Source organism: Haliotis cracherodii, unplaced genomic scaffold (genome assembly GCF_022045235.1).
Source record: "Haliotis cracherodii isolate W230 unplaced genomic scaffold, xgHalCrac1.p SCAF_2, whole genome shotgun sequence".
NCBI classification, from domain to species: Eukaryota; Metazoa; Mollusca; class Gastropoda; order Lepetellida; family Haliotidae; genus Haliotis; species Haliotis cracherodii.
In genome coordinates, this window is record NW_027266275.1 from 47776811 (window position 1) to 48298737 (window position 521927).

At 39.9% G+C, this 521927-nt stretch overlaps 2 protein-coding genes, 1 long non-coding RNA gene and 6 pseudogenes across 7 annotated transcripts; 4 read left to right on the forward strand and 5 right to left on the reverse strand.

Annotated features, from left to right (window-relative positions):
* Positions 1-12874: 12874 nt before the first annotated feature.
* On the reverse strand, positions 12875-13789 carry LOC139467633 (uncharacterized; annotated as a pseudogene).
* Positions 13790-26831: 13042 nt separating this feature from the next.
* On the forward strand, positions 26832-373625 carry LOC139468155 (RNA polymerase I-specific transcription initiation factor RRN3-like). The gene is made up of 17 exons (XM_071249934.1): positions 26832-26905; positions 48131-48192; positions 70606-70684; positions 92143-92199; positions 107987-108076; positions 133024-133153; positions 133766-133868; positions 190682-190850; positions 202569-202643; positions 241711-241834; positions 271372-271502; positions 292936-293066; positions 324238-324413; positions 333823-333931; positions 334780-334926; positions 340978-341059; positions 370841-373625. The coding sequence occupies exons 3-17, from the start codon at positions 70634-70636 to the stop codon at positions 370991-370993; spliced, it is 1728 nt and encodes a 575-aa protein (XP_071106035.1). The 5' UTR covers positions 26832-26905; positions 48131-48192; positions 70606-70633; the 3' UTR covers positions 370994-373625.
* Positions 353734-354788, forward strand: LOC139469039 (uncharacterized; annotated as a pseudogene).
* LOC139469041 (uncharacterized) lies at positions 368152-369588 on the forward strand (annotated as a pseudogene).
* Positions 373626-390404: 16779 nt separating the features above from the next.
* Positions 390405-400581, forward strand: LOC139468157 (uncharacterized; annotated as a pseudogene).
* A 5972-nt stretch (positions 400582-406553) lies between these two features.
* Positions 406554-438108, reverse strand: LOC139469191 (uncharacterized). Of its 5 annotated transcripts, none has more exons than XR_011653717.1 (5): positions 438024-438108; positions 413678-413763; positions 413213-413305; positions 408436-408570; positions 406554-406754 (listed from the first exon to the last, which is right to left on the reverse strand). It is a non-coding gene; the product is annotated as an uncharacterized lncRNA (long non-coding RNA). The 5 variants fall into 5 exon arrangements; XR_011653718.1 differs by lacking the exon at positions 438024-438108 and adding an exon at positions 414258-414680 and having other exon boundaries at positions 413678-413760; XR_011653719.1 differs by lacking the exon at positions 438024-438108 and adding an exon at positions 414258-414680 and having other exon boundaries at positions 413213-413302.
* A 35308-nt stretch (positions 438109-473416) lies between these two features.
* Positions 473417-474404, reverse strand: LOC139468145 (uncharacterized; annotated as a pseudogene).
* An 18207-nt stretch (positions 474405-492611) lies between these two features.
* Positions 492612-493598, reverse strand: LOC139468602 (uncharacterized). Its single transcript, XM_071250722.1, has one exon. The coding sequence runs from the start codon at positions 493596-493598 to the stop codon at positions 492612-492614; it is 987 nt and encodes a 328-aa protein (XP_071106823.1).
* A 26440-nt stretch (positions 493599-520038) lies between these two features.
* Positions 520039-520648, reverse strand: LOC139468813 (uncharacterized; annotated as a pseudogene).
* Positions 520649-521927: the final 1279 nt, after the last annotated feature.

Genomic DNA, 521927 nt, shown 5'->3' on the forward strand with positions numbered 1-521927 from the left:
CTGCACAGATTCATGGTTATACATCTATCATATCATTTGTCTAAATGCAAATCACATCTCCACTGGTAAGTCATGGTTGTCATTGCTATTTATAGATTAGTTGATACGTTATAGGCCATAGCTTATGTGTAGCTAAAAATAGACAACAGTCAGTCTGACATAACTTAACAGCCAGTCAGCGCTATTTATAGATTAGCAGTCAAAGTGACATGGCTGATAGATCATGGTTTATGCCTAGTTATTGTATAACCTAAAATAGCCACACCAGTCAATCCCAAAGCTATAAATGCTATCTCTCTGATTTTTTGTTCCTCTGATGGTGTTTAAAACTGACTTATTGTTGGTCTCTGTATTGGGTCAAGTTTCTTTCCATAAACGAGTAAGTATTCATGCATGGCAGATTCAACATCCTTAAATGTTTGAATTGAATGTCCTTGCTTACGCAGTTTACGCTCCTCTTCAACTTCTTTAGCGTTTGATTCCCTCAGAGTAGAAAATAAATAAGTACTCCCCGAAAAAGCTAGAGCATTAACAATAGCTCCACCGACCATCATCGCAATTGTTGCCATACTAGATAATATAAAATATTCAAATGTTTAAATACTTCATTATGTCTTCTCGGATAAGCCCTTGTTTGATGAACATAACTTTTGTAGCCATTGCTAATCCAATATCAAGAATTACCATACCGATATCATAACCATTAAAATCTAGCTTGGGTGGTGTGGCTTTAGTAATCATTTTAGCTATATGGGCACAGCCAATGGCCAAGCCGCTGACCGACGCTGAATTATACGTTGCATTTACCAACATTTTACCGTCTGTAACTGGAGTAGTCATGCTTCTTATAGCATTATATGGGGGCTAACCTCTAATTGAACTTGTTGTTGTGATTGTACAATCGGGGGTGACATTTTCTCTTCTCCGGTCTTATAAAACAACCATACCACCGCTATAGCAACAACTCCTAGAGCATAGGGAGCCCAAGTTTTAATCGGACGACTATGTTCAATATTTGAATTATGTATTAGCTTTCTAGCCTTCCTCGCTAGGCCACCCTTCCTACCAGCAGCGATTTTTCTGGGGTTCTTAGTAACTCTGGCTTGTGATTTCGCAATCGCTGGTATTTCCTCATTCACAATCTGTTGTGATTGTGCAATTGCTGGTATTTCCTCGTTCACTTGTTGTTGCGTCTTCACAATCTCTTGTGGTGTCACTTGAGTCTCCATTATTATTAAGTGGGCCTTTATGTTTAAATTGACAATACCCAGCCGTTATTAAAGCTGTGGTCACCGGAGCTATGAACATTCCGTATCTATGATAAAACTCACAGCTTACTGCGCTTATAGTGTGTTCGATGAATGGGTCTTTCTTGAGAGATTCGCATGTCGAGCCATAATGCGTACTTCGTGGTGAGGTATTCACCCATCGATACATCCCCGAGAGACAGATCTTTCGCGACCACGTTAACTTCTGGGCTTCGTTTTATAGAAGGGAGTTTTTTAATCTCATCCCATTGTTGATACGCTAGCATTCCTTGAATATATAGTTGATTAGGAACGCCCTCGATAGTCAATTCTACTTTTGTAATCTTGGGATTGTAGAACTTCTCGGTATTTCCTTAAAATGCATTGGAGGGGTCCTCAAACAACATTAAAATACCCTTCAATGATCTCGTGGGGACGTTTAGATTGATATTCCACGTCGTATCTTTTTTGCTCCTTATGATCTTTCGGTGTCGAAGCACGCGATCGTATAAAATAGCTAAACTTCCGGTATACTGGTTACTAATTCAGGATCTGTTATCATATCAAACTCCAGTGAGATATTTTTAATAGAATAGCTAGCATCTTCAGCAGCTCTGATTACTCTACCATAGTCATTGAAAGTGAGTTCGTATTCCAACCTATCGCCAAGGGATGCTTCATAAAAGGGCATGTGACTATCTAGTAATTCAAAGTCTAGTGGAATATAGAATCGGTTACCTAATGCGCCGGCAACAGTGAGATCTTTTACGACGGTATTATCACCATTATCAGCACCCACACGCAGTCTCAAGGTGTTCCGATTACAAATACCTCGGTACTGTACGTTTTACCGCTAATGAGGTTTTGAGTATTGACGATAGTGTTGTATACTATTGTTACATGGATCTCGGAGAACGGATAAAGATACCGTTATTTTTAATTGCGATTTTCTTAACGATAGCACGACCTATGTTCTGAACAGCCTCCCTGTTAACGTCGGTAGAAGTCAAACTAATCATAAATGCTAGTCGGACAGTTCCCGGAACTAACACATCGTGTGCGCCGAGATTAGGAAAGCGAACCAGAAGCGTTTGATTCTGATCAATGGTACTCGGGCTATTAGTTATAGTTACAGACTGACGAATTGCTTTGACCCCTAATGGATCCCGAAGTCTACGTTGTGGGTTTAACTTGCGTCCGTATTGTTATATTGAAATTATGTAACCTTATGTTTAATATAAAAATGGATGATTTTAATCTAGATAACATAACTGATACTAGTACAATCGAAGAGGGTACTGATGAAACCAGCTTTGGTGGCATGAATCTTAGCGATGAACTTTTACAACCAACCGTTAAAGATTATTACGATACCTTTTAAGATGTTAGCCCAATTGGTCGTGACTATTCAAAGTTTGAATTAGATGGTAAAGGAATATTGCGACTGAGTGGCTCTCCAGATATTGATCTTATGAATTCTTGTACTCGTAAGCCCCTAGCCTTGTCTACGATAGCCAGTAAACATGGCATCAACATTGTTCGTGATGAATAAGGTTTTGTGGACTACTCACGAGAAAAACTTTCCAGCGAGAAGACTAAGATTCGTTGGACTGTGCGTACTGAACTCGGTACCATAGATAAAGATAATTTGGAAAAAAGCTTGAAGCTGGCCTCGGACAGGCTCTGAGAAATCTTGGATACCTACTGCAATAATTCCACAGTCAGTGTATCACCATATTCAGAGTTCAGTATTAGGGAATTACGAGGTCGTGGGAGTATAGGGAGTATTGTTTCCTGGCTATTGAATTTATTAGCTAAAACCACCACTTGGCTTAGTCAAAACTTGTGGGCACTGATCGTAGCAATTGCAGGGCTGTCGTACGTATCCGCTAAAGACTATTTAACCAAATCAGTTCATTAAGAACTATTTAACCAAATCATGAGTAAACCAGCCGCGACTCCACCTACTATAAGCGCTGTTTTTTCATCGATATATTGTTAATTTTTAACTACAATATGTGGTGGCACTTGTGGTTGTGCGTCAGTAGATGTGTTAGTAGAAGCGTCAGTAGATATCTGCGGCTTGACTATTCCCGTTTCGCCTGTGTTTGTTTGTGTTATTAATTTGGTATTAATATCTGCATTTATACCTGGTTTTTGTTGATCAGAAGCAATAACAATTTTATTATTATAACCGATCTCTTTACCGATCTTAAGTTCCTTATTATTCGGAGACATGTATAGTCCCGGCGCATAAACGTAGTCTACTTTGGATTGAGCATACTGTAATACATCTTGATAACGTTTTATAGCAGATGGTATGTCAACTGGTGAATTAATAGCATTCTCTACGTTTGCGACAAACTGTTTTTGTGCATCGAACGCCATCCCACACACCGATTATTCCCGTTCGAGTTTGCGATTGTGCACCAAGAATTGCCCATACTTAAGTTCTTATTGATTCATTAACTCTTACAACTCCTGGGTTAGTAAATTTATTTTCTGTTTTATCATTAAGAAATTCATTCCAAGCATTTCCAGGTGGTTGCTCAACCTTTTGGACGGTGAAAGCAACACCACCCTTAAAGTTCATACGATCATCTCTCCACTCGTTACTCGAGAGAGCAAAGCTCGGAAGAAGCCGACCCCTTTTCAGTAAATCATCGCTGACTTCTTTAACAGAGTGTGCACCAGCATACAGAATACATAGACCATGGTTAAAGTATAGTCTAATCTGATAGTACACGTGAAATGATAAAACAGACTTATTTAGTTCAAATCCTGGGGCATAAAGAGATACACTACATCCTGTTGTGGCACACCATATGACAAAGTTTAACTGGTTCTGCCAAAATTGCATTGGATTGTGGAACCAACCGCGCACCATTTTATCGCTAGTTGCCGTGACCCTGTATTTTTCAAAGATATCAGGGAATTTAACAAAAACATTAGCACCAGAGGCACTTACTAAAATCGACTGATTAGTAATGTAAGTTGATTTCATATTTAAGTTATGATATAGTATCTTTGTATATTTAATATGTATGTTACACTCCCAGGAATAACAAATGGTCAGTCTATTCAACTGCTTCATACTATCGATAACTCGGATGGACAACTTGAAGTCGCTCTATTCGATGTATCGAAAGGGGTGCTGATTTTAAGTGCTGAAGTAAAGGAAATATTTCTTGAAAAGAACTTAGCAATTACCCTTGGATTTAGAAGAGAAATAACATTAGTCAAGACAACATTTGGGGGATATGAATTACCCTATTTAGTTCCCTATAAAGAGTTGTGCATCCATCTTGATCAAATAAGCACGACGGATAATATTCAACTAGAAAGTCCTTCAACTCTACTCAGAGCTGTCCCAGTCTAAGATGAAAAATACAATAGCTGTAGAATGGAATCTTTCTCATCATTACAATATCAAAAATTAAAGCGGGGTATTATTTCAGACCTCAAAATTTCTGTATTAGATGTAAAACATCAACCTGTACATATAGGATACTTGAGTGTAACACTCCATATTATAAATAATGGTTGATTCATCAGGCCCTGGAACACTCAGACAATGTAATACAATTCGGCTTTCCAATCTCGAAGACACAGAAGGATTCGGTAAACCCAGTGCCGATGGTAAGTTATCAGGTTTACACTTACAAGATAATGTATACAAGCAGAAAGAAGTTACATTCACAGGTAATCTAGGAGATTTAAGCGATGTCGACGTAAGTAGACTCAATAAAAAAAACTTCGTATAATCTTACTCGCAACGATGATAATAAATGGATTATGATCGAAGCAAAAATCGATTGGCTACTGAATATCGTCATTACCCCACCTTATGTGATGACGGGTAAGCCACATCATTAAACTAAGATGATAAATAGTGGGGTCGTACTCAGGGCTTATATCCCATCAAAACGAAAAAGTGTGTTAGTCACCCCCCTGCCAGAAAACCTAGGTTATATGTTATTGAGTCGTCTGGCATAAAAAAATGTTAGTTTAAATTTGGTTACTGAATTCAATGATATTAAAGATAACTTGAGTGCAATACCTGATCTTTCTACACTTATTATTGAAGTCTTATTCAGAGATGCACCAGAAGATGCCTTCAAAATATTACCAGGTCTATCAATTAAATGGCCAAAGAAACACCAAAGTCAACGTTGCAGTATTATTTATATGGGAGTATCACCCGTTGCAACCCTTGAGGGGGTCCAAAGTTTTAAAAGTGACAGCATTTCTCTTACTAAGATAATCATGCCGTATAATAAACATTTAATAAGGTTGTATACTCTCAAAACATTTAAGCAAGACCAATTAAAGACTATTATATGATATAATAATATACACTATGAGTTTATATCCGGCGCTCGATGAGGCATCTGAAAAGATTGACACTGTTGATGGATTTTGATTACATCAAATAGGTGACATAAAACATAGAATAGAGAAGGAGAGGGAGTTGAGACTTGGATTGTATAAAAAGTATCGCAGAGCCGTGAATGCTCTGGACGGAGTTGACACCGCGCTTGTAGCGGCTAGCATGGGACTCGGTCTAGCCGGTGCTAGTTTATTATCAACTATCATCGCGACGCCTATCGTACTTGGCATGCAAATAGCCGCCGGAGTCTCCGGACTGGCAGGAATAGCGATAAAATTTATTTCTCGTAGGTTGCAAAAGAAAGCATTAAAACATGATAATATTTGGATACTCGCCGAAGCAAAGTTGAACAGCATGGAGGATCATATTAACAGCAATGGCTGATTGTAAAAAATCCGAGGATGAGTTTCGTTTAGTGTTGTCAGAACTCACCAAATACAACGTAATGAAGCAGGAGATTCGATCAAATTCTCGTAAAACCACTGGTATTAGCGAAGACCAGGAAAAAAAGTTCATAGAACAAGGGAGACAACAAGCGTGTCAATTATTCCGTGCCAAAACCAAAGAACTTGTTGAAGATTAAAAATAGATTGCTTAGTATCGTTGGATCGCACCACATAAAAAATCATACATTCATTTAGAAGAATGCTTACATAAATATATAATAATGGAGAATTACAAACCAACAAAGGAAGAACTCGAAAAAGCTATCGAAACATTTATGCTCAGGGACAAAATTATCAAATGGAGAGAATTACCTCAAGGTATATATTATATCAGTGATGTAAAACCAACCAAATACGGTCATCAATTGTTTCTTTCCAATTACCAAGAAGCGTATATAGTCTGGTCTCCTAGTAAAATGACCGAAGAACTTAGTAAAAATGCTGAGTATCACTTTGTTAAAAATAATGGTATACGTATGAGTTAAAATAATAGAGAATATTTTCATTACAATTTAGTTTAATCTCATGACGATCGTTGAATCGCATTAGCGTTTACAATTCCCCCTGTAGTGGTGGTATAGGTATATAAATCTGGTCCAGTGGAAGTGGTCCAGAATCCCCATTGCCTATGCTACTAGAGGACTGCTAGTGCTGTCTTGAACTGAATTTCGAGTTTAAGGTTGGCTGATTTTACCAAGTTCAGGTAACTATCGTCGATAGACAGCGGTTCTAGATTGAAGATGAATAGTGGGTTGGCAAACTGAAACTTCGAATAAAATTGCCCTTGCTATCAAGATAACATAACAAATTAAGTCGATTACATCGAATAAGGTGGCACAAGCTTCGATGTCGTCTGCCTCCAAAGGGCGTCCTGGGACACTGACACCATCCAGATACAACCCCACTGTTTTAATGTTGGATCCTTGGAAGTTGAACGGGTTTTTGGTATATGACCCATGCACACCTTCACCATTGACAAATCCAACAACAAGACGGGATGGGCATTGGTCCAAAAACAAGTTGTCAAAGGTGTAAGTCATCTGCGATGCACTGATACTGGCTTGATGAATGTCAGTTTTCATGTAAGGATACAGGGCATTGGCGTGCGCAAGAACAAGTGCGTTATTCATTTTCAGCTTACATACTTTCAGGTAAACGTCTTGCAGTTCAATTTTGTACTCTGTTCCAGTAGCTCCAGACATAAGGGCAAATTGTGGAATGGATCTGAAGAGTTTGATGCTGACATCGACTCCACTGACTAAGTGACGATAGAGATTAAACACTTCTTCCAACAGTGGACCCGACATGGTTATAGTTTTGCTTCCATCTATGAATTGTGCTCGATTGATAAGGCCATCATTTCCTCCACTCAATGGATCTGTAGAATCAGTCAGCAGTAGTCTCACCGGTATATTTGTAAAACAGTTGCGATTGGAGTTGACTGTCTTTGGCTTCAGGACCGTATCCAAGCAAAGTTTGGATGAACGCTTTGTAGGGATAGCCACCATTGTTAGAACTGACTAACTGACCTTGCAGATACACAGCCACTTGAGACCAGAGAGATTGCATGAACAGGTTGACAGGTTTTGCGATGTTTCAGCCCTGTGAACTACATCCTGGGTTTGCGACATCACTTCTATCTTTGAAGGTTTAGCTGTCTCCTTTGATGTGGACTGTTTCGCTACTATAGGTATCATGTAAGATTCGAGTTTGGAATGTCTTTCTTGTTCGATTTTCAAAATACTGGATGAACTTTTTAGGGTCGGGAATGTATAATTTTCGTTCCATTGTTGTCAGTCTAGGAATGGATAGTGGCATAAGAGCAGTGTCATGTTCGTCCTCTCCGTGAGAAATGAGTGAACAGTACCTTCACCACACTTGATATAGATTTCTATATTACTAACGTCTTTCAGAATCACCAGAACGTACCACAATGGATTGAATTGAAAGTTAGGACCATCTCAAAAGTCAGCACGTCTCAGTAGTGGCATGAAATTACCTCCAACATGGGAACTATCACAGATTGCAAATCACATCAATGTCAGTATTATTAATATCTGTTAGGTTAACTTCACCAAATCTCAGCTCGACTAGGGCTACTAGCCACACACCATCTAAAGGCAGACGTTGAGATAACTTCACGTGGAAGGCATAGGGGGTGTTATTTGGAAAATATGCTTTAGAATCTGAACTGTTGAAGATTATGTACTTAACCATATTTCTTTTTCTTCCCAACTCCTAAACGTTTTGCACCTGACTTATTTTAATCCACAATTCAAAACTGGATTGCCACCCCACCCATCAAACAAAGTAATACTCTTTTCCCTTTTCTCGCTTTTTCTTCAACACCTTTTCAATATTCCATGTGTGATCTAAATCTTTGTTTACTTTTTGAAGCTCCTGCTCGTAAAAGCGTCCCTTTAGGACCTTGTCATTGAAATCTTTCAGTGTATAAATGGGGGGGGGGTTTGGTCGACGTGTTCGTGCTGCAAACTTAAACAGTTCCTCAGTCCAGCGCAAGTTGTGTTCCTTACTGAATGGTTGCTTCACATAACTAATTCTGACCAGATCCGTCCCTTTAAAGAGAAATTTGTGAAAGTTCTGTTTGCTATTAAGCATAGCAAGAGCGGGCTTCATGTACAAATGGGAACAAATCCGAATCTGATAAGTTTTTGTAACATCTGCTGGGGCCCATTTCCCCAGACTTCTATGAAGAGTGTGATTATAAATATTCACCAAATCTGTTAACACATCTATGTACTTGTTCGTGTTATTGTGTGAGATGTATGTAGTCATGAGTGATCTCATTGTGCAAATAACTCTCTGCATAATTAGCTTTAACGTCTTCATTTTGAGTAACTATCAATTTAATAGCTTTCTCTTTAACATAATCTTTGAAAACACCCTCGAACCCCTTACCTTTGTCTACCCTGATCTTTTTCGGCAGTCGCTCTACTACTCTACTACTGACACAGGCTTTTTGTTCTTTAGGGGAACTATCCACAGATATCGAGACAATATGTCTATCCCTATCAGTAAATAATGAACCCCATTGTTTGCGCTTGAATAGCGACTGACATCGGCTGAGTAAATATCCAACATTTTGTCTAACTTATTCACACGTACACGCAGTCTGGGAATACGGCATTCCACTGTTTGTGCAGAGTATAAGCATCATTTCGTTCGAGAAAATCTTTCACTTCCCGCAAATTGTAATTCTCACCTCGCTTTTTCAAAGAAGACAGAAATTTTGAATGACCATAATATGCACCACTTTTTGGGGGTTTAAAATAATAATCTTCCAACATTTTTTGTAATGTTTTCTGTTGCTAGACATGATTGCAAATGACAAAGACAACGTTAGATCTATGCTTTTTATTTGACTAAATCTTGATTATGACAGTTCAATCAAATCGTGATTGCAAATACAGCAGTCGGACAATTTGCTTCTTCAATTTGTCTTTCCACTCTTCCGTCTTGAGTTGAGCATTCAGTAAGTCTTCACACTTGATATTGACATATAACAAAGCCACTCCTGTCTCTCATGCTCGGGTCTGCTTCAATAAGTTCACCCACTGTGAAATCACCTGATCCTCATTCAGCTGCTGCCAGGCAATGTCAATATACCGCGTTAGCATTTCTTCTTTTGTTAAAGTGTTACAGGTATGTGGAGTTTCGACGTTATCAAACAAACATCCTATACATAATTCAGCTGTCTAGTTTTTGACGTGTTTGACGAGATGCATATCATATATCATAACATAGAGTTAACATGTTTTTAAGACTACTATTTCGAGTTTCCACATCAATTTCGTCAACCGTGACGTGGGCAATCTTTTGCATAATTACCCGTTTAGTGCTTCCAGGAGGGTCAGTAAACGAACTCTTTACATCCCTGACGCATGTATCTCTGTCTTTAAACCATTCAGTGGAGCGATGAACAACTGTTTCTGCTAAACCTGTGCAGATGACATACTTCCACATATAGAAGCTCATCTTTGACATGGACTCTAAAAGACATTTTAAACCATGTTAATTTCGCGTATCATACACTCTCTGAATTTAGCTTACCTAACATTTTTTCCACAATTTCTAAACTTACTGTCCCAACACAATCTGATAGCTATTAATAACACGTTGTTGTTGTTGTTGGGTTGTTGTTTTTTCGGATAGAAAATGTTGACTGAGTGGAGTGCTTTTCGATTAGAAATACATACATGTTATCGATAGTTCGCGTTCGCATAGTTAAAGAAGGTAAATACTCACAGGTTATGAAGTCAAAAGAAATTCAAGCCTGCTCCAAACAATTTAAAAAATGATAATGATGACTCAGCTTGATGAATGCGATTACAAACTGTTTGGACATAGCATGGATGAAGACATGTTTATTAACAACTAAAAGGTACACATTCCAGACATTCTACAACATTCCATAAAAGACCAGACGTGGTATAACATTCCAGACATGCTAATACCCATTCTCAACATACATTCCATAATCGAGCAGACGTACCATACGATTCCAGACATTCAACAACATCCCAGACATGCCAATACCCATTCTCAACATTCCATAACAGAACAGACTTGCCATACCATTCCAGACATTCTGCAACATTCCAGACATTCCATAACAGACCAGATGTGCCATACCATTCCCCACATTCCAGACTTTCCTATTACCACAAAGGGAGGTTTTGGGCATTGTTCTCACCATTTACTAGTTTCCTTACTACTGCTATTGCATGCTATTTATTGTTCAACACGATTTAATACAAGGCTTCTATAAAGTGATGACTTTCAATAAACAGCACATTTAAAAAAACGGGTTTGATAAGAGAAATTTGTAATTAGTTGTCTTCACACTAATGGTGCTTGCTGTGCAAAGTTGAGCACAGTACTGTTTCAAGTAGTTCACAGTACGTACAGTAAACTACGGTTATAACGAACTCAAATGGACCACTAATTTTAGTTGGTTATAACCGTAGTTCGTTGTAAGCATACATACAACATCTATACAGCAAATGGCGGGGACCAAAAATTAAGTTCGTAATATCCGTCAGTTCGTTATAAGCGTGTTCGTTATAAACGTATTTTACTGTAATGTGTGATTCATGCCGTTTCATGCGGCGGTTTATGGTTCTGCATGGTTAATTGTTTTGGCATTTTTTTTTAACTTCCGGCAAAGATTATACACCCGTTTATGTTTTGGATACATATGAAATCAACAGGTTGGTCTGTAGTTTGCCATTATTTTCATAAAAAATAATACGGTTGCGTGATACATTTACGATGTTTGGGTTGAACATACATAAAAATAGAAACGCATAACAGAATAATCAGTGTTTCATTGCATGTTTAATGAAATAGGATTACACAATAGTTAATGATGATACAACAACCAAAATTTACACAGGATGAGGCACATGTTTCTTACACTACAAACAGTCTTTTAATGTTCTAAGGGACGTCTGTGTCTGTGATGGCACTGTGCACCAAAGTCAGTACCGTGTATTATCACCACGAGCATCGATCACAGCTCTGCACCACCTGGGCATGGACAGTAGGTGACTTGCGATCACCTTAGTGCTACGATCATGTTGTGGAACGGACGCCTGAATTCTAAAGGTGAATCGACATGCACAGACATGAACGTGATATATAGTCTATGTGATGTATTTCGTGTCTCCATGCAAACATGGTGCCACGCGTGACTACAAACAGACATTTATCCATATGATGATGTCGTTGTCACACGTTCATCCACGCCGAGAAGTTGGCACTCATGTATGTTTACATGAGTACTGTCACGCGTGTCCTCATGCACACGTGATGTACTTCATGTCTTCAAACACACATGGTGTACTACGTGTCTCCATGCAAATGTGATACACATGCGTGACATTTGCAAACGTGATGTACTTCGTGTCTCCATGTCATGCGTGTCTTCAAACACACGTTTATCAATATGATTATTTATCATATTTATATTTATAAGGATAGAGAGAGATTGATAGATATACGTGATGTTTGATTCGTGTCTCCATGAAAACGTGATGCCACTCGTGTACACATACATACATACATACATACATACATACATACATACGTACATACGAGACGTGGTGTCACTCGTAGGGGTGTGCCTCCAAGAGGACTTGGTGGAGGGTGTGGGTTCTTTTGGATTGTTGTTTGTGTTGGCAAAGCAAGCAGGGTGGGTGTCGATTCGTCTGAACACCATGTGGACTCCATGACGTCTTGCATGTCACTGACAATGTGATAAGACTCTATCCTGTGTACTGGGATGACTGACACCAGGCAGCTGATCTTTCAAGCATGGCCTTTCTCTTTTATGTATTCTTTACTTTTTTCTTAACTTTTACAATGAGCATGTGCACAAACATGACAGACAGACAGACAATGTAGACGACATCTCAACTCAGCCTCTATCCTCGGTTCGGCACCCTATTGGAGTTAAGATCAATCAAGACACAAAGAGTCAGTTCAGTTTATCCCTGTTTAATGATGACACCTAACACACTTCAACTTAGATACAGGGCAAACAATGCGAAACAATGCGAACAATGCGGACAATATGAAAAAGTGGAGGACAACCTTCATCATCGTTATCACACAGGTAGCCTGCTCAATGTTGCAACGAGTGCTGCTGTTGCTGCTGCTTCTGTTGGTGAGTGTGTTTTTGCTGTGGCTGCTACTGCCGCTCTGTATATTGCTGAGATGAGTTCTGGTGCTGCTGCTGCTGGTGAGGGTGTTGTTGCTGCTGCGGCTGCTTATGCTGCTGCGTGGAGTGTGTTGAAGAGTTCTGTTAGTGAGGCTGTTGCTGCCGCCCAGGATAGTGCTGAGGCGAATTTTTCTGTTGCTGCTGCTTCTCGGGGTGTCCCCTTCGATGCCCTCACACCCGCCGCGCATTGCGTCATCTGTACTGCATAGATGAATACTTTTAGTGAGGGTGTTGTTGCTGCGTCTGCAGCTGCATCTTCTTCTGCCTGTGTGGTGGCTGCTTCTGCTGCTGCTACGGGTGTTGTTGTTGGTGTTGTCTGCGACGAGTACTGCTGCAGCAATGGTGCATGTGAGGTTACTGTTTCAACGAGTGCTGCTTCTGCTGCTTCAAATGCTGCAGGTGTTGCTGCGGTGGCTGCTAGTATCGCTGTCAATACTGCTGAGTCGAGTTGTTGTGCTGCTATCACTGCTTCTGAGGGTGTTGTTGTTAGTATGGTTGCTGCTTCTGCCGCTGCTGATGCTGTGATGAGTGCTGAGAGGAGTACGTCTGTTCCTTATAATGTTCCCTCTGTTACCACTGCGGTGAGTGTTGCGATGTGTGGTGCTGCTGCTTTTTTTGCTGCTGCTTTTTTTGCTACTTTGAGTATGGATGCTGTGAGTGCTGCTGCTTCAGGTGTTGGCTTTTCCACGTAAAATTCCATGCTGGGGATGCAGATGCCATACCCCGGAGGAACGACGCTCTTTAACTTCTCATGCATGCGGTCATGGGAAGCTTTGTACAAGGCACTCGTTCTCATCAACTCCCAATGTAGAACTAACCGCTCCTCCAGGATGTCAGCCATTGCACGACGGAAATGCTCGCCATTGAGAACGTCCTCGTACTTGTCCCCCTTCTCCTTCTTCTTCTGTTTGACGGTGATGCGGTAGTAGCCGTTGTTGTCATACGGTGGTAGTAGCTTGAACATGATGGTGTTGTTGCTTGGACCATTCAGTGAAAAGTGATGGCCAGGGAACGTTGGTCGTATTTAAAGGCACTGACATCCTGCTTCCTGATTGGTGGAAAATCCGACCTTCTCATTGGCTGGTTTCTGTCCCACACGCCACCCACCAGTGTGGTACGCCCGTTGTGTTTCTTTTCAAAAGGAAATTGTATGGGTCATGGCAGAGAAAGCACAACCTCGGTTCGACCAATCAGAGGGCCACCCAGAGCAAAGGCGGCTCTGATGGGTCCAAAACTCAAGTCTATGATTGGTCAGATGTCGATCCGTTTTTCTTCTTCTGTAGGTGTGCATGTCGATTCACTTTCGATCCGGTGTGACACCCCAATGATATGAAATAAAAATGATCTAGTCGTCTCTGTACCCAAAGGGGAGCATGTATACAGGCAGCCCTGAGCTTTCGTCGTAGATGAGGCGTCGCTTGTCGTACATGGTGCGGTAGTCTTTTCGAGTGGGTCACAAGAGCGGTCCCGTGCCGAGGTCCTTTACGAATGATTTGATGAGGGTAATCCAAGCTGATTTTCTCCCCCTCCTTCCCAGGCTGTTGTCCCAGTATCAGTCCTTTCATGGTGTCAAAGTTAAGGTGTTGTCAAAGTTAAGGTGTTGTTGGTTTCTGTAATTCAAGGTGAACCCTTGCACTTTGCAGGCGTTCCATCGGGTCTGGCATTCATTAACTCATAGCCATAGTTTTTGGGGCCTCCTGACACAAACGTCTTGATGGTGTTTCCATCCAGTTCGTCTGTAAACTCACCCAACGAATGGCCCAGCTCTGGATTCGTGTCGTGGTGTCGATGAATGTAAATGACGCTGTCCATGTCAAAGTACTAGACCCTGCGACCCACCAGGGCGAGGGTCTCGTACAGCTTGAGACGTGATTGTGCGGTGACCCAAGCAGCTATGGCTACATTGAAATGAGAATGAGGGGTTTGGAATTTAAGTTACACTCGTTATGCACAGCTCCCCGATAATTACCCGTGACGTGACAATGATCTCTTACGGAATCCCCATTCAGCGGTTTATTACAAATATGACAAATCGTTGACTTATCATAGGCCCTCCAATCACCCCTCATGATGGGTTTCTTATGCCATAATTTTACCCTGATTATTCTCTCTTCTTTTTGTAGGTATTCTAGGAACTTTCCCGCTGCATCGGTGCCTCTATAAATCACGGGCGGGTTTGTTTTCCCATCATACTATATATCCAAACCCACAAGGAATATGTTCTTGAGTTTTGTACGTAAAACTACATTCTGTATTGCGTTCGGTATTTTCTATAGGTTTGATAAGTGCTTCGAAGTCAGCGTAAATTATGTACGGTACTGGCATTTGATTACAATAATGTTCAAATTTTAATATATTTTCTCCCTCTTTAGGCATATCGATCCTGATAGCAGTCTGTCCAACACCTCTACAGTCTTCTTTATGCGCTTCTAATAGATCTTGTCTGCTGTACCCATGCAGGCATCTTTCACAGAAATATTTCTTTTCCTTATGGGTTGTTTGATCGTATAATAGTCTGCTTAAACTCTTTATCCATGTATAATGATATTTACAATCTTTTTCGATTAGAAATGAATTGATTCTGGGAATATGTTCTGGGGCGGAGCTTATCCTGTGTACAACAATTCCTTTAGAAGAATGTCCGAAAACATTTATAGCTAAATTATTTTGCTTTTCTGCCTTATCATAATACGGGGGTAAATCTATATAAGATCCACCTTTGAAAGGCATATAATTTGCCATATTTAAATATAAACATATATTTTATCCACACCCCAACCCGAACCTCTATTAGTCCAGCATTCTAAAGTTTCTTGTTTCTTGTATTGTTAATGCCCTAGCTTTTTCGGGGAGTAATTATTTATTTTCTACTCTGAGGAAATCAAATGCTAAAAAGTTGAAGAGGAGTGTAAACGACATAATAAAGCATTAGAACAACTCGAATCAGCCCAGTCACAATGGGCCAGTCGCAGAATGGAGAGATTAGATTTTATTAATGATGAACTGCGTAAAGAGGGGCATTCAATTCAAATGTTTAAGGATATTGAATCTGCCATGCACAAATACTTCCACGTTTATGGAGAGACACTTGACCCAATGCCGAGGCCAATGCTCTCACAGTTTTATACACCATCAGAGGCTCAGAAAGACCGTGAGATAGCATTTATAGTGTTTGGATTGACTGCAGTTGCTATTTATAGCTACACAGTTATGCATAAGCCATGACCTATCAACACACCATGTCAAGCTGAGTTATATCAGCTAGCTATATCGCGCTGACTGGCCAAGCTATAAATAGATCTGGCTGGTTGAGAGACTCGATATGTGCTTTTCATTTAGACAGATGATATGATAGGTGTATAATCATGAATCTGTGCAGATATACACTCATGGGGAAGCCAATTCAATGTCAGAAACCATGCGTTGGTATATATTGTGGTACTCACGCTTTTTACATCAGACAAGGAAATGTAAATTATATGTGTTCTGTATGTGGGATAGGTGTCAAATGTCGTTATTGTTTATATAAGAAACACGGTGCTGATAGGGTAAGGAAGTAGATTATATATGCTAGGATGAGAGATTACATCAATGAGAGGAATAGGTTGGGGCGAATAAGATATATGGAAATATAACCATTTAGACAAAATGTCAATATAGTTATTTAGTAGTTTATGCAACAATAACATTCCTACTGCATCTATACTTTCGTATTTGCCATATTATCTTTCTTACTTTCAACCACATGTGTCACATAGAGTTACGTCCCTTCTTTACCCCATTCCGTCGGGTACTAAACTTACTTGTTTGTTTATACATTGCAGCTAGAGTTTCTTTTTTATTTACCTTCATGCCACATGCATCATGTACATTACAATTCACTATGGCCTAATATTTCTTGTATTCCTGTCTCTATTAATAAATTCTTACACTGGAACATTGTCCCATAATGCACAGCATTTCCGCCCAGCCTCGTCTTCACATTCCATTGTTGTTTCACATCGCCATCTTGTCTATACGTACGCTGCTAACACTTGAAAACCCACCCACCTCCCTTACAACTTTACACTTTTTCTACACATGGCTCATGTACCAGACGCCGACAGCATTCAAACCTTACAACTCTCATTTTCCCACTATGCATCTACTACTTGCCATCCTCCTCCATCCTAATTTCAACTATTTAATTTGGGCACTCATGGCAGCAGCCAGCACCATCATCTTATTGATTACTCATTTCACATTTTCTTGTAACTACCTCTTACTTCGGGACTGTATGCAGATATGGGCCTCAAAACATTCTCCCCTGGAGAAACTGTTTTGGCCCCCCAAAAAATTCACAAGTACCTGGCGCGCTACAGGGTAACCCTAGGACACAGTCCGGCGCGTTACCACTTGGCCCCAGGGTACCATCTCACTTTTCCTGCATACAACCCCCCATGTATGCCAAACTTGTATATATGTACATCTTAATAAATCATAATTTATTTTACATCTTGTTGTGTTATTGTTGCATAAATGTCATATTTTGTATATACCACAATGGTTTTTGTCAGAGAGTTGAAAGCTTTGGCAAAACAACGTGGTCTACATGGTTATTCTCGAATGAGAAAAGCTGAATTGATTGATTTACTCGGTTTGGAATACAACAAACCCCAGACTGCTAGAAAACTCAAAGCTCGACTGAAAATAAGTGGGCTTAGGGCTGTATTGATCGCTTTACTAGATAAAAATCAACCAGATGATGTTGATAAAAAACAACCAGATGATGTTGATAAAAATCAACCAGATGATGAGTTAAGATTTGTACCCACAGATGCTGTTGATGGATATTAATTCCAACATGGATGTTAAGCCCATCATATTGAGCAAAATTAATGGAGTTAGATGATTTAAATAGTATAGAATACCAGCTAATGGTTAAAATATCATTGAGTAAAAATGACACCGAATATACCGAACCTTATTTGAGGAGCAATAAAGAAGTTATAACTGAATCCGATACTATAAACACATCATTAGATGCATCAATTCAACGGAAGCAAGAAACTTTAGAATGCTGGACTAATAGTGGTTCGGGTTGGGGTGTGGATAAAATAGATAGTTTATATTTAAATATGGCAAATTATATGCCTTTCAAAGGTGGATCTTATATAGATTTACCCCCATATTATAAGAAGAAAAAAAGCTACAGTTAATGTAAAACATAAAGGCGATGGCTGTTTAAGAATTAAGATAAGATCTGCATTGTTCCCTGAAGACAAACATCCAGATAGACCTTCAAGCTATCACCAAATGATGGACTCAACTTTGATGGTATAGACGAACCTACACCAATTTCACAATTGATAAGGCAGAAAAGCAAAATAATTTAGCTATAAATGTTTTCGGACATTCTTCTAAAGGAATTGTTGTACACAGGATAAGCTCCGCCCCAGAACATATTCCCAGAATCAATTCATTTCTAATCGAAAAAGATTGTAAATATCATTATACATGGATAAAGAGTTTAAGCAGACTATTATACGATCAAACAACCCATAAGGAAAAGAAATATTTCTGCGAAAGATGCCTACATGGGTACAGCAGACAAGATCTATTAGAAGCGCATAAAGAAGACTGTAGAGGTGTTGGACAGACTGCTATCAGGATCGATATGCCTAAAGAGGGAGAAAATATATTAAAATTTGAACATTATTGTAATCAAATGCCAGTACCGTACATAATTTACGCTGACTTCGAAGCACTTATCAAACCTATAGAAAATACCGAACGCAATACAGAATGTAGTTTTACGTACAAAACTCAAGAACATATTCCTTGTGGGTTTGGATATATAGTATGATGGGAAAACAAACCCGCCCGTGATTTATAGAGGCACCGATGCAGCGGGAAAGTTCCTAGAATACCTACAAAAAGAAGAGAGAATAATCAGGGTAAAATTATGGCATAAGAAACCCATCATGAGGGGTGATTGGAGGGCCTATGATAAGTCAACGATTTGTCATATTTGTAATAAACCGCTGAATGGGGATTCCGTAAGAGATCATTGTCACGTCACGGGTAATTATCGGGGAGCTGTGCATAACGAGTGTAACTTAAATTCCAAACCCCTCATTCTCATTTCAATGTAGCCATAGCTGCTTGGGTCACCGCACAATCACGTCTCAAGCTGTACGAGACCCTCGCCCTGGTGGGTCGCAGGGTCTAGTACTTTGACATGGACAGCGTCATTTACATTCATCGACACCACGACTCGAATCCAGAGCTGGGCCATTCGTTGGGTGAGTTTACAGACGAACTGGATGGAAACACCATCAAGACGTTTGTGTCAGGAGGCCCCAAAAACTATGGCTATGAGTTAATGAATGCCAGACCCGATGGAACGCCTGCAAAGTGCAAACATGTCAGTCATCCCAGTACAAAGGATAGAGTCTTATCACATTGTCAGTGACATGCAAGACGTCATGGAGTCCACATGGTGTTCAGACGAATCGACACCCACCCTGCTTGCTTTGCCAACACAAACAACAATCCAAAAGAACCCACACCCTCCCCCAAGTCCTCTTGGAGGCACACCCCTACGAGTGACACCACGTCTCGTATGTACGTATGTACGTATGTATGTATGTATGTATGTATGTATGTATGTATGTATGTATGTGTACACGAGTGGCATCACGTTTTCATGGAGACACGAATCAAACATCACGTATATCTATCAATCTCTCTCTATCCTTATAAATATAAATATGATAAATAATCATATTGATAAACGTGTGTTTGAAGACACGCATGACATGGAGACACGAAGTACATCGCGTTTGCAAACGTCACGCATGTGTATCACATTTGCATGGAGACACGTAGTACACCATGTGTGTTTGAAGACATGAAGTACATCACGTGTGCATGAGGACACGCGTGACAGTACTCATGTAAACATACATGAGTGCCAACTTCTCGGCGTGGATGAACGACATCATCATATGGATAAATGTCTGTTTGTAGTCACGCGTGGCACCATGTTTGCATGGAGACACGAAATACATCACATAGACTATATATCACGTTCATGTCTGTGCATGTCGATTCACCTTTAGAATTCAGGCGTCCGTTCCACAACATGATCGTAGCACTAAGGTGATCGCAAGTCACCTACTGTCCATGCCCAGGTGGTGCAGAGCTGTGATCAATGCTCGTGGTGATAACACACGGTACTGACTTTGGTGCACAGTGCCATCACAGACACAGACGTCCCTTAGAACATTAAAAGACTGTTTGTAGTGTAAGAAATATGTGCCTCATCCTGTGTAAATTTTGGTTGTTGTATCATCATTAACTATTGTGTAATCCTATTTCATTAAACATGCAATGAAACACTGATTATTCTGTTATGCGTTTCTATTTTTATGTATGTTCAACCCAAACATCGTAAATGTATCACGCAACCGTATTATTTTTTATGAAAATAATGGCAAACTACAGACCAACCTGTTGATTTCATATGTATCCAAAACATAAACGGGTGTATAATCTTTGCCGGAAATTAAAAAAAAATGCCAAAACAATTAACCATGCAGAACCATAAACCGCCGCATGAAACGGCATGAATCACACATTACAGTAAAATACGTTTATAACGAACACGCTTATAACGAACTGACGGATATTACGAACTTAATTTTTGGTCCCCGCCATTTGCTGTATAGATGTTGTATGTATGCTTACAACGAACTACGGTTATAACCAACTAAAATTAGTGGTCCATTTGAGTTCGTTATAACCGTAGTTTACTGTACATACAGTGAACTACTTGAAACAGTACTGTGCTCAACTTTGCACAGCAAGCACCATTAGTGTGAAGACAACTAATTACAAATTTCTCTTATCAAACCCGTTTTTTTAAATGTGCTGTTTATTGAAAGTCATCACTTTATAGAAGCCTTGTATTAAATCGTGTTGAACAATAAATAGCATGCAATAGCAGTAGTAAGGAAACTAGTAAATGGTGAGAACAATGCCCAAAACCTCCCTTTGTGGTAATAGGAAAGTCTGGAATGTGGGGAATGGTATGGCACATCTGGTCTGTTATGGAATGTCTGGAATGTTGCAGAATGTCTGGAATGGTATGGCAAGTCTGTTCTGTTATGGAATGTTGAGAATGGGTATTGGCATGTCTGGGATGTTGTTGAATGTCTGGAATCGTATGGTACGTCTGCTCAATTATGGAATGTATGTTTAGAATGGGTATTGGCATGTCTGGAATGTTATACCACGTCTGGTCTTTTATAGAATGTTGTAGAATGTCTGGAATGTGTACCTTTTAGTTGTTAATAAACATGACTTCATCCATGCTATGTCCAAACAGTTTGTAATCGCATTCATCAAGCTGAGTCGTCATTATCATTTTTTAAATTGTTTGGAGCAGGCTTGAATTCTCTTGACTTCATAACCTGTGAGTATTTACCTTCTTTAACTATGCGAACGCGAACTATCGATAACATGTATGTATTTCTAATCGAAAAGCACTCCACTCAGTCAACATTTTCTATCCGAAAAAACAACAACCCAACATCAACAACAACGTGTTATTAATAGCTATCAGATTGTGTTGGGACAGTAAGTTTAGAAATTGTGGAAAAAATGTTAGGTAAGCTAAATTCAAAGAGTGTATGATACGCGAAATTAACATGGTTTAAAATGTCTTTTAGAGTCCATGTCAAAGATGAGCTTCTATATGTGGAAGTATGTCATCTGCACAGGTTTAGCAGAAACAGTTGTTCATCGCTCCACTGAATGGTTTAAAGACAGAGATACATGCGTCAGGGATGTAAAGAGTTCGTTTACTGACCCTCCTGGAAGCACTAAACGGGTAATTATGCAAAAGATTGCCCACGTCACGGTTGACGAAATTGATGTGGAAACTCGAAATAGTAGTCTTAAAAACATGTTAACTCTATGTTATGATATATGATATGCATCTCGTCAAACACGTCAAAAACTAGACAGCTGAATTATGTATAGGATGTTTGTTTGATAACGTCGAAACTCCACATACCTGTAACACTTTAACAAAAGAAGAAATGCTAACGCGGTATATTGACATTGCCTGGCAGCAGCTGAATGAGGATCAGGTGATTTCACAGTGGGTGAACTTATTGAAGCAGACCCGAGCATGAGAGACAGGAGTGGCTTTGTTATATGTCAATATCAAGTGTGAAGACTTACTGAATGCTCAACTCAAGACGGAAGAGTGGAAAGACAAATTGAAGAAGCAAATTGTCCGACTGCTGTATTTGCAATCACGATTTGATTGAACTGTCATAATCAAGATTTAGTCAAATAAAAAGCATAGATCTAACGTTGTCTTTGTCATTTGCAATCATGTCTAGCAACAGAAAACATTACAAAAAATGTTGGAAGATTATTATTTTAAACCCCCCCAAAGTGGTGCATATTATGGTCATTCAAAATTTCTGTCTTCTTTGAAAAAGCGAGGTGAGAATTACAATTTGCGGGAAGTGAAAGATTTTCTCGAACGAAATGATGCTTATACTCTGCACAAACAGTGGAATGCCGTATTCCCAGACTGCGTGTACGTGTGAATAAGTTAGACAAAATGTTGGATATTGACTCAGCCGATGTCAGTCGCTATTCAAGCGCAAACAATGGGGTTCATTATTTACTGATAGGGATAGACATATTGTCTCGATATCTGTGGATAGTTCCCCTAAAGAACAAAAAGCCTGTGTCAGTAGTAGAGTAGTAGAGCGACTGCCGAAAAAGATCAGGGTAGACAAAGGTAAGGGGTTCGAGGGTGTTTTCAAAGATTATGTTAAAGAGAAAGCTATTAAATTGATAGTTGCTCAAAATGAAGACGTTAAAGCTAATTATGGAGAGAGTTATTCGCACAATGAGATCACTCATGACTAGATACATCTCACACAATAAAACGAACAAGTACATAGATGTGTTAACAGATTTGGTGAATATTTATAATCACACTCTTCATAGAAGTCTGGGGAAATGGGCCCCAGCAGATGTTACAAAAACTTATCAGATTCGGATTTGTTCCCATTTGTACATGAAGCCCGCTCTTGCTATGCTTAATAGCAAACAGAACTTTCACAAATTTCTCTTTAAAGGGACGGATCTGGTCAGAATTAGTTATGTGAAGCAACCATTCAGTAAGGAACACAACTTGCGCTGGACTGAGGAACTGTTTAAGTTTGCAGCACGAACACGTCGACCAAACCCCCCATTTATACACTGAAAGATTTCAATGACAAGGTCCTAAAGGGACGCTTTTACAAGCAGGAGCTTCAAAAAATAAACAAAGATTTAGATCACATATGGAATATTGAAAAGGTGTTGAAGAAAAAGCGAGAAAAGGGAAAAGAGTATTACTTTGTTTGATGGGTGGGGTGGCAATCCAGTTTTGAATTGTGGATTAAAATAAGTCAGGTGCAAAACGTTTAGGAGTTGGGAAGAAAAAGAAATATGGTTAAGTACATAATCTTCAACAGTTCAGATTCTAAAGCATATTTTCCAAATAACACCCCCTATGCCTTCCACGTGAAGGTATCTCAACGTCTGCCTTTAGATGGTGTGTGGCTAGTAGCCCTAGTCGAGCTGAGATTTGGTGAAGTTAACCTAACATATATTAATAATACTGACATTGATGTGATTTGCAATCTGTGTGATAGTTTCCATGTTGGAGGTAATTTCATGCCACTACTGAGACGTGTTGACTTTTGAGATGGTCCTAACTTTCAATTCAATCCATTGTGGTACATTCTGGTGATTCTGAAAGACGTTAGTAATATAGAAATCTATATCAAGTGTGGTGAAGGTACTGTTCACTCATTTTTCACGGAGAGGACAAACATGACACTGCTCTTATGCCACTATCCATTCCTAGACTGACAACAATGGAACGAAAATTATACATTCCCGACCCTAAAAAGTTCATCCAGTATTTTGAAAATCGAACAAGAAAGACATTCCAAACTCGAATCTTACATGATACCTATAGTAGCGAAACAGTCCACATCAAAGGAGACAGCTAAACCTTCAAAGATAGAAGTGATGTCGCAAACCCAGGATGTAGTTCATAGGACTGAAACATCGCAAAAAAGAACCAAAGCTATTAAAAGGAAAGCGGCTTACAAAATTGTCACGTCGCGCCAGCAAGACGAACACAGCAACTCTCTAGTTCAAATACACACCCGCTGTTGAAAAGAAAGACATATTCATCGACTAACCATGTCAGTATTGACAGAAAAGAACTTGACAGAGGCGTTGCCATCAAGTTTAGACCTATTCGAAATGCCACCTTATCAAACGAGCATCAGTCAACATTACTATGTGAATGTACGCCCCCTTACAACTATCACTGACTAGGATTTGAATGAAATTTGCATGATGTCACAGTCTGACGTCACAGTCTGACTTAAGGATTTCATAATGCGCATGCTCTAAATTAGATGGTTCACAGGTTCTCCACGCCAAGGGATTTGCCCTCACTCCGCTCGACCAAATCACTTGGTGTCTCGAACCCGTGAACCATCCATTACTTATTCGTCAAGACCAGTAAACTACAAAGTATGAAATTATAAGAATTGAACGTCAGATTGGATGGGTTCATTGAAGTGTGAACGATTTAAAGCGCTGGTTAAACTGTGTGAACCTCCGAACCATCCAAACTGACGTTCAGTTCTTATTTGTGACCGACCTCTTGTCCAATGGAAAGGCCGTATATCGTGTAAACTTCAAATTCAAGTATAGTAAAATAAACCTCAATTTTTTAAACAGAATTCTAGCTTTTTCGATAAAGCATTAAATGGCTGTTTTGCTATTTCAATAATGTCTTTGAATTTATGGAAAATAAGATAGGGTAATTGTTTGTATAATTAATTATACATCAATATTAGATAAATCAAGTACGCTAAAACGAAAATAGGCGAAAGTACCAGAATTAATTTTAAACTCCAAAAGGAAGAGCATACATGTTGCAGTTTTAAACATTCACAATTTATCATCAATCGGTAGAAAATATAGCATTTGACATGACATTTGTTTATTTCTCACGTAAACAAGTTCAAACAGGCATATGACGCACTATTTAAATTTCACACATAAAGAACAATCAAACAAAAAATCTCCTTGAAACCAATTGTATGGATCGATGTTCATGATGTCAGTCACTGGATTGTCTGGTCCAGACTCGATTATTTACAGACCGCCGTTATATAGCTGGAATATTGTTGAGTGCGGCGTTAAACAACAAACAAATAAACAAAAATAAATTATGTAAGTTTCAAGTCATATGTGGCTTATGGTATGATATTGGACAGTAAGATTTCCACAGTGTGGCGTATTGCACGAATTTTTTTAATATAATAGATGCAAATACTAGATCACTATTTAAAACTGTAAACAGATGGATAGAATGATTATCATGATTATGTGTACTTAAACACACGACCTTCAACTTAAAACAAAATAACAAGAATGTATAACAATGTTGACATATATAGCAAACTAAAAAAGCAGTGACCTTTCACAAAATGGCGTGGCAACTGACAGGACGTTCAGACGATAAGTTCAGGAATCGTACACACATAAACAAATAATGTTTTTAGAATAGGTCTGACAATCTGCATTATGTTATTTGTGTTATTGGGTGATTTTCGCATTGTAATGCGAAACAAATCATGTTATTAGAATAGGTCTGACAATCTGCATCATGTTATTTGTGTTATTGGGTGATTTCCGCATTGTAAACGAAGGTGTCACGTGCCTGGAAGGAGCTTGGACTGTAACCAAGCTCCTTCCCAGCGTGTGAGACCTTCGTTACACTCTAGGAAACATGGCGATAGTATAGAGAGCTCTGCGAACGGGATATCGCTGTGAGAAGCTTGCCACGAACGAGCAATCGCTGTGGGGAGCTGGGGGCTCAAGCTTCTTCCCAGCGCGTGACACCTTCGTTACACTCTCGGTAACATCGCGATAGTATAGAGAGATCCGCGAACGGGCTATCGCTGTGAGCAGCTTGGCTTCTTCCCTGCGCTTGACAGCTTCGTTACACTCTCTAGGGGCTGATAAAGAAGGTGTCACGCGCTGGGAAGGATCTTGTGTAACCAAGCTCCTCGCAGTGATTGCCCGTTCGCGGAGTTGTCATAGGTGGCCCCAACCATGATTTTCCGTTAGTCTGCAATCTCCAACCAACCTGATTATACAAACAACAAAGTAAATTCATCTGGAAAACATCGTCAGTCATAAACCTTTTCAAATAATCAGTAATTTGCCTTCTCCAAAATGAATGTACACAACAGTTTACGAGTTATATTAGAAAAGATGAAGATGATACGCATTTATAGGCTATGGTATATTTTCTCTCAAATCATTTCCCTATTACACATCATAGTGTGAAAGAACGGTATTTGGGCCATTACAAGAATCTTGAAATTTGCCCTCTAACCCCAAATGTAGTAACGTTGATACTTTTGTTTATATCTTTGGGAATGCCATCATAGTGAAATTTGAAAAGGTTTACGACTGACGCATGTTTTCAAGATGAATTTACTTTGTTGTTTTAATAATCAGATTGGTTCGAGATTGCAGACTAACGAGAAATCAACCAACTTCTCCCTTACATTATTACTATATCAATAACACGATAGTTTTAATGTAACAGAAATTCAAATTGAAAAACGAAGAAAGTATTTTAGCAGCGATAAGTGTATTCGGCGTCAAGACAGTCGTCACTTGTTTGTAAACAACGGCCATTCGGTTGCGAGTTCAACTCCAAGCATGGTTGGGGTTACCTATCACAGTGGGGAGTTTTGACTGGTGGCAGCGATACTATAGAGAGCTCCGCGAATGGGCTGTCGCTGTGAGGAGCTTGTGTTGTAACTAAGCTCCTCACAGCGATAGTCCGTTCGCGGAGCTCTCTATATACTATTAACGAAAGTGTAACGAAGGTGTCACGCGCTGGGAAGGAGCTTTGTGTGTAACCAGCAAAGGGAGGTAACTCTCAACATTTCAGAAGCGGGTAGACGACTATATTGTACTTGTGAGCACTTTGGTTTATCTGCTGTCTCTAACAATTAGCACTACTGCTAATACTAATACCTATTGGCACACAATATTGGGTTTTACTTTTTTCATTGTAAACAGTAGACAGGGGGGAAATGCAGATACAGTCATGGCATCGCATGGATCAGTAACTTGGACCATTTCTGTTGAATTTATCAAATCAGAGTAATTTATTAATTCCAATTCCCTAATTCTTGCAACGTTAATCTTCCAATGCCTATTCTCAATAATGTGAGCCAAAGAGTACCACGAAAAGACGAATTGATCTGTCGAAATTGCTACACAGTTGTTTTTTCCTTTGTTTAAAAAGTACGTTTTTATGAGCATTCCTCATTTTCACCCCTTTTGCTTTGCTTGATTTCATAAAGAACACTTATATATTCGTGACATAGACAGGTTGTCTTTTGATTCTAAAATATGTGAGGTATTCAGGGATGTAGATTTCTATGTGTTGCAGCTGAGTATGAAATTGTTGTGATGGAATCAAGGTAGTAGGCAGGAGTCTCATCACCAGCATGCACAAACTGTGACTTTGTAAACACTGTCCAATATGGGGAGAAGTTCACTGTGATGTTTGTGTTTGTGTTTTTTTAACAAACATACTAAAGATTTCCATGGTTTGTAGCGTTGTTTCAGAAAGATTATCAGTTTCTCGATGAATCACAGATACCCATGAGAACTAATGTGATATTTTTTGTAGTTATGTTTCAGAAGAAATATCTGTTATTTAGATTTCAATACGTACATGACATAACACACTGTATTGTGATTTTGTAAATGTGAAGAATAGTGACATTTACAATGTAGCTGGTTTTCAGATGTCATTTAAATATCGTTTGCTTTGCCTAAAATGACTGGGGATGTTTCCAAGCTTTTATTACCACTTTTATATAAATCCGCAGATTGACCCTCTGACCACGTCTCTGTGGCAGCCTTTATGTCCTCGTCATCCTGGAAGCGTCTTCAACGTAGGGTAGATTTCATTTGCCGGAACAGGAAATAGTCACTGTGGGCTAAGTCTGGGCTGTAGGGTGGGTGATTTAACTGTTCAATTCCAAATTCACATATGGCGGCCTGTGCAATTCTCGACTTGTGAACCAGAGCCTCATCATGCAAAAGTAGAATACCACGTGTTAACATCCCACAGTGTTTCTGGCGAATAGATTTTTGGAATTCTTTCATTACATTAGCACAATACTGTCCATTGATTGTAGTTTTTGGTGGCATGTAATCAATAAGTAATAGATCTCTTGCATTCCAAAATATGGTGGCCATTGCCTTGCCAGCCGATGGTTGAGTGCGAAATTTCCTCGGAGGTGGAGAATTGGTGTGCTTCCGTTGCATGGATTCCAATTTAGTTTCTGGGTCCCAGTGGTGGATTCATGTTTCATCACCTGTCACTAGACGAGAAAGAAATCCGGCTTCATCGGCAGTATAGAGATCCAGGAGGTCTCGACAACTTGTAGTTCTCTGATGGCGATCTTGAGCTCTGAGGTTTCTAGGTGTTGTGTTACGTTGACACTACTCCTTTGAGTACGATATTTATTGACCGGAGTTACATGTGACAGCCAGCATGGCGTCCACTCGAGTCCCCACACAATTCATGATGTCACCTGATGACTTCACGTACACATAGGGGATCTAACTCTAACTAACCTAGACTGGGTTTTTACCCTGAGCAGTGATAACGCTACATCCCCCTTTCCTTTGAGAACTTTCATTAATTAAAGTTCAGTGTCACCTTTAAAGTCAATTTGGCACAACGCAAATTAGAATTAAACATTTACGATTTAACTTTGGCACACTTGAATATGTCGATGATAGAAGTTTCTCTTCTGGACTGATTTGCTTTGCTTTGCTTTGCTGCTCTTTGTCCCTAAGTAGACAAGGGTCGGGGTAGCTTAGGATTCAATAATTCTGGTAGCACTAGAACTGTTGTTCTAAGGCGTCCTAGTTATCATGGTTAACATTTATACTAAGTTATCCTACAATAATTAGATCCACATCAAGTGCTTTTATGAGTTACCATGGTGTAATATTTACATATCATTTCATATAATAGTTTAGCAAGTAATACTTATCATCAGGTAAAATGCACATATAAAATATCAGTAGTTTCCGTTATAGCTTTTTAGACAGATGCTAGCCTAAGGTAATGGGAGCGCATCTCCTAGACATACTATTCAATAAAACAAGGGTTACGTCTACATAGTTTGATCGAATAGTATGTCTAGGAGATGCGCTCCCATTACCTTAGGCTAGCATCTGTCTAAAAAGCTATAAATGAAACTACTGATATTTTATATGTGCATTTTACCTGATGATAAGTATTACTTGCTAAACTATTATATGAAATGATGTGTAAATATTACACCATGGTAACTCATAAAAGAACTTGATAACGTTGCTTTGGGGAAATGTAGGGTTACTTGTGACGTGGTCGAAACCAAACTTTCTTGAAAAGTCTTGGAATGTGGAACCAGAGAATTGTGATTCATTGTCTGACATCACTGTCTCAGGGATACTGTGTCTTGGGAAGATGGACTTTAAGTGGTTGAGGACATCCACGCTTGTAGTTTGTGATTGCTTCGCTATTTCAATGAATCTGGAAAAGTAGTCTATGACTAGCAGATAGTTGGTACTCTGTAACATGGACAAATCCATTCCTATTTTTGCCATGGACGGTCAGGTGGAATGGAAGGGATAAGAGGCTCAGGAGGATTCACTCTTTCACATTGACGTGGGAATAACTAGTCTATTCCCTCTGAGCAAAAGTCCATTCTCTTGGCTAAGTTCATCCCTGAAAGCGTAGTATGGCTTTATGGCTGAATTCAGTCTTAGTCTGTCAGGCCATCCTTCTTGGCAAAGTCTTTTAAGTTCTCTGCATACTTCGTCCTGTTCGAGTTCAGTGCGAAGTTCATCCAGACGTTTTTCTGACGCTGGCATATTTTGTATGACACTGTCGACATACATATCTGTCTCTTGTCCCATTTCCTGTTCTGACTGCAAGACTTCAGATGTGATAGGTGCACAGGAGAGGGTGTCTGCGACTACAAGACTCTGTCCAGGAACATAGCTGACGGAGTAGTGGTGTCTCATTAATCTTATGCGAAATCTCTGAACTCTGGGAGGGAGCAAGTCAAGTTCTTTGGATCCAAGCAAAGACACTAATGGCTTATGGTCAGTCTCTATGGTGAACTGTAGTCCAATCAGATATGTTGAAAATTTCTCACATGCCCATGTCGTCGCTAAGGCTTCCTTATCGATCTGTGCATACCTCTGTTCCGTTGTGGTCAGTGATCTAGATGCATAAGCAACTGGTCTCAAGTTTTTTCCATGTAGTTGAAAGAGTACTGCCCCCAGCCCCTAAGAAGATGCATCCACTGAAACTGTAGTAGCTTTGGATGTATCGTAGTGAGGTAGCACCTGTGTAGAGCTTATCTCTTTCTTCATATCTCTGAATGCGTCCTGTTGGGGTTTATCCCAACCCCATGCTGAATCTACTCTGAGAAGATTTTTCTAATTGGCTTGGACTCCTCTGCTAAATTTAGTGAGAATTTGCTCAGGATGTTGACCATTCCGAAGAAGCGTCGGACTGCCAAGATAGAGGTTGGTTCTGGCATGTTCCGTATGGCTTGGACCTTTTCTGGGTCGGCTCTGATTCCTGATTCATCAATGATGAAACAAAGGAACTTGATGCATGTTTGTGCAAATACACATTTGTCCAAGTTTATTGTCACTCCTGCTTTCTGTACCTTTTCTGGTACGTCTTTGAGTCAAGCATCATGCTCCTAAATTGTTTTGCCAGCAACTAATATGTCATCCATCTGACATGGCACACCTTCTATTCCATCTAGGATTAGGGTCATTTGTCTTTGAAATAACTCTGGAGCCGATGATATTCCAAATGGAAGCCTGTTGAAACAATAGCGTCCGAAGGGTGTAATGAAGGTGGTTAGATGAAAAGATTCTTTAGCGAGGGGTATCTGGTAGAATCCAAAGCTTTGTAAAGTACTTTGCTCCTGCAAGTTGTCCCAGTGTCTGCTCGATTGACGGCAAGGGGTGATTCTCTCGGCGAACATTCTCGTTCAGTTTTGGAAGGTTTACACAAATCCTAACCTTATTTCCAGGCTTAGGTATGACAACCATTCCTGCGCATTACTCTGTAGGCTCTGTAACTGGTGATATAACACCAAGACATTCCATTCTAGCAAGCTCCTCTTGGATCTACTTCCTAAGAGGCAGTCCAATTTTCCTTTGAGTAGACAATGCAAGTGTATTCAATTGGATCTTATATGTGCGCAGAGTATTTCCCAATCAACTGAAAAGTTTTGGATACTGTTCCTTGTAAACATTCTGTTTCTTCAAGGAGACTGCATCAAGTCTAGCATCCTTAGTGATGATTTCCATGGCTTCTATTGCAGGCTTTCCAAGCAGGGGTACATGTAGTTCCGAGTCCTCAACTATGTAAACTTTTTGTGTGATCTGTTTGCCCTGCCATTTTAATGTGGTCATAAACTGTCCTCAAACCTTTGTTTGTACTCGCCAACTCCTGAGAGCTTTCTATCAGGCGATTCATACTCAATGTCAGAATTACTTGCAATTTCTGCAAAGTTTTTCTCTGGTATCAAGGTCACATCAGCGCCTGCGTCAATCTTGAATTTCACATAATGATTTTCATGTGCTGGTTGTGTGGTTTTCCTCTGCGGTTTTCCCCCTTCCTATAGTGTGGAAGTTAATTTAAGGTACCGACGTTTACTTCAATATCTGAAAAACTATTGGACCTACTCCAGTCAAAGTTGGTATGAGATTATTTAACAGTCATACATAACTGGATATTACATTTAAAGACAATCGGTGCATGAATAAAAAATCTGTCTATTTAGCTATCACTATATTTCATCAACAACCAGACCTGTTTGTCACGGGTGGAACGAGCAGTCATTGTAACAGCCATCTGCATAATGCTACCCCTTCGTCACAGGGCCATATGACACAGTTGAACCAATCAACTCAACTCGAAAGGTTGCATGGTAATCACGCACGCACGAATACGGTGTTAGCGTTGGGCGTCTCAAGCAGTTATTTAATGATATTTATCCAATTATTTTTGCATTCTTTTTCAGGTCAGTGTTATTGACTTGAATGTATCATTGATAACATGTTGGACACAGTTCAAATAAGAGGGCGGGGGTCTGTTCTGAAGAACCAGTTGGTAGTAGTCAGTTTTTTTGGCTTTCGTGGGCCGAGCAATGCGGTTGTTGTCCAAGCACTGACATATCTCAAGTTGGTAGAATTTGAGGTTGGACAATGGTTAATAGGATCTCGACAACTGTGATAGGGAGCATTGTCCATAACCACCAAGGATTTATCAGCCACTGCTGGAGCTGCTCCTCAACATACGCAGTGAAAACCTGACTATTCATCTCGGTATGGTAGTCTCTGCCATCTGTAGATCTGGATCTGAACACTAGATCACCCCCAGGGAGTAAACCTCTGTGGGAGCCTGCATGGAGGACAATCAGGCGCTCCCCTTTACCAGGGGGGAACTTGCGCTGTGGCTCTGGTATATGGGTGAGACCATTGGTAAGCCGCTGTGTGGCAGGCGTTAATCCGGATTTCGTCCAAATAGACAGGCTCATAGCCTTCTTCTCGTTTCTTTTAATAGTGCGCAAATAATTGATACGCAAACGTGAGTGAGTGAGTGAGTTTGGTTTAACGCCGCTTTTAACAGTATTCCAGTTATATCGCGGCGTGTCAGCTTAATGTGGGAGGAAAGCCCGAAGTGATGCAGGTCTCAGACGTTTACCACTTCGGTGAAACCCACGAGCACGGGTATGGTGCTGACAAACCTAGAAACATAATCGGGGCGAACCGGGATTCGAACCCACAATCATAGGTTTCTGGCGTGCCCAAGGGACGCAACTCTGCACAGAGAATCGCGGCGCCTTAGACGACTGGGCCACAAACGAATGATGTCTGGTCGTTCACACATTGCTAGTTTCGACCCTTTCGTCTTTTTGTACTGATATCCAAATTTGGAAAGGAGTTAACAAATGGTCCATTTGGAAATATCAAAGTCTTGCTCTGTAAGGAGAATTTGTTTTAGTTTTCGTGTTGAAATAAATTCATTTTCTTGTGTTAACTGCCGAATCACGTCCCTGACAACTTTCTTATCAAAGGAATCTAACTTTAATTTCCTATCCTGTTTTGAGATGCCCCTAAGGGATGTTCAGGGGAGCATGTGTTTTTATGAGAGTTCAAAATCTTAACTATGGTTTGTTATGCATGAATTGTTCTTTTCGTGTACTTTAAAATATCAAAGAAGGGCGAACGTCTTTCACTTTCACAACGAAACCTTTCGCATCAGTGGAAAGATGCTTGCGCTGAGACATCAGGAAATCTAATGCTAACACCGTATTTGTGCGTGCGTGATTCCCATGCAACCTTTCGAGTTGAGTTGATTGGTTCAACTGTGTCATATGGCCCTGTGACACAGGGGTAGCATTATGCAGATGGCTGTTACAATGACTGCTCGTTCCACCGTGACAAACAGGTCTGGTTGTTGATGAAATATAGTGATAGCTAAGTAGACAGATTTTTTATTCATGCACCGATTGTCTTTAAATGTAATATCCAGTTATGTATGACTGTTTAATAATCTCATACCAACTTTGACTGGAGTAGGTCAGTTTTTCAGATGTTGTAGTAAACGTCGGTACCTTAAATTAACTTCCAGACTTTAGTTAGGTCTTTGGTTTCCTTTCTGAAAACGCAATGAATGGGTTGGTCTCTGGTTGGAGAACTTGCCCTTTTGGACAACTGAATTAGCTTTCCCTTCTGTGTTAGGATTTTGAAAGTTGTTTCACATGGCCTCCGGTTGTTTGTATACAGTTGGCGAGCCTGTGTGATTGCTTAATCCAGGGTGAGTGTGGAATCTAACTGCAACTTGGTTGAATGTTAAAATATCACGTAGTCCTACAACTAGCCTGTCTCTGATCATTTCTTCTTTCACATTCTGGTAATTGCAGTGTTCAGCAAGTCCATAAAGTGCAGTGATAAAAGAATCAACTGATTCCCCCACATCTTTTTTGCAACTGTTAAATTTGGCTCTTTCAAATATAACATTCCGTTTCACAATGAAGAATCGATCAAACTTGCCCCAAACCGCATCATACTTTTTGGCATCATCATTTGACAAACAAAATGACATAAGTATTTCCTCTGCTTCAGATCCCATCGTATACACAAGTGTATTAATTTGCAGTTTCTCATCATCTGCGCTTAGTTTTGAAGAAATTCTGAATCTTTCAAAGCGTTTTCTCCACTGTTCCCACTTTCCTGGGTTACGAAAGTCAAACTGCTCAGGTGGTTGAATTTGGAATAATGCCATGCTTGTTCCGTAAGAAAATAAAGTTAAAAATTCTGTGTATACTGGTTTGAGTCTTCAGTTAAGCATTGCACCGCTGTTCACTCACCGATACTGTTTCTGTACTTCAGAATTACTCACTGTCTTTTCCCGTGGTTTCGAGGCACACATTCTTGTTTCCGTTTAGAATTCACAGGAGAAATCCCACCTATTTTGATCCCCGCTCATTGCGCTCACAAAGTTTCATGTCGAGAATGTAGTTAGACACTTCTGACACCTTGTTGTGTTATGTTGACACTAAGACTATGGTTCGTTTGAGTACGATTTATTGACCGGAGTTACATGTGACATCCAGCATGGCGTCCACTCGAGTCCCCACACAATTCATGATGTCACCTGATGACGTAATACGTACACATAGGGGATCTAACTAACCTAAACTGGGTTTTTACCCTGAACAGCGACAATGCTACACTAGGTACCCATCTTGCAGATACCTTGGACAAAGCAAGATGCTCAAGAAAAATGGTAACAACAGTTCCAACTGATATTTGGAATTCCCTAGAAAGTTCAGATACTTTCGCTCATCGGTCAGACAAAATTCTTCTTTCAATAGCAGCAATGGTTTCCGGTTGGGTGGCATCTGAAGGCCTGCCAGTAGTATAGGTAATGGGGATTCTGGCTCACTTCCACTTACTTATTTATATACCTATACCACTACTACAGAGGGAATTTTTTATGCATCGATCGTCATGAAATTTAACTAAATTGTAATGAAAACATTCTCTTCATACGTATACCATTATTTTGAACAAAGAGATATTTAACATTTTTACTAAGTTCTTCGGTCATTTTACTAGGAGACCAGACTATATACTCTTCTTGGTAATTGGAAAGAAACAATTGATGTCTGTATTTGGCTGGTTTGACATCACTAATATTATATTTACCCTGTGGTAATTCTCTCCATTTGATAATTTTGTCCCTGAGCATAAATGCTTCGATTGCATTTTCGAGTTCTTCCTTTGTTGGTTTGTAATTCTCCATTATTATATACTTATGTAAGCATTCGTTTAAATGTGATCCAACGATAGTAAGCAATCTATTTTTAATCTCCAACAAGTTCTTTGGTTTTGGCACGGAATAATTGACGTGCTTGTTGTCTCCCCTGTTCTATGAACTTTTTCTCGTCTTCGCTAATACCAGTGGTTTTACGAGAATTTGATCGAATCTCCTGCTTCATTATTTGTTGAGTTCTGGCAACACTAAACGAAACTCCTCCTCAGATATCTCACAATCAGCCATTGCTGTTGAAATATGATCCTCAATGCTGTTCAACTTTGCTTCGGCGAGTATCCGAATATTATCATATTTTAATGCTTTCTTTTGCAACCTACGAGAAATAAATTTTATCGCTATTCCTGCCAGTCCTGAGACTCCAGCGGCTATTTCCATGCCAAGTACGAAAGGCATGGCGATTATAGTTGATAGTAAACCAACACCGGCTACACCGAGTTCCATGCCAGCTGTTACAAGTGCGGTGTCAATTCCGTCGAGAGCATTCACAGCTCTGCGGTACTTTTTATACAATCCAAGTCTTAACTCCCTCTCCTTCTCTATTCGATGTTTTATGTCGCTTATTTGATGTAATCAAAATCCATCAACAGTATCCATCTTTTCAGATGCCTCATCGAGCGCCGGATATAAACCCATAATGTATATTATTGTATCATATAATAGTCTTTAATTGGTCTTGCTTAAATGTTTTGAGAGTATACGTCAGCCTTATTAAATGTATATTATACGGCATGAATATCTTAGTAAGAGAAATGCTGTCACTTTTAATAATTTGGACCCCCTCAAGGGTTGCAACGGGTGATGCTCCCATATAAATAATACTGCAACGTTGACGTTGGTGTTCTTAAGCCATTTAATTGATAGACCTGGTAATATTTCGAAGGCATCTACCGGTGCATCCCCAAACAAGACTTCAATGATAATTGTAGAAAGATCAGGTATGGCATTCAAGTTCTGTTTTATATATCATTGAATTCAGTAACCAAATTTAAACTAACATTTTTTTATGCCGGACGACTCAATAACATATGACCTGGGTTTTCTGCCAGGGGAGCGACTAACACACTTTTTTGTTTTGATGGGATCTAAGCCCTGAGTACGATCCAACTATTAATTATCTTAGTTAAATTATGTGCCTTACTTATCATCACATACGGTCTGATCATGATGGATGCACAACTCTTTATAGGGAACTAAATCGGGTTATTTAATTCAATGCAATGTTTTGTTGGTTGGTATTAATATTACTCTTCCTCCTACGTAGTTTACAAGTCCAAGTGTATATGCTAAGCTCAATCTAATAACTACTTCCTTTTCTCCAGCGTTAAAAATCAGCATCCCATTCGAGTCATTATGTGTGATAATAACTCCCAAAGGCTTAAAAATTTCATCATTGAGTGGGCATACGCTGTAATACCCATCAGGTATAATAATGGGAGTGTTTTTTCTATTGTCATTATCAATTAGTATTACCGTATTCGACGTAATAAGCGCCCCGCTCTAATAATCGCCCACGTCGACATTTGCTAAGATGACCGGGAAGGCGAACGTAATTTCTAACTCTGAGGGATTGATTTTCGCCTTCCTGGGCCATAACCGCTAAGATATTGGCTAGTGAACAATCCCAATCAGCACCCCTTCCGATTGATCAATGTACACAAGACTTATTTATTCGCGTAAAATACACACTCGTGTGTTATATGCACCCTTAATTATGGGCATTTAATTCTGGAAAAATATGCTTGTCGTGCATAAACATTTCAGGCCGTCAGCATAAACCACGAAATTTATCTTTCAACTGTTTTTTTTCAACAAAATAACATTCTAATAAGAGCCCCCTATTTCTAATTTTGAGACCGCCCTGGGCGCTTATTACGTCGAATACGGTATATCATTATTATCTTTCGCACTACTTATATTGGTCCACCGTGGGTAATACGCTACATCGCATAGGGCAACTTCAAGTTCACCAGCCGAGTTATCGATAGTATGAAGCAGTTGAATAGACTGGCCTTTTGTTATTCCTGGGAGTGTAACATACATATTAAATATACAAAGATACTATATCAGAACTTAAATATGCATGTCACAATATTCCTTTACTATTTATCGTAAACTTTGAATAGTCACGACCTATTGGGCTTTCTTTTAAGGCATCATAATAATCATTTACGGTTGATTGTAAAAGTTCATCGTTAAGATTCATAAAGCTGGTTTCATCAGTACCCTCTTTGATTATACTAGTATCAGTTAAGTTATCTAGATTGAAATCATCCATTTTTATATTAAACATAAGGTTACATAATTTCAATATAACAATGTCTTCGCAATACGGACGCAAGTTAAACCCTCAACGTAGACTTCGGGATCAATTAGGGGTCAAAGCAATTCGTCAGTCTGTAACTATAACTAATAACCCAAGTACCATTGATCAGAATCAAACACTTCTGGTTCGCTTTCCTAATCTCGGCACACACGATGTGTTAGTTCCGGGAACTGCACGACTATCATTTACAATTACTTTGAATTCTACCGACGCTAGCAGAGAGCTCGTTCAGAACATAGGTCGTGCGATTGTTAAGAAAATCGCGATTAAAATTAGTGGCAATGAAGTTTTGAGTATTGACGACAGTGATGTAAATTTCTGTTACATGGATCTCTGGAGAACGGCTAAAGAACGGGAAAACTTACAGTACCAAGGTATTTGTAATCAGAACACATTGAGACTGCGTGTGGGTGCTGATAGTGGCGATAATACCGTCGTAGGAGATAAAGCTGTTGCTGATGCATTAGTTAACCGATTCTATATTCCGCTAGACTTTGAATTACTAGATAGAATACAAACTCACTTTTAATGACTACAGCAGAGTAATCAAAGCTACTGAAGATCCTAGTAGCTATTCTATTGACAATATCTCACTGGAGTATGATATGATAACAGATCCTGAATTAGCCAGACAAATTCGTAACCAGTATACCGGAAGTTTAGCCATTTTGTACGATCGCGTGCTTCGACACTGAAAGATCACCAGGAACTAAAGAGATACAACGTTGAATATCAATCTAAACGTCCCCGCTAGATCGTTGAAGGGTATTTTAATGTTGTTCGAGGACCCTTCTGAAGCATTTGCAAGAGATGCGGAGAAGTTCTACAATCCCAAGATTACAAAAGTAGAATTGACTATCAAGGACATGCCTAATCAACTATATAGTCAAGGCATGCAAGCAAATCAACAGTGGGATGAGATTAAAAAACTCCCTTCCATAAAACGAAGCCCAGAAGTTAACGCGGTCGTGAAAGATCTGTCTCTCGGGAATGTGTTCCATGAATTCCACGAAGTATGCCCTATGGCTCGACATGCGAACCACAGACGATGACCAACTACACGGCAGTGGGCGGAGAATAGAAAATGCTAGCGAGGGTGTTACTATACAGATAACGAAGCTCCAGGAAGCGGCTGGTAAATTAAACACATATTTGTACGTGATTATGGACACGCAACTTAATATACAGAATGGACGATTCGTGCAAGCAATCTGTTAATAATCTGTTACCTAAAGAACCGCACTGCGCTATTATCTGCAGGCAAACATGTTGAGGAAAAACAGCTTTTATTCTAGATATATTACAAAGTCATTATCGTGATGTTTTCATCCATATTATTATTCTGTGCCCGACTATAAGCGTTAATAAAAGATACCTATCGAGAGATTGGGTAATGAATGATCCCGGAGTTGATCCGGGTGATCGTTTACAAGACTGTTTACGAGTATGTCATGAAAAATACAAAGGAGAATCAACCCTTTTCATAATAGACGACTGCAGTGCGAGTAAAGAATTTACCAAAAAGAAAGATATGCTTTCATATTTAGCATTCTCCGGTCGACATACTCAGCATAGCATTTGGGTACTTACTCAAAAATACAATTCTGTCCTGAAAGATCTGAGAGAGCAGACCAAATGGGTAGCCCTGTTTCATTGCAAAGACCGAGATTCATTTGAGGAATTGTCTACACGAAAATAGCAAAAATATAGCATAAATAGCAACTGCTGAGCAAAAATATAGCAAATATGGCAAAATATAAAGCAAAAATATAGCCAAAATAGCAACTGCTAAGCAAATTTATAGCCAAAATAGCAACTGCTAAGGAAAATTATAGCAAATATTGGAAAAATATAGCAAAAATAGCTAAAATACGATAAATTGAACATTAGCGGTTATTATGTAATAATGTGGTTTGAAATCCTCATTCTTTCGCAACAGTTTATTATTTCGGGCTGTATTGGTTATGCCATATTTTATTATGTTAGACTTAAATATCTCCTTAGGTATTACATTATGGAATGCAATGAACTCATCGAACAAATGCTCAAAGAACCTGATAATACAGATAAATCTTTAGATAAACATAGAGAAAGACTCGCGGTAGCAGGTGCAAAATGTTCCCAATATTTTGGGGAAAATTATACCATCGAAAAAACTGATAACATGACCGACGAAGAGATTAAAAAACTGTACGCGCGTTACGAGTCTAGACTGGGATCTACCATGACTAAAACAATAGGTTCGGCTATGTTACAACTATACACAGTTCTAGCTAGTACGTTTCTTCCTATCCCGGCAGAACATCGCCCATATTTATGCAAATCTCTCGAGAAAGACCCATTCATCGAACACAAGTTTTATCATAGATCCGGAATGTTCTTAGCTCTGGTAACCACTGATTTAATAACAGCTAGGTATTGTCAATTTAAACATAAGTGCCCACTTACTAATAATGGAGACTCAAGTGACACCACAAATTGTGGAAACACAATCACAGCAAGTGAATGAGGAAATACCAGCGATTGCGAAATCACAAGCCAGAGTGACTAAGAATCCTTTGAAAATCGCAGCTGGGAGGAATGGTGCGCTAGCATATACATAATTCAAATATTGAACATAGTCGTCCGATTAAAAATTGGGCTCCCTATGCACTAGGAGTTGTTGCTATAGCGGTGGTATGGTTGTTTTATAAGACTGGAGAAGAGAAAACGTCATCCCCAATTACACAACAACAAGTTCAATTAGAGGTAAGCCCTCATAAAATGTTATAATGACTACTCCAGTTACAGATGGTAAAATGTTGGTAAATGCAACGTATCATTCAGCGGTGGTCAGCGGCTTGGCAATTGGCTATGCTCGTATGGCTAAAATGATTACTAAAGCCACACCACCTAAGCTAGATTTTAATGGTTATGATATCAGTATGATGATTCTTGATATTGGATTGGCAATGGCAACAAAAGATATGCTCATCAAACAAGGGCTTATCCCAGAAGACATAATGAAGCAATTAAACATTTGAATATTTTATATTATTGAACATTTGAATATTTTATATTCATATAAAACACTTGAATATGGCAACAATTGCGATGATGGTCGGTGGAGCTATTGGTAATGCTTTAGCTTTTTCGGGGAGTAATTTTTTATTTTCTGGTATGAGAGGAGAGGAGCAGAAAAGACATAATAAAGCATTAGAACAACTTGAAGCAGCCCAGTCACAATGGGCCAGGCGCAGAATATTAAGATTAGATTTTATTAATGTGGAACTGCGTAAGCAAGGACATTCAATTCAAACGTTTAAGGATGTTGAATCTGCCATGCACGAATACTTCCTTGTTTATAGAAAGAAACTTGACCCAATACCGAGACCAACAATAAGAGATAGTATTTATAATGTTTGGGTTATCAATCATTGCTATTTTTAGCTACACAATGACTACGCATAAACCATGATCTATGTCAGGCAGAGTCTTATCAGCTATTGTAAACCTATAGAAAGTGTGTTCTGTGTTGTGATTGGCTAATTTGGGTCACATGACCAAATGTCAAAGGGTGAAAATATGATTTGCATTCCCTGAAGCAAGCGACCGAATCACTGTGCATTTTTTGTATACTAATTAACAATGGACGCAAATTGAAATACGAAATTAACATTCATAACAAATATTTTGATTTTCTCTATTCATGGGAAATATTGGGATTTTTAATTTTTAATTAAAAAAAATTAGAATGAAATAATTACCAAAATCACAATCACCATAGCGACTAACGCGCACCTGGCCAATCCTCAGATATCACTGTTCTGTATATCAAACGGCATAAAAAAAATTCCAAGACCAAGCCAATTCTTCAAGAAATGTGTGCATATAATTTAACGAAAAATAATATCTATTTTGGTTAAGGTTTATCGTCAGTTTTAGTTATAAAATAAATGAAACGGCTATTCATGGACACTATTTATATGAACTTATAATATTGACTATTACACTCCCTAGAAATACATACAAGATTAAATGTAAATGTACCTGTCACATGTACACTTGTTCAAATTAAAGAAATATCGTATACGACAGTAAAAACTTATCAATTTCATTTGTGAACATTGTTCAAACAAACAGGAGATTATCAAACGTTCATATATGTTGTGGCTTATATCTCCGTATGATATCATATTGAACATTGATTTAATATCCAAAGTGAAATAAATTGTGTGAAAAAAATGTACAAAAGATATGCAAGATCTACATCATGAAACAGTAAAAAGCAGTTAACAATGATCGTGTGTACTTTCATTCAAGGACCTTCACCTCAGAGAAATTACCAAATATGTACAACAAATATGTTGAAGTTTGACATCACTACCAGTGACCAAATTTTACAAAATGGGTTGTTGACAGTCAACAGTGCGCGGTTTTTACGAGGGGACTTTACGTGGATTCAGGGTTTGTATATACATAAATGTGACATGTTAGTAATCAGAATCATTCTGACAATCTGTGCACTGTTTTTTGTTGTTGTATTTCTCATTGAAACCAACGTAAATAGTCAGAAATTCTGATAAATACTGTTTTCTTTGTGCGTGATTTTGCGTCAGTTATGGCGTCACACAGGACGGGAACTTTGACAAGTTCTGTTGAAAATATCAAATTATTGCAATGTATATATGTTTAATTCCCTAATTCTTCCCGTGTATATTCTGAAAATGCAGATCTCGAGCCAGTGTACTCAATGAATAGACAAATGGCTTTGTTTACGTTTCCAACGTGCAGTTTTTTCAGCGTTCGTTTTCACACCTCATTTATTTTGCTTCATTACATCTAGACACTTTGTATTGGTGACAAAGACCATTTGGCATTTGATTCTAAAATGTATGAGGAATTCAAGGATGTAGGTATCGCAGCTGAATTACATGTGATGGTATTTGCGTCTCATTACCGGTGTACGTTAATTACCAAAATCACAATCACCATAGCAACAACAGAACGTTCGATGTTGACGGCTCACAACCGAGTAAGTACGAGGTGTTAAAGAGTGAGCATGTTTTTTTCTAAATAAAACAATAGGTTTACAATATCGATAAATAATATGTGTGTGTCTATTTCCGGGATTTTATCGAGTATTTGCATCTTGGAAATTTTGGTACTAGAAGTGTATATTTATCACAATGGCGAGAAGCACATCAAGATGTAAATTCATACGCATTGGCCAATCACAAATTTGTGGAAAGAGCTGTATGTCGGATTTTTGTGGAATCCATTCCATTGCAATTAGAAAAGGGCATATTAATTATTCGTGTTCTGTATGTGGGATTGGGGTCAAAGGTAGTTACTGTTTATGAAAGAAACACGGTGCTGACAAGAAACAATTTCAAATTATTTATGAGAGGAAAAAGGCTTACCGAAATGAGATAAATAGATTGGGTAGAATTCAAACCAATCAGAGATTAGTTCACATTTATTTATATATCACAATGACTTATGTTGTCAGAGAGCTGAAAGCTTTGGCAAAGCAACATGGTCTACGTGGATATTCTCGAATGAGAAAAGCTGAATCGATTGATTTACTTGGTTTGGAATACAAAAAAACCCAGACTGTTAGAAAACTCAAAGCTCAGTGGGCTGAGAGGTTATTCTCTAATGAGAAAAGCTGAATTGATCGATTTACTGGATAATAATCAACCCGATGATGTTGATAAAAATAATCAACCAGTTGATGAGTCAAAATTTGTACCCACAACCGGCGTTGGTTAATATCTAAGAGGTTGGAAGATGGATATTAATTCCAACATGAATGTTAATGATGTTAAGCCCATCGTATTGAGCAAAATTAACGAGGAATTAGATGATTTAAATAGTATAAAATACAAGCTGACGGTTAAAATGTCATTGAGTAAAAGTAACGCAGACGATAGCATTGAATATACCGAACCTTACTTCAGGGGCAACCAGGAAGTTATAACCAAATCTTAGTCTATAAGCACATCATTAGATGCATCAATTCAGCGGATACAAGAAACTTCAGAACGCTGGACTAATAGAGGTTCGGGTTGGGGTGTGGATAAAATAGATAGTTTATATTTAGATATAGCAAATTATATGCCTTTCAAAGGTGGATCTTATATAGATTTACCCCCGTATTATAAAAAGAAAAAAGCCATGATTAATGTAAAAAATAAAGGTTATGACTGTTTCAGAATAATGATAAGATCTTCATTGTTCCCTGTAGACAAAAATCCGGATAGATCTTCCAGCTATCCCCAAAATGATGGACTCAACTTTGATGTTATAGACGAACCTACACCAATCTCACAAACTGATAAGGCGGAAAAGCAAAATGATTTAGCTGTAAATGTTTTCGGACATTCTTCTAAAGGAATTGTTGTACACAGGATAAGCTCCGCCCCAGAACATATTCCCAGAATCAGTTCATTTCTGATCGAAAAAGATGGAAAATATCATTATACATGGATAAAGAGTTTAAACAGGCTATTATACGATCAAACAAAACATGCTAGAAAGAAATATTTATGCGAAAGATGCCTACATGGGTACAGCAGACAAGATCTATTAGAAGCGCATAAAGAAGACTGTAGAGGTGTTGGACAGACTGCTATCAGGATTGATATGCCTAAAGAGGGGAAAAATGTATTAAAATTTGAACATTATTGTAATCAAATGCCTCTACCGTACGTAATTTACGCCGACTTTGAAGCACTTATCAAACCTATAGAAAATACGGAACACAATACTGATAGTAATTTTATGAACAAAACTCAAGAACATATTCCTTGTGGGTTTGGATATATAGTTGTAAGGTATGATGTGAAAACAAACCCGCCCATGATTTACACAGGTCCCGATGCAGCAGGAAAGTTCCTAGAATATCTACAAAATGAAGAGAGAATAATCAGGGAAAATTTATCGTGTAAGAAACCAATGTGTATGACGAGGAATGATTGGAGGGCCTATAAGAAGTCAACCAGTTGTCATGTTTGTAATAAACCTCTGAATGGGGATTCTGTAAGAGATCATTGCCACGTCAAGGGTAATTATCGGGGAGCCACGCATGACGAGTGTAACTTGAAACTAAAAATGAATTCTCAAACAATACCTATCCCCGTTGTGTTTCACAACTTTAGAGGATATGATTCACATCTCATTATGCAATGTAAGAATTTAGGCGATTATCACGATCTGTACTTAAAAACTGATGTACTGTTACTCGCCGATATATTCGAGATATTTAGAAAGACATGTTTAAAACAATACGGCTTGGATCCGGCATGGTACTATTCTAGTCCCGGACTATCGTGGGATGCATTGTTGAAGAAGACCAGTGTAGAAGTAAAATTACTCACATTACGATATGCACTTGTTTATTAAGAAAGGATTAAGAGGTGGTATATCAATGGTAGCAAAAAGGTATTCTAAGGCTAATAATAAATTAGTGGAAGGATATGATCCGAGTAAACCCGACACTCACATATTATATCTTGACGCCAACAATTTGTACGGATGGGCTATGAGTCAACCTTTACCCACGGGCGGGTTTGAGTGGGTTGATGTGAATGGTATCGATGTGGATGATATCCCCACAGATTCCGATAAAGGGTACATACTAGAATGTGACTTGGAATATCCAAATTCGTTACATAAAGACCATAACAGTTATCCGCTAGCTCCTGAAAGATTAATGGTGAATAAAGATTGGATGTCGGAATATCAACACTACTTGGATGGGTAATACTAGGTTAGCTAACGTAGAAAAACTCATACCAAATTTGATGGATAAGACAAAATATATAGCTCACTACAGAAATCTCCAGTTATATCTATCGTTAGGTATGAAACTAAAGAAAATACGAAGAGTTCTAAAGTTTGATCAAAGCCCTTTGGTGGAGCCCTACATAAGGCTGAACACAGATTTAAGAAAGATAGCTACCAGCGATTTCAAAAAGAATCTATATAAGCTCATGAATAACTCAGTATTTGGTAAAACTATGGAGAATCTAAGGAAGCGTTTAGATCTCGTAGTAGCTGGCATGGGACTCGGTGTAGCTGGTGTCGGTTTACTATCAACTATAATCGCCGCGCCTCTCGTGCTTGGCATGGAAATAACCACCGGAGTCTCAGGACTGGCAGGAATAGCGATAAAATTCATTTCTCGTAGGTTACAAAAGAAAGCATTAAAACACGATAGTATTCGGATACTTGCCGAAGCAAAGTTGAACAGCATTGAGGATCATATTTCGACAGCAATGGTCGATTGTAAGATATCCGAGGATGAGTTTCGTTTAGTGTTGTCAGAACTCACCAAATACAATGAAATGAAGCAGGAGATTCGATCAAAATCTCGTAAGACCACTGGTATTAGCGAAGACGAGAAAAAAAAATTCATAGAACATGGGAGGCAACAAGCGCGTCAATTATTCCGTGCCAAAACCAAAGAACTGGTTGGAGATTAAAAATAAATTGCTTACTATCGTTTGATCACATTTAGACAAATGCTTACATAAATATATATAATAATGGAAAAAACTATTAAATGGAGAGAATTACCACAAGGTTTTTATAATATCAGTGATGTCAAACCAACCAAATACGGTAATCAATTGTTTCTTATCAATTTACAAGAAGAGTGTAGTTATATAGTCTGGTCTCCTAGTAAAATGAACGAAGAACTTAATAAAAATGTTGAATATCGCTTTATTGATAAAAATAATGAAGAATATTTTTATTACCATTTAGGCTCATCTAAAGCAATGATTGGCCCCAGGTATTGGTGAGCTAGAGCCAAACTCATGACTATCGTTGAATCGCATCATCATTTTGGCATAAAAAAATGCCACCTATAGTAGCAGTATAGGTATATAAATCCGGCTCCAGTGGAAGTGAGCCAGAACCATCATTACCTATAAAAATTTATATCATAGACTCCAGGTGGTGGTGAGCTGGAGTCAATTTAGTTTAATCTCATGACTATCGTTGAATCGCATAACCATTTTGGCATAAAAAATGCCACCTGTAGTAGCAGTATAGGTATATGAATCCAGCTCCAGTGGAAGTGAGCCAGAACCATCATTACCTATACTACTATACCTTTCCAATATCCTCGTGGGCTATAGTAAATTTTATTCATTATTAATTAATATTGATGTTTCTTTTGATACGACTCATGACGATCGTTGAATCGCATCATCAAATCCCTCTGTAGTAGTGGTATAGGTATATAAATATGTCTCCAGTGTAAGTGAGCTAGAATCCCCATTACCTATACTACTCTGCCTGACCTTGGTCACCGTCTGTGGACTCACTACCCTTTTAAACTGTAGAGACAAAAGGCAAACTGTGGAATAGTCAGAAGCATCCTTACCCATCACTTTACACATGAGATCATGGATTTCCTTTGCTTTGCATCCCAATTTGTTACGGAACTTTATTACAGCGCATTGTTTGTGACCACCCTGAGGTGAATGAAGCCACCACATCTAACTTATTGTTGTGTCTGTGGAACTTTTGTTATGACACGTGTCAACCTGATGTTATGACACGTGTCTGTCTGTCTCTCTGTCTGTCTGTCTGTCTGTCGGTCATTGCTGACCGTAGACTATCTATAGTCTGTTTTAGATTATGTACATAGAGAATAGGAGATTACTCCACGAACAGGCCCTGAAGTCCTTTAGCATTAACTTGGCCAACATGTTGTTTACAATAGCAGTGTCACTTGAAGCGAAATTCAAATGGGATTAGGGCTGATTATGTATCAAACTGTGCAATTGATACGTATGATGATATCTTGCTCCCGATCCGATATGTATCACAATACTTGCATGAGCTCTTATCTGTGTTGCGTAAGCCCTCTTTTTTATAGGCAGGCCTGCCAAGTACCTGGCACTATGACGATTTACAGGTGGCAGTGTCAAGCATGGAGCAAAGGAAGAAAACATTTACTTTTTGGTGTAACAGTTATTAAAGTGATGCAAGAATTAATATTTTTAACTTAGTTTGCAACTGTGATCGATACTTGTATCAAGAAGTAAAACATCAAGATGCACTGATACATTGGTGTATCTTACCAGTAGCCTCTGTTTGTGTATCAAATTTGTTGTTTAGTTGCTCATGTAGCTTAAAGTCGACTGAACACAGTCACTGAGGTTTTTTCAGTGTACTGAGTTGTGATCTTGAATTAAAATTACAGGGTGCTTACTACAAATTACTTAAAATTTATCAGATTTGTTTTTCTATTTATTTTCAGTTACTTATAGATTAAATACATATCTCTGTGTAAAATTTGGAAATTATCATCATTAAAGACATAGTTATTTAGATTAGTTTGTAAACATGGTCAGACTGGAGCCGTGCAGCCGTGGTGACATGGCCATATAGTCAAGAAATAGTTTACACTCACTCCACTCTCATCTCTTCAGCTCAAGCAGCCTGTACTGATCCCCTTTCCAGCCCAAGCCTTGAACTTGTTATCGCAACAGAGGTATGTATGTAATCTATAAGTAACTAAAATTATACATGCATGTGCTTTGTTAAGCGTATGTTTGTAGGCTAATGTTTTTGTTTGGATACGAAAATCGCCAATGAATTGTGACACATGAGTACTTCAAATGACTGTTAGCATAGTTGGGATGGCTTTTGTTGGTGAGACATTTTCTGTCCTGTATATGTAAATCTTGCATCCTTCATTTGTAAGGGGATAGGCATTTATATTTTACCTTTTCCTGACTCATACTAATTGTTTACCTTGTCTCATTTCAAAAAAGTTAGTAGAAACTTCCGATGCTGTGTTCCAGGAGAACAGAAAGCCAACTGCACCCCTGAGCCGTGCAGAGGCACCAGAAGCACGTGACCAAGCTGGTACCTCTTCACTTTGTCATTTTCAACAGAGTAGTTGGGAAAAAAATTCTGTTCTCTGTAAACCAAGCCATCCTATCAAAATTGTCCGATTTTTTAACTTATCCTGCATTACTTCTTGACAGAAAGAATAGCTCTTGCTGAAGAAGAAGTTGTTCCAACTGGTTGTGTGGCTAATCCCATCAAGTGACCACGAAGTGATGATGTCACATATCATCACATTACTGCTGTCACTCAGAGAGAACAATCACCTTTTTTGAGCTCTCAGCTTTATCAATTACAATCTTTTCCGTGTTGTTATTACACTATTGTTTTATGTGAACTGTATCCTTCCTATGGTTTGTGTCTTTATATATTACATATATATTTTACTTATCCTGCTTTACTCCTTAATACATTTACTGCTTGTTCTTGACAGAGAGAAAGAGTTGTGTGAAGATCCTGCTTGAAGAAGTTGTTTCAACTAGCTGAGAGGCCAATCCGATCACACAGCTCCCACGTGACCAAGGAAGTGTAACGTCATGGCTCTTCACATTACTGCTGTCACTGACAGAAGGAAGACCTGTTTTTGATCTGAGTCATAAAACTTGTGCAGGTCGCCCTGACATCGATCGGTTCGCCACCAGCCAGACCTTCATATCGCTGGTACTGGATCCCCTGGCTTGGGCGTGTCGATGCCTTCAGCACCCCCTAGGAAGGATTAATGACATATGCCTTTCCACCTCCTGTACTACTTCCCAGTGTACTCCAAAAGATCAGGACGTCCATCTACAGAGAGTGTTAAACGCAAAGGGTTACTCGACCAGAGCGGCAAAGGCCATCACAATGGCACATTGTCTGTCCACCAGGAGCCTGTATGATGACAAGTGGCTGTCTTCTGAGTGTTTTTGCAAGGAAAATCATCAAGATCCGGCCACTTTGGATGCAAATTCTTTTGCAATTCATGTGGCAGTAGCCCATGGAGCAGTTGTATCCTGCTCCCACGCCTACACCTATGTTTCAGACACCTGCTTCAGTTACATCTACTGCACAGATTTTACCATCTATGCTGGCGAATAACATATATAATCAATACCCATTGTGCATCACAATACAGCATATTCATCGTTGAGTAGTACCAGTACACATGCGCATACTTGGACATCGACGCATGACTCCTATTCACCAGGCAGTTCATCTAAGCCGTCGGTCAGAGGTAGTTCTACACGTTGGAATAGAAGTCGCTCACCATCTAGACATACACGTCAACATCGTTCTGATTCGTCGGACTATTCTAATGGTGAAGAGGGAGCTTCCTCGACAGAATGGAATACTCATTCGGTCTGGCACAAGTTCTTGATTGGGTAGCGCCTCATTTCAGTACCTTCCCCGGGTAACAGGGTGGATAAAAAAGATACTATATGGACACATCCTATGTCGATTCTGGTCGACCCTATGATGACCGAAATGATAAGATCTTTGGATGAGGACTTTTCCAGGCTGACACTTACACCGTCATTTAAGCCACTCAAGTTTAGGAAGGATGAATTTCCTATCCATGGTTTTGAGGCAGCAGACCAGGCACATAGTTTGGATCAGGATATACAGAGAATGGCAGGCCCGCAAGGCCTACTACTCTTAAGGTTCAGGATACCAGAGTTGCGTTTATTGAAAAGGAAATTCGAAGGGTATTAAAACCTAAAACCGGGAGAGCAGGATCTGTCAGAGGATAACCCTAACCTACTAGATCATCTCCAAACTATACTTGATTTTCAACAGCGTCAGATTGACCACATGAGAAATCACTCTAAAGCTGCGTTGGCAGAATAACTGTCACAGAGAGGCTTGGCTATTTATCCCTATCTTCTTTGGATTCAGAGTTTAAGTGCAGGTTGTTATGTCAACCTTGGTCCTCCGCGTCTCTGTTTAATTAACAGATTAAGGACACGCATGCCAAAGTTTCCAGTTGTGCTAGGGATGAGACGTCACTAAAGGCTTTGGAGCACGTTTCTCACAGTTTATCCCAGCAATCAGGCAAGTCAGGCACTTACAGGCCTTGACGTGAGTCTATCAAGGAAGGCCAGGCGCAGGATCCCTTTCGTGGGAAAGGGTGTGGCAGAGGGAAACCTCAAGGTTCTTATCAATCCTGGTGTGGTACATACCACAGTAGGGGAAGTGATAAGAGGGGTAAACACTGAGGTGTTGGACAGTCACGACTGGGATCTCCCGCCCCCAGTTGTCCCAATTGTCGATACCCCCGTAGGTGGGAGACTGGATCGATTTTGGAAGAACTTGAGCATCCTTGAGGACGATTACGTTCTCAAGGTACTATGTCACGGTTACCTTCTGTACACAGAGGTGGTTCAACAGTTGACCATGGCTCCTCTTCCTTGGAATTATCCAAGGAGGCAAAATCTGCTATCAAAGGCCAATAAAGACATTCTGTTGGTAAAGAGAGCTGTAGAGATTGTACACACCGGGTTTTTATTCCCACATCTTCCTGGTACCCAATAAGGGCTCAGACAAGATGAGAATGATACACAATCTCTCTGTTTTCAACAAACATTACCTGAAGCGTCCACCCTGTTTCCACCTCACCGCGTTGAGACTACTCAGAACCAGCATAAAGGTATTTGATTCCTTGATCTCGATCTGCGGGATGCACATCTGCATATACCAATCCATCCCTCCCACTGCAGGTTCCTCAGATTCCTGTTCAATGGGGTTCACTACCAGTTGGCTGTGCTCCCATTTGGCATTTCAGTGGCCCCGTGGCTATTTACACGAGTAATGAAGCCCATAACTGCGTTTCTACACCTGAGGAACATTTGGTTTGAGTCGTATGTAGCGACTGTGTCCTGAGTCATCAACACATGCAGACGTTAGTACGCCACCAGGATTTCTCCAGAAGGCTACTATATCAACTGGGATGGATTATCAACGAGGCCAAGTCGGAGTTAACTCCATCCTATCGACTTCAGTACATAGGAGGCCTGTTCCAAACAGACCAGGATCTCCTATCCGTTACGATGAACAGATGGTGCAAGATTTTACCCCTACTGTCAACTGCTCTTTATCAACCATGCACACTTCACCAATGGCAAGTGTTGTTAGGGTTACTCACCTCAGCCGAGGATCAAACCAACAGAGGCTGATTACAATTACACCCAATTCAACATTTCCTGATTCCTTACATCAGGCATCAGGATCAGCTCAAGGCCATCATTCTACTAAGGCCTTACCTCATTTTGTGGACGGTAGAGTCAAATGTCGTAGGAGGAGTCTATTTATCCGGGTTATCCCAGAATCTACACCTGTTTGTAGATGCCTCCCTTCAGGGGTGGGGTGCTCACCTGCAAGGCCAGACAGCCTCAGGGCTATGGTCAGGCGCTCATCGAAAGAGGCACACAACAACTTGGAGTTGGAAGCACATTGGCAGAATCAACTACAGTCACCCCAACTCGAAGACAGATTTTTTCATCTTGTGGATTGCCTGCAACTACAGTTCATAGTTCAGCACATCCCCGGATGTCAAAACATTCTGGCTGATGCTTTATCACATCCAGACAGGGTGGCTCCCTCTGAGTGGTAACTTCACACAGAAGCATTCCAGTTACTGCTTCAGAAGTTCGGGCAACCAAACATCAACCTGTTTGCAACTTGCCAAAATTACCAACTCACGACATATGTCTCCCTGTTGCCGGATGCGCCGTACACTTTTCCGCCACTAGTTTTACTTCCCTGGGTAATACAAAAGATCAAGAAGACAAGGAGACGTGCTCTGACTTTGGTGGCCGGCGAGTGGGTGGTTCATCGAGCTCAGAAATTTAGCAGAAGACGATCCACTTCCCCTCCCACAGTGGTCCAACCTACTTATCCACCCTCACAGCAAATTGCCTCATCCAACACCAGACAGGTTTTGTCTGCACGGATGGTTTGTCTTAAAAAGGTGTTAAGTGCAAAGGTCTATTTGGCATGGGCAGCAAAAGCTATAATGTTAGCTCATCGTCCTTCTACCAGAGGTCTATACGATGATAAGTGAGGATCGTTTGAAATGTTTTGCAAGGCAAAAAGTCAAGACCCTACAACTGTGTCCCCACAGTTCTTAGCTGAATACCTCCTACATCTGCGTACCCAAAGATACTTGAAAGGTAGCACCATAACTACGTACTTGGTTGCACTTAATTCAGTTTTGGCCGCAAGATGACTAAGGTCACGGAACTACAGGCCCTATTACGCTCATTCAGGCTTTAGGATCAGAAGGCCAAGTTCCACTTGAACGTGGTACTTCACGATTTGCGAGGATCCCCCCTTCAAGCCCCTCTATGCATCCTCATTTTATGACCTCACCAAGAAAACAGTATTTCTCTTGGCAGTAGCCGCGGTGGCATGGGTGAGCGAACTACATGCGATTGACATCGCCCTGGTTCGTTTGGAGAATGGGACACACGGAGCTGTGCATCTCCGGTTGTGCTTGGACTTTATTGCAAAGAATCAGTTACCAAAGAATCGTTCCTTCGCCATTCCACCAATATCGACTATTGTGGGAAGTGAAGATGAGGGTGAACTTCTATTATGTCAGGTACGGGCACTGCAAATTTTCATCCCCCGTTCTTAGGCGTGGTTCGAGGAAGCGGTTATTTATACCCGTGTCTACTACGTCCACGACTGAAATTAGTCGCAACACCATATCTCTATGGTTACGTGTAATCATCCTTCGGGCTTATTGGATCACCAGTCTGGATCCGCTGAGAGTGAATAATCCTCATGAGATCAGGGCGTTAACCTCTAACATGGCTTTACACAGCAATTGTACTATTAAGACAATCATGGAAGGATGTTTTTGGAGGTCCGACAAAGTTTTCTCCAGTCATTATCTTCACAATGTGAGTCTCGGGGACGTCAAAGGTGTACAAAGTTTTGGGCTGTTGGTTTTGGCCCAACAGGTTATCATCCAAGGCACATAATGAACTAGTCCTATACAGAGCCATTTCAATTTCCGGTGCAGTCACTCAGATTTCGCTAGTGGAATAATATTAGACAATTGATTGTCTGCAAGGCTCTATGTTGTAGTAGTAGGTACAGATTTAACTGATGAGCTAGTTGTCTTTATTACTGAGATGTATAGGGAGCTACTCTTTTAATTCCTATGTTCAATTGTTTTCACATCGAAATAACCTGACTGTAATGGCGTTTTTCTGACCTTTTCCGCTTCATGGTTTATCGACCAACTGGTGTCGTACCTTCAGGGTTTGAATTATTGAGGTTTCTGTATTTTGAGCGTTTCCCACCTCCAAACCATCCGATACAGATGCATTAAGGAGTAATGCAGGATAAGTAAAACATTTGATAAAATCTAAATATTTTTTACATTTGTATACTTATCCTGCATTACGATGTTTAGGCCCAACCGTCGCAGACTTTGGCTTCAGAAACCTCAAAAGTATGGTATGTCTTCCTTAAGCATGGGTGACAGGCAGTGATGTGAAGAGGTGACCTAAGGTCACAGAGGTCACAGAACAGTGGCGATGGTCGTGAAAAGTGGGACTATGAACAGTTTATTAATTCTTCATCCAGGACCATTGCTGTTATGCTGCCCCGTTTTTTTTGTCCCAAGCCTTTTTTCCTCTTATTTTCCGCTGTATATGCTTGTACTGTACTATGTATCTTGTACATATAGAACAACCATTGGAAGGTTGTGTTTCCAGAATGTACCCAGTGGAGGGTTAAGTAATGGTCTTCAACATCGAAGTCGCATGATGGCGGGGCTGTTTCAACGGTTTCCCGTTACTTTATTCCGCTCTGCCTTGTGTATTTGTTTTGTCGGGTACTGATTCAAAGATCTTCTTCTGGATATCGTTGATCATTTCTTTTCTTGTCTTGGCATGCTTCAATGTCTCGGTTGTGATTTATCATGTTCTGAATAAAGGGGATAGTTTAGCAAGGTAGAACAAGAGACGATTACTATAATTTACACAGATTTATTTACATAAACATCACATATATAAGTAGCTAACAAATATTTACAATAAAGGCGACCAAACAATAGACCTACCAGGAACCGAGGATGTTCCTAGGAAGCTAAGAGCAAGTCTGTAGAAACTGTTGTTGTTGTTGTTGCTTAAAGTTGTTAAGAGGTCACCTTCTGCCTCAGCAATTTCAGCTGAACTTTCCCTCTTTTGGACTCATGTGTATGAGTAGGGTACACATATGTGTTACGAATTTTAGTACTCATAGAATTTCTGGTTTTGTATTGATATGATTTATATTTTCGTATATTGATATGATTTCATTTTTATCTTTAGCTGCTCTGTTTATATGCGTTCAAGTAGCTGTCCATCTCTCAGAAATAGAGTTAGTTTGGCCTGCAATTCTTGTTTTAACCGAGTCCGGGCTAGGGCAGAGTCTTGACATTCCAGTAACAAGTGAGCAATGGATTCAGCCTGATTGCAAGATGAACAAACCTTGTCATAGTTCTTTTTGTGACCGAGTCTGAGGTGTGAGATGGCTATCTCAACTTTCCTTTCATTTGAGTATGAGTATGGCTTTTGGTTGATCTTGGGTTGAATTTTGTAGTACCATCTGCGGATCTTACTTGTGTCTCGCTGGGCTATGGAGGCTTTGATTTTGCTTTCTATATCTAGTTTACTAAAGGGAATAGGCTGTATCTCCACTTTGTCTGGAGGTAGGTTCACCATTGAGTCTGCTTTTTCATTCCCATGAATATCTATGTGAGAGGGGATTCAACACAGCTCCACCTGTTGCCCTTGGTCCGATAGTTTTGTATAGTAGTATAGGTAATGGAGCCAATCATTAGTTCAGATGAGCCTAAATGGTAATGAAAATATTCTTTATTATTTTTATCAATAAAGCGATATTCAACATTTTTATTAAGTTCTTCGTTCATTTTACTAGGAGACCAGACTATATAACTACACTCTTCTTGGAAATTGATAAAAAACAATTGATAACCGTATTTGGTTGGTTTGACATCACTGATATAATAAAAATCTTGTGGTAATTCTCTCCATTTAATAGCTTTTTCGGTTGTTGGGTTGTAATTCTCCATTATTATATATTTATGTAAGCATTTGTCTAAATGTGATCTAACGATAGTAAGCAATCTATTTTTAATCTCCAACCAGTTCTTTGGTTTTGGCACGGAATAATTGACGCGCTTGTTGCCTCCCCTGTTCTATGAACTTTTTTTTCTCGTCTTCGCTAATACTACTGGTCTTACGAGAATTGGATCGAATCTCCTGCTTCATTGCATTGTATTTGGTGAGTTCCGACAGCACTAAACGAAACTCATCCTCGGATATCTTACAATCGACCATTGCTGTCGAAATATGATCCTCAATGCTGTTCAACTTTGCTTCGGCGAGTATCCGAATCTTATCGTGTTTTAAAGCTTTCTTTTACGAGAAATGAATTTTATCGTTATTCCTGCCAGTCCCGAGACTCCAGCCGCTATTTCCATGCCGAGCACGATAGGCGCGGCGATTATAGTTGATAATAAACTAACACCTGCTACACCGAGTCCCATGCCAGCTGCTACAAGCACAGTGTCAACTCCGTCCAGAGCATTCACGGCTCTGCAATACTTTTTATACAATCCAAGTCTCAACTCCCTATCCTTCTCTATTCGATGTTTTATGTTGCTTATTTGATGTAATCGAAATCCATCAACAGTATCCATCTTTTCAAATGCCTCATCGAGCGCCGGATATAAACTCATAGTGTATATTACGATCATACAATAGTCTTTAATTGGTCTTGCTTAAATGTTTTGAGAGTATACATCAACCTTATGAAATGTATATTATACGGCAAGAATATCTTAGTAAGAGAAATACTACCACTTTTAATAATTTGGACCCCCTCGAGGGTTGCAACGGGTGATGCTCCGATATGAATAATACTGCAACGTCGACGCTCGTGTTTCTTGAGCCATTTAACCGATAGACCTGGTTATATTTCGAAGGCATCTTCCAGTGCATCTCCGAACAAGACTTCAATAATAAGCGTAGAAATATTAGGTATTGCACTCAAGAAACTTTATTATCATCAAATTCAGTAACCAAATTTAAACTAACATTTTTTAAGGCCGGATGACCTGGGTCTTCTGGTAGGGGAGAGACTAACACACTTTTTCGTTTTGACGGGATGTAAGCCGCGAGTACGATGCAACTATTTATTATCTTAGTTAAATTATGTCCCTTACCCATCATCACATAAGGTGGGGTAATGACGATATTCAGTAGCCACTCGATGTTTGCTTCGACCATAGTCCATTTATTCTCGCCGTTGAGAATAATATTGTACGAAGTGTTTTTAATGAGTCTACTAACGTCCACACATCGTTTAAATCTTCTAGATAACCCGTGACTGTAACTTCGTTCCGCTTGTATACATTATCGTGTAAGTGTAAAGCGTATAACTTACCATTGGTATCGGGTTTATCAAATCCTTCTGTGTCTTCGTGATCGGAAAGCGCAATTGTATTACATTGTCTGAGCGTTCCAGGGCCTGATGCATCAACCATTATTTATAATATGGAGTGTTACACTTAAGTATCCTATATGTACAGGTTGGTGTTTTACATCTAATACAGAAATTTGAGGTCTGAAATAATACCCCGCTTTAATTTTTTATATTGTAATGATGAGAAAGATTCCGTTCTACCCCTATTGTATTTTTCATTTTTCACTGGAATAGATCTGAGCAGGGTTGAAGGACTTTCTAGTTGAATATTATCCGTCGTGCTCATTTGATCAAGATGGATGCACAACTCTTTATAGGGAACTAAATCGGGCAACATATATACATTCACTGTTTTGTTGGGTGGTAATAACACTGACTGTCCAGTTCCATGTGTAATTGCTAAGTTCTCATCAATAACTACACCTTTTTCTCCAGTGTATATTTTCACTGTCCCATTCGACTCATTTTGTGTGATACTAATTCCATTAGGCTTAAAAATTTCATCATTGAGTGAGCATACACTGTAATACCCATCAGGTATAATGAGTTCTTTATCAATACCACTGTTTTCACCTAATATAGACATCACATTATTTCTTTTCACAGCATTTATATTGGTCCACCTCGGGTAATACGTTACATCAAACAGAGCGACTTCGAGTTGTCCATCCGAGTTATCGATAGTATGAAGCAGTTCAATAGACTGACCATTTGTTATTCCTGGGAGTGTAACATACATATTAAATATACAATGATACTATATCATAACTTAAATATGAAATCGAGATACATTACTAATCAATCGATTATAGTAACTGCCTCTGGTGCTGAGTTTATCGTTAAATTCGATGATATCTTTGAAAAGTACAGAGTCACGGCAACTAGAGATAAAATGGTGCACGATTGGTTTCACAATCCGATGCAATTTTGGCAGAATCAGTTAAACTTTGCCATATGGTGTGCCACAACGGAATGTGGCGTATCTCTTGAATCCCCAGGATTTGAACTGAATAAGTCTGTTGTATCATTTCACGTATACTATCAGATTAGACATATACTTAAAGAAATTAATGCTCCATTACCGCAGGATGGAGCGTGGAATTCCACAAATAATCCGTATAATTGGTGGGCATTCAAACGTATTTGTCAGGAATTTAATATTTCTATGAGTAAAGATTGGCGTATTAAAGGAGCAAACCATGGTCTAGGTGTTCCTTACACAGAGGAAATAACCGTCAAAGAAGAAAGCGATGATTTAGTTAAAGAAGTTAATAAAAAGGGTCCATTTAATGCGTTTATGTTGTTGCATACCAGCAAACTTTACTCAAGAATGTTTGATTATTTTTAAAAAAAACCATCATTGGTATCATGGCTGGGAACTTTCGAGTAACGATTGGAGAGGGGATATTATGAGTTTTAAGAGTGGTTTAATTCATATCATTACAAAACTTGTACAAATGAACGATACCGCAAACGCTTGGAATGAATTTCTTAATGATAAAACGGAAAATAATTTTACTAACCCAGGATTTGTAAGAGTTAATGAATCGAAAAGAACTTATGTATGGGCAATTCTCGGTGCACAATCGCAAACACGAACGTCCATTATCGGTTCTGGGACGGCGCTCGATGCGCAAAAACAGTTTGTCACAAACGTGGAGGACGCCATTAATTCACCAGTTGACATACCATCGTCTATAAAACGTTTTCAAGATGTATTACAGTACGCTCAATCCAAAGTGGACTACGTTTATGCGCCAGGACTATACATGTCTCTGAGTAATATGGAACTTAAGATCGGTCAAGTGATCGGTTATAATAATAAAATTGTTATCGCTACTTATCAACAAAAACCAGGTATAAATTCAGATATTAACGTCGAATTAATAACGCAAACAATCACAGGCGAAACGGGAATAGTCAAGCCACAGTCACCACATGTTTCACAAACATCTACTGACGCACAAGTGCCACCGCATATTGCGGCTAAAAATCAACAACATATCGATGAAAAAACAGCACTTGTATTAGGCGGAGTCGCGGCTTGTTTACTCATGATTTGGTTAGCGAACTGATTTGGATAAATAGTTCTTAGCGGATACGTACAACAGCTCTGCAATTGCTATGATCAGTGCCCACAAGTTTTGACTAAGCCAAGTGGTGGTCTTAGCTAATAAATTCAATAGCCAGGAAACAACACTCCCTATTATACCGGGAAGTGAGGCCGCGGCTTTCTCAGCGAGCTTTCCCAGTGCTGAACCTAATGCTTTTAAATGCTTTTTTATCCACTCTTTTATATAATCCGACGTAGGCGGTGATCCGCCACCACCTGTACCCCCTGTACCAATGGTTAACGCGAGAGTCAAAGTCGATATAATAAATCCCAACACGGTTAAAATACTGGCAATTGTTATTCCCTGTTCTCTGAACAATGTTTTAATTTTATCGGCCAGTGTAGTGTCATCGTTGAGGACTAGATCTCGTCGGTAGTAGTCCACAAAATTTAATTCATTACGAACGGCTGTTTAAAATTAGCGGTAATGAGGTTTTGAGTATCGACGATAGCGATGTATACTATTGTTACATGGATCTCTGGAGAATGGATAAAGAGCGGGAAAACTTACACTACCAAGGTATGTGTAATCGGAACACATTGAGACTGCGCGTAGATGCTTCTAGTGGTGATGGTACCGTAGTAAAAGATCAGGCCGTTGCCGACGCATTAGGTAACCGATTCTATATTCCCCTAGACTTTGAATTACTAGATTCCCACATGCCTTTTTATCAAGCATCCCTAGGCGATAGGTTAGAATATGAACTCACTTTTAATGACTACGGTAGAGTAATCAAAACTGGTGGTGAAGATGCTAGCTATTCCATTGACAATATCTCGCTGGAGTACGATATGATAACAGATCCCGAATTAGCCAGACAAATTCGTAACCAGTATACAGGAAGTTAAGCCATTTTGAACGATCGCGATCACGAGGGACAAAAAAAATATGATGTGGAATATCAATCTAAACGTCCCCACGAGGTCGTTGAAGGGTATTTTAATGTTGTTCGAGGACCCCTCCAATGAGTTTAAAAGAAATACCGAGAAGTTCTACAATCCCAAGATTACAAAAGTAGATTTGACTATCAAGGGCGTCCCCAATCAACTATATAGCCAAGGAATGCTAGCGTATCACCAGTGGGATGAAATTAAAACACTTCCTTCTATAAAACGAAGCCCGGAAGTTAACGCGGTCGTGAAAGATCTGTCTCTCGGGAGTGTATCGATGGGTGAATACCTCACCACGAAGTACGCGCTATGGCTCGACATGCGAACAACGGACGATGACCAACTACACGGTAGTGGGAGGAGAATAGAAAATGCTAGCGAGGGTGTCACTATACAGATAACAAAGCTCCAGGAAATGGCTGGTAAATTAAACATATATTTGTATGTGATTATGGATGTGCAACTTAATATACAAAATGGACGATTCATGCAAGGAATCTATTAATAATCTTTTACCTGAAGATCCGCACTGCGCTATCTTATGCGGGCAAACGGGTTGTGGAAAAACAGCTTTTATTCTAGATATTTTACAAAGTCATTATCGGGACGTTTTCGATCATATTATTATTCTGTGCCAGACTATAAGCGTTAATAAAACATACCTAATGAGAGATTGGGTAATGAATGACGACGGGGTACACAGAGTCGATCCGGGCGATCGTTTACAAGACTGTTTATGAGTATGTCACGAAAAATACAAAGGAGAATCAACTCTTTTCGTAATAGACGACTGCAGCGCGAGTAAAGACTGTTAGAGAACTCAAAGCTCAAGCGAAAAAAAGTGGGCTGAGAGGTTATTCTCGAATGAGAAGAGCTGAATTGATCGCTTTACTAGATAATAATGATGTTGAACATAATGATATTGATAATGATGTTGAGAATAAACAAAAAGAATTAATATTTGTACCCACATCCACCGGCGTTGGTAAATATCTAAGAGGTTGGAAGATGGATATTAATTCCAACATGGATGTTAACAATGTAAAGCCCATCATATTGAGTAAAATTAACGAGGAGTTAGATGATTTACATAGTATAAAATACCAGCTGACGATTAAAATGTTATTGAGTAAAAGTAGCGCAGACGATAGCACCGAATATACCGAACCATATTTCCGTAGCAATCAAGAAGTTATAACCGAATCCGATACTATAAAAGCATCATTAGATATATCAATTCAGAGGATACAGGAAACTTTAGAATGCTGGACTAATAGAGGTTCTGGTTGGGGTGTGGATAAAATCGATAGTTTATATTTAGATATAGCAAATTATATGCCCTTCAAAGATGGATCTTATATAGATTTACCCCCGTTTTATAAGAAGAAAAAAGCCATAATTAATGTAAAAAATAAATCCGATGACTGTTTAAGAATGATGATAAGATCTTCATTGTTCCCCGTAGACTCTAAAATTGCAAATAGACCTTCTAGCTATCCTCAAAACGATGGACTCAACTTCGATGGTATAGACAAACCTACACCAATATCACAAATTGATAAGGTGGAAAAGCAAAATAATTTAGCTATAAATGTTTTCGGACATTCTAAAGGAATTGTTGTACACAGGATAAGCTCTGCTCCGGAACATATCCCCAAAATCAATTTATTTCTGATCGAAAAAGATGGTAAATATCATTATACGTGGATAAAGAGTTTAAACAGGCTATTATACGATCAAACAAAACATAAGGAAAAGAAATATTTCTGCGAAAGATGCCTACATGGGTACAGCAGACAGGATCTATTAGAAGCGCATAAAGAAGACTGCAGAGGTGTTGGACAGGATTGATATGCCTAAAGAGGGAAAAAATATATTAAAATTTGATGCCAGTACCGTACGTAATTTATGCTGACTTCGAAGCGCTTATCAAACCCATAGAAAATACCAACCGTAGCAATCAAGATAATAAAGATAGTTTTACGTACAAAACTCAAGAACATATTCCTTGTGGGTTTGGATATATAGTTTTAAGGTATGATGGGAAAACAAACCAGCCCATGATTTACAGAGGTCCCGATGCAGCAGGAAAGTTCCTAGAATATTTCCAAAATGAAGAGAGAATAATCAGGGAAAAATTATCGTGTAAGAAACCCAAGTGTATGACGAGGGATAATTGGAGGGCCTATAAGAAGTCAACCAGTTGTCAATGTTTGTAACTAACCCCTGAATGGGGATTCCGTAAGAGATCATTGCCACGTCACGGGTAATTATCGGGGATCCACTCATAACGAGTGTAACTTGAAACTAAAAATGGATTCTCAAACAATACCCATCCCCGTTGTGTTTCATAACCTTAGGGGTTACGATTCACATCTCATTATGCAAGCTATATCAAAGACCGACGGCGGTTTAACGTGCATTCCTAACAATATGGAAAAAAACGTATCGGTCTCGTTGACTAAACCTATACATTATAGGGACAAGGATGGAAAATCTAGAATAAAGCAAAGTAATGGGCTTGGATTCATAGACTCCGTACAGTTTCTGTTATCTTCCCTGGACAATTTAGCTAATGCGAACAATCCCGATGACTTTGCGATAACAAATCAATATACCTATAAGATAACTCGTCATTTGTTGCTGAGAAAAGGTGTATATCCTTACGAATATATGGATGATTGGTCTAGATTCGAAGAAACTGAATTACCACCCCTTGAATCATTCTATAATAACTTAACAGAATCTAAAATAACAGATGCCGATTATGAACACGCTCTGACGGTCTGGGATAAATTAGGTTGTAAGAATTTAGGCGATTATCACGATCTGTACTTAAAAACCGATGTACTGTTACTTGCCGATATATTCGAGATATTTAGAAAGACCCGGCATGGTACTATTCCAGTGCCGGATTATCGTGGGATGCATTGTTGAAGAACACCGGCGTAGAACTAAAACTACTCACAGATTACGATATTCACTTGTTTATTGAGAAAGGATTAAGAGGTGGTATATCGATGGCGGCGAAAAGGTATTCTAAGGCTAATAATTAATTAGTGGAAGGATACGATCCGAGTAAACCCGATATGCACATATCATATCTCGACGCTAACAATTTGTACGGATGGGCTATGAGTCAACCTTTCGGGTGGTTTTGAGTGGGTTGATGATGTTGATGTGAATAATAATGATGCGAATAAAGGGTACATACTAGAAGTTGACTTGGAATATCCAAGTTCGTTACATAAAGATCATAACAGTTATCCCCTAGCTCCCGAAAGATTAATGGTTAATAAAGATTGGATGTCGGAATATCAACGCTCCTTGATGGGTAATAGTAGGTTAGCTAACGTAGAAAAATTCATACCAAATTTGATGGATAAGACAAAATATATAGTTCACTGCAGAAATCTCCAGTTGTATCTATCGTTAGGTATGAAACTTAAGAAAATACACAGAGTTCTAAACTTTGATCAAAGCCCTTGGATGGAGCCCTACATAAGGTTGAACACAGATCTAAGAAAGATAGCTACCAGCGATTTCAAAAAGAATCTATATAAGCTCATGAAAAACTCAGTATTTGGTAAAACTATGGAGAATCTAAGGAAGCGTGTTGATGTTAAATTAGTCAGATCTAATGAGGAAGAAAGACTCAGGAAACTTATAGCCAGTCCGGCTTTTAACAGAAGCAAGATATTCGATAACGACTTAGCCGCGTCGCATATGCAGAAAAGTAATATAAAATTCAACAGACCGGTGTACGTCGGTATGAGTATTCTCGACTTGTCAAAACACTTAATGTATGACTTTTATTACAACGAACTTAAGAGGCAATACGGCGATAGATGCGAGGTGTTATATACCGACACAGATTCTTTGTTGATGGAAATACAAACCGAGGATGTGTATAAAGATATGGCAGAAAAAATAGATATGTACGACACGAGCGATTACCCAAAAGATAATCCACTGCACAGCGTAGTAAATAAAAAGGTGTTAGGTAAGATGAAGGATGAATGTGCTGGGACTCCTATAGCGGAGTATGTAGGATTAAGACCTAAGATGTATTCTATAAAAAAGTCTGATAATGGAGAGATAAGAAAAGCTGAGGGCGTTAAGAAGTATGTGGTAAAAAGCATATCAAACACGAACAGTATAAAGAATCATTATTCAATGGTAGAACGTTCAAACACGAGATGAACTCTTTAAGAAGTTACAATCATAGGATGTATGGTTTAAGAATGAACAAGACATCATTATCCCCCTTAGATACAAAGAGATGGATTGATAAGGATGGTGTAGCTACCTATGCTTATGGTTATGGTGGTAAAACTGTACCGTTGGGAACTATGAACAACTCTTCTCTTACAAATGCCCTACCTGGTCCATCTTGAAGATAATAAAGAATAGGCTCTCCTTCTTTCATAACCAATCGACTAATGTTATATGTCTTAAGGGACCAAATCGGATCTGTTGCGCGACGTAGGCCTCCTTCGAGTTCACCGGGCTGGTATAAATATCTTACCCTTACTCTATCCGGAAGTTTTTGTTCTTTGCCTCTCCTCGGTGCTGAAGATTCGGAAGTCACGGATTTCATTTTAATCGCATCGGATGGTTTCTTCCCGATTAATCTCGTTACTTCATTATTCAGCGCTGATACAACAGCTGATAATCATGTCACCGATTCGGTTGATCTTAATCGCTCGGATTTCATTTTGATCCCATACTGATAGCCAAACAAACATTTCGGTAATGTCCTGTTAAATCTTTCGATGATAGTTTGACTACGGTGGGCCTCTCTTTCACCACGCCTGATTTCGACATCGTGCTTTGTTAACAGTTTAGTTACCGATCCCATAAACTCGCGACCGGGATCTACTTGAAATAGCTTAGGCCATTTTAGTGGTCCGCGTTCATATATGCGGCTCAGTGCATTAGCTACTTCTGTTGAATCTTTCGAGGTTAATGGTTCAGCTTCTTTGTATCGACTAGCCACATCCACTACTGTTAAAGCGTATTTATACGTTTTGCGTTTTACCTTATCGTGAGGAAGAAACAATAGGTCAGCCTGATGAACTTCATTTGTTGTAAAAATATTAAACTTCTTCCTCGGTATATAACGCGGTGCCGGTAAGTATATTTGCCACTCGCTTGTTTCTTTAACCAATCCTTGGCCACATCTTTAGATACCTTAGCCGCGGTGGCTAATTTTTTTATTGCTCCTACACCTTTCCAATATCCTTGTGGGCTATAGTAAATATTTATTCATTATTAATTAATATTGATGTTTCTTTCAATACGACTTATGACTATCGTTGAATCGCATCAGCGTTTTTACTTTAAAAATTCCCTCTGTAGTGGTGGTATAGGTATATAAATCCGGCTCCAGTGGAGTTGCGGCAGAACCCCTATTACCTATAAAAATTTATATCATAGAAGCATTGATTGACTCCAGGTGGTGGTGAGCTAGAGTCAATTTAACTTAATCTTATGACTATCGTTGAATCGCATCATCATTTTTGCATAAAAAATTCCCCCTGTAGTGGTGGTATAGGTATATAAATCCGGCTCCAGTGGAGTTGCGGCAGAACCCCCATTACCTATACTACTTGTATATTCATATAGAATATTATTGACTATGTTTGGCCCGGAGTTTCTGCAGCTGATAGCTTGAAGTGCACTTAGCAAGTCTTGGTTTTGGAGCTGTGGATATGGATCCCGTAACCAGCACTGTTGTATATAGGATTCTTGGATCCATCAGTGTATATATGGGCCCAGCTGTCCCAGGTAGTTTGAATTTTAGTGATAGCTACTGATCATAGTAGGGCAGGGTTCTCTTTTTTAGTGACTTCTGATGTTAAAGCAGTGTCAACTTTTAGAGTTTTTAAAGTCCAGGGAGGGTGTAACCCTTTGCAGTGACTTTCTGGTGGCTGAATGTCATCACAATTGTGACTTCCTATAAGTTCTTATACTAATATACCAGAAGACTTTAGTGAGGGATTTTTCCGAGCTAGGGCTTCATCTCGGTTGTTTTTGTCTTGCTGTATCTTTTTCACCAAAGAGTTTGATGTCGTCTCCAGAATGGTAATATTGCCCGCTCTCTTCTTAGTTTCAATGTGAGTTCTTCTATTTCTCCTTGCATTGCTTCTAATGAAGTGCCTGTTGCTGCACCTGTGGCCAGTATTAGGGCTTTGTATTGTATTCTGTCCAGGCGTCTCAAGACAGTATTTGATGCTGAGTGAAAGGCTTCACAGTCATAGTCTATTTTTGATTAGATAAGTGATTTGTAGTGATTTATTGTACCATTGATCTACTCTGTCCAGGGCTGACTGGATTTTTTTTCGGATTTGTGAAATATCTCTGTTTATATAATGATGCCTTGTGGTATGCCATTGTCCAGGGACAAAGGATCAGATTGATTGTTCCCTATTTTAACTGATAGCGACCTGTCTTGCAGGAAGCTGTCTATGAAGTTTGCTATGTTCCCTTCTACTTCATTTTGTGCTAGTTTTGTGAGGAGTCCGTTGTGCCATACTGTGTCCAAGGCTTTGCTGAAATCCAAAAATACTGTGGCTAGGTATTGCCTGTTTAATTGAGCTTTTTTAAGGTCTGCTGTGACTCTTTTTAGAATCATCTGTGAGCTGTCACTTCTATGACACTTAGTTAGTTAGTTAATTGGGAAATTAAGTGCGCTTTCAGACATCAAGCATATTTCGCACACAGGTTTGCACTATATTATTGGGGAAAAAAAAGTTTACCTAAAGAGAACCTAAAAAAATGTGAAGTAAACTTTTAACAGGACTTCAAAAAATAAAGAGACTAAGATTGTGTGGGTTTGGGGTGGTTGGGGAGAGGTTTTTAAATAAATAATATTAGATAATAGGTGGAAAGATTGGGCTTGGATGGGGTAGGGGTCAGGGGTTAGAAGGTACGGTTTGGCAGGCTACTTGGTAACTACTGGATTTTCTTGGAGGTGGTCGAGACCATGGAAACACGTGGAGATGGGTTGAGCAGCTGCGTTGGCGATGAAATTGGAGGTGAAGTCAGTCTTTTCCATCTGGCAGTTGTCGAGGAAGTCGTTTAGAGTTCTTCATACAAGTTTAGCTTGTTTTCAAACCTTTGGTCTCTCATGTACTGAAACATGACCATGGTATAGGCGGCCGCTTGGCTCCATGTTGGTGCATGGGTTGGGCAGTTTCCTGCAGGATCCTGTTAGATAGCTGTATCAAGTCTTCATATGCCTCCCATTCCTTGATTTTGCCTATGCTGAACTCCTTGACTGGTGTGGTTTGAGGCTTTGGCCGAGGGGATGTCTCTCCTTTTCCTCTTCTTCTTCCAGTGGCCTGTTCCCTCAGGTTAGCGGAAGGGCTCCTCCCTTCTGGATTTGAGAGAAGCGAGTTCCTTGGCTACCACTTGGGGCTGGGGGCTGGGCGGGAGGGCTTCCTCTATCTCTTTGGTGGAGACATATGGAGGCTTACCATACTCTGGATGGATGGAGATTGTCGACGTTTTCTCGTGGCATGACAAGCGCTTGGTGGGTCACATCAGGTTCAGTGTCCAAGCCCTGTTGTGGTGAGGTGACACTTGTTGTCACTTTAAGTCTTTAAGAGGTCGCCTTCTGCCTTAGTAATTTCAACTGCCCTGTCCCTCTTTTGGACTCGTGTGTGAGTAGGATACACATATCTATTGTGAGGTTTGGTATTCATAAAAAAATTTTTTTTTGTGTTGATATGATTTCTATTTTCGTATATTGATATAATTTCATTTTTATCTTTGGCTGCTCTGTTTATATACATATATATGTTGACACTTGTGGCAAGTGATATTAGGACTACTCATCTCTGCCCAAGAGTTGACAGTAAGAGGCAGACTGCAACTTTGTTCCTAAAACAGTTCCTAGATCTTCCATATATCAGACTTCGACTACCACCTGATCTTTTGAAATACCTTCATTGGTGGACAATCAAGTCAAATGTCTGTGGAGGAACCTTTTTGAAATGCCAGATTACAATCAGCATCTATTAGTAGACACCTCCCTACAAGGATAGAGCGCTCACTTCAACTCAGAAGTAACTTCAGGGCTATGGTCAGTGTTATTTACCTTTATGGCCCTTTCCACTGTTGGCCCTGGTTAGTCCTTCTCTCACTCAACACACCACTGACAGTTCATGTCAAATCCCAGCCATTCATAAACACGCTGCTTCCTAACCAATTTTCCCATCTCCCCCTCAGCTTCCGCTAACGCATGCGCACACGTAGTCAAGTTCAGAGGTCACTTCCAGTACACTCGAATGTAAATATACCACACAGTGTGGTTAGGACTCACATGTTATCAGTCAGCAGAAAAGAAGCTCTTCCAAATCAACCACCTAGACTTCGAGGCAGTCATCCAAGCTGTAAAACATTGGGCACCATACCTAAAAGACATATCTTATGATAAGAACAGACAATTTAACAGTCGCCTTCCACGTAAATCTCCCGGGTACAACAAGGTCAGCAACCCTTTGCAGATTAACATTTAAACTGTACAAACTCACAGGCAGTCTCAACTTAAGAATAAAGGCAAGACACATCCCAGGAGTGTCAAATGCAGGTCAGCCAAACCATCACCAACAAAATGGATGCTTCATCCGGAAGCATTCCAACTGGCGATAAGAGACCATGCAATCCAAGAACCTACTACTACTACTTGGTTCCCAGAGCTCGTCGCATTAGCAGGGTATCTAATCCTTAAGCTCCCAAACTGGCCAAATCTTCTGCATTCTCACACACAGCAAGTTCATCCCAGATTAGATCTCTACTAACTTCATGTATGGAACATATTACATTCAACCTTGTCGAGAGAGGATATTCAACCACAGCAACCAAGGCTTCCATGAGAAGCCTCTAAATGGTAGAGTTGTTACCTGTTTGCGAGATCAAAGGGATTTTCAGCAGCTGAGGCCACTTCACAACAAGTAGCAGAGTTATTACACCACCTGCAAAGCACAAGAAGCCTTAAAAGTTCAACACTAGGCACCTATTTAGCTATCAGCTCCGTTTCAACCGTGGGTAACAGAATCAAATCACAATGTTTATTGAGATCGTATAGACTGGAAGATCAACAAAAGAAATTCAAAGCCCCAGCCTGGTATCTGAACATACTGCTCAAGCATCTTAACAGCAATGCTTATGAACCTTGACAACAATTAAACATCAAACAACTGACTCAGAAGACCTTATATCTTCTTGCTTTAGCCACGGCAGCCAGGATGTCATAGATACATGCAATTGATTTCATCTTAACAAGATTTGACAGCTACAATATTGCATCGGCTCATCTTGGCTTGAGATGGGATTTCTTCGCCAAGAATCAATTGCCTGGACAACCAGACAGGCAGTTTCATCTCATCCATTCTGGGATCAGAGGAATTCAAAGATTTATCATTATACCCAGTGTGAGCCTCACCCATATAGTTGCAAAGGACAAGTTCCAAAAGATGAAGATTAAAAAACTGTTTATTACTTTATCAAGGAATGCATTAGCAGACATCTTCCGAACAACCATATCCTTCTGGATGAGAGCCTCAAGGCAGCAGGGCTGGATAGATCTACCATCAACATCCAACCCACACGAAGTCAGAGTTATAGCATCTACCCCAGCACTTCTTCATGGCAACTGCTCCCTCCCGACGATTATGGAAGATTGTTTCTGGAGATCAGACACTGTTTTCACCAATCACTATCTCAGAGATTTTTCCACATAAGATGTTGCTGGAATTAACCAATTTTGACCTTTAGTAATCACACAACTATCTTACAGTGCCAACCAGAAAACATATTTCTACACTTTCCCATGATCACATAGAATTGTTGATGTCAGGTTTCTGTCCCATAACTACTGACTGAGAGTCCCCTGTTTTACTTCGTAATTCAGAACATGAGTGGCAAAGATTGTGTGAAGTTTATGACCTTCTCTAACACTATAATCGTTTTAAAAGTAAGATGGAAAATCTTTTTTCAATGCACTCTTTATTAAATCCACAGAATCAGTTTTTCACTCCTTATTTTCACCAATAAGTAGGTGTTACACCACTAGATGTAAGAAGATCAGGATGTTTTCATGTTCCCATGTGGTTATTCAACAGATAGTGGTCTTAATCAAGCACATAGGTGGAACCCAACACCTTCTGTTGGATTCAAGCAATTATTGTGAGTCAGGATAAGGTAAATATGTATCTTTTAGAGTGAAAGTATCCTTTTTCTTATCCTGACTCGTACGCTAAAGCTCCCACCCAAGCCGTTCCCGCTTTGTTTCTGTTCTCCGAGAACACAGCACAGGAAGTTTCCACTATCATTCCGAAATGAGATGAGATAAGCGGATATGAGTTTTGATAAGTATCAATGATATTTTACACTAAAAAATACAATTTATTTCTGACTTTGTATATATCTTCTAAGGTAAGCTTCAGGTTTTCTCTTTTCAGCTGTGTAACAGTTATGTGACGAGGTCTTTATTTATTAGTACAGATCAGTTGATCATCTACAATAAACATACTGCGAAATTTGATTGCAGTCTTTCTGTTGCAGACTTCAATATTTCACAAACTTACATGAAATGACTCCTGAAGTGCATAATGTGAATTTAGTCCTGCATCACTGGACACAGGTATGTATAGTTTTACTCACATGAACTGAATTTCAAATACTCTTATATCATACCAGAGTTGCTTCCTAGCCTCTCTATTTTGACATAAACTAAAAAACAAAACCCAAGCCATCATGGGCACAAGTCAAATATAGTTTTAAAATGGCTGTGTCAAAAGACTGACTATGGTAACCAAACAGTTTCTTTATTTATTACCCACGTGGTGAAGATACAGGTGGTAAGATACTAAATCCGTACGTCACACGTGTGTCGTACAAGGTTGACCTTGTTTTATTCGTTTTGATTGGATAACCGTGACCTCTGTCACACCGGGACTACTTTTTTCATTCATAAAAAATCGCGAGACGTCATTCATTTTGCGATTACAAGGCAGAACTGAAGAAATTCATGAGAACGAGAGATATTTACAAACACTTTATTAAACCAAACAAGATAGTCACACGCATCAAATTCGGTTTGCATTCAATATAAATTATGCATAGAGCTCCTACAGACGTATAATCGAGCTAGATCTATAAATCGATTTACAATGTACAACTGCCGATCGAGCGCGTCCCTTGAGCCTGACGCACCCGACCATTTTCGCAACTTTCAATTTGATTTAACGTAAAAGGATAAGCGTGGTGAAATGAAGTCTGTTTAAACTATCTGGACAGATATCTAGACTTACTTGGGATGATCCGGTTGTGCCATCGGTGTCCCCTTTGAAGCGTATTTTGTGGCGCTGTTTCGGTAGGTGTTGTTTGATGGCGCTAATGTGACATTTCAAATTTTCTTATTGGTGTCCTGCGTACTTACAACATGGCGCTTGAATTACCATAAGTTGAAGACTTTCTTCCAAAAGGATCTTGAGCGTCGGTGCTGGTTTGTTTGCAAACAGAACAGCAGGCGCATGTTGTTAATGCGTATGCATAAACATGTCAACAATGCCCATATTTGGTCATATATCAATATTCATGCGCAACCAGATTTTGCAACCGGTTTCAGTTTGGTCTGTCAACGAACGAAAGTTGTTATGTATTTACACTTAAATATATATTTAATGGGTAATAAATAAAATACCACACTCATTCTCGTTAGAAAGAAAGTCCACTCGTTTCGTAAAAATGGTATCTAACGAGAATGAGTGTAGTATTCTCTATTTATCTCCTTCCTATCTGGTATTTTGTTAAATAAAACTATGAGCCAAAATAATTTCTTTCTTAAAAAATACATTGGAACAATGTAATTTTTGTGGCAGACAATTTCTTTTTTCTTACAACAGTATGAAGCATAATTATTATTTTTTTTAAATTTCAGGGACAACTTATTTTTTTCAATAAAATCCCTGGTCACCCCCTTTAAATATCAAATAGTCGGCCCCTTATCTTCAATATCCATAGCACAGAGTGGTAACACCTCCCACAAATACAAGTGGAAGTAGGTCACCCATTCAAAGTTCGCTGCCCTTAACCCTCTGGATGCTGAGGGTTTTTTTTCTGACGCACAATTTCCTAAGATCAGAAAAGTGAAGGTTTTGCGCTAAATTTCCTATTTGATGGTTTAAATTTAACTGCAAATATTAAACCCGTTTAAAAAACAACAACTACCAAGTGTTTTCCGAGAATGTATTTGCTGTTGAAAAACAGTAAATTTCTCCGCTTTTATCGTACACCAATAAAAGTACTGTGCGACGATTTTTTTTATTTAGAAGCTTTACGGAAACTGAGAGCGAACTAAATACTGCCTAATATCTGAACGACATAACTACATATCAAATGGAGCTATATGCGTATGTATACTGGTATAATGACATACATTCAATGCAAAAAATAGCATGCCGTAAATGACGAAAACTGATTTTTCTCTATGACGTCAAAGGGCGACAGAGAGGTTACACACGTACAAAGAAAAGGGGGCATAACTCTGCTGTGCTTAGCACTAGTTTATTGTAACTCAGGTCACTTGGTGAGAATTAGCTGTGGGTAAGGACAATATATGTTTGTGGTGTTTTGTTCACGAGGAACCAAACTATTCCAGCGCAAATATCGATATTGAAACTGTATACGTTTAGTAATAAAAACCCTCCCTAAGAATTGAGGAAATCGTATTTCATAAAAAAGAGGTAATAGAGAAATGGATGGCCCTATATAACCTATAACTTAGTCCTTAGATTCCAACATTCTCCTGATTGTGTAAGTGTAACTTGACTAATGTTGCATCAATATTAATGGAGCACTACCCTTATCATCAAATGAAATACCAAAAAAATAACACCATTCCTTTTCACGTCATGGCTGGTTTTATGTCTTTGATAACGTAGGAGAAAGAAGACACTGGTATTTTGATTAATATATATCTCCCCTATTTTTCGTTCATGGTATGGAAAATCTTGATGTGTAAAACAGAATTTGACGCTTTTTCAACAAAACATAATATGACTGCTTTCACCAAGTAAATAATGTCTTGAATATATAAACAAATAGATAGTTTATCGTGTATCTTAATTGTGCAAGACACGCACCTGACAGAATTCCTTGGTATAGAATTATCAGAATAATCGTATACGGTTGAACCACCGGGGTACCTGGCATTGGTTTTATTTTTGTACATTTTACAATTCCTGGAGAAATAAAGTAAACAGTTTAATATCCTGTGATCCCAATATTGTAAAAAGAATGAACCCATTGATTATATAATTCAAAACGAGAGGAATAAATCGGAAATTGTTTGTGACTAACGAGCACCTGGCGAATCGTTAGATATCACTGTTCTGTGTATCAAACGACATAAAAAACACTTCCAAGACCAAGACAATTCTTTCAGAAATGTGTGCATATATTTTACCGAAAAATATTATCCATTTTGTTTAAGTAATATATTCAGTTTTAGTTATAAAATAAAATGAAACGGCTATTCATGGACATTGGTTATATGAACTTATGATATTAACTATTACACATCCCAAGAAATACGTACATGCTGCAGTTACATTTACGCTTCATCTTGTAACACTTGTCCAAAGGAAAGAAATGTCGTATTCGGCACTAAAAACCTATCAATTGTTATGTAAACAATGTTTAAACAAACAGGGGCCCGTTTCACAAAGCGATCGTAGCGCTACGACTACCATGGCTCCTATACTTTAACATAGACTTACAACCGTCTTAGCGCTACAATCTCTTTGTGAAACGAGCCCCAGGAGATTATCAAAGGTTTGTTCATACATGTTGTGGCCTATATTTACGTATGATATCATTTTGAACATTGACAAATATCCAAAGTGAAATTAATTGTGTGGAAAAATGTATAAAAGAATTGCAAAATCTGCATCATAACAGAAACTGTAAACAGCATGATACAATGATCGTGTGCACTCTCATTCAAGGACCTTCACCTCAAAGAAATTACCAAATATGTACAACAATGTTGACATATGACATCACTACCTGTGTTCGACTACATGTATTACAAAATGGCGTGATCAATGTCAACAGTACGCGGGGTTTTATGTGGGGACTTTCGTTGATTCAGGGATCGTATATACATAAATGTGACATGTAAGTAATCAGAAACATTATGACAATCTGTGTACTGTTATTTGTTGTTATAAGTTTCATTGAAACAAACGGAAATAGTCAGAAATTCCGATAAATACTGTTGTCGTTGTGCGTGATTATGCGTCAGTCATGGCGTCACACAGGACGGTAACTTTGACAATTTCTGTTGAAAATATCAAATCATTGCATGTCTCTACCTATGTGTCCCTGTGGCATCCAGGGAGTTAATCTTACTCTTGCATTGAATTGCCATGTTGTTCGGATGTGGCATCATTGAGCCCTGAAATAGCCATCATAACTTTGTGGTGTGCATTGTTACTGTTAAGGGGGACAACAGTCTTTTTGTCCTGTTCCTACAGTCTGATGCATATTATTAACTAACTTTACATCTTATTTTTCTGTAATTTGTTCTTATTTGTACGTTATAAAGTGGTCATGCTTATTTACTGGTAGCTTTGTCCAGTTTTGTACGGTCAATCGTTTAGTTCTCTACTTTTGTTGCATTCTTTTGTGGGTGTTTAAATTTTACATGTTTGGTATTTTACCTTAAAACAGAATTCCTTGCCGTGTGGCAGTTTGTTGTTTGTGGTACCATGTTGTCTTTGTTCTCTGTTACCGTTCACGAATAGCAGACTTTGAGCTGCCATTTTGAATCAAGAATTTCTCCTACAGTCCTTTAAATTTCAAGCGCTCTTTACAAAACCCCAAGGGATGCTGCTTCCATCCTCTCTTCCCTTGGACTTGAATTTTTCCAAAATCGGTATTGGTTCTCTCTCTTTCCACCATGTGTTGTTGTTATTAGTCTTATGGCTGCAGTTCTCCACCTCACCTTGTCGCCCTTGTCCAAGGCTTTGTCAGTTTTTTCAGCTCTGTTCAACCACTATCAAGACTCATTTCCAAGTTCAAGGAGTTGATATTAGCTCTTAACAACACTGTTTCTCTTCAGATTCATACCATGTACGTCATATTCAGTCACAGTCATAAGAGGCTAGAGCACATGGAATATTCAGCGTGTGTTTCAACCTTCCTCATGTAGTCAGTCAACTTTTAGCATTTTTTTTGCTAGTTTGTCTCCATATCACCTATCATCCAACACATTTATCAAGGCAAACTGCATGCTTGAAGAGGTAAGGGTTGCTGGCAATCACTGGGGTCGCTTTGGTTACTGAGATTATGTTCCTGCCAGTCTCCCAGTACCTTCAATTTAAAATATGGCAGTGATGGGGCCATGTTCCTGTGTGACTGGCACCTGCTACTACCAGCCAACCCCCCAAGTACACTGAGGGGATCAGCTTCGATTCTTACTTTGTTAACTGCTTTTCATCTCAACTAAGCTGGCAATCCTGCTTCTTGATGTCAATCTTTCCATCATCTCATGGAACAGCTGTGTTTTAAGATGGAGGAGGGAAAGTCTCAGCAGTTCCTGTAGTTCATAAGGGGCAGTTTCACACAGCCTTGAATCTCCTCTTGTTTCCTGAAGACAGGTTGTTATTGATTCAGCCGCTGGCATCTTTTCTTTGGCCATATCTGGAGACATGTTGGTGAAGGACATTACCAGATTTTATTGACTCGCCTCTTGAGATTTTGTTTTCAAACCTTGCATAGAATGTGATTAGATTGGACTCTATGTCCTCATTGTCAGTGTTGGAACACTGAGTAGACTGTCTTCAATAACATCCTTTTGTGCCCCCTCATTACCCTTTTCTGGATGCCAAGGGTTAGGAACACTTCTAGCTGACAGTGGTGGTTGAGTTGGTGTGCAACCTCAAGGCTTGACACAGCAACTGCCTGAAATTCCTTCCCATCATTCACGCCATTTAAAGGTAGCATACTACATTACCAAGATGGAGCCTATGCATTCCTGACTTTTCCTGGAGGTAACATGCCAGTTCCAGTGTTTCCTATCTCTCAGTGTTAAAACTTTGTTCACTCAACTCTAAGATCATCTTCCCAAGGCAAGGAAGTTAACTGACTTTAAAAGTCCAGTTTCCACCCTTGCCGAACTACAGGTAGGCTGAAATTCCTGGGCTCGATCGTTGCGACACCAGTGGCTATTACCAATTATGTCCCTTCTAAGCCTCTCCTATGGACCAATCAGATTCCAACTCTCGTATCACTTGAGTTTGCTTCACACAAAATGGTGGCGCCCGGTCAGGACGATCTGATCGATAATCAAGATCTATATTGTGATAAAACGGGTCTTCCATCGCGAAATGCATCAAATCATGTGAGCACCTTGATTAAAAACATGAAAGGATTTTGAAAATATCTGCTGACAACGAATTGGCGATGCACATGCTTTGCAAATCCTGCAATCGATTGAAATCTGCACGACAGTTTACGAACCGAATTTTGATTTCGGTGCTCGATTTTGATTGGACTATGCATAGACTCGTTAGTCCAGCCAAAATGTAAATCCATAATACCAGCCTAGTTCGGCAAGGGTGGAAACTGGACTTTTACAGTCAGTTAACTCTTTTGCCTCGGGAAGATGCTCTAAGATCAGTCCGTGTATCTCTTCCACACAGAAAGGAAGTCCCAGTTTTCTAAAAATAAGCTCGACTGAACCTGTTTCGTACTATGCTGGCCGCATAAAACTCTAGGTAAAAGAGTGAACCACGTGTACTGCAAGCTCCTGCCCATCGTGTGATACCTTCGTTTTGTAACATCACGGTAGTATAGAGAGCTCCGCAGTATGGGCTGTTGCTGTGAGGAACTTATGTGTACTGCGGTAATAATGGCAGGCAAGCAAGGGAGTGACATTGTCTTCATTCTTCCGGGGCAAAAACAGTACTCTCAGGGTCGGAGGGTCTCAATTGCCTTTTAAGTGTAAGAAAATTGACTCAGAGACTGACAAAGAGGGTGACAAAGATATGGGCACTAATGATTGTAGTCAGCAACCTCAAAAACGTAAACTTGATTCATTGTCTGAGACAGGGGCCAGATACGTCAACTGTCAGTTGTCAAAAGGCCAGCCAAACTAGAATTTGGAAATTTAATTCTGAATGGTTACAGGAATTCAAATGGTTACTATATGAAGAGGAATATGGTAGAATTATGATGTACTGCAAGATATGTGAGGCAGCTTGTAAACAAAATAGTTTTACAAAAAGGTTGCATTAATATGAGCAGCATTGAAAGAGCATCGCAATAGCTTGGCACATCACCATGCTGTTACCACGATGTATCAAAGAACTTCCGTGAATGCAGCAATGGAAAGAACTGATGAAAAATTGACTGTGATGATGAGAACTGTACTGTTCATGGCACAAGATGGATGTACCAGTTTAAGTGGTGGGGTATACCGTATATGGCTGTGTATAAGGTGAGTTTTTTGTACCTCGAATTAGGGGGCTTTCATGGGGGATCGTCTTATACACAGGGTGGAAGAGTTTTGATGTTTTTCCCCCCAACACAGACATAACTGTGAGCACGTAACACCAGAAATACCATGTTAACAAATCCTTACTGAAGTACGCAAACTAATCATGTAATTTTAATTATATTCAAAATTTCATTCAATATTGTTTATTTTCATTTTGGCAAAATGGTATGTGAAGTGATCGGAAGATCGCACAACTCACATTTATTTACAGCAACCATGGTCATATTACCGCTATTGACACCTTGAAACAAACTTTAGTGGATAGAGAATGGATATATATATATCATGAATGCCATACTTTGACATTTATTGTAGTTTTACTATAATTTGTCAACATAAAGTTTTCACTATCGCGAGCATGGAAGCATCGGCAGTGATTGGTCAGATTGTTCCATACGAAAAAAATATCTCGCAAAAGGCATCAGCTGTACCAAAGTTCTACACTTATGGTTATTAATTTATTTCAAATATATAAAGTAAAATACTACTAAATAACATGATATTGGAATAAATTAAATTATTCTGAATAAAATAATAGTTTCAGATTCAATCCTTTCAATTATTGTATCAAAATTCTTCAAAGTTATATTATTGGGTAATTATTAACCAAGTCACCGGTAGATTCCGAGAAACATGTGTACAGCTGATTGCTACTTCTGGCTTAGTTTATGAGAAAATACACACGGTGATTTATTCTCTGCATTTAAAACAATGCCTATCCGAACAGGAAATACAATTTAATAGGTAAATGATCATGTCTATTTTTTTTATCTCAACTTTTAAATTTGTATTGACCAAGTTTAATTGTTATGATCTGTTCGTTTCCCTGATCGCTGAAGGGAAACTATGTAATTTTTTTCTGCAGAAGACAAACACGTTTTTATTGCAAATGTAGGGATTGTGTATGCACTGGTGACGTGCTTCATTCCGATTTGCTTTATAGACTGGGTATATAAATAAGCATCAATTTTAAAGGCTTGTACAGGGGGGTAGTCTCATACGTGGAGTCGCTTTATAGACGGCGATATACGGTATATGCATTCTGATTCAGTGGAAGAAATGGAACATGCATAAGTTGAATGCACTATTGAGGATCTAACAGAAAAAATATAGGAAAGCAGGTTCTTCGGTTTAATCATCGATGAAACAGTAAATGTTATTGTGAAAAGAAAACTGATTATGTTCATCAGAGTAGGGCTTAATGGAAAACCTGAGACAATATTTCTGGGAATTTTACAGTACAAGTGGGACAGCCGAGTATGTCACAGAGAAAGTGAAAGAAGTGTTACTACAGTGGAACATTCCTGTCAAAATTGTCTTCTGTTAGGATCTGATGGCCAAAGTGTGATGACTGGATGGCAAAGTGGGGATGGTGTTTGACTGCAACAAGGCGGCAGCCCTTTCATGATTCAAGTTCATTGTTTCGCCCAAAGGGTGGCTTCAGCATCCCCTCATGCAACCAATGTATCCAAGACCATAACTGATTATAGAGAAACACTGAGTAACTTTTACAAACTGTATGAATATTCAGCGACAAGATATGCCAGATTAGATGAACTCTGTAAGGTTCTTACTTATTCTGATTTTTCAAGTGTGAAACAGCCGTGCAGTGTGGGTTGGCTCTCTGTTGGGAGGGCTGTTAAGGGCTAAAAGATAACGGAATAACTGAACAGCGCTTGTCATGGAAACAGAAGAGGAAGCGGCAGAGCAAAATAATGGTGCAGCAGTCAACAGCCAGACAACCTATATGCTATCGGATGTGTTATTTCAAATGGACAAACTCGGTACAATATTTCAGAAAGACAATCTGAATTTCGGCATGTTAATGCCAATTTTGAACTCAACCTGTGACTCATTGCAAAGCTTGCTAGAAACACCTGAAGAAAATGAGCAATCTTTTATTGACAACATGCAAAAATGATCTAACCTGTCTTTTTATTCAACAATTATTAAATGGATAGAATCTTTTATTGTAAACATACCACAGTTTGTGACTATATGGTATCAAATCATCTGTAGCCTTCACATCTATGGGAGCCCATCAAGGTTGAGTGCTCTCTTCTGGTTATTATATCTGATGCACAAATGACTGTATCAGTAATTGTGTAACCGAAAAGTTTGCAGATGACTCAGTGCTGGCTGGATTAATATTTTTAGCAGTCTGATATTGATTGTCGCCCACAAATTTCAGAATTTGTCGAATGGTGCAAGATAAATTTTCTTACTCTAAATGTTATTAAGACAAAGGAAAGGATTTTAGAAAAAAGAGAACTGAAAGTCTGTCTGTTGTTTATGTTCAGACTACCTTAGAAGGAAAGATTAACAATCAATGATGTTTTGTGGGATATAATGGGCAGAGTGTGGATGATGCAGGCGGAGGTGATAAGCAAGGTCCTATAAGAGGTGAAATCGCTAACAGCTGGACGCGTTGTGTTGTTAGGATGACATGACAGTTGGGGAGTTAAAGTAGTGACGTCATGAGACCAAGGTTAGTGACGTCATGGGAAAAATGACGTATGTTTGCCATGGGGAGTATCTTTGGGGGGTATTGTGAGAGGAGAATGTTTGTAAACATATGGTGGAAAATGGTAAATGGAATAGTTACTAGTATTTATTATGCGGAGCTAAATAATGCTAAATCATATTATTGGTTGAGTGGGATCAGTATCTTGGCACCATTATTGATTCAAAACACACTTGGAATTTCAATACGGAGCATGTTTTTTAAAAAAGGCCATAAGCGATTGTTATTCTTACGGCATCTGAGGTATTTTTAAGGTTGATGGTACACTATACTCTCTGTTTTATAGAACATTTATTCAAGGCATTTTGGTTTTTAATGTTCATTGCTGGTATGGGATCCTGTCAGTTCAAAATATATCCTAAATATCTAAAATTGTAAATACAGCAAGCAAAAGTTCAGGAACCATATTTCAACACATCGGTGATGTGGAGATCAGTTTTCCAGCTCTACTGATCCCACATCAAATCATGATTGAGCCCCCTACATAACATTCATGTTCGGCTACGTTGAAATTCTGGAATTTTTGCCTTGTCTAAACCACACTTTTAGGTCAAGACAGGATCTTGATTTATCAGTGAAAAGTACTGAAGCCCAGCCCTGGTCTGTCCAATTGATGTGATCTTCAGCCTCATCCAAACGTGAAAGCATGTGATGTCAGGTCAGTGGAATGTGAATGCATACCATCTTTGACCAGAGTCCAGCCTCATGAACATGTCTTTCCACTGTGTGGTGGTATGCTGTTGACCACCTGCATGTTGCTTGGTAGCTGATCCAAACATCTGGTGTGGATTCCATGCCCTGCTGATCACACTTTGACTTTGACGTTATGTTGACCCAGTTTCAAGCATGTCTATACATCTGCCTAATTCTTTGGTCATCAAATGACAGTTTTGATGCTGAGGGGTCATATGTGCATTCATTTGTTACAATCCTCAGTAGCAAATGTTGTTTTGCTCTCTGATAATGATGTGCAATAAGGATTCTGTCACAATAAATTCAAACACGTTTTCAAGCACCCCGTGGCTATCATGCCCATGACTGCATGCCTCTATCTGTTCATCATGAAATTAGGGTCATATAGGGGTTACCCGATCATTGTGTACAGGGATATTTAGGGCTCCAAGACTGAAAGGCTGTAGAGCCCTATTGTAATTGTTGTGTTTCTTCTTATTATTATTATTCCTCCGTTTTTTGTTCCAATCCTACATCAGCAAGCAGTTACCACAAAAATCCCAGTGCCATTGGCTCAATGGCTAAGGGTAGACAACTCATCAAAGTTTCAACTTCAGCAGCAATAATCTTCGAAACCAATTGTCCAATGACTTCCACATTTGTCATGCTGCAGCGCAATCAGATGCCCATCATTTTGTACTGTAGGACCATGGTAGCTACAAGGCACAGTTTGGCAGCCACATTGGATTGAAGGTTTTCCCCATGCTTTTTAACAGTTTTCTCACTACTTGGCTGCCAAACTCTTCTTCTCTCACAATATCACAGCAAAAGCTTCAAAACTTCTCGGACTTTGTCTCTATGCATGATACCCCAGCACACTTAAGTCGCTTTTTGCGATTTGTTTTCGATGGCCGCAATATTGAATGCTACTTCCGGTCGGAAGTTGTCACAAACATTTTTGCGTGATTTCTTTATAAATGATGATTTTACATCAAATCTTATCATGCAAAGTAGTTGCAGCAACTGCTTCCTATGTTGCTATTGGCCACTGAACATTTTTTAATGCAAACCTCTTGTCCTTTGACAGATAGTCCTGACAAATCCAGAACACTAAACCTTTCGACTGTAGCTCAGCTGACAAAAAAGTTACAGCCTGTTAAAGAAGGAACTCTCTCTTCTCCCTGACTACTTGACCCCCTGCAATTAACTTGACATATAGCAGACCTCTAAACACTTGTGTCTCGGTTAATACTGGTCCAATGTCAACCTAATTTCGTATGTGTATTTGGACAGGGCTTGTGGATAATCCTGGCTAATTGATGCTACATAGCTCCGACCACTACGGAGTGAAAAATGAAACATGATTCATGTATAACAACATCTTTTAACCTATTGTTCCTCACCATATCATCCAATAACTGTCAGACTAGGTACACTTTAGTATTCACATATGCAAATCGATATTGAAAGGCATTCACAAATCCCAAGTCCTACCTACACCAAACTGTGATCTGACATGTTTTGAAAATGTCATTTTGGGGGAAACAAAGATATTATATGACACTTTAAACTATTCCAGTAAAGACACTGAAATAAGCGTTTGGTCCATATAGCCATGAACAGTATTGTTGGTAGACCTGTGGTAGAGGTTTAGGGATTAAATAAACTAGTATGTGAGCATTGTATATAGTTTTCTGCGAACAGCTTTTGTGTTTTTCCGCTATGATCAGTTGTCAGTGTCAGTGACATACACTGTGCATACTGCTGGTGGACAACGCAAGCAGAAATGGACTATAGAAATATATTTAAGAATCAGTGAAAGAAGCCGCAGTAAAAGGTTGGAATAAGCCCTGTTCACTGTATATCAATCTACCGAAGAATTATGATGAATATTATCGGAATTAAGGCCTTCTCCAATAGGCATATTTATTTCTTGAATTAATAGTGATCCCATGATGTTGTGCCCTGTTACCTGGTGAACTGCACCTGTGTTCTATCGCTATGGTTTACCGAATTCAGAGTGACTTACTGCATAATGCCAGTAATAATTGTCCGCAGAAACGGACTATAGAAATCACATGAGCGCAACATGTCAACATGCTGATTCGGTTATGTCTAAAAGTTGTATTCTTGGCACCAATGCAAGGTTGTGCACTGACTGTCTGACCACATTTGCCAATACAAACATTGAAGATATAGTGTACAGTGATCCCTTGGTACAACGCTACCTTCGGGGTCCAAATAATTGACGAGCATTATAGATGATCAGCGGTTTAATCGAGGTGGAGTCGTAGGTGGTGGAAGACCAACAAAACACTATACATGCTCTGCATACCTAACACCATCTATGTTGCATGTTTCAGAGTTAAAAAAAGATTAGAATAGAAGTTGTTTATGATTCATAGTGTTAAAAAAAGTTTATCGACTATTAATATGCTCATTAAAAAACACACATAATATCCCTTCAGCGAATTCAGGTGAATAAACAGCTTTTACAAACTTGGTCAATAAATGTATGAAATTTGATATAAAACATCACTAAACATGATCATTTACGTTTTAAAATGAATTAACTACTCTCCAAGTTATTGTTTCAGATATATGCAGAGATTAAGATTACCGTGTGTATTTTCTTGTAAACTAAGCCGGAAATAGCAGTCAGCTGTGCACACATTTCCTCCCAGTCTACTGGTGATTCAGTTAAAAAGTATTCAATGATACAACTTCAAAGAATGGAACAATTTGACCTGTCATCGTAGGGACTTCCCATGATACATGTATTTCCATTTCGAAAACGTTATGTTGACATGTCAAACTGCCTCAAGACCCATGAAGATCCGGGTTAGAATAAGTCTTCAGCAACCCATGCTTGCCGAAAAACGCGACTATGCTGGTCGTAAGAGGCGACTAACAGGATCGGATGGTCAGGCTCGCTGACTTGGTTTGATGCATGTCATCGTATCCCAGTAGCATGGATTGATGCTCATGATGTAAATCACTGAATTGTCTGGTCCAGACTCATTATTTACAAACCACCGTCATATAGCTGGAATATTGCTGAGTGCGGCATTAAACAACAAACAATCAAACTGTCTCAAATATGACTTTTAGCGAGTCATTGTATGGCATTTATGATATGTGTATCCATTCTCTTGCAACTAAAGTTTGTTTCAATGCATCAACAGCGGTGATCCGTGGTTGCTGTAAATAACGGCGAGTTGTGCGATCTACCGATCAATTTGCATACGATATGGACGAAATTATTGTAAACATTATTATAATTATTGAATGAAATTTTGAAAATAATTAATAAAATATATTGCAAACATTTGTCCAGATAAACAATGAACAGTTTGTTCATTACCAGATATCATAATAATAGGATTAAATTGAGTACTTCAGTTCGGACTGTTGACTGGTATTTCCGGTGTTATGTGATCGCAGTGACCAGTTGATAATGTTTTCTGAGATGGGGGAAAACATTGGAAAACTTCAGTTTATGTTAGTAAATTTTGGGAGCCATGCTTTACCGCGTGCTATAACCGAGTTAGCGCTATATTGAAGAGCGCAATAGCGAGAACACACTGTATCTGCTTCACTAATGCCAATGGGGATGAGTCCTGGTAACATTATAAGGAGACAGCAGTAGCGCTATAGGGCGTAAACTGGCACCAGGCGATACGCTCAGTAAACTGTATTGTTTGTGTATGTCGACTGTGGATAATCCTGGCTAATAGGAGCCACATAGCTCCGACAAGTACGGAGAGACAAATGAAACATAATTCATATATAACAACATCTTTTTACCTATTGTTCCTCAACATATCATCCAATAACTGTCAGACTAGGCACTCTTTAGTATTTACATATGCAAATCGTTATTGAAATGCATTCACAAATCCCAAGTCCTACATGCACGAAACTGTAGATCTGACATGTTTTGAAAATGTCATGTTGTGGTGAGACATAGAGGTTTTACAACACTTCAAACTTGTTCAGTAAAGATACTGAGAGAAGCATCTCATCTGTATGCGTTTAACTCCCATTTGGGGCCTTTCTCTTGATGCTATAGCCATGAACAGTATCGCTGTAGACCTGTGGTATAGGTTTATGGATTTACTATGTTAGCTTTGTGTTCAGTTTTCGGAAAACTGCATTTGTGTTTATCAATTATGGACTACCAAGAACAGTTGTCAGGGTCAGTGAGATACAGTGTACATACTGCTGGTGGACAAGGCAAGCAGAAACGGACTATAGAAATATATTTACGTTTTCTTGTATCTACAATGGTTCTGCATAGAAAACATTGCAATTTGGTAATATTTATCAACATCGTATTTTTGTGAAAACTAAAGTGGCTTCGTGTTTCTATGTGTCACACCTATACATTGAGTAAACATACTGAAAGAAGCGGCAGTAAAGGGACAAATAAGCTCCGTTCACTGCATTTCAATCGATGCAAGAATCATGATGAAAGGCCTTCTCAAATTATATATTCTTAACTTATTACTGGACAACGTGAGGTTTGTGATGTGATTCTGTGTCCTGTTCTATGGTGAACTGCCACTTTTTTACCGCTAGGGTTTACCAATTTTAGTAATGGCAGTGAGAAATCATCTTTCCGAGGCAAGAGAGTTAACTGACTTTAAAAGTCCAGTTTCCACCCTTGCAGAACTAGGCTGGAATAGCTGGGCTCGATCGTAGCGCCACCAGTGGCTATTACCAATTATGTCCCTTCTAAGCCTCTCCTAAGGACCAATCAGAATCCACCTCTCGTATCACTTGCGTTTGCTTCACACAAAATGGTTGCGCCCGGTCAGGACGATCTAATCGATAATCAATATCTATATTGTGATAAAACGGGTCTTACATCGCGAAATGCATCAAATCACGTGAGCACCTTGATTAAAAACATGAGAAGATTTTGAAAATATCTGCTGACAACGAGTTGGTGGTGCACATGCTTTGCAAATCCTGCAATCGACCGATGCATAACCACCTAAATACTAATTGCTTCAACGGACACTGAGGATAGATGTGATGTATGAGAGTTCTCCCAGGTGAATGACTCAAGGTGATTGTCTCGTGTGTGATAGATGTGATGTCATATCTGCCTTGCAGGAATTGGCGGGAATTCATATTACATAATGTCAGTAGGTATGCAGCCAAGACCAAATACTCCAGTGATCTATGCACTTGGGATACAATGACATGTATCAACCAAGTCAGCGAGCCTGACCCATCGATCCCGTTAGTCGCCTCTTACGACAAGCATAGTCGCCTCTTATGTCAAGCAAGCGAATACGCTTGTCGTAAGAGGCGACTAATGTGGCCAGAGACTTTATCAGCCAGCGCTCTATCATTGGACCAGAGCGCCATCACATGTAATCCGTGCTCATTTAATGGGCCATAAGCACCCCAGACGCATACGCAATTCAGTAAATAGCGAATGAGGTCGTCCCACGAATCCGGTTTCTTTGATATGCCGACAGATATCCTGCATGTTGTGATTCACATGTGTTTCCTTGATGTACAAACTATAGTCTGTGTGATATCACCCCGGATATATACATTTCTATCATATAATGGGTAGGTATCTCTGCAGGATAAAGCCAACGGATAAAAACAATATCCATTGGGGTCATATACGGATAGAGATTCAAATGTCAAAGGTCAAGTAGGGACTACTTTCACTGTTTACAAACAAACATATCGTCGCCCTTGTCATTCGGCGATCGAGTCAGAATTAACCATCGAGAATCTGGAGAAACTAGTGGAATAATTGCTATCATTATCCAAAGAATAGTCTAATATACTGAAAATCAGTGTCTGGGGAGTAGCTAAGGCATTTTGCAAGTTTGGGCTACACTGGAGACATAATTGCCAAACAATTCTGCGAGAGCACTAGTCCTAACCAAGCGGGATCACTTTCCATATCTGTGCTTGTAGACCTCTGTGAATTGTTTGAAATTGTTACCTTGTTTCTTTTTGTCTGACTGCACTTTGAAACGTTATGACTGGACAGACTGTCAACAACATCTGACCGTGGTGTGACGTCTCAGAGACTAGGGTTAGAGTAGCTTCCCTTTGACAAAGGGCAGTCTAGCGGACAGACTGATGGATACCCACGAAAGGCAAGTAAAAACAATCCGTGTAGGCAATTATTGTTTTGCGTGTATGTTGTTTCACCACTGTATAAGAAACATGTTTCAGTTGGAACTATATTGGCTACTGTCACTGTCCGACTGACACATCACTTACCCTGTGACATAATATATATTAATGCTCACATTCCAGGAAAACTTGCAATGTTTCTGTAATGTTTGTGAGAGAAGGGAAGAGATTTTCAAGCACAGAATTATACATGACATTATACGATAAAGAGGTTATCATGCTTGTGTGTCGTCAAGGCTCTCTAAATACAATGTTTATTCCTAATACAGGATATTTACCATACCCAAACACACTCGCGTGATAACCTCTATATACATGTATACATCAATACAAACTCTTGACATGATATACATGCATACATATATATACATCAATACAAATTATTATAATTATTTCATTAATTCATTAAGATTACTACCAAGTTAGATGTGAGACGGCAGCAAGGTATTCGACAGTACAATTCTCCCCTGCAAGAAATTGTCTTTTGTAACGGCCAATATATTTTTCCAGGTGTCAGTATTTCTTTTGCTTCACAAGCTGAAAAGCAGAAACTACAACAAGAGACTGTTATGTCGTTATGAAGTCTAGAATCTTGAATGGGTTTGGTTTGGAGACTGAATCTTTTGTTTCACCCCTCAACATGAATAGTTGTGCGTGGCCCGACTATACCGAAGTGGTTCCAAGTCTTGCGACCATGGTTGCCTTCTCCCTCCCCATTCATTTTTCTAACGAAACCAGACCCGCCAATGTTGTCCATCAAAGTGAAAAGCTTATGGTGATACGAAACATGCTTAACGGATTGCTCGAATCGTATTACCCTATTTTGATTATTGGAAACACTGTGAAAAGATAAGAATTTATGGCCAACCCAATCCCTAACCAGGGTAAGTTGAAGGATCGAAAAGGATTTTTTCATCGTAAAGACGTGTCAGTTTCCTTTAGACCCTAAAGCAGTTTGGATCAGAAAGGTTTGTCAGCTTCCCTAAGACCCATGGGGATGGGTAAGTCGGATGCATTAGAGCGTTAGCTTGTCACGAAATGGGGAGAGCTTAGAACGATCGGGATTCGACTCAGTCGACTGCAAACTGCACTCTCCTCTCCTCCTATCCTAATGTTGAAGGTATCATTTAAGAGTGTTCAGGCCTGGCCTGTTTTTGTCACATGTCCTCATAGATCATTTCTATTGGTTAAGAACAATATCAGACCATGAACTCATCTTTGTGTCATGATCAGCAAATTACCGGAACCTACTAACCGATTAAAGATGTCTATTGATTAATTGGCGACAACACCACCGAAGCTATCCCGAAATATCCTGTCTCTGCCATCGCGCCCTATTGATTTCTTGCTTGTTTGCCCCAACACAACATGGCTTTCTGTCTCCATTACTTTTATAGCTTAAACTATCAATTTGAAGGTTGACTTTGTCATTATTATCCCCCGCCCCAACGAAGTTGACGGGGGATATAGAAATTGGTTCCGTCCATGTGTGCGTGCTTGTGTGCGTGCGCGCGTCCCCAAATCGTTTCCGGAGCATAACTCAGAAACCGTTAAATATTTCTCTACGAAACTTTGCATGTCTATGAGTTTTATGCTGAACTGGTGCCTTTTGCTATTTAGGAATTTTATAAATTTTTATTTTTTACGTTTCCATGGCAACAACTTGGACTTAGGTTCTATAAGGGTACTGTTCGTTTCCGGAGCGTAACTCAAAAACTGTTAAATAATTTCTTACAAAACTTTGCATGTTTACCAGACACATACTGAACTGGTGCCTTTTGCTATTTAGGAGTTTTATAAATTTTTATTTTTTACGTTTCCATTGCAACAAGTTGGACTTAGGTTCTATAAGGGTGGTGTTCGTCTCCGGAGCGTAACTCAAAAACCATTAAATACTTTCTTACAAAACTTTGCATGTCTACTAGGCACATACTGAACTGATGCCTTTTGCTATTTAGGAATTTTATAAATTTTTATTTTTTACGTTTCCATTGCAACACATGGACTGAGGTTCTATAGCGTATAGTTTGTTTCCGGAGCATAACTCAAAACCCATTCAATACTTTCCAACAAAAACTGTGCATGTTTACCAGACACATACCGGACTGGTGCCTCTTGCTATTTAGGATTTTTAGAAATTTTTATTTTTCACGTTTCCATGGCAATAAGTTGGACTTAGGTTCTACAGGGGTGGTGTTCGTTTGCAGAGTGTAACTCAAAAAACGTTAAATACTTTCTTACAAAACTTTGAATGTCTACCAGGCACATACTGAACTGGTGCCTTTTGATATATAGCACTTTTAGAAATTTTTATTGTTTATGTTTCCATGACAACAAGTTGGATTTAAGTTTTAATATAGGATTGGTTTACTTAAGTAGTATAACAAATAAACTGTTAAATATTTCCTTGCCAAACATTGTATGTCTATATATAAAGCGCATAGAGAAATGTTGGGTCAGTTACCTGGTTTGGGACCATAACATGTTAAAATGGGCGGGGGATATAGATGACTTTGTCAACTATATGCTTGTTTTCTAAGGTTTTGGGGATGCATTTTTACCTGATAACAATAGTGAGACATCGGTCACGCTATATAGCTCAGTTATTGAGCTGCTGGTAGACATCTGTGTCTGGTACTTTGCCTTGTTTACCATTTGGTGCATAACCACACAACACTTAATGCTTACTATTAGCAAACAGCGTTCTCTGCTACAGCTGTTGATCCTAGCGGTCATAGTGGCAGGTAATGGGTTCTCCAATTGCCTGGCGGGCAAATAAGGTTACCTTCCTTAATAATGCCAAACTGGGCCAGTGTTAAAACGGCCATTTTTTTTCTCAGTCAAAACGAACCAGTGAAATATCACATAGTTAATAAAGACCATATTATAATCATGTACAGTAGTGCACATATCTCTCCTGATACAGGAAGTGATTCATGAGTCAACAGGAACTTACTCCTTAATAGTAATCACCTAGGGCCTTTAAAAATTTGGTTTCAATGTATTAGCTGTCTGTATAACCAAAGTGAGATATTGTGAAATGGACTTCCATGATTGTAAACCAGGATTGGTAACAAAAGTTCAGTAACGCTCGGGGCCTGCATCGTTGCTTGCAACTATATGTCAATCTTTGTTTGTTGGATGATTTCAAACTTGATCCTTAGTTATCTTGGTGCCCCAGAGCGCCCAGCCTAGCCCTAGCTAAGCTAAGGGTAAAGGGTAAGACCTTTCTCTCCCTCTTTCTCCCTCTGGACCAAGGCTTACATAGCTAAGGTCACCTGACATTTAGTAAGTCATAATTAAATGTAAACAATAATTTATCAGTGACATACTTGCACATCTTGTTCAGGATGGCAGACGGTCAATGTACAAAAAAATGGGGATTAACAATTAGGATTATTTCTTATAAATAACGTCAATTACGTGTTTCAAGGTATATAGATGTCATGGCTCCAGGGTAATTAAGGTCAATTACACAGGTAGTTACTAGAGGCTGATCCCACCAGGTCCCCCTGGTATATTCTGGCAAAGATGTAATAGAGGTAGAGGATTCACAAGAATTATTGATCAATAGGTAATAATTCTAAGAATACTACTGTATATCGCTGTCTATAAAGCGACTCCACGTATAAGGTGCCCCCCCTGTACAAGCCTTTAAAATCGATGCTGATTTATATACCCCATCTATAAAGCGAATCTGAATGAAGCACGTCACCAGCGCATACACAATCGCTACACGTGCAATAAAAACATGTTTGTCTTCTGCAGAAAAAAATTAAATCGTTTCCCTTCAGCAATCAGGGAAACAAACAGATCATAACAATTAAACTTGGTCAATACAAATTTAAAAGTCGAGATAAAAAACCCCAACTAGACATGATCATTTACCGATAAAATTGTATTTCCTGTTCTGATAGGCTTTGTTTTATATGCAGAGATTAAGATAACATTGTGTATTTTCTCGTAAACTAAGCCAGAAGTAGCAATCAGCTGTACACACGTTTCTCAGAATCTACTGGTGATTACCCAATAATATAACTTTAAAGAATTTTGATACAATAATCGAAAGAATTGAATCTGAAACTATTATTTTATCAGAAAAATTTATTCCAATATCATGTTATTTAGTAGTATTTTACTATATATATTTGAAATTAATAACCATAAGCATAGCACTTTGGTACAGCTGATTGCTATTTTTTGGGGGGGGCAAATTCACCCATCACCACCAATGCCTCTGCGCTCGCGAAAGTGAAAACTTTATGTTGACAAATGATCGTCAAACTACAACAAATATGTCTTTAAGCAATTCAATGTATGGCATTTATGATAGATAGATCCATTCACTATCCATCAAAGTTTGTTTCAAGGCGTCAATAGCGGTAATATGACCGTGGTTACTGTAAATAAAGGTGAGTTGTACGATCTTCCGATCAATACACCTACCATTTTACCAAAATGAAAATAAACTATATTGAATTAAATTTTGAATAAAATTAATAAATAAGATAACAAAGGTAAGTCCAGATACGTAATTAACTGTTTTTATAACCAGACAGTGTAATTACATGATTAGTTTGCGTACTTCAGTAAGGATTTGTTGACATGGTATGTCCAGTGTTATGTGCTCACAGTTATGTCTGTGTTTGGGGGAAAAACATCAAAACTCTTCAACCCTGTTTATAAGATGACCTCCCCCCTGAAGGACCCCTAATTTGAGGTAGGAAAAACTTGCCTTATACACAGCCATATACAGTACATCTATTACATCAGGAGTACTCCCACCCACCTCCCCGATACATCTACCTCTAGTGGTTAGATGTTGGAAAGTAGCGAGGTTTGTCGCCGTTACGCACGTCATAGCTTAGGTTGCTGTAGTGCTATTCGGGAACAACTAATTGTGTGTAATTGACAGTGAAGAGGACATCTGTTGAACATCTGATAATTTAGTTAGTGACACTGAAGCCAAAATACAGGATTTATGGCACAGATGTAATAGTGGTAGTATTCTTAGAATTATTAACTATGATAACTATTGTTCGATGTTTGAACATAATGTCTATAAGAAGATCAACGTTTGTTCAAGGCATGACTAAATTTTGCACCCAACATCGTTGCAACAATGTTGTAAAAGTAATGTGAGCTATTGCGTTTGTCTTTCCAGGGTGATACCAGACTGTATGACACGCTATTAGAGGTTCTCAACGATCCAGGACTTCAGGTAACACAAACCATTTACACACTATTTATTTTCAGTAATCCGTAATCATTTAAAGCTCTCAATGCTAATGTTGAACTCATTTGACAGAGTGTGTCACCAGCCGTACATCCTATGTTGAACCCATTCGACAGGGGAATAGCATAAAGTCACCCCCAAACAAAACTCACAATATCTATTATTTTTTAAATCATCCTGCATTACTCCTTAATGCACTTACTGCTTGTTCCTGACAGAGAAAGAACCGTGTGAGGTCATGCTGAAGAAGAAGTTGTTTCAACTAGCTGAGTGACTAACCCTATCACACAGCTCCCACGGGACCACGGAAGGGGTGACAACACAGATTTTGCCACCTGTTTGAGATGTCAGCTTGATCTATTTGAATCCTTTGTGTGTTTTTGCAACCCTATTATTCATTGTGATTGTTACTGTGCTTATGGTTTGTGTCTACACATCTTTCATATGATTTCTACCACAGCAATAATATTTAATGCCTGGTGGTGGTGTTTGCCATGGAAAATATCAGGTGTATTGTTGTTCCAATTAGCCATTTTGAATTCATTGCGTGTGCGATATTATGGTTATTGAAGTGGTGTTTTTTCTCGTTCCTTGCGTAAACTTGTTCTTTATAAACCAACGATTTAATGGCAAAAAAAAAACAGTTGCCAGGACAACCTGATCGTTCTCTCTCAATCCCACCATTATCATCCATTGTGGGAGTGGAAGATAAGGATGAACTTTTATTATGCCTGGTGCGTGCACAACAGGTTTTCATCCTCTATGCCAAGACTAGGCGTGGTACGCGGAAACAATTGTTCATCCCTGTTTCTGAGACATCCATGACTGAGATAAGCTGCAATACCATTTCCTTAAGGATGCGAGCTATCATGTTTACGAGATTTCTAATCTCGAACTATCGAGAGCTATTAACCCCTATGAGATTCAGGCAGTTGCCTCCACAATGGCTCTACACAGTAATTGTTCTATGAGATCCATCATAGAAGGATGTTTATAAAGGTCGGACTCAGTGTTTGCCATTCACTACCTGTGGGATGTGGCTTTAGAAGATGCCAAGTTATGCACAGGTTTAGACCGCTTTGTAGCAAAGCAGGTTAACAATCCGTGACGCCATTAAAAACAATTGAATCTTGTCCAGAGCCAGCCTTATCCTACTCGTGCAGTTTCATTACTTGCTAGATTTTACTGCGTCTACGCAAACATGGCTTGGTAACCCAGTTTCTGGACCCTAGCGCATGCTTGTACTGTTTGTTTACCCGGATGTACTTATACTCCTTGGACAGGATAGGCTGATCAATTCCTGCTCTGCGCAGAAGATTTGCACCTTACGGCTGACAGGAATTTTTGTCGGTTTTACTTATTGAGAACACATCGGCATGTATTCCCGCCACCATATCGTCGGATACAGAAACTTTAAGGATAATTTTTAAAATCTGGTAAAGTCCAGATATTTTTTATACCGTATGTTACTGTGTATAAGGAGAGTTTTTCGTACGTAGAATTAGGGGATTTTTGTCGGTTTTACTTATTGAGAACACATCGGCATGTATTCCCGCCACCATATCATCGGATACAGAAACTTTAAGGATAATTTTTAAAATCTGGTAAAGCCCAGATATTTTTTATACCGTATGTTACTGTGTATAAGGAGAGTTTTTCGTACGTAGAACTAGGGGACTTTCAAAGTGGGGTTTTCAAAGGGTTGAAGAGTTTTTATGTTTTTTCCCCCTAACACAAAGACGAACTGTGTCAACAAATCCAGACTGAAGTACGCTAATTAATCATGTAATTACACTGTCTGGTTATAAAAAGTGTACATTGTAGATCTGGACTTACGTTTGTAATCTATTTTATTTATTTTATTCAAAATTTCATTCAATATTGTTTACATTAATTTTGGTGATCAGTCAATCGCACGACTCACCATTATTTAAAGCAACCACTGTCAGATTACTGCTATTGATACCTTGAAACAACTAAAATAACATGATATTGGAACACATTTTTCCTGATAAAATATCAGATTTAGAAATAATTCTTCAGATCATTGTATCAAAATTCTTTAAAGTTATATTATTGGGGGATTTTTATCCGAATTACCGGTAGATTCTGAGAAAATGTGTGTACAGCTAATGGCTGCTTCCGGCTTAGTTTACAATACACACGGTAATCCCAATCTCTGCATAGAAAACAATGCCTAGCAGAACATGAAATACAAGTTAATCTGTAAATCATCATGTCAAGTGATGTTTTATCTCAAATTTCAAATATTTATTGACAAAATTTAATTGTTAGGATCTGTTTGTTTCCCTTAATTCGCTGAAGGGATACGATGTAATGTTTTTCTGTGGAAGACAAACCAGTTTTTATTGCAAATGTAGGGATTTTGTATGCAATGGTGATGTGTTTCATATGATTCGCTTCATAGACAGGGTATATAAATAAGCATAAATTTTAACGGCTTATAATGGGGGTCGCTTTAGCGATGCACAGTATTTGTATACTTATCCTGCATTGGTTGATCTAAAATTATATACAGACCATGAAAGGAAATATTAAAATAATCCACAAAAAGTGATCCATCAATTGAATCATTTAAAACTCTTGATAAACTGTTGATCTTAATTCTGAAAAATATGACACACTAAATACTGCCTTGTGGGACAGCCTTATCCTAATTATTATGAGCAGACGGGTAGAGCCCATACAGACTTGAAATTGCCTGCCTGTTAAAAACTTGGATACAAACTGAGGCAAATGACCTTGCAATCCAGATTTAATCTTTTAAAATACCGTGTTTCCATGTAGTGCCATATGCTTTTTCAAGATCGAAGAAGATAGACACTGCATGTTGTTTGTTTATTATGGCATTTGTTACAAATGATTCTAATCATACTAAATGATGGATAGAACTTCTGTTTTTATGGAAACCAAATTGTATATTTGTCATGAGATTATTTATCATGCATTCCATGGTTTTGCAAACACACCTTGTCAATGAAATTGGTCGATAATTTGCATCACTATTGCATCACATTAAGAAGGTGGAAATCTTCCTATATGTTTAGTTCATCAGAGAAAACGATGAGGATTTAATTTGCTTGTACAGAGTAACTCGAACAAAGGACAGTTAGCTTTTGTAAAGTTCCATCTTGATGATGGGGGGAACTTCAGTTGGAGTTATTGTTTGGAGAATAGTCTGGAAATGGTCATTTCCATAGAGGTCATCGTGGACTGACCATTAAAATTCAGTAAGTTTGTAAGAGATAAATCAAGAGAAGAATATGTGCCTGTACCAGGATGTAAATAGATTTTAGAGTTATCATTAAAAATGCATAAACCGTTGTCAGAAATGAAATCTTATATCTCTGCCCTGTACAGCTTGAATCAGCACTACCCAAAAATGGATTATGCCAATTTAAATCGTCTATAATGACACAGGGCTTGGGACGCTGGTCATAGAGCGCCTTAAGATCAGTTTGTTTAGGGCTCAGTCACACATTCAGGATTTTTACTGCCGTTGATAGGACCATTCCCGATTAAAATTTGTCAGAAGTCTGATCAAGATCCTGTGATTCACAAACAATCAAATATTTTTCAGGAAGCTTCCCGATTCAGACATTTCCAGTCAAATTCGTCCCCATTCTCCCGTTCTCAATCCGAATCTGATCCGATTTGTATCTCCCACATGATAAAAAACGACACAATCTGTCCCAACAGCATCCTGATTCTCATGAATGTGATCAGACCGTGACCGGACAGTGAACCGACAAAGACGGTTTGCATTCAGCAAGATCTGGACTCAATCAACAAGAAACGGCAATGAACGGCAGCTCTAAATAAGCCCCCTCAAGCCACAGAAACATAAGACATGCCCCGGATAAAATATCTCCTTTGCAATACTTCGAAGCATCCCTCAAGTATCTCAGAGAAATGGTATAAAAAAATGGAACACAGCTGCCTCAAGTGATGCATGACATAGGCTATTGCATCAAGATTGCTACTCTGGGTCAGTCATTTACCTGGCAGAGCGTACTACAGTATGATAAAGCTCAGTGCAATACCCAAACTAGGTTGGACTTGGTCAACCAAAGAGTCAAAATCAACCCACACTCAAACATACCAATATGCATCAAATGGAACTCGAGGGGCGGTTGTCCCTACACACCATGCCGTTTCTCACATGTTTGCAGCATATGTTTTGCATCCAGTCACAAGTTGATAGAGCATCCCTCAGTACCAGCGATACAGTCTCATTCTGGGAACTACACTAGTCAGCAGGGCAGTAAGCAGGATACTATGGGCATGCCACAACGTTTTTTCTGTAGGGCCGTGCCAGACTTACCCCTGTCTCAGCTTGCGGTCAACCTCTATTCATGAGATTTAATGTAATAAGGGGACAGTGAGAGTGAATGGATATTAAACGGGTTATGCGAAGGTTTTGATATCGTCAACAGGGAAGAAATCCCTTCAATTGTACCAACGGAAGTAAACAATCATATGTCATGTTTTACAGCGGATAACTGCCCGAAGGTGGAGAAGAGGATTCACGAAGAATTGGAACTGGGGCATTATGAGAAAGTATTATATAAGCCCCTCATTGTGAGTGCTCTTAGTGCTGTCCCAAAGGATAACACAGACATCTGTTTGAATCATGATTTCAGCTTACCCAAAGGAGGTTCAGTGAGTGATTTTGCGACTAAGGAGTCCTTCTCTTACCAGACAATTCATGATGTGCTGAACGAGCATCTGCCAGGCACTTATATGGCTAAAGTTGACCTTAAAGCAGCTTATAGGAGTGTGGCGACACCAAACTAAGCGTGTACGGGTCTAAAGTGGACTTTTACAGGGGATACCGTACCCACATATATGACTGATAAGCGCTTACCGTTTGGTGCCAGACAGAGTCCTTTCATATTCAACCACATTACCCAAGCCATCAACCGATATTTTGCAAGTTTGAATCTGTGTGCAGTCGTGACATACTCAGACAACTTTTGGATTGTAGCCATTTCTTTGGAGAATTGTGAACTTGCCTTTTTGTGCTTGATTAGACTTTTACGCCAACTGGTCCTTGAAATAAACTGGAACAAGGTTGAAGGGCCTGCCTCCAAAATCACTTTCCTGGGCATTGACATTGACTCGGTGAATGGTGTTCACATGCGGCCGGAGCCTTCCATGAGTGTGATTGGGTCCACGTGGACTGGGAGCTAGACAAACCTGATCTTAAAGAATACCATATTAACTTGAACAAACTTTCAATAGTGTGCATAGCAGCTGAGACGTTGTGTACTAAATGGTCGAATAGACGTTTTGTGTGTGATGTCTGATACGGGTAATCAGGCTACGGTTGGAATGATTAACCATGGTACCTCAGGTTGTTATACGGTGATGCATTGTCTCAGGGAACAGCTATAAAGTACAATTTTACTATTTTTGCTGAGTACCTGCCAGGCTCAGAGACTGTGATAGCTGAGGCTATGTCAAAGTTATGTATGTCTTCACAGTTCAAACGCTTCCTTCGTGCTATGGTGTCTTGGTGTGAACCGCAGAGCCCGCCACTTGGTTACTGGTTGCCCTATCACATGTCTCCTAAAACCTTGCTTTCCATATCCTTGCAGGTTCGAGAGTGGATGACCTCACAGGCAACCTGACCAAAGAAATTACAAGAATGTTTTGCTCCTACCACAAGATCAACATACCGTTGTCATGCGAGGATGCACCTAACTTTCTGTGTTCTTACAGGATGTGTTCCCGTACCAGCTACACCTCAGACAATATGTCGCTATGCTGCATATTTAGGATGCACCCATGCTTGTAGTTTGATTCCCCAGTTCTTGAACATAACTTGCATATTGCATCAGATGTTCGGGTTCACTAACCCCTCGACTGCTAATTTTCTCTATTACATTAAGTAAAAAGTTACCACTGTTATACCAAGGGTGTTGTCTCCCACAACTGCTGCTATAGCGAAATCTACCACAGAGATCTCAATTACCTCATGCAGCACGTGCGTAGCCACCAAGCTGCCATGTGACACCCTTCACTCTTGTCTCCTTTGCTTGCTCTAGCAAGACGTGTTTATTAAGACTGCTGAAGCGTTCCTGTTTCCTTGACCATTCGGTGATATTTATTATTGTTTATTCTCACTAATAAACTGTGCTTTTACGGGGCGTTTGCGGCAGTTACGCTTGGATATAATTTTCATGCCAAACGAAAAAAATTTCCCCGCCCTTTTTTCTATATACTTGCGGGGTTCTCGTATGCACGTTGTATCTTACATTCCCCTATTCTAGTATGCTTTGGGGGTTAACATCACTTATTTCTCTATATGTTATATGTGTATGTTCTATATTCACATTGCTCGTTTATTTTCTTGTGAAAATGCTCGTTTGTGAATAATTGTGGTGCCTGTGTTGTAACCATGTTTTGCTCTTTGTTCATAGTACAAAAATGTCTGACATGGATGTGTCGCCATTATCCACCCCCTCTACCCCTGCAACTCGGAGTTGAGGGGTGTGCCGCAAGTTCTTATTGTCTCGGGATCCACGGCTCTGTGGGTTCCTCCGAGGTATACGATGAGTCTTCCAACAAGGCTTTCCCCGCATCAACCTTGCTGCGCAGGATCAAGCCTTCCTTGGAGAACGCCTTCGCAGCAGCCTCCGGTCGGGGTCTCCCGTTGCCTCCACGTTCGTGGAGAAAGGGTTCATTCCTGGTACATGACCTTGCCTTTCCCGAGGCTGGTCCTACCGCGGAGGCCCATGTTGAGCCGTTGGGTTTCCGTGCCCCACAGGCTGCTACGGTAACGCAAGCTACCTTGCAGCAGCTGGACACCCTTTCTCGGCACTCCATGCTTGCCATGTCTCGCAGCCTTGGTCTGCGCGGACCCTTTTCAATAATAAGATCCCTGGGGTTCTGAAGGAACAACAGGCTGCTGTGTCTGCCGAGGCCTCTCGGCACACACTTGATCTTATTGGGTCCCTGCATAGGCGCCTGGGTGCCGCTCCTAAGCGGAGCGCGCCCCAGGATGCTGCGGCCGGTAGGTCTAAGGGGTCGGGTTCTTCTTCCTCCGTGAAGAAGCCCCGCCCTGTGGGCTCCGGTAAGGGCAATCAGCAGCCCTTTTGCGGGAAGAAGGGGAACTGGGGGAAGCCCAAATTGTCTAAGGACGACAAGGGCCCCTCCAGGTGACTCTCATTGGAGAGGTTTGTATGCCGATCAGCGCCTGCCGCAGCCTGTCAGGCCCCCCTCTCTTTCCCCAGTGGGAGCCAGACTCCAGACTTACTGGGAGAATTGGGAACAAGTGTTCGACGACCCGTGGGTGGTCAACATGATCCGTTACGGCTGTCAGCTAGATCTCAAAGCGAATCCGCCGCTCACCGTTGCCCCGTTGGCAGGTTTCTATTCGGAATCCGATCTTTCCATTCTCGCTGATGCCATCAGCAGGTTGGTGGAGAAGAGGGCAGTACGGGAGTTAGCTCTACCAGAAATAACACCGGGGTTTTACTCCAGGATATTTCTCGTTCCCAAGAAGGACAGTACTGAACTCAGAATGATTCACAATCTGAAATCGTTCAACAAGTTTTACCTTCACAAGCCACCCAAGTTCAGAATGTTGACCTTGGCGGACCTGAAAGCTCTGATCATGCCGGCCGACTGGCTCGCTTCGATCGATCTGAAGGATGCTTATCTGCATGTTCAGATTCAATCGGACCATCACAAGTATCTCAGGTTTGTCTTTCAAGGCAGGCACTACGAATGGGTTGTACTCCCATTCGGTTTTTCGTCCGCTCCCTGGCTGTTTATCCGGTTAACCACCCCCATAGTGGGGTTCCTCCACAGGAGGGGTGTCAGGTACTTCGCGTACCTTGACGTCTCGCGTTTAGCAAATCGAATGACGGACATGCTGTCTCGTCAGCTCGATTTCGCACTTTAGCTTTTGGAGCAATTGGGGTGGATTGTCAATCTCCCCAAAATCGAGTTAACCCCCTCACAGAACTTGAAGTTCATCGGAGGTCGGTTCGACACGGTGACCCATCGCCTCTTTGTCCCCCCAGACAGGTGGCACAAGATTCAGGCGATGATTGCCAAAGTCTTAGCAGTGCAACAGACTGTTCACTTTTGGGAACAGCTGTTAGGGCTACTTGTGTCAGCCCAGGACTGCACTGAACGGGGTCGTCTCCAACTCCGCCCGCTGCAACGGTTTTTAATCCAGTTGTTGGCACAGGAGGAGAACAGTGCGACCGTCACCCTCCAAGATCGGCTCCGACCGCATCTGGAGTGGTGGACGGTCCCTTACAACGTCTCTATGTGGCCCTACTGGGCCACGTTGAACCTGTATACAGATGTGAGGGGAGGTGAGCTCGGGGCTGTGGTGCGTAGACGAACTAGGTCTTCACATCAATTGTCTCGAGTTCAAGGCAGTGATCAACGCAGTCAATCACTGGAAGCATCGTCTCGTCGACGCCCAGGTCATGCTGGCGATCGACAACACGACGGTAGTGTCCTATGTGAACAAACTCGGGGGAACCCACAGTCACTCGCTACTCGATCTCACTTTCGATTTTTACGCTCTGGTGGACAGTGTCCCGTGACAGATACGCACCCGTCACATCCCAGGTGTGCGGAATGTACTGGCTGACGCACTCAACCCAGTAGTGTTCAGTGGCTGTGCGAATGTTTGGGTTGTCCGATGGTCAACCTGTTCACAACCATGTTCAACAATCACCAGTCCCGGACCCAGGGGCCATCGATCACAATGCTCTCGCGTTAGACTGGACGGGCATGGACGCTTATTCTTACCCACCGACGTTGTTGATACCACTCATTCTAAGCCGGCTCCGAGGAGTTAGCTGTCGAATGTTACTGATCGCGCCCATATGGCCGAACAGATCGTGATACCCCGACTTGCTGACCCAGGTCACGCAGTCGCCACTTCCACTGCCTGTGAGACCGGATCTCCTGATCCACCCTCACACCCGTCAGCTTCATCTAAAGGCAGGGCAGTTCAATCTGCACGTGTGGATGTTGTCAGCCAGTGTCTGAGGAGTAAAGGTTTTTCTCGCTAGTATGCATCGTGATTCTACCCAGAAGGTGTATAATGCACGTTGGGTTATTTTCACGAAGTGGTGTTGTAAACATCATATTCATTCGCCAGATAAGGTGTCTGTGCAGGATATCGCTCGTTTCATGTCTCACTTACGAGAGACCCGGAAACTCTCCGGGGGTTCCATTGCCAACTATGTCTCTTCCGTTGCTACGTTGCTACGTTGCTACGTTGTCTTTCAAAAGAGCCGATGATTCGGGGTATTATCTAAGGGTTTCAAACAGCATGATCTCAAGAAGGGCCACCTTCGGACACCGGCCTGGGATCTTTCCCTAGTGTTGAAATCACTTACGGAAGCTCCGTATAAACTCCGTGACTTGGAAAACAGCATTTCTCCTCTCCTTTGCCACGGCGGCACGAGTGTCCGAGATTCATGCACTCGATGTCGCTAAAGTACGATTCGATAGGGGCGACGAAGGAGTGGTCCACCTGGGCCTGCTCATGGGCTTTGTTGCCAAGAATCAGAAATTTGGTCAAACGAAGAGAGAATTCACTGTAAGATCACTCAAGGAAATCTTACATCCTGCTGATACTGAGGACAGATCGCTGTGTCCGGTTAGGGCCCTTAAGTATTATCTTAAGGCTTCGAAAGAACGCAGACAAGGGCGTGACCGTCTGTTCATATCGTGTAACCCTAATCGCACTGCTGACATAACTCGCCACTCGATTGCATTATGGCTTCGTTCTGTTATCGATCTGGCGTACAGGTCTCGGGGGTTACCGGTAGTGGGGTCACGAGATCAGGGCGCTAGCAGCAACATTTGCCCTACACTCTAATATCTTTGTTCACAGAATATTAAGAGGTTGTTACTGGCGTTCTGACTCGGTATTTGCCAATCATTACATCAGACAGGTCTCTGATGAAGATGTGGAGGGTGTGCACCGTCTTGGGTCGCTCATCGCGGCACAAGCGGTCATCTAAGGGGTGTGCCCAGCGCAATTCCAAACTCCTCAGGCTTCAGACCTTGCACGGTGGAGTGGGGGTCCCGCAAACCAGGGCGCTCACACCACAGGTGAGGGCGGCTTTTTGTGTGTTTTGTCCTTATTTGTATTTTGACAATCATGTATTTATTTGTCTGTCATGTATCCCAACCTTGTAATGCATGCTTACAAATACTGGAATTAGGTCACTTGCCTAATGCATACTTTAAGTAGGCTTGCTCTGGGATATACAGTCCATATGAAATTAATTTCCCTCTTTTCGACTGTTTTAACCTGATCTAAGATTTAGCTCACACAGATACTGTGTTCTCATCCGCTGCGGCGATAAAATACCTATCCAGTGGGGCCGTTTTGAGTCACTAATCGTTTGGCAATGACGATTGAGCCTTACGGTATGCGCTTGACAGTGCTTTGGTATTCCTATAGGGTAACGCCTAGCTAGGAGCATGCGCATCGAGTGCTTCCACCTTGTTGTTTACTTCCGCTGGTCGGAAGGAACACGAGCAGTCAGGTTCGGGTTGTAGGTGCTCCCCACCGCCTACTGTGGTAGTCAGCCTCGGTATAACAGTGGTAACGCAAGAGACAAGAGTGAAGGGTGTCACATGGCAGCTGGGTGGCTATGCATGTGCTGCATGAGGTAATTGAGATCTCTGTGGTAGATTTCGCTATAGCAGCAGTTGTGGGAGACAACACCCTTGGTATAACAGTGGTAACGTATTACTTATAGAATATTCCGAGTAGGAAAATTCTACAAAACTTGGATGTTGAAGGGCATCAAGGAGACCAAAGGATCAGCCCCTAACTACAAATCGCCTTTTACTCCAAACATGATACTGCTACTGCTAAGTTCAATGAACTGTTTCCCAAACCAAGCCAGATGATGTGTGTTTTCTTGCGGTTTTGCTTGTGTGCTTCTTTAGACTATTGATACCCAGCAATGTTACTGTGGGATCTGTATCTGCAAAATATGCTAAGTCAGTGTCCTGATGAGATGTGAGATTTGCTAAAAAGGGGGCGGTTTTGTGCGTGCGATCCTCAAAAACCATACACTTCAACAACAGATGCCATTATGTGACGCTACCCATGTATCCAGGGCATCCCCTGTGTCCAACCACGGCACTTGTTCGTTTCTTTCAGGTTGCTGGCTCAGTACCCCACAGCTCCAACTTTCACTGAGTCGGCAAAGATACAATTGACTACGTACAGTGAACAGTTTTCGCTCATGTCTGTGACGTGCCTTAACCGCACAAGGACTCTCTGTGTACGATTGTAGTGCTCATAGCCTTCGCCGAGGGAGTGCGACGAGGTTGCTTCTGCATGGAGTGCCAATTGAGACTATCAAGGACCTTGGTGATTGGCGATCAGACTCTGTGTTTGCTTATCTCAAAATGCCAGCTGAGGGACAATATAATCTTTTGCACTGTTCCTATACCATCCATAACCTATAACATGTTAAATTGTTAACTTGTTTTCCTTACCACTACAAAATTTTGGGTGGGCACCTGTTTGTTGCCGCGATATCTCAAGAACTCAATCGCTGGATTGTCTTCAGATTTGGAACTATGGTGTATATACAGACTCCGCAGACACCAGTCGGTTTTGGTGACCTTGACCTCATTTTCAAGGTCACAGCATGCAAATCTGCTTTTGGAGTTGGAAAATGGTGTTGCCGCGATATCTCAAGAACTAATCGCTGCATTGTCTTCATATTTGGAACTATGGTGTATATACAGACTCCGCAGACACCAGTCGGTTTTGGTGACCTTGACCCCATTTTCAAGGTCACAAAAGGCAAATCTGCTTTTGGAGTTGGAAAACGGTGTTGCCGCGTATCTCAAGAACTAATCGCTGGATTGTCTTCATATTGGGTACTATGGTGTATATACAGACTCCGCAGACACCAGTCTGTTTGGGTGACCTTCACCCCATTTTCAAGGTCACAGCAGGCAAATCTGCTTTTGGAGTTGGAAAACGGTGTTGCCGCGATATCTCAAGAACTAATCGCTGGATTGTCTTCATATTGGGTACTATGGTGTATATACAGACTCCGCAGACACCAGTCGGTTTTGGTGACCTTGACCCCATTTTCAAAGTCACAGCAGGCAAATCTGCTTTTGGAGTTGGAAAACGGTGTTGCCGCAATGTCTCAAGAACTAAACACTGGATTGTCTTCAGATTTGGAACTATGGGTATATACAGACTCCACAGACACCAGTCGGTTTTGGTGACCTTGACCCCATTTTCAAGGTCACAAAAGGCAAATCTGCTTTTGGAGTTGGAAAACGGTGTTGCCACGATATCTCAAGAACTAATCGCTGGATTGTCTTCATATTTGGTACTATGGTGTATATACAGGTGGGGGACATTTCATCACTTTGTGACAAATAGTTGTCTATGACATTTCATGTAGCAAAGTTTGCCAAGATATTGTCTTGCATCATCAACCAACTTGTATTAAATTAGTTTGTATCAGCATCCAACTGTCATTTTTTTGTAGTTTATCTATACTTTGCGTGTTTCTGCATTTATAGTATGCTGCTATATTGTTACCTGTTTATGGTCTGTTACCTTTGGGGTCTTCCCATTCATAATTTGTAATTTCTATCGCTTGTTTGTGGCTCTAGTCACAGTAATTTACAGGCATGTTCCCGCCATTTTTTCTTTTTCCCACTTTTTTGCTCCAGAAAAGCATGCCGCCTGTGCTCCAGAAAAGCGATGCCCTCCCGACGCCGCGTGCACTCCCGACGCCACGTGCGCTCCCAAAGCCACGTGCGCTCCAGACATATGTCAGCTTTGGCCCCTCAGGCACTTGCTACACAGCTCCAGTGGTGCCATCGGCAATTGCCTCACCGGCGCCACTGGCACCTCCTCCTATTACTGACACTCATAGATCGTCACAACGGATCGACAAGGTAACCACATCTTTTCTATTGTCGCCACTCTTGTAGCTGCTCTCCGGTACGTCGTTCAGATCGTGACTATCGTTCAGATTCCTGGGAGGAATTCAAACCAGTAGACATTTGGACTGATTCAACTTGCCAACTGGTTGTCTGGACAAGGTTTTGTTTTGCAACGTTCTCCTTAACCGCGTCTTTAAAAGCGCCAGAAGAGATGACCTGCAGGTTCATCCCTTGGATGAGGCTGAAGGAGCTCACATGTTCGTTGAAGCTGTTTCTTCAAAGCCCCCTACGAGCCGCTTGGCCGAGACGTGCTAGGTTTCCATCAAAACATGGCTTCTGGTGGACAACGTCTGTATTAGAACTGGCAGATTTTCACTGTTCACGCTCATTTAGCCTGTTTGACCCCATGGTCAAAGTCTACGGGTACCCACTTCTCGGGATAATCGTTGACTGGTCAAGACAAGGCGTCTCCCATATCACGGTGTTCATTTTTGCTCTACACCGGCACTGCCATATGATGACGACATCCACTGTCTTTTTCGTCGACATCGCCAGCACCAACACTACTCTACCCTGCCTTAGCGCCAGAATTCCATAAAGAGGCTCTTCACTGTGCTCCCGGGTTTACTTGTATGCATGGTGCAACCACTCAACCAGATGCCCATCCATGTGCAGAGGATGGAAACGGGATACCTCCACTACCAACATGGGAGGCACCACGTTTCATCGCCCCCTCGCTATAAGAACTGTAGCGCTTATATAGGGTTCAAGGCATGGAACTTTGTACGGTATGATCTTTCAGACTACAACATTTATATATCTTCAGCCTTGGCTACCAGATACAGCTTCGGTGTTCTAATTCTTTCCACAACTACATGCTGAGTATCGTGTTTCCTTCCTTCATTGTCAACTCGATATAAGATTTGGAGCTCTTATACGACACTTACGGGATGGAAATGATTTCGTTACTTCGTGCAGTACGGTGCGATCTTCCAGAACCACAGTTTTCCAGATTTCCACCTTATCTTATGGACATTGCTGCAACTTCTGACTTACCAGTGAAGTCTATGCCTCTGCAGTCTGTTGTTGAGCGGGTATATTTCGTCTACATGAGGTTTGGTTCTTCCACTGCTGCTTCCACTTTGTCAGTGGCCTCGAGATAAAGCACTTATCCTGGCCACCACTTGCTGGCAGAGCATTCTAGGTCACGCCCTGTTGATCATATCCGTGGACAACATCACCATGGTGATGTGTTTGAGGAACCAAGGTACTCTCCACTGTCCATCCCTGCTAAACCAGACCTTCTGCTTCTTCGACTTGCTGGTCAGCCTGGACCTGTAATTTCTCATATAGCACTCATGAGAGCATGTTCTGTCACAAGCTCTGTCCAGGCCAGACATGTTGGCTCCCTCGTGTAGTAGCTCCATGTGTTCACCTTGACCTGCCAAAAGATGCCGGATCCCTCAGCTATGGCAGTCAATGCCGTCAGCGTTCCCAGTGTTACACCCACACAGCAGATTGCTGTTTTTGTATGCACACCTGATGCTTCTGCCGAATGCCTTAGGAGCCATGAACTACTCGGCTTGAACGGCCAAGGCTATTGCTTCAGTCTGTTTTTTGTCTATATGGGGACTGTATGTCGACAAAGGGTGCTCCTTCCAGGCTCAGACAAACACCAGGATCATTTGACAGCGTCACTGCAGTTTCTCCTTTATTTGTGCAGCACACTTTTGTTGAAGGGCTCTACCATACCTGGTTGCCATTAACTCTGTGCTTTCCGTCTCGGTTGATCCCCAAAACGGTTCGAACACAGTAATCATGGCATTGTGTGTCTTGGGCTGTGCTGGGACTTCATTGCCAAGAATCAACTCTGAGGACAGCCTGATAGATCATTCACCATCCTCACCTCTCGTCCATTGTGGGTGCCGATGAAGAGGCGGAGCTTTTATTATGCCCTATTAGGGCATTGAAGGTTTTCCTGTGACGGTCTAAAGTCTGCCTCTCTGGTGTTTATCACCCCAGACTAGAGGGCTCTCCGGCGTTCCACATTGGCTCTCGAGAATGGTAGTAGATGTTGACACTGATGCCACTGATTCTTAGATACCCAGAGTGGGGCCCGTCGATCTCTCTGGTGTTGATCACGCCAGATTAGAGGGCTCTACTGTGTTTAGCATTCGCTCTTAGGTCAGTTGTAGTTTTTGGCTACCCGCCTCATTCTATTTCTGTCACCTATTTGGGTTTTTCCTTTTTGCATCGACTCTTCCTGAATACAGTAATGGTCATAGATGTTCCGGTCATCACTTGTATGCATGTGGATTCATCGGACTTTGACAAGGGTTTATTATGGATCACATCTGAAGGTATGCCCATCAGCCGTGCCGTCTGATAAAGATGCAATACGGAGTTACGCAGGATAAGTTAAGCTTTTGTGTAAATTCTAAATATTTTTGCATTTGTATACTTATCCTGCAACACGAGGAGGTTTAAAGCAGTTTTGTGTTTTGATGTGACGTCATGACTTCCGGGTCACGCGCTGACTGTGAGAGGGCGCTGCTTCCTGTACTGGTTGGAACAACTTTTCTTCAGCAGCTGGATCTCACACAGTTCATTTCTCTGTCAGAAAACAGCAGTAAATGCATTAAGTAGTAATGCAGGATAAATAGGTATACAAATGTGAAAAATGTTTAGATTTTACTAATTTTTTTATTCTTACGTGTGAATCAACAAAACATGTTCTTGAATGAAGATACTAAAATTAGGTAATTAGTTGAAATGTTTCTGGCTTTCCTGTATGGAAGAATGTTTAACTGAAATGTTTTATTTACAGTCCAGAGAACTGGTCTTCATTTTGCAAAGTATGCGTGGATGTGTAGCCCAGCTTGATCGCACTCATGAAGTCCTTGTAGGTTCACTGATGGTAAGTATATTTGATACCTCACTGATCTTAATTTAAAACACAGTATATCCAGTCTACCTTGACAAAATCATTTGCAAACTCTTTGGTGTCAGTGATAATACGAAGTTAAGCAACATGGGTTGAGGCCATTGTTTTTGAGTATTATATTATCTAACTTTAGGAAACAAACTAAAAGACTTTATTTATAGCATTTTGTTTTACAATTATAGACTTTTCTTTTTATATTTAATCATCATTGAGTGTGTGTTGCACAGCTACTTCATGAGCAAACCTTAAAGGGACAGTCCGTCGACGGTTCTGTGTGTTTTTAAATCATGCATGAAATAATTTCTGAGTGTGCCCGATTCAGTTTTTTGGACGAGTCCACACATTTAGATAAATATACTTTATGAGATGTTTAACTTTTATTGAGAAAATATCCTAAAATTTGAAAAACTATTTCCATTTGCGTATTTGTGCTCCATATCCTGTCATCGAAGCCCAGTGGTGCAAAAATATGTTGTCATGCACCTTATATCAGGCTAATAATGAAATGGAGCTTTGTGCCTTTAACATGTTCATTGTTAAATATCTGATACTGCTTCAGCCTATGTTTGACCTTCAGGTTCCTTCTCTTGTTGACACCCACCATATTTTGTTCAAATTATTGTGATTTTGTTGCTAGTTACTTTGTTAAAGAACCACTTGTTCTCAAGAACCACTTGCTGTATGAATGATAATGGCTGTAAGTAGATTCAAGTTAGTTCAAGCCATGATCACCAAACTTAAGCTTCGTGCACAGAGACCATGCACAGAGACCATGCGCAGAAACCATGCACAGAGACCATGCGCGGCACGGAGACCATGCACAGAGACCATGCACAGAGACCATGATGACTATGTATATCACCGAATGCTGTTCATACAACCTAAGACGGATGAAACAGTTCTGTGCATGTTGCAAAGAGATCCATATGTGGGGTGTCCCATACTGACGTTGTTGATATTTTACCTGTGTTTAAGTAATGATGACTTACTGAATACAGTCCTGCCTCTGCAATGTCAGAAAAGTCCAGTTTATGAACAGGGGTGTTAAGTTTCGTATTTCCCAGATATTTTCACAATTATTTTCACACCAATTATATATAGGGGAATGTCTGAGTAACTCTCCATTCCTTAAAAATAATGGAGCAGAGGCCCCGCAGGGGCCGAGCCCCATTATTTTTAAGGAATGGAGAATTACGAGGATATTCCCCTACTTAAAACTCATCCCTACTTTTACACTTTGACAAAATATTATGTTGTGGAAAATATTTGAAAAATAAACCAGAACTCTTTGTTGTCTGTATTTATACTGCGTGAGTCGCCCATGCGTGATGCATGAGGAATGCGTTCTCTGCCGCTGTTGCACGTGCGCCAAGCCACGTTGCGAGCTGACATATACTATGCATGGTTCACGGCAGTTCATAATTTTGTTGGGTCCTAAACTAGTATTTATCAATCACTTGCACATTGTCAATACATGCTGAAGGGATAATAGGAAATATAGGGCCCCGAACAAAGATATATATATTACCTGATTTGTATTTTCTCGTCAAAGGTTTATCTAATTGCTATAAATATGATCAGTGTTGTAGGTAACCTGCTCTAACACAAACTATATACATATTATTTTGAGCTTTAGAGCATTATGCAAAATTATGAAAAAATTTAATAGTTAATTTCACAACATACCTTCATGTGCCGCCGTAGCTGAGGTTGACAATTACAATTTCAAATCAAAGGATGCGGGTTCAAATCCTGCATGTGACACATGTTTTCGGAAAAATATATGAAATTATTCACTTGTCAATAAATGTAAAAAATAGTTCCATCTATTCCAAGTGGAAATTAATTCAAATGTTGGTTCAAGATAATGTTTAGTATAGTTGACAAACAACTCTCCTTTCCTGATAAATTACGGAGCGTTCAAACGATAAGATGACGTCACAGATGTGTTTTAACTGTACCTCTTTTCCCCAAATCAATTGTCTTATCTCTCTAACATTTGTATGCGCCAGCTTGGACCCTCGCAATTCACAACCCAACACAGGTATTCCAATATACTTGTAGCTTTACTTCTCAGTAATGGCCAAACAACATGTGAAGAGAGAACGAAACAAACCAAGGGAGGTAACTCTCCCACTACCTAGGCAGTCTGCCGCTAAACATAAACAACGGTCGCCAACCACACTGGCGCAACCTCCTTTTTTCTTTGTAAAACATTACCTGATATGGGTTACTATTAAAGTCTCATACTGTCATAAACAATAAAACTTAAAACCTGATGTAGATATCCTTGACATCACGTGATATAAGCTGATACGACACCATAACTATAGCCTAAATGCGAAAAGGTATCCAGACACAGTTGATGGACAGAGCAACATAAACATGTTAGAAATCGGTTACATAGTCATTGAGGTGTTGAGGTGGTCGCCGTGCTGGGATTGACCTCCTTTGTGCATTGACTGGAGTTGAATACACGGTATCATCAGTGTCATCTGTATTCACAATGTCATTGTCACTAACATTTTCAAGCAAGGAGTCCTGATTATCCAGAGGAGGATGTTCTGGTGGGTTGACTAAAATGTCTTGGTCATGGTATGGTTCATTTAGCACTGGGGGAACGATGGGAAGGGTAGGTGGTTCAGTCCTTTGGGGAACAGTATCTATCTCACCATCCGAAGACTCATCGCACACATATTGCTGAGGAAGTCCACTTGACTGTTCATGTTGACATGGAACTCTGAAGCACTCTGATTTTTTTACTCTATATGACGTGCTTCGAAGTTGGGAACCCACAAACTTCTGAATGTTGCACCATTCACCATCGTTAACAACCACAAGGTATCGATCTCGTGACCGTGATTTATTACGATCTGCATGTAGATATACCAGGTCGCCAATGCTGATGTTAGGGGTGGGCAGGCTAGGGATATGGGCTTTAGACATCTCACTGTGTAGATGATTGGTAGTTCGCTGGTGATGTTGGTCTAGGATAAATTTTCTGTCTCCAACGGGTATTTGGTGGTTTTTAAATTGATCTCTTTGTGTCCACATTTCCCTGGCGGATAACCCTCTGGATCTGATGCGAGAATTTATTTGAGCAGTGGCTATAGCTAGTGTTATAGGTGTGACCGACCCCCCCAAAGGATCAATTTTTAACAACTCCAGCTCCAGCTCTTGAATAGCTCGCTCGGCTACGGGATTCTTGTTCTTGTTCTTTATTCGACCAATTTCAATGCAAAGTCGTTGACTTCGGAGAAGGTCATCTTGAACTAAGGCCTTAAACCCTGGAGCTGGGTCAGTTCTGATGACCGCCGGGGGTCCATCTAATGGTCTCATCTCAACACTTAGGCGAATCAAAGCCTCACGAAGGGTTCCCTTTTGCTCATTTTCAATGGCACATGTACAGGTGAAAGATGTGACACATTCTCTCAACACAAGTATGAGTTGCCGTTCTCTTTTTATTACATCTGCAGCAAACGCGGCTCCAATGATCTCTGGGGGATCAGTAGATGACTGAGCGACAACTGTGTGGGGAACCTGTTGAAGAGATGTACAGTGATAACATCCGCTTGAAACTTTAGTTATTGCTTGATCCATGTCCAAAGCATAGAAGTAGCGGTTCACAACGAGTTTCAACTGGTGGGCAGAAGGATGATTTAACTGGATGTGCATTGCAGTCAGTAATCCATCCAAGACTTGTCGTGGAATGACGATGCACTCTCTGATGGTAACAAGAGGCTCATTTCTTTGAATCACCAACACACCATCTTTGGCGATGGTCACAGACTGTAGATAACGTTTTACGTCTTTAACATCAGTTTGTTTCTTGGATGGGCGAGTGCCCTGTATGAGATGAGCATGTGTGCGTCCGAGATCAGAACACTCTGACTGGATGGCGAGCCATGCATTCCTGTTGGTGTATGGAAGTTTAGATTTCCCTGACATGATGTCCTGAACAGAAGTACCACGTACCGTACAGTCCTCAGTTTGACGAATGAATGAGTAAATCTGACACGGGCTCGTCACACTTGGATGCATTTCTACTGGCAAAATCAGATGGAATATTTGCAGAACCACTGAGATGGCGAACAGAGGCCTGGTATCTACTCACTGTCGACAAAAAGGTAGACACTCTTGGGCTTGCTGAAAACTCTCCACGACACAACTTTTCATATGCTTGAACGCATGGTTTACTGTCAGTCAGGATACATGCTTGTAGGCTTGACTGTACTAGGTAAGGACTAAAGTGCTTGGTGGCAACAGCTATAGATAGTGCTTCTATTTCACACGGTAGCCATGTCATTTGATGCTGGCGCAGTTTGGCACTGAAGAAACCAGCGAGAAGAGTACTGTTGTTCCTTGTAATGTAGAGAGTAGCACCTATGCCATGGTTTTTCAGTGCTCCATCTGTAACGATCCATAGCTGGTCATCCCTCCGAGGAAGAACAATGGTTTTATGTGAGGATAGTGCAGATTGAGCATTTCCAAAGGCACAGATAAGTACCTCTGACCAAACTATTCTCTCTGCTGAAGGACGTCCAGCTTGAAGAGTGTCCAATGGACCCAATAGTCCAGCACAACCTGGTATTACACGGGCTAACACTTTGTAGGCTCCAATAAACGACCTCAAACCCTTGACTGTAGATGGACGGGTGCAACTAGAGAGGGTGGAAATTCTGTGAGGACTTGCTTGAATTGAGCCATTTTTCCAAATCCATCCTAAGATGGTCACACTAGAAGGGCCGACAGTAGTCTTGGCAGCTGAAAGCTTTAATCCATTAAATTGCAAGGCCTGTAGAACACGTCGCCAGTTGTTCAGAAGCTCGTCTACGGTATTACCTCAACAATATAAGTCATCAGCCAACTTGGCCACTGATCCTTCCTTGAGCAAGTGCCCAAGCACACGACACATCAATTCTTCTAACGCAGTTTCAGAGCCCGGCATGCCCATGGCAGATCGGGCATAAACACAGACTCCACGGAAGGGAGTGGCCACACCACAATATTTCATTGATCCACGTGACAGGGGTATTTGGTAAAAAGCATTTGTCAAATCTGTGGTTATGAGGTACTTCCATGCAGCTATCTGGCGTAATGTAGAATCAACATCAGGCATGAGTGATGGTTGTGGTTTACTATACCACCCCACATCTGTGAATGCTGTAACCAGACGAAATCCACCATTTGACTTCTGGACAAGGAAGGATGGATTTAAATATTCCACTAATATCCCCACATCTTCAGGCTTGACGAAGACACCAATGTTCTCAAGCTCATCGAATTTGTCTTGCAGCTCTACAAGTTTGTCACGTGAGTATTGTGGGACTCGTCCCTTGCGTTGAGGGGGTTGGACAGGACCCATGTTGACAACTGCCTTGAACGGGCCAGATTTGCCATTATATCCATGGACATGTGGATTAAACACATCATCGTACTCCTTTATGAGGGCGTGGAAACTGTTGCGAGTGTCTGGTGAGAACTGGTTATCTGGGTCAGTGCGTACCTGTTCTGAACAATTGACCTTGCATGTAGTAGTGGACTGTCTGAGAGGAATGCTTTCTGATTGACTGTCGACCATCTCGGTCTCAGAGTTTGGGATGGTGAATACTTGTTGAACTTGGCAAAAGTGCTCATGCTTCTTGAGGACAAGAGGCTCTTTGGTGTCATTAGGAATTCTAATCTTCCCTGAAACGCTGGACACTATATCTGGTGCTGGCCATACTTTGTGGTCTTTGAATAAATCACCTGTTAGACGTGGTTCCACTGCGAATGTGTCATCTGAGTGGATCAGGTCATCCGGGAGTGATAACTCTATGAAATCGCCAGGCCAGATTGTTGTAGAGGACTTACGCGCTCGTAAAAGTTGTTGTGAACTTTTGGTGACTTCAATGCCGAGTCTCCTGGCAGTAGTCTGACTGATCATATTACCTGTAGCTCCACTGATCATATTACCTGTAGCTCCACTGTCGAGGGTAAGACATATGACATTATGACCATAAAATGCGTTCATATATGGAGACTGACGTACACTGACTCTATTGACTGAAGCATTGTTTACACTTGAGGCAGTAACGAGAGGTGTTGATACTGTGTCTGTATGAGGGGACTGTCCATCTTCATCCTCTGACTCATCCAGGATGCTAGCTATTTGACGTGCCTTAGCCATGTATTTTCTGTCTTGATCAGGTAAGTATGAACATTCACTGAGAAAGTGATTGTCACTGGGACGACCAGCTGTGTGACAGAGGGGACACGTTTTTGAGGTTGACTGGTAACGACGTTTATTGGATGTCTGCTGTATGCGAGGTCTAAAATTAGATCTTTGACTGAAGTTGTTTGCTCTAGAGGTAGCAGTCCTCATGACCTTGGCATCCTCAGATGAATGTATTTCATCTAACAGGGAATTGAGTGCCTGTGATATCTCAGGTTTAATTGACGCTAGAGTACGGGATCTCAGTTCCGTTCCATATCGTTGCTTCACCAGCTTGGGCAAATCAGCATGGATAAGGCGCAACCAAGTCAGGATAATAATGTTCTCTAACGTAGGTGTTAATTCCTCATCCTCGCCAATCGCCTCTCCATGATGAGTGATTCCACCATTTTGTTTGAGCAGATTATCTTCCACAAATGCACAGGCGCTGGTAAAGATCCTCTGGTCGCTCCTCAGGTTGGAGATGTATGTCACACAAATCAAGAAAATGTGCACCAGATAACTGGAAGCCGTAGTGTAGTCTGATAGTCTGCCAGATACTTGAAATGGATACTGAACTTTTCACAATGGTGTTCCTGGCAATTACAGGACAATAATTGGCGATTTGGCCCACCATTAACTCGAGTGATGTTACCTTTTGCGCTGCTGTCTTGCGTTGAGCTCTAGCAACGTCTTCCCCATCATTTTCAAATCCTCGTAACGGGGTTGCACGTGTACGTTTTCCCCACGTGGCGCCGTCAGCAAGAAATGTTGCAAAATTTGTGTCCAGTGATAACGTATATAGTAGGTTTTGTTTCCAATTCTCAAACGAATTAACAGTTTCATGTTTCGTGAGAGACCACTGTTTAGGTGCTCTGTGAGTGTTTGCCATGATGTTATGCTAGTAGGCCTACTTGAAATACCTGCGCTATCGTGGCGATGTCGACCAGGTAGATTGCACACTTATTCGTGTAGTAACTGCGAAAGTCAGGTTAATTGCCGTGTTCAGAGATGCAGATGATCGTCTCCGTTGCCACCACGCCAGCTTGGACCCTCGCAATTCACAACCCAACACAGGTATTCCAATATACTTGTAGCTTTACTTCTCAGTAATGGCCAAACAACATGTGAAGAGAGAACGAAACAAACCAAGGGAGGTAACTCTCCCACTACCTAGGCAGTCTGCTGCTAAACATAAAGAACGGTCGCCAACCACACTGGCGATGCGATCATTCAGCCATTGCTTTTATCTTTGTTGACCAGGTACATCTTTGGGGAACAACACACTAGACACTCCCCTCTCATCTGTTCAAATCTTCAGAAATGACGTCATGATAGAACAATGTGTCATCATGAAAGAAACCACATTTTGTTTTTCACTGTTCTTTGCGATTTATTGTGTAGCCATCTGATATCAGCAAATATTATGGTAATTCTAGTGAAGGTATATCTTTTAACTTATCCTGCATTATACTCCTTAATGCATTTACTGCTTATTTTGGACAGAAACAAAGATGTGAAAGGTTGAGGCTGATGAAAAAAATTGTTCTAACCAGTTGTGAAGCCGACCCTCTCATAGCTGCTACATGATCAAGCAGAAGTGATGATGTAACAGATCTCCATATTGCTGCTTGTCACAGGAAAGACATGTGTTTATGAATGGTCTTCAACTTTTTGTCTTAATTTCTGTCTTTGAACTTTTGATTCCATCCAAATTTCTTCCCTGCAAGAAGTGGAGAATATAATATTTATGTGTGTATTTGTATAATAACATAATATAATATAATTAATTGTTCACTAAAAGACAATTGTCTCAATTCTTCTCGAGTTGATGCTCTAATCCACCATGCAGAAGTTTCTATTTCAGTCGCTGGCCTGGTATTTATTATTTATATAATTACCTGCAGCCACCAATTTATTCTGAATTATACTTTAGGTTATTTCCCTGTAATCTTATTTTTGTTACAACTCCACTTAAATTGTATATTATTTATGCTTGCATTTTATACCATCTGCTGTGGTAAGAAGTCAGCCAAGGAACCTCACCCATGGTGTCTTAACAGTACTCAAATTTGTATGTTGGGTTTGAAGTGTAACTTTTGTTCCCTTCTCTCACTGTCAAAATTAATAGGTTCAGGCAGGTATCACATAAGCCTGGGATTTTCCATCCAAAGCCATGCCAATACACCTTTCTCACGCAGCGGCCTTTAAAAGTGAGAACAAGGTTCGATATGCATGATCCACTTTCGGGCTAGCAGTCTCCTAGAGATATGTCACACGGACCATCCCTACCACAGTGGACTAGGAGTCTGAAGGCTTTGCCAATATTAAAGTCATCTGATATATACTACTCAAAAGAAGTTAAGGATCACCCGATTCTTTCATAATGGTAAAGTTAATCTGTCATGACATGAGAGATTAACTATAGTGATATGAAAGAATCAGGTGATCCTTAACTTCTTTTGAGTAGTATATGTATATCTGGGTCACCGAGTGTCGGACTCCAATGAGCCATGTATAAGAAGAGATAGAGCATTCTTTTGTTGAATTCACAGAAACTACTGGTAGATGATAACGTGTATAGCCTATCTATCATGTAATATATTCATATAGAAAAAGGATCACCCCCCCCTCTCTCTCTCTCTCTCTCTGTCTCTCTCTCTCTGTCTCTCTCTCTCTAATACAACTGTTATGCGTCGGCTAGGACTACAATGTAAGTTAAAGTTTTCATTATACTTATACACCTGATGAAATCACTTGTTTATATATAATATACGGTGTATACAGTTCAAGATGTCCAGAACAGATATAAAGTCAAAATTATCCGTTGAAAACAACATCTGTGACGAAACCAAGGGAATACTAGAAGAAAACAGTGAGAAGTGGGAAACAACCAACAACACGTTACAAGAAATTCTTACGGAAATCAGAAAGTCTAATCTGGCTTGAAATGATGCTGGGAAAGACATTCAGGAAAACGGGACGAAAGATAAAGTGTTCAAGGCAGAACAATTTTTCAAGGTATGTGAAACCTGAACTGAAAAACTGACATTAATATGTTCTAAAAGTGAACACAGTCTCGTATCATCTATGTCAGTTGATCATGAGGCATATTTGAGAAAAGATCGCATGTATTCAGAATGGCAAAGTAGACTAAGTGAAAGAAGAGTCAAATTCTATAATGCTTACAGCACCAGACGCAAGATAGAAATTTACAAAGAATGGCTAAGCAAGGACGAGCCAATACTCCCACGCAAATTTTGGATTAACAACACTCAAGGTGAACTGAAGGAAGAGACACACCTGCATAAGGAGTTGCCCGTTAAGAGATTCCAAACCGAAGTCAAACTATTGGAGAAAAGACTGCTGAGATACAAATTAAAAATTCGAAACATGGAAGACAGCATGGAATTTGCATTTCAGGAGGACACTTCACCTCAGGTTCAGGACTTTCTTTTAAAATCATGGACAGAAGATACTGATAAGGAAGAGATGAAGTCTGTAGAAATATGGAGTAGGAAGGAGACATGGTTCCAGACAAATGCGGACAACTACTTCAGAGACAAGAAATGTATAAAGGAAAAAAGAAGCAATAATACCCGTGCTAAATTTACAAAGAGCATCATCCAAACTGCAGCACATAACCCCGGCCGGAGGTACGCAAGTGTGGTTAAGTGTGACGTGCAGCAACCATTCCACCAAGTTAGATCAGGACAAAATTACCAACAAAACACTCATGAGGATCAGATGGATTTAAACCCAAAGAGGCAACCATGTGGAAGATACGTGGAGGATCGATACAAAGTTTATTCACAAGAGGAAAGAGTAGGTTTCCATCCTCGAGGTGTCGGATTCTATGGAAATGTGAACCACACTGGTCAAGAACGTACATGGCAACAGAAAAGAAATAGAAAATATCCTCATGAAAATTATGAATACAACCGTAATTTAAACTGCTACCGCATCAAAGAAACCGATACAGGTAAAGACGGTTAATACATTAACACTAAAATTGATATTCCATATTCGATGGCAAGAAGAGTGTATACTATTGTTTCGGATGTGGACACAAGTAACTGAATATTAGTAGAATTAAAGACATATCTCCAACTACAAGGATATCCATGTGGAGTGATTAAAGACTCTGTAAATAAAGCTATGAAAATTCCATGAGAAACATTAATGAAAACAAAAGAAACAGATACAGACACGGACATTCTCCCATTAGTGTGTACCTACAATCCTAGAAACTGTAAAATTATGCCCCTTATAAAAGCCAATCTTCCAATTTTACAGCTAAGTAAAACTATTAAAACATGTTTATCTATGTGTAAACTTATACGCAGCACTAGACAGCCTAAAAATCTTAAACAAATTCTTTGTCCATCCAAATACTCACAAAATACAAAGACCGTCAGTGTAACAAAGTGTAACACACATCAATAATTGAAGACTGCAAATTTCAATTTTGCCAAGATAAACAATTTACTGTTAAAAACAACATGAACTGTCGCAGTAAAGATGTTATATATGTTTTAACATGTGCGGGATGTGGTGAGCATTATATTGGAGAAACTGGTATGCACCTAAAAGACCGAATCACTGTACACAGACAACAAATTTGAGATCCAAATGTACGTTGTATAAATGTACCGGGGTAAGCAAACACATTGATGAATGTGGGAGTTGTCATTTTACTGTCTTTCTGTTTTATAAATTGTTTAAATATGACAAACAATTACGAATAGAAAAACAACAGATGTTCATTAGGCTTTTGAAACCTAAACTTAATTCAAAAGTATAATTTTCAAAACTTCCCCATGTAGCTCAATGTGTATTTGTGCACTCACGCCATAATGTATTCATGCCTCCCGCTATTATCACTAGCTATGACGTCATATGCTTTATGACGTTAAAAGCATAACGTTGGCTGTTGCCTAGGTCTATGTTTTACTTCTCTCTCTATTTTCACTATTACATCATAGGCATTATACTACTCTTATGCGTCGCCTAGGACTACAATGTAAGTTAAAGTTTTCATTACCCCTGAAGAGCCATTGAACAGCGAAAGATCTTGTGTGGATAAAGGAGTTTTAACAAGCAGGAATATCTGGAATCATGAATTTTTTCTATATATATACATATATACACCCTAACTAAATTTTCAGATTTTCAACAGACGTCCTCTTCACTGTCAATTACACACAATTAGTTGTCCCCAAATAGCACTATAGCAACCCAAGCTATGACGTGTGTAATGGCAGGAAACCCCACTTCTTTCCTGTGTGTGCTAGGGTCAACACCTATTGTTATAGTTGTAACAATCTAGCACTTGGTTGTAGTCACATTTAATCTAAGATTGTTCTATAGTTTTCCAGATGACCTATTCGTTGTTCTCCTAGAGAGTGGTCGTCACAGGATAGCAGCCCGGACTCATTTGCCTCTGCTTTGGATCAAGACTCGTGTGGGTCTTCTTCTTGGAAGTGCTCTCATGAGGATCAACAATCCCCCAATAGGGATCAGCTTGGTGTTTGGCCTATAAACTTTCCACCACAGTTGACAGTCGTCTAAGTATCAATGCACTCAAGGTTGGGATTTGCAAAATCTAGGTCTCATTGATCATGGAATCGTCGATCTTCTCCACATCACCATACCTAAAGGACTGGATTCTAGGTTTCGTGGAACATCTCAAGATCGCGGTCCTCTGTGAAGCAGCACACTTCTAAGGTTCAACAAACTTCCAAGGTTTTATGCACCTCTAAGAATCACCACACCTCCATCTATCGCCATTCCTCTAAGGATCGAAGCATCTCAAAGGAGCGATGTAACTCGAAGGATCCATGGACCTCCAAGGATTGACACTCCTCTCTAGATCGGCGATCTTCCACTGAACATTACTCTTCCAAGGATCGACGATAAATGGATCGGTCATCTACTCATTGCCTTTCAAGGAGAGATATTTCACATTCAGAAAATGAAATTTATGTCAATGGGCGATCTTTTTTTTCCAAAGGGCAATAACTCTCCTTTTGAAATGATATAAGCGACGGTCCAACCTGTCGCTTCCTGTCTGGTTCCCGGATCAATGCGCGCTGCGACAACTACTGACATGTAGAGACGGGGCCAAGCTAAAGAGTTACCCTGTTGCACCTTCGTTCAAAAACGGTCATTTACAACTGAATTTTTTTAACTAGCACATACTTTGTCGTGATTATTAGTTTATTATATCAACATTTGTTGAGTCTTGCAACTACAAGACGAATTGTCACTATGGAACATAGCTTGAGAAACGTCATGAAAAACAGTATATTACCACGGTAATATCTACATCAGAAAACAGCGATGCATTCTGTCAGTCTGGGCTAACATATTGCATCGATGAAATAATGCACTCATTTTATTTATCAGCCTTTGTGTTTTTCCCCACCACAATTCGAAGCATTCAAATCTCAACAAATACCACCATGGACTTCAATTTAATAAAATTAGTGATACGCCTACATTTGCAGCACACAGACATCTTTGACAGGCCTTCACCAATGATCTATAAAGTAGGTATACATCCTTGCCTTAACAAATATTTTAAGAAGAAATAATGTTCAAAATAATAAAACAACTGATTTAAAATGTTACTTTTTATATCAAAATTAAAGTTGCATCTGAATATTTTAATTTACATTATTTTCTAGAAATATGCTAAATGAAAATCTACCATGCATCTATTAAGCACTCTGTTACTCAGTTGCAATATACATACTAGTCATCATACTTTGAAATAAGAGATTCACCCATATTATTCTGCCCCTTATTACATGTGTCCGACCATTATGTGCGCTGAGTCATCATAGGTGTAACAGTAATTAATTCATTGATCCATCATTTCTTACAGAATTCTGATACTCATGCTCTTAAAATACATGTATCTAGTTGATGACATAATTTATCCGTGCCTGTTTCTCTTACAATTTCTTGAGAACATTTCTCATTGCTCTCAGTTATATATCTGACAAATACTTACATGTGTTGCTGTCAATATTCACAACATTGAGGCTACGGGCAACTTTACGTTGCACAAGACCTTCACATTTCGCGTAGCGTATCGCCTTACAGCTGTACATACTGAAATGCATGCATATGATGTAGCCTGCTCGGTGATACTACAACGTAGATATAGGAACGTATACAAAATCTACTTAAATTTTTAAAGTGTGATATTCATACATCAAAGGCAACACTTTCCTCACGATTGCAAAACGTCAACAAAGCGACCTGGAATGAACGATCAGCTGATCTCACCACGTCGCTGTCCAAACACAAGCGTGACCGTTGCTGGTAGAGGTGAAGGCTATAGTAGTTAACTGTCTATAAGTGTCATAGTAACATCTAGTGCTCGTATCGCGCATACCACATGCGCTGTCAGTTTAAGGTTGGACCGTCCGGATCAGAGCACCTAGCGTGTTAGTGAAGGGAAGATAAATTGAAAAAGATCGCCCATTCTATCGGACGCTCATTGCACTTTCTCATTTTCTCCCAGTCATCCTGGCTCTCACCTACGTGATATTCGAGGTCTTATGACTATCATCATCAAAGACGATGCATTCTCTGGAACTCTGCTTAGTGTAATGCCGACATATACTCAACACATGATTGGGACGCCTTCCCCCGATGATGAGGGTACTCCTATGACACTGCTTATCTGGATTGCTGTCCTCGGCTGAGCTACTATCCCTCTCCTCACAGTGATTTTTCCTCTCCTCATCAGCAAAGAGACAGCCCTTGTCCCCCGACTACTACAATTAGATGCCCTTCACCAAGGCCATGCATGGATAAGAAAAAGAATCCCCTCCACGAAGCCTCTGGTGAATTTATCAATGAACTGCTCTGGGTGAACAATACCTTCCAAATGGCGTGCTGGTTTTCTTGGGGAATTAGTCAGCAAAGAGCCGGAGTCACAGGAGACTAATCACAATTTTATTTACAAGAACAATTAACAATGAGCAAGTTACAATATCTTAGAAAAATAACTGACGGTGCCACAGAGAGTTGGTACAACCCTCTGGGCTGTGGGAGAGAGATCTGCTTGGTAAGAGAGTCAAACCCCATCTCTGTCCAAACAAGAGGTTTCTGTATGTATTTAACAAAAATTAGAACAATAAAAAGGATACATCGTGGTTGATACACGATTGGTTGTGTCCTATGCTAAATGAATGGCTAGACAGAGGGGAATACTTAATCCTTTTAATCCTGTTGGACTGGCACTAATCTTGTTGACATATTTACTGGATGCTTTGAAAGAGATTATGGTGTCACTATAGACAAGCTTGTATGGGGGCTAATCCTTAATGAGTCAAATCTATTAAACTATGTAGACATAACTCTTGTTGTATTGAATAGTATGTCTAGGAGATGCGCTCCCATTACCTTAGGCTAGCATCTATCTAAAAAACTATAACTGAAACTACTGATATTTTAGATATTCATTTTACCTGATGATAAGTATTAATTGCTAAACTATAATTATATGAAATGATGTATAAATATTACACCGTGATAACTCATAAAAGCACTTGATGTGGATCTAATTATTATAGGAAAACTTAGTATATATATGTTATATCATGATAACTTCCTCTCCGTCTGAAAAAGTTTGGACCCCAAACGTGTAAGAATTAAAATAATTATGGCTAAGATGGACAATGTATTAAGTTAAACTGGTAGTATAGTAAATAACAATTATTATAGAGTCTCTTTGATATAAGGAAACATAATGTAAAAGTTCTTTCTGCTGTCATCAGGGAATCTGGATGTGGAGCTGGCTTGTCCTGGCACTCTGTACTTGTGGTTTATGGGTGATGTAGGAGGCCTTGAGTTCCACATCCTGGAACAAACAAGGAAAAGAGAGTTAGCATGTTCAAATAGTATGTCATATATATAAATTATCCATACTTCCTTAGTTCGTAAGTAATAAGTAGAAAATAAAACAAATATGATAATTATGATGTAAAAGATCAGTACATAATTATTACTAAATGGTGTCATGACCAGGAAGAATGTATTGGCGGCAAATTACACAAAGTATATCATGGATTAAAAATATCCTTCTATTTTTGGATACAATCATTAGAGTGAGTGAGGACCGCCTCCGTGGTCTAGTGGTAGAGCGTCCGCTTTTAGCAATATTCTGGGAATATCACGGCGGGGAACACTAGAAATGGGCTTCACACATGTCGGGAATCGAACGTCTTCGGCGTGACGTGCGAACACTTTAACCACTAGGCTACCCGACCGCCCTACAATCAATAGAGACATTACATATATGTGTATGTGCATATAACAAGTGCATTGATTCGTTTCGCTTTGATGTTCGTTCGGTTCAATGCGATAGGGTTTGGTTTATTTTGCTTCTGTATGGTTTGCATTGATTCGTTTCGCTTTGATTTTCGTTCGGTTCAATGCGATAGGGTTTGGTTTATTTTACTTAGGTACGGTTTGCTTCGCTTCGGTATGGTTTCGGTTTGATTCGCAGTATGGTTTGCTTTGCTTCGGTACGGTTTCAGTTCGATTCGCAGTATGGTTTGCTTCGCTTCGCTTTGGTCCGGTTTCGGTTTGATTTCGCAGTATGGTTTGCTCTGCTTCGGTACGGTTTCGGTTCGATTCGCAGTATGGTTTGCTTCGCTTTGAGTCATTTCGATTTGTTTTGGTTCATTTTGGTTTGACTCATTTTGATTCGTTATGGTTCACTTTGGTTGGCTCGTTTCACTTCGCTTTTGAGATTGGTTGATCAGGTCAATGCTCCAAATTTGTTGTGATACAAATAACTCAGATGATCAGGCTGATGCCATTTGTTCTCAACTGGAGAAACTGGTGACTCAAAGTGAAAAGACTTGACACAAAATAAACATGACAAGATACAGTTAATAGCTGTTTTGTGTTTTGCACCGTTTATTCAGGAGATTTTGTATTTTGGTCAAGAATATTTTCAATTGGCAGATATCGGTATACATGGGGAGTAAATCAACGTATGGTTGACTGGGACTACAGTCTATGTAATATGGATATGAAACACGGTAGAAAAAGGTGTTGATGTTTCCAAATTCTATATCTGGAAAAATAACCCTTTTGGATTTATAGGGGGCACGGGTGGCCCAGTCGTCTAAGGCGCCGCGATTCGCTGTGCAGAGTTGCGTCCCTTGGGCACGCCAGAAACCTCTGATTGTGGGTTCGAATCCCGGTTCACCCCGATTATGTTTCTAGGTTTGTCAACACCATACCCGTGCTCGTGGGTTTCACCGAAGTGGTAAACGTCTAAGACCTGCATCACTTCGGGCTTTCCTCCCACATTAAGCTGACACGCCGTGATATAACTGGAATACTGTTAAAAGCGGCGTTAAACCCAACTCACTCACTCACTCACTTTTGGATTTATAAATTTGTGCTTCCTCTGGATCATATGGAGGATTATCTTCTCCACAGGACCACTTACGGAGATCCTTCCAGCTATCAAGGTAGTGCTGTATGAGGAGGAGAGGAACACTTTCAAAATAGCATGTGAGGTGAATATGATCATCTTTGTTATTGGTATATGAGACCTTAACACAGCAGTCTCCTTGAATAATTTCAATGCCCATAACTCTTTTTATTTTATGATCTTCTTTTTGCAGGTGTTTTGGAAAAAACAGATATGGTTTGACATCTAATTCTATGCATGGTTTGGTGTTGTCTTGCTCAACATTCCCTGACATTGTATTCCCTGACAGAACATTGACTGATTTATTGTCTTGTGCTGATTCCTTTTGGTCGAAAAACTTATGATTCTTCAGTGGACGTTTTCGTCGTTTTCCTGACATACTTCTTTTGAGGTAAAATTCTCTCCGAATGGAGTCTGGAATGCTGCTGCCATACTCCCATGTGTTTCCTCTTTCTGGATCCTTCCATTTCACTCTGTAGTAGATTTTGCCATTTGCTCTCTTAGAACTTACAATTGAGTGGATGTCCTCTGGATTGAAAATAGGAGGGACATCCTTGGTTTGATTACCCGATGTTGGACTCTGACTTGGAGTTTGTACCTGGCCGTCGTCAAGTTGTTTTCTGGATTTTGGCTGGTGATGCTTACTATTCACTCCTCTTTTCCCTTTGTTTACCTTTTCATTTACCTTGGTTGGAGCACTAGGACCTGGTGTGGCATGATTTTCCTCCATTGTTGTCTTTCTGGAACCTGCAGGTTTTGCTGTTGTATTTGGAGCAGGGTTTTTCTTCTTTGTTGGGGTCTTTTGCTTCGAACTTTTGTTGCTGGAAGTGCCTGCCTTTGTTTTGGAATTGACCTTCTTACCTTTCTGTTGTGGAGATGATTGATCAGCGGTTTGGTAAGTTGAACTTGTTGATGGGGAATTGTTGCTGTCAGGCTGTGAATCACTGACTGGTTCCTCATTGTCATCCATGACTCCTGAATCTATGTTACTCAGGTCATTGAGGTATGGTTCTGGAGGATACTGTGGACGATCAACAGGATCAAAATATGGCTTCAGACGGTTGGCATGGACCAGTGGTTTGTGTATTTTGTCGTCAGAACTTCGGCGTAGTTTGTAGGTATAATTTGGACCTGTATGGATGATATAATAGCTACCCTACCACTTTTTGGTTAATTTGTTGGAAAGGCCTTTTTCAACTTTGGGACAGTAAAGCCAAACTCTTTGACCTTGGGCAAATTCTGGTTCTTTAGCCTTTCGATTATATTGTTCTGAATACACCTCCTTAGCCCGTGCAGTGTTTTCAGCTGCAATTGTTCTAGTGATTTCCAGCTCCTCAAGCAAATTTGTTATTGTGGCCTATATTTTCTTTTGGAATTAATGCTACATCTTGTGGAGCTCTCATTTCTCGGCCAAAAATCATAACGTATGGGGATTTTTGTGTTGATGAATTTGGGGCCATCCGATAGGCCATCATGATTCCAGGAATAAAACGGGGCCAATCATTTTGAGACTTGTTACAATAGGCTCTTAGTGATTGATTTAAGAATTGAGCCTTTCTACACAGCTGTTAGTTTGAGGATGGTATGGGCTGGTATGGGTAAATTTAATTGCCAAAAGTTCACAAATTGCTTTGATAAGTTTGGACATGAAGTTCTGACCTCTGTCTGAAATTAAGGTCCTTGGAGCGCCATACCGACAAAATATTTCTCTGACGAGAACATCTGCTACTTCTTTAGCTTCTTGGGTCCGAAGTGGAAAGGCTTCACACCATCTGGATGATGCATCTGTGATGACCAAAATGTATTTGTATTTGTCTGGTGTTGTTGGCAGGGGACCGAGAATGTCAACGTGCCATCGGGTGAATACCTCTTCTACAGGTAGTGGACGAAGTGGTGCCTTCTTGCCATGGTAGTGCCTCTTGGTCTGTTGACATACCTCACATGTCTGGACATAAGTAGCAACATTGCTGTACATTTTGGGCCAGTAGTACTTAGGTCTCATGGTGTTGTGCATCCTTTCTTTCCCATGGTGGCATCCGCCAAACTCTGAGGCATGGTATGATTGCAGGACTTGATTCCTGAGGGTTCTTGGGACTGCCAGCTGTTTAATGAACTTGTCCGAATGGCCTTTCTGTCTTTGTGGAACGAATCGGTATAGGATGCCTTCATCAATTTCAAAAGTATTGGCTTCAATAAGAATCTTTTGACGATCCTTTTCATCTTGTGGAAGGACATCATCCTCTTTGTAGTCAAAGATTTGGATGAAATCTGGACAAATCCTTTGTAGGTGATGTAAATTTGGATAATCTTTTATACTTACTTCAACCAATGTGTCTTGGGTAACATCAGCGTTTGTAGCATGTAATGCTGCGACAACATTAACTGGTACTGACTGATAATCCTCTTCATATTCAAAGGTGACTGACCAATGTGTTGTCTGTGTGTCTGATTCTAAGTGATTGACAATAGGTGTGCAAATATCCTCAGTCTGAGTTGTCTGTGTGACCTGTGTGGATGAATGGGTGTTTGGCAAGATTGTGGTACTGCTAGTTGATTTGCTTTGCTGAGTTGAAGTTACTTAGAAGACTGTTTTCACAGCATCTTCTTCTGTCTGATCATTACAGTTAATATTTTCCTCATATTCCCTACGTGAGAGAGCATCGGCATTCCCATTGGCTTTGCAGCTGCGATGAACAATGTCAAAAGTGTAGGTAGAAAGTTCCAAAGACCATCGCCCTAACCAACCTGTGGAATCCTTGATGGATTTCAGCCATTTTAATGCTATATGGTCAGTGTAGACTGTGAATTTGGAATTTGCAAGGTATGGACGAAAGGATCTAATGGCTTCAACTAGAGCTAAGCCTTCCTTTTCTGTAATGCTCGCTGCCATGAAGAGCTCTACCACCAAAAGCTATTGGATGTTCATTATTTTTCTCATCTTTTTGACTCAAAACAAAACCTATGCTCATATCACTGGCATCAGTTGCGAGAAGAAATTCTTTGTCAAAATTTGGATAAGCCAGAACAGGTGTATTACTCATAGCATGTTTGAGTGTGTTGAATGCCTGATCACACTCAAGTGACCATTGGAACTTTGGTTTCTTTCCTACTTCTGACTCTGAATGCTTCTTTAGCAAAGCATTCAGTGGAAGTGCTATGTGAGCGTAATTTTTCACATACTTCCTGTAGAAGTTTGTGAGGCCTAAGAAGGAGCGAATCTGCTTTTGTGATTTGGGCACTGGAAAGGTTCTAATTGCTTCAATCTTTTTGTCAAACCTTTGAACGTTTGAATTGATAAAGGCCTTGATGGGTGACGAAAGCAGTTTTATGCTTTGAATCTGCATGTAATGGCACTTGGAAGAAGCCATTAGCAAGGTCTAAAGTTGAGAAGATCTTAGCTTGGCGATGTTATCAACAACATCATCAAAAACAGGAAGAGGCCATGACATTGGTAAAGTGACAGAATTCAACTTTCTGTAGTCACAAACAAATCTATATGAGCCATCACGTTTCTTAAAAACTAGGATAATGGGAGCTGAATACATAGAAGTAGACTCCTCGATCAAATCATACGTCAGAAAATCATCTGTAAGTTCTTCGGTGACTTTTTGGAGATGAGGAGATTGGCGATATGGTCTACTCTTAACGGGTGGGTGGTTGCCAGTGTCAATGATATGTTGGTGTATGTCAGTCTTTCCTAAATCTGCAAGACTCGTTTAAAACATGTTTCTATTTTGTCCTCAAAATCTAAGTAGTCTGTGTCGTTGGTCTGGAGTCAGTTGTGTATTGGTCAAATCAAATCCTAACTCTTGTGCAATTTTAACATAATCCCTGGTGTCATTGTCTCTCTTCTCATTGTTTGTGTTGACGGTACTAATGAATGGTTGGTCAGAGTCGATTTCAAAAACAGAGTCTTTGTCAATGTAACTAAATTTGCCTACAACTGTACCCTTGTCAAGAACCTTTTCTTCTTGGGAGGGATTCATAAGCCTAAATGTAGCAGTTTTGCTTTTCACTTTGGAAAGAGTTCTACCACCTGCTACTTCAGAATGAGCAGTGAGGGAAGCAATGGGTTCAATGAGGATGAGGGAATCCTCTTTGATCTCTGATAGTCTAACCTTGAAATGAATTTCACTCTGAGGGGGGATGTAAATCTGATCTATTGTTTTTGTTAATCCACTAATCTCTTGCACTGAATTGACTATGAAATTGATATATTGCCTATCTGATGTGCTGTTGTTAAGTATCAAGGAATGAAAGCTATAATCTAAGACTGCATCATTGTCATTAAGCAAGTTCTCATCTAGTATCACTGCCTTCGGCAGTGTAGGCAGTACATAGAATCTTTGAGAAAATTCCTGATCCTCAATGACAAAATCTAACACAACTGAACCTAACACTTTATGCAATTCGCCGCCAACACCTTTAACTTGTGGAAAGGGTGAGTTTCCAAGAGTAAGGTTTTCAAAAGCTGTGCTCAGAAAAGCAGACAAAATACAACAAATGGATGCCCCTGTGTCTACTAAACAATTTGTTGTTGTTGTGCCAAATTTTGCCTGAATTACACTTTTGGCAAGGGGCGTAACTAAAGACACTGTTGGAATTTCACTTTCAAAGTTACTTTCCATTCCAGACTCCATATTTGCCATGACACCTATTAGTATGTACCGTACTAAATTAAAGAAAGACAAGTAATCAACAATGTAGTACTTACAATATTTGAAGACTTTTTCTTCCTTTGTTGATGTCTTTGGAGGAGTTGGTTGTCTTTAATCCAGTGTTGAGGTCAGAGGTGGATGCAGCTTGCTTGTTATTCCATCAGATGATCACGGTTGGACATGTCCTCCAATGGGTTCTTGTAGCTGGTTGTAGTTAGTTCCTGGGCTCCAAGGTTCCGAAAACGATGATTCTCTGCCAAATTATCATGGAACTGAATTATTCTCGGTCTTATGACTATCATCATCAAAGACGATGCATTCTCTGGAACTCTGCTTAATGGAATGCCGACATAAACTCAACACATGATTGGGATGCCTTCCCCCGATGATGAGGGTACTCCTGTGACACTGCTTATCTAGATTGCTGTCCTCGGCTGAGCTACTATCCCTCTCCTCACAGTGATTTTTCCTCTCCTCATCAGCAAAGAGACAGCCCTTGTCCCCCGACTTCTACAATTAGATGCCCTTCACCAAGGCCATGCATTGATAAGAAAAAGAATCCCCTCCACGAAGCCTCTGGTGAATTTATCATGGAACTGCTCTGGGTGAACAATACCTTCCAAATGGCGTGCTGGTTTTCTTGGGGAATTAGTCAGCAAAGAGCCGGAGTCACAGGAGACTAATCACAATTTTTTTTACAAGAACAATTAACAATGAGCAAGTTACAATATCTTAGAAAAATAACTGACGGTGCCACAGAGAGTTGGTACAACCCTCTGGGCTGTGGGAGAGAGATCTGCTTGGTAAGAGAGTCAAACCCCTTCTCTGCTAAAACTTTGCTACAGTATGTATTTAACAAAAATTTGAAAAATAAAAAGGAATATGATTGGTTGATACACGATTGGTTGTGCCTTATGCAAAATGAATGGCTAGACAGAGGGGAATACTTAATCCTGTTAATCCTGTTGGACTGGCACTAATCTTGTTGACATACTGTAAACAGCTTTATTTCTGCGCCGTTAAAATATTGCGAATACCACACCAAAGACAATACTGCAACGAGATATTTTTGCGTTTTGCGAGTTGCCGTGTTGAGATGACCTCTCGATTGCCAAACAATAGACAGCTTCTCTCCGAAGCTAGTTAATCTGAGTTGGCCGGAAAGTTGACTGGAAGGGATTGCGACCAATTATCAAATACGATAATTGACTAAACTCAGTGTCATGACTGTGAGTTTGAATGCAAACAAAATTGTGGACAAAATTGCAAAGGACACTGACGCAATCAAGCGAGGTTGGAAGAAAGCAGGATTACTGTGAGGTAACAGTGACACTGATTGGTCTGTTTACACTGTCATTTGTGATGTATTGTGTGACCATTCTGCATTCATTTGTGTTTTTTAACATATTGAGTAACTTGTGGTTCTGGTTGATGATTTCAACATTTGATGACGTGTTGCAATGAATAAAGTATGTATGTATTATTTATACTTATTTTTGCGTTTTTAATTTTTGCGATTGAGTCTCGTTCGCTAAACTCGCAATAATTCCCTGTTTACAGTATTTATTGGATGCTTTGAAAGAAATTATGGTGACACTATAGACGAGCTTGTGTTTTGGGGCTAATCCTTAATGCACTATAGACGAGCTTGTATGGGGGCTAATCCTTAATGTCCTATAAACAAGCTTGTATGGAGGCTAATCCTTAATGAGTCTGCTGAATGTTATTCTAATATAGGTGATGACAGATTTACTTAAATAAAATAGTTCAAGGTAATCTATAAGATTATGTAGACATATCTTTGTCTGGGAGATGGGATTTTGATACCTTAGGCTAGCATTTATCTAAAAGGTTCAAATCAATTAAACTATGTAGACATAACTCTTGTTTTATTGAATAGTATGTCTAGGAGATGCGCTCCCATTACCTTAGGCTAGCATCTATCTAAAAAGCTATCACTGAAACTACTGATATTTTATATGTGCATTTTACCTGATGACAAGTATTACTTGCTAAACTATTATATGAAATGATGTATAAATATTACACCATGATAACTCATTAAAGCACTTGATGTGGATCTAATTATTATAGGATAACTTAGTATAAATGTTACACCATGATAACTCCATCAGATGATCACGGTTGAACATGTCCTCCAATGGGTTCTTGTAGCTGGTTGTAGTTAGTTCCTGGACTCTGTGGTTCCGATAACGATGATTCTCCGCCAAATTATTATGGTTCTGTTCGAATGAACAAAACCTTCTAAATGGCATGCTGGTTTTCTTGGGGGAATTAGTCAGCAAAGAGCTGGAGTCACAGGAGACTAATCACAATTTTATTTACAAGAACAATTAACTATGAACAATATCTTAGAATATAGCTGAGGGTGCCACAGAGAGTCGGTACAACCCTCTGGGCTGTGGGAGAGAGCTCTGCTTGGTTAGAGCGACAAACCCATTTTGCTTAACATTTTGCTTCTGTATGTATTTAACAAAACTTAGAACAATAAAAAGGAATATGATTGGTTGATACACGATTGGGTGTGCCTTATGGTTAATGAACGGCTAGACAGAGGGGAATACTTAATCCTGTTAATCCTGTTGGACTGGCACTAATCTTGTTGACATATTTAATGGGTGCTTTGAAAGAGATTATGGTGTCACTATAGATGATCTTGTAAGGGGGCTAATCCTTAATGAGTCTAAATTGAAGTAATTGCTGAATGTTATTCTAATATAGGTGATGGCAGATTTACTTAAATAAAACAGTTCAAGGCAATCTAGAAAACTATGCAGACATATCTTTTGTCTTATTATCCCCCGCCATGAAGTGGAAGGGGGATATAGGAATGGGTGCCGTCCGTCCGTCACACTTCGTTTCCGGAGCAGATCTTGAAAACCGTACCATATTTCTTCACCAAACTTGGCACTTAGATAGATCTAGTGGTGAACTGGTGCCTTTTGATAGTTTGGGATTTTTAAAAAAGTTATTTTTCGAGTTTCCATGGCAGCGACTTTGATTTAGACTGAAAATGGCAGTAGTCCTCGTTTCCGGAGCAGATCTTGAAAAATGTAGTATATTTCTTTACAAAAAGGCCTTGTGAACATAGTTCACAGGAGCTAATGCATTGCACACACCTGACATGTCATATTGGCGGGGGATGTGAGTATTTCATGCTTGTTGGATATTATGTCAGGGAGATGGGATCTTGATACCTTAGGCTAGTATTTATCTAAAAGCTTAAAATCTATTAAACTATGTAGACATAACCTATGTCTTTTTGAATAGTATGTCTAGGAGATGTGTTCTCGTTTCCTTAGACTAGCATCCATCTAAAAAGCTATGACTGAAACTACTGATGTTTTATATATGCATTTTCCCTGATGATAAGTATTACTTGCTAAACTATAATTATATGAAATGATGTATAAATATTACTCTATGATAACTCATAAAAGCACTTGATGTGGATCTAATTATTATAGGAAAACTTAGTATAAATGTAATATCATGATAAGATCATCATCTGCAACCAACATTGGCCATTGTTTGATGATGATGCAAAAAAACAACAAACATTTTTTTTAAATATTTGCAGAAAGTAAATTGGCCCAATCAAGAAGAAGAAGTGATAAGAGAGTACCGCTCCTTTCTGCTGAACCTCCTGTCAGCTCACACTTTCTACCTTAGAGCTGGATTGCGAATGTTAGTTCGGCACTTCTTACCAGGTATGTTATGGCAAGGTCCATATTGACAAACTACACAAATACAGTATGGGTATTTATCTGGGGGTCTCTCATTAATCAGCCCCATGTTAGATGGGAATGCTTTTGTCTGAATTCGATGCATAACTAAATCATCTTGGTGTTGCAGACTTTGTTTGGAGTATATTAACATTTGTTGTCTAATCCGTGAAGATCCGGGTTAAAATTGGACTTTGGCAACCCAAGCTTGTCATAAGAGGCGACTATCAAGATCAGGTAGTCAGGCTCGCTGACTTGATTGATGCATGTCATTGTATCCAAATTGCACAGATCAATGCTCATGATGTCAATCATTGGATTGTCAGATCCAGACTCGATTATTTATAAACTGCCATCATGCAGCTGGAATATTTCTGAGTGCAGCATAAAATAACAAACAAAATATTTTTGCAAAGTAAGAACAAATGTGGAAATTATGTTATTGTTTATTATCTTTGTCGTTAGGCCTCTAAAAATATTTGAATATTGATCAATGCTGACAGCAGATGTTATTTAGATGGTTATCTTGGTTGACATTTTAAGTTATTGACAATATATAAAGGTGTGGCACTGAACTATTATGGTTTATGTTTACAGACACATCAGAAAGTGAACCTGAAGCTCAGACCAAGGCACTTGAAGATAAAAAGTATATCAATATACACCTGGTGCTGAGAGCAGTATCATCGCTCATTCCAATGTAAGCTTACAGTGTTATGTTTGTCTGCTGATTTCCATTATCATTAAGCTCACCCCAGCAGAACTTCTCTATACAATTGGTCTACAATGTTGTCTCAACTTGTAAACAATCCAGTAAAACTTATATAATGGTGCAATGTCCAACGTTTACAAATTTAATGCTCAAAATAGAATTTTTTTAACTTTCCTATCTCATACAATGTATTTCTCATTCTTCTTTCGATCTTAAGTGGAAAAGTACTTAACAAAGGTTTGCAGCTTCTAAAAAAAATCCACCCGAACACACCTATCATCCCCATAGTCCCCGAGATCCAGGTACCCATGCTTGCCGTAATAGGCAACTATGCTCGTAAGAGGTGAATAACGGGATAGGGTGGTCAGGCTCGCCGACTTGGTTGATGAATGTCATCGCAGCCCAGTTTCATGGATCGATGCTCATGATGTCAATCACTGGATTGTCTGGTCCAGACTCGACTATGTAAAGACCGCCGTCATATAGCAGGAATAATACTGAGTGTGGGTTAAACAACAAACAAACAAACACCATCCTACGAACTTTAGTGGACAGAGAATGGATATATATATCAGATGTGCCATACATTGACTCGCTGAAAGTCATATTTGTTGTAGTTTGACTATCATATGTCAACATAAATCATTTTGCTATCGCGAGCGCGGGAGCATAGATGGTGATTGGTCAAATTGTTCCATATGAAAACATACCCGGCAAAGCTGTACCAAAGTGCTATGCTTATGGTTATTAGTTTACTTCAAATACTGTAAATCTTGAAATTAATGCGAGCATGAATTAAATGCGAAAAATGCGAGTGGTCTTTGCTTGCATTTTTAAACATCGCATTTATATCAACAATAAGACATTTTGGATAGCAAAAATACCAACTTAGACATACGCTGATGTATTCCACACCACTGTTTATTGAGCAGCACTTGTATATAAAGTATATAAACAATGTCATTCAAACACTAATTACGTCCTGTGAATTGTCACTGCTGGGGTCAAGACACGAGTTCTACTCACTTATGTCATCACTTATCACACCTGCAAGTCCAGACAGACGCCACCCTTTGTTCTTTGCGACTGCGTCAAAGGCCGACACGAGCGAGCGCGCATGTATTGTTTTTGCGGAAGTACTTTACTCAGCGCTAATAAGCGGTGCGATTTGGTGTGTAAGGTTGGTTTAAGGTGAGGATTCTAAACATGACTGAGGACATCTTTAGATAGAAATCCACTGATGCTTGAGAGGAGGGGGTGTCGCATTCATATTGAGTCACATTTTTGGCTAGGGTCCAGTGGTCGCATTCTTTTGGAGACGCATTAATTTCACGATTTACAGTATATATAGTAAAGCTGCAACTTAAAAATATTGGAATAAATTATTCCTGATAAAATAATAGTTTCAGATACAATTCTTCCAACTATTTTATCAAAATTCTACAAAGTTATATTATTGGTTAATTTTTAACCGAATCACCGGTAGATTCTGAGAAATGAGTGCACAGCTGATGGTTGCTTCTGGCTTAGTTTAAGAGACAAAACACTCAGTAATCTTAATCTCTATATGTAAAACAATGCTTAGCAGAACAGGAAATGCAATTTAATCAGTAATTTATCATGTCTAGTGATGTTTTATCTCAAATTTCAAATTTGTATTGACCAAGTATAATTGTTATGATCTGTTCGTTTCCTTGAATTTGTTGAAGGGATACTATGTTTTCTCCAGAAGACAAACACGTTTTTATTGCAAATGTAGGGATTGTGTATGTGCTGGTGATGTGCTTCATTCCGATTCGCTTTATAGATGGGGTATATAAATTAGCATCAATTTTGAAGGCTTGTACAGGGGGGTCGCCTTACACATGAGGTCACTTCTAGATGGCAATGTACTGTATCTTATCTCACACTTTCCTTCTTCTTCGATCCTATATGGAAACGTCCTTGAACCATGTTTCCAGCTTCTGAAATAAAAACATTCACCTGAACACCCCTGCCTCTCTATGGTTGCAACCAGAAGCTAGGTCAATTGCGTGCTTCCCATGCACGGCATGCCTGCCTGAACTGACCTCATGTACACCTCTACCAATTCATTCTCTTTCTCATCACCACTGTGTGGTGACGTTTTCTTACGTTAAGAGAAATTTGTTTGTCCTTTGCCATGTTTGTCAAGTATTCTACAGCCTATAATTATGGGCAAAAACGACAGACAACGACCTGCTTGTAAAGAATACTTATTCTACATTGGACCCTCACTCCTTATGTTGTGACTGTCGCGGACACTGCTCCTTGGTCTCCCGATGTGCAGAATGTCATACCTTGTCTGATTCTGCCTTTCAAGTTTGTGTCCAACGATGTCGTCGCAGAATATCCGATCTTCATTCTAAGGCAGGAGATTCGTCTAAGAAATCTAAGATCTGTTCTTCACTTCAATCTGAGGAACACTTACTTTCTGTCACTGATGAGACGATTCTTTGACAGTTTTCTCAAGGGTGATTTTTCAAATCCCAACCTGTTGAATACTCCTAATCAGGTCGATCTGACTGATCCTGATTATGCTCTCGTTCAAGCGACCGGTCGCTCCGCTCCATTCAAAGTACCGCACTTGGATTCAGCTTGTTCCGCTCCTCCGGCTGATCATGATAAGGTCATTGGTTCTGCTACATCCTGGAATGCTGCCAATTGTCACACTTCGGATTGACGATCGTCTTCTAAGGAGAAGTATCGGCGCTCCAGCTCCCAAGATCAGCATTCCCACTCCCAGGATTGGCGTTCTCGCTCACAGGATTGGTGTTCTCGCTCACAGGAGCTACAACTGATACCCGTCGACTTCATATGACCATTCTTCATAAAGTTCTACGACAGGGATCAGTCTTCTGTTGTGGATTATCAACATAGCGGTTATCCCCATGGGAACTTTCCAGCTGTTGATACCTATGTGGATCATCGACAGGGATGGGATGCTTTCACAGTTTATAGTGACTCTTACTACCAGCGACCCGAATACTCTTACCCAAGGTTTCCCGATTACCGCTCTACTACCAGCTACGCTTATTCTCCTCCGCCATCCTTTTATGGAACATCTTTTGTGTGACAACAACCCGCGACATACCCCTAAATCTGAGGATGGCCGTTCGTCAACACACAGAACGTGAAAGTCGGAGCCATTCCAGAAGCCGATCTCATTACGTTCACAGATCGCCGGATCGTATTCCCTCTTGTTCCCTCTTGTCCCACAAGTTGGGATCACCAGGATCAACAACAGAGTACAGTCGCCTACAGATGCAGTTCCGGTTGCTTCCCCTCCATCCCTCCCAGATCGGGTGGTTCAGCCTCTGCTTCGGGAGACCCTAGTCTATAGGTTCAACCAACTGACAGCCCATGCCCACCAGGTGTTGTTGACCATCACTCGTTGCCTCCCTCCTTAGTTGACAGTTTTGAACCTGCGGACCCTGGATCAGTCCTTCATTGATTGCTGACAAATTACAGTTATAGTGTACAACTTAGGCTGCGGATCAGTTCACTGGGTTTGCAGTCCCATCGGCTAGCTCGTCCAATATCACGCTGCCTCCCAGACCAGTCTTACTGGCAATTAACATCTTCTCTTTGTCTGCGTGATTGACTCCATGTACCACACTTCGTTCTTTAAGATACTACGCACTCATGGCATGTCTGCTACAATAACCTCCCTAGATTTTGATAGTGACATATCTACTCTGTCTCAGAAGCGCTTCACATCATCTTACGTGGTTGAAGATTGGGACCTTACACACTTGGATTGCCGTACACTCCCTTTTGTGTCTATGATTTTTTCATCTATGGAAGCGCTCTCCATCTCTCTCTCCACTTATTCCCAAGAGGACGCCTTTATTCCAGGATAAACTCACACAGATCCTGGACCTCCTCTTTCACAATTCCGTCTCCATGACAACTCTTCATCGCCGTGGTGTACTTCAGCACCCTACCTGGGACGATCAGTTCAAGGCTTAACCTTATCAACAACCTTGGTCTTCCTGCTCCTTTTTTGCATATAAGATCCAGCAGTTTGCTCAGGATGTTAAAAGAGACTCTAACCTGCAGGTCACTGTGGACCTTTTGCGTCTCCAGAAGAGACAATTTGAAGATCAGGAAAAGAAAGATCTGAACTATCCCCAATTGGTTCCTGCCCATCGAGATCTTCATGAACTTCTCTCATCCCAGCCTTATCCCTTACGCGGATGCAGATGAGGTTGAAAAGGACAAGGGGACTCGAGACCCTTCTCGGGTTGATCCGTCTCCTTTTCCAGATCCAAGGGCTCTGTGTGGTTGCCAAGAAACTGACTACTTTTCATAACGACGAGACTAGGAACTTCCACCTCCAGCCGTTCCTGTTACAGCCACATCTGTAGGTGGAAGACTGGGGCTATTTGCAAGCAATTGGACCATTCTTGTTGACTGCTTCATGACACAGCTACCACAACAAGGTTATCGACTGCCACTGACAGCACCACCACCTACGACATTCAAACCCCTACACAGAACGTATCCGGCCAGACAGTTAAGGAGGATGATCGATGCTGTAGGTGCGTTACTAGCAAAAAGCACAATTGAATGTCTCGGCACACTTCCCCAGACCCCCTGGTTTTATTCCCCCATATCTTAAATTCATTTTCAATCTGAAGATCTTCGACGCCTTGTACCTAGAAACCCTGCCACATTTTCATTCTTCCCGGCGATCTTATGGTCAGTATCTTATCTGCACGTTCCCATCCTCCGGTTTGTTTTTCAAGGCGACCACTACCAATGGAAGGTGCTTTTCACCCACCTTACCCAGCTCATCACAAAGTTCCTACATCTTTGCGGGGTCGTGTTCAATTCTTATCTTGACAACTTTATTCAAGTTCAGATGCCGATTTCCTCCCGTCAACAACTCGACTTCACGCTTCGTTTTCTCAGACAACTCGGCTGGCTCATGAACATACAAAAGTCGGAATTCATTCCCACCTAAATTCATAGGAGCCCTGTTCGACACTCAGCAAAGTATGATGTTCATCCCGCCCAACAGGTGGTTGAAGATTCAATTACTTGTGCCATTGGCAGTCAAACACCCACTTCGACTACGCTAATGGCAACGATTCCTGGGCCTCCTAACATCGGCGCAGACGCTCACTGTACAGGGTCAACTACATCAATGTTTTCCCGTGCCATTTATCAGGATCAACGATTGTCACATTGATCTCTCTACTGCTCCATCTCCACCCTCATATTCAATGGTGGCTGGTCGCGTCAAATGTTTGCAGAGGGGTGTCTTTGTGGCCATTTGTCCCATGCCTTCATCTGTTGTAATCGCTTCAACCGTCGGTTGTGGAGAAGCACAACTCTCGGACAACCAGCCTAATTACGATTTCCCCGCTCTTGTCAATTTTGGGATCAAATGATCATGACGACCTCTCCCTGTGTCTGGTTCAGGCGTTTCGATTATATCTCAGTGTGTATCGTCTCAACAGATTTTCCCAGAATAGACTTTTCACATCTAAATTGGAAATTTCTCATACCACGCCATCCTTCTGGCTCCGCTCAATCATCCTTCAAGCTTATACCTTCGTCAGGCTGCCTCCACCAACAATGTCCTATCCTCATGAGACTCGTGCAGTTGCTTCTACCATGGCTCTTCACAGTAACTGCGCCCTTTCAGCCATCATGGAAGGGTGCTTTTGGAAGTCCAATACTGTTTTCACGTCTCTCAACCTTCGCGACATCTCAGTCACTGACATGCAAGGGCTCCACAAGTTCTGTCCATTATCAAGACCTTTTAGTCTTCATCTATGAAGTCACTATTAGGTGCCGCCGTTCATAAAACTGAGATCCGTGTCGCGAACCTTTATTTCCGCTCACCTCTGCCTTGGGTATTTGTGATGTAGGGTTTTGGTTCGAAGGTCCTTGTTATGGAATATTGTCGATAGTTCTCGTCTAGGTTCACTTCATACTCTTGAATGTGTTTGATAACCTTGCCGAAGCGTTAAAAGAGTACCAAACCTGGTCTGTGGGAGATAGTGTTGTGTGCCCCTCAAGTTGTCAGCTGTCGTAGTTGTTCTATAAGAACGATGATATACCCGATCTCATGCTGTTTCGTTTGAGTAACGTATCGAGATCGTTAACACCGGTTGATTGTGTGTATTTCCCACTCATGAGTTAGACACTAAAGAGTTTTTCAAAATTTTAACACAAATTCCAAATTACACCATCTAGTTCCAGCTTCCTCTTATATATTTCACGTTTGTAGCCTATACAGGCTAGGGTATCTGCGACCCACCTTGAGATAGGATAAGTGTAATAATTTGGAAATTTTAGTATATATTGTATATTCATATACTTAACCTATCTCACACATGATAGGCCCACCCGAACATCCCTGCATCTCATTTACTCTAGCCTGATAGCTCTGCGAAAGAGAATGAATTGGCAGAGGTGTACACATGGTCAGTTCAAGCAGGCTTGCCGTGCATGGGAAGCATGCAATTGACCTAGCTTCTGGACTTAACCATAGAGATGCAGGGGTGTTTGGGTCAATGTTTTTATTTCAGCAGCTGGAAACATCGTTCAAGCACGTTTCCACATAGGATCGATGAAGAAGGAAGAAATTCAAAGTGTGAGATAACATAAAGTATATAGATATACAATTTATACTAAAATTTCTAAATTTCTCTTTTTCCCTATCTTCAAGAGTCGTCCTGCGTGTCTTACCTGTAGTCGGGTCTTATCTCCATCCGACCCAATGTTTGTTCAGACTGCCATGGGCGCTGTGCTCAGTGTGTTGAGAGCAGCACAAGCTCTCTAAATCTGCTGAAAAAATTACCAAAATTATGAAAACTAGTCTAACCAAACGCTTCCAATAATATCTCTAAATGACCATGGTCTATCCCGATAATTTTCTGACAGAAGACGTTTCCGACTTGACCACACAGCCCATTACGAAGAATCTATCCTTGACAGCTACGGCGAACCACTCTCTCAGTGATTTTGGATCCGACCGAACCTGTATTTTCCTAATAGTTGGCAGTGATCCCCCTTGCTTCTAAGATACTTACCATAGACCTATCTTTTCTTCATCGCCATCATCTGCTGCTACTGATTATGTCAAGCTTTTCTACCTGAGGGCATCTCTAAGACTGCGGCTTTGATTGAACTCTCCACAGTTAGCTCTGCTACAGGTTAGTCTACATCGGCAGCTCCTCACTTCCCATCCACTCCTCGACATTCCAGATGACCTATTCGTAGTTCTCCTAGAGAGTGGTCGTCACAGGATAGCAGCCCGGACTCATTTGCCTCTGCTTTGGATCAAGACTTGTGTGGGTCTTCTTCTTGGAAGTGCTCTCATGAGGATCAACAATCCCCCAATAGGGATCAGCTTGGTGTTTGGCGGATAAACTTTCCACCACAGTTGACAGTCGTCTAAGTATCAATGCACTCAAGGTTGGGATTTGCAAAATCTAGGGCTCGTTGATCATGGAATCGTCGATCTTCTCCACATCACCATACCTAAAGGACCGGATTCTAGGTTTCGTGGAACATCTCAAGATCGCGGTCCTCTGTGAAGCAGCACACTTCTAAGGTTCAACAAACTTCCAAGGTTTTATGCACCTCTAAGAATCACCACACCTCCATCTATCGCCATTCCTCTAAGGATCGAAGCATCTCAAAGGAGCGATGTAACTCGAAGGATCCATGAACCTCCAAGGATTGACACTTCTCTCTAGATCGGCGATCTTCCACTGAACGTTACTCTTCCAAGGATCGACGATAAATGGATCGGTCATCTACTCATTGCCTTTCAAGGAGAGATATTTCACATTCAGAAAATGAAATTTATGTCAATGGGCGATCTTTTTGTTCCAAAGGGCAATAACTCTCCTTTTGAAATGATATAAGCGACGGTCCAACCTGTCGCTTCCTGTCTGGTTCCCGGATCAATGCGCGCTGCGACAACTACTGACATGTAGAGACGGGGCCAAGCTAAAGAGTTACCCTGTTGCACCTTCGTTCAAAAACGGTCATTTACAACTGAATTTTTTTAACTAGCACATTCTTTGTCGAGATTATTAGTTTATTATATCAACATTTGTTGAGTCTTGCAACTACAAGACGAATTGTCACTATGGAATATAGCTTGAGAAACGTCATGAAAAACAGTATATTACCACGGTAATATCTACATCAGAAAACAGCGATGCATTCTGTCAGTCTGGGCTAACATATTGCATCGATGAAATAATGCACTCATTTTATTTATCAGCCTTTGTGTTTTTCCCCACCACAATTCGAAGCATTCAAATCTCAACAAATACCACCATGGACTTCAATTTAATAAAATTAGTGATACGCCTACATTTGCAGCACACAGACATTTTTGACAGGCCTTCACCAATGATCTATAAAGTAGGTATACATCCTTGCCTTAACAAATATTTTAAGAAGAAATAACGTTCAAAATAATAAAACAACTGATTTAAAATGTTACTTTTTATATCAAAATTAAAGTTGCATCTGAATATTTTAATTTACATTATTTTCTAGAAATATGCTAAATGAAAATCTACCATGCATCTATTAAGCACTCTGTTACTCAGTTGCAATATACATACTAGTCATCATACTTTGAAATAAGAGATTTACCCATATTATTCTGCCCCTTATAACATGTGTCCCACCATTATGTGCGCTGAGTCATAGGTGTAACGGTAATTAATTCATTGATCCATCATTTCTTACAGAAATCTGATACTCATGCTCTTCATGCTGTAAATTACAGAGATTTGTCCCAACAAACAACAAATCATACCCCACAAAATGTGTATGATGCATAAATAGATGTAAATCATAGTTTTATCTTCTTGTTTTAATAACATGATATTTATTTTATTGTTGACAAATTATTTCCCATACAAACCCACACACTATCCTGCTGTAGTTATGTATCCTGATTTTCATTCAACAGTACTTCAAGACACCTGTAGTATAGAGTATATTTTGTAGATATTATTATCATATGAAAGTTTATCATCAAATCTTCTGATGGTTAAATAAATGCAAATTGAACCCCACAATCATTCCATGGATTAGAAAAATGGATTTATTTATGTTATTTGTTTTTGCATATAACATATTACACTTACATATGTTACAGTCAGTGTCTATAATCAGGCCCAAAATGTATTTTGACTGAAAATATGTACACAAAATTTCATAAGTAACTTCCCCTATTTTCGGCACTAACGCGGAATTATCGTGCCATTTTTGAGCCATTAACGCGAAACTATTGTGCCACTTTCGAGACACTTTCGCGCCATTTTCGCGATAACATTTTACAAGATCGCGGCACTTTCGCGCCACTTTCACGGCACTCTCACGGCACTATCGCGCCACTATTGCGACACTTTCGAGACAGAATAGTCACGCTATCTTGTGACATTTTTGCTAAATACACGGTAGAATATATTGTATTACTCTTTTCCTTGACTGATTTTGAGTTACATTTTCCATGGCATTGTCATGGTGACTGATTTACGACACCCATTGTCTGAAGAACATTTGATTGCAAAGGCTCATTACCCTGAAGCCATGACATCTATATGCCTTGAAACATTTAATTGCTGTTATTTATAAGATGCTAATCCTAATTGTTAATTGTTAATGGCCTTTAACAAGATTGAAGAAAGAACAAGAACCTCTCCGATCAAGAACAAGTTCTCCGATCCCAAAGCTTCCCTGCTCGAATATCTTAGCAACACTGCTAAGACTTCCCCTTCAAGATGTCGTTCCTGCACATGACCTAAGAAAAGAAGTATACACGCCTATCCCACAGAGACCCAACCACAGCCATCTTCATGCAGACCCTGCACAATACAGAAACCGCCTCACGGGCACCTACAAGATGGACACTGTGTACAAGATATCTCATTGGGACTTACTAATTTGTGTTTACTTACATGGACTCAATCAAGGATATATATTGTGTGACTGTTGAATAGTGCAACCAGGTATGTTTAATCAAAGCCAGTATATTAATGCCAAAATGTGTCTTTCCAAAATTCAGTTTTGTATATGTGCAATATACTCCAAATTACATCTTTAGTCAGCTAGATCTTTGAAGTTATTGTGTAGGGAATCTTTGTAATGTCTCCAGGCCACGCCAGACATATAGTTGCAGCTAGGGCCCAGACAAACCTAAGCTGTAGGGTTATCGAGTCACACCTCTAAGCTCGACTCGTAATTTCAAAAATCTAAACGACAAATTTTGTCATTTGTTACAAGTAATTAATGTGCACAGTTTGGTACAAAATTGAATGTATTGTCTAGGACTTTGAATTCAGATTAGGGATATTCTTGGGTGAGCCACCCCTACACATATGTTTATTGTATGTCAGTATTAAGTAATTAACAGCACAGCAGTATTCAGCATTTCAGAATTTTGATGTCGGAATTAAGGATTTTTTTTCTTGGGCATCAACAATATCTGGGCAAGCTCCGTCAAAGACACGGGAAGAGCACCCATTGTACTTAAAAGGGCAGTAGTACCCACAAGTACCGTTTGAGTCACGCGGTAAAGCTAGACACCTGGTTTCAAATTTCTTTATGCGAAATATTTGCTGTGATGTTTAATTTGTACTTTTTATGACATTACTCATTATCATTATTCGGTACTGAGTCGCACCGCCAAGCCAGACTCCTGAATTCAAAGAACCTTCAGTGATATATTTATTGAATCTGTGAAAAGCAGTAATTACCTTGTAGTGAAATTGCACATTACAAAGATCACTTGGTTAGTTTTCAAACTGGCACTAATTCAAATTGGCTAGATGATCACTTTCATACCGCCATTGCATAGATATATTTGTTGCATAAGGATTTCATGTAACTGATTTTGTTCACATTTGCATGGTTGTTTTCGTTGGTGAAAAAACTCACACATATCAATTTGGACTCATATAAGCTTGGGGTTGTTAATTCAACTTGGAGACGATGGCTTGCGGTATATACAGTTCTACTTTATACATGTTGATATATACATACAAAAGACACTATGTGCCTGGTCAGCACATAGTGGTAGTGGTTGTTGTCTAGGTGCCCCGGAGCACCCAGCCTAACCCTAGCTAGGCTAAGGGTAAGACCTTTCTTTTTTCCTTCTCTCCTCTCTGGACCAAGGCTTATATAGTCAAGGTCACCTGTCATTTAGTAAGTAATAAATATAAATGTAAACAGTAAATCATCAGTGACATACTTGCACATCCTGTTCAGGATGGCAGACAGTCGATGTACACAAAACTGGGGATTAACAATTAGGATTATCATCTTATAAATAACAGCAATTAAATGTTTCAAGGCATATAGATGTCATGGCTCCAGGGTAATGAGCCTTTGCAATCAAATGTTCTTCAGACAATGGGTGTCGTAAATCAGTCACCATGACAGCATGCTAGTCTGCATTATTTAAGATCATAGTGTAAAACTTCTTTTCCTTTTACAAATATCGCTATTTATGCTTTATTTTGACTGCAAATGTAAGGTGATCTTGTGGTCATGTCTCCGATCACAAATACTCGTACACAAATTAGCTGAGGTGATTTTCACGGCAACAAATAAGATAGAACAGAATCAAACACAATCATGTGTCGGCCAAATTGACCGTCAGGAAACCTCATAACCAACTAATGTTTTGTGCATGTCTAGTATCCCATAATGTTTCGTGATAAGGTTAATTCTGAATATAATGTGAAATAGTGTGGACAAAATCGTTTGGTTATTAAAGATTTCCTATGATAAACGAAGTCCTTCAAAATATTACGTCGTTAGATATTTGTATTACACAGTGACTTGTTCTTGATGTGTGGACGATTATTAACATTGTAAAAGAATACGCTTTTTATTGGAAACAAAATAAACAAAACATTTCCATAATTTAATTCTTTTCCATTCCATTCCATTCCATTCCATTCCGACTATATCATAAGCATGTGTTAATGAATCATACTCATGAATCAGGTTAGAGCGTATCCACCACATACACATGCAAATGCAAGTCAGGTATTTGCAAGTCAAAGACATACATGTACAGTTACCACATTGAAATAACACAACTTTATACGAAGCTTCTGAAATAAACCAAGGGAAGAGCTGGTTTCGTGTTTTAGAGGGAGACACTAGAATATACATGTATGTATTTACATAGACTTATCAGGCTGATTATAACTAGATTTGATTGAGAAATTTTAATCAATTAGACGTACATTTCATTAGAATTGATGAGAGAATGTAAATCTTCCATGAACTGCTATTTGAGCGTCTTCGGGATTTATAACATGGTGCCCCGATTTTGATTTCAGTGGGGGGCACGGGTGGCCCAGTCGTCTTAGGCGCTGCGATTCGCTGTGCATAGTTGCTGTGCATGGGCACGCCAGAAACCTATGATTGTGGGTTCGAAACCTGGTTCGCCCCAATTAAGTTTCTAGGTTTGTCAACACCATACCCGTGCTCGTGGGGTTCACCGAAATGGTAAACCTCTGAGACCTGCATCACTTTGGGCTTTCCTCCCACATTAAGCTGACACGCCGCGATATAACTGGAATACTGTTAAATGGGCAATTACCTAAAGCAATTCCCCGAGAGTTGTTGCCTTTGTTATTGTTTTTCCCCGTGAGTACCCGGATGATATAGCAGAGATCTAGACTAGTTCGCGACCTGTGCTGCGCCATTCGTAAGCACAGTTGTCACTTTTATTGACAGTTTAAGGGCATATTGTCACATTTATCAACAAAATGAAATACAGTTTTGGAAATAATAAGGAAATGTAGTTATCTTTGTGAGTAGCATCATTAATGGTGACGGTGTTTTGATAAGTCACTTGCTTTGTAATTGTGTGATTTTCGTTTACACTATTTTGACTTGCAACACAAAGAAAATAATTCACCTGCCCATTGCTTATTTTATGGTCTTATTTTTACAGTCAAAATGTGCAAAAGTTTCACTTAGGAAATTTATTAAACGCCTAAATTTCAGTTATTTCACAAATTGACTGAAAAATATGCCCATCTGTATTATTATGATGTCGAATTCCAAACTTTTTTATGTTTAATATCATCACCAAATGACTGAAAATGTAAGGATATTAAAAGTACATTTCTATATTGGATTCTAATCCCAGCATAATTAATCTATTGTGATGTTTTTAAGCCCTTTTGGACGTCTTAGTCATTTTTAGTCAATCTGTTAAATAAATGAACAGATTTTTCAGTCAATCGCCTGAAATGTTTAGACATTCTATATATTGCCTGAGTGAATCATATTTTACACATTGACTGTAACATATACACGCATACAAAGGAGAAGACTTGTGAAAACGTATATCGCGCATCGAAGAACTTCCCAACCAAGACGGAGAGGAACAAGAATGATTCTGTTCAATGCTACAGCAAATAAATGAAAACAAAATGCAAATATCATAATTACAACCTACCAAAGTTATATGTATATTTTTAGTCAGCTGCCTTGTTCGAGGAATGCAACCGTAAATATTCACATAAAGGAACAATATTCCACACATCTGCAGCTGTACAAAGAAACTTATTGGATGTCACGTGTCTCTGTAACAATAAAAATATTTCAAAATATATTTATCGTTTCGATATTTATCGATATTATAACCCGTGTTTGGTTTCTCAACTGATCACTTAGTTTGTTTCAGTTGTTTCACATAGGTGTCAAGTCTCAAAGCCAATGTCAGACTGCCGAGAAGAAGCTAGAGATTAGCGGCATTAAACCCAACTCACTCACTGATTTCAGTGATTCGTTCTGATAAGTAGTGCCCCTTCTAACTATTCACTTATTATACCTCTTGTCAGTGTTAGAAACATTTCAATGTTCTAAAACAGATAATTAAATAGTTGGTTCACATACGCATCGACATTTCGCGGACATTTCGCAATTTCATAAATCAATTTCTGAAGTGGTCTAACGGGTTCATTTTGTGACACGTGTACGTAGCAAAAGTGTCAGTTTAATGTAGGTATTTAGCGTACGGGCTTTGTCTTAAATATATGCAATAATATTATTAAAGAAATACACAGACTTCTTTCTTTAGATACGCATGTATGTGTTTAAAAGAACATCCTTGGAAGGGGCCCGGGGGAAATATTATCTGGGATGGTAGGTGGCAAGACGATTATGTTGTATTATTTTCCACTTACATGGAATTAAAGTTTCACGAACGCCCGATACCATCACTATTTGATAGTGATTTATAAACACATGCTCACGATACAGTCGGAATGCTTTTAGCAGAGATTTTCTTTTGAATATGGAAAGGATTGTGTCGCTTTTATTATGAATCTGTAGCATATTAAATATTTGGCGGGTGTTAGTGCAGTCAGTATAGACGCTTGAAATATAGCTTATAACAAGCCAATTGGACATATCCGATAACACACTCGCGAGTAATCAGAACCTCTCCTACTTTCTTAAACATATGTTCGAGCTCAAATTAATAAATTGAATTGTTTACAAATATCAAACGATGCATGGAACCCACGTCGCCATTATCTGCTCTTTTCCGGGAATATTTACAAGAAACAGTGTCAAAAGAAAATTAAATCACTCTATTGCGAAAAGCGTTTTTGTAAAACAATAGCCAATGAAGCGTGTTGATTGATAAAACAATAGAGGATTATAGGGGCTGTCTCACAGGCAAGTGAGCGAAGCTCACGATGGTGAGCAGAGGTTTCAGCTCCACAGGATCCCAAACAACCAGCCAGGTAGAAGGCTGGCATTCTAATAAAAGTAAGCGGGGTTCGATCAGACATGCATTAACAGACGGAACAAAAAGCTACAGAAACCCTGATCATGCAGCTGAATGCCGGGGGTCGCCTGATAACGCCCTGCAGACCACCCAACACCTGCCATGGGTGGCCAAGCAACCATTCAGCAATATCATGACACTGTGTCAAATTATGTTTGCTTGTATATGTGCTTATTTAGAACATATGTACATTCGTATTTGAATTATCGCTTATGTAACTTTCTTTAAACACGACCAGGTGCTATAAGCGTACGCATAGACACAAAGGCACACATTTGAACCGACTGTTGCTGCTCATTCATCGTCATGTAGATCATGATGTAATAAGGGGATTGTCACTAAAGCTTCGCGCCCGTCTGTTAGTTCTGATAGTGAGACTACATCGTTACCGATTACATAAGCTTTGTATTGATATGTTTATCGAGACGAATCAAAGTACGTGAGGGGTGTTAGAATGTTTTAATGCCTCACCGTCACACGAAATGAAAACCGGAGTCAGTGGAATGGTTTAAGTAAGACAGTGACAATAAATAAGGGCGTCATGAGGGTCACACTTTACAGACAGGCAATAGTCAATTTACGTCAGACCTCTATACAACGTTAACATATGCTCCGATTAAATCCGGGGCGCATTCAAATATTATTGTCTTGTCAGCAGCATATTGGGTGAACTATAACTATAACTGTCGGATGCTAAACGTAAGTTAGGGACATAATCTAGAATATTTAAGAGTTTAAAAATGATAATTTAGTTGATTTATTTCGATAATAATTTTTATTATTATGAATATCTCCATAACGAATATCTAATATCCGAAAGAAGATTGCAGCTCGCTTTAAAGTGCATTCTATCCCCGGCAGTTTGATTTTTGCAATTTTTTGCATATACGAATGCTGGTCACCACTCCGTAACAATTGATGCGATGGTATTTGTGGATTAGCCTTCAACTGTTATGACTGTAGAATATCACTTTTGTAAGAATTATGAAGTGGACATTTGGAGGCGTCTCAGGATATCTTTCAGGATATTGGAAACATGTATAGACTACCCGGCTGTAGATAGGATTTGTGATCTTAACAATTACCGGGTGTGACAAAGTATACATGATCTCATTAGGGGATACCAAAGGTATCAGTTTAATATTAGAGGACATTGGTAGTGAATGCGTAATAGCATGTCGATTTCTATCCTTTCTTTCTCTGGATAATCCTTTCAATGTGATGAAAGGAGGTCACTCAACCAGTTCGTGCATTTTTTTGTCAGATGTGTCTGTAAATGAAGGACAGCTGAACAAAGAGTAAAATCTATTTCCCATGTCACTTCCAGCTGGTGACATGTAGTGAACTTAACATGTGATGATGACTTTTCATATTTATATTACAATAGTTTGTCAAACTGTAAATGAAACTGTAATATAAATTATTAATATATTCAATGTGAGGAAATGTCAGTACGGGATATTGTCCAAGTAGGGGACTGTCAGTGTGGGGGAAATGTCCTACACTCCTTAAATATATGGTGTGGTACATAAAAAAAGAGCCAAAAATCCTGCGTTGTAAATGTTCCTATTTTAGGACGTAATATGTGGCAATGAGTATGATAACCTTTTTATTCAGATCTTCGCAGAGGCAGCAACAGAAGCCAGCACTGGCTTGTGCTGTCCTATTCGTTTTACAAAACGTTATAAAACAGTGTCAAACCATACCTACATTGTTTTGTGTGATGGATGATACAGGTACATGTTATCTCGTCTTCTTAACATTCACTTACTTCATTAGTGAAGGCGCACACGTATAACTAAACATGACGACACAAGAAACATATTTTCATGACCTGTAGCCTAGAGGGCCTTGTCAATTGTAGCCCTCCCTCCTTTAGTGAACATTAATAAACAACCAGTATCGATACATAACATGTTCTCTGGTCTCGAATCCAACGTAACAAGTTCATTAAATACTGCGTGGCAATCCTATTTCAGTGAAGGAATGTTAAGAACAAGACGACAAAAGACTGCATAGTGTAATGTGTTTGAAGTCATTGTTCTATATTCTAAGCAAACACGATACCACAGGATATGTGAGATGTTGCTGACGAAGAAATATGATCTTGTGTCAATTCAATTCAATTTTTTATTTCAATTCAATTCTTTATTTTTCAGTATAAAGGCCATAGGCCCACGTACAAATATTCACTGAAAAATACAGTATAGATCTTGTGTCGCTAATTGATGATAATCCTTGATCCTCGCACAAACCTATCGATATCGTTCATATCTGTTACACTTCCGTCCTAATGACCATGAGTATTACATATGTTCTTGAAAGTAAAAACGTCTTAAATGCCTCTGGTTAACGCTACTATTCAATTGCCTGCACAGCTGAATCTACCCTACTCCTAATGAATACAATTTGCTGGAAGGTGGATTTCACCCTCCACGTTTATGATGTTATATAACGCATGACTCTTCCTGTTTTTTCGTGCACCTGCTTAGCATTGTGAGTAGACAATGTAATTAACTATCCGAGTTGTCTCGCTATAAGTAGTATTCTGAGTATATTCATTGTGAATAATGCTGCAGTCTGGTTCGCTCTCGAATGTGTAGAGAATAAAGAATTCATAAAATCACAACTTTATCTGCAGACCCCGCCACCAAAAACCCTAATCCTTTCAGATTCAGTAAGTGGGCTCCAGGCTATAAACAAACTAAAACACAAAAAGCGCCCAAAACTAATACAACAGATAATTAAAAGCATCAACAATCTACGTAAACTAGCTAGAGACATAGAAATAGTACGGATCCCTGCCCACGTTGGAGTGTTTGGCAACGAACACGCAGACAAAGCAGCCAAATCAGCACTAAAATAAGAAGAAGTAAGCATCAACCTACCAATGTAAAAAAAATAAATTAAAAGTAATACAAAAGTGGCAAAATAACTATCAGAAATAACTAAACTACTAACAGGCCACACTAAGTTAAACTCCCACCTACACCAAATTAAAAAAACACTAATCCTGGAAATGTCCCCACTGCAACTTATAGAAACCCAATAGAAAATCCTGAACACGTAATACTATATTGCACACAGTACCAGCAACATAGAACAAAACTCCAATCCACACTAAACTGCAACAATCAAATGACACTAGCAACGGTACTAAACCCCCTAAATGACTTACAAACCTTTAAAGCACGAGGTATATATCTAATCAAAACAGGCCTACTCGGACGCATCTAACAAAGTACAACAAACAAGCTGCCAATAAACCTTAAAATTCTAAACCTACAAAAACATACTTAGAACTACAACTGCTAAAACTACATTTAGTCCCCCCTCCACCTTTTGCATGGCATATTTCCAAATTCCAAAATATCCAAATTAAGTAAACAACCCTAAAAGCCCCCCTAGGTTGCCACCTTCTCGGGCATACCCTTTTCGACCAAACACTAAATGGCCTGGCGGGCCCGTGCGCGAATTATGCATGTGTCGGAAAGCGCACGTTAAAGTCCCAATTTAAGTAAGTAAGTAAGCAGACCCCGCGTATCTGAGACACTCGACATGTGTATACGGGCACCAACTTTTGCACAAATCAAGTGTAGCAGTAGTTTGTCTAATTAACGAGCAGAAACTCATCTTACAACTTACCACTATGTGGAACAGATAACCAACACAGTATTTGACCTATCATTTTAAAACCGTCTATGTATCATATCTTTGAAAATCATTTACAAGTTCAACACATAAGGAAGGCATCTTTAATGGGGGAACACAATGTTTCGGAGTGTATTCTTACTCCTTCACCCGATGAAGGAGTAAATATTACTTCAAAACATTGTGTTCCTCATAATAAAGTTACCATCCATAAATTCTCTTCCTTACATGTATGTATCATCCGTGTATCACCAGGTTTCTACTTCGTTTTGAGGAAAGTTATTCCATTTTCATAAGCACATCAAAACCAAAATGTATTTTCATATATTTAATCCTGAATGCTAAATGCTAAACAGAGACTGTGATGGCCGCTGTTAACACTCCGCATTTCAGGCATTTACGGACGAACGCAAGTCATTATTGTGTATGAATCAGATGAGCTGAGGAACAAAATCGGGGTGAATCTAGAAAAAATGTGTATTCAGGCACCACTGGGAATTGCGTTCTCATACACTACTCCCAATTCCGAAGTCTATTGATAACTTATACAAATGAGTTACACACATCAGGGAATATATACATTTGTCAATGAATTTCTTATTGATTAATATAGAACAGGTCATGCATCCTTGCGGAAAAAATACAGTTTAAGAACATATCCATGTAAAGCTTTATATTGTTAATATACACCTACACCTCTTTAAATATAACACGAGCAACAGGCTTATATAGCTCCAGGTTAGATTGAACATACATACGACATACATGGGGAAGTAACGCACGACAGCATTTCTGAAGTGTACATGCAGTGTACCAATATGGCGCCACTTTCTGGGCACTATTACCGACTTTTGCGGCACTATCGCGCCACTTTCACGGCACAATCGCGCCACTTTTGCGGCACTATCACGGCGCCACTTACGCGAAACTTCGTGGCATTAGCGCGCAACTTTCGCGGCATTTTCTAGCCACTTTCGTGGTATTATCGCACCACTTTCGAGTAACATTCGCGATACTTTCACGGCACTATCGCAAACGTATAGCGAAATAGTTTCGCGATACAGGGGAAGTGACTTTTGAAATGTAGTGTATATTGACTGATTCACTCAGGCAAGGTATATTTTTTCTTAAATTTAAATTCATTTATTATTGCCTGAAAAATAGGACTGGATTTTAGACAGAAAGACTGAAATGAATTAGACTGCATAATTTAATCTCCCCAATTTAAGTAGGATTTATTTTGATCTTATTGAAGATCAAAGTAACTTATGTAAGAAATTAAAAATGTTTTCACAATAAAATTGATTGATTCTCCAAACATGAAAGAATACCAGAGTCCTTTTTTATGTTAGTTATTTTTATTGGCATAATATTCAGTTCAGAAACAGATGACTGCTAAAAAGTCAAGCACGTGTAATCAAATACTAGTACACATGCACAAGTATGTCAAGATATTAAATAAAATAAGAGTCATTGTGCAATGCAGATATCTGTTGGTGTGAAGAGAAAAAAAGAATAACATTAATAATTTGTGTATTTTGGAATTTGAAACATCAGTTTAGAACAAGAAAGCATAAAAAGCAAGGCCTAATGAAGTTAAGAATGAGCTTTATCTGTGTTACAATCATATGATTATTGTCAATGCACACTGGATGTAGACACTGCAATGTTAATACAATCAACATTATAGAGATTGAAAATTAGTATGAAATTAAATATATTGTTTTATTTTATAAAAATTGTAGTTGGTACAAATACTCTTGAATATGTATTTTAACTACATGTATTTAGGGTTCTCTGTATCTGAAAATTATTATTTTTTCTACTTAGTAGAATTTAAAAAAGGCCAAAATAATATATATCTTTCACTGATCATATTAAAATATAATCATGGTAGTATTGGGCAACAAACAGCCACCAGTCATACATAAAATCCTTTTATACTACATGCAATTAACCCTTAAATATCAAAACAGATTTCAGTGATTTCCATTTCTTTTATTTTGAACATTGTATTATGATATCTAGTTGATGACATAATTTATCCGTGCCTGTTTCTCTTACAATTTCTTGAGAACATTTCTCATTGCTCTCAGTTATATATCTGACAAATACTTACATGTGTTGCTGTCAATATTCACAACATTGAGGCTACGGGCAACTTTACGTTGCACAAGACCTTCACATTTCGCGTACCGTATCGCCTTACCGCTGTACATACTGAAATGCATGCATATGATGTAGCCTGCTCGGTGATACTACAACGTAGATATAGGAACGTATACAAAATCTACTTAATTTTTTAAAGTGTGATATTCATACATCAAGGGCAACACTTTCCTCACGATTGCAAAACGTCAACAAAGCGACCTGGAATGAACGATCAGCTGATCTCACCACGTCGCTTCAAACGCCTATCTAGTGGTTAACTATACAATATAATCAGTGGGTGGTCATCCCTGATGTATCATTAAATCAAGGATCATTTATTTCCGGACATGGCAATAGATAAATCATTGTTTAGGTGAAAAGATATGCTGTCCAAACACAAGCGTGACCGTTGCTGGTAGAGGTGAAGGCTATACTAGTTATATGTCTATAAGTGTCATAGTAACATCTAGTGCTCGTATCGCGCATACCACATGCGCTGTCAGTTTAAGGTTGGACGGTCCGGATCAGCGCACCTAACGGGTTAGTGAAGGGAAGATAAATTGAAAAAGATCGCCCATAACTGGCTGTGTCCATTATTCGTTAAAGAGGTTTTACATGGAAAACAAGGAAAAGAGAGTTAGCATGTTTAAATAGTATGTCATACATAAAAATTATCCATACTTCCTTAGTTCGTAAGTAATAAGTAGAAAATAAAACAAATATGATAATTATGATGTAAAAGATCTGTACATAATTATTACTAAATGGTGTCATGACCAGGAAGAATGTATTGGCGGCAAATTACACAAAGTATATCATGGATTAAAAATATCCTTCTATTTTTGGATACAATCATTAGAGTGAGTGAGGACCGCCTCCGTGGTCTAGTGGTAGAGCGTCCGCTTTTAGCAATTTTCTGGGAATATCACGGCGGGGAACACTAGAAATGGGCTTCACACATGTCAGGAATCGAACGTCTTCGGCGTGACGTGCGAACACTTTAACCACTAGGCTACCCGACTGCCCTACAATCAATAGAGACATTACATATATGTGTATGTGCATATAACAAGTGCATTGATTCGTTTCGCTTTGATTTTTGTTCGGTTCAATGCGATAGGGTTTGGTTTATTTTACTTAGGTACGGTTTGCTTCGCTTCGGTATGGTTTCGGTTTGATTCGCAGTATGGTTTGCTTTGTTTCGGTACGGTTTCAGTTCGATTCGCAGTATGGTTTGCTTCGCTTCGCTTTGGTACGGTTTTCGTTTGATTCGCAGTATGGTTTGCTTCGCTTTGAGTCATTTCGATTTCTTTTGGTTCATTTTGGTTTGACTCATTTTCATTTGTTATGGTTCACTTTGGTTGGCTCGTTTCACTTCGCTTTTGAGATTGGTTGATCAGGTCAATGCTCCAAATTTGTTGTGATACAAATAACTCAGATGATCAGGCTGATGCCATTTGTTCTCAACTGGCGACCCATAGTGAAAAGACTGGACTCAAGTAAACATAACAAGATACAGCTAGTAGCTGTTTAGTTATTTGCACCGTTTATTCAGGAGATTTTGTATTTTGGTCAAAAATATTTTCATTTGGCATCTACAGGTATATATGGGGAGTTGATCAACGTATGGTCAATTGGGACTACAGTCTATGTAATAAGGATGTGAAACATGGTAGAAAAAGGTGTTGATGTTTCCAAAGTCTATATGTGGAAAAATAACCCTTGTGGATTTATAAATTGGTAGTTCATCTGGATCATATGGAGGATTATCTTCTCCACAGGACCACTTACGGAGATCCTTCCAGCTATCAAGGTAGTGCTGTATGAGGTGGAGAGGAACACTTTCAAAATAGCATGTGAGGTGATTATGATCATCTTTGTTATTGGTATATGAGACCTTAACACAGCAGTCTCCTTGAATAATTTCAATGCCCATAACTCTTTTTATTTTATGATCTACTTTTCGTAGGTGTTTTGGAAAAAAACAGATATGGTTTGACATCTAATTCTATGCATGGTTTGGTGTTGTCTTGCTCAACATTCCCTGACATTGTATTCCCTGACAGAACATTGAATGATTTATTGTCTTGTGCTGATTCCTTTTGGTCGAAAAACTTATGATTCTTCAGTGGACATTTTCGTCGTTTTCCTGACATACTTCTTTTGAGGTAAAATTCTCTCCGAATGGAGTCTGGAATGCTGCTGCCATACTCCCATGTGTTTCCTCTTTCTGGATCCTTCCTTCCATTTCACTCTGTAGTAGATTTTGCCATTTGCTCTCTTAGAACTTACAATTGAGTGGATGTCCTCTGGATTGAAAATAGGAGGGACATCCTTGGTTTGATTACCCGATGTTGGACTCTGACTTGGAGTTTGTACCTGGCCGTCGTCAAGTTGTTTTCTGGATTTTGGCTGGTGATGCTTGCTATTCACTCCTCTTTTCCCTTTCTTTACCTTTTCATTTACCTTGGTTGGAGCACTAAAGTACTCATGGAAATGAAAAAAAACTGTTTTGCTGGATTTAATAATCGACACAAAGCATTACGTAGATGTAAATACGAAAAACAAAACAACTGGAAAAGTACTAGTCTGGGTTTGCTAGTTTTATCTCAGTGCTCAATACAAAATGTACTTTACAGGAGGTAATTTGTAGGCGCTTTCAACATTCAAAATATAATTATAACTAAGTCCAAATTGACATGGCAGAAACAGGCTATAGGCATTATGCAAATTAGCCTGGAAAAAAGTTATCAAAACAACAATAAAAATAACAGCTCTGTTTCTGTACATAATAATAATGACATGTAAGTTGTTGTTTGAGAAGGGAATATGTTACTTTTACGTTCTGATATTTTGACGATGATTCAGTATCCCACAATGCCACAAATCACTAACCACTGACAAATCACATGCACTTGGGTTTCAAGCACCTGTTTTCACCTGTCGTCAAGGTGTCATAGGTCATGGACATTCACTTGGTCACCTGGTTATGCTCAGTTTCACAATAGTCTGTTTTGTTCATATTTTTACACAAATTTATGTGTAAAAAGACATAAAAACCTTTGATACGCTGTAATTGTGCCAAGGCCCAATTAGTACTAATTGAGTTGTTTGAATATTTATATAATTTTTTACTTATCCTGCATTACTCCTTAATGCATTCACTGTTTACTTCCGACAACTAGAAGGACACCGCTGCGAAGGTCCTGGGTGAAGAAATAAAGTTGTTGTTCTCAAGTCCCAATCAGTGGCCTTCCGTCGCTGTCCTGTGACCTTGATGACACCTAAGGTCATCACTGCTTGTCGCAGCACAGCTAGGACGTGTCCCAGCGGAGCTCTCCTTTTGGATTAATTTTAGACCTTCAGTTTGTCTACAATCTTAAAAATTGATCTGCGATGGGTGATGTATTCTTTTCATATTACTTTCACCATGTTGTGTAGTTTTATGTGAATTAATTAGGCGTGAAAAGACTTGTCTTTTTTCCCGCCAAAATATTGTTGTTCGCCGCCATTTTGAATTGTGTTACAATCGTTTGCCTGCCAAGGTAGTCAGATTGTTTACAATTCTCAGCTACATATGTATAACATATTCTTATGTTCTTAAATACTACTAGCTTTGGCGTAACAGTGAGTCGCGTATACTCAAATTATTGTATACTTTTTCAACTCGTTAAAAATATGGTTGCCAATAGATTAATATCAAATCTACGGCTTTCTTCCAGTCCCGCTTCATCAACAATTCTTTTATTGCGTACCTATGTTTATGCGATTAAATAGTTTTTTGTTGGTTTACATTGAGTTGCGTATATGTACTATTGTATACTCTTGCAACTCGTAGTTTTGCCAATAGATTATTGTTCAATTCTATGGCATTCTTCCAGTACCGTCTCATCAAGAATGGCGTAATTGTATAACTTATGATTGAGCATTGTACTAATAGTCGTGGAAAAAAACTTACAAAGATTATCATCCACGTTGGTTGGTTTGCGCGCAGATGTGCTCTCCAATCTCTAAATGTAAATAGCCTTGGTTTACATTGAATTGTATACCCTTGCAATTCGTATTTTTGCCCATAGATTACTGTTCAATTCTACGGCATTCTTCCAGTACCATTTCTTCAATGGTTTAATTGCGTAACTTATGTTTGCGTGGTGTACATATTGTCGTGGAATAATCGCCCAAAGATCTTTATCCACGGTCCTAGGCATGCACGTAGATGTGCTCGCCAAAATTCAAAATGTAATTTTTGTGTAAATCTCTAATCCAACGAGTTTACTTTATAAAAGCAGATTACTCACAATCATATTTTGCAGTTATTCCGTCGTGAGACGAGAGGAATGTCACTATCGCAGAATATCGAATGACATGGTTCGGTCATTACCACCCAACCGTTATTATCGGCAGGTATTATGATGCCTGTGACTGCAGAAGTACACCATCCACCGAAATCAACAATAGGGGAGGATTTTGTGAGTATCGTAACTGCTCCTATTTTTTCAGCCGCCGGACACTTCCAGATACGTGTATGTTAATCTGTGACGTTGGCAACAGCACCAGCGTATCAAGATGCTATGATGGGGGTAGATTAGACAGTCAATACCTTTGAGCTTTGTGTCTGCGTACCAATCAAGGTCTCTACAATGACGTTAGCCCAAAGGCTTACAGTGTACCCGGTTACGTAACCGGCACATGATCAGCTTAGCACATGTACCCGATCCGGTAGCAGACCATCTCGTGTCAGTAACGCCCTCCCCTGGTCTTTCTCAGGGAAGACCAGCATTCATTTACTGGGAAAGGGCGTGGCAGAGACAAGTCTCAAGTCTTATCGCACTATATCATGGTGTCCGTATACAGGTAGAGATAACCCCACCGTTGACCACAGTTTTATTGGGAAAATCCAACATAGACATACTGATGGTAAGAAAAGCTGTAGAGTGGGTTCACAACCCAGTCTTTACACCAGGGTTTTATCCTCACACCTACCTGGATGAGAATGATCCACAATCTCTCTGTGTTCAACGAACGTTTGATTCTAGAGCTTGATCAGTCTCAACTATCCATCCCAACCGTAGACTTTTCAGGTCCAGTTCATTGGGGTTCACTACCAATGGTAGTATTTCCCATTTGACATGTCAGTGACACTTATGGCTATTTACAGGAGTAATGAAGCCAATAACTATCTACACTTGACGAACACTTGGTTCAAGTCGTAGATGGAGGGCGATCTACTGTATCATCAACACATGTCAATAACTGGGATAGACAATCAACGAGGCGAAGTCGGGAGTATTCTCCTTCCTATTGACTTCAGTTCATAGGAGACCTGTTCAAGACAGACCAGGATATCCTATCTGTACCGAGGGACAGATGGCACAAGTTTCTACTTCTGTTGTCATCTACTCTACACCAACCACACACACTTCACCAGTGGCAAGTGTTGCTAGGGTTAATCACCTCGGCACAGGAGTTAACTAGCATGGGCCGCTTACAACTGCGACCAATTCAATTTTTTCCTGAACCCTTACATCAGGAGTCAGGATCCACTCAAGGCCATCACTCTACCGACTTAGCTAGGGCCTTGCCTCAATTTGTGGCGTTGAATGTCTGCGGAGTCTCTTTATTCGGGTTTCCCCCGAATACACACCTGTTTGTGGACGTCCCCCTTCAGGGGTGGGGTCTTCACTTACAAGACCAGATAAGCTCAGGGCTATGGCCCGGCGCTCAATCGAAGTGGCACATAAACAACTTGGAGTTGGAAGCTTTAATTCTGGCTATATCACATTGGCAGAATCAACTACAGTTAGCCCGACTCGCAATATCCACAGACAACAGCACTGCGGTCAGCTGTGACTAAAGTTCATAGTTCAGAACATCCCCGGATGTAGAAACATACTTTATCACGTCCAGACAGGGTGGCTCCCACCGAGTTGAAATTTTCTCACAGAAGCATTCCAGTTACTGCTTCAGGAATTCAGGCAACCAAACATTGACTTGTTAATTACTTGCCTAGGCCACCAACTCATGACGTATATCGCCCCATTGCCGGATCCGCAGACTTGGGCTGTGGACGAGTTCAGTATCACTTGGGAAGGGCAAAACACTTACACTTTTCTGCCACCACTTTTACTTCCCAAGGTGATACAGGGGATCAAGGAGACAAGGTATCTCGATCACTCCTTTGGTCGCACCCTGGTAACCGGCGAGAGGGTAGTTCGTCAAACTCAGAAAAATCTAGCCGAAAACGATTCACTACCCCTCTCACTGTGGTCCAACCTACTCATCCACCCTCAACAGCAAATTGCCTCACCCAACGTCTGCACGCATGGTTCGTCTTTAAAAGGCGTTAAGTGCGAAGGGTTATTTCGACACGGGCAGCAAAGCTATAGCTTTAGATCATCGTTACTCTCCCAGAGACTATACGGTGACTAGTGGGGATCACTTGAGACTTTTTACAGGGAAGAAAAGAGTCAAGACCCTACGATTGCGTCACAATTCCTAGAGGAATACCTCCTACCTTGCGTACCCAAAAACACTTTGAAGGTACTACCTAATTGGCTGCAATTATCTTAGTGTTGGCCGTTTCCGGAAAATCACAACGTGATTAAGGTCACAGAACTACAGGCCATATTATGCTCATTCAGGCTTGAGGATCAGAAGGCCAAGTTCCGCCCACCTGATTGGGACTTGAACGTGGTACTTCAAGGTTTGCGAGGGCCCCCTTCGAGCCCCTCATTGCATCCTCATTTTCAAGCTCCTTCCCAGCGCGTGACACCTTCGTTACACTCTCGGTATAGTATAGAGAGCTCTGCGAACGGACTATTGCTGTGAGGAGCTTGCCTCATTTCATGACCTCACCAAGGAAACAATGGAACGGGAAGTTTGGCCGTCTGGTTGTTATCCTGCAGGTTGCCAACCCCTGACACAAATAATGAACTCGCCCTATACAGAGCCAGTCAACTTCCATGTGCAGTCACTCAGTCGCTGCCAGGGGAAGAATATTAGACAATCTTGTTTTTCAGCGATGGCTCTAAGACGTAGTAAGTAAAGAATTAGCTGAATAGCTATTATTTTCTTTATTACTAAGCATGTATATAGGGAATTTCTCTTTAATTCCTATGTTCAATCTTTTTGATTTTTGAACAACCCTACCGTAAAGGCGTTTTGTTTCTTTTCTGAACTTTGCCGCTTCACGGTTTATCGACCAACTGGTTTTGTATTGCAGGGTGTGAATTATTGAGGTTTCTGTATTCTGAAGGTTTACCCACCTCCAAACCATCCGATACATATGCATTAAGGAGTAATGCAGGATAAGTAAAAAATTTAGTAAAATCTAAATATTTTTTACATTTGTATACTTATCCTGCATTACTACGTTTAAGGCCCACCCGTCGTAAGACTTGCCTCCCCACTTTGGCTTCAGAAACCTCAAAAGTATGTTTTTCTCAGAGCTTGGGCGACAGGCAGTGATGTGAAGATGACCTTAGGTGTCATCAAGGTCACAGGACAGCGACGAAAGGCCACTGATTGGGACTTGAGAACAACTTTATTTCTTCACCCAGGACCTTCGCAGCGCTGTCCCTTTAGTTGTCGTAAGTAAGCAGTGAATGCATTAAGGAGTAATGCAGGATAAGTATACAAATGTAAAAAATATTTAGATTTTACTAATTTTGTATATTAACTACATTTATACAAAATCTGAGATCGAAAAAAACAGGTTTTTTTCATTTCCGTGAGTACTTTAGGACCTGGTGTGGTATGATTTTCCTTCATAAGTTGTCGTTCTGGAACCTGCAGGTTTTGCTGTTGTATTTGGAGCAGGGTTTTTCTTCTTTGTTTGGGTCTTTTGCTTCGAACTCTTGTTGCTGGAAGTGCCTGTTGTGGAGGTGATTGATCAGTAGCTTGGTAAGTTGAACATGTTGATGGGGAATTGTTGCTGTCAAGCTGAGTATCATTGACTGGTTCGTCGTTGTCATCCATGACTCCTGAATCTATGTTACTCAGGTCATTGAGGTATGGTTCTGGAGGATACTGCGGACGATCAACAGGATCAAAATATGGCTTCAGACGGTTGGCATGGACCAGTGGTTTGTGTATTTTGTCGTCAGAACTTCGGCGTAGTTTGTAGGTATAATTTGGACCTGTATGGATGATATAATAGCTACCATACCACTTTTTGGTTAATTTGTTGGAAAAGCCTTTCTCAACTTTTTGACAGTAAAGCCAAACTCTTTGACCTGGGGGGAATTCTGGTTCTTTAGCCTTTTGATTATATTGTTCTGAATACACCTCCTTAGCCCGCGCAGTGTTTTCAGCTGCGATTGTTCTAGTGATTTCAAGCTCCTCAAGCAAATTTGAAAGATAACTTATGTTATTGTGGCCATTTTCTTTTGGAATTAATGCTACATCTTGTGGAGCTCTCATTTCTCGGCCAAAAAGCATAACGTATGGTGATTATTGTGTTGATGAATTTGGGGCCATCCGATAGGCCATCATGATTCCAGGAATAAAACGGGGCCAATCATTTTGAGACTTGTTACAATAGGCTCTTAGTGATTGATTAATGTAAGAATTGAGCCTTTCTACACAGCTGTTAGTTTGAGGATGGTATGGGTAAATTTAATTGCCAAAAGTTCACAAATTGCTTTGATAAGTTTGGACATGAAGTTCTGACCTCTGTCTGAAATTAAGGTCCTTGGAGCGCCACACTGACAAAATATTTCTCTGACGAGAACATCTGCTTCTTCTTTAGCTTCTTGGGTCCGAAGTGGAAAGGCTTCACACCATCTGGATGATGCATCTGTGATGACCAAAATGTATTTGTATTTGTCTGGTGTTGTTGGCAGGGGACCGAGAATGTCAACGTGCCATCGGGTGAATACCTCTTCTACAGGTAGTGGACGAAGTGGTGCCTTCTTGCCATGGTAGTGCCTCTTGGTCTGTTGACATACCTCACATGTCTGGACATAAGTAGCAACATTGCTGTACATTTTGGGCCAGTAGTACTTAGGTCTCATGGTGTTGTGCATCCTTTCTTTCCCATGGTGGCAACCGCCAAACTCTGAGTCATGGTAGGATTGCAGGACTAGATTCCTGAGGGTTCTTGGGACTGCCAGCTGTTTAATGAACTTGTCCGAATGGCCTTTCTGTCTTTGTGGAACGAATCTGTATAGGATGCCTTCATCAATTTCAAAAGTATTGGCTTCAATAAGAATCTTTTGACGATCCTTTTCATCTTGTGGAAGGACATCATCCTCTTTGTAGTCAAAGATTTGGATGAAATCTGGACAAATCCTTTGTAGGTGACGTAAATTTGGATAATCTTTTATACTTACTTCAACCAATGTATCTTGGGTAACATCAGCATTTGTAGCATGTAATGCTGCGACAACATTAACTGGTACTGACTGATAATCCTCTTCATATTCAAAGGTGACTGACCAATGTGTTGTCTGTGTGTCTGATTCTAAGTGATTGACAATAGGTGTGCAAATATCCTCAGTCTGAGTTGTCTGTGTGACCTGTGTGGATGAATGGGTGTTTGGCAAGATTGTGGTACTGCTAGTTGATTTGCTTTGCTGAGTTGAAGTTACTGAGAAGGCTGTTTTCTCAGCATCTTCTTCTGTCTGATCATTACAGTTAATATTTTCCTCATATTCCCTACATGAGAGTGCATCCGCATTCCCATTGGCTTTGCCGCTGCGATGAACAATGTCAAAAGTGTAGGTAGAAAGTTCCAAAGACCATCGCCCTAACCTACCTGTGGCATCCTTGATGGATTTCAGCCATTTCAATGCTATATGATCAGTGTAGACTGTGAATTTGGAATTTGCAAGGTATGGACGAAAAGATCTAATGGCTTCAACTAGAGCTAAGCCTTCCTTTTCTGTAATGCTCCAGTTCTTTTCGCTGCCATGAAGAGCTCTACCACCAAAAGCTATTGGATGTTCATTATTTTTCTCATCTTTTTGACTCAAAACAAAACCTATGCTCATATCACTGGCATCAGTTGCGAGAAGAAATTCTTTGTCAAAATTTGGATAAGCCAGAACAGGTGTATTACTCATAGCATGTTTGAGTGTGTTGAATGCCAGATCACACTCAAGTGACCATTGGAATTTTGGTTTCTTTCCTACTTCTGACTCTGAATGCTTCTTTAGCAAAGCATTCAGTGGAAGCGCTATGTGGGCATAATTTTTCACATATTTCCTGTAGAAGTTTGTGAGGCCTAAGAAGGAGCGAATCTGCTTTTGTGATTTGGGCACTGGAAAGGTTCTAATTGCTTCAATCTTTTTGTCATCAACTTGAACACCTCCACATGATAAAACATGACGCAGAAAAGAAACTTTGTCTGTTGCAAAGTTGCATTTGGATGGCTTTAGTGTTCATTTTGCCTGTTTGAGATAGTAAAATACTTGCTCCAAATGTTGGAGATGCTCTTCAAAGTTTTTGCTGTAAATTATCAAATCATCAATGTAAATCAGTGCAACCTTAAAAGCAATTTTCTTAGCACTTTGCTCATGAGCTGTTGAAAACAAAGTGGAGAATTTGTCAAACCTTGGGGCAAACATTTGAACTGATAAAGGCCTTGATGGGTGACAAAAGCAGTTTTATGCTTTGAATCTTCATGTAATGGCACTTGGAAGAAGCCATTAGCAAGATCTAAAGTTGAGAAGATCTTAGCTTGTGCATTGGCGATGTTATCAACAACATCATCAAAAACAGGAAGAGGCCATGACATTGGTAAAGTGACAGAATTCAACTTTCTGTAGTCACAAACAAATCTATGAGCCATCACGTTTCTTGACTAGGATAATGGGAGCTGAATACATAGAAGTAGACTCCTCGATCAAATCATCTATAAAAAATATAAGTTCTTCGGTGACTTTTTGGAGATTGGCGATATGGTCTACACTTAACGGGTGGGTGGTTGCCAGTGTCAATGATATTTTGGTGCATGTCAGTCTTTCCTAAATCTGCAAGACTCGTTGAAAACATGTTTCTATTTTGTCCAAAAAATCTAAGTAGTCTGTGTCGTTGGTATGGAGTCAGTTGTGTATTTGTCAAATCAAATCCTAATTCTTGTGCAATTTTAACATAGTCCTTGGTGTCATCGTCTCTCTTCTCATTGTCAGTGTTAACGGTATTTATTGATGGTTGGTCAGAGTCAATTTCAAAAACAGAGTCTTTGTCAATGTAACTAAATTTGCCTACAACTGTACCCTTGTCAAGAACCTTTTCTTCTTGGGAGGGATTTATAAGCCTTAATGTAGCAGTTTTGCTTTTTGCTTTAGAAAGAGTTCTACCGCCTGCTACTTCAGAATGAGCGGTGAGGGAAGCAATGGGTTCAATGAGGATGAGGGAATCCTCTTTGATCTCTGATAGTCTGACCTTGAAATGAATTTCACTCTGAGGGGGGATGTAAATCTGATCTATTGTTTTTGCTAATCCACTAATCTCTTGCACTGAATTGGCTATGAAATTGATATGTTACCTATCTGAGGTGCTGTTGTTAAGTATCAAGGAATGATAGCTATAATCTGCATCATTATCATCAAGGATGTTCTCACCTAGTATCACTGCTTCTGGTAGTGTAGGCAGAACATAGAATCTTTGAGAAAATTCCTGATCAATGACAAAATCTAACACAACTGAACCTAACACTTTATGCAATTTGCCGCCAACACCTTTAACCTGTGGAAAGGGTGAGTTTCAAAGGGTAAGGTTTTCAAAAGCTGTGCTAAGAAGAGCAGACAAAATACAACAAATGGATGCCCCTGTAGCTACTAAACAATTTGTTGTTTTTGTGCCAAATTTTGCCTGAATTACACTTTTGGCAAGGGGCGTAACTAAAAACACTGTTGGAATTTCACTTTCAAAGTTACTTTCCATACCCTACTCCATATTTGCCATGACACCTATTAGTATGTACCTTACTAAATTAAAGAAAGACAAGTAATCAACAATGCAATGCTGTACTTACAATATTTCCTTTGTTGGTGTCTTTGGAGGAGTTGGTTGTCTTTAATCCAGTGTTGAGGTCAGAGGTGGATGCTGCTGGCTTGTTATTCCATCAGATGATCATGGTTGGACATGTCCTCCAATGGGTTCTTGTAGCTGGTCGTAGTTAGTTCCTGGACTCCGTGGTTCCGAAAACGATGATTCTCCCCAAAATTATCATGGAACTGTTCTGGGTGAACAATACCTTCCAAATGGCGTGCTGGTTTTCTTGGGGAATTAGTCAGCAAAGAGCCGGAGTCACAGGAGACTAATCACTATATTATTTACAAGAACAATTAACAATGAGCAAGTTACAATATCTTAGAAAAATAACTTAGGGTGCCACAGAGAGTTGGTACACACTCTGGGCTGTGGGAGAGAGATCTGCTTGGTAAGAGAGTCAAACCCCTTCTCTGTCCTAACAAGAGGTTTCTGTATGTATTTAACAAAAATTAGAACAATAAAAAGGAATATGATTGGTTGTGTCCTATGCTAAATGAATGGCTAGACAGAGGGGAATACTTAATCCTGTTAATCCTGTTGGACTGGCACTAATCTTGTTGACATATTTACTGGATGCTTTGAAAGAGATTATGGTGACACTATAGACAAGCTTGTGTTGGGGCTAATCCTTAATGCACTATAGACAAGCTTGTATGGGGGCTAATCCTTAATGCCCTATAAACGAGCTTGTATGGGGGCTAATCCTTAATGAGTCTAAATTGAAGTAATTGCTGAATGTTATTCTAATATAGGTGATGACGGATTTACTTAAATGAAATAGTTCAAGGTAATCTATAAGACTATGTAGACATAGCTTTTGTCTGGGAGATGGGATCTTGATACCTTAGGCTAGTATTTATCTAAAAGCTTCAAATCTATTAAACTACCACTCAACACAACACACAAATTTGCAATGTTTACTTCCGGCATGAACGGACGCCATTTTGCTGTATTCTAACCCTCAACGTTTACCAAAACCATATTGGGATTACGAACATATCCACACAAAGGGATTTCGAACTCTAAAACAACCAAGACTCACTAGCGAACGCCACGCTCGCCCCACGGCCAAGCTGACCCCCGTGCTAGGAGACTCACTCGCCTCTCCGCCTAGAAAACCACCGGCTCAGCAGACAAACGCCACAACAAAGCCGACTGGGACAAATTTCAGGACATTTGCAACCAGGCTAACCTAGCTGACCTAGAAAGTAACGACCCCGAAATCTACTGTAAAAACCTCACTGACTATATAATAAACGCAGCTAAAAACTCCATTCCTTTCAAAACAACCAGCATAGGCAAACCCTCGGTTCCTTGGTGGAACGAGGAGATAGAACAAACGAGGCGTAAACGCAAATCCGCATTCAATAAAGCCAAACGTGACTTCAAACACCTAAAGAGAGCACATGAACTAAATCACAAAGTACAAAGCTTAGTTAAAACAGCTAAAACAAGAGACTGGAAAAAATTTTGCGAAGAAATTAACCATCATACAGACGCCAGAACAGTTTGGCGCAAAATCCACGCCATTAGGGGCATTAAACGTCATAAAAAAACTCCCAACGTAAACAATTCAACAAACCCCACTGAAAAAGCTAATAACCTAGCAAATCACTTCTCGGTCGTCAGTAGCAATAGCAACTTCAACCAAAAATTCCAGGAACAACTAAAAGCAGAAACCAAATTTACCAAAGAGCCAAAAGATAATAACCTAGAAATTAATCTCCATTTCACAATGGAAGAACTACTCCACGTCCTACAAAATAGGAAAAAGGGCACAGCCCCAGGCTTAGACCTTACTTCATACCAGATAATTAAACAACTACCACCCAAACTACTCCAAACTCTTCTGAAACTCTATAACCTCATATATCTAAACGGACAGGTCCCATCACCTTGGAAGCAAGCCCTGGTCATACCAATCCCCAAACCCAATAAACCAGCTGACCAGGCTAATTCATACAGACCAATCTCCCTAACTTCTAACTTATGCAAAGTAATGGAATCAATGGCCAAAAACAGGTTACAACACTACTTAGAACAAAACAACATAATAAATCCAGACCAAAGCGGTTTCACTCCTGGACGCTCAACCTTAGATAACCTCGCCCGACTAGAGCAGGACATTAAAACAGGCCAACTTAACAAACAATATACTACAGGCATCTTTCTAGACTTCTCCAAAGCATTCGACATGGTTTGGCATAACGGGCTAATACAAAAACTACAAAAAATAGGACTTAAAGGTCAAATAATTAACTACATCCAAAGTTTCCTAACAAACCGCAAAATCACCGTGGGCATAGACCAAACGCTATCGGACCAATGTCCCCTAGAAAATGGCACTCCCCAGGGCAGCATCCTAAGCCCAACACTCTTCAATATTATGATTAACGATTTATTCGAGGGACTATCCCCCAAAGTAAACACATCAAAATTCGCGGATGATGGAGCCCTCTGGATCCGCACTAAAAGCATTAAAATGGCCCAAAACTTACTACAAAAATCTCTAAATAAAATACAAAAATGGGCTGACAAATGGGGCTTCTCCCTAAACTCAGAAAAAACCACAGGAATAGTATTTAAACACAAAAATATGCAACCCGCCACCCTAAACCTCCAACTAAACAACAAACCAATCAAATTCCAAAAACAAACCAAATTCTTAGGATTAATCTTCGATGAACATCTCACCTGGGATGCTCACATTAAAAACCTTGTAACCAGATGCAGCAAAGACCTAAACACGTTAAGATGCCTAACCGGCTCCAACTGGGGGGCCTCTAAAAACACCCTCCTCTCACTCTATATATCACTAATTAGGTCCAAACTAGACTATGGCAGTGCCATTTACAACACCTTAAACAACTCTCTCATTAAAAAACTAGACTCAATCCAGTATCAGGCCCTAAAACTAATCACACGAACTCAACATGGCACCTCTTCCACCTCACTCCAGGCCTTAACAGGAGAAATGCCACTTAAACTACGTAGGGAACAACTTACCCTAAACTTCTGGGCTGCGTCCCAATCAAACCCACTAATCGAAAACTTAATAAAACAAAATATTAGCCCTAGAAACCAAGCCATAGCCCGGAAACATCCACTACTTACTCCAATTTCCCAAAGAATAACCAATTACCTAAACGAACACAAAATAAATAATCTTAAACAAAACAATAAATCATCCAATATCTTCACTCCAAAACTTAAAATACCAAAAATAGACACAACACTAGCCGATACACTAAATAAACAGACCGATCCTAACATCGCTAAAACCACCACACTAGCATACATACATGAACATTGGCCAAATTGGTGTCACATATACACAGACGGATCCTCAGATCCGATCTCAAAACACACAGGTTTCGGAGTCCACATCGCACAACCAACCAAAGACACACAATCTTACCGACTCCCAAACAACCAATCCATATTCACGGCCGAACTAATGGGCATGGCCTCAGCACTACACAATCAGCAATCTAAAAAACACCAAAAAATCCTCATCCTAACCGACTCTCTCAGTGGACTACAAGCCCTCAAAAATAAAAACACTAAAAACCGCCCCAAACTAATAAATCAAATACTCAATAGCTCAAACAACTTAACTAAGGTAGGTAAACAAATAGAGTTCATTTGGATCCCCGCCCACGTAGGAATCTTTGGAAATGAAAAGGCAGATAAAGCAGCAAAATTATCCCTTAAACTCCCAGAAATAAGCTTAAACTTACCCAGCTCAAAATCAGAAATCAAAAGTGTCACTAAACAAAAAATTAACAAAAAATGGCAAAATATATACCAAAACTCAAATAGCCAAATCAGGAAAGTACTCAAAAAAAACCTAAATAAACCCAAAATACTACACCCATCCAAAAAAATCGACAGAATAATTACCAAACTACAAACAGGCCACACCAAACTAAATAATCACCGTAAAATAGCTAAACTACACACAACAGGAAACTGCCCACATTGCAAACAACAAGAAACACCGGAACACGTACTCATTCACTGCACACACTACCAAACACACCGAACAACACTACAGACCACCCTAAATCTTAAAACCGGACTTACACTAGAATCAATCCTAAATCCACAAAATAAATTAGAAAAATTCAAAGCCTTAGGCATATACCTAATAAAAACAGGACTAATTAGTCGCATTTAAACCCCAAATAAAATATTAAAACCAAAACTACCTTATTTGATAACCACCCAACACACACAGCTCCCTTAGTTCGTCCCCCACCCACTCTTGGCATTCTTTCCAAATCTCAAAATTTCAAAATTACTATATAAGTAACCCCTAAAGCCCCCTCCTGGGTTGCACAAACTCACTTTTCCCCTTTTTGGAAACACATTAAATGGCCTGGCCGGGCCCGTGTGCGACATACGCTTGCAGTCGGAAAGCGCACGTTAAATCTCCAATATAAGTAAGTAAAGACAAACGCCATCTTTTTATCACTGTTAAGTATTCCATCCTTAATCCCATCCTACCTTACTGCATGCTTATTTTCTCCCCTTTTTTTGTACTCTTCTGCCATTATTGTATTATCCTACCACTGACCACATATTGTCATCACACACCCCCCCCCCACACACACACACCCCACCCCCACTCCCTATCCCAGACCAACCCCAACATGGATTCCCCTACTCGCTCATCCCCTCAATCCACCTCACTTTTCACAACTCCCATAAACAGCAAAAAACACTTTCCAGGTCTTACCCCAACACACAGCTCAAACCTTTGACTTTGGCCTAGACCTGGAAGAACTAAATCTCATCCTCCCCCCACCCCCGTCAGGAACATCCCCCCTCCCCTCCCACCCCCAACCCAACCACCACACACCACCACCACACACCACCATCCCCCTACCCACCAGCACATCGAACCCCAAATCATAATCCAACAACCCCAAACCCCAAACCAGGCTAGACAACCCCCACCTGCAAACAAGCACCCATCTCCCAAACAAACAAAACGCCTCTCCCATTCAGCCCCTGAAATAGAACAGACAACTAAAAAATCTTGCTCACAACAAACCCCCCCCCCGCAAACAACTACAACACCCAAACACATCCTACTGGCATTTTCCACCACATCCACTCCCTTAAATGACACTTTCTCTACAAACAAATTCGCCCTCTGCCTGAACTAACACATAAACAAATGCGGCAGGGGCTTCAAACTCACATTTCCTAACCAAGAATCACTCACATATGCCAGCAGACAACCCATAATAGACAGTCTCAACATAACATGGCAGGTGCCTAAATGGTTCACTCAGATACAAGGGGTTATTTATATTGATCACAGGGACACACAAGAGGACATTCAAGAATACATAAATATGGCAAACAAACACCACTCCCAACCCAAGATCATCAACTTCAAAAACATAAACAATCGTACACCTATCCCGAGCAGGACAACCACCCAAACAGTATTCTTAACCTTCAAAACAACAGATCTCCCCACACACATTGTTTCCGGCACTCTCACCTACAAAGTCAACCCAGTAAGAAAAAAACAAACCTCAATGCTCCATATGGCACTCATTCACACACCCAACATCTACATGCAGACAACCACCCATGTGTCAAAAATGCGGCTCGTACAGACACGAAGCCATACTGTCCCAGTAAAACCTACCCTTTCCCAAACCCCAACACCCTGCCAAATCAGCCATTCCAATCCCATCAAACCATCCCCTACACAGAAACAAACAAATCAACTACAGGATAAACACAACAAGAAAACAACTACTCTCTCACTAACTCCAAACACTCAAAACAGCCCCCTCACTGATAGTCACCCCAAAAAAACTCAACTCTAACACACACAAACTTATTGAATTCATCTCAGCAGCCATCCTTATTAAAAAACCCACCCCCAAGAAACTCCACTCCCTAGTCCACCTTGCAAACATTTACCACAAAACTTTCCAAAATTTTCAAGCCGCCATCAGGGCCCTTAAATGAAACCCTGCCTAACTTATTCCAAATTAGCCCCGGAACACCATAACATTCAACTTCCCCTTCATTCTAAAACCAGTTAATGGTGTTCATTCAGTGGAACTGTAACGGGATCGCCACCAATGGGCATGAGCTTAAGGCCCGCATTGCCCTTCAAAAAATCACTCCATTATTAATTGCAGTACAAGAAACCAAACTATCCCTCAAAAATGCCTTCAAAATCCCAGGCTATGTTTTCATTCGGAAAGACAGACCCCGACCCACTAACCTGCCCGGACCACCACACGGTGGCCTGGGTATTTTCATCAAAAATCATCTCGACTATGATACAATAGATATTCCTACTCCAAACCTTGAATGCCTGGCCATCAAAACAACCATAAACCAAACTAAAATCAGTATTATAAATGTTTACCACAGTAAAACAAAACCCTTCACAGGTGAAGACCTTAAAGTCTTAACCAAATTTATTGATCCAAACACCATCTTTCTAGGCGATTTCAATGCTCATAATCCACTGTGGGGCACAAAAAACTACTCAGATAAATTTGGTAAACTAATTCAAGAATGGACAGAATCAAACAACCTTATTTGCTTAAACGATAACCAACCCACTAGGTTCCCCACAAGCCATCTCCAATCCCCCACAGCAATAGACCTTACCTTTACCACCCCTCATCTCCATTCTAAACTCTGCTGGGAGGTCCACTCGGACACATGGGGCAGTGACCACATGCCCATCAAAATTTCTTTATCCCTACCCACCCAAATCTCACCCCTATCCCAAACTCAACCCCAAACCGACCCCCCTTCAGATCTTACCTCCCAGCAATCCAGATTCAATCTTAAAAAGGCTGACTGGCGAACATTCTACACACTCTGCAATCAAATAAACACACACCATATACAAAACAGCGACAATGACATTTTCAACTCAAACTTTACAAATACAATACAAAATATAGCCCTTAAATTCATCCCAACAGTTAAAATCTCATCCCACCATATCCCTGACCCCTGGTGGAGCTCAGAAATAGAAAATTCTAGAAAACTTAGAAAAAAAGCACTAAATAAAGCCAAGCGGGACATTACGTATACCAAACTCCCCTTGGCCAAAAATCTCAGAAACTCAACTAAACAACTTATAAGAGCTGCCAAAAGAAAACATTGGGAAACTTTTACTAGCTGCTTGAAAATGGGGAAACAAAATACCAAAATTTTATGGAAAAAACTTAAAGCCATCAAGGGCACTTCCAAAACCTTCTCAGCCCCATCCTTTCCTAATCTAAATACCGACAAAGAAAAGGCTAATGCCATGGCTGCTCACTTCTCGGCCACTAGCAGCTCCGCCAACCACACCCCCCTCATGCAAGACACTATAAAAAACCACCCCACCTACTCCCACAGACCACCCCTTACACACATGCCATTCAACAAAATAATAAATATTCATGAACTACAAACAGCCATCAATAACAAAAACACAGCCCCAGCCACAGGCCCTGATAACATCAGTTACACTATCCTTAATCACCTTCCCCCTAAAATTCAAAAACTTCTTCTACAACTATTCAATCAAATTTGGACATCTGGCTCCCTCCCCCACTCATGGAAAACAGCCCTAGTGGTACCGGTTCTTAAACCAGGCAAGCCCTCACGAGAACCGGATTCCTATCGCCCCATCTCAGTAACATCCCATATCTGTAAAATAATGGAATCCGTCATAAACAATAGATTAAAATTCCAAATTTCATCCCAAAACCTACTTAATGAGGACCAGAGTGGTTTTATGTCTAACTGACAAACTTTAGACCACGTTTTACATTTAGAACATGACGTTAAAACAGCACTCGCCCAGAAACAATACACTGTGGCCATTTTCATCGACTTTAGTAAAGCATTTGACATGGTTTGGCATCATGGCCTAATTCAAAAACTTAAAGAAAAAGCCATAGATGGCAGAATTCTACATTTCATTCACTCTTTTCTAACAGACAGAAACATTACAGTAAAAACTAACAACACTCTATCTGACCCACATCAATTAGACAACGGCACCCCACAGGGAAGTATAATCTCACCAACTCTTTTCATGATTATGATTGACGACATTTTTCCATCTAAAGCTAAAAATATAACCACTGCAAAATTTGCTGATGATATTTCCTTCTGGACGTCATCAACATCTCTAAAACAAATCCAAAAAAAGAATTCATCCCTTCTTAAACATATAGAACTCTGGGCAGCCCAGTGGGGATTCCAAATTAACACTAAAAAGACCATTGGCTTAATTACTTTTCAAAAACAGACACATGCCAAATTATCCACCCAAACTCACCCTTAATGATCAAAACATCATATTCAAAAAGGAAGCTAAATTTCTGGGAATCATCTTTGACCATCAACTAACATGGGCTCCCCATATTCATAACTTGGTCACATCCTGCCAAAAAGATTTATATCTAATGAGAGCCATCAGCGGCTCTGATTGGGGCGCTGACAAACAAACACTACTTAACATATACAAATCACTAATTCAATCTAAAATTGACTATGCTGCTCCAGTCCTCAACTACATATCAGAAAGACTTAACAATAAACTAAACTCTATTCAATATAAAGCCCTTAAAATAGCCCTGGGCACTAGAACCAGTACCGCACTAAATTCTCTCCAGTTAATATCAGGAACTACATCCATCCAACTTAGGTGCCATCAAACCATCCTTAACTACTGGGCTGGGGCCCAACAAAACCCCATCCTGAAACAAATTATCACCAAATACTGCAACCCTAAATTATCACTGCAACCCTAAAGAAATTCAAAAACAATCACACCCTAGCACCATATCTCACACATCTATATAAACTCATTAAAACTTATAAACTAGAAAATATTAAACACACAGACCCATCAAACATATACATAAATGACACCCCCCCCCCCACCCCCCACCCCCAACCCCCCGAAACAGACCTCTCACTCCATAAAACATTCATATCACACCCTGACACCAAAAACCTAGACAAAAAAGAAATAACAAACAACTACATATACCAAAACTGGCCCAACCACACCCATATCTACACTGATGCATCACAAACAAATAACAACATAACAGGACTAGGCATACAGATCACACAACCCACACCAATCACCACAAACTTCCACTATACAAACTACACACATATCATTACAGTTGAATTACTCGCTATACAATGTGCATATCATTACATAAAACTATCTAACGACACAAACTTCTTTATAATCTCAGACTGTTTAGGTGCATTAACCCAAATTCATAATAAAAAAATCTAAATCAAGGCAAGACATAATAAATAACATTAGAGACGTACATACAAAAATCATAGAAACCAACAAAACAATAACTCTCCTATGGGCACCTGCACACACTGGCATAACAGGCAACCAACTAGCAGACACAGCAGCAAAATTAGCCACTACCCAACCATCACCAAGCATAAACTTCACCACTAGTAAAGCCGAGATCAAATCACTAATTAGAAAAAACACATTATCTCAAAATTTCAAAACTAATATTCAAAATTGTAAGTCAACTTTGACAAAATCCTTCTTCAATAAACCAGTCACAAAGTGCCGCAACTTTACAAAGTCCATTTTAACAGAAAAAATTATAAACAGAATGCTAAGCGGCCAAACTAATCTAAACGAAACTCTCTATAAACAAAACAGACACCCACACCCAAACTGCATCTACTGCAATACACCTGAAAACCTAGACCACATATTCAACCATTGCTCACAATATAAACAACAACAAACACAATTATACAACTCTCTTCCCCCCCAGTTCAAAAACAACATGACACTGCTTCTAAACCCCTTTAATCATCCCGCTAAATTCTCCCATATAGCCACATTCCTTAAATCAACAAATCTCATAAGCAAACTTTAGAAAAATCCCAACAAATTACAGCCTAGTTACTATATACAAAATCCACACTTTTACAATTTAGGATCGGGATCCAAATTCTCAGCGCGGACCGACTTCTCCGACGTCCGCGCGAAAAATTCGCCCATATCCATACACTAATAAACATGACCGTTTACCCAGCCACCAACCCAAGCCCAGCTCCCACGCTCACGGCCAAGACTCACCCCCCCCCCCCTCCTGACTCCCCTGACTACCCCAGCCAGTAAGCCCAAACTTTTTATAATAGGTTTTCCCATCCATCCCACAGTTATTTTAAAGTTTATAGTACATATTAATAGATAGCATATCAGCTTAACTGATTTTATACCATTTTAAGTCTATATACGAGTTACTTCCCTTAGACTAGGTTTCTTACAGCTCCACACCACTACTGCTAAACCTCTCCCTTCATCCTCCTTTACTGTATTTCTTTCTTCTTTATCCCCCCTAATTTACATTTTTTGGGGCCGATTACTTACTTATTTCCCACTATTGTTTGTTATTGTTTAACCGTCTGGCCCCGACTGCGAAATAGCCGATGGCTGAAGCGGTCGTAAAATCTACTAATACTACTACTCTATTAAACTATGTAGACATAACACTTGTTGTATTGAATAGTATGTCTAGGAGATGCGCTTCCATTACCTTAGGCTAGCATCTATCTAAAAAGCTATAACTGAAACTACTGATATTTTATATATCCATTTTACCTGATGATAAGTATTACTTGCTAAACTATAATTATATGAAATGATGTATAAATGTTACACCATGATAACTCATAAAAGCACTTGATGTGGATCTAATTATTATAGGAAAACTTAGTATAAATGTTATATCATGATAACTTCATCTGTTAAGGGATCCATGAAGCCATTCATGAACCATCCACAGGTACACTACTGCCTTAAAGTTCATTCCCCTAACACGCGTTGAGAACGCGTGTAACACGCATTGAGAACGCGTGTAACACGCATGTGACATGGGTGCTCAACGGGTTGCACCGGGGTGTGCAACGGGTATGCAGCGCGTGTGCAACCCGTTGCACACGCATGTGCCACACGTGTAACACGGGACCGGGTTCCAGTTGAAGTTGACAAATTTATCAAATGAATAGTGAGATAAAACCAAACAGTGAGATGTGAAATTTGAGTTAATGAGCGGCCATTGAGCTGTGTTCACCAGACCTTAAATACAAGGTCGGCCCGTCTTAATTAGTGTTCGGTTGCTAGACTTTTATGGCATGAACCATTCCACAAGGGTCCAGTCTAGCCATTGTGGCTAGCCGACAGTAGAAAAGTAGTGAATTTAGATGCGACTTTATTGCTAGGTGAACCCTGTGTTGACACGATTGCCGCGGGTTGGTAAATGTTCGCCATTAATAAAATGATCGTTTGTGGATTGCGAACATATTCATTTGCCCACACCAGTCATTCCACTTGATTGCAAATATAACGTTTTTCGTTCGCCAAATTTATGCTTTAGACAGTACAATTATGATATAGCCGTCACCACTACTAATGTCTCATTATTTCACGTAGGAATATGTCCCATTTCCCCACACCCCACTTTCTGTTTTGTATTTTGAAAGAATAAATAAACGAAGGTTTTGGGGACACTTTTATAATAATTATAAGAGGATGTTGTAAATGAATATGAACAGCCATGCTGTCGGACTGTTGATAGAATTTGAGATCTTCCCAATCACCAGGTGTGACCATGTACACAGAATCTCGTTAGGGTTTGTGATTTTTACATTTGCCCAATGACCATAGTGAGTATTGCTGGGGATACCAAACGTAACAGTTTATTATTAGAGGTTGTGAGTACCTATACCACGTAGATAGGATATCTTTAGGATTTTAATCCTTCTTTGAGAGGCATTTAGAAGTTGGAGTACTACGTTAGGATAAGATTTATGGGTGACTTTAATCCTTTCTTTCTCTGTGGGTAATCCTTTCACGTTGATTGGAGGAAGTCACTCAACCAGGTCATGACAGGTCGTGAGTTTACTCACTAACTACTGAGAACGTTTTTGGCATGATATCTTTTCTTGTATAAACATAGAAACGATGCTCACTCACTCACTGTTAATCTTCTGCAGTTTGCTGGCAAAGTGGGGATAAACCTCAGTGTCAAAGACGATCAAACTTAGTTCGAATCCTTGTTTATATGTGACATCTCCCAAATGGGGACATTTTCATAAACTTGGCAAGTGATGATGAATTTTAATATTAATGTCATTATAGTTTATGAAATTGTTAATAAAACTTTAATAAAATTGTGCTTCACTCTCACGAAAAATATATTGTCTGTGAGTAAATTTATATGTTACGTTACATCGGCATTTTTCAGTGATATTGGGACTTCATGAAACATGGCTGGTTTTACATTTCTGATACAGGTGCTTGACTGACTGAGTAGTTCATGATCAATTAGATATGTTTAAATCAGTCAAGTTTGGAACAATAGATGAATAAGTTGATACATTTGGACTGCAGTTACCAATTAACAACTTAAGACATAGAGACAGGGAGGAGATATATAACCAAACCTATGGTCCTGTTGAGACAGTTGACAGTTAGAACGTTGGATTAAATGACAGTAACTAATTTGAACATTCCCCAGTAATATCATAAAATACATCATAACTGATAACAGTCCGAGAGACAACTTCAAGCCATATACTAGTATTGAAGGGACAATCGCTTTTGACAGTTTAAAAATAAACTCACCTTAAGGTGCTTGGCAAGTCAAAACTGTTTTTTTAGGTTTGACAGCAACTATGCTTGTGGATTTCAGAGATAGACATGATTTGTTAGCTAGATGTTATTACAATCAGCGAAAATGTCTTAAAAGTCCACAGTTTGTTTAATAGTACAAAAAGTGTGTACTAGATCTATCAACGTTTTCTTTTATTGAACATAATATTTGCACTATATTGCTGTAAGCTGTAAATAATCTAGCCTCCCCATGTACGTAACTTACATATATTTATGTATGACCAGAACAGTAAATAAAGTTCTGGTAGATAGGTACCTCGGAAATTTAACGTGCGCTTTCTGACTTAAGCCTATCTCGCACACGGGGAAGCACTTATACTATTAGAGTAAAAAAGCGTAATGATTAAATAAAGAAGTGCAAGTGTTCGTTTGGGGTGTTGATCTGGTCAACCTTGAGATCCGACCGGGCCTTGAAGTGTTTGATCGGAATGTCTGACTTTTCCACTAGTAAATAAAGTTCTTTGGTATGACCTCTTTTATCCCTGCTGACGTTATCCTAATGTTCAATTTCAGTCTGCTTCACCAAGCGTAAGAAAGCATTGTACATGTTCTGATAAACCACACCGATGCAATTAAGCAAATGAATATTTGCTGTGGGCAAATATCTATTTTCTATATATATTTATGGATATGAAGCATTCTAGTTAATTGTGGATACACTGGGCAGACAGAATTGTGTTTATTTCCCGGCCATCCTGATCGTCGTTTACTACAATAAGGTGTATGGTTGGAGGCAAGATCAAAGGCGCCGCACAGCATTTATTAGACAACAGACGGGGTCGTCCGTTTTGCTTTGAACAACCACCCCACCCTGTCTGTAGGAGTTATATAATCGGTGCGCAAATAACTGTGTCAACCTATGTTTAATCATTTCTTCTGGATATGATCAACTCTATCCGATGAAGTAACTAATGCTCGCTCATTAAAAGAAATCAAATCCTTAATTAATCGTTCTGATGCAATTATTAATAATTTTGACTTCAAATATTTTTATAGATCATGCCAAATTGTCCACTGTCCATTATCTACAATTTTTATTATGTACAATTTAACAAAAATAATAATACGTGGATACTAATACAAATTACCAATTGTCTTGTACACATTGTTAAGGAATTTAGATAGGCCTTTTAGATTTCTTACACTGTTAGTGGTCATAATTTTACTGAAATGTTTGGAAACTTAAGATATTGCTTATTTAAGAGTTCATATCACTGTTGGTGAAAAGCTTTACATCGGTAATCCTTGGTTAGAAAGTTCTGACTTTTAGTTTTGGGAGAAATATTGATTTTGAGAGCAGTAGATATTTCTCAAATGAAGGTTGATTCGGTTAACCCTCACTTTGCCAGCAGCTTGTTGTTTACAGAAGGGATTAGTAGTTACATCTGACTGAGCGTGCAGGTCCAATTTATTCCCCGTGTAATTCTATCCGGGGTGTACAACCATGAACTATATCAAGCCTAAGAATGTCAGGTTCAAGTATTATTTGCAACACATTCAACAGTCAATAAATATGTTATATTAACTAAAAAAAGAAACCAAAAAACAAAGTTTTACATTCATCTTTTATTTCACACAGATATTTGCAACATTTTACTTTCATTTTTTATTTCACACAGCTTCCAAAGTCAAACAATATGTGAAACATATCATCCAATTTATAGTCCGACAAGATGACACATTGTCTCCATAGATCAGGGGGGTTGTGACACCTGTCACAAGAAGTCTCTTTTGCTGCTCTAACCTTTCCTCTAGCTGGCGGTACACCTTCTTGGGTCTAACACTTCCACCTGCATTCAGCTGCATCACCGTCAACTCTGCAAAGTTCTGTTCGGACTTGATCAGGTTCACAAACTTAAATATGTTGGGGTGACAAGCAGCAAGTTTGGACAACTTCGAAAGCCATCCTTCTACATGGTTTGTTGTCCTTGGACCTACAGTGTCGAAATGATTCCACATGAATCTCTCTCAACCCACCACCCACTGCTCAGTCACATTGTCAGCAAAGTTCCTTACACCTGGGATGTCAATATCAACCGATTCCAAAGCATGGAGCCAGAAGTCTTCAAAGTCGGAGAAGTGGAAGTGCTGCTGCATGACGGATAAACCGATTCTGATGGGTTGTTCTGAAATGCTACCTGAAGTCCACAGCGTTGCATATTCTTCAATACTGCTTGTCTGAAGTGAAACATACACCCCTTAATCTGGGCAACTAATTTGGTGTAGCACCTGTTGTTTTAAGGGATTACCATGCTCCAGTGACCTGGAACCTGTAACAATAGGAACTGGCAAAGTGAGAACACCCCGTTGATTCTTCAGGTATAAGACCTTTGGATTTCCGCTTGGGCTTACTAGCTGCCATGAGTCAATTTGCTCGTTAACGCAACCGAGCGTGACAAGAGACTGGGCTACCAGTCTGCAAGGACAGCTAAATAAACTTACGCATTTTTGAAAACTGATTGGTTACCCGTGATCTATGAAGATTTCGACAAAGGGCGCATGGTAATGAATTTCTTCAGCCTAAACAAACAGACAAATAACGGCGAAAGCTCATCGGATGTCGTTATTTGGAAATACCCCTGATGGTTACAGTTTAATAATAAAAAGTATCCCTGAGTGAAAGCATTCGCAGATTTCGGATTGCGTGGATGATACAATTACTACTCCCTTGTTGTCGTCAACATTTTCTGGTATAACCCTACACTTGTGTATTTGTCGTAATTCACTTGCTGCTCAGTTAATGAATTTATAACATTTATAACATGCACCACTCAGATTACCCGATAAAGGTTCAAATTTGGTCTTTCTTGTACCTGGGGTAATTATTCAATCTAAATCCAGGTTTGAAGTGAGGTGGAATGTGAGTTATGTGATATGCACGTGGCAGCCCAGCAAGAGATCTATGATCAGTTGCTTTACTTTTTTTGTAAATCAACTGATCATTCCCAGACATCAAAGGATCAACAGGAAATACGTTGATTGATGATTAATTACTGTTATCTTGCACAGTGGATATGTCAAAAGTAAGTGTTTACATGTGAAGGTAGGGAATACACTCATATCATGGCGTGAAGTACAGATGTAAAAACAACGTACTTTGTTCAAAGGGTAACCGATAATACACTGACTGGTTGTTCATTGTTATCTAACTCAATGTATGTTTTTAATAACCGTGGACATTATAAAAATAGTTGTCACGTGGGCTTTCTCAGCTAACTTGGCACCTATGTGAAACAATTGAAACAAACTAAGTGATCAGTTAAGAAACAAGCACGGGTTATAATATTCGATACATTTAAATAACGTTTAAAAACGATATATTTAAATATTTTAATATATTTCATATATATTCCAAATATTGTTTCCAAATAATTATTATGAAAGTATTTGATTCTCACATAGACATTTGACATCGAATAAGTAGTTTTGTACAGCTGCAGACGCAATGGATATTGTTCCTTTATGTTGATATTCCCGGATACATTATAACTTTGGTAGGTTGTAATAATGATATTTGCATTTTGTTTTCATTCATTCGCCGCAGCTTTGAACAGAATCATTCTTGTTCCTTTCCGTTTGGTTGGGAAGTTTTTCGAGGCGCGATAGACGTTGTTTTCACAAGTATTTTCTTTTGTAAGCGTGTATATGTTACAGTCAATGTGTAAAATATGATTCACTCAGGCAATTTATTAAATATCTAAATATTTCAGTCATTTTACAAATTGACTGAATAATCCATTCATTTTTTTAACCGACTGACTAAAAATGATAAAGACGATCAAAAGAGCTTAAACACATCACAATATATTAATTATGCTAAGAAAAGAAGCCAAACAATACAGAACTGTACTTGGTGATGATATTAAACATAAACAAATATTTGGAATTCGTTATCATATTAATAAAGATGGACATATTTTTCAGTTAATTTGTAAAATAAACTGAATATTTAGGCGTTTAATAACTTTCCTTAGTGAAATCTGTGTACATTTTGAATGTAAACATATACACACGGTAAAATAAGCAATGCTCAGATGAAATATTTACTTTGTGTTGCAAGTCAAAATAGTGTACACGAAGATCGCACAATTACCAAGCAAGTGACTTATCAAAACTGTATCACCATTACCGATGCTCCCCACAAATATACCTACATTTCCAAAACTGTATTTCATTTTTGTTGATCGATGTGACCATACGTCCTTCTACTATCAATAAAAATGCGCTTACGAATGGCGAGCACAGGTTGCGAACAAGTCTAGATTTCTGCTATATCATCCGGTTACTCACTGGGAAAATACAGTAATGCACAGGTAACAACTACTCCTGCGGAATTGCTTTAGATCAGTGCTCCTTTGTACGTTGAAATACTATATATTGTGAATGCCAAAATGATGTGTCAAGGATCAAGTAGAAGATACATTGACCGTATCGCTGGGATTTTATTCAACAGCCCCGTGAAAATAACACTGCTGTATCTTATTATTTATTTTAGATGACGCAGTCAAAGCTCACTTCTCCTGGCGGCCATTATCGAACGGCCATCTAAAACACAACCCCGCGCTTACGTCTACAGGTCTCTTCCTGTAGTACGGTAATTAGTATTCTCTCCCTCAAGTGTATCCTCCATGATATAACCCACCCTCATTAATTACATGCTGCTCTTTTCCAGCCTCACGGCTATGGAGCTGAGATAAAGAGTCCAAGTCATCATAAAGTAATTAGGGTCCAATAAAAACAATGCCGCGCCGAACCTCATACATATTATCACTGAAAGTCGTACTACAGACGGTTAATGTCAAATCACATTAAAAGCATTTCAATGGCAATGACATGTTCCAGGACCATGTATTCTCTTAACACCATCGGATTTAGAAGCAATGGTCTTATAAAACAAGACAGATCTATTTAATCACAACAGTATTCATGTTATTCCCACAAAATCATATAAAGAAAGGAGACATTAGCAAATACATGTGTATTATCATTTTTCGTCAGGATAACAAAATTTTCTCTCCTTGTTACCACCTCCAGGTTCAGCTTAACACTGGTCCTCCTTTGGTCAAAAGTTTGTTCCCCCTCTAATGAGTGTGTCACTAACTTTCCATGTACAGCAATAAATTTCTACTTAATTAATCCTCTCCTGTTAATCTCATTGGCTTCGTCATTATAATGCTACCATAATCCCATCCCATTTGCTTCGTCATTATATTATTATCTTTGTATGTTTATCCTACACCATCAGCTTAGTCATTATATTGTTATCTTTGTACGTCCATAACTTTCAGAAATGAGAAGAGATAAGCATTTAGTGTGAGTCTCCCGCCGTAATATTGCTGGAATATTGCTAAACAATACTCACTCACTCACTCACTCACTCACTCACTCACTCAGAGAATTTGAAACAGAGGATGTTGATGGAATTCCTCAATTCGGACCATTTAAGTACTGTCGAAAATGCTAGAAAAATGCTTTCCTGGCTTCATTTAATAAATACAAGTCATACGAATAAGAAAAGAGCATTATTAACAATGATAACGTCCCTAACTCAATGCTTTTCAATATTTATGCACTCCTATATAAACAAACAAAATTCTAATGTGCATAATGGCAGGGAATAGTGATAACCCTGAATTTTAGACTTATCCTATGTCACACAATGCATCTTTCTTCCTTTTTCAATCCTGGAGTGGAGACACCTCAGAACAAAGTTCCCAACTTCAAAAAACACCTCACCCAAACACATTCCTATTCATCACCGTTTGGCCATCCGGGTCACCTACCAATCAATCCCATGTGACCCAACCTAAACTTACTTGACCAATTAGTATACTTTCCCAAGTCATTCTCTTTCTCATGACAGGGAGCATGGATCATCAAGTGTAAAGGAAGCCAAATGTGTCAGGTTAAAAGCAGTGAGATCAGCCGTGGTTACTGCTGCAGTGTCTGTTTCATCTACTGCTGGATCAGTATTAGAAGAACAGGGATCGAACAGCTTTCTTACTGATGATATTCCCGGGAAAACGAGCACGTTCATTTCCTGCTCTTTTCAAGCTAACGCCCATAGCCCGGCTTATTATATGGCTCATCAGAGGAAGCCCAGGTTAGGGGAGGGCCTACCTTTAAAATACAGTACCGCAAACTTTTCAAACATGTGACAATACCCTATGACGTAATTTGTAGTATTTTCAGTCACACAGGGGAAACAATGCCCTGTGATGTCAGGGGTCATTGAGTGTGCATAAGCTCCTCCCAGTGATCTATCATCTCTACATGAAATTCCATTGAATACACCAAGCAGTGTGGAGAGTTTTGAATATTTGTTTACCAAATATAGCCTGCGGCGGCGCATTTTATAGCAAGCGCTAGTTTACGAAAGCACTTTTATTTTTTATTTATTTTTTTATTTCATTTTTCTCATAATTCAAGTGGCTAAAATGGTTATAAATGGGAACTAATATACATATATTATTTTTTCGGTTCATTAATTTTCATTATCATGCACAAGAATGCAGTTTATTAGGGATATTATATTGGCGCTGAACACATCCAAATATCCTCTATCCTTAGCCCTTGGATCCCCTTTACGATCAATCACCCCTTTACGATCGTTAGGGTTAGGTACCCGTTTAGTGGCTATTAGATTACCCGAACTCTGTCCTTAGCCCTTGGATCCCCTTTACGGTCAATCATGCCTTTACGATCATTAGGGTTAGGTAATTCTACCCGTTTAAGGGCTATTATAGATTCTATAGCGGCTCCTAATATTCTTCACATAAAAACGTCAAGTAAACAGGATGAAATGGTTTTGTGTGGAATACTTTGGCTACTGGAAATTATCCTGGAACATTCACACAAGCCACTTTCACCGGCTACATTTTTTCAGCACTGATTCAAAAGCGAACTCACCGTTGTGTTGTCACTCATGCACATGCCTCCCTCGTTCCTTACTATTATCCACATCATCCTTACAGTGCTCCCTACCACACTTTTCTGTCACCAAATCCACCTGACGAATGATTAAATACCATATCATTCATGCGTACTCACGAGTTTCGACGTGTGACGTCTGACGCCTGGAGCCGTTTTCAGTTCGCACCATATCGGTCACCTATTTGACCCTTTTCGTTCAGTTCCGTAATGTCGTTGGCATGACTAGTTAAATTTGCACATTGTTTCACAGTGTTGACGTAGCTCAGTCGGTTAGCTGTCGGGCTAACACTCCGAAGGTCGCGAGTTCGTGTCCGATGGATTCTCACAAATACTGGTTGCTTGTCTTTGAGACATGTGACTCACGGCACAGACCGTCCTCACGAGAAGATGTGGTACTGTATTCTAAAGGTGCTTCTAGGGCAGCAGTAGCCCTTATCCATGACAAATTCCAAAGAGTTATGGACTTATTGTCACATCATCTGGGATCTGTCACAAACTTGTGCCACAGCAGGGGGACCACTTTAATGTGAGGGTATACCACATCATAGCAGATGCGCTGTCCCGACCAGATCATCCATCCCTCAACTTGAGTGGTTACTTTGCCCAATGATATTTCAGTTGATTTGACAGTTTTATCCAGACCCAGAGGTGGACCTATTCACCACAAGGTTCAACAAGCTGCCAACCTTCATGTCATCTATTCCAGATCCACGGGCATGGGATCACAACATGTTAGCCATTTTGTGGGAAGGCCTCAACGTGTACGCCTCTCCCCCAACTGGCTTTCTACCTCAGATTCTGCAAAAGATGGCAGCCACCAATCACCTTCTATTGGGTTTGGTTGTGCCCTTGTGGTTGGCAACAAGCTGGTTCTCCTTCCTCGTAAACATTTCAGATCTAAAATACCATCGTCTGCCACTACGATGGGACCAACTCCTTCAACCTCCCTCAAGCTGCCTGCACCTAGCCCGGACATACTCCATCTTTGCATATGGCTCATCTCCAAAGATCTCTCTTAGCCAGGGGTTATTCCAGGCGAGTAACAAAAGCTATTGCTGAGGCACATCTCACATCAGCCTCACTCTCAGTGGCTCCATCCGTCCCTTGTAACGCTCCATCTCTGTGTTTGGCACATCTGCAGAAGTCCCTTATCAAAGGCCATAAGTGCAGTTCATCATTCATCTACTACATGCCTTTTCAAACACAAGTGGACAGCCTTTGAGACCTTTTGTCGCGCTCGTGACATTTCAACTCCTACCTCAGCTTCACCTCAGCAGTTGAAAAACTCTGTCTTTGCCACCACTTTGAGGCCGAACAACAATCGCTCATCCACTCATATAATCTAGCAGACCAAGCCTGTCGTTTTTTACCCCCTCAGTGGGACCTGAATGTTATTCTGCAACAATCGCTCATCCACTCATATAAACTAGCAGACCAAGCCTGTCATTTTTTACCCCCTCAGTGGGACCTGAATGTTATTCTGCAACACCTGGCCTTGGCTTCCTGTGATTATGAACCACTGGCGGAGAAGAACCTCTAGATCATCATACTGAAAAACGTTTTCCTGTCTATTCTGGTTACGGCAACTCGTGTTAGGGAAATTCGCGTTGGATATCACCAGAGTCCAGTGGATAAGTTTGTCTGAAGAGACTTTTGAGTCTTCATCTATGAAATCGCCATTAGGCGCGGCCGTTCATAAAAACTAAGAACAGTGTCCCAAACTTTTATTCAGCTCACCTCTGCCTTGGGTATTTGTGATGTAGGGTTTTGGTTCGAAGGTCCTTGCTATGGAATATTGTCTATTGTTTCTCTTCTTGCCTTGGTTCACTTCATGAACTCAATTGTGTTTGACAACCTTGACGAAGCATTAAAAGAGTTGCCAAACCTTGCTCACTCAATTGTCCGTGGGACATAGAATCGATGCCTGTCCAAGATCAATTTTAAGTCGTCAGCGTGAAGTGATGTCATTAAACCTGAAGTCTGGAGTTTAAGTCCCTGACTTTCATCATAAGCTGAGTCGCATTTTTCAATTATGATGAGTCAGCTACCCCAGTGTGTTTCAAAACAAACATATTTCTTAAATGTTTTTCTTTACTTATAGCAAAAGAATCTCTGCTCTTGTACACAGCAGACGTAATTAAAAATTCACATATTGGTTTTAGTTTCAACAAAATCACTAAATGCACTATTGTATCACTGGATTTTCAGGTTCATCAACAAACTAACACTTACTTTTTCATGGATATTGAGTGAGTGACTTTCTCACCATTGCCAAACAACATTTTCTTTTGCGACTAAATCTTTCTTGCTGATTGTGCAAAATAAACAAACTATTACAGAGGTGATGGTTGCCACAATATCTTAACAGACATTACCTTTATTCACAATCACAATTATAAATATTCCTGTGCCCATGTATTTTGAACGATGCAGTCTTAATGTTTTCAATATTCCCTCACCCATTTCTAAAATCACAATCATGAAATGAGAGAAAACGGTGGGAGCCTTTTGTGGTAGGTCAGTGTTCATTCACATCTAGTTCCATGAAAACATTCAGATAGGAATCATTGATTACACTCTACTCAAACCAATTGTCGCCAAATTTGTCATTACAATAGGGTTCATGTTTCAATTAAAAAAATTACGTCTTTTTTAATTTATTTTTACTTAATTGAATTAAATGCTTTTCAGATTTTCTATAAGTACTTGCACGTTCCTCAAGTCTGTCCATTTTCCCAAAGTCACAGACCCCTGCTTATTTTACTGACTAGCCGCAGCGAAACAATTTGCTCAACTCACTCAAGATTCTGTGGATATTCTTCCATAACATCATTTAATGTCCACAACAAAAGATTTCACTGTTAAGAAGTTCTTCTATAAGGGACTTATAACTTATATATAATAAACCCTTGTATTTTAGTTTCAGACATTGTTGCTTGTTCGTTATGAACTGTGACTTGAAGACATCCCACACTGTACAAATTGGGAACATCATCAAATGAACATTTGTCATTCAAGACAATGACACCAGTGCAGGGTTTCAAATGACACACAATTGTCCAGGACCCACATTAATATTCACTGTACCCAGCTCTTGACACGGTATATAAAGGTCCTGTAATTAAAATAATTATCAAATTTTACAGTTTAGTACACTATACCATTTCATTACTTTACAGGACTTTCATATTTACTGTAAGAACCCTTAAAATGATCATGTAAGTCAAAGTAAAGCCATGCCAGTGTTTTATATTTTTGTGAATATTTCTTTGCATGTTTAGATTGAGTACAGTGCTGTAAGGGAATGTGAACTATTAACTGCTATTTTAACCTTGGTCCTTATTGATATGTGAGACAAGTAAATGATGTTAAGTGTGTATATATATACATACACATATTCTTGATCCATAAAGATCCAGGTTAGAATAGATCTTTAGCAACCCATGCTTGTCATAAGAGGCGACTTGAATGGTCAGGCTTACTGTATTGCTTGATGGATGTCATCATGTTCTTATTTCATGGATCGATGTTTTTGATATCAATCATTGGTCCAGACTCTCTATATACAGACTGATGTCATGTAGCTGGAATATTGCTGAGTGCAGCGTTAAACAACAAACATATCCCTCTCCTTTGAGTTCATTATGACTATCTTCATGTAGGTACTCAAGACATTTTAATCTTTGTTACAAGAGCTGTTGGACATGTATGTTTAGATTGTACTTGCAAATTCTTTTCTTGTTTGACAGGCTGGAATTAGAGTTACTTTTCTGAAAAATAATGCCTTTTTGACCTTTTACTTAATTTCATTCACATGGGAGTTCTTTTGTACATTTTGTCATAGCAACTGATTTACGACTACCATTGTCTGAAGTACATTTGACTCCAAAGGCAAATTACCCTGTAGCCATGTCTCCATAACTTAATTGTCATTACGTTTTAGGCGCTTATCCCCGTTGTTCATCCTCACCAACATTTAATTTTATATTGAATGACAGCCAACCTGGGCTACTTTATCACTTCCCGTTAATTACTGTTATCTATAGTATGACATTTATTGCCTAAATTGTTCATCCCCTCCCCCCCGCCCCCAAAGTCCCATGTCCAGAGCAACGTCATTGTCTTTCCATTGTTGTTCATTACTATATATGTGCTACCATAACACTGTTACTACGGTGTTAGTCAAGCTTGGTATTCCAAGTGCTGGTGTAGGGACGACCTCGAGCAGGATGTGCCGCTCATAGGAAACACCCTGAGGTGAGCTGGAGCTCCGCTCACCTCATGTATGCCTGAGCTGGAAGGTCCGCTCATTGCTGTGTTTGTGTTGTCAGAGCAGGTATTCCACTCATTGTGCAATTGTTGTTTATTGTTGACATCTTGTGCATAAAGCATTCCCAGAGAGTGATGTCGATTTTGTCCTTTATTCCCCCAAGAGCTAATTCCCCATCAACATGCGCGTTGACAATTTTGTACATTTTTCTTCTAATGCCTCCATCTCTTTTCTATTTGTAGGACATGGACAGTGTTGATGCCATTGTTGTCCAATTGCTGCCCTTTCATCTTGCGTCCCCTCTATCACCTGGAGTGCTTCTTCACCAACCTACTGCAAATACCAGCCTACATGCCAAGTCTCCGACAACCCATCCTGGAACTAATCGTGTCCAAACTCGTACAGTTGGATGTATGTTTTGATCAGTGAATCTTTAACAGTGACATTTTCAGTTTCCAGACAATATTTTGTTTGTTTTTGTTTGTTTGTTGTTTAACGCCACACTCAGCAATATTCCAGCTATATGATGGCGGTATGTAAATAATCAAGTCTGGACCAGACAATCCAGTGGTTGACATCATGAGCATCGATCCACGCAATTGGAACTGATGACATGCATCAACCAAGTAAGCGAGCCAGACCACCCGATCCTGTCAGTTGCCTTATAGGACAAGCATAGCCGTAAATGGTGACTAGGCGAGAGCAGCCGAACAATGGGAGGCTCACTGATCACTTTTAGCTCAAAGTAGACACAGATTATGGATAACACTTCTTTAATACTGGGGACACCCAAGTAGGAAGCAATAAACTACACGAATTGAAACCAACAATCGGTCATACCTACTTGGGTTGTCAGTCAAGACATGTGGACTTTGCAATCGCAAGGAATTCACATTATCAAAGTGTAAATCTAAAAGATCTCTTTTCCCGTGTCAGCGGGCATCTCATCATAAATTACTTGAAAGAAATTGGTCTGTATAATAAATTTTAAATATGTATGTGAATAATTAAATGCTTGTTTTTAACTTTGGTGTGATGCTACTATTAACAGACATTATTGAAGGCTCTGTCCAGGAGGTTAAAGTACCGTAAAAATATTGCCCCCCTGTGTGACACGTAATCCTATCATAATCAATGTAACTATCATCAACCAGTGTTTTTAAGCCAACTCATTGATAAGTATTTTTTAATATTGGCTAGCATTGTGCACAACCACCAGTAGCTAAAGTGATGACGTAAATCCTGCTGGGGTATCATGCAGGAAGCAGAGGTACTGTAAGTCCCCATGATCCCCAGTGAGATGGCCTAGCTTTGGTTACTGGTGGCCGATAGCCCGTGTTTTAAAACTGTATATATAATATTGTTATGCTCAAATATGTTTCATTAATTGTTTCTACATATAGTATTCTCAAATATGTTTTACAACTTGTATTTAAACAAAACTTTGCATAAATGACTAAATTGTAAATATATTAACTTGGTCTCGTCACTATATGCCTGAGATAATTCCGATGTGACGTTAAATTTGAACTCACTCACTCACTTTTGAATACTGAAATGGCGACGTTTTTGTACAGATCCTTATACCATTGTCAAGCAAGTACTTACTTACTTACTTACTTTGGAGATTTAACGTGCGCTTTCCGACTGATGCGTATTTCGCACACGGGCCCGGCCAGGCCAGGCCATTTAATGTGTTTCCGAAAGGGGCGAAAGTGGTGTGTGCAACCCAAGAGGGGACTTTAGGGGTTGCTTATATAGAATTTTGGAATTTTCAGATTTGGAATAGGTGCCGATGGGGTAGGGGAGGAGAACTAAGGGAGCTGGGTATGGTGGATGTTTGTTTGTTTATGTAATTTTGATTTGGTAGATTATAGTGTTTTTAGATGCGTTTTATTAGTTCCGTTTTGATTAAGAATACGCCTAAGGCCTTGAAGTTTTCTAGTTTATTTTGTGGGTTTAGTATTGCTTCTAGAGTGAGAGCCTTGTTTAGATTGAGGGTGGTTTGTAATGCGGTTCGATGTGTGAGGTAGTGTGTGCAGTGGATGAGTGCGTGTTCTGGGGTTTCTAGTTGTTTGCAGTGTGGGCAGTTACCTGTAGTATGTTATTTAAATTTTTTTAGATGGTTATTTAGGTTGGTGTGTCCTGTTTGGAGTTTAGTGATTACTTTGTCAATTTTTTTTGATGGATGGAGAATTTTTGGTTTGGTTAGTGGTTTGCTGAGTACTTTTTTGATTTGGCTATTTGAGTTTAGATAAAGGTTATGCCATTTTTTGGTGATTTTTTGCTTGTTTACGCTTTTAATTTCTGATTTTGAGATGGGTAAGTTTAAGCTTATTTCTGGGATTTTGAGGGATAGTTTAGCTGCTTTATCGACATTTTCATTACCGTATATTCCTACGTGGGCGGGTATCCACAAGAAGGTTATTTGTTTGCCTGCCTTAGTTAGGTCGTTGGAGCTTTTAAGTATTTGATTTATTAATTTAGGTCTGTTTTTGGTATTTTTGTTTTGGAGGGCTTGCAGTCCACTTAGGGAGTCGGTAAGTATTAGGATTTTTTTGTGTTTTTTGGATTCTTGATTATGGAGCGCTGAGGCCATGCCCATTAGTTCTGCCGTGAATATTGATTGGTTGTTTGGGAGTTGGAAGGATTGTGTGGTTTTAGTTGGTTGTGTGGTATGGACTCCGAAACCTGTGTGTTTGGAGGTCGGATCTGAAGATCCGTCCGTGTAAATGTGACACCAATTTGGCCAATTTTCGTGTATGTATGCTAGTGTGGTAGTTTTAGCTATGTTTGGGTCGGTTTGTTTATTTATTTGGCTAGCTAGTGTTGTGTCTATTATGGGTATTTTAAGTTTAAGGGTGAAGATTTTTGATTGTTTGCAGTTTTGTTTAAGATTTTTAATTTGGTGTTCATTGAGGTAGTTTGTTATTCTTTGGGATATTGGGGTAAGTAAGGGGTGTTTATGAGCTAGAGCTTTGTTTTGGGGGCTAATGTTTTGGTTTATTAAGTTTTGGATGAGTGGGGTTTGATTGGGACGCGGCCCAGAAATTTAAGCTTAGCTGTTCCCTGCGTAGACTTAATGGCATTTCTCCTGTTAAGGCCTGAAGTAAGGTGTAGGAGGTGCCATGTTGGGTGCGTGTAATTAGTTTGAGAGCCTGATATTGTATTGAGTCAAGTTTTTTAGATAGAGAGTTGTTTAGGGTGTTGTAAATGGCGCAGCCGTAGTCTAGTTTTAATCTAATTAGTGATATGTAGAGAGAGAGGAGGGTATCTTTGGAGGCTCCCCAGTTAGAGCCAGTTAGGCATCTTAGGGTGTTTAGGTCTTTACTGCATTTAGTTGTTAGGTTTTGGATGTGAGCATCCCAGGTGAGATGTTCATCGAAAATAAGTCCTAAGAATTTGGTTTGTTTTTGAAATTTGATTGTTTGGTTGTCTAGCTGGAGGATTGGGGAGGCGGGTTTCATGTTTTTATGTTTGAATACTATTCCTGTTGTTTTTTCTGAGTTAAGGGAGAAGCCCCATTTGTCAGCCCATTGTTGTATTTTATTAAGAGATTTTTGGAGTAAATTTTGGGCCATTTTAATGCTTTTAGTGCGGATCCAGAGGGCTCCATCATCTGCGAATTTCGATGTGTTTACTTTAGGGGATAGGCCCTCGAATAGATCGTTTATCATTATATTGAAGAGGGTGGGGCTGAGGATACTGCCCTGTGGAGTGCCATTTTCTAGGGGACATTGGTCCGATAGTGTTTGGTCTATACCCACGGTTATTTTACGATTGTTTAGGAAGTCCTGGATGTAGTTTATTATCTGACCTTTGAGTCCTATTTTTGAAGTTTTTGTATTAGCCCATCGTGCCATACCATGTCGAAAGCTTTAGAGAAGTCTAAGAAGATGCCTGTGGTATATTGTTTATTTAGTTGTCCTGTCTTGATATCTTGCTCTAGTCGGGCGAGGTTATCTAGGGTTGAGCAGCCAGGAGTGAAACCCCTTTGATCTGGGTTTATGATGTTTTTGGGGGTTAAGTAATGTTGTAATCTATTTTTAGCCATTGATTCCATTACTTTACATAAGTTTGGAGTTAGGGATATTGGTCTATATGAGTTAGCTTGATTAGCTGGTTTATTAGGTTTAGGGATTGGTATGACTAGGGCCTGTTTCCAAGGAGTAGGAACCTGTCCGTTTAGGTAGATGAGATTGTATAGTTTGAGTAGTGCTTGGAGTAGTTTTAGGGGGAGTTTTTTAATTATTTGATAAGAAGTTAGGTCTAATCCTAGGGCTGTGCCCTTTTTCCTGTTTTGGATTACGTAGAGGAGTTCCTCCATTGTGTAGGGTTGCTTTATTTCCAGATTGTTATTGTTTGGTTCTTTTGTGGGTTTGTTTTCTGTTTTAAGTTTATCTTGGAATTTTTGGCTGAAGTTGGAGTTACTGCTAACAGCCGAAAAGTGGTTGGCGAGATTATTTGCTTTTTGGGCGGGGTTGGTTGAGTTGTTAATGCTAGGTGTTTTTTTATGTCGTTTTAAACCTCTAATGGCGTGGATTTTGCGCCAGACCGTTTTGGCATCTGTACGGTTATTTATACCTTCGCAGAATTTTTTCCAGTCTCTACTTTTGGCTATTTGGACTAGTTTTTTAACCTGGTGGTTTAGTTCGTGGGCTAACTTTAGATGTTTGTAGTCGCGTTTTGCTTTATTGAAGGCTGATTTACGTTTTCGTCTAGTCTGTTCTATTTCCTCATTCCACCATGGTATGGTCGGTTTGCCTGTCTTAGATGTTTTGAAGGGGATGGAGATTTTGGCTGCGTTTATTTTATAGTCTGTTAGGTTTTTACAATAGGTTTCTGGATCATTATTTTCTATTTCGTTGAAGTTAGCTTCATTGCAGATATCTTGGAATTGGTCCCAGTTAGCTTTATTGTAATGGAATTTTGGTTCTTGGTTTCCCATTGAGTACTTTGAGCTAGATCTGCGGTGCATATGGTTAAGTCGATAGCCGACATTTTTTGGTTTATCTTATCGTACCTCGAGGGTTGGTTGCTATTTAGGAGTACTAGATCGTTTGTTTCTATCCATTCGGAGATTAAATTGCCATGATTATCTATTTTATCATCTATGCTCCATGTAGGATGGTGAGCGTCGCCTAGGAATATAGTAGATTTATCGCTTATTCGGAGTAGTTTGTTTAGATCCTCAGATTGGACTTTTCGTTCCGCCCAGTGGTAAATATTTATTATGTTTATGTTTCGGTTATTTAATGTGATTTTAATGCCGTTGGCTTCTAGGTTTGGCGTGTCTATTTTTATTTCTTCGTAATTTATATCTTCCCTGATAAATATGATTAGTCCTCCTGCGGCTCTTCTTGTTTTGAGTTTTGCTCTGTCAGTTCTAACTGAGTTGTAGTTAGGTAGTGTAAATTTGGATTTTTTTGAGAATTTGGTTTCCTGGATACAAGCAATGTGAGGGCCTTTATTTAGTTTAAATTTAGTTTTTAGTTCATGGCCATGGGAGGTGAGTCCGTTGGCGTTCCACTGAAAAATATTTAGTCCTTCCATTATTGGGTTCGGGTGATCGGTGATTTAGTTTTTAGTTTATTCGGTGACTTCTTTTAGACGGAGGTTAAAGAGGAAGAAGGGTAGATTGGTTAAGTTTAGATTGAAAGCTACTTTGTGGAATGATTTCATGCTAACTTTTGGTGAGTTTTGACTATGCATGTATGCTAGGAGTAAGGTGAGGTTATTTAGGTTTTGGATGTTGTCTGGTTGGGAAGTTTGGTTTGTTTTAGTTGGAGTAGTTTCTATTGTTTCCTCAGTAGTGGAGAAATCTTCGTCATCGGTTAGATTAGGGTTAGCTGTTTGAGTTTCCATTGGGGAGGCATGTGATGTGGAGGGTTGTGTAGGTGTTTGCGGGATGGGTGTAGCTGATGATTTCTTAGTGTTTGTGTTTTGTTGTTGTGTTTGCGATAGGGGGAGTGTTGTTGCCATGTGGGCTGTAGGGTGCTTGGATGAGGGTCGTGTTGTTTTGTGGTTTGTTGGCCTGCTGGGTGAGTGTGCGTCTGTGTGGGCATTGGTTTGAAAGTGAAGTGTGTCGGGTGGATTTGCAGTGGATGCACCAGGGTGTGCATGTGCCTGGGCAGTCTATTTTTGCGCATTTTTTACATTTAGTTTTACGGTATGTGCATTGGGAGGCAGTGTGGTTGTATTTGAGGCACTTTGAACATTGCTTAACCTGCTTTATATAGGGTTTGACTTCTAAGTTGGTGTGGGCTCCGAAGGATATGTGTTTGGGGGCTTCAGGGAATTTAGCGGTCTTTTTTCGAAGTTGATTATGACAATGGAGGTTGGGACCGTTTTTCCGTTTCTAGTTGAGGTTATTCTACGCGTGCTGGTGATTAGGGGTTGAGGGTTTTGGTCTTGGTTTATGTTAGCTTCTAGAGAGTATAATTGTAAGTCCTCAGTTGTTTCCCTTGGGTTAACCCTAATTACGCCTCGGGTATATTGTTGCCAATTAGGTGTTTGTTTGATTACCGTGACGTGGAATATTTGAGTTATTTTTTTGCTGCGTTGTAAGATTCTTGGTTAGGGAAGATTATCTGGTATCCTTTGTTGGCTTTTTTAATATTGTGGTAATTTATTTTTTCTCTTTTAAACCAAAGTCCTATTTTATCTGCCGAAAGTTCTAGTGAGAGAGTGGTGCCTGAGCCTGCGGAGAAGAAGTAGAGGGCGAAGGTGGTGAGGAAGGCGGCAGGGGAGGGTGTGGGCGATGGAGGTGGAGTGGATGTGTCGAGTTTGCGTTTTTTGGTGTTTTGAGGTGGCGAGTTAGCTGGTTTGGTGGGGGTGGTGTGTGTCGTGTTTTCGCCATACTCGGTCGGGACGATGTTTTCGAGTGACCTCCCGGAAGTGTTGTGCACTTCCGCAGGCGTGGGTGAATAAGGAGCTGGAATGTCTGCGAGTGTGGCGTTGCGGGTGTCAGTCATGTTGTTGGGTGTTGTGTTGGAGAGTTGGAGAGCGTGTGTTGTGGTGAGTGGTGGTGAAGTGGGAGTGGTGTTTTGGAGAGGTGAGTTGGTTTGTTGTTTTTACTGGGTGAGTTGTGTTTAGGAGGTGGAGGAGGTTGCGCTGGTTATTTGTTGTTGGTTTTAGTAGGGGGGTTTGGGAAATGGATTACTTATTATTAAAGATTTATTTTGTTGCTGGAAGGCTGGGATTAGATGAGACAAGTGGAAAGTGGGGATTAGGAGATATTTAGTCGAAAGAGTGGAGGTATGTGAGTGGTGGGCGTGGGTGGTGAGTAGGAAAGAGCGTGCGTTGTGTTAAGGAGAAGTGGGGATTAGGTGTTTTGTTTTTTTTAGGAGTTGGGTCAAAGGGTGTGTTTGAGTGGTAGGCGTGGGTAGTGAGTAGAAATGAGTGCGAGCTGTGTTAGGGAGATGGGGGAGGATAAGAGGTTGGTTATTTATAAGAGTTGAGTGTTGTTGTTTTTAAGTATTTAGGGGTTTTGTGATTAATTCGGTGAGAGTGATTTTAATAAGAGTATGTGAATAAGGATGAAAGGATAATGTTATAATTACCGATGATGGAGTTTCCTTGGCTGGCTATCAGGCAATGCTCTGTGCTGGCTTGGGAGGTGTTGCTCGCTAGGAGTACAAACTGCAACAGTGTCAAGCAAGTACTTACTTACTTACTTACTTTGGAGATTTAACGTGCGCTTTCCGACTGATGCGTATTTCGCACACGGGCCCGTCCAGGCCATTTAATGTGTTTCCGAAAGGGGCGAAAGTGGTCTGTGCAACCCAAGAGGGGGCTTTAGGGGTTGCTTATATAGAATTTGGGAATTTTGAGATTTGGAATAGATGCCGATGGGGTTGGGGAGGAGAACTAAGGGAGCTGGGTATGGTGGATGTTTGTTTGTTTATGTGATTTTGATTTGGTAGGTTATTATGTTTTAAGATGCATTTTATTAGTTCCGTTTTGATTAAGAATACGCCTAAGGCCTTGAAGTTTTCTAGTTTATTTTGTGGGTTTAGTATTGCTTCTAGAGTGAGAGCCTTGTTTAGATTGAGGGTGGTTTGTAATGCGGTTCGATGTGTGAGGTAGTGTGTGCAGTGGATGAGTGCGTGTTCTGGGGTTTCTAGTTGTTTGCAGTGTGGGCAGTTACCTGTAGTGTGTTTTTTTATTTTTTTTAGATGGTTATTTAGGTTGGTGTGTCCTGTTTGGAGTTAAGTGATTACTCTGTCGATTTTTTTTGATGGATGGAGAATTTTTGGTTTGGTTAGTGGTTTGCTGAGCACTTTTTTGATTTGGCTATATGAGTTTAGATATAGGTTATGCCATTTTTTGGTGATTTTTTGCTTGTTTACACTTTTAAGCAAGACTGAATGATTAACATATATAGTAGGTGGAGAATTAACAGTAGAGGATTAACAGTAACAACAATTGCATAGATGAGTGGGATAGCATGAGTAAGTGATGACAACAGAAGGATAATACTGTCACAACATGATGGACAGAGAACACATAGGTGGAAGCCAATTAAACAGGATAAGTTATTAGTGCTTAATGAGTTCATAGTAGATGGATGGGATGAAACAGCCTTGATCTCTGTTGATTGATGGCTTGTGGTGGCAAATGTGGACTGCTTCTGTTAGTTTTGTTTTAGTGAAGTCTTGAAGGTTGTTAGAGAGGATTTTACGTTCCTCTACTGTTAATCCCAGACCTACTATGTATTCTGTACAATGTTCCTCATGATCCTATGTCACTGGACAATGGCACACCACAAGGCAGCATTATAAGCCCAGCCCTGTTTAACATCATCATCAATGATCTTTTTGATCATGTCAACTCTCCTACCCAAACTTCTAAATTCGCTTATGATGGAGCAATATGGGTAAAGCAGAGAAATATTTCACAAATACAAAAAAACTGCCAGTCAGCCCTGGACGGAGGAGACCAATGGTGCAATAAATGGGGGTTCATACTTTCAAGTGAAGAAACTGTGGGTGATCCATTCAAACGCACGGAGAAAGATGCTATGATACCCTTTGTCTCCATAAAAGGCAAACCAATCAAACCATAAAAGGAAAATCCCTCACTAAAGCTATCAGGGATATTAGTACGAGAACTCATCTGTAGCCACAATTGTGGTGACATTCAGCCACCAGAAAGTCACTGGAAAGGGTTACACCTTCACCTGACTTGAAAAATTCCCAAAGTTAACACTGCTTTAAGATCAGAAGTCACTTAACCCAACCCACTACGATCATTAGCTATCACTAAATTTCAAACTACTTGGGACAGCTGGGCCCATATATACACTGATGGATCCAAGAATCCTATCAACAACAGTGCGGGTTATGGGATCCATATCCACAGCTCCAAACCCCAAGCACATTCAGTTTGCCTGCCTGATGGTCAGTCAGTATTCTATAATGGTTCTCTTCGGATGTACAAAACTTTCCAAATAGCCTGCTGGTTTTATTGGGGGAATTAGTCAGCAAAGAGCCGGAGTCACAGGAGACTAATTAATTTTTTTTTACAAGAACAATTAACAATTTACAATATCTCAAAATACAGCTGAGGGTGCCAAAGAGAGCTGGTACCACTCTCTGGGCTGTGAGAGAGAGATCTGCTTGGTTAGAGCGACAAACCCCTTCTGCTTAAGATCTTGCTTCTATATCTATTTAACTAAAATTTAAAACAATAAAAAGGAATATGATTGGTTGATACTGACCAGAATTTACGCATTAATAACTTTTGTGTTCAAGTGGTTGTGTAAGTGATGACACATTTGTAGTGTACATGCAATTAAGATCTCTTATTGTATGCATGGTGCAAAGGTCAGAGGTCAAAGTCTTGTTTAGGGATGGATCATGTGCGAGCGGGTATCAATGGCAGCACCCTGTGTTCTTTCGTTGACGATCAATAAAGTCTTTGTTTCACTCCATCTATCATCATATCATTTGTCAACAGGTCAAGGAGCATCTTGAATATTATGAAATTTGGCAGAGTTCCCACAAGCACCCTAACTGATGGTTCAATTTGACATACATCAGTTGTGTGGTCCATCAACAAGATGGGAACGATGATATCCTCATTGCTACTACAAATGATGATCCAGTTTTTGAATCGGAAACTCGCTTCCCTTTCAATTTCAAGCTGGGCACGTGCAGAAGATTCAAATCACTTCCATGGTCTACAGATAGCAGATTGCTGGTCCGTTGATGAAAAGAGACTCCACATCAATAACCTATAAAATTCAAGTCATCTAAACATCTCTCGTCACCAACACTCCATTTCTTCTGATTGATCTTTTCTCTAAACATACAGGGCAGAGCGAGGCACAATCTCTGGATCACTATCCCGACTAGACCAACCGTAACCAACGGAATGGTGTCTCCACCTGACCTCTACCCATGTCCAGACGTCGAAAACCAGGTTCAACACTCAGTTTCAAAGGTTCCCCAGGCATGGAACAACAATGCTCTGGCCATCTCACTGGAGAACCTCAACGTCTATGCCTTTCCCCGACCAACCTTCTACTTCAGGTTCTTCAAAAGACGGTTTCCACCAACCAACTTCGACTGCCTTTGGTTGCGCCCTAGTGGCCAGCTCGAAGTTGGTTCACAGTGCTGGTAAGCATTGCAGAAAAAATGTTCCACCATGGTCCCCTCAGGGACAGTCTTCTCCTCTGTCCTGACTTCCACCTACTACATCAGTTGGCCGAAGAAACACACAACTTTGTGTATGGTTCTTCTCCAAAAGTCACATGCCGCCAAAGGGTATTTAAAGAGAGTAGTTGCTTCTCCTCAGTATCTGCAACATCTGACATCAACTCTGAAGCTTAAGGGCTCTCCCTTGGCTACATATTATGCTGTGATCAACTCTATCATTGCCACTACAACCAAATCTAAGATCTCCATAGGTACAGTCCCTCGTTCAGTCCTACAAGTTTGCTGACCAGTCGTCCACTCAGGATCTTAACGTCATCCTCCGCCATCTGACCTCTGCGGAGTATGAACCACTTGCTCAGAAGGACTTTGAGTTGATCACCCATAAGATGTTTTTTCTCCTGGCTCTCAATGTTAATAGGGTGCAGTTTAGGAGAATAATCATGTGAAGGTCTTTCTGCACCTTCGCTGGGACTTCATTTCGCGAAGAATCAGCTTCCGGGGCAGCAAGATCGGTTGTTTACCATCACATCGTTGGCATCCAATTTGAACCAAGTTTACCATATAGACATTTCCTTTGCCCGGTTAGAGCTCTCTGCATCCAGCTCGAGGCTACAACACCACTACGATACCACAGTTTCCTTTTGGCTCCACTCGATTATCCTTCAGGCCTATGTCTTTGTTGCGTTAGCTACTCCTGTGACATCAAATCCACATGAGACTAGAGCTGTTGCCTCTACCATGGCCTTGCCTTCCTTCCCACTGTCTACGTGAAATCTCAGTCACCGGTGTTTATGGCCTCCACCGCTTTGGTCCCTTGATCCTGGTGCAATGGTCCTGCCACTAATCAACTTGTTTAGACCATGCTTTTAAATCCTCTCAAAATGCATATTTGGCTCTGTAAACATGGTAATCTTATTTTTCCAAATTGAGGGACCTAAAATTTGGCATGAGTGTTTCTCCAAATGATGACATATTTTGTTCAAATCATTAAATTTTAGTCTTAGTTTTTTTCCTCAGCATTCATGCAAATACTGTTTGAATATCAATGCAGGCAGCAACATTTGTCTCTGTTGATATTGCTGACTACATATCCAGGTGAGCTACAGTACTGTGTCACTAGTTTTTCTGGTTTCTATGGTGTTAGGTTCAAAAGAAGGATTTGTTTCTAAGTCATTTTAATATTTCTTTATCCAACATTGCACAAATATCAGTCTTGCCATGAACTTGCAAATCCCAGGTGACAGTTGTGGTCATAGGCTCTCGTCTTGCACTCAACTGAATGTTACACTGGACGCTGATATGAATGCTTCATGTTTGTTTATACTTGACAAATTTAATAAACTATCAGGCTAGTAATGATTGATAATGTATTTATAAGTAATTTTGTGTGGGAATAGGAAACCATTCCTCTTAAGTTTGACTAGTATCAGTTTTGACTAGTATCTTGATCTTTTTCCCTTTTTTTCAGGTTAGAAGTCCACGCTGTGAAATTGAATGTACTGAAGGAGACAAGCAAGAGGTAGATCAAGTCATGTTTCCGATGGTAATTGTCACATTTTCTGAGTATATTTGCACTTTGTCTATCAGCTGTCAAGTCCATAAGTTATTGTAAAACATCTGAATGAAGAATTTTGTGTATCAATTTGTGAAACATACAATTGGCAGTAACATCTTGTGTTGCATACATCTAGTTTCGCCTAGGGGCCTGAAGTTAGCAGCATGTTCGTTATTCGTTCTTCGTTTTTCGATTAACGAAAAAAAAGCCATCACTGGGTTCGTTATTCAAAGGCTGTATATTAAACAACTACAGTAATGTGGTCAAGTACGCTGAAACTCATTTAATATATGACAACAGGTTCATCTTACATCATCATCAAAAAGCTGTTTAGTTATTCAGTACTTTTGAATAACGAAAAGCTAACCAGCATACCAGCATATATTAAATGATTTTCAGTGTATTTGACAACATTACTGTCAGCTTATCTCTCTCTCTAATGGGCCAGTTTGAGACATCACATTTGCCATTCTCAAAGCGAGGCCATGAAAACGCGGGCAAATGAAGGAAATGGTGAATGCCCTGCTCAGAGTGTAGGCTGTACTGAAAGCTTTACCTAGAATTTATGTATGTTCATATTTTGCATATCATCAAATATTTGTAATTATTCGCAGCTTTTGTTGACTCTGTTCAACTAAACAAATCTCGAGGTTAGGCCATGCCTAAATGTGTCTCTTACATTTGTCGGCTTGTCAAAAGCTGGTAAAGGTCAGAGTGTTTTATCAAACGAAATCATTTGCAACCTTGATAATAATGAGATAGTTGTTTTTACAAAGATTTATACATCCGTGTAAATAATTCTAGAAAATTAAGTTAGATGTAACAAAATTATTATAATCATATCACGGGGTCACGATGCATTTGGAGTTGTTTGTTTACTGCCGTTTCCATAATCGTACAAGTTTCATCCAATAGATGATGTTACAATTCAAATTGTTTTTGTTTTCAATTAATCACACCGAAAGTTGCTAATTTTAGAAATTAAGGAACTTGAGTCCTTTCTTTTCGTCAGTGAACAAACAATTATGATCTAATGTAAAAAATGATAAGATTACAATTTAAATATTACAAAGCATACCACTAAGTGTGAAATGCCAGAGTGAGCATGTGTTCGACATTAGATGTATGGCTAATAACACAATCTGTTGAATGTGTTCGACATTAGATGTATGGCTAATAACACAATCTGTTGAATGGGTTCGACATTAGCATTAAGAGCTTTAAGAGATCGCCTTCTGCCTTAGCAATTTTGACTGACCTGTTTTGCATCTCTTGGCTTGAGGAGATCTGCGACAGAGAGTGGATCTCGCTGCAGTTCTTGTTTTAACCGAGCCCAGGATAGGGTATGGTCTTGACATTCCAGTAACAAGTGAGTAATGGATTCAGGTTTATTGCAAGATGGGCATACCTTGTCATAGTGCTTTATGTGACCAAATCAGGCAGGAGAATGCTTTCATCTGTCCTTTTGTTATCCCCCCAGCATATAATGCGGGGGGATATAGCTATTGTCTGAATTGTTTCCGGAGTTTTTGTTATTGTTATTGTTTCTTGTCATTTGTTTGCATAAAAAAAACCTCACAGAAACACACTTGTTTTACTTTCCATTTCATATGGATGTGACCATGGTGGATCTTTTGTGGGTAAACAATGTATGCTTCTTCAAGAACATTCAACTCTTGACTCATTACATACAGAATTGCACATTTACTTATGGTTACTTTAGAGAAAGCTGCAGGGGGGAATATGTCATCTTTCTGATGACTCTTGTTTGTGTTTGTTTGTTTTGCGCTGTGGAGGCTTTGATTTTCGCTTTTTATCTCTAGTTAACGGAATAGGCTGTATCTCTGCTTTGACTAGAGCTAGCTTTACTAGTGTTTCTGCTTTTTCATTTCTAATTTCATCTAAATGAGATTGGGTCCAACACCGCCCCATGTTTCCATTGGTCCGATGGTTTTGGTTTTGTATGTTCGTATAGAATATTATTGACTGTTTGGTCTGTTTCTGCAGGCCTGCAGACTGTTTCTGCTGTTGATCACTTGTATTGCACTTAGTGAGTCTGATAGGATGACTGCCTCTGCTTCTGGTAGTTCCGGTATAAGTATGAGTGCATGATGAGTTTTGCCTCCAATTCAGCAGTGAATACTGACTGACCATCAGGCAGATGGAATGTGCTTGGCGTTTGGATCTGTGGATATGGATCCCGTAACCAGCACTGTTGTTGATAGGATTCTTGGATCCATCTGTGTATGTATGGGCTTTCCCAGGTAGTTTGAGTTTTAGTGATAGCTACTGATCGTAGAAGGGTTGGGTGTTCTACTTTTGTCACTTCTGATGTTAAAGCAGTGTCAACCAGGGAGGGTGTAACCCTTTGTAGTGACTTTGTGGTGGCTGAATGTCATCACAATTGTGACTTCAGATGAGTTCTCGTACTACACTTCTACACCATCAAACATGAAACCCTCTTTACCTCCCCTTCATAATATTTCCTATTTTTAAACTTATCCTATCTCACAATTTGCATTTCTCCCTTCTTCTTCGATCCTATGTTCCCATATGTGCTTGAATCATGTTTCCAGCTTTTAAAACTAAAATAGCCACCCAAGCCCCCCTGCATCTCCATGGTTACATCCAAAAGCTAGGTCAATTACGTGCCTCTCGTGCACGTAGTGCCTGCTTGAACTGACCACATGTGCGCCTCAACCAATTCATTCTCTTTCTCATCACCACTGTATGGCGACGTGTTTGGAACATCACAGAAAACTATTGTCCTTTGCAAGTTTCGAGTATCCTAAAATAATATGGAAAAGAAGGACAATCAACGTCCTGCTTGTAAGGAATGCAGACGAACATATTCCACGTCGGATCCCCACTCCATATGTTGCGATGGTCGGGGACAGTGCAAACTCCAATGTGCGAAATGTCATTCCCTAACTCGGCTTTTAAAGTTTACCTGCAACGTCGTCGTTGTCGTATTGCCGATCGCCGTTCCAAAGCAAGGGATTCCAAAGCTAGTACCAGCTCATCACGCTCTAAAGACAATCCTGTCGAACCTGTAATTTCTGTTACAGACGACACCCTCTCAGACAGCTTCCTTACAGACGACTTGTCCTCTCGCGACCTGTCTACAACTCCAGAAGAAGATATGTAGGTCGATGTGCGCTCGGTCTGTCTGACCAACCCGGGTCCTGCTCTTGTGATACCAGCAACTGATTGCTCCAGTCCTTTCAAAGTCCTGCTCTTGGATTTGGCTAGCTCTGCATCCCCACTGGGGGCTAGAGATACGGTCGTCGATACAACTTCATCTCGGGTCATTTTAGATCGTCACACTTCGGTACAACGTTCACCCTCCAAGACGACAGATCGGCATTCCCGCTCCCAGGATCACCGCTCTCGTTCCAAGGATCGGCATTCCCGCTCCCGGAATCGTTGCTCTCGCTGACAGGATCAGCGCTCTCGCTCCCAGGATCAGTGCCCTCGCTCACAGGATCGGCATTCTCGCTCACAGGATTGACGTTCGCTCTCGCAGGATCAGAGATCTCGCTCACAGGATCGGCATTCTCGATCGAGTTTCCATGAGCGTCATCGTTCCTGCTCCCGATTGTCTTTGACTTCGTTCATCCATCGTTGACTACCACCATAGCGGCTACCCTCATGGGACCTTGTCGGCTGTGGATACCTATGCAGCCCGTCATAGAGGATGGGATACATACCCGATCTACCATGACTCTTATTACCAGCGTCCCGGATACCCTTACTACACGGTTTCCTGACTACCACTCTTCTGCCGGCTACGCCTACCCACCTCACAGTTCACAGGATCAACGTCGTCGTATAAAGAATGTGATCGTCGAAGTCATTCTCGGAGCCGTTCTCGTTCTGCGCACAGATCGCCGACCCTTGTCCACCTATCCTACCCACGAGTTGGGATCACAGGGATCAACAAAAGACTTCGGAACCATCATTCAATTTCCCCATTTTTCTTGTACCCAAAAAGGACAGTTTAAAACTACAGCTCATTTTCAACATGGAGACTTTCAACGCTACATACCTCGAAACCCCACCACATTTTCGCATGACGTCGATCGCGCTCCTTCGTACGCTCTTTCATCCCGGCTGTTATATGGTCAGTCTCGATCTCCAAGATGCTTATCTGCACGTTCCTATCCATCAGGAGCACTGTCACTTCCTCCGGTTCAGTTTTCAAGACCACCATTACCAATGGAAGGTGCTCCCGTTTGGAATTTCTTCAGCCCCGTGGCTTTTTACTCACCTGACCCGACCCATCATGAAGTTCCTACATCTTTGCAGGGTTGTGTTCGATTCTTATCTAGACGACTGCATTCAAGTTCATGCAGATGCCGATTTGCTCCGTCTACAACTCGCTTTCACAATACGTCTTCTCAGACAACTCGGCAGGCTAATCAACGAAAAAAAGTCGGAACTCATTCCCACTCAACGTCTCCAATTCGACACTCGCCAAGGTCGGATGTTCGTTCACAAATGACCGATGGGTGAAGATTCAATGTCTCGTACCATTAGCACTCAAACAGCCACTTCAACTGCGCAACTGGCAACAACTCCTGGGCCTCCTAACATTGTACGGGGTCGACTTCATTTGCGACCTCTCCAATGTTTTTTCGCGCCCTTTATCAGGACGATCGTCACACGCCAATTTCTCTACCGTTCAATCTCCACCCTCATCTTCAATGGTGGCTGGTCGCGTCGAACGTTTGCGATGGGGTCTCCTTGACGCCATTCGTCCCATCCCTCCATCTGTTCATCAACCCATGGGACCACGACGTGTTGGCGATCTCCTGGGAAGGTCTTAATGCCTAGGCCCCGACAGGGCTCCTTCCCCGGGTCCTACAGAAGGTAGCATCCACTGATCACCTGTCTCTGATTCGGGTCGCTCCCTATTGGCCAACCGCAACTGGTTCCCCACGTTGCATAGGCTTGCGACGAACGATTTCATCCTCTTCCGATCCGTGACGAATATTTAAAGCAGGGATGGCTTATGTTGCGCTAAGTAGAGTGACATCACTCAATGGCTTGTTCCTCATTAAGGACGATTATAAACCAAGTGGAATCTATGCAGACAGCAGGGTAGAAAATGCCATTTCAGAAATGCCGCTTGATACAAGTTTGCCAAGATTGAATAACCTAGTACCACCAAACATTCCTGATTATGCAAATTCCCTGGTGCTTGTGGGCCACAACACTGAAGGATTTCTCCCCCACTTGAAAGATTTCACAGCAAATAGATTTCTGCCAGCTGCAGACATCATAGCCCTTCAAGAAACATGGCTTCTTCCAAATCAGTCATTTACTAACCCACTGCCTACCCACAATGTTCTGACATGTAGCAGGGGAAATCAGTACAACTCAGCCTCTAGTGTACCAGACTCATTGAAAACGAGAGGAAAGGGTGGAGTAGCTATGTTCATCCATCAGGATCTTTCCTACAAAGTCATTGACACTTCATGTGTAGGACTGGAATGCCTTGGCATCCAGTTGCAGTGTTCATCAATTTCTGTTTTCTCTGTGTACAGACCACCAACCCTTCCCATTCCCTACTTCAGACAAGAGTTGAACAGAATGTTGGACCTATCTCCGACTAACAGTACAGTTCTTCTAGGAGATTTCAACATTGACCTCAATACAAACAAAGCGCAACCTCTTCTGCAAGAACCCTTCACGCAGCTGATTGAAGTGTCCACTACCAGGAAAGAAACTGTTATTGACCATATTTATGTCAAGGATCTTTCACATCAGAGAGCTGGTGTGGTGCCTTGCTATTACAGTTTCCATGACATCACATATGTCATTGTGTAGAAGACCTGCAGAGTCAGATAAACGGGCAATTACATCACAGAGACTTTCCTTTGTGCCACATAACATTGCTACATCATTTCTGATATGTTGGGGATATTAATATATTTGTGTCCAAACTCTATTAGTACTTTAAGTGGATTTTCTACAAATACTTCAGTAACAAGAAAACTGTGCTACTTGGATGACTACACTGTCAGGTGGGTAAATGATTGAGGGATTAGTGGTGTTGATTAGACGCTGAAGTGGTGCCCATTAGTTGTTTGAAATTTCTAGGAGTTCTATTTTTGTCTCTGTTATTTAGTAATGGAGGGTGGGAATGAAGAGATGGGGTTTAACGTGAAGTAAACGAATGAATGGGAGTGGGGGGAGACATATGTTTTTATGAGGATGAGTAAAAACACTTTCTAGTTACTATTGATTTTTTAAGACCATTCAGTGAAACAAATTCAAGTCAAGTCCTTATTGCAGTATTTAGGCCTCAGGCTCAGAGTTTTATAAGCATGAATATAAATTATATGAAAAATAACTAATTGGTATTTACATATGGATACATAGAGCATGAATCAAAACGTGTCACAAGGCACTACAAAGTAGTTTCAGTAAATTATCTCCCTTTGTGTGGGCTTAACTGTTCACAGTTCACAAGCTTTCCTAACTGGTGTACTGCACAATATAAACAAAGGCACATTTTCAAACACACTGTCATCAGTCAATTGTTTCATGAATCTGTCCATATTACATTTCATGTGAATGAATATCATTTAAGAACAAGAGGCGGTTGCAAATTTGTCAAACATACACATATATGCCATATTTTTGTTACCTGCGAAGCCATTGTGATGGGAATAGTTCCTTGTAATATGCGAAAGTTCTTAATTCTTTCCATTTGGCGTTCAACATGAATCCTCAAATGGGCAATTTTTGTGGTTACATTCACCTCATGTTGAGTCAGTTGTTGCTTTTTAGTTTTAAATGGGGGAACAATGAGGTCAATACCTCTAGGTGTAGTTAAATCAGAAATCAGAAAACCTTTATCTGCCATAATAGCATCACCTTGCTCACAGTTCAACAAGACCACTAAGTCTGGTGATCTGTTTGTCACTGATACTACCACAATAGAAATCTGAAGAGAATGTTACAACACTAGCTGGACTTATCCCAATCAATGCCTTGTAGGTCATATGTGACTTAAAAAAATTGTAGTCACTGTATAAAAGTGACTGTTGCTGAAGTGAACTCGGTGTCTCTGTCCATATCTCTAGCAATCTACAACCACTCTAGTGGTAGGATAATTTCTACTAAATGAATCTGGCATAGTTGCATTTACATTTTCCCTACTTGGCCGCTGCACCAAAAATGAGAGCTGAACATACAAATAGTCAAACCACTTGTTGCAGAGACTGCTCCAAGTTGCACGTGATATTCTAAATCTGTATGCTAAATCATCTCAGTCTCATTAGAATCATGAAAAATTCATCAATTGCCTTATAACATGTGGCCTACCACCATCAGATGTGCCGGAGTAAATCTGCTCATCACTGTGCATTTCATCAAACAAAGCTTCAAGTGTTGATGAATCTGGCACTCCAGTGTAAAACATAACACTTTCATTAGAGCACCTGATATCCTCATAGGTCAATGTTGGTCTGTCAGCTTGAATACCAACGCTGTGAGTTGATGATTCATCTGTTTGAGTGATAGCATTACAATAGATAATATCATGATCTAATGTCTGACTTCAAGCTGATGTGACTGGTTCTGAAAATGTTTGGGTACATTTATTAACATAAAGAGTTCTATGGATGAACAACTTCTTTATTACAATTAGTGCGACGTTTTGGTGTAGAACCCTACACCTTTAGGACCCAAACCCACCCCGACCACAACATCCAGTGGAACAACATCAAGATCCTGGCCAACAATCAATCAGACTACAAAATCAGGAAACTCCTAGAAGCCATCTACATCAAAAGGATCCAGCCAGCAATGAACAGAGATCAAGGCTACTACATCCCGTCTGTTTACCATCACCTAATTGCTAAATCCCTATGTCCATCCAATTAATACAGTGGCTTCCATCATCTCTATCAGTCTGCTTGCTGACTGTGTTCATTAATCATCCACTGGCTTCCAATTATCTTAATCAGCTCTCTGTGTCCATCAATCAATTTACTGTATAAACATTGATGTTAATAAGTATATATACCTATGTTGTTTAGCACTATCCCTAAACAACTCTCTATCTAAAAAACTTGACTCAATACAATATCAGGCTCTCAAACTAATTACACGCACCCAACATGGCACCTCCTACACTTCACTTCAGGCCTTAACAGGAGAAATGCCTCTAAGTCTACGCAGGGAACAGCTAAGCTTAAATTTCTGGGCCGCGTCCCAATCAAACCCTCTCATCCAAAACTTAATAAACCAAAACATTAGCCCCCAAAACCAAGCTCTAGCTCGTAAACACCCCTTACTTACCCCAATATCCCAAAGAATAACAAACTACCTAAATGAACACCAAATTAAAAATCTGAAACAAAACTGCAAACAATCAAATATCTTCACCCCTAAACTTAAAATACCCAAAATAGACACAACACAAGCTAGCCAAATAAATAAACAAACTGACCCAAACATAGCTAAAACTACCACACTAACATACATACACGAAAATTGGCCAATTGGAAATTAGAGGCTTAAAACGACATAAAAAAAACCCTAACATTAACAACTCAACCAACCCCAAATTGGTGTCACATTTACACGGACGGATCTTCAGATCTGACACACAGGTTTCGGAGTCCATACCACACAACCAACTAAAACCACACAATCCTTCCGACTCCCAAACAACCAATCAATATTCACGGCAGAACTAATGGGCATGGCCTCAGCCCTCCACAATCAAGAATCCAAAAACCAAAAAAAAAAATCCTAATACTTACCAACTCTGCAAGCCCTCCAAAACAAAAATACCAAAAACAGACCTAAATTAATAAATCAAATACTTAAAAGCTCCGACCTAACTAAGACAGGCAAACAAATAACCTTCTTGTGGATACCCGTCCACGTAGGAATATACGGTAATGAAAACGCTGATAAAGCAGCTAAACTATCCCTTAAAATCCCAGAAATAAGCTTAAACTTCAGAATCAGAAATTAAAAGTGTAAACAAGCAAAAAATGGCATAACCTATATCTAAACTGAAATAGCCAAATCAAAAAAGTGCTCAGCAAACCACTAACCAAACCAAAAATTCTCCATCCATCAAAAAAAATCGACAGAGTAATCACTAAACTCCAAACAGGACACACAAACCTAAATAACCACCTAAAAAATAAAAAAAACACACTACAGGTAACTGCCCACACTGCAAACAACCAGAAACCCCAGAACACGCACTCATCCACTGCACACACTACCTAACACATCGAACCGCATTACAAACCATCCTCAATCTAAACAAGGCTCTCACTCTAGAAGCAATACTAAACCCACAAAATAAACTAGAAAATTTCAAGGCCTTAGGCGTATTCTTAATCAAAACGGAACTAATAAAAGGCATCTAAAAATACCATTACCTACCAAATCAAAATCACATAAACAAACAAACATCCACCATACCCAGCTCCCTTAGTTCTCCTCCCCAACCCCATCGGCATCTATTCCAAATCTCAAAATTCCCAAATTATATATAAGCAACCCCTTAACCCCCCTCTTGGGTTGCACACACCACTTTCGCCCCTTTCGGAAACACATTAAATGGCCTGGCCGGGCCCGTGTGCGAAATACGCATCAGTCGGAAAGCGCACGTTAAATCTCCAAAGTAAGTAAGTAAGCACTATCCAAAACACAACTACAAATATTTAAACAAAGCCCACGAACTAAACAACCAGGTTCAAAAACTAGTCCAAATAGCCAAAAGTGGAGACTGGAAAAAATTCTGCGAAGGTATAAATAACCGTACAGATGCCAGAACGGTCTGGCGCAAAATCCACGCCATTAGAGGCTTAAAACGACATAAAAAAAACCCTAACATTAACAACTCAACAAACCCCGCCCAAAGGGCAAATAATCTCGCCAACCACTTTTCGGCCGTTAGCAGTAACACCAACTTCAGCCAAAAATTCCAAGATAAACAGGAAACAAACCCACAAAAGAACCAAACAATAACAATCTAGAAATAAATCAACCCTACACAATGGAGGAGCTCCTCTACATAATCCAAAACAGGAAAAAGGGCACAGCCCTAGGATTAGACCTAACTTCTTACCAAATAATTAAAAAACTCCCCCCTAAAACTACTCCAGGCACTACTCAAGCTATACAATCTCATCTACCTAAACGGACAGGTTCCTACTCCCTGGAAACAGGCCCTAGTCATACCAATCCCTAAACCTAATAAACCAGCTAATCAAGCTAACTCATATAGACCAATATCCCTAACTTCAAACTTATGCAAAGTTATGGAATCAATGGCTAAAAATAGATTACAACATTACTTAACCCAAAATAACATCATAAACCCAGATCAAAGCGGTTTCACATATCATGGAACTGTTCCGGGTGAACAATACCTTCCAAATGGCGTGCTGGTTTTCTTGGGGAATTAGTCAGCAAAGAGCAGGAGTCACAGGAGACTAATCACAATTTTATTTACAAGAACAATTAACAATTTACAATATACTTAGAAAATAACTGAGGGTGCCACAGAGAGTCAGTAAGACACTCTGGGCTTTGGGAGAGAGGTCTGCTTGGTAAGAGAGTCAAACCCCTTTTCTGCTCTATCATGTTGCTACAGTATGTATTTAACAAAAATTTGAACAATAAAAAGGAATAGGATTGGTTGATACACGATTGGTTGTGCCCTATGCTATGGATGGCTAGACAGAGGGGAATACTTAATCCTGTTAATCCTGTTGGACTGGCACTAATCTTGTTGACATATTTACTGGATGCTTTGAAAGAGATTACGGTGACACTATAGACGAGCTTGTTTTGGGGCTAATCCTTAATGCACTATAGACGAGCTTGTATGGGGGCTAATCCTTAATGAGTCTAAATTGAAGTAATTGCTGAATGCCATTCTAACATAGGTGATGACAGATTTATTTAAATAAAATAGTTCAAGGTAATCTATAAGACTATGTAGACATATCTTTTGTCTGGGAGATGGGATCTTGATACCTTAGGCTAGCATTTATCTAAAAGCTTCAAATCAATTAAACTATGTAGACGTAACCCTTGTTTTATTGAATAGTATGTCTAGGAGATGCGCTCCCATTACCTTAGGCTAGCATCTGTCTAAAAAGCTATAACTGAAACTACTGATATTTTATATGTGCATTTTAACTGATGACAAGTATTACTTGCGAAACTATTATATGAAATGATGTATAAATATTACACCATGATAACTCATAAAAGCACTTGATGTGGATCTAATTATTATAGGATAACTTAGTATAAATGGTTACACCATGATAACTTCCCCTCCGTCTGAAAAAGTTTGGACCCCAAACGTGTAAAAATTAAAATAATTATGGCGAAGATGGACAATGTATTAAGTTAAACTGGTGGTATAGTAAATAACAATTATTATAGAGTCTCTTTGGCATTAGGAAACATAATGAAAAAGTTCTTTCTGCTGTCATCAGGGAGTCTGGATGTGGAGCTGGCTTGTCTTGGCACTCTGTACTGGTGGTTTTATGGGTATTGTAGGAGGCCTTGAGTTCCACATCCTGGTTTGAGTTTTAGGATAGTTGGCTGTGTCCATTATCGGTTATAGAGGTTTTACATGGAAAACAAAGAAAAAGAGAGTTAGCATGTTCAAATAATATGTCATATATAAATAGTATCCATACTTCCTCAGTTTGTCTGTAATAACTAGAAAATAAAACAAATATGATAATTATGATGTAAAAAAAATATCAGTACATTATTAAGTACACATGCATTACCAAATGGTGTCATGACCAGGAAGAATGTATTGGTGGCAAATTACCAAAGTGTATCATGGGAAAAATATCCTATTTTTGGATACTATCATTAGATGCATTATACATATATGTGCATGTGCATATAACAAGTGCAGTGACTAATTACACTAATAAGGTATACAATTAGTAAAGTGTTAGAACTTATGTATATCCTTTTTAGAATTATTTGTTTGTTTTCGTAACTTTTTGGTTTGCCTTTTCTTTGTTTTGGTTCGTCTTGGTTGTTAGGTTTGTTTTATTTCATTTCGATTCGCGATACAGTTCGGTTATGTTTCGATTCGCAGTATGGTTTGGTTTGGTTCATTTCATTAATTCGCGATACGGTTCGGTTCAGTTCGCTTCGGTATGGTTTGATTTAGTTCATTTCATTTCGCTTTTGCGATACGGTTCGGTTCGATTCGCTTCGGTATGGTTTGATTCGGTTCATTTCATTTCGCTTTTCTGATACGGTTCGCTTTGGTTTGGTTCGTTTTTGAGATACGGTTCGCTTTGGTTTGGTTCGTTTTTGAGATTGATTGATCAGGTCAATGCTCAAAATTTGTCATGATACAACTCAGATGATCAGGCTGATGCCATTTGTTCCCAACTGGAGAAACTGGTGACCCAAAGTGAAAAGACTTGACAAAAATAAACATAACAAGATACAGCTAATAGCTGTTTTGTGTTTTTCACCGTTTATTCAGGAGATTTTGTATTTTGGCCAAGAATATTTTCATTTGGCATCTACAGGTATATATGGGGAGTTGATCCTGGTATGGTAGATGGGGCCTATGGTATGTGGTTGTAGCACGGTAGTGAAAGGTGTTGATGTTTCCCAAGTCTTTATGTAGAAAAATAACCCTTTTGGATTTATAAATTGGTAGTTCATCTGGATCATATGGAGGATTATCTTCTCCACAGGACCTCTTAGAGATATCCTTCCAGCTATCATCAAGGTAGTGCTGTATGAGGTGGGGAGGAACACTTTCAAAATAATGTGTTTGGTAATCATGATCATCTTTGTTGTTGGTATGTGAGGTCTTGACATAGCAGTCCCCTTGAATAATTTCAATTCCCATAACTCTCTTTTTTAAATGACCCTCTACTTTTCGTAGGTGTTTTGGAATAAACAGATATGGTTTGACATCTAATTCTATGCATGGTTTGGTGTTCTCTTGCTCGACATTCCCTGACATTGTATTCCCTGACAGAACATTGACTGATTTATTGTCTTGTGCTGATTCCTTTTGGTCGAAAAACTTATGATTCTTCAGTGGACGTTTTCGTCGTTTTCCTGACATACTTCTTTTGAGGTGAAATTCTCTCCAAATGGAACCTGGAATGCTGCTGCCATACTCCCATGTGTTTCCCCTTTCTGGATCCTTCCATTTTACTCTGTAGTAGATTTTGCTGTTTGCTCTCTTGGAATTTACAATTGAGTGGATGTCTTCCGGATTGAAAACCTGAGGGATATCCTTGGTTTGATTACCTGATGTTGGACTTGGAGGTTGTACCTGGCTGTCGTCAAGTTGTTTTCTGGATTTTGGCTGGTGATGCTTACTATTCACTCCTCTTTTCCCTTTGTTTACTTTTTCATTTACCTTGGTTGGAGCATGATTTTTCTTCGCTATTGTTGTACTGGGACTGGCAGGATTTTCTGTTGTACTTGGAGCAGGGTTTTTCTTCTTTGTTGGGGTCTTTTGCTTTGGACTCTTGTTGCTGGAAGTACCTGCCTTTGTTTTGGAATTGACCTTCTTACCTTTCTGTTGTGGAGGTGATTGATCAGTAGCCTGGTAAGTTGAACTTGTTGATGGGGAATTGTTGCTGTCAAGCTGAGTATCATTGACTGGTTCCTCGTTGTCATCCATGACTCCTGAATCTATGTTACTGGTGTCATTGAGGTATGGTTCTGGAGGATACTGTGGACGATCAGCAGGATCAAAATATGGCTTCAGACGGTTGACATGGACCAGTGGTTTGTGTATTTTGTCGTCAGAACTTCGGTGTAGTTTGTAGGTATAATTTGGACCTGTATGGATGATATAATAGCTACCATACCACTTTTTGGTTAATTTGTTGGAAAGGCCTTTTTCAACTTTTTGACAGTAAAGCCAAACTCTTTGACCTGGGGGGAATTCTGCTTCTTTAGCCTTTCGATGATATTGTTCTGAATACATCTCCTTAGCCCGCGCAGTGTTTTCAGCTGCGATTGTTCTAGTGATTTCCAGCTCCTCAAGCAAACTTTTGTTATTGTGGCCTAAATTTTCTTTTGGAATTAATGCTACATCTTGTGGAGCTCTCATTTCTCGGCCAAAAAGCATAACGTATGGTGATTTTTGTGTTGATGAATTTGGGGCCATCCGATAGGCCATCATGATGCCAGGAATAAAACGGGGCCAATCATTTTGAGACTTGTTACAATAGGCTCTTAGTGATTGATTGATGTAAGAATTGAGCCTTTCTACACAGCTGTTAGTTTGAGGATGGTATGGGCTGGTATGGGTAAATTTAATTGCCAAAAGTTCACAAATTGCTTTGATAAGTTTGGACATGAAGTTCTGACCTCTGTCTGAAATTAAGGTCCTTGGAGCGCCATACCGACAAAATATTTCTCTGACGAGAACATCTGCTACTTCTTTGGCTTCTTGGGTCCGAAGTGGAAAGGCTTCACACCATCTGGATGATGCATCTGTGATGACCAAAATGTATTTGTACTTGTCTGGTGTTGTTGGCAGGGGACCGAGAATGTCAACGTGCCATCGGGTGAATACCTCTTCTACAGGTAGTGGACGAAGTGGTGCCTTCTTGCCATGGTAGTGCCTCTTGGTCTGTTGACATACCTCACACGTCTGGACATAAGTAGCAATATCGCTGTACATTTTGGGCCAGTAGTACTTAGGTCTCATGGTGTTGTGCATCCTTTCTTTCCCATGGTGGCAACCGCCAAACTCTGAGTCATGATAGGATTGCAGGACTTGATTTCTGAGGGTTCTTGGGACTGCCAGCTGTTTAATGAACTTGTCCGAATGGCCTTTCTGTCTTTGTGGAACGAATCTGTATAGGATGCCTACATCAATTTCAAAAGTATTAGCTTCGATAAGAATCTTTTGACGATCCTTTTCATTTTGTGGAAGGACATCATCCTCTTTGTAGTCAAAGATTTGGATGAAATCTGGACAAATCCTTTGTAGGTGACGTAAATTTGGATGTTCTTTTATACTTTCTTCAACCAATGTGTCTTGAGTATTTGTATTTGTAGCATCTAATGCTGCAACAACATTAACTGGTACTGACTGATAATCCTCTTCATATTCAAAGGTGACTGACCAATGTGTTGTCTGTGTGTCTGATTCTAAGTGATTGACAATAGGTGTGCAAATATCCTCAGTCTGAGTTGTCTGTGTGACTTGTGTGGATGAATGGGTGTTTGGCAAGATTGTGGTACTGCTAGTTGATTTGCTTTGCTGAGTTGAAGTTACTGAGAAGACTGTTTTCTCAGCATCTTCTTCTGTCTGATCATTACAGTTAATATTTTCCTCATATTCCCTACATGAGAGTGCATCCGCATTCCCATTGGCTTTGCCGCTGCGATGAACAATGTCAAAAGTGTAGGTAGAAAGTTCCAAAGACCATCGCCCTAACCTACCTGTGGCATCCTTGATGGATTTCAGCCATTTCAATGCTATATGATCAGTGTAGACTGTGAATTTGGAATTTGCAAGGTATGGACGAAAAGATCTAATGGCTTCAACTAGAGCTAAGCCTTCCTTTTCTGTAATGCTCCAGTTCTTTTCGCTGCCATGAAGAGCTCTACCACCAAAAGCTATTGGATGTTCATTATTTTTCTCATCTTTTTGACTCAAAACAAAACCTATGCTCATATCACTGGCATCAGTTGCGAAAAGAAATTCTTTGTCAAAATTTGGATAAGCCAGAACAGGTGTATTACTCATAGCATGTTTGAGTGTGTTGAATGCCAGATCACACTCAAGTGACCATTGGAATTTTGGTTTCTTTCCTACTTCTGACTCTGAATGCTTCTTTAGCAAAGCATTCAGTGGAAGCGCTATGTGGGCATAATTTTTCACATATTTCCTGTAGAAGTTTGTGAGGCCTAAGAAGGAGCGAATCTGCTTTTGTGATTTGGGCACTGGAAAGGTTCTAATTGCTTCAATCTTTTTGTCATCAACTTGAACACCTCCACATGATAAAACATGACCCAGAAAAGAAACTTTGTCTGTTGCAAAGTTGCATTTGGATGGCTTTAGTGTTAATTTTGCCTGTTTCAGCAGAGACCATATAATAGAGGGACGGCCCTCTAGCCTATGCGCGAAACCATCAGTGCTACGGCTTGTACTGCGCAGCCTGTCCGGAAGCGAGCAGAAACGCATTCACTGCAGTCATCGTTGTCGCCTTTTTTTCCCATGCAAAAGATATATTTCATATTTACACTCATGTATTTCTTAACATTGTTAACATTACAACTGAGATTTGTTGGTGCCCTAAAGCATGTCGTTGTCACTGTATTTGATGGCTGTGATCACGCTTTGTCTTTGTCCGAGAGAACAAAATGGCGCACATGTAAAATCGGCAAAAGGGCAGATTTTGATTTTCAATAATGACCTCTAATTCGCAATGAAAGTCCTTGGTTACCTAGGTGTGTAAGAAGGAGATATGTTAAAAATTGGCTTGGTGCCATTAACCAATTTAGGGCGGATGCGAAATTTCAGAATTTGTCTCCAGAAATGGGACTTAATCTGAATTTTCCCGAAATAATTACACCCCAACTCTTAATTTTCGCATGCTTTCAGACGAATGTGTTCCTATTATCGGTCCTGAATTAAAAAGTTTTACATTCATCACGATTTCCCCTTTGGCTTGGTACCAAAGTTATTAAGGTACGATCCTTAGTTTTTTTGGTATGATTTTTGGCGCAAGGCCATATTTTACGTCACATATTTTAAGTAAATTACCATATAGCAGACGACATAACATGAATTTAGTCTGTGATTATCAACCACATATATCGTTTGAAACATTCTACAATGTGACTTATAGTGTATGATACTAGAATTGTTTTTGTAAGACGCGTATTTTTTTTACCATTGATTTCGCCATTTCTTCGTAAGTTTAACTTTGTTTCAGTTAGGCTTCTATCACATATCGCTCATATACTACATACTACAATACTACATATTTGTTATCTTCTGTAGATTTTGTCTGTATTAATCATGACTACATTTAATCAATTATTTATTTTATGCCGTGTAAATATTGATTATGAAGAAGGATTATATCGGCAGTCGTCGGGAGAGAAGTTCGAGACAACAAGGTCGAAGGTGTCATTCAGTAAAATAAAAAGATGGTCTATTGTCCTTTTCTATGAACAATACATTTACATATGTCAGAGTTTGTGATGTTTTGTTTTGTATTTATAGTAATAGTTGTATCATGGAACTGTTCTAGGTGAACAATACCTTCCAAATGGCGTGCTGGTTTTCTTGGGGAATTAGTCAGCAAAGAGCCAGAGTCACAGGAGACTAATCACAATTTTATTTACAAGAACAATTAACAGTTTACAATATGCTTAGAAATAACTGAGGGTGCCACAGAGAGTCGGTACACACTCTGGGCTGTGGGAGAGAGGTCTGCTTGGTAAGAGAGTCAAACCCCTTCTCTGCTACTTACTTACTTACTTACTTATATTGGAGATTTAACGTGCGCTTTCCGACTGCAAGCGTATGTCGCACACGGGCCCGGCCAGGCCATTTAATGTGTTTCCAAAAAGGGGAAAAGTGAGTTTGTGCAACCCAGGAGGGGGCTTTAGGGGTTACTTATATAGTAATTTTGAAATTTTGAGATTTGGAAAGAATGCCAAGAGTGGGTGGGGGACGAACTAAGGGAGCTGTGTGTGTTGGGTGGTTATCTAATAAAGTAGTTTTGGTTTTAATATTTTATTTGGGGTTTAAATGCGACTAATTAGTCCTGTTTTTATTAGGTATATGCCTAAGGCTTTGAATTTTTCTAATTTATTTTGTGGATTTAGGATTGATTCTAGTGTAAGTCCGGTTTTAAGATTTAGGGTGGTCTGTAGTGTTGTTCGGTGTGTTTGGTAGTGTGTGCAGTGAATGAGTACGTGTTCCGGTGTTTCTTGTTGTTTGCAATGTGGGCAGTTTCCTGTTGTGTGTAGATTAGCTATTTTACGGTGATTATTTAGTTTGGTGTGGCCTGTTTGTAGTTTGGTAATTATTCTGTCGATTTTTTTGGATGGGTGTAGTATTTTGGGTTTATTTAGGGGTTTTTTGAGTACTTTCCTGATTTGGCTATTTGAGTTTTGGTATATATTTTGCCATTTTTTGTTAATTTTTTGTTTAGTGACACTTTTGATTTCTGATTTTGAGCTGGGTAAGTTTAAGGTTATTTCTGGGAGTTTAAGGGATAATTTTGCTGCTTTATCTGCCTTTTCATTTCCAAAGATTCCTACGTGGGCGGGGATCCAAATGAACTCTATTTGTTTACCTACCTTAGTTAAGTTGTTTGAGCTATTGAGTATTTGATTTATTAGTTTGGGGCGGTTTTTAGTGTTTTTATTTTTGAGGGCTTGTAGTCCACTGAGGGAGTCGGTTAGGATGAGGATTTTTTGGTGTTTTTTAGATTGCTGATTGTGTAGTGCTGAGGCCATGCCCATTAGTTCGGCCGTGAATATGGATTGGTTGTTTGGGAGTCGGTAAGATTGTGTGTCTTTGGTTGGTTGTGCGATGTGGACTCCGAAACCTGTGTGTTTTGAGATCGGATCTGAGGATCCGTCTGTGTATATGTGACACCAATTTGGCCAATTTTCATGTATGTATGCTAGTGTGGTGGTTTTAGCGATGTTAGGATCGGTCTGTTTATTTAGTGTATCGGCTAGTGTTGTGTCTATTTTTGGTATTTTAAGTTTTGGGGTGAAGATATTGGATGATTTATTGTTTTGTTTAAGATTATTTATTTTGTGTTCGTTTAGGTAATTGGTTATTCTTTGGGAAATTGGAGTAAGTAGTGGATGTTTCCGGGCTAGGGCTTGGTTTCTAGGGCTTGGTTTCTAGGGCTAATATTTTGTTTTATTAAGTTTTCGATTAGTGGGTTTGATTGGGACGCGGCCCAGAAGTTTAGGGTAAGTTGTTCCCTACGTAGTTTAAGTGGCATTTCTCCTGTTAAGGCCTGGAGTGAGGTGGAAGAGGTGCCATGTTGAGTTCTTGTGATTAGTTTTAGGGCCTGATACTGGATTGAGTCTAGTTTTTTAATGAGAGAGTTGTTTAAGGTGTCGTAAATGGCACTGCCATAGTCTAGTTTGGACCTAATTAGTGATATATAGAGTGAGAGGAGGGTGTTTTTAGAGGCCCCCCAGTTGGAGCCGGTTAGGCATCTTAACGTGTTTAGGTCTTTGCTGCATCTGGTTACAAGGTTTTTAATGTGAGCATCCCAGGTGAGATGTTCATCGAAGATTAATCCTAAGAATTTGGTTTGTTTTTGGAATTTGATTGGTTTGTTGTTTAGTTGGAGGTTTAGGGTGGCGGGTTGCATATTTTTGTGTTTAAATACTATTCCTGTGGTTTTTTCTGAGTTTAGGGAGAAGCCCCATTTGTCAGCCCATTTTTGTATTTTATTTAGAGATTTTTGTAGTAAGTTTTGGGCCATTTTCATGCTTTTAGTGCGGATCCAGAGGGCTCCATCATCCGCGAATTTTGATGTGTTTACTTTGGGGGATAGTCCCTCGAATAGATCGTTAATCATAATATTGAAGACTGTTGGGCTTAGGATGCTGCCCTGGGGAGTGCCATTTTCTAGGGGACATTGGTCCGATAGCGTTTGGTCTATGCCCACGGTGATTTTGCGGTTTGTTAGGAAACTTTGGATGTAGTTAATTATTTGACCTTTAAGTCCTATTTTTTGTAGTTTTTGTATTAGCCCGTTATGCCAAACCATGTCGAATGCTTTGGAGAAGTCTAGAAAGATGCCTGTAGTATATTGTTTGTTAAGTTGGCCTGTTTTAATGTCCTGCTCTAGTCGGGCGAGGTTATCTAAGGTTGAGCGTCCAGGAGTGAAACCGCTTTGGTCTGGATTTATTATGTTGTTTTGTTCTAAGTAGTGTTGTAACCTGTTTTTGGCCATTGATTCCATTACTTTGCATAAGTTAGAAGTTAGGGAGATTGGTCTGTATGAATTAGCCTGGTCAGCTGGTTTATTGGGTTTGGGGATTGGTATGACCAGGGCTTGTTTCCAAGGTGATGGGACCTGTCCGTTTAGATATATGAGGTTATAGAGTTTCAGTAGAGTTTGGAGTAGTTTGGGTGGTAGTTGTTTAATTATCTGGTATGAAGTAAGGTCTAAGCCTGGGGCTGTGCCCTTTTTCCTATTTTGTAGGACGTGGAATAGTTCTTCCATTGTGAAATGGAGATTAATTTCTAGGTTATTTTCTTTTGGCTCTTTGGTAAATTTGGTTTCTGCTTTTAGTTGTTCCTGGAATTTTTGGTTGAAGTTGCTATTGCTACTGACGGCCGAGAAGTGATTTGCTAGGTTATTAGCTTTTTCAGTGGGGTTTGTTGAATTGTTTACGTTGGGAGTTTTTTTATGACGTTTAATGCCCCTAATGGCGTGGATTTTGCACCAAACTGTTCTGGCGTCTGTATGATGGTTAATTTCTTCGCACATTTTTTTCCAGTCTTGTTTTAGCTGTTTTAACTAAGCTTTGTACTTTGTGATTAAGTTCATGTGCTATCTTTAGGTGTTTGAAGTCACGTTTGGCTTTATTGAATGCGGATTTGCGTTTACGCCTAGTTTGTTCTATCTCCTCGTTCCACCAAGGAACCGAGGGTTTGCCTATGCTGGTTGTTTTGAAAGGAATGGAGTTTTTAGCTGCGTTTATTATATAGTCAGTGAGGTTTTTACAGTAGATTTCGGGGTCGTTACTTTCTAGGTCAGCTAGGTTAGCCTGGTTGCAAATGTCCTGAAATTTGTCCCAGTCGGCTTTGTTGTAGTGGAATTTAGGTTCCTGGTTTGGGGCTGGTGATGGGATGTTTACGTCTCCTATAGTTATATTTATGGGGAAGTGGTCACTACCTAGTGGTACCCCGTGTACTTCCCATTGAATACTTTGGGCTAAATCTGGGGTGCATATGGTTAAGTCGATAGCCGACATTTTGTGGTGAATTTTGTCGTATCTAGTAGGTTGGTTGTTATTTAGTAGTATTAGGTCATTTTGTTCTATCCATTCTGAGATGAGTTTTCCGTGTTTATCTATTTTATCTTCTATACCCCAGGTAGGGTGGTGGGCATTAAAGTCTCCTAGGAAGATTGTAGATTTATTGCCTATTTGGAGGAGGGTGTTTAAATCCTCAGGTTTGATCTGTTTTTCTACCCAGTGGTATATATTTATGATATTAATTTTTTGGTTGTTATTTGTTATTTGGATACCGTTTGCTTCTAGGTTCTGTGTTTATTTTTAGTTCTTTGTAGCTTAAATCTTCCCTGACGTATATGATTAGGCCGCCTCCGGCTCTACCTGGGTTTGTTTTGGCTCGGTCAGTTCTTATTGAATTATAGTTTGGTATGGTGAATTTAGATCTGGTAGAGAATTTAGTTTCCTGTATACAGACTATGTGTGGACCTTTGTCTCGTTTGAATTTAGCTTTTAATTCCTGGCCGTGGGAGGCTAATCCGTTGGCGTTCCACTGAAATATATTTAGTCCTTCCATTTTGGGGGATGAGATGTTATTAGTTTGTTTTGAGTTTTAGGTTTTGTTTAATTGGTAGCTTCCCTAAGTTGGGAGAGAAATAACTCAAAAGGAGAGAGTTGTGAGTTTTAGTTTTTGTGCTACTGAGTGAAAAGCTTTAGTACTAGCATTTGGTGAGTTTTGCTTATGCATGTAGGCTAGGAGTAGTGTGAGGTTATTAAGAGTTTTAGTGCTGGTTAATTGAGGATTTTTGCGCCTGAAGTTTTTGTTGGTTTTAGGGGCTGAGAAAGTGATTTCATTTATTTCCTCGGTGGAAGAATACTCGTCTTCGTCGGTTAGGTTGGTTTTTATTGTTTGAGTTTTCATGGGGGAGGCCTGTGGAGGTGTTTGTGGTGTGGGGTGTTGAGTTTGTGCTTGCGTGTTGGGTGTAGCTGTGGTTTCCTCAGTGTTTGAGTTTTTTTGTTGTGGTTGCTTGTGGGGAAGTGTTGTTGCCTTGTGGGCTGTAGAGTGTCTGGCTGAGGGTCGTTGTGTGTCTGTGGTTTTGCTGTTTGCTTTGCATGCGGGTGTTGATGTTATGGGGGAGTTTGTAGGTGGCTGTGTGAGGTGATGTGTGGAAGTGGTGGGAGCGGTTTCTATGTGGTTGCCCCAGATTGAATCCGAGAGTTTGTGTGTGGTGTTTGAGTGTGGTGTGGGGAGGAGAGGTTTGGATGTAGGTGGTGCATATTTTCTTGTTTGGATTTTGGCCGAATCTATGTTTATGTGTTTGTTGGCCTGTTGTGTTAGGGCATGTCTGTGCGGACACTGGTTTGAGAGTGATGTATGTTTTATGCATTTGCAATGGATGCACCAGGGAGAGCATGTACCTGGGCAATCGGTTTGGGCGCATTTTTTACATTTAGTTTTTTTGAATGTACATTGGGTGGCCGTGTGGTTATATCTAAGGCAGTTAGAACATTGTTTGACCTGTTTGATGTATGGTTTAACTTCTAGTTTAGTGTGGGCACCGAAAGAGATGTGATTAGGGGCTTCAGGAAATTTAGCAGTTTTTTTGAAGTTTACAATAACGATTGATGTAGGGACCGTTTTGCCGTTTCTGTTTGTTGTTATCCTGCGGGTGCTTGTTATTTGGGGTTGAGGGTATTGATTTGTGTTTGCTTCTTGGGTGTAGAGTTCTAGGTCTTCGGCTGTTTCTCTAGGGTTTACTCTTATTACCCCTCGGGTGAATTGCTGCCAATTTGGAATTTGTTTTGTTACGGTTACGTGAAAAATTTGTACTATTTTTTTTGCTGCATTGAATGAATCTTGATTTGGGAATATTATTTGGTAACCTTTATTTGCTTTTTTGATGTTGCTGTAATGGATTTTTTCGCGTTTAAACCATAAACCAATCCTGTCTGCTGAGAGTTGTTTAGTTAGGATTGATGCTGAGCCTGCAGCGAAGAAGTATAGTGCGAAGGTGGTGATGAGGGAAGCCGGGGTGGGTGTGGGAGAAGGTGGTGGAGTGGATGAGTCGAGCTTACGTTTTTTGGGGTTTGTGTATTGTGGAGGCGAGTTGGCTGGTTTGGTGGGGGTGGTATGTTCAATGTCTGAGCCATACTTGTCCGGAACAATGTTTTCGACTGTCCTCCCGGAGGTGTTGTGCGCTTCCGCGGGTGTGGGTAAGTCAGGATCTGGGGTGTCTGCGTGTGAGATGATGCGTGTGTCTGTCATGTTTTGGGGTGTTTGGTTTGGGTGAGTTGAGATGTGTGGTGCCTGAACCCTAGAGATTTATTTTTTTGCTGGAAGGCTGGGTTGGTGAGACAAGTGGAAAGCTGGGATTAGGAAATATTTAGTCGAAGGAGTGGAGTGATAGGTGAGTGGTGGGCGTGGGTGGTGAGTAGGAAAATGCGTGCGTTGTGTTTAGGAGAAGGGGGGATTAGGTGTTTTTTGTTTTTAGGAGTTGGGTCAAAGGGTGCGTTTGAGTGGTGGGCGTGGGTAGTGAATAGAAATGAGAGCGTGCTGTGTTAAGGAGATGGGGGAGGGTAAGGTGTTGGTTTGAGACTAAAGGGTGTGTTTGAGTGTTGTTTTTTTTTTTTTAGATTTAGGGGTTTTGTGATTAATTTGGTGAGAGAGATAAGAGTATGTGAGTAAGGATGAAAGGATAACGTGATGATAATTACCGATGGTGAAGTTTCCTTGGCTGGCTATCAGGCAATGCTCTGTGCTGGCTTGGGAAGTGTTGCTCGCTTGGGGTACAACTAGAACTGCTAGAACTTGGCTACAGTATGTATTTAATGAAAGTTTGAACAATAGAAAGGAATGTGATTGGTTGATACACGATTGGTTGTGTCCTAAGCTAAATGGATGGCTAGACAGAGGGGAATACTAAATCCTGTTTATCCTGTTGGACTGGCACTAATCTTGTTGACATATTTACTGGATGCTTTGAAAGAGATTAGGGTGTCACTATAGATGAGCTTGTGTGGGAGCTAATCCTTAATGCCCTAAAGACTAGCTTGTATGGGGGCTAATCCTTAATGCACTATAGACAAGCTTGTATGGGGGCTAATCCTTAATGAGTCTTAATTGAAGTAATGTTATTCTAATATACCCCGGTAGGTGATGACAGATATACTTAAATAAATATCCTTTGTCTGGGAGATGGGATCTTGATACCTTAGGCTAGCAACCATCTAAAAAGCTATAACTGAAACTACTGATATTTTATATATGCATTTTACCTGATGATAATTATTACTTGCTAAACTATAATTATATGAAATGGTGTATAAATATTACACCATGATAACTCATAAAAGCACTTGATGTAGATCTAATTATTATAAGATAACTTAGTATAAATGTTAACCATGATAACTTCCCCTCCGTCTGAAAAAGTTTGGACCCCAAACGTGTAAAAATAAAAATAATGACGGCTTAGATGGACAATGTATAAAGTTAAACTGGTAGTAGTGAATAATAATTATTATAGAGTCTCTTTGATATAAGGAAAACATAATATAAAAATGCTGTCATCAGGGAATCTGGATGTGGAGCTGGCTTGTCTTGGCACTCTGTACTGGTGGTTTTATGGGTGATGTAGGAGGCCTTGAGTTCCACATCCTGGATTGGGGTTGTAAGATAGTAAGCTGTGTCCATGGAGGTTTTACATGGAAACAAAGAAAAGAGAGTTAGCATGTTCAAATAATATGTCATATATAAATACTTCCTCAGTTTGTCTGTAATAACTAGAAAATAAAACAAATATGATAATTATGATGTAAAAGATCAGTACATAATTATTACTAAACAGTGTCATGGCCAGGAAGAATGTATTGGCGGCAAATTACAAAAGTATATGATGAGAAAAATAGTAATATCCTTCTATTTTTGGATACAATCATTAGACGAATTATATATACATATATGTGCATGTGCATATAACAAGTGCATTGATTTATTACACTAATACGGTATACAAAAGGTGTTAGAAAGGTGTATATCCTTTTTAGAATTCTTTGTTAGTTTTCGTAACTATTTGGTTTGCCTTTTCTTTGTTTTGGTTCATTTCGGTTGTTAAGTTTGCTTTATTTCAATTTGGTTTGTTTCGCTTTGATTTTCGTTCGGTTCAATGTGATAGGGTTTGGTTTATTTTGCTTCGGTACGGTTTGCTTTGCTTCGGTACGTTTTGGGTTCGATTCGCAGTATGGTTTGCTTCGCTTCGGTGCGGTTTGGGTTTCGATTCGCAGTACGGTTTGCTTCACTTCAGTGCGGTTTGGGTTTCGATTCGCAGTATGGTTTGCTTCGCTTCGGTGCGGTTTGGGTTTCGATTCGCAGTACGGTTTGCTTCGCTTCGGTGCGGTTTGGGTTTCGATTCGCAGTATGGTTTGCTGCGCTTCGGTGCGGTTTGGGTTTCGATTCGCAGTATGGTTTGCTTCGCTTCGGTGCGGTTTGGGTTTCAATTCGCAGTATGGTTTGCTGTGTGTCATTTCACTTCGCTTTTGAGATTGGTTGATCAGGTCAATGCTCCAAATTTGTTGTGATACAAATAACTCAGATGATCAGGCTGATGCCATTTGTTCTCAACTGGCGACCCATAGTGAAAGGACTGGACACAAGAAAACATAAAAAGATACATCTAATAGCTGTATCGTGATTTGCACCGTTTATTCAGGAGATTTTGTATTTTGATCAAGAATATGTTCAATTGGCATCTGTCGGTATATATGGGGAGTAGATCCTGGTATGGTCCATGGGGACTACTGTCTAAAATACGATACAAAAAGGTGTTGATGTTTCCAAAGTCTTTATGTGGAAATATAACCCTTTTGGATTTATAAATTGGTGCTTCCTCTGGATCATATGGAGGATTATCTTCTAGACGGGACCAATTACGGAGATCGTTCCAGCTATCATCAAGGTAGCGCTGTATGAGGTGGGGAGGAACATTTTCAAAATGGCATGTGTGGACAGTATCAGGATGTTCTTTATATGAGACCTTGACATAGCAGTCTCCTTGAATAATTTCAATGCCCAGAACTCTTTCTATTATATGTTCTACTCTTCGTAGGTGTTTGGGAAAAAACGGATGTGGTTTGACATCTAATTCTATGCATGGTTTGGTGTTGTCTTGCTTGACATTTCCTGACATTGTATTCCCTGACAGAACATTGACTGATTTATTGTCTTGTGCTGATTCCTTTTGGTCGAAAAACTTATGATTCTTCAGTGGACGTTTTCGTCGTTTTCCTGACATACTTCTTTTGAGGTGAAATTCTCTCCGAATGGAGTCTGGAATGCTGCTGCCATACTCCCATGTGTTTCCTCTTTCTGGATCCTTCCATTTTACTCTGTAGTACATTTTGCCATTTGCTCTCTTGGAACTAACAATTGAGTGGATGCCCTCTGGATTGAAGACTTGAGGGATATCCTTGGTTTGATTACCTGATGTTGGACTTGGAGGTTGTACCTGGCTGTCGTCGGGTTGTTTTCTGGATTTGGGCTGGTGAGGCTTACTATTCACTCCTCTTTTCCCTTTGTTTACCTTTTCATTTACCTTGGTTGGAGCACTAGGACCTGGTGTGGCATGATTTTCCTTCATTGTTGCCGTGGGACTGGTAGGTTTTTCTGTTGTACTTGGAGCAGGGTTTTTCTTCTTTGTTGGGGTCTTTTGCTTCGGACTCTTGTTGCTGGAAGTACCTGCCTTTGTTTTGGAATTGACCTTCTTACCTTTCTGTTGTGGAGGTGATTGATCAGTAGCCTGGTAAGTTGAACTTGTTGATGGGGAATTGTTGCTGTCAAACTGAGTATCATTGACTGGTTCCTCGTTGTCATCCATGACTCCTGAATCTATGTCACTGGGGTTATTGAGGTATGGTTCTGGAGGATACTGTGGACGATCAGCAGGATCAAAATATGGCTTCAGACGGTTGGCATGGACCAGTGGTTTGTGTATTTTGTCGTCAGAACTTCGGCGTAGTTTGTAGGTATAATTTGGACCTGTATGGACGATATAATAGCTACCATACCACTTTTTGGTTAATTTGTTGGAAAAGCCTTTTTCAACTTTTTGACAGTAAAGCCAAACTCTTTGACCTGGGGCGAATTCTGGTTCTTTAGCCTTTCTATTATATTGTTCTGAATACACCTCCTTAGCCCGAGCAGTGTCTTCAGCTGCGATTGTTCTAGTGATTTCAAGCTCCTCAAGCAAATTGGAAAGATAACTTTTGTTATTGTGGCCTAAATTTTCTTTTGGCATTAATGCTACATCTTGTGGAGCTCTCATTTCTCGGCCGAAAAGCATAACATATGGGGATTTTTGAGTTGATGAATTTGGAGCCATCCGATAGGCCATCATGATGCCAGGAATGAAACGGGGCCAATCATTTTGAGACTTGTTACAATAGGCTCTTAGTGACTGATTGATATAGGAATTGAGCCTTTCTACACAGCTGTTTGTTTGAGGATGGTATGGGCTGGTATGGGTAAATTTAATTGCCAAAAGTTCACAAATTGCTTTGATAAGTTTGGACATGAAGTTCTGACCTCTGTCTGAAATTAAGGTCCGTGGTGCGCCATACCGACAAAATATTTCTCTGACGAGAACATCTGCTACTTCTTTGGCTTCTTGGGTCCGAAGTGGAAAAGCTTCACACCATCTAGATGATGAATCTGTGATAACCAAAATGTACTTGTACTTATCTGGTGTTGTTGGCAGGGGACCGAGAATGTCAACGTGCCATCGGGTGAAGACCTCTTCTACAGGTAGTGGACGAAGTGGTGCCTTCTTGCCATGGTAGTGCCTCTTGGTCTGTTGACATACCTCACATGTCTGGACATAAGTGGCAATATCGCTGTACATTTTGGGCCAGTAGTACTTAGGTCTCATGGTGTTGTGCATCCTTTCTTTCCCATGGTGGCAACCGCCAAACTCTGAGTCATGATAGGATTGCAGGACTTGATTTCTGAGGGTTCTTGGGACTGCCAGCTGTTTAATGAACTTGTCTGCATGGCCTTTCTGTCTTTGTGGAACGAATCTGTATAGGATGCCTTCATCAATTTCAAAAGTATTGGCTTCGATAAGAATCTTTTGACGATCCTTTTCATTTTGTGGAAGGACATCATCCTCTTTGTAGTCAAAGATTTGGATGAAATCTGGACAAATCCTTTGTAGGTGACGTAAATTTGGATGTTCTTTTATACTTACTTCAACCAATGCGTCTTGGGTAACATCAGCATTTGTAGCATGTAATGCTGCGACAACATTAACTGGTACTGACTGATAATCCTCTTCATATTCAAAGGTGACTGACCAATGTGTTGTCTGTGTGTCTGATTCTAAGTGATTGACAATAGGTGTGCAAATATCCTCAGTCTGAGTTGTCTGTGTGACTTGTGTGGATGAATGGGTGTTTGGCAAGATTGTGGTACTGCTAGTTGATTTGCTTTGCTGAGTTGAAGTTACTGAGAAGACTGTTTTCTCAGCATCTTCTTCTGTCTGATCATTACAGTTAATATTTTCCTCATATTCCCTACGTGAGAGAGCATCGGCATTTCCATTGGCTTTGCCGCTGCGGTGAACAATGTCAAAAGTGTAGGTAGAAAGTTCCAAGGACCATCGCCCTAACCTACCTGTGGCATCCTTGATGGATTTCAGCCATTTCAATGCTATATGATCAGTGTAGACTGTGAATTTGGAATTTGCAAGGTATGGACGAAAGGATCTAATGGCTTCAACTAGAGCTAAGCCTTCCTTTTCTGTAATGCTCCAGTTCTTTTCGCTGCCATGTAGAGCTCTACCACCAAAAGCTATTGGATGTTCATTATTTTTCTCGTCTTTTTGACTCAAAACAAAACCTATGCTCATATCACTGGCATCAGTTGCAAGAAGAAATTCTTTGTCAAAATTTGGATACGCCAGAACAGGTGTATTACTCATAGCATGTTTGAGGGTGTTGAATGCCTGATCACACTCAAGTGACCATTGGAACTTTGGTTTCTTTCCTACTTCTGTCTCTGAATGCTTCTTTAGCAAGGCATTCAGTGGAAGCGCTATGTGAGCGTAATTTTTCACATATTTCCTGTAGAAGTTTGTGAGACCTAAGAAGGAGCGGATCTGCTTTTGTGATTTGGGCACTGGAAAGGTTCCAATTGCTTCAATCTTTTTGTCATCAACTTGAACACCTCCACATGATAAAACATGACCCAGAAAAGAAACTTTGTCTGTTGCAAAATTGCATTTGGATGGCTTTAGTGTTAATTTTGCCTGTTTCAGATAGTAAAATACTTGCTCCAAATGTTGGAGATGCTCTTCAAAGTTTTTGCTGTAAATTATCAAATCATCAATGTAAATCAGCGCAACCTTAAAAAGCAATTTTCTTAGCACTTTGCTCATGAGCTGTTGAAAACAAAGTGGAGAATTTGTCAAACCTTGGGGCAAACGTTTGAACTGATAAAGGCCTTGATGGGTGACGAAAGCAGTTTTATGCTTTGAATCTTCATGTAATGGCACTTGGAAGAAGCCATTAGCAAGGTCTAAAGTTGAGAAGATCTTAGCTTGTGCATTGGCTATGTTATCAACAACATCATCAAAAACTGGAAGAGGCCATGACATTGGTAAAGTGACAGAATTCAACTTTCTGTAGTCACAAACAAATCTATATGAGCCATCACGTTTCTTGACTAGGATAATGGGAGCTGAATACATAGAAGTAGACTCCTCGATCAAATCATACTTCAGGAAATCATCTATAAGCTCTTCAGTGACTTTTTGGAGATGAGGGGATTGGAGATATGGTCTACACTTAACGGGTGGGTGGTCGCCAGTGTCAATGATATGTTGGTGCATGTCAGTCTTTCCTAAATCTGCAAGACTCGTTGAAAACATGTCTCTATTTTGTCCCAAGAATCTAAGTAGTCTGTGTCGTGGTCAGGAGTCAGTTGTGTATTGGTCAAATCAAATCCTAATTTTTGTGCAATTTTAACATAATCCCTGGTGTCATTGTCTCTGTTCTCATTGTCGGTGTTAACGGTACTGATGAATGGTTGGTCAGAGCCGATTTCAAAAACAGAGTCTTGGTCAATGTAACTAAATTTGCCTACAACTGTACCCTTGTCAAGAACTTTTTCTTCTTGGGAGGGATTCATAAGCCTAAATGTAGCAGTTTTGCATTTCACTTTGGAAAGAGTTCTACCACCTGCTACTTCAGAATGAGCAGTGAGGGAAGCAATGGGTTCAATGAGGATGAGGGAATCCTCTTTGACCTCTGATAGTCTAACCTTGAAATGAATTTCACTCTGAGGGGGGATGTAAATCTGATCTATTGTTTTTGCTAATCCACTAATCTCTTGCACTGAATTGGCTATGAAATTGATATATTGCCTATCTGAGGTGCTGTTGTTAAGTATCAAGGAATGACAGCTATAATCTAAGACTGCATCATTGTCATCAAGGAAGTTCTCACCTAGTATCACTGCTTCTGGTAGTGTAGGCAGAACATAGAATCTTTGAGAAAATTCCTGATCCTCAATGACAAAATCTAACACAACTGAACCTAACACTTTATGCAATTCGCCGCCAACACCTTTAACCTGTGGAAAGGGTGAGTTTCCAAGAGTAAGGTTTTCAAAAGCTGTGCTCAGAAAAGCAGACGAAATACAAGAAATGGATGCCCCTGTATCTACTAAACAATTTGTTGTTTTTGTGCCAAATTTTGCCTGAATTACACTTTTGGCAAGGGGCGTAACTAAAGACACTGTTGGAATTTCACTTTCGAAGTTACTTTCCATACCAGACTCCATATTTGCCATGACACCTATTAGTATGTACCGTACTAAATTAAAGGAAGACAAGTAATCAACAATGTAGTACTTACAATATTTGAAGACTTTTTCTTCCTTTGTTGGTGTCTTTGGAGGAGTTGGTTGTCTTTAATCCAGTGTTGAGGTCAGAGGTAGATGCAGCTTGCTTGTTATTCCATCAGATGATCACGTTTGGACATGTCCTCCAATGGGTTCTTGTAGTTGGTTGTAGTTAGTTCCTGGACTCCGTGGTTCCGAAAACGATGATTCTCCGCCAAATTATCATGGAACTGTTCTAGGTGAACAATACCTTCCAAATGACGTGCTGGTTTTCTTGGGGAATTAGTCAGCAAAGAGCCAGAGTCACAGGAGACTAATCACAATTTTATTTACAAGAACAATTAATAATGAGCAAGTTACAATATCTTAGAAAATAACTAAGGGTGCCTCAGAAAGTCAGTACAACACTCTGGGCTGTGGGAGAGAGGTCTTGCCCTATGCTATGGATGGCTAGACAGAGGGGAATACTTAATCCTGTTAATCCTGTTGGACTGGCACTAATCTTGTTGACATATTTACTGGATGCTCTGAAAGAGATTACGGTGACACTATAGACGAGCTTGTATGGGGGCTTATCCTTAATGCCTTATAGACGAGCTTGTATGGAGGCTAATCCTTAATGAGTCTAAATTGAAGTAATTGCTGAATGCCATTCTAACATAGGTGATGACAGATTTACTTAAATAAAATAGTTCAAGGTAATCTATAAGACTATGTAGACATATCTTTTGTCTGGGAGATGGGATCTTGATACCTTAGGCTAGCATTTATCTAAAAGCTTCAAATCAATGAAACTATGTAGACGTAACCCCTTGTTTTATTGAATAGTATGTCTAGGAGATGCGCTCCCATTACCTTAGGCTAGCATCTGTCTAAAAAGCTATAACTGAAACTACTGATATTTTATATGTGCATTTTAACTGATGACAAGTATTACTTGCTAAACTATTATATGAAATGATGTATAAATATTACACCATGATAACTCATAAAAGCTCTTGATGTGGATCTAATTATTACAGGATAACTTAGTATAAATGGTTACACCATGATAAATTAACAACGCGTGTCAGTTTGACGTTGATTAATGAACAATTTGCATACTCATATATATGCAAGGGGCCGACATATGGTTCTCAGTAGGAAGTGACAACTTGCAGTATATACAGTTTTACTTTATACATGTAGATATATACATACAAATGACACTATGTGCCAAGTCAGCACATAGTGGTAGTGCTTGTTGTCTAGGTGCCCCGGAGCACCCAGCCTAACCCTAGCTAGGCTAAGGGTAAGACCTTTCTTCTCCTTCTCTCCTGTCTCAATCTCTCTAGACCAAGGCTTATATAGCCAAGGTCACCTGACATTTAGTAAGTAATAAATATAAATGTAAACAGTAAATCGTCAGTGACATACTTGCACATCCATTTCAGGATGGCAGACGGTCGATGTACACAAAAATGGGGATTAACAAATAGGATTAGCATCTAATAAATAACAGCAATTAAGTGTTTCAAGGCATAAAGATGTCATGGCTCCAGGGTAATGAGCCTTTGCAATCAAATGTTCTTCAGACAATGGATGTCGTAAATCAGTCGCTATGACACACTCCTGGCCGCTCAACCCTTGATAACCTCGCCCGACTAGAACAAGATGTTAAGACAGGACAACTATATAAACAATATACCACAGGCATCTTCTTAGACTTCTCTAAAGCTTTCGACATGGTATGGCACGATGGGCTAATACAAAAACTTTAAAAAATAGGACTCAAAGGTCAGATAATAAACTACATCCAGGACTTCCTAAACAATCGTAAAATAACAAACATAAAAACATGAAACCCGCCTCCCCAATCCTCCAGCTAGACAATCAAACAATCAAATTTCAAAAACAAACCAAATTCTTAGGACTTATTTTCGATGAACATCTCACCTGGGATGCTCACATCCAAAACCTAACAACTAAATGCAGTAAAGACCTAAACACCCTAAGATGCCTAACTGGCTCTAACTGGGGAGCCTCCAAAGATACCCTCCTCTCTCTCTACATATCACTAATTAGATTAAAACTAGACAACGGCTGCGCCATTTACAACACCTTAAACAACTCTCTATCTAAAAAACTTGACTCAGTACAATATCAGGCTCTCAAACTAATTACACGCACCCAACATGGCACCTCCTACACCTCACTTCAGGCCTTAACAGGAGAAATGCCATTAAGTCTACTCAGGGAACAGCTAAGCTTAAATTTCTGGGCCGCGTCCCAATCAAACTCTCTCATCCAAAACTTGATAAACCAAAACATCAGCCCCAAAAACCAAGCTTTAGCTCGTAAACACCCCTTACCCTAATATCCCAAAGAATAACAAACTACCTAAATGAACACCAAATTAAAAATCTGAAACAAAACTGCAAACAATCAAATATCTTCACCCCTAAACTTAAAATACCCAAAATAGACACAACACTAGCTAGCCAAATAAATAAACAAACCGACCCAAACATAGCTAAAGCTACCACACTAACATACATACACGAAAATTGGCCAAATTGGTGTCACATTTACACGGACGGATCTTCAGATCCGACCTCCAAACACACAGGTTTTGGAGTCCATACCACAAAACCAACTAAAACCACACAATCCTTCCGACTCCCAAACAACCAATCAATATTCACGGCAGAACTAATGGGCATGGCCTCAGCCCTCCATAATCAAGAATCCAAAAACCACAAAAAAATCCTAATACTTACCAACTCCCTAAGTGGACTGCAAGCCCTCCAAAACAAAAATACAAAAAAACGACCTAAATTAATAAATCAAATACTTAAAAGATTCAACGACCTAACTAAGGCAGGCAAACAAATAACCTTCTTGTGGATACCTGCCCATGTAGGAATATACGGTAATGAAAACGCCGATAAAGCAGCTAAACTATCCCTCAAAATCCCAGAAATAAGCTTAAACTTACCCATCTCAAAATCAGAAATAAAAAGTGTAAACAAGCAAAAAATCACAAAAAAATGGCATAACCTATATCTAAAGTCAAATAGCCAAATCAAAAAAGTGCTCAGCAGACCACTAACCAAACCAAAAATTCTCAACCCATCAAAAAAAATCGACAAAGTAATCACTAAACTCCAAACAGGACACACCAACCTAAATAACCACCTAAAAAAAATAACACACTGCAAACAACTAGAAACTCACTCATCCACTGCACACACTACCTAACACATCGAACCGCATTACAAACCATCCTCAATCTAAACAAGGCTCTCACTCTAGAAGCAATACTAAACCCACAAAATAAACTAGAAAACTTCAAGGCCTTAGGCGTATTCTTAATCAAAACGGAACTAATAAAACGCATCTAAAAACACAATAACCTACCAAATCAAAATCACATAAACAAACAAACATCCACCATACCCAGCTCCCTTAGTTCTCCTCCCCAACCCCATCGGCATCTATTCCAAATCTCAAAATTCCCAAATTATATATAAGCAACCCCTAAAGCCCCCTCTTGGGTTGCACACACCACTTTCGCCCCTTTCGGAAACACATTAAATGGCCTGGCCGGGCCCGTGTGCGAAATACACATCAGTCGGAAAGCGCACGTTAAATCTCCAAAGTAAGTAAGTAAGTAAGTAAGTAAGTAAGTAAGTAAGCACTATCCATCACTTGCTTGATAAAGGTGTTTAGCAATTAGGTGATGGTAAACAGGCGGGATGTAGTAGCCTTGATCTCTGTTCATTGCTGGCTGGATCCTTTTGATGTAGATGGCTTCTAGGAGTTTCCTGATTTTGTAGTCTGATTGATTGTTGGCCAGGATCTTGATGTTGTTCCACTGGATGTTGTGGTCGGGGTGGGTTTGGGTCCTAAAGGTGTAGGGATCTACACCGAAACGTCGCACTAATTGTAATAAAGAAGTTGTTCATTCATAGAACTCGTCTTACTTCATCACACCAACTTCTAAATGCCGCTGAAAGAAGTTACAGTACTCATGATGACTGAGGGAACGTTCAAGTCTCGATACAATTCCTGCAGGTATCTGTGAATCCTCTGCAGACACATCACACAGACTTGTATCCTCCATATGTGGAGCAATCTCATCAACATTACCTTGATCCAAAACAGTCTCGCATGTTGTTCCAGGTATAAGATGGGACACATTCTGTAGGAGAAGATAAGATAATCAAACATCAGCTGGGATATTTTTCAGAAATGTATGTCCTTATTTAGAAAAAAGAATGTTATCTAATTTTCTTACTTACCAAAATGTTTTTCGGAGTCATGAAATTATTATGTATAAATTTTATTTGGAATTAACATTATTAAAGCCAAATTTATCCTGACTAAAATAAGAAATATTAAACATTAAACTCAGTACTTGATCTAAATATGTACAATACGTGGGTCTTGGCTCCTAAAGTTATAGGACAGTCTGATTATGCTAATGGAATAACTTGTTTTAACATTAACACTTTGGTTGCACCAAAATGACTGGAGCAAACGAAATAACATCAAGGTCTAAAGTTAGATTCATCTGTTTATCTAACAAACGTATTGAAAGTTTGAATGTCTTGTTTGAAAAAACAGTTGGCAAAGGATGAAGTTTACTCGGTCCCTGCTGTCAATCAGAGTGTTCCGAACATAATCTGGTGCTGTCATTTCTTGAATATTTAAAGTTGGAATGGACAAGTTTGCACCTTTGAATCCAAACACTCCTCAGTCGTATATCTGCAGGGAATCTGTGCATTGTGATCTTCCGGCCATTCGAAAATTTCTTATAGTGATTGCTACTAATACAACAGCATCGCTGTTTTGACGGCATCTTGATGTTTAACGTTCTCAAAGGCGCGACACGTCTCGGAAGTAGATACCCATTGACCAGCACATGTGCATCATGTTTTTTATAGCGGCCGCCAAGGACGTTTTGAGAGAGGGCAATTGCCTGCACTCTTCTTAGTTTCAATGTGAGTTCTCCTATTTCTCCTTACATTAGTTCTAGTGAAGTGTCTGTTGCTGCACCTGTGGCTAGCATTAGGGCTTTGTATTGTATTCTGTCCATGCAGGCATCTCAAGACAGTATTTGATGCTGAGTGAAAGGCCTCACCGTCATAGTCAATTTTTGATCTGATAAGTGATTTGTAGAGGCCCAGCTGAGTGTCCCTCGATGTGGCCCAAGATGTGCCTGAAATTGCCGGTAATATGTTCAGATTTTTTTACATCTGTATTCCACATATTCTATTTGCTCCAAGTGAGGTGTTGATCTAGGATCACCCCTAGAAATATTGTGGATTTTTCAAATTTGATAGATTTGCCTTTTATGGAGAGACAGGGTATCATAGCATCTTTCCCCCTGCGTCTGAATAGAACTCCCACAGTTTTTTCACTTGAAAGGGTGAACCCCCATATATTGCACCATTGGTCTACTCCGTCCAGGGCTGACTGCATTTTTTTTCAAATTTGTGCAATATATATCTGTGTTTTACCAATATTGCTCCATCATCAGTGGATTTAGAAGTTTGGGTAGGAGAGTTGATATGATCGAAAAGATCATTGATGATGATGTTAAACAGGGTTGGGCTTATAATGCTGCCTTGTGGTGTGCCATTGTCCAGTGACATAGAATCAGATTGACTGTTCCCTACTTTAACTGATAGCGACCTGTCTTGCAGGAAGCTGTCTATGAAGTTTGCCATGTTCCCTTCTACTCCATTTTGTGCTAGTTTTGTGAGGAGTCCGTCATGCCATACCATGTCCAAGGCTTTGCTGAAGTCCAGAAATACTGCGGTTAGGTATTCATTTTCCACTCTTAGTTTATGATCTAGACACGAGTGTCCCTTCCTGAAGCTGCTTTGGTCAGGTTTGATGTGGTTGCCAGTTTCAAGGTGATGCATGAGCCTTTTTGTAACCATGGCTTCCATAGCTTGGCACATGTCTGAAGTGATTAAGATATAACCATATTGTGTTATACAACTCAGTGAGTAAGCTCTTTGTTTGATCAGGTAGGTTTTCCAATATCTTGTAACTGATTGTGTCTAGACCAGGTGCTGTACCTTTTCTATGTTGTATCACATCATCAAACTCTGTCAGAGTAAATGGTATATTGTACACCAGATGTTGCTTTGTGGCTGGTTTGATATCTTAGGCATAAGCATATTTTCCTGTTGGAATTCTTTGCTGCAAGTTTTGTTGCTTCTGACAAATGAGAGGTCCTCAACTAGAATGTTGGCCTATTCTTTGACCGTATGTTTGTTGGCTAACTTGGGAACTTTTTTAGGTTTACGCGTACCCCTGATTGCCTGTATTTTGTGCCAGACTGTTTAAGCATTTGTTTTTTCATTTAGAGATTTGCAGAAGGTCTACCATGAATTCAATTGTCTATGAAGTACCTCCCTTTCTTTCCTATTGAGGGCTTTCTTTCTTACTCACCTAGCTTTTGCTATTTCCCAGTTTAACCAAGGTACCAGAGTTTTGCCGGTTTTGTGGAATTTAGACACTGTCCGAAAAGGTGAGGCAACCTAGGGGGATTTTTTTAGGGTTGCTTTCTTTATTTGAATTTTGAAATATGCCATGCAAAAGGTGTGGTGTGGGGACTAAATGGAGTTTTGTGAGTTTGTGTGTTTTTATAGGTTTAGAATTTTAGGGTTTATGGACAGCTTGTTTGTTGTACTTTTTTAGAGGTGACTGAGTAGGACTGTTTTGATTAGATAGATGCATAGTGCTTAAAAAGTTTGTAAGTCATTTAGGGGTTTTAGTAGCGTTGCTAGTGTCATTTGATTGTTGCAGTTTAGTGTGGATTGGAGTGTTGTTCTGTGTTGCTGGTAATGTGTGCAATATAGTATTACGTGTTCAGGAGTTTCTTTTGAGTTGAAGTGGGGCCATTTAACGGTTTGGTGTTTGATGTAGGTGGGAGTTTAACTTAGTGTGGCCTGTTTGTAGTTCAGTTATTACTCATACTCTGTCAATTTGTTTGGTTTTATGATGGATTTTTGTTTTTTTGAGTGACTTAGTTTGCAATCAGATGTATGATAGTTATTTGGCCACTTTTTGAAGATTTTCTCTTTTGTGATACTTTTAATTTCGTTTTTTGATATTGGTAGGTTGATGCTTACTTCTAATTTTAGTGCTGATTTGGCTACTTTGTCTGCATGTTCGTTGCCAAACACACCGACTTGGGCAGGGATCCAAACTATTTCTATGTCTTTACCTAGTTTACGTAGATTGTTGGCGCTTTTAATAATCTGTTGTATTAGTTTTGGGTGCTTTTTTGTGTTTTTGTTTTCTATGGCCTGGAGCCCACCTAACGAGTCAGGGCAAGGGGAAAACTCAGTTATTTTTCGAGTAAATGTTTTGTAGGAATCAGTTGATCATGAAAGCGGTGGAATACTTTACACATTTAAGCTCAGTTTAGGCCGGCAAGTACCTTGTGGCAACAAAGGCCAGTCCCTATATTTCTCAAGAGCATCTACAATTTCACCCCCAAAAAGACAGCATGCTCCAGCTAAGATTCATAAAAAGCTTCAGAGCCTTCGGATCTGCCTGTCAGTTAATATCAATCTCATTAAAATCAGAACTTAGTTCTCGCTACCGCTTAACAAAGATCTAGGGACATCCCATTACGGGTCACGTCAGACCAACCTTGCGCGAACTTTGACCGACCAATGGATGAAAAATCAGAAACCAGTTTTCTCGTGCTTTACGGCACAAATTTCAAATTGGCGACTATCCTTCGAAACATATTTTGACAAATTCTTGATTACAAATTTGAAACCTGAACAAAAAACATTCTGGAATGACTAATATATGGTCTAGAAGGTTAAGATTCAGTTGTTAAACCCGTAACCATCGTTCGGAATACCCCATGTTAAAGTTTTCGAGATTGCATGATTAGGAATCACATTCCGACAGTCACTTTCATAATCTGGTAAGCGACGCACTGATCGGTCGGATGAAAGGTCGTTCTGACGTGACCCCTAGGTAGCGAGAAGTAGGATCTGATTTTAATGAGATTGAGTTAATATTGTCATATAGTGCAAGTTTATGCATATTACGATTTTGATGTATTGAGATCTGTACAAGATAAAATTGAGATAACAGTCACTTTTTAGAAGTGATCACCTAATACACAAACTGAGATTGCAATTATTCGGCATAAAAATCATATTCTTTCAGGAGGTGCCCAGTAAACATCAAGATGATAACATGCCTGATATTGCTGAGCATGTGGGAGCCCAAAAGCTTGATGTTCTCATGGAAATGTTGCTGAAATATATACATGACACATCATATAAGAAAGGTGAGAAATTAACAGGGTCAAACAATTTATTAATATGGTAAAGGGAAGCACGGAAGATCCAGTTGTTGCACTAATCATATCAGCACCATCTACAGCAAACATGCATACTTTCGACAGATTAAAAATAGCATTGGTGAACCAATATCATGCTCCAGAGATGAATACTTGAAAGGTATAAATAGCACAAAAATGTCGGGAACCTGCGAAATTGAATAAATGGCAGTTAGTATTGACAAGTGAATAGAATAGCTGTAGTGCTGATGTAATACAGATCTCAGATATATTGAGACAGACTGGAATGTGAGTGCTGATTAGAATGTAGCTGCTGCACAAACAAAAATATAAATTAATATGTAGTAAATATGCAAAGAAAATAACACGATATTAGAATATTTTACTCCTGTTAAAAACATAGTTAAAGATACAATTATGTCAATGATTGCATCAAAATTCTTTTAAATTATATTTTTGGGTGTTGAGAGAAAATAATAAATACAAAACAAACATTGTTTCGGTTCATGTAACATGAACATTTAGCATAAACGCTTCGCGGAAATCAGATCGTGGCATTCGTTTCACGTGCAGAAAATGAATGCATTGCAAATTGTCAATGCAGGCTTTTCATTCGTTGGAGCAAGACACACTTTACGGTCGTTGACAAATATTCGTGATCTTTATAGAAACTAGTTGTTTTTGGACCAATATTCGTGGTCTTTGTGTAAACTAGATGGACCAATATTCGTGGCCCTTAGAAACGTAAAGTGTGTACTTGCTCCTATAGCTATTCATTCCTGCTTTTGTGGTCATGGACCTTCTATAGTTTCTTCATTTACATAAAAAACAAAAAACATTTAGTTCCCATACATGTTAAGAAGAGAATCACGTTTCGTTCCCCATATGTCATAGGAAGAGAATCATGTTTATCGTATAATTTCCAGTAGTGTAGAAAAGACGAAAGGTAGACACGCGAATGTCGCCTTTCACTGCGCAACAAACATTGGTAGCACAGCGTGTTTTTCTGCTTATGAGTGTTTATTTTTTGTCTTTTTTACTTCACTTTAATAGTTTAGACGGTTTCTTTGTAAATCATTTTTCATTACATTATCTGTGAATATTAGGCTTTATAGGCCTACATTTAAACCAGGATAATGTCTCATAGTTCGGAATCAAAAGTGGATTCTAAAGGATCAGAATCCACAGATGATGACTTAGATGTCACAATAGCAGCTTTAAGGCAACAAAAGACAGTTGCTAAATCAGCGTTGACAAAAAATAAGAATAAATTGTTGGAGTTGCTTGAACAAGAACTTCCAACACGTAAAACAATAAGGGAAACAACTGATAAAGTCTGTTCTCTTCACTGTAAAGATGGTTGTATAATTGTAAAGCTCTTGAAGGCTTACAAAAAGGCTGGTGAAGTTGATAAGGTGAAGAAAACAAGCATTGAAATAGATGAAATTGAGGAAGTCAAAGATTCAGCTATTGACAAAGCACAAGTGTATCTAAGAAACACGTTGGATTCTAGTTCATCTATGTCTATGCTATCAGGAATACCTGATATATTTCATTCAGAAAAAAGTCAAACTTCTCATGGAGCAAAAGGTAGTAAACAGGCGTCTGATAAGGGAGCTTGTGTAGATGGTGCTCAGAGCAGCAGTTCTGATGGTAAGTACACACAGCAAAAATACAAGAATGATGAACAGGTTCCACATCCCAAACCAGAATGTGACGGAACTCTTGATTCGAGACTTCCATGTCGCAGATATCATAGCACTGGTAAGTCTAATCAAAACAGTATTGGCCAGGATCTATGGAAGCAATTGAAACGAGTTAAGCCGCATTAATGGCTTATGTTGACAGTGCTCCTGCAACAAATGAATATAAATTGTTGCAGCTCAAGCACTACCTATCAGGTGAACCTGCACAGCTTATTGCCAAATTAGATCATAGTGCGGTGGCATATGAGATTGCTCTTGAGCGTTTGGAGAGGAAATATGGAGGCAAAAGACGACAAATAGCATTAAAGTTAGAGGAAATTTCTTACGTCAAGCCATTAAGCCCAGGAAATGCCAGAGATCTAGATAAGTTTGCTGACATGCTAGAAGTGGCAGTTGTTAGTTTCAGAGAGGCTGACAAGATAGAGGAGCTAGGTGATGGTTGTTTGTATTTGTTGCTGCTGAAAACGTTAACTGAAAGCATGATAGTTCAGTATAGTAGACAGGAATCTGTTGAGACTCTTCGTGAATGGATTATTCAAGAAGCAGAATTCAATAATGTAGCCAAGTTAAACATGGCTTATCAGAGAGGTCAAAGACATCAGAATCTAGACAACATCAAAGATCAGGTACATACTTTGGTGCAAAAGGTGTAAGCAAGGCATGACATTGTCATGTCTGTAAAAATCCCAATCACAAGATTTGGCAATGCAGAATATTTAGAAATCTTGATGTTCCAAAACGATGGGATAAAGCAAAGGAAATGAATCTTTGCTTCCGATGTCTTGGAACAAAACATCTTGGACATTTATGTACTATATCAGATAAATGTGGTATAGACAGTTGTCAAGCTACTCATAATCTCCTGCTACATGACAATTACAAAGGAAGTAATCACAATGGACACTGTAGTGGTACTGGAGTAACTGATAAAAAAGGTATTATCCACAATGTCTATTACGAAGATGCAATCTCATTTCTCTGCACTTAGAACCATTCCAGTTGTACTGAAGAATGGTAACAAGAGATTAGTGGTCAATGCCTTGTTAGACGATGCAAGCACTCAAACATACATCAATGAAGATGCTGCATCAGAACTTGGTCTGCAGGGTCAAACTAAATCTGTTAACGTCCTTAACAGTAAAACAGAAACCTTTGACAGTGTCAGTTGAATTTGGATTGGAAAGTATTGATGGCTCAGTTGACATGCAGATAGTAACTTTATCAACTAATAAAGTCACTGGCAGCATGAAAGTGTTTGACTGGCAAAAATATGCACAGAAATGGTCTCTTGAGGGACATACAGTTTCTCAGTTTAGGTTCACGGCCAATTGTTGACATACTGATAGGTATGGATTACCTGGGACTGCATTCCTCCCGTAGTGATGTTTGTTGTAGGCCTGGGGAACCAGTGGCTAGACTCACACCTTTGGGGTGGACGTGTGTAGGGAATGTAACAGGGCTCCATGTTAAACAGAAACAAGGAATAGGTACATTCTTCGTAAATAACATTGACACTGAACACAGTGGGGTAAAGGACATAGATCTTTTGGTCCAACGATTTTTGGAAATAGAAAATGTTTCCAGTTCTAATCCCAGCATGAGTGTGAATGATCAAACGGCTGTTGATGCTGTACAATCCTCTCTTCAGTACTGCAATGGTAGGTACAAGGTTGGGGTTCCTTGGAAAAAGACAGCTGATGAACTTACTAGCAACTATGATATGGCTTTCAGTCGGTTGTTGAACATTGAAAAGAAGTGTCCAAAGACAAAGCCATTTCAGAGGTATATGATGATGTCATTGCACAATATATCAACAAAGGTTACATCAGGAAAGTGCCTGAAAAAGAAAATAAAGAAACAAAATGGTTCTTACCTCATTTTCCTGTCATGAAACCAGATAGAACATCAACAAAAGTCAGAATAGTCTTTCACACGTCGACAAAATGTAACAGTTTGTCCTTGAAGGATACAATTCATCATGGTCCTAAGTCCTATTTGTTTGAGATTTTGCTTCGCTTCAGAAAGCACCCAGTCGTGATTATTTGTAATATTGCTGAGATGTATCTCCAGATTGTAATCAGTGAAGGAGATAGTTCTCATTTCAGATTCCTTTGGAGAAGTATGGACTAGAACTAAACACCTGATGTTTACAAATTTAACAGATTTGTGTTTGAAATGAATTGTTCTCCTTTCTTGGCACAATATATTTCACAGGAACATGCCAAAAATCACAGAAGAGAATTCCCTTTGGCTGCAGAAAAAGTTCAGAAATCCACTTACATGGATGATAACATGGATTTAGTAGAAAGTGATAGTCAGGCAATAGAACTCTATGAACAGCTAAATGCCTAATGGAGTTCAGCAGGTATGCATGCCAGAAAATGGGTTTCTAATTCTACACAGGTTCTAGACAACATTCCTCTTGAAGACAGATTGAAGGAGATCAATATACACATGCAGGAGTTGCCTTCAGTTAAGGCTCTTGGTCTGACTTGGAATGCAGAAAGTGATGACTTTTGTTTCTGTTGCCATGTTCAAGACAACAGTTTAAGTATGACAAAAAGAAACTTTTTGAGAGAAACTGCAAAACTCTTTGATCCCCTTAGCATTTTGGCACCTTTCATCATAAGGGCCAAAGTTATCCTCCAAGAAAAATGGACAACAAGTGCTGGGATGAAGTTATCAACCCCCGATTAGAACAGAAAGCACGGAAGTGGTATCATGAAATAGAACTTCTTAGATCGATTTGGGTACCAAGATGAATTCAAGTGGCTTCTGCTATAGAAAATACAAAGCTGCAGGTTTTCGCAGATGCTTCACAAGAAGCATATGAGGCTGTTGTATATGCAGTCACTATGGACAAAGGGGAGGTGGTCTCAAGTAATCTCGTAGCTGCAAAGAGTCATGTGGCAGGTCTTAAAGCAGTCAGTATTCCAAAAATGGAATTGCTTGCAGCTGTCATTGGAGTTAAACTTATCAATGCTGTTGTAAAGGCCTTGGCAATAACACCTCAGTCTGCAACACTATGGTCTGATAGCTTAAATGTGTTGTGGTGGGTGAAAAGTCCGAGTAGAAGTTTGAAGTCACTTGTGGCAAATCGTGTTGGATACATCCATGAGAATACAAATCCTAGTCAGTGGAGGTATGTCCCCTCACAACTTAACACTGCAGATATTGTCAGCAGAGGTGCTCAAGTTAAAAAATTGGAGAACAGGAAATGGTTAAACGGTCCTGAATTCCTGACTTCAACAGAAAATGATTGGCCAAAACAAGTTGTTGACTTCAGTAACTGTGGTAAACTTGAACGAGGAATTCCTCAGATAGCAATGTTCTGTGAAACAGATGAAGAACCACCGTAGCGTTTACAACCTTCTAGGTTTTCAAACTGGAAACGACTTTGCAGAGTTCTTGCATGGATTTTCAGATTCTTCAACAACTCTGGTATACCAACCTGTATCCATAAAAAAGGTAATCTAGATCTTTTCAACAACTTTCGTATACCAACCTGTATCCATAAAAAGGGTGATCTAGATCTTGAAGAAATTGAAGATATCTGAAATGAAACTGTTGACCAAAACACAGAAAGAGAGTAAAAACTATACCATGAAGAAGGTAAACACATGGGTACGAACAGTGTTTTGGCAGCACTATCGTCAAGATTCTGGATTTTTTCATCCAGGGAAGAAATTCGTGAGTGGGAGAGAGAGTGTTCTTGGTGGTTAAGACAAAACCCACACATCAAATCATGGCAGATCTGGCAATTAGAGTGAAATGTTTGTTACATGCATTTACTCAAGTTGGTGTTGACTATGCTGGCCCATTTATCATAGAGCAAGGTAGAGGAAAACGTCGCCAAAAGCGATACCTTTGTCTCTTTACGTGTCTCTCTACACGAGCTGTACACTTAGAGGTAGCTTATGGACTTGACACACACTCCTTCTTGAATGCCTTATTTAGAATGGCACATAGACGTGGAATGCCAAAGGAAATAATTTCAGACAATGGCACAAATTTTGTTGTGGCTGCAAAAGAGTTGAAGGTTCTTGTGTCAGAATTGGACTCAGATGCAGTAAAAACTTCACTTACAAACAAAGGAGTAATTTGGACATTTAATCCTCCTCATGGTCCTCACTTTGGTGGTGTCTTCGAGTCCATGATTAAGTCGGCCAAACGCTCTATCTTTGCAATATTGAGCGCTGGAGATGTTACTGATGAGGAGTTAATGACTGCCTTCACAGGTGCAGAAGCTCTTGTTAACTGTTGACCATTGACTTACCAGAGTGCCCATCCACAAGATGAGACACCTTTACCACCAAACCATTTCCTTCATGGACAGATGGGAGGAGAATTCGCTCCAGAAATTGATTCATCGTTCACTCCAAGGAGGAGATGGAGATAAGTCCAAGAGTTTGTGAGACATGTATGGAGACGTTGGATGAGGGAATGGTTGCCAACTCTCAATGTCAGGAAAAATGGTTCACTCCAACCAAAGACTTTAGAGTGGATGACGTTGTGATTGTCGTGTCTCCGAACTCACCTCGTGGTTGTTGGCCTCTTGGCAGGATAGTGAAGATATTTCCTGGACAGGATGGTCACGTGAGAGTGGTGGAGGTTCAAATTGGACAATCAAAACTTACGAGACCTATGACAAAGATTTGTCCTTTAGAATGGAACATTGATACAGAGAATTAATAATCTAGTACAGTGAGGCTGCCAAAGTAGAAGATTTAGCATATCAGATCAGTATTTCTTGTACATAGTGAAAATAGTGGAATTTTTATCAGGATTGTTAGTTCGTTGGTTTGTTAGTTCGTCTTCGTGTTAAAATTTATTGGTATTAGTTGATAGACATGGGTCTATCATCAAGAGGGGGTATATTGAGGAGAGAAAATAATAAAAACAAAACAAACATTGTTTATTCATGTAACATGAAAATTTAGCATAAACACCACATGCTTCGTGGAAAACAGATCGTGGCATTCGTTTCACGTGCAGAAAATGAATGTTGACATGTGATGCTTTGCAAATTGTCAATGCAGGCTTTTCATTCGTTGGAGCAAGACACACTTTACGGTCATTGACAAATATTCATGGTCTTTATAGGAACTAGTTGTTGTTGGACCAATATTCGTGGCCCTTAGAAACATAAAGTGTGTACTTGCTCCTATAGTTAGCTATTCATTCCTGCATCCGTGGTCATGGACCTTCTATAGATTCTTCATTTCCATAAAAAGAGAATCACATTTCGTTCCCCATACATGTTAAGAAGAGAATCACGTTTCGACCCCCATATGTCATAGGAAGAGAATCATGTTTAGTTCCCCATTAATCATATAATTTCCAGTGGTGTAGAAAAGACGAAAGGTAGACACGTGAATGTCGCCTTCCACTGCGCAACATTGGGTAACTTTAACCGAATCACTGGTAGATTGGGAGAAAACATGTGTACAGCTGATTGCTGTTTCCGGCTTAGTTTATGAGACAATACACACGGTAATCTTAAAGGGGCATTTGTGGTAGGAACTAGTTGGCGGAGCTTATACAAGTGACCTGACAGGTCAACCAAATTTCATTGGTTAAAAAGTAAACACCCACATGGGCTGTTTGACAACCAGGACGTATGTTTTTATGGTAATAAATATCCATCAAACTATTCTTATTTGGTTTCAAAACCTACCTGCCATGTCGTCTTCACATCTTCATAAAGTGTTACTGTAGAATGTATATGATTTATGTTTTCAATCCAGTCCAACACACACTAATTAGTCCTGCGCCTGATTTTCTTGATGAGAACAAAGTATGTTTGTCGTGATGAATAAGAGCAGTGTTAATGAAACATTCACCATGATATCTATCACGGCACTAATGTAGTTCTGTTGTGTACAGTTGGTATATTTGTGGTTTATGAATAGCATTTCTTAAAATATCCACGGAAATCGGTGATTATAACAGTGTTTTCTTTCATTGTGTTTGTCATGCCTGTAGCAGTAAGTCTATATATCTAATGTGTTTACATTGTAGCTTGTTCCACCAGAGTGCTATGTACACAGTTATTATAGCTAGTTGTTGTACCAGCACTATACTGTAGATCATTGGGAGTTATTCCCCTTTAGTTGATTAAACACAAGCTCCTCACAGTGATAGCCCGTTCGTGGAGCTCTCTATACTATTGCTGCCACCAGTCAAAACTCCCCACTGTGAATAGGTGGCCACAACCATGCTTGGAGTTGAACTCGCAACCGAATGACCGTTATGTTTACAAACAAGTGACGACTGTCGTGACGCCGAATACACTTATCGCTGCTAAATTACTTTCTTCGTTTGTCAATTTGAATTTCTGTTTCATTAAAACTATCGTGTTATTGATATAGTAAGAATGTAAGGGAGAAGTTGGTTGATTTTCCGTTAGTCTGCAATCTCGAACCATTCTGATTATTAAAACAACAAAGTAAATTCATCGGGAAAACATGGTCAGTCGTAAACCTTTTCAAAAGGAAATATCATGGCATTCCCAAAGACATAAACAAAAGTATAAACGTTACATTTGGGGTTAGAGGGCAAATTTCAAGATTCTTGTAATGGCCGTGCCCACACTGGTGGCAGCGATGTTACCGAGAGTGTAACGAAGGTGTCACATGCTGGGAAGGAGCTTGGATTAAACATGGCTATAAACAAGACATGTGCTTTTGACTCACTAGAAAGTTGAACCTCCTAAACAGAAGTTCCAGAAGTCAATAAGACCATTACATGGTGTCAGAAGCTGGTAAATGAACTCAGCTGACATAATGCAAGGATTAGAGCGTCCTAAAGCACTAGATTTCACTTAGTGAAAACTGGCATAGATTCAAGCAGGCATGGGAGTGCTATTACACTGTCACTGTAGATGGAAAACAAAAGACTGAGCAATACAAGTCTTCATTACTCCTAAATGCCATTGGGGATAATGCAAGAGAAGTATATAATTCGTTTCAATGGGATGAAGAACAAGATAATTTGAAATTAGACAAAATTATTGAAAACTTTGAGCAGTATTGTGTTCCCAGAAAAAGCATAACTTTTGAAAGGTACAAGTTTTTCACTTGTTCTCAGGAGTCTGACCAGAAAATTGATCAGTATGTTTGTGAATTACAGCAAATGGCAAAATCTTGTGAATTTGGCACTTTGAAAGACAGTTTAATTAGAGACAGAATTGTTTGTGGTGTCTACAATAGTACATATTGTGAGAGATTGCTCAGAGATGACAAGTTAACGTTGACAAAAGCTATTGATTCAATTAGAGCAGCAGAAATGGCAAGTTTGCAAGCTAAAGAAGTAAGTGAAGATGCATCTGTTCATTATGTCAAATCCAAGCCAAAACACAACAAAACAAAACAGAACTATAGAAAACCTGGAAAAAATGAACATTGTGGTAGATGTGGTAATAACACACACAAGCAAGGTGATAAATGCCCTGCATCTGGTCAAACATGTTTGAAATATGGTCGTATGGGACATTTTCCAGCACAATGTAAAACACCGTCAAGTCGGTCCAGTCGCCCAAAGTCGAGAAATGTTCACGAAATTGGAGCCACCAACCAGCAACCACCAATAGAATCAGATTTCTTCGTAGATGTGTTGGATTCTGAACCGATTCAAGATTCACAAACAAAATCATGGGTAATGAATCTTGACATTAATGGAACACAAGTAACCCTCAAGCTAGATAGCGAGCAGATATGAACATTGAACAGAAGGATGATAAATCATTCAGAAACATTCGCACGAACGCACCACTTGTTAAAGTGTGGTGTTCTGGACAGCACGTGGCGCACGGGCTGCATGCGCAAATGTGTGCGGCGGGGAACTCTGTCCCTAGCCTTGTCACTTGTACAGTCATGCTTGGTAGAGAGCAGCCATGTAGACGGTGGCTGCCTCTGACAGTGTCAAATCAGGGCACAATGGTCGGAATTAAAGTCAAATGAGGACTTTAATATAACCAAATAAGGGTTTTTTCGTAGTCAAATAAGGACTGAAATATAGTCAAATAAGGACTGAAATATAGTCAAATAAGGACAAATCGTAGTAAATAGTTATTTTAGAAATTGTTTCTGAAATCGTGGGTCAGTTCAAGTATGGTGTAAATTTGTGTTTTACTTATTAAACAGACGTTAACTTTAAGTTTTGTTGAGTTATAATTTTAGACTTCCACTGCGTATCAAAATGGAAGCAGAGCGTGGTTACCATACCAATAGTTGAAAAATCACATGTTGATGTGATTTGAACAGACAGTTTAGTTTCATTGTACATAGTTTCGATATAGCATAGTCAACTGGAAATTGGTTGTATGATAAAGCACAGGTGGTAATTTGTAGTGTTTATCCAACAACCGTTACCATAGTATTTATACACTGTATGTTTAACCGTGTACATTAGCGTTGGGTATTATGTTGAATTTGTATCAGAAAACTTGATCACGTGTTAGCTTACAAACATGTCCCATACTAGTGTAATCTCTCTCATAAAGGGGAAAATGGACAAAACGGAGCTTACACTTGATACAATTGCAGACATACCTCTGCCTGAGTCTGATGGTATTTCAAACAAAACAGATTATGAATCTACAATGAACTCTCTGAAGAGAAAAAAAATGATAGTTAAATCAGCTTTCACAAAATCAAAAAATGCTTTGGAGAAGCTAGTTGATCAAGGAGATATTCCATCACGAATGGAAGTTCGGGAAGCTATAGACAAATTAAACAGTTGCCAGCTAAAGGCTTTAGAAGTTATTGTGAACCTGTCAGAACTGTTTGAAGCTGTTGGTGATAAAAACAACATGGTCAAGGTCACACAGGAAGGTGAATTATTAGAAGAGGTAGGTACTAAAGCTCAAGACGATGCACAGGACTATCTCAGAAATAGGTCTGATGCTATTTCCAAATATTGTCTGTCACAAATGTTTAATTCTGAAAAGAAGGTAGAAGTGAAAGATGTTCCTGTAAAAAACGCTTATTGTCATACGAAATCAGTCGGTGGGCAATCAGGTTATCAAGTAGAACCACATCATGAACCAGTTCAGATGGTGAGGCAGCATTCAGATAGTTGTTACAATCGTAGGGCACCTACACTTTCACACAGTTATGATATTGGTAAAGACATGTGGAAACAGTTGAAGCGTGTGTCCATCCCTGTCTTTACTGGAGATGTCAAATCATATGAAGCCTGGAAGGCTGCATTTATTGCTTGTATAGACAAAGCACCTGCCACACCAGAATATAAGTTGCTTCAGTTGCGCCAGTATGTTAGTGGTGATGCAATGAAGGTCATTCAAGACTTAGGTCACAGCGCAGCAGCCTATGGTGTAGCTCTTGAGAGACTGGAACGTAAATTTGGAGGAGTGAGACGTCATATTGCTCTCCAATTGGAAGATATTTCATCCTTCAAGCCAGTGCGACCTGGTAATGCAAAGGACTTTGAACGGTTTGCTGATATGCTGGATGTTGTGGTTGTAAACCTAAGGGAGTCTGATAGGTTAGAAGAGTTAGGCAATGGATCTTTGTATGTACAGATTCTGAAGAAAATGACGGAATCCATGATCAGTCAATACCAAAGATGGATATTTGAAACTCAACGACAGGAGTCCGTTGAAGCATTGCGTGAATGGGTTTTAATGGAAGCAGAATTCCAGATCATTGCTTCAGAAACCATCAATGGGTTAGCTGTTAAAGGAAAGACAATATACCATAAAGGTCAAAACAAATCCGGGTCGTACTTTGGTAACAAACAGTCTGAAAGAGATCACAGATGTCAGTTGTGTCACATGGACAACCATGACATTGTGACATGTAGGAAGTTTAAATCGATGACAGTTCCCAGGATATGGGAAACTGTCAAGCAGTTAAACCTTTGCTTCCGTTGTTTTGGTTTCAGTCACTATGGCAGAACCTGTAGACGCAACACCAAGTGTGGTATTGATAACTGTCCTGCATTACATAATCAATTACTTCATTCAAAAAGAAGTGTAGCTTATAGTAACAGTGACAATACTCAAACATCACTGCAATTTGAAACGAGTTCAGAACATGAAGTTCCAAAGGTCACAACAATGTCGTCCACAAAATCTGATAAGTCTACGCTCCTTTCACTTCGGACTGTACCTGTTGATATTAAAAATGGACCAAACAGAATTGTTGTAAATGCATTGTTGGACGATGCAAGTACACAAACCTACATTAATGAAGATGTAGCTTCACAGTTGGGGTTAGTAGGTAAAAGGCAAGATGTCTCTGTCAGTGTCCTAAATGGACAAAGTGAGAAATTTCAGACCACAGCTGTTCGATTTGGTCTTGAAAGTATGAAAGGTGAAAGCCCCTCACATTGTAGATTTACTCATTGGAATGGATTACCTGGAATTACATCGATCTTATGAGGATGTTCCAGGTTGTGATGGAGAACCAATAGCCAGACTCACTCCTCTTGGTTGGACATGTGTTGGATGTATTCCTGGAGATTCGGGACATCAGAGATCTTATAGCACTTACTTCTCAAATGACAAAGAGCTTGAACTAAACTATATGCTTCACAAGTTTTGGGAAGTAGAAGAGTTTCAGTCATCAGAACCAGTCTTGACAAAGCAAGATGAATCGATTGTTGAGTTTGTGCAACAATCTGTCACTTATGACAATGGACAATACCAGATAGGTATACCTTGGAAGGCAGATTTCAAGTGTCTTCCTGACAATTACAACGTGGCCTATAAACGCCTCTGTAATACAGAGAAGAAGTTGTCAAAAGACAAAGCTGTAGCTGAAGCATATGATCAGACTATTTCAGACTACCTTGCAAAGGGTTATATTCGGATTGTAACTGCAAATGAAGATACCTCTTGCAGTCAGTGGCTCTTACCACACTTTCCTGTAGTACGGCCAGATAGAAGTACAACCAAAATCAGGGTTGTTTTTGATGCTTCAGCGAAATGTCAGGGTATATCATTGAATGATATCATACACCAGGGACCAAAACTTCAGGGTGATTTGTTTCAGATACTTCTTCGATTCCGCAAATACAAAATAGCTTTGGTTTGTGACATTGCTGAAATGTATTTACAAAAAGGAATTCCATCCAATGACCGTTCATACTTTAAGTTCTTGTGGAGATCATTAAAACAATCAGAAATACCACAGATATATGAATTCCAGAGAGTGGTCTTTGGCATGAATGCTTCTCCTTTTCTGGCACAATACATTTCTAGGGAAAATGCAAGGAGGTTTGAGCATCTCTTCCCAAAAGCTGCAAACACTGTTTGTAAATCCACGTACATGGACGATGGTATGGATTCTGTTCCAGAAGTGGATGATGGTATCGAATTGTACAAACAACTTACAGCCTTGTGGGGAAAAGCGGGAATGCGATCCAGGAAATGGTTATCAAATTCTCCAGAGGTCCTCAGACACATACCAGTTGAAGATAGAGCATCCGAGGTCAACTTGATACAGGATGAGTTACCGTCTGCAAAAACACTAGGTCTTGTCTGGCTAGCTCAAGATGATGATTTCTGCTTTCACAGTCCTAGGGTGGGAGATAACTTGATACTTACCAAGAGAGGGTTTCTTAGAGAGATAGCAAAATTGTTTGATCCCCTTGGTTTTCTTGCTCCATTTCACATCAGGGCAAAAATTACAATGCAGAAACTGTGGTTGTCAGGTATGGACTGGGATGAAGTGGTTGAACATGATCTCAAAAAGGAAGCATCACAATGGCTCACAGAGAGAAGTCAGTTAGATGGATTACGGTTTCCCAGGTGTTTGAATCTTGATGACAGAACAACAAAACTACATGTATTTGTTGATGCATCTGAGGATGCATATGGTGCAGTCTTATATTCTGTCAATACTAATGAAAACGGTGACAATTCAAGCCAGCTGGTAGCAGCTAAAAGTCGGGTTGCTCCTTTGAAGTGTGTAACCATCCCTCGACTTGAGTTAATGGCTTCTGTGGTAGGAGTTCGGTTGATGTTGGATGTTTCGCATGCCCTTGAAATTAGTAGTTCCAATTCAGTACTATGGACTGATAGTCTTAATGTGCTGTGTTGGATCAAAAATCACAGCCGTTATTTCAAGTCATTTGTAGCCAACCGTATTGCTTTCATACAGGAGCATACTGATACCTCTCAGTGGAAGCATGTTCCATCAGAACTAAATGCTGCAGATATTATCACCAGAGGAACATCAGTTCAGAAATTGTCCACTGCATCTTGGAAAAATGGACCAGAATTTCTGCAGTGTGATGAAAGCAAATGGCCTGAACAAACTGTGAATTTCAGGACATCGCATGAATCTGAAATGAAAAAGAAAGATACAAAACAATCTGTATCCCTTGTCACATTTGCTGATTTAGTTTGGTTACTGGAACCTTCAAGATTTTCCGACTGGAAAAGGCTTACACACAGTACAGCATGGGTGTACAGATTTATCAACAATGCTTCTGTTAAATCAGATGAAAGACAGCTGGGTTGCTTAACCACAGAAGAAATTGCTGATGCTGAAAAGCACATCATTTGTAATGCACAAAAAGATGCATTCTCAAAAGATTATTTGGCGATAGCAAATGGAAAGCATGTTTCCAAAGGTAGCAAACTCATTAATCTTCATCCTGTTCTGGATGATGATGGTCTCCTTAGGTCTGGTGGTAGACTTAAACATGCAGATTATTTGCCTTTCAACACAAAATTCCCAATTATTCTGCCTAGAAAACACTGGGTAACGAAGCTGATTGTCAAGAAGCATCATGAAGATGGCAATCATGTTCTTGGAACAAACCAAGTGCTTGCTGTTTTATCCTCTCGTTTTTGGATAATTGCCGGTCGTGAAGAGATTCGTGAATGGGAACGAGAGTGTTCACTTTGTCGTCGACAAAAGGCAAAGCCAGCAGCTCAAATAATGGCGCCACTTCCAAAGATTCGTTTGAGGTACTCTCTTAGAGCTTTTGAGCAGGCAGGTGTTGACTATGCTGGGCCATTTCTAACGATTCAGGGACGTGGAAAATCCAGACAAAAACGTTATTTGTGCCTCTTCACTTGCTTAACAACCCGAGCAGTACATTTGGAGATGTCATATGCTCTAGACAGTGATTCGTTTCTTAACGCATTCTACAGAATGGCGAGCAGACGAGGGCTACCCAAGGAAATCCTATCGGATAATGGCAATAGTTTTGTTCGAGCTACAAATGAGCTGAAACAACTTGTTGCTAAACTAGATACAGTTACTGTGAAGTCATCTCTGGCGAACAGAGGTGTGATCTGGAAATTTAATCCTCCTCATGAATCAATGGTTCGGGCTGCGAAGCGAGCAATATATGCCATTCTTGGATCTGGAGATATAACAGATGAGGAATTAATGACATCCTTTGTTGGTGCTGAAGGACTTATAAATTCTCGCCCTTTGACATATCAAAGTGCTCACCCAAATGATGAAGTGCCTTTAACGCCAAACCATTTTCTACATGGTCAAATGGGTGGAATCCTTGCTCCAGATTCTGTAGATGTTACTCCTTTTAATCCAAGAAGAAGATGGAGAAGAGTACAGGAACTTGTACGTCATGTCTGGAAACGCTGGATGAAGGAATGGTTGCCTTCACTTCAGACAAGAAAAAAATGGTTTTCACCCAGCCGGGATCTACAAGTGGATGACGTGGCTATCATCATATCACCAGAAGCACCTCGGGGAAGCTGGAAGCTCGGGATCATCACGAGGACATATCCAGGCACAGATGGTCATGTGAGAGTTGTGGACATTAAAACAGACAAAACTATACTAACGAGACCAGTCACAAAAGTTTGTCCTCTGGAATGGACACAAGGCGACAGACGGGAACAAAAGACAGAAAAGGGTGAAGAGGATGGGACGAACAGAAGAGGATGAAGAAATCAAAAGAAAACAGATATAGAAGAGGAACAAGGACACACGTGAGTGAAAAGGACATTCTGATTACTGACATTTACAGGAAAATGTTTGTGTTTCTCAAGGACTTCAGATTACATTTGTGATCGTGCGATTAAAAGTGTTTCTTTTTCAGGATGAACTTTAATTGAACTTTGAATTGTTTATTTTTCAGAAAATTGAACATTAACGTGTGATTGTTGTCAATGTTTATTGCTTGAAAATTGTGTTATGATGATTATTGTAGAATTATGATAGACATTGGACTATCATAGTGGGGGGAAATGAACAGAAGGATGACAAATCATTCAGAAACATTCGCGCGAACGCACCACTTGTTAAAGTGTGGTGTTCTGGACAGCACGTGGCGCACGGGCTGCATGCGCAAATGTGTGCGGCGGGGAACTCTGTCCCTAGCCTTGTCACTTGTACAGTCATGCTTGGTAGAGAGCAGCCATGTAGACGGTGGCTGCCTCTGACAGTGTCAAATCAGGGCACAATGGTCGGAATTAAAGTCAAATGAGGACTTTAATAAAACCAAATAAGAGTTTTTTCGTAGTCAAATAAGGACTGAAATATAGTCAAATAAGGACTGAAATATAGTCAAATAAGGACAAATCGTAGTAAATAGTTATTTTAGAAATTGTTTCTGAAATCGTGGGTCAGTTCAAATATGGTGTAAATTTGTGTTTTACTTATTAAACAGACATTAACTTTAAGTTTTGTTGAGTTATAATTTTAGACTTCCACTGCGTATCAAACATCATGGATTATTATTATCCACAGTGGAGCAAACTGCAATACCAGCCACCCCTTGAACCTGCAAAGGTGAACCTTAAAGCGTATGGCGGAACTAACGTACCTGTAAAGCGACAATCACTTACAAAGGCAAGCCCTACAACAATAGATCAATCCTGGGAGTCCAAGACTGTGAATGATTGAACCTCATCCGCCGTGTCTACGAAATCAACATAGATCAAGTCATCAAAAGTGAATCTTCATTCAGTTCATCAGATATTCTATCAGAATATGAAGATGTTTTCATCGGACTAGGCTGTCTACCAGGTGAACATACCATTACAGTTGACAATAACGTCAAACCAGTAATAGAAGCATGTCGAAAAGTTCCCTTCGCACTACATGAACAGCTAAAAGAAATGCTTGACAGGATGATATCTCTTGGAGTCATCACAGAGGTGACCGAGCCCACTGAATGGGTCAGTTCAATGGTGATCATGCACAAGAAACAGGGCAAGCTCAGGATTTGCCTTGACCCGAGAAATCTCAATAGGGCAATCCAGCGAGAACACTACAAACTTCCAACTCGAGAAGAGGTGATGTCACAGTTTGCTGGTGCTCAAGTCTTTAGCAAACTTGAGGCTTCTTCAGGCTTTTGGCAAATGAAGCTTGATCACAAAAGTTCTCTACTGACAACGTTCAACACTCCTTTTGGGAGATATTGATATCTTCATCTTCCATTTGGTATATCCAGTGCACCATCCACCAGCTCTTTGAACACATACAGGGGACTGACACAAGTATGGATGATATGATCATGTGGGGTAATGACAAGTCACAACATGATAAGAGACTGAGAATGGTCCTTGAGAAGTGTAGAAATGTTGGGCTGAAATTGAACAGAGATAAATGCGAGATAGAAGTATCTGAACTAACCTTCCTGGGAGATCGTCTTACAACTGATGGCCTGAAAGCAGACCCTAACAAAGTCAAAGCCATCATGGATCTGAAGAAACCCACTGACAAGAGGGAGCTTCAACAGTTCATGGGTATGGTGAACTACCTCTGAAGATACATACGTGATCTATCGGCAAAGTCAGCTCCACTGAGACAGTTGTTGGAAAAGAATGTTCAGTGGTCATGGTCACATCCTCAAGACAAGGCGTGGACTGAACTCCGAACCTTGATCTCTCAACAACAAGTTCTCAGATTCTACGACTCAACAAAGCCCCTTGAAAGTTTCAACAGATGCATCACAAAACGGTCTGGGTGCAGTACTACTTCAACAGCACAGAGACACCTGGTGTCCAGTAGCCTATGGTTCACTAGCTATGACCTCAGCCAAAACTCAATATGCTCAAATCAAGAAGGAAGCTCTTGGAATACGCTTTCATCAGTATGTTTATGGCAGGACTTTTATAGCTGAAACCGACCATAAACCACTAGTACCGATCTTCAAAAAGGCACTGAATGACTGTCCACCCAGAATTCAACGATTTAGACTTTGTCTACAGAAGTATGACATGGATGTCACATATACACCAGGCAAAGAAATTTACACAGCAGATGCGTTATCTCACAACTTTCCCAAAGAGGGTGAAATTACAAGTTCAACTGAAGCAGAAGTGGAGATGTATGTAGACAGTGTGATGTCAAATCTACAAATATCAACTGATCGACTCGCACAAATCAGAGATGAGATCAAGAACGACACTGAAATGACAACACTCAGCAATGTCATTCTCACAGGTTGGCCCAATGAGCGTGCTGATTGTCTGCAGATTCTCACTGTTGGAATTATAGAGATGAACTCTCTATCATCAATGGTGTTATCTTTAAAGGTAACAGAGTCATCGTTCCAATCCATCTTCATCAAACAATGCTTCAGAAGATACATACAGGTCGCCTTGGTCAAGAAAAGTGCAAGCAACGTGCTAGAGAGGTACTATTCTGGCCAAGAATGAACCATGAGATAGACATTATGGTAAGCAGCTGTGACACATGCCTGACACATTGACAGCGGCAGAGAGCCGAACCTATGATTTTCCTTCCAGTAGCAACAAGGCCATGAGAACAAGTATCGACAGACTTAAATATTTGAGTTATCGTCAAAAGACTACATAGTCATCGTCGACTCATATTCAAACTACCCTGAAGTGATTGCGTTGTCAAGTCAAACAAGTCAAGCCGTCACCAAAGCTCAAAAATCAACATTCGCGATGCATGGTATACCTGATGAGCTTTAAAGCGATAATGCACCATGTTTTGCCAGTGCAGAATTTGCTAAGTTTGCAAATACTTGGCAATTCAAACACATCACATCAAGCCCAAGGTACCCTCAGTCAAATGGGTTGGCTGAGAGAACAGTACAGAATGTAAAAAACATCATAAAAAAGCGGAGGAGAACCTCATCTTGGGATCTTGCATATCGCAGTACACTGCTGGATGGCGGATTCTCACCATCACAGTTACTGATGAATTGTTGACTAAGATCAAACCTCCCTCTGAAATCATCAATATTACAAATGAAAACTCCAGACCAACAAGCAGTAGCAGCACATAAGTATGAAGCCCGAGAAAAACAGAAACACTACTTTGACAAGAATGCTGAAATAGCTCCTCTGCCTCAACTCCAACCAGGTAACAATGTCAGAGTACACAATGAGACTACAAACAACTGGAAAACCAAGGGAGAAGTAATCCAGGAAGTAGCACCAAGTTCATACTTGGTGAAAACAGATTCTGGTGGAATCATCAGAAGACATCGCAGAGATCTGCTACTCCCCAAGCAGAAAGTCAACGAGCAGCCACAACAGTCTACAACAGCTCCGATGCAACAACAGCAACAGCAAGTTAACAACACTGAAAACCCTGGTAATCGCAAAAAATTATTTTCAAGTGATGAAAGTAGGTAATTCTTATGAAATCTCTACCTCTTTTACATCTCTGCCATAAATCCTGTATTTTAGCTTCAATCACTCAAACTTAATTTTCAGATTTTCAAAAGACGTCCTTTTCACTGTCAATTACACACAACTAGTAACCAGGTAGTCTCTTAACTAACCAAGCCATGGCAGCAACATCACTTCTTTCCTGTGTGTGCTAGAGTAAACACCAATTATGATAGTAGTAACTTGGTAGTAATTCTGGCACTTGGTAGTAAGTCATTAAGAAAGATCTGGCAAAGATGAATTCCCGGTCATGAAACCACAGGGGAATGCCATTTGTCCATTCTTCATACACGGCCGTAGGGCTTTCTTCAGATGACCAGCAAGCTGAGCCATACAGCCAGCCAGCCGACCACCCAGCTGACCAGCCATTCAACCAGCCGGGTATAAGCCAGCAGGCGACAATACCGTATAGGATCCGCAGGGTATCCAAGGACCAGCTGTCCACGCCAAGCAAGCCATCGAGCAGCCAACCAGCCAGCTTAAGACACTGTACAGTGGTTACGTGGACTCCATGGGCCTGCCTTTCATGGCAACCCAGCCAACCGACAAGTCGTCCAGCCAGCCAGCCGTTAAGACACAGTAGGTCGTTGCATGGACTCCTTGGGCCAGCCGCCCATGGCTACCCAGCCAACTGACCAATCATCCAGCTCAAGCATGATGAATGATGACCTTTACCTCCATTAAGGCAGAAGTTATACAGGACAAGGCTCCACTTCCGGAGTTCCCAAGTATGGACGAAGATTTCTAACCAGACCAAGAGGTTGATAACAACACAACCTATATCATCTACCACAACGTTCAACGGAAAATTGGGACATGTGATAGAGGAAGTGAGACAAGACACTGCAGAACGATTCGTCCATCCTCAGAAGCTTCCCCGGGACTACAAATCTTCATCTTCCAAACAGGCTACTTAGAAGAAGTTTGTCCCCTCTGGGAAGGATTCATTCCAACCGAGTCGGGGGTACTACAAGCGACAATCTTCTCAGGATTCATTTCCATTGCCTCCATGATTTTACATAAGTTTGAGGTAAGGGAGATGGGTCTATAAGAATTAGCTTCGTCTGCTGGTTTACTTGGCTTTGGTATTGGGATGACCAATGCTGCTTTCCATGAAGTAGGAACTTGACCGTTTTGTTAGACGAGATTGTAAAGTTTTAGTAGTGATTCCAGAAGAATTTGGGGCAGCTGTTAAATTATTTGGTTTGAGGTTAGGTCTAGTCCGGGGGCTGTTCCTTGCTTTTGATTATTTAGTACATGGAGTAGTTCCGCCATTGCGTATGGGTGGTTTATTTCTAGGTTATGGTCCTCAGGTAATTTGGAAAATATATTTTCATTTTGTAATTCCTTATTGAATTTGCTATTGCTACTAATGGCTGAGAAATGGTTTGCTAGATTATTTGCTTTCTGCTTCAGATTTGACGAGTGATTTATGTTTGGTGTTTATGTTTATTTTTTAAATTCTTTTGTTCCGTTTGATGCCACGGATGACATGAATTTTGCACCAAACTGTTCTTGTGTCCATGTGAAAATTTATGTCTTCGCAGATTTTTTTGCAGTTTTAACAAGGTTTTGTACTTGATAATTTAGTTGGTGTTATATCTTTAAGTGCGTGTAGTCTTGTTTAGCTTGATTAAATGCGCTTTTGCATTTTTCTGGTCCTTTTAATTTTCTCAGTCCACCAAAGTACCATGGTTTTGCCTATTTCTGGCGCTCTGAAGGGTATTGTTTTTTTTGCTATGTTTATGATGCATTCTGTTTAGTTTTGGCAGTATTTTTCGGGTCTTTATTTTCGTGGTCCGCTGAGTTAACCTGGTTGCATAAAGATTTGAAATTGTGCCAGTCAGCCTTGTTGTAGAATTTTGGTTCTTGGGATTCATTTGGGGTTTGGATGTTTATGTTTCTTATCGTTATTTGTATTGGAAAGGGGTCGCTGTAGAGTGGCTCCTCATGCACTTCCCACAAGGTGCTTTGGGCGAGATCCAGGGTACAGATTGTTAGGTCTATAGCCGACATATTTTGGTGTGTTTTTTTTGTCATGCTTAGTTGGTTGGTTGTTATTTAATATCATTAGTTTTTTTTGTTTCATCCAGTCAGCAATGAGTTTACCGTTTTGGTCTATTTTATCTGTGATACCCCAGGAAGGGTGGTGGGCATTGAAGTCCCCCAGGAAGATAATTGATTTTTGGCCTTTTTGACTGAGGGATTCTAAGTCTTTAGTTGTGTAGTGGATTGCTGTTGTGTTTGTTGGTTTTGGTAGTTGTCATGGCAGCTGCGAAATTTGGTTGTTGTGCCTGTTTGTGTCCTGCAGTTGTTGCCCTGGTAGCTATGGAGGTATGGGTGCTGTTGCTATGTTGCTACCCTCTCGGCTTGTTTTGCCTGCGGGTGTTGGTGTTGTGGCATTTTTTTGTATGGAGAACTCTGCCGATGAAGATAGGTGCATTTTCAGTTGGTAGGTCCCAAACAGAGTTTAAGTGTTTTAGATGTTGTTTGTGAGTTTTGGTAGTGGCTGGGGAGCAGTGGTTTGGATGTGGGTGTTGCGGGTTTTCTTGTTTATAGTTTTGCTGTGTCAATGTTTATGTTTTTGTTTTTGTTGGCCTGTTGTGTGAGAGTGTGTCTGTGGGGGCAATGATTTTCATGTTGTTTATTTCTATGTACATTGGAAGGTTGTGTGGTTATATTTTAGACATTTGGTACATTGTTTAACAGGTTTTATGTAAAGTGTGACCTCGTGTATGATGAGCGCCAAAAGAAATTGTTTGGGGGGAGTTTGGAAAATTTTCCGATTTTTTTTAAAGTTGATTATTACCGTAGGGATGGGAAGGATCTTTCCGTTTCCAGTTGTTATTCTGCGTGTGTTGATTATTTTGGGTTGCATGTTACTCGTGTTTGCTTCTTTTGTGTATAGTGTGAGGTGTCTCTAGGGCTAACTCTTATGATGCTTCGAGTGAATTGTTGCCAGAAAGGGATTTCAGATGTTTAGTTTACTTAAAAAATTTGCTCTAGTTTTTCAGCTGCTCTGAATGTGTCTTGATTAGGGAAAATGATTTGGAATCCTTTATTTTGGAGTTGTATGTTACAATTATTTTATTTGTGGACTAAGCTGCTGATAGAATTTTTAGCTGGTACAGTTGAAAAGAAGAAGAAGGCATAAGTAGTTATGAAGTTTATGGGGAATAGGGGGTGGTATTGAAATTGTGTTTCTTAGTTGTTGTTTCTTGTGGGGTTGGTAATGTAGGTTTGGGTTGGGCGTGAGTGGCCTTTAGGAAGTTTAATCCATAGCCTGCTTAACATTTTGCTTCTGTATGTATTTAACAAAAATTATAACAATAAAGGGAATACTATTAGTATTATACACAATGGGGTGTGCCCTATGGTTAATGAATGACTAGACAATCCTGTTGAACTGGCACAAATCTTGTTGACATATTTGCTTGAAAAGAGATTATGATATCACAATAGACAATTGCATTTTCCTCCTCCAAGAATAAATCTATCCATGTTGCTTTTGTTCAAAGATCATCTCAGAAAACGCAGACAGATATTGAAATTTAATGATCAGTAGCTTGACAAGTTGACAACGTGTTCAATCTGACCAGGCTTAGTTATGATGCAGGTTTTCTGAGTGTTTGGCGCAATTTTGGTTACAAAATATGCCAAAGAAATATAAAGTGCATTTATCCTGATGCAACATTTCAATAACATTTATGGTTTTTTTTTGTCTGCGGTAGTCAGTTGACAGTCCAATTACTTCGCTCCTTAAATTTCCAAGAAATGTTCATGTTATTCCATGCCAAGAAATATATACTGTATTTGGAAGTACTATTACGTTTTACTACAATTTTTTAATGAAATGAGTCTCGTTGTCATTGTTGACCTTTCTGATCTTGACATCAATCTCATTGGTGGACTAGTACTGTTGTCTTCAAATTAGATTGCCGATCTGGGAGGCTAGCAAACTATTAGCCAATCAATTCGTGTAAAATAATCACATGCTACATTCTTGCAAAATTTGATACAGTCCTATGTGTTGATATTTCTGTGCACACGAGTCAAAATGTCAATCAAAAGGATATTTATAAGTTTCACTTTAAACATTGGCTTTGAAACCCTAGCTATATGGAAGCCTGATTGTGTAACTCATTGTTATTTCGACTACCGAATCAACCAATCACGCATAATGTTTTTTCTGAAGACAGGTCATATTTTTCATTTCCGAGAGTCAAATGATGTAACCATGAGGTATATTGATGTTTTAACAAAGGTTCTGAAAAATCTGATAACCAATAAAGTCATGTATAAATGGACCGGCCATATGTATCTACATTTTTAAATTATGGAGGAATAAACACGCTAAGAACATGAAGACACAGTTCATTTCAGTAAGTGATGAATACTCAGCTGATATTCATTTAAAGTACAACCCTTCAGGCAAGTGTAATGACTATCCAAGTTTTCTTTACAGTTTTACACCTGCGGGTGGCTGTGATAAGGGTCACTAATCTGTGAGCCTACCAGACAGATCGGGATGTAAACTTCCCGTTCTTTGTTTTTACTCGCAAGACAATGGAGGCAAATTCTTAAAATATTGAAGAATTCTGTTTTGCGGGAGAATTAGTCCATTGTGTGGGAGACTGGAAGATTTCATAAAATTGCAGGAGTCTACCACTAAATTTGGGAGGGGTGACAGGTCTGAATGTGTACAATAGACTACAGAAAAGCTAATGATTTTGTACCTCATGAATGGAGTTTGAGGTCACTGGAATGTATTGACCTCCCCAAGTGACTGCTTGTTTTACTCAAGTCTTTAAGGAACTTCTGGTCAACTCAACTTAGACGTATTCACAGTGGCAGGTGGTGACTTCAGAGCCTATTTCTATTAGAAGAGGAATTTTCAGGGCGATTCTCTTAGTCCTTTGCTTTACTATTTGTCACTAAATCCTTTAAGCTTTTTGCTTAGCAAAGAGGAAGGTTAACCTCCCGGGATCTCCTTAGAACAGATCCCCAATGCACCTTCCTCACCTCCTTTACACAGATGACATTGTACTTATTGCCAATGGAGGATCCACTTTCAAAAAACAGATTCTCCTTGTCAAGACCTTTTCTAATGAACTTTGAACTCGACAAATGCAACATTCTTCATCTGAAATGTGGCAAGGTAGAAGAGGGAGGATCAGTCAGTTTACTTGGGGTAGGAGTTATTGACCAAACGAAAAACTTCGGGCAGAGTACAAATGTGGACTAAACAAAATCAGGAGTTCAGAGCTGAATGCTAGCAATAAGGTTAACGCCATAAATACTTATGCTGTACCTGTCCTTTCATATTCTTTTGGTGTTGTTGAGTGGACGGAACAAGAAACTCTGGGTATTGACACCCTCACACAAAGAATCATGTCAGACAATAGATCCCACCTTCTCGCTCATCCCTCAATCGCTTCTGTTTACCAGTCATAATGGGAGGGCGTGGTTTGATTAACGTGGAGGCTCTTCATGATAGAATTGTATTGTGCACTTTTGCACACATTTATTTGTCTGATGATCCTCTTGTGAAGCATGTCAAGACTCATGATGAAAACAAGGCATTCCAAAGTTTTCTTAAACAAGCCAAGTATGTGGAACATATCTCAATGTAAGTGTTGATTTTGTTGATGGTTCTGTACTGCTGGACGCTACAGAAATGAGTGTCAACCAAGCGAAGTGCCATATCAAATCGGGCCAGACTCATTTTTTCAAGGAGAGGCTATATGAACGACCACAGCATCAAGTTTATGTGCAGTGTGTTGAGAAGATCTGCAACCCTGCATGGATGAAGTCATCTGGCCTGAAAAGTTAAACAGAAGGCTTTCTGTATGCTGCTAGGGGGCACTGGTGGCCCAGTCGTCTAAGGCGCCGTGATTCGCTGTGCAGAATTGCGTCCCTTGGGCACGCCAGAAACCTATGATTGATTGATGCTTTTATTCAGGTAATGAGGCCACCGGCCCATTATACACGTGCAGAGCATGATGGCATACAAATGTGACAGAGCGCTGAATTATAAGATTTACAATGCAGTATTCAAACTGTTATAATTGGAGTTAATTATATGACACAGGTATTCCCTTGAAACTAGAATTACGTTTCTTACCAGCAAGAAATACATATTTTGCTAAATTGTTGCAAATACTTTGATTAGTAGAGCTGAATAATAAGAACATTTTCTCACGACTTGGAAACATGTGATAATAATTGGGTATGAGATTATACCGCAGATCAAGATAGAACGAACACACCATACAAAAGTGGAACTCATCTTCGATAGCACTTACAACACAGAGGGGACAGAAACGTTCATGTCTTGGTATATTAAGATATCTGCCTGTTTCAACCATAAGACGATGATTGGATCCGAGAAAATTCAAGATATTAATTCGAAATAATGTTACATCAATTAATCGAATCCAGTTATTATATGAAAATTTATCCCTTACTGCAGAGAACAATTCAAGCTTAGAACAAGATTCACAATTATTGTGCAACACTTGATTTTCAATGTCTACGCTCCTTTGCCTAAACTGATGTAAGAATAAGTCAGATCTACCAACACCCTGTTGCAGCCATACCTCTATAATTTTTAAATAATGTGACACTTTCTCATCAAGACAGATTTTACAAAGCTATTTGGTGTGTTCCTACTCAAACCCAAAGTCAATTTACAGAATTTACTGTGCACATTTTCAATGTCAGGTGATGCATGGAATCTCCAAACCTCTGATGCATAAGTCAAAATTGGTAACACTTTTACATCAAAAATTTTGAAACAGACATCTGGTGGCAGATATGAGAATTTACTTAGTCTAGACTGGAGGATTTGAATCATCTTCCAAGCTTGCTGGGCTAATGTCTTCTGAGGTAAACTCCACGAGCCAGAAGAGGATAACTGGACACCGAGATACTTATAATTCGATACTGTGGTGACATCATCATTTCCTATCCTAAATTTTTCCTGATTTCTAAGTTTTCCGCCATTTCTAAAAATGACAACTTTACTTTTATCAGTATTAATAGTAAGTTTCCATTTATCACAATATAAAGATAGTTTATCAAGTCGCTTTTGAAGACGAACAACTGACACGTCCATTAAAATAATGTCATCGGCGAACAACAAGATGAACAGTTCTAGAGTATGTAAGGTAACACCATGAGCATCACACTCCAACTCCTCGACAATGTCATTAATAAAAAATGAGAATAAAAATGGAGACAGCTGACATCCCTGTCTAACACCTGACATACAATCAAAGAAATCTGTAAGACCACAATCTAATGAAACACAAGATTTGACAGATTTATACATATTTTTAAGAACTCTAAATACTCGTCCCTTGATACCACCCTTCCATAGTTTGAAAAATAAACCATTTCTATACACAGAATCAAATGCCCCTTTTAGATCGATGAAAGCACAGTATAGTCGACCTTTTTTGTAGGAAAGATATTTACTGATCAATGTCTCAACAACAAAGAAGTTATCCGTGGTCTGAAAACCCTTTCTGAAGCCAGATTGTTCTCCAACGATACAACTTTCCTGAAACACCCAGTTATTCAACCTGTTACAGAGAATTTTTGCAAAAATCTTACCAGCTACGTCAAGGAGTGTTATAGGCCTATGGTTTTGGGGGTCGCGTGAACTACCTTTCTTAAAGATTGGAAGAATAATACCAAAGGACCACTGATCGGGGAATATACCAGAAGACAAAACTAGATTAAATAAATCCAACAGCATGTTCAGACAAACAGGTGGAGCGTTCTGAAAGAACTCGACTGATATACCTGAGAGACCTGGTGCTTTACCTGGCTTCATACTGCCTAGTGCTGATAACAACTCGTTTATACTGATAACTTCATCTAGCTCACTTTCTATATCAACAGTTCTATCAATCACTTCAGCTGAAATAGAGTTCACAAAATCATCAACAGATTTATAAAAATCAGTAAAATCTTTACATTCACGGTTTCCATGAAATACAAATTCAAAATAACTCATCCATTCATAGGAAGTAATGTCTTTTGAAATCACAAACGATTTATTTTGCAAAGTATGCCAAAATCTCTTATTGTCATTATTATTCAAATAACTTACTACTGCATCGTCGAATGCTGAATGTATCTCTGTCGATTGGTTATTCCAGTTGTCAACATACGTCGATTGATTTTCATCTTTCCATTTGTATATGGTCCTTGTTGATAAAAGACCACGGGAATTGGCACTTGATGAAGTTTTTACTTTGAGAGAAAATGCAATTGGTAGGTGAGTGGAATCAACTTGATCTCCTATTTGAAAAGATGATATCATCGGGAACGAGGTTTCAAATGTCAGTACATAGTCAATAACACTTTGACCATTGTTAGCAAAGCAAGTATGATTGTAGGTTCGAATCCCGGTTTGCCCCGATTATGTTTCTAGGTTTGTCAGCACCATACCCGTGCTCGTGGGTTTCACCGAAGTGGTAAATGTCTGAGACCTGCATCACTTCGGGCTTTCCTCCCACATTATGTTGACGCCGCGATATAACTGGAATATTGTTAAAAGCGTTAAACCCAACTCACTTACTCTGTATGCTGCTCAGGACCAGTCACTTCCCACAAGAAACTGTCAATGTGTGATTTTGCAACAAAATGTAAATATGAAATATAGATTATGCAACACATGTCAGTGGATGCCCAGCTTTGGCACTAACACAGTTATCTTAACCAACATGATGGAGTGGCTTGATCTTTTTATGACCGTCTTCGCCATGCTTGTGGTTTTGATACAGAGGTTAATCCATGGTACGACCCTGAATATGTAGAGGGCGTCATGGAAAATGATAAATACAAACTTCTTTGGAATAGGCCTGTATACAGCTTCAGACGTTTTCAGGCCAACAAACCTGATCTTGTTCTTTTTTTATAAATCCAATGAAATCATATACAGTCATGCCCTGCTTATACAGACTTCAGATATCCGGAAACCTCGGTTCCCGGACGATTTTCATTCAAAACGAAATAATTACTATATAAATTTACCTGTATATCCGAAAATTCAGTTTCTGGAACCGGACGGTCATTTTCATACACAAAACACTGAAATGCACACAAAATTGTCTCACTTATCCGGACAATACACTTCCGCTGGTGGTAATCCTTCCGCTGGTGGTAATTCTTTGATTCGTGAGAAGTCAATTAACCAAGTGACACTGAGTTACGTTTGAGACGAGCTTGTTTATTGTACATGTAATCCCCTTCGATAAATATGGCATCTGTGGAGGTCAGAGGTCAAAGTTGTGTAAGTATGGCCTGTCAACCAGGGAAACGTAAGCGACACGCAGTTACAGCATGCGAAAAAAGGGAAATTTGTCTGTTTAAAGAAAAACACCCGTCAGCAAGTTTAGAAACCATCAGTAAGCATTATAGTACTGAATTTGGACATACCATAGGAAAATCGACAATTGGTGACAGTTCAAACTTCCATGACAGACTTTTTGAAACGTGTATGAATAAAGATTGAGTGGATGTATCTGTTTGCTCTGTCATCTGTCATGAGTTGCTTAATTGAAGGGAAGTAACTCTTCCAGTAAGAAGCTGGTTTCAGTTATACGGAAATTCGTTTATACAGACGAATTGTGAAATGACGCAAGTGTCCGTATAAACGAGGCATGACTGTATATTGTTGAATTTTCTGTCCCTTTTGGCACTAATGTGATTGACAAGATTCAGGAAAAACATGGCAAATATGGAAACCTTACTTTCGAAATGTCACGCTTGCATCCCAAGTACCAAGTTGTCCGACTCCCCATTGTTCTCAGTGCCTTAGGTTTGGTACCTCCCAATCTGTTGACTGACATTGGGAGAGTACCCGGGTTTGCTACCATGAATACAGCCCTTCTGACAATCTGGGTAATGCAGTGTTGGGGAGTCTTCACTTTCCCTGAAAAGTTCTGGGTGGGTTTGACTAGGCAGCGCTTCCTGGGAAAAGTCCCATTTGCTGTCTGGGTTGCGTGTAGAGGGGGTAAGGGCCCTGAGCTGATGATCAGCCTAACCAGCCTGACTCTGCCAGGATCACCCTGTAGGCGCAAATAGCTGCAATATTGCTGATGCAGCACAGAGCCATATACTAATATTTGGTCTCTGTGCAGCTTAAAACAATATTTACTCTTCATTTACTCACCCTAACTGTGATACTAATGTTGTTTTTCCAGATGTGTGTGATTGGGACACCTGCAAGAAGTTGTACAGAGAATTACTGTTAGTGTTTGAGAGAATTGTGCTTCCAACCTGCGCCTCCAGTCACTGCCAGTTCTTTATGTTTTACATATGCAGTTTTAAACCGGTATGTATAGCTTTATATTACACACTGCTTATTTTTTTTAGCCTGCTGAGTATAACAAACAGGTCCATGTGTTTATATGATGTGATTGTAAGATGAATCACTCATGTTTTATGCTAGAAATAATCAAGCATATGATTTGCTAAAATTGAGGGTTAATGAATTTTAACTGGAAGTGCATATGACTTTCTTTTTAAGGTAGCTGGTGACACAAGCATGTCAATTAGGTTTTAAAATGTACTGCATTGGGCATATGTTTTCACAGACCAGATGTCACTTGACAGCAAGTGATGTCTTTTAGGCAAAATTGCTTATGACTTGTTTTAAAGAAGGGAGAGAAATGGGACATTCAGGTTTTAGATCATGTGTTTCGTCAACTCAGTGATCATGATATCTGGAGAATGGTCTGAAGGTCAAGGTCACGACCAGAAACCTTATTGTTCAAACATGGCATATCTATCCCTTTCCCAATTGATGCAGATTGCATGGGATATACAAAAACAGTCTCATAAGCTGTTCAATATTTCTCAATATGAACTTTGCATGTATACACAACAAGCATGCATCTAAACTGGTGCCTTTTGTTATTAAGGAATGTTTTATTTTTCACTTTTATGCCTCCCCATTTCGAACCATAACATGAAAAATTTTCAACATTTTTCTATGAAACTACACATATGCATTGCCTATCAGCTTAACTGGTCCCTTTTGCTTTTTTAATTTTTTTTTTTTTTTGTTTCCATGGAAATGATTTCAACTCGGTCTCAAATGAGAGTGCAGTTTGTTTCTGGGCCATAATTTGAATACCTTTCAATATTTTTCAAAAAAACGTGGCCTATGCATTGCTCATCAGCTTAACTGTTGCCTTTTGCTAAATTATATTTTATGTTTCCATCGAAATAGTTTCAACATGGCTTCAAACAACTATAGGCTTCGTTTCTGAACCAATAGCCTCAAACTAATGAATGTTTTTGCCTGAAACTATGCATGTGCAGTGATCACATGCTCAACTATTGCCTTTTCAAAGTTTACAATTTTTAACTTTTTGAATTTCTTGTGTTATTTCTTTGGAAAATTCTGGAGAATCTTTCTACTTGAGCATAAAGCAACTGATTGTTCATGATGGCTGCAGTGTACATCTACTTGCACAATACAGCCTCAATAGTTCAATAGTCCTATCTGCCATAAAGAGTCAACATGGCAGTGCGTGTCGTGACAATTGTCATGCAGGAAACTGGAAAATTGCATGCCCATATTCAGCAGAGGTATGTTAATTAACATTGTTTTAGAAGTCAGAACTAATGACATATTCTGAATGACAGAATCACATGCTTTACAATGATACCAAATTATCTAAATTTGATGGATTCTCCATCCAGATATCGCAGATTTAAAACTATCAAATAATGTTTTACATGATGATATTGAAGATATTACAAATGTCCTAAATGAATTTTTCACTGATCAAGCAAGAGTAAGAAACCCCGATTCTGACCTTCCATCTATTGGACCATATACAATCGACGATCCATTACTATCTGTGAATTTAAATCTAGAAGAAGTTCAAGATATTCTTCTTTCTGTAGATACAACTAAGGCAACAGGGCCAGATGGTATAGGTAACAAGTTACTCAAATTAACAGCGACTCATCTAGCTCCGATCCTGACAAAATTATTTAACTTGTCGCTCAAAAACAAAACCTTCCCGTTAGTTTGGAAACAAGCATCAGTAAATCCAATTCACAAAAAAGGCGATGTACATGAATGCTCAAACTATAGACCTGTAGCGCTTACATGTTGCTTAACCAAAATTTTTGAAAAGTGTATACTCAAATATGTGTTTAACTTTTTCAGAGAAAACGAATTGACAAATTTACAGTCGGGAATCGTGCCTGGCGATTCCACATCTTATCAACTCACTTACCTATATAATTTTATTGCTAGGGCATTAGACAAAGATAAAGAAATCAGAGCTGTTTTATGTGATGTCAGCAAAGCCTTTGATAGAGTATGGCACAAAGGGATTATTCATAAACTCAATGCTTATGGTATCCAAGGTGATCTTTTGAAATGGTTTGAAAGCTACTTAGTCCAAAAAGTAGTCATTAATGGTTATACCTCAGAATCAAAATTTGTACAAGCTGGGGTCCCCCAAGGGTCAGTCCTTGGACCACTGCTTTTTATTGTTTATATAAATGATGTTGTCGAAGGTATCAAGAGTAATTTACGCCTGTTCGCAGATGATAGATCTATATATGTCATCATTGATGATCAAATCTCTGCAGCAAATTGTATCAACAATGATTTGGCAAAAATCTCAAACTGGGCCCAAAAATGGCAAGTAGGTTTCAATCCAGATAAGACCAAAACTATAACATTCAGTCGCAAAATCAATTATGGTTTTAGACCAAACTTATACATGGAGAGTACTGTTATTGAAGAAGTACAAAGTCATAAACATTTAGGAATTACACTTCAATCTGATTGTTCATGGAAAATACACATTAACGAAATTATTAGAAAAATTAGTCCAATGATCAACTGCCTAAGGAGCTTTAAATACAGACTAACAAGAAATACGCTTGAAACTATGTACACATCTTTTATCCTACCAAACTTCGACTACTGCTGTCATATTTGGGACAACTGTACAAACGAACAATCATTGTTACTCGAGAATTTACATTTGGACGCATTGAGAACTATTTGTGGGGCGGTTCGGGGTACCAGTCATGTTAAAATTTATAACGAAACAAACTTTCAGTCCTTAAAAGAACGACGACACTGCTTCAAATTGATTACATTTTACAAAATGAAAAACAGTATTTCACCTGTATATCTCAACGATCTCATTCCAAGTCCAGTCTCTGATAATAGCAATTATAACCTTAGAAATAGATCTAACATACAAACAATCAAATGTAGAACCCAGACCTATGCTAAATCATTTCTTCCGGATACGATTAATCTGTGGAACGCTCTACCCAATGAAGTTACTAATTCTTGCTCATTAAAAGAATTTGAATCCTTAATTAATCGTTCTGATACAATTATTAATAATTTTGACCTAAAATACGGTCATAGATCATGCCAAATTGTCCACTGTCGCCTTAGGCTCGGCTGCAGTGACCTAAACGCTGATAAGTTTAGACAACATGTATCAGACGGCACTTGTGGGTATCACTTTGAAGACGCAATTCACTTTTTCTATACCTGTCAAAAATACCATGATATCAGAAACACTATGTACTTCTACACACATGGGTATGATTTAAAAACGGTATTACATGGCAATAGTTCAGTTAGCAGTTCTACAAACATGACTATTCTTAAATCAGTTCACGATTTCATTGTCAAAAGCAAAAGATTTGAGTAGCTTAATTTTATGCATGTAGTAATGGAAAACTGCTATATCTTATTTCACAGACACCACTTGTATTGGCTTCATATATTTCATTTGTGCATTTAGTATGTTTATGTTTAGCACTATTTTACATATAATCTGATATATAACCAGCTGATGTAAAGTTATTACCTGGAGAGGTATTTACATAAGCAAGTTTTGCTTGTTTACTGATCCAGATTTCTTTTGAAATAAAAATATGTTTAAACCATTTAAAACTATCATTACTTGCGAAGGCATGGTTAATTGAAAACTGCGGGGTTTAGGCATCAGTGCAACATGCTCAGGTCATGTTCAAAAACATTATGTTTGTGATGTGGCCTATTAAAAACTATTGAAAATATTGTCATGGTGACTGATTTACGACACCCATTGTCTGAAGAACATTTGATTGCAAAGGCTCATTACCCTGGAGCCATGACATCTATATGCCTTGAAACATCTAATTGCTGTTATTTATAAGATGCTAATCCTATTTGTTAATCCCCATTTTTGTGTACATCGACCGTCTGCCATCCTGAACAGGATGTGCAAGTATGTCACTGATGATTGACTGTTTACATTTATATTTATTACTTACTAAATGTCAGGTGACCTTGGCTATATAAGCCTTGGTCCAGAGAGAATAGAGGATGTTACTAGAATGTCAAGACTATGCCCCAGCCCGGGCTAGGTTAAAACAAGAATTGCAGTTAGATCCGCTATCTGTCATAGATCTCCTAAAGCCAAGAGATGCAATAGCGAAGGCCAAACTAACTCTATTTCTGAGAGATGGACAGCTGCTCGAACGTATATAAACAGAGCAGCCAAGGATAAAAATGAAATCATATCAATATAAGAAAATAGAAATCATATCAATGCAAAAACAGAAATTATGTGAACACCGAAATCACAATAGATATGTGAACCCTTCTCACACACAGGAGTCCCAAAGAGGGACAGGTCAGCCGAAATTGCCTAGGCAGAAGGCGACCTCTTAAACACCTAATGCAACAACAACAGAATAGAGGAAAAGAAAGGTCTTACCCTTAGCCTAGCTAGGGTTAGGCTGGGTGCTCCGGGGCACCTAGACAACAACCACTACCACTATGTGCTGACCAGGCACATAGTGTCTTTTGTATGTATATATTAACATGTATAAAGTAGAACTGTATATACCAAAAGCCATCGTCTCCAAGTTGTCACTTCCAACTGGAACCATACGTTGGCCCCTTGCATATACGAGTATGCAAATTGTTCATTAATCAACGTCAGACCGACACGCGTTGTTAATATGATCAACCACGACAATATATATTAAGTTTGCATATATCGAGTCAAAAGCTGGATTCAAAGAGAATTCTTCATTAAAATTTAACGGTATTAAATATCTGTCCATTGTAGTCTTTAGGAGGAATTATTCACAATTATAGATCATTTAGCAGACGTGTTTACCACGATCAGCTGTTAATTTCAATTTCATTGACATGCCAGAGATGACAATCTACCTCTGTCAGATTTCTAGGTCTTCAACCATGTACTGTGTTCAGATCGGAATTGAGTATTTTCAAAGTGATAAGACATGAAGTAACGACTGTTGTAAATACAGTCTACTGGCAAAAATAGATATTATTTACATTAAAAACTGATGCTTTATTAACACGGTGCTATCATCAATTTTGCTGTACATTTCTGTCTGTAGTGTGAAGCGTACCGAAAAAAATATTGTTGAATTTTCATTTAATTAATAGTGCCAGTTCATCATATGTTCATTAAAATATGAATATTGTTCAAGGTTCACTTTCTGTTTTATTAGCAACAATTAAGTCATTTGTGTCCCGCAGAAGATGGTGTGTTTGCCATGTTCCGCAGCCAGAAAATGTTGACAAGTTACCAGGAAGTTAATAATACTGTCATAGCGACTGATTTACGACACCAATTGTCTGAAGAACATTTAATTGCAAAGGCTCATTACCCTGGAGCCATGACGGCTTGCCCTCATTTCGCCTACACCTAATTTCGCCTACAATAATTCAAATGCTTAATTGCCTCACCCTTATTATATGAATTGGCATTGTCCATCTCAGGCTGTTAACTAATCCAAGCTCTAATCTAATCCAAGCGGCATAGAGGTTCAAAGTGAAGTTTTTACAACCTATGACAACTTCTCACAACTCTTTTTTGACTTGGTCATTCTGTTAATCCTTAGTTGTTTTGAATGTGCAAGTAAATCTTGTTTAGTAAATAAATCTTAATTAATAATTAAGGTGTAAAGAAGCCTAACATCGCTTCTCACATTGTTTGTAATTGTTACAAATTGGTTAGTTCTTAGTATCGGTTTAATTAAAGGAAATTAGATGTCTGCTCAATTGTTGAACTGTTATTGTTGTTATTATTGCATTGGTATATATGTACCTGACCTATCAGCTTCCTAGTGGACACACAATGGAGGAGCTCCTCTACATAATCCAAAACAGGAAAAAGGGCACAGCCCCAGGATTAGACCTAACTTCATACCAAATAATTAAAAAACTCCCCCTAAAACTACTCCAGGCACTACTTGAACTATACAATATCATCTAGCTAAACAGACAGGTTCCTACTCCCTGGAAACAGGCCCTAGTCATACCAATCCCTAAACCTAATAAACCAGCTAATCAAGCCAACTCATATAGACCAATATCCCTAACTTCAAACTTATGTAAAGTAATGGAATCAATGGCTAAAAATAGATTACAACATTACTTAACCCAAAATAACATCATAAACCCAGATCAAAGCGGTTTCACTCCTGGCCGCTCAACCCTAGATAACCTCGCCCGACTAGAACAAGATATTAAGACAGGACAACTAAATAAACAATATACCACAGGCATCTTCTTAGACTTCTCTAAAGCTTTTGACATTGATGGCACGATGGGCTAATACAAAAACTTAAAAAAATAGGACTCAAAGGTCAGATAATCTACTACATCCAGGACTTCCTAAACAATCGTAAAATAACCGTGGGTATAGACCAAACTCTATCGGACCAATGTCCCCTAGAAAATGGCACTCCACAAGGCAGTATCCTCAGCCCCACCCTCTTCAATATAATGATAAACGATCTATTTGAGGGCCTATCCCCTAAAGTAAACACATCAAAATTCGCGGATGATTGAGCCATCTGGATCCGCACTAAAAGCATGAAAATGGTCCAAAATATACTCCAAAAATCTCTTAATAAAATACAACAATGGGCTGACAAATGGGGCTTCTCCCTTAACTCAGAAAAAACAACAGGAATAGTATTCAAACATAAAAACATGAAACCCGCCTCCCCAATCCTCCAGCTAAACAATCAAACAATCAAATTTCCAAAACAAACCAAATTCTTAGGACTTATTTTTGATGAACATCTCACCTGGGATGCTCACATCCAAAACCTAACAACTAAATGCAGTAAAGACCTAAACACCCTAAGATGCCTAACTGGCGAGCCTCCAAAGATACCCTCCTCTCTCTCTACATATCACTAATTAGATCAAAACTAGACAACGGCTGCGCCATATACAACACCCTAAACAACTCTCTATCTAAAAAACTTGACTCAGTACAATATCAGGCTCTCAAACTAATTACACGCACCCAACATGGCAACTCCTACACCTCACTTCAGGCCTTAACAGGAGAAATGCCACTAAGTCTACGCAGGGAACAGCTAAGCTTAAATTTCCCAATCAAACCCGCTCATCCAAAACTTAATAAACCAAAACATCAGCCCCCAAAAACAAGCTTTAGCTCGTAAACACCCCTTTCTTACCCCAATATCCCAAAGAATAACAAACTACCTAAATGAACACCAAATTAAAAATCTGAAACAAAACTGCAAACAATCAAATATCTTCACCCCTAAACTTAAAATACCCAAAATAGACACAACACTAGCTAGCCAAATAAATAAACAAACCGACCCAAACATAGCTAAAACTACCACACTAGCATACATACACGAAAATTGGCCAAATTGGTGTCACATTTACACGGACGGATCCTCAGATCCGACTTCCAAACACACAGGTTTCGGAGTCCATACCACACAACCAACTAAAACCACACAATCCTTCCGACTCCCAAACAACCAATCAATATTCACGGCAGAACTAATGGGCATGGCCTCAGCCCTCCATAATCAAGAATCCAAAAACCACAAAAAAATCCTAATACTTACCAACTCCCTAAGTGGACTGCAAGCCCTCCAAAACAAAAATACAAAAAACCGACCTAAATTAATAAATCAAATACTTAAAAGCTCCAACGACCTAACTAAGGCAGGCAAACAAATAACCTTCTTGTGGATACCCGCCCACGTAGGAATATACGGTAATGAAAACGCCGATAAAGCAGCTAAACTATCCCTCAAAATCCCAGAAATAAGCTTAAACTTACCCATCTCAAAATCAGAAATAAAAAGTGTAAACAAGCAAAACATCACAAAAAAATGGCATAACCTATATCTAAAGTCAAATAGCCAAATCAAAAAAGTGCTCAGCAAACCACTAACCAAACCAAAAATTCTCCATCCATCAAAAAAAATTGACAGAGTAATCACTAAACTCCAAACAGGACACACCAACCTAAATAACCACCTAAAAAAAATAAAAAACACACTACAGGTAACTGCCCACACTGCAAACAACCAGAAACCCCAGAACACGCACTCATCCACTGCACACACTACCTAACACATCGAACCGCATTACAAACCACCCTCAATCTAAACAAGGCTCTCACTCTAGAAGCAATACTAAACCCACAAAATAAACTAGAAAACTTCAAGGCCTTAGGCGTATTCTTAATCAAAACGGAACTAATAAAACGCATCTAAAAACACAATAACCTACCAAATCAAAATCACATAAACAAACAAACATCCACCATACCCAGCTCCCTTAGTTCTCCTCCCCAACCCCATCGGCATCTATTCCAAATCTCAAAATTCCCAAATTCTATGTAAGCAACCCCTAAAGCCCCCTCTTGGGTTGCACAGACCACTTTCGCCCCTTTCGGAAATACATTAAATGGCCTGGCCAGGCCCGTGTGCGAAATACGCATCAGTCGGAAAGCACACGTTAAATCTCCAAAGTAAGTAAGTAAGCTTCCTAGTCAGCATCAAAATGGCAAATCTTCAGAGAGAGGAGTTTGTAACATCACAAAGACGAGGCCAGCAAGTACTTTATACAGGCTATAGATGTCAAGCGTCAAGTTGCTGTTCACTGGAAGTATGTCCACACAGGTTGCAATGGTAGATGCAGCACTATTGCAGAACACGTCGTGTCTACAACTCCTCACAGCTACCCCCCAGTAGAGAATGAAGAACACATCAGACTTATAGGTCCTGTGCAGCAGATATACAACGCAGAACTGGATCAACTTGATGAAGAAGTAGCTGCGACTGCCCCTTCTTTTGCAAGTGTTCAAGCTTCCCTGTACAGAAACAGAGCCAAGACTATTCCACAAGTTCCAGAAACCAGAAGAACAGTCAACTTGGAAGGAACATGGACACAGACAGAAGATGGAAGAGACTTCCTGTGCATCAATGACGGGGAAGACGACAGACTACTGGTGTTTGCTACCACTGAGATGTTAGAAATCATGAGTGACTCTGACAGTTTGTTTATGGATGGTACTTTTTTTGTTTGTCCTAGCTTGTGGCTCCAAGTATATATTAATCATTGTCTTGTAAATGGTAAAATGTATCCTGTTGCTTTTTCGTTGCTTCCTTACAAGACCAAACAGTCTAATGTTATACTACTTAGGTTGTTGAAGGACACAGTAGGAACCAGAACTGGTACTGAACTTTCTCCAGAGGTGTTTCAGACTGATTACGAGTCAGCAGTCATAAGTGCCATTGCAGAGGTTTTTCCTGATAGTTATGTGAGGGGTTGTCTGTTTCACTATTCACTAGCTTTGTGGCGTCAGGTAGTTGAGAGACGTCTTGTACGAGAATACACGAACAATCCAGCAATTCAATCCCATGTTCGACGTGCCGCAGCCCTGCCACTTCTCCCACTTGACCAGGTACAGAATGCATGGGTTGAGGTGATGGAGCAAGGACCTGATGATCAACAGATTGGTGATTTTAACAACTATGTCACCAGCACATGGGTAGATGACGACGCTATATTCCCCTGCCATATTTGGAACCAGCATGACAACACCGGTCCCCGATCCAACAACCATCTGGAAGGGTTCCACTGTGGACTGAAAAAGAGAATGCCCCGATCTCACCCTAACATCTATCAGTTCTTGAAGGAGATCAAGAAGATTGAAAAGGCAGACAGACGCTCCAGGAAACAAATTGATCTTGGAGGATCATGCAGACCCCGAGCTCGTCTTGACAGACAAAGGGACAAAAGAATTGAAAGACTAAAGACACAGCTTCTTAGTGGAAGAAAAACTGTAATGCAATTTCTTGATGGCATTGGATATGTACTTAAGCTACAGCAATCATGAGTCATTATTATTATTACTGCATAATGTAAATATCAGCTATTAAACAATGTATGAAGCTTTAAGATTGTCTTGTCTGTTTAACCTTCTTTTGGGTCAGTTCATTATTTTAGAGGTAACACAGCACTTGACTTATGTGCAGTCAGCTGTAAATTTGTTTTGTTAAGGGTGTAGGCGAAATGAGGACAGGCCGCCATGACATCTATATGCCTTGAAACACTTAATTCCTGTTATTTATAAGATGCTAATCCCCATTTTTGTGTACATCGACCGTCTGCCATCCTGAACGAGATGTGCAAGTATGTCACTGATGATTTACTGTTTATGTTTATATTTATTACTTACTAAATGTCATGTGACCTTGGCTATATAAGCCTTGGTCCAGAGAGATTGAGAGGAAGTAGAAAAGAAAGGTCTTACCCTTAGCCTAGCTACCACTACCACTAGGTGCTGACCTGGCACATAGTGTCTTTTGTATGTATATATCTACATGTATAAAGTAAAACTGTATATACTGAAGCCATCGTCTCCAAGTTGTCACTTCTTACAGGAACCATACGTCAGACCCACGTGTTGTTGATACTGTAGACATGTACAATCTTTATGAGTTACATTTAAATGATTAACTCACATTTTTCCAAATTTTATTGACACATCTGGAAGCTTCATGGATTATAAACTAACACTGAATATTTAAACACACATGTTACTCTAATCACATGTTAGATAAGAACATGTTGGTTTATATGATAGATTTTTTACTTACCCTGCATTATTCCTAAATGCATCTACTGCTTACCTTACGACAAAGAAGATGGCGCCTTGTGATGGTCCTTGATGAAGAAGAAAAAAGGTTATTTTCACTTTCGATTTCTACTTTTGCAAGGACCCATGTCCGCTTTCATGTGACCGTCCATTGCGACGTCACATCTGGACTTTTTATCCCCCCGACATATAATGACGGGGGATATAGCCATCAGTATATCCGTCTGTCCGTCTGTAATCATTGTTTGTCCGGAGCATATTTCCTAAACTGTACAACCTAGCTTCCCACAACTTGGTACACTTAACAATCAGGCTCAGTAGTAGTGCCTTTTGCTATTTAGAGATTTTTAGAGTTTTATATTTTTGTCGTTTCCATGGAAATATGATGAACTTAGGAAATTTGAGGGTAGTGCTCTTGTCCGGAGCCAATTTCCTAAACCGTACAACCTAACTTCACAAAACTTGGTACACTTAACAATCAGGCCCAGTAGAAGTGCCTTTTGATATTTAGAGATTTTTAGAGTTTTATATTTTTGTCGTTTCCATGGAAATATGATGAACTTAGGAAATTTGAGGGTAGTGCTCTTGTCCAAAGCATATTTCATAAACCGTACAACCTAGCTTCCCAAAACTTGGTACACTTAACAATCAGGCCCAGTAGAAGTGCCTTTTGCTATTTAGAGATTTTTAGAGTTTTATATTTTTGTCGTTTCCATGGAAATATGATGAACTTAGGAAATTTGAGGGTAGTGCTCTTGTCCGGAGCATATCTCCCGAACCATAAAACTTAGCTTCTCCAAAGTTTTTACACCTATGAAGCAGGTTATGTAGTGGTGCCTTTGCTATTAACAGATTTTTTCTTCTTTTTTCTTTTTTCCAATTTAAATTGAAAATTGATGAACTTAGGGTAATGTCCTCGTCTGGAGCATTTCTTCTAAACCATGCGACAAAGATTCGCCAAACTTTATGCACATATCAATCATGTTCACTAGTAGTGCAGTTTGTTATTTATAGATTTTAATCTTTTTAATTTATAGCCCCTGACATATAATTCTAAGGTGTACTATTTACCGATATCATATACTATATATGATGTGAGCTACATAACCTAGTACATTCTTTTTATGCCTTTGTGTCATGAGGCTACTACAGAGCTATTCATATGCGAATCTGCGAAGTTATTGTTATTACAATTTCATGAGATCATCAGAAAGTGAGCTACATGAACCAATATTTAATAACCTTCATTATATTTCTAGTTTAGGCATCAAGGGAAAAGATTTCCTTGCCAATCTAAATACGTTTGAAGGTACACAGTTTACCAACATGCAACGTCAGGGGGATATGTCATCTTCGGATGACTTTTGTTCCTGCTTATCGCCCAACAGACATGTTGTGCCCTTTTTCGCTCTCCTTAACTTTTGACTTTAATTTTTGTTTTGCTTCCCCGTTACATTTCGTCTGCGTTGAAGTATACCTTATCTTCTTTGTATGCTTGCATTTGTGTAATGACAGTGTTCCCACTGGCTTTTGAAACTGCCACTCCTTGTTGACTGGCAACTCTAAAAATTACCAGTCAGCCCTAATTTTTCCTAAAATTTCAACAACAACAAAATGTATGAAAATTATTTGGTTTTAATTCTTTCAACTTCATGTTCATTGCAAAGATGTCATATCTGAAGTAACTTAGTTAGATCTGTACATCATTCACAATAACTTCAGTCACAATTTTCTTCATATTTTTTAATATTTCGAGACGAATTCGCTACAACTGGATATTTAACCTAGAAATAGACAAGGGGAAACCCTGATGGTAACAGACAAGCTGACTTTGTTAGAAAAATGTACTTATATGAATATCACCGATGTTTTGTTCAACAACAAAGATTTATAAGTACTTTATTTGCCGGTCCACAGGGACTGGCAGTCACATGAATTACCGGTCCAAGCCTAATTTTACCAGTAAACGGGAACACTGACTTTGTCTTTTTCTTCCAGTTCGTTGCTTTCACACCATTTTGTAATTGTGTTACATGTTTGTCTCCTATTTTCGAGGCAGTCATTATAGCTTGCAATACTTGGTTAGGTATTACATTGTGTATCTATAAATACCTTTAGCCACTAGTGGCATTTTCTAGAGTTTCACATTTGTATTTTGATACACTTTAAATTTTCCAATTTAAACTTTGGTTTACTTACTGGTATGTACAAGTCTACTTTCAATACAACTTCAAGTTTTGCATAACTTATGCTTGTGCTGTGCATTAATTGACTTGACAAAAAATCAGCTTAAGATCCTCACCCACTGCAATGTTTTTGAGGCTGGATCATCTAACCGCTGTACTGCCTGCCTTCCCTGTAGCCTATCCCATGTACGCGAAGCCTTCGGCGCTGTACATAGATACACCCTTCAGGCAGTCCATGTGGCATCACTCTATGTCACTGATGTACCAGGCGCCTGTGTTCCAGTATCCATCGTCAGCAGCGACTCCTATGCCTCAGACAACCCAAGCACTTGCGCTTTGGTCAACGCCAGTCGCACACTAGACACCAGCAACTCCAGCTGAGCGCTCCACGTCGACCAGTACGCCGTCGGCAAGCATCAGTGCTACTACCCATGCTTCGGTTTCATCTCACTGCTAGGACTCACCCGATGCTTTGTCCCGGCACTCATTGAGAGTGAGATCTACACAGCATACCAGAAGCAGGCTCACCAGTGAGGCATTCGCATCACCACCATTCTGAGTCATCAGAAGCTTCACCAGATGAAGATTGGGATTCATCAATGGAATGGAATACTCACCTTCAGTCTGGTACAGAAGAAAAGAATTACACTATTTGGTCCCACCCTACGTCTATACCATTGGGTCCCATGCTTCAGGATATGATCAAGGCGTAGGATAAGGACCTTTCCAAACTGACACTTGCACCAGCATTCAAGGGCCAAAGTTTAGCAAGGATGACTTCCTTATCCATGCCTTTGGAGTAGCAGACCAGGCACGTATTTTGAATGAAGACTTACAGAAGATCACCGGCTCATCTAAGCCAACTACACTGAAGATCCCAGACATCAGATTTGCCTTCATTGAGACTGAGATCAGGCTATCACTCAAATCACTGTCAGCACTTTCAAACCTCAGGGAAGCCCTTGTGGAGATTACGGCTACTCGCAGGCTTCGCTACCTGGTGCTCTCCAATTGGGACTCTGAGTTTAAGTGTCATCTCCTCCATCAACCATGGTCGGCCAATTTGTTATTTAAGAATCAAGCCTCAGATATACACGCCAAGGTCTCTAACTACGCTCGTGATGAGACGGATCTCAAGGTGCTGGAGCAGGTCTCTCATAACTGGTGTCTCAGCCAGCAGGTCAGGCAATTATAGGCCAAGTTGCTCTTCCCTCAAAGAACAAGATTCTGCGCTACGGTTATCGCTTGAACATTGCGGGAGACCCATAGTTCACCACAGCTCCTCCTTGGGCTTTCCCATGGAAGCAACATCAACTACTGAAATCCAACATAGAGATCTTGCTGGAGAAGAGAGCTGTACAGATTGTACATGCCTCAGCGCTTCTACTGGTACCCAAGAAGGACTCAAGACAAGATGTGGATGATCTACAATCTCTCTGTGTTCAACGAGCACTGTCTGGAGCATCCACCATACTTCCGCCTCACAACCTTGAGATTGCTCAGGACCAGCATCAAGCCTTCTACTCCCTGATCTGTCTCGACTTGCAGGATGTGTACCTGCATGTACCAATCCTTCCCTCCTACCGCAGATCCCTCAGGTTCCAGTTCCATGGAGTCCACTACCAAAGGGAGGCCCTGCCCTTTGGCATTTCAGTGGCCCCTGGCTATTCACATGAATAACCAAGACAGTAGCTGACTTTCTACACTTGAGGAGCATCTGATTCAAGTCTTACAGAGATGACTGTCTCATGAGTCATCCTGACATGGCTAACTTGGTGCACCATCTGGACTTCACCTGGGGTCTATGATTTCATTTGGGAACTGATTCTTTCTTGCCGACTCCAATTCATAGGAAGTCTGTTCCAGACAGATCAGGATTAACTATCTGTGCTGAGGGACAGATGGCTAAAGATCCTACATCACCTGTCACCTGCCCTGCAACAATCTCTCACACTTCGCCAATGGCAAGTCTTGTTGGGATAGCTCACAACAGCCCAGGACTTGACGAGCAGAGGCCAATTACACCTACGCCCAATACAACAGTTCCTGACACCTTACATCAGGCGTCAAGACCCGTATGCAGCCATCACTCTACTGTCTCATGTAAGGACACATCTCAACATCTTAGGAGGGATCTCCTAATCCAGCCTAGCCCCAAAACTGCACCTGTTCGTAGACGCCTTTCTTCAGGGGTTGCGTGCACATCTACAGGGCCAGAAAACCTCAGGCCTGTGGTCAGGAAAACAATGTACTTGGCACATCAACAACCTCGAGTTGGAGGCACTCATTCTGGCAATGTCACATATGCAGGAGGAGTTACGGTACAACTCGCAATCTCCACAGACAACAGTATGGTGATAGTGGTGTAGGGACTGCGCAATCAGGGGACTGCACACTCTGACTCCCTACTTTGCCATGCGTTACAGTTCTTTCATCTAGTGGATCACCTAGGGCAACAATTTCTGAGGCTAGCACATCCCCGGATATCAGAACATTCTGGCAGACACCTTATCCCGACCAGACAAGGTGGCTACCACAGGTTGGAAGCTCCACCCAGAGACGTTTCAATTGCAGGCCCCTCTTAAGCCCCTCAATGCATCATACTTTTTCAACCTCTCCAGTTAGACATTTTTTCTCTTGGCATTAGCCAGAGCGGCGCAAGTGAGTGAGTTACATCTGTGTTCGTTTTGAGCATGGTATGCAGGGAGTGGTTTACCTCGGGCTGTGCTTGGATTTCATAGTGAAGAATCAGCTACCAGGACAAGCTGACCAGTCCTCCACCATTCCACCAATCTCCACGATTGTGGGGGTTGAAGATGATGGTGCCCTGTACAAGCACTACACGAGTTTTCATCCGCCACTTCAAGACTAGGCGTGGCACAAGGAAATGTCCACAACCAAAGTCAATCGCAAGACCATATCACTATGGTTACCTGTAGTTCTGCAGGCATACCAGATCGCCAACCTTGATACACTGAGTGAAAATAATCTTCAGATCAGAGCGGTTGCCTCAACCATGGCTCCGACAGTGTCCTTGCCAGCTTAGCTAAGAGATGTGGCACTTGAAGACATCAAAGGCGTTCGTTGCTTTGGCCCTGTGGTAGTAGCCCGTCAGGTGACCGTCCCCTGACGCAAATAATGAACTCTTCCTGTCAGGAGCCAGTCTTACCTGACTCCCACAGTGTTTTGACACGCCCGTAAGGGGGATTATCAGGCTTATAGCCTTGGCTGGATAACTCAATTTTTAGATTTTACCTTACGTTATTTTCTTGGTACTGTTTGTTTACCTTGACTTATCCTCATTTCTCCCTGATGGAAAAGATTGAACGAGTATAACCGATCGGCGCTTGATACGTCATTCGTTTCCCTTAACACGTGTGTCACATGAAGGGTTTATATATATTTAGGATTACATCTGAAGGTATACCCACAGTCATTAAGATGTAATGCAGGATAAGTAAAACATTTAGTAAAATCTAAATCTTTTACATTTGTATACTTATCCTGCATTACTGCGTCTAAGGGCTGACCTGCCTCCCCACTATGGCCCCAGAATATTTTAGCACAGTGACAGGCAGGAATGTGATCAGATGTGGCGTCACATCGGACAGTCACTTAACAGTGGTGATGGGTCCTTGCAAAAGTAGACTGAAGGTGAAAATAACTTGTTTTCTTCATCAAGGACTACTGCTAGGCACTGTCTTCTTTGTCATAAGGTAAGCAATAGATGCGTTAAGGAGTTATGCAGGATAAGTGTACAAATGTAAAAAATATTTGAATTTTACTGAAATTTCTACTTGAATTACACCTCCACAAAGAAAAAAGTAGTTGCACAAAATACTTTGTTGAATTGGAACGGGACCCAGAGTGATCTCATTATCCACTAATGGTGATGGTTCGTCTGTCATATGCGTTCAATTTGTCACACTGAGTATCCAGAATATCACTAGTCTGGTCATTTTGGTCGAAATAAATGGCCAACCTCAAGAAAATTGCAACAGAATTAATTCATACTTTATGTTATTTGGTAGCATGTCAGCTTTCAGGAAAAAAAAGTCTACCCAAATCAACTCATGGGAATGACCTTTCTCAAGGTCACAAGATATAGGCCTATATAATTCGTATTTTCGTATTCTTGGATATTTGTAGGAAGGAAGAGTTCAAATTTATTATAGTTTTCTTTCTAATATAACTAAATTAAAGAACAATCTGGGTATACAACTTTTATTTACTTTATAAAAAATATCACAGGGACAATTCAATTCATTATAATACATAATGTAGTTCAAGGTCAAATAGAGGACATATATGAAGAGTGGCCGAGAAGTTAAATGTTGCCATAGATTTTCAAATATTGGAATGAAGTCATACATATTATATTCAAATGTAAGATAATCACACTTCATATATCATTTTAAGAACTTAATGTACTAATTGTGGAAGAAATCACCTAATTGTGTGTGTGTGTGGGGGGGGGGGGGGGGGGGGGGGGGGGGGGAGGGGGGGGGCGGTCATACATAGCCAATAATAATTGTAGCCAGTGACAGTCTGAGGTAACAATGAGCAAGCCTCCAAGCCTCCGACAGAAATATTTGCTATTTTATGTTATTTGGATGCAAGTCTTGCCGTTTATATAATTCCAAAGACAATGGATGATTTTGATAAGTCAAGTGTCCTTCAATACAAGTTTTACAATTTCGTACAATACTATTTTGTTCGTAGAAACGGGTCATGGCAGAATGTTCCTTTGATTGAGACTCTGCCCGAATTTGACTCACGTACAAGGGGAAATGAATATCATATGTTCCAGTATACTTGTTTTAGATTTGAAAGAAAATTGTTACCAAACTATTGTGGTATAAATCCCAACTTTCATAAACTCCGATGCTTATTCACAACTACTGATAGCTGAACACTCATTCGTTAAAGTAAGTATATTGGTTGCATAATTCAGAAGTTTTGTTGTTTTTGTACTAATGCCGCACTCAGCAATATTGCAGCTATATGACGGCGGCCAGTAAATAATCGAGTCTGGACCAGACAATCCAGTGATTGACATCATGAGCAGCGATCCACGCAATTGGGATCGATGACATGCATCAACCAAGTCAGCGATTCTGACCAATCCCGTTAGTAGTCGCCTTTAACGACAAGTACAGTCGCCTTTTACGGCAAGTATATATGATACTGTGATGTTGTTGTGCTAGATGTAAATAATATAACGTAGCTGTAGTTTCGAAAGATAATCCAGTAATAAAACACTTACAGAACAATAATCATCTTTAATGTCAATTATATCATGTATGCTATTTCTCATATCACTTTAATACATTGTAATTTGTATGTGTATCATGTTTGGGAGAGGCATTCAGATAAGCAAAATTTGCTTGTTTGCCAATCCCTCCACTTTATGGAAATAAATATGTTAATATCATAAAGAACTGGAACTTGGTAGCGCATGGGTAGTTGGCCGACTATAGTCTATTCTGGTGAAAGGGGCCCCGGCGAAACTCATGTCAGCCGGTTATCTTTTACGGTCACTGATACACTGAGTGAACACAGGCTATACTGACTATAGATTCATTTATTTTAGCGAGCGAATCTATTCAATTTGAGTATAAGTACAAGATAATCATAGACTATTGCATAGCATATCAATATGGCAAACGCTCGAGTGAGTGAGTATGGTTTTACGCCACTTTTAGCAATATTCCAGTTATATCAAGGCGGGGGACACCTGAGTGAGTGAGTTGGGTTTGACATTATTCCAGTTATATCACGGTGTGTCAGCTTAATGTGGGAGGAAAGCCCGAAGTGATGCAGGTCTTAGACGTTTACCTCTTCGGTGAAACTCACGAGCACGGGTATGATGCTGACAAACCTAGAAACATAATCGGGGCGAACCGGGATTCAAACCCACAATCATAGGTTTCTGGTGTGCCTAAGGGACGCAACTCTGCACAACGAATCGCGGCGCCTTAGACAATTGGGCCACCCGTGCCCCCGGGAGCAATCTCATTAAAATTAGATCTTAGTTCTCGCTACCGCTTAACAAAGATCTGAGGACATCCCATTACGGGTCACGTCAGAAGGACCGTTCTCGAATTTTGACCGACCAATGAAATGACTGACAAGAAATCGACATTAGCCAATCAGAAAGCAGCTTTTTCGAGCTTAACGACACTAGTTTCCAACTGGCGACTATGCTTCGAAACATATTTTGACGTATTCTCGATTAAAAAAATTAAAACTGATAAGAAGAACACTCTGGAATGGCTTATAGATGGCCTAGATTGTATGGATATAATCATAAAACCCGTAACTGTCGTTCGGAATACCCCGTGTCAAATATTTCGTGGTTGCATGATTAGAAAACACGTTCCGACTGTCACTTTCATGATCTGGTAAGCGACGCTCTGATTGGTCGGATGAAAGGTCGTTCTGACGCGACCCTAATGGGATGTCTCAGATCTTTGTTTGACGGTAGCGAGTACAAAGATTTGATTTTAATGAGATTGCCCCGAGGGACACCAGAAATGGGCTTCACGCATTGCAGCCATGTGGGGAATCAAACCCTGGCCTTCGGCGAATAAACACACAAGTGCCTTGCTGTATTCCAAACAATCTTTGGGGACAGTATTTGGTCTACTCCTGCTACAAATTTAGTTTCAAGTCAAGAAACGGAGACAGAATCGACTGATGCTGTTGTCTGAGATCATGCCGTTCCAGAATGGTAGCCGTAATTCTGAAAGAAGAAAAATGTCTTGCAGCATCGTGCCAAAAGAGATTAAAGTTGTTTAAATTCCTATATATTTCAAGTAATTACATCTGCATTTGCTGAATTTTCCTGGTTCCGTTTTTCACCAATTTCCCAGACAAAAAAAAAAGTTACAAGCCGGTTAAAAGTGTTAATTTTGTGACTTTAAACAGTAAAACAAATGCACTCAAGACGAGAAATGTCAATATTGGGTGTTTTAGAAATAGATAACTTGTTCCGATATCAATATTGTCAAGATTGGTTGTAATGAATTGCAAATTACGTACGCATTACGCAAATGATTATACATCATGTCACTCATGGGCTTCCATACATTTTTTTTTTTATCAAGGTGGATCCAAGGTTTTTATTGATTTTCCACTTTTCGATATGATTTTTCACATAATTATGTTTCTAATAATTGTAACAATGTTGGATGAATTTATAAAAGACAGGAATATGGTTATCGGTCGTGTTTAACACACATGTTCTCTGCTGGTGCATCCGTAGTTATGCTAGTTACATAGCAGACGACGCTACACAATTTATGGTTGATGGGCATGTTAGAAGTATACCGGAAGCCAACTGCTATTATTTTCATCATTATTAATTACATTTTTAAATAAATGTGTATTTGTCAACTTACCATGAAATAATACGGCTCCGTTATCGTTGTTTTTTTTCTGAATATTTTCCAAGGCACTAGCAGGATCACTACGAATTATCTCCCTTTGCGAGCTCTTCTTGATGTACGGCGGCCCCTAGGTGCCATATTCTCCTCGTTGGTTTTAATCTTTTTTGATGCGGGAATTAACCATTTTCCCGAAGGTTGATTTTTGTAGACTTTTTAATACAAACTCAAATACATTCAATTAAAAGGAAACAGTCGTAAAATATTCTGTTGCAATTTTCTTGAGGTGAAATCACAGAATGACCAGACTACACCTACATTACATCTAACAGGCCATATAGGAGTCACAAAGGGGCGTGCTACAACAGTGTTGAAAACATTCGGTTATAGAGATCACTAAATTTTTCAATATAATTTATTTCCAAGGGCATATTTTTCAGTTTGTAAACCAATGGGCTAAATAACAAGGGGCATAGAGGACATATGGTAGTAATCATAGAGCTACTCATGAGTTACCCGCAATGCAGATGAATGTTTGTGTTGAATTTGGCTGTCCAGCATCTGTAGTTGTAACCTCCCAAGTATTTCAGCTGGTACAAAATCACACATGATACAACCTGTGTCAAGCATCATCCCAAATCCCACTGCATGGACATAGCATCAACATAGTGAACTTGTCTGTTTTCAGGGATCACTTGATGTTGTACATGTAGTAACTAAGTTTGACTGTAATAGTGTTAATCAGAATAGATAATAAAATTCACTTTCTATTGGCTTATAACAATAAATGATTTCTATGACAGAATGAATGCTTGTGTCCAAATAATATACTGACACTTCAAAATATTTAGTTATGTTCTAAGGTTATGTAACCAATATTTATTCATATTCAAATGCTGCAACAAATATCTATATGCAAAATGATCAGATATGTTGTTTGGGGGTTTGGGGTTAAGGGTATTCCTGTATCACAGAATAATCATCCCCACAGTAATTCATTGGTATCCACCGGTCGTCAGTAGGTTGTGGGTGTGAAACCCCAACAAATTTTTGGTCTTCCTTTCACTTGGAGGCGACTAGGCATCTCACTAAGATGTGCAAAGCCCATTCATACCCAAAATCAGAGTAAGGGCGCACAACCCTATAATAAATCGTTCAACTGACTTGCAATGTTTGTTGTCTATGATTGTAATTTTGTGAAATATTTCCTAATTCATTTTCAGGCTCTTGCAGATGGCTTCATTGATTATCTCTGGACCAGGTTTCAGAATCCCAATTCAGAGACAGTTTTCAGGCAAACATCAGTGGCATATATTGGCAGCTTCATCTCAAGGGCAAAGTTTATTTCTATCAAGTATGTATACATATTTAAGCTGCATAAGATTATTATTCATTGAGAACAGTATCTAATATCAAGGTGACAAAACTGACCTGATATGCTTATGCTCTTCACCAACTTGTCTTGGTGAACAGAATATTTAGCAAAAGTAGTGGAAGGAATGAATGCCTGTGAAAAACAGGGACCTTTTGAGTCAATGTTACCAAGCGACTTTGAACTCATTGTAAATTTATGTTTTGGGGTTTTGGCTAATGTTTGTGTCTGTTCAACTATTCACCCACCCTTTCAAAAGAACTGCATCAAAATCTCCACATTATCTGAAGTCTCATTAGATTGCCTTGTTAACCTACCTGACTAAAAGTCATGTGAGCTTATATTGTGGTGCATTCTACATTTCCATCCATCTCTTCCATTTGTCCATAACTTTGCATTTGCTTAAAACTTACTAATTCTCAATTTTATAAAGGATTTAAAGCTATTCACAACTTTGCATGGTAATGGGTAAAGCCCCAGTCACACCGGGCTTGCCACCAGGTTACGACCTATCTGCAACCGGAAAATGTTGGAATCGTATGAAGAGCACACGACTGATCGCAGAGGTCGTGAGTGATCGCCACAGCAAATTCAGTCGCAGCAAGGTCGATGGTCATGCTCAAAACTTCTGACCTGCAATTCATAATCGTAAGAGGTCGCAGACAGGTCTTACATGGTCGTACCAGCAGTCATGCAATATCACGGGTGAAGAAGTTGCATGATTGGTCGTGCTACTGTTCCTGTCACCTGACAGTTGATGGTATCACCTGTCGTACAACCTCACGATCGATCGTGTGACCAGTCACGATCTATCCTGACTGGTGGCATGACATAACGATTGGTGGTACCACCAGTCTTTAGTTCGCAGACCAGTACCATATTTTCCAAAAAGCACAGCTGTGTAAAAGGGGGTGTGCTTAACACTTGCCATAATGAGTTTTGATGTTTTTTCCCCCAACGCAGACATTACCGTGAGCACGTAACACCAGAAATACCATGTCAACAAATCCATACACAAATTAATCATGTAATTACACTGTCCATCTACAAAAAGTGTTCACTGTATATCTGGACCTGTGTTTGTAACTTATTTTATTAATTTTATTTAAAATTCCTTTTAATATTGTTTTAATTAATTTCGGCGAAATCGTGTGAAGCTATCAGAAGATTGTATAACTCACCTTTATTCACAGCAAACACGGTCAGATTACCGCTATTGATGCCTTGAAAAGAACTTTATTTGACAGAGAATGGATACATATATCATAAATGCCATACTTTGACTCATTAAAAGTCATATTTGTTGTAGTTTGACGATTCTATGTCAACTCGTAGTTCTTGCGATCACGTTTGCAGGAGCCTCGACAGTGTTCCATGTGAAAAAAATAACTTTTAAAGTATATTTAGTAAAAGATGCAACTAAAATATTTGAATTTATTATTCCTGATAAAAAAATCCTGTAAAGTTATATCATTGGGTAAGTTTTACCCGAATCACCGGTAGATTCCAAGAAAACGTGTGTACTGCTGATTGATATTTTCGGCTTAGTTTACGAGAAAATACACAAGGTAATCTTAATCCCTGGATGAAAAACAATGCCTAGCAGAACAAAAAATACAATGTAAACGGTAACATGTCTGGTGATTTTTTATCTCAAATTTCAAATTTCTACCGACCAAGTTTCTCATCACCAGTTCGTTTACCGGAAATTGCTGAAGGGGTACAGTGTAATTTTTTACTGCAATCAATATTCGAAGCTTTCTGGAAGTCAATAAATGCAGCATAAAAATGATGCCTTGGTTTTTGAAGATATTTTTGTGCTGAAGACTGTAAAACAAAGATATTATTGCTGGTGGCATGATCATGTCTGAAAACCAGCTCGGTGTCTGTTGTTATCTACTTTCAGTAATGGATGGAAACTATTTCCCAATTACATTTAATAGTGAAATACCCCTGTAGTTATTAGGATCAGACATGTCTCCCTTCTTAATAAAAAGGCAATATTATTCCAACATTGAATTGGGGAAAATTCCAGAATCCAATATAGTATTAAACAATAGATGTTTATATGGAAGAAAGTGCAAAGCATTCTTATAAAATTCCAGTGGCAAACCATCTCATCCTGGAGCTTTACACGGTTTTAATGATTTTATGGCCTGTCTTACTTCATCTTTCGATATATAATACGAGGGCTGGCTGAAAAGTTCTAAGCGTAACTGTGAAAGACCCGTACCAAGTCGATGGTTTTCATTTATTTCTCCACATAGTTCCATTCCAGGTTTACACACTTTTGCCAGCGATGCTGCAAGGCCTGGATGCCGGTTAAGAAGAAATTTTCTTCAGCCACCCCCCAAAAAGTCATTCACAGCGGAAATGACGACATCATTACTAGGAAAATGGCGACCGGCTTGTTCCTTTTTCATTTTGGGAAACCGGTGGAAGTCTGACGGGGCCAAATCGGGTGAATAAGGGGGTCAATGAGTTCGAAGCCACAATCATGGATCACTGACATGGCAACCACCGATTTGTGAACAGGAGCATTGTCTAGGTGGAACAGGACTCCTTTTGTGAGCATTCCCTGTCGCTTAGCTTTGATATCTTCACGCAACTGTCTGAGTAGGTCAGCATAATATCTTCCATTGATAGTCTGGCCTTTTTTCAAGATAGTCAATCAGCAGAATACCTTTGGAATCCCAAAAGACTGAAGCCATCACCTTTCCAGCAGAAGGATCCAGGTCTCATCCATGGTTACAAATCGGGACAAAAAATCATCGGGATCTGCTTCAAAACGGCATAAATTGTCACGGAACGTCAGGAATCTGACATGTTTCTGATCCGCTGTCAAGAGCTTTGGCGCCCATCTTGCAGAAACTTTTGTCATTCCCAACTTGGTGATAATGTGCTCAACCCTCTCATGAGAGATAGATGCCCACAACACTGGCAATATGTCGAGTGGTCAATCATCGATCAGCCATCACCATGTCATGCACCCGGGTAATGTTTTCCGGAATGGTTGCTGTTGAAGGCCTTCCTGGACGCGGGTCATCGTCAAGGCTCTCTCTGCCACCCTTGAATTCCGCAGCCCACTTCTTTACAGTGGAAAAGGAAGGGGCATCATCCCTTAAAGTGTAGACCATGTCAGCATGTATCTGTGTTGGAGTTAGCCCTTTCAGTTGCAGGTACTTGATGATTGCCCCTATATAGCCAGTTTTGTCCATTTCTGGTGATTTCAATGGGTAGGTTCACAAGATGGTCTGGTACAAAGACAATAATAACACTACAGTTGCAGTTCTTATGTCTATGATTCATTAAATGATTGTACTTGTTGGTGGCAAAAGTTTGTTTCAATCCGATTGAGATATCCCACTTAGGCTTAGAACTTTTCAGCCCTCGTATAATCTGAAAGCATATCCGCATTATTGCAATTTTCACAATTTAGACAATCATGTTCTCTTACAAACTCCAATACCACTTGTCAAATCAGTTTGGCATCGATGCTTTTGGATGTGTATACCAAGCCAGTGGGGACAAACTTTCCCAATCACCTTTACCGCACAACAGTGATTTTAGGGTGCGCCAAAATACGTGACTATTTTTATCACTTATTGCCGAGTTAAAGTGATCTGTTGTTTCTTCAGTGAAAATAAACTGCTTTTCCTTACATATCTTTTAAAATCTTGTTTTGACTCTAAATACATTTCTAATTTTGTCATATTCTCTGATTTTCGAAAAATATGTAATCGATCATATTTAATTCTTGTTTTTTGACTGAACATTACTCGTTCAACCATCCATAGGTTGTTTATTAGCAGCCTTCAAAATGGTTGGCCTCTTTTCCATGTGTGCACCAATGATCTAAAATAAAGTACAGTTTGTCAGAAGCCTTGTGTACATTTACGTGAACACAATGAAGGAAGCTGTTCATGATTGCTTTTGCTGGGGAAAAATAAATTTTTTACTTATCCTGCATTACTCCTTAATGCATATTACTGCTTGTTCTTGACAGAGAAAAGAGCTGTGTCAGGGTCTTTGCTTGAAGAAGTTGATCCAACTAGCTGAGAGGCCAGCCCATCACGCAGCTCCCACGTGACCAAAGGAAGTGACGTCACAGATCTTCACATTACTCTTGTCACTTGATGAGAGAAGACCTGTTTTTCTTCCTGTAACATAAAACTGATTCCAACCCTACACGTGTTTGCTATCTGAGTTAATGTTGTTTTGTCTTTGTGTTGTGCCTACGGTTTGTATTTTGTACATTCTATGTTTGATAAACATGTGCATAACTTTATTAGACACTTACTGACGTTTTCTCAAAAGAAAACATAAGGCCAGGTGTCTTGTTGCTCCAAGTAGCCATCTTGAATATTTTGCATAGCCAGCCGTTAGTGAACTGGTTTGCGTTCTATATTCTTTTGCTTGGTACCCCACGATTGGCGTATCATCGCACGTATTGTTTGTTTGTTGTATGTTGTCTTACGTTTGTGGTAATAAACCCACACAGTGGGATAAACAAATTATAGCATACATACACTGCTTAGTTGCAGATAAATTAGTAAGTCCCAATGAGATATCTTGTACACAGTGTCCATCTTGTAGGTGCCCATCTTGAGGCGGTTTCTGTATTGTACAGGGTCTGCATGAAGATGGCGGTGGTCGGATCTCTGTGGGATACACGTGTATACTTCTTTTCTTAGGTCATGTGCAGGAACGACATCTTGAAGGGGAAGACTTAGCAGTGTTGCTAAGATATTCAAGCAGGGAAGGTTTGAGATCGGAGAACTTGTTCTTGATCAAAGAGCTTCTTTTTCTTTCTTCAATCTTGTTACAGGCTGTTTCTTCGTTCTTGGTGATTGGCCTTCAGGAAGGTAGTATATCCTTTTAATAAGAGACTGTCACTTCCTACAGTATTGTGAACCATATGCCTTGCTGCAAAGAGGTACAGGAAAGGACAGACTAAGAAGTCTGTCATACCTGATAGCTCCACCAAATTAACAACGCGTGTCGGTCCGACGTTGAATAATGAACAATTTGCATACACGTATATGCAAGGGGCCGACATACGGTTCTCAGTAGGAAGTGACAACTTGGAGACGATGGCTTGTGGTATATACAGTTTTACTTTATACATGTAGATATATACATACAAAAGACACTATGTGCCTGGTCAGCACATAGTGGTAGTGGTTGTTGTCTAGGTGCCCCGGAGCACCCAGCCTAACCCTAGCTAGGCTAAGGGTAAGACCTTTCTTTTTTCTTTTCTCCCCTCTCAATCTCCCTGGACCAAGGCTTATATAGCCAAGGTCACCTGACATTTAGTAAGTAATAAATATAAATGTAAACAGTAAATCATCAGTGACATACTTGCACATCCTGTTCAGGATGGCAGACGGTCGATGTACACAAAAATGGGGATTAACAAAGAGGATTAGCATCTAATAAATAACAGCAATTAAGTGTTTCAAGGCATATAGATGTCATGGCTCCAGGGTAATGAGCCTTTGCAATCAAATGTTCTTCAGACAATGGATGTCGTAAATCAGTCGCCATGACAACTCTGTATCATGCCCTCCTGCTCAAAGTGCCGGCGCAATATGTCGGCGTGGGATGCCCACCCCCTGTGCCTTAATTGTACATCTCAATGCCTCCAAGGTCACCGATGGCACAGATGCCCATGATAGACGCCTCCCTCCTCCAGTACATTCAGTATTTACAGGCGAGACAGCCACCGACGCCAGCGCCTTTACAGACACCTCTACATAGCGCCTCCGCAGACACCTCCTCTAGCGGCCTTTCAGATGGCGCCTATCTGCACAGCGTCCATACAGATGCCTGCGCACTTGCCAAGTACATCCTCAAGGCTGAGTGACAGCAGATCTTCTTGGCAAGGTCATACATCTAGGAGCCGCTCCCCAGTTAGCAGGCACTCCAGTGGCTATCGATCCGACTCCTCGGAGGGCGCCTTCATCCCTTGTTATGACGACACCCCTATGGACAGTGGATCCCACCTGGGTCTTGACCAGGTCGCAGACTGGCTGGCAGACAGATTGGAGGCTATCGCTACCTCGCCCGGCCTAGAGGTCGATAGCAAGACGGCCATCCGTGCGGACCCTACTTCGATCCCTCCTGACCCACTGATCAGAGACATGATCTCAGCTCTGGACGAGGATTTCAGTAAGCTGTCACTGACTTCGTACTTCAGGGTCCGACGTTATAGACGAGATGACTTCCCAGTCCACTCACTTCAAGTTGCTCTTTAGATGAGGACATGCACCGCATGAGGACATGCACCGCCTACGTGGAGACTGAGATTCGCCACATGCTCAAACCTCTCTCACTGATGGCGTCGTCCTCTAGGGCCATACTGCAGGACTTAGCGGAGGACAACCCCCATAGGATTGACCATCTAACTACCGTTGTATCCTACCTCCAACAACAGGTGGAACAGATGCGCTCCTACATGCGCGCCGCTCCGATCGAGCTCACTACCACTAGACGCCTTATATACCTTGGCTTGTCCAACTGGGATGCAGGGTTCAAGAGAGAACTTTTGCGTCAACCCTGGTCCGGCTCTGACCTCTTTAATGGAAAGATATCCCAGACGTACGCCCGGGTCTCAGCCTTCGCCCGTAATGAGACGGCTCTCAAGGTCCTGGCCAGGGTGTCAGCCAGACTTTGCTAAGGCGTCCCAGTCTGGCTCCTACCAACCACGTCGCAACACACTCAGGACTCGGGGGTGGGGCTACACCTCAACCTTTCCAGTCAGAGGCAAGTGAAAAGGAAAGTCCTCAGGCTCATACTCAGACTCAGGCTACCCCAAGAGGGGTAACGCCAGCCGCAGGGACCTCCAGTGAACCGCCGGTCACGCACACTGGGACCTCCCACCCCCAGCCGTCCAAGTTGTTGACACCCCAGTAGAAGGGAGACTGGCTCACTTCTGGCGGGATTGGGAGATCCCGTCACGTCACCAACATCATCCAACACGGGTACAAGCAGACGCTTGTAGACGACCCGCCACTGACGACGTCACCCACAGTGGACACATACCCCCCCAACCCAACAGCAGCTACTGAGCCAGAACATCACGGCGCTGCTAGACAAGAAATCTATAGAGGTTGTACACGCCCCAGCCATAACACCGGGCTTCTACTAACCCATCTTCCTGGTTCCCAAGAGGGACTCTGACAAGCACAGGATGATCCACAACCTCGGCGCTTGCAACAAACGCTACCTGGCCCGTCCACCTTACTTCAGGATGACAGGGCTACTGCGATCCCGGATCAAGGCGCAGGAGGTGCTCATCAGCCTGGACATCGAGGACGCCTACCTACAGAGGAAGGTTCAGATGTTCCTGGCGCCCTGCATCAGACGCCAGGACCCTTCCATATCCATCGTCCTCCCAGGTCATCTCAAGCAGCATCTCCGGTGGTGGACGATTGTCTCATTGACAAGGCTTATGACCTCTCTACGCCTCTTCGTAGATGCGTCCCTACAGGGATGGGGCGCACACCAGGAGGGACAGGTCGCCTCAGGGCTGTGGTCCACCGACAACCTCGAACTGGAAGCGCTTATCTTGGCCATCACTCACTGAAAGAAGGCCCTCAGACATGCCCGGCTCTCCACCTTGACAGACAACATCACTGTCGTATGGTGCCTTCGGAACCAAGGAACGACTCACTCGACTTAGCTCCTTCAACAGACGTTCTGATTGTTTCACCTGGTGGATCATCTGGGGATTCAGTTCCAGGTCCACCACATCCCGGGCTGCTGAAACATCCTAGCGGATGCCCTCTCTCGGACAGGCAAAGTGGCTCCCACAGCGTGGAAACTTCACCCAGATGCCTTCGCTCTTGTTTGTCGAGACCACGGTCTCCCCAACATAGACCTATTCGCCACCAGCCAGAACTACCAGATCCACAACCTACATATCTCCAGTGCTGGATCCACTGGCTTGGGCAGTCGACACTTTCAGTGTCCCCTGGGAAGGACTAACAGTATAAGCTTTTCCGCCACCTGTACTCCTTCCCAAAGTCGTCCAGAAGATCAGATTTGACTTTGATCGCGACCTGGTGGCCAGCGAGGGCTTGGTTCGTCGACCTCAGAGAGCTGTCCGGCGTCAACCCACTGCCACACCCAGATTGGCCAAATCTGCTGATCCACCCACACAGCAGACAGCCACACCCAGGACCAGACAGGTTATGTCTTCACGTCTGGTCCATTTACAGAGAGCATTGGACGCCAAAGGCTACTCGGCCAGAGCTGCTAGGGCCATCACGTCGTACTATGCTCCATCTGCGTCACAAGTGTAAGCTCAAGGGCAGTACCATCATGACCTACCTTGTGGCGCTCAACTCCGTCCTGGCAGTTCCGGAAGATGGGCGCATGACGTAAATCCCGGAACTAGAGGCTCTGCTCCGCTCATTCAGGCTGGAAGACCAAAAGGCGAAATCTTGTACACCAGCTTGGGGCTTGAACGTCATTCTCACATCATTCTCACCAGCAGCCTGTGTCCGTGAGCTACACGCCCTAGACGTCACACGGGTCCGCTTTGAGCAGGGAGCACACGGAGCCGTGCATCTGATTGCAAAGAATCAGCTCCCAGGCCTGCCCGATAGATCGTTCCTCATCCCCCCTCTTTCATCGATTGTGGGTGCAGAAGATGATCTAGAGCTCCATTTTTGTCCGGTTAGAGCGTTTCGCTGCTACATCCGACGATCCAAGGAACGCCATAGACAACGACGACGCCTCTTCGTACCGGTATCTGCGACCTCACAAGTGGAAGTCAGCCACAACACGATTGCCCTCTGGCTATGAGCCATCATCCTCCAGGCCTATGAGGCAGCGGGATTGGACCCCCCATGCTCCAACAACCCGCATGAGATCCGGGTGGTTGCCTCCACCATGGCGCTACACAGCAACTGCTCTTTACGCGCCATCATGGAGGGATGTTTCTGGCGAACCAACACGGCCCTCGCCAGTCACTACCTGCAAGACTTCGCATTGGAGGATGTACAAGGCAGGCACAGCTTTGGTCCGTTAGTAGTGGCCCAGCAGGTCCCTACTACTACACGTCATTGACCACGCCTCCAAGTCCAGAGCTGGCCTTTCGACCTCCCCTGGCGTAAGCCCTGGACTGGAAGGTTCATGCCTCATTTGCATACGGCTTGGTGCTCCAGTCTCAACCTAACCGAGCATTACTGTCAGGCTGCGCAGTACCAGGACACAACACATACCTGACTCTTCCCTTCCATGTAATGGTCATCCAGGCCGACCAAAGCCGAAGACGGGCTGACGGAAACAGAGTTTTCTATACATGGAGTGGTCACCCGATGCCAACCACACAGCCGATGACGGGCTGAGGGAATGGGAGGTTCCCACACATGGAGTGGTCACCCGATGCCAACCACACAGCCAAGGATTGGAAATAACAGATGAAAGTCCACATCTGAAGGTATGCCCACCTCCGGTTCTGTCCAATAAAGATGCATTAAGGAGTAATGTTTCGGACCAATGTTTCGGACTACAGAATAATGTGAGGATCCGTGACGTCACTTCCTTTGGTCACGTGGGAGCTGTGTGATGGGCTGGCCTCTCAGCTAGTTGGAGCAACTTCTTCAAGCAAAGACACTAACACAGCACTTTTCTCTGTCAAGAACAAGCAGTAATATTAATATGCATTAAGGAGTTATGCAGGATAAGTATACAAATATAAAAAATATATAGGATTTTACTAGTATTGTCTATATGGGACTTATATCTACACTACTGCCTAGAAGTTCATTCCCCTTACACGCATGGGCAACGCGTTACGCAACCAGTGTGCATCGGGTTGGCCACGCGTGTGATATCCATGTGCAACGCGTTGCACACGGGTGTGCACCCCGTCCGCCACTCGTGTGCAACGCGTGGCACACTCATTAGAGGGGGAACAAACTTTTGACCAAAGGAGGACCCGTGTTTAGCTGAACCTGGAGGTGGTAACAAGGAGAGAAAATTTTTTTATCCTGACGAAAAATGATAATACACATGTATTTGCTAATGTCTCCTTTCTTTATGTGATTTTGTGGGAATAACATGAATACTGTTGTGATTAAATAGATCTGTCTTGTTTTATACGACCATTGCTTCTAAATCCGATGGTGTTAAGAGAATACATGGTCCTGGAACATGTCATTGCAATTGAAATGCTTTTATTGTGATTTGACATTAACCGTCTGTAGTACGACTTTCAGTGATAATATGTATGAGGTTTGGCGGCGCATTGTTTTTATTGGATCCTAATTACTTTATGATGACTTGGACTCTTTATCTCAGCTCCATAGCCGTGAGGCTGGAAAAGAGCAGCATGTAATTAATGAGGGTGGGTTATATCATGGAGGATACACTTGAGGGAGAGAATACTGATTACTGTACTACAGGAAGAGACCTGTAGACGTAAGCGCGGGGTTGTGTTTTAGCTGGCCGTTTGATAATGGCCGCCAGGAGAAGTGAGCTTTGACTGCTTCATCTAAAATAAATAATAAGATACAGTAGTGTTATTTTCAGGGGTATGTTGAATAAACTCCCAGCGCTACGGTCAATGTATCTTCTACTTGATCCTTGATACATCATTTTGGCATTCACAATATATAGTATTTCAACGTACAAAGGAGCACTGATCTAAAGCAATTCCGCAGGAGTAGTTGTTACCTGTGCATTACTGTATTTTCCCAGTGAGTACCCGGATGATATAGCAGAAATCTAGACTTGTTCGCAACCTGTGCTAGCCATTCGTAAGCGCATTTTTATTGATAGTAGAAGGACGTATGGTCACATTGATCAACAAAAATTAAATACAGTTTTGGAAATGTAGGTATATTTGTTGGGAGCATCGGTAATGGTGATGCAGTTTTGATAAGTCACTTGCTTGGTAATTGTGCGATCTTCGTGTACACTATTTTGACTTGCAACACAAAGTAAATATTTCATCTGAACAATGCTTATTTTACCGTGTGTATATGTTTACATTCAAAATGTAAACAGATTTCACTAAGGAAATTTATTAAACGCCTAATATGCAGTTTATTTTACAAATTAACTGAAAAATATGTCCATCTTTATTAATATGATAACGAATTCCAAATATTTGTTTATGTTTAATATCATCACCAAGTACAGTTCTGTATTGTTTGGCTTCTTTTCTTAGCATAATTAATATATTGTGATGTGTTTAAGCTCTTTTGATCGTCTTTATCATTTTTAGTCAGTCGGTTAAATAAATGAATGGATTATTCAGTCAATTTGTAATATGACTGAAATATTTAGATATTTAATAAATTGCCTGAGTGAATCATATTTTACACATTGACTGTAACATATACATGCTTACAAAAGAAAATACTTGTGAAAACAACGTCTTTCGCGCCTCGAAAAACTTCCCAACCAAACGGAAAGGAACAAGAATGATTCTGTTCAAAGCTGCAGCGAATGAATGAAAACAAAATGCAAATATCATTATTACAACCTACCAAAGTTATAATGTATCCGGGAATATCAACATAAAGGAACAATATCCATTGCGTCTGCAGCTGTACAAAACTACTTATTCGATGTCAAATGTCTATGTGAGAATCAAATACTTTCATAATAATTATTTGGAAACAATATTTGGAATATATATGAAATATATTAAAATATTTAAATATATCGTTTTCAAACGTTATTTAAATGTATCAAATATTATAACCCGTGTTTGTTTTTTAACTGATCACTTAGTTTGTTTCAATTGTTTCACATAGGTGCCAAGTTAGCTGAGAAAGCCCACGTGAAAACTATTTTTATAATGTCCATGGTTCTTAAAAACATACATTGAGTTAGATAACAATGAACAACCAGTCAGTGTATTATCGGTTACCCTTTGAACAAAGTATGTTGTTTTTACATCTGTACTTCACGCCATGATATGAGTGTATTCCCTAGGTTTAGTAAACCTACCTTCACATGTAAACACTTACTTTTGACATATCCACTGTGCAAGATAACAGTAATTAATCAATCAACGTATTTCCTGTTGATGCTTTGATGTCTGGGAATGATCAGTTGATTTACAAAAAAAGTAAAGCAACTGATCATACATCTCTTGCTGGGCTGCCACGTGCATATCACATAACTCACATTCCACCTCACTTCAAACCTGGATTTAGATTGAATAATTACCCCAGGTACAAGAAAGACCAAATTTGAACCTTTATCGGGTAATCTGAGTGGTGCTACAACTAAGTATACATGTTATAAATTCATTAACTGAGCAGCAAGTGAATTACGACAAATTCACAAGTGTAGGGTTATACCAGAAAATGTTGATGATAACAAGGGAGTAGTAATTGTATCATCCACGCAATCCGAAATCTGCGAATGCTTTCACTCAGGGATACTTTTTATTATTAAACTGTAACCATCAGGGGTATTTCCAAATAACGACATCCGATGAGCTTTTGCCGTTATTTGTCTGTTTGTTTAGGCTGAAGAAATTCATTACCATGCGCCCTTTGTCGAAATCTTCATAGATGACGGGTAACCAATCAGTTTTAAAAAATGCGTAAGTTTATTTAGCTGTCCTTGCAGACTGGTAGCCCAGTCTCTTGTTACGCTCGGTTGCGTTAACGAGCAAATTGACTCACGGCAGCTAGTAAGCCCAAGCAGAAATCCAAAGGTCGTATTACCTGAAGAATCAACCTTCATTTGAGAAATATCTACTGCTCTCAAAATCAATATTTCTCCCAATACTAAAAGTCAGAACTTTCTAACCAAGGATTACCAGTTGAAACTGGTCGATGGCTGAACATTCCCAGGGAAGACAGCCAGTGTCCACTCTGTGATTCTATCGCTGTGGGAGATGAATTGCATTATCTTTTCACCAACGGCGATATGAACTCTTAAATAAGCAATATTTTAAGTTTCCAAACATTTAAGAAGATTATGACCACTAACAGTGTAAGAAATCTAAAAGGCCTATCTAAATTCCTTAACAATGTGTACAATACAATTGGTAAATTGTATTAGTATCCACGTATCCTTTTTTTATTATTTTTGTTAAATTGTACATAATAAAAATTGTAGATAATTGTATGTCATGTAATTCTAAGAATAAATGAGTTTGAGTGTGAGTCCGACACCCGAGAAGAAGCCAGAGATTAGTGCCCATTTTTGAATAGTTTACAATCATGTGTTTTAGGGTTAGCTGTGTTGGCTTAAACATATTTTTATTTCAATAGAAATGATTAAGCATAGGTCTGTGTTCTACATTTGATTGTTTGTATGTTGAATCTATTTCTAAGGTTATATTTGCTGTTATCAGAGAATTGAATATACACTTTTCAAATATTTTGGCTATATGCAACTTGTGAGTGGTACAGGTCTATAATTTGAGCATGCATGTTCATCGCTGACACTGACACCGCATCAGCCCGGCTGTGGACTTGACACAGTTTTTTTTCGCACCGATTATATAACTCCAACAGACAGGGTGGGGTGGTTGTTCAAAGCGAAACGGACGACCCCGTCTGTTGTCTAATAAATGCTGTGCGGCGCCTTTGATCTTGCCTCCAACCATACACCTTATAGTAGTAAACGACGATCAGGATGGCCTGGAAATAAATACAATTCTGTCTGCCCAGTGTATCCACAATTAACTAGAATGCTTCATATCCACAAATATATATAGAAAATAGATATTTGCCCACAGCAAATATTCATTTGCTTAATTGCATCAGTGTGGTTTATCAGAACATGTACAATGCTTTCTTACGCTTGATGAGGCAGACTGAAATTGAACATTAGGATAACGTCAGCAGGGATAAAAGAGGTCATACATTGTCAGACATTCCAATCAACCACTACAAGGCCCGGCCGGATCTCAAGGTAGTAGTATAGGTAATGGGGGTTCTGGCTCACTTCCACTGGAGCCGGATTTATTACCTATACTGCTACTACAGATGGAATTTTTTATGCCAAAATGATTATGCGATTCAACGATAGTCATGAGATTCAGCTAAATTGGCTCTAGCTCACCAATACCTGGGGCCAATCATTGCTTTAGATGAGCCTAAATGGTAATAAAAATATTCTTCATTATTTTTATCAATAAAGCGATATTCAACATTTTTATTAAGTTCTTCGTTCATTTTACTAGGAGACCAGACTATATAACTACACTCTTCTTGTAAATTGATAAGAAACAATTGATTACCGTATTTGGTTGGTTTGACATCACTGATATAATAAAAACCTCCATTTAATAGTTTTTTCCATTATTATATATTTATGTAAGCATTTGTCTAAATGTGATCAAACGATAGTAAGCAATCTATTTTTAATCTCCAACCAGTTCTTTGGTTTTGGCACGGAATAATTGACGCGCTTGTTGCCTCCCCTGTTCTATGAACTTTTTTTTCTCATCTTCGCTAATACCATTGGTCTTATGAGATTTTGATCGAATCTCCTGCTTCATTTCATTGTATTTGGTGAGTTCTGACAGCATTAAATGAAACTCATCCTCGGATATCTTACAATCGGCCATTGCTGTCGAAATATGATCCTCAATGCTGTTCAACTTTGCTTCGGCTAGTATCCAAATACTATCGTGTTTTAATGCTTTCTTTTGCAACCTACGAGAAATGAATTTTATCGCTTTTCCTGCCAGTCCCGAGACTCTGGCGGTTATTTCCATGCCGAGCACGATAGGAGCGGCGATTATAGTTGATAGTAAACCGACACCGGCTACACCGAGTCCCATGCCAGCCACTACAAGAGCGGTGTCAACTCCGTCCAGAGCATTCACGGCTCTGCGATACTTTTTATACAATCCAAGTCTAAACTCCCTATCCTTTTCTATTCGATGTTTTATGTCGCTTATTTGATGTAATCGAAATCCATCAACAGTTTCCATCTTTTCAATTGCTTCATCGAGTGCCGGATATAAACTCATAGTGTATATTACATCATACAATAGTCTTTAATCGGTCTTTCTTAAATGTTTTCAGAGTATACATCAACCTTATCAAATGTATATTATACGGCAAGAATATCTTAGAAAGAGAAATACTACCACTTTTAATAATTTGAACCCCCTCGAGGGTTGTAACGGGTGATGCACCGACATGAATAATACTGCAATGTTGACACTCGTGTTTCCATTTAATCGATAGACCTGGTAATATTTCGAAGGCATCTACCGGTGCATCTGCGAACAAGACTTCAATAATAAGCGTAGAAATATTAGGTATTGCACTCAAGTTAACTTTAATATCATCGAATTCAGCAATCAAATTTAAACTAACATTTTGGATTGCCGGACGACTATATAACATATGACCTGGTTTTTCTGGCAGGGGAGAGACTAACACACTTTATCGTTTTGACGGGATATAGGCCGCGAGTACGATGCCACTATTTATTATCTGAGTTAAATTATGTCCCTTACCCATCATCACATAAGGTGGGGTAATGGCGATATTCAGTAGCCACTTGATGTTTGCTTCGACCATAGTCCATTTATTCTCACTGTTGTAAATAATATTGTACTGAGTGGTTTTAAGGAGTCTACTAACGTCGACATCGCTTAAATCTTCTAGATTTTCCGGGAATATAACTTCTTTCCGCTTGTATACATTATCGTGTAAGTGTAAAGCGTATAACTTACCATTGCTACCGGGTTTACCGAATCCTTCCGTGTCTCCGAGATCGGAAAGCGCAACTGTATTACATTGTCTTATCGTTCCAGGGCCTGATGCATCAACCATTATTTATAATATGGAGTGTTACACTTAAGTATCCTATATGTACAGGTTGGTGTTTTACATCTAATACAGAAATTTTAAGGTCTGAAATAATACCCCGCTTCAATTTTTTATATTGTAATGTTGAAAAAGATTCCATTCTGCCGCTATTGTATTTTTCATTTTTCACTGGAACAGATCTGAGCAGAGTTGAAGGAATTTCTAGTTGAATATTATCCGTCGTGCTTATTTGATCAAGATGGATGAACAACTCTTTATAGGGAACTAAGTCGGGTAATGTATCTCCATGTATTGTTATGTTGGGTTTTATAGGTTTGTCGTCGAGTGTAAATCCAAGTTTAGGTACTAAGTTAAAGGAAATAATTACACTTTTTTCTCCAGTGTTTAAATTCAGCATCCCATTCGACTCATTTTGTGTGAGATTCATTCCATTAGGCTTAAAAACTTCATCATTGAGTGAGCATACGCTGTAATACCCATCAGGTATAATGTATTTTTGACCATTTATTTCTGTCTCATTATTATAACCCCTCGTAGCATTTATATTGGTCCACCGTGGGTAATACGTTACATCGCATAGAGCTACTTCGAGTTGTCCATCCGAGTTATCGATAGTATGAAGCAGTTCAATAGACTGACCATTTGTTATTCCCGGGAGTGTAACATACATATTAAATATACAATGATACTATATCATAACTTAAATATGAAATCGAGATACATTACTAATCAATCGATTATAGTAACTGCCTCTGGTGCTGAATTTACCGTTAAATTCCACGATATCTTTGAAATATACAGTTTCACGGCAGCTAACGATAAAATGGTGCACAATTGGTTTCACAATCCGATGCAATTTTGGCAGAATCAGTTAAACTTTGCCGTATGGTGTGCCACAACGGGATGTGGCGTATCTGTTAATGCCCCAGGATTTAAACTATATAAGTCTGTTATATTATTTCACGTGTACTATCAGATTAGACGTATACTTAAAGAAATTAATGCTCCATTACCGCTGGATCCAGCATGGAATCACGCAAATAATATTTATGATAAGAGGGCCTTCGAACGTATTTGTAATGAATTTAATGTTTCTATGAGTAAAGATTGGCGCATTAAAGGACCTAGCCATGGTCTAGGTATTCCGTACTCTGGACAAAGAACTATTAAAGATAAAAGCGATTATTTAATTAAAGAGGGTGTGATCCCTTCAAGCTTTGCTCTCTCGGATAAACAGTTTAGAGCAGATCGTATGAACTTTGAGAGTGGCATTCCTTATATTATAACAAAGTTTGTGCATCAAACGATAAAACAGACGCTTGGAATGAATTTCTTAATGATAAAACGGAAAATAATTTTACTAACCCAGGATTTGAAAGAGTTAATGAATCGATAAGAACTTATGTATGGGCAATTCTCGGTGCACAATCGCAAACACGAACGTCCATTATCGGTACTGGGACGGCGTTCGATGCGCAAAAACAGTTTGTCGCAAACGTGGAGACGCCATTAATTCACCAGTTGACATACCATCGTCTATAAAGCGTTTTCAAGATGTATTACAGTACGCTCAATCCAAAGTGGACTTTGTTTATGCACCGGGACCATACATGTCTCCGAGTAATATGGAACTTAAGATCGGTCAAGTGATAGGCTATAATAATAAAATTGTTATTGCTACCGATCAACAAAAACCAGGTATAAATTCAGATATGAACGTCAAATTAATAATGCAAACAAAAACGGGCGAAACGGGAATAGTCAAGCCACAACAAACACCAACTATCGCTCAACCATCTAATGATGCACAAGCATCACCGCATATTGCGGCTAAAAATCAACAACATATCGATGAAAAAAACGCGCTTGTTGTGGGTGGAGTCACGGCTGGTTTACTCATGATTTGGTTAAATAGTTCTTAGCGAATACGTACAACAGCCCTGCAATTGCTACGATCAACCCCCACAAGTTTTGACTAAGCCAAGTGGTGGTCTTAGCTAATAAATTCAATAGCCAGGAAACAACACTCCCTATTATACCGGGAAGTGCGGCCGCGGCTTTCTCAGCGAGCTTTCCCAGTGCTGAACCTAATGCTTTTAAATGCTTTTTTATCCACTCTTTTATCCCGTTGTAATCGTTAGGCGGTTTACCACCACCTGTACTGCCACCTGTTAACGAGAGAGTCAAAGTCGATATAATAAATCCCAACGCGGTTAAAATACTGGCAATTGTTATTCCCTGTTCTCTGAACAATGTTTTATCGGCCAGTGTGTCGTCATCGTTGAGGACTTGATCGATAGTTTCTCGAATATGACTGATTTGCGAACAAAGTGCCTTTCTATTACTGAAAGCCGCTTCGAGGCAGGCCGATCTTTCCTCTTCTAAGTTACGTGGCGTCTACTGAACTCATCGAGTTTTGTTTTCTCGTAAGCTATATGCTTTTCGATTTCGGATAGCTTGGCTGTATTATTGATGAGTTCTTCCCGCATTGTTCGCATTGCCTTGTCAAGACCTCGTAATTTCCTAATACTGAACTCTGAATGTGGTACCTGTAACATGGAATTATTGTAATAGGTATCTAAGATTTCTCCGAGTCCGTCCGAGGCCACCATCGAGGCTGCTTCCAAATCATCTGTATTAACGAGTTCTTTCCTCATAGTCTGAAGAGCCTTAGTAGTCTTCGCGGAAAGTTTTGGTCGTCGGTAGTAGTCCACAAAACCTAATTCATCACGAACAGTGCCGATGCCGTGTTTAGCAGCTATCGTAGACAAGGCTAGGGGCTTACGAGTACGAGAATGCATAAGATCAATATCCGGAGCGCCGTGCAGTCGCAATATTCCTTTACTATCTATCTCAAACTTTGAATATTCACGAACAATAGGACTATCATCTTTAAAGGAATAGTAATAATCATTGACGGTTGATTGTAAAATTTCATCGTTAAGATTCGTGCCACCAAAGTTGGTTTCATCAGTATCTTCGATTGGATTCTGGTTATCAGAGTCATCAAAGGTACTTAGATCTAAGTCATTATGTTCAAAATTAGCCATTTTTATATTAAACATAGGGTACATGTTTTCAATATAACAATGTCTTCGCAATACGGACGCAAGTTAAACCCACAACGTAGACTTCGAGATCCATTAGGGGTCAAAGCAATTCGTCAGTCTGTAACTATAACTAATAACCCTAGTACCATCGATCAGAATCAAACGCTTCTGGTTCGCTTTCCTAATCTCGGCGCACATGATGTGTTAGTTATGGGAACTGTCCGACTAGCATTTACGATTAGTTTGACTTCTACCAACGTTAACAGGGAGCCCGTTCAGAACATAGGTCGTGCTATCGTTAAGAAAATCGCTATTAAAATTAGCGGTAATGAGGTTTTGAGTATCGACGATAGCGATGTATACTATAGTGACATGGATCTCTGGAGAACGGATAAAGAGCGGGAAAACTTACAGTACCAAGGTATTTGTAATAAGAACACATTGAGACTGCGCGTGGGCGCTGAAAATGGTGTTGATACCAACGAAAAAGATAAGGCCGTTGCCGACGCATTAGGTAACCGATTCTATGTTCCGCTAGACTTTGAATTACTAGATTCCCACATGCCTTTTTATCAAGCATCCTTAGGCGATAGGTTAGAATACAAACTCACTTTTAATGACTACGGCAGAGTAATCAGAGCTGCTGATGATGCTAGCTATTCCATTGACAATATCTCGCTGGAGTACGATATGATAACGGATCCCGAATTAGCCAGACAAATTCGTAACCAGTATTCGGGAAGTTTAGCCATTTTGTACGATCGCGTGCTGCGACACCGAAAGATCACGAGGGACAGAAAAGATACGATGTGGAATATCAATCTAAACGTCCCCACGAGGTCGTTGAAGGGTATTTTAATGTTGTTCGAGGACCCCTTCGATGTGTTTAAAAGAAATACCGAGAAGTTCTACAATCCCAAGATTACAAAAGTAGAATTGACTATCGAGGACGTTCCTAATCAACTATATAGCCAAGGAATGCTAGCGTATCACCAGTGGGATGAGATTAAAAAACTTCCTTCTATAAAACGTTCTCCGGAAGTTAACGCGTTCGTGAAAGATCCGTCTCTCGGGAGTGTATCGATGGGTGAATACCTCACCACGAAGTACGCGCTATGGCTCGACATGCGAACAACGGACGATGACCAATTACACGGCAGTGGGAGGAGAATAGAAAATGCTAGCGAGGGTGCCACCATACAGATAACGAAGCTTCAGGAATCGGCTGGTAAATTAAACATATATTTGTACGTGATTATGGATGCGCAACTTAATATACAGAATGGGAGATTCGTGCAAGCAATCTATTGATAATCTTTTACCTAAAGATCTGCACTGCGCTATCATATGCGGGCAAACGGGCTGCGGAAAAACAGCTTTTATTCTAGATATTTTACAAAGTCATTATTGGGACGTTTTTGATCATATTATTATTCTGTGCCCGACTATAAGCGTTAATCAAACATACTTATCGAGAGATTGGGTAATGAATGACGGCGGGGTACACAGAGTCGATCCAGGCGATCGTTTACAAGACTGTCTCCGAGTATGTCACGAAAGATACAAAGGAGAATCAACCCTTTTCATAATAGACGACTGCAGCGCGAGTAAAGAATTAACAAAAAAGAAAGATATGCTTTCGTATTTAGCATTCTCCGGACGTCATACTCAACATAGCGTTTGGGTACTTACTCAAAAATACAACTCTGTCCTTAAAGATCTCAGAGAGCAGACCAAATGGGTAGCACTGTTTCATTGCAAAGACCGAGATTCATTCGAGTAATCTTTACGTGAAAATGACGTCATTTATACCAAGGGTGAACGAGATAAAGTCAGAAAACTGTTAGCAGCAACGAAGCACTGTAAACTCGTATTAAAAACCGATCAACTAGCTGCTTATGCAATTCCTTAGCAAAATGTAGCAAAAATGTAGCAAATTGTAGCAAAAATGTAGCAAAAATGTAGCAAATTGAACATTAGGGTTTAATATGACATAAAATGTGGTTCGAAATCATCATTCTTTCGCAACAGTTCATTATTACGGGATGTATTGGATATGTCATATTATATTATGTTAGACTTAAATATCTCCTTAGGTATTACATTATGGAATGCGACGAACTCATCGAACAAATGCTCAAAGAGCCTGATGTAGATAAATCTTTAGATAAACATAGAGAAAGACTCGTGGCTTTGGTAGCTGGTGGAAAATGTTCCCAATATTTGGGAGAAAATTATACCATGGAAAAAATTGATAACATGACAGACGAAGAGATTAAAAAAACGTACGCGCGTTACAAGTCTAGACTGGGAGCTACCATGACTAAAACGATAGGGTCGTCTATATTACAACTATACACAGTCGTAGCTAGTACGTTTCTCCCGGCAGAACATCACATGTATTTATGCGAATCTCTCGAGAAAGACCCATTCATCGAACACGCTATAAGCGCAGTGAGCTGTGAGTTTTATCATAGATTCGGAATGTTTTTAGCTCCACTCACCACAGCTTTAATAACGGCTAGGTATTGTCAATTTAAACATACGTGCCCACTTAATAATAATGGAGACTCAACAGGTGACACCACAACAGATTGTGAAAGAGGAACCACAACAGATTGCGGAAACGCAACAACAGATTGCGGAAACGGAACAACAAGTGAATGAGGAACCACAAAAACAACCTAGGTATTGTCAATTTAAACATACGTGCCCACTTAATAATAATGGAGACTCAACAGGTGACACCACAACAGATTGTGAAAGAGGAACCACAACAGATTGCGGAAACGCAACAACAGATTGTGGAAACGGAACAACAAGTGAATGAGGAACCACAAAAACAACCCAGAATTACTAAAAAACCCAAAAAAATAGCCGCAGGAAGGAAGGGAGGACTGGCGAGGAAAGCGAAATTAATAAATAATTCAAATCCGATTAAAACATGGGCACTAGTAGGAGTTGCTGGTATAGCGGCCGTATGGTTCTTTTATAAGACCGGAGAAGAGAAAACGTCACCCCCGCCGCAACAACAAGTTCAATTAGAGGTTAGTCCTCATATAATGCTATAAGAAGCATGACTACTCCAGTTACAGACGGTAAAATGTTGGTAAACGCGACGTATCATTCAGCGGTGGTCACCGGCTTGGCCATTGGCTATGCTCGTATGGCTAAAATGATTACTAAAGCCACACTAGATTTTAATGGTTATGACATCGGTATGATGGTTATGGATATTGGATTGGCTATGGCAACGAAGGATATGCTCATCAAACAAGGACTTATCCCGGACGACATAATGAAGTAATTAAACATTTGAATATTTATATTCATATAAATATGGCATCAATTGCGATGATGGTCGGTGGAGCTGTTGTAAATGCTCTAGCTTTTTCGGGGAGTAATTATTTTTTTTCCAGTATGAGGGAATCAAACGCTAAAGAAGTTGAAGAGGAGCGTAAACGACATAACGAAGCTTTAGAACAATACCAAGCAGCTCAGTTACAATATACGCAGCAGAGAATGAAGACATTAGACTTTATTCATGAAAACCTGATTAAGGAAGGACATTCAATTCAAACGTTTAAGGATGTCGAATCTGCCATGCACGAATACAACCTCGTTTATGGGAAAAAACTTGACCCAATACCGAGACCAACAATGAGTCAGTTTTATACACCGTCAGAGGAACAAAAGAACCGCGAGGTCACATTTGTGATTATGGGATTGACTGCTGTATTGATTTTCAGCTATACAATAGCTACGCAGTGACAGCTGTGGCTATGCATAAACCATGATCTATAAATCAATATCTCACCAGTGTAGCTGTGATTTGCATTTAGACAAATGATATGATAGATGTATAACCATGAATAACTGCAAATTTACACTCATGGGGAAGACTCTATGTAATCGACGCTGTGTTGATATTTACTGTGGTATACACAATTATTACATCAAGCGTGGACACATAAACTATACGTGTTCTGAATGCGGGATAGGGGTCAAAGGTCGTTATTGTTTATGTAAGAAACACGGTGCTGATAGGGTCAGGAACCAGATTATTTATGCTAGGAAGAGAGATTACATCAACGAGAGGAATAGGTTGGGGAGAATACGTATTTAGATATATGAAAACAACCAATTAGACATTTGTCTCATTTTGCATATACCACAATGGTTTTTGTCAGAGAGTTAAAAGCTATGGCAAAGCAAAGTGGTCTACGTGGATATTCTCGTATGAGAAAAGCTGAATTGATTACCTTACTCGGTTTGGAATACAACAAACCCCAGACTGTTAGAGAACTCAAAGCTCGAGCGAGAAACAGGGGGCTGAGAGGTTATTCTCGAATGAGAAGAGCTGAATTGATCGCTTTACTAGATAATAATAATGATGTTGATATTGATAATGATGATGATATTCAACAACAAGAATTAATATTTGTACCCATATCCGCCGGCGTTGGTAAATATCTAAGAGGTTGGAAGATGGATATTAATTCCAACATGGATGTTAACGATATTAAGCCCATCATATCGAGTAAAATTAACGAGGAGTTAGATGATTTACATAGTATAAAATACAAGCTGACGATTAAAATGTCATTGAGTAAAAGTAACACAGACGATAGCGTCGAATATACCGAACCATATTTCTGTAGCAATCAAGAAGTTATAACCGAATCCGATACTATAAACGCATCATTAGATACATCAATTCAGAGGATACAGGAAACTTTAAAACGCTGGACTAATAGAGGTTCGGGTTGGGGTGTGGATAAAGTCGATAGTTTATATTTAGATATAGCGAATTATATGCCTTTCAAAGGTGGATCTTATATAGATTTACCCCCGTATTATAAAAAGAAAAAAGCCATAATTAACGTAAAAAATAAATCCGATGATTGTTTAAGAATGATGATAAGATCTGCATTGTTCCCCGTAGACAAAAATCCGGATAGACCTTCTAGCTATCCCCAAAACTATGGACTCAACTTCGATGGTATAGACGAACCTACACCAATATTGCAAATTGATAAGGTGGAAAAGCAAAATAATTTAGCTATAAATGTTTTCGGACATTCAAAAGGAATTGTTGTACATAGGATAAGCTCCGCTCCGGAACATATTCCCAGAATCAATTCATTTCTGATCGAAAAAGATGGAAAATATCATTATACGTGGATAAAGAGTTTAAACAGGGTGCTATACGATCAAACAAAATATAAGGAAAAGAAATATTTCTGCGAAAGATGCCTACATGGGTACAGCAGACAAGATCTATTAGAAGCGCATAAAGAAGACTGTAGAGGTGTTGGACAGAATGCTATCAGGGTCGATATGCCTAAAGAGGGAAAAAATATATTAAAATTTGAACATTATTGTAATCAAATGCCAGTACCGTACGTAATTTACGCCGACTTCGACTTCAAGAACATATTCCTTGTGGGTTTGGATATATAGTTGTAAGGTATGATGGGAAAACAAACACTCCCGTGATTTACAGAGGACCCGATGCAGCGGGAAAGTTCCTAGAATATCTACAAAATGAAGAGAGAATAATCAGGGAAAAATTATCGTGTAAGAAACCTATGCGTATGACGAGGGATGATTGGAGGGCCCATAAGAAGTCAACGAGTTGTCATGTTTGTAATAAACCCCTGGATGGGGATTCCGTAAGAGATCATTGCCACGTCACGGGTAATTATCGGGGAGCCGCTCATAACGAGTGTAACTTGAAACTAAAAATGAATGCTCCACCTTAGAGGATATGATTCACATCTCATTATGCAAGCTATCTCAAAGACCGACGGCGGTTTAACGTGCATTCCAAACAATATGGAAAAATACATATCGTTCTCGTTGACTAAACCTATACATTATAGGGACAAGGATGGGAAATCTAGAATAAAGCAAAGTAATGGGCTTAGATTCATAGACTCCGTACAGTTTCTGTTATCTTCCCTGGACAATTTAGCTAATGCGAACAATCCCGATGACTTCGCGATAACAAATAAATATACCGATAAGATAACTCGTCATTTGTTGCTGAGAAAAGGTGTATATCCTTACGAATATATAGATGATTGGTCTAGATTCGAAGAAACTGAATTACCACCCCTCGAATCATTCTATAGTAACTTAACAGAATCTAGAATAACAGATGCCTATTATGAACACGCTCTGACGGTCTGGGGTAAATTAGGTTGTAAGAATTTAGGCGATTATCACCATCTGTACTTAAAAACTGATGTACTGTTACTCGCCGATATATTCAAGATATTTAGAAAGACATGTTTAAAACAATACGGCTTGGCCCCGGCATGGTAATATTCCAGTCCCGGACTATCGTGGGATGCATTGTTGAAGAAAAACCGGCGTAGAACTGAAACTACTCACAGATTACGATATGCACTTGTTTATTGAGAAAGGATTAAGAGGGGGTATATCGATGGCGGCGAAGCGGTATTCTAAGGCTAATAATAAATTAGTGGAAGGATACGATCCGAGTAAACCCGACACGCATATATTATATCTCGACGCTAACAATTTGTACGGATAGGCTATGAGTCAACCTTTACCCACGGGTGGTTTTGAGTGGGTCGATGAGAATGATATCCATAATAATGATGTGAATAAAGGGTACATACTAGAAGTTGACCTAGAATATCCAAGTTCGTTACATAAAGATCATAACAGTTATCCGCTAGCTCCCGAAAGATTAATGGTTAATAAAGATTGGATGTCGGAATATCAACGCTCCTTGATGGGTAATAGTAGGTTAGCTAACGTAGAAAAACTCGTACCAAATTTGATGGATAAGACAAAATATATAGTTCACTACAGAAATCTCCAGTTGTATCTATCTTTAGGTATGAAACTAAAGAAAATACACAGAGTTCTAAAGTTTGATCAAAGCCCTTGGATGGAGCCCTATATAAGGTTGAACACAGATTTAAGAAAGATAGCCACCAGCGATTTCGAAAAGAATCTATATAAGCTCATGAATAACTCGGTATTCGGTAAAACTATGGAGAATCTAAGGAAGCGTGTTGATGTTAAATTAGTCAGATCTAATGAGGAAGAAAGACTCAGGAAACTTATAGCCAGTCCGGCTTTTAACAGAAGCAAGATATTCGATAACGACTTAGCCGCGTTGCATATGCAGAAAAGTAATATAAAATTCAACAGACCGGTGTACGTCGGTATGAGTATTCTCGACTTGTCAAAACACTTAATGTATGACTTTTATTACAACAAACTTAAGAAGCAATACAGTGATAGATGCGAGGTGCTATATACCGACACAGATTCTTTGTTGATGGAAATACAAACCGAAGATGTGTATAAAGATATGGCAGAAAAAATAGATATGTACGACACGAGCGATTACCCTAAAGATAATCCACTGCACAGCGTAGTAAATAAAAAGGTATTAGGTAAGATGAAGGATGAATGTGCTGGGACCCCTATAGCGGAGTATGTGGGATTAAGACCTAAGATGTATTCTATAAAAAAGTCCGATAATGGAGAGATAAGAAAAGCTAAGGGTGTTAAGAAGTATGTGGTAAAAAAGCATATCAAACACGAACAGTATAAAGAATCATTATTCAATGGTAGAACGTTCAAACACGAGATGAACTCTTTAAGAAGTTACGATCATAGGATATATTGATTAAGAATGAACAAGACATCATTATCCCCCTTAGATACAAAGAGATGGATTGATAATGATGGTGTAACTACCAATGCTTATGGTTATGGTGGTAATACCGTACCGTCGAGAACTATGAACAATTCTTCTCGTACAAATGCCCTACCTGGTCCATCTTGAAGATGATAAAGAATAGGCTCTCCTTCTTTCGTAACCAATCGACTAATGTTATACGTCTTAAGGGACCATATGGGATCGGTTGCGCGACGTAGGCCTCCCTCAAGTTCACCAGGCTGGTATTAATATCTTACCCTTACTCTATCCGGAAGTTTTCGTTCTTTGCCTCTCCTCGGTGCTGAAAATTCGGAAGTCACGGATTTCATTTTAATAGCATCGGATGGTTTCTTCCCTATTAATCTCGTCACTTCATTATTCAGCGCTGATACAACGGCTGATAATCGTGTCACCCATTCGGTTGATCTCAATCGCTCGGATTTCATTTCGATCCCATACTGATAGCCAAACAAACGTTCCGCTAATGTCCGGTTAAATCTTTCGACGATAGCTTGACTGCGGTGGACCTCTTTTTCAACACGGACGATTTCGACATCGTGCTTTGTTAACAGTTTAGTTATCGATCCCATAAACTCGCGACTGGGATCTACTTGAAATAGCTTAGGCCATTTTAGCAGTCCGCGTTTATATATGCGGCTCAGTGCATTAGCTACTTCTGTTGAATCTTTCGAGGTTAATGGCTCAGCCTCTTTGTATCGACTAGCCACATCCACTACTGTTAAAGCATATTTATACGTTTTGCGTTTTACCTTATCGTGAGGAAGAAACAAGAGGTCAGCCTGATGAACTTCATTCGTTGTAAAAATATCAAACTTCTTCCTCGGTATATAATGCGGTGCTGGTAAATATATTTGCCACAACACTTGTTTCTTTAACCAATCCTTGGCCACATCTTTAGATACCTTAGCCGCGGTGGCTAATTTTTTTATTGCTCCTATACCTTTCCAATATCCTCGTGGGCTATAGTAAATTCTATTCATTATTAATTAATATTGATGTTTCTTTTAAAACGAATTTTCATTGAATCGCATCATCATTTTTATACTAATAGAAGCAATGATTGGCCCCAGGTATTGGTGAGCTAGAGCCAATTTAGCTGAATCTCATGACTATCGTTGAATAGCATCATCATTTTGGCATAAAAAATGCCACCTGTAGTAGCAGTATAGGTATATAAATCCGGCTCCAGTGGAAGTGAGCCAGAACCCCCATTACCTATAAAAATTTATATCATAGACTCCAGGTGGTGGTGAGTTGGAGTCAATTTAGTTTAATCTCATGACTATCGTTGAATCACATAGTCATTTACACATAAAAAATGCTACCTGTAGTAGCAGTATAGGTAATAAATTCGGCTCCAGTGGAAGTGAGCCAGAACCCCCATTACCTATACTACTCAGGTTGATCAGATCAACACCCCAAAGGAACATCTCTACGCCAAACAAGGAGTCCCTTTCGTCATGGTGCACAAGAAGGGGGGACAGGACATCGAGTACGACATCACACACTACAGACTTGTACTACTTCTTCCAGAGTAGTGGCGTACCGACCTCAAACCACTTCGTCGCCAATACCGCCGCCCTCCTTGCCAAGAGTCTCCTCCAGAATCCCGACTCCCAGGATGAGAAGCTGACCAAGAGACTACTACAAGGATACCGCCGCTAGACTTCTAGCCACACACTCTCGCCAGCCGACGCCGTGCCTTCCCACGCTGGCCCCCCACCCCACCCCACCCCCAGGCCCAAACTTTTCCATATTATTGAATATTCTTTTATCACCCACTCCCACCCAGCCAAAACCCAACCCCCTTAACTTTATTAGAATAGGCTATAAACTTATATTTTTTTGGGGTGGGGGGTGAGGGTGTGTGCACTTCTTTATTTAATCATTACGCTTTTTGACCCTAATAGTATAAGTGCTTCCCCGTGGCGAGATAGGCTTAAGACGGAAAGCGCACGTTAAATCTCCGAGGTACCTATCTACCAGAACTTTATTTGCTGTTCTGGTCATACATAAATATATGTAAGTTACGTACATGGGGAGGCTAGATTATTTACAGCTTACAGCAATATAGTGCACATCTAGAACACACTTTTTGTACTATTAAACAAACTGTGGACTTTTAAGACATTTTCGCTTATTGTAATAACATCTAGCTAACAAATCATGTCTATCTCTGAAATCCACAAGCATAGTTGCTGTCAAACCTAAAAACATATTCAGGGAGGTCAGTTTTGACTTGCCAAGCACCTTAAGGTGAGTTTATTTTTAAACTGTCAAAAGCGACTGTCCCTTCAATACTAGTATATGGCTGGAAGCTGTCTCACGGACTGTTATGAGTTATGATGTATTTTATGATATTACTGGGGAATGTTCAAATTAGTTACTGTCATTTAATCCAACGTTCTAACTGTCAACTGTCTCAACAGGACCATAGGTTTGGTTATATATCTCCTCCCTGTCTCTATGTCTTAAGTTGTTAATCGGTAACTGCGGTCCAAATGTATCAACTTATTCATCTATTGTTACAAACTTGACTGATTTAAACATATCTAATTGATCACTACTCAGTCAGTCAAGCACCTGTATCAGAAATGTAAAACCAGCCATGTTTCATGTAGTCCCAATATCACTGAAAAATGCCGATGTAACGTGACATATAAATTTACTCACAGACAATATATTTTTCGTGAGAGTGAAACACACTTTTATTAAAGTTTTATTAACAATTTCATAAACTATAATAATATTAATATTAAATTTCATCATCACTAGCCAAGTTTATGAAAATGTCCCCATTTGAGAGATGTCACATATAAACAAGGATTCGAACTAAGTTTGATCGTCTTTGACACTGAGGTTTATCCCCACTTTGCCAGCAAACTGCAGAAGATTAACAGTGAGTGAGTGAGTGAGCATCGTTTCTATGTTTATACAAGAAAAGATATCATGCCAAAAACGCTCACAGTAGTTAGTGAGTAAACTCACGACCTGTCATGACCTGGTTGAGTGACTTCCTCCAATCAACGTGAAAGGATTACCTACAGAGAAAGAAAGGATTAAAGTCACCCATAAATCTTATCCTAACGTAGTACTCCAACTTCTAAATGCCTCTCAAAGAAGGATTAAAATCCTAAAGATATCCTATCTACATGGTATAGGTACTCACAACCTCTAATAATAAACTGTTACGTTTGGTATCCCCAGCAATACTCACTATGGTCATTGGGCAAATGTAAAAATCACAAACCCTAACGAGATTCTGTGTACATGGTCACACCTGGTGATTGGGAAGATCTCAAATTCTATCAACAGTCCGACAGCATGGCTGTTCATATTCATTTACAACATCCTCTTATAATTAGTATAAAAGTGTCCCGCACAAAACCTTCTTTTATTTATTCTTTCAAAATACAAAACAGAAAGTGGGGTGTGGGGAAATGGGACATATTCCTACGTGAAATAATGAGACATTAGTAGTGGTGACGGCTATATCATAATTGTACTGTCTAAAGCATAAATTTGGCGAACGAAAATGTTATATTTGCCATCAAGTGGAATGACTCGTGTGGGCAAATGAATATGTTCGCAATCCACAAACGATCATTTTATTAATGGCAAACATTTACCAACCCGCGACAATCGTGTCAACACGGGGGTTCCCCTAGCAATAAAGTCGCATCTAAATTCACGACTGTTCTACTGTCGGCTAGCCACAATGGCTAGACTGGACCCTAGTGGAATGGTGCATGCCATAAAAGTCTAGCAACCGAACACTAATTAAGACGAGCCGACCTTGAATTTACGGTCTGGTGAACACAGCTCAATGGCCGCTCATTAACTCAAATTTCACATCTCTCTGTTATGTTTTTTCTCACTATTCATTTGATAAATTTGTCAACTTCAACTGGAACCCGGTCCCGTGTTACACGCATGGCACACACGTGTGCAACGGGTGCTCACCCCGTGTGCAACCCGTTGAGCACCCGTGGCACATGCGTGTTACACGCGTTCTCAACGCGTGTTAGGGTAATGAACTTTTAGGCAGTAGTGTATCTTCAGACCACACAAATCTGGGAACTTTCATTATTACTAATTTTACATTGTCACCCAATGACGGCGGCTGACTAACAAAATGTGAAAATTGACAGGAAATGGGCAGGTGATCAGATTCAGTTCTGCTGTGCACGTATAAAACTTTGATAGTGTTAAAACTGTTTGGGTGAGAATCGCTTTTAGCAATATTCCAGCAATATCATGGAGGGGGACACCAGAAATGGGCTTCACACATTGTACCCATGACGGGAATTGATCTCGGGTCTTCGGCGTGACAAGCGAACACTTTAACCACTAGGCTACTCGACCGCCCCCACCCCCCATAATAAAAAAATAAATATTTGAAGACCCAAGAAAATAATCTATCAAACTTGGGCCCATTGGGCCTATGTACGTATTAGGTCACTACCAAGGATATTAGATCAACTTGCCACCTACTATCTAAGAAATAACTTTTGGGTATTTTTATAAGTATTTGAAACCTATTTTGAACCTCTGCTGTAAGTGCTGTTACTATGTAATTGACAATTTATTGCTTGTTTCAGAACTCTTAAGACCTGCATGGAGCTGATGGTGGAATGGGTGCATCGCTATCTTGAAGAAATCTCTGCAGAGACCATATTTGCAGATGTTAGTCACCATGCACCTTTCTACTCAGTTTGTCAGGCCATTTTTTATGTCTTTTGTTTTAGAAGCAAAGACATTTTGGATAGTGAAAAAGGTAATAACCAGATTAACCTTTTGTTTTCAATGGTTGAGACCTGGTGCATGCCCAAAATTCTGTATTAATCAAACGTAAACAACATAAAACCTTGTCAATGACCATGATTTATCAAAGAATATAAGATAGGTATGTGATAAATCACAAAGAACAAGAGCAAAGTGTGGTTTATTTCATGTTAAAACAAAGTTATATGGATATTAGTTATATTTGTGCAATGTTATTTCATTTTGATTACCTCCAATAGACAACATAATGGCTAGATATCCTCCAGTAGTTTTCAACTAATGTTCAACCTCCAATAGTACAGAAACGCAAGCAGTTAATTCATTGTAGAATAGCCTAAACGCAACACATTCCTTTTCAAATGAATGAAATGAAAATACAACACTTTAGATTTGTTCACAAGTAAAATATTACAAACAACAAACAATTAAGCATTTACTCTAGAAGGACATGGACACAACTGTTCCATCAGGCAGATTAACTTTCAAATCTTTCTTCTCCAATGCAAAGACTGCTGTTGATTGGGCAGCCATGTCTACCATTCCACCTTTTGAGTCTTTCGTTGTAGCAGATATTCTTGCCATAGATTCCACGATAGAACTTTTGGTAACTGATGTGGCATATTTGAAGGACTTCCCACAGATAACACTGCTCACGCGATCCTCCATCTCCGCAGACGTTCTCTTAAATAAAGTGTAAACAAGTAAATTTTCAATACCGGTATTCTTTTTCTGAATTATTGATATTGAGGTATAGCCTATCAAGTACAAGAAAGGTGTGCATACTTTTGGAGGACATCTTTAAAAATGTGGTTATTGGTGGTATTAAGACACTGAATAAGGAAACCGTGCATAAACCGAATATACTGTTCTCTTCAAAAACACTGTAATCAATGTAGCAGGTGCACTCTGAACACTTCACCGATAATCATTGCTCTTCATAAGAGCATATACGGTGATCACATGACATACAAACAGCCAGTAAACAATAATTAACAACTAAATAGTCACGCTGTGAATTAAATTACTATATTTCACTACTAAATAAGCGAAATACAACAATGCAATTTGAACTGATATCATATTACATTTTTTTCGAAATTAAGAGTGAGTGAGTGAGTGAGTTGGGTTTAACGCCGCTTTTAACATTATTCCAGTTATATCACGGCGTGACAGCTTAATGTGGGAGGAAAGCCCGAAGTGATGCAGGTCTCAGACGTTTACCACTTCGTTGAAACCCACAAGCACGGGTATGGTGCTGACAAACCTAGAAACATAATTGGAAATACCACTTCACGCGTCCCAGTGTATGGTTTACGTCATCCATGTGGCATTGTTATTGTCGAATCTTATTAAGACGTTAGGTCGGAATAACATCTTACTAGAAACGGCGTCATAGCTGAAGACGGGAGCTCAAAAGGCAAGCTCAATAGGTTTAAGAAATTGTGGGTAATAAGGACATTTTTACACTCCTATGTACGAAGGGCGTTCATTAAAGATTTCCCCATGACCCACTTCCTATGGACCTAGTGGAATGAAATTTGGCATAGGTATTAGTCTTTCCCCACATAGGAACCACCAAGAGTTACACACTTCTCCCATCGTTTTATGCAACTATGGAGACCTCGCTTGTAAAAGCCCTCATTTTGCGTCTCAAACCAGGACTTGACTTCAGAAATCAGTGTTTCATCATCTGTGAAACGTTTTCCCTTCAAAAATGACTTCATGGTTGGAAAGAGCTGGAAGTCAGATGGTGCAAGGTCAGGAGAGTAAGGAGGATGTGGAAGGATTTCATAGCCACAGGACCGCGCTTCTGTCTGGGCAAAATGAGAGTTGTGTACTGGAGCATTATCTTGCAGGAGACGGACATCCTTGGTCAGCATGCCACGCCTCTTAAGCTTGATAGCGTCCCGCAATTTCCCCAGCAGTGAAGCATAATGATCTCCTGTAATTGTGATACCCTTTGCCAAGAAATCCATCATCACTACTCCGTGCTGGTCCCAAAACACCGTGAGCATGACCTTGCCTGCAGAGGGTTGGACATGTGCCTTCTTTGGGGGTGGTGACTCCACATGCTTCCATTGCATCGACTGAACTTCAGTGTCAGGATCATAGTGATGGACCCATGTTTCATCCTGTGTGATAAGTCTGTCAAAAAAGTTTGCCTGGTTTTTTTGGCACATGTCCAAAAGATCCTTTGAGCAATTGACTCGTTCCTGCTTTTGGAAAGGTGTGAGCAACCTGGGAATCCATCGTGCAGACACCTTATGCATGTTCAAATTGTCATGGATGATTTTTTCCACAGACCCTACACTGATCTTGACATCTTGTGCTAACTGGCGAACAGTTATACGTCGGTCTGCCAAAATGGCGGTCTCCACTTGATGGATAGTGTCCTCATCAATGGCTGAATGGGGGCGACAAGGAATGGCAGCTGTTTCCACAGATGTCCGACCACACTTGAACTGGCGATGCCAGTGTTTAACAATGTCAAATGATGGGGCATCTTCCCCATAAAATGCTTTCATTTCATCGAAAGTTTCTTTTGGTGTGCGACCTTTCAAATATAAAAACCTAATCACTGCTCGGTATTCTACTGGCTCCATTGTCACACCCTACTCGATCATAACACCTGTAAAAGTGGTAAGATTAATAGTTCGGTGCTGCAAATTCAGACATAACCCATAGATACATGTATCATTACACATGTGAAATTTCAACCAAATATGATAACCCTAAGGGGTTTAGGGGAAATCTTTAATGAACACCCCTCGTATGTCATCCTGATTTTATGAAACTCATGTAAGAATTCATGTATTACCTTGCCCTCGCTCAGGAAATACAAGAATTATGTGATCCATTTCGTATAATCAGCACGACACACTAAAAATGTCATGCTCGTATAATAATCTCTAAATCGCATATGTATAGTATTAACCATTGTATTACCTATAATTATTCAATGTTATTAACTGATATATTCATTTCCATAAATGTCAATAGCATGGTAATATACCAGTGACACTTTGAACAGTATTCCAGTAATATCACAGGGTGTAAGCTTAATGTGGGAGGAAAGCCTGATGTGCTTCTTGTCTTAGACGTTCACTTCTTTGATTATACCACGACCACAGGTGTGGTGCTGACAAACCTATAAAACACAATTTGGGCCAACCAGGATTCGAACCCACGATCATAGGTTTCTGGCGTGCAGAAGGGACGCAACTTCGCTTCGCCAATTGCGGCACCTTAGACAACTGGGCCACCAGTGCCCCAATAAAGACAGACATACAGACAACTTACCTCAGGAGAACTTTTTCGATTCTCTTTATTAACAGATTCATCAACTCTTTGTGATGCCTCAAGAAGTTCTGAAGTTCTTTTGTGGTTCAGTATATATATCTACCTTGTAGCTACAAATCGCTGTGGTTAGTTTGTTCTGCTATTAACTGTTCATTGAGGCCGGCTTTATTTTATCCTGGTTAGAAAAAATAAGGTTAGAAATAACCGAGTTCACAAAAATCATATGTGCACTCATGTAAATACCACTTCACGCGCCCCAGTGTATGGTTAACATCATCCATGTGGCATTGTTATTGTCAAATCCTATTAAGACGTTAGGTCGGAATAACGTCTTACTAAAAACGGCGTCATAGCTGAAGACGGGAGCTCAAAAGGCGAGCTCAAAAGGCGAGCTCAATAGGTTTAAGAAATAGTGGGAAATAAGGACAACTTACCTCAGAAGAGCTTTTTTCGATTCTCATTATTAACAGATTCATCAACTCTTTGTGATGCCTCAAGAAGTTCTGAATCACTTTACAGAAATCAACATTCCAATAGATCACTCTTACTTTAAAAAGAAAATCTCTGCTTCTCTGAAAGAAAAATCGTCGTCTTTAACAAGTTTCACCTAATCTTTCTAATGTTTCGTTCACAATGACAAATGCATGCACATCTCCAGCACTTTCAAACAGATTAACCTCCAATAGGTTAGTCCGATCAAGGTTGTGTTTGTGCACTCTGTTCCTATCTTTTTCATGTTTGAAGAATCAACCTCCAATTGTCAACCCTGCACTTTTCTGCAACTTTGTTTTAAGCTGGATATGGTCTGAAAAGTCAAGATTAGTTTTGCACGTGCAGGCCTCGGACAAACCCCACATACAAAACTATTTATGACTTTTCTGACCATATCTTACACATAAATAGAGGTTATCACGCAAGTGTGTTTGGGGATGGTAAATATCCTGCATTAGGAATAAACATTGTATTTAGCGAGCCTTGGCGAGCTAAATACATAATGTTTATTCCTAATACAGGATATTTACAATCCCAAAACACACAAGCATGATAACCTCTTTATCATATAATGTCATTCTTTAATTCTGTGCTTCAAAATCACTTTCCCTCTCTCACAAACATTACCGAAACATTGCGAGTTTTCCTGGAAAGTGCGCATTAATATTTATTACGTCACAGGGTAAGTGATGTGTCAGTGGGACAGTGACAGTAGCCAATATAGTTCCAACTGAAATCTGTTTCTTATACAGTGGCGAAGCAACAAATACGCAAAACAACAATTGTATTTACTTGCCTTTCGCGGCAATCCATCAGTCTGTCCGCTAGAGTAACTGCCCTTTGTCAAAGGGAAGCTACTCTAACCCTAGTCATCACGGCCACGTTCAGACATTGACTGTCGGCCTGTCCTGTCATAACGTTAAGAAGTGCAGTCAGATGTACACACAGTGACAAAACGAAACAAGGTAACAATTCAAACATATTTCGGCCAAATCCAACTATTGTAATTAGTGGAAAAGGTGTCAAGCTGCAGAGGTCTACAAGCACAGACATGGCTACTGATCCCGCTTGGCTAGGCCTAGTGCCTTCCCAAAATTGTTTTCGAAATTTATATCTCCAAAGTTGCCAAAACTTATAAAATGCCTTAGCTACGTCACGGTTAGACACTGATTTTCAGTATATTAGACTGTTCTTTTAATAATGATAGCAATCATCCCTGTAATTTATCCAGATTCCTGATGATTAATTCTGACTCAATCGCTGAATGACAAGGGCGACGCCATGTTTGTTTATAAACACTGAAAGTAGTCCTACTTGACCTTTATTTGCATCTCTATCCGCATATGACCCAAACGGATATCGTTTTTATCCGTTGGCTTTATCCTGTCGAGAAACCTACCCATATTATGATAAAACATTGTTCTATCATGACGTTATATGTGGAGATTATGCACTCCCAACTTGATGAGGTAAATAGGACAACATTATTTTTTAGAGGGAAGTATCAACCGGTATTGAGATGTTTCCCATAGATGTAGCTGGACAGCGCAGATGAATGCAATGGCCAAGCTATAGCACCCAAAAGTGGGAGAGATATGACAATCAATATTGGGAGAAAAGGTGCAGATAATCACGTGAAAATTGTGAGAATGCCAAACTTAAGCCCCCTGTACTTAAAATGGAGTTGTCAGATTTAATTTAGGGAATAATCATTATTTAAATACTGGTAAATGTTTTTAAAGCTTGTACAATTTATTGACATCCTTATAAAGGCTGTACAAAAGTTGATATCTCATGGTTTATTCTGCCTGCAGTGTTTTATTTTACTATAAACAACTCCCCCTTGTCGTTTATTTCTTAAATAAAGAGCACTTTTTAGCAAAATATATTTTACAAACAAGGCCAGATCAGATTTGTTTTTTGTTTAACAGAATATCCTGCCAAAAAAGGCAAAAATGGAAATACTACCTTTGATTTAAGATGAACCTCTCTTTAACATTTTCATCATAACTTTGTTGTAGTTGGCAGCCCCATGAATCTTGACTACTATTTCTTCCTCCCCTTGTCTATCTGTCCGTTGTAAACTTTTATATTTTCAACATTTCCTCTGAAAACATTGTGCCTATGGTGCATATGTCAGTGGCATCTGTCAACATCTCAACTGAAACATCAGCTATGGCAGCCATATAGAGAAACCCAATAAAGGCTGTAACTGACAAAAGTAATGACATTTGTTATGTTTGTTGTTAGTAATGTTTAGTTTGTTGTAGGGCCTAACATGTATGTTCTGTTTTTTGTAATATTATTAATTTTGATACAACCATTCCCTTCAATTCTTGCAAATGTCATTTTCGACTCTGTATACATGTTCTCCTGTGAAACTGATGGATTCACAAAGTTGAAATCTGGCATGCATGTGCCTTCTATCTATGACATCCTGTTTTGTTCAAATCATTGTTATATTGACACCTAAACCTTTTGGAATGATAATTGCTATAAGTAGATTCAAGTTTGTTCATGGCATCATGATTGGCAGACAACTTGTGTATCGTAGACCATGTTGCAAAACATAAGTGTTGCTTTCTATTTCCAAGAATATGTTTCACCAAATGTTCTAAAACAAAGTTGACTTTAATGATGTTGCAATTTTTAGCTCACTTAACTTACATGTAAGTAGATTTGTTAGTAAACTCCACTTCAAACCAAGGCACAGTCACCAGCTTGGATACAAATCGAGGGTCAGACCTACAAACTGAGACTTGGAATACAATCCAGAAGATGAAGAGAACTTCAGTCCACTCCAACGAATGACTATGAACGGGGACACTTTATATTGAGTTCAAGAAATTCATCTCTTGTCAGGTCTTGTTTGCCAGATCCCTGCTGTCTAACCGTGCTGGTTTTGGATCTTTATGGGCCTAGCATCCTGGAACTCAGTATCCAGGGAACATATGGTCTCAAGCTACGAGTGAAGGTCTCGTAATATGTTCATCAACTCTGCTTCCTTGACATTTATCCAGACTTAAGGGCTTTACACACTGGGACCAGGTCCCACTTGCACAAAGTGATTTTAGTGCTAAGATGATTGTAATTCCCATACTTTAACATAGGCTTACGATAGTCTTAGCGCTAAGATCGCTTTGTCAAGTTGGCCCTGGTGTGGCAGCTCAATCTGTGGAGGGGGTCGGGGGAAGAGTCAGCTTCAGAAGGTAAATAAACCTTTTAATCATTATTATCTACTGAGTGCAGGACAGGCCATAGGCCAATGACTAAACCATGCTTGAAGTCAAAGGCATTAATGTCATAATAACCAAAAGGAACCTCATAACCGGAAGTGATGCTGTCAGAACGGGAAAGGGAGACATTAATCCTGGAAATGACACCACCAAAACTGAAAGGGATGACATCAAAGCAAATAGTGTCATCATCAAGTCCAAAAGTGACAGTCTGTTTATCATCAATTTGCTTGATTCATTTCAGTCATCCAAGTTGAAGTCCTCTGAAAAAATCTAATGAGTATCAATGATCAACTGTCAATATCCAATAGGATTACTAGATTTCAGAACCCACCAGTCCCTCTTGTATTTTCTGGCAGAGATGTAATGGAATTTGGTATTTGGAAGAATTATCAAACAATAATTAAAGTTTCCTTGTGTTCATTGAAATTCTTGTATTCTGATTAGCTGAATTGGTCACGTGTTATTACATTCATTTCCCAATAAATGTAAAAAATTAGGCCGCACCCACCGAAGCAGACTACTTTTATTACTACTGAATGTTGGGGAATCCAATATCACATTCGAGAGAATTCCCTCTCTGCTCACGTGTATCGTCATGCACAGGACATTCAGCGAAATTCATGCATATTCATTGTTCATACAACCCTTTGGGACCGAAGATGCAGGCTCGCTCGACTGTTTTTTTCCCACTCCAGAACTTTCTTGTCTTTGGGTTTCATTTCTAACTAGCATTTTTCCAACTATGTCTTCTCGTTCTCAGGGAATTAATGTTCGAATCTGGCGGCAACTGACCATGTCATTTGAAAGTGACGCCTTCTCAGGGACGTATTTGTTCTGGTTCGTTACAGCCTGACTGTTGCAGTTCTTCTCGCCTCTTGCCTTGATTGACATGTCCAATGAACTTTGTTTTGATTCTACTCTCTGTTGATTGGCTACTGACTTTGTAGGCGCGTCAATATATGTGCATAAATTAAACAATCCCCTTATTCATGTCACGCCACAGTATGTATTCCTACACCAGGAATATTTATCGTCATTTTTGACTGCTTTAATATAAACAACTGCTTTTGGTTAAACTATGGTATGTTTTCATAGTCGAATTTAATTATAAGCATTGACTGTGTATTTTTTTTCGGTTCATTGAGGTATGAATAAAAATACCAATGTGCAAACTTTTGTAAGAATTCACTTCGTGGATTCATACAGTTTACACATCTGTTTTTCGATTCATAGCTTAATGAACAAAAAAAAATACAGTCAATCCTTAAATGGTTATTGTTTATTCTGAGAATGCTACCTCAAGAGTAATCGCTCCCACTTCCCCAATCATCTCCCTTTAGACAGCTACTTATGGATAGTGAAGAAGACTTCTGTTGAAAATCTGAAGATCTAGTCATAGTGTGAAGATTGCCAAAATACAGGATTAAGGCAAGGATGTAATAGAGGTAGTATTCTAAGAGTTATTCACAATTATAACTATTGCTTGATTTCTGCAGATATTTTCTAATCCTTATGCATGTAGTTCTTATATCATTTGATTGCATACGAATAACAAGTGATGACAGGCCACAGTGATCTACTTTCATGCCATGTTTTCATGGTTACGTAAAATCCACCAAGGGACATCATGTTGGGGAACTTACAAAGGTGGATTGATTGTGTAGAACAGACCTGAGTGAATGGACTTGTTGAGATCTGTATCAAAATAATTGCATTATTGTCAAAACATCAGTTGCATTAATGAACTTTGGTTAAATTGTGAAGACCTTTCCGTTACTGTAAAATAACTGATTGTTTTGCCCTGTATATATAAGATCTGACTTTTTAAACACTTGTCAATTGTTAAGACAGGGGAATTTGTTGTGTTTATGAGCTGATAAACGAGTTGTCTACTGAGCAGAGGGGGCCCCATGGAACAGCACAAACTGATGTGTAATAATGGGCTGGTTGGACGTGGACTACAGGGTAGAGCCATCGTAGTCGGTGTATATGCAATATGCTGGATAGCCTTTTAGAATGTTCTTAAGATACTTGTCACTTATATTGAAGGTAAAATACAGTTTGTGGACATCATATTTAAAGCAGACAAATCTATTAAGGTGGTAAGAAACTACTCACCATTGAGCACATCTTGTTGTTATTATCGTAAGTGTTTGAAAGGCATTTAGAAGTGATACACATTAGGAAGAGAATTTATGGATATCAACTTCTTTATTTATAAGCTCTCTGCCTCATAGTATTCATTCAACTGATGAAGGAGTAAGCATATACTCCGAAACATTGAGTTCTTCATTATAAAGGAGCTGACATCCATAAATTCTCTTCATTATGGTTGTTATTTGTTTAGTAAATGTTAAACACATTTTGCAGGTTACAAATGGGCTGCAGGTCTACAGTTGCAGAGGATTGTTACTTGCAGATTAAACCCATTAAGGTCGTGTTTGCCTCTTGTGGTTGAAACCTTTTCTTCTGTAACACGGTAAGGTTAACACAAAGTGTTCCACAGTCAAGTCCTTCCTGTTCATCATTGTTGTGTTTGTAATGTTACATTTTTCTGTCTACCCATATAGTTTCAATCCAGATAATTCCTTGGAGAATAAAGCTGTCCATGAAAGGAGGCTTTCACAGAAAAAGATACATGATGAAATGTGAAACATGATTTCATGAGTTGCGATCCTATTTTAAACATGGCCAGCTATATTGAAAAGTAACAATTTGTATGTTTTTGTGATATTCTACATTTTGACCTTGATATTACCTTTGCACATCACCCATACAGGTCACTATTCATTCTTCAATGGATGGGTGAATTTGCCATCAAATTTTAGTTTATGGTAGGATCGACATATATATTCCTTTTGGGGGGTATTTTCTTTTTAATTTGGACCTTGTTTATAACCTTACAGTACAGTTCTCATGAATTACCAGACTGAGGAAGCTAACTTTTGCATGTATATTATGATATTTGTTCAAATCAAGTTAAGTGTTAGATCAGAAAATATTTCAATATCAATGTTGACAACAGCTTTTGTTAAGTTTCTTTGTTGACATTTTGAACTGCTGAGCTCCAGGTGAGCTACAGTTCTGTGGCACCATATTCACATGTAATGCAAATACAGTAAACCACGGTTATAACAAACTCAAAGGGACCACTAATTTTTGTTAGTTATAACCATAGTTCATTATAAGCATATATACAGGAAATATGCTGCAAATGCCCAGTATGAAAATAAAAACAGTATTATATATCAGTCAGTTCGGTATAAGCGTGTTCGTTATTACCATAGTTTACTGTACCTGGATCAAACGTTGTTTTACTTTTTGCAGAATATACCAGCTGGCATTTTGTGACACAATCATAGAGAAGAACAAGCGTTGCACAATCCCTGTGTCCACACAGAATAATGATGGATTCGCTGTTCAGACTGAAATCTTGGATTCATTTTTCCCGTTTGATCCTTACTTGCTTAACAGGTAACTTCTAAATATGTGTGAACTGAAATTTAACAACAATATTTAGCATATAATTAGCTGAACTGTTTACCATGTGAGAGCTTGCCATCATCCAGATTGTTATTGTAAAGTTGTAAATATCCTACTTTCTTCCAGCTTTTAGTTGTGATTACATATGATTCTGGAAATGGGTTTTGTCATATATATTTTCTTCCACACCATTGAATCTAACGGTAATACAGAAAGAAATGTATGTAATGACCAGATTTGTGTATGTTTCCCGATTTGAACAAACTTTGAGCTTTTATTTCACATGAAGCTACACCTTTGAAACATCTGATCATCGTGTTTTGCCATTGTCATTAACACTATCACCAGATTTACAGACATGTCCTGCCGCAAATATATTTGCTCAATATCCACTTACGTATACATATCACTTATTCTCCATAGTAATTCCCAGCTCACTTCCAACAAACATGTCTAAAATAAAGGTTTCCAGTTTCTAAAGTTAATTAATATGTTCATACCTCACATTGCCATGTTCACCTCCAAGATCTGAGTCATGCTGGTTGACCTACTTGCACTGATCACATGTCTATCCCATTCTAACTCATTCTCTTTCAAATCGTCACACAGTGGTGACATGTTGTTATTAAGGTATCATTTGGGGTTTTTCCTTGCAAACGATCTTCATATTTTTGTCGTCTTCTTGCCTGCATCTTCACTTATATCCCTGTTTTTCTACATATTGGATTAGCAGTCCACACTGCAACCAGTCTGCGTTTCTACCGATGTGTTTTCTATCTGTCTGACCCTCATTCCCAGTTTTCGGATTGTAGTGGATTATGCAGACGATGAGGGAGTCTCTGACTTTCCATCAGTTACTCTCCCTAGACACGAGTGTGGATGATCGGCTTACATCAGCCACATCAAACCCGACCAAGAATCATACTTTCATCTTGTTGCATTCTACAACTAACATGGAGCTTGCTCCTGTTATACCTTCAGAGGGTTCACATCAATCAACCTTACGAGTTCAATTCGTAATTTGGAATCTACCATTTCATGACCTTCAGATCAATCCTCTCAAGACCAGGAGTCGTATGATGAATTATCGGATCAAAGCGACTGAACCTCCCATTCCCGAGGGGATTCACAAGATGATCGACATTTGTACCGGGAGATTCAACATGCAACATCGCATCACTCTACCGATCGTCTAGCATCGACAGTCACTGCATTTTATTCAGTCAAGAGATCGACATTCAGACTGGGACCAATAGACTTCTCACTCTTGACACCGAGATGATGCACCGGATCACCAACCATCAAAGGTTTCTTGGACTTCCGAATCTCATACCTCTGAACATCTCCTTACTCCCGAGATGCAACAGTCAAGTTCAAACCGTACATCTTCGGACAAGCAACCTACACCAGACTAATAATCAAACTACAGACTCCTCAGGATTAACAAACTTCAAAGGAGGTTCAACGGGACATGAGAGATCATCGAACCTCCAAGGATTGGAGACATTCGAGAGACAAGCACTCCTCAAAGATGTGACGTTAACTTACAGATCGGTACTCGTCTTCTGAAAAGGGAAACGGATTATCACTCATCTCCTTATCACGTCTAGGCTGGGAGGATGAAAGCTACAATGAGTCTTAGTCATTCATCCTGCATGTCTCGATCTTCTCCTTCACTCACCCATCTGGATTTTGACCAAGAGACTACGCTCACTTTCATCTACGTTGTGATCACCTTTGGAACCCTATTTCTTACAGTGCCCACTCACATGATGTGGTAACTACTCACGCTACAGGGATCCCCTCCCTCCATGGCAGGGGTATCCTCATGATCCTGCTTTTCCGGATTACAGAGACGACATTGAGAAAGACCACTCCCATTGGCTACCGTTAGTAGATGTCCTTCACCTAAAGATGGGAACAGTTCTACTTCACCTACTTGTTGTTCTGGCTCACCATCACCACCTCTGGTTCGACGCCCTCCTGTTTCGTCTGAACCACAGATTCCTACATCACAAGCTCCATCTCAAGCTATCCCTACATCATGGATACCTGACAAGCTTTCCGCCATTCCAGCAGAACATTTGTTTTCTGTTACAGGCTGTAACAGCAGCATGTCTTCCCCAACCGACAACCGCTGTACCAACTACGGTACCTCAATCTTCATCGACAGCCACCTTTCAGTGAAACAACCACCAGCAACAGTCATCAGACCACTATACCTCCCCAGCTTCGTCATCCGGGATCATCGACATAGCAGATCTGATCACTGTACTTACCTGGATAGCAGATAAATTACAACTGTCAAAAGCACTTCAACGGAGGACACCTTATCATTTGTTGCACCTTCAGCCTCGTCACCGAACTTCACACTCCCTGCCAGACCAGTCCTGCAGGATATGACCACCAATTTAGACAAAGCATTTGGATCCCTTCGCCGTCTTCGTGATCATTTACTTTAAACTGAACCATCCCAGACACATATGTGTTTCGTCTCCTACAAACAGGTTATCCTCTACATCTTGCAGCGACACTTCCAAATCATCTCAACATTCTATCCAGCCAAACATCTTCCAGTTCTCATAGACGACATAAGCATGTTACTTGTAAAGAACGCAATAGAATGTTGCCACTTGACCAGTGACACCGGGGTTCTCTTCTCCAATTTTTCTGGTTCCCAAGAAAGACTGTCCTTAACTACATCTCTTCTTCAGCATGAAAACCTTCAACAAACTATACCTAGAGACTCCTCCACACTTGGCCCCATGGCTATTTACTCGCCCCACAAAACCCTTTGTCAAGTTCCTACACACTTGAGGCATCGTCTTCGAAACCTATATCTCAGACCTTCAAGCCAACAAGGAATCAAACACTCTCCTTCGTCACATCGATTTCTCTCAATGCCTACTTCGGATCACAGTTCCCACCTAAACAAGCTTGGGAACCGGCCAGGGATTCCTCTTTCCACGAACCACTGTGAAAGAAGTACATCCTGTCAAGAAAGGAATCCTACCAGGCATCCCAGCGTAACGACAAGCGTCGCAGATCCTATCGAACTGACTTTGTCTATGGATTACGATACATGACTTCCGCCATTCTACATAACGCCATCTCAGGGTCCAGTGGGAGGGCGTCTTTTGTCATTCATCAAAATTTGGACGCACATTACCACCAACAGCTGGATTTTAGACGTTCTCCATCACGGGTACAAGCTACATTTTCACAAGCACCCTCGACTTGCATCCCGCCCGGTGGGACACAGGTTTCACCTGAAAGATGCCAAACTGGATGCAGCCAACCTTGAAATCAAGACCCTTCTCACCAAACGGGCCATACGGAGATTGCTGGATACCAAAGAAAATCTGGGGTTCTTCTCCCCAGTATTTTTGCATAAAAGTAGAACTCTACAGAGATAAGAATGATCATCGATCTCAAAACTCTCAACAAGAACAAGACCGCCTCCGTGGTCCTGTGGTAGAGCGTCCGCCCGGAGAGCGGAAGGTCCAGGGTTCGATCCCGGGCCGCGTCATACAAAAAGACGTTAAAAGATTGTACTTGTTGTTACCCTGTCTGGCGCTCGGCATTAAAGGGCTAAAACAAGGACTGGTCGGCTCGGAGTCAGTATACTGTGTCTGAGTGGGGTATTCATGTTAAACTGCGGCATGGTATCTCAGTGAGCTAGCACTATAAATCGGCATCAGTCCGGACTAGTACAAGCAGCCACACACACACATACACGTGCATGCACGTCGCTATATAAGTGCAATAATCTTGGACGCGACGTTAAACCCAATTTCACCTCACCTCACCTCAACAAGAACAAGAAGTACTTGGTCCCGCCTCCAAGATGTTAGATTGAATCAGTTAAGAAACTACGTTCATCACACAGAACAGGAAATTGGGTCATCAGCCTCGACCTTCAGGATGCATATCTCCATGTGCCAATCCACCGCATGTCATGAAGGTACCTCTGTTTCGCAGCAAACGACCGTCATTACAAATTCCAGGTTTCGGCACATGAATATCCTCTTGGCTATTCACCAGAATAACAGCTCCAGTCATCGACTTCGCTCATTTACAGATGGTACGACTTTATGGCTATCTAGACGATTTCCTGGCTGCCAATCAGGAACACTCCTGTGACATTCCTCACCCAACTCATGTCTTACCTCAGGTTCCTCATCCATCCGACCAAGTCAGAGATTTGTCTGGTACAAGACATAGTCTACGTCAGGGCCAGATTTCTTCTATGCACGGGATATCTTTGCCCCCCAGAGGATCAGGTCAACAAGTCCATCGACATGATCAAATCAGCCCGAGACCAACCTACCAGATTGATGAGATGGTGGATGTTTCTCATGGGAACGCTGTCCTCTCTACAAGATATGACTCACAGAGGCCGATTACAATTACGCCCACTGCAGAACTTGATCAGTTCCCTACGATCTCAGATCCTGGATACACAGGTACTCATACCTCTCCACCTACGTCAAGATCTAATCTGATGGACTCAACAAGATCCTGTCATGTTGGGGATTCCTCTCACTCTACCAGCTCCCAAACACCACCTGTTCACAGAAGCATCGGATTCAGGTTGGGGAGCTCACATGGATGACATCCAAGTTCAGGGTTTATGGAGCGAGACGGAAACAGCTCTACACCTAAATTGCAGAGAGATGAAAGCAATCTATTATGCTCTCAAGGCTTGGAAAGATCATCGAATCAAATCATCCACAGTGGTGGCCTACATTCAGAAGCAAGGCGGAACCAAGTCCCATTCGCTGATGATGGAAACTAATCAGCTATTTGCCTTGGCCAACTCATTCAGCTGCTGGATGGAAGCAAGACATATTCCAGGCAAACTGAATATATTAGCAGACAGCATGTCTCGGAGAGGTAGGATCGTACCCACGGAGTGGGTTTGGGACACGCCGCATCTGGACCTCTTCGTGACCTGTCTCAACCATCAACTTCCGGTTTACGTCAGCCTGGTACAAGATCCGAGAGCTCTTCAGATAGATGCACTATCCATGGATTGGACAGGAATGTTTGCATATGCGTTCCCACCATGGTCTCTCCTAGACAAGGTCATACAGACGTTGGAAGTGACACTAGGTCGAGCCTAGTGACGTTACTCTCATAATCTGAGGCAAATGATGAGTTAGAATAAAACTAAAGACATCCTTTCATGATTATCAGCAAATACTAAGGTACTTCAGGTGAAGGTGTCGCATATTGACTGATATAATCATAATACCCGATTTCAAGTCCTCTAAGAGAGATTCTAGAGTAATTACCTCTTGAAAGGGTTTGAATCCAGTAATATACAAGAACTCATACCATAGTTATCATTGTTAATAATTCTGAGAATACTACCTCTATTACATCAGGAAGTACTCCCACACACTTCCCCAATTCATCTGCCTCCAGTGCTTAGATGTTTTGGAAAGAAGTGATGTATTTCCTGCCTTTTTTGCACAGAAGAGCGGAAAAGCTACACGTGCTACTAGGGGTACAACTAGTTATGTGTAGTTGACAGTGAAGAGGACTTCTGTTTAAAATCTGAAGATTTAGTTATAGTGTGTCTGCAGCCAAAGTACAGGATTTATGGGTATGATGTAACAGAGGTTGTATTCTTAGTATTATTAACAACGATAACTATTGTTTGAATTCAGTTGAGGTTTGTTGTTACCAGATCAGCGTAATTTCAATTTTTTTATAATACAATTAGAGAGGGATGCAAGATTTGGAGTGGTTAATATTTTTAAAAAATTGTTTTGGACATACAGGTTATGGAATCTAATCCAGATTAAGGAGAACAAAGTATGAGATTAATTGGATTATTTTTCTCTAACAAATTTGAAAAGAACATTTACAATGGAGAACATTTTATAGAAATATATTTGATGATAAATAAACTTAGGAGGTAGGACAACTAAATTTGTCTGTTAGACAGTAATCTGTATAGAAAGTCTTGTTTGGACAAATTTCACTGTATTATTGTGCTATTACATGCATAGTTTAGTTATTTGCCTGTTGCAGGTCAGGAGAACTGGTCAGGCCTCTGTACAGGGAATACACTTGTGGTGCTGTGTCCACTCCTCACACCAAGCAACATTTGCAGGTAAACATAGGCACCAGCTTGTAGTCCATTTGTCTGTTATACAAGACATGATGAGCATCATACACGATATTGCAATTTACGGTTATTGTTGAAAAAGATCTTTTGTCAGCATATCCACCACACTACAAGGTCATTCACAAAAAGGTTTCACAAAATGTTCTGGGAACATAAATGTTTTGTTTATAAATAATTTTATCCAATTATGTGGAGTTTTTGTGTAATCGTGCTTGTGTTGGCCAATAGTATAGTAGCCAATATACCAGCCCAATTAAACACAAAATGCTGTGGGGGTGAGGCTGATGACATTTATTATTGTATTTAGTTATGTAGTCAGCCTAAAACAATGAAATTACACATAAGCAAATATATCATAGAATCTAATAATTATATACAATCTGTTACAGGTATTCTTTGAATTTATAAAATGTAGATATCATTTTCATAAATGAATATCACTTCTGTACATTATCTAGTACTGCACATATTTGTACAATACATCACACCTATCTGTATAATACGTCACACCTATCCATACAATACATCACACCTATCTGTACAATACATCACACATATCCATACAATACATCACACCTATTCGTACAATACATCACACCTATCTGTACAATACATCACACCTATCTGTACAATACATCACACATATCCATACAAAACATCACACCTATTCGTACAATACATCACACCTATCTGTACAATACATCACACCTATTCGTACAATACATCACACCTATCTGTACAATACATCACACATATCCGTACAATGCATCACACCTATCTGTACAATACATCACACGTATCCGTACAATGCATCACACCTATCCGTACAATACATCACACCTATCCATACAATACATCACACATATCCGTACAATACATCATACATCCGTTAGGTTTTGGTACTTCCTTATACAGATAATAATGACTCACTGAACTGTGAGTTCATCAAGAACTCTAAATATATACAAGATACATTATACTGCTAATAATTCAAATCAAGCATGTGCTCCACAATATATCTTATTTCTAATCACAACAACTAGAAACCATCCATATTTGTAAACCTATAGAAAGTGTGTTCTGTGTTGTGATTGGCTAATTTGGGTCGCATGACCAAATGTCAAAGGGTGAAAATATGATTTGCACTCCCTGAAGCAAGCGACCGAATCACTGTGTAGGAATACATAATTAATCAGCATTTTTTGCATACTAATTAACAATGGACGCAAATTGAAATACAAAATTAACATTCATAACAAATATTTTGATTTTCTCTATTCATGGGAATTATTGGGATTTTTAATTTTTAATTTTAAAAAATTAGAATGAAATAATTACCAAAATCATAATCACCATAGCGACTAACGCGCACCTGGCGAATCCTCAGATATCACTGTTCTGCATATCAAACGGCATAAAAAATTCCAAGACCAAGCCAAGTAACTCATAAGTAACTTCCCCTATTTTCGTGAAAATTTCGCGAAATTTTCTAGCCACTATTGCGGCACTAACGCGGAATTATAGCGCCACCTTTGAGCCATTAACACGAAACTATTGCGCCACTTTCGAGACACTTTCGCACCATTTTCGCGATAACATTTTACAAGATCGCGGCACTTTCGCGCCACTATCGCGCCACTTTCGTGACAGAAAAGTCACGCTATCTTGTGACAGTTGTTCTAAATGTACGGTACAATATATTGTATTACTTTTTTCCTTGACTGATTTTGAGTTACGTTTTCCATGGCATGCTACTCTGCATTATGTAAGATCATAGTGTAAAGCTTATTTTCCTTTTGCCAATACCGATATCTATACTTTATTTAGACTGCAAATGCAAGGTGATCTTGTGGTCATGACTCCAATCACAAATCCTCGTACACACATTAGCTTAGGTGATTTTCACGGCAACAAATAAGACAGAACAGAATTAAACACTATCATGTGTCGGCCAAAATGACCGTCAGGAAACCTCATAACCAACCAATGTTTTGTGCATGTCTAGTATCCCATAATGTTTCGTGATAAGTTTCATTCTGAATATAATGTGAAATAGTGTGGACAAAATCGTTTGGTTATTAAAGATTTCCTATGGTAAATGAAGTCCTTCACAAATATTATGTCATTAGGTATTTGTATTACACAGTGACTTGTTCTTGATGTGTGGACGACTATTAACATTGTAAAAGAATGCAAATGCAAGTCAGGTATTTGCAAGTCAAAGACATACATGTACAGTTACCACATTGAAATAACACAACTTTATACGAAGCTTCTGAAATAAATTTAGGGAAAGCTGGTTTCATGTTTTAGAGGAAGACACTAGAATATACATGTATGTATTTACATAGACTTATCAGGCTGATTATAACTAGATTTGATTGGGAAATTTTAATCAATTTTATCAAGTACATTTCTTAGAATTGATGAGAGAATGTAAATCTTCCATGAACTGCTATTTGAGCGTCTTCAGGATTTATGACATGGTGCCCCAATTTTGATTTCAGTGGGGGGCACGGGTGGCCCAGTCGTCTTAGGCGTTGCGATTCGCTGTGCATAGTTGCGTCCCTTGGGCACGCCAGAAACCTATGATTGTGGGTTCGAAACCCGGTTCGCCCCAATTAAGTTTCTAGGTTTGTCAACACCATACCCGTGCTCGTGGGGTTCACCGAAATGGTAAACCTCTGAGACCTGCATCACTTTGGGCTTTCCTCCCACATTAAGCTGACACGCCGTGATATAACTGGAATACTGTTAAATGGGCAATTACCTTAAGCAATTCCCCGAGAGTTGTTGCCTTTGTTACTGTTTTTCCCCGTGAGTACCCGGTTAATATAGCAGATATCTAGACTAGTTCGCGGCCTGTGCTGCGCCATTCGTAAGCGCAGTTGTCACTTTTATTGACAGTATAAGGGCGTATGGTCACATTTATCAACAAAATGAAATACAGTTTTGGAAATAATAAGGAAATGTAGGTATCTTTGTGGGTAGCATCATTAATGGTGATGGTGTTTTGATAAATCACTTGCTTGGTAATTGTGTGATTTTCGTTTACACTATTTTGACTTGCAACACAAAGAAAATATTTCACCTGCCCATTGCTTATTTTATGGTGTTTATTTTTTTACAGTCAAAATGTGCAAAAGTTTCACTTAGGAAATTTATTAAACGCCTAAATATTCAGTTATTTCACAAATTGACTGAAAAATATGCCCATCTGTATTATTATGATGACGAAATCCAAACATTTTTATGTTTAATATCATCACCAAATGACTGAAAATGTAAGGATATTAAAAGTACATTTCTATACTGTTTGGATTCTAATTCCAGCATAATTAATCTATTGTGATGTTTTTAAGCCCTTTTGACAACAGTCTTAGTCATTTTTAGTCAATCTGTTAAATAAATGAACAGATTTTTCAGTCAATCGCCTGAAATATTTAGACATTCTATAAATTGCCTGAGTGAATCATATTTTACACATTGACTGTAACATATACACGCATACAAGGGAAAAGACTTGTGAAAAACAACGTCTATCGCTCATCGAAGAACTTCTCAACCAAGACGTAGAGGAACAAGAATGATTCTGTTCAATGATACAGAATTTCAGTGATTCGTTCTGATAAGTAGTGCCCCTTCTAACTATTCACTTATTATACCTCTTGTCAGTGTAAGAAACATTTCAATGTTCTAAAACAGATAATTAAATAGTTGGTTTAGATACGCATCGACCCGTTGGACGCGGACATTTCGCAATTTCATAAATCAATTCCTGAAGTGGTCTAACGGGTTCATTTTGTGACACATGTACGTAGCAAAAGTGTCAGTTTAATGTAGGTATATAACGTACGGGCTTTGTCTTAAATATATGCAATATTATTATTAAAGCAATACACAGACTTCTTTCTTTAGATACACATGTATGTGTTTAAAAGAACATCCTTGAAAGGGGCCCGGTGGAAATACTATCCTGGATGGTGGGAGGCAAGACGATTGTGTTGTATTATTTTCCACTTACATGGAATTAACGTTTAACGAATGCCCAATACCATCACTATTTGATAGTGATTTATAAACACATGCTCACGATACAGTCGGAATGCTTTTAGCAGAGATTTTCTTTTGAATATGGAAAGGATTGTGTCGCTCTTATTATGAAACTGTAGCATATTAAATATTTCACTAACATTGTTGGCGGGTGCAGTCAGTATAGACGCTTGAATTTCGAAATATACCATTTGAATCCATCTGTCGACATATCCGATAACACTCTCGCGAGTAATCAGAACCTCTCTTACTTTCTTAAACATATGTTCGAGCTCAAATTAATGAATTGAATTGTTTACAAATATCAAACGATGCTTGGAACCCATGTCGCCAGTATCTTTTCTAGTGTCAAAAGAAAACCAAATCACTCTATTGTGAAAAGCGTTTTTGTAAAACGATAGCCAATGAAGCGTGTTGATTGGTTAAACAGTAGAGGATTATAGGGGGCCTCTCACAGGCAAGTGAGCGAAGCTCACGATGGTGAGCAGAGGTTTCAGCTCCACAGGATCCTGAAACAACCAACCAGGTCGAAGGCTGGCATTCTAATAAAAGTAAGCGGGGTCCGACCAGACACGCATTTATAGACGGAACAAAAAGCTACAGAAACCCTGATCATGCAGCTGAATGCCGGGGGTCACCTGACATCTAAAAAGAAAAAATAGGGCGCCTGATAACGCCCTGCAGACCACCCAACACCTGCTATGGAAGGCCAAGCATCCATTCAGCAATATCATGACATTGTGTCAAATTATGTTTGCTTATAAATGTAAATGTGCTTATTAAGAAAGAGCAACATATGTCCATTCGTATTTGAATTATCGCTTCAGGACCATCGCTTATGTATCCTTGATTTGATAATCATGCTTGTGACAACCGTTACCTTCGGTAGTAAACCCTCCATTATATCTAAAATGTTAACTGTTCTTTAAACACGACCAGGTGCTTTAAGGGTACGCTTAGACAACAAAGGCACACATTTGAACCGACTGTCGCAGCTCAGTCATCGTCATGCATATCATGAAGTAATTATGGGTATTGTCACTAAAGCGTCGCACCCGTCTGTTAGTTCTGATAGTGATTACATAAGCTTTGTATTGATATGTTTATCGAGACGAGTCAAAGTACGTGAGGGGTGTAAGAATGTTTTAATGCATCACCGTCACATGAAATGAAAACCGGAGTCACTCGAATGGTTTAAGTAAGACAGTGGCAATAAATAAGGGCGTCATGAGGGTCACACTTTACAGACAGGCGATAGTCAATTTACGTCAGACCTCTATACAACGTTAACATATGCTCCGATTAAATCCGGGGCGCATTCAAATATTATTGTCTTATCAGCAGCATATTGGGTGAATTATAACTGTAATTGTCGGATGCTTAACGTAAGTTAGGGACATAATCTAGAATATTTAAGACTTAAAAAAAGATAATTTAGTTGATTTATTTCGATAATAATTTTTATTATTATGAATATCTCCTTAACGAATATCTCATATCAGAAAGAAGATTGCAGCTCGGCAGTTTGATTTTTGCAATTTTTGCATTTACGAATGTTGGTCACCACTCCGTAACAACTGATGCGATGGTATTTGTGGATTAGCCTTCAAATGTTATTACTGTAGAATATCACTTTTTGTAAGAATTATGAAGTGGACATTTGGAGGCGTCTCAGGATATCTTTCAGGATATCTTTCAGGATATCTTTCAGGATGTGTTTTCTAGCATTCACCACTAATATGGCATGTCGTAATGGCATGTCGATTTCTAATCCTTTCTTTGTCTGTGGGTAATCCTTTCAACCTGATGAAAGGAGGTCACTCAACCAGTTCGTACTTTTTTTTTTGTCAAATGTGTCTTTAAATGAAGGACAGCTGAACAAAGAGTAAAATCTATTTCCCATGTCACTTCCAGCTGGTGACATGTAGTGAACTTGACATGTGATGATGACTTTTCATGTTTATATTATAATAGTTTGTCAAACTGTAATATAAATTATTAATTTATTCAATGTAAGGAAATGTCAGTACGGGATATTGTCCGAGTAAGGGACTGTCGGTGTGGGGGAAATGTCCTACACTCGTTAGATATATGGTGTGGTACATAATAAATGAGCAAACAATCCCGCATTGTAAATGTTCCTATTTTAGAACGTAATATCTGGCAATGAGTATGATAACCTTTTTATTCAGATCTTCGGAGAGGCAGCAACAGAAGCCAGCACTGGCTTGTGCTGTCCTATCCGTTTTACAAAACGTTCTAAAACAGTGTCAAACCATACCTACATTGTTTTGTGTGATGGATGATACAGGTACATGTTATCTCGTCTTCTTAACATTCACTTACTTCATTAGTGAAGGCACACACGTATAACTAAACACGACGACATGAGAAACATATTTTCATGACCTGTAGCTAAGGGGTCCTTGTCAATTGTAGCCCTCCCTCCTTTAGTGAACATTAATAAACAACCGGTATCGATACATAACATGTTCTCTGGTCTCGAATCAACGTAACAAGTAAATTAAATACTGCGTAGCAATCCTATTTCAGTGAAGGAATGTTTAGAACAAGACGACAAAATGACTGCATAGTGTAATGTGTTTGAAGTCATTGTTCTATATTCTAAGCAAACACGATACCACAGGATATGTGAGATGTTGCTGACGAAGAAATATGATCTTGTGTCAACTCAATTTAATTCTTTATTTCAATTCAATTCTTTATTTTTCAGTATAAAGGCCATAGGCCCACGTACAAATACTCACTGAAAAATACAGTATACATGTACATCTTGTGTCACAAATATATGGTAATCCTTGTTCCTATCGATATCGTTCATATCTGTTGCGCTTCCGTCCTAATGACCATGAGTATTACATATGTTCTTAAATGTAAAAACGTCTTAAATGCCACTGGTTAACGCTACTATTCAATTGCCTGCACAGCTGAATCTACCCTACTCCTAATGAATACAATTTGCTGGAAGGTGGATTTAATCTTCCACGTTTATGATGTTATACAACGCATGACTCTTCGTGTTATTTCGTGCACCTGCTGAGCATTGTGAGTAGACAATGTAATTAACTATCCGAGTTGTCTTGCTATAAGTTACATAATAAACTGTGGGGTGCTTTTTTTATTGGAGTAGATATTCTGAGTATATTCATTGCGAATAATGTTGCAGTCTGGTTCGCTCTCGAATGTGTAGAGAATAAAGAATTCATCAAATCACAACTATATCTGCAGACCCCGCCACCAAAACCCATAATCCTTTCAGATTCATTAAGCGGGCTCCAGGCTATAAAAAAACTAAAACACAAAAAACGCCCAAAACTAATACAACAGATAATTAAAAGCCCCAACAATCTACGTAAACTAGGTGAAGACATAGAAATAGTTCGGATCCCTGCCCACGTTTGAGTGTTTGGCAACGAACACGCAGACAAAGCAGCCAAATCTGCACTAAAATTAGAAGAAGTAAGCATCAACCTACCAATGTAAAAAGATTAAATTAAAAGTAATACAAAAGTGGCAAAATAACTATCAGAAATAACTAAACTACAAACAGGCGACACTAAGTTAAACTCCCACCTACACCAAACTAAAAAAACAACAATCCGGGAAATGCCCCCACTGCAACTTAAAAGAAACTCCTGAACACATAATACTATATTGCACACAGTACCAGCAACATAGAACAACACTCCAATCCACTCTAAACTGCAACAATCAAATGACACTAGCAACGGTACTAAACCCCCTAAATGACTTACAAACCTTTCAAGCACTAGGCATATATCTAATCAAAACAGGCCTACTCGGACGCATCTAACAAAGTACAACAAGCAAGCTGCCAATAAACCTTAAAATTCTTAATCTACAAAAACATACTTAGAACTACATCTACTAAAACTACATTTAGTCCCCCCTCCATCTTTTGCATGGCATATTTCCAAATTCCAAATTTGTTATCCAAATTAAGTAAACAACCCTAAAAGCCCCCCTAGGTTGCCCCACCTTCTCGGACATACCCTTTTTGACCAAACTCTAAATGGCCTGGCGGGCCTGTGCGGGAAATTCGTACGTTAAAGTCCCAATTTAAAAAAGTAAATAAGTAGACCCCGCGTATCTGAGACATTCGACATGTGTATACGTGCATCAACTTTTGCACAAACCAAGTGTAGCAGTAGTTTGTCTGATTAACGAGCAGAAACTCATCTTACAACTTACCACTATGTGGAACAGATAAACAACACAGTATTTGACCTATCATTTTAAAACCGTCTATGGATCATGTCTTTGAAAATCATTTACAAGTTCAACACATAAGGAAGACATCTTTAATTTGGGGAACACGATGTTTCGGTATACCTGATGAAAGAGTAAATATTACTTCGAAACATTGTGTTCCTCATAATAAAGTTACCATCCATAAATTCTCTTCCTTACATGTATGTATCATCCGTGTATCACCTGGTTTCTACTTCGTTTTGAGGAAAGTTATTCCGTTTTCATAAGCACATCAAAGCGAAATGTATTTTCATATATTTAATTCTGAATGCTAAATGCTAAACAGAGACTGTGATGGCCGCTGTTAACACTCAGCATTTCAGGCATTTACGGACGAACGCAAGTCCTTATTGTGTATGAATCATATGAACTGAGGACCAAAATCAGGTTGAATCTATAAAAAAAAGTGTATTCAGGCACCACTGGGAATTGCGTTCTCATACACTACTCCCAATTCCAAAGACTATTGATAACTTATACAAATGAGTTACACACATCAGGGAATATAAACATTTGTCCATTAATTTCTTATTGATTAATATAGAATAGGTCATACATCCTTGCGGAAAAAATACGGTTTTAAGAACATGATTTTTTATCCATGTAAAGCTTTGTACTGTTAATGGACCTACCACCTACACCTCTTTAAATATAACACGAGCAACATGCTTATATAGATCCAGGTTAGATTGAACATACATACGACATACATGGGGAAGTAACGCACGACAGCATTTCTGAAGTGTACATGCAGTGTACCAATATGACGCCACTTTCTGGGCACTATTACCGACTTTTGCGGCACTATCGCGGCACTTTCACGGCACTATCGCGGCACTTTCACGGCACTATCGCGCCACTTTCACAGCACTATCACGGCACTTTTGCGCCACTTACACGAAACTTCGCGGCCTTAGCGCGCAACTTTCGCAGCATTTTCTAGCCACTTTCGCGGTATTATCACGGCACTTTCGAGTCACTTTCGCGATACTTTCACGGCACTATCACGAACGTATAGCGAAATAGTTTCGCGATACAGGGGAAGTGACTTTTGAAATGTAGTGTACGTATGATATCATATTGAACATTGATTAATATCCAAAGTGAAATTATTTGTGTGAAAAAATGTATAAAAGATATGCAAGATCTACATTATGAAACAGTAAAAAGCAGTAAACAATGATCGTGTGTACTTTCATTCAAGGACACTCACCTCAGAGAAATTACCAAATATGTACAACAAATATGTTGAAGTTTGACATCACTACTGGTGACCAAATTTTACAAAATGGCTTGTTGACTGTCAACAGTGCGCGGGATTTTACGAGGGGACTTTACGTTGATTCAGGGTTCGAAAATACATCAATGTGACATGTAAGTAATCAGAAACATTCTGACAATCTGTGTACTGTTTTTTGTTATTGTATTTTTCATTGAAACCAACGAAAATAGTCAGAAATTCTGATAAATACTGTTGTTGTTGTGCATGATTTATCTCCTAAATACAACCCCATAAGATTCATAATCAACTAACCTTACGTGTTAATAACTAGAAACCATCCATATATACAACACAACCTCATAAGATATATAATCAACTAACCTTAAGTGTTAATAACTGGAAACCATCCATATATACAACCTCATAAGATATATAATCAACTAACCTTAAGTGTTAATAACTAGAAACCATCCATATATACAGCCTCATAAGATATATAATCAACTAACCTTAAGTGTTAATAACTAAAAAACATCCATATATACAGCCTCATAAGATATATAATCAACTAACCTTAAGTGTTAATAACTAGAAACCATCCATGTATACACCTTAGGTGTTAATAACTAGAAACCATCCATATATACAGCCTCATAAGATATATAATCAACTAACCTTAAGTGTTAATAACTAGAAACCATCCATATATACAACCTCATAAGATATATAATCAACTAACCTTAAGTGTTAATAACTAAAAACCATCCATATATACAACCTCATAAGATATATAATCAACTAACCTTAAGTGTTAATAACTAAAAACCATCCATATATATTATAGCTCTTCGGTACTATGAGCACATTTATAACGACAATAAAACAACCATGTATTATTCTTGCTACTTGCATGTATTACTTATGTTTAATTTGTTGGTATATGTGTGCTATGCTGCGGTTAGCAACAATTTGTTCCTCACACATTGGTGACACTAAGTACGACAAGGTGGTGCTACGTACATATTTATGCAGGTCATGTTGACCTAGCTTGTACCAGCTACATAAATCCCTTCCCAAATGCACTCTTAACCCTTCCAGTTTATTGCTTAGACAACGGCTTGTGCCCAGAAGTTTGACAGGAGCATGCGCAGACATGAGTTTCCTCTCAGGAAGCTTACAAGCCTTCCTCCCACGCATGCGCAGTGGGTACAGGTCAGCAGCCATTGTTAGCAGTTGTAAACAATGACAAGCAGTTTTTAATCGAAGCCATCCTGCCTCTCCGGGCGTGTTACTCAAGTTGGAATTAGCGTTGCCTTGCTTCACAGTGAGAATGCCACCTGTGAGACGTAAAAAGACACCCAAGTCATCTAGGAAGTCAGCCACTCCGGGGCGATCGGGTAACGCAGAATCTCATGTCGATCTCCAGATTGCTGATACAGGGGAAATTCTTCACGTGGAGAATGTAAGAGTACCAGGGGCTTCCACAACATTCCAGTCTTCAGTCCCGAGTCGTGCGACAGAGAGGCCGGCTACAGTAAGACGCAATGACAGAAGAGATCAACGTCCATACCAGACATTCCCTAGGAACTGGTCACTGCCCCATATCTGCAGCTATATCAAAAACATACTCAACATCACAGCTCCATCAGGCCTGACCCGACAACAATACCAGCAGTTTTATACTGACAATTTCCACCTTCTGCACAACCAGCCATCCGTGAGTGACAACGTCTCAGATAATGACAGAAACCCTCAAGAGCTTCCTCCGGACATCCCCCCACTAATAACTTATTACAAACTGAGCTAAACAAGGGTTACCTCATTGGTCCGTTCACAGAGTCCCCGTTTCCCTATCATCGCATCAATCCCATAGGGATCGTGGAAGGCAAGTATTCTCGGAAACAACGCATGATTGTTGATTTATCAGCTCCGCATAACGACCATGACAATCCCAGTCTAAACTCCCTCATCGACAAAGAACAGTACTCCCTGGTGTATGTCAAGCTGGATGACGCCATACAAATCATCAAACATCTTGGACGACACGCCTATCTGTGCAAAGCTGATATTGTGGATGCTTTCAAACTGATACCCATACATCACTCTCTCTGGCATCTACATGGTATCCATTGGGACAATTGCTTGTACTATTTTACCAGACTGGTCTTTGAATGCAGATCCAGCCCTAAATTTTTTTACCTTTTATCTCGAGCCATCTGTTGGATCGCAACCTACGTGTACCACATTCCTCATATTCTTCATCTACTTGATGATTTTGTCACAATTGACGCAAATAAGGAAGAGGGCAATGCAACCATGAGTAAATTGCGACATCTCTTCAACGATCTCAAGATTCCTTTGTCACCAAGGAAAACAATTGGCCCTACGACATGTTTAGAGTACCTTGGTATCATCCTAGACACTGACAAGATGGAAGCACGACTCCCAGCTGATAAAGTAGCTGGAATCTTTGCTGTCGAAGAGAGAAGAAAAGTCACCAAACGACAACTGTTGAGTGTGTTAGGACATTTAAATTTTGCAATGCAGGTAATTAAACCAGGTAGAGCCTTTGTAAGCTACCTGCTAAAGCTTGCACATTTGTCCCCCAACTACATCACCATGTCAATCTTACCCAGGATTGCAAACTAGACTTCTCGATGTGGCGTTCATTTTTAACAGACTGGAATGGCATATCATTCTTCTACGATGACGAGATCGCAGCACCAGAGATAGAACTCTACACAGATGCAGCAGCATCCATTGGTTATGGTGCTTATTATCAGGGTAAATGGTTCGCGCAGCAGTGGCCAACAGACTTGCTCGATATCCTGAATGGTGACCTGTCAATAGCACTACTTGAACTGTATCCAATTGTCATGGCTGCTGCAATTTGGGGAAATTACTGGTCAAGGAAAAACATTAAATTCCATTGCGATAACAGTAGCACCATAGAGATCATCAATAAGTGTAGATCAAAATCACCTTTCATCATGAGACTGGTCAGAAAGCTCGTACTGACCGCCCTTTGTGGTAACTTCCATTTTGTTGCTGCTCACGTACCAGGTGAAGATAACTGCATAGCTGATTCTTTATCTCGATTACAGATGGACAGATTCAAGAAGCTAGCTCCCAAGGCAGACAGTGTGCCTACCCCTTGTCTTCCTATCACAGCAATCACCATTCCACCTGCTCAGATCTCAACAAACTCTGATCACAAGCACTCTCAATGAAAACGCAGGCGGTTTATAAATCAGGACTTCATAATTTCCTGCACTTCATGGCCATGTGTAGCATACGCTGGTGGCCTGCTGCTTTGCCTCCTATCACAGAACAAACCCTCTTGTGCTTTGTAGCACACTGCTTCTACAAACTACGTTATAAGTGTACAACAATCAGGAGCTATCTCGCTGCTGTGAGGTTTGCTTATCTTAGACATGGAATTGAGAATCCATGGTCAGTATGTAACACTCTGAGGCTAGAGACCATCATGAAAGCAATTCAACGGATACAGAGCGTGCCGGCAGCAGAGCGTTTACCCATCACTATTCATGTGTTGCGCAAATTGTGTTTCCAATGTGTTCAACCATTATACTAACATGTTATTGCAGGCTGTATTTAGTCTAGCTTTCTATGCCTTTTTGAGATGCGATGAATTCACTTGTGCCAAATGTGTATCAAAAACATTTATCCATGAATTCGATTACCTTCAACAAGGAATACACCTGCTTTGATCTGTTTCTCAAGCAATCAAAGACTGATCAGCTACGGAAAGGTGTGACAATTACTGTACATGCAGTGCCCGGACCGACTTGCCCCGTACAAGCAATGAGAGACTTTGTTAACCTGCGCAATCAGTCTCAGGCCTGTGCCTCGGACCCATTGTTCCTCACCGACTGTGGTATACCTCTCCACCGTGACTATTTTATTCATAAACTACATCAAACTCTGGCGGCAGCAAGATACGACTACAAGAAATTCAATAGACATTCTTTTAGAATGGGAGCGGCCACTTCTGCAGCTGCAGCTCATGTACCAGACCATATGATTCAAGCCTTAGGACGCTGGAAATCAGACTGCTACGCTCGGTTAATCAGAGTCGATAAGGGCTCCATAGCTGTAGCTCAGCGCAATATTGCTCATACTTAGCATGCTCAGCAGCCTTTTTATCCTTGGCTATTACATTGTGTATATACTCTTTGTAGCAGTTTCTACGCAGGCAAATTCTTTGCTTCAGTGATAGTGCACTTATCATAAGTCAAATCTTATGGTTGACTCTTACTTTGTCTGACCATGTCAATCTTCCTGTGCAGCCTCTCAATGGTCTAACTTTTTCAGAGTAAGCCTTGGCGTTATAGTCAAAGTCCAATGTTGTTCAGGCATCATAATCCGATATGCAATTACCAGGTATTATTTTCTTTATGGGGTATTCTCAGCCAGCTGTATCATGGTATTTTATTTTATCCACATCTGGCTCGAATTGTGGCCTTACTATCCTCCTCAAATTGCGGGGATAGTTCCCCCTAAAGTGCAATAATCCACATCCAACTTGTATGCTACTTGTATTCTCATTTATCACACCATTTTGTACCGTTCTGTGTAGTCACTCGCTGTGCTCTGAGGCTCAGAACTATAGCCATTTGATCCCAATGCTTGGGCATGACCGATGCTCGATCATGTACACACTTAGTCGTGTGCCAACGATTTGGCCGTCCAGTTTTGCCGTGTCATGTTATTATTTGCAAGTGGCCAAAACCTTTCCAATGCTTGGCATGACTGATGCTCAATCATGGGCACCCTTAGTCATACCTGAGAATTCCCCATACGCCAAATTTATAATTTTGTATTTTATCATCATAAATGTTTGAAACTACTTTGTGTTTAGTTGTCGTTATAAACAACCCAATGATATAACTTTATAGGATTTTTAATGCAAGGATCGGCAACAATTGTATCTGAAACTATTTTTTTTATCAGGAATAATATATTCCATTATTTTCTTAATGATATGCAGCCTTTACTAAACATATTTAAAATAATAATAACCCTAAGCGAAGCTGCTGATCGCTATTGCCGGGTATTATTTTTTACATGGAACCAGTCTGACCAGTCACCGTCAAGGCTCACGCGCACGTGATCGCATGATCGCGAGAATTTCATGTTGACATAGAATCGTCAAACAAAAACAAATATGACTTTTAACGAGTCAAAGTATGTCATTTATGATATATGTATCCATTCTCTGTCAACTAAAGTTCGTTTCAAGGCGTCAATAGCAGTATTCTGACCGTGGTTGCTGTTAATAACGGTGAGTTGTGCGATCTTCCGATCGCTTCACACACGATTTCGCCGAAATTAATAAAAACAATATAATAAGGAATTTTGAATAAAATTAATGAAATAAGTTACGAACATAAGTCCAGATATACAAAGAACACTTTTTATAGCCAGACAGTGTAATTACATGATTATTTTGCGTACTTCAGTATGGATTTGTTGACGTGGTATTTCCGGTGTTTCGTGCTCACGGTAATGTCTTTCCATGGGGGAAAAAAACATCGAAACTCATAATTGGTGTATAATGCACACACCCTTCTACACAGCTGTGTTTTTTCGAAAAAAAGTGCGCACTATACTCAAGAAAATACGGTAACCTTAAGTGTTAATAACTAGAACTCATCCATATATACAACCTCATAAGATATATAATCAACTAACCTTAAGAAATAATAACTAGAAACCATCCATATATACAACCTCATAAGATATATAATCAACTAACCTTAAGTGTTAATAACTAGAAACCATCCATGTATACACCTTAAGTGTTAATAACTAGAAACCATCCATATATACAACCTCATAAGATATATAATCAACTAACCTTAAGTGTTAATAACTAGAAACCATCCATATATACAACCTGATGAGATATATAATCAACTAATCTTAAGTGTTAATAACTAAAAACCATCCATATATACAACCTCATAAGATATATAATCAACTAACCTTAAGTGTTAATAACTAGAAACCATCCATATATACAACCTCATAAGATATATAATCAACTAACCTTACATGTTAATAACTAGAAACCATCCATGTATACAACCTCATAAGATAAACAATCAACTTACCTTAAGTGTTAATAACTAGAAACCATCCATATATACAGCCTCATAAGATATATAATCAACTAACCTTAAGTGTTAATAACTAGAAACCATCCATATATACAGCCTCATAAGATATATAATCAGCTAACCTTAAGTGTTAATAACTAAAGACCATCCATATATACAACCTCATAAGATATATAATCAACTAACCTTAAGTGTTAATAACTAGAAACCATCCATATATACAGCCTCATAAGATATATAATCAACTAACCTTAAGTGTTAATAACTAGAAACCATCCATATATACAACCTCATAAGATATATAATCAACTAACCTTAAGTGTAAATAACTAGAAACCATCCATGTATACAACCTCATAAGATACACAATCAACTTACCTTAAGTGTTAATAACTAGAAACCATCCATATATACAGCCTCATGAGATATATAATCAACTAACCTTACATGTTAATAACTAGAAACCATCCATATATACAGCCTCATGAGATATATAATCAACTAACCTTAAGTATTAATAACTAGAAACCATCCATATATACAACCTCATAAGATATATAATCAACTAACCTTAAGTGCTAATAACTAGAAACCATCCATATATACAACCTCATAAGATATATAATCAACTAACCTTAAGTGTTAATAACTAGAAACCATCCATATATACAACCTCATAAGATATATAATCAACTAACCTTCAGTGTTAATAACGAGAAACCATCCATATATACAACACAGCCTCATAAGATATATAATCAACTAACCTTAAGTGTTAATAACTAGAAACCATCCATATATATGTAGCAGGACTGGGTCCGATGCCCACAGACACTACGGTGTTCGTCAATAACCAATATTTATTTGCAGAAATTGTGAATGTGATTTAAAAGAACACCACCCTGAAACAATCAGGTATACAATATAGCACATATAAAACAATATACACATATCATAAACACAGATGTATACATACAATTCATATGCATTCTAGTATGATGAGATACAGTACATAGTATTGTTGTAAATGCACTGGGTAGAATATATTTATGTACATGTTAATTAGAAAAGTAATCTGTCTTGATATATGATCAAATGCATACACTAGATAACGACATGATAACGACAGGTAAACCTACCAGGTGTGTGGGCCTGGGTTCATATCACGCCTGGGGACGATGCCGCGCTAAGTTTCTGCACAGTAGTTCAAAACTCGTCTGCAGAGGAAATAACAATACACAATAGTAATACTATAAAATGCCACATGCATTTATGTTTACTTTCATTCATTCATTTAGGCTTACTTTCATTCAATCATTTAGGCTTACTTTCATTCATTCATTTAGGCTTACTTTCATTCAATCATTTAGGCTTACTTTCATTCATTCATTTAGGCTTACTTTCATTCAATCATTTAGGCTTACTTTCATTCATTCATTTAGGCTTACTTTCATTCATTCATTTAAGCTTACTTTCATTCATTCATTTAGGCTTACTTTCATTCAATCATTTAGGCTTACTTTCATTCATTCATTTAGGCTTACTTTCATTCATTCATTTAGGCTTATTTTCATTCATTCATTTAGGCATACTTTCATTCAATCATTTAGGCTTTCTTTCATTCATTCATTCATTTAGGCTTACTTTCATTCATTCATTTAGGCTTACTTTCATTCAATCATTTATGCTTACTTTCATTCATTCATTTAGGCTTACTTTCATTCATTCATTTAGGCTTACTGTCATTCAATCATTTAGGCTTACTTTCATTCATTCATTTAGGCTTACTTTCATTCATTCATTTAGGCTTACTTTCATTCATTCATTTAGGCTTACTTTCATTCATTCATTTATGCATGCTTGCTCAGCCTTACCTCTTATATCACAAATAAACTCTATTATTTCTAAAACTACTAATCTTACTTTTTAGTTTAATGCTTATACATGTTTTAAAGAATGTAGGATACTTATTTGGTTGTTAAACTCAATAATAATTACGAATCCACATTCCGTGTATTCGTTTCTAAACACACATATAACAAACCATATCTACAATATTGCATATACAATTAAATGAATAAAATCCTAAATTCAATAATAAAATACTAACCTTGGAATTTGATCTAAGGTTCCCTAAAAAATTATCCTTGTGAAAAACATGTGCATATATATCTTTATCCTTGGGGAGGTATATGTGGAGTGACCACAGTCCTTAGGTGTCCAGCATACAGCAAGGCTGAGTACCCAAGCTGGCCATATAGACAAAAGGCTTGAGTAGGAAGAGGGCTGGGACATTCACAAACAAACCATGCAGTAAGCATGCTTAGTAAGAGTGCTGTGACTAATAGATTAGTGTTTAAAGTAGGCTTAGCAATAAAATAAAATGACTACAACTGCATTTAATTATGTACATGAATTATACTTAAAAAGGTAAGATACAAGAAATATTCAAAATATGTAACTGCCACATATACAACCTCATAAGATACATAATCAACTAACCTTAAGTGTTAATGAATGTCCAAATCCTCACATGATTAGAAACTGTGATTCAAGATCACGGCAATAATATACACCAGTATGACTTGTGTCCTTCCTTTAGAAGTAGAGTAGCAACGGATCTGTAAAATGTAAAATGGAAACATTGTTGTAGCTATGGCCAGCTTGGCCCAGGTGCACTTAGGCAAAGAGTGCTGTAAGTCACTGGGCCCAGGTGCACTTAGGCAAAGAGTGCTGTAAGTCACTGGGCCCAGGTGCACTTAGGCAAAGAGTGCTGTAAGTCACTGGGCCCAGGTGCACTTAGGCAAAGAGTGCTGTAAGTCACTGGGCCCAGGTGCACTTAGGCAAAGAGTGCTGTAAGTCACTGGGCCCAGGTGCACTTAGGCAAAGAGTGCTGTAAGTCACTGGGCCCAGGTGCACTTAGGCAAAGAGTGCTGTAAGTCACTGGGCCCAGGTGCACTTAGGCAAAGAGTGCTGTAAGTCACTGGGCCCAGGTGCACTTAGGCAAAGAGTGCTGTAAGTCACTGGGCCCAGGTGCACTTAGGCAAAGAGTGCTGTAAGTCACTGGGCCCAGGTGCACTTAGGCAAAGAGTGCTGTAAGTCACTGGGCCCAGGTGCACTTAGGCAAAGAGTGCTGTAAGTCACTGGGCCCAGGTGCACTTAGGCAAAGAGTGCTGTAAGTCACTGGGCCCAGGTGTACTTAGGCAAAGAGTGCTGTAAGTCACTGGGCCCAGGTGCACTTAGGCAAAGAGTGCTGTAAGTCAAAAGCATGCAGTGTGACAATTAGTGGAAGTTAGACTGAGAGTAAGCTTACTTAATGTTACAGAGCTATGGAATGAATGTTTAAGGTATAAAATACTAAGTATAAAACATAACTAACATGCTAACTAATAATATATTCTAATTAAAGCTGCAAGCAGCAATGGCGGGCTCCAAGAAACACTGTGCCCAAACGTCCATGTTCGAATCCTCAAAGGGTTTCCTTGAACCAAATCCGTCAAATGTAGGCACCACTTGCAGGGTATTGTCGCAAGGAAAATGGCGTGTGCCAGGGTGTCCAGGTCTGTTCTAAAACCATTTCCGACCTCGAACATGTTCGAATCCATAAAAGGTTGGCTTGTGCCAACTCTGTCAAAAGATAGTCACCGGAAATCGCCGCTACGAAATTGGCGTGTTCCAGGGGTGTCCCAAATATAAATCAAATATTACCACCATAGGTGTTACTTTTAGCATACAACCAATAACAATAAATGAGATGCATATGGCACACTAACTTCATGTAAACTTGCAATAGTTTCTGTGGAGAACCTTACAAGATATGATCTTTAAAGCAAAATTTCGTTGAAAAAAATGACCAAAATCAAAATTCAATACGGCCGTAACTAAAAATGAATTCCAAAATCGGCTACTAAAGTTTGATGTGTTATGTATGGAGATAATTATCAAAAAGTTTGAAAGCATTTCATGCAGTGGACTCGGAGTTCTTTGCGTTTAAAGACAGGTACCCAAAAAAACACTGTGGAAACCTTGAATCCATAATGGCTGCCAAACCACGTGACCAATGACCAAAGTCAAAGAACAAAAAATGTCAAGCAGCTCAAGCAGCAGATACATGCAAGATTTCAAAGTATTCAGATAAGCGGTTACTGAGCAATAGGGCGAAACATATCTTCAAAATATTCTGTTCTTTTAGTTATCTGCCCTTGGTTTTGGGGCCTACGGCCTTGGGTTTTTGGTGGGCACTAGTACCCAACGGTCCACATACACACACAAAATGTGAACAAAATCGAGAAAGTGGTTATTTTTCTAGCTCTGGTACAAAAATCAGCGGAATAATAATAATATTAAATCAAACGCTAACACTGGGACTCTTCAGCCTTTCGGCTTGGTGACTCTTTAACAGGCCGTAACTTCTTTGTCAGTTGGGCTGACCATGTTCGAAATCCCAAAATGGTTTGCTTGTACCAACGCAATCAAATGTAAGGAACCCTTTGTGAGACATCACCACACGTGTCCCAGTGTGATCTTAACCCATGTCTGACTTCGACCATGTTCGAATCCGCATATGGTTTGCTTGTACCAAAGCCATCAAATGTAATAAACCACTTGTGAGACATCACCACACGTGTCCCAGTGTGTTCTTAACCCATGTTTGACTTGGACCATGTTCGAATCCGCATATGGTTTGCTTGTACCAACGCCATCAAATGTAATGAACCGCTTGTGAGACATCATCACACGTGTCCCAGTGTGTTCTTAACGCATGTTTGACTTCAACCATGTTCGAATCCCCAAATGGTTTGGTTGTACCAACGCCGTCAAATGTAATGAACCGCTTGTGAGACATCACCACACGTGTCCCAGTGTGATCTTAACCCATGTTTGACTTCGACCATGTTCGAATCCGCATATAGTTTGCTTGTACCAACTCCGTCAAAAGATAGTCACGGTTTGCAGGACATTACCGCTACCAAATTTACGTGTGCCACAGTTTCCCAGAGTGTACTAAACCAATTTCCGACCTCGACCATATGGTTTGCTTTAAACAACGCTGTCAAAAATAAGGTACCGTAGCAATTGGCAATTGAGAAATGAAGAATCAAGTCTGAAGCGAGTCTGACCACCCGATCCGATTAGTCGCCTCCTGTGACAAGCATAGTTGCCTCTTGAGACAAGCATCGGTTGAAAAAGGCCAATTCTAACTCTGGTCGTCAAGGGTAGTACACATAATATTGAACAAGGCTGTGGAGAACGCGAGGGTATCTGCAAAGCCAGTGAATGGGGGTTTATAGTAGATTTATGAGGTGCTTCCTTCAGTATTTGTACTCAAGTCTGATTTTTTACTTAAATCGAATAATACCACACCAAGCAGTGGTGCTTTCATTATGCAACCCAGGACAAAATGAGCTGCATATAGTCTCAAAGTTTCCTGCAAACTTTCAATAGTTTCTGTTAAGATCCTTACAAGCTATGATCTTAAAGGTAAAATTTCGGTGAAAAAAATGATCAAAATCAAAATCCAATATGGCCGCAACTACAAAAGGTATAAAAAAATGGCTATGCTAATTTGTTGTGTTCTGTATGGAGACAATTCTCAGAAAGTTTGAAATCATTTCATGCAGTGGATTCAGAGGAGATAGTATTTGAAGACAGGTGCCCAAAAAACCCTGGCAAAACCTTGAATCCAATATGGCTGCCAAACCACGTGATCAATGACCAAAGTCAAAGAACAAAAATTATCAAGCAACTGAAGCAGTAGATACATGCAAGGTTTGAAAGTAAACGGACAAACGGTTGTGGAGCAACAGGGCAAAATATATCGTCAAAAAATACTTGTTTTTCAGTTATCTGCCCTTGGCCTTTGGGCCTACGGCCTTGGCTTTTTGGCGGGCACTAGTACCCAATGGTCTACAAACACACACAAAATTTGAACAAAATCGAGCTAGTGGTTATTTTGCTAGGCCTGGTACAAAAATCGGCGGAATAATAAATAATAATAATAATAATAATAATAATAAATTAAAGCTGCAAGCAGCAATGGCGGGCTCCAAGTAACACTGTGCCCAAACGTCCCTGTTCGTCCCTGTTTCCTTGAACCAAATCCGTCAAATGTAGGCACCACTTGCAGGGTATTGTCGCAAGGAAAATGGCGTGTTCCAGGGTGTCCAGGTGTGTTCTAAAACCATTTCCGACCTCGAACATGTTCGAATCCATAAAAGGTTGGCTTGTTCCAACTCTGTCAAAAGATAGTCACCGGAAATCGCCGCTACGAAATCGGCGTGTTCCAGGGGTGTCCCAAATATAAATCAAATATTACCACCAAGCGGTGTTACTTTTAGCATACAACCAACAACAATAAATGAGATGCATATTGCACACTAACTTCATGTAAACTTGCAATAGTTTCTGTGGAGAACCTTACTAAATTTCGATGAAAAAAATGATCAAAATCAAAATTCAATACGTCCGTAACTAAAAAAGAATTCCAAAATCGGCTATTAAAGTTTGATGTGTTATGTATGGAGACAATTATCAAAAAGTTTGAAAGCATTTCATGCTGTGGACTCGGAGTTGTTTGCGTTTAAAGACAGGTACCCAATAAACACTGCGGAAACCTTGAATCCATAATGGCTGCCAAACAACGTGACCAATGACCAAAGTCAAAGAACAAAAAATGAGGTACATATAGCACACTTACTTCATGTAAAACAATCAATAGTTTCTGTGGAGAACCTTACAAGATGTGATATTTATAGTAAAATTTCGATGAAAAAAAATGATCAAAATCAAAATTCAATACGGCCGTAACTAAAAAAGAATTCCAAAATCGGCTACTAAAGTTTGATGTGTTATGTATGGAGACAATTATCAAAAAGTTTGAAAGCATTTCATGCAGTGGACTCGGAGTTGTTTGCGTTTAAAGACAGGTACCCAAAAAACACTGTGGAAACCTTGAATCCATAATGGCTGCCAAACCACGAGACCAATGACCAAAGTCAAAGTACAAAAAATGTCAAGCAGCTCAAGCAGGAGATACATGCAAGGTTTCAAAGTAATCGGATAAGCGGTTGCTGAGCAATAGGGCGAAATACATCTTCAAAATATTCTGTTCTTTTAGTTATCTGCCCTTGGCTTTTAGGCCTACAGCCTTGGGTTTTTGGCGGGCACTAGTACCCAAAGGTCCACATACACACACAAAATGTGAACAAAATCGAGCCAGTGGTTATTTTTCTAGCTCTGGTACAAAAATCAGCGGAATAATAATAATATTAAATCAAACGCTAACACTGGGACTCTTCAGCCTTTCGGCTTGGTGACTCTTTAACAGGCTGTAACTTCTTTGTCAGTTGGGCTCCAGTCAAATGGATTAGCGTTCTGCGTTCGTCCGGGCTCCGGGTTCCTGTCGCATTGCTGAGATAAAGTGCTAAATCTGTTTCCCACCTCGTTCATATATTCGAATCCTCAAAGGGTTTACCTGTACCAACGCCGTCAAATGTAAAGAACCTCTTGTGAGACATCACCACTACTAAATTGACCTGGTGTCCCAGGATGTTTTAACCAATTTCCAACTTCGCCCATGTTCGAATCCTGAAATGGTTTGTTAGTACAAACGCCATCAAATGTAATGAACCGCTTGTGAGACATCGCCACATGTGTCCCAGTGTGTTCTTAACCCATGTTTGACTTCGACCATGTTCGAATCCGCATATTGTTTGATTGTACCAACGCCATCAAATGTAATGAACCGCTTGTGAGACATCACCACACGTGTCCCAGTGTTTTCTTAACCCATGTTTGACTTCGACAATGTTCGAATCCCCAAATGGTTTGCTTGTACCAACGCCATCAAATGTAAAGAACCTCTTGTGAGACATCAGCACTACTAAATTGACCTGGGTGTCCCAGGATGTTTTAACCGATTTCCAACTTCGACCATGTTCGAATCCTCAAATGGTTTGTTTGTACCAACGCCATCAAATGTAAGGAACCACTTGCAAGACATCGCCACATGTGTCCCAGTGTCTTCTTAACCCATGTTTGACTTCGGCCATGTTCGAATCCGCATATGGTTTGCTTGTACCAACGCCATCAAATGTAGTAAACCGCTTGTGAGACATCACCACGCGTGTCCAGGGTGTTCTTAACCCATGTTTGACTTCGACCATGTTCGAATCCCAAAATGGTTTGCTTGTACCAACGCCATCAAATGTAATGAACCGCTTGTGAGACATCACCACATGTGTCCCAGTGTGTTTTTAACTCATGTTTGACTTCGACCATGTTCGAATCCGCATATGGTTTGCTTGTACCAACGCCATCAAATGTAATGAACCGCTTGTGAGACATCACCACACGTGTCCCAGTGTGTTCTTAACTCATGTTTGACTTCGACCATGTTCGAATCCGCATATAGTTTGCTTGTACCAACTCCGTCAAAAGATAGTCACCGTTTGCAGGACATTGCCGCTACCAAATTGGCGTGTGCCACAGTTTCCCATATTCTAATCCGCAAATGGTTTGCTTTTAACAACGCCGTCAAAAATAAGGTACTGTAGTAATTGGCAATTGAGAAATGAAGAATCAAGTCAGCAAGTCTGACCACCCGATCCGATTAGTCGCCTCCTGTGACAAGCATAGTTGCCTCTTAGGACAAGCATCGGTTGAAAAAGGCCAATTCTAACTCTGGTCGTCAAGGGTAGTACACATAATATTGAACAAGACTGTGGAGAACGCTTGAGTATCTGCAAAGCCAGTGAATGGGGGTTTATAGTAGATTTATGAGGCGCTTCCTTCAGTATTTGTACTCAAGTCAATTTGTACTCAATAACTTTTACTAAAATCAAGTAATACCACCAAGCGGTGGTGCTTTCAGTATGCAACCCAGAAAAAAAATGAGGTACATATAGTATCAAAACTTCATGCAAACTTTCAATAGTTTCTGTGGAGAACCTTACAAGATATGATCTTTAAAGTAAAATTTTGGTGAAAAAAATTATCAAAATCAAAATCCAATATGGCCGCAACTAAAAAAGATATAAAAAAACGGCTATGCTAATTTGTTGTGTTCTGTATGGAGACAATTCTCAGAAAGTTTGAAATCATTTCATGCAGTGGATTCAGAGGAGATAGAATTTGAAGACAGGTGCCCAAAAAACCTTGGCAAAACCTTGAATCCAATATTACTGCCAAACCACGTGATCAATGACCAAAGTCAAAGAACAAAAAATATCAAAGAACTGAAGCAGCAGATACATGCAAGGTTTGAAAGTAAACGGACAAACGGTTGTGGAGCAGCAGGGCAAAATATATCGTCAAAAAATACTTGTTTTTCAGTTATCTGCCCTTGGCCTTTGGGCCTATGGCCTTGGATTTTTGGCGGGCACTAGTACCCAACAGTCCACATACACATACAAAATTTGAACACAATCAGGCAAGTGGTTATTTTGCTAGGCCTGGTACAAAAATCGGCGGAATAATAAATAATAATAATAATAATAATAATAAATAATAATAATAAATCGAACGATTACAATAGGGCTCTACAGCCTTTCGGCTTGGAGCCCTAATAATAATAATAAATCGAACGATTACAATAGGGCTCTACAGCCTTTCGGCTTGGAGCCCTAATAATGTAAATATTGTAATAAAATAATGTTACCCAGCTCACAATCACTCAGTCAGTATCTTTGTATTCATAAGAACATGGCTGACAAAACTTGTATTGTCATCAAGTTTACAACTTGGCATGGCGCAACGGATATAACATAAAACTCATTGACTAGCCTAGGCATAGTTACAACAAAGTATCTATGTATCTACTTAGTTCTGTCTGTTATTCATGTCAACACTAGTCTAGACGATATGAACCCCTAGTACAATAATCATTGATCAATAGAATGGTTACCAGGATCAATATTAACTTTCAATAAACATGAGAACCATAAATCCTATCATTAAAATGTATTATCCATTATTTACAGTACAAGAATAGTAACTATACTTCAAGCAGCATGTACTGGGAAATGAGTTTAACAGAAACTCTGCTTGAAATATCAAGTGTTTTACATGGAAATATACTACAGAATAATACTCCAAAATGTACTATGATAAATTATGGATATCAAGAAATTACACATGAATTATAATAAATGGATTTATAGTGAAAAGCATTACATTACAATGTATAACATTACAGTACAATTGAAGCACCCTGCAAATCACTTTTTAAACAAGACTATCAGAGTTGTTTCCCATACCCCTGGGATAGATTCCATTACAATGACTATGGAAAGTTAAATTGATATACCTAATGATATAGAGGGGATAACTGACAAGATGTGTTCAACAACCAGGGAGGTAGTATATTTTGATTCTACAAGCTTCAATATTTACTACATCTAGTACTAAGCCCAAAGTGTGTACATGAAATGGTGGAAAGTCACGTGACTGCAGTAACCAACAAACAGCGGTGTTTGGACAAAATACTGTTTGCATCCTACATTAATGTATTATATATTGCCTAACAGAAAGTATATACAGGTTAGGTAACGAATATCATCATACATGCATACCGTGGGGGTAGCGCGAACATGAAATATGCAAATTACTCAATCTAACCATTTGCCAGTGTTTACAAATATAGTATTTTCAAATGTAGGTTACCTTATGTACACTTACCAGTATATTGCAGCCTTATTTCGACCATAAAATGTAATACAAACCTGAAAACAACAAAGGAATTTGGGTCAATATCTTTGTATTCATGGCTGACAAAGCTGCATCAGCAAAGAGACAAATGATACACGCTTAAAGAATTTCTCTCGGCAAGATTTCCAGCAATGAGACACCAGTATTAGTTTGAATGTGGGATGGGGCCTTGAGCAAATGCATTTCCAACATAGCAAAAGTACCATAGACAACACCAACAAGGTCATATAACCTTACTACTAACTAATAAATCTTAACTAAAAGTTATGTACAAATCATCAAGTCACACAAGTTCGATCGACATGTAACTTCGATAGTCCAGTTTTAATGATAATTCTTGTGATATGTAATGAGAAATTACAGTACCTGCAGCTTTGATCTTCTGGCAACACTGCTTTTGTTCGCTTGGACCGGAAAATTCTTAGTGTCAAGTTACCAAATGTAAGTCATAGCTCATATTTAGCAGACTACTACTTTTTAACCCGAGATCACTAATGTAACTAATTCACACGTTGTAAATTGACGGCACACCAATCGTCTGCTTGTTTACTTTCCTGCTGTAAATGTCACATGACCAGACATGTGATGTCCTCGCCAAAATTTAAACTATGGAAACAAGTAAGGGTCATTTCTTATTGAATACAGAATGCATTTTGAGAATGTCTGTCTCTGTAGTTTTGATGATCTATAAAATAAAGCTTCATTTTGTTTTGATCAATGGTGAACCAACCAGAAGAGGCCAATATAGGCAATATTTGTCTGCAGCTGTAGACAAGGCATATTATGCTCATTTTGGTAGGAATGGCAATTAGGAAACCTACCACTACCTTTGCTGTTCCATTTGCTACACTTCATTACAGGATTAGTGGGATTCTATTGAATGCACTACCACTGGTAGAGAACCACTATTGTCCATAGAAGAAGAACAGGGACTTGTTTCACATATTGACGCCAAGGCAAATTTTGGGTATGGCTATACTAGGCCTGAGGTTACTAGTATTGCCACAGATCTAGCAATTCATCTTGGAAAGAAGTCAAAGGATAAACAACCCCTATCACTTCAGTGGTTCTATGGATTGATGAACGGCCTGATCTATCAGTGAGTAAGCCATGATCCCTTGAGATACAGAGAGCGAAAGCTAGGTCAGAGGAGACCGTCACTCATTATTTTAATGAGCTTAGACTCATCATGGATAAATACAACCTGAAGACATGCCCTCATTGACTTATCATAAAGTTGATGATAAGAGACCTTTGGAGAATCATACCCCACCATCAGTAGTCACGTCGAGTCAGAGTACTCCAGCTTCAGTGACAACATCAAGATTAAGTACTACAACTGTTATAGGTTGCGGCAATACGTCTGTTTTTTTCTATACCACCATATTTTGTATTCAAGGGCAAGAGGATGCTGGAAGAACTCCTTTCAGGAGGTACCCAAGCAGCAGCAGGCACTGTAAGTGTAGCAGCCATAAAATTTCCGAGTCCCGTGATGGGATTCGAACCACGGACCTTCTGATCAGAGGTCGGACACCTTGTCCACATGATCAAAGAGGTTAACCCCGTCAGCAAGCTGACAAGGTAAGGATGTCATCTGTAGGATGACTCCACGCCCTGCTACATACTTCCCCGTCAACAGAAGGCACGTACCGGGCCGCATAGTAGGGTACTGAGGCTTAATTTGCTCAAATTTAATATGAACATGCTCAGCCCCACGTTGGGCGCCAATGTAGCGGCCATAAAATTTCTGAGTCCCGAGATGGGATTCGAACCACTGACCTTCTGATCAGAGGTCAGACGCCTTGTCCACATGACCAAAGAGGTTAACCCCGTCAGCAAGCTGACAAGGTAAGGATGTCATCTGTAGGATGACTCCACGCCCTGCTACATAAGCAACTCGGGCTGGTCATGACACAGAGATGTTTCAACACTATCTAACAGAGCATTTCCTGAAGCATGCTGTCTCCACATCTGCATTTTGTCCACTTCCAATTGTGTAAGATGGCCATAGATCCCACATATCAATTCCACTGATCGAATGTGCACGTCAGCATCACATTATTTTGTTTGTACTGCCTACACCCATGTCTCACTGATCATTACAACCTGGGCACAATGTACCCACCCTACATGTCAGCACTGGACACATTTACGTTTCTGCACACCAGGTCGTGTTGTGCTTCTGAGTTTTCATGCCCGTCACGATGAGCCTGAAGAATGACTTCCTGCATCAACCTTGTATATAAGCTTGATATTTGTGACTTTTCGTCATTATTTTTTTTCAATATTAAAACATAAAATGAACATTTCATGGACAAAGATATAAAACATCTGTGGACTGTTCTAATTCAGATTTTGACACAAGAGATTGTCCATACATATCATCTCAGTTATGCGAAAAGCCAGCCAATCAAATGATCAAACTTGTGTGATGTAGCTAGGGCTGGGACGAGTCCAAATGTGATTAACCACGGTTCCGGGTCGTCCTGTGGGTACCTGGGTCCTACTCAGTACCTACCCGACCCGAGTACCCAAGTCAGCCGTCCCAGCCCTAGACATAGCTTTCTGGGTCACTTCTGTTGACAGTGAGTTGGCAGCCATGCCACTAGTGTCAATTTAACTGGAAATACCTGGATTTTGGAAATGTTTGTCATAAATAAAAATGTTTAGAGGTAAGATATTTGAAAAATAGATTATGTGAATATTACTATGAATATTCAGCAACTTTTCATAAGTGATTGAACTTCAATGACACGAGGATATGTATAAAACACTTGAGCCTGCCACATTTGCATAAATCTGTTTTAGATTGTCCTTGGTGTCTTATGACTACCATTATCATGATAATTAGCCTATGGGAATATTGGCTGGACTTTGCTGTTGTCATGTGCTGATGGAAGCTGACAGTGACCATCCCGTTATATGTTATTATGTTTAATGTCTAATATCCATTCTCCCTATTACGTCTATGGGAGTCTCAGTCCGGGAGAGCTGCTGGTCTGTGTAAGGCATCCCCCTATACTAAGCCTGTTAGTTAATTGTTAGGGTAGCTGTGTGTCATATGTTTTGTCTGTCCATAACCTATGTGGGTTACTTGTATTGTATTGTTCTGTTGTTTGACGTATAATAAATTGTCATCCCGGAGGTCGATTTGTGATCTAATGGCTATTATCTCTTTCATGCAAAAATACCTAATTCTGTACAACCTCACCCTTTAAACAGCAGATCACTGAATAAAAGTCAGCTTCTGTACCTGTGGTACTCTGTTAAATTGTCATTAAAAATTGTCACATAATGTTATTTCATGTTTATTTCATGCAATTGTTAGAACAGCCCTTTCTGTTACAGATGGAAGATGATGACTTCCTCACAGAAACAGAAAACAAAGTTGCTTTTGGCACATCGGGTGCACCTATGTCTCTCTTCGGAGTCAGCCAGAAACCACCTGCAAGTACAGACTTCCTGAATTATGGCACTTCACCTGGTTTCAAACATGTTTAGACATCCCATTCACTGTCTGTGAGAGAGAGAGAGAGACACACAGACACAGACACAGACACAGACACAGAGACACACAGCGAGAGCAGTAACCTACATTCAATCAGTAGCATGAAAACAATAAGGGTCAAGGTCATACTACACGAATTCATTTTTCATTAAGATAGCTACAGACATGGGACTTTCTGTTTAAAAGTTGTCATGCATTGACCACAAGGTTTCTTCAAACCAGAAGTATAAGATTAAACCAGAAGTGTTTGCTTTTGGGTACCTAGTGGCACAGGCCTAAGTTTGACATTGCATTTAACTGCATTTGACAACATTAGGGATCAAATATAAATACAGACAGTGGTGAGGTCAGCTGTCATCTCATTGGGTAAAGTCAAATTTGTTCATGAGACATGTTTCTGGTGGGGAAGTTTCAGGTAAATCTGGAAATGGTGCGAATGGGGCTGCTTTTGTTTCTAGTTGCTCTAGAAATGTTGCTGGGTCAAATCACCAACAACATTTACATAACTGATGATATTGATGAATGTGGACTACACTGTGAAGTCACAGAAGAAGAAATACACAAAGCCAGTGGTCATTTAAGGAATGGAAAATCACCCAGTGTTGATGAGATTTTAATTGAAATGCTGAGAGATCAAGATAATGTCATCATGCCCTTCTGAAAATCACATTTATTTTTACTGGGGTATATTCCCTGATGTATGGGCAGAGAATAATTATTAGTCTACAACCTACATAAAAAGGGAGATCTCTTTTATGGTGTATATCTCTGTTATGATTCATGGGTAATGTATGTACAACTAGGTCTTTGAAAGGCATTTAGAAGTGATACCCATAAGGAAGAGAAATATGTGGATGTCAACTTCTTTACTGTGAGGAACACAACATTTCGGAGTATATGCTTACTGCTTCATCGGGTGAATGAATGCCACTTACTTACTTATATTGGAGATTTAACGTGCGCTTTCCGACCCGGCCAGGCCATTTAATGTGTTTCCAAAAAGGGGAAAAGTGAGTTTGTGCAACCCAGGAGGGGGGCTTTAGGGGTTGCTTATATAGTAATTTTGAAATTTTGAGATTTGGAAAGAATGCCAAGAGTGGGTGGGGGACGAACTAAGGGAGCTGTGTGTGTTGGGTGGTTATTAAATAAGGTAGTTTTGGTTTTAATATTTTATTTGGGGTTTAAATGCGACTAATTAGTCCTGTTTTTATTAGGTATATGCCTAAGGCTTTGAATTTTTCTAATTTATTTTGTGGATTTAGGATTGATTCTAGTGTAAGTCCCGTTTTAAGATTTAGGGTGGTCTGTAGTGTTGTTCGGTGTGTTTGGTAGAGTGTGCAGTGAATGAGTACGTGTTCTGGTGTTTCTTGTTGTTTGCAATGTGGGCAGTTTCCTGTTGTGTGTAGATTAGCTATTTTACGGTGATTATTTAGTTTGGTATGGCCTGTCGATTTTTTTGGATGGGTGTAGTATTTTTGGTTTATTTAGGGTTTTTTTGAGTACTTTCCTGATTTGGCTATTTGAGTTTTGGTATATATTTTGCCATTTTTTGTTGATTTTTTGTTTAGTGACACTTTTGATTTCTGATTTTGACCTGGGTAAGTTTAAGCTCATTTCTGGGAGTTTAAGGGATAATTTTGCTGCTTTATCTGCCTTTTCATTTCCAAAGATTCCTACGTGGGCGGGGATCCAAATGAACTCTATTTGTCTACCTACCTTAATTAAGTTGTTTGAGCTATTGAGTATTTGATTTATTATTTTGGGGCGTTTTTTAGTGTTTTTATTTTTGAGGGCTTGTAGTCCACTGAGGGAGTCGGTTAGGATGAGGATTTTTTTTATGAATGCCATGAGGCAGAGAGCATGTATATGTACATGTAAGAATAACAAAAGATAACAAAAGGTGGAATATGTAATAAAGGGTAGAAACTAACAAGGGAAGCCAACAGATGATTGGTGCTGATAGGTGATTAGCAGTGGACAATGGAAGCCAACATTTTACAGTAATTAGCGCTGATGGTATGGAAGCCAGTACTTAAGTTGTCATAGATAATTAATAGGTAAACAGGAGGCTGGGGGTAAAGGGCAAACAGGAGGCTGGGGGTAAAGGCGAAAGAATGGACATAGCAAGGGCAAATTGAAGCCAGCTAGGTAATTAGCCCCGACAAATATCAACACAGATCCAAGCAATAAGTCCCAAGCACTAGGTAGATATGTTCCCTGGTCACGGTTCATGGCTGACTGGTGTCTCCTGATGTCAATGGCTCCTTGTAGGTTTTTTTGCCGCCAGTTCTTGTTGTTGGTAGACAGGACTTTGGTGGCTTCCCACGTCATGTTAAGGTTTTGCTTCAGAAATAGCATATTTCAGGTTGAGTATGTTAACAGAGGTCCGATGTTCTTTGAGTCTGGTTTTGAGGGGTCTGAGGGTTTCTCCGATGTACGGATGGCCACAGTCGCAGGGGATCTGGTAAATACATCTTCGGGGCTTGGGACTTGCGCTGCTTGTGCCTCTGCCTCTGCCATTTGCTTGCAGATGTGTCTTGATGGACTTGCCACTAGAGAAGGTGACATCTATGTTGGCTTTGTTCTTGATGAGGCTTATGCTCTCTGCCTCATGGCATTCATTCACCTGACGTTGTGCTCCTCATAATAAAGAAGTTGACATCCATATATTCTCTTCCTTATATGTACAACTACATTACATAACAGATTGTCTATAATTCCTTCAAATACATTACCTCTCTTACATCAAAGCAATTATTTCTATGTAATGGCTGACCTCACTCTATAAAATATTTAGATTTTCAACAGACGTTCCTCTTCACTGCCAACTAATAAGCAATCATAACGAAGCTCCAATGTTCGTGCCAAATCATATTCCATGCATATGCAATTGGGAAATTAATAACTTCTTTTCTCTGTGTGCTAAAGGAGACAGGGAAAAAGTTTCCCGGCAATTTTTCCTGCCCCCAAATCAGTTAATTTTCGCATTATGTTTTCACAGTTATATTATTATCTGAAGGATTTATGTCAGTAGAGTGTTTGTGATCATGTTGGGAATAAATTACACACAGCTTTGCCCAGAATGTGGCTTGATCCGATTCTTGTGGGGTCTCATCTATCGTGTTACAAATACAGAGATGTATTGTGTACAGTGGATTCTAGATGTGATCAATGTAATTCACTACTGATGTTCAATTCCAAGAATTAATGTTAGCATGGAATTCAACTTCACAAGTGTTCATTTTAAAAGACGAGATCTAAGAGATAATCATCATCTTATAAGGATAAGACATCTATGGTGTTGCTTGCGCTCAGGAGCAATCTCTTACAACATCAAGAAGGTGCAAGATGGCAATAGCCCCAGGCATACATACCCCTCTGTTCACTTGCCCTTGGATAAGGAGAAGGAAAAGGTTATGATGCTGCCGTGGAGGGAGCTAAACACCTGGACTCACTGGATCAATGGATGAAGGTCAGAGTTGCGGAAGGGCAAGCTTCCGGCCAGGTGAACCTGTGCAATCAGCAATCACGGAATCAGGTAATCAACAACCATCTTATATGAAGAAAGATATTTTGGCATTACAACTTACCAAGGATAAATCTGTTAAAAGGGGCATGGCCACTAGCCTCCCTGTCTCAGAGATTAACGGGTGTGTTGCTTAGTCTACAGAGATTTATAAATCTTCTCCTTTAAGGGCGTTTACCAAGCCGGAATCAGATATGGATTATAGAGCATGTGCTGCTGAAGTTACTTCTTCTTACCGTCATGGAGTTATCTGAGGGTTCAGATTGGATAGCTTGAGAGATGGTGTTTGATCACATGCTGCTCAAGCTACTAAGAGGAGGCCATCCACCACCTTTTCTCATCCAGGTACCATCCTGTTATTCAGAGCATGGCTCATGAAACTCTACCTAAACCTAGCACTAGTGACAGGTCACTGCGACGTAACAGATCGCTCTCACAACTCCTCCCCCTCCAAGAAGAGGCGTTTCATGGTTCAGAGGATTCTTCTTCATTCTGTGCAGGGAGTGATAAGGATCAGCAGAATTTTTTAAACTGGGTTTATCTTATGCTGAGATAATTGAAGAACAGTTGAACATCATACCTTCTTGTCGACCCCTAGTAAAAGCGGATCCTGTCCAACAATGGACTGAACATGCAGTGTCGGCGGAATGACCACTTCAACCTGAGGCTTTCCCCACTCTGCCCTTGCAATCTTTTACAGACAAGATACTACAGCAGACCGAGGCCATATTAACCAGAGTAAGGGATGATAAACTACCGAAGTGTTTACAAAACTCATGAAGCTCCAATCAATCAGAGGGGCAATCGGGTAGCCTTGTGGTTAAAGCGTTTGCTCGTCACGCCGAAGACTCGGGTTCGATTCCCGACATGGGTACAATGTGTGAAGCCCATTTCTGGTGTCCCCCGCTGTGATATTGCTGGAATATTGCTAAAAGCGGCATAAAACCATACTCACTCACTCACTCCAATCAATCAGAAATGTTTTCACCGAGATGCATGTTTCGATGTCCAGATTTAAAGATATGGATCTTGTGAACATAATTATCATAGCAACTTACATAAATTGGTTTGTTATTTGATACTACCTATCTACAGCAACGGCGTGGGTATGCCAGCAGAGGTGAGGCTGGACCAAGTTGGTTTTGCTACATAATGTTGCAATATCAAGTAATGACTACTCCCTATCATATCACTGTCCAGTACAATAACTGATCCCCGTACATCCGGGCTTTTTACATCATGGCCTCAGAGTAAACGTGTGAAGTCAGACGTGCTTCGTGTTGTCTCTGTAATTAGTGTTTGGATAACACGGGATATTGAAACATGGTAGCAGTGGTGTGGAATTAACTTGATGTTGATGTTTACCACTAGAATTGACGCTGTCAGTAGTGCTGGGTGCCTACACGGATGGGACAGTTCACCAAGCGAGTGAGTATTTCTCGGACCTCGGCAGAATCGCACATGCTTTGCGACTACAGGATTTTGATTATTCTGGATTAATTGTGCATTTTGGTGAATGAATGAACATTTCACACGATTTTCACATTCGATTTCCTAGCTGATGAACATTATAGATGGTCAGGAAGAACGTGAAGCGGACAGACATGACGACCATGTTGGCGCGCAGATACCGCATGGTAGGAAAATGCTGTTGCCGAAATTTGACACCTCTACTGCCGCTGAAAATGTTGGGTGATTTGGCAGATAATTGATGAATGTGGAAACAGGAGTGGCAGAACTTTGTGATTGTTTCACAACTAGATGATTACCCAATGAATTATCAAGCTGCTGCTTTTTTGCATTCTATAGGAACTGATGCACTAAAAGTCTACAATGCAATGGAATTCTTGCCGAAAGAGCACAGGGATGTGACTACTATTATGGCCAAGTTTGATTCATACACAATTGGAGAAACTAATGAGACGTATTAACGATACATTTGGAACAATCGTGTACAGGCAGATGGAGAAAGTTTTGAGGAATATACCTTGCAGCTATTCGCACACTCTCAAAGAGCTGTAATTTTTGTGAATGTCTACGTGAATCACTATTAAGGGACAGAATAGTGACAGGGATCAGAGACCCCAACACCAGGAAAAGGCTTTTACAGGAAACTAATCTGTCACTGAAATCTTGCATTGCAAAATGCAGAAGTGCTGAAGCAACCAATGTAAGAATTAAAGCCATGAATTCTGAAGATGTACACCATGTCAGCAGACATTCAGCAGGAAACAAGTCTTATAAATACAGAGAGAGGAATGGTAAATCTCTACCTATACAAGGCCTAAGCATACACAGAAGGCAGGATCTTTACATCTATGCAAGTTTTGTGGATACAAACACATTATGGGCAGACAGAAATGTCCAGCCTGGGGAAAGACATGTACCGGTACCCTGTGTAAGGGAAGGAATCATTATCAGCAATGTTGTCGACATGGTAACAACAAAGCTAGCAAGATTCACTCTGTCTCAGATAATGAAGACAGTGGAGCAGAGGAAGATGATTGTCTTGAGGTGATCAGCAGTGTGTCATTGGATCCTGATGTTGAAGTTTGCAACCAGGTTGGAAAGAACGTCGGCTCAGATATTTTTGCTCAGATGATTGTGGAGCATGATACCAATGTAAAATGCCAGTTGGATTGTGGAGTGTCAGTAAACATTTTACCACTGAGATTACTTAATGCTGATACTGATGTCACACCCACCTTGAAAATGCTTTGTATGTGGAATGGTTCACTGGTACACCCTGATGGTGTAACAAGACTGCCCTTAAAGATATTATCAAAATGCAGGAGAAACATGCTCAAACATGGAGGTCAACACAGCTTGGGCGACAATTTTTTATTTCTTGGTTTACGGATGCACCGCTCTTTCAAAGTCTGAATGTTAAAAATAATAAAAATGAAAATTACCCTTTTTCTTATTACCACCGATCTTTTCGTCAAAAAGTTCAAACAAAAAAAGATTTCATTTCCTCGTCGAGCGTAAAGCAAAGGGAAGTCACTCTGATATTTCTTGCTGGGATGCTTCTCTAATACCATCAAAGCTTGACAACGCAAAGTGCAGTGGTGACCAGTTTAACTCTTTCAACACTGTTGGACGGTCAAGAAGCCATGAGTCACACCGCAGGGTAGACCGACCAAGTCACATCAAAATAGTTTACAATTTTATTAACCTACTTGTCATATCATTCATTTATTAAATCTATCAGATTTCACAATGTCTGAAATATGTATTCCATTTGATTTTATCACTTTTATCTATAGATTAAAAATGTATTCACTAGATCTAGACACTTTCCCGCAATGTTATTGAAATTAAAATTCTCGGACACACTTCGACAACGGGTCCTCATCGAACATGTCAAACAGCAAAATAAAGAGGTTTCAAGCAAATCTTTGAATATATTATACAAAGTAATATAGTCAACAAAATATATCTAAAATTTGCCAAACTGACATCAAAGTTATTATTTCAAAGTCAAATGACATCTCGGGTTTCGTTGCCTCAATTTCTCGGCTCGTACACGTGTGTAATGCCAAAATATATGCATAAGAAATCTTTGTCACAGCTGGTAACCTAGCACTTTGCATCCATAAAGTTCCATATTTTTAATATAGATCACGATTTCCTGCTTTAAACGTTCAGAATAACATGATTTAACACAATCTCATTAAAATCAGACATTATATTAGTTCTCGCTACCGCTAAACAAAGATCTGAGGACATCCCATTAGGGGTAACGTCAGAACGACCTTTCATCTGACCAATCAGAGCGTCGCTTACCAGATCATGAAAGTGACTGTCAGAATGTGATTTCTAATCATGCAATCTCGAAAACTTTTAACACAGGGTATTCCCAACGATAGTCTGGCGTGACCCATAATTGGATGTCCTCAGATCTTTGTTTAGCAATAGCGAGAACTATGATCTGATTTTAATGAGCTTGGATTTAACCCAAACCTTGGGCCAAAGTCTGAAAATTACCGTTGCTGTAATTTGATTGGCTGCCTTAGGTCACATGCTTAAATTTTACCAATCACGACCCTTGTAGCAGATTATGTCGGTGAAACAAAATAAGTTTTTTATGTGTACTGACATGGCAGCCTTCGATGTATGTGTTATTCATACAAAGCTTTTAAAACAGAGGTATTTCCTCATGTTAGTGAGCGGACAGCCACTATCATCGGGAAATGGGTGATGACAGATATTATTTGTTATTCTTTTTAAAATAATGTTCCGACTATCTAAACAAATGAAAATAAAAAAGAAATAGGTAAGTGGATTTTATGAAATCTTATATTTGCCTTATTTGGTCCTTAATGTGGACGTTATTAATGTTTTAGCTTACATAATATTTATTTAAAACAAACTTTATTAAGTTGTTAATGAATTATTTCAATAATGTAATACACATAACTTTCATATTTATAAACAATAGGATTGATTAGACCTTTCAAATAGTGTGTGGCCAAAGACGTAGTAGGAAAGATGTCTTACAAGCAGATAATTTCCTGATAAATGTTGGCTTCATCTATCACTCAAGCTTAAGAGTCTTTGGGAACTCGGTGTCACAGCAGTAATCTTCTGTTTGGCTGCTGTTGAAAAAGTTAAACGTTGCCCATGCTGCCAAAATAGCAGCATATTTCATGCATTTCCACCCATGACATGAATATTGTTATATTGCCATTTGTGCACAAGCTGATTGCCAGGGATATGATAAAATGTTCTTGAAAAATTGAGTTATTTTACTTTTGTTACTTCAGGATATTTTTTATACCTACCTACCCTTTTAGGACAAAATTCAAGTAAAAAAATGTAAGAGGCTTTTTTTTTTAAATTGGCCTGCCTCACTTTTGAAATGAGTTTGAAATCCGTAAACCCAGAAATAAAAAATGTGTCACCTTGTGTATTCTCAAAGAGTTCATCTTCTGTTTCAAGTCAGAAACAAGGTCTCAGGCTTGTTGAAGAAATCTGTCGTATCTCACCTTTTTGCTTCTAAAGAGTTCTTCAACAACAAACTAGTTTCAGTTGTTGATGAGGTCAGTTGGGAAACTAACCAGAAGTTCCAGTCTTCCACTATCACTCTATATAGCTGCTAGAGCCAATAAATCTGTAAGATGGGATCTGCCCAACCGAAGCCATATTCAGTTCAGGATTGGATTCATTTTGTGTTTTTTCCTGAAAAGATAGTTCCTCTTGTCATTACTCCATGTCAATGATGTTCCATGCAGACTCCAAGGGTAGAGGTAGACTATTTACCAGAATTCCATGTTCATCGAAATCCTATTGAACTTGGTTTGCTAATGGATCTCAATGAAAGACTACCAGATTTCATTACTACGTCAACTCGGGGACCAGCAGAAGGGGGACTCATGTTTCACACCAAAAAGTGAAAGTCAGTATCATCAGAACACCGGTTACTGAAAGTTGTAAGCAATAGATACAAGCTACTATTTCATTATCATCCAGCCCTTGTATCTCGGCAGATGAGTTGATGATTCTGTTTGACAGGGCCCAAGTAGGCAGACAAACTTGGACAAATGGAAAATACTGGACAAAAATGACATATGACATATGGAGGAATCAGACAACACCTCCCCAGAATCAGATCCTCCCCAATTGTCCTGGTCCGGAAGAACACATCGAAAATGTGCATGATTATTAATCACAAAGTGCTCAACAGAGACTATCTAGTATGTCTGCCAAAGTTTCAAATGGAATCAGTCAAGAAACTAAGTACCTCTCATGTTAGGAGGTTGGGCCATAAGTCTGGATTTGCAGGACTCATACCTGCATATTCCCTTTCATCCAAGTTGCCTTCATTTTCTACAGTTTGCAGTAAACATCAGAAGTACAAGTTCCTGGTTAATTCTTCCACTTGGAATCTCCATAGCACCTTAGCACGAGATTTACAACTCCTATCATCGGTTTTGCTAATCTATGTCTAGTAAGACTCCATGGATGATTTCTTGTCAGCAGATCAAGACAAGACCCAGTTCATACAGAACACCACATTTCTGATTCAGTTGCTATCTTACCTTGGGTTTCTAGTACATCCAACCAATTGGAATTGACACCGGTATAGGATATCATTTACATGGGATTCAGATTCCTGCTTCACAGAGGCACTTCAAAGCAAGATGTATGAAGCTCAAGATCTACCCAAATGATCTCACAGATGGTGGATGTCATGTCTAGCGATACTCACATCACTTCCGGACCTGGCCTACAGAGGGCGGCTCCAATTACATCCACTACAGTATTGGATAAAAAACACAAGTTCTCTCGACTTGGAATCTATGATTCAACCTCCAATGAAAGAACTACTGTGATTGAAGTAGTGCCTCATTCACCACAATGTCATTACAGTCATTCCCCTCATGTTTCCTCCTCCAGATGAGATTATCATCTTTTCAAAGATGCATTGAGCCCGGGATGGGTTGCATTGGTCAGAGGCACAAGACACTTCATAAAAATTATTAGGAAATGAAGTCCATGGAAGAGACAGATTGTGTCATTATTCTGAGAGCCCCGCTTGAAATAACCTCTCAAGGTTAGTCTTCTGACTTAACCCAAATCAAACATATTTTATAGCAGTCCCTGTTACCTGCACTACACACTTGGAAGCAATCACATCCAAGATGCAGGCTTCCAGGTTTTTTAAGTCCACCTCTGAAGCAATAGTCTTGGAGACCTTCTTCATCATCCATATATGACTCTTGATGGAAAAGTTTCTGCCAGTGGTGGATAGCAGAAGGAATGCCACATTTGTAGGGAACAGTACCTATGGTTGCTGATTTCCTACTTCATCTTAGACAATACAAGAAATTCAGACATTGTACAAGTGAGGGCTAGTCAGCATAAGTTTCTGCGCTTCTTCATAATGGCATATCTATAGGTTCTCATCCAGTACTCAACCGTCTAATCAGATCGTTTTAACTAGAAGACATCAAGATACCACATACTTTCCCCAAGTGGAATATATCTGTTGTGTTCTCTGCGCTGCTACAACCTCCTTATGATCCTTTGTATAAAGCGACTCTGTTTCAAGTCTCCTAGCCAAGATCATGGCAGGAAAAGTGTCTGAGTTACACACCATTGGCTATTGTGTCTGAGTAGGTTCTCAACCTTTTCTCAGGAGAAACAGGGCGGGGGGAGTTAACTTTGATCACACTGTTGGCCAGGGTTAGCCGATAATTTTTAACAGCTTAACTCACATTATAGATCTGGAGGTGATTTCATTCTTTTACTGTGGGTTCTTAATGAATGTTGTCAAACTGAATATGTTGTCAGTCCAGGAAGTGATGTCGTCCAGATCGGAAGTGACATCATCAAACGGAAGAGAGGTCAGAACAGGGAATGACGTCATCAGAACCAGAGGTTAAATCACTGTAAGAAACAGAAGTGCCGTCAATAGAACCAGAAGTGAGATCATTCAGATGGTGAGGTCACTGTTACATCATCATATTAATCTGAAGTTACGTCCTGATATCACAGGTTTCTCAAGAAAATTAGGTATTGCGCTTCTTTATTTACCATTTCTACTTCATTTACTGTTCACTGCTGTCAGCTTTCTGGGTTTATTAGATGCCAGATCCCACCTTTTCCTCTTGTGTGTTCTGGCTATGATGTAATAGAGGTAATGTATTCTAAGGAACTATCAAAGAAGAGTTATCATTGTGTATGACTCTAAGAATACTACCTTTATTTCATAAGGAATTAGTCCACCTCCCCAATATATCAGGCATCTATGATGTTCTATTATAAGTAAAAGAAGTGCCATAATTCCCATTGGTAGTGTGTTTTGGCAGGAATATTCTGGCTTCATTGGGATTGGCAGTGAAGAGGAATATCTGTTGAAAATCTTCTTATGTTATATTCTGAGGACTGCCATTACACAGAAATAATGGCAATGTACTCAACATTGTATTCTTTGCATTATACACAATGATAACAATTTTTTTTCTTTTATCAAATATTAGGGATAAATTTTCAGAGACCAAAGCCAGATTTAATGAAGGAAATTCAACCTGTGACCACATTTTAACATTGTATCACATAACACACAACATATTGAGTGACACTATAATCCATGTGGTTAGGATATAAAGGTTACCTAGAAAAGACAAATGTTGTTCTGTTTTGACAACTTGGTAATTTTTCTGCAAAAGATGTGTGGGTTCATACAGAAGAACCAATAGCAGTGCAATCAAACGGTATATATGTTTTTATTCATTATAACCTCCACTTTCAATATGTGTGGGAGCATGTAAGAACTTGCAATCCATGAGAAAAGGTCTTTGTTGGAGGCTATAAAAAATATTAACAAGATTTGTTGAAAATGTCAAACAGATTTTGTAAATATTTTTTATAATCTCCAATCTTCAGCTTTTTCAAAACATTTAACACAGAGATTCCACCTATCTTCTTTTATGTCTCTCTATACAATCAGGTTTTCAGGAATATATATAGTGAATAAAAAAAAGGGCCATCTTTTGACATGTAAGATATTTTAAAAAGTATTAACAGATCTCCTGGTGAATGTGGTCACTTCCCACTTTACATAAGCTAAAACTTTGGAGCAATTAAATATTGGCTTAAATAAACACTCTAACATGACAAAGAAGAATGATTGATTCTGATTGGTTAAAAAGAGGTATCCTTTTTCTTACTGATACCTCTGTGCATAAGAACATTGATCTAATGACATCCTACACATCTATGCATATAGTTCTAGCTGCCAGTAACCCATTACAGTTTGTATAAGTTCAATATCAGAACAACAGGTTATCAAACATGATGAAATTTGTGTGAGAACACACACAATTAATTAAATTGTCTTGGGGTCACACAATCATTGGTCACAAAAATTAGCAGTATCTCTCGTGTCGTCATCTGAAGCCAAAAAACAGGTGGTGTGTTCCATTAGCACTGGTTGTGCCCATTGGCTAATTTCCACCAGTACATCATCAGGTTAATGTTGAACATAACTACAGATCAGGGCCCATTTGCACAAAGAGATCTTAGTGCTAAGATGATCGTAACTCCCATGCTTTAACATAGGCTTACCATAGTCGTAGCGCTAAGATCACTTTGTGCAAGTTAGCCCAGGATTATTCTCTGGGTTCATATAAGTAGTAGCAGGATCATGAGCGGTACATAGGGTTTTATGCGTCCTGCGTTAGGTTCTATACCAACCAATCACCTAGGGTTCGTGGTATAAAACCTACGTGGGACTCATAAAAACCCTGTAGCTCGTGATATATAACCTAACACAGGACGCATAAGACCCCATGACAGCTGTCATAGCGACTGATTTACGACAACCATTGTCTGAATGAACATTTAATTCCAAAGGCTTATTACCCTGGAGCCATGAAACACTTAATTGCCGTTATTTATAAGATGCTAATCCTAATTGTTAATCCCCGTTGTGTTGTACATCGATTGTCTGCCATCCTGAACGAGATGTGCAAGTATGTCACTGATGAATTAGTGTTAACATTTATTTATGACTAACTAAATGTCAATTGACCATGGCTATATAAGCCTTGATCAATACAATATCAGGCTCTCAAACTAATTACACGCACCCAACATGGCACCTCCTACACCTCACTTCAGGCCCTTACAGGAGAAATGCCACTAAATCTACGCAGGGAACATCTAAGCCTTAATTTCTGGGCCGCGTCCCAAACAAACCCTCTCATCCAAAACCTAATTAACCAAAACATTAGCCCAAGAAACCAAGCTCTAGCTCGTAAACACCCCTTACTCACCCCAATATCCCAAAGAATAACTAACTACCTCAATGAACACCAAACTCAAAATCTTAAACAAAACTGCAAAAAATCAAATATCTTCACCCCTAAACTCAAAATACCCCAAATAGACACAACGCTAGCTAACCAAATAAATAAACAAACCGACCCAAACATAGCTAAAACCACCACACTTGCATACATACACGAAAATTGGCCAAATTGGTGTCACATATACACTGACGGATCTTCAGACCCGATCTCCAACCACACAGGCTTCGGAGTCCATACCACACAACCAGTTATATCCACACAATCTTACCGACTCCCTAACAACCAATCTATATTCACGGCCGAACTTATGGGCATGGCCTCAGCCCTGCATAACCAACAATCTAAAAACAACAAAAATCCTAATTCTCACTGACTCCCTTAGTGGACTACAAGCCCTCCAAAACAAAAATACCAAAAAACGACCTAAATTAATAAGCCAAATACTTAAAAGCTCCAACGACCTAACAAAAGCAGGCAAACAAATAACCTTCTTGTGGATCCCCGCCCACGTAGGAATTTACGGCAACGAAAGCGCCGATAAAGCAGCTAAATTATCTCTCAAAATACCAGAAATAAGCCTAAACCTACCCATCTCAAAATCAGAAATTAAAAGTGTAAACAAACAAAAAATAACCAAAAAATGGCATAATCAATATCAAAACTCAAATAGCCAAATCAAAAAAGTGCTCAGAAAACCACTAGCCAAACCTAAAATCCTACACCCCTCTAAAAAAATTGACAGATTAATTACAAAACTCCAAACAGGACACACTAACCTAAATAACCACCTAAAACAACTTAAAAGACACACCACAGGCAACTGCCCCCACTGCAAACAACCCGAAACCACAGAACACGCACTCATTCACTGCACCCACTATCAAACACACAGAACCACACTACAAACCACCCTCAATCTAAATAAGGTTCCTACTCTAGATGAAATACTAAACCCTCAAAATAAACTAGAAAACTTCAAGGCCCTAGGCGTATTCCTAATCAAAACAGATCTAATTAAGCGCATCTAAAAATTAATTAATCTACCAATCCAAAATCCAATAAACATACAAACACCCACCTCACCCGGCTCCCTTAGTTCCCTCCTCCACCCACCTCGGCATTTATTCCAAATTTAAAAATTTCAAAAAATCAATATAAGCAACCCCTAAAAGCCCCCCCTTGGGTTGCACACACCACTTTCACCCTTCTCGGAATACACTAAATGGTCCGGCCAGGCCCGTGTGCGAAATACGCTGTAGTCGGAAAGCGCACGTTAAATCTTCTATATCAGTCAGTCAGAAGAGAGAGAGGAGGAGAAAGAGAGAGAAGAAGGGTCTTACCCTTAGCCTAGCTAGGGTTAGGCTGGGTGCTCCGGGGCACCAAAACAACAACCACTACCACTATGTGCTGACCAGGCACATAGTGTCTTTTGTATTTTTATATCTACCTGTATAAAGTAAGATTGTATATACTGCAAGCCATCGTCTCCTAGTTGTCACTTACAACTGAGGACCATACGCAGACCCCTTGCATATACAAGTATTCTAATTATAAAACTTAATTAACGTCGGACTAACGCCATGGACAGCGTGATCCTGCTACAACGAATTTATCTTACCAACATGTTTTAATGTGACATTGTCAAATTTAAAATTGATAGAAAACAGCTGTTCGATTGAGCTGAGGTTAACCTATGCAATATCATGTGACTTCCATTGACTCAGAAAAAGCGTGCAGCTTTTTTAGTTTGAAGGAAGGTACAAGGAACTTATTCTGTCTCTCAGAAATCCACCTGCAGCCTGTATTGCTCCGTGACATACTATGATAATGCAACTTGTAACAGCACAGTCACTGTGAACAACTTGTTTGGCAGCCATGGACAGGGACAAGGAAGTCAAGTTCAGACATTTCGTAGTTTGAGGTGGAGAGATAGGCATATTCATTCATAATGTGTATTTCTTTTGGGGAATTATTTCAAACTGTTACGTAGGTTCACCTCCATGATATCTAAAATCCAGTTATTTAATAAATTTTGATGGAGAAATCATTTCAGCATTTTCTTCACTATTTCTACAACCTGTCATCCCTGCAATGGGATGTCATGTTAATTTCCAAGAAATGACTTGTCTCGCAGATTTAAAGAAAATGATGTGTCACGTCAATTTCAAAGATATGATGAGACATCAAATTCTGAGAAATGATTTGGTTGAGTCCAAAAAGTGCAAATGTGCAACCGTCAAAACATATCTTTGGAGGTTTATTTGACAACTTCTTTTTGAAATATTATGTGTTTTAAACAGTTATTTTGAACTAGTCAAGACACATGGGTATTTTAATCTTGTTACAATTATAACTACAGTACCTGTGTCCCTTTTTCGGAATGTTCTAGGATTGTGGACCTTTGTACCCATGTGTAATTATGCATTACATGAGAGGAGCATTTTCAAAACACTCTTGCTGTCATGGTAGAACTTAGATACACCTACTTTCTTTTGAAATTTGATGAAGTCCCACTGTTGATGAGAGACCACTTATTTATACATTTGAAACCTCCGCTTATACGCACAGTTCCAAATTAAAATAAGAGGTGTCTGATCTACAGTGGGACTACATCAAATTTCAAAACAAAGTAGGTTTGTCTCCTAAATGATGCATATCTCTCATTCTCCAAGGGGATTTCAGTGAAGAGTTCAAACTTCAATATCATGTTCTAAATCAACTTGGGAAGCTTCACAAGACAATGGCTCAAAGCATATTTGGTGTAGTGACTTCACACTTGATAATAATATAAATCTTTGCAATATACTCTTTAGATCTGGTCTTATTAGATTAAGGCATAATGAATGTAGCTATATTGTTGGAAATTTACATGCCTTTAGATATGGAACACAAGAAATATCATTTTGTGTTTCTTTGTCTTACATACACCAAAATAGGAAGCAGTGTCTTCCAGGTCATTTCTATACTCATGTTAATTAGTACAAACTTGACAAAAGAAATTAACTTATCCTGCATTTACTACTTGTTCTTGACAGTGAGAAAGAGCTGTGTGAGGTCTTGCTGAAGAAGAAGTTGTTTCAACAGGTTGTGTGGCTAACCCTTTCACACAGTTCCCGTATGACCACGGAAGGAATGACATCACTGATCACCATATTACTGCTGTCAACCAAGGAGCGAAGACCTACTATTTGAGTCTCAGAGATTTATCACTGAATCCTATGTGTGTTGGCAAACTTTAGTGTTTCTTTGTGAACTGTTATTGTGCATACGGTTTGCATCTTCATATATTTCAATGGATTTACGCCATTCTGTTTTCCCTGTCATGCTTGGTACTACATTTATTGTTGTGGCTTTGCATTAATTTTGTTTAATAGAGTTGGGGCTTTTACGTGCGTAAACTTGTTTATCATAAACCCACATGGCTTGGACAAACGACTATAGCATACATAACTGGATGGGGAATCATTTTGATCACACTCTGCTATTATTGCAGATACATACCAAGTTGTAGCAAGTGTTGCCATAATAAGTCTAGGTGGGATCCATATACTTTGTTCCCAATTTGCACCTCCATTGGCACCCAGACTTCAAAATGTAAATAATGTATCCCACTTTCCCCTACAGCTTTAGCAAAACTTACCCAAATGCGCCCAGGAAATCCGCCACAACAAAATGTCTGAAGTCTCCGAGCCCACTACGCCTCCACCTGTGACGTCGGTCTTGACCCACTCCCACTCACTCCTAGGTCAAACGTTCCGGTTCTTCCACCTAGTTGATCGACTGGAACTCCAGTTTCGGGTCCAGCAGATCCCAGGTTGTCGCAACATTCTTGTGGATGCTCTCTCCAGACCAGACAAGGTAGCTCTGGCTGAGTGGAAACTCCATCCGGACGACTTCGCTCTTGTCTGTTAGTGCATCGCCCGACCCAGAGCCTCGATCTGACTTTGATCGCGCCTTGGTTGCCAGTGACAGGCTGGTTCGTGGATCTCAAGATTACTGCCATTCCCAGGTTGGCCAAATCTGCTAATCCACCCTCACAGCAAACGGAACCATCAGGCGCCAGACAGGTTTCATCTAAGTGCAAAAGGCTATTCGGCCCTCAACTCTGTCTTGGCAGTTCCGGAAGATCGGAAAATGATTAAGATTCTGGAATTTCAAGCCTTACTATCCTCCTCCCGGCTGGAAGACCGAAAAGCCAAGTTTCAGCTCCCTATGAGGCCACGGGAATGGACCCTCCGAGAGCCAGCAACCCGCACAAAATCCAAGCGGGCGCCTCCTTCATGGTACAAGTGTTTCACACGCACCATTATGGAAGTCTGCTTCTGGTGTTCAGACACAGTCTCACCAGCCATTACTTGCGAGATGTCGCCTCAGATGTGGAAGGTGTACACACCTTTGGCCCTTTGGTGGCTGCCTAATATGTCACCACCTCAAGACACCATTGACATTTCCACATATCCAGAGCCGGCCTTACGACCTCTCCGGTGCGTGACATTGCCCTTGCTGATTTGCTTGAGTTTTTTTGAGAATTGTATTGAAGAAACACTTCTGAAGGTTTGCCCTCCACCGTAACGTCGGACAAAGATGCAATTAGGAGTAATGCAGGATAAGTTAAGAAATCTAGTAAAATCCCAGATATTTTTTTTATATTTGTATACTTATCCTGCATAACTACAACTAAAGTGGCCCACCCGTCGCAGAGCTGCCTCCCAGCGATGCCTTCAGATTTTCCGGTCTAGCAATAATGTGATCACACGTGGCATCACCGTTCAGTAGTCACACGGGAGCTGTGTGACAGGGTTAGCCACTCAGCTAGTTGACACAACTTTTTCTTCAGTGAGACCTCACACAGCTCTTTCTCACTGTCAAGAACAAGCAGTAAATGCATTAAGGAGTAATGCAGGAAAAGTATACATATATACAAAATATCTTTTTCTGTTTCTTATTGGGGTTAAATATTTATATTTATGCTTAGAGAGTCATCATCATTACATACTTGTCATTGTAACCCGAATGTACATTTGTATATGGGTGTTTGTATAGTAAATATTCACTCTGATTTGACTTGAGTTTGACCTGTTTCATTGGATCATGGTGGATCGTTTATCATGTAATCTTGTTTCACTTTTGTTGTAAAATAAACATCACATATTTATATGCTATTTAACAACCTATACAAGCTCACAAAATTACCGGACGTAGGGTTAGCCTTGTGGTTAAAGTGTTTGTTTGTCTTGCCAATGTTGCTGCCAAGGATGTTCTCCGTCTAAGTACCCCAAAAAGCTGCATTTTGTTACCCATCAATCGCCACACGATAAGAGAATCACAGGATATAAGAGAGCACCTAATATTGTGGGGAAGGCCTTGGCAACACATTATTCTTCAGAATAGTCTAAATGTCAAGTGAACAAATTTTATTTCAAGAAACCCAAGGACAAATGATTTTATTCCAGTATTTTTCGGCACAGATCCCACCCCCAACACACCATCCACATGGTCAAAACCTTTGTCATTAGTGTGAGACAATATGCATGTGAGTAGCATGCACATATTTTTTTAAGCCCAGGATAACTTTGCATATTTGTTTTAGTCAAACATGAGATTAATATAAGGGACTGATCATTTATTATGTGGAGGGACCCGTAAAGATATGGGGTACAATAGGTACAACCCGGCATGCTTTCCGTAAAAGGCGACTGTGCTTGTCGTAATGGGCGACTAACGGGATCGGGTAGTCAGGCTCAGTGACTTGGTTGAAGCTTTCATCAATCCCATCGATGATCATTATGTCAATCACTGGATTGTCTGGTCCAGACTCGATTATTTACAGACCGCCGTCATATAGCTGGAATATTTCTGAGTGTGGCGTAAAACAACAAACCAATATCGTGGGGAGGGCGTGGAGATTAATGGGGTATCATGAAAAAATGAGACCGCCTCCTTGGTCTAGTGGTAGAGCGTCCGCCCGGAGAGCAGAAGGTCCTGGTTTCGATCCCCGGACGCGTCATACCGAAAGACATTTAAAGATGGTACTTGTTACCCAGTCTGGCGCTCGGCATTAAGGGTCTAAAACAAGGACAGGTCGGCTCGGAGTCAGTGTACTGTGTCTGAGTGGGGTATTCATGTTAAACTGCAGCATGGTATCACAGTGGGCTAGCACTATAATCTTGGACGCGACGTTAAACCCAATTTCACCTCACCTCACCTCATATTGCTTGTATGTAGCGTGTGGGTAATTAAACGTCGCTACCCCACAACTGTTGAAATATAATCATTAGAGCGTCCGCCCGGAGAGCAGAAGGTCCTGGTTTCGATCCCCGGACGCGTCATACCGAAAGACGTTTAAAGATGGTACTTTTTGTTACCCAGTCTGGCGCTCGGCATTAAGGGTCTAAAACAAGGACAGGTCGGCTCGCAGTATACTGTGTCTGATTTGGGTAATATATAATATGTAATGTATTTTCAAAACAAAGAAACGCATATGTGTTAGGATATTCACAGGAATAATATAGTTATCTCTATTACGTCACTGCTATACATTCTGTATTTGTGGCTGTCATCACACTTTTAAAATCTTTAGCAGAAGTCTTCACGGTCAACTATCCATAATCATTTGCATGAACATCAGTGTCCTTTACTGTGTGTGCTGGAGATAACATCTGAATTGTGAGAGTTTTTGTCTTGCACAATTTGGTAGTTTGTCACACTGTAGATTTTCCTTCAGTTTAGAGTTACTAGATACACAGTATCTTATTTTCGACTGATTATCCTGGGTTTGGTCACGTAAGCTGGCTGATATCTACCTAGAAGAAGGCAATGAAGAAGCAGGCAGCCATGAACCAGTGGGGTTGTATCGTCTACAGCTTCTACAGAGAAAATGCACCTGCCCTCAGGTCTCTGAATGCACCATTTAGCAGCTACTAAAGAGACAGTAGGAACATATGCAGGCCTTATTTCAGTGAGTGAGTATGGTTTTAGCAATATTCCAGCAATGTCACGGCGGGGGACACCAGAAATTGCCTTCACACATTGCATGTATATAGCGTGTTGGTAAATAATCGTGGCTGCCTCCACAACTGTTGTAATATATTTATTCATTTTACTATGTATGACTCCTGCTGGTCCTTCTACACATTATTATATAAAAGAAACATCCTTGTGTGTTTTCCCACCCGATCCAGGAAATATTACCTACTACTAGCACAGAGTTGTTAGCAAATATGACCTGTTACTAGTAGGTACAAAGACGGTCTCTACGTCTCTGGAGACTAACATTTACTGCTAGTACTAACTAACAGTAACAATTAAATAGCATAACCATATTAGGATGTATGTTCACAGGGGCGCATTTCACGCCATATTGGAACATGCAGTGTCGAACACAGCATTCAGCAGATGGTAGGATGTCATCATTTTGTTGTTGTTTTTATCTCCGGTCTAGATAGGCTAGACTTAGATTTAGTATCTTCATACGGTATATATATTTTATACATCACCTAATTACAATTTTAACAACCAATAGATAGATCTATAGATATATCAATCCGGTCTTAATAGAAGATCGTTACGGTTTTCATTCATACATGCCATTGTATGTGTATTTGTTTGATAGAACTACACATATTTATAAGAACTGATCGTTACAAAATATATTGGCAAACAAGGTTAAAGTTTGTCTTTGGAAAATTCGTCCCGACGTGGTCAGAAAGAGTTATCCCCCTTGGCCGGCATAGCGATCGGTTTTCGATCAAACATTTATCGGTTAGATCTTGCTTTTTGTTTATCTGTTCTTACTTGTTCGTTGGTCATAATGTTATCTAGTCTTTGTGCAAACATTATTTACAGTCTACAACCATTCACTATGGTACTTTTTATTTTCAGATACTGAGATGGAGAACGTCAACGTGCCTGCTGACCCTGCACATGACGCATGTTTATATCCTATGTCTGTAGGCCCAGAATGAGTGTAGGACTAACATAGATATATCAACTGGGAAGCATCAAATCTCATCTAGATTATTAGTGTTAATTAACTTGTTTTGCTGAAAGGTCTGGGTTCTGGGTTCAAAGTGAGGTCCATTTCTGGCGTTCGCTCCATTGTGAGATAAGGCCCACGCTCTAATTCACTAGTCTACATGCCCTCTTTTTTGTTTGTTGTTGTTGTTATTGTTGTTATGATGAACACTGAGGGAATATGTAGACATATGAGGTTAATAAAGGATCATAAAGATTATTGTGCATCCGGCAAATTTATAGTAAACTATACATGTATCATTGATTACCTCCCTTTGCAACCAATATGTCAAGATATCAGTACCAATTTACTCATTTTTTTATTCCCAGGGTATCCAAGTGGGCTGTGTCCTGCCACATTCAGGACATTTGAGGTGCAACCCTTGTAGGAAATCAGGTATGTTGTATTCTACCCCTATACATGTTGGGAATTTATATTATTACAACCATTCACTATGCAAACTCGCTCACCTGATTATGGCAATTGTGAAAGTATTACTTTCCCTCAGACCTTAGGCCATTTATTAAGTTATGAGGTGTGAGTTGGTATACTGTAATCAAACTACAGGCTATCATGAATACAGGAATATCCAATTTGAAGTCAAATGAGCTTATGTCATGGTGCATTATCTGTCATCTGTCCATAACTAACTTGTACACTTTCAAAACCTCCTCTGAATCTACAAGGCATATGAAACTGAAATCTCAGCAATGATATTCTAAAACATGAGGCCATTTACAAAATATCACTTTTGCATATTACACAGCAAATTCAGATGTGGCATTATGAAACTTGATATGTGTTATGGGGTTTACATTGGTGTATTTTTTGCTTGATCTGGGAGGAACATCTTAGATATTTACCACTTGATGAGACCCACCTGCGTGGAAATGGTGCTCACAAACCAAGGAAAATAATCATGGTAATTATTGGATTTGAACCCATTGTCATAGATTTCTGGCATATGAAAGGGATGCAGCTTAGTCTCTGAAAATGTAAAATATTGATAGAAACATTTTATTTTCATTTTTGTTTAAAAGTAGACCCAGTGAGATGGGCTGGGCGGAAGGGAAAATAATATGGTTCAAGGACTGTGAGACAGACAGGGATGCAACTCTGCCCAGCAAATTGAGGTGGCTTCTTGGATGACTGTATTACCTGTGCCTTCTATGGCCTTAAACTTTCACATACCTTATGAAGTTTGTTTGTGTTTTCAATATCTTCTCTGAAAATCATATTTTCAATAAGCTGAGATTTTGTGTATTTGATCCCACTAACATGATGCCAGTACAACTTCAAGCTGTCTAGACATGGCAACCATATTGAACATATACTTTTCACCCTTTAGAAAGCCACTTCTGCATTTACGTTATGAAATTTGATATACAGTAATTATTTGGTAAACCCAACAACAGGGTCATATTTTGCAAGTTATTCTTATATTTGGAACTGCAACATTTTGTCTTCATGTGCTGCTGCAGCCATGATGAATGTGTTCTTTGACTCATTTCATTACCAATTATTATCCCCCACAACATGTTTTGCGGGGGTATTAAAATGGACATGGTCAGTCCTTGCATTCATACTTCTGTGTAAGATTTTGAAAAAACAATTACTATTTTCTTCACCAATCATGGTACATGGATAGGCCTAGTGGTGACCTGGTGCCTGTTGATAGTTTTGGATTTTTGTAAAATGTATCTTTTTAGTTTCCATGGCAACAACTTTGACTGAAATATGAGGGTAGTGATCGTTCTTGGAACATACCTTAAAAATCTACAATATATCTTCACCAAACTTGACACACAGATCGGTCTAGTGGTGAACTGGTGCCTTTTGATAGTTTAGGATTTTAAAAAAATTAATATTTTGAGATGCCACAACTTTGACTCATACTGAAAATGAGGGTAGTGCTCCTTTCTATGCAGATTAATTTTTTTTAACAATATTTCCTTAACAAGCATGGAACATAGATAGGTCTAGTGTTGAACTGGTGCCTTTTGGTAGTTTAGGACATTTTAAAAATTGATATTTTGAGATGCCACAACTTTGACTCATACTGAAAATGAGGGTAGTGCTTCTTTCTGGGCAGATTAAAAAAAACTTACAATATTTCCTTAACAAGGATGGCACATAGATAGGTCTATTGTTGAACTGGTGCCTTTTGATAATTTGGGATATTTAGTTTCCATAGCAAGTATTTAGTATTTAGGGGATAATGGTGAATTTGTCTTCTTGCATATACTGTCATCCTTTTAATTGGTCAAGATGCTGTGAGAAAGTCTGTTCTGTAGATAAATAGTTTTGTTTCTTTTGCTTATTTTCTATACCCTTGTATTGCCTTTTTGTTGTAATAATATATTCCGTGAAAAAGTACAGGGAAGCTACAGATGCAATTTTAACACCTATACCCAGGGTAGTTTGTTCGAACAGTATTTCTGTCAGTCATGTGAGGAGACAGCCAAAAGGTAATGAAGGGAAATTTATTACATCAGAGCTACAGATAAGCAGCGTATTTGTGTAAAATACCCCCCAAAATTATTTAAACCCAATTACTTTCCATTAACTTGTGTACAGAAATGCATGCATTAAATGAAAAACTCAAATTATTAAAACAGCTCGCATAAATACCCAACGAAGCTTTTTCAGCATGCATACAAAGGAGCTAATTGCTGAAACACAATTACAAGCTAATTTACTTTCTGAGTCAAACCTATGTATTTAGAACATTATTTCATTTTTTGAAATCTTAAAATGTTCACTAATTTTGGGAAAGACCCAAGAGAGTGATGAATACATGAGTGAAAAAATATTGGTTACCCAATGAAAAATGTAATAACCCAATTAAAATAGAAACCCTAAAGTAAAAACTGAATTGCTCAAAAAGTTATCTGGAGCTCCGTTACATGAGTCAGTTTAATGGCACCAATACAATGGGCACATCTGGCCTCCATTAGGTTGAATCTGGTAAACTGTGTCTGTGATTTTTTGGGGTGACGACATTGCAGCCATATTGAATGTTATTTTGACCAGGTACTCATGTATCATAGTGTTATTCATTTAACAGGCTGTAATACTATATTGCAATCTCCAATGTGCTATGTTTCAGTGATCATATGTTCCATTTGGTCATGCCATCATCTTTCACCTTTTTGTGTCCTAATAATGGAATGTACCAGTCAGTGTAATAACCTTGTACTTGCAATGTTTCCTATGAATCTTTTGGGAAGTGAAGCTATGATTGGTTATATATGTATGTTATTATGCACTCCAACAATGGTATAAAATAGATCTACTGTTCTTTTCAGATTTCAGATTCAGATTATCATGCCATGGTCATACCCTTTGCATGCACCCTTGTATCTAGATTACAGGTATACTAACACTGTTTGGATTGTTACGGACATGATCCAAGTAATTCAGTCTCAAAAACGTAGTCACAGAATTTGATTCTTAACATTCCCAAAGGGCAACTATATGGAATGTCAGTTTTGGCTGATTTGGTGACATGACACCCCAATTACATGGATAGCTGTTAGTGCTATCAACCTCTTGCCTGCCTGGACCAAGCACCATTAATTTAAGTGGTCATAAACAATTCACTCGTTTTTCCTCATTTGTCAATCATTATTAAATATTCATATCATTTGGTGTATCTGAACATTTGTTACTTATTTCTGCATAATCTTGTTAATCTATTTATGATGACCTTTACCAGTATTTAATTCCCTAAAAATAAATTCTGATCAGTTTCAGGCCCATTTAAACGGTTCGTAGTGAGGCATATTTTTGTTTATCCTAGATAACCTTAGCAATGTTGTCATGGAGAGGTTGATGGATGTTTATTACACTTTTTTAACCTTCATTTGCAAAGGTATTTTTGTAGCTTCCAATTCTGATTTGTTCAACTTTAAGAACTTTCTTCTCAGAAACCAAGGAAACTAAAACTTAATGACACCTGGCATGTGTAGCACCAAAATGGGACTCGGATTAAGTTATATGGTTGTCCCAGTGTTTTATTTTACAATTTGTTCTTTCAGTTCTGTGGTGTCATGTGTTGTGTTTATTCTTATGAAGATTTTCATTCTTCGCATACCATGTTCACAGGTTTCACTGTCCAGTTACAAGAAGCCTGGTGTAAATAGCTTGTTTGGTCCAGTTGCACCCAACAAAGGTAACACTGATCGCCTCGAAACGTTAAACAAACTGGTTGTAATATAGCATAGACTATTTTTCCAGATAAGACAAATATACAAAATAAAACAAAATACTTTTTGAATACAAACAACATGGCCTGCTTGTCTGATGTTTGTCATCCTGACACAACTATTAGCTCACCAAGGTGAGCTTATGCCATACTGTGGGGTCCGTCGTCCGTATGTCAACGATTTTTTCTAAAAACTTCTTCATTTGACCACAAATTGACAATTAACGAAATTTGACTGGAAGCATCCCTTGGTGGTGAGGATTCAAAATTGTACAAATGGTGGGGCTGACCTCCCAAAGGGCTGGGTGGCAAGGCGGAATAGGAGTAATTTGGCTATATTGCTTTAAACAACTTCTTTATTGGAACTAAGAGATAGATATCAACCATATTTGGTTGGAAGAATTCTCCAATGCTGGGGATTAAAAATTGTACAAATGGAGAGGGCTGACCCCCCAAAGGGCTGGGTGGCGGGGCCAAATAGGAGTAATTTGGCTATATTGCTTTAAACGACTTCCTCTCTGGAACTAAGAGATAGATATCAACCATATTTGGTTGGAATCAATTCTCCAATGGTGGGGATTCAAATTGGAGAAATGGAGGGGCTGAAATTGCTTCTTGAAAAACAATTAAGAATGAAATTAAAAAAAGAGAAACTACACTCTCCAAGAAGCTGAAACTTAACTTTGTAGAAATGATGATGATCACTTGTAGCTTACCGGTACACAAAGCGAAGGTTCAAATAAACTTATGTCATGGCTGTGTTCATCTATACTAATGGAAAAAAGTAACTGCTGTGTATTAAGTAGTGTAAATGTTATGTTATTGTAAATTACAACATAATATTTGGTCTTTTGTCTCATCAATGTTTTATCATAACAAATTCATTGACAAGATCCATTCCTGGTAATTGGAGATGGAGAGATACGCCCTAAAGAGGGGTGCAACTTGTAGGCGGGCACTATCCTGCTGCAACATGACATTACGTCCCTGCATGTGCACAAAGGCAAGAACATGATCTCAATCGATGTCCTCATAACAATGATGAGTCGTGTTTTCCCATGAGTTGTGATGCCACCCCATACCATTTCAGTTCCACCCCAAAACTGATTATGATAAGTAATGCAAGAGTTGCTAAAACATTCTCCAGTATGCATGTAGACCTTTGCACGACCATCAGAGCTGTTCAGATGAAACCCTCACTCATTTGTGAACAGTGTACTGTCCCTGTTTTTCTTCTGAACCTCAGATGCTGTCTACACCAAGTGTGACTGATAGTCCTGTGTAAGCAAAATTAGGCATATTGCTGAATGTTGGGACCGGATGTTGTGCTCTCTCAACCGGTAATGTACAGTTCTGCCACTAATTCGTCTTAACCCAAGAATTGTCCGATTATTAATGTGGCAGATGTTATTTTTGATTCGATGAACATTAAAAATGTTTGGCAACTTCGTTTTGCGCATTTCGTGTTTGCAACATGTCATCAAGCCGTGACAGCATTTTTAATTACAGTTGAACAAAAAGAAAAAAGATTTTATTAGACCCAGAGAGCTAAACAATCATTGTTTGCTGTTTACATTATGAAATCGTGTGTAAATACCTTGCTCCCAACTAACATGCAAACACACAAATTATGTGCAGTCCATAAACATTTGCATGCAAATTGTGAATCACGACCTTAAAACTGAGGAGATGTCTTCATCAATATGCATATTGAAAGATGCATTATTTAATTTCAGATTAAACTTAGTTTTGTCCAATCTCATTAAAATCTGATCTTAGTTTTCGCTACCGCTAACCAAAGATCTGAGGACATCCCATTACGGGTCACGTAGGAACGACCTTTCGCGATCATTGACCGACCAATGAAATGACTGAAATTGACATTTGCCAATCAGAAGGTAGCTATCTCGAGCTTTACTGCACTAGTTTCAAACTGGCGACTACGCCTCGAAACATATTTTGACGTATTCTCGATTAAATAAATTTAAAACTGACCAAAACAACATTCTGGAATGACTTATAGATGGCCTAAATTCTATGGATATAATCATAAAACCTGTAACTGTCGTTCGGAATACCCTCTGTTAAATATTTCGAGGATTCATGATTAGAAAACACATTTTGACTGTCACTTTCAGGATCTGGTAAGTGACGCTCTGATTGGTTGGATGAAAGGTCATGCTGACGTGACCCATAATGGGATGTCCTCAGATCATTTTTTAGCGGTAGCGAGAACTAAGATCTGATTTTGATGAGATTGAGTTTTGTTGGACTTTTTATTAAGAAAAGTTACCTTTTTCTGCTGGTATGTATGTCGTTAACGATTACACTTTCAACATCTCCTCTAGAGCGACAAAGCCTGTGAAGCTGAAACTTGGCATGAATCATCCCAGCAATGATGTCAGAATTGTGATTTGATGTTAAGTGTGTCGCTATGTAACAGCAGCGTATAAAATTCCCGCAAGGGCAACTTTGCAAATATTCCTGTCCAGATAAAATGCTTCCCGTCCAGAATTTTCTACACTAATGAACATAAGTAACAAAATGGTGAACATAAGAAAAGTACTGTTGATTGTTAGTTCTCAGAAAATAACAATAAACTGATGGATTGTCAACTTAGTTACCTTAACTCATTGAAATTCATCAAATTCCAAGTCTGATTGACTGCCTCTATGGTGTACTAGTAGAGTGTCTGCTCGGAGAGCGGAAGGTCAGAAATTTGATCCCTTGAAGCATCATTCCAAAAGACGTTAAAGGATGGTACTTGTTGTTACCCTGTCTTGCTCTCGGTAGTAAGGGCTAAAAGAAGGAATGGTCCACTCGGAGTCAGTATACTGTGTATAAAATTTGTTTTGCAGGTTTTTGTTGAAGTATATATTTTTTCGAAATTCATGTCTAACTGTATCAGTTATCTCCCTCACAAAATGTTGGTTGTATTTTAAGAACCTTACACTTACATACTTTGAAAATAACAAAATCAGATCAAATTATCATCTGTTATCACATTTTCCTTCACACGAATATCCAGATACAAATTATGAGTCTGTGTCCAGAAGCCAGAAATCTTTTACCAAAAAATAAATGCATATCAGTTTCTGGATGTGAATTACAAAAAGTACACAAATTATCATCAGATATTTTCATTTTTCTTCAAGAAAATATTTGTGGTAAAAACACCATCTTAATTTTGTATCCTGGACACATTTAACTGGCTTGAGAAAAATTCCTTGCCAGTTGAGATAACTGCAAATTATAACTTCCCATTAAGTTTTGAATTTAAGTGAGACAACATGATATTAAACTATAATATCTTTACAGGCATTTTAAATGGAACTTAACTTGATGTTGCCATGAACCTAAAATAAATGTATGCTATACCCACAAACGGTCAACTGTTTCCTGATTGGCTGATAATAGAATGGGAGGGGCTTGTTTTTCATTATATTGGGTTTAACAATGTCACTGATTTATGTAAATGTAAAAATAAGGTGTACTATGTGGATTTATTTATATTGAAGTTAAATCATAAGTTATTTTTCCATGAAAAATGTTCAATCAATGGTGATGACATCACTTATGTGAATATTTTCAACCTTTTCAGGGCAACTACCATGCTGTAATGAAACTTGATGGTATCAGTTTACACCAACGCTAAACTACATATACAGCTCCCAATACAGTGTGCTTTGAGAAGGGAGAGCAACTATGCCCTGTACGTTTCTGGAAAGAAGAAGTGTTGAGAAGAAGAGTTCTGTGTTGAAGTCAGCATTGACATCCTGAGTAGTGAAAAGATCAGCAGGGAGTAGCATCAGTTCGCTACTGTGTGGAGGGACAGTGTTTCTCCCTATACTCGTGGACAGTACTGTACATCTAAACATATGATTCATATTATATATTGTTTCATAATGTGAGGTGTGTTTTTTTCATTCATAATATCAATTATCATATATGGTGATTTTAGCATCTTACAAATATACTGTGCATGGAATTTCTTCACTTACACTGTTTTCAGCATTTTGAGGCAAAACTCTTTTCATGTGTTACATTTATGTTTATTGTTTCCTCAACAATAAAGAACTAGCAAAATGATGAATTTTGTTTGTAGTTGATTGATTATGACAAGGATAAACAGTATTATGTAGGCATGAATGTGGTCATGTATTCATCACCGAACGACATGTCAAATGGCTGATTGTGTTAATGTGCCCAATGGCATGGGTTTTGCTGATCTTGTCAGCCACTGATTTGCCTTGTCCACAATACATTTACCAGCGGCCTTGATACAGCTTACATTACAATCCTGGCAATCAATGCTACAGATTATGATTTTACATCAAAACAGATGGTAAGTTAGACAGTCCCAAATTATGATGTCACCATATTATCTCAACAGAAACATGAATCGCGAGGTGCTTTGGTAATGGTTACTACCCAATATATATCCGACAGTGACATAAAGCTGCGTTATTCTTGAATCAGACGCTATTGTCGCTAAATATAAACAGAAACATGAATCACATGGTTCTAGGGTTAGGGTTTCTGCCCAATATATGTCCGACGGTGATGTTAAACTGGGTTATTCCTGATACAGACTCTGATGTTATCGTATTTCATGAATCATGAGGTGCTAGGGTTAGAGTTTCTACCCAATACATGTCCGACAGTGATGTAAAACTGGATTATTCTTGAATCAGACGCTATTGTCGCTAAATATAAACAGAAACATGAATCACATGGTTCTAGGGTTAGGGTTTCTGCCCAATATATGTCCGACGGTGATGTTAAACTGGGTTATTCCTGATACAGACGCTGATGTTATCGTATTTCATGAATCATGAGGTGCTAGGGTTAGAGTTTCTACCCAATACATGTCCGACAGTGATGTAAAACTGGATTATTCTTGAATCAGATGCAGATGTCACGAAATTTCTACAGAAACAAGAATCATGAGGTTCAAGGGTTAGGGTTTCCACTCAATACATGTCCGACAGTGATGTAAAACTGGATTATTCTTGAATCAGACGCAGATGTCACGAAATTTCTACAGAAACAAGAATCATGAGGTTCAAGGGTTAGGGTTTCCACTCAATACATGTCCGACAGTGATGTAAAACTGGATTATTCTTGAATCAGACGCAGATGTCACGAAATTTCTACAGAAACAAGAATCACGAGGTTCAAGGGTTAGGGTTTCCACTCAATACATGTCCGACAGTGATGTAAAACTGGATTATTCTTGAATCAGACGCAGATGTCACGAAATTTCTACAGAAACAAGAATCACGAGGTTCAAGGGTTAGGGTTTCCACTCAATACATGTCCGACAGTGATGTAAAACTGGATTATTCTTGAATCAGACGCAGATGTCACGAAATTTCTACAGAAACAAGAATCATGAGGTTCAAGGGTTAGGGTTTCCACTCAATACATGTCCGACAGTGATGTAAAACTGGATTATTCTTGAATCAGACGCTGATGTTATGAAATCTCAACAAATATTTATCATGAGGTTCTAGGGTCAAGGTTTCTACCCAATATATGTCCGACAGTGATGTAAAACTGGATTATTCCCGATACAGACGCTGATGTTATGAAATCTCAACAAATATTTATCATGAGGTTCTAGGGTTAAGGTTTCTACCCAATATATGTCCGACAGTGATGTAAAACTGGATTATTCCTGATACAGACGCTGATGTTCTCGTATCTCAACAGAAACATGAATGATAAGGTGCTAGGGTAAGGGTTTTTACCTAAAATATGTCCAATTGTGATGTAAAACTGGATTATTCCCGATACAGACGCTGATGTTCTCGTATCTCAACATAAACATGAATGATAAGGTGCTAGGGTAAGGGTTTCTACCCAATATATGTCCGGCACTGATGTAAAACTGGATTATTCCTGATACAGACGCTGATGTTCTCGTATCTCAACAGAAACACGAATGATAAGGTGCTAGGGTTAGGGTTTCTACCCAATATATGTCCGACACTGATGTAAAACTGGGTTATTCTTGAATCAGATGCTGATGTTCTCGTATCTCATCAGAAACATGAATGGTAAGGTGCTAGGGTTAGGGTTTCTACCTAACATATGTCTAATTGTGATGTAAAACTGGGTTATTCCCGATACAGACGCTGATGTTCTCGTATCTCAACAGAAACACGAATGATAAGGTGCTAGGGTTAGGGTTTCTACCCAATATATGTCCGACAGTGATGTAAAACTGGGTTATTCTTGAATCAGATGCTGATGTTCTCGTATCTCATCAGAAACATGAATGATAAGGTTCTAGGGTTAGGTTTTCTACCTAATATATGTCCGGCACTGATGTAAAACTGGATTAGTCCCGATACAGACGCTGATGTTCTCGTATCTCAACAGAAACACGAATGATAAGGTGCTAGGGTTAGGGTTTCTACCCAATATATGTCTAATTGTGATGTAAAACTGGGTTATTCCCGATACAGACGCTGATGTTCTCGTATCTCAACAGAAACACGAATGATAAGGTGCTAGGGTTAGGGTTTCTACCTAATATATGTCTAATTGTGATGTAAAACTGGGTTATTCCCGATACAGACGCTGATGTTCTCGTATCTCAACAGAAACACGAATGATAAGGTGCTAGGGTTAGGGTTTCTACCTAATATATGTCTAATTGTGATGTAAAACTGGGTTATTCCCGATACAGACGCTGATGTTCTCGTATCTCAACAGAAACACGAATGATAAGGTGCTAGGGTTAGGGTTTCTACCCAATATATGTCTAATTGTGATGTAAAACTGGGTTATTCCCGATACAGACGCTGATGTTCTCGTATCTCAACAGAAACACGAATGATAAGGTGCTAGGGTTAGGGTTTCTACCTAATATATGTCTAATTGTGATGTAAAACTGGGTTATTCCCGATACAGACGCTGATGTTCTCGTATCTTAACAGAAACATGAATGATAAGGTGCTAGGGTTAGGTTTTCTACTCAATATATGTCCGACAGTGATGTAAAACTGGATTATTCTTGAATCAGATGCTGATGTTCTCGTATCTCATCAGAAACATGAATGATAAGGTGCTAGGGTTAGGGTTTCTACCTAATATATGTCTAATTGTGATGTAAAACTGGGTTATTCCCGATACAGACGCTGATGTTCTCGTATCTCATCAGAAACATGAATGATAAGGTTCTAGGGTTAGGTTTTCTACCTAATATAAGTCCGGCACTGATGTAAAACTGGATTAGTCCCGATACAGACGCTGATGTTCTCGTATCTCAACAGAAACACGAATGATAAGGTGCTAGGGTTAGGGTTTCTACCCAATATATGTCCGACAGTGATGTAAAACTGGGTTATTCTTGATACAGACGCTGATGTTCTCGTATCTCAACAGAAACACGAATGATAAGGTGCTAGGGTTAGGGTTTCTACCTAATATATGTCTAATTGTGATGTAAAACTGGGTTATTCCCGATACAGACGCTGATGTTCTCGTATCTCAACAGAAACACGAATGATAAGGTGCTAGGGTTAGGGTTTCTACCTAATATATGTCTAATTGTGATGTAAAACTGGGTTATTCCCGATACAGACGCTGATGTTCTCGTATCTCAACAGAAACACGAATGATAAGGTGCTAGGGTTAGGGTTTCTACCCAATATATGTCTAATTGTGATGTAAAACTGGGTTATTCTTGATACAGACGCTGATGTTCTCGTATCTCAACAGAAACACGAATGATAAGGTGCTAGGGTTAGGGTTTCTACCTAATATATGTCTAATTGTGATGTAAAACTGGGTTATTCCCGATACAGACGCTGATGTTCTCGTATCTCAACAGAAACACGAATGATAAGGTGCTAGGGTTAGGGTTTCTACCTAATATATGTCTAATTGTGATGTAAAACTGGGTTATTCCCGATACAGACGCTGATGTTCTCGTATCTCAACAGAAACACGAATGATAAGGTGCTAGGGTTAGGGTTTCTACCCAATATATGTCTAATTGTGATGTAAAACTGGGTTATTCCCGATACAGACGCTGATGTTCTCGTATCTTAACAGAAACATGAATGATAAGGTGCTAGGGTTAGGTTTTCTACTCAATATATGTCCGACAGTGATGTAAAACTGGATTATTCTTGAATCAGATGCTGATGTTCTCGTATCTCATCAGAAACATGAATGATAAGGTGCTAGGGTTAGGGTTTCTACCTAATATATGTCTAATTGTGATGTAAAACTGGGTTATTCCCGATACAGACGCTGATGTTCTCGTATCTCATCAGAAACATGAATGATAAGGTTCTAGGGTTAGGTTTTCTACCTAATATATGTCCGGCACTGATGTAAAACTGGATTAGTCCCGATACAGACGCTGATGTTCTCGTATCTCAACAGAAACACGAATGATAAGGTGCTAGGGTTAGGGTTTCTACCCAATATATGTCCGACAGTGATGTAAAACTGGGTTATTCTTGATACAGACGCTGATGTTCTCGTATCTCAACAGAAACACGAATGATAAGGTGCTAGGGTTAGGGTTTCTACCTAATATATGTCTAATTGTGATGTAAAACTGGGTTATTCCCGATACAGACGCTGATGTTCTCGTATCTCAACAGAAACACGAATGATAAGGTGCTAGGGTTAGGGTTTCTACCTAATATATGTCTAATTGTGATGTAAAACTGGGTTATTCCCGATACAGACGCTGATGTTCTCGTATCTCAACAGAAACACGAATGATAAGGTGCTAGGGTTAGGGTTTCTACCTAATATATGTCTAATTGTGATGTAAAACTGGGTTATTCCCGATAACGACGCTGATGTTCTCGTATCTTAACAGAAACATGAATGATAAGGTGCTAGGGTTAGGTTTTCTACTCAATATATGTCCAACAGTGATGTAAAACTGGATTATTCTTGAATCAGATGCTGATGTTCTCGTATCTCATCAGAAACATGAATGATAAGGTGCTAGGGTTAGGGTTTCTACCTAATATATGTCTAATTGTGATGTAAAACTGGGTTATTCCCGATACAGACGCTGATGTTCTCATATCTCAACAGAAACACGAATGATAAGGTGCTAGGGTTAGGGTTTCTACCCAATATATGTCCGGCACTGATGTAAAACTGGATTATTCCTGATACAGACGCTGATGTTCTCGTATCTTAACAGAAACATGAATGATAAGGTGCTAGGGTTAGGTTTTCTACTCAGTATATGTCCGACAGTGACATGAATGATAAGGTGCTAGGGTTAAGGTTTCTACTTAATATATGTCCGACAGTGATGTAAAACTGGGTTATTTCTGATACAGACGCTGATGTTATCGTATCTCAACAGAAACATGAATCGTGAGGTGCTTGGGTTTGGGCTTCTTCCCAATGTATGTCCGACAGTGATGTAAAACTGGATTATTCTTGAATCAGACGCAGCAGGAATCTCAAAAGAACAAGAATCGTAAGGTTGTAGGGTTAGTGTTCCTACCCAATATATATCTAATTGTGATATAAAACTGGGCCGAAAAGTGACAAGAAACTGCTTTATTAGTCACACAGACCCTACTTATTAATTTCTGCCTTTATGGTACTGCAATTTTGCTGAAGTAGAGTGAGAGAAACTTGGGTGCACAGGTGTCCCAATTGTCATGGTTGATGGAACTTGATGTACTGGTCATGGGTTCAAATCCAGAATATGATCAGTCGTTAAACCTGTAACTATCTTTCGGAATACCCTGTGATAAAGTTTTCGAGGTTGTATGATTAGAAATCACATTCTGACTGTCACTTTCATGATCTGGTAAGCGACGCTCTGATTGGTCGAATGAAAGGTCGTTCTGACGTGACTCCTAATGGGATTTCTTCAGGTCTTTGTTTAGTGGTAGCGAGAACTAAGGTCTGATTTTAGTGAGATTGTGGTGACGGAAACACAACTAGTATCACATGTATTCCAATACTTTATTCTATTCTATACAGAAATCCATTTTTTTATACTATATATACATCAGTAGTGAAAACAAAAAACTTCTGAATATCATATTTGTGAAACTTATACTTAAAGATGGTGTCAGTTATCTTCAACTTGCTGAATATGAACTTTAACATTTGGTCATGACAATATTAGTGTTGGAATCAAGAGTGCAGCATCCAGTTCATGACATCACTTTAAAGCAGATATCTGAAACCACAAAAAACTGAATCAAAAATCTTATCTGGAGCTCTGTTAAAATACTGTAAAATTTGCATTTTATCTCAAACCTTAAATAAAATATTTCAAATATTTCAAATTCACACATTTCTCAGCCCATTTATACACTTTATTAACAACAATTAGTGAAAGCACACTTTCAAGATTTATTTTCTGGCATATTTCTCAACAATGGTGCCCCAAAACTGCTACCCTTTTGATAATTCCAACCCAATAAGTACATAGAAAGTTGCATGATCAAAAACATAAGAACAAATAGTTGAAGGCAAGTGTTTTAAGAAGCACATAGTGTTTCAAATAAAAAATATGACTAAACTTAATCAAATAGATTGCAAACACATGTCCTAAGTCTAGATGTATACAATGAACACTTCTCAAGAACATCTGTGCATCCTTACAACAGGACTAACTTGCATAATTTCAGAGCAGATTTGTTGATATGCTATTTCCGATGACCTATAAATGTGTTTGTGGGGGAAGTATTTAAATGTATGGGACCCATGTATTTTACCTGAAGTTTAAGCCAATCTGTGGTATTTCATGAAGGGTGTTTTAGCAAGGGATGACTGTATTTATGTTTATGTTGCAACATTACAAAAAGAACCAACATCAGATATTTCAAATCCTTATCTTGAACAAATATACAGTTTGGAATCCCAATAGAATTCACATTTCTAGAACTGATTTGCCGCTCTGATAAAGGGTACTTATATATTTTATTATGTGGCTGTTTTCTCAATATCATTTTCATTTTAACACTTAGATCAATTCATTACATTTAATACACTCCTGTGTCACCATTTACAGTGTTGATATTTTCCATTCATCACTCCAATTTACCGGTATATGCATAAAACCAAAAGGACTAAACGAAAATGCAGTAAATGTAGATAAGGGGGCACATGTGAAGTATGTGCAGTTAAAGTAACAGCAGTTAAAAAAATAATACTATGCCCCAAAGTACAATGTAATATAATTTAGCATGGACGACAAATTCAATATGGTTGACATGGTGGCCATATTTAGAATCTAGATATTATCACTGTCATCTTGTTACAATAACAAGCAACTAACCAACATATATCAACATTGGTCTATGTTATGTGTCGTTATATCCGCAGCCATGTTATTTTCGACCACCTTAAAAGGAAGATAAATTTGAAAGTGACCATTGAACATGATATGTCTTTACACACATGACCATTCTATTTTATGTTGTAATTTAAATTTCTTGTCCATTATTCATGTGTTCAATCATTTTCAGATGACTTTTGGACCCCACAACCCCTCAATACCTGAAAAGTTCATGGTGAATCTCAAACCTGAACTGTGTTCAGATAACAGCAGTTACGTGGGTGATTTTTGACCTGCTGACAGATTATTGTTCAGATCAATATTTGCTTCAACTCAGACACCCACCTCAATGCAGTTATGTTTGCGATTTCGGACCTTCTTGATTTTGACTGATTTTGCTGACTTTTTGCCTAGTTTTACATTTAATGTATATTTTATAAAAATAAAAGTCCAAAAAAAGGAAACAGTGGATAAATAACACACAACAAGCCATGAGGAATTTATCATCCTTTAATTTTCAAACCCCTGATGAAATTTGGAAGTTTAATCTTACCCAAAATGTAAAAGAACAACTTACTTTTCCACATAAATTTTTTAACCAGATGTTATTCTTCCACCTTATTTGATTTGCAGATTTCCATGTCAGACAAAGATCAAGCGGTGTCATAGGATTCCTTTTCACTTGATCAGGAGAGATGCTGTTGTCAGCCAACTGAAATAAAAAATATGACGATGATAATCAATGCTACTCCATAGTCATAGTCATCGGGGCCTTGGTCTATAATTCAGGGTACGATTTCATTTTTTTCTGTCTTACCACCTGCACCAGGTGCAACAAAGTGAACTAAGCAGGTTGCACCACCAAAATTTTCTGTTATTTTGAATTTTAAATAAATTCAAAGAAAAAAACCCCTTGAGAATGTGCTCTAGAATTTATTTTGACGTGAATCTGTACATGCCTTTTCATATCATGATATCGAGTAAACAACCTTAAACAGAAGTCTCAAAGTGTCTGTTGTGATTGTAACCTCATGAGTGACTGTTCTAGTGGTAATTGTGAAGAGTCCTGCAAGTTCAATGCATTCAGACCACCTGTGTATTTCACTATTTTCATGAACTTTTGTTTCCTGGATTCGAAAAGACTTGCAGCCAGTTCTAAAAGAATTCAGTTTTCCACTTATGGTTGGAAATGTTACCTGCACTGGGTGCGACCTAACCTCACCTAATAGTTACCGACACCTGGGCCTACTTGCACAGAACAATCTTAGTTACAATCGATCTTAGGCGGCTACAATCAATTTTACAATCACCATACAATTGTCCTATTCCACTTGCACAAACCCATCTTAGTGTGATTGTAAGACGGCTCATCTAAGATTGAAATCTTCAACGGTGGAGGTACAAATATCTTAAACTTGACTCCTGTCTACAGTTGCCTGCGTATACAATAAGTGGAACTGTTCACGACACAACATGTACCTCCCTCCATGGCACCTTGCACAGTTTCAAGAAAGGTGCCAATAATTTGAAGGAAACGATTACTAGAATGATGGCATATATTTTTGTTGGCATTAATAGTGTCATGATTTAGGAATTGTTATCTGTTTCAACTTGAGAAATACCTACTCATGTTTTTTTATCAAAAGTATTGAAATACGAATAAATATATTATTTAGTGACACAATCATTATGAAAATTAAAATAAATAATACTAAAAATATTTCCTAATAACATAACATGGGGGAGCTTTTCGTAAAATCCTAAATATATCCTTCATGCTTTCATTTCGTTGCTGTGACAAAGGATGTTATGAGTACCTTTTCAAAACACAGGAAGACGCAGGATTTCAAGAATGCATGGGAAATAATAATAATGAATAATGTTTCGAGAAAGCAGTTGTTTAATATACATTCACTTGGTATTAATTATATTGATAATTATTTTAAGAAGGTGTAAATTTTACTTTTGCTATTTATGGGAAATTTTACACAAATTTCAAATGTCTCATCATGTGTATTTGCTTGTTTAATAAATACTTTTCTTTTCTTTTTAATTCAGATTTTAAAATCCCTCGTCCCCTGCCAACTCGATTTTAGATTTAAACATGTTTGACTTCATCTAATATTTATTTGTAGATTAATTTAATGATGAACTAAAGACAAAATAACTGACACGAATGGGACCGAAAAGAATAACAGGGGGAGCTCAGCGATTCTACAACATTAATACACTGGGCAAGGTAGATTCTACGCTACATGCTTACACAAAGGAAAACCACTCTCATCTAGAGTATAAACTATGATTAGCTGCCCTTGAGTTATCGAAAAGGTCAGGGACATTACTAATCGCTTGCATACAACTTTTTATCCTTCCCTTGATTAGTGAAAAGGTATGTTGTTTCCCACTTCTTTCAGCATTGAGTCCGGTGGGTAGAGTACTTTTACTTTTAGCTATCGATTCAATAGTTAAGTGGTTCACCATTGCAATTAACGATATTTCTGACGTTAAATCTTAAATTAAAGTGTTGATTTGAATCATAAAGTTAACAAAATAACGAGGCAATATTTGAACATAAGGCAGAATATTTATGTGAATTAGATGAGGTCCTGCACGCCATTTTGTCAAGTTTATTCAGGGACCACAACGATCTTAGCTACTTAAGACTGGTTTGGACCAATTGTAAGTTTCGCTTGTAGCTTACAATGATCATAGCCTACAATCCCTTTGATCAGTTGGACAGTGATTGTAGCCGAAGCCTAAGATCGTGATCTTAAGGATTTACAATAATTGAAGTGCTAAAATTGTTCTGTGCAAGTGGACCCAGCAATGTGTTTACCTGCACTGGTGGGGCTTGTATGTAGAGAAATCGATCCCTGTAATTGAATGTGATTATGGCTATTAATGTAGTGTTTAAGTAATAGTATAGACAAATACTACAATGACAATGACAGAATTTGCTGTGTATATTTCTTATTTATCAATAAGTCATTAAAGCCTTAATCATGTTAATGATATTCAACATAACCCTAAGATAATGACTGTTCTCTTCCTGTCAACATTAACAGATTTCTACATTCAACTGTTTATTACTCAAAATTGTGTATCTTGTGTAAGTTAATAGGCAATATAATCAGAAACCTATTATCAGGATGAGTTGGTTTTCAAACACAGAGATCCATGAAAAACATTTGACAGTGACCATCATACATAAGGGCAATGTGTTGAATTGGACTTGATCACATGTGTCTAATGGTACTCTCTCTGATTGGGTGCTGCCTAACTTCCTTCTTTCTAACATGTCAGTCACTGGATACAATAGATCATATTTGAAGATATTGATGAATTTCAAAACAATTGTCATACACACTGGTATACCATAATGACATTATAGATGGAAATAAATTCCTTCTACAGCAATTTAATATCATCTAACAGTTCTGGAATAGCTAAATATGCAAACAAATGAATCAACATGTTTTTACACTATAGATGACTTACGGTACAATAACTTATATGTCTGAGAAGTGGAAGAAAACAACATTTTAAACATATCTGCCATGTTGGTCATACTCAAACTCAGATAAAAATTTTGAATACATTTCTGGTGACTTTATTCCTGGAACCACACAAAAAATGACAGCTTCATAACAATTGTAGGTTATTAAAGAAATGTAAAAATAAAGCATCAATGGATTCAAGGATTACATTAAGGTTAAAGTTCATAAATGTGCAAGTTATTGAAATACACACAACAGAACCTCGTGCAAAAGACGTTGATACTTCATTGTGTTCAGTAGTATACAGTGCAGAGTCTGGTGAGTCCAGTAAAGAGTCAGAATACAATATAGCAGTTGCCTTATTAGTCTATAGCAATTTGTTATCTGCAAATATATTAAAAAATATTGGACATTACTATCTAATTGGATTAGGAATTCCAGAGAGATTAGATAAGTACGTAAAACATAATTTTAACAGTATGATTAGAGAATCAAGATGATATTTTTAAGATTAGAAAGTAAATTTGTCCCCAGTTTTAAGAGGTTTGGGTAAACCCTGTAGTGCATGGTCTAGTGCAAACATTTACAATGTAGGTCTAAACTAAACAGGGGGCCCTAGCACTTGACCTTACATCTTCCACAAACAGCCTGTCAGCTGAAAAGGAACATAGCAGTTTTCTTATAATGTTCAATTCTTCCAATTCAGGTGCAAAGAGTTTTAATATTTATAATATTAATAAAAAAACATATACTTTATGCTGACAACCCTAGCATCGGTTAAAATGATGGTGACTCGCTTGTATTACTTTTCCCATTTCTATTAGATTGGAGACACGTATTTCAGAATATGATGAGCAAACTTGACTCTTGTCAGGTAATATTATCAATACACCAGGTAGGCACCTTGCACAAACATAACTTGAGAAAGACAGAGACGAGTTCAACAGAAAATACCACAACAAGGTAGTGCACATTAGCTCTGTTGTGAGGAAGATACTGATTTTACAACTAAAGTGGACACTTTCTAGCACATTTTACAAACATACATAACCTGAAGATACCGTATTAATTGTGTTACGACAAAGCATGTGCAGATAGTTGTGGGAACCTTGGTTTGTGTCTCTTACAAACTGATACAAACAGTCTGTATTCATAATAATCAATAAAAATAGCACATTATAATACTAGAGTATAAGATTATTTAAAAATTGAACTGTATAACTTTGTTTGTTTGTTGTTTAATGCTGTACTAAGCAATATTCGTGCTTTGACAGCTGCCTGTAAATAATCAAATCTGGACCTGACAATCCAGTAAATGACATCGTGGGCATCAATCCATGCCAATGGGATACGATGACATGCATCAACATGGTCTCTGAGCCTGACCCCTCAATCACGTTAGTCGCCTCTTATGACAAGGATAGTCGCCTCTTAAAGCAAGCATGGTTTGCTGAAGACCAATTCTGACCCTGATCTTCACTGGTAAATGTGTATAACTAAACATGCTGAAGTAGTGCCCATGATCATGTGGCACTTGCCACCAAGACAATAACAAGAACTACAGTAACAATATTCCCTCTATTTGGGTACAACACAAATTGTCTAAAACACTGAGAAATAGGCACATTTGCTCTTAGTCCTTATTAAAGTGTACTGGTACTGTACAGACAAATCTTATTTTGGAATGTATCAGAAATAACAGGAAAATGACAAGGACAAATGCAGGCCAGTAGACAAAGTGAAATGAAAAATATACAATATATAAAACACTGCCAAACAGATCACTATTTAAAAACAACACTATGTCATTTTTTGTATGTACAATGACATTATAATTGGGGATTCAATTATACTTACTAAAACAGGATGTTGCCAGCAGTGTTCACTATGGTTCATGATATGGTATTCTCAGTTCTGTCCATTGTTCATAGGCAGATGTAGTGTCTGCTACTGTCAACAAAAACATTCCAACATTACACCCTACACTAAATTGTATGAGTTAAATGGAGGTATATTCATCAATAAAATGGTATTTTGCCTTCAGACATTTAGTTATCAGAGGATTACAGTTAGTTAGATGCTGTAGGCCTAGTCATAATCTTAAAATATGACAACACAATTATTCAGGTATAAATGGATAAATTTGAGTTTGTTGACAGAGGTTGCAAAGAAACAATACAGATGTAGACTGACCAGTGTAATTAACTAACAGTTGGGGAATGTTGATCATGACTTGTTATAAAGTCTATCAATCAGCCTCTCTACTATCAACAAAAATTTAGGCCTACAAAACAAACACTTTCATCAGCACTTTGAGAATACCAGGGTCACGTGATGGTGTTTTGGAGCATTTTCAGTTGTTTGGGACTTCAGAGCTTGAATAAATTTCCTGCCTCCGATGCATACTGCTGAAATGTAAACAAAATACGACATATAATAGTATATATATGTAAGTACTAATTACTAGTAATTACTACCAGTTGGACTAGAAGAAACGAGCGATTCTGAAAAGGAACGTGACCCAATCGTCTTTGGATGCAAGTGATTCGCGTCAAAACATGGGCGCTTGATACCAGGCAACAACTCCAATACAATATACGATAGGTGGTACTGTAGGACATACTGTTTCGGTAAAGCACTCTTTCTTTTAGAATAAACGGCATTTATGATGCGTGACCTTGCTTGTGCACGTCGACGTTGTTTCTAGGGACGCAAAGAATGCAAGGCTACCTGTAGAAAACACGCACGACATTACGTTCCCATTTGTGGCAATGGTAGGAATATTGAAGAGTATTTATTGTTATGAAAACACCCACGTTTGTTGTGCTCTATTTAGAGAAAAGACACAATTAACTAGTCTAAACTTGGCCTAGGTTGAGTGGAACAAATGACGTGACCTTACACAAAATGGCGGCGGATGATGATGCATGACGAGGTCATGTGAAAAGCTGGTGATGTAATTGTCAATGGTTACTGTATAATTTTCTTCATGATAATGTAGATTCTATTTGTAATTCCTGGTGACTGGGAACATACTGGAATGGTGGTCGAAAGGTTTGCATGGCGCATTTCACCATTACGAAGCTACTTCTACATCTAGAAAGCTAGCTGGTTACAGGCTGAAGTTGCTCTGCGGTAATCTATTTATTTTTCTGTTGAGACAGAGCCTGGCCTGCATACCGTCGACGTAGACTCGTTGACCAATGAAAATCATTTTAGACATGCTCCTTTGCCGTTAGCTAGTACTAGCAGTAAATGTTAGTCTCCAGAGACGTAGAGACCGTCTTTGTACCTACTAGTAGCAGGTCATAGTTGCTAACAACTCTGTGCTAGTAGTAGGTAATATTTCCTGGATCGGGTGGTTTTCCATTATCAATTAAACGGGAGACGAACACTGGTCTGGGAAAGGGACAAGTACAGACTTTTCATGTTGCTTGTATATATTGTGAGTACATATTCGTCGCTACCTCCATAACTGTTTTAATGTATTCATTATTTTTACTATTTTGACTCCTACTGGCCACTCTACACATTATCATACAAAAAAAACATCCCCTTGAGTTCTCGATTATCAATAGACAAACACTGGTATGGGAAAGGGACAGGTACATACTTTTCATACTCCTTGTATATAGCGTGTTGGTAAATAATCGTCGCTCCACCATTGTTGTAATATATTTATTATTTTTAGTATGTATGACTCCTACTGGTCACTGTACACATTATTATAGAAAAGAAACATCCCAGTGTGTTTTCCATTATCAATTACGCGCGAGACGAACACTGGTCTGGGAAAGGGACAAGTGCAGACTTAATATTGCTTGCATTTTGCGTGTTGGTAGATAATCGTTGCTACCTCCACAACTGTTGTAATATATTTATTCATTTTACTATGTATGACTCTTGCTGGTCCTTCTACACATTATCATATGAAAGAAACATCCTTGTGCGTTTTCCATTATCAATTAAACGGGAGACGAACACTGGTCTTGGAAAGGGACAGGTACAGACTTTTCATATTGCCTGTGTAAAGCGTATATGTAAATAAACGTCGATACCCCCACAACTGTTGAAATATAATCATTATTTACACCACTCCCCCCCCCCCCCCCCCCCCCCCCCCCCGACATATATTGACGGGGCGATATAGCCATCAGTATGTCCGTCTGTCTGTCTGTCCGTCTGTAATCATTGTTTGTCCGGAGCATATTTCCTGAACCGTACAACCTAGTTTCCCAAAACTTGGTACACTTACCAATAAGGCTCAGTAGTAGTGCCTTTTGTTATTTAGAGATTTTTAGAATTTTTTATTTTTGTCGTTTCCATGGAAATATGATGAACTTAGGAAATTTGAGGGTAGTGCTCTTGTCCGGAGCATATTTCCTAAACCGTACAACCTAGCTTCACAAAACTTGGTACACTTAACAATCAGGCTCAGTAGTAGTGCCTTTTGCTAATTAGAGATTTTTAGAATTTTATACTTTTTGTTGTTTCCATGGAAATATTATGAACTTAGGAAATTTGAGGGTACTGCTCTTGTCTAGAGCATATTTTCTAAACCGTACAACCTAGCTTCGCAAAACTTGGTACACTAAACAATCAGGCTCAGTAGAAGTGCCTTTTGCTATTTAGAGATTTTTAGAATTTTATATTTTTGTCGTTTCCATAGAAATATGAACTTAGGAAATTTGAGGGTAGTGCTCTTGTCCGGACCATATTTCCCGAACCATACAACTTAGCTTCTCCAAAGTTTTTACACCTATCAAGCAGGTTATGTAGTGGTGCTTTTGCTATTAACAGATTTTTTCTTTTTTTTTCTTTTTTCAATTTAAATTGAAAATTGATGAACTTAGGGTAATGTCCTCGTCTGGAGCATATCTTCTAAACCATGCGACAGAGATTCGCCAAACTTTATGCACATATCAATCATGTTCACTAGTAGTGCAGTTTGTTATTTATAGATTTTAATCTTTTTAATTTGTAGCCCCTGACATATAATTCTAAGGTGTACTGGGGCGGTCGGGTAGCCTAGTGGTTAAAGCGTTCGCTCGTCACGCCGAAGACCCTGGTTCGATTCCCGACATGGGTACAATGTGTGAAGCCCATTTCTGGTGTCCCCCGCCGTGATATTGCTGGAATATTGCTCAAAGCGGCGTAAAACCATACTCACTCACTCACTCTAAGGTGTACTCTTTACCGATATCATATTCTATATATGATGTAAGCTACATAACCTAGTACATTCTCTTTATGCCTTGTGTCATGAGGCTACTACAGAGCTATTCATATGCGAATCTGCGAAGTTATTGTTATTAAAATTTCAGGAGATCATCAGAAAGTGAGCTACATGAACCAATATTTAATAACCTTCATTATATTTCTGGTTTTGGCATCAAGGAAAAAGATTTCCTTGCCAATCTAAATACATTTGAAGGTACACACAGTTTACCGACATGCCACGTCGGGGGGATATGTCATCTTCGGATGACTCTTGTTTATAATATGTAACTCTTCTTGTGGTCACTCTAGACATTATTATACAAAAGAAACATCCCTGTGTGTATTCCATAACCAATTAAACGCGAGACGAACACTGGTCTGGGAAAGGGACAAGTACAGACTTTTCATATTGTTTGTATATAGCGTATGCGTACATAAACGTCGCTACCCCCACAACTGTTGAAATATAATCATTATTTAAAATATGTAACTCTTCTTCTGTTCACTCTAGACATTATTATAGAAAAGAAACATCCCTGTATGGTCTGGTCTGGGAAAAGGACGAGTACAGACTTCATATTGCTTGTACATAGCGTGTGCGTAAATAATCGTCGCTACCTCCACAACTGTTGTAATATATTTATTATTTTTACTATGTATAAATCCTACTGTTCACTGTACACATTATCATAGACACGAAACATCCCTGTGTGTATTCCATAACCAATTAAACGCGAGACGAACTCTGGTCTGGGAGAGGGACAAGTCCAGACTTTTCATATTGCTTGTGTATAGCATGTGCGTAAATAAAGAGCTTATCGCGCGAGTGTGTTTGGCTCGCCAAGGCTCGCTAAATACAATGTTTATTCCTAGTACAGGATATTTACCATCCCCAAACACACAAGCGTGATAACCTCTTTATCGTATAATGTCATTCCTTAACTCTGAGCTTCAAAATCGCTTTCCCTCTCAGAAACAATACCGAAACATTGCGAGTTTTCCTGGAATGCGCGCATAAATATTTATTACGTCACAGGGTAAGTGATGTGTCAGTCGGACAGTTACAGTAGCCAATATAGTTCCAACTGAAATCTCTTTCTTTATACAGTGGCGAAGCAACATATACGCAAAACAACAATTATTTTTACTTGCCTTTCGCGTCAATCCATCGGCCTGTCCGCTAGAGAAACTGCCCTTAGTCAAAGGGAAGCTACTCTAATCCTAGTCTATGAGACGTCACGGCCACGGTCGGACGTTGTTGACTCTTGGTTTGTCCGGTCATAACGTTAAGAAGTGTAGTGAGACACACAGCGACAAAACGAAACAAGGTAACAATTCAAACATATTTCGGCCAAATCCAACTATTTTAATTTGTGGAGAAAGGTTCAAGCCGCAGAGGTCTACAAAGCACTGATATGGCTACTGATCCCGCTTGGCTAGGCCTCGTGCCATCGCAAAATTGTGTCGAAATTTATATCTCCAAAGTTGCCAAAACTTATAAAATGCCTTAGCTACGTCACAGTTAGACACTGATTTTCAGTATATTAGACTGTTCTTTTGATAATGCAAGCAGTTATCTCTGTAGTTTATCCAGATTCTCGATGGTTAATTCTGACTCGATCGCCGAACGAACAGGGCGACGCCATGTTTGTTTATAAACAGTGAAAGTAGTCCCTACTTGACCTTTGATATTTGCATCTCTATCCGTATATGACCCCAACGGATATGGTTTTTATCCGTTGGCTTTATCCTGTCGAGAAACCTACCCATATTATGATAAACGTCTCTACCTCCACAACTGTTTTAATATATTTCTTATTTTTACTATGTATGACTCCTGCTGGTCCTTCTACACATTATCATATAACAGAAACATCCTTGTCCTTGTGTGTTTTCCATTATCAATTAAATGCGAGACGAACACTGGTCTGGGAAAGGGACAAGTACAGACTTTTCATGCTCCTTGTGTATAGCGTGTGGGTAAATAATCGTCGCTCCACCATTGTTGTAATATATTCATTATTTTTAGTATGTATGACTCCTGCTGACCACTCTACACATTATTATAGAAAATAAACATCCCTGTGTGTTTTCCATTATCAATTACGCGCGAGACGAACACTGGTCTGGGAAAGGGACAAGTACAGACTTCATGCATATTGCGTGTATATAGCGTGTGCGTAAATAAACGTTGCTACCCCCACAACTGTTGAAATATAATCATTATTTATAATATGTAACCCTTCGTCTGTTCACTCTAGACAGTATTATACAAAAGAAACATCCCTGTGTGTATTCCATAATCAATTTAACGTGAGACGAACACTGGTCTGGGAAAGGGACAGGTACAGACTTTTCTTCAAATTGCTTGTATATAGAGTGTGGGTAAATAATCGTCGCTACCTCCATAACTGTTGTAATATATTTATTCATTTTACTATGTATGACTCTTTCTATCCGCGTATGACCCCAACGGATATGGTTTTTATCCGTTGGCTTTATCCTGTCGAGAAACCTACCCATATTATGATACACGTCTCTACCTCCACAACTGTTTTAATACATTTCTTATTTTTACTATGTATGACTCCTGCTGGTCCTTCTACACATTATCATATAAAAGAAACATCCCTGTGTGTATTCCATAACCAATTCAACGGGAAACGAACACTGATCTGGGAAATTGACGAATACAGACTTTTCATATTGCTTGTGACCGCCTCCGTGGTCTAGTGGTAGAGCGTCCGTCCGGAGAGCGGAAGGTCTGGGGTTCGATCCCCGGCCGCGTCATACCAAAAGACGTTAAAAGATGGTACTTGTTGTTACCCTGTCTGGTGCTCGGCGTTAAGGGGCTAAAACAAGGACTTGTCGGCACGGAGTCAGTGTACTGTGTCTGAGTGGGGTATTCATGTTAAACTGCAGCATGGTATCTCAGTGGGCTAGCACTATAATCTTGGACGCGACGTTAAACCCAATTTCACCTCTCCTCACCTCACCTCATATTGCTTGTATGTAGCGTGTGGGTAAACAAACGTCGCTACCCCCCCCCAACTGTTGAAATATAATCATTATGGATAATATGTAACTCTTCTGGTCACTCTAGACATAATTATAGAAAAGATACATCCCTGTATGTTTTCCATTATCCATTACACGTGAGACGAACACTGGTCTGGGAAGGGGACAGGTACATCCCTCGTTCCCGCGCCCGGCACCCATCCAACAACCCCAGGCCAATACCTTGTCTACATTGTCAAGGGCAATAAACTGTTCCCGCCTCCCCCTACCTATGTATGATGGGAAAGATCCCATAGCAGCAACAGTTTGGCTCCGCCCCTATGAGAAATTTGCTTCTGCCCAAAACTACGCTGATGATGACCACCAAGATATCTTCCCACTTTATCTAACTGGAATGGCGGCCGAATAGTACGAAGGTACCAAGAACACTGCCTCAATGTCCTGGCCAGACTTACGAAGCGCCTTCCTACGGCGGTATTCCCCATCCTCCATAAGCCTCCTTACTCGCCAAAATGCCCTTATGGATCATAAACAAACAGCTGGTGAACCATTTTCCACTTTCTTACAATCGATTTGTCATGAAGCCGAACTTCTCCATAGAAATGATGATCCTTATATCAAGGATCTTATAATCCGTAATACCTTGCCCCATATTTGTCAGTTTATTCTTACCCATCCCCATAACTCGCTAGAGCAGGTAATTGACAGTGCAGAGATTTCTGATGCAACGTCAGAGATCAGATTCCAAATATGATCAGCTGATGTCTGCCATCACTGATCTTACGGCCAAGGTAAACGCACTCCATTCGCCACACATCAATGCAGCTATCGCTCCCAGCCATATGGCCAATGCATAGATCATAATACTGCTTCTCACCCCAAAGACTACGTAGGTCAAGTTCATCATTTTCAATCTTCGTTTCGGCCACGTCCAATAACCCACATAACAGAACTTCCCTCACGTCAACAACCAGTATTCCAAGGTGCTGCTGCACAGAATTCCTATTCAAAACAATTCCATTGTCATGCCTGTGGCTATTTTCATTTATCGCCACAGCCATGTAAGGCCCAATATCTCCGTTGTTATAAATGTAACAAACAAGGTCATCTTATTCGTATGTGTCCCTTTCAGTAACAATATAGGCAATGATGCCAGAAGAGCGGTGCACTAAAGTCACAGCAGAAACCTACTTGTACACCTCCACTCATATCTAATACCCTGAACAATATCAGCTTGGCACATAGCACTTTGTTGGTCACTATCACCAATACATCCTTCAATGCCCTTGTTGATACATGTACTGGACTCAGCCCCCATGCGGATAACCTCTTGGCAAGATGTCCCACACATGTTAGCATTCCCCCAAGGTCGGAAATATGTTTGGTATTGCACATTCCAATTAACACGCCTGCCGACTCCTCTGGTACACTACAGCCACTTAGTGACTTAACCCAAACACACCAGGTGATAGGTACTCATTGTGTAGTCAGATGTGTTGACTCTCAAGTCCCATACAGATTACTCAACCCTACCAATTCTACCTTACCGGCAAATGCACCTATTGCTATGTTTGAGTCACTTGATTCCAACTTTGACTTGGGACCGCTCAAAGACACTACAGCTGATCAGTTAAAGTCAATCAACCACATCTCATTGACTGACAATTCAACTGCTACTGACTTGAGACAACGAGCAGCTGAACTAGACATTGACCTCTCTCAAGCTGACTTGTCTGAGGACCAAAAACATCGACACCATGACTGCTTTGCTAAAGACATCACTGAACTGGGCCGTTCGAAAATGCCCCTATCCAGTACATCCAAAACATAGAAATGATATGGACACTTACATTAGGGATATGTTAATAAATGACATCATTGAACCATCCTTTTCCCCATGGTCGGCACCTGTTTAACTAGTTAAGAAAAAGTCAGGCGATACAAGATTCTGTATCGGTTTTCGCGAACTTAACAAAGTCATGCTCGTTCAGCATTATCCAGTGGGAAATATAGATGAATCACTAGGAAATAGTCATCCCCAAATTTTCTCATCTCTTGACATCATGAGCGGTTATCATCAAATTCCCCTGTTTCCAGACAGTCGAGAGAAAACCGCCTTTATTGCCCCTGGTCACGGTCAGTTCATGGTCATGCCATTCAGACTGGTCAACGCCCTCAGTTCTTTTGCTTTCATTATGTCCTCAGTATTCTCAGGAATGTCTTACAAATATGTTTTAACATATTTGGACGACTTGTTCATTCACAGCTCGTCCTTCGACGAACACCTTCAACACTTAGAAGCGGTTTTCAACAAATTTAGGGAGGCTGGGCCTAAACTCAAGCCCTCAAAATGCAATTTTGCAGTGAAGGAAATTCATGATGTGACAGCAGCATGGGTCGGGTACTGTCACAGATTGATGAAAATTAACAGGAACATCCTTCTTTGAGTGGCATTCAGAAGTTGGAATGGTAACTAAGACAAAATTGTTATGGATGAGCAACTTCTTTATTACAATTGGGCGACGTTTCGGTGTAGATTCTAACACCGTTATCAAGCAAATGATGTACAAACTACTTACTTACTGACTTTGGAGATTTAACGTGCGCTTTCCGACTGATGCGTATTTCGCACACGGGCCCGGCCAGGCCATTTAATGTGTTTCCGAAAGGGGCGAAAGTGGTGTGTGCAACACAAGAGGGGGCTTTAGTGGTTGCTTATATAGAATTTGGGAATTTTGAGATTTGGAATAGATGCCGATGGGGTTGGGGAGTAGAACTAAGGGAGCTGGGTATGGTGGATGTTTGTTTGTTTATGTGATTTTGATTTGGTAGATTATAATGTTTTTAGATGCGTTTTATTAGTTCCGTTTTGATTAAGAATACGCCTAAGGCCTTGAAGTTTTCTAGTTTATTTTGTGGGTTTAGTATTGCTTCTAGAGTGAGAGCCTTGTTTAGATTGAGGGTGGTTTGTAATGCGGTTCGATGTGTTAGGTAATGTGTACAGTGGATGAGTGCGTGTTCTGGGGTTTCTAGTTGTTTGCAGTGTGGGCAGTTACCTGTAGTGGGGTTTTTTTTTAAAAATTTAGGTGGTTATTTAGGTTGGTGTGTCCTGTTTGGAGTTTAATGATTACTTTGTTTGTTTTTTTTGATGGATGGAGAATTTTTGGTTTGGTTAGTGGTTTGCTGAGCACTTTTTTGACATGGCAATGTGGATGGCATGAGTAGATGGTCCTATGCCACTGCAGTTCCGTATGATGACGAGGACCAGCTGGGCATACATTTCATCACTACTCCTCAAACAGATCTGATAACCGACGAGGAATCACAAATTGACCCAAACCAAACCCCAGTGGATTATTGTAAAGCAGTTGGCATCTCGGTGGCACACCTAGCTAAATTACAACAGCTAGATGAGGCATTTGCTGACATAATCCGATATCTGACGGACAATGTACTCCCAGACAATAACAAATCAGCCCGCCGAGTGTTACTACAGGCCCCTGATAACGTCTTGATGATGGTTTACTAATTCATCATTACACACCACGGGATCAAAGGGATGGGGGGGGGGGGGGCGTACCCCAAACGGTGTTACCGTCAGGTATGCATACCCAAACCACAGTTGTCCACATCATGACAGTTTTCTGTCCTCTCACCTCGGCGTGGACAGATGTTATGATGTTATGCCTCAATCAGGCTCAAGTACTATTGGCCTGGTATGTATAACTTTGTCAAGATGTGGGTTGGCTCAAGAACTGACTGCCAGGCGACAAATTACATTACCGCCCTGCTCCACTGAGACCCCTGCCGTTTGTTGATGTTTTCGACCGTTGGTCCATTGACCTAATTGGCAAGCTCACCAAAACAGCAGAAGGATACCAGTACGTACTGGTGTGTTGATTCAGCATCACGCTTGTGTGAAGCATTCCCACTCAGGGGGCACGGGTGGCCCAGTCGTCTAAGGCGCCGCGATTCGCTGTGCAGAGTTGCGTCCCCTGGACACGCCAGAAACCTATGATTGTGGGTTCGAATCCCGGTTCACCCCGATTATGTTTCTAGGTTTGTCAGCACCATACCCGTGCTCGTGGGTTTCACCGAAGTGGTAAACCTCTGAGACCTGCATCACTTTGGGCTTTCCTCCCACATTAAGCTGACACGCCGCGATATAACTGGAATAATGTTAAAAGCGGCGTTAAACCCAACTCACTCACTCACTCACTCATTCCCACTCAAATCTAAAGTTAGCAAAGAAGTTGCATCTGTCCTCTTTGACAACATCATTTGTAGGTACTCGTGTCCTCGAGCAATCCTCACAGACAGAGGTAAGGAGATGACATCCAAACTGATGTCAGAATTATGCCATATCTTCGGAGTTAACCGCCTCAAAACATCACCATTTCATTCCCAGTGCAATGCTGTGGTTGAACGCATGAACGCTGTGATCTCATAGTCAATCAGAGCATTCTCCCAAGCATAATGGCTGGGTATCGGCTCAGTCCACTGGGTATTCTCCCTATTTCATGTTGTTTGGGCGAGAACCCTGTACGCCCATTGACACAATATTAAAGCCAATCCCTGAAAACTTACCTCCTAAAATACAGACTGACCTTAGGGAACTGCTAGATAATCTGGAAATGGCGCAAAACATAACCACACAGAATGTCCACGCAGCTCAAGAATCATACAAAGCTAGATATGATAGGAAGGCCCAAATCCCCACTTTCACAGTTGGACAGAAAGTATGGTGAAAGAAAAGAAAACCTGAAAGCCCACCTCAGCCGCAAACTGCAACGCCAGTGGGATGGACAATACTATATTGTCTTTGCGTACGAAACGCCCCAATACTTATTGAGAAAATGTCTAACCAACAAATCCCTGAAGGCACCTATCCAGGCAAATCGCTTAAGGCCCTACGTGGGAGAGGACAGTCGGGTGCAACCGCCCCCATTTGACCTTGTGAACCCTACCGATACCATTGGTGCCAATAATGCTGACCCAAATAACCCTACGGGTACCCAAAGTGACAATGTCAATACGCCACACATTACACTATCCACTTCCCAACAAGGCCGCAAACAGCTAGCCACACCCACATCCATCTCCCAAGATAACAGTTGGGATCCCGAGGATGATATCCCACTGACCATATTCCAAAAGAGATGGAATACGACCAACCAATTCACATCTAACCCTGACACAGAAGAGGAATTAAACACCTTTCATTGAACAGGTGTTGTCGTCAAAACGCATCGGCGGCATTCAACACTTCAAGGTGAAATACGTTGAACGTCCTACTCCACAGTGGGTCTCTCAGTCACAAATACCCACCTTTATCGTAGAAGACTACAATGCAAGATGCACTCTAAAGAGTAAACAAAACAACAGAAACAACAGAAAGCTGACAGCAAATCTATACTGTAACAAAGGCGACACAGACGTAACTGATGCTATTTATGTCTTAAACGTCATTGTCATTACACCATACATCCTCGGTCGCAATCAATTACATAATACTAATAACATTCATACACACTATAGTAGTGGTGCAAGTACAGGGCGGACGTAATATAAATATACACACCTCATTTTTTATCAATAATTCGGTCATCACCTTTGTTGGTGATATATCTTATATTCATGTATGAATTGTTGGAAGGGTGAAAGGACTGCGCAGTTTGTGTTGTATAGGTGTCAACTGTAAGTAAACAGGTACAGGACAAACCACAGACAAAAGAGCCATCACGCCATTGTCTGGGGCACTGCAGTGACGCCAGGTGTTATAAAGAAGGAATAGTAGTATAGTGACGGAGAGATGAGATGGAGAGGTGTCAACTGTAGATAAACAGGTACAGGACAACCTGCAGACAAAAGAGCCATCACGCCATTGTCTGGGGCCCTGGAGAGACACCAGGTGTCATGTCGCTATGCGGCAGGATGGCTGATGGATTCCACCGTCTGTCTGTCCCTTGATCACGGACAGACACACAGGTGTGTTCGATACCCATGGGAGAGGGACAGAGCAATCATCCTCCCTCCTACAAGTAGTAGTTAAATTGCCAGCCAACCCGAAGGGAACAATGTGAAGTTATTGTGGATCAGGTGTGTTCATGTCATGTGAATATACGAACTGTAATTGTGGAGAACGAGAGTATTTGCGCAGCAGAAAGAGGTGTGAATGTTTCATGATTCGTTCATTAAGTTATTGATTTTGTTTATGAGATACCAAGCAAATGTAAACAAAGGTCTTTTATACTAGAGATGGTAATAAGTAGGGTATCAATAGGTTTACAAAGCAACCTTTATCTTTACACAGGGTGATGACCGATTTACTTCTCTGTTCCTGGTTGTTGCTGGTCATTGTGACCAGTAAGGCATATGGACAGGAACCAGGCCGCCTACACTATGGTGTACTTTTCTCAGAGAGAGCGCTGGACGAGCCATGGACACACACATTCACCTTAACCCTACCACGGCCTTACTTCAGAAAATCTATCACATGAATTACCAGCCTGTATGTCTCATCATAATACCACCTGCAGAAACACACACTTTCATGTCAGCACAATACTCAATGTTGTTAATACAATCCATACACGCGCCAACACTGACCTAGAAAACACAATAAAATTAATCAGAAACCTAATTCCTGACACCCCTGAAATAACATAGAGAACACGCAAAACTCGTAGTTTATTACCTTGGCTGGGCCAACTCGCCAAGGGAGCCTTTGGACTGGCCACAGAGCGTGACCTAAAAATAGTAACTGACCACATTAGACTCATAGCAGAAAAAATGCACACACGTAACATAGGATTCTACACTTCCCAACATCAAATGGCCTCATGCATGACACAAACAAATGCCAGGTTTGACGGCATCGTCAAACTCATCAAAAACAACCATAAACAAATAGTACAAACGGGTGCATTTTCTCTCCAAGAGATCAAGTGGTATAAGAAGTTCTTCTCCACACTTCTACTTATGGTGGGTCGAGAAAACCAACTTGCAACCATCGTGCAGTCCCAATCCCAGTCCCTCCTGGCAGGCGTCTTTCAACTCTTAAGAGGTCGCTTGTCCCCAAACATTGTACCATTTCACACACTATTAACAACAATAACATCCATACAAGAAAACCTGGCTCATAACTACCCTGAATTCATACTCGGATACACGGACGCCACAATGTATTACACACGTCGACGTCCATTTGGCCCGCCATAACAACATAATGTTTGTTACCCTCTTAATACCCTTAGTGTCTGACAGTACTGTGATATACCGACATCTATGTTCTCCCTACCGACTCACGTGGCCTCCCCACACGCTACAATAATTTGGAATGTGGCTCCATACATTGCCCCATATCCATGGACAGCAGGAAGTATGTGGAGCTTCAGACTGAGCAGTATGAAGCGTGTAATGGACACTCACATTTACACAAGGGATGTAGTCTATGTCTTGCCCCCATGTATTGTTCATGCTCACTACATGCTAGCAATAAAACCAATCCCCCATGTCCTAATGATTGCAGTATCCACAACAATGCCACTCGTATCGAATACCCGGTAAACATTGGTTTCTAGCGTCATTTCTTCGATACAGACCAAATCAAAAACACCATTCAAACATTGTTAGCACCCCTCCGTTTTGCAAATGCTACTTTCAACAAACTATACTAGCCACATAAAGAAACTGTGCACGGAGAAAATATATTCTGGATTGAAATACAACACAGCAAGAACAAAATGATGCAGACGCTGTAGCAGCTGAATGATCGGACCATAAGAAAATGTCAACGGGACCTGAACAACATCTGTTACGATGACGTCAGAAGATCAAAATGGAGTAGGGGGTCAAACGAAAAAGGCACAAAGTCAATAATGGGTATGACCACCCTGTGCGTGAATCACAGCAGTGCATCGGCGATGCATGGAGTCCACCAAATGGGCATGGAAGGCCTGGGGAATGGCCTGCCATATCCTCCTCAAATCCTGTGCCAAGTCACGGACGTTATCTGGAGGATGTGGAAGAAGACGCAGATGGTGCTCCATTTCATCTCTGCTCTATTGGGGAGAGATCTGGAGAATTTGCAGGCCATGGCAGTAACATGACATTGTTATGGTGAAGGAAATCCATTGCGAACCTAGCCGTGAGAGGTCGAGTGTTGTCCAAATGTCAATCCCGGGCCATGACGTTGCAGGAAAGGAATGAACACAGGCCTCAGAATCTGATCTCTGTAGCCAACACCGGTGAGATTGCCCTGAACAACCACCAAAGGGGTTCGGTGCCGTGCTGTTATCCCATCGCAAATCACCACAGACAACATTTCTCCACCATATTCGAGGTTGGCGAACATGATTTCGACACCATCTTAGACGGTTGACGCGATGACGGTGTGTCAGGATGGGACGTATGGCAGGGCGTCGTGGTCGAATCCCGTACTGACGTAAACGATTCCTGACAGTGTTGGGGTGGATGCGGCGCAGTCCAGGAATTGTCTGGGACGTCGTTACTGCCGTTTGGAACCTGTGTCGGAGATGTGTAACTCGAATCCATCTGTCCTGTCTTGGCGTCGTTACTCGGTGGTCGGCAACGTCATTTGTGTTCTGATAACGCCTCACCATTGCCGATATCGTGTTACGATGGCATTGGAAATGTGTTGCCACCTGTTGTTGCCTCATTCCCGCTCGGATCATTCCAATGGCTTCATGATGCTGTGCAGCTGTCAATCTTGACATGATTTGCTTGTGATATGCTTGTGTCTGCGCCTGAGAAGTTTTGAATTTTTGATTGACCACAGATCATGCTTTCCAAAGTGACAGCGAATTTTGAGTTGCACATGCTGTGTACAGCTGCACAGGATGCACGTGCAGTAACACATTGCACGTCCATAGGCCCCCATCAATGACGTCATATCGCATGGCACGTGCATGAGCGTTTGAATGTCTCCAATAATTGCTATGTTCAAACCTATATTTCATATATGGACGTTGTGCCCTTATATCTATATTTTCTCCGTGCACAGTTTCTAGCCATGTGGCTAGTATATTAAAAACCGTTGATCTTAAACAAGTGAGTGTTGATCTTAAACACGTGGTGGCACAAGCGAAGGCAGATCAGATTATATATACTGATCCCTCTGACCCGTTGTTTATAAATTCCCTGACCGAAGACCCTGATACATTCAGTTGGACTAATCCGTTTACTTACCTAAACATGGCAATTTGGGGAATATTGATTATCTTTGGATGCATATTATTTACCATGAATCGTAGAATTGGCCTCCTGTGAGTCCAACTACTAGCCCGAGGTATTACCGCGTTGACAGTATCAACAACGCCGCACATATTAGTTTGGACTCCCTCCACACCTGGCACTACAGCCAACTCTAACCCCTCCATACTTACTCGTGTGGAAGAGTATCTCAAGCTGGAAATAATCATGCTAATGCTCATGTTCCTGATTGTCCTCATGTTAAGCCTTTACATATACAAATTCAAAACGAATTTTTGAATTTTCATCCGGTACCAAGTCTGTTCGTCTGAAAGTTGCTGAGATCTATGCCCCACCTCTTGTTCTATTCCTCTCTGACCAGAATTATTCACCTTCATTGGTGGTCATCAATGTCAGTCACCAGTTGTTCTCTGACCACCTTACATGGCCAGGGAACAACTTGTCAGTCATTAACCGTATCTCACAAACGCACCTTGTCCTCCCTCCCAACCTCACTGTATCAAAACTAGTGGCAAGAAAATTGAAACAGATACTTAAGTCCCTTTATATAACTAACCTGTACTTAGTCCACGCCAATGGCCATTACTTGGTCAGGGCAGTTGAAAAACCCAACCAACCAGGCCCACCACCCAGTTATACCAATCGCTTGTACCCCTCTCTACAAACATAAATCTTTACCTGATGACTTTATGACATTGTAATTACAAGCTACGACAGTAGCAAATGTACAAATGTATATGATTTCTGGCACATTTTTTGGCACATTTTGTCTCTACTGAAACCAATGATTCTATTTTAATTTGTAAATTATACATGTATAATTATTGCAAAATTTTGAAGTCGACGTCATGTCAACAATATTGTCCATTAACTACTATTCGTACTAATTGTCAACATCTATTTATGCTGTCGTCACTACCATCATTTTGTTTATGCCATTGTACATATTATTTCTTTCGTTTGAAGGATGAATTAGAAAGAAATTACTTTCTCCTATTTGTGTGTAGCGTTAATGAAAGTGAGTAGTCCGTCCCGCTAGGAGGCGTTAAACTGGGGTACTTAAGGGGTGTGAAGATTTAAATTGTTCATTCTCGCTCTAAGTGCAAGCACGGACATTAGATATTCTAGTCATGAATACTGACACTAAACTTGATGCTATACTTCAACAATTAGATACTAACAAAGCACAGTTTGAATTGTCTCTTCATGACCGCATCGGAACATTGAGTGAAGAATTCTGCCAGACCGCTAAAGATTTAAAGAAACTGCGAGCTGAAAAAGACTATTCATGGAGTCGGGAAGGCAATAAAATCCAACACAGTTTCATCGAAGAAACGGTAGACTCGCTTAATCAAGTTCTGGTAGCTATACAAAATCAACGTTTCCAGGACTGTGAAACGTATATCACGTCAGAGATTGCAAGGCTCCAGCAACGCAATAAACTTATAAAAATAGCAGATTCTTCCGAGCATGGACAGTCCGAAACTGTGTTTCCAATGAACTTGATGATTCGGACGACCACAGGAAGATTACGAGGGCTAACAAAAAGCTGTTCGGAAATTACGTCGGAAACGTTCACGCCAAGCGCCGCATCCATGTAGGTCATCCAGGTGATCAGCAAACTTTACCCTGCCCGTGCAAGGTGCTTTTCTTCCTGCCTCTTCTGTGCGACATATTCAACCAATCACAAACCATCCTTTTCGTGCCAAAGGTCAGAATACAGAAGCATGCTTCACGTGCGGTGACTTCAGTCACTTCAGATAAGATTGTCCCCAAAACAAGGTGTCAGCCCAGAGAATGTCCAGTTTTGCAGCCAGAGGCTCATCCAAAGGGAATCAATAGTGCGCAAGACCTGTCAGTTGAGTATTTCATTCATGATGGCATTGTTGATGATTTGCATTTTTCTAAAAATCTAACAGAGGATTATTATGAGTATCAGCAAGGTATTACCTATTTCGCACCTGCATTGTGCTATTTATTTTTTATCTTTTGTCCAACAGAGTGATACAGTGTCTCCAGTCATTACAGCCTACTATAGCTTAAGGCACGTGCATTGTAGTGTGGGGCTTGTTATCAGTAGAACTCAATCGAAATTGTGTCCAGTTGAATGTTGGGAGCGATATCTAAAACTTGCACATATTCTGGCAGATTCTGATCAGTATGTTTTCAGAAACCTCAGCAAATGTGCGTCTGGTTATGTGTTAAGAAAAGGCAACAATCCAATGACTTACACTAGACTGAGGGAACTTTTCTTAGATGCATTGTCTCCCTTTGTAACGAACATTTAAACTTATGGTCTGCACAGTGTATGTAGTGGTGGTGCTACAGCAGCAGCAAACAGCTGCATATCAGACCCTATGTTTTTAAAAGACATGGAAGATGGAAAAGTGAGAATGCTAAGGATGGATATATTAAGGATATTTTTAATAATAGAATGACAGTTTCTCTTTCTCTTGGTCTTTGACTTTCTTTGTAGCTCTCATCTGTGCAGTGCACAGCGTTTCCCATTTTTATTAAGTGTGTTGTTGTAATGTAGCGTAACTGACTGGGCATTGGAGAAATATTATTTCTTCCATTTGAAGGAGGAATTAGAAGGAAATTACTTTCTCCTAGTGGAGTGTAGCATTAATGTAAGTGAGTAGTCCTCCCTGCTAGGTGGCGTTAAAACGGGGGAACATAAGGGGTGTGAAGATTTAAATTGTTCATTCTCGCTCTAAGTGCAAGCACGGCCATAAGATATTCTAGTCATGAATATCGACGCTAAACTTGATGCTATACTTCAACAATTCGATGCTAACAAGGCACAGTTTGAATTGTCTCTTCATGAACGCATCGGAGCATTGAGTGAAGAATTCAGCCAGACCGCTAAAGATTTAAAGAAACTGCGAGCTGAAAAAGACTATTCGTGGAGTCGGGAAGGCAATAAAATCCAACACAGTTTCAACGAAGAAACGGTAGACTCGCTTAATCAAGTTCTGGTAGCCATACAAAATCAATGTTTCCAGGACTGTGAAACGTATATCACGTCAGAGATTGCAAGGCTCCAGCAACGCAATAAACTTATAAAAATAGCAGATTCCTCCAAGCGGGGATGGTCCGGAACTACATGTATGTTTCCAATGAACTTGATGATGATTCTGACGACGACGGGAAGATTACGAGGGCTAACAATAAAGCTGTTCGGAAATTACGTCGGAAACGTTCACGCCAAGCGCAGTATCCAAGTAGGTCATCCAGGCGATCAGAAACCTTTACCCAGCCTGTGCAAGGTGCTTTTCTTCCTGCCTCTTCTGTGCACCATATTCAACCAATCACAAACCATCCTTTTTGTGCCAAAGGTTAGAAGACAGGAGCATGCTTCACGTGCGGTGACTTCAGTCACTTAAGATGAGATTGTCCCCAAAACAAGGTGTCAGCCCAGAGAATGTCCAGTTTTGCAGCCGGAGGCTCATCCCAAGGAAATCAATAGTTCGCAAGACCTGTCAGTTCTTTACGGGATGAGGCACAAGCGTTGGGTGCAGCTGTTAAGAGGATCTACTCGGATCAGGTTTCGTTCCTAAAGTAGTAGAGTCCCTCTGGTTGCCGTCTCAGTCAATTGAGTGGTTAGGTTTCAGGTTTGATACAACATCTATGATCTTGAGTGTTCCTGAAAGAAAAAGGGATAAGGTATTGAAGTGCATTGCAGTGTTACTACAATCTAAACATAGATATTTCCCAGTGAAATACATAGCTTCTGTCGTTCTTCAGATAATGTCTATGAAATTTGTGATGGGTCCAGTCTCTTAGCTGATGACAAGATCTCTGAGTATTGATGTTGTTGCAACGATTCAATGTTCATTCCGCAAGATAAAAAGTTGCCTACTTCCAGAGAGTGTTAGACAGCTAGTAGGATTCCAGGAGGAATGTTTGGTGAAACAGATTTGCAATTTAACATGCTTGCTCTCCTTGTAGATTATCGCTGATTGATGATTTCAATGTTACAGATGTGTTCCAGTGTACATGTAAAAATGAGCTTGATCATGTTCCTGCTCCTATTCGCCAGCTGGCTAACGGTCTGCCGGACCTGTTGTCAGAGTCGAGAGCCGAGTCCACTGTCAAGAAATATACATATGGTTTTGTTGCTTGGCAAAGATTTGTGACAGTGGGAACAGATTCAGATTTGTCATATTTTCGGGCGTATTGTTGTCGCCAGGCTGCAGAGCCATTATAATACTAATGTAAACAGCTGTATGTGCAGTAGTACGATGTGATGTTGCTCTGGGCTGAAGAGCCATTATAATACAAATGTAAGCTGCTGTATGTGCAATCGTACGGTGTGATGTTGCTCTGGGCTGAAGAGCCATTATAATACAAATGTAAGCTGCTGTATGTGCAATCGTATGGTGTGATGTTGCTCTGGGCTGAAGAGCCATTATAATACAAATGTAAGCTGCTGTATGTGCAGAAGCTGCTCTATGTGCAGTCGTACGGTGTGATGTTGCTCTGGGATGAAGAGCCATTATAATACAAATGTTAGCTGCTGTATGTGCAGAAGCTACTGTATGTGCAGTCATTGTAACCGTGTCTCAATAAAATCATTGTGGACACTCAGACAGACTTGTGTCGTATATAGAAGGAGTCAAGAAGAAGTATCCCCTAGAACACAAATTTCTACGGCGGATACTAGTACAGACTTTTCATATTGCATGTATATAGCGAGTGGGTAAATAATTGTCGCTACCTCCACAACTGGTTTAATATATTTCTTATTTTTACTATGTATGACTCCTGCTGGTCCTTCTACGCATTATCATATAAAAGAAACACTCCAGTGTGTTTTCCATTATCAATTAAATGCGAGACGAACACTGGTCTAGGAAAGGGACAGATACAGTCTTGGATATAGCGTATGCGTAAATAAACGTCGCTACCCCCACAACTGTTGAAATATAATCATTATTTAAAATATGTAACTCTTCTTCTGTTCACTCTAGACATTATTATAAGTAGTTGAGGGCCCCGTTACAAGACCGCTCCTGGCTTCTGATTGGTCTGTTTGGTCACGTGACCTCTGTGACATCTGATGACGTCATCAGGTCACGTGACCTGCGCAGGGCATTGTGGGTCATGCGTGACGTTATGATGACGTCACTTCCGGTTCCGGTGGTGCGCGCATCCACAATGGCGGCATTTCTGTTTCCGTGAGGCATGCGCCTCCCATCTTCCCGAGGCAAGAGCGTTAACTGACTTTAAAAGTCCAGTTTCCACCCTTGCCGAACTAGGCTGGAATTCCTGGCCTCGATCGTAGCGCCACCAGTGGCTATTATGAGTTATGTCCATTCTATGCCTCTCCCATATGGACCTCTCCACCTCTCGTATCACATGCAATTGCTTCAAACAAAATGGTGGCGCCCAGTCAAGACGATCTGATCGACCATCAAGATCTATTTTGTGATAAAACAGTTCTTACTTCGCGAAGTACATCAAATCACGTGAGCACCTTGATTAAAAACATGAAAAGATTTGGAAAATATCTGTTTACAACGAGTTGGCAATGCACATGCTTTGCAAATCCTGCAATCGACCGAACTCTGCATGACAGTTTACGAACCAGATTTTGATTTCGGTTCGCGAATTTGATTGGACTGTGCATAGACTCCATAATCCCAGCCTAGTTTGGCAAGGCTGGAAAGAATTTTATAGTCAGTTAAGTCACTTACCTCGGGAAGATGGCGCCTCCAAGATCGCACTTCCGAGGGGCCATCTCCCCATCCAAGATGGCGACACGTCGCCTCAAAGAGGGTGGGAGGAGAGAGGGCTGGAAGACGGGAAGGCGAGAAGGTGGAAAGGAGGAAGGTGGGAGGGTGGGAAGACGGGAAGAAGGCAGGAAGGTGGGTGGAGGGAGGGAGCAGGGGGAGGGTGTGGCAGGGTGTGTGTGTGTCGATTGCATGTGGAGATGATAGATCACTGAGACGAGTTTATACACAGTTGATGACCCAGCAACTTTGTTGCTAGGTTGACGTCACATCAGCGGAGGATCTTGCAACAAAATTCCTCAAATGACATCATCGGGTATTATGACGTGATTGTTAACTTTGAGGTGCAAGGTCAAGTTCCACAAGGCGATCGTATTGTAGCACAATGACAGTCGTTCGTGTAAGTTACAGTAGGTGAGTGGCGATCACCTTAGCGCTACGATCATGTTGTGGAACGGACGCCTGAATTCTAAAGGTGAATCGACGTGCACAGACATGGACGTGGTGTAGGAATGCAGGAAGTGGTCAGATGTCGATCTTGTTTTGTTTTTGTTTTTCTCCATCCTACAGACAACAAAACACTTATGTTTGTTCAATTTTTTTTAATCCCCCGTCACATGAACCAACACAACAAAACAAAAGCAACAGGATTAGGGGCGTCCCTGTGATTTTTGTGAATATGAACTTGTTTTGTTTGTTTCTTCTTTTTTACCACTAGGGTGTCAACGTATGTACATTCCTACCAGGTCAATAAGGGCAGAAAGGTTGGTACTTTTGATGTAGGGTACGCGTCTGGGCACTCAATCGAAAGGCAGGCATCTCATCCACAGGAACGGAGGTAGACACTTATGAAAACCATGCTAATATCGTGGCATCATTCTTGGTGGTGTCCTTCCAGTCCAACGTATCTAACACTTGATTAAAAGTCCACCCACGCACGCGATAGGTCAGCATGTAGAGACAGTACACACCACACAACGTGCTGTATCCATGTTGTAAGGGGTGTGTATTCCATCGTTGTTGAATCTGACCCATGCGATTCAAAGTCTCTTTAAACAGAGGTAATGAATACAGTCCATAGCTATCCATCATTTCCACGGATCCAGGAGCTGGACCGTAGATGCTCACCCAGTGTGTGCCAGGTTGTTCGCTTGATCGCCTGTGTTGACCACGTAGGCTTTGGGGTAAAAGGGGTCATCCTGTTGCCATCCCAGTCTGGCAAAGTCATCTCTGGCCAGGGTGCCCCGGTAGATGGCATGAAGTGGTTCATCATCAGCCACGAGGGCTTCTAAATCCAAGGTGCTCAACCCGAGTGGTTCATCCATGGTCCCTTGTAGGAGGGGGAAAAAGTGTGCCATGATCATCTGTCACTGCTCTTTATATACCATCATGGCATTCCGGAAACGATCTATTTCCAGAACATTATCGTATTCCTCATAGCAGATGAGGGTGACTGGGTTCTCGAGAGCTTGTCCAAACTGGATTTCCAAACTCAACTTGCCAGTGTGTCGAAGATAGTTGATGCCTTCATCAGCGCCAAGGTCTGGTGTGAGATCCACCACCCACAAGGTGTAACCTTGAGCAAAGGCCTTGACAGACACCTCACAGGTCTGAGGTCGCCACAGCTGTCCCGTGTTTCGGAACAGATTCATGTAGATTTGTTTCCAATTGGCACTGTTGTTGCTGAAATCGCTTTTCATTTCCATCCCATGGACTTCATGGCCATTGAGTTTCAGCTTTATCATGGTGACATGTTTGTGTTTGAAGTTGTATGGATTCTTCTCATTGCTTCCTACATAGGCGCTATTGTCCACCAATCCAAGGACCACGCGTTTTGTTAATTGACCACCGATGAGCCTTATCGTTGAGAAAGTCTCTACCACCTGTGGGGATGTCACGGGCTGTCACTCGCACACGTGAAAGGGGATACTTGGCAGTCACCCCTGCATTCAGACTGGACACATGTGTTTCTCTGACAGCAGGATTGATGTTGAGTTGACGAACATAAAATTCGGCTTTGATCAGGGCTAGTTTGTAGACACCATCAGCAGCACACATGAAGAACTCATCGGGACTTCGTAGCAATTCCAGTTTCATAGGGACACCATTCAACAGATAGCGTTCTTGAAGAAACAGGTCACAGTGTAGACGTCCTGTCAGTTCCACTTCTTTGGTGGGCACAATAAGATCACTTCGCGTTCTGACACCTGTGTTTCTTGCGTTCGCATCTGCATCAGGATTGAAGACATCCATTTTACCAGCACTATCGGTGAACCATCCAGGACATTGAAGGTGAGATGTTTTGGCTCCTCTACCATAACTCAGAAGGGTTTCCAAGTAGGCTCTGTAAGGGTAAGTGCCCATGGAGGGTGTGATCTCCAACTTATTGTGTCTCACTTGCAGCCGCACTTCATGAAACAGGGAATGCATCACATTGTTGACTGTCGATACGGGGTTATCCCCCACTGTGGTATCCGTGCCATCCTCTTTCGTCACGAGTAGACATACTCTCAGGTAGCACTATTTCAAATCAATGTAAGCATTCATGGGATTGGAAATGTTAAACTGGAGCGGTCCTGCCACAGAGGGTGGTGCCAAGGGTATAGCGAATCCACTGACCCTCTTGCACCGAGGTGGACACAGGGGGTACAGTAAAGAGATCCAACTGGGCCTTTGAACATTCGCAAGCATCTCGGCGCATCATGATGATGGATGTTTCTCCCTGTTCTCTGCCTTGAAGGACTTCTGGTCAGGTTGAAAGTCTGATGAGGACTGACCTTTAAACCATTTTTCTTTTCCTTTTACGCTGTTTCTGGTGGGTGATGGTGGTGTTATGGTGTTGGGACGACTTTACGTCTTTTAGGGGGTCGCGGCTCCTCACGTTCCTCCAAGACATCCATCAGGGCTGCTGTTCCACGATGTTTCAGACTCTCTGACCATTTGCATTTGCCTGCAGCCACAGCCACAGCACTATTTTACCCATCTTGAGAACCAATGTTCCGGCTTGTTGCATCAGCAAGGTTTGAAAACCTTCGGTCAAAGCAGAACTGCTCTTGGCCTTCAGGGGTTGCACCAGGGGTCCGGAAACCGTCATATGCGCCGGACATGTCCGATTGGGAATCTCAAATGTCCGGTTTAAAATATTGCTTACCGGACATTTAAATTTTTCTGTCCGGACATTTTAAAAAGTATTGTCCGGACATTCTTAAATTTTGACCGGACATGATCAACAGTTAGGACTAAGCAATTTCTGTCTGCAATTGTAACACAATGAAGATTATCTACACTGACAAGCTTTGTTTGTTTTGATTGCTGTAAATACATCGTACCTAGAATGATAGTCCAATCGGTCAATCACTGTAATAGGCAATAAACTGAGTTGACACTGATTAATCGAGGATTTATTACTGAGAACATCTTGTTAATTTGAGTAAAATGTTTTTACGACTGTACATAAATACCTTGCATCATCGATGTACCTCATTATCCTCACAATGCTACGATACGTAACCTCAGACAAGAAGCGAAAGCGTGACGACAGCCAGTCGACCGAATCTGACAAACCCACAAAGTCTGAATGATCATTTTGTAAGTCGTGGCAAACGACTTTCACTTGGTTGACATACAATGAGGATTTGCCGATTTTATTTTTTTTAGTAGCTAGTCGTATATTGAATCTTGATTGACCGCCATTTTGCTTTCTGTGACGATCGATATCAAATTTTTTTATGGTCAATAATTAAGTACAGATGAAAAAGTATTCCAATAACTATTGCTATCAACGATAGTTTAGGATTTATGATTATATTATCTGTCTTGTTTTTAAATAATCTTTAGTTTAAAAAAAACAACTTTTCCCGTGAGGTCACGTGATAACCAAATATGGGATAATAGTCTCGATCCAAATGTTACAACGCGTACACTTGAGCAGACTCATGAATATTAATTAGACCGTTCACAACGTTGACAGATCGTTATTATAACAGAAACAAACGTATGTTTTCCATATATATCTAAAATGATATTATTTGTTATTAATTGTCCGGTGAATTAAACAATTTAAATTGAAACAATTCATAATTCATCATATTATGAATACGTAACAACTTGTAATTAGTGTGTAAAAAGTCGTACTAAAACACGCTGTTTGAAGGGGGCGTGGCATAAATGTAAATGTCCGATTGGGATTTTAAATTTTCCGGACCCCTGGGTTGCACCCATGCCATCTTTGAAAACACATCGATCACACACAGCAGATATTTGAATCCTTGGTTGTCATCTTGAAAGGCAATCATCTCACTCAAGTCTGCTTGCCACAATTCATCGATGCCTCCCACACGATTGTGGTCTCTCGGAAAGGTGCGTCTGGCTGGTTTGTGCAAGGTGTAGGTACTTTGGGTTTGCAACCAACACTTGATTTGACTTTGCAATGGCATGGTTTTCTTCTTGCTTTTACTGGTTCTTGCATCTTGAGCGTGGATGCGTGCTGCTTTCCACAAAGGTTGCCATCCTCCAAAACGTGCAGGATGTTCAGGATGAAAGTAGGTTTTATCCAACCAGGCCGTCCAAAGGGAAGTAGGAAATCCTTTGTTTCGTTTCCCTGCAGCAGGAGAGGGAAGAATGCGCTGTCGCATCTTGGTGTGGTTCTTCATTTCTCTCAGACTGATGCCACTCAGTACATGAATTGCCTTTTTATAGAGAGGGAGAGATTTTTTCTTATGTGGTGCTTAAGGGTATCCATGAACCTCGCCTGTTGATGAATCTGTCCTCTTTGGTATCAGATAGAGGTGGGGTCATCAACCATGGGGTTGGCATCTCATCTTTTTCTTCTTCCACTTGTGGATCCAGTTTCCACGAAGGAGGTGGGGCTGGCATCTCATCTTCTTCTTCTTCCGCTTGTGGATCCAGCTGCCGCTGCCTCCTTCTTCTTCTTCTCTCTTTGTGACTTTGCGGGGAGAATTTGGGGAGGGGGAACTAAGTATTGGGTGTTTTTGGTGTGGCGTGAGGATGGTGTTGTTGTTGCTGCTTCTGCATCCATTGCCAGCGTTGAGGATTTCCAATCATTTCATGAGGGACATAACTCAAAATGGTCCAACCTGCAAGCCCCACTTTGGTTTTACGGTGACGCACTACATCGTTGATCAAATCCATCATGTGTGCCAGGGACAGGTTTCCCGTCCAACTCAAGTCGAGATTGTTTTGAATCCTTGTCATCAAATTCATGGCTTTACTGGACATGGCTTTAGGGACACTCCTGACCACTTTGTCTATCACTTTTTGAGGAGGGGCAGGTCTACCTGTGGTGTCCATCGTTAATGGTGATGGCGGTGGTGGTGGTGATGGTGTCACTTTGTGTTGTAGTGGTTTGATGGTGTTGTTGTTGTTGTTGCGCTGTTGGCGCTGCAACTCTAGCATGCGTTGAAACAGTTGGTTGTATTCTTGTTCCTGCATGTGAAAAGGCTGCTGTGACCTCTGTATCAACGCGTCCATCTCTTCCAAATTTTGGAAACGTTCCTTTTCCAAGAGAGGGGTGTGAAGTGTCTGACAATGACGTTGTTTGGTGGCCTGTAGACTTTGCCATGTGTCTTCAGGCACCAACACCATCTTGCGTGCGTACTTTATGGTGACACCACACACTGATCCCAACCTTTCTGGTGTCAGACCATTTATTACTTTTCTCCAAACAAAGAGGCTAGGGCAGGACCAATAAGAGGAATGAGTCCTCCTTATAATCCTCCTCCATGTTGAAGAAGTTTACGTTTCTCGCTTAGAGGTACTTGTTTTTTCATGAGTGTATTCAAGACTTTACTGTGTCGTTGCAAGTTTTGATTTTGAGTCGTGGTCATGGGAATATTGGCTGCATACAAGTTCACCATATATTCACAAAGGGCATGGATGAGATCGGTAGGAGCATGTTTAAGAATGGCTTTGCGCATCGCTGGAGCGGCTGCACACAAATGACACATAGGTGTTTCTGTTTCCTAAGGCACCGAGACATCTTTCCTGCATGGAGGTGTTAGCCTGAATGAGGCACCTGATGGGGCATCTCGGATCTCGAAAACAGGCGGGCACGTACGCGATGGTCTTGCAACGTGGTGGGTTTCAAGTCCAAGAACAGGTAAGTGTAAGGTTCTCGGGTGGCGTCTTCATAGGCATCATGCAGAAAAGGAACTTTGCCTGGAAACCCCTGGCGAGCCAGACTGTCGATCTGCGATGCATCTCTCGGGTTTTTAAAGAGGACCATGTAGTGAGCATTCAGACTGATCGTGCGATGTTGTGACGATTGGGCAAACAAGTTCTGAGTGAGATACAGCACAGATGTGTTTCGGTGATGACTTTTCTTGGTGAACCATTGCAGCACTTCTGTTTCTTCTTCTTTTGTATTGTCGCCCAGCAAGTCATCGATGACCAACCAATGCGGGGCCACCCCTCTTTCTGGCAAGGCGCGATCCGCTTCTTTCATGCTCTGCACAAACTCAAGAGCGACCCCTAAGTGGTCTGCCATCTCTTCCAACTCATGATGAAGCCGTTGCCATTCGCTGTACACCCACACGATGCAATGGGGTGGTGTATCCAACACCTCGGGGCGATGCATCTGCTCCTTACATGATTTCACAAAGGAACTTTTTCCTGATCCTGTGGATCCCGCAATAACATCGTAAAAGGATGGCGTGTGTGGGTCTCTGATGGGTCGGACAGTAGGTTGTGCTTTCTCTCCCATGACCCATACAATTTCCTATGGAAAAGAAACACAACGGTCTGTCCAGTTTGGAAAACTGGGGCTCAGACCAGGTGTCCGAATGGATCCATCAGTGCGATGCATTTTGCACCAATCAGGAAGCAGGGTTTCAGTGCCTCTCCTATAAAAAGAGACAAGCCACGCACACCATCCTGACTGCACTCGTCAAAAAAAAGGTGATCAAGCCTCATGTCATTCTAATACAGGAGACTAAACTCAGTGAAAAAGCCAAATTCACACTACCTGGGTACACCCAATATAGAAAAGACAGAAAAAGACTTATGCCTGGCAACAAGGGAGAAGGACTAATCACCCTTGTCCACGACAGCTGTACCTCCAAAAATATTGAAGCAAACGTAGGAAACCTTGAAACCCAAGTAATCTCCCTAAAACTGGCAAATGGAAACGAATTACGCATAGCTAACATATATATCACAGGGTTACCCATGAAACGAACATGGAAGAGCTAACAAGACTAGCTCAAATAGTAGGCAAAAATGGGATAATCCTTGGTGACTTTAATGCCCACAGCCCTCTTTGGGAAGACAGGAATGATTCATGCAAATACGGCAAAATGGTAGAGAAATGGGTTGAGGACGACAATCTCATAACTCTGAACAACGGCAGTCACACACGTTATGACCAAGTCCACAACACGTGGAGTTCAATTGATTTTACAATTGCCACCAAACACCTCGCCTCACATTGCCAATGGCAAGTCCAAGACGACACTTGGGGAAGCAATCACCTTCCTATACTCACCTACATAGGTAGCCCACCACAATTAGAGGAACAGCCCAATCCTCAGCCCACATGGGACTATGCAAAGGCAGACTGGCCTAAATTCAGGAAGGAATGTATATCATTCAAGTCCTCAGAAATTGCCTTGGATGATCCTGATCTTTTTTGCCAAAATCTCACCTCAGCAATTATTGCCGCAGCTGAAAAATCAATTCCAAAAAAAGACCACACAACTGGCAAAACGCCAGTACCATGGTGGAACAGGGAAATAGCAAAAGCTAGGAGAGTGAGAAAGAAAGCCCTAAATAGGTCAAAAAGGGATAAATCAGCCTTTGCCCAAGTCCGAGCAGCCAGGACGAAAGTAAGACAACTCATAGATGATTCTAAAAAAAGAGTCATGGCAGACCTTCTGCAAATCCCTTAATGAGAAAACAAATGCTAAAACAGTCTGGAGCAAAATACACGCAATCAGGGGTAAGCGGAAACCCACAAAAATTCCCAAGTTAGCCAACGCCCATACAGTCAAAGAAAAGGCCAACATTCTAGCTGAGCACTTCTCATCTGTCAGCAGAAACACAAATTGCAGCGAAGAATTCAAACAGGAAAAAATGCTTCTGCCTAAGATCTCAAAACGGCCGCAAAGCAAGCATCTGGTATACAATATACCATTTACGGTGACAGAGTTTGATGATGCGATACAACATAGAAAAGGCACAGCACCTGGTCTTGACACAACCAGCTACGAGATATTGAAAAACCTACCTGATCAAACCAAAGGCTTACTCACTGAGTTGTATAACACGATATGGTCCAAAGGAGAAGTCCCAAAAGCATGGAAACATGCTGCGGTTATCCCGCTGCTAAAGCAAGGGAAAGAAGAAGCCCTACCAAACTCTTATCGACCGATCTCACTCACCTCAAACATGTGCAAAGCCATGGAAGCCATGGTTACAAAAAGGCTCATGCATCATCTTGAAACTGGCAATCACATAAAACCTGACCAAAGTGGCTTCAGGAAGGGACACTCGTGTCTAGATCATATTCTAAGACTGGAAAATGAAATAAAAAAGCCCAATTAAACAGACAATACCTAGCCACAGTATTTCTGGACTTCAGCAAAGCCTTCGATATGGTATGGCATGACGGACTCCTCTCAAAACTATCACAAAATGGAGTTGAAGGGAACATGGCAAACTTCATAGACAGCTTCCTGCAAGACAGGTCGCTATCAGTTAAAATAGGGAACAATCGATCGGATCCTATGGCACTGGACAATGGCACGCCACAAGGCAGCATCATAAGCCCAACCCTGTTTAATATCATGATCAATGATCTTTTTGACCATGTCAACTCTCCTACCCAAACTTCTAAGTTCGCTGATGATGGAGCAATATGGGTAAAGCACAGAGATATCTCACAAATCAGAAAAATACTCCAGTCAGCCCTGGACGGAGTAGATCAATGGTGCAATAAATGGGGATTCACTCTTTCAAGTGAAAAAACGGTTGGAGTTCTATTCAAACGCTGGGGGAAAGATGCTATGATACCCCGTGTCTCCATAAAAGGCAAACCTATCAAATTCGAAAAATCTGCAATATTTCTTGGAGTTATCCTTGATCAACACCTCACTTGGCGCAAGCATATAGAATATGTGGAAACAGATATCAAAAAGACCTGAACGTATTACGGGCAATTTCAGGCACATCTTGGGGCACATCGAGGGACACTCAGCAGGACCTCTACAAAGCTCTTTTCAGATCAAAAATTGACTATGGTTGTGAGGCTTTTCACTCAGCATCAAATACTGTCTTGAGGCGCCTAGACAGAATACAGTACAAAGCCCTAATGCTGGCCACAGGCGCAGCGACAGGCACCTCACTAGAAGCACTACAAGTAGAAACGGGAGAACTCCCATTGAAACTAAGAAGAGAGCAGGCAATATTATCGTTCTGGGGACGAACATCAAACCCTTTGGTTAAAAAGATATGGCAAGACAAAAACGCTCGAGATGAAGCCCTAGCTCGAAAAAATCCCTCACTAAAGCCATCTGGGATATTAGTACATGAACTCATTCGAAGTCACAATTGTGATGACATTCAGCCTCCAGAAAGTCACTACAAAGGGTTACACCCTCCCTGGACTTTACAAACTCCCAAAGTTGACACTGCTTTAACATCAGAAGTCACTAAAAGAGAAAACCCAACCCTACTACGATCAGTAGCTATCACTAAAATTCAAACTACCTGGGACAGCTGGGCCCATATATACACTGATGGATCCAAGAATCCTATCAACAACAGTGCTGGTTACGGGATCCATATCCACAGCTCCAAACCCCAAGCACATTCAGTTCGCTTGCCTGATGGTCAGTCAGTATTCACGGCTGAATTGGAGGCAATTCATCATGCACTCAAACTCATACCGGAACTCCCGGAAGCAAAGGCAGTCGTCCTATCAGACTCGCTAAGTGCACTTCAGGCCATCAGTGGGAGAAACTCAAACTCCAGGCCAAACACAGTCAACAATATTCTATACGAATATACAAAACTATCGGACCAAGGGCAACAGGTGGAGCTGTGTTGGATCCCCTCTCACATAGATATTCATGGAAATGAAAAAGCAGACTCACTGGCGAAGCTAGCTCTAGACAAAGCGGATATACAGCCTATTCCCTTTAGTAAACTAGAGATAAAAAGCAAAATCAAAGCCTCCATAGCAAAAAGATGGCAAGCCCAATGGGACGCAAGTAAGATCGGCAGATGGCTATAGAAAATTCAACCCAAGGTCCAACAAAAGCCAAACTCATACTCAAATGAAAGGAAAATTGAAACTGCTATCTCACGCCTCAGACTTGGTCACAAAAAGCACTTTGACAAGGTTTGTTCATCTTGCAATCAAGCTGAAACCATTGATCACGTGTTACTAGAATGTCAAGACCATGCCCAAGCCCGGGCTAGGTTAAAACAAGAATTGCAGTTAGATCCGCTATCTGTCATAGATCTCCTAAAGCCAAGAGATGCAATAGCGAAGACCAAACTAACTCTATTTCTGAGAGATGGTCAGCTGCTCGAACGTATATAAACAGAGCAGCCAAGGATAAAAATGAAATCATATCTTCTCACACACAGGAGTCCCAAAGAGGGACAGGTCAGCCGAAATTGCCTAGGCAGAAGGCGACCTCTTAAACACCTAATGCAACAACAACAACACACCATCACAGTCCTAGCACTGAGGGAGAGATCAACCATGGCGTCACGATACAGCTGTATGAAGTGCCAGACCAACAGTCAACAATGTCCGTGGATGAGTAAAGTCTATTCGTGGACAATAGTGGCCACAAGTCTGAGGCTATTACAGCATTACAACAAGCTACACAACATGGAGTTGACGTCCCCGACTCTTTGGGTGGTCCGTATCATTATCTAGTATCGAGATCAAGGCAAAGTAATGTAAAAACGATGGAATACACACCCCTACAACATGGATACAGCACGTTGTGTGGCGTGTACTGTCTCTACATGCTGACCTATCGCGTGCGTGAGTGGACTTTTAATCAAGTGTTAGATACGTTGGACTGGAAGGACACCGCCAAGAATGATGCAACGGTATTAGCATGGTTTCATACCAAAGTGTCTACCTCCGTTCCTGTGGATGAGATGCCTGCCTTTCGACTGAGTGCCCAGACGCGTACCCTACATCAAAAGTACCAACCTTTCTGCCCTTATTGACCTGACACTTGTTCACTGAACCTACGATCACCTGACTGTCAACATTCCTGTTTGAGGACTGTACATACGTTCACTGCGTGGTAGGAATGTACATACGTTCACACCCTAGTGGAAAAAAAGAAAAAACAAACAAAACAAGTTCATGTCCTGTGGCTTTTGTTTTGTTGTGTTGGTTCATGTGAACGGTTGATTAAAAAAAGTTGAACAAACATAAGTGTTTTGTTGCCTGTAGGATGGAAATCACCATTCACACCCCAGAGAAAAACATAAACAAAACAAGATCGACATCTGACCGCTTCCTGCATTCCTACACCACGTCCATGTCTGTGCATGTCGATTCACCTTTAGAATTCATGCGTCCGTCCGTCAGGCTACATGATCGTAGCGCTAAGGTGATCGCCACTCACCTACTGTAACTTAGACGGATGACTGTCATTGCGCTACAATACGATCGCTTTGTTGAACGTGACCTTGCACCTCAAAGTTTACAATCACGTGGTAATACCCGATGATGTCATTTGTTGAATTTTGTTGCAAGATCCTTTGCCGATGTGACGTCAACCTAGCAACAAAGTTGCTGGGTCATCAACTGTGTATAAGCTCGTCTCAGTGATCTATCATCTCCACATGCAATCGACACACACATACCCTGCCACACCCTCCCCCTCCTCCCTCCCGCCTTCCTCCTTCCCACCTTCTCGCCTTTCCGCCCTCCCTCCTTCCCGCCTTCCCACCTTCCTCCTTTCCACCTTCCCGCCCTCTCTCCTCCCACCCTCTTAGAGGTGCCATGTCGCCATCTTGGATGGGGAGATGACCCCTCGCAAGTGCCGCCATCTTGGATGGGGAGATGTCCCCTCGGAAGTGCCGCTATCTTGGAGGCGCACGCCTCACGGAAACGTGACCCAACCGACCAATCAGAAGCCAGGAGCGGTCCTGTAACGGGGCCCTCAACTACTATTATAGAAAAGAAACATCCCTGTATGTTTTCCATTATCAATTAAACGCGAGACGAACACTGGTCTGGGAAAGGGACAAGTACAGACTTTTTATTTTGCTTGTATATAGCGTGTGGGTAAATAAACGTCGCTACCTCCACAATTGTTGTAATATATTTCTTTTTTTTACTATGAATGTCTCCTACTGGTCCTTCTACACATTATTATATGAAAGAAACACCCCTGTTTGTTTTCCATTATGAATTAAACGGGGCCCTCAACTACTATTATAGAAAAGAAACATCCCTGTATGTTTTCCATTATCAATTAAACGCGAGAAGAACACTGGTCTGGGAAAGGGACAGGTACAGACTTTTCATATTGCTTGTATATAGGGTGTGGGTAAACAATCGTCGCTACCTCCACAACTGTTGAAATATAATCATTATTACTTATTACTATGTATGTCTCCTACTGGTCCCTCTACACATTATTATATGAAAGAAACACCCCTGTTTGTTTTCCATTATGAATTAAACGGGAGACGAACACTGATCTGGGACAGGTACAGACTTTTCATATTGCTTGTATATAGGGTATGCGTAAATAAACGTCGCTACCCCAACAACTGTTGAAATATAATCATTATTTATAATATGTGACTCTTCTGCTGGTCACTGTAGACATTGTTATACAAAAGAAACACCCCTGTGTGTTTTCCATTATCAATTAAACATGAGACGAACACTGGTCTGGGAAAGGGACAGGTACAGACGTTTCATATTGCTTGTATATAGCGTGTGCGTAAATAATCGTCACTACCTTCACAACTGTTGTAATATATTTCTTATATTTTTTACTTATCCTGCATTACTCCTTAATGCATATTATTGCTTGTTCTTGACAGAGAAAAGAGCTGTGTGAAGGTCTGTTCTTGAAGAAGTTGTTCCAACTAGCTGAGAGGCCAACCCTATCACGCACCTTCCACGTGACGTCACGGATCCTCTCATTACTTTTATCACTTGCTGAGAGAAGACCTGTTTTTGATCTGTAGCCTAAACTTGTTCAAACCCTAACGTGTTTTGCTTCTTGCGTTAATGTTCATTGTGCTTGTGTTGTGCATACGGTTTGTATCTTGTGAAACATTGTATGTTTTAACATGTGCATATCTTTTGTACACCTGCTGGCGTTTTCTTAAGAAAGAAAACAATATTAATGGTAAACCCAGGTGTCTTGTTGTTTCAAGTAGCCATCTTGAATATTTTACGTGGCCAGTTATTAACTTGCTTGCGTTCTATATTCTTCTTGCTTTGTACCCCACCATTGGCGTACCCTCGCAAGTATTTTGTCTTCGTTTTGTATGTTGTCTTACGTTTGTCGTAATAATTATTTTATAAATCCACGCAGTGGGATAAACAAATCATAGCATACATAATCGGGAGGGAACGCATTGTGATTTTACACTGCTTCATTGCAGATATCATGCCCTCATGCTCAAAGTGCCGGCGTAAAATGTCGGCGTAGGATCTCCGTATGCCCAGGACACGGAGAACGCAACAGGCCAGGAAAACAGCGGCGCCAGATGTCTGACTGATCCGAGTATTCGCTCACTTCCAGATCGGCTATCTCGGACGACAACTCCCCGACCTTCATAACTACCATGATGTCGGGCCCCATGGTCTCAGTCTCTACCCAGACGACGACCACTACTGTGTCTATCTTAACGGCGCCTATCCAGTACATCCAGTACTTGACGGGCCATGCAACAGACGCCGACGCCTATTGCCCCAGCGCCTATACAGACGCCTCTACAAGCGCCGTCCACAGCGCCTATGCAGACGCCTCTACTAGCGCCTACACAGATAGCGCCTATCCATTAAACAGCGCCGATATAGACGCCAGTGCCCCGTAGGTCGCCTGTACAGACGCCTTTACAAAAGCACCGTCTACAGCGTCCATAACGGCGTCTATTCTTGCGTCTCTGATTGCGCCTATCCTTGCACCTCTCCGAAGTGCGCCTCTACAGACGCACACCCGGGACAACCGCGCAGACAGACGATTAGCCATTCCACGATATCCTTGTGTCTACCTGCTCTCATTCTACAGGCCTATGAGATTGTCAGATCCCTAGGGAAAACTACCTTTGGAGACCAGAGCGGTCGCTGGACACTTGATTGCCGTCCGTACAACGGCGCCCAAAACACGGACACTTGATTGGCGTCCATACAACGGCGCTGCAACACGGACACGTGATTGGCGTCCATACAACGGCGCTGCAACACGGACACTTGATTGGCGTCCATACAACGGCGCTGCAACACGGACACTTGATTGGTGTCCATACAACGGCGCTCCAACACTTCCCAAGATCCTGGAAGCGCCTAACCTCCTGGTGACGGGTCTGTGGAAATCTCTCGTCTGTCAAAGTTTGTTGAACGTTTCCTCGGAGAAAGCGAACGTACTCTGAAAGATTTCCCAACCTACGGCTTCTGGGAGATATTATCTGCACCACAGTTGACGATCACAACCCCATGACCGATTCGGTATTCAACAGAATCGTCATATGCTTCCGGGTACCCAACACGGTCATCGTTCACAACATCGGATCAATCGTCACTCTTATCATGGGGATCAACTTGCTCCTACACCAGCAACGTCACAGTTCCTACTCAGAACTCGAACACACCACTGGTCTGTCAACCACAGGCTTCACATGGGATTGGCCGTGTGTGGAGTTTGAACTAGTCCGCTCAGCATACGGGGTTACAGTTTACTGCGCAGGACACCATACATGTCACGTGTCAAGAACTACGACAGTAAACATCATCGACCGTAATCAGGTCAACTGACCTTATGGGATTCGTGCAGTGTATTTGCACAGACTGGCTTGCATGATCGCTTATGCGTAACTCTGCAAACACTGATCAAACGCCTGTCGTTGTACGTCAATGACTCAACCCAGAGTCTCAGGCTTCGTCCGAGACGAGACAGCTCTCAAGACCCTGGCTAGGGTGTCACAGCCAGCCTTAGCTGAGGCGTCCCAGTCTGGCTCATACCACACACCATACAACACCTTCCAGCCCCAGTGGTGCTGCGCCACCTCAACCTCTCGGGGCAGAGGCAGAGGAAAAGGCAAGTGATCGGGCGCATACCAGTCCCGCTGCAGCCACTCCGAGAGAGGTAACGCCGACCGCAGGGACTTCAAGTGAATAGTCAGACAAGCACGACTGGGACTTCCACCCCCAGTTGTGACACTCCAGTAAGTGGGAGACTGGGTCGTTTCTGGCAGAATTGTGAGATCCTGGGGGACCCATATGTCACCAACATCATCCGACATGGGTACAAGCTGGCGCTTATAGACGACCCGCCGCTCACGTCGTCAGTACATCTTGGCGCTGCTGCACAAGAAATCGACAGAGGTTATACATGTCCCAGCCATATCACCGGGCTTCTATTCACCTGTCTCCCAAGTCCCCAAGAAGGACTCAAACGCAGGATGATCCACAACCTCGCCACCTTCAACAAACGCTACCTGGCGAGTCCACTTTATTTCATGATGACCACACTCAGGCTGCTGCGATCCCGGATCCAGACACAGGGTGTACTCATCAGCCTGGATATCTAGGACGCCTGCGCCTATCTGCGCCTATTCATAGACGCGCCCCTGCAGTGGTGGGGCACACACCTGGAGGGACAGGTCGCCTCTGGGCTATGGTCCGCCGATCTGCGCCTATGGCATATCAACAACCTCGAACTGGTGGCGCTTATCTTGGCCATCGCTCACTGGAAGGAGGCCCTCAGACACGCCCGGCTCTCCATCTCGACGGACAACATAACCATCTTATGGTGCCTACGGAACCAAGGAACGACTCATTCGACCTCGCTCCTTCAACAGACGTTCCGATTGTTTCACCTGGTTGATCATCTGGGGATTCAGTTCCAGGTCCAACACATTCCAGGCTGCCGAAACATCCTAGCGGAAATCTCGCACACCAGCTTGGGGCTTGAATGTCATTCACACCTCACTGAGAGACGCGCCCGTCGAGCCACTCGAAGCGACGTCATCCTACAATCTGGCGAAAAAATGGTCTTCCTACTGGCACTCGCCACAGCAGCCCGTGTCAGTGAGCTACATGCCTTGGACGTCACGCGCGTCTGCTTTGAGCATGGAGCACACAGAGTCGTGCATCTTGGACTAAGCTGGCACTGCTTCGCCGAGAATCAATTCCCATGACAGCCAGATAGATCGTTTCTCATCCCTATCTTCGATTGTGGGCGTGGAAGATGAACAATAGCTCCATCTATATCCAGTTAGAGCGCTCTGTTTCTACATCCGACGATCCAAGGAACGTCGTAGACAACGACGACGCCTCTTCATTCTGGTATAGAGTTGTGACCTCGCAAGCGGAAGGTAGCCGCAACACGATCGCCCTCTGCCTACACGCCTTCATTCTCAAGGCCTACAAGGCCGTGGGATTGGACCCCGGGGCTCCAACAACCCACATGAGCCCCGGGTGATCGCCTCCACCATGGCGCTACACAGCAACTGAGCTCTACTTGCCATCTTGGAGGGGTGTTCTGGCGATCAAACACTTTCGTCGCCAGTCACCATATGCAACATGTTGCATTGGAGGATGTGCTAGGAACGCACAACTTGGTCCATTAGTAGTGCCCAACAGGCTCCTCTACTACACGTCACTGACCTCGCCTCCAAGTCCAGAGCCGGTCTTTCGGCCTCCCCTGGCGTAAGCCCTGGACTAGAAGGTTCATGCCCCACTTGCATACGGCTCGGTACCCCAATCTCGACTTAACCGAGAGTTATTGTCAGGCTGCGCAGTACCAGGATACAACGCATAACTGCATCCTACCTTCCATGTAATGGTCATCCAGGCCGACCATACAGCCGAAGAGTTTCCCATACATGGAGTGGTCACCTGATGCCGACCACACAGCTGAGGACGGGCTGAGGGAATTGGAGGTTCACATGCATGGAGTGGTCACCCGAAGCCGACCATACAGCCAAGGATTGTCTAGGGAACAGAGTCTGGAAATGAAAGATCAAAGTCCACATCTGAAGGAATGCCCGCCTCCAGTTCCATCCAAAAGGGACAGGTAAAGACTTTTCATATTGCTTGTATATAGCGTGTGGGTTAATAAACGTCGCTATTAGCAGGAGGTGTCGGTAGTGTAGGGACTGCATACACAGGAGGCGCCAGAGGCGCCTTTAACACACAAGGCGTCGACATCACTGGATACCTCAGAAGAAAAGGCGGTGCCAGAGGCATCGCCGGAGCTGCCAGAGGCACTGGCGATATTGTAGACAAAGGAGGAACCATGGACTGACAAAATAAGGACTGCATCCACAATGACATCCAGGTGGGATCCATAAATGCTACATGCATGAGCTGATGTGGCACCGGCTGCTATAACTGTTGAGCAGGTAGACCAGAGAAGTGTTTAAATTCCAGAGGCGCCAGCGCGATGGAAGGCGTCACAAAGGAGTTAAAATGTCTTTGCACCAAGGTTTGAAGTTTAGACATCTGAGAGGTCATCGGCGTCTGGTGTAGTGACAAATGTATAGAAGGGCACCATCATCTGTGCAGTCAACTGTGTCTGAAGAGGCACCGTCTCCATTGAAGACAAGAAAAAGTATAAAGAAAAATGTATTAAACACTTGGACACACACACAAAAAGTACATATACTAGCCACATAAAGAAACTGTGCACGGAGAAAATATATTCTGGATTGAAATACAACACAGCAAGAAGAAAATGATGCAGACGCTGTAGCAGCTGAATGATTGGACCATAAGAAAATGTCAACGGGACCTGAACAACATCTGTTACGATGACGTCAGAAGATCAAAATGGAGTAGGGGGTCAAACGACAAAGTCACAAAGTCAATAACGGGTATGACCACCCTGTGCGTGAATCACAGCAGTGCATCGGCGACGCATGGAGTCCACCAAATGGGCATGGAAGGCCTGGGGAATGGCCTGCCATATCCTCCTCAAATCCTGTGCCAAGTCACGGACGTTTTCTGGAGGATGTGGAAGACGACGCAGACGGCATTTCATCCCACATATGCTCTATTGGGGAGAGATCTGGAGAAATTGCAGGCCATGGCAGTAACATGACATTGTTATGGTGAAGGAAATCCATTGTGAACCTAGCCGTGTGAGGACGAGCGTTGTCCTGTTGAAATGTCAATCCCGGGCCATGACGTTGCAGGAAAGGAATGACCACAGGCCTCAGAATCTGATCTCTGTAGCCAACACCGGTGAGATTGCCCTGAACAACCACCAAAGGGGTTCGGTGCCGTGCTGTTATCCCACCCCAAATCATCACAGAGCCACCTCCAAAACGATTCCTCTCCACAATACAGTTGCGTGCATAACGTTCTCCCAAACGCCGGTAGACACGTTGGCGCCCGTCACTGTGGGAAATGTTGAACCTCGATTCATCTGTAAAGACAACATTTCTCCACCATATTAGAGGTTGGCCAACATGATTTCGACACCATCTTAGACGGTTGACGCGATGACGGTGTGTCAGGATGGGACGTATGGCAGGGCGTCGTGGTCGAATCCCGTACTGACGTAGACGATTCCTGACAGTGTTGGGATGGATACGGCGCAGTCCAGGAATTGTCTGGGACGTCGTTAATGCCGTTTGGAACCTGTGTCGGAGATGTGTAACTCGAATCCATCTGTCGACGTCCTGTCTTGGCGTCGTTACTCGGGGACGTCCTGAACGTGGGTGGTCGGCAACGTCATTTGTGTTCTGAAAACGCCTCACCATTGCCGATATCGTGTTACGATGGCATTGTAAATGTGTTACCACCTGTTGTTGCCTCATTCCCGCTCGGATCATTCTAATGGCTTCATGACGCTGTGCAGCTGTCAATCTTGGCATAATTTGCTTGAGATATGCTTGTGTCTCGCCTGAGAAGTTTTGAATTTTTGAATGACCACAGATCATGCTTTCCAAAGTGACAGCGAATTTTGAGTTGCACATGCTGTGTACAGCTGCACAGGATGCACGTGCAGTAACACATTGCACGTCCATAGGCCCCCATCAATGACATCATATCGCATGGCACGTGCATGAGCGTTTGAATGTCTCCAATAATTGCTGTGTTCAAACCTATATTTCATATATGGACGGTGTGCCCTTATATCTATATTTTCTCCGTGCACAGTTTCTTTATGTGGCTAGTACAGAATAAACATGAAACAAATACCAAGCCATACCAAAAGAACGCAAAACATGAGATCATGAACACATGGATAATTCAAAATGATGGATAGGAACAACAATACGTACAATGTTTTCTGTGACTGAGAGCCACTATCGAACGGGAATTTAACAAAGCAGCGAATTTATAAGACTAAAAAGAACAAACTATAAGCAGACAACAATCACCAAAATAACGCATGGTACAAATAACAAGGAAAGGATGCAAGAAGGTTCTGTGGACTGTATTCTCAAACCCGTCTAGTCTGTTTGAAATACCAGCAGTAATGTGATTATAAATGACGTCAACACTTCCGGGGTCACGTGGCACCTATGCGAGGTACTAGCCACACACATAATTGGAATGACATCTTCTGCAGCTGGACTTCTGACAGCTTCGTCTTTCTGTCAAAAAGAAACAGTAAATGCATTAAGGAGTAATGCAGGATAAGCTAGAAAATGTAAATATTATGGACAAGACAAACCAGGGGCTGACAGCTTGAACAATGATACAAGATGCGACATGGTGAGACAGGGTTTTGAGTGTGCACATGTTAAAAGGTTTAAAAAAGGCAAATGCTAAGAAATACTCTGCCGGGTCCATGCTTACATTAACACCACTTTCTTTCCACTTCACACATTGTATTCAAAGTACACGTAGGCTTTCCCACTCGCCACTTTTTATTACTCCTCTCACTCAAAACAAATGAGTGAAGACTTAACTTCTCATGCAGATATTGTTGAACATGTTGAATGTGTGAAACGTCACCTTTGATCTGGCATTGTGAATATTCAAATGACAATTAACAATCTGTAACTAGCTTATTTTATTACCAACATACTGTTTGGGTACCATACACCACCTGCACCCCTCAGTCCTATCCCACGCAATGAATGCCTGTCAGGGATTATTCCCCAGAATATACAACTTAGGGCATCGGCAATGTTGTCAGCAATAGTTTTGGATATGGTAATTAAATGGATTAGAAGACAGAAAATGTGTAAAGTTATTAAAAAATCTGAGATGCAAGCATGCAAACTGGGCACCAACCTGGTCGTTGTAACTGCACAGCATGTCAAACAACGGGAACCCATTTTAACTTCAGTGAGGGGAATCCTCTAAGTGGCTGATTTTTTTCGTTTGAGGGACAATTTTGCCTGTCATTTTTTAAGGCTATTACTGGGTTGGTTTTTTGGAGGGTTTTCAAATTAAATTTTGGTCAAGTATTAAAGATTAAGAATACCCTAAAATAGTCATCTGCAAAGTTGCTACGTTGAGTTTACTTACCCTTCAAACTAGCCCTCATAACCATTGTAATTTACTCAAAATTCTGAGTGCATTTTACGTGCAATAACTACTGGCAGTTAAATTCGTATGCAATCTGGTCAGGAGAATCCTCAGTAAACTTTGACTGCACAATTTACAATAATTTACGAAGGAAGTGTGGGTTCTTGGAGCATTAGCATATCAGATTTATACAATAATTAGGTATTATCTCTTTATTCAAATGTAGCAGACATGAAACTTCTGTGTTATCTGATGCTTTTATTCGAACCACAGATCTTCGGATATGAGGAAAGATGCATTGTCCCCATGACCAAAGTGTTAACTCCATCAGCATGCTAACAAGGTAAGGAGGTTGTTTGTTGGACAACACCATGCTCTGCTACAGAAAATGTTGACATAAACTAAGGACATCTGGCAAGGAATATTGGCCTTCAAATGACAGGATATTCAAATATTATCAAAGAACAAAAACAACAATTTACTGACACAGCGTTCAACAAGTACCATTCCCCAACAGCTTCCCCTTTCTGATAAACTCATAACCTTCTTATGTGATAATAATAATTCTACCATGAATTTGGTAAATACCAGATTATGATTGGTCAATCAGAGGTATCACATCATTGATTGAAACAGCGAATTTGACAGTCGCATCACCGTGGAAGATAATATTTTTAGAATAGTACTTCTTTCACAGTCATTGTCAATAGGCATATTTAAATAATTATATGTACAATTACATGCTACAAAATGCAAATATGCGGTTATATGATTCAAAGGATGTCTGGTAAAGTGACGTCCAAAAGAAACTTTACAAGAGTTTGAAATCACTCTTGCTCAAAAACAACAAAACATACATGCATGAAGTAAAGTGTATTGAGACGATCAATATATCAATATAATCAACACTGAAAATGACAATGATACCGCGACCGAGAATGACGTCAGAGCCCCCCAAATTTAGGTGTGGTACAAAACTCGAGCTTACACAATCATGGACAATAGGGAGAGTACATAAACAATCGCTCACGTTCAATAACAAGTCATTAGTAGCGTGTGTGACCACCAAATGCCTCAATACACGCAAAAACTCTTCGACGCACAGAAAAAGTCAGTCGTCTGATGAGGTCACTTTGGATTTGACGCCATTCTTCTTGGAGGGCCAAGATCAGTTCTTGCCGGTTGGCTGGAGAGTGTGGTCGTTGTCGAACACGACGATCTTTCAAGTCCCAGAGGTGTTCTATGGGGGACATGTCGGGTGAGCGTGCAGGCCACGGCAGGACGTTGACGTTGTTGGCTGCGAGGAAGTTAGTGACAATTCTGGCTGTATGGGCTCTAGCGTTGGCATGCTGATAAATGACACCACGTGGCTGCTGTTGGAGAAATGGTAGGACAACTGGACGAAGAATGTTATCCATGTATCGCTGAGCTGTCAAGTTTCCGTCAATGATGACCAGCGGTGTCCTCTCCTGCCCACAGATCCCTCCCCACACCATAACACTCCCTCCACCAGATGGTACGACCTCCTGCACGCAACACGCCGCCGTTCGTTCACCCATTCGACGGTAAACACGTTGTCTTCCATCAGCCCTAAACATACAGAATCGACTTTCGTCAGTGAAGACAACCCTCTGCCAGTCACGTCGTTGCCAACGTCGTACACTCCGGGCCCATCTCAATCGCAGACGACGATGTTGCGCTGTCAATAACTGTCCTCTGTACGGTCTAAAAGCCCTGATTCCATGAGCCCTGAGTCTCCTGGCCACTGTCTGTCGACTAACCCTGTGACTTAAGGCATTTGTCGCCGATGACGTCACTGTCAGGAAGCGATTTCGGAGGTGCAAGGTACGCAAGTACCGGTCATCATGGGGCGTGGTCATCCTGGGTCTGCCTGTTCTTGGCCTGTCAGCGGTCCGCACTGTCTGTCTGTAACGTTGCACCAAGTTGGTAACGGCAACACGGGAGCAACCGAAGGTTCGTGCAATATGGGTGTGGGTGGCTCCCATCTGTACCATACCCAAGGCTCGTTCATGTTGTTCGACTGTGAGTCGTGGCGTTTCTTTTATGTTTTTTTTAATACTGTGGATGTCTGACTTGCCGTTGCAATCGTTTTATACCCTTACCCGCACGTGCATTTGCAGTTGTCCGTGGTGGACGTGTTTTTTCGCGTGTTATCTCGCAAACATGTAACAGACGATTAACATTTTCTTCATACACTATTGTTGTATTTAGGTTATGTGTTTTAGATCGACTTCATCGAAAACAAATTTATACTTTGTCTGATATTTATATTTTCGTTTGGTAAAGTTTCTTTTGGACGTCAGTTTATTTTCATGCAGAAAACATGATAGAAATCTGCAAAGAGAATGTATTTCAAGCTTGTCGTAAGAAGTGGCTAATGGGATTGGGTGGTCAGGCTCGCTGATTTGGTTGAAGCATGTCATCTATCCCAATTGTGTGGATCGATGCTCATGATATCAATCACGAGAATAGGTTGCTAAGGACATAATCTACCCCGCATCTTCACGGGTCTGATAAGTTTATGTGAAGTATGACAGTGTAAACAAACTGCTGGAGCATATAAAGCGCCATATTTTGTTTACAGGCTGTTAATGATTCCGTAAATTCATTACAACAACCCTCTCAAAACACTGGACTCAGCCCATGGCACTTCACTCAATATATTTTCTAATACAAAAGAGATGGCGTTTTATTTAGTCATGGTAGAATAGAGATTTCATATTTGAAACATCATGCTGCGCTTTTGGTTCCAAATTCAGTTTAGCATCTACAGGTAACCTGGCTCCAGATTGAAAACACAGTATGTTCATTTCCTAAATATGATGCCCCCGGCCTTTTCAAGCTTTTAGGTCAGGGGCATAAAAATATTTCTTAGTTCAAAACATGAAACAAGATATATTTTCAGCGAAAATCCACTGGAAACTGTTCTCTAAATTTCAAAAGAATGCATGCAGTACTTCAAATGTTTAAGTAAAACAATACAAGTGGCCCGGAGGGCCTATATATACATTTGCACTGTACATGTATATAATACTGCAAATATTTCGTAATTTTGACTCTGTCAGCATTTAAAATGGGTGGATGGCAAATCTAACAGCGTGAACGTGTATTTCTCAAGAAACAAATGTAACATAAAGATCTGAACCGTTTCCATGTTATGATCCAGGATATTATGTTAAAGGTATTATTCTCTTCATAACAAACACATGTATACAATGTATCTGTGGGGAAAATATCGGTTTGCATGTTATGGTTAAGGTTCTTACTCCTTTGGGAGTGCCGGACAGATGAACAGAAGGGCCAGTCCTGGTAGCATATGTGCATTTCTCTCATTATACTGTCAGTTGTGTCTGGGTTCAAGTTATAAACTCTTTCAGCTCTTCTTTGAGAAGAAGTAATTTGAAGCAATATGGCCAAATTACCTCTAATTCGCCCCGACCCTAAAACCCTTTTGGGGTCTGGCCCTCCATTTGTACAATTTTGAATCCTCACCACCGGAGAATGCTTCCAAATAAATATGGTTCATAACTATATCTTAGTTCCAGAGAAGAAGGAATTTGAAGAAATATAGCCAAATTACCTCTATTTGGACCCGCCCCACAACCCCTTGGGAGCTCAGGCCATCCATTTGTACAATTTTGAATCCTCACCACTGGAGAATGCTTCCATCCAACCATGGTTGATATCTATCTCTAAGTTCCAGAGAAGAAGTAATTTGAAGCAATAGTGCCACATAACCTCTATTTCGCCCTGCCCCTCAGCCCCTTGGGGGGTCAGGCCCTCCATTTGTACAATTTCGAATCCTCACCACTGGAGAATGCTTCCATCAAAATATGGTTGATATCTATCTCTTAGTTCCAGAGAAGGAGTCGTTTAAAACAATAACACCAAATTATTCTTATTTGCCCCGCCCCTCAGCCACTACGTTTATACAATTTTGAATCCTCACCACTGGAGCATGATTCAACTGAAGAAAAGTTCCAGAGTTCCAGAGAAGAAGTAGTTTAAAGCAATACAGCCAAATTAAACCTATTTGGCCACCGCCCCTCGGCCCCTCGGGGTCAGGATCTCCATTTGAACAATTTTGAATCCTCACAACTGGAGAATGCTCCCATTCAAATATGGTTGATATCTATCTCTTAGTTCCAGGGAAAAAGTTATTTGAAGTAATATAGCCAAATTGCCTCCATTTGTACAATTTTGAATCCTGACCACTGGAGAATGCTTCCATTAAAATAGAGTTGATATCTATTTTTTAGTTCCAGAGAAGAAGTAGTTTAAAGCAATATAGCCAAATTACCTCTATTTGGCCACCGCCCCTCGACCCCTTAAGGGTCAGGCCCTACATTTGAACAATTTTGAATCCTCACCACTGGAGAATGCTCCCATTCAAATATGGTTGATATCTATCTCTTGGTTCCAGGGAAGAAGTAATTTCAAGCAATATAGCCAAATTACCTCTATTTGGCCCCGCCCCTCAGCCCCTTGGGGGGTCAGGCCCACACTTTGTACAATTCTGAATCTTCACCACTGGAGAATGCTTCCAACCAAATATGGTTGATATCCATTTCATTGTTGCAGAGAAGAAGTAGTTTAAATCAACATAGCCAAAATTCCTTTATTTGGCCCCGCCCCCAAGCCCCTAGAGGGCTCAGGCCCTCCATTTGTACAATTTTGAATCCTCGCCAATGGAGAATGCTTACAACCAGATATGGTTGATATCTATTTCTTAGTTCCAGAGAAGAAGTAGTTTTAAGGCAATATAGCCAAATAACCTCTATTTGGCCCTGGCCCTCAACCCCTCCATTTGTACAATTTTGAATCCTCACCACTGGAGAATGCTTCCTTTGAAGAGAAGTTCCAGAGTTTCAGAGAAGAAGTAGTTTAAAGCAATATAGCCAAATTACCTCTATTTCGCCCCGCCCCTTAGCCCCTTGGGGGATCAGGCCCACCATTTGTACAATTCTGAATCCTCACCACTGGAGAATGCTTCCATCAAAATATGGTTGATATCTATCTCTTAGTTCCAGAAAAGAAGTGGTTTAAAACAATAACACCGAATTACTCATATTTCCCCCGCCCCTCAGCCCCTTTGGGGATCAGGCCCTTCATTTGTACAATTTTGAATCCTCAAGACTGAAGAATGCTTCCAACCAAAGATGGTTGATATCTATCTCTTAGTTCCAGGGAAAACGTAATTTGAAGTAATATAGCCAAATTGCCTCCATTTGTAAAATATTGAATCTTCACCACTGGAGAATGCTTCCAACCAAATATGGCTCATATCTATCTCTTAGTTCCAGAGAAGAATGAATTTGAAGCAATATGGCCAAATTACCTCTATTTGGCCCCGCCCCTCAGCCCCTTGGGGGATCAGGCGCTCCATTTGTACAATTTTGAATCCTCACCACTGGAGCATGATTCAATTGAAGAAAAGTTCCAGAGTTCCAGAGAAGAAGTAGTTTAAAGCAATATAGCCAAATTACCCCTATTTGGCCCGGCCCCTCAGCCCCTTAAGGGGTCAGGTCCTTCTTTTCTACAATTTTTAACGCTCACCACTTGAGAATGCTTGCAACTAAATATGGTTGGTATCTTTTTTTTAGTTCCAGAGAAGAAGTATTTTAAAACAAATAAAGCCAAATTACCCCTATTTGGCCCTGCCCCTTAGCCCCTTGGAGTCAGGCTCTCCATTTGTACAATTTTGAATCCTCACCACGGGAGAATGCTTCCATTCAAATATGGTTGATATCTATCTCTTAATTCCAGGGACAAAGTAATTTGAAGTAATATAGCCAAATTACCTCAATTTGTAAAATATTGAATCCTCACCACCGGAGGATGCTTCCAACCAAATATGGTTGATATTTGTCTCTTAGTTCCAGAGAAGAAGTAGTTTAAAGCAATATAGCCAAATTACCTCTATTTGGCCCTCCCCCTCAGCCCCTTAAGGGTCAGGCCCTCTATTTGTAAAATATTGAATCCTCATCACCGGAGAATGCTTCCAACTAAATATGGCTCATATTTATCTCTTAGTTCCAGAGTAGAAGTAGTTTGAAGCAATATAGCCAAATAACCTCAATTTGGCCCCGTCCCTCAGCCCCTTGGGGGGTCAGGCCCTCCATTTGTACAATTTTGAATCCTCACCACCGGAGAATGCTTCCATCAAAATATGGTTCGTATTTATATCTTACTTCCAGAGAAGAAGTCGTTTTAAACAATAACGCCGAATTACTCACATTTGCCCCGCCCCTCAGCCCCTTTGGGGGTCCTTCCGTTTGTACAATTTTGAATCCTCACCACTGGAGAATGCTCCCATCAAAATATAGTTGATATCTGTCTCTTAGTTCCAGAGAAGAAGTCGTTTCAAACATAAACGCCGAATTACTCATATTTCCCCCGCCCCTCAGCCCCTTTGGGGATCAGGCCCTTCATTTGTACAATTTTGAATTCTCAAGACTGAAGAATGCTTCCAACCAAATGTTGATATCTATTTTTTAGTTCCAGAGAAGAAGTAGTTCAAAGCAATATGAAGTAATATAGCCAAATTACCCCCATTTGTAAAATATTGAATCCTCACCACCGGAGAATGCTTCCAACTAAATATGGCTCATATCTATCTCTTAGTTCCAGAGAAGAAGTAATTTGAAGCAATATAGACAAATTACCTCTATTTGGCCCCGTCCCTCAGCTCCTTGGGGTCAGGCTCTCCATTTGTACAATTCTATCTCTTAGTTCCAGGGGAAAAGTTATTTGAAGTAATATAGCCAAATTGCCTCCATTTGTAAAATATTGAATCCTCACCACCGAAGAATGCTTCCAAATAGATATGACTCATATCTATCTCTTAGTTCCAGAGAAGAAGTAATTTGAAGCAATATAGACAAATTACCTCTATTTGGCCCCGTCCCTCAGCCTCTTGGGGTCAGGCTCTCCATTTGTACAATTTTGAATCCTCACCACTGGAGAATGCTTCCATTCAAGTATGGTTGATATCTATCTCTTAGTTCCAGAGAAGAAGGAATTTGATGCAATATAGCCAAATTACCAAATTACGTTTGTACAATTTAGAATCCTCACCACTGGAGCATGATTCAATTGAAGAAAAGTTCCAGAGTTCCAGAGAAAAAGTAGTTTAAAGCAATATAGCCAATTACCCTATTTGGCCCCGCCCCTAATCCCCTTGAGGGGATCAGGTCCTCCATTTGTTCAATTTTGAACCCCCACCACTTGAGAATCCTTGCAACTAAATATGTTTTATATCTATTTTTTAGTTCCAGAGAAGAAATAGTTTAAAGCAATATAAAATAATATAGCCAGATTACCTCCATTTGTAAAATATTGAATCCTCACCACCGGAGAATGCTTCCAACTAAATATGGCTCATATCTATCTCTTAGTTCCAGAGATGAAGTAATTTGAAGCAATATAGCCAAATTACCTCTATTTGGCCCCGTCCCTCAGCCTCTTGGGGGGGCCTTCCATTTGTACAATTTTGAATCCTCACCACTGGAGAATGCTCCCATCAAAATATAGTTGATATCTGTCTCTTAGTTCCAGAGAAGAAGTCGTTTCAAACATAAACGCCGAATTACTCATATTTCCCCCGCCCCTCAGCCCCTTTGGGGATCAGGCCCTTCATTTGTACAATTTTGAATTTTCAAGACTGAAGTATGCTACCAACCAAATATGGTTGATATCTATTTTTTAGTTCCAGAGAAGTAGTTCAAAGCAATATGAAGTAATATAGCCAAATTACCTCAATTTGTAAAATATTGAATCCTCACCACCGGAGAATGCTTCCAACTAAATATGGCTCATATATATCTCTTAGTTCCAGAGAAGAAGTAATTTGAAGCAATATAGACAAATTACCTCTATTTGGCCCCGTCCCTCAGCTCCTTGGGGTCAGTCTCTCCATTTGTACAATTTTGAATCCTCACCACTTGTAAATGCTTCCATTCAAATGTGGTTGATATCTATCTCTTAGTTCCAGGGAAGAAAGTAATTTGAAGTAATAAAGCCAAATTACCTCCATTTGTAAAATATTGAATCCTCACCACCGGAGAATGCTTCCAAATATATATGGCTCATATCTATCTCTTAGTTCCAGAGAAGAAGTAATTTGAAGCAATATAGACAAATTACCTCTATTTGGCCCCGTCCCTCAGCCTCTTGGGGTCAGGCTCTCCATTTGTACAATTTTGAATCCTCACCACTGGAGAATGCTTCCATTCAAATATGGTTGATATCTATCTCTTAGTTCCAGAGAAGAAGGAATTTGATGCAATATAGCCAAATTACCAAATTACGTTTGTACAATTTAGAATCCTCACCACTGGAGCATGATTCAATTGAAGAAAAGTTCCAGAGTTCCAGAGAAAAAGTAGTTTAAAGCAATATAGCCAATTACCCTATTTGGCCCCGCCCCTCAGCCCCTTGAGGGGATCAGGTCCTCCATTTGTTCAATTTTGAACCCCCACCACTTGAGAATCCTTGCAACTAAATATGTTTTATATCTATTGTTTAGTTCCAGAGAAGAAATAGTTTAAAGCAATATAAAATAATATAGCCAGATTACCTCCATTTGTAAAATATTGAATCCTCACCACCGGAGAATGCTTCCAACTAAATATGGCTCATATCTATCTCTTAGTTCCAGAGATGAAGTAATTTGAAGCAATATAGCCAAATTACCTCTATTTGGCCTCGCCACTCAGCCCCTTGGGGTCAGGCTCTCTAATTGTACAATTTTGAATCCTCATCACTGGAGAATGCTTCGATTCAAGAGAAGTTCCAGAGTTCCAGAGAATAAGTAATTTGAAGCAATATAGCCAAATTACCTCTATTTGGCCCCGTCCCTCAGCCCCTTGGGGTCAGGCTCTCCATTTGTACAATTTTGAATCCTCACCACTGGAGAATGCTTCCATTCAAATATGGTTGATATCTATCTCTTTGTTCCAGGGAAAAAGTTTTTTGAAATAATATAGGCAAATTGCCTCCATTTGTTAAATATTCAACCCTCACCACCGGTTCCAACCAAATACAGCTCATTTCTCTCTCTTAGTTCCAGAGAAGAAGTAGATTAAAGCAATATTGTCAATTTCCCTTTATTTCGTCCCGCCCCTCGGCCCCTAGGGTGGTCAGGCCCGCCACTTGTACAATTTTGAATCCTAACCACTGGAGAATGCTGCCATCAAAATATGGTTTATATCTATATCTTATTTCCAGAGAAGTAGTCGTTTAAAACAATAATGCCAAATTATTCTTATTTGCCCCGCCCTTCAGCCCCTAGGGGGGTATGGCTCTCTATTTGTACAATTTTGAATCCTCATCACTGGAGAATGCTTCCATTCAAATATGGTTGATATCTATCTCTTTGTTCCGGGGAAAAAGTTTTTTGAAATAATATAGGCAAATTGCCTCCATTTGTTAAATATTCAACCCTCACCACCGGTTCCACCGGTTCCAACCAAATACAGCTCATTTCTCTCTCTTAGTTCCAGAGAAGAAGTAGATTAAAGCAATATAGCCAAAATACCGCTATTTGGCCCTGCCCCTTAGCCCCTTGGAGTCAGGCCCTCCATTTGTACAATTTGGAATCATCACCACTGGAGAATGCTTCCATTCAGATATGGTTGATATATATCTCTTAGTTCCAGGGAAAAAAGTAATTTGAAGTAATATAGCCAGATTACCTCCATTTGTAAAATACTGAATCCTCACCACCGGAGAATGCCTCCAACTAAATATGGCTCATATCTATCTCTTAGTTCCAGAGAAGAAGTAATTTGAAGCAATATAGTCAAATTACCTCTATTTGGCCCCGTCCCTCAGCCTCTTGGGGGGGTCAGGCCCTCCATTTGTACAATTTTGAATCCTCACTATTGGAGAATGCTTCCATTCAGATATGGTTAATATCTATCTCTTAGTTCCAGGGAAAAAAAGTAATTTGAGGTAATATAGCCAAATTACCTCCATTTGTAAAATATTGAATCCTCACCACCGGAGAATGCTTCCAACTAAATATGGCTCATATCTATCTCTTAGTTCCAGAGAAGAAGTAATTTGAAGCAATATAGCCAAATTACCTCTATTTGGCCCCGTTCCTCAGCCTCTTGGGGGGGCCTTCCGTTTGTACAATTTTGAATCCTCACCACTGGAGAATGCTCCAATCAAAATATAGTTGATATCTGTCTCTTAGTTCCAGAGAAGAAGTCGTTTCAAACATAAACGCCGAATTACTCATATTTCCCCCGCCCCTCAGCCCCTTTGGGGATCAGGCCCTTCATTTGTACAATTTCTAATCCTCAACATTGAAGAATGCTTCCAACCAAATATGGTTGATATCTATTTTTTAGTTCCAGAGGAGAAGTAGTTTAAAGCAATATGAAATAATATAGCCAGATTACCTCCATTTGTAAAATATTGAATCTTCACCACCAGAGAATGCTTCCAACTAAATATGGCTCATATCTATCTCTTAGTTCCAGACAAGAAGGAATTAGAAGCAATATAGCCAAATTACCTCTATTTGGCCCCGCCCCTCAGCCCCTTGGGGTCAGGCTCTCCATTTGTACAATTTTGAACCCTCATCACTGGAGAATGCCTCCATCAAAATATGGTTGACATCTATCTCTTAGTTCCAGAGAAGGAGTCGTTTAAAACAATAACGCCAAATTATTCTTATTTGCCCCGCCCCTCAGCCCCTTGGGGGATCAGGCCTTACGTTTGTACAATTTTGAATCCTCACCACTGGAGCATGATACAATTGAAGAAAAGTTCCAGAGAAGAAGTAGTTTAAAGCAATATAGCCAAATTACCTCCATTTGGCCCCGCCCCTCAGCCCCTTGGGGTCAGACTCTCCATTTTTACAATTTTGAATCCTCACCACTGGAGAATGCCTCCATCAAAATATGGTTGATCTATCTCTTAGTTCCAGAGAAGGAGTCGTTTAAAACAATAACGACAAATTATTATTTGCCCCGCCCCTCAGCCCCTAGAGGGGTCAGGTCCTCCATTTGTACAATTTTGAACCATCACCACTTGAGAATGCTTGCAACTAAATATGGTTGGTATCTATTTCTTAGTTCCAGAGTAGAAGTAGTTTAAAGCAATATAGCCAAATTACCGCTATTTGGCCCTGCCCCTTAGCCGCTTGGGGTCAGGCCCTCCATTTGTACAATTTGGAATCCTCACTACTGGAGAATGCTTCCATTCAAATATGGTTGATATCTATTTCTTAGTTCCAGGGAAAAAAGTAATTTGAAGTAATATAGCCAAATTACCTCCATTTGTAAAATATTGAATCCTCACCACCGGAGAATGCTTCCAACTAAATATGGCTCATATCTATCTCTTAGTTCCAGAGATGAAGTAATTTGAAGCAATATAGCCAAATTACCTCTATTTGGCCCCGTCCCTCAGCCTCTTGGGGTCAGGCTCTCCATTTGTACAATTTTGAATCCTCACCACTGGAGAATGCTTCCATTCAAATATGGTTGATATCTATCTCTTTGTTCCAGGGAAAAAGTTTTTTGAAATAATATAGGCAAATTGCCTCCATTTGTTAAATATTCAACCCTCACCACCGGTTCCACCGGTTCCAACCAAATACAGCTCATTTCTCTCTCTTAGTTCCAGAGAAGAAGTAGATTAAAGCAATATAGCCAAAATACCGCTATTTGGCCCTGCCCCTTAGCCCCTTGGAGTCAGGCCCTCCATTTGTACAATTTGGAATCATCACCACTGGAGAATGCTTCCATTCAGATATGGTTGATATATATCTCTTAGTTCCAGAGAAGGAGTCGTTTAAAACAATAACGACAAATTATTATTTGCCCCGCCCCTCAGCCCCTAGGGGGGTCAGGTCCTCCATTTGAACTATTTTGAACCATCACCACTTGAGAATGCTTGCAACTAAATATGGTTGGTATCTATTTCTTAGTTCCAGAGAAGAAGTAGTTTAAAGCAATATAGCCAAATTAACTCTATTTGGCCCCGCCCCTCAGCCCCTTGAGGGGATCAGGTCCTCCATTTGTTCAATTTTGAACCATCACCACTTGAGAATGCTTGCAACTAAATATGGTTGGTATCTATTTCTTAGTTCCAGAGAAGAAGTAGTTTAAAGCAATATAGCCAAATTAACTCTATTTGGCCCCGCCCCTCAGCCCCTTAAGCGACAGGCCTTCCATTTGTACAAAAAGAATTGGGATTCCTCACCACTGGAGAATGCTTCCATCAAAATATGGTTTATATCTATCTCTTAGTTCCAGAAAAGAAGTTGTTTCAAACAATAACGCCAAAATACTCTTATTTGCCCCGCCCCTCAGCCCCTAGGGGGATCAGGCCCTACAACTGTACAATTTTGAATCCTCAACACTGTATAATGCTTCCAACTAAATATGGTTGATATCTATTTCTTAGTTCCAGAGAAGAAATAGTTTAAAGCAATATAGCCAAAGTTTATGTATTTGGCCCCGCCCCCAAGCCCCTAGAGAGGTCAGGCCCTCCATTTGTACAATTTTGAATCCTCACCAGTAAAGAATGCTTCCATTGAAGAGAAGTTCAGCCCCTCAGCCCCTTGGGGGATCAGCCCCATCATTTGTACAATTTTGAATCCCCACTACCTAGGGAGGCTTCCAGTCAAATTTCATTAATTTACAATTAGTGGTTCAGAAGAAGAAATCGTTTGAATAAATTGTTGATGACGGACGACGGACGGGCGGGCGACAGACGTGGGGCAGGGACGCCACGGTATGGCATAAGCTCATGAGCTAATAAGTATCAAAATGAAAAACAGCTGTATATTTTTCAGAAAATCCAAAAATTGAAATCAAACTTCACACATCACCTGTCCTATTGATACACAAAGTTTGAGAAGAATCTATGCAGTAGTTTTCAAGTTATAAGTCGCACTAGAAAATGTCCTTTGAAAGATTAAATCCCCGACCTTTTATGGTTAAGAAACAATTAATTTCAAGTCAGGCTCATGAAAATAACATCAAGGTTGCCTGACTGGCTAACTTAGTTTTCTTGTGAACTATAACACATTATTCAGTTGAAAAATATGAAATCCGGTTAAACCTGTTACAAGCTAGATTTTAAAAGGCTGAGTTCTGATATTAAGGATGTACTATAATATTTGTCATGCTTGTTTTGATCCATTGTTTTTGTTCTGCAAGTGACAGAACCTTAACTGATTTTGACTATTTCTAAGAAAAGTAACATTCACTGAAACGTGAATACCAGATTTTATTCCTTGTATTTAGTAGTGTAAAAGTGATTCCATTAACACTGTCACACACACTTTATTTAGTGATTTTAAGTTTTAAAGCACAGATGAAAAGAAATTAGACTTAAGTACCATAACACAATAAAACTTTTCACAGTTATCAAGGCATTTATTTGGTGATATATTTGCAGTGTTAAATGGTAGTATTTTCGATTTTGGAAACAACACAAACTCAACATATGGGTGTTAGAACATCGGACCTTTCAACACATCCTTTTGTCTAAATTTGTGCATGATACACAAGAAATAATAATGAGTGGCATAAAATGATTTCCCAAGGTTTAGTTGAAAAGTTCACTGCCGCTTATTGTGAATGGCGAAAATGACAATACATGAGCATGATAAGGTGCGTTATTTGGAGCCACATTAGACTGTGTACGCAACAATTTTCGCCCCATTTTAATTAAATGATCAAAGGTTACCGAAAGAGTTGGTGGTAACCTACCCTAACTCTTGACACAACTGAACCTATAAAGATCCGGGTAAGAATCCGATGTTTGCCATAAAAGGTGACTATGCTTGTCATGAGTCGGGATGGGGTAGACAGACTCCCTGACTTGGTTGATTTATGCCATCATATCCCAATTTCTTAGATCGATGCTTATGATGTCAATCACTAGATTGTCTTATCCAAACTCAATTATTTACAGACCGCCTTCATTTAGCTGAAATATTGATGAGGGCTGCGTTAAACAACAAACAAACAAATGTGACACAACTAACCCAAAGAATCTAAGATGCACGAGTGAATATCATAATATGTATTTTCCGATACTAAAACTAAAAGATGTCTTGAGCCATATCGATTTTAATTATACTACTTGGTGGCAAACAGATTTTGCATTTGCACTGTTGACACAACCACAATAAAACCGACCATAACCCACCTAAGAGACTTCCTGGCAGTTATAGTATACGATCTGTACGTTAATATAATAAGCCGTAAACAAATATGGAAACAGATCCGCCATGACAGTAGCACTGCGCGCAAGTAATTAGTGGGAAGAGTCGCGTCCCTTGCAAGAGGCATACCACTCGATAAACGTAGCGCTGTGGCCTGGGAAAGGGACAGATACTGACGCGACCGAGTAACCTCCTCTTGACTTGCCTCGTGTAGCTTGGTTATCACGTGATGAGAGAAAGCGGGATTCTGTTGTATCCTTTCTCTGGCAAAAAACGTTCCAAATGTCCTATTTTCCCACATTTTCGGCAACCTGTTCTTTTGCAATACGATATTTTTTAGCACCATGTCCCTAAAAAACACATCTAGAGCATGTGATTTGATTTCTGGATCTATAACCTCTCTGATATTCACGAAAGTTCCTGGGAGTACTCACTCGATTCACGCACTGTTTTCCATTTCTTTTGACTGCATATCCATATCAATGACACAGGTACGTCATGTGATCATGTTTAGTCATGTGTTGACTAAAAATAGTAAACATAACACAACAGTGCTGGTTACAGTATCCATAGCTCCAAACCCCAAGTACATTCGGTCGCCTGCCTGATGGTCAGTCAGTATTCACTGCTGAATTGGAGGCAATTCATCATGCACGGAACTACCGGAAGCAAAAGCAGCCGTCCTATCAGACTCGCTAAGTGCACTTCAAGCCATCAGCGGCAGAAACTCAAACTCCAGCCCGAAGAGTCAAGAATATACAAAACTATCAAACAAAGGGCAACAGGTGGAGCTGTGTTGGATCCCCTCTCACATAGATATTCATGGAAATGAAAAAGCAGGCACACTGGCGAAGCTAGCTCTAGATAAAGAGATACAGCCTATTCCCTTCAGTAAACTAGAGATAAAAAGCAAAATCAAAGCCACCATAGACCAAAGGTGGCAGGCCCAGTGGGACGCAAGTAAGATTGGCAAATGGCTACAAATGGCTACACAAAATTCAACCCAAGATCCACAAAAGCCAAACTCATACTCAAATGAAAGGAAAGTTGAAATTGCCATCTCACATCTCAGACTCGGTCACAAAAAAGCACTATGACAAGGTTTGTTTATCTTGCAATCAGTCTGAATCCATTGCTCACTTGTTACTGGAATGTCAAGACGTATGCCCCAACCTGATGTAAGCTGCCAAAAGCTATGGGTAGCATGGCCATTTCAACTCTTTTCCATAATGGTTGACCCATGAAGATCCGGGGTAGAGTGGGTCTTCAGCAACCCATGCTTGCAGCAAAAGGCGACTATGCTTGTCGTAAGAGGCGACTAGCGGGATCAGGTGGTGAGGCTCGCTGACAAGGTTGATGCATATCATTGATCCCAATTGTGTAGATCGATGCTCATGATGTCAATCACTGGATTGTCTGGTCCAGACTCGATTATTTACAGACCGTCGTCATATGGAATAATGCTGTGTGCGGCGTTAAACAACCAACCAACCATAATGGGTATAGACAACAATGTCAGTTTGCAGAAGAGAAGCAGTGGCCATAATCAATGCATCCGTTGCCCTTGACGAGTCTAAGTACTTGGTTATATTCTGCATAAGGTAATATTCTAGCTTTTCCCTTTTCTCACTCTTTTGTACAACAGCATCTCTCAGGCTTAAGTGGGACGTCTCCTAACCAGTTAGGAAATAACTGATGGCACGGAAGAAGCATTTGCCATCACCATTGGTCTTGTGTTGTCTTTTTGGTGCCTCAAATTCCTTCTCTCTTCCAAATAACAGGATATGAATGTTTTAAAACTGATAAGATGTGTACTGAATAGGCATTTATGTAAACATAATCAGATGACAATGTTGTTACAGCAATTGACCAGGGCCCACATGCACAGAACAATCTTAGTTACGTTTGATCTTAGGCCGCTACAATATCTTTCAATTGTAAGTTTCGATTGTAGCTTACAGTGATCTTAGCCTGCAATGACTTTGTGCAAGTGGATGGCGATGGTAGCCGAAGCCTAAGATCGCGATCTTAAGGATTTACAATAAGATCGCTTTGTGCAAGTGGACAGGGGAGATCAAGACTGAGTTAGATGCATCCCCAAAAAGAAAACTTCGTGTACATTCATAACTCAAATGTGAGATTTCTTTAATCATGATTACTGTTTGGAAAAAAGAGACCCAAGGCTGAGTTAGATGCATCCCCCAAAAGAAAACTTCATGTACATTAATGAAATAAAAATGTTTAAATCCAACAGGGCTGCTGTAGATTCTGCCATGGGAGCTCCTAGATTGTAGTTATAACCCATGGTGGATTCTGGGAGCTCCTAGGTTGTAGTTATAACCCATGGTGGATTCTGGGAGCTCTTAGATTGTAGTTATAACCCAGGGTAGATTCTGGGAGCTCTCACATTGTAGTTATAACCCAGGGTAGATTCTGGGAGCTCCCAGATTATACCCCCGGGTAGATTCTGGAAACTCCCAGAGTATACCCCCAAGGGTTGATTCTGGAAAAGGGGGAAGATTCTGTGAGCTCCAAGATTCTATCCTGGGGTAGATTCTGGAAGGCCCCAGAATCTACCCAGGTATACTTTGAAGGGGGGTATACTTTCAGACTGTACACCGGGCTCGGTTAAAACAAGAATTGCCATTAGATCTGCCATCTGATCTCCTAAAGCCAATAGATGCAAAAGCGAAGGCCAAACTGACTCTATTTCTGAGAGATGGACAGCTGCTCAAACGTATATAAATGTAGCAGTTTAGTGCATGTCTTTTACGAGTCAACAAACACATACTACAGGGGTTGAGGTCTTTATTGCAATGCAATGAGTGTGATCAAGGATCTAGATATCATACACCCTGAAACACATAATTACACAATAAATAATAAGTAAAACATTATCATTAATGCTAGATACATAGCACAGGCTTATTACAAGTAAGTATTTACATATATCAGTCATCCATTAAACACAAGATAGACTGAACCTTAAAAACGATTATACTAGAACATATACAGTAATATACATGATCCACAATACCGACATTCAAGGGAGATAACTCCTTGACTTTCATTTGACTATAATATATACACACTATAAATACATAATGCTTACACATTCTATATAAACATATACAATACTTTAAGACAGAAATTAATGATATGATCTTACATTAAATGTTGTCATCACTATTAGATTACATTGTAAGTCTTAGACAAATATAAATAACACAATGCATACCCTGTGGGTGATACAAGGGTGTGTGTGGATCCCAACTGCCACACGTATGACAACACCATAGATTATCTGAATAAACAATACATAGACTAAAACACTATTTAACATTAAATATATTGAACAAAGTAATATACACATTTTATTTACAATGATTTGCATGTATCACATCTGAATCTGTACATTACAAAGTTTTTTAAAACACTCTTGAAGTAAAACACTTTCACACATATTTCATTGAAGTGATAGAATACATTTTAGTGATAAAGTATGGGTGTTTAGCTTATCTTATGCAGATTTAAATATTTAGACATAATCAACATTTATGTTAGATTACATACATTTAGTTTACTTCATATAACAATTTAAACATACTGTATTATTTAAATACAACACAAAATATAGATTATAACCATTTAACTCACCTTATTTAATATTATCTTTTTATCCTTTGCTGGTCTGAGCAGTTCTGTCAGTTCATGTGCTGAGAGAGTATGCAGTGTAATCAAAGCATGCAGTTTAACAATAGGTGTTAGCTTGGTCAATCAGCAAATGAAGCTTCTGGCCATGGGGCAGTTAGTAGGTAAGACAGGTCAGATACACTTTGTTATAGCTGACTGAAACTGACAACTAGTTATATATAATAGATATATGTAAAAACCTAAAATGAAATTAAAACAAATAGATACAAAAACTACATCAGCCACATACTTCCCTCCATCGAAAAATGACGTCCACTTCACTTTACCTTGCCAGTGACAAGATACAAGATGGCATCAGAAAGTCTGTGCTGCTGTTCTCGGAACAATCCGTCAGCTTGAAGTGAGCTGAGATAGTTGGCTCGCGTACGCCAGTCCCGATCTGCAACTGCAGAGAGAGCAAACTCTCCACTCTTCATCCATTACGGCTGTGTCCGGGTCCGAGTAGACTGCCGTGGACGTGGAACAGGAGTGGTTATCTCTGGAGTTGGCTGTTGCTCTCTTTCTTCGTCATCATTTTCATCATCATGATCTGTCCAAGTAGCGCCATCTTCTTGTTCGTCACGAATCTGCTCAACATGCTGAACAGCATCCTCAGTTGGCTCTTCCTCCCCCTCTGCAATAGGAGCTCCATCTCCTTCAGATACAGTCTCTGATGGTTCCTCTTCAGTTGGCCCATCCACTGGTGTATCAGTGGATACTGAAGCTTGTGGAGGGTGAGCATACTCAACAACAGTATCCTCATCCGATGAATCATCGTCGTTGCTTTCTGTTGTCCTAGCAACTGGTGCTACTGGCAGTGTCCTCTGTCGTCTTGGTTTGGGTATTGGTAACACCAAGGCTAGGCATGGAACCAACTGGCAGCAGGAGGTTACGATGCAAAATTCTCTTCCGCCCCTCACCATTTTCCTTACCAACTTCAAAGACTGGTATGGATGGGTTGGGTCGGCGTAGCACGACATAAACATCTTCCTCCCACCTGTCAGCTAGCTTATGCCTACCTTCAAAGGCAACAATCTTCACTAAGACCCGGTCTCCTGGCTCTAACATGGCTGCTCTGGCTCTGTGATCATAGCCGATCTTCTGCATGGATTGTGATTTCATTGCTGATGTAGTAGCTAGCTCATAGGCTTGTCTGAGGCGATCTTTTAATGACTTGGTGTACTCGGTGGTGGACTTGGTACCTTGTGTCTCTATGTCCAAGCCAAAAGCTAAATCCACAGGTAGTCTGGGGTGTCTCCCGAACATCAAATAGAATGGAGCTGTTGATTCGTGATTCGTGGCGGGTGCAGTTGTAGGCATGGACGAGTGGTCCTACATGAGCCTTCCAATTCTTCTTCCTGTCCTGATCAAGAGTGCCAAGCATGTCGCATAAGGTACGATTAAATCGCTCACACATCCCGTTGCCCATTGGATGGTAAGGTGTTGTGCTGGACTTGTCGATGTTCAGTAACTGGCATAACTCTTGCATTATCTTGCTGGTGAAGTTAGCTCCCTGATCCGAGTGAATTCTCTTTGGTAGACCGTAATGAACTATGAAGTACGAAAAGAAAGTCTCAGTTGTTGTCTTAGCAGTCATGTTCTTGGTTGGGTATGCTTGTGCATAACGAGTAAAGTGGTCAGTCACAACCAAAACATATTCTACTTCTCCTTTTGATGGTTCTAAGGTAAGAAAATCCATGCAAACAAGTTCCAAAGGTTCTGTTGTCTCAATACTTATCAATGGGGCTCTGATGTTGGTTGGTGATTTTCTCTTCAAACATCTCTCACAATTAAGCAGGTGAGTTTCAACATCACGAGACATTCCTGGCTAGTAGAATTTATCTCTCTCTTATTGACATTGTCCTGTCTCTGCCAGGATGTCCAACGTTGTCATGTAAACTCCTCATAGCCGCAGTGCGACATCTAGATGGAAGAACCAACTGGTCGTGATCAGCTCCATTGACATCGGTGACTCTGTATAAAAACTCCTCTTTTGAGCTTGAACTGTTTGTAGCTTTTAAGCAGAGTAGTCATCTCTTGGTCCCGTAGAAACTGAGTTCTGTCTGGTCTTGTCCCATTCCGCAAGTGGTCTATGATCTCCACAAGTAATTGGTCTTTAGCTTGTGTGTGTCCAAACTTTCCACTAAGTTGGTGATATGTACAGAGTTACAAATGGCTTCAACAGAATCCCTCGAAATCTGTTCCATTTCATCTGTGTTCTTCTCTGGTAGACATGACAGAGCATCAGCATCAGTATTGGCTTTTTCAGGTCGATACTTGAGGCTAAAGTTATAACTGGATAGAAACGCTAGCCATCGATGTCCAGTTGCATCTAGTCGAGCACTTGTTAACACATAGGTCAAAGGGTTGTTGTCGGTGACGACCAAAAAGTCAAGTACAGTAAACTACGCTTATAACGAACACGCTTATAACAAATTGACGGATATAACAAACTTACTTTTTTGTCCCGACTAACTGCTGTATTATTCTGTATATGTGCTTATAACGAACTACGGTTATTGTAACCTTAGGTTCCGGGTACTTTACCCTTCTACCTTTGGTCAATTGTGCTTATCAACCACTCCTTGGTTCTAGGGATGATGTAACTCTCTCAAAATCACAAGTCAGATGGTTTGCTCCAGTCCTTTTTATTTATGATAGAATTAATCATAAATATACACACATGGTCCTCAGATAAGTTCTTGTTGTTGCCTTAATTACTTAAGTACAACACATACCTAAATGATACGTTGAAAAGCCTGATAGTTTTTCTGATGAACATTTAACTCTACTTCTTTTCTGACCAGGGATCCCAAAACTACAGTGAACCTTTCTGTTCAGCTGTATGCTCCGGACTCCCCGCACCACTCTCGGACAACTAACAAAATACTATCGATGATAATTTTAGCTCCTCCCACCGACATCATATTTGACATCATGAGAAATGAGTCATATCGCTCATTTCTCTATGAACCCCAATTCCCATTTCAATCAGTCTTTCTATCAAGTTCTTCTAACCAAACACTCAACTAATTTCCTAAATTAATGGTCAAATCATTGGTCAACTGAACATAGATGAAAACCCAATACTCTGTCAGACTGGAAGGCTCCGAAAAGATACCCACACTTGTTATTAAGACATTCCAATCACGTAGTAGTACTCAGAAATATTTGATCACATCAAGACTAACAATTTTTGTTCCATCCATTCATTTCCCTTCTGGCCCTTTTACTGCAAGACCAGATTCTACTAATTTCATCGTACTAATGAAAAGTTATCTCTATCACTTAAGAGAAGCAAAATCAATAATCATTTGCCCTGGGGGTGATGCCCTCACCCTGTACAGTCACTTCTCTCATATGCATCTATATTTTACCCCAAAGCTTAATTTAGTAAACTACATTTTAAGTAAATACCAAAAACCCCTTTTTTCCAAAATACCCTGGTTATATTGTCATAGCGACTGATTTACAACACCCATTGTGAAAAACATTTAATTGCAAAGGCTCATTACCCTGGAGCCATGACATCTATTAGTATGTACCGTACTAAATTAAAGAAAGACAAGTAATCAACAATGTAGTACTTACAATATTTGAAGACTTTTTCTTCCTTTGTTGGTGTTTTTGGAGGAGTTGGTTGTCTTTAATCCAGTGTTGAGGTCAGAGGTGGATGCAGCTTGCTTGTTATTCCATCAGATGATCACGGTTGGACATGTCCTCCAATGGGTTCTTGTAGCTGGTCGTAGTTAGTTCCTGGGCTCCGTGGTTCCGAAAATGATGATTCTCCGCCAAATTATCATGGAACTGCTCTGGGTGAACAATGCCTTCCAAATGGCGTGCTGGTTTTCTTGGGGAATTAGTCAGCAAAGAGCCGGAGTCACAGGAGACTAATCACAATTTTATTTACAAGAACAGTTAACAATTTTCATATACTTAGAAAATAACTGAGGGTGCCACAGAGAGTCGGTACAACACTCTGGGCTGTGGGAGAGAGATCTGCTTGGTAAGAGAGTCAAACCCCTTCTCTCCGAATCTGGACCAAGGCAGACGGTGGATGTACACAAAAATGGGGATTAACAAATAGGATTAGCATCTTATAAATAACAGCAATTAAGTGTTTCAAGGCATATAGATGTCATGGCTCCAGGGTAATGAGCCTTTGCAATTAAATGTTCTTCAGACAATGGGTGTTGTAAATCAGTCGCTATGACAATATTATAACGAACTAAAATCAGTGGTCCCTTTGAGTTCGTTATAACCGTAGTTTACTGTAGTCGTGGAACTTCTCTGAGATAGCCCACTTCAGGCACAAGAATTCAAGCTTGTGTGCTGAGTAGTTTCTCTCAGATCGGCTTAGTCCTCTACTTGCATAGGCAACGACCCGTGACTTCCGTTCCTGATGTTGATACAGCACTGCACCCAATCCATGACCACTGGCATCTGTGTGTAGTTCAAATGGCTTTGAGTAGTCAGCGTATCCAAGTACTGGTGGGGTGGAGAGATGATTCTTCAGCTCCGTGAAGGCATTCTCCTGATCTTCATCCCATATCCAGTTGACATCTGTGGGTGTTCGTCGTGGTTTCTTTGAAGCAGACTTGGGCATCAGTTCTGATAAAGGTTTTGCTATCCTGGAAAAATTCTTAATAAACTTCCGGTAGTAGCCGGCAAACCCAAGAAATTTTCTGACTTCTTCTGATGTGGTAGGTCTAGGCCAGTTCTTGACCTTGTCAAGTTTCTCTGGATCAGCTTCGATTCCGTGTTCAGAGACGATGTATCCAACATATCTGACTTTCCTCTTGAAGAACTTACACTTCTTTGCTGGCAGTTTTAAGTCACATTCCTGCAGTCTCCGAAACACAAGCTGTAATCTCTCAACATGCTCTTCATTTGTTCTGGAAAATATTATCAGGTCATCAAGATATATGAGACATATATTAAGATGTAGACATTCCTATCACGTAGTAGTACTCAGAAATATTTGATCACATCAAGACTAACAATTTTTGTTCTATCATGGAACTGTTCTGGGTGAACAATACCTTCCAAATGGCGTGCTGGTTTTCTTGGGGAATTAGTCAGCAAAGAGCCGGAGTCACAGGAGACTAATCACAATTTTATTTACAAGAACAGTTAACAATTTTCATATACTTAGAAAATAAGTGAGGGGGCCACAGAGAGTCGGTACAACACTCTTGGCTGTGGGAGAGAGGTCTGCTTGGTAAGAGAGTCAAACCCCTTCTCTGCTAAAACCTTACTTACTTACTTTGGAGATTTAACGTGCGCTTTCCGACTGATGCATATTTCGCACACGGGCCCAGCCAGGCCATTTAATGTGTTTCCGAAAGGGGCGAAAGTGGTCTGTGCAACCCAAGAGGAGGCTTTAGGGGTTGCTTATAAAGAATTTGGGAATTTTGAGATTTGGAATAGATGCCGATGGGGAGGAGAACTAAGGGAGCTAGGTATGGTGGATGTTAGTTTGTTTATGTGATTTTGATTTGGTAGGTTATTGTGTTTTTAGATGCGTTTTATTAGTTCCATTTTGATTAAGAATACGCCTAAGGCCTTGAAGTTTTCTAGTTTATTTTGTGGGTTTAGTATTGCTTCTAGAGTGAGAGCCTTGTTTAGATTGAGGGTGGTTTGTAATGCGGTTCGATGTGCTAGGTAGTGTGTGCAGTAGATGAGTGCGTGTTCTGGGGTTTCTAGTTGTTTGCAGTGTGGGCAGTTACCTGTCGTATGTTTTTTTGTTTTTTTTAGGTGGTTATTTAGGTTGGTGTGTCCTGTTTGGAGTTAGTGGTTACTCTGTCGATTTTTTTTGATGGATGGAGAATTTTTGGTTTGGTTAGTGGTTTGCTGAGCACTTTTTTTATTTGGCTATTTCAGTTTAGATATAGGTTATGCCATTTTTGTGTGATTTTTTGCTTATTTACACTTTTAATTTCTGATTTTGAGATGGGTAAGTTTAAGCTTATTTCTTGGATTTTGAGGGATAGTTTAGCTGCTTTATTGGCGTTTTCATTACTGTATATTCCTACGTGGGCGGGTATCCACAAGAAGGTTATTTGTTTGCCTGCGTTAGTTAGGTCGTTGGAGCTTTTAAGTATTTGATTTATTAATTTAGGTCGGTTTTTGGTATTTTTGTTTTGGAGGGCTTGCAGTCCACTTAGGGAGTCGGTAAGTATTAGGATTTTGTTGTGGTTTTTGGATTCTTGATTATGGAGGGCTGAGGCCATGCCCTTTAGTTCTGCCGTGAATATTGATTGGTTGTTTGGGAGTCCGAAGGATTGTGTGGTTTTAGTTGGTTGTGTGGTATGGACTCCGAAACCTGTGTGTTTGGAGGTCGGGTCTGAAGATCCGTCCGTGTAAATGTGACACTAATTTGGCCAATTTTCGTGTATGTATGCTAGTGTGGTAGTTTTAGCTATGTTTGGGTCGGTTTGTTTATTTATTTGGCTAGCTAGTGTTGTGTCTATTTTGGGTATTTTAAGTTTAGGGGTGAAGATATTTGATTGTTTGCAGTTTTGTTTAAGATTTTTAATTTGGTGTTCATTTAGGTAGTTTGTTATTCTTTGGGATATTGGGGTAAGTAAGGGGTGTTTACGAGCTAGAGCTTGGTTTTTGGGGCTGATATTTTGGTTTATTAAGTTTTGGATGAGAGGGTTTGATTGGGACGCGGCCCAGAAATTTAAGCTTAGCTGTTCCCTGCATAGACTTAGTGGCATTTCTCCTGTTAAGGCCTGAAGTGAAGTGTAGGAGGTGCCATGTTGGGTGCGTGTAATTAGTTTGAGAGCCTGATATTGTATTGAGTCAAGTTTTTTAGATAGAGAGTTGTTTAGCGTGTTGTATATGGCGCAGCCGTAGTCTAGTTTTGATCTAATTAGTGATATGTAGAGTGAGAGGAGGGTATCTTTGGAGGCTCCCCAGTTAGAGCCAGTTAGGCATCTTAGGGTGTTTAGGTCTTTACTGCATTTAGTTGTTAGGTTTTGGATGTGAGCATCCCAGGTGAGATGTTCATCGAAAATAAGTCCTAAGAATTTGGTTTGTTTTTTAAATTTGATTGTTTGATTGTTTAGCTGGAGGATTGGGGAGGCGGGTTTCATGTTTTTATGTTTGAATACTATTCCTGTTGTTTTTTCTGAGTTAAGGGAGAAGCCCCATTTGTCAGCCCATTGTTGTATTTTATTAAGAGATTTTTGGAGTAAATTTTGGACCATTTTCATGCTTTTAGTGTGGATCCAGAGGGCTCCATCATCCGCGAATTTTGATGTGTTTACTTTAGGGGATAGGCCCTCGAATAGATCGTTTATCATTATATTGAAGAGGGTGGGGCTGAGGATACTGCCCTGTGGAGTGCCATTTTCTAGGGGACATTGGTCCGATAGAGTTTGGTCTATACCCACGGTTATTTTACGATTGTTTAGGAAGTCCTGGATGTAGTTTATTATCTGACCTTTGAGTCCTATTTTTTTAAGTTTTTGTATTAGCCCATCGTGCCATACCATGTCGAAAGCTTTAGAGAAGTCTAAGAAGATGCCTGTCGTATATTGTTTATTTAGTTGTCCTGTCTTAATATCTTGTTCTAGTCGGGCGAGGTTATCTAGGGTTGAGCGGCCAGGAGTGAAACTGCTTTGATCTGTGTTTATGATGTTATTTTGGATTAAGTAATGTTGTAATCTATTTTTAGCCATTGATTCCATTACTTTACATAAGTTTGAAGTTAGGGATATTGGTCTATATGAGTTAGCTTGATTAGCTGGTTTATATTGACTAGGGCCTGTTTCCAGGGAGTAGGAACCTGTCCGTTTAGGTAGATGAGATTGTATAGTTTAAGTAGTGCCTGGAGTAGTTTTAGGGGGAGTTTTTTAATTATTTGGTAAGAAGTTAGGTCTAATCCTGGGGCTGTGCCCTTTTTCCTGTTTTGGATTACGTAGAGGAGCTCCTCCATTGTTGTAGGGTTGATTTATTTCTAGATTGTTATTGTTTGGTTCTTTTGTGGGTTTGTTTTCTGTTTTAAGTTTATCTTGGAATTTTTGACTGAAGTTGGTGTTACTGCTAACGGCCGAAAAGTGGTTGGCGAGATTATTTGCTTTTTGGGCGGGGTTGGTTGAGTTGTCAATGTTAGGGTTTTTTTATGTCGTTTTAAGCCTCTGATGGCGTGGATTTTGGGCCAGACCATTCTGGCATCTGTACGGTTATTTATACCTTCGCAGAATTTTTTCCAGTCTCTACTTTTGGCTCTTTGGACTAGTTTTTGAACCTGGTGGTTTAGTTCGTGGGCTATGTTTAAATATTTGTAGTCGCGTTTTGCTTTATTGAAGGCTGATTTACTTTTTCGTCTAGTCTGTTCTATTTCCTCATTCCACCATGGTACCGTCGGTTTGCCTGTCTTAGATGTTTTGAAGGGGATGGAGGTTTTGGCTGCGTTTATTATATAGTCTGTTTGGTTTTTACAATAGGTTTCTGGATCATTATTTTCTATTTCGTTTAAGTTAGCTTCGTTGCAGATATCTTGGAATTGGTCCCAGTTAGCTTTATTGTAATGGAATTTTGGTTCTTGATTTTCTGTTTGGATTGGTACGTTTGTATTTCCTATGGTTATGTTTATGGGGAAGTGGTCACTACCTAGCGGGACATCGTGCACTTCCCATTGAGAACTTTGGGCTAGATCTGCGGTGCATATGGTTAGGTCGATAGCCGACATTTTTTGGTTTATCTTATCGTACCTCGTGGGTTGGTTGCTATTAAGGAGTACTAGGTCGTTTGTTTCTATCCATTCGGAGATTAATTTGCCATGATTATCTATTTTATCATCTACGCTCCATGTAGGATGGTGAGCGTAAAAGTCTCCTAGGAATATAGTATATTTATCGCTTATTTGGAGTAGTTTGTTTATATTCTCAGGTTGGACTTTTTGTTCCGCCCAGTGGTAAATATTTATGATGTTTATGTTTCGGTTATTTAATGTGATTTTAATGCCGTTGGCTTCTAGGTTTGGCGTGTCTATTTTTATTTCTTCATAATTTATATCTTCCCTGATAAATATGATTAGTCCTCCTGCGGCTCTTCTTGTTTTCGGTTTAGCTCTGTCAGTTCTAACTGAGTTGTAGTTAGGTAGTGTGAATTTGGATTTTTTTGAGAATTTGGTTTCCTGTATACAAGCAATTTGAGGGCCTTTATTTAGTTTAAATAAATTTAGTTTTTAGTTCATGGTCGTGGGAGGTCAGTCCGTTGGCGTTCCACTGAAAAATATTTAGTCCTTCCATTATTGGGTTCGGGTGATTGGTGATTTAGTTTTTAGTTTCAATTTTATTTGGTGACTTCTTTTAGACGGAGGTTAAAGAGGAAGAAAGGTAGATTGGTTAAGTTTAGATTGAAAGCTACTTTGTGGAAAGATTTCATGCTAACTATTGGTGAGTTTTGACTATGCATGTATGCTAGGAGTAAGGTGAGGTTATTTAGGTTTTGGGTGTTGTCTGGTTGGGAAGTTTGGTTTGTTTTAGTTGGAGTAGTTTCTATTGTTTCCTCAGTAGTGGAGAAATCTTCATCATCGGTTAGATTAGGGTTAGCTGTTTGAGTTTCCATGGGGGAGGCATGTGATGTGGAGGATTGTGAAGGTGTTTGCGGGATGGGTGTAGCTGATGATTTCTTAGTGTTTGTGTTTTGTTGTTGTGCTTGCTTGTGGGAGAGTGTTGTTGCCATATGGGCTGTAGGGCGCTTGGATGAGGGTCGTGCTGTGGTGGTCATTTTGAGGTTTGTTTTGCTAAAACCTTGCTACAGTATGTATTTAACAAAAATTTGAACAATAAAAAGGAATGTGATTGGTTGATACACGATTGGTTGTGCCCTATGCTAAATGGATGGCTAGACAGAAGGGAATACTTAATCCTGTTAATCCTGTTGGACTATTATCAATTAAACTATGTCGACATAACTCGTAATAGTATGTCTAGGAGATGCGCTCCCATCACCTTAGGCTAGCATCTGTCTAAAAAGCTATAGACTGAAACTACTGATATTTTATATGTGCATTTTACCTGATGATACTACTGATATTTTATATATGCATTTTACCTGATGATACTACTGATATTTCATATATGCATTTTACCTGATGATAAGTATTACTTGCTAAACTATTATATGAAATGATGTATAAATATTACACCATGGTAACTCGTAACACTTGATGTGGATCTAATTATTATAGGATAACTTAGTATAAATGTTAACCATGATAACTTTACCTGATGATAAGTATTACTTGCTAAACTATTATATGAAATGATGTATAAATATTACACCATGGTAACTCGTAACACTTGATGTGGATCTAATTATTATAGGATAACTTAGTATAAATGTTAACCATGATAGTTCCATCCATTCATTTCCCGTCTGGCCCTTGTACTGCAAGACCAGATTCTACTAATTTCATCGTACTAATGAAAAGTTATCTCTATCACTTAAGAGAAGCAAAATCAATAATCATTTGCCCTGGGGGTGATGCCCTCACCCTGTACAGTCACTTCTCTCATATGCATCTATATTTTACCCCTAAGCTTAATTTAGTAAAGTATATTTTAAGTAAATACCAAAACCCCTTTTTTTCCAAAATACCCTGGTTATACATGCCCTTCCTGTTGTAAAGCATGTCCTATACAATTGACCAATGATAATAAAATATAAGATGTAAATACAATAGTACAATATCAATATGTAACAACTTGTGTGTGTATGCATCTGAGGACCAGGAAAATCAATACAATGAAATTTTACAAGGTAATGTCTCTGATAGGATCTGTCTTGGATTGTACCTATCTAAGAATAATAACATGTGAAGGCTTATAAAGGCATAATCAAATTATCATTCTTTGTAAAGTTTATGCTTTTTCTATATAAAGACATATGAGCATTTTTCTTCAGGCAAAAAAAATCACAATAGTATCACAACACCAATAAACAACGGATGATCAGTTTCAGAGTTCTACGTGTCCAATATATAATCTTACTATTCTGTATCATCAACATGTTCTATGTCAGAATGTTCTAGAACATATTCAACTTACTCTGACTCTTATGGTCTCGATCCAATGGGAAAAGTTCTTAATATCAGATGATCAAAAATGTCCTATTAAATGTGGAAGTTTATTTAGAAATGATTCTCTCCATCATCTTATAGAATGAAGTTGCTCATTCCAACATGTATGACAGTGAAAACTTTGACTCTGATGTCCATTAGAGTTAATTGTCCAAAATTCAGTCATTTGTAAATCAAATAGGAAATTACTTTAAATTTATGCATTACACTCCATGAAGTCCTCTTTAACTGAAGATTACAACAGTTTTTTCTTATAATTACTCAAGTAAATGTTGAAATTTAGCTTCAGCATCTATACACAGTAAACAAACAACATCTCACCTGACTCAACAATCACAATAGTTTTTTTCAACATCAAAACAACATCAACTTATCATAAAGTCACTGGACATGCACCTATATAGAATATTGTCAAATGTCTCATTGGGCAGTGATCGCACGTGCAATCTATCAACAAATATTCAAGTCATCAAACATGCTACAACATACATATTCCTAATGGTAAAACTGCTCACAAGTGTTATTGTAGAAGACATCTGCATCTACCAATACAGTATACGATTTCAAACATCAACAAACTCCTGAGATGCAATGCAATGCACCATATACAACATACTGGTAACATATAACAGATAGATTTTCTCTCATGAAATTCAACATATGTTTTTCTCATACGGTAGGTGTACCCATTTATATATATTATAAATAAATGCATATAGGTAAGCACAAAAGCATAAAACATGCAGTAAAAGTAACATCTTGAATACAATATAACATCAACATTTATACAAGAGGACACTAGTATGTCTGAGATCACTTAAATTTCTAAAACTGTGACATTTCAATGCTCTCCTTATTTTTGATAGAGTCCGCCTTAAATGTCGGAAAGGTATCAGCTCGGGTGATAGTACATTTTCTAACAACATATAATCCCGTGCTCAACCGATTAATCTTCCTTTCAACCATAGTAGCAAAATGTAACTCCTTTGCAATCAGTTGTATCCAATGTGCATACATGGCCTGAAACCATCGTATCTTACCATTCTCTACATTTATCAGTTCAGTCAGTTCCTTATGAATTCTTACAAGTATCTCTAAGCAGAATCGGATAGTTAGAGATCTTGGGCAATTCAGTAGTGAATATATGATACCATGTCTGTTCGTACGTTAAGTCGTCCCATATATCTGAAGGTATTACCCCAGAGATAGATATCCAGAATGCATGTCGTCAATGGTACTGAGTTCCACATCATCTACTCTGTTATCCCTATGAAGCCATATCTTCCCTAAGTGAAAAACAATAAACAACAATCCCAATTGATCATAAATAATGTCTAGCAACATTAAGTTAACCGCAGAACACAGCGCTTGTGTTCATACAGTTCCAGTTCATGTGTCAATAATATGCTGGGTCAGTTGAATATTTTTAAGTTAAACGGCCTTGTTTTTAAACAACTTCTGATTTCTCACATCTTCAATCCCAGTAATATATAACTGTATGTCCCTTTTCACTCCTATCATTGTGTCGTTGTCTGTGTCAGCATCATAACTTATGAAAAAAACTAAATAAACTCTTTAATAGTCCTCAACAGGAGGTATACAACAGCCTTCTGACCAGGCAAAACTCTTCTGTACAAATGATTGGCCAATCATCTACACACCACGACCGATTTATAGGTCTTCACCCAGGCTACGAGACAAATCGACCCTCTGTCCTTCGTCCCGAGTGAATTCATCGTTAGTCTTTCGAATGTCCTCAATATACTCAGCAACTTGAGGTAGAAACATATCTACCTCACCACTAGAGACTGTCAGGCATCTCTAGACTTGATCTTTCAAGCTTTGAAACAGAATAGGCATTTCCTCATCTATGTGTTTATAATATTCAAATAACGTAGGCATGTCTCCTCTATGTCCTTGTCGACATTATTACTACGTGGGCATGTCTCCTCCACGGCTTGACAGCGTAGGCATGTGACCTCTACGTCTTACTATCATTTCATATCTGCGTAGGCATGTTACCTCTACGACTTTTCATCATTTCATATCTGCGTAGGCATGTTACCTCTACGACTTTTCATTATCATCCTTGATTTCCTATCTGGGTACCCATTTGCTTTGACACATGACACTATAACTTGGGACTAAAACCAACTTGTTATTATAACCTTCGATCTACATATCCTCCGTATATCATATACCTATATGGTTGTCACATTTCCTTACTTGCAGTTCTATTGTTTTACCCGTTTGTTGTTTTCTTTCTTCACCTTCCCTGTCATTGTTCTTCTGACATGGATTTCTTTCCACAATTTCTGAATTGAGAAACTCACTTAGGACCCCTTCTCTTTTCGAGACACCTGCAAATCGACTTGGTATCGCTTACTTACTTACTTACTAACTTTGGAGATTTAACGTGCGCTTTCCGACTGATGCATATTTCGCACACGGGCCCGGCCAGGCCATTTAATGTGTTTACGAAAGGGGCGAAAGTGGTCTGTGCAACCCAAGAGGGGGCTTTAGGGGTTGCTTATAAAGAATTTGGGAATTTTGAGATTTGGAATAGATGCCGATGGGGTTGGGGAGGAGAACTAAGGGAGCTGGGTATGGTGGATGTTTGTTTGTTTATGTAATTTTGATTTGGTGGATTATAGTGTTTTTAGATGCGTTTTATTAGTTCCGTTTTGATTAAGAATACGCCTAAGGCCTTGAAGTTTTCTAGTTTATTTTGTGGGTTTAGTTTTGCTTCTAGAGTGAGAGCCTTGTTTAGATTGAGGGTGGTTTGTAATGCGGTTTGATGTGTTAGGTAGTGTGTGCAGTAGATGAGTGCGTGTTCTGGGGTTTCTAGTTGTTTGCAGTGTGGGCAGTTATCCGTAGTATGTTTTTTTGTTTTTTTTAGGTGGTTATTTAGGTTGGTGTGTCCTGTTTGGAGTTAGTGATTACTCTGTCGATTTTTTTTGATGGATGGAGAATTTTTGGTTTGGTTAGTGGTTTGCTGAGCACTTTTTTGATTTGGCTATTTCAGTTTAGATATAGGTTATGCCAGTTTTTTGGTGATTTTTTGCTTATTTACACTTTTAATTTCTGACTTTGAGATGGGTAAGTTTAAGCTTATTTCTGGGATTTTGAGGGATAGTTTAGCTGCTTTATCGGCGTTTTCATTACCGTATATTCCTACGTGGGCGGGTATCCACAAGAAGGTTATTTGTTTGCCTGCCTTAGTTAGGTCGTTGGAGCTTTTAAGTATGAGATTTATTAATTTAGGTCGTTTTTTGGTATTTTTGTTTTGGAGGGCTTGCAGTCCACTTAGGGTGTCGGTAAGTATTAGGATTTTATTGTGGTTTTTGGATTCTTGACTATTGAAGGCTGAGGCCATGCCCTTTAGTTCTGCCGTGAATATTGATTGGTTGTTTGGGAGTCCGAAGGATTGTGTGGTTTTAGTTGGTTGTGTGGTATGGACTCCGAAACCTGTGTGTTTGGAGGTCGGATCTGAAGATCCGTCCGTGTAAATGTGACACCAATTTGGCCAATTTTCGTGTATATATGCTAGTGTGGTGGTTTTAGCTATGTTTGGGTCGGTTTGTTTATTTATTTGGCTAGCTAGTGTTGTGTCTATTTTGGGTATTTTAAGTTTAGGGGTGAAGATATTTGATTGTTTGCAGTTTTGTTTAAGATTTTTAATTTGGTGTTCATTTAGGTAGTTTGTTATTCTTTGGGATATTGGGGTAAGTAAGGGGTGTTTACGAGCTAGAGCTTGGTTTTTGGGGCTGATATTTTGGTTTATTAAGTTTTGGATGAAAGGGTTTGATTGGGATGCGGCCCAGAAATTTAAGCTTAGCTGTTCCCTGCGTAGACTTAGTGGCATTTCTCCTGTTAAGGCCTGAAGTGAAGTGTAGGAGGTGCCATGTTGGGTGCGTGTAATTAGTTTGAGAGCCTGATATTGTATTGAGTCAAGTTTTTTAGATAGAGAGTTGTTTAGCGTGTTGTATATGGCGCAGCCGTAGTCTAGTTTTGATCTAATTAGTGATATGTAGAGTGAGAGGAGGGTATCTTTGGAGGCTCCCCAGTTAGAGCCAGTTAGGCATCATAGGGTGTTTAGGTCTTTACTGCATTTAGTTGTTAGGTTTTGGATGTGAGCATCCCAGGTGAGATGTTCATCGAAAATAAGTCCTAAGAATTTGGTTTGTTTTTGAAATTTGATTGTTTGATTGTTTAGCTGGAGGATTGGGGAGGCGGGTTTCATGTTTTTATGTTCGAATACTATTCCTGTTGTTTTTTCTGAGTTAAGGGAGAAGCCCCATTTGTCAGCCCATTGTTGTATTTTATTAAGAGATTTTTGGAGTACATTTGGGCTATTTTAATACTTTTAGTGCGGATCCAGAGGGCTCCATCATCAGGGAGTTGGTACCTGTCCGTTTTGATAGATTAGGTTATATAGTTTAAGTAGTGCCTGGAGTAGGTTGGGGGGGAGTTTTTTGATTATTTGGTAGGATGTTAGGTCTAGTCCTGGGGCAGTTCCCTTTTTCCTATTTTGGAGTACGTACTGGAGTTCTTCCATTGAGTAAGGTTGGTTTATTTCGAGGTTATCATTATTTGGTTATTTAGTAGGTTTGGCTTCTGCTTTAAGTTTTTGTTGGAATCTTTTGCTGAAGTTATTGTTGCTGTTTATGGCCGAGAAGTGGTTTGCTAGGTTATTTGCCTTTTCGGTAGGGTTGGTTGAATTGTTTATGTTGGGTGTTTTTTTGTGACGTTTTAAGCCTCTAATGGCGTGGATTTTTCGCCAGACTGTTCTGGCATCTGTGCGATTATTTACTCTTTCACAAAATAATTTCCAATCTTTAGTTTTAGCTATTTTGACTAGTTTTTGGACCTTGTGGTTTAGTTCGTGAGCTACCGTTATATAGTTATGGTCGCGTTTGGCTCTATTGAACGCTGTTTTACGTTTGCGTCTAGTTTGTTCTATTTCCTCGTTCCACCATGGTACCGAGGGTTTGCCTACGTTATTTGTTTTATAAGAGATGCTTTGGCTGCGTTGATTATGTAGTCTGTTAGGTTTTTGCAGTAGATTTCTGGGTGCTTATTTTCTAGTTTGGTTAGGTTGGCTTGGTTGCAGATATCCTGAAATTTGTCCCAGTTAGCTTGGTTATAGTTGAATTTTGGTTCTAGGTTTTCTGTTAGGGTAGGAACGTTTGTATTGCCTATGGTAATGTTTATAGGGAAGTGGTCACTACCTAGTGGGGCATCGTGAACTTCCCATTGAGTACTTTGGGCCAGATCTGGGATGCATAGGGTTAGGTCGATAGCCGACATTTTATGGTTTTTCTTATCGTATCTAGTCGGTTGGTTATTGTTTAGGAGTACAAGGTTATTTGTTTCTATCCATTCAGAGATTAGTTTGCCTGAACTTTGCCATGATTATCTATTTTTTCATCTATGCTCCAGGTGTGGTGGTGAGCGTTAAAGTCTCCTAGGAATATAGTTGATTTATTGCTTATTTGGAGTAATTTGTTTAGGTCCTCAGCTTGAATTTTTTGTTCTGCCCAGTGGTATATGTTAATGATGTTTATTTTTTGGTTTTTGAGAGTTATTTGGATGCCGTTTGCTTCTAGGTTTGGTGTGTTTATTTTGATTTCTTCATAGTTAATGTCTTCTCTGATTAGTATGATTAATCCTCCTGCGGCTCTAGCGGTTTTAGGTTTGGCTCGGTCTGTTCTGACTGAGTTGTAGTTTGGTAGAGTAAATTCAGATTTTTTGAGAATTTGGTTTCTTGGATGCAGGCAATGTGCGGACCCTTATCTTGTTTAAATTTTGCTTTTAGTTCGTGGCCGTGGGAATTAAGTCCGTTGGCATTCCACTGAAATATGTTTAGGCCTTCCATTATTTGGGCTTTTAGTGTTTGGAGGTTAGGTTTGATTTAGGCTAGGGGTTTTTACTTGGTTGAGGTAGGGCTAACTAATTCGAGGCCTATGCTGTCAGGGTTGTCAGTTTAAGCTTATTTGCTACGGTATAGAAAGCTTTAGTGCTAGCGTTTGGGTTTATTTCCTTTAGCATGTATGCGAGAAGGATGGTTAAGTTGTTTAGTTTGTTGTTTGACATTTGCTGAGGCCTGCGTTTAAAGATTTTGTTTTTTTGGGGGGTTGAGAGAGTTATTTCGTTTATGTCTTCCTCGGTTGTGCATTCGTATTTTTCTGTGTTGTTAAGTTTAGTTTCCTCACATTAGATGGGGGTGGTTTGCGTGCGTGCTTGTGTTTGTGGTAGTGGTCTGGATTTGGTTTCCTTACTGTCTGGGTTTTCGGGTTGTGATTGCTTGGGATCGGTTGTTGTTGCCATAGCGGCTGTGGTTTGTATGGTGCCGGGTTGGGTTGTGGCGGGCGTATTGTTGCTTGTTTTGCGTGCAGGTGTGGATGTTGTGAATGTGCTAGTGGAGGTGGAGGGTTGTGGGATGGACGTGTGGTGGATGTGTGTTTTGGGTGCTGGGTGTACTCTTTGCAGGATGCCATCCCATGCCGAGTTTAAGTGTGGGGTGTTGTTTGGTTGTGGTGTGGGTAGCAGAGGTTGTTTTGTATGCTGTGGTTGTCTTTTTGTTTGGAGTTTGGCCGTGTCGATATTGATGTGTTTGTTGGCCTGTTGTGTGAGGGTGTGTCTATGAGGGCAGTGGTTGGATAGTGAGGAATGTTGTATGCTTTTACAGCGTGTGCATGTCCCTGGGCAGTCAGTTTGGGCGCATTTCCTGCATTTAGTTTTTTGGAATTTACATTGATTGGCTGTGTGGTTGTATTGGAGACAGTTAGAGCATTGTTTAACTTGTTTTATGTATGGTTTGACATCTAATTTAGAGGTTGCTCCGAAGGAGATAAATTTAGGTGCTTCTGGATATTTAGCTGATTTTTGGAAATTGATTATGACTATTGGTGTGTTTGAGATTTTACCGTGTAACCGAGTCCTGGTCTGGGAAAATTATTTGGAAACCTTTCTTAGCCTCTTTAAATTTGTCGAAGTGAATTTTGTGCTGTTTGATTCGTACTTTATTGGCTGTGAGACATTTAGAAAGGACGTTTATGGGGCCTGTAGCGCAAAAGTAAAGGGCGAATGTCGTGATGGATGCGGGCGACATGTTTGGTGGTGGTTGTGTGTTGGAACTGTCCAGCTTCCTTTTTTGGTGTTTGTTGTGGGGATCGGCGATACGGCTGTTTTGGTGGGTGAAGCTACTGGTGATTTGGAGCCGAAACCGTCAGGTATGAGTGGGATGGATGTCCCGGAAGTGTTGGTATCGCATTCCTCTACGACTTATCAACTTCCGTTTCATATTTGGATATCCATATTCCTGTCACCTAATGATTGAGTCCGTCAATATCAACATGGTTGAATGCTTTGTCACCTGTGGTGATAGGCATGGTATGTGTGGTGTCACTGTCTCCTAACTCTCCATACACATTGGCAATATCAACTTCTTCAATGACACCTATCGCTAACTTAATCTCTGAACTAGCAGGGTTCATCAAGCTAAACAATGGTACTTAATTGACAGGTGAAGTGAGACATTTAGCACCTCACACATGTAACAATTCTGCAATAGACTCAATTGGCTCGACAACGCCTAACTTTATATCTGGGTCGTTAATGTACACCGGCAACAAAGTTTCATCATGTGGTGGTGGTACCACATCACATATACATGTAACAAAGTTGGAATAATCTGAATAGGCAATGAACTTTGTCTCTGTAAGACCATCCCACAAAGTCAACCTATTATGGCTAATATCAATGTTAGCATTCTGGCTTCTCAAGAAATCTAAGCCTAACAACAAATTAATTGATAAGGCTAAAAGACCTGAAAGTCCCGTACACCACATAGCCGACCAGCTGTAAGAGGAATTGTAGACACGCCTAACACATCTAACGGTTTCCCATCTGCACCAACCAATGACCTTCCACCTCCTTTTGTTATAGGAAATCTACTCTCAACTCCAATAGATGAGAATACATTTGAATTCATACAGCTCAAAGTTTCACCTGAGTCCCATAGGGCACTGTAAGTCTTTCCAGATATCTTAACCCTAATACTGCTGTGAGATAAACCCACACTACAAGTCAAAACAACAACCTCGCACAAATCACCTATCATTTCTGTGATCTGGTTCTGTATTATTTCTCTTTGTAAAAGTGTGGCCTATGATGTTACCGACATTATCAAAATCAATATTTGCTATATTGGCGGCAGGCTCAAATCTTCATGTAGCACTGCCCCTGTTAACCCTCGCATACGTTTGGCTTAATTAGAAAAGTAGAATCTGCTTAGGTGCCCTATCCTACAGCATTGAAAACATTGCATAGATCTAGCAAAACTCTCAGACATACTAAAATGTGTCCCTACCTCATTGTCCACAAATGTTCCATAATTGTGGTTGTGACACCCTATGCTCCTCCGTGTTCATATTCCTTGGAGCAGGGCTCCAGTTTGGTCCACAGGGCACATCATTGTCACTCATGTCCCTGATATCAACATGTGTTGATGCACAACCACTTCTGTGATGTTGATGGAAAGTTTGTGTCCTGTTCTTCACTGGGTGTTGGTCATCAGTACACTCAGTCGCAGATTTAATGTACTGCTTTCTGTACATAGAGTCATCCTGATGCTCATATGAAAAGTTCCCTCCTGTTCGAGTATTTTCTGCACTGGTCAATAAGCATACTTGTCCAAAGAGCTCCTCTATAACAGACACAAGTCTGTCATTCTCTGATGTGGCCAGTCCAAATGCAGCATCTGCTATTCTCGCACTTTCCAGGACTTGATCCTTGGTCTCATGCAATCTTGTCAAAATGAACTGTTTAATGTGAGGTTGAGAATTCCTAATGACGGCATCCATGAGAATGTCGTCGTCCAGTCTATCAAGACGTTTTGCCTCATATTGCAATTCTTGAAGAAAGTCCTCAAAATCCTGAGATGGTTTCTGTTTCCTATTATATAGCTTGTCTAGTCTTTCATATCTTTTTGTTGAATTTAGTTTGTACCTTTCAAGGAAAGCTGTCTTCACCTCATTCCAGGAATTGTCACTAAAGTCTTGAGCTTCATGCCACTTTAAAGCATTTTTGTCTAACCATAAACTAAATGCTGTCTTTGTCCATTCTTCTGAATAATTATGTAAAGAAGTAAATTTCACATATCTGCTTAACCATGAACTCACAATTTCTGGATCACTTCCATTGAATTTCTCAAGAGAAAACTGACTTAGGGAAAAAGCCCTTGCTAAAGCAGCAAAACTTTTGTCTAATTTGTCCTTATTTCCAAGTCCTCTTGAAAATAAACTGTCATTTGTCTCTGTAATATCAGAGGCAGAACAATTTTCATTATCATAAAACATTTTGAGTCACTTTGGTTCTTCTCTGACAATATGTGAATGTCCAACTTCAAAGTCAGAATTTCAACACTTCTCGTGCTCAGTGTAGGTGATAAGAGATAATAACAGTAAAGTCAAGCTCACCTCAAAACTTTCCATCCCAAAACTATCCTGTGTAGTAGCGTATTAAGGGAAATCAATACCACCTCCCTGCAAGTGAGGCAACTGACCAACACTTTGTAATCAATAACTGCTCCCCCTAGTGCCACTGTCCCTCTGTGAGGCTGGGCAAGCAAGTGACTAACCCTTCTTAATGAAGCCTGTATAATAAGCACGGATGCATGGCTGAAGTAGAACTGCATTCACACTTCCACAATCAGATAAACGTAAGATATCGTTCGTCCATAAGTTCTTAAGTCTTGATATTTTTCCTGTGATGGGTCTTCATGAAACACATTTTCTTGAGCTTTGGCACAAAAAGTCGGAAAAGCACACTACCTTGCAGACTCTCCTCCTGTCAGGAACCACAGTCTCACTTCACTGTAAGTTTTCTCGCTCCTTGTTTTCATGAGATGAGCATGGTACGGTGATCTTAGAGCAACTCCGCCATATGTAACCTTAGGTTCCGGGTACTTTACCCTTCTACCTTTGGTCACTTGTACTTGGTTCTAGGGATGATGTAACTCTCTCAAAATCACAAGTCAGATGGTTTGCTCCAGTCCTTTTTATTTATGATAGAATTAATCATAAATATACACACATGGTCCTCAGATAAGTTCTTGTTGTTGCCTTAATTACTTAAGTACAACACATACCTAAATGATGTGTTGAAAAGCCTGATAGTTTTTCAGATGAACGTTTAACTCTACTTCTTTTCTGACCAGGGATCCCAAAACTACAGTGAACCTTTCTGTTCAGCTGTATGCTCCAGACCCCCCGCACCACTCTCGGACAACTAACAAAATACTATCGATGATAATTTTAGCTCCTCCCACCGACATCATATTTGACATCATGAGAAATGAGTCATATCGCTCATTTCTCTATGAACCCCAATTCCCATTTCAATCAGTCTTTCTATCAAGTTCTTCTAACCAAACACTCAACTAATTTCCTAAATTAATGGTCAAATCATTGGTCAACTGAACATAGATGAAAACCCAATACTCTGTCAGACTGGAAGGCTCCGAAAAGATACCCACACTTGTTATTAAGACATTCCAATCACGTAGTAGTACTCAGAAATATTTGATCACATCAAGACTAACAATTTTTGTTCCATCCATTCATTTCCCTTCTGGCCCTTATACTGCAAGACCAGATTCTACTAATTTCATCGTACTAATGAAAAGTTATCTCTATCACTTAAGAGAAGCAAAATCAATAATCATTTGCCCTGGGGGTGATGCCCTCACCCTGTACAGTCACTTCTCTCATATGCATCTATATTTTACCCCAAAGCTTAATTTAGTAAACTACATTTTAAGTAAATACCAAAAACCCCTTTTTTCCAAAATACCCTGGTTATATTGTCATAGCGACTGATTTACAACACCCATTGTGAAAAACATTTAATTGCAAAGGCTCATTACCCTGGAGCCATGACATCTATTAGTATGTACCGTACTAAATTAAAGAAAGACAAGTAATACTTACAATATTTGAAGACTTTTTCTTCCTTTGTTGGTGTTTTTGGAGGAGTTGGTTGTCTTTAATCCAGTGTTGAGGTCAGAGGTGGATGCAGCTTGCTTGTTATTCCATCAGATGATCACGGTTGGACATGTCCTCCAATGGGTTCTTGTAGCTGGTCGTAGTTAGTTCCTGGGCTCCGTGGTTCCGAAAATGATGATTCTCCGCCAAATTATCATGGAACTGTTCTGGATGAACAATACCTTCCAAATGGCGTGCTGGTTTTCTTGGGGAATTAGTCAGCAAAGAGCCGGAGTCACAGGAGACTAATCACAATTTTATTTACAAGAACAGTTAACAATTTTCATATACTTAGAAAATAACTGAGGGTGCCACAGAGAGTCGGTACAACACTCTAGGCTGTGGGAGAGAGGTCTGCTTGGTAAGAGAGTCAAACCCCTTCTCTCCGAATCTGGACCAAGGCAGACGGTGGATGTACACAAAAATGGGGATTAACAAATAGGATTAGCATCTTATAAATAACAGCAATTAAGTGTTTCAAGGCATATAGATGTCATGGCTCCAGGGTAATGAGCCTTTGCAATTAAATGTTCTTCAGACAATGGGTGTTGTAAATCAGTCGCTATGACAATATTATAACGAACTAAAATCATTGGTCCCTTTGAGTTCGTTATAACCGTAGTTTACTGTAGTCGTGGAACTTCTCTGAGATAGCCCACTTCAGGCACAAGAATTCAAGCTTGTGTGCTGAGTAGTTTCTCTCAGATCGGCTTAGTCCTCTACTTGCATAGGCAACAACCCGTGACTTCCGTTCCTGATGTTGATACAGCACTGCACCCAATCCATGACCACTGGCATCTGTGTGTAGTTCAAATGGCTTTGAGTAGTCAGCGTATCCAAGTACTGGTGGGGTGGAGAGATGATTCTTCAGCTCCGTGAAGGCATTCTCCTGATCTTCATCCCATATCCAGTTGACATCTGTGGGTGTTCGTCGTGGTTTCTTTGAAGCAGACTTGGGCATCAGTTCTGATAAAGGTTTTGCTATCCTGGAAAAATTCTTAATAAACTTCCGGTAGTAGCCGGCAAACCCAAGAAATTTTCTGACTTCTTCTGATGTGGTAGGTCTAGGCCAGTTCTTGACCTTGTCAAGTTTCTCTGGATCAGCTTCGATTCCGTGTTCAGAGACGATGTATCCAACATATCTGACTTTCCTCTTGAAGAACTTACACTTCTTTGCTGGCAGTTTTAAGTCACATTCCTGCAGTCTCCGAAACACAAGCTGTAATCTCTCAACATGCTCTTCATTTGTTCTGGAAAATATCATCAGGTCATCAAGATATATGAGACATATATTAAGATGTAGACTTTCCAGGCACTGCTCCATAAGGCGTTTATATGTCGCTGGCGCAATTGAGTGAGTATGGTTTTACGCCGCTTTTAGCAATATTCCACCAGAAATGGGCTTCATACATTGTACCCATGTTGGGAACCGAACCCAGGTCTTCGGCGTGACAAGCGAACGCTTTAACCACTAGGCTACCCGACCGCCCCGGCGCATTTGAGAGTCCAAATGGCATCCAATTATATTCAAAAAATCCAAGAGGTCCTACAGTGAAAGCTGTCCGTTGTTTATAGTCTTCTTCGACCTCAACTTGATGATATCCGCTCTTCATGTCTAAGACGGAGAAGAATTTATTACCACCCAAACAGTCTAATAATTCCTCAATCCGCGGCAGAGCATATGAGTCCCTTATGGTCAGATTGTTAAGTTCGCGATAATCTATACAGATCCTTAACTGTCCATTGCCTTTGCGAACTAAGACTACATTAGACGCCCAAGGGATGTGAGACTTCCTGATGACTCTAGCTGACAAAAGAATTTGTAGATGGTTCCGGACTTCATCATACATGGATGGTGGTATTCTTCTGTGTTGCTGTTTGAATGGAGTGTCATCAACTAAATCAATCCTGTGATGCACCATGCTACTGTGTCCAATATCCTCATCATGCTTGGAGAATATGTCAGCAAAACGCATAATGACATCAAGTCCGTATCCTAACTGCTGTCTAGTCAGATCTGTCTTGTCAATCTCCACTTGATCCATAAGAACCTCTGATTCAACAGGTTGACCAGTGTCAGGCTTCTGTATAGTCACAGGCTGTACTTCACACAACAATGCTCTAGGAAGAATGACAACTGTCCGCATTGTTATGATGGAGATGTGAACATCAACTGTGTCTCGCCTTGAGCTGTCATAAGTGATGAGGGTAGGGGCAATGTCAAGGTCATCTGGTAATGAAGCATGTGCTGTTGGCTGTAACAGAGCACACACCGCTGTCATTCCCTTGGTAACCTGTCCTTTAATCTTAATGTTGCTGTTAGGAGGGATAATCAAACTCTTGTCCTCTGTACTCTTTACCAAGCCAAGACAACTTCCATTCCTTGCAAGTTCCTTATCATGCAACACTATGGTCCTGTAAGCCAGATACCAAGGAGTGTGTAAAGGTGGCTTTCTGGAGAAACCTTTGTCCATGGAGTGTCCTGCAATCCTGCAAGCAAACAGCTCAACACATTGGTTCCAAGAAGGGCTGGAACTCTTGAATTGTATCTTGTATCAGGGACTACCAGAAGTAAACAAGATACAGGATCCTCGTCATTGACTCGTCCTCCTGCAATGGACACACCTACTCTCACATATCCAAGATAAGGAAGTTGTTTTCCTCCAGCACACTCTATGTCTAAGATACCACAGAGAGGTTCAATAGGAATAGTATGCAAATGTTCCCTGTAAAAAGATTCAGAAATAATTGAAACAGTGGCCCCAGTGTCAAGCAAAGCATTGACAGGCATACCTTCAATTTCTATGTTGACCTCATTTGCATGACCTATTAACTCATCCGGTACCTTACTTGATGTGGGGTGACCCCTTCCCATAGGCCTGTCCAAGTGGTCCAGTCGAACATGGCAGCCTATAGCAATAAGTCCAGGACATCCACATCTGAAGCATGTAGGAGGCTCTCGGTATCCTTGTGGCATAGAAGGAGGTACAGGTGCAGGCTGTGGTGGGAGAGGGTGTTGACATAAAGGCACTTGGTGAGATGGGTATGGTTTCTGGGTAGTGTATCCTGGCTGATTGAAACCACCTGATGTCTAAGTGTCATAAGGACCAGTCTGTTTACTCCCCTTCCAAGAGTTCCAAGATCCTTGAGCACTGGGGGAACGGTATTGCTGGAACACCTGTGCTGATTGTTGATGATGTTCCTTCAACTCTGCTAACTCTGTCTTGATCTCTTTCATCATGGCCTGCAAGTCTAACACTTCCTTCCTTGTAGCAGGTGCAGAAGATTCAGAGGCAGACTTCTTGTTCAGCACATCTGACTTTCCACGGTCCAGGTCAAACTCGATCTCCCTCAAGTACAAATGGAGCTCATCAAAATGAGTGATGACATCATATTTGTGGGCAGCTAAACTCTTCAAAGCAGGCTTAAGTCCATCCCACATCTTGCTTCTCAACATATCGTCCTGTTCACTCAAGCTGAATGAACGCTGTGATGAAATCTGATAAATGAGATTCTCCAGTCGGCAATCCCATGCAGAGACGTCTTCATTCTCCCCTTGAGTGGCACCGAAGAACTCTGATATAAGAGTCTCTCGCCTCCTAAGTGTCCCAAAAGCAGACCTAACCTTTGCCAGAAGTTCATCAATATGAGCTGTGTGACCAAGCTTCATGGCAATCAAAGCAGCTTCTCCCTTCAATGACTCCGGATAGCCTGCAAAATAATATCAGGTGTATGTGTTCCCGACTGTAGGATACAATCAACCTCGTATCTCCACAGATCATATGGAGCATCCTTGCCTGATTCGCCGCTAAAGAAAGGTAACTTAGGGAAATGATGATAAGTTGCGACAGGAGGCTGTGGTATACCAGTCCCTGACATGGTATTAGGCTTGAAATCAGTCTGTGCAGCCACTCCAGACTCTAACACAAGTGGACCTTCCTGTTGTGCGACACCTGAAATCCAAGTCTTAAGGTCCTCAGGGGTGTCAACTTTAGGAGACATCCCCATCTTGGCAAAGACTGTAAGTAAGCTCTTCAATTCTTCCTCTCCGAGTTCCATGGTTAAAGAAAGAAATCAGTGAGAGTGCTCCAGGAAGCCCATGAGTATATCATATACACAAAAACAAATGAGTGAGTGAGTGAGTATGGTTTTACGCCGCTTTTAGCAATATTCCAGCAATATCACGGCGGGGGACACCAGAAATGGGCTTCACACATTGTACCCATGTCAGGAATCGAACCCAGGTCTTCGGCGTGACGAGCGAACGCTTTAACCACTAGGCTACCCGACCGCCCCCCAAAACAAATGAATGGATCGCATGAAAGAGGACACAAGTCAAATGTGTAAACCGTCAAACGAACAAAACGGCACAGAACCCAATGGCACAGGGACATGGTGCTGACAAACCTAGAAACATAAAAGGGGCAGTCCGGATTCGAAATGCTAAGGATAACTAATGGTGATCACCAAGGAATAAGATAAAATAAATAATTGTCAAAGACTACATGATAGCTAATATATCTGGCCAGAAAATACAGAAATATGCAATAACAATACACAGCTACTAAAGCTAAATTACACAAGTGTTGAAGAAGTTGGTACCAACATGGCTGGAGCAAAATATATTACAACTACATGCATGACGCAAGCAAGAAAATATTTACACTCAAGGCCTAATATATTGAAAGTATAAGAGAAAGAACAATGTACATGTCCTACATGACTGTTATCAAATCAGTAAACACAGCTTATCATTAGCTTTAAATGCTGTGTTAATACAGCAAAATATCTATGACAAATATCAAACAAGTCAAAGGTGAAAATTACATCATATAGATATGAGTATCAAACTTCAAATGTCTTTAGAATTCAGTTCATGCAGACAAACTGTCACAGTATGCGATACAGCATACGACACATGGTCATGACTTAACATCAAGCCATTACGCAAGTAACACTCAAATACCGTAGAGCACATGATGAGTGGACGAACTGACAGACCCGGACCCTCCAAGAATGCATGGGTGCACATCCCACGTAGTGGCTCACATAAGCATCCTTCCGCAAGATCCTCACTGGGGGCTCCATTTTGTAGCAGTTTAGTGCATGTCTTTTACGAGTCAACAAACACATACTACAGGGGTTGAGGTCTTTATTGCAATGCGATGAGTGTGATCAAGGATCTAGATATCATACACCCTGAAACACATAATTACACAATAAATAATAAGTAAAACATTATCATTAATGCTAGATACATAGCACAGGCTTATTACAAGTAAGTATTTACATATATCAGTCATCCATTAAACACAAGATAGACTGAACCTTAAAAACGATTATACTAGAACATATACAGTAATATACATGATCCACAATACCGACATTCAAGGGAGATAACTCCTTGACTTTCATTTGACTATAATATATACACACTATATATACATAACGCTTACACATTCTGTATAAACATATACAATACATTAAGATAGAAATTAATGATATGATCTTACATTGAATGTGGTCATCACAATTAGATTACATTGAGTAGTAGTATAGATGATGGGGGTTCTGGCTCACTTCCACTGGAGCCAGATTCATATACCTATACCACCAATACAGAGGGAATTTTTTATGTCAAAATGATGAGATTTAACCATCGTTATGATATCGTATTAAAAGAGTCATCAATATTTTTACTAATGTAAGCATTCGTTTAAATATGATCCAATGATAGGAAGCAATCTATTTTTAATCTCCAACGGAATAATTGACGCGCTTGTTGTCTCCCTTGTTCTATGAATTTTTATTTCCCTCCTTGCTAATACCACTGGTCTTATGAGAATTGGATTGAATCCCTGCTTCATTGCGTTGTATTTGGTGAGTTCTGTAGGCACTAAACGAAACTCATCCTTGGATATCTTACAATCAGCTAATGCTGTTGAAATATGGTACCTCAATGCTGTTCAACTTTGCTTCGGTGAGTATCTGAATATTATCATGTTTTAATGCTTTCTTTTGCAACTTACGAGAAATGAATTTTATCGCTATTCCTGCCAGTCCTGAGACTCCGGCGGCGATTTCCATACCAAGCACGATAGGCACAGCGATTATAGTTGATAATAAACCAACACCGGCTACACCGAGTCCCATGCTAGGCGTTACAAGCGCGATGTCAACTCCATCGAGAGCATTAACAGCTCTACGATACTTTTTATACAATCCAAGTCTAAACCCCCTCTCCTTATCTATTCTATGTTTTATGTCGCTTATTTGATGTAATCGAAATCCATCAACAGTATCCAACTTTTCAGATGCCTCATCGAGCGCCGGATATAAACCCATAGTGTATATTATTATATTATATAATAGTCTTTAATTGGCCTTGCTTAAATGTTTTGAGAGTATACATCAACCTTATCAAATGTATATTATACGGTATGAATATCTTAGTAAGAAAAATGCTGTCACTTTTAATAATTTGGACCCCCTCAAGGGTTGCAATAGGTGATGCTCCAATATGAATAATACTGCAACGTTGACGTTGGTGTTTCTTTAGCCATTAATCGATAGACCTGGTAATATTTCAAAGGCATCTTCCGGTGCATCTCCAAACAAGACTTCAATAAAAAGCGTAGAAAGATTAGGTATTGCACTCAAGTTCTGTTTAATATCATTGAATTCAGTAACCAAATTTAAACTAACATTTTTTACGGCCGGACGACTAAATAACATATGACCTGGGTTTTCTGGCAGGGGAGAAACTAACACACTTTTTCGTTTTGATGGGATATAAGCCCCGAGTACGACCCCACTATTTATTATCTTAGTTAAATTATGTGCCTTACCCGTCATCACATATGGTGGGGTAATGATGATATTCAATAGCCAATCGATTTTTGCTTCGACCATAGTCCATTTATTATCATTGTTGCGAGTAAGATTGTACGAAGTGTTTTTATGGAGTCTACTAACGTCGACATCACTTAAATCTCCTTGATTACCTGTGAATGCAACTTCTTTCCGCTTGTATACATCATCTTGTTAGTGTAAAGCGTATAACTTGCCATTGGTGCCGGGTTTACCGAATCCTTCTGTATCTCCTAGATCGGAAAGCGCAATTGTATTACATTGTCTAAGGTTATGCGTTCCAGGGTCTGATGAATCAACCATTATTTATAATATGGAGTGTTACACTCAAGTATCCTATATGCACAGGTTGATGTTTTACATCTAATAAAGAAATTTTGAGATCTGAAATAATACCCCGCTTTAATTTTTTATATTGTAATGTTGACAAAGATTCCGTTCTACCGCTATTATATTTTTCATCTTTGACTGGAATAGCTCTCAAGAGAGTAGAAGGACTTTCTAGTTGAATATTATCCGTCGTGCTTATCTGATCAAGATGGATGCACAACTCTTTATAGGGAACTAAATCGGGTAATTTAACTCCATGCACTGTTTGGTTTGGTTCTATTAACATTCTGTTTTCTCCATTAATAAATCCAAGTGTGGTTGCTATGCCCAGTCAAAGAAGTATTTGCCTTTCTCCAGTGCTTATAATCAGCATCCCATTCGACTCATTTTGTGTGAGACTAATTACATTAGGTATAATGTGGTCTTTATTATTTATTATTGTATGAGTATTTCTTCTCACATCACTTATATTGGTCCACTGCGGGTAATACGTTATATCGTAGAGAGCGACTTCAAGTTGCCCATCCGAGTTGTCGATAGTATGAAGCAGTTCAATAGACTGACCATTTATTATTCCTGGGAGTGTAACATACATATTAAATATACAAAGATACTATATCATAACTTATCAAATCAACTTACATTACTAATCAGTTGATATTAGTAAGTGCCTCTGGTGCTAATTTTTTTGTTAAATTCCCTGATATCTTTGAAAAATACAGGGTCACGGCAACTAGTGATAAAATGGTGCACGATTGGTTTCACAATCCAATGCAATTTTGGTAGAACCAGTTAAACTTTGCCATATGGTGTGCAACAACAGGATGTGGTGTATCTCTTTATGCCCCAGTATTTGAACTAAATAAGTCTCTTTTATCATTTCACGTGTACTATCAGATAAGATGTATACTTAAAGAAATTAGTGCTCCATTACCGCAGGATCGAGCATGGAATTCCACAAATAATCTGTACGATAAGAGGGCCTTCGAACGTATTTGTCAGTAATTTAATGTTTCTATGAGTAAAGATTGGCATATTAAAGGAATTAACCATGGTTTAGGCGTTCCTTACACAGGGAAAATAACCATCAAAGAAGAAAGCGATGATTTATTTAAAGAAGTTAACAAAGGTCCATTTAATGCGTTTAAGTTGTTGCATACCAGTAAACTTTACATAAGAATGTATGATTATTTTCTAAAAACCCATCATTGGTATAAAGACTGGGAACTTTCGAGTAATGATTGGAGAGGAGATATTATGAGTTTTAAGAGTGGTTTAATTTATATTGTTACAAAATTTGTACAACTGAACGATACTACAAACGCTTGGAATGAATTTCTTAATGATAAAACAGAAAATAAATTTACTAACCCCGGAGTTGTAAGAGTTAATGAATCAATAAGAACTTATGTACTGGCAATTCTTGGTGCACAATCGCAAACACGAACGGGAATAATCGGTTCTGGGACGGCACTCGATGCACAAAAACAGTTTGTTGAAAACGTGGAGGATGCTATTAATTCACCAGTTGAGATACCATCTTCTATAAAGCGTTATCAAGATGTATCAATCCAAAGTGGACTATGTTTATGGGCCAGGTCTATACATGTCTCCTAGTAATATGGAACTTAAGATCCGTCAAGTGATAGGTTATAATAATAAAATTGTTATTGCTACCGATCAACAAAAAACAGGTTTAAATTCAGATATTAACACTGTATTAATAACGCAAACAAACACAGGTGAAACGGGAATAGTCAAGCCACAGATATCTACTAACACATCTACTAACGCACAACCACAAGTGCCACCACATATTGCAGTTAAAAATCAACAACATATCGATGAAAAAACAACGCTTATAGTAGGTGGAGTTGTGGTTGGTTTACTCATGATTTGGTAAAATAGTCCTTAATGAACTGATTTGGTTAAATAGTCTTTAGTGGATATGTACAACAGCCCGGCAATTGCTACAATCAGTGCCCACAAGTTTTGACTGAGCCAAGTGGTGGTCTTAGCTAATAAATTCAAGAGCCAGGAAATAATACTCCCTATTATACCTGGAAGTGCAGACGCGGCTTTCCCAGTGCTTCTCCTAACGCCTTTAAATGCTTTTTTATCCACTCTTTTACACCACACCCATCACTAGGCGGTGTGCCACCTCCTGTACCACTGGTTAACGTGAGAGTCAAAGTCACTATAATAAATCCCAATGTGGTTAAAATACTGGAAATGGTTATTCCCTGTTCTCTGAACAATGTTTTAATTTTATCGGCCAGTGTAGTATCATCGTTGAGGACTTGATCGATAGTTTCTCGAATTTGACTGATTTGTGAACGAAGTGCCTTTCTATTACTGGAAGCAGCTTCGAGGCGGGCCGATCTTTTGTCTTCTAAGTTATGTAATCTTTCTGCAACGCGGCGTCTACTGAATTCATCACCCACCTGTTCAAGTTTTGTTTTGCTATATGCTTGTCAAGTTCGGACAGCTTGGCTATATTATTGATGAGTTCTCCCCGCATTGTTTGCATTGCCTTGTCAAGACCTCGTAATTCCCTAATACTGAACTCCGAGGATGGTACACTGACCGTGGAATTATCGTAGTATGTATCCAAGATTTCTCCGAGTCCATCCGAGGCAAGCTTCGAGCTTTCTTCCAAATTATCTTCATCTATGTTACCGAGTTCGTCACGCACAGTCCGAAGAACCTTAGTAGTTATTTGTGGAAAGTTTTTCAAGTCGTGAGTAGTCTACAAAACCTAATTCATTATGAACAATGTTAATGCCGTGTTTAGTGACTATCGTAGACAAAGCTAGGGGCTTACAAGTACGATAATGCAGAAGGTCAATATCAGGTTCATTAAAAAAGAGATTAAAAAACTCCCTTCTATAAAACGAAGCCCAGAAGTTAACCCGGTCGCGAAAGATCTGTCTCTCGGGAATGTATCCATGGGTGAATACCTCACCATGAAGTACGCTCTATGGCTCGACATGCGAACCATGGACGATGACCAACTACACGGTAGTGGGCGGAGCATAGAAAATGCCAGCGAGGGTGTTACTATACAGATAACGAAGCTCCAGGAATCCAATGGTAAATTAAATATATATTTGTATGTTATTATGGACGCGCAACTTAAAAAACAGAATGGAAGATTCGTACAAGCGATCTATTAATAATCTTTTACCTAAAGAACCGCACTGCGCTATCATCTGTGGGCAAACGGGTTGCGGAAAAACAGCTTTTATTCTAGATATTTTACAAAGTCATTATCGTGATGTTTTTGACCATATTTTTACTTTGTGACCGACTATAAATGTCAAAAAACATACCTATCTAGAGATTGGGTAATGAATGACAATGGGGTACAGAGAGTTGATCCGGGCGATCGTTTACAAGACTGTTTACGAGTATGTCATGAAAAATACAAAGGAGAATCAACCCTTTTCATAATAGACGACTGCAGCGCGAGTAAAGAACTTACCAAAAAGAAAGATATGCTTTCATATTTAGCATTCTCTGGTCGGCATACTCTGCATAGCGTTTGGGTACTTACTCAAAAATACAACTCTGTCCTGAAAGATCTGAGAGAGCAGACCAAATGGGTAGCACTGTTTCATTGCAAAGACCAAGATTAATTCGAGAAATGTCTACGCGAAAATGATGTTATTTATACCAAGCTCGAGCGAGATAAAGTAAGAAAACTGTTAGCTTCAAAGAAGCATTGTAAACTTGTATTAAAAACCGATCAACCAGCTGCTTACAGGCCACAAAGTTAAAAAAAAATCAAAGGAGCCACTTGGCTCCTAAATGTTTTTTTCAAGGAGCCAAATAGAATTTCAAGGAGCCAAGACAAAATGTAAGGAGCCAAAAGTAATGACTTGTAATTTAACTGAGCTTCTGCATAACAAATCACAAAAAAATCCATTAGTTTGAATAATCAGTTTTATATCATGAACAACAACTGTTGACGTGTTGTTGAAGCTTTTGAGTTTTTCAGACAAACAAGCTTTAGAACAGTGTGTCAGTAACATCATCTGACAGTTTACCGATGCTAGTTGCAGGTTTTGGTTCATCGAACGTGTCGACAGACGATGAAACTTCCGTGTAAGCTTCGCCATTCAAAGCATTCCGTATTTTCTTGAGTAAACTGCGCATTTATTTCTGAAAAACCACAGCTGTGTAGAAGGGGGTGCGCATTATACACGAAATAATGAGACATTACCGTAACACCGGAAAAACCATGTCAACAAATCCATACATTCGTCAGCACTCGCCCCTTTCCGTAACCTGCGTAAAACCATGTAATACCCTGTAATAGCAATCAGCTGCTTCGCTTAGGGTTATTATTATTTCAAATATGTTTAGTAAAAGCTGCATCTAAATTAACAAGATATTGGATTATATTATTCCTGATAAAAAAATAGTTTCAGATACAATTTTTGCCGATCCTTGCATTAAAACCCTGTAAAGTTATATCATTGGGTGTGTCTTGACTGAATCACCGGTAAATTCCAAGAAAATGTTTGTACAGCTGATTGCTGCGTCCGGCTTAGTTTACGAGAAGATACACATGGTAATCTTAATCCCTGGATATAAAACAATGCTTAGCAGAACAAAAAAAATACAATTTAAACGGTAAATCAACATGTCTGGTGATTTTTTATCTCAAATTTCGAATTTGTACTGACCAAGTTTCTCATTACCCGTTCGTTTGCCGGACTTCGCTGAAAGGGGTAGATATATATCTACGGTGTAAGTTTTTTTTCTGCGCTTCGTAGATCTATTCGAATTTTTTTCAGGGGTAGAAATTTAAAAAAAAAAATTCACTTGCCATCGGACAAGTTTAAAGACAATTTTCACTTGCCCTGATTTTATTTTCACTTGCCCAAATAATTTCAAAATAAAACTTCAAATCATCAATAGATCTATGTGTTTATCTCTTTCAACACTGTAGGCCGGTTTTCCGGCCAAGCCGTAGTCACGTCAAAATAGTAGATCTATATATTTTTATGGACCTACCTATAATATCATTCATTTATTAAATGTATCACATTTCACAATGTCTGAAATACGTATTCCATATCAATTTATCATTTTGTATCGATAAATTAAAAAATTATTCACTATTTCCCACGATGTTATTGAAAATATAAACCTCGGACACACATTTCGACAACGGGTCCACATCGAACATGTCAAAGAGCAAAATAAAGACGTTTTAAACAAATCTTTAAATACATTATACAAAGTAATAAATAAAATCAACAAAAATATATCTAAAAGTAATCAAACTTATATGTAAGTTATTATTTCCATCTTTTCGTGCGATCGCGCGTAATGTAAGTCAAATGAAACCTCGGCTTTCGTCGCCTTAATTTGGCTTAAATTCTCGGCTCGGACACGATGTTTAATGCAAAAATATATGCATGAAAAATCTATGTCACAGCTCGTAACCTAGCACGATACATTCACGAAGTTCCATATTTTTAATATATATCGTGATTTCCTGCCTTTTAGTTCAGAATAACACGATTTAACAATAATCTTTCGCCAACTTCTGAAATTTATCAAACACGAGCTTGGTATCACCGCTGTAATTTGATTGGCTGCCTGAGGTCATGTGCTCAAAAGTAACCAATCACGAAACTTGTAGCAGATTTCGGCAAGAAAGCGTCATTAGAAACCAATTTTCATCTAATGAAACCGCTTGTTATAATTACTGAAAAAAACCAGGCGATGTTACGAAAGCGCGATTACGAAATTTCTCTCAGCCAATTTATTGTACCATTTTAAAAGTAGTTAGACATGTAGACAGTGATAGTAATTTCCAATATTACTTGCCTCCGGACAAGTTAAAGTAAGTGATTTTGTTGCCCGACCTCGTATTTCTACTTGAGTCAGGAAATGGCAAATTTCCACCCGTTTTTCCCCCCCAAAATACTGAATCCGCTAGAGAGGGGTGCGCACTATACTAAAGTAAATACGGTATTCATTATTTGCTGATTGACAACGATTTGTTGTTTTGACTTCCGCAAATATGGAAAAACACTTCGTGTTTTTGAACGGCGAAACGACCGCCACAGCTGTCACCAGGGCGGATGTCGTACAGCGCATGCGTGGGTACTAAACTCTTAACATCGTTAGTGCATTACTTAATAACGGAAAGTGCTTCCTTCATTCCAGGTATGGAGCTTCATATCGAAAGCGAAAACAGAACACATGGCGCAGCAGTTTTCTAATCGATGTTATTATGTTCTGATATCGATTTTTTTCACTGAAGTTACCGCACTTATATTAAAAACGATCTTTTTTAATATCTTTTGACAAGAGATATTTAGTCGCCAAACTTAATTAAAGACATGGAGCCAGTTGGCGACTGACATGAAAATACCAGTCGCAAAATACAAAACTAGATCGCCATGGCGACCAATTTAGTCGCAACTTTGTGGCCTGTGCTTATGCAATTGCTTAGCAAATATAGCAACTGCTTAGCAAATATAGCAACTGCTTAGCAAAATGTAACAAAAATATAGTAAATTGAACATTAGCGGTTGTTATGTAATAATGTGATTTGAAATCCTCATTCTTTCTCAACAGTTTATTATTTCTAGCTGTATTGGATATGTTATATTCCATTATGTTAGACTTAAATATCTCCTTAGGTATTACATTATGGAATGCGACGAACTCATCGAACAAATGCTCAAAGATGAACCAGTTAAGATGTAGATAAATCTTTAGATAAACATAGAGAAAGACTCACCGCTTTGGTGGCTGGTGGAAAATGTTCCCAATATTTTGGGGAAAATTATACCATCGAAAAAATTGATAACATGACCGATGAAGAAATTAAAAAACTGTACGCACGTTACGAGTCTAGACTGGGAGCTACCATGACTGAAACAATAGGTTCGGCTATATTACAACTATACACAGTCGTAGCTAGTAAGTTTCTCCCTACCCCAGCAGAACATCGCCCATATTTATGCGAATCTCTCGAGAAAGAACATTCATCGAACACGCTATAAGCTCAGTAAGCTGTGAGTTTTATCATAGATACAGAATGTCCTTAGCTCCACTCACCACAGCTTTAATAACAGCTAGGTATTGTCAATTTAAACATATGTGCCCACTTAATAATAATGGAGAGTCAATCACAACAGATTGCAGAAATGAAACAACAACAAGTACAAACCCCGATTGTATCACAACAAGTGAACGAGGAAATACCACAACAAGTGAATGAGGAAATACTAGTGATTGCACAATCACCACAACAAGTCAGAGTGACTAAGAATCCTCGAAAAGTTGCAGCTGGTAGGAAGGGTGGGTTGGCGAGGAAGGCGAAACTAATGCATAATACCGAACATAGTCGACCGATTAAAACTTGCGCCCCCTACATACTAGGGGTTGTTGCTATAACGGTGGTATGGTTATTTTATAAGACTGGAGAAGAGAAAACATCACAAGTTAAAAAATTAGATGAGGTTCAATTAGAGTTAAGCCCTCATGTAATGTTATAAAAAGCATGACTACTCCAGTTACAGATGGTAAAATGTTGGTAAACACAACGTATCATTCAGTGGTGGTCAGCGGCTTGGCCATTGGCTATGCCCGCATAGCTAAAATGATTACTAAAGCCACACCACCAAAGCTAGATTTTAATGGTTATGATATCGGTGTGATAATTCTCGATATAGGATTAGCAATGGCAACAAAAGATATGCTCATCAAAAAAGGGCTTATCCAAGAAGACATAATGAAGTAATTAAACATTTGAATATTTTATAAACATAGTATTATTGAACACAGTTCGAAACATCATGGCAACAATTGCGATGATGGTCGGTGGAGCTATTGTTAATGCTCTAGCTTTTTCGGGGAGTAATTATTTATTTTCTACTCTGAGGGAATCAAATGCTAAAGAAGTTGAAGAGGAGCGTAAACGACATAATAAAGCATTAGAAGGACAAGGACAAGGACACTCAATTCAAACTTTTAAGGATGTTGAATCTGCCATGCATGAATACTTCCTCGTTTATGAAAAGACACTTGACCCAATGCCGAGGCCAACACTCTCTCAGTTTTATACACCGTCAGAGGCTCAGAAGGACCGTGAGATAGCATTTATAGTGTTTGGGTTACTGCAGTTGCTATTTATAGCTATACAATTGTGCACAAGCTATAAATAGATCTGGCTGGATGAGAGACTCGATATGTGCTTTTCATTTAGACAGATGATATGATAGGTGTATAATCATGAATCTGTGCAGATATACACTCATGGGGAAGCCAATTCAATGTCAGAAACCATGCGTTGGTGTATATTGCGGTGCTCATGCTTTTTACATCAGACAAGGAAATGTAAATTATACGTGTTCTGTATGCGGGATAGGTGTAAGATGTCGTTATTGTTTATGTAAGAAACACGGCGCTGATAGGGTTAGGAAGCAGATTATTTACGCTAGGAAGAAAGATTACATCAACGAGAGGAATAGGTTGGGTAGAATAAGATATATGGAAATATAACCATTTAGATCAATTTCTTATTTTGTATATATACCACAATGGTTTTCGTCAGAGAGTTGAAACCTTTGGCAAAACAACGTGGTCTACATAGATATTCTCGAATGAGAAAAGCTGAATTGATCGATCTACTCGGTTTGGAATACAACAAACCAAAGACTGTTAGAGAACTCAAAGCTCAAGCGAAAAAAAGTGGTTTGAGAGGTTATTCTCGAAGGAGAAAAGCTGAATTGATCGCTTTACTAGATAAAAATCAACCAGATGATGTTGATAAAAATCAACCAGTTGATGAGTTAAAATTTGTACCCACAGATGGTGTGGGTAAATATCTAACAGGTTGGAAAATGGATATTAATTCCAACATGGATGTTAATAAGCCCATCGTATCGAGCAAAATTAACGAGGAGTTAGATGATTTAAATAGTATAAAATACCAGCTTACGGTTAAAATGTCATTGAGTAAAAGTAACACAGATGATAGCACTGAATATACCGAACCATATTACCGTAGCAATCAAGAAGTTATAACCGAATCCAATACTATAAGCACATCATTAGATACTTAAATTCAGAGGATACAAGAAACTTTAGAACGCTGGACTAATAGAGGTTCGGGTTGGGGTGTGGATAAAATCAATAGTTTATATTTAGATATAGCAAATTATATGCCTTTCAAAGGTGGATCTTATATAGATTTACCCCCGTATAATAATAAGAAAAAAGCCATAATTAATGTAAAAAATAAAGGCGATGACTGTTTCAGAATGACGATAAGATCTGCATTGTTCCCCGTAGACAAAAATCCAGATAGACCTTCTAGCTATCCCCAAAACGATGGACTCAACTTCGATAGTATAGACGATACATCAATTCAGAGGATACAGGAAACTTTAGAACGCTGGACTAATAGAGGTTCGGGTTGGGGTATGGATAAAATCGATAGTTTATATTTAGACATAGCAAATTATATGCCCTTCAAAGGTGGATCTTATATAGATTTACCTCCGTATTATAAGAAGAAAAAAGCCATAATTAACGTAAAAATAAATCCGATGACTGTTTAAGAATTACGATAAGATCTGCATTGCTCCCCGTAGATTCTAAAATTGCAAATAGACCTTCTAGCTATCCCCAAAACGATGGACTCAACTTCAATGATATAGACAAACCTACGTCAATATCACAAATTGATAAGGTGGAAAAGCAAAATAATTTAGCTATAAATGTTTTCGGACATTCTTCTGAAGGAATTGTTGTACACAGGATAAGCTCCGCCCCAGAACATATTCCCAGAATCAATTCATTTCTAATCGAAAAAGATGGTAAATATCATTATACATGGATAAAGAGTCTAAGCGGATATTATACGATCAAACAACCCATAAAGAAAAGAAATATTTCTGCGAAAGATGTCTGCATGGGTACAGTAGACAGGATCTATTAGAAGCGCATAAAGAAGACTGTAGAGGTGTTGGACAGACTGCTATCAGGATCGATATGGCTAAAGAGGGGAAAAATATATTATAATTTGAACATTATTGTAATCAAATGCCAGTACCATACGTAATTTACGCCGACTTCGAAGTGCTTATCAAACCTATAGAAAATACTGAACGCAATACTCAAGATAGTTTTACGTACAAAACTCAAGAACATATTCCTTGTGGGTTTGGATATATAGTTGTAAGGTATGATGGGAAAACCAACCCGCCCATGATTTACAGAGGTCCTGATGCAGCGGGAAAGTTCCTAGAATATCTACAAAATGAAGAGAGAATAATCAGGGAAAATTTATCGCGTAAGAAACCAATGTGTATGACGAGGGATGATTGGTGGGCCTATAAGAAGTCAACGAGTTGTCATGTTTGTAATAAACCCCTGAATGGGGATTCCGTAAGAGATCATTGCCACGTCACGGGTAATTATCGGGGAGCCCCGCATAACAAGTGTAACTTGAAACTAAAAATGAATTCTCAAACATTACCCATCCCCGTTGTGTTTCACAACCTTAGAGGATACGAGATTCACATCTCATTATGCAAGCTATCTCAAAGACTGACGGTGGCTTAACGTGCATTCCTAATAATATGGAAAAATACATATCATTCTCGTTGACTAAAACTATACATTATACGGACAAGGATAGCCAGAATAAAGCAAAGTAATGGGCTTAGATTCATAGACTCCGTACAGTTTCTGTTATCTTCCCTGGATAATTTAGCTAATGCGAACAATCCCGATGACTTTGCGATAACAAATCAATATACCGATCGGCGCCATCATTTGTTGCTGAGAAAAGGTGTATATCCTTACGAATATATGGATGATTGGTCTAGATTCGACGAAACTAAATTACCACCCCTTGAATCATTCTATAGTAACTTAACAGAATCTAAAATAACAGATGCAGATTATGAACACGCTCTGACGGTCTGGGAGAAATTAGGTTGTAAGAATTTAGGCGATTATCACGATCTGTACTTAAAAACCGATGTACTGTTACTCGCCGATATATTCGAGATATTTAGAAAGACATGTTTAAAACAATACGGCTTGGACCCGGCTAGTACTATTCCAGTCCAGGACTATCGTGGGATGCATTGTTGAAGAAGACCGGTGTAGAACTAAAACTACTCACCGATTACATTATGCACTTGTTTATTGAGAAAGGATTAAGAGGTGGTATATCGATGGTAGCGAAAAGGTATTCTAAGGCTAAAAATAAATTAGTGGAAGGATATGATCCGAGTAAACCAGATACACACATGTTATATCTCGACGCCAACAATTTGCATGGGTGGGCTATGAGTCAACCTTTACCCACTAGTGGTTTTGAGTGGGTCGATGTGAATGATATCGAAGTGAATGATATCTCCTCAGATTCCGATAAAGGGTACATAATAGAAGTTGACTTGGAATATCCAAATTCTTTACATAAAGATCATAACAGTTATCTGCTAGCTTCGATAACGACTTAGCCGCGTTGCATATGCAGAAGAGTAATATAAAATTCAACAGACCGGTGTACGTCGGTATGAGTATTCTCGACTTGTCAAAACACTTAATGTATGACTTTTATTACAACGAACTTAAGAAGCAGTACGGCGATAGATGCAAGGTGTTATATACCGACACAGATTCTTTGTTGATGGAAATACAAACCGAGGATGTGTATAAAGATATGGCAGAAAAAATAGATACATACGACACGAGCAATTACCCAAAAGATAATCCACTGCACAGCGTAGTAAATAAAAAGGTGTTAGGTAAGATGAAGGATGAATGTGCTGGGACTCCTATAGTGGAGTATGTCGGATTAAGACCTAAGATGTATTCTACAAAGAAGTCAGATAATGGGGAGATAAGAAAAGCTAAGGGTGTTAAGAAGTATGTGGTAAAAAAGCATATAAAACACAAACAGTATAAAGAAGCATTTTTCAACGGTAGAACATTCAAACATGAGATGAACTCTTTAAGAAGTTACAATCATAGGATATATGGATTAAGAATGAACAAGACATCATTATCCCCCTTAGATACAAAGAGATGGATTGATAAGGATGGTGATTCTACCTATGCTTATGGTTATGGTGGTAATACTGTATCGTTGGGAACTATGAGCAACTCTTCTCGTACAAATGCCCTACCCAGTCCATCTTTAAGATAATAAAGAGTAGGCTCTCCTTCTTTCGTAACCAATCAACTAATGTTATATATCTTAAGGAACCAAATCGGATCGGTTGCGTGACGTAGACCTCCTTCGAGTACACCGGGCTGGTATAAATATCTTACGCTTACTCTATCCGGAAGTTTTTGTTCTTTGCCTCTCCTCGGTGCTGAAGATTCGGAAGTCACGGATTTCATTTTAATCGCATCGGATGGTTTCTTTTCGATTAATCTTGTTACTTCATTATTCAGCGCTGATACAACAGTTGATAATCGTGTCACCCATTCGGTTGATCTCAATCGTTCGGATTTCATTTCGATCCCATACTGATAGCAAAACAAACGTTCCGCTAATGTCCGGTTAAATCTTTCAACGATAGCTTGACTACGGTGGACCTCTTTTTCACCACGCCTGATTTCAACATCATGCTTTGTTAACACTTTAGTTACCGATCCTATAAACTCACGACCGGGATCTACTTGAAATAACGTTTATATATGCGACTCAGTGCATAAGCTACTTCTGTTGAATCTTTCGAGGTTAATGGCTCAGCCTCTTTGTATCGAATAGTCACATCCACTACGGTTAAAGCGTATTTATATGTTTTGCGTCTTACCTCATCATGGGGAAGAAACAAGAGGTCAGCCTGATGAACTTCATTCGTTGTAAAAATATCAAACTTCTTCCTCGGTATATAACGCGGTGCTGGTAAGTATATTTGCCACATCGCTTGTTTCTTTAACCAATCCTTGGCCACATCTTTAGATACCTTAGCCACGGTGGCTAATTTTTGTATTGCGCCTATACCTTTCTAATATCCTCGTGGGCTATAATAAATTTTATTCATTATCAATTAATATTGATGATTCTTTTAATATGATATCATGACGATTGTTAAATCTCATCATTTTGACATAAAAAATTCCCTCTGTATTGGTGGTTTAGGTATATGAATCTGGCTCTAGTCTACTAGAGGAAGTGAGCCAGAACCCCCATCATCTATACTACTCATTTTAAGTCTTAGACAAATATAAATAACACAATGCATACCCTGTGGGTGATACAAGGGTGTGGATCCCAACTGCCACACGTATGGCAACACCATAGATTATCTGAATAAACAATACATAGACTAAAACACTATTTAACATTTAATATATTGAACAAAGTAATATACACATTTTATTTACAGTGATTTGCATGTATCACATCTGAATCTGTACATTACAAAGTTTTTTAAAACACTCTGGAAGTAAAACACTTTCACACATATTTCATTGAAGTGATAGTATGTGTGTTTAGCATATCTTATGCAGATTTAAATATTTAGACATAATCAACATTTATGTTAGATTACATACATTTAGTTTACTTCATATAACAATTTAAACATACTGTATTATTTAAATACAACACAAAATAGAGATTATAACCATTTAACTAACCTGATTTAATATTATCTCTTTATGCTTTGCTGGTCTGAGCAGTTCTGTCAGTTCATGTGCTGAGAGAGTATGCAGTGTAATCAAAGCATGCAGTTTAACCCTCATGGTGCCTGGACGTCAGTCAGCCTGCGTACCGCTCAGTGCCGTATGGCAAGCCGTTTTCACATTTATTACGTAATTACAGATATCTTCAATTCTTTTAAAGATATCGGTATTTTATTTAAAGATATCAATAATGTTTTTAAGATATCAAAAAATAATTAAAGATATCTTAAATTCATTTCTGATATCCATAATACAATTATTGATATCTTAAAATGTTACAGTGATATCAACAAATAAGTTTGTGACATCTCTAAATGTATTTAAGATATCATTAAACAATTACCACCCTACTATACATAAATATATTAGAAATAAATTCAAGATATCTTAAATTCAATTCAAGATATCTTAAAATAAGTTATACATATCCACAAATGCATTTCAGATATCTTTAATTCAATTAGAGATATCTTTATTTCAATTAGAGATATCTTTAATTCAATTCAAAATATCATTAATTCTGACCGTTACTGATATCAAAAATCCAATTAAAGATATCATTAATAATTTTAATGATATCTTTATATCAATTATTGATATCAGTTATCTAATTTAGTAATATGAATGAATTACACGAATTATTCCAGTCCCCAAAATGGCGGGAAATGACTTACAGATATCTTCAAATACTTCCTGTCTGGCTACATATCCGTAAATTCTTCCGGTTCCAATATGGCGGCAAACCATGCCCAACTTGTGCAGGAGCTTGTCTCAACAGCACGCCAAGCAATTCGCGGAGGAGTTGAGTCCGATACTGACAATGACAGCAGTGAGCAATTTCAAAACATGGTCTCAGTAGTGAGAAGAAGTTTTTCAAGATCAGGCACAAGTATTGACGGTAAGTCATAATATTAACGATAAGAAGAGACGATATATTTTTTACACACAATACAAACTTATTTGCAAGTGCTCTGGTCACTTTATAGTAATTAAGCGGCAAACAGAAACCACACATTTATGTTAGCTGGACAGTATAGATATAGTCACTATCAAAGGGGATAAACTTGCTGAACGTTTGTTTCAATATTCTTGTACTTTGTAACTGTAAGTCTAGAGCAATGTCGAATATGGAAAAATAAGATTACGCCCTGGATGCCAGAGGGACATATATGTCCACCCTCTAAATCCCTCACTTTGAAGTCGAATAAACTTGAAAATACATCACCCACACAGTTACACTTCACAGTTTTGAATAAGGTGGGAAATTTCCTGTTCTGTGATATCATCCACTGACACTTTAGGCCAAGCAAAAGTACTGAAAATAACCTCTCAAAATTAAGTACATCGTAAATGTCGCCATTTTTTACACATTATTAAATCAACAGTCACAGCGTTATTTACAGCATGTTTTGAAACGTAAATTTCGGATATTTACTCGGAGAAATGGATTTCCAAAATAGCATATCAGTGACCACGGGTATTATTCTGACTTTTATGAAATCACCAATGATCATTCCAACCCTAGAATCGTTTCGAATGTTTTGAAAAATACCCAAACACGAACGCCGAAGTGAACTTTCCGCCATATTGGATAGTGTTTACAAAATCACGTTTCAGGTACACCCGTTATAGGACGCCTGTAACATCAGTATATTTCAAACTTAGCTGCGATACATACATCTTTTGAATTGCTAATACATTTTAGAATCAAATGTCTTATGATCTTTGTCACCAATATAAAGTGCCTAGAGGAAATTTAAGCAAAAAAGGGTAGGTGTAAAGCGAAGCTGTGCTCAAAAAACTGCAACATAGCAAAATTCAGATTTTACTCAGTGTAGCATTTTCTCCTATTTTGAGCTATCCATTCGTCTATTCGTTCAAGATATTGGCTCAACATTTTCAGAATATGCATGGGAAGAGAATTGTGGGAAGAATTATGGAATTTAAAACAGATACATGGCATTGCACAGAAATTGTCAAAGTTACCATCCTGTATGACACCATGACTGACGAAAAATCACGCACAACGACAACGGTATTTATAGGAATTTCTGACTATTTCCGTTGGTCTCAAAGAATCATATAACAACAAATAACAGCACAAAGATTGTCAGAATGTTTCTGATTACTTACATGTCACATTTATGTATACACGACCCCTGAATCAACGAAAGTCCCCTCGTAAAATCCCGCGTACTGTTGACAGTGAACACGCCATTTTGTAAAGTCGGTCACCGATAGTCATATGTTACACGTCAACATTGTGTACATATTTGGTAATTTCTTTGAGGCGAAGGTCCTTACCCCCTGGATGTCAGAGGGACATATATGTCCACCCTCTACAACCCTCACTTTGAAGTCGAATAAACTTGAAAATACATCACCATCACAGTTACACTTCACAGTTTTGAATAAGGCGGGAAATTTCCCATTCTGTCATATACTCCACTGACACTATAGGCCAAGCAACAGTACTGAAAATAACCACTGAAAATTAGGTACATCGTAAATGTTGCCATTTTTACACATTATTAAATCAACAGTCACGGCGTTATTTACAGCATGTTTTGAAATGTAAGTTTCGGATATTTACTCGGAGAAATGGATTTCCAAAATAGCATATCAGTGACCACGGGTATTATTCTGACTTTTTATGAAGTCACCAATGATCATTCCAACCCTAGAATCATTTCGAATGTTTTGAAAAATACCCAAACACGAACGCCGAAGTGAACTTTCCGCCATATTGGATAGTGTTTACAAAATCACGTTTCAGGTACACCCGTTATGAAACGCCTGTAACATCAGTATATTTCAAACTTAGCTGCGATACATACATCTTTGAATTGCTCATACATTTTAGAATCAAATGTCTTATGATCTTTGTCACCAATATAAAGTGCCTAGAGGAAATTTAAGCAAAAAAGGTTAGGTGTAAAACGAATGCTGTGCTCAAAAAACTGCAACAAAGCAAAATTCAGATTGTACACGTGTAGCATTGTCTCCTATTTTGAGCTATCCATTCGTCTATTCGTTCAAGATATTGGCTCAACATTTTCGGAATATGCATGGGAAGAGAATTGTGGGAGGAATTATGGAATTTAAACCAGATACATTGCATTGCACAGAAATTGTCAAAGTTACCATCCTGTATGACGCCATGACTGACGAAAAATCACGCACAACGACAACGGTATTTATAGGAATTTCTGACTATTTCTGTTGGTCTCAAAGAATCATATAACAGTAGTTAGGTACATCAGTGCTGAACCACTCAGGATTGTGGAACCAAGATGGTGGCACATCCGTTTCCGGTCACGTGACCTGCGCAGTGCATGATGGGTACTTGCGCGTGATGGGTACCAAGATGGCGGCGCTTCCGTTTCCGGTGGCGTGCGCCTCCAAGAGGGCGGCACTTCCGTTTCCGGTGGCGAACGCCTCCAAGAGGGCTTTGCCTCCGTTTCCGGGGAGAAGGAGGGGGAAACCCGGAGAAGCGCCCGTAAAAGGTGAACGGGATCGACATGGAAAGAAGCGCGTCAAACATCGTTTGTTGTTGTTGTTGTTGTTGTTGTTGTTGTTCTAAACATAGACGGGGTGGCGGTGGTGAAGGGAGGGAGGGAGGGAGGGAGGGAGGGAGGAGGAGACGGGTTCATGGTTTGGTTTGGAGGGTCGTCAAAGCAAAGGAGGAATGTTATCTTTCGGGAGAGATGGGTGGCCCTGAAAAGGGCCGTTGGAAAACAAACTGGAAACTGGAAACTGGAAACGACAGGAAACGGCAGGAACACTGGAACACTGGAACACTGGAACACTGGAAAAACTGCAAACGATGGGACACTGGTAAAAACAGTGGGGCAGCATGGCCCATGCGTTAGTCACTTTGTTCAGATGATCTATCTTCTTCATCCTCTACTTCCATCTCATCCTCGGACTGAAGGTGTCGTCGGCGCTTTGAAGCGTGCTTTCTTGAGAGGCTTCTGACCCGTTTTCTTTTCTCTACACGAGGTGTGATGCCCGCACGGAGTTGTGCGAGGCATTCTTTTAGGTCGAGGACATCGACGTGCATGTCTTCGATGAGATGAACCACTTGTGTCACGGGTGTCACGGGTGTCATGGGTGCCACGGATGCCACGGGTGTCGATGTGGATGGTGTTGCTAACGTTTTCTTTCGACTGGGTTCTGGGCAATCTGCAGCGAAATGACCCAGGGCTCGACAGTTGTAACAGCGGTCCAGGCGATGGGGAGTCTTCTTTCGACTGGGTTCTGGGCAATCTGCAGCGAAATGACCCATGGCTTCACAGTTGTAACAGGGACCCAGGTTCCGATTCTCCTGCTTCTCTTGACTGTTCATCTTCGGACAGACATAGTGACGGTGACCTTGAGTGTTACACTCGAGGCATGTCACTTCAGGGCAGTACAGGTAACTGTGACTGTCGGTCTGGCACTTCATACAACTGTGTCGATGGCATGATGGGTTTCATAGAATGTAGTGTGTGTGTGAGTGGCTTCGCTCTTGTTTTGTTTTTATAGGAGAGCCACTGACACCATGGTTCCTGATTGGTTCCCCAGGCCGCACCCCCGATTGGTTCGTTTCGGTGCCTAGTCTGCACCTCGGTTTTCCAAAACGGACCGACCCCTGTGTTTCTTTTCCATAGGAAATGGATTTTACCATGGGAGAGAAAGCACAACCCCGGTTCGACCATTCAGAGTCCCGCATGACCCGAGCACGGTCTCTGATTGGTCGACAACCCAGGCTTCGGATTGGTCCGATTTCGATCCGGTTTTTTATCGGGGTGTGCATTTTGATCCTGTTTTGTTTTTCTTCATCCTACAGACCACATAACACAACTATGGGTTTTTAAAAACAATTTAATCCCCCGCTCACATGAACCAACACCACAAAACAAAAAGTCACAGGATGAGGGGGCGTCCCTGTGATTTTTGTGAACACGAGGGCATGAACGTCTGTACACTTTGAAAAAAGAAACTTTGTCACTTGGGGTGAACAAGACACTCGACTCTTCTCTTCCGTGCTTCTTGGGACACCAAACGTCTGTATTTTTCGTTCACTTCTCCATCAGGACAAAACACACACAAGTATTCGCAGGGGACTTTGGCGTGCTTCAGATGTTCTTTCCAGGGTTTGTCTGTGGCTTCCCATTGGCGGAGTGCCACACCGCAGCAATAACAGGTCACACAGTCACCTTGTCCTGGATAGAAATAGCCAGCCATGGCCATGTCATACGGGGTCTGGGTCATCTGTTTAGGCCACGTTTTAAAAGACCTCAGACGTTCTTGAAATGAATCATAGTGAGGATGAGAAGGATGACACAAGGTGTAAGAAGGAAAAGGTCCCTCCAGAATGTCACTGAGTCGCCATGTGTCGTCCCTCAAGAGGGGACGTTTTCTCGCTTCTCGAATCGGTGACGACATCTCGGGAGGATGACATGGCATTCATAGAACGTCTTTGCTCCATGATGACGGTGACTTCACTGAAAGAAGGTCTGAGGGTTCGCCTGCTTTTATGAAACTCTCCACCCTACTCCCTTCAACGGAAGGTCATGACCTTAGCTTCCACCTCCTCCACCTCATCACGTGACGTCATCCTGTGTTTGGATTGACAGACACACGGCATGATCCATGACATGATCCATGACATGACATGGTACACGGGGAGGGGGATCGATGCGTACTGGAATGACTGACACCAGGCAGCTGATCTTTCAAGCATGGCCTTTCTCTTTTATCTATTTTTATTTT

Excerpts from the sequence above, each read along its gene's own strand:
- LOC139468155 (XM_071249934.1), top strand. The coding sequence starts at position 70,634 with ATGACTCCTGAAGTGCATAATGTGAATTTAGTCCTGCATCACTGGACA. Across the intron at positions 70,685-92,142 it reads TCCTGCATCACTGGACACAG|GGTGATACCAGACTGTATGA; the intron begins GTATGTATAGTT and ends TTGTCTTTCCAG. Across the intron at positions 293,067-324,237 it reads GCAAAGTTTATTTCTATCAA|AACTCTTAAGACCTGCATGG; the intron begins GTATGTATACAT and ends TGCTTGTTTCAG.
- LOC139468602 (XM_071250722.1), bottom strand. The coding sequence starts at position 493,598 with ATGTTTTATGATAATGAAAATTGTTCTGCCTCTGATATTACAGAGACA.